This window comes from Eleutherodactylus coqui, chromosome 8 (genome assembly GCF_035609145.1).
Source record: "Eleutherodactylus coqui strain aEleCoq1 chromosome 8, aEleCoq1.hap1, whole genome shotgun sequence".
NCBI lineage: Eukaryota > Metazoa > Chordata > Amphibia > Anura > Eleutherodactylidae > Eleutherodactylus > Eleutherodactylus coqui.
The window spans coordinates 147,065,495-147,533,664 of NC_089844.1; the positions used below are offsets into that span (position 1 = coordinate 147,065,495).

At 50.8% G+C, this 468,170-nt stretch overlaps 2 protein-coding genes, 1 long non-coding RNA gene and 1 pseudogene across 5 annotated transcripts; 2 read left to right on the top strand and 2 right to left on the bottom strand.

Annotated features, from left to right (window-relative positions):
- Positions 1 to 10,355: 10,355 nt before the first annotated feature.
- On the top strand, positions 10,356 to 460,835 carry LOC136576979 (uncharacterized). 3 transcript variants are annotated; one of them, XM_066576656.1, is made up of 5 exons: positions 10,356 to 10,501; positions 13,779 to 13,894; positions 458,159 to 458,211; positions 459,091 to 459,176; positions 459,258 to 460,835. In XM_066576656.1, the coding sequence occupies exons 2-5, from the start codon at positions 13,866 to 13,868 to the stop codon at positions 459,705 to 459,707; spliced, it is 618 nt and encodes a 205-aa protein (XP_066432753.1). In that variant the 5' UTR covers positions 10,356 to 10,501; positions 13,779 to 13,865; the 3' UTR covers positions 459,708 to 460,835. The 3 variants fall into 3 exon arrangements, with proteins under 3 accessions (XP_066432753.1, XP_066432754.1, XP_066432755.1); XM_066576657.1 differs by lacking the exons at positions 10,356 to 10,501; positions 13,779 to 13,894 and adding an exon at positions 419,911 to 420,927; XM_066576658.1 differs by lacking the exons at positions 10,356 to 10,501; positions 13,779 to 13,894 and adding an exon at positions 454,169 to 454,600.
- On the bottom strand, positions 310,496 to 315,293 carry LOC136576977 (uncharacterized). The gene is made up of 2 exons (XM_066576654.1): positions 313,265 to 315,293; positions 310,496 to 311,405 (listed from the first exon to the last, which is right to left on the bottom strand). The coding sequence occupies exons 1-2, from the start codon at positions 314,940 to 314,942 to the stop codon at positions 311,248 to 311,250; spliced, it is 1,836 nt and encodes a 611-aa protein (XP_066432751.1). The 5' UTR covers positions 314,943 to 315,293; the 3' UTR covers positions 310,496 to 311,247.
- LOC136577395 (mitochondrial dynamics protein MID49-like) lies at positions 342,513 to 360,001 on the bottom strand (annotated as a pseudogene).
- Positions 384,416 to 391,589, top strand: LOC136577614 (uncharacterized). Its single transcript, XR_010786522.1, has 3 exons — positions 384,416 to 384,565; positions 387,268 to 387,490; positions 391,521 to 391,589. It is a non-coding gene; the product is annotated as an uncharacterized lncRNA (long non-coding RNA).
- Positions 460,836 to 468,170: the final 7,335 nt, after the last annotated feature.

The window sequence follows — 468,170 nt, forward strand, 5'->3', positions numbered from 1 at the left end:
TAGTGAATAAAGTAATTTACCAATTGCGCCATTTCACCAAAACCAGCTCTGTTTGATAAAGGAGGACTATCAATGTCAGACTTTACATCCGGCTGTACAGGGAGGGGCAGCTCCCTCTTCCCTTGAAAACTTAATATATGTTGATTTACGTTTTTCGTTTGTTTTTTATCCCCATTACCTCCTAATACTTTATTCTCTGCCTATCGTATTTCATGTGTAATTGCATCCTGATATTTGTATCTATAAAAATGCCCCCGTTCCCCTTGTTTTATTATTTGTCACATGTTCTTACATAGTGTGTCCCCAGCAAATACTGAGGGAGGGGCGCCATAACCCGTGTGGCTGCACAATTTTACCAGTGATTTGCTGTGGCCGTGGTTTGGCTGGGTGCGGCAGCTGCACGGTGTATTCCCATCCTAAGGATATATTCACATGTAGTGGATTTGCTGTGGCCGTGGTTTGGCTGGGTGCGGCAGCTGCACTGTGTACTCCCATCCTAAGGATATATTCACATGTAGTGGATTTGTGTGGCCGTGGTTTGGCTGGGTGTGGCAGCTGCACTGTGTACTCCCATCCTAAGGATATATTCACATGTAGTGGATTTGTGTGGCCGTGGTTTGGCTGGGTGCGGCAGCTGCACTGTGTATTCCCACCCTAAGTATATATTCACATGTAGTGGATTTGCTGTGGCCGTGGTTTGTCTGGGTGCGGCAGCTGCACGGTGTATTCCCATCCTAAGGATATATTCACATGTAGTGGATTTGCTGTGGCCGTGGTTTGGCTGGGTGCGGCAGCTGCACTGTGTACTCCCATCCTAAGGATATATTCACATGTAGTAGATTTGTGTGGCCGTGGTTTGTCTGGGTGCGGCAGCTGCACGGTGTATTCCCATCCTAAGGATATATTCACATGTAGTGGATTTGCTGTGGCCGTGGTTTGGCTGGGTGCGGCAGCTGCACTGTGTACTCCCATCCTAAGGATATATTCACATGTAGTGGATTTGTGTGGCCGTGGTTTGGCTGGGTGCGGCAGCTGCACTGTGTACTCCCATCCTAAGGATATATTCACATGTAGTGGATTTGCTGTGGCCGTGGTTTGGCTGGGTGTGGCAGCTGCACTGTGTACTCCCACCCTAAGGATATATTCTCATGTAGTGGATTTGCTGTGGCCATGGTTTGGCTGGGTGCGGCAGCTGCACTGTGTATTCCCACCCTAAGGATATATTCACATGTAGTGGATTTGCTGTGGCCGTGGTTTGGCTGGGTGCGGCAGCTGCACTGTGTACTCCCACCCTAAGGATATATTCTCATGTAGTGGATTTGCTGTGGCCGTGGTTTGGCTGGGTGCGGCGGCTGCGCTGTGTACTCCCACCCTAAGGATATATTCTCATGTAGTGGATTTGCTGTGGCCGTGGTTTGGCTGGGTGCGGCAGCTGCACGGTGTATTGCCATCCTAAGGATATATTCACATGTGGTGGATTTGCTGTGGCCGTGGTTTGGCTGGGTGCGGTGGCTGCTGTGTATTCCCATCCTAAGGATATATTCACATGTAGTGGATTTGCAGTGGCCGTGGTTTGGCTGGGTGTGGCAGCTGCACTGTGTACTCCCACCCTAAGGATATATTCTCATGTAGTGGATTTGCTGTGGCCATGGTTTGGCTGGGTGCGGCAGCTGCACTGTGTATTGCCATCCTAAGGATATATTCACATGTAGTGGATATGCTGTGGCCGTGGTTTGGCTGGGTGCGGCAGCTGCACGGTGTATTGCCATCCTAAGGATATATTCACATGTAGTGGATATGCTGTGGCCGTGGTTTGGCTGGGTGCGGCAGCTGCACTGTGTATTCCCATCCTAAGGATGTATTCACATGTAGTGGATATGCTGTGGCCGTGGTTTGGTTGGGTGCGGCAGCTGCACTGTGTACTCCCACCCTAAGGATATATTCTCATGTAGTGGATTTGTGTGGCTGTGGTTTGGCTGGGTGCGGCGGCTGCGCTGTGTACTCCCACCCTAAGGATATATTCTCATGTAGTGGATTTGTGTGGCTGTGGTTTGGCTGAGTGCGGCGGCTGCGCTGTGTACTCCCACCCTAAGGATATATTCACATGTAGTGGATTTGTGTGGCCGTGGTTTGGCTGGGTGTGGCAGCTGCACGGTGTACTCCCATCCTAAGGATATATTCACATGCAGTGGATTTGCTGTGGCCAAGGTTTGGCTGGGTGCGGCAGCTGCACTGTGTACTCCCACCCTAAGGATATATTCTCATGTAGTGGATTTGTGTGGCCGTGGTTTGGCTGGGTGTGGCAGCTGCACGGTGTATTGCCATCCTAAGGATATATTCACATGTAATGGATTTGTGTGGCCGTGGTTTGGCTGGGTGTGGCAGCTGCACGGTGTATTGCCATCCTAAGGATATATTCACATGTAATGGATTTGCTGTGGCCGTGGTTTGGCTGGGTGCGGCAGCTGCACTGTATATTCCCATCCTAAGGATATATTCACATGTAGTGGATGTGCTGTGGCCGTGGTTTGGCTGGGTGCGGCAGCTGCACTGTGTACTCCCATCCTAAGGATATATTCACATGTAATGGATTTGCTGTGGCCGCAGTTTGGCTGGGTGCGGCAGCTGCACTGTGTACTCCCATCCTAAGGATATATTCACATGTAGTGGATTTGCTGTGGCCGTGGTTTGGCTGGGTGCGGCAGCTGCACTGTGTACTCCTATCCTAAGGATATATTCACATGGAGTGGATTTGCTTTGGCCGTGGTTTGGCTGGGTGCGGCAGCTGCACTGTGTACTCCCATCCTAAGGATATATTCACATGTAGTGGATTTGTGTGGCCGTGGTTTGGCTGGGTGCGGCAGCTGCACTGTATATTCCCATCCTAAGGATATATTCAGATGTAGTGGATTTGCTGTGGCCGTGGTTTGGCTGGGTGCGGCAGCTGCACTGTGTACTCCCATCCTAAGGATATATTCACATGTAGTGGATTTGCTGTGGCCGTGGTTTGGCTCGGTGCGGCGGCTGCGCTGTGTACTCCCACCCTAAGGATATATTCTCATGTAGTGGATTTGCTGTGGCCGTGGTTTGGCTGGGTGCGGCAGCTGCACGGTGTATTGCCATCCTAAGGATATATTCACATGTGGTGGATTTGCTGTGGCCGTGGTTTGGCTGGGTGCGGTGGCTGCTGTGTATTCCCATCCTAAGGATATATTCACATGTAGTGGATTTGCAGTGGCCGTGGTTTGGCTGGGTGTGGCAGCTGCACTGTGTACTCCCACCCTAAGGATATATTCTCATGTAGTGGATTTGCTGTGGCCATGGTTTGGCTGGGTGCGGCAGCTGCACTGTGTATTGCCATCCTAAGGATATATTCACATGTAGTGGATATGCTGTGGCCGTGGTTTGGCTGGGTGCGGCAGCTGCACGGTGTATTGCCATCCTAAGGATATATTCACATGTAGTGGATATGCTGTGGCCGTGGTTTGGCTGGGTGCGGCAGCTGCACTGTGTATTCCCATCCTAAGGATGTATTCACATGTAGTGGATTTGCTGTGGCCGTGGTTTGGTTGGGTGCGGCAGCTGCACTGTGTACTCCCACCCTAAGGATATATTCTCATGTAGTGGATTTGTGTGGCTGTGGTTTGGCTGGGTGCGGCGGCTGCGCTGTGTACTCCCACCCTAAGGATATATTCTCATGTAGTGGATTTGTGTGGCTGTGGTTTGGCTGAGTGCGGCGGCTGCGCTGTGTACTCCCACCCTAAGGATATATTCACATGTAGTGGATTTGTGTGGCCGTGGTTTGGCTGGGTGTGGCAGCTGCACGGTGTACTCCCATCCTAAGGATATATTCACATGCAGTGGATTTGCTGTGGCCGTGGTTTGGCTGGGTGCGGCAGCTGCACTGTGTACTCCCACCCTAAGGATATATTCTCATGTAGTGGATTTGTGTGGCCGTGGTTTGGCTGGGTGTGGCAGCTGCACGGTGTATTGCCATCCTAAGGATATATTCACATGTAATGGATTTGTGTGGCCGTGGTTTGGCTGGGTGTGGCGGCTGCACTGTATATTCCCATCCTAAGGATATATTCACATGTAATGGATTTGCTGTGGCCGTGGTTTGGCTGGGTGCGGCAGCTGCACTGTATATTCCCATCCTAAGGATATATTCACATGTAGTGGATGTGCTGTGGCCGTGGTTTGGCTGGGTGCGGCAGCTGCACTGTGTACTCCCATCCTAAGGATATATTCACATGTAATGGATTTGCTGTGGCCGCAGTTTGGCTGGGTGCGGCAGCTGCACTGTGTACTCCCATCCTAAGGATATATTCACATGTAGTGGATTTGCTGTGGCCGTGGTTTGGCTGGGTGCGGCAGCTGCACTGTGTATTCCCACCCTAAGGATATATTCACATGTAGTGGATTTGCTGTGGCCGTGGTTTGGCTGGGTGCGGCAGCTGCACTGTGTACTCCTATCCTAAGGATATATTCACATGTAGTGGATTTGCTGTGGCCGTGGTTTGGCTGGGTGCGGCGGCTGCACTGTGTATTCCCATCCTAAGGATATATTCACATGTAGTGGATTTGCTGTGGCCGTGGTTTGACTGGGTGTGGCAGCTGCACTGTGTACTCCCATCCTAAGGATATATTCACATGTAGTGGATTTGTGTGGCCGTGGTTTGGCTGGGTGCGGCAGCTGCACTGTATATTCCCATCCTAAGGATATATTCAGATGTAGTGGATTTGCTGTGGCCGTGGTTTGGCTGGGTGCGGCAGCTGCACTGTGTACTCCCATCCTAAGGATATATTCACATGTAGTGGATATGCTGTGGCCGTGGTTTGGCTGGGTGCGGCAGCTGCACGGTGTATTGCCATCCTAAGGATATTTTCACATGTAGTGGATTTGCTGTGGCCGTGGTTTGGCTGGGTGCGGCAGCTGCACGGTGTACTCCCAGCAGAATAGAGTCACACGGGCTCTCGGTTCGGGCCCCTTCCTACAATTTGCTTTGGGCTCTTGAATGTGTTATCTTCCTACAGATGGGGTTGTCAGGGAGAGGCCGCCTGCGTCCCGGCGGATGGTGGTTGTCAGGGAGAGGCCACCTGCGTCCCGGCGGATGGTGGTTGTCAGGGAAAGGCCGCCTGCGTCCCGACAGATGGTGGTTGTCAGGGAGAGGCCGCCTGCGTCCCGACAGATGGTGGTTGTCAGGGAGAGGCCGCCTGTGTCCCCGCGGATGGTGGTTGTCAGGGAGAGGCCGCCTGTGTCCCTGCGAATCGGGTTGTCAGGGAGAGGCCGCCTGTGTCCCGGCGGATAGTGGTTGTCAGGGAGAGGCCGCCTGTGTCCCGGCGGATAGTGGTTGTCAGGGAGAGGCCGCCTTAGTCCTGGCAGATGGTGGTTGTCAGGGAGAGGCCACCTGTGTCCTGGCGGATGGTGGTTGTCAGGGGGAGGTCGCCTCCGTCCCGTGGGACGGGTGTTTGTCAGGGGGCGGTCGCCTCCGTCCCGTGGGACGGGTATTTGTCAGGGGGCGGTCGCCTCCGTCCCGTGGGACGGGTGTTTGTCAGGGGGCGGTCGCCTCCGTCCCGTGGGACGGGTGTTTGTCAGGGGGCGGTTGCCTCTGTCCCGTGGGACGGGTGTTTGTCAGGGGGAGGTCGCCTCTGTCCCGTGGGACGGGTGTTTGTCAGGGGGAGGTCGCCTCTGTCCCGTGGGACGGGTGTTTGTCAGGGGGAGGTCGCCTCTGTCTCGTGGGACGGGTGTTGGTCAGGGGGAGGTCGCCTCTGTCCCAGCGGATGGGGGTTGTAAAGGGGAGGTCGCCTGTGTTCCGGCGGACGGGAGTTCTCAGGGAGAGGTCGCCTCTATCCTGGCGGCGGGTGTTTTCTGGGAGAGGCCGCCTGTGTCTCGGCGGATGGGTGTTGTCAGAGGAAGTCCGCCTATGTCCCGGCGGACGGGGGTTGTCAGGTGAAGGCTGCCTCTGTCCTGGGGGACAGGGGTTGTCAAGGAGATGGGTCGGCCTCTGTAGTCAGGTGGGTGGCCGCCTCTGTCCGGGCGGACGGGGGCTGTCGGGGAGAGCCGCCTCATGACTCAATCCTGAGTCTTATTGCCGTGAGGATACTGCAGGGAGGGGTCAGTGAATTAATTCTGCAGGTAACCAGGAGGATTTAGTTTATGGTACTTTTTTCAATTTGTTTGATTGCTGGTGAGGCTCAGCAGGTATAAAGGTTGGTCCCAAGGTGCCCCTTAACCCCTTAAGGACATTGCCTTTTTTCCATTTTCGTTTTTTCCTCCACCCGTTTAAAAAATCAATTGTTTTTTGTGGGATGAGTTGTATTTTTCAGTTCTATTTAATGTACCATATAACGTACTAAAAAACTTTAAAAAATTCAAAGTGGAGTAAAATTAAAAAAAAGTAATTTCGCCATCTTCCGCTGCATCCTGTTTCTACGGCGCAAAAAATGCAACAACAATGCCGTAAGTTTATTCTATGGTTCAGTACGATTACTACGATACCAAACTTATAAAGTGTTTTTTTTTCTGTACTACTTTATTTTTATTCAGACATTTAATTATTTTTAATTATTTTCTGCCGCCATCTTCTGCATGTAAGAACTTTTTAAAATTTTCCATCAACGTAGTTGTCCGAGGGCTCATTTTGTACGGTACATCCTGTAGTTTTCATTGGTACCATCTTGGAATATATACAAGTTTTTGATCGCTTTTCATTGCATTTTTTTACTTGGAGACCCAAAAAGCGCATTTCTGGAGTTATTTTTTTTTTTACAGGCGACGTTCACTGTGTGAGGTAAATAATGCGTTACTTTGACAGATCGGACTTTTACGGACACAGCGATACCAAATATGTATTTTTATTTTATTACTTAGATTCTTTTATTGTAAATATGGCAAAAGGGTTGTTTTTTACAGTTGTTACTTTTTTTTTTATACTAAAACTTTATTAATCTTATTTTTCCTTTTTTTAGCCCCCATAGAGGACCACAACTAGCAATGCTTTGATTGCTCCTGCAGTATCATGTAATGCCATACTGCGATTGGGCAGGCAGTCTATCAAGCCACCCCACAGGGACGCCTTGATAGGCATATTGCGAAGACAGCCCTGGGGCCTTTCAGAAGGGCCTTGGCTAGCATGACACCTGCATGGCTCCCTGCGATCTCATCGCAAGGGAAGGGGCCGTATCAGAATTGACAGTGGCATTGAAAGGGTTAATAGCGCCGATCAGCCACGCGGCTGATTGCAGCTATTGCCCGCAGGTGTCAGCTGTAATAAACAGCCGGCGCCTGCGGTGTATGACGAGAGGTAGCCCTGCAATCTCTCTTCATATATACCCTGCAGCTGCAGGACATAAATGTACAACCTGCAGCGTTAAGGGGTTAAAGAGCGCTTTGCCTTGTACCCTCAGAGCCCGGTACCTGGTTGTTTGGTCCGGCTTTGCAGAGGATTACCCGGACCGGATACAACTCTGGGAGTAAACAAGAATGCTTCCATTCATTAACAGCAAGCAAAGATCTTGAAATGGTGCAGAATTAAAACTGTGTTTTTGTTCCAGGGGTGAAGTATCTGAGGCAGGATGATGGCCGCTTCCCCGGTGATGAATGGCGGGCATGCCGATCTGTGGGCATCTCATAACCAGATCGTCCTGGAACCTCCTGAAACAGGTGATCCAGAGGTAAGACATACGAGACTCTGCGCTCTCACTGCACTATAGGCGCTTCTACACAGAAGACAGATCCTCTGCTGGCTGTAATGAGCGACTGACAGTATAGCTGCCCATCAGTCCTCGTTCTGCCGCTCGCGGTACGGAGGATCGCTAGTATTGGGACGACCGGTCACTAATATTGATCATCCTTCACCAGCAGCAGCTCTTGTCAGCAGCCGCCCCCCTAATTACACGGAGGATGTCCTGCCAACGAATCAGCATTTTTATGCCCGCATGAAAGATCCAGTCAGCCGGTGAGCGAGCGTTCTGAATGTTCATCAGCTGATTGGGGCGCATTCAGGCGGGCCGATGATCGGGGAGATAAACCTTCTGACAAATGTGTGTTCCCATGTAAAAGGGTCTTAAAGAATGACCTGCACATCCAAGACTCCAAGGTATCTTGGTTCCCTACATCGGGTAATAGATGCTGGGCGCTGACCACTAATGGAATCTATTATGTTGGCCATCGCAGTTGTCATCCAGCTTTCCATGGATTCTGCATGTCATGGACACCTGCGTTATGCCGTGTTACACGCCACAGTATTGGAGGTCTTTGTGTCATTCAGGCTGCTTTCACACAGGTTAGAAAATCACGTATTGCGAGACGCACAAATCTCGCACGAGTATGAACTCCGTTCTTTTGACCCGGGGTAATATAGATGAGTTTTATTATTTTGCTCTCCTCCCCTGCTGTCCTATATTTGGGTGTTCCCTCGGAACGCCTCACCCGTTGTTTTCAATGGGGCCAGAAAGATCACACAGCGTGCGATGCGAGGTTTCCCATTGGATCGCGACTGTACTGAAGTCATGGGAGGTGGTTTTGACACGAAACACCTAGCATCCGTGGGGACATCGCACAAGCGTGATATCGGGACGAGCTTCCTTGCCTGAAATATCGCTCAGCTGTGTGAAACTAGTCTCAGTGGGGAAACTAAAGCTAGATGTAACCCTCCTTAAAGTGACCCTCCAGTCCTAGACAAACAAAGATGGCCGCACCGGTTCTCTGACTGTCTGCTGCACACTGTGCATTAGTACACATCGGTAGTCTAAAACACTACACCTGCTGTGATTGGCCAGTGTTGTCCACGGGAGCAGCGCTGACCAGTCAGAGCAGCATGCAGTGTCTCAGGATGTCTCCTTCACACCTGGAGGTTTGGATGTGGATTTTGAAACCCAAACCAGGTGAGGCTCATAAAGGGTTGTAGGGGGTCAGTCAAACTCTGACCGTTGAGCGGATGCTGCCTGCTTCCAAATTAGTCTTTAGATATGGGTACCCATAGACGACACAAATGGACAACCACATGCTGGATGAGATTGTCAGAGTGAAGTGAAGTTTATTTGCAAAGTACAGAACTTTATAGAAACAGAAAATGCTTGCGTAAGATCTAACCACTGCGCAGGTCCGAACCTGCTGGACACCTGGACTTTCTTAATGAACAATACACATCTTTCAAAGAAGTCTCCTACGTGAGCAATGCATCAATGTCCGATGATAACTGTATCAACAATATGTTCCCAGGCGCTTCTAAGCAAAGGGAGTAAATTTCTCTAGGACAGAGAGAACGCTGATTACACACACGGGAACATATCCAAGGTCATTATATCTGAGATTTAACATTCTTCTAAGTAAAAAGTGAAATTTGTACAGATACATGTATTTAGCAAAGGCAAAGAATACAAAATGGAGTCGCTGTAGTCAATAATTAATACACTTATCAGTTTAAAAAGGCATAAACGTGAATTAACCCCTCACAGGGTAGACTAAAGGACGGGTTCAGTTTCTACCCTTTTTTCCCTTCATTTTGGTTGACTTCTGGTGTGAACAACTGCACATGTGAGCACATCCTTAGACTGCGGCTACATACTAACACACATGTGAGCACATCCTTAGACTGCGGCTGCATACTAACACACATGTGAGCGCATCCTTAGACTGCGGCTACATACTAACACACATGTGAGCACATCCTTAGACTGCGGCTGCATACTAACACACATGTGAGCACATCCTTAGACTGCGGCTGCATACTAACACACATGTGAGCACATCCTTAGACTGCGGCTGCATACTAACACACATGTGAGCACATCCTTAGACTGCGGCTGCATACTAACACACATGTGAGCACATCCTTAGACTGCGGCTGCATACTAACACACATGTGAGCACATCCTTAGACTGCGGCTGCATACTAACACACATGTGAGCACATCCTTAGACTGCGGCTGCATACTAACGCACATGTGCATCAGATAGTCATAGCGGCTCGCTGTCTGTCCAGGGCTGGAGGGTCGCTTTAAGGGAGTATTCCTATATTATACACTGGTGATATGTTGGTAATGTAGGTCGGCACTTTACCATCTCTGGGCTCCTCGCTGGTGGATGAAGTGACTGCAGCACTGATCTAGCACTGTGTCCCCTTTACTGCTTATCCGTGCCCAACAGCGCCCTCACCAGGCATTGTGTGGTCACTTATATAAAGCTGGTACACTTCCCTCACAGATGGTCCGGCTGCCTGACGATCAGGTAGATTCCTATTGGCCTTGGATGGGAGTATTCTTGCCCTTTGCTAGATGATCATATTTCCAGGCTACGAGGGGCTGAATTATGAGAATGTCCGCTGGATTAGGCTGGGTTACATCGGAGTTGTCATTTCCAGTTTTCTGTTTCATCGTTGGAGAAGAAAACTGAAAGTGCTGGAGAGCCGGATCAGAAGGTATATATGGAACGGCATCAGAATGCCCAAGGAATGCAGCAGAACAACAAGTATTCGGAGGGTTACCCAGGACAGAGGTGAGTGGGTGACACCAGTGCATCTCATCATAATGGGCAGGGCTGATCACATAGGGACGTGTCCGTTATGATGAGGACCAGGCCTGTAAAGGAAATGCCAACTGCTGTGTGTGTCTGGTATCCTTGGTGTTTTGTTTTTCCTTAATTAGTCATGGACTAATACAAGACACATTCTAAGGGTGGTTTCATGTCTGCATCAGGACCTCCAGACGGAGGTGTCCTCACAGATGTGGTTGCAAAACCGGGTAGCTGGGTGGAAAGTGGACAGACCCCATTATAGTCAAGGGGGTCCGCCCGACACTGTTTGGTTCCATCCACAGGCGGACCCCTTGGGCTGCGGGGTTTCTTCTTTTCTGTTTCCCAAACAGAGGAGGACATTGGAATCCCCAGCGCAGATGTGAAAACACCGTAACTTTACTTAACTGTGTTCTTACAGAAAGCCTTGGTGGTGGCGACAGACAAACTGCCTGTATAATAGAGAAGGTTATTGCTGCTGTACACAGTATTGACTTCCATGGACGGTCCCAAGTTACAAACTTGTCTCCTATCCACGGGATAGGTGATAAATGTCTGATTGGTGGGGGTTCTGAATTCTCGGACCCCTGCCTATCATGAAAATGCAGGTCTTGTGTCCCCCACTGTATGAATGGAGCAGCGATCAAGCATGTGGGCTGCTGAGGCTAGCAGGGCGTGTGCGCGACTGCTACACCGTTCTTATGGGAAGCCTCAGTCCCCTCTGTTTTTGTGATCTCTGCAGATCCCAGAAGTCAGACTCTCACTGATCAGACACTTATCCTCTATCCTGTGAATAAGGAGATAAGCCTATATCTTGGGACAACCCCTGTAGAGAGGGTGCCCTTGTGTGAGATCCCTTAGACCAGGGGTCCCCAACCACCGGACCGCGGCCGGGCCGTTGTGTGTTTAGCGCCGGTCCGCAGCACCACCGGGAGCTTTTGCTCTAAACACAAGGCCCGCGGGCCGAATCCGGCCCGCTGCCTTGTGTCATGTGGCCCGCAGCGTGCCAACGCCGCTGAGCACTGAAGAGATTACCAGCGGGGGTGCCGCAGCTCCCCGCTGGTAATCGCGCTGATCCCGGCGCACACTGACCTCAGTGTGCAGCCAGGATTCTCCTCCCCGAGTCCCCTGCTCATTAGTTCCGCAGAAGAGGACTCGGGGAGGAAGCGTTCCGGGCTGCACACTGACGTCAGAGCAAGCAGACAGAGAGCGACGCTGTAGTAAGTATATGGGTTGGGGGGCTGCTTAGAATTGCGGGGGGGGGGGGGGGTGCCTATTACTGCGGGGGCTGCTTACTACTGGGGGGGCTGCCTATTACGGGAGGGAGGGGTGCTGCATATTATGGGGGTGCTGCCTATTACTGGGGGGTGGGGGCTGCCCATTACTGGGAAGGGGGGGGGGGGGACCTGCCCATTACTGGGAAGGGGGGGGGGGACCTGCCCATTACTGGGAAGGGGGGGGGGGGACCTGCCCATTACTGGGAAGGGGGGGGGGACCTGCCCATTACTGGGAAGGGGGGGGGGGGACCTGCCCATTACTGGGAAGGGGGGGGACCTGCCCATTACTGGGAAGGGGGGGGGGACCTGCCCATTACTGGGAAGGGGGGGGGACCTGCCCATTACTGGGAAGGGGGGGGGACCTGCCCATTACTGGGAAGGGGGGGGGGACCTGCCCATTACTGGGAAGGGGGGGGGGGGACCTGCCCATTACTGGGAAGGGGGGGGGGGACCTGCCCATTACTGGGAAGGGGGGGGGGGACCTGCCCATTACTGGGAAGGGGGGGGGGGACCTGCCCATTACTGGGAAGGGGGGGGGGACCTGCCCATTACTGGGAAGGGGGGGGGGGACCTGCCCATTACTGGGAAGGGGGGGGGGGGACCTGCCCATTACTGGGAAGGGGGGGGGGGACCTGCCCATTACTGGGAAGGGGGGGGGGGGACCTGCCCATTACTGGGAAGGGGGGGGGGGACCTGCCCATTACTGGGAAGGGGGGGACCTGCCCATTACTGGAAAGGGGGGGACCTGCCTATTACTGGGAAGGGGTGGACCTGCCCATTACTGGGAAGGGGGGGACCTGCCCATTACTAGGAAGGGGGGGACCTGCTCATTACTGGGAATGGGGGACCTGCTCATTACTGGGAAGGGGGACCTGCCCATTACTGGGAGGGGGGGGCTACTTATTACATGGGAAGGGGCTGCCTATTACGGGGGCGGCGCTGTCTATTACTGGGGGACCTGCTTATTATGGGGGGGGGACCTGCTTATTACTGGGGGAGGGGCTGCTAATAACTGAGGGGTGCGGGCTGTCTATTACTGAGCCGGGAGATAAATTATATGCTGCCCTATCTGTGTGCTGGGGGGCATAGATTATATACTGCCCTATGTGTGTACTGCCAGGACATTGTAAATGTCATAATTAAATAAGAATGCACTAAACTCCAACCCCCTTCATAACCCCGCCCCATATAACCAAAGCCCCGCCCATGTCCCGCCCAAACCTTACGGGCCTTGTAAAACTGGTCTTGCTTGAAGCCGGTCCCTGGTGCCAAAAAGGTTGGGGACCACTGCCTTAGACAATCCCCCATCCCAGAGAGACCCAACTAGGAGCCCCTCATATTGAGTGTTAGAGCTGCTTTACATGAAGGGTATGAAGACTTCTGCAACAAAAATGTCTGTTCCAGACAGTCTCTTGCTGTTTTCTGCATACAGCGCTATTCGGGTTATGTGACTCCTGTGCAACAGTATTAAACTAACCCTGCGTTAGGGAGTTCTTCCATCGGCCAATTCTTGGCTACTTGTAACGTGTGCTGGTCGACAAAGCATTGTGATCAGCGCTTCATCACTCGTTCACACACGGCAGATGATTGCATGAAGACAAACAATTGTTAGTATGATTGTTCAGCTGGCGCTGCAGATTTTAGTGCAGTCGGCACAAGAATCAATGTCGCCATACACGCAACACGTGGATTTTGGTGTGTTTTTCACAGCCTCATTTGAAGGGGTGGAATTCATACTGAATATCCACAGTATAAGCTGACATGCTGCGGACTTAAAACCGCACCACATATCAGTTCTGTACTGACTTGTGCAGATCTTTATGCACCATGTGGAAGAGGTTTACATCTCCTCCACGCGGCTCAGACTGGAAATGCTGTGGATCTTACAAAATTTACACCTTGTGTGAAGCTCCTCTAGCAGGCGCTATACTACACTAGGACACCAAAAAGAGGGTCTTCATGTTCTCTCCTGCCTCTACTGACAGGTACTATGGCGGCACGGAGCACGTGGATGAGTTGGAGAGGCTGTGCCAGAAGAGGGCTTTGGAAGCGTACAGCTTGGACCCATAGAAATGGGGGGTGAATGTGCAGCCTTATTCAGGTGAGTCCATGAAGTAGTATAACATGCACATTCACTATTTACTGCACCCATAGATTGTAATGGTGCGTATTACACACCAAAAAAAGACGTGCACCTAATATATCTGTGAAAAACGTAGGTCCGACTGGCCCAATGTAAATCAATGGGGTTTTTAATGTATTCTAGTAGTTATATTCTTGTGCATAGGAGCAGTATTATAGTAGTTATATTCTTGTACATAGGGGCAGTATTATAGTAGTTATATTCTTATATATAGGGACAGTATTATAGTAGTTATATTCTTGTACATAGGAGCAGTATTATTGTAGTTATATTCTTGTACATAGGAGCAGTATTATAGTAGTTATATTCTTGTACATAGGGGGCAGTATTATAGTAGTTATATTCTTGTACATAGAGGCAGTATTATAGTAGTTATATTCTTGTACATAGGAGCAGTATTATAGTAGTTATATTCTTGTACATAGGGGGCAGTATTATAGTAGTTATATTCTGGTACATAGGGGCAGTATTATAGTAGTTATATTCTTGTACATAGGGGCAGTATTATAGTAGTTATATTCTTGTACATAGGGGGCAGTATTGTAGTAATTATATTCTTGTACATAGGGGGGCAGTATTATAGTAGTTACATTCTTGTGCATAGGAGGCAGTATTATAGTAGTTATATTCTGGTACATAGGAGGCAGTATTATAGTAGTTATATTCTTGTGCATAGGAGGCAGTATTATGGTAGTTATATTCTGGTACATAGGAGCAGTATTGTAGTAGTTATATTCATGTACATAGGAGGCAGTATTATAGTAGTTATATTCTGGTACATGGAGGCAGTATTATAGTAGTTATATTCTGGTACATAGGGAGCAGTATTATAGTAGCTATATTCTTGTACATAGGGGGCAGTATTATAGTAGTTATATTCTTGTACATAGGGGACAGTATTACAGTAGTTATATTCTTGTACATAGGAGGCAGTATTATAGTAGTTATATTCGTGTACATAGGAGCAGTATTATAGTAGTTATATTCTTGTACATAGGGGGCAGTATTATAGTAGTTATATTCTTGTACATAGGGAGCAGTATTATAGTAGTTATATTCTTGTACATAGGGGGCAGTATTATAGTAGTTATATTCTTGTACATAGGAGGCAGTATTATAGTAGTTATATTCTTGTACATAGGGGGCAGTATTATAGTAGTTATATTCTTGTACATAGGGGCAGTATTATAGTAGTTATATTCTTGTACATAGGGGCAGTATTATAGTACCGTATATACCGGCGTATAAGGCGACGGGGCGTATAAGACGACCCCCCAACTGTCACCTTATACGCCGGTATACAGTGGAGAAAAAAAAAATAATTCATTACTCACCTCCCCCGGCGTTCTGTCGCTGGCTCCGGCAGGATGTCGCTGGCTCCGGCAGGCTGTCGCTGGCTCCTCGTCCCCGGCGCAGCATAGCTTTCTGAATGCGGGGCTTGAAATCCCCGCTTCCAGAAAGCTAATACACACGCCGGCAGCCATGACATCATTGAATGGCTGTGATTGGCTAAGGCGCACGTGGCTTCAGCCAATCACACTATTCAATGACATCATTGAATGGGTGTGATTGCTAACACGTGCGCCTTCAGCCAATCACAGCCATTCAATGCTGTCATGGCTGCCGGCGTGTGTATTAGCTTTCTGGAAGCGGGGATTTCAAGCCCCGCATTCAGAAAGCTATGCTGCGCCGGGGACGAGGAGCCAGCGACAGCCTGCCGGAGCGAGCGACATCCTGCCGGAGCGCGACAGAACGCCGGGGGAGGTGAGTAATAAATTTTTTTTCTTTTACACTTTTTTTTTTTTATATTACCGGCGCATAAGACGACCCCCGACTGCAGAGCAGATTTTTCGGGGTTCAAAAGTCGTCTTATACGCCGGTATATACGGTACTTATATTCTTGTACATAGGGAGCAGTATTATAGTAGTTATATTCTTGTGCATAGGAGCAGTATTATAGTAGTTATATTCTTGAACATAGGGGGCAGTATTATAGTAGTTATATTCTTGTACATATGGGCAGTATTATAGTAGTTATATTCTTGTACATATGGGCAGTATTATAGTAGTTATATTCTTGAACATAGGGGGCAGTATTATAGTAGTTATATTCTTGTACATAGGAGGCAGTATTATAGTAGTTATATTCTTGTACATAGGGGGCAGTATTATAGTAGTTATATTCTTGTACATAGGGGCAGTATTATAGTAGTTATATTCTTGTACATAGGTGGGCAGTATTATAGTAGTTGTTTTTTGTACATAGGGGGCAGTGTAATAGTAGTTATATTCTTGTACATAGGGGGCAGTATAAAAGTGTATACACCAAGCACAGGAGAACATTTAAGAACATGATAAAGGAAAGGATACACGTGATACTTTGCTGGGGACTTCCATAATGATTACCAATATTGGTGATACATCTATCTACATTGCCCTGAAGGTGATCTCACCCGTGATCTGTAGGATCTTTATTTAGGATTATGTGTGATCTCTCTGTATTGGAGACACATGTGGAATATTATATGTGTACACCTTGTTTTTAAGATATATTATTAAAGGTTATATTTGAAAAAAATACATTTTTTCTGTTCTTCTCGGTGATGGAATAGTTGTTATAAGGACCTTTCTGCCGCGGTGATTTGCTTATAATTGAAATGGCAGGTTTTCTGTCAGGGAGCATCAATACTGCCCCCTGGCTATTAGAGGCCAAATTAGTTTTCTCGAATAAAGATCTGGATATACATACTCAAGCTACTTTGATTAATTATGCCTTTAAGAATCTCACTAGGCCCTATAAGGAATGTATAAGGTCATGGTGGGAGGTGCAGGGGCTGACCAACTATTTAGAACACAAAATAGTACCTCACGGGCTCAGGGTTCACATTTTGCCACCACTAAAATGAAGAACGGGTCCCTTCATGACAGGTGGGAGAAGGAGGCCACTGAAAGCTCTTTTAGGCTCATAAATCTATTATTAGAGGAAGAGAAGATAAATCTAGAAAAGAAGAGTAAGAGCTTAGAGGAAATGATTAAGGATACCCGGGGGTTCTCAGGAGAGACAGAAGATGAGAAAAAGGAGAAAACACTCAAACCTGCAATAGAAAAGTATACTGGATATCTGAGGGAACGGAAACCTCTTCAGTGCAATAGGGATCTCTGTGATCTCTGGTAATAAGTAGTCTAAAGAGGGTCCTACCCAGAGAGACCTAGGGGTAGGGGTGGCACTATACCCAGAATGCGTGGTAGGGGAAGATTTAACTCAAATGGAGCATAGTTTTTAGACCCACTAATTTTGATTTATATGTTGAGGAATCGCGGTGGCATGGGGTTTCCTCAATAGCGGTCAATAGGTCCTTCCCCGTGAGAAGTCTGATCAATTCTCATGAGAGGCAATCGCACTCTGCACCCCCAGCCATGAAAGATGATTTACAGATCATCAATGTATCCTGAGGGGTCAGAGGTGTTGAGCAGGCAGTAACGAGGAAAGGCTTGTCCTTGATTCCTACTAATAAATTTGACTGTTCCACTTGGACCAAGGATGTTTCACTGTTCTTAAGAAAGTTACGCTGGCACAAGTTTGTTTGTTTTTTTTTTTCCATCCAGAGCAGGAAAAAAATGCTCTGAGTTGGGTCTTAATCCGAGTGAGCTGGATACTCTTACTATATTAGATGTGTACCTCTTGGGTTCAAAAAGAATTGCACAGCTTGCAGTCCGCCTGAGTGGGAGATAGAGCTGTAGAGGGATTCTACATCCAAACTCGCCAGCTTTGTATCTGGTGATTATATGCCTTCCAGCCGTTTGAGTACATCCGTGGTATCTCTCGTATAAGCTGGTAATGCCTCAACAAACGGTCTCAGGATAATATCCAGATACTTGCTACTTCCTTGGGTCAGAATGACGATCACCAACACTATGGGTCTACCTTTCAGTGGCAAGCTGGGTACTCATTGCACCGACCTCGGAATGAAGGCTGAGTCGAACCTGAGCCGGCTACCTGGCCTATGCGGGTTTTGAACCCGCATACTTCAGGTCGTGAGCGAGATTGAATTCTTCTCTAGTTAGAGTAAAAGGATGTGAAATGAGTGGTCAATTGAATACAGAGGCCAGAGGGTGGGGTCTAGTACAAAGCCAAATAGGCCACTAAGGTAAAAAGTAGAGTGCACTGCGCAGAAATCTACCGGAACACATGATGGAATGCCCTCATACCCCTTCATACACTCTACCCCCCCAGCAAGCTGGGTACTCATTGCACCGACCTCGGAAGGATGGAAGGCTGAGTCGACCCTGAGCCGGCTACCTGGTCTATGCGGGGCTTGAACCCGCATACTTCAGGCCACTGCCCTAATGCTCTGCGCCACACGAGGCTCACAATGTAACTAGGTGTCGGTTTACATCTATAATCCTGGTCCAGTGTCTAGCTTGGAAACGAGATGCCATATAGACAGGCGTGGAGGCTCTGGTACCCTGCTGTACCGCCTCTAGCTTGGATACAAGATGTGCTACGGTGTGGTGGGGCATGGATGCTGCAGTGCCAAGTTGGGCCACCTCTTGCTTAGATTCAGGATGTGATACGAGCGGGCATGGAATCTCTAGTGCCCTGCTGGGACACTCCAGCTTTCATATAAGATGTGATACGGGGGTGGGAGAAGGGGAAGGTGGCTCTAGTAGCCTGTTTCACCGCCTTTAGCTTGGATACAAGATTTGATACCGGGGGGCATGGATGCTCTAGTGCTAAGCAGGGCCACCTTTTGCTTGGATGCAAGATGTGATACGGGCTGGCATGGACTCTCTAGTGCCCTGTTGCTCCAGCTTTCATTGAAGATGTGATACGGTTGGGCATGGAGGCTCCCGTTCACTGTTGTACCACCTCTGACAGCGGAGCTGTCATCAGCTCCCTTCCGACAATGCTTTCAGTTTTCAGGCCCCGTAAGGTGTTACACCCCTGGGGTTCAGCTGCAGCACCACCGGCCGCACTGTGTTCTAATGCCAATTTGGAGCCATTACCCTGGGCGCGGGCCTATGGCTGCTTTGAGATGCCCATAATGAATCGCCTTGCGGGTGGTGCTACACTAACCATAAAGCTACAGTGCCAGTCAATCACAGCGCTTGCTTAGTGACGTATGCAAAGGAGCTGGTGGAATAAGCGGATAGGCAGGTGACAAAGCCACTGCTTTTCCAATGGCAATCTCTTAGCGGTTAATTTCGGTTGGCTCTTTCAGGGTTTTCAGCACGCGGAGCTAAGATTTCGGCCGGAATTTTGCGTTCTGTTGTGATAAGTAAAATGCGCGCGTCTCCCTAAGGGCAAAGACTCTGCGGTTGGCGGCATAGAAATAGTGCTCAGGTTTACAGTCACGATTGGGCGGTACTATGGGTCGACCCTCACAAAGGCGAGGGGGTGCGGCAGTGGAGCTGCGAGGCCCGGCGAGCCAACCCAGGTGAGGGTCAGCGTCACCCATAGCCACCTACGTTTTTGGTGGCTAACAGCTTGGTGGGCAGTGCAGCGTTCGGGTTGCGGGTAGAAATGGCGCCTTGGCGCCATGTGCAGAATGTAAGAGGCCTGTAATGATTTTCTCTGGTCTTCTATATATACAAACTGTTGGGTTAAATGGACGTCCACGGGAGTGTGGCAGGGAAATTGCAGTGTGTAACGGAACTATGTTGTGCGGTGATGATTTAAGTTTTGTTGGTTTTGAATTCTTCTCTAGTTAGAGTAAAAGGATGTGAAATGAGTGGTCAATTGAATACAGAGGCCAGAGGGTGGGGTCTGGTACAAAGCCAAATAGGCCACTAAGGTAAAAAGTAGAGCGCGCTGCGCAGAAATCCACCGGAATACATGATGGTATGCCCTCAGCTGTCACTCTACCCCCCCAGCAAGCTGGGTACTCATTGCACCGACCTCGGAAGGATGAGTCGACCCTGAGCCGGCTACCTGGCCTATGCGGGGTTTGAACCCTCATACTTCAGGTCGTGAGCGAGAGCATGCACGGCCACTGCCCTAATGCTCTGCGCCACACGAGGCTCACGATGTAACTAGGTGTCGGTTTACGTCTATAATCCTGGTCCAGTGTCTAGCTTGGAAACGAGATGCCATATAGACAGGCCTGGAGGCTCTGGTACCCTGCTGTACCGCCTCTAGCTTGGATACAAGATGTGCTACGGTGTGGTGGGGCATGGATGCTGTAGTGCCAAGTTGGGCCACCTCTTGCTTAGATTCAGGATGTGATACGAGCGGGCATGGAATCTCTAGTGCCCTGCTGGGACACTCCAGCTTTCATATAAGATGTGATACGGGGGTGGGAGAAGGGGAAGGTGGCTCTAGTAGCCTGTTTCACCGCCTTTAGCTTGGATACAAGATTTGATACCGGGGGGCATGGATGCTCTAGTGCTAAGCAGGGCCACCTTTTGCTTGGATGCAAGATGTGATACGGGCTGGCATGGACTCTCTAGTGCCCTGTTGCTCCAGCTTTCATTGAAGATGTGATACGGTTGGGCATGGAGGCTCCCGTTCACTGTTGTACCACCTCTGACAGCTGAGCTGTCATCAGCTCCCTTCCGACAATGCTTTCAGTTTTCAGGCCCCGTAAGGTGTTACACCCCTGGGGTTCAGCTGCAGCACCACCGGCCGCACTGTGTTCTAATGCCAATTTGGAGCCATTACCCTGGGCGCGGGCCTATGGCTGCTTTGAGATGCCCATAATGAATCGCCTTGCGGGTGGTGCTACACTAACCATAAAGCTACAGTGCCAGTCAATCACAGCGCTTGCTTAGTGACGTATGCAAAGGAGCTGGTGGAATAAGCGGATAGGCAGGTGACAAAGCCACTGCTTTTCCAATGGCAATCTCTTAGCGGTTAATTTCGGTTGGCTCTTTCAGGGTTTTCAGCACGCGGAGCTAAGATTTCGGCCGGAATTTTGCGTTCTGTTGTGATAAGTAAAATGCGCGCGTCTCCCTAAGGGCAAAGACTCTGCGGTTGGCGGCATAGAAATAGTGCTCAGGTTTACAGTCACGATTGGGCGGTACTATGGGTCGACCCTCACAAAGGCGAGGGGGTGCGGCAGTGGAGCTGCGAGGCCCGGCGAGCCAACCCAGGTGAGGGTCAGCGTCACCCATAGCCACCTACGTTTTTGGTGGCTAACAGCTTGGTGGGCAGTGCAGCGTTCGGGTTGCGGGTAGAAATGGCGCCTTGGCGCCATGTGCAGAATGTAAGAGGCCTGTAATGATTTTCTCTGGTCTTCTATATATACAAACTGTTGGGTTAAATGGACGTCCACGGGAGTGTGGCAGGGAAATTGCAGTGTGTAACGGAACTATGTTGTGCGGTGATGATTTAAGTTTTGTTGGTTTTGAATTCTTCTCTAGTTAGAGTAAAAGGATGTGAAATGAGTGGTCAATTGAATACAGAGGCCAGAGGGTGGGGTCTGGTACAAAGCCAAATAGGCCACTAAGGTAAAAAGTAGAGCGCGCTGCGCAGAAATCCACCGGAATACATGATGGTATGCCCTCAGCTGTCACTCTACCCCCCCAGCAAGCTGGGTACTCATTGCACCGACCTCGGAAGGATGGAAGGCTGAGTCGACCCTGAGCCGGCTACCTGGCCTATGCGGGGTTTGAACCCTCATACTTCAGGTCGTGAGCGAGAGCATGCACGGCCACTGCCCTAATGCTCTGCGCCACACGAGGCTCACGATGTAACTAGGTGTCGGTTTACGTCTATAATCCTGGTTCAGTGTCTAGCTTGGAAACGAGATGCCATATAGACAGGCCTGGAGGCTCTGGTACCCTGCTGTACCGCCTCTAGCTTGGATACAAGATGTGCTACGGTGTGGTGGGGCATGGATGCTGTAGTGCCAAGTTGGGCCACCTCTTGCTTAGATTCAGGATGTGATACGAGCGGGCATGGAATCTCTAGTGCCCTGCTGGGACACTCCAGCTTTCATATAAGATGTGATACGGGGGTGGGAGAAGGGGAAGGTGGCTCTAGTAGCCTGTTTCACCGCCTTTAGCTTGGATACAAGATTTGATACCGGGGGGCATGGATGCTCTAGTGCTAAGCAGGGCCACCTTTTGCTTGGATGCAAGATGTGATACGGGCTGGCATGGACTCTCTAGTGCCCTGTTGCTCCAGCTTTCATTGAAGATGTGATACGGTTGGGCATGGAGGCTCCCGTTCACTGTTGTACCACCTCTGACAGCGGAGCTGTCATCAGCTCCCTTCCGACAATGCTTTCAGTTTTCAGGCCCCGTAAGGTGTTACACCCCTGGGGTTCAGCTGCAGCACCACCGGCCGCACTGTGTTCTAATGCCAATTTGGAGCCATTACCCTGGGCGCGGGCCTATGGCTGCTTTGAGATGCCCATAATGAATCGCCTTGCGGGTGGTGCTACACTAACCATAAAGCTACAGTGCCAGTCAATCACAGCGCTTGCTTAGTGACGTATGCAAAGGAGCTGGTGGAATAAGCGGATAGGCAGGTGACAAAGCCACTGCTTTTCCAATGGCAATCTCTTAGCGGTTAATTTCGGTTGGCTCTTTCAGGGTTTTCAGCACGCGGAGCTAAGATTTCGGCCGGAATTTTGCGTTCTGTTGTGATAAGTAAAATGCGCGCGTCTCCCTAAGGGCAAAGACTCTGCGGTTGGCGGCATAGAAATAGTGCTCAGGTTTACAGTCACGATTGGGCGGTACTATGGGTCGACCCTCACAAAGGCGAGGGGGTGCGGCAGTGGAGCTGCGAGGCCCGGCGAGCCAACCCAGGTGAGGGTCAGCGTCACCCATAGCCACCTACGTTTTTGGGGGCTAACAGCTTGGTGGGCAGTGCAGCGTTCGGGTTGCGGGTAGAAATGGCGCCTTGGCGCCATGTGCAGAATGTAAGAGGCCTGTAATGATTTTCTCTGGTCTTCTATATATACAAACTGTTGGGTTAAATGGACGTCCACGGGAGTGTGGCAGGGAAATTGCAGTGTGTAACGGAACTATGTTGTGCGGTGATGATTTAAGTTTTGTTGGTTTTGAATTCTTCTCTAGTTAGAGTAAAAGGATGTGAAATGAGTGGTCAATTGAATACAGAGGCCAGAGGGTGGGGTCTGGTACAAAGCCAAATAGGCCACTAAGGTAAAAAGCAGAGCGCGCTGCGCAGAAATCCACCGGAATACATGATGGTATGCCCTCAGCTGTCACTCTACCCCCCCAGCAAGCTGGGTACTCATTGCACCGACCTCGGAAGGATGGAAGGCTGAGTCGACCCTGAGCCGGCTACCTGGCCTATGCGGGGTTTGAACCCTCATACTTCAGGTCGTGAGCGAGAGCATGCACGGCCACTGCCCTAATGCTCTGCGCCACACGAGGCTCACGATGTAACTAGGTGTCGGTTTACATCTATAATCCTGGTTCAGTGTCTAGCTTGGAAACGAGATGCCATATAGACAGGCCTGGAGGCTCTGGTACCCTGCTGTACCGCCTCTAGCTTGGATACAAGATGTGCTACGGTGTGGTGGGGCATGGATGCTGTAGTGCCAAGTTGGGCCACCTCTTGCTTAGATTCAGGATGTGATACGAGCGGGCATGGAATCTCTAGTGCCCTGCTGGGACACTCCAGCTTTCATATAAGATGTGATACGGGGGTGGGAGAAGGGGAAGGTGGCTCTAGTAGCCTGTTTCACCGCCTTTAGCTTGGATACAAGATTTGATACCGGGGGGCATGGATGCTCTAGTGCTAAGCAGGGCCACCTTTTGCTTGGATGCAAGATGTGATACGGGCTGGCATGGACTCTCTAGTGCCCTGTTGCTCCAGCTTTCATTGAAGATGTGATACGGTTGGGCATGGAGGCTCCCGTTCACTGTTGTACCACCTCTGACAGCTGAGCTGTCATAAGCTCCCTTCCGACAATGCTTTCAGTTTTCAGGCCCCGTAAGGTGTTACACCCCTGGGGTTCAGCTGCAGCACCACCGGCCGCACTGTGTTCTAATGCCAATTTGGAGCCATTACCCTGGGCGCGGGCCTATGGCTGCTTTGAGATGCCCATAATGAATCGCCTTGCGGGTGGTGCTACACTAACCATAAAGCTACAGTGCCAGTCAATCACAGCGCTTGCTTAGTGACGTATGCAAAGGAGCTGGTGGAATAAGCGGATAGGCAGGTGACAAAGCCACTGCTTTTCCAATGGCAATCTCTTAGCGGTTAATTTCGGTTGGCTCTTTCAGGGTTTTCAGCACGCGGAGCTAAGATTTTGGCCGGAATTTTGCGTTCTGTTGTGATAAGTAAAATGCGCGCGTCTCCCTAAGGGCAAAGACTCTGCGGTTGGCGGCATAGAAATAGTGCTCAGGTTTACAGTCACGATTGGGCGGTACTATGGGTCGACCCTCACAAAGGCGAGGGGGTGCGGCAGTGGAGCTGCGAGGCCCGGCGAGCCAACCCAGGTGAGGGTCAGCGTCACCCATAGCCACCTACGTTTTTGGTGGCTAACAGCTTGGTGGGCAGTGCAGCGTTCGGGTTGCGGGTAGAAATGGCGCCTTGGCGCCATGTGCAGAATGTAAGAGGCCTGTAATGATTTTCTCTGGTCTTCTATATATACAAACTGTTGGGTTAAATGGACGTCCACGGGAGTGTGGCAGGGAAATTGCAGTGTGTAACGGAACTATGTTGTGCGGTGATGATTTAAGTTTTGTTGGTTTTGAATTCTTCTCTAGTTAGAGTAAAAGGATGTGAAATGAGTGGTCAATTGAATACAGAGGCCAGAGGGTGGGGTCTGGTACAAAGCCAAATAGGCCACTAAGGTAAAAAGTAGAGCGCGCTGCGCAGAAATCCACCGGAATACATGATGGTATGCCCTCAGCTGTCACTCTACCCCCCCAGCAAGCTGGGTACTCATTGCACCGACCTCGGAAGGATGGAAGGCTGAGTCGACCCTGAGCCGGCTACCTGGCCTATGCGGGGTTTGAACCCTCATACTTCAGGTCGTGAGCGAGAGCATGCACGGCCACTGCCCTAATGCTCTGCGCCACACGAGGCTCACGATGCAACTAGGTGTCGGTTTACGTCTATAATCCTGGTTCAGTGTCTAGCTTGGAAACGAGATGCCATATAGACAGGCCTGGAGGCTCTGGTACCCTGCTGTACCGCCTCTAGCTTGGATACAAGATGTGCTACGGTGTGGTGGGGCATGGATGCTGTAGTGCCAAGTTGGGCCACCTCTTGCTTAGATTCAGGATGTGATACGAGCGGGCATGGAATCTCTAGTGCCCTGCTGGGACACTCCAGCTTTCATATAAGATGTGATACGGGGGTGGGAGAAGGGGAAGGTGGCTCTAGTAGCCTGTTTCACCGCCTTTAGCTTGGATACAAGATTTGATACCGGGGGGCATGGATGCTCTAGTGCTAAGCAGGGCCACCTTTTGCTTGGATGCAAGATGTGATACGGGCTGGCATGGACTCTCTAGTGCCCTGTTGCTCCAGCTTTCATAGAAGATGTGATACGGTTGGGCATGGAGGCTCCCGTTCACTGTTGTACCACCTCTGACAGCTGAGCTGTCATCAGCTCCCTTCCGACAATGCTTTCAGTTTTCAGGCCCCGTAAGGTGTTACACCCCTGGGGTTCAGCTGCAGCACCACCGGCCGCACTGTGTTCTAATGCCAATTTGGAGCCATTACCCTGGGCGCGGGCCTATGGCTGCTTTGAGATGCCCATAATGAATCGCCTTGCGGGTGGTGCTACACTAACCATAAAGCTACAGTGCCAGTCAATCACAGCGCTTGCTTAGTGACGTATGCAAAGGAGCTGGTGGAATAAGCGGATAGGCAGGTGACAAAGCCACTGCTTTTCCAATGGCAATCTCCTAGCGGTTAATTTCGGTTGGCTCTTTCAGGGTTTTCAGCACGCGGAGCTAAGATTTCGGCCGGAATTTTGCGTTCTGTTGTGATAAGTAAAATGCGCGCGTCTCCCTAAGGGCAAAGACTCTGCGGTTGGCGGCATAGAAATAGTGCTCAGGTTTACAGTCACGATTGGGCGGTACTATGGGTCGACCCTCACAAAGGCGAGGGGGTGCGGCAGTGGAGCTGCGAGGCCCGGCGAGCCAACTCAGGTGAGGGTCAGCGTCACCCATAGCCACCTACGTTTTTGGGGGCTAACAGCTTGGTGGGCAGTGCAGCGTTCGGGTTGCGGGTAGAAATGGCGCCTTGGCGCCATGTGCAGAATGTAAGAGGCCTGTAATGATTTTCTCTGGTCTTCTATATATACAAACTGTTGGGTTAAATGGACGTCCACGGGAGTGTGGCAGGGAAATTGCAGTGTGTAACGGAACTATGTTGTGCGGTGATGATTTAAGTTTTGTTGGTTTTGAATTCTTCTCTAGTTAGAGTAAAAGGATGTGAAATGAGTGGTCAATTGAATACAGAGGCCAGAGGGTGGGGTCTGGTACAAAGCCAAATAGGCCACTAAGGTAAAAAGTAGAGCGCGCTGCGCAGAAATCCACCGGAATACATGATGGTATGCCCTCAGCTGTCACTCTACCCCCCCAGCAAGCTGGGTACTCATTGCACCGACCTTGGAAGGATGGAAGGCTGAGTCAACCCTGAGCCGGCTACCTGGCCTATGCGGGGTTTGAACCCTCATACTTCAGGTCGTGAGCGAGAGCATGCACGGCCACTGCCCTAATGCTCTGCGCCACACGAGGCTCACGATGCAACTAGGTGTCGGTTTACGTCTATAATCCTGGTTCAGTGTCTAGCTTGGAAACGAGATGCCATATAGACAGGCCTGGAGGCTCTGGTACCCTGCTGTACCGCCTCTAGCTTGGATACAAGATGTGCTACGGTGTGGTGGGGCATGGATGCTGTAGTGCCAAGTTGGGCCACCTCTTGCTTAGATTCAGGATGTGATACGAGCGGGCATGGAATCTCTAGTGCCCTGCTGGGACACTCCAGCTTTCATATAAGATGTGATACGGGGGTGGGAGAAGGGGAAGGTGGCTCTAGTAGCCTGTTTCACCGCCTTTAGCTTGGATACAAGATTTGATACCGGGGGGCATGGATGCTCTAGTGCTAAGCAGGGCCACCTTTTGCTTGGATGCAAGATGTGATACGGGCTGGCATGGACTCTCTAGTGCCCTGTTGCTCCAGCTTTCATTGAAGATGTGATACGGTTGGGCATGGAGGCTCCCGTTCACTGTTGTACCACCTCTGACAGCTGAGCTGTCATCAGCTCCCTTCCGACAATGCTTTCAGTTTTCAGGCCCCGTAAGGTGTTACACCCCTGGGGTTCAGCTGCAGCACCACCGGCCGCACTGTGTTCTAATGCCAATTTGGAGCCATTACCCTGGGCGCGGGCCTATGGCTGCTTTGAGATGCCCATAATGAATCGCCTTGCGGGTGGTGCTACACTAACCATAAAGCTACAGTGCCAGTCAATCACAGCGCTTGCTTAGTGACGTATGCAAAGGAGCTGGTGGAATAAGCGGATAGGCAGGTGACAAAGCCACTGTTTTTCCAATGGCAATCTCTTAGCGGTTAATTTCGGTTGGCTCTTTCAGGGTTTTCAGCACGCGGAGCTAAGATTTCGGCCGGAATTTTGCGTTCTGTTGTGATAAGTAAAATGCGCGCGTCTCCCTAAGGGCAAAGACTCTGCGGTTGGCGGCATAGAAATAGTGCTCAGGTTTACAGTCACGATTGGGCGGTACTATGGGTCGACCCTCACAAAGGCGAGGGGGTGCGGCAGTGGAGCTGCGAGGCCCGGCGAGCCAACCCAGGTGAGGGTCAGCGTCACCCATAGCCACCTACGTTTTTGGGGGCTAACAGCTTGGTGGGCAGTGCAGCGTTCGGGTTGCGGGTAGAAATGGCGCCTTGGCGCCATGTGCAGAATGTAAGAGGCCTGTAATGATTTTCTCTGGTCTTCTATATATACAAACTGTTGGGTTAAATGGACGTCCACGGGAGTGTGGCAGGGAAATTGCAGTGTGTAACGGAACTATGTTGTGCGGTGATGATTTAAGTTTTGTTGGTTTTGAATTCTTCTCTAGTTAGAGTAAAAGGATGTGAAATGAGTGGTCAATTGAATACAGAGGCCAGAGGGTGGGGTCTGGTACAAAGCCAAATAGGCCACTAAGGTAAAAAGTAGAGCGCGCTGCGCAGAAATCCCTCAGCTGTCACTCTACCCCCCCAGCAAGCTGGGTACTCATTGCACCGACCTCGGAAGGATGGAAGGCTGAGTCGACCCTGAGCCGGCTACCTGGCCTATGCGGGGTTTGAACCCTCATACTTCAGGTCGTGAGCGAGAGCATGCACGGCCACTGCCCTAATGCTCTGCGCCACACGAGGCTCACGATGTAACTAGGTGTCGGTTTACGTCTATAATCCTGGTTCAGTGTCTAGCTTGGAAACGAGATGCCATATAGACAGGCCTGGAGGCTCTGGTACCCTGCTGTACCGCCTCTAGCTTGGATACAAGATGTGCTACGGTGTGGTGGGGCATGGATGCTGTAGTGCCAAGTTGGGCCACCTCTTGCTTAGATTCAGGATGTGATACGAGCGGGCATGGAATCTCTAGTGCCCTGCTGGGACACTCCAGCTTTCATATAAGATGTGATACGGGGGTGGGAGAAGGGGAAGGTGGCTCTAGTAGCCTGTTTCACCGCCTTTAGCTTGGATACAAGATTTGATACCGGGGGGCATGGATGCTCTAGTGCTAAGCAGGGCCACCTTTTGCTTGGATGCAAGATGTGATACGGGCTGGCATGGACTCTCTAGTGCCCTGTTGCTCCAGCTTTCATTGAAGATGTGATACGGTTGGGCATGGAGGCTCCCGTTCACTGTTGTACCACCTCTGACAGCTGAGCTGTCATCAGCTCCCTTCCGACAATGCTTTCAGTTTTCAGGCCCCGTAAGGTGTTACACCCCTGGGGTTCAGCTGCAGCACCACCGGCCGCACTGTGTTCTAATGCCAATTTGGAGCCATTACCCTGGGCGCGGGCCTATGGCTGCTTTGAGATGCCCATAATGAATCGCCTTGCGGGTGGTGCTACACTAACCATAAAGCTACAGTGCCAGTCAATCACAGCGCTTGCTTAGTGACGTATGCAAAGGAGCTGGTGGAATAAGCGGATAGGCAGGTGACAAAGCCACTGCTTTTCCAATGGCAATCTCTTAGCGGTTAATTTCGGTTGGCTCTTTCAGGGTTTTCAGCACGCGGAGCTAAGATTTCGGCCGGAATTTTGCGTTCTGTTGTGATAAGTAAAATGCGCGCGTCTCCCTAAGGGCAAAGACTCTGCGGTTGGCGGCATAGAAATAGTGCTCAGGTTTACAGTCACGATTGGGCGGTACTATGGGTCGACCCTCACAAAGGCGAGGGGGTGCGGCAGTGGAGCTGCGAGGCCCGGCGAGCCAACCCAGGTGAGGGTCAGCGTCACCCATAGCCACCTACGTTTTTGGTGGCTAACAGCTTGGTGGGCAGTGCAGCGTTCGGGTTGCGGGTAGAAATGGCGCCTTGGCGCCATGTGCAGAATGTAAGAGGCCTGTAATGATTTTCTCTGGTCTTCTATATATACAAACTGTTGGGTTAAATGGACGTCCACGGGAGTGTGGCAGGGAAATTGCAGTGTGTAACGGAACTATGTTGTGCGGTGATGATTTAAGTTTTGTTGGTTTTGAATTCTTCTCTAGTTAGAGTAAAAGGATGTGAAATGAGTGGTCAATTGAATACAGAGGCCAGAGGGTGGGGTCTGGTACAAAGCCAAATAGGCCACTAAGGTAAAAAGTAGAGCGCGCTGCGCAGAAATCCACCGGAATACATGATAGTATGCCCTCAGCTGTCACTCTACCCCCCCAGCAAGCTGGGTACTCATTGCACCGACCTCGGAAGGATGGAAGGCTGAGTCAACCCTGAGCCGGCTACCTGGCCTATGCGGGGTTTGAACCCTCATACTTCAGGTCGTGAGCGAGAGCATGCACGGCCACTGCCCTAATGCTCTGCGCCACACGAGGCTCACGATGCAACTAGGTGTCGGTTTACGTCTATAATCCTGGTTCAGTGTCTAGCTTGGAAACGAGATGCCATATAGACAGGCCTGGAGGCTCTGGTACCCTGCTGTACCGCCTCTAGCTTGGATACAAGATGTGCTACGGTGTGGTGGGGCATGGATGCTGTAGTGCCAAGTTGGGCCACCTCTTGCTTAGATTCAGGATGTGATACGAGCGGGCATGGAATCTCTAGTGCCCTGCTGGGACACTCCAGCTTTCATATAAGATGTGATACGGGGGTGGGAGAAGGGGAAGGTGGCTCTAGTAGCCTGTTTCACCGCCTTTAGCTTGGATACAAGATTTGATACCGGGGGGCATGGATGCTCTAGTGCTAAGCAGGGCCACCTTTTGCTTGGATGCAAGATGTGATACGGGCTGGCATGGACTCTCTAGTGCCCTGTTGCTCCAGCTTTCATTGAAGATGTGATACGGTTGGGCATGGAGGCTCCCGTTCACTGTTGTACCACCTCTGACAGCGGAGCTGTCATCAGCTCCCTTCCGACAATGCTTTCAGTTTTCAGGCCCCGTAAGGTGTTACACCCCTGGGGTTCAGCTGCAGCACCACCGGCCGCACTGTGTTCTAATGCCAATTTGGAGCCATTACCCTGGGCGCGGGCCTATGGCTGCTTTGAGATGCCCATAATGAATCGCCTTGCGGGTGGTGCTACACTAACCATAAAGCTACAGTGCCAGTCAATCACAGCGCTTGCTTAGTGACGTATGCAAAGGAGCTGGTGGAATAAGCGGATAGGCAGGTGACAAAGCCACTGCTTTTCCAATGGCAATCTCTTAGCGGTTAATTTCGGTTGGCTCTTTCAGGGTTTTCAGCACGCGGAGCTAAGATTTCGGCCGGAATTTTGCGTTCTGTTGTGATAAGTAAAATGCGCGCGTCTCCCTAAGGGCAAAGACTCTGCGGTTGGCGGCATAGAAATAGTGCTCAGGTTTACAGTCACGATTGGGCGGTACTATGGGTCGACCCTCACAAAGGCGAGGGGGTGCGGCAGTGGAGCTGCGAGGCCCGGCGAGCCAACCCAGGTGAGGGTCAGCGTCACCCATAGCCACCTACGTTTTTGGTGGCTAACAGCTTGGTGGGCAGTGCAGCGTTCGGGTTGCGGGTAGAAATGGCGCCTTGGCGCCATGTGCAGAATGTAAGAGGCCTGTAATGATTTTCTCTGGTCTTCTATATATACAAACTGTTGGGTTAAATGGACGTCCACGGGAGTGTGGCAGGGAAATTGCAGTGTGTAACGGAACTATGTTGTGCGGTGATGATTTAAGTTTTGTTGGTTTTGAATTCTTCTCTAGTTAGAGTAAAAGGATGTGAAATGAGTGGTCAATTGAATACAGAGGCCAGAGGGTGGGGTCTGGTACAAAGCCAAATAGGCCACTAAGGTAAAAAGCAGAGCGCGCTGCGCAGAAATCCACCGGAATACATGATGGTATGCCCTCAGCTGTCACTCTACCCCCCCAGTAAGCTGGGTACTCATTGCACCGACCTCGGAAGGATGGAAGGCTGAGTCGACCCTGAGCCGGCTACCTGGCCTATGCGGGGTTTGAACCCTCATACTTCAGGTCGTGAGCGAGAGCATGCACGGCCACTGCCCTAATGCTCTGCGCCACACGAGGCTCACGATGTAACTAGGTGTCGGTTTACGTCTATAATCCTGGTTCAGTGTCTAGCTTGGAAACGAGATGCCATATAGACAGGCCTGGAGGCTCTGGTACCCTGCTGTACCGCCTCTAGCTTGGATACAAGATGTGCTACGGTGTGGTGGGGCATGGATGCTGTAGTGCCAAGTTGGGCCACCTCTTGCTTAGATTCAGGATGTGATACGAGCGGGCATGGAATCTCTAGTGCCCTGCTGGGACACTCCAGCTTTCATATAAGATGTGATACGGGGGTGGGAGAAGGGGAAGGTGGCTCTAGTAGCCTGTTTCACCGCCTTTAGCTTGGATACAAGATTTGATACCGGGGGGCATGGATGCTCTAGTGCTAAGCAGGGCCACCTTTTGCTTGGATGCAAGATGTGATACGGGCTGGCATGGACTCTCTAGTGCCCTGTTGCTCCAGCTTTCATTGAAGATGTGATACGGTTGGGCATGGAGGCTCCCGTTCACTGTTGTACCACCTCTGACAGCGGAGCTGTCATCAGCTCCCTTCCGACAATGCTTTCAGTTTTCAGGCCCCGTAAGGTGTTACACCCCTGGGGTTCAGCTGCAGCACCACCGGCCGCACTGTGTTCTAATGCCAATTTGGAGCCATTACCCTGGGCGCGGGCCTATGGCTGCTTTGAGATGCCCATAATGAATCGCCTTGCGGGTGGTGCTACACTAACCATAAAGCTACAGTGCCAGTCAATCACAGCGCTTGCTTAGTGACGTATGCAAAGGAGCTGGTGGAATAAGCGGATAGGCAGGTGACAAAGCCACTGCTTTTCCAATGGCAATCTCTTAGCGGTTAATTTCGGTTGGCTCTTTCAGGGTTTTCAGCACGCGGAGCTAAGATTTCGGCCGGAATTTTGCGTTCTGTTGTGATAAGTAAAATGCGCGCGTCTCCCTAAGGGCAAAGACTCTGCGGTTGGCGGCATAGAAATAGTGCTCAGGTTTACAGTCACGATTGGGCGGTACTATGGGTCGACCCTCACAAAGGCGAGGGGGTGCGGCAGTGGAGCTGCGAGGCCCGGCGAGCCAACCCAGGTGAGGGTCAGCGTCACCCATAGCCACCTACGTTTTTGGTGGCTAACAGCTTGGTGGGCAGTGCAGCGTTCGGGTTGCGGGTAGAAATGGCGCCTTGGCGCCATGTGCAGAATGTAAGAGGCCTGTAATGATTTTCTCTGGTCTTCTATATATACAAACTGTTGGGTTAAATGGACGTCCACGGGAGTGTGGCAGGGAAATTGCAGTGTGTAACGGAACTATGTTGTGCGGTGATGATTTAAGTTTTGTTGGTTTTGAATTCTTCTCTAGTTAGAGTAAAAGGATGTGAAATGAGTGGTCAATTGAATACAGAGGCCAGAGGGTGGGGTCTGGTACAAAGCCAAATAGGCCACTAAGGTAAAAAGCAGAGCGCGCTGCGCAGAAATCCACCGGAATACATGATGGTATGCCCTCAGCTGTCACTCTACCCCCCCAGCAAGCTGGGTACTCATTGCACCGACCTCGGAAGGATGGAAGGCTGAGTCGACCCTGAGCCGGCTACCTGGCCTATGCGGGGTTTGAACCCTCATACTTCAGGTCGTGAGCGAGAGCATGCACGGCCACTGCCCTAATGCTCTGCGCCACACGAGGCTCACGATGTAACTAGGTGTCGGTTTACGTCTATAATCCTGGTTCAGTGTCTAGCTTGGAAACGAGATGCCATATAGACAGGCCTGGAGGCTCTGGTACCCTGCTGTACCGCCTCTAGCTTGGATACAAGATGTGCTACGGTGTGGTGGGGCATGGATGCTGTAGTGCCAAGTTGGGCCACCTCTTGCTTAGATTCAGGATGTGATACGAGCGGGCATGGAATCTCTAGTGCCCTGCTGGGACACTCCAGCTTTCATATAAGATGTGATACGGGGGTGGGAGAAGGGGAAGGTGGCTCTAGTAGCCTGTTTCACCGCCTTTAGCTTGGATACAAGATTTGATACCGGGGGGCATGGATGCTCTAGTGCTAAGCAGGGCCACCTTTTGCTTGGATGCAAGATGTGATACGGGCTGGCATGGACTCTCTAGTGCCCTGTTGCTCCAGCTTTCATTGAAGATGTGATACGGTTGGGCATGGAGGCTCCCGTTCACTGTTGTACCACCTCTGACAGCTGAGCTGTCATCAGCTCCCTTCCGACAATGCTTTCAGTTTTCAGGCCCCGTAAGGTGTTACACCCCTGGGGTTCAGCTGCAGCACCACCGGCCGCACTGTGTTCTAATGCCAATTTGGAGCCATTACCCTGGGCGCGGGCCTATGGCTGCTTTGAGATGCCCATAATGAATCGCCTTGCGGGTGGTGCTACACTAACCATAAAGCTACAGTGCCAGTCAATCACAGCGCTTGCTTAGTGACGTATGCAAAGGAGCTGGTGGAATAAGCGGATAGGCAGGTGACAAAGCCACTGTTTTTCCAATGGCAATCTCTTAGCGGTTAATTTCGGTTGGCTCTTTCAGGGTTTTCAGCACGCGGAGCTAAGATTTCGGCCGGAATTTTGCGTTCTGTTGTGATAAGTAAAATGCGCGCGTCTCCCTAAGGGCAAAGACTCTGCGGTTGGCGGCATAGAAATAGTGCTCAGGTTTACAGTCACGATTGGGCGGTACTATGGGTCGACCCTCACAAAGGCGAGGGGGTGCGGCAGTGGAGCTGCGAGGCCCGGCGAGCCAACCCAGGTGAGGGTCAGCGTCACCCATAGCCACCTACGTTTTTGGTGGCTAACAGCTTGGTGGGCAGTGCAGCGTTCGGGTTGCGGGTAGAAATGGCGCCTTGGCGCCATGTGCAGAATGTAAGAGGCCTGTAATGATTTTCTCTGGTCTTCTATATATACAAACTGTTGGGTTAAATGGACGTCCACGGGAGTGTGGCAGGGAAATTGCAGTGTGTAACGGAACTATGTTGTGCGGTGATGATTTAAGTTTTGTTGGTTTTGAATTCTTCTCTAGTTAGAGTAAAAGGATGTGAAATGAGTGGTCAATTGAATACAGAGGCCAGAGGGTGGGGTCTGGTACAAAGCCAAATAGGCCACTAAGGTAAACAGTAGAGCGCGCTGCGCAGAAATCCACCGGAATACATGATGGTATGCCCTCAGCTGTCACTCTACCCCCCCAGCAAGCTGGGTACTCATTGCACCGACCTCGGAAGGATGGAAGGCTGAGTCGACCCTGAGCCGGCTACCTGGCCTATGCGGGGTTTGAACCCTCAAACTTCAGGTCGTGAGCGAGAGCATGCACGGCCACTGCCCTAATGCTCTGCGCCACACGAGGCTCACAATGTAACTAGGTGTCGGTTTACGGCTATAATCCTGGTTCAGTGTCTAGCTTGGAAACGAGATGCCATATAGACAGGCCTGGAGGCTCTGGTACCCTGCTGTACCGCCTCTAGCTTGGATACAAGATGTGCTACGGTGTGGTGGGGCATGGATGCTGTAGTGCCAAGTTGGGCCACCTCTTGCTTAGATTCAGGATGTGATACGAGCGGGCATGGAATCTCTAGTGCCCTGCTGGGACACTCCAGCTTTCATATAAGATGTGATACGGGGGTGGGAGAAGGGGAAGGTGGCTCTAGTAGCCTGTTTCACCGCCTTTAGCTTGGATACAAGATTTGATACCGGGGGGCATGGATGCTCTAGTGCTAAGCAGGGCCACCTTTTGCTTGGATGCAAGATGTGATACGGGCTGGCATGGACTCTCTAGTGCCCTGTTGCTCCAGCTTTCATTGAAGATGTGATACGGTTGGGCATGGAGGCTCCCGTTCACTGTTGTACCACCTCTGACAGCTGAGCTGTCATCAGCTCCCTTCCGACAATGCTTTCAGTTTTCAGGCCCCGTAAGGTGTTACACCCCTGGGGTTCAGCTGCAGCACCACCGGCCGCACTGTGTTCTAATGCCAATTTGGAGCCATTACCCTGGGCGCGGGCCTATGGCTGCTTTGAGATGCCCATAATGAATCGCCTTGCGGGTGGTGCTACACTAACCATAAAGCTACAGTGCCAGTCAATCACAGCGCTTGCTTAGTGACGTATGCAAAGGAGCTGGTGGAATAAGCGGATAGGCAGGTGACAAAGCCACTGTTTTTCCAATGGCAATCTCTTAGCGGTTAATTTCGGTTGGCTCTTTCAGGGTTTTCAGCACGCGGAGCTAAGATTTCGGCCGGAATTTTGCGTTCTGTTGTGACAAGTAAAATGCGCGCGTCTCCCTAAGGGCAAAGACTCTGCGGTTGGCGGCATAGAAATAGTGCTCAGGTTTACAGTCACGATTGGGCGGTACTATGGGTCGACCCTCACAAAGGCGATTGGGTGCGGCAGTGGAACTGCGAGGCCCGGCGAGCCAACCCAGGTGAGGGTCAGCGTCACCCATAGCCACCTACGTTTTTGGTGGCTAACAGCTTGGTGGGCAGTGCAGCGTTCGGGTTGCGGGTAGAAATGGCGCCTTGGCGCCATGTGCAGAATGTAAGAGGCCTGTAATGATTTTCTCTGGTCTTCTATATATACAAACTGTTGGGTTAAATGGACGTCCACGGGAGTGTGGCAGGGAAATTGCAGTGTGTAACGGAACTATGTTGTGCGGTGATGATTTAAGTTTTGTTGGTTTTGAATTCTTCTCTAGTTAGAGTAAAAGGATGTGAAATGAGTGGTCAATTGAATACAGAGGCCAGAGGGTGGGGTCTGGTACAAAGCCAAATAGGCCACTAAGGTAAAAAGCAGAGCGCGCTGCGCAGAAATCCACCGGAATACATGATGGTATGGGGGTCTGGTACAAAGCCAAATAGGCCACTAAGGTAAAAAGCAGAGCGCGCTGCGCAGAAATCCACCGGAATACATGATGGTATGCCCTCAGCTGTCACTCTACCCCCCCAGCAAGCTGGGTACTCATTGCACCGACCTCGGAAGGATGGAAGGCTGAGTCGACCCTGAGCCGGCTACCTGGCCTATGCGGGGTTTGAACCCTCATACTTCAGGTCGTGAGCGAGAGCATGCACGGCCACTGCCCTAATGCTCTGCGCCACACGAGGCTCACGATGTAACTAGGTGTCGGTTTACGTCTATAATCCTGGTTCAGTGTCTAGCTTGGAAACGAGATGCCATATAGACAGGCCTGGAGGCTCTGGTACCCTGCTGTACCGCCTCTAGCTTGGATACAAGATGTGCTACGGTGTGGTGGGGCATGGATGCTGTAGTGCCAAGTTGGGCCACCTCTTGCTTAGATTCAGGATGTGATACGAGCGGGCATGGAATCTCTAGTGCCCTGCTGGGACACTCCAGCTTTCATATAAGATGTGATACGGGGGTGGGAGAAGGGGAAGGTGGCTCTAGTAGCCTGTTTCACCGCCTTTAGCTTGGATACAAGATTTGATACCGGGGGGCATGGATGCTCTAGTGCTAAGCAGGGCCACCTTTTGCTTGGATGCAAGATGTGATACGGGCTGGCATGGACTCTCTAGTGCCCTGTTGCTCCAGCTTTCATTGAAGATGTGATACGGTTGGGCATGGAGGCTCCCGTTCACTGTTGTACCACCTCTGACAGCGGAGCTGTCATCAGCTCCCTTCCGACAATGCTTTCAGTTTTCAGGCCCCGTAAGGTGTTACACCCCTGGGGTTCAGCTGCAGCACCACCGGCCGCACTGTGTTCTAATGCCAATTTGGAGCCATTACCCTGGGCGCGGGCCTATGGCTGCTTTGAGATGCCCATAATGAATCGCCTTGCGGGTGGTGCTACACTAACCATAAAGCTACAGTGCCAGTCAATCACAGCGCTTGCTTAGTGACGTATGCAAAGGAGCTGGTGGAATAAGCGGATAGGCAGGTGACAAAGCCACTGCTTTTCCAATGGCAATCTCTTAGCGGTTAATTTCGGTTGGCTCTTTCAGGGTTTTCAGCACGCGGAGCTAAGATTTCGGCCGGAATTTTGCGTTCTGTTGTGATAAGTAAAATGCGCGCGTCTCCCTAAGGGCAAAGACTCTGCGGTTGGCGGCATAGAAATAGTGCTCAGGTTTACAGTCACGATTGGGCGGTACTATGGGTCGACCCTCACAAAGGCGAGGGGGTGCGGCAGGCAGTGGAGCTGCGAGGCCCGGCGAGCCAACCCAGGTGAGGGTCAGCGTCACCCATAGCCACCTACGTTTTTGGTGGCTAACAGCTTGGTGGGCAGTGCAGCGTTCGGGTTGCGGGTAGAAATGGCGCCTTGGCGCCATGTGCAGAATGTAAGAGGCCTGTAATGATTTTCTCTGGTCTTCTATATATACAAACTGTTGGGTTAAATGGACGTCCACGGGAGTGTGGCAGGGAAATTGCAGTGTGTAACGGAACTATGTTGTGCGGTGATGATTTAAGTTTTGTTGGTTTTGAATTCTTCTCTAGTTAGAGTAAAAGGATGTGAAATGAGTGGTCAATTGAATACAGAGGCCAGAGGGTGGGGTCTGGTACAAAGCCAAATAGGCCACTAAGGTAAAAAGCAGAGCGCGCTGCGCAGAAATCCACCGGAATACATGATGGTATGCCCTCAGCTGTCACTCTACCCCCCCAGCAAGCTGGGTACTCATTGCACCGACCTCGGAAGGATGGAAGGCTGAGTCGACCCTGAGCCGGCTACCTGGCCTATGCGGGGTTTGAACCCTCATACTTCAGGTCGTGAGCGAGAGCATGCACGGCCACTGCCCTAATGCTCTGCGCCACACGAGGCTCACGATGTAACTAGGTGTCGGTTTACGTCTATAATCCTGGTTCAGTGTCTAGCTTGGAAACGAGATGCCATATAGACAGGCCTGGAGGCTCTGGTACCCTGCTGTACCGCCTCTAGCTTGGATACAAGATGTGCTACGGTGTGGTGGGGCATGGATGCTGTAGTGCCAAGTTGGGCCACCTCTTGCTTAGATTCAGGATGTGATACGAGCGGGCATGGAATCTCTAGTGCCCTGCTGGGACACTCCAGCTTTCATATAAGATGTGATACGGGGGTGGGAGAAGGGGAAGGTGGCTCTAGTAGCCTGTTTCACCGCCTTTAGCTTGGATACAAGATTTGATACCGGGGGGCATGGATGCTCTAGTGCTAAGCAGGGCCACCTTTTGCATGGATGCAAGATGTGATACGGGCTGGCATGGACTCTCTAGTGCCCTGTTGCTCCAGCTTTCATTGAAGATGTGATACGGTTGGGCATGGAGGCTCCCGTTCACTGTTGTACCACCTCTGACAGCTGAGCTGTCATCAGCTCCCTTCCGACAATGCTTTCAGTTTTCAGGCCCCGTAAGGTGTTACACCCCTGGGGTTCAGCTGCAGCACCACCGGCCGCACTGTGTTCTAATGCCAATTTGGAGCCATTACCCTGGGCGCGGGCCTATGGCTGCTTTGAGATGCCCATAATGAATCGCCTTGCGGGTGGTGCTACACTAACCATAAAGCTACAGTGCCAGTCAATCACAGCGCTTGCTTAGTGACGTATGCAAAGGAGCTGGTGGAATAAGCGGATAGGCAGGTGACAAAGCCACTGCTTTTCCAATGGCAATCTCTTAGCGGTTAATTTCGGTTGGCTCTTTCAGGGTTTTCAGCACGCGGAGCTAAGATTTCGGCCGGAATTTTGCGTTCTGTTGTGATAAGTAAAATGCGCGCGTCTCCCTAAGGGCAAAGACTCTGCGGTTGGCGGCATAGAAATAGTGCTCAGGTTTACAGTCACGATTGGGCGGTACTATGGGTCGACCCTCACAAAGGCGAGGGGGTGCGGCAGTGGAGCTGCGAGGCCCGGCGAGCCAACCCAGGTGAGGGTCAGCGTCACCCATAGCCACCTACGTTTTTGGTGGCTAACAGCTTGGTGGGCAGTGCAGCGTTCGGGTTGCGGGTAGAAATGGCGCCTTGGCGCCATGTGCAGAATGTAAGAGGCCTGTAATGATTTTCTCTGGTCTTCTATATATACAAACTGTTGGGTTAAATGGACGTCCACGGGAGTGTGGCAGGGAAATTGCAGTGTGTAACGGAACTATGTTGTGCGGTGATGATTTAAGTTTTGTTGGTTTTGAATTCTTCTCTAGTTAGAGTAAAAGGATGTGAAATGAGTGGTCAATTGAATACAGAGGCCAGAGGGTGGGGTCTGGTACAAAGCCAAATAGGCCACTAAGGTAAAAAGTAGAGCGCGCTGCGCAGAAATCCACCGGAATACATGATGGTATGCCCTCAGCTGTCACTCTACCCCCCCAGCAAGCTGGGTACTCATTGCACCGACCTCGGAAGGATGGAAGGCTGAGTCGACCCTGAGCCGGCTACCTGGCCTATGCGGGGTTTGAACCCTCATACTTCAGGTCGTGAGCGAGAGCATGCACGGCCACTGCCCTAATGCTCTGCGCCACACGAGGCTCACGATGCAACTAGGTGTCGGTTTACGTCTATAATCCTGGTTCAGTGTCTAGCTTGGAAACGAGATGCCATATAGACAGGCCTGGAGGCTCTGGTACCCTGCTGTACCGCCTCTAGCTTGGATACAAGATGTGCTACGGTGTGGTGGGGCATGGATGCTGTAGTGCCAAGTTGGGCCACCTCTTGCTTAGATTCAGGATGTGATACGAGCGGGCATGGAATCTCTAGTGCCCTGCTGGGACACTCCAGCTTTCATATAAGATGTGATACGGGGGTGGGAGAAGGGGAAGGTGGCTCTAGTAGCCTGTTTCACCGCCTTTAGCTTGGATACAAGATTTGATACCGGGGGGCATGGATGCTCTAGTGCTAAGCAGGGCCACCTTTTGCTTGGATGCAAGATGTGATACGGGCTGGCATGGACTCTCTAGTGCCCTGTTGCTCCAGCTTTCATTGAAGATGTGATACGGTTGGGCATGGAGGCTCCCGTTCACTGTTGTACCACCTCTGACAGCGGAGCTGTCATCAGCTCCCTTCCGACAATGCTTTCAGTTTTCAGGCCCCGTAAGGTGTTACACCCCTGGGGTTCAGCTGCAGCACCACCGGCCGCACTGTGTTCTAATGCCAATTTGGAGCCATTACCCTGGGCGCGGGCCTATGGCTGCTTTGAGATGCCCATATTGAATCGCCTTGCGGGTGGTGCTACACTAACCATAAAGCTACAGTGCCAGTCAATCACAGCGCTTGCTTAGTGACGTATGCAAAGGAGCTGGTGGAATAAGCGGATAGGCAGGTGACAAAGCCACTGCTTTTCCAATGGCAATCTCTTAGCGGTTAATTTCGGTTGGCTCTTTCAGGGTTTTCAGCACGCGGAGCTAAGATTTCGGCCAGAATTTTGCGTTCTGTTGTGATAAGTAAAATGCGCGCGTCTCCCTAAGGGCAAAGACTCTGCGGTTGGCGGCATAGAAATAGTGCTCAGGTTTACAGTCACGATTGGGCGGTACTATGGGTCGACCCTCACAAAGGCGAGGGGGTGCGGCAGTGGAGCTGCGAGGCCCGGCGAGCCAACCCAGGTGAGGGTCAGCGTCACCCATAGCCACCTACGTTTTTGGTGGCTAACAGCTTGGTGGGCAGTGCAGCGTTCGGGTTGCGGGTAGAAATGGTGCCTTGGCGCCATGTGCAGAATGTAAGAGGCCTGTAATGATTTTCTCTGGTCTTCTATATATACAAACTGTTGGGTTAAATGGACGTCCACGGGAGTGTGGCAGGGAAATTGCAGTGTGTAACGGAACTATGTTGTGCGGTGATGATTTAAGTTTTGTTGGTTTTGAATTCTTCTCTAGTTAGAGTAAAAGGATGTGAAATGAGTGGTCAATTGAATACAGAGGCCAGAGGGTGGGGTCTGGTACAAAGCCAAATAGGCCACTAAGGTAAAAAGTAGAGCGCGCTGCGCAGAAATCCACCGGAATACATGATGGTATGCCCTCAGCTGTCACTCTACCCCCCCAGCAAGCTGGGTACTCATTGCACCGACCTCGGAAGGATGGAAGGCTGAGTCGACCCTGAGCCGGCTACCTGGCCTATGCGGGGTTTGAACCCTCATACTTCAGGTCGTGAGCGAGAGCATGCACGGCCACTGCCCTAATGCTCTGCGCCACACGAGGCTCACGATGTAACTAGGTGTCGGTTTACGTCTATAATCCTGGTTCAGTGTCTAGCTTGGAAACGAGATGCCATATAGACAGGCGTGGAGGCTCTGGTACCCTGCTGTACCGCCTCTAGCTTGGATACAAGATGTGCTACGGTGTGGTGGGGCATGGATGCTGTAGTGCCAAGTTGGGCCACCTCTTGCTTAGATTCAGGATGTGATACGAGCGGGCATGGAATCTCTAGTGCCCTGCTGGGACACTCCAGCTTTCATATAAGATGTGATACGGGGGTGGGAGAAGGGGAAGGTGGCTCTAGTAGCCTGTTTCACCGCCTTTAGCTTGGATACAAGATTTGATACCGGGGGGCATGGATGCTCTAGTGCTAAGCAGGGCCACCTTTTGCTTGGATGCAAGATGTGATACGGGCTGGCATGGACTCTCTAGTGCCCTGTTGCTCCAGCTTTCATTGAAGATGTGATACGGTTGGGCATGGAGGCTCCCGTTCACTGTTGTACCACCTCTGACAGCTGAGCTGTCATCAGCTCCCTTCCGACAATGCTTTCAGTTTTCAGGCCCCGTAAGGTGTTACACCCCTGGGGTTCAGCTGCAGCACCACCGGCCGCACTGTGTTCTAATGCCAATTTGGAGCCATTACCCTGGGCGCGGGCCTATGGCTGCTTTGAGATGCCCATAATGAATCGCCTTGCGGGTGGTGCTACACTAACCATAAAGCTACAGTGCCAGTCAATCACAGCGCTTGCTTAGTGACGTATGCAAAGGAGCTGGTGGAATAAGCGGATAGGCAGGTGACAAAGCCACTGCTTTTCCAATGGCAATCTCTTAGCGGTTAATTTCGGTTGGCTCTTTCAGGGTTTTCAGCACGCGGAGCTAAGATTTCGGCCGGAATTTTGCGTTCTGTTGTGATAAGTAAAATGCGCGCGTCTCCCTAAGGGCAAAGACTCTGCGGTTGGCGGCATAGAAATAGTGCTCAGGTTTACAGTCACGATTGGGCGGTACTATGGGTCGACCCTCACAAAGGCGAGGGGGTGCGGCAGTGGAGCTGCGAGGCCCGGCGAGCCAACCCAGGTGAGGGTCAGCGTCACCCATAGCCACCTACGTTTTTGGTGGCTAACAGCTTGGTGGGCAGTGCAGCGTTCGGGTTGCGGGTAGAAATGGCGCCTTGGCGCCATGTGCAGAATGTAAGAGGCCTGTAATGATTTTCTCTGGTCTTCTATATATACAAACTGTTGGGTTAAATGGACGTCCACGGGAGTGTGGCAGGGAAATTGCAGTGTGTAACGGAACTATGTTGTGCGGTGATGATTTAAGTTTTGTTGGTTTTGAATTCTTCTCTAGTTAGAGTAAAAGGATGTGAAATGAGTGGTCAATTGAATACAGAGGCCAGAGGGTGGGGTCTGGTACAAAGCCAAATAGGCCACTAAGGTAAAAAGTAGAGCGCGCTGCGCAGAAATCCACCGGAATGCATGATGGTATGCCCTCAGCTGTCACTCTACCCCCCCAGCAAGCTGGGTACTCATTGCACCGACCTCGGAAGGATGGAAGGCTGAGTCGACCCTGAGCCGGCTACCTGGCCTATGCGGGGTTTGAACCCTCATACTTCAGGTCGTGAGCGAGAGCATGCACGGCCACTGCCCTAATGCTCTGCGCCACACGAGGCTCACGATGCAACTAGGTGTCGGTTTACGTCTATAATCCTGGTTCAGTGTCTAGCTTGGAAACGAGATGCCATATAGACAGGCCTGGAGGCTCTGGTACCCTGCTGTACCGCCTCTAGCTTGGATACAAGATGTGCTACGGTGTGGTGGGGCATGGATGCTGTAGTGCCAAGTTGGGCCACCTCTTGCTTAGATTCAGGATGTGATACGAGCGGGCATGGAATCTCTAGTGCCCTGCTGGGACACTCCAGCTTTCATATAAGATGTGATACGGGGGTGGGAGAAGGGGAAGGTGGCTCTAGTAGCCTGTTTCACCGCCTTTAGCTTGGATACAAGATTTGATACCGGGGGGCATGGATGCTCTAGTGCTAAGCAGGGCCACCTTTTGCTTGGATGCAAGATGTGATACGGGCTGGCATGGACTCTCTAGTGCCCTGTTGCTCCAGCTTTCATTGAAGATGTGATACGGTTGGGCATGGAGGCTCCCGTTCACTGTTGTACCACCTCTGACAGCGGAGCTGTCATCAGCTCCCTTCCGACAATGCTTTCAGTTTTCAGGCCCCGTAAGGTGTTACACCCCTGGGGTTCAGCTGCAGCACCACCGGCCGCACTGTGTTCTAATGCCAATTTGGAGCCATTACCCTGGGCGCGGGCCTATGGCTGCTTTGAGATGCCCATAATGAATCGCCTTGCGGGTGGTGCTACACTAACCATAAAGCTACAGTGCCAGTCAATCACAGCGCTTGCTTAGTGACGTATGCAAAGGAGCTGGTGGAATAAGCGGATAGGCAGGTGACAAAGCCACTGCTTTTCCAATGGCAATCTCTTAGCGGTTAATTTCGGTTGGCTCTTTCAGGGTTTTCAGCACGCGGAGCTAAGATTTCGGCCGGAATTTTGCGTTCTGTTGTGATAAGTAAAATGCGCGCGTCTCCCTAAGGGCAAAGACTCTGCGGTTGGCGGCATAGAAATAGTGCTCAGGTTTACAGTCACGATTGGGCGGTACTATGGGTCGACCCTCACAAAGGCGAGGGGGTGCGGCAGTGGAGCTGCGAGGCCCGGCGAGCCAACCCAGGTGAGGGTCAGCGTCACCCATAGCCACCTACGTTTTTGGTGGCTAACAGCTTGGTGGGCAGTGCAGCGTTCGGGTTGCGGGTAGAAATGGCGCCTTGGCGCCATGTGCAGAATGTAAGAGGCCTGTAATGATTTTCTCTGGTCTTCTATATATACAAACTGTTGGGTTAAATGGACGTCCACGGGAGTGTGGCAGGGAAATTGCAGTGTGTAACGGAACTATGTTGTGCGGTGATGATTTAAGTTTTGTTGGTTTTGAATTCTTCTCTAGTTAGAGTAAAAGGATGTGAAATGAGTGGTCAATTGAATACAGAGGCCAGAGGGTGGGGTCTGGTACAAAGCCAAATAGGCCACTAAGGTAAAAAGTAGAGCGCGCTGCGCAGAAATCCACCGGAATACATGATGGTATGCCCTCAGCTGTCACTCTACCCCCCCAGCAAGCTGGGTACTCATTGCACCGACCTCGGAAGGATGGAAGGCTGAGTCGACCCTGAGCCGGCTACCTGGCCTATGCGGGGTTTGAACCCTCATACTTCAGGTCGTGAGCGAGAGCATGCACGGCCACTGCCCTAATGCTCTGCGCCACACGAGGCTCACGATGTAACTAGGTGTCGGTTTACGTCTATAATCCTGGTTCAGTGTCTAGCTTGGAAACGAGATGCCATATAGACAGGCCTGGAGGCTCTGGTACCCTGCTGTACCGCCTCTAGCTTGGGTACAAGATGTGCTACGGTGTGGTGGGGCATGGATGCTGTAGTGCCAAGTTGGGCCACCTCTTGCTTAGATTCAGGATGTGATACGAGCGGGCATGGAATCTCTAGTGCCCTGCTGGGACACTCCAGCTTTCATATAAGATGTGATACGGGGGTGGGAGAAGGGGAAGGTGGCTCTAGTAGCCTGTTTCACCGCCTTTAGCTTGGATACAAGATTTGATACCGGGGGGCATGGATGCTCTAGTGCTAAGCAGGGCCACCTTTTGCTTGGATGCAAGATGTGATACGGGCTGGCATGGACTCTCTAGTGCCCTGTTGCTCCAGCTTTCATTGAAGATGTGATACGGTTGGGCATGGAGGCTCCCGTTCACTGTTGTACCACCTCTGACAGCGGAGCTGTCATCAGCTCCCTTCCGACAATGCTTTCAGTTTTCAGGCCCCGTAAGGTGTTACACCCCTGGGGTTCAGCTGCAGCACCACCGGCCGCACTGTGTTCTAATGCCAATTTGGAGCCATTACCCTGGGCGCGGGCCTATGGCTGCTTTGAGATGCCCATAATGAATCGCCTTGCGGGTGGTGCTACACTAACCATAAAGCTACAGTGCCAGTCAATCACAGCGCTTGCTTAGTGACGTATGCAAAGGAGCTGGTGGAATAAGCGGATAGGCAGGTGACAAAGCCACTGCTTTTCCAATGGCAATCTCTTAGCGGTTAATTTCGGTTGGCTCTTTCAGGGTTTTCAGCACGCGGAGCTAAGATTTCGGCCGGAATTTTGCGTTCTGTTGTGATAAGTAAAATGCGCGCGTCTCCCTAAGGGCAAAGACTCTGCGGTTGGCGGCATAGAAATAGTGCTCAGGTTTACAGTCACGATTGGGCGGTACTATGGGTCGACCCTCACAAAGGCGAGGGGGTGCGGCAGTGGAGCTGCGAGGCCCGGCGAGCCAACCCAGGTGAGGGTCAGCGTCACCCATAGCCACCTACGTTTTTGGTGGCTAACAGCTTGGTGGGCAGTGCAGCGTTCGGGTTGCGGGTAGAAATGGCGCCTTGGCGCCATGTGCAGAATGTAAGAGGCCTGTAATGATTTTCTCTGGTCTTCTATATATACAAACTGTTGGGTTAAATGGACGTCCACGGGAGTGTGGCAGGGAAATTGCAGTGTGTAACGGAACTATGTTGTGCGGTGATGATTTAAGTTTTGTTGGTTTTGAATTCTTCTCTAGTTAGAGTAAAAGGATGTGAAATGAGTGGTCAATTGAATACAGAGGCCAGAGGGTGGGGTCTGGTACAAAGCCAAATAGGCCACTAAGGTAAAAAGCAGAGCGCGCTGCGCAGAAATCCACCGGAATACATGATGGTATGCCCTCAGCTGTCACTCTACCCCCCCAGCAAGCTGGGTACTCATTGCACCGACCTCGGAAGGATGGAAGGCTGAGTCGACCCTGAGCCGGCTACCTGGCCTATGCGGGGTTTGAACCCTCATACTTCAGGTCGTGAGCGAGAGCATGCACGGCCACTGCCCTAATGCTCTGCGCCACACGAGGCTCACGATGTAACTAGGTGTCGGTTTACGTCTATAATCCTGGTTCAGTGTCTAGCTTGGAAACGAGATGCCATATAGACAGGCCTGGAGGCTCTGGTACCCTGCTGTACCGCCTCTAGCTTGGATACAAGATGTGCTACGGTGTGGTGGGGCATGGATGCTGTAGTGCCAAGTTGGGCCACCTCTTGCTTAGATTCAGGATGTGATACGAGCGGGCATGGAATCTCTAGTGCCCTGCTGGGACACTCCAGCTTTCATATAAGATGTGATACGGGGGTGGGAGAAGGGGAAGGTGGCTCTAGTAGCCTGTTTCACCGCCTTTAGCTTGGATACAAGATTTGATACCGGGGGGCATGGATGCTCTAGTGCTAAGCAGGGCCACCTTTTGCTTGGATGCAAGATGTGATACGGGCTGGCATGGACTCTCTAGTGCCCTGTTGCTCCAGCTTTCATTGAAGATGTGATACGGTTGGGCATGGAGGCTCCCGTTCACTGTTGTACCACCTCTGACAGCGGAGCTGTCATCAGCTCCCTTCCGACAATGCTTTCAGTTTTCAGGCCCCGTAAGGTGTTACACCCCTGGGGTTCAGCTGCAGCACCACCGGCCGCACTGTGTTCTAATGCCAATTTGGAGCCATTACCCTGGGCGCGGGCCTATGGCTGCTTTGAGATGCCCATAATGAATCGCCTTGCGGGTGGTGCTACACTAACCATAAAGCTACAGTGCCAGTCAATCACAGCGCTTGCTTAGTGACGTATGCAAAGGAGCTGGTGGAATAAGCGGATAGGCAGGTGACAAAGCCACTGCTTTTCCAATGGCAATCTCTTAGCGGTTAATTTCGGTTGGCTCTTTCAGGGTTTTCAGCACGCGGAGCTAAGATTTCGGCCGGAATTTTGCGTTCTGTTGTGATAAGTAAAATGCGCGCGTCTCCCTAAGGGCAAAGACTCTGCGGTTGGCGGCATAGAAATAGTGCTCAGGTTTACAGTCACGATTGGGCGGTACTATGGGTCGACCCTCACAAAGGCGAGGGGGTGCGGCAGTGGAGCTGCGAGGCCCGGCGAGCCAACCCAGGTGAGGGTCAGCGTCACCCATAGCCACCTACGTTTTTGGTGGCTAACAGCTTGGTGGGCAGTGCAGCGTTCGGGTTGCGGGTAGAAATGGCGCCTTGGCGCCATGTGCAGAATGTAAGAGGCCTGTAATGATTTTCTCTGGTCTTCTATATATACAAACTGTTGGGTTAAATGGACGTCCACGGGAGTGTGGCAGGGAAATTGCAGTGTGTAACGGAACTATGTTGTGCGGTGATGATTTAAGTTTTGTTGGTTTTGAATTCTTCTCTAGTTAGAGTAAAAGGATGTGAAATGAGTGGTCAATTGAATACAGAGGCCAGAGGGTGGGGTCTGGTACAAAGCCAAATAGGCCACTAAGGTAAAAAGCAGAGCGCGCTGCGCAGAAATCCACCGGAATACATGATGGTATGCCCTCAGCTGTCACTCTACCCCCCCAGCAAGCTGGGTACTCATTGCACCGACCTCGGAAGGATGGAAGGCTGAGTCGACCCTGAGCCGGCTACCTGGCCTATGCGGGGTTTGAACCCTCATACTTCAGGTCGTGAGCGAGAGCATGCACGGCCACTGCCCTAATGCTCTGCGCCACACGAGGCTCACGATGTAACTAGGTGTCGGTTTACGTCTATAATCCTGGTTCAGTGTCTAGCTTGGAAACGAGATGCCATATAGACAGGCCTGGAGGCTCTGGTACCCTGCTGTACCGCCTCTAGCTTGGATACAAGATGTGCTACGGTGTGGTGGGGCATGGATGCTGTAGTGCCAAGTTGGGCCACCTCTTGCTTAGATTCAGGATGTGATACGAGCGGGCATGGAATCTCTAGTGCCCTGCTGGGACACTCCAGCTTTCATATAAGATGTGATACGGGGGTGGGAGAAGGGGAAGGTGGCTCTAGTAGCCTGTTTCACCGCCTTTAGCTTGGATACAAGATTTGATACCGGGGGGCATGGATGCTCTAGTGCTAAGCAGGGCCACCTTTTGCTTGGATGCAAGATGTGATACGGGCTGGCATGGACTCTCTAGTGCCCTGTTGCTCCAGCTTTCATTGAAGATGTGATACGGTTGGGCATGGAGGCTCCCGTTCACTGTTGTACCACCTCTGACAGCTGAGCTGTCATCAGCTCCCTTCCGACAATGCTTTCAGTTTTCAGGCCCCGTAAGGTGTTACACCCCTGGGGTTCAGCTGCAGCACCACCGGCCGCACTGTGTTCTAATGCCAATTTGGAGCCATTACCCTGGGCGCGGGCCTATGGCTGCTTTGAGATGCCCATAATGAATCGCCTTGCGGGTGGTGCTACACTAACCATAAAGCTACAGTGCCAGTCAATCACAGCGCTTGCTTAGTGACGTATGCAAAGGAGCTGGTGGAATAAGCGGATAGGCAGGTGACAAAGCCACTGCTTTTCCAATGGCAATCTCTTAGCGGTTAATTTCGGTTGGCTCTTTCAGGGTTTTCAGCACGCGGAGCTAAGATTTCGGCCGGAATTTTGCGTTCTGTTGTGATAAGTAAAATGCGCGCGTCTCCCTAAGGGCAAAGACTCTGCGGATGGCGGCATAGAAATAGTGCTCAGGTTTACAGTCACGATTGGGCGGTACTATGGGTCGACCCTCACAAAGGCGAGGGGGTGCGGCAGTGGAGCTGCGAGGCCCGGCGAGCCAACCCAGGTGAGGGTCAGCGTCACCCATAGCCACCTACGTTTTTGGTGGCTAACAGCTTGGTGGGCAGTGCAGCGTTCGGGTTGCGGGTAGAAATGGCGCCTTGGCGCCATGTGCAGAATGTAAGAGGCCTGTAATGATTTTCTCTGGTCTTCTATATATACAAACTGTTGGGTTAAATGGACGTCCACGGGAGTGTGGCAGGGAAATTGCAGTGTGTAACGGAACTATGTTGTGCGGTGATGATTTAAGTTTTGTTGGTTTTGAATTCTTCTCTAGTTAGAGTAAAAGGATGTGAAATGAGTGGTCAATTGAATACAGAGGCCAGAGGGTGGGGTCTGGTACAAAGCCAAATAGGCCACTAAGGTAAAAAGTAGAGCGCGCTGCGCAGAAATCCACCGGAATACATGATGGTATGCCCTCAGCTGTCACTCTACCCCCCCAGCAAGCTGGGTACTCATTGCACCGACCTCGGAAGGATGGAAGGCTGAGTCGACCCTGAGCCGGCTACCTGGCCTATGCGGGGTTTGAACCCTCATACTTCAGGTCGTGAGCGAGAGCATGCACGGCCACTGCCCTAATGCTCTGCGCCACACGAGGCTCACGATGCAACTAGGTGTTGGTTTACGTCTATAATCCTGGTTCAGTGTCTAGCTTGGAAACGAGATGCCATATAGACAGGCCTGGAGGCTCTGGTACCCTGCTGTACCGCCTCTAGCTTGGATACAAGATGTGCTACGGTGTGGTGGGGCATGGATGCTGTAGTGCCAAGTTGGGCCACCTCTTGCTTAGATTCAGGATGTGATACGAGCGGGCATGGAATCTCTAGTGCCCTGCTGGGACACTCCAGCTTTCATATAAGATGTGATACGGGGGTGGGAGAAGGGGAAGGTGGCTCTAGTAGCCTGTTTCACCGCCTTTAGCTTGGATACAAGATTTGATACCGGGGGGCATGGATGCTCTAGTGCTAAGCAGGGCCACCTTTTGCTTGGATGCAAGATGTGATACGGGCTGGCATGGACTCTCTAGTGCCCTGTTGCTCCAGCTTTCATTGAAGATGTGATACGGTTGGGCATGGAGGCTCCCGTTCACTGTTGTACCACCTCTGACAGCGGAGCTGTCATCAGCTCCCTTCCGACAATGCTTTCAGTTTTCAGGCCCCGTAAGGTGTTACACCCCTGGGGTTCAGCTGCAGCACCACCGGCCGCACTGTGTTCTAATGCCAATTTGGAGCCATTACCCTGGGCGCGGGCCTATGGCTGCTTTGAGATGCCCATAATGAATCGCCTTGCGGGTGGTGCTACACTAACCATAAAGCTACAGTGCCAGTCAATCACAGCGCTTGCTTAGTGACGTATGCAAAGGAGCTGGTGGAATAAGCGGATAGGCAGGTGACAAAGCCACTGTTTTTCCAATGGCAATCTCTTAGCGGTTAATTTCGGTTGGCTCTTTCAGGGTTTTCAGCACGCGGAGCTAAGATTTCGGCCGGAATTTTGCGTTCTGTTGTGATAAGTAAAATGCGCGCGTCTCCCTAAGGGCAAAGACTCTGCGGTTGGCGGCATAGAAATAGTGCTCAGGTTTACAGTCACGATTGGGCGGTACTATGGGTCGACCCTCACAAAGGCGAGGGGGTGCGGCAGTGGAGCTGCGAGGCCCGGCGAGCCAACCCAGGTGAGGGTCAGCGTCACCCATAGCCACCTACGTTTTTGGTGGCTAACAGCTTGGTGGGCAGTGCAGCGTTCGGGTTGCGGGTAGAAATGGCGCCTTGGCGCCATGTGCAGAATGTAAGAGGCCTGTAATGATTTTCTCTGGTCTTCTATATATACAAACTGTTGGGTTAAATGGACGTCCACGGGAGTGTGGCAGGGAAATTGCAGTGTGTAACGGAACTATGTTGTGCGGTGATGATTTAAGTTTTGTTGGTTTTGAATTCTTCTCTAGTTAGAGTAAAAGGATGTGAAATGAGTGGTCAATTGAATACAGAGGCCAGAGGGTGGGGTCTGGTACAAAGCCAAATAGGCCACTAAGGTAAAAAGCAGAGCGCGCTGCGCAGAAATCCACCGGAATACATGATGGTATGCCCTCAGCTGTCACTCTACCCCCCCAGCAAGCTGGGTACTCATTGCACCGACCTCGGAAGGATGGAAGGCTGAGTCGACCCTGAGCCGGCTACCTGGCCTATGCGGGGTTTGAACCCTCATACTTCAGGTCGTGAGCGAGAGCATGCACGGCCACTGCCCTAATGCTCTGCGCCACACGAGGCTCACGATGTAACTAGGTGTCGGTTTACGTCTATAATCCTGGTTCAGTGTCTAGCTTGGAAACGAGATGCCATATAGACAGGCCTGGAGGCTCTGGTACCCTGCTGTACCGCCTCTAGCTTGGATACAAGATGTGCTACGGTGTGGTGGGGCATGGATGCTGTAGTGCCAAGTTGGGCCACCTCTTGCTTAGATTCAGGATGTGATACGAGCGGGCATGGAATCTCTAGTGCCCTGCTGGGACACTCCAGCTTTCATATAAGATGTGATACGGGGGTGGGAGAAGGGGAAGGTGGCTCTAGTAGCCTGTTTCACCGCCTTTAGCTTGGATACAAGATTTGATACCGGGGGGCATGGATGCTCTAGTGCTAAGCAGGGCCACCTTTTGCTTGGATGCAAGATGTGATACGGGCTGGCATGGACTCTCTAGTGCCCTGTTGCTCCAGCTTTCATTGAAGATGTGATACGGTTGGGCATGGAGGCTCCCGTTCACTGTTGTACCACCTCTGACAGCGGAGCTGTCATCAGCTCCCTTCCGACAATGCTTTCAGTTTTCAGGCCCCGTAAGGTGTTACACCCCTGGGGTTCAGCTGCAGCACCACCGGCCGCACTGTGTTCTAATGCCAATTTGGAGCCATTACCCTGGGCGCGGGCCTATGGCTGCTTTGAGATGCCCATAATGAATCGCCTTGCGGGTGGTGCTACACTAACCATAAAGCTACAGTGCCAGTCAATCACAGCGCTTGCTTAGTGACGTATGCAAAGGAGCTGGTGGAATAAGCGGATAGGCAGGTGACAAAGCCACTGCTTTTCCAATGGCAATCTCTTAGCGGTTAATTTCGGTTGGCTCTTTCAGGGTTTTCAGCACGCGGAGCTAAGATTTCGGCCGGAATTTTGCGTTCTGTTGTGATAAGTAAAATGCGCGCGTCTCCCTAAGGGCAAAGACTCTGCGGTTGGCGGCATAGAAATAGTGCTCAGGTTTACAGTCACGATTGGGCGGTACTATGGGTCGACCCTCACAAAGGCGAGGGGGTGCGGCAGTGGAGCTGCGAGGCCCGGCGAGCCAACCCAGGTGAGGGTCAGCGTCACCCATAGCCACCTACGTTTTTGGTGGCTAACAGCTTGGTGGGCAGTGCAGCGTTCGGGTTGCGGGTAGAAATGGCGCCTTGGCGCCATGTGCAGAATGTAAGAGGCCTGTAATGATTTTCTCTGGTCTTCTATATATACAAACTGTTGGGTTAAATGGACGTCCACGGGAGTGTGGCAGGGAAATTGCAGTGTGTAACGGAACTATGTTGTGCGGTGATGATTTAAGTTTTGTTGGTTTTGAATTCTTCTCTAGTTAGAGTAAAAGGATGTGAAATGAGTGGTCAATTGAATACAGAGGCCAGAGGGTGGGGTCTGGTACAAAGCCAAATAGGCCACTAAGGTAAAAAGTAGAGCGCGCTGCGCAGAAATCCACCGGAATGCATGATGGTATGCCCTCAGCTGTCACTCTACCCCCCCAGCAAGCTGGGTACTCATTGCACCGACCTCGGAAGGATGGAAGGCTGAGTCGACCCTGAGCCGGCTACCTGGCCTATGCGGGGTTTGAACCCTCATACTTCAGGTCGTGAGCGAGAGCATGCACGGCCACTGCCCTAATGCTCTGCGCCACACGAGGCTCACGATGCAACTAGGTGTCGGTTTACGTCTATAATCCTGGTTCAGTGTCTAGCTTGGAAACGAGATGCCATATAGACAGGCCTGGAGGCTCTGGTACCCTGCTGTACCGCCTCTAGCTTGGATACAAGATGTGCTACGGTGTGGTGGGGCATGGATGCTGTAGTGCCAAGTTGGGCCACCTCTTGCTTAGATTCAGGATGTGATACGAGCGGGCATGGAATCTCTAGTGCCCTGCTGGGACACTCCAGCTTTCATATAAGATGTGATACGGGGGTGGGAGAAGGGGAAGGTGGCTCTAGTAGCCTGTTTCACCGCCTTTAGCTTGGATACAAGATTTGATACCGGGGGGCATGGATGCTCTAGTGCTAAGCAGGGCCACCTTTTGCTTGGATGCAAGATGTGATACGGGCTGGCATGGACTCTCTAGTGCCCTGTTGCTCCAGCTTTCATTGAAGATGTGATACGGTTGGGCATGGAGGCTCCCGTTCACTGTTGTACCACCTCTGACAGCGGAGCTGTCATCAGCTCCCTTCCGACAATGCTTTCAGTTTTCAGGCCCCGTAAGGTGTTACACCCCTGGGGTTCAGCTGCAGCACCACCGGCCGCACTGTGTTCTAATGCCAATTTGGAGCCATTACCCTGGGCGCGGGCCTATGGCTGCTTTGAGATGCCCATAATGAATCGCCTTGCGGGTGGTGCTACACTAACCATAAAGCTACAGTGCCAGTCAATCACAGCGCTTGCTTAGTGACGTATGCAAAGGAGCTGGTGGAATAAGCGGATAGGCAGGTGACAAAGCCACTGCTTTTCCAATGGCAATCTCTTAGCGGTTAATTTCGGTTGGCTCTTTCAGGGTTTTCAGCACGCGGAGCTAAGATTTCGGCCGGAATTTTGCGTTCTGTTGTGATAAGTAAAATGCGCGCGTCTCCCTAAGGGCAAAGACTCTGCGGTTGGCGGCATAGAAATAGTGCTCAGGTTTACAGTCACGATTGGGCGGTACTATGGGTCGACCCTCACAAAGGCGAGGGGGTGCGGCAGTGGAGCTGCGAGGCCCGGCGAGCCAACCCAGGTGAGGGTCAGCGTCACCCATAGCCACCTACGTTTTTGGTGGCTAACAGCTTGGTGGGCAGTGCAGCGTTCGGGTTGCGGGTAGAAATGGCGCCTTGGCGCCATGTGCAGAATGTAAGAGGCCTGTAATGATTTTCTCTGGTCTTCTATATATACAAACTGTTGGGTTAAATGGACGTCCACGGGAGTGTGGCAGGGAAATTGCAGTGTGTAACGGAACTATGTTGTGCGGTGATGATTTAAGTTTTGTTGGTTTTGAATTCTTCTCTAGTTAGAGTAAAAGGATGTGAAATGAGTGGTCAATTGAATACAGAGGCCAGAGGGTGGGGTCTGGTACAAAGCCAAATAGGCCACTAAGGTAAAAAGCAGAGCGCGCTGCGCAGAAATCCACCGGAATACATGATGGTATGCCCTCAGCTGTCACTCTACCCCCCCAGCAAGCTGGGTACTCATTGCACCGACCTCGGAAGGATGGAAGGCTGAGTCGACCCTGAGCCGGCTACCTGGCCTATGCGGGGTTTGAACCCTCATACTTCAGGTCGTGAGCGAGAGCATGCACGGCCACTGCCCTAATGCTCTGCGCCACACGAGGCTCACGATGTAACTAGGTGTCGGTTTACGTCTATAATCCTGGTTCAGTGTCTAGCTTGGAAACGAGATGCCATATAGACAGGCGTGGAGGCTCTGGTACCCTGCTGTACCGCCTCTAGCTTGGATACAAGATGTGCTACGGTGTGGTGGGGCATGGATGCTGTAGTGCCAAGTTGGGCCACCTCTTGCTTAGATTCAGGATGTGATACGAGCGGGCATGGAATCTCTAGTGCCCTGCTGGGACACTCCAGCTTTCATATAAGATGTGATACGGGGGTGGGAGAAGGGGAAGGTGGCTCTAGTAGCCTGTTTCACCGCCTTTAGCTTGGATACAAGATTTGATACCGGGGGGCATGGATGCTCTAGTGCTAAGCAGGGCCACCTTTTGCTTGGATGCAAGATGTGATACGGGCTGGCATGGACTCTCTAGTGCCCTGTTGCTCCAGCTTTCATTGAAGATGTGATACGGTTGGGCATGGAGGCTCCCGTTCACTGTTGTACCACCTCTGACAGCGGAGCTGTCATCAGCTCCCTTCCGACAATGCTTTCAGTTTTCAGGCCCCGTAAGGTGTTACACCCCTGGGGTTCAGCTGCAGCACCACCGGCCGCACTGTGTTCTAATGCCAATTTGGAGCCATTACCCTGGGCGCGGGCCTATGGCTGCTTTGAGATGCCCATAATGAATCGCCTTGCGGGTGGTGCTACACTAACCATAAAGCTACAGTGCCAGTCAATCACAGCGCTTGCTTAGTGACGTATGCAAAGGAGCTGGTGGAATAAGCGGATAGGCAGGTGACAAAGCCACTGCTTTTCCAATGGCAATCTCTTAGCGGTTAATTTCGGTTGGCTCTTTCAGGGTTTTCAGCACGCGGAGCTAAGATTTCGGCCGGAATTTTGCGTTCTGTTGTGATAAGTAAAATGCGCGCGTCTCCCTAAGGGCAAAGACTCTGCGGTTGGCGGCATAGAAATAGTGCTCAGGTTTACAGTCACGATTGGGCGGTACTATGGGTCGACCCTCACAAAGGCGAGGGGGTGCGGCAGTGGAGCTGCGAGGCCCGGCGAGCCAACCCAGGTGAGGGTCAGCGTCACCCATAGCCACCTACGTTTTTGGTGGCTAACAGCTTGGTGGGCAGTGCAGCGTTCGGGTTGCGGGTAGAAATGGCGCCTTGGCGCCATGTGCAGAATGTAAGAGGCCTGTAATGATTTTCTCTGGTCTTCTATATATACAAACTGTTGGGTTAAATGGACGTCCACGGGAGTGTGGCAGGGAAATTGCAGTGTGTAACGGAACTATGTTGTGCGGTGATGATTTAAGTTTTGTTGGTTTTGAATTCTTCTCTAGTTAGAGTAAAAGGATGTGAAATGAGTGGTCAATTGAATACAGAGGCCAGAGGGTGGGGTCTGGTACAAAGCCAAATAGGCCACTAAGGTAAAAAGCAGAGCGCGCTGCGCAGAAATCCACCGGAATACATGATGGTATGCCCTCAGCTGTCACTCTACCCCCCCAGCAAGCTGGGTACTCATTGCACCGACCTCGGAAGGATGGAAGGCTGAGTCGACCCTGAGCCGGCTACCTGGCCTATGCGGGGTTTGAACCCTCATACTTCAGGTCGTGAGCGAGAGCATGCACGGCCACTGCCCTAATGCTCTGCGCCACACGAGGCTCACGATGTAACTAGGTGTCGGTTTACGTCTATAATCCTGGTTCAGTGTCTAGCTTGGAAACGAGATGCCATATAGACAGGCGTGGAGGCTCTGGTACCCTGCTGTACCGCCTCTAGCTTGGATACAAGATGTGCTACGGTGTGGTGGGGCATGGATGCTGTAGTGCCAAGTTGGGCCACCTCTTGCTTAGATTCAGGATGTGATACGAGCGGGCATGGAATCTCTAGTGCCCTGCTGGGACACTCCAGCTTTCATATAAGATGTGATACGGGGGTGGGAGAAGGGGAAGGTGGCTCTAGTAGCCTGTTTCACCGCCTTTAGCTTGGATACAAGATTTGATACCGGGGGGCATGGATGCTCTAGTGCTAAGCAGGGCCACCTTTTGCTTGGATGCAAGATGTGATACGGGCTGGCATGGACTCTCTAGTGCCCTGTTGCTCCAGCTTTCATTGAAGATGTGATACGGTTGGGCATGGAGGCTCCCGTTCACTGTTGTACCACCTCTGACAGCGGAGCTGTCATCAGCTCCCTTCCGACAATGCTTTCAGTTTTCAGGCCCCGTAAGGTGTTACACCCCTGGGGTTCAGCTGCAGCACCACCGGCCGCACTGTGTTCTAATGCCAATTTGGAGCCATTACCCTGGGCGCGGGCCTATGGCTGCTTTGAGATGCCCATAATGAATCGCCTTGCGGGTGGTGCTACACTAACCATAAAGCTACAGTGCCAGTCAATCACAGCGCTTGCTTAGTGACGTATGCAAAGGAGCTGGTGGAATAAGCGGATAGGCAGGTGACAAAGCCACTGCTTTTCCAATGGCAATCTCTTAGCGGTTAATTTCGGTTGGCTCTTTCAGGGTTTTCAGCACGCGGAGCTAAGATTTCGGCCGGAATTTTGCGTTCTGTTGTGATAAGTAAAATGCGCGCGTCTCCCTAAGGGCAAAGACTCTGCGGTTGGCGGCATAGAAATAGTGCTCAGGTTTACAGTCACGATTGGGCGGTACTATGGGTCGACCCTCACAAAGGCGAGGGGGTGCGGCAGTGGAGCTGCGAGGCCCGGCGAGCCAACCCAGGTGAGGGTCAGCGTCACCCATAGCCACCTACGTTTTTGGTGGCTAACAGCTTGGTGGGCAGTGCAGCGTTCGGGTTGCGGGTAGAAATGGCGCCTTGGCGCCATGTGCAGAATGTAAGAGGCCTGTAATGATTTTCTCTGGTCTTCTATATATACAAACTGTTGGGTTAAATGGACGTCCACGGGAGTGTGGCAGGGAAATTGCAGTGTGTAACGGAACTATGTTGTGCGGTGATGATTTAAGTTTTGTTGGTTTTGAATTCTTCTCTAGTTAGAGTAAAAGGATGTGAAATGAGTGGTCAATTGAATACAGAGGCCAGAGGGTGGGGTCTGGTACAAAGCCAAATAGGCCACTAAGGTAAAAAGTAGAGCGCGCTGCGCAGAAATCCACCGGAATGCATGATGGTATGCCCTCAGCTGTCACTCTACCCCCCCAGCAAGCTGGGTACTCATTGCACCGACCTCGGAAGGATGGAAGGCTGAGTCGACCCTGAGCCGGCTACCTGGCCTATGCGGGGTTTGAACCCTCATACTTCAGGTCGTGAGCGAGAGCATGCACGGCCACTGCCCTAATGCTCTGCGCCACACGAGGCTCACGATGCAACTAGGTGTCGGTTTACGTCTATAATCCTGGTTCAGTGTCTAGCTTGGAAACGAGATGCCATATAGACAGGCCTGGAGGCTCTGGTACCCTGCTGTACCGCCTCTAGCTTGGATACAAGATGTGCTACGGTGTGGTGGGGCATGGATGCTGTAGTGCCAAGTTGGGCCACCTCTTGCTTAGATTCAGGATGTGATACGAGCGGGCATGGAATCTCTAGTGCCCTGCTGGGACACTCCAGCTTTCATATAAGATGTGATACGGGGGTGGGAGAAGGGGAAGGTGGCTCTAGTAGCCTGTTTCACCGCCTTTAGCTTGGATACAAGATTTGATACCGGGGGGCATGGATGCTCTAGTGCTAAGCAGGGCCACCTTTTGCTTGGATGCAAGATGTGATACGGGCTGGCATGGACTCTCTAGTGCCCTGTTGCTCCAGCTTTCATTGAAGATGTGATACGGTTGGGCATGGAGGCTCCCGTTCACTGTTGTACCACCTCTGACAGCGGAGCTGTCATCAGCTCCCTTCCGACAATGCTTTCAGTTTTCAGGCCCCGTAAGGTGTTACACCCCTGGGGTTCAGCTGCAGCACCACCGGCCGCACTGTGTTCTAATGCCAATTTGGAGCCATTACCCTGGGCGCGGGCCTATGGCTGCTTTGAGATGCCCATAATGAATCGCCTTGCGGGTGGTGCTACACTAACCATAAAGCTACAGTGCCAGTCAATCACAGCGCTTGCTTAGTGACGTATGCAAAGGAGCTGGTGGAATAAGCGGATAGGCAGGTGACAAAGCCACTGCTTTTCCAATGGCAATCTCTTAGCGGTTAATTTCGGTTGGCTCTTTCAGGGTTTTCAGCACGCGGAGCTAAGATTTCGGCCGGAATTTTGCGTTCTGTTGTGATAAGTAAAATGCGCGCGTCTCCCTAAGGGCAAAGACTCTGCGGTTGGCGGCATAGAAATAGTGCTCAGGTTTACAGTCACGATTGGGCGGTACTATGGGTCGACCCTCACAAAGGCGAGGGGGTGCGGCAGTGGAGCTGCGAGGCCCGGCGAGCCAACCCAGGTGAGGGTCAGCGTCACCCATAGCCACCTACGTTTTTGGTGGCTAACAGCTTGGTGGGCAGTGCAGCGTTCGGGTTGCGGGTAGAAATGGCGCCTTGGCGCCATGTGCAGAATGTAAGAGGCCTGTAATGATTTTCTCTGGTCTTCTATATATACAAACTGTTGGGTTAAATGGACGTCCACGGGAGTGTGGCAGGGAAATTGCAGTGTGTAACGGAACTATGTTGTGCGGTGATGATTTAAGTTTTGTTGGTTTTGAATTCTTCTCTAGTTAGAGTAAAAGGATGTGAAATGAGTGGTCAATTGAATACAGAGGCCAGAGGGTGGGGTCTGGTACAAAGCCAAATAGGCCACTAAGGTAAAAAGCAGAGCGCGCTGCGCAGAAATCCACCGGAATACATGATGGTATGCCCTCAGCTGTCACTCTACCCCCCCAGCAAGCTGGGTACTCATTGCACCGACCTCGGAAGGATGGAAGGCTGAGTCGACCCTGAGCCGGCTACCTGGCCTATGCGGGGTTTGAACCCTCATACTTCAGGTCGTGAGCGAGAGCATGCACGGCCACTGCCCTAATGCTCTGCGCCACACGAGGCTCACGATGTAACTAGGTGTCGGTTTACGTCTATAATCCTGGTTCAGTGTCTAGCTTGGAAACGAGATGCCATATAGACAGGCCTGGAGGCTCTGGTACCCTGCTGTACCGCCTCTAGCTTGGATACAAGATGTGCTACGGTGTGGTGGGGCATGGATGCTGTAGTGCCAAGTTGGGCCACCTCTTGCTTAGATTCAGGATGTGATACGAGCGGGCATGGAATCTCTAGTGCCCTGCTGGGACACTCCAGCTTTCATATAAGATGTGATACGGGGGTGGGAGAAGGGGAAGGTGGCTCTAGTAGCCTGTTTCACCGCCTTTAGCTTGGATACAAGATTTGATACCGGGGGGCATGGATGCTCTAGTGCTAAGCAGGGCCACCTTTTGCTTGGATGCAAGATGTGATACGGGCTGGCATGGACTCTCTAGTGCCCTGTTGCTCCAGCTTTCATTGAAGATGTGATACGGTTGGGCATGGAGGCTCCCGTTCACTGTTGTACCACCTCTGACAGCGGAGCTGTCATCAGCTCCCTTCCGACAATGCTTTCAGTTTTCAGGCCCCGTAAGGTGTTACACCCCTGGGGTTCAGCTGCAGCACCACCGGCCGCACTGTGTTCTAATGCCAATTTGGAGCCATTACCCTGGGCGCGGGCCTATGGCTGCTTTGAGATGCCCATAATGAATCGCCTTGCGGGTGGTGCTACACTAACCATAAAGCTACAGTGCCAGTCAATCACAGCGCTTGCTTAGTGACGTATGCAAAGGAGCTGGTGGAATAAGCGGATAGGCAGGTGACAAAGCCACTGCTTTTCCAATGGCAATCTCTTAGCGGTTAATTTCGGTTGGCTCTTTCAGGGTTTTCAGCACGCGGAGCTAAGATTTCGGCCGGAATTTTGCGTTCTGTTGTGATAAGTAAAATGCGCGCGTCTCCCTAAGGGCAAAGACTCTGCGGTTGTCGGCATAGAAATAGTGCTCAGGTTTACAGTCACGATTGGGCGGTACTATGGGTCGACCCTCACAAAGGCGAGGGGGTGCGGCAGTGGAGCTGCGAGGCCCGGCGAGCCAACCCAGGTGAGGGTCAGCGTCACCCATAGCCACCTACGTTTTTGGTGGCTAACAGCTTGGTGGGCAGTGCAGCGTTCGGGTTGCGGGTAGAAATGGCGCCTTGGCGCCATGTGCAGAATGTAAGAGGCCTGTAATGATTTTCTCTGGTCTTCTATATATACAAACTGTTGGGTTAAATGGACGTCCACGGGAGTGTGGCAGGGAAATTGCAGTGTGTAACGGAACTATGTTGTGCGGTGATGATTTAAGTTTTGTTGGTTTTGAATTCTTCTCTAGTTAGAGTAAAAGGATGTGAAATGAGTGGTCAATTGAATACAGAGGCCAGAGGGTGGGGTCTGGTACAAAGCCAAATAGGCCACTAAGGTAAAAAGCAGAGCGCGCTGCGCAGAAATCCACCGGAATACATGATGGTATGCCCTCAGCTGTCACTCTACCCCCCCAGCAAGCTGGGTACTCATTGCACCGACCTCGGAAGGATGGAAGGCTGAGTCGACCCTGAGCCGGCTACCTGGCCTATGCGGGGTTTGAACCCTCATACTTCAGGTCGTGAGCGAGAGCATGCACGGCCACTGCCCTAATGCTCTGCGCCACACGAGGCTCACGATGTAACTAGGTGTCGGTTTACGTCTATAATCCTGGTTCAGTGTCTAGCTTGGAAACGAGATGCCATATAGACAGGCCTGGAGGCTCTGGTACCCTGCTGTACCGCCTCTAGCTTGGATACAAGATGTGCTACGGTGTGGTGGGGCATGGATGCTGTAGTGCCAAGTTGGGCCACCTCTTGCTTAGATTCAGGATGTGATACGAGCGGGCATGGAATCTCTAGTGCCCTGCTGGGACACTCCAGCTTTCATATAAGATGTGATACGGGGGTGGGAGAAGGGGAAGGTGGCTCTAGTAGCCTGTTTCACCGCCTTTAGCTTGGATACAAGATTTGATACCGGGGGGCATGGATGCTCTAGTGCTAAGCAGGGCCACCTTTTGCTTGGATGCAAGATGTGATACGGGCTGGCATGGACTCTCTAGTGCCCTGTTGCTCCAGCTTTCATTGAAGATGTGATACGGTTGGGCATGGAGGCTCCCGTTCACTGTTGTACCACCTCTGACAGCGGAGCTGTCATCAGCTCCCTTCCGACAATGCTTTCAGTTTTCAGGCCCCGTAAGGTGTTACACCCCTGGGGTTCAGCTGCAGCACCACCGGCCGCACTGTGTTCTAATGCCAATTTGGAGCCATTACCCTGGGCGCGGGCCTATGGCTGCTTTGAGATGCCCATAATGAATCGCCTTGCGGGTGGTGCTACACTAACCATAAAGCTACAGTGCCAGTCAATCACAGCGCTTGCTTAGTGACGTATGCAAAGGAGCTGGTGGAATAAGCGGATAGGCAGGTGACAAAGCCACTGCTTTTCCAATGGCAATCTCTTAGCGGTTAATTTCGGTTGGCTCTTTCAGGGTTTTCAGCACGCGGAGCTAAGATTTCGGCCGGAATTTTGCGTTCTGTTGTGATAAGTAAAATGCGCGCGTCTCCCTAAGGGCAAAGACTCTGCGGTTGGCGGCATAGAAATAGTGCTCAGGTTTACAGTCACGATTGGGCGGTACTATGGGTCGACCCTCACAAAGGCGAGGGGGTGCGGCAGTGGAGCTGCGAGGCCCGGCGAGCCAACCCAGGTGAGGGTCAGCGTCACCCATAGCCACCTACGTTTTTGGTGGCTAACAGCTTGGTGGGCAGTGCAGCGTTCGGGTTGCGGGTAGAAATGGCGCCTTGGCGCCATGTGCAGAATGTAAGAGGCCTGTAATGATTTTCTCTGGTCTTCTATATATACAAACTGTTGGGTTAAATGGACGTCCACGGGAGTGTGGCAGGGAAATTGCAGTGTGTAACGGAACTATGTTGTGCGGTGATGATTTAAGTTTTGTTGGTTTTGAATTCTTCTCTAGTTAGAGTAAAAGGATGTGAAATGAGTGGTCAATTGAATACAGAGGCCAGAGGGTGGGGTCTGGTACAAAGCCAAATAGGCCACTAAGGTAAAAAGCAGAGCGCGCTGCGCAGAAATCCACCGGAATACATGATGGTATGCCCTCAGCTGTCACTCTACCCCCCCAGCAAGCTGGGTACTCATTGCACCGACCTCGGAAGGATGGAAGGCTGAGTCGACCCTGAGCCGGCTACCTGGCCTATGCGGGGTTTGAACCCTCATACTTCAGGTCGTGAGCGAGAGCATGCACGGCCACTGCCCTAATGCTCTGCGCCACACGAGGCTCACGATGTAACTAGGTGTCGGTTTACGTCTATAATCCTGGTTCAGTGTCTAGCTTGGAAACGAGATGCCATATAGACAGGCCTGGAGGCTCTGGTACCCTGCTGTACCGCCTCTAGCTTGGATACAAGATGTGCTACGGTGTGGTGGGGCATGGATGCTGTAGTGCCAAGTTGGGCCACCTCTTGCTTAGATTCAGGATGTGATACGAGCGGGCATGGAATCTCTAGTGCCCTGCTGGGACACTCCAGCTTTCATATAAGATGTGATACGGGGGTGGGAGAAGGGGAAGGTGGCTCTAGTAGCCTGTTTCACCGCCTTTAGCTTGGATACAAGATTTGATACCGGGGGGCATGGATGCTCTAGTGCTAAGCAGGGCCACCTTTTGCTTGGATGCAAGATGTGATACGGGCTGGCATGGACTCTCTAGTGCCCTGTTGCTCCAGCTTTCATTGAAGATGTGATACGGTTGGGCATGGAGGCTCCCGTTCACTGTTGTACCACCTCTGACAGCTGAGCTGTCATCAGCTCCCTTCCGACAATGCTTTCAGTTTTCAGGCCCCGTAAGGTGTTACACCCCTGGGGTTCAGCTGCAGCACCACCGGCCGCACTGTGTTCTAATGCCAATTTGGAGCCATTACCCTGGGCGCGGGCCTATGGCTGCTTTGAGATGCCCATAATGAATCGCCTTGCGGGTGGTGCTACACTAACCATAAAGCTACAGTGCCAGTCAATCACAGCGCTTGCTTAGTGACGTATGCAAAGGAGCTGGTGGAATAAGCGGATAGGCAGGTGACAAAGCCACTGCTTTTCCAATGGCAATCTCTTAGCGGTTAATTTCGGTTGGCTCTTTCAGGGTTTTCAGCACGCGGAGCTAAGATTTCGGCCGGAATTTTGCGTTCTGTTGTGATAAGTAAAATGCGCGCGTCTCCCTAAGGGCAAAGACTCTGCGGTTGGCGGCATAGAAATAGTGCTCAGGTTTACAGTCACGATTGGGCGGTACTATGGGTCGACCCTCACAAAGGCGAGGGGGTGCGGCAGTGGAGCTGCGAGGCCCGGCGAGCCAACCCAGGTGAGGGTCAGCGTCACCCATAGCCACCTACGTTTTTGGGGGCTAACAGCTTGGTGGGCAGTGCAGCGTTCGGGTTGCGGGTAGAAATGGCGCCTTGGCGCCATGTGCAGAATGTAAGAGGCCTGTAATGATTTTCTCTGGTCTTCTATATATACAAACTGTTGGGTTAAATGGACGTCCACGGGAGTGTGGCAGGGAAATTGCAGTGTGTAACGGAACTATGTTGTGCGGTGATGATTTAAGTTTTGTTGGTTTTGAATTCTTCTCTAGTTAGAGTAAAAGGATGTGAAATGAGTGGTCAATTGAATACAGAGGCCAGAGGGTGGGGTCTGGTACAAAGCCAAATAGGCCACTAAGGTAAAAAGTAGAGCGCGCTGCGCAGAAATCCACCGGAATACATGATGGTATGCCCTCAGCTGTCACTCTACCCCCCCAGCAAGCTGGGTACTCATTGCACCGACCTCGGAAGGATGGAAGGCTGAGTCGACCCTGAGCCGGCTACCTGGCCTATGCGGGGTTTGAACCCTCATACTTCAGGTCGTGAGCGAGAGCATGCACGGCCACTGCCCTAATGCTCTGCGCCACACGAGGCTCACGATGCAACTAGGTGTCGGTTTACGTCTATAATCCTGGTTCAGTGTCTAGCTTGGAAACGAGATGCCATATAGACAGGCCTGGAGGCTCTGGTACCCTGCTGTACCGCCTCTAGCTTGGATACAAGATGTGCTACGGTGTGGTGGGGCATGGATGCTGTAGTGCCAAGTTGGGCCACCTCTTGCTTAGATTCAGGATGTGATACGAGCGGGCATGGAATCTCTAGTGCCCTGCTGGGACACTCCAGCTTTCATATAAGATGTGATACGGGGGTGGGAGAAGGGGAAGGTGGCTCTAGTAGCCTGTTTCACCGCCTTTAGCTTGGATACAAGATTTGATACCGGGGGGCATGGATGCTCTAGTGCTAAGCAGGGCCACCTTTTGCTTGGATGCAAGATGTGATACGGGCTGGCATGGACTCTCTAGTGCCCTGTTGCTCCAGCTTTCATTGAAGATGTGATACGGTTGGGCATGGAGGCTCCCGTTCACTGTTGTACCACCTCTGACAGCGGAGCTGTCATCAGCTCCCTTCCGACAATGCTTTCAGTTTTCAGGCCCCGTAAGGTGTTACACCCCTGGGGTTCAGCTGCAGCACCACCGGCCGCACTGTGTTCTAATGCCAATTTGGAGCCATTACCCTGGGCGCGGGCCTATGGCTGCTTTGAGATGCCCATAATGAATCGCCTTGCGGGTGGTGCTACACTAACCATAAAGCTACAGTGCCAGTCAATCACAGCGCTTGCTTAGTGACGTATGCAAAGGAGCTGGTGGAATAAGCGGATAGGCAGGTGACAAAGCCACTGCTTTTCCAATGGCAATCTCTTAGCGGTTAATTTCGGTTGGCTCTTTCAGGGTTTTCAGCACGCGGAGCTAAGATTTCGGCCGGAATTTTGCGTTCTGTTGTGATAAGTAAAATGCGCGCGTCTCCCTAAGGGCAAAGACTCTGCGGTTGGCGGCATAGAAATAGTGCTCAGGTTTACAGTCACGATTGGGCGGTACTATGGGTCGACCCTCACAAAGGCGAGGGGGTGCGGCAGTGGAGCTGCGAGGCCCGGCGAGCCAACCCAGGTGAGGGTCAGCGTCACCCATAGCCACCTACGTTTTTGGTGGCTAACAGCTTGGTGGGCAGTGCAGCGTTCGGGTTGCGGGTAGAAATGGTGCCTTGGCGCCATGTGCAGAATGTAAGAGGCCTGTAATGATTTTCTCTGGTCTTCTATATATACAAACTGTTGGGTTAAATGGACGTCCACGGGAGTGTGGCAGGGAAATTGCAGTGTGTAACGGAACTATGTTGTGCGGTGATGATTTAAGTTTTGTTGGTTTTGAATTCTTCTCTAGTTAGAGTAAAAGGATGTGAAATGAGTGGTCAATTGAATACAGAGGCCAGAGGGTGGGGTCTGGTACAAAGCCAAATAGGCCACTAAGGTAAAAAGTAGAGCGCGCTGCGCAGAAATCCACCGGAATACATGATGGTATGCCCTCAGCTGTCACTCTACCCCCCCAGCAAGCTGGGTACTCATTGCACCGACCTCGGAAGGATGGAAGGCTGAGTCGACCCTGAGCCGGCTACCTGGCCTATGCGGGGTTTGAACCCTCATACTTCAGGTCGTGAGCGAGAGCATGCACGGCCACTGCCCTAATGCTCTGCGCCACACGAGGCTCACGATGTAACTAGGTGTCGGTTTACGTCTATAATCCTGGTTCAGTGTCTAGCTTGGAAACGAGATGCCATATAGACAGGCGTGGAGGCTCTGGTACCCTGCTGTACCGCCTCTAGCTTGGATACAAGATGTGCTACGGTGTGGTGGGGCATGGATGCTGTAGTGCCAAGTTGGGCCACCTCTTGCTTAGATTCAGGATGTGATACGAGCGGGCATGGAATCTCTAGTGCCCTGCTGGGACACTCCAGCTTTCATATAAGATGTGATACGGGGGTGGGAGAAGGGGAAGGTGGCTCTAGTAGCCTGTTTCACCGCCTTTAGCTTGGATACAAGATTTGATACCGGGGGGCATGGATGCTCTAGTGCTAAGCAGGGCCACCTTTTGCTTGGATGCAAGATGTGATACGGGCTGGCATGGACTCTCTAGTGCCCTGTTGCTCCAGCTTTCATTGAAGATGTGATACGGTTGGGCATGGAGGCTCCCGTTCACTGTTGTACCACCTCTGACAGCGGAGCTGTCATCAGCTCCCTTCCGACAATGCTTTCAGTTTTCAGGCCCCGTAAGGTGTTACACCCCTGGGGTTCAGCTGCAGCACCACCGGCCGCACTGTGTTCTAATGCCAATTTGGAGCCATTACCCTGGGCGCGGGCCTATGGCTGCTTTGAGATGCCCATAATGAATCGCCTTGCGGGTGGTGCTACACTAACCATAAAGCTACAGTGCCAGTCAATCACAGCGCTTGCTTAGTGACGTATGCAAAGGAGCTGGTGGAATAAGCGGATAGGCAGGTGACAAAGCCACTGCTTTTCCAATGGCAATCTCTTAGCGGTTAATTTCGGTTGGCTCTTTCAGGGTTTTCAGCACGCGGAGCTAAGATTTCGGCCGGAATTTTGCGTTCTGTTGTGATAAGTAAAATGCGCGCGTCTCCCTAAGGGCAAAGACTCTGCGGTTGGCGGCATAGAAATAGTGCTCAGGTTTACAGTCACGATTGGGCGGTACTATGGGTCGACCCTCACAAAGGCGAGGGGGTGCGGCAGTGGAGCTGCGAGGCCCGGCGAGCCAACCCAGGTGAGGGTCAGCGTCACCCATAGCCACCTACGTTTTTGGTGGCTAACAGCTTGGTGGGCAGTGCAGCGTTCGGGTTGCGGGTAGAAATGGCGCCTTGGCGCCATGTGCAGAATGTAAGAGGCCTGTAATGATTTTCTCTGGTCTTCTATATATACAAACTGTTGGGTTAAATGGACGTCCACGGGAGTGTGGCAGGGAAATTGCAGTGTGTAACGGAACTATGTTGTGCGGTGATGATTTAAGTTTTGTTGGTTTTGAATTCTTCTCTAGTTAGAGTAAAAGGATGTGAAATGAGTGGTCAATTGAATACAGAGGCCAGAGGGTGGGGTCTGGTACAAAGCCAAATAGGCCACTAAGGTAAAAAGCAGAGCGCGCTGCGCAGAAATCCACCGGAATACATGATGGTATGCCCTCAGCTGTCACTCTACCCCCCCAGCAAGCTGGGTACTCATTGCACCGACCTCGGAAGGATGGAAGGCTGAGTCGACCCTGAGCCGGCTACCTGGCCTATGCGGGGTTTGAACCCTCATACTTCAGGTCGTGAGCGAGAGCATGCACGGCCACTGCCCTAATGCTCTGCGCCACACGAGGCTCACGATGTAACTAGGTGTCGGTTTACGTCTATAATCCTGGTTCAGTGTCTAGCTTGGAAACGAGATGCCATATAGACAGGCGTGGAGGCTCTGGTACCCTGCTGTACCGCCTCTAGCTTGGATACAAGATGTGCTACGGTGTGGTGGGGCATGGATGCTGTAGTGCCAAGTTGGGCCACCTCTTGCTTAGATTCAGGATGTGATACGAGCGGGCATGGAATCTCTAGTGCCCTGCTGGGACACTCCAGCTTTCATATAAGATGTGATACGGGGGTGGGAGAAGGGGAAGGTGGCTCTAGTAGCCTGTTTCACCGCCTTTAGCTTGGATACAAGATTTGATACCGGGGGGCATGGATGCTCTAGTGCTAAGCAGGGCCACCTTTTGCTTGGATGCAAGATGTGATACGGGCTGGCATGGACTCTCTAGTGCCCTGTTGCTCCAGCTTTCATTGAAGATGTGATACGGTTGGGCATGGAGGCTCCCGTTCACTGTTGTACCACCTCTGACAGCTGAGCTGTCATCAGCTCCCTTCCGACAATGCTTTCAGTTTTCAGGCCCCGTAAGGTGTTACACCCCTGGGGTTCAGCTGCAGCACCACCGGCCGCACTGTGTTCTAATGCCAATTTGGAGCCATTACCCTGGGCGCGGGCCTATGGCTGCTTTGAGATGCCCATAATGAATCGCCTTGCGGGTGGTGCTACACTAACCATAAAGCTACAGTGCCAGTCAATCACAGCGCTTGCTTAGTGACGTATGCAAAGGAGCTGGTGGAATAAGCGGATAGGCAGGTGACAAAGCCACTGCTTTTCCAATGGCAATCTCTTAGCGGTTAATTTCGGTTGGCTCTTTCAGGGTTTTCAGCACGCGGAGCTAAGATTTCGGCCGGAATTTTGCGTTCTGTTGTGATAAGTAAAATGCGCGCGTCTCCCTAAGGGCAAAGACTCTGCGGTTGGCGGCATAGAAATAGTGCTCAGGTTTACAGTCACGATTGGGCGGTACTATGGGTCGACCCTCACAAAGGCGAGGGGGTGCGGCAGTGGAGCTGCGAGGCCCGGCGAGCCAACCCAGGTGAGGGTCAGCGTCACCCATAGCCACCTACGTTTTTGGTGGCTAACAGCTTGGTGGGCAGTGCAGCGTTCGGGTTGCGGGTAGAAATGGCGCCTTGGCGCCATGTGCAGAATGTAAGAGGCCTGTAATGATTTTCTCTGGTCTTCTATATATACAAACTGTTGGGTTAAATGGACGTCCACGGGAGTGTGGCAGGGAAATTGCAGTGTGTAACGGAACTATGTTGTGCGGTGATGATTTAAGTTTTGTTGGTTTTGAATTCTTCTCTAGTTAGAGTAAAAGGATGTGAAATGAGTGGTCAATTGAATACAGAGGCCAGAGGGTGGGGTCTGGTACAAAGCCAAATAGGCCACTAAGGTAAAAAGCAGAGCGCGCTGCGCAGAAATCCACCGGAATACATGATGGTATGCCCTCAGCTGTCACTCTACCCCCCCAGCAAGCTGGGTACTCATTGCACCGACCTCGGAAGGATGGAAGGCTGAGTCGACCCTGAGCCGGCTACCTGGCCTATGCGGGGTTTGAACCCTCATACTTCAGGTCGTGAGCGAGAGCATGCACGGCCACTGCCCTAATGCTCTGCGCCACACGAGGCTCACGATGTAACTAGGTGTCGGTTTACGTCTATAATCCTGGTTCAGTGTCTAGCTTGGAAACGAGATGCCATATAGACAGGCCTGGAGGCTCTGGTACCCTGCTGTACCGCCTCTAGCTTGGATACAAGATGTGCTACGGTGTGGTGGGGCATGGATGCTGTAGTGCCAAGTTGGGCCACCTCTTGCTTAGATTCAGGATGTGATACGAGCGGGCATGGAATCTCTAGTGCCCTGCTGGGACACTCCAGCTTTCATATAAGATGTGATACGGGGGTGGGAGAAGGGGAAGGTGGCTCTAGTAGCCTGTTTCACCGCCTTTAGCTTGGATACAAGATTTGATACCGGGGGGCATGGATGCTCTAGTGCTAAGCAGGGCCACCTTTTGCTTGGATGCAAGATGTGATACGGGCTGGCATGGACTCTCTAGTGCCCTGTTGCTCCAGCTTTCATTGAAGATGTGATACGGTTGGGCATGGAGGCTCCCGTTCACTGTTGTACCACCTCTGACAGCGGAGCTGTCATCAGCTCCCTTCCGACAATGCTTTCAGTTTTCAGGCCCCGTAAGGTGTTACACCCCTGGGGTTCAGCTGCAGCACCACCGGCCGCACTGTGTTCTAATGCCAATTTGGAGCCATTACCCTGGGCGCGGGCCTATGGCTGCTTTGAGATGCCCATAATGAATCGCCTTGCGGGTGGTGCTACACTAACCATAAAGCTACAGTGCCAGTCAATCACAGCGCTTGCTTAGTGACGTATGCAAAGGAGCTGGTGGAATAAGCGGATAGGCAGGTGACAAAGCCACTGCTTTTCCAATGGCAATCTCTTAGCGGTTAATTTCGGTTGGCTCTTTCAGGGTTTTCAGCACGCGGAGCTAAGATTTCGGCCGGAATTTTGCGTTCTGTTGTGATAAGTAAAATGCGCGCGTCTCCCTAAGGGCAAAGACTCTGCGGTTGGCGGCATAGAAATAGTGCTCAGGTTTACAGTCACGATTGGGCGGTACTATGGGTCGACCCTCACAAAGGCGAGGGGGTGCGGCAGTGGAGCTGCGAGGCCTGGCGAGCCAACCCAGGTGAGGGTCAGCGTCACCCATAGCCACCTACGTTTTTGGTGGCTAACAGCTTGGTGGGCAGTGCAGCGTTCGGGTTGCGGGTAGAAATGGTGCCTTGGCGCCATGTGCAGAATGTAAGAGGCCTGTAATGATTTTCTCTGGTCTTCTATATATACAAACTGTTGGGTTAAATGGACGTCCACGGGAGTGTGGCAGGGAAATTGCAGTGTGTAACGGAACTATGTTGTGCGGTGATGATTTACTGGTTTACAAGATGATTTACAAGTTTTGTTGGTTTTGAATTCTTCTCTAGTTAGAGTAAAAGGATGTGAAATGAGTGGTCAATTGAATACAGAGGCCAGAGGGTGGGGTCTGGTACAAAGCCAAATAGGCCACTAAGGTAAAAAGTAGAGCGCGCTGCGCAGAAATCCACCGGAATACATGATGGTATGCCCTCAGCTGTCACTCTACCCCCCCAGCAAGCTGGGTACTCATTGCACCGACCTCGGAAGGATGGAAGGCTGAGTCGACCCTGAGCCGGCTACCTGGCCTATGCGGGGTTTGAACCCTCATACTTCAGGTCGTGAGCGAGAGCATGCACGGCCACTGCCCTAATGCTCTGCGCCACACGAGGCTCACGATGTAACTAGGTGTCGGTTTACGTCTATAATCCTGGTTCAGTGTCTAGCTTGGAAACGAGATGCCATATAGACAGGCGTGGAGGCTCTGGTACCCTGCTGTACCGCCTCTAGCTTGGATACAAGATGTGCTACGGTGTGGTGGGGCATGGATGCTGTAGTGCCAAGTTGGGCCACCTCTTGCTTAGATTCAGGATGTGATACGAGCGGGCATGGAATCTCTAGTGCCCTGCTGGGACACTCCAGCTTTCATATAAGATGTGATACGGGGGTGGGAGAAGGGGAAGGTGGCTCTAGTAGCCTGTTTCACCGCCTTTAGCTTGGATACAAGATTTGATACCGGGGGGCATGGATGCTCCAGTGCTAAGCAGGGCCACCTTTTGCTTGGATGCAAGATGTGATACGGGCTGGCATGGACTCTCTAGTGCCCTGTTGCTCCAGCTTTCATTGAAGATGTGATACGGTTGGGCATGGAGGCTCCCGTTCACTGTTGTACCACCTCTGACAGCTGAGCTGTCATCAGCTCCCTTCCGACAATGCTTTCAGTTTTCAGGCCCCGTAAGGTGTTACACCCCTGGGGTTCAGCTGCAGCACCACCGGCCGCACTGTGTTCTAATGCCAATTTGGAGCCATTACCCTGGGCGCGGGCCTATGGCTGCTTTGAGATGCCCATAATGAATCGCCTTGCGGGTGGTGCTACACTAACCATAAAGCTACAGTGCCAGTCAATCACAGCGCTTGCTTAGTGACGTATGCAAAGGAGCTGGTGGAATAAGCGGATAGGCAGGTGACAAAGCCACTGCTTTTCCAATGGCAATCTCTTAGCGGTTAATTTCGGTTGGCTCTTTCAGGGTTTTCAGCACGCGGAGCTAAGATTTCGGCCGGAATTTTGCGTTCTGTTGTGATAAGTAAAATGCGCGCGTCTCCCTAAGGGCAAAGACTCTGCGGTTGGCGGCATAGAAATAGTGCTCAGGTTTACAGTCACGATTGGGCGGTACTATGGGTCGACCCTCACAAAGGCGAGGGGGTGCGGCAGTGGAGCTGCGAGGCCCGGCGAGCCAACCCAGGTGAGGGTCAGCGTCACCCATAGCCACCTACGTTTTTGGTGGCTAACAGCTTGGTGGGCAGTGCAGCGTTCGGGTTGCGGGTAGAAATGGCGCCTTGGCGCCATGTGCAGAATGTAAGAGGCCTGTAATGATTTTCTCTGGTCTTCTATATATACAAACTGTTGGGTTAAATGGACGTCCACGGGAGTGTGGCAGGGAAATTGCAGTGTGTAACGGAACTATGTTGTGCGGTGATGATTTAAGTTTTGTTGGTTTTGAATTCTTCTCTAGTTAGAGTAAAAGGATGTGAAATGAGTGGTCAATTGAATACAGAGGCCAGAGGGTGGGGTCTGGTACAAAGCCAAATAGGCCACTAAGGTAAAAAGTAGAGCGCGCTGCGCAGAAATCCACCGGAATGCATGATGGTATGCCCTCAGCTGTCACTCTACCCCCCCAGCAAGCTGGGTACTCATTGCACCGACCTCGGAAGGATGGAAGGCTGAGTCGACCCTGAGCCGGCTACCTGGCCTATGCGGGGTTTGAACCCTCATACTTCAGGTCGTGAGCGAGAGCATGCACGGCCACTGCCCTAATGCTCTGCGCCACACGAGGCTCACGATGCAACTAGGTGTCGGTTTACGTCTATAATCCTGGTTCAGTGTCTAGCTTGGAAACGAGATGCCATATAGACAGGCCTGGAGGCTCTGGTACCCTGCTGTACCGCCTCTAGCTTGGATACAAGATGTGCTACGGTGTGGTGGGGCATGGATGCTGTAGTGCCAAGTTGGGCCACCTCTTGCTTAGATTCAGGATGTGATACGAGCGGGCATGGAATCTCTAGTGCCCTGCTGGGACACTCCAGCTTTCATATAAGATGTGATACGGGGGTGGGAGAAGGGGAAGGTGGCTCTAGTAGCCTGTTTCACCGCCTTTAGCTTGGATACAAGATTTGATACCGGGGGGCATGGATGCTCTAGTGCTAAGCAGGGCCACCTTTTGCTTGGATGCAAGATGTGATACGGGCTGGCATGGACTCTCTAGTGCCCTGTTGCTCCAGCTTTCATTGAAGATGTGATACGGTTGGGCATGGAGGCTCCCGTTCACTGTTGTACCACCTCTGACAGCGGAGCTGTCATCAGCTCCCTTCCGACAATGCTTTCAGTTTTCAGGCCCCGTAAGGTGTTACACCCCTGGGGTTCAGCTGCAGCACCACCGGCCGCACTGTGTTCTAATGCCAATTTGGAGCCATTACCCTGGGCGCGGGCCTATGGCTGCTTTGAGATGCCCATAATGAATCGCCTTGCGGGTGGTGCTACACTAACCATAAAGCTACAGTGCCAGTCAATCACAGCGCTTGCTTAGTGACGTATGCAAAGGAGCTGGTGGAATAAGCGGATAGGCAGGTGACAAAGCCACTGCTTTTCCAATGGCAATCTCTTAGCGGTTAATTTCGGTTGGCTCTTTCAGGGTTTTCAGCACGCGGAGCTAAGATTTCGGCCGGAATTTTGCGTTCTGTTGTGATAAGTAAAATGCGCGCGTCTCCCTAAGGGCAAAGACTCTGCGGTTGGCGGCATAGAAATAGTGCTCAGGTTTACAGTCACGATTGGGCGGTACTATGGGTCGACCCTCACAAAGGCGAGGGGGTGCGGCAGTGGAGCTGCGAGGCCCGGCGAGCCAACCCAGGTGAGGGTCAGCGTCACCCATAGCCACCTACGTTTTTGGTGGCTAACAGCTTGGTGGGCAGTGCAGCGTTCGGGTTGCGGGTAGAAATGGCGCCTTGGCGCCATGTGCAGAATGTAAGAGGCCTGTAATGATTTTCTCTGGTCTTCTATATATACAAACTGTTGGGTTAAATGGACGTCCACGGGAGTGTGGCAGGGAAATTGCAGTGTGTAACGGAACTATGTTGTGCGGTGATGATTTAAGTTTTGTTGGTTTTGAATTCTTCTCTAGTTAGAGTAAAAGGATGTGAAATGAGTGGTCAATTGAATACAGAGGCCAGAGGGTGGGGTCTGGTACAAAGCCAAATAGGCCACTAAGGTAAAAAGCAGAGCGCGCTGCGCAGAAATCCACCGGAATACATGATGGTATGCCCTCAGCTGTCACTCTACCCCCCCAGCAAGCTGGGTACTCATTGCACCGACCTCGGAAGGATGGAAGGCTGAGTCGACCCTGAGCCGGCTACCTGGCCTATGCGGGGTTTGAACCCTCATACTTCAGGTCGTGAGCGAGAGCATGCACGGCCACTGCCCTAATGCTCTGCGCCACACGAGGCTCACGATGTAACTAGGTGTCGGTTTACGTCTATAATCCTGGTTCAGTGTCTAGCTTGGAAACGAGATGCCATATAGACAGGCGTGGAGGCTCTGGTACCCTGCTGTACCGCCTCTAGCTTGGATACAAGATGTGCTACGGTGTGGTGGGGCATGGATGCTGTAGTGCCAAGTTGGGCCACCTCTTGCTTAGATTCAGGATGTGATACGAGCGGGCATGGAATCTCTAGTGCCCTGCTGGGACACTCCAGCTTTCATATAAGATGTGATACGGGGGTGGGAGAAGGGGAAGGTGGCTCTAGTAGCCTGTTTCACCGCCTTTAGCTTGGATACAAGATTTGATACCGGGGGGCATGGATGCTCTAGTGCTAAGCAGGGCCACCTTTTGCTTGGATGCAAGATGTGATACGGGCTGGCATGGACTCTCTAGTGCCCTGTTGCTCCAGCTTTCATTGAAGATGTGATACGGTTGGGCATGGAGGCTCCCGTTCACTGTTGTACCACCTCTGACAGCTGAGCTGTCATCAGCTCCCTTCCGACAATGCTTTCAGTTTTCAGGCCCCGTAAGGTGTTACACCCCTGGGGTTCAGCTGCAGCACCACCGGCCGCACTGTGTTCTAATGCCAATTTGGAGCCATTACCCTGGGCGCGGGCCTATGGCTGCTTTGAGATGCCCATAATGAATCGCCTTGCGGGTGGTGCTACACTAACCATAAAGCTACAGTGCCAGTCAATCACAGCGCTTGCTTAGTGACGTATGCAAAGGAGCTGGTGGAATAAGCGGATAGGCAGGTGACAAAGCCACTGCTTTTCCAATGGCAATCTCTTAGCGGTTAATTTCGGTTGGCTCTTTCAGGGTTTTCAGCACGCGGAGCTAAGATTTCGGCCGGAATTTTGCGTTCTGTTGTGATAAGTAAAATGCGCGCGTCTCCCTAAGGGCAAAGACTCTGCGGTTGGCGGCATAGAAATAGTGCTCAGGTTTACAGTCACGATTGGGCGGTACTATGGGTCGACCCTCACAAAGGCGAGGGGGTGCGGCAGTGGAGCTGCGAGGCCCGGCGAGCCAACCCAGGTGAGGGTCAGCGTCACCCATAGCCACCTACGTTTTTGGTGGCTAACAGCTTGGTGGGCAGTGCAGCGTTCGGGTTGCGGGTAGAAATGGCGCCTTGGCGCCATGTGCAGAATGTAAGAGGCCTGTAATGATTTTCTCTGGTCTTCTATATATACAAACTGTTGGGTTAAATGGACGTCCACGGGAGTGTGGCAGGGAAATTGCAGTGTGTAACGGAACTATGTTGTGCGGTGATGATTTAAGTTTTGTTGGTTTTGAATTCTTCTCTAGTTAGAGTAAAAGGATGTGAAATGAGTGGTCAATTGAATACAGAGGCCAGAGGGTGGGGTCTGGTACAAAGCCAAATAGGCCACTAAGGTAAAAAGCAGAGCGCGCTGCGCAGAAATCCACCGGAATACATGATGGTATGCCCTCAGCTGTCACTCTACCCCCCCAGCAAGCTGGGTACTCATTGCACCGACCTCGGAAGGATGGAAGGCTGAGTCGACCCTGAGCCGGCTACCTGGCCTATGCGGGGTTTGAACCCTCATACTTCAGGTCGTGAGCGAGAGCATGCACGGCCACTGCCCTAATGCTCTGCGCCACACGAGGCTCACGATGTAACTAGGTGTCGGTTTACGTCTATAATCCTGGTTCAGTGTCTAGCTTGGAAACGAGATGCCATATAGACAGGCCTGGAGGCTCTGGTACCCTGCTGTACCGCCTCTAGCTTGGATACAAGATGTGCTACGGTGTGGTGGGGCATGGATGCTGTAGTGCCAAGTTGGGCCACCTCTTGCTTAGATTCAGGATGTGATACGAGCGGGCATGGAATCTCTAGTGCCCTGCTGGGACACTCCAGCTTTCATATAAGATGTGATACGGGGGTGGGAGAAGGGGAAGGTGGCTCTAGTAGCCTGTTTCACCGCCTTTAGCTTGGATACAAGATTTGATACCGGGGGGCATGGATGCTCTAGTGCTAAGCAGGGCCACCTTTTGCTTGGATGCAAGATGTGATACGGGCTGGCATGGACTCTCTAGTGCCCTGTTGCTCCAGCTTTCATTGAAGATGTGATACGGTTGGGCATGGAGGCTCCCGTTCACTGTTGTACCACCTCTGACAGCGGAGCTGTCATCAGCTCCCTTCCGACAATGCTTTCAGTTTTCAGGCCCCGTAAGGTGTTACACCCCTGGGGTTCAGCTGCAGCACCACCGGCCGCACTGTGTTCTAATGCCAATTTGGAGCCATTACCCTGGGCGCGGGCCTATGGCTGCTTTGAGATGCCCATAATGAATCGCCTTGCGGGTGGTGCTACACTAACCATAAAGCTACAGTGCCAGTCAATCACAGCGCTTGCTTAGTGACGTATGCAAAGGAGCTGGTGGAATAAGCGGATAGGCAGGTGACAAAGCCACTGCTTTTCCAATGGCAATCTCTTAGCGGTTAATTTCGGTTGGCTCTTTCAGGGTTTTCAGCACGCGGAGCTAAGATTTCGGCCGGAATTTTGCGTTCTGTTGTGATAAGTAAAATGCGCGCGTCTCCCTAAGGGCAAAGACTCTGCGGTTGGCGGCATAGAAATAGTGCTCAGGTTTACAGTCACGATTGGGCGGTACTATGGGTCGACCCTCACAAAGGCGAGGGGGTGCGGCAGTGGAGCTGCGAGGCCTGGCGAGCCAACCCAGGTGAGGGTCAGCGTCACCCATAGCCACCTACGTTTTTGGTGGCTAACAGCTTGGTGGGCAGTGCAGCGTTCGGGTTGCGGGTAGAAATGGTGCCTTGGCGCCATGTGCAGAATGTAAGAGGCCTGTAATGATTTTCTCTGGTCTTCTATATATACAAACTGTTGGGTTAAATGGACGTCCACGGGAGTGTGGCAGGGAAATTGCAGTGTGTAACGGAACTATGTTGTGCGGTGATGATTTACTGGTTTACAAGATGATTTACAAGTTTTGTTGGTTTTGAATTCTTCTCTAGTTAGAGTAAAAGGATGTGAAATGAGTGGTCAATTGAATACAGAGGCCAGAGGGTGGGGTCTGGTACAAAGCCAAATAGGCCACTAAGGTAAAAAGTAGAGCGCGCTGCGCAGAAATCCACCGGAATACATGATGGTATGCCCTCAGCTGTCACTCTACCCCCCCAGCAAGCTGGGTACTCATTGCACCGACCTCGGAAGGATGGAAGGCTGAGTCGACCCTGAGCCGGCTACCTGGCCTATGCGGGGTTTGAACCCTCATACTTCAGGTCGTGAGCGAGAGCATGCACGGCCACTGCCCTAATGCTCTGCGCCACACGAGGCTCACGATGTAACTAGGTGTCGGTTTACGTCTATAATCCTGGTTCAGTGTCTAGCTTGGAAACGAGATGCCATATAGACAGGCGTGGAGGCTCTGGTACCCTGCTGTACCGCCTCTAGCTTGGATACAAGATGTGCTACGGTGTGGTGGGGCATGGATGCTGTAGTGCCAAGTTGGGCCACCTCTTGCTTAGATTCAGGATGTGATACGAGCGGGCATGGAATCTCTAGTGCCCTGCTGGGACACTCCAGCTTTCATATAAGATGTGATACGGGGGTGGGAGAAGGGGAAGGTGGCTCTAGTAGCCTGTTTCACCGCCTTTAGCTTGGATACAAGATTTGATACCGGGGGGCATGGATGCTCCAGTGCTAAGCAGGGCCACCTTTTGCTTGGATGCAAGATGTGATACGGGCTGGCATGGACTCTCTAGTGCCCTGTTGCTCCAGCTTTCATTGAAGATGTGATACGGTTGGGCATGGAGGCTCCCGTTCACTGTTGTACCACCTCTGACAGCTGAGCTGTCATCAGCTCCCTTCCGACAATGCTTTCAGTTTTCAGGCCCCGTAAGGTGTTACACCCCTGGGGTTCAGCTGCAGCACCACCGGCCGCACTGTGTTCTAATGCCAATTTGGAGCCATTACCCTGGGCGCGGGCCTATGGCTGCTTTGAGATGCCCATAATGAATCGCCTTGCGGGTGGTGCTACACTAACCATAAAGCTACAGTGCCAGTCAATCACAGCGCTTGCTTAGTGACGTATGCAAAGGAGCTGGTGGAATAAGCGGATAGGCAGGTGACAAAGCCACTGCTTTTCCAATGGCAATCTCTTAGCGGTTAATTTCGGTTGGCTCTTTCAGGGTTTTCAGCACGCGGAGCTAAGATTTCGGCCGGAATTTTGCGTTCTGTTGTGATAAGTAAAATGCGCGCGTCTCCCTAAGGGCAAAGACTCTGCGGTTGGCGGCATAGAAATAGTGCTCAGGTTTACAGTCACGATTGGGCGGTACTATGGGTCGACCCTCACAAAGGCGAGGGGGTGCGGCAGTGGAGCTGCGAGGCCCGGCGAGCCAACCCAGGTGAGGGTCAGCGTCACCCATAGCCACCTACGTTTTTGGTGGCTAACAGCTTGGTGGGCAGTGCAGCGTTCGGGTTGCGGGTAGAAATGGCGCCTTGGCGCCATGTGCAGAATGTAAGAGGCCTGTAATGATTTTCTCTGGTCTTCTATATATACAAACTGTTGGGTTAAATGGACGTCCACGGGAGTGTGGCAGGGAAATTGCAGTGTGTAACGGAACTATGTTGTGCGGTGATGATTTAAGTTTTGTTGGTTTTGAATTCTTCTCTAGTTAGAGTAAAAGGATGTGAAATGAGTGGTCAATTGAATACAGAGGCCAGAGGGTGGGGTCTGGTACAAAGCCAAATAGGCCACTAAGGTAAAAAGTAGAGCGCGCTGCGCAGAAATCCACCGGAATGCATGATGGTATGCCCTCAGCTGTCACTCTACCCCCCCAGCAAGCTGGGTACTCATTGCACCGACCTCGGAAGGATGGAAGGCTGAGTCGACCCTGAGCCGGCTACCTGGCCTATGCGGGGTTTGAACCCTCATACTTCAGGTCGTGAGCGAGAGCATGCACGGCCACTGCCCTAATGCTCTGCGCCACACGAGGCTCACGATGCAACTAGGTGTCGGTTTACGTCTATAATCCTGGTTCAGTGTCTAGCTTGGAAACGAGATGCCATATAGACAGGCCTGGAGGCTCTGGTACCCTGCTGTACCGCCTCTAGCTTGGATACAAGATGTGCTACGGTGTGGTGGGGCATGGATGCTGTAGTGCCAAGTTGGGCCACCTCTTGCTTAGATTCAGGATGTGATACGAGCGGGCATGGAATCTCTAGTGCCCTGCTGGGACACTCCAGCTTTCATATAAGATGTGATACGGGGGTGGGAGAAGGGGAAGGTGGCTCTAGTAGCCTGTTTCACCGCCTTTAGCTTGGATACAAGATTTGATACCGGGGGGCATGGATGCTCTAGTGCTAAGCAGGGCCACCTTTTGCTTGGATGCAAGATGTGATACGGGCTGGCATGGACTCTCTAGTGCCCTGTTGCTCCAGCTTTCATTGAAGATGTGATACGGTTGGGCATGGAGGCTCCCGTTCACTGTTGTACCACCTCTGACAGCGGAGCTGTCATCAGCTCCCTTCCGACAATGCTTTCAGTTTTCAGGCCCCGTAAGGTGTTACACCCCTGGGGTTCAGCTGCAGCACCACCGGCCGCACTGTGTTCTAATGCCAATTTGGAGCCATTACCCTGGGCGCGGGCCTATGGCTGCTTTGAGATGCCCATAATGAATCGCCTTGCGGGTGGTGCTACACTAACCATAAAGCTACAGTGCCAGTCAATCACAGCGCTTGCTTAGTGACGTATGCAAAGGAGCTGGTGGAATAAGCGGATAGGCAGGTGACAAAGCCACTGCTTTTCCAATGGCAATCTCTTAGCGGTTAATTTCGGTTGGCTCTTTCAGGGTTTTCAGCACGCGGAGCTAAGATTTCGGCCGGAATTTTGCGTTCTGTTGTGATAAGTAAAATGCGCGCGTCTCCCTAAGGGCAAAGACTCTGCGGTTGGCGGCATAGAAATAGTGCTCAGGTTTACAGTCACGATTGGGCGGTACTATGGGTCGACCCTCACAAAGGCGAGGGGGTGCGGCAGTGGAGCTGCGAGGCCCGGCGAGCCAACCCAGGTGAGGGTCAGCGTCACCCATAGCCACCTACGTTTTTGGTGGCTAACAGCTTGGTGGGCAGTGCAGCGTTCGGGTTGCGGGTAGAAATGGCGCCTTGGCGCCATGTGCAGAATGTAAGAGGCCTGTAATGATTTTCTCTGGTCTTCTATATATACAAACTGTTGGGTTAAATGGACGTCCACGGGAGTGTGGCAGGGAAATTGCAGTGTGTAACGGAACTATGTTGTGCGGTGATGATTTAAGTTTTGTTGGTTTTGAATTCTTCTCTAGTTAGAGTAAAAGGATGTGAAATGAGTGGTCAATTGAATACAGAGGCCAGAGGGTGGGGTCTGGTACAAAGCCAAATAGGCCACTAAGGTAAAAAGCAGAGCGCGCTGCGCAGAAATCCACCGGAATACATGATGGTATGCCCTCAGCTGTCACTCTACCCCCCCAGCAAGCTGGGTACTCATTGCACCGACCTCGGAAGGATGGAAGGCTGAGTCGACCCTGAGCCGGCTACCTGGCCTATGCGGGGTTTGAACCCTCATACTTCAGGTCGTGAGCGAGAGCATGCACGGCCACTGCCCTAATGCTCTGCGCCACACGAGGCTCACGATGTAACTAGGTGTCGGTTTACGTCTATAATCCTGGTTCAGTGTCTAGCTTGGAAACGAGATGCCATATAGACAGGCGTGGAGGCTCTGGTACCCTGCTGTACCGCCTCTAGCTTGGATACAAGATGTGCTACGGTGTGGTGGGGCATGGATGCTGTAGTGCCAAGTTGGGCCACCTCTTGCTTAGATTCAGGATGTGATACGAGCGGGCATGGAATCTCTAGTGCCCTGCTGGGACACTCCAGCTTTCATATAAGATGTGATACGGGGGTGGGAGAAGGGGAAGGTGGCTCTAGTAGCCTGTTTCACCGCCTTTAGCTTGGATACAAGATTTGATACCGGGGGGCATGGATGCTCTAGTGCTAAGCAGGGCCACCTTTTGCTTGGATGCAAGATGTGATACGGGCTGGCATGGACTCTCTAGTGCCCTGTTGCTCCAGCTTTCATTGAAGATGTGATACGGTTGGGCATGGAGGCTCCCGTTCACTGTTGTACCACCTCTGACAGCTGAGCTGTCATCAGCTCCCTTCCGACAATGCTTTCAGTTTTCAGGCCCCGTAAGGTGTTACACCCCTGGGGTTCAGCTGCAGCACCACCGGCCGCACTGTGTTCTAATGCCAATTTGGAGCCATTACCCTGGGCGCGGGCCTATGGCTGCTTTGAGATGCCCATAATGAATCGCCTTGCGGGTGGTGCTACACTAACCATAAAGCTACAGTGCCAGTCAATCACAGCGCTTGCTTAGTGACGTATGCAAAGGAGCTGGTGGAATAAGCGGATAGGCAGGTGACAAAGCCACTGCTTTTCCAATGGCAATCTCTTAGCGGTTAATTTCGGTTGGCTCTTTCAGGGTTTTCAGCACGCGGAGCTAAGATTTCGGCCGGAATTTTGCGTTCTGTTGTGATAAGTAAAATGCGCGCGTCTCCCTAAGGGCAAAGACTCTGCGGTTGGCGGCATAGAAATAGTGCTCAGGTTTACAGTCACGATTGGGCGGTACTATGGGTCGACCCTCACAAAGGCGAGGGGGTGCGGCAGTGGAGCTGCGAGGCCCGGCGAGCCAACCCAGGTGAGGGTCAGCGTCACCCATAGCCACCTACGTTTTTGGTGGCTAACAGCTTGGTGGGCAGTGCAGCGTTCGGGTTGCGGGTAGAAATGGCGCCTTGGCGCCATGTGCAGAATGTAAGAGGCCTGTAATGATTTTCTCTGGTCTTCTATATATACAAACTGTTGGGTTAAATGGACGTCCACGGGAGTGTGGCAGGGAAATTGCAGTGTGTAACGGAACTATGTTGTGCGGTGATGATTTAAGTTTTGTTGGTTTTGAATTCTTCTCTAGTTAGAGTAAAAGGATGTGAAATGAGTGGTCAATTGAATACAGAGGCCAGAGGGTGGGGTCTGGTACAAAGCCAAATAGGCCACTAAGGTAAAAAGCAGAGCGCGCTGCGCAGAAATCCACCGGAATACATGATGGTATGCCCTCAGCTGTCACTCTACCCCCCCAGCAAGCTGGGTACTCATTGCACCGACCTCGGAAGGATGGAAGGCTGAGTCGACCCTGAGCCGGCTACCTGGCCTATGCGGGGTTTGAACCCTCATACTTCAGGTCGTGAGCGAGAGCATGCACGGCCACTGCCCTAATGCTCTGCGCCACACGAGGCTCACGATGTAACTAGGTGTCGGTTTACGTCTATAATCCTGGTTCAGTGTCTAGCTTGGAAACGAGATGCCATATAGACAGGCCTGGAGGCTCTGGTACCCTGCTGTACCGCCTCTAGCTTGGATACAAGATGTGCTACGGTGTGGTGGGGCATGGATGCTGTAGTGCCAAGTTGGGCCACCTCTTGCTTAGATTCAGGATGTGATACGAGCGGGCATGGAATCTCTAGTGCCCTGCTGGGACACTCCAGCTTTCATATAAGATGTGATACGGGGGTGGGAGAAGGGGAAGGTGGCTCTAGTAGCCTGTTTCACCGCCTTTAGCTTGGATACAAGATTTGATACCGGGGGGCATGGATGCTCTAGTGCTAAGCAGGGCCACCTTTTGCTTGGATGCAAGATGTGATACGGGCTGGCATGGACTCTCTAGTGCCCTGTTGCTCCAGCTTTCATTGAAGATGTGATACGGTTGGGCATGGAGGCTCCCGTTCACTGTTGTACCACCTCTGACAGCGGAGCTGTCATCAGCTCCCTTCCGACAATGCTTTCAGTTTTCAGGCCCCGTAAGGTGTTACACCCCTGGGGTTCAGCTGCAGCACCACCGGCCGCACTGTGTTCTAATGCCAATTTGGAGCCATTACCCTGGGCGCGGGCCTATGGCTGCTTTGAGATGCCCATAATGAATCGCCTTGCGGGTGGTGCTACACTAACCATAAAGCTACAGTGCCAGTCAATCACAGCGCTTGCTTAGTGACGTATGCAAAGGAGCTGGTGGAATAAGCGGATAGGCAGGTGACAAAGCCACTGCTTTTCCAATGGCAATCTCTTAGCGGTTAATTTCGGTTGGCTCTTTCAGGGTTTTCAGCACGCGGAGCTAAGATTTCGGCCGGAATTTTGCGTTCTGTTGTGATAAGTAAAATGCGCGCGTCTCCCTAAGGGCAAAGACTCTGCGGTTGGCGGCATAGAAATAGTGCTCAGGTTTACAGTCACGATTGGGCGGTACTATGGGTCGACCCTCACAAAGGCGAGGGGGTGCGGCAGTGGAGCTGCGAGGCCCGGCGAGCCAACCCAGGTGAGGGTCAGCGTCACCCATAGCCACCTACGTTTTTGGTGGCTAACAGCTTGGTGGGCAGTGCAGCGTTCGGGTTGCGGGTAGAAATGGCGCCTTGGCGCCATGTGCAGAATGTAAGAGGCCTGTAATGATTTTCTCTGGTCTTCTATATATACAAACTGTTGGGTTAAATGGACGTCCACGGGAGTGTGGCAGGGAAATTGCAGTGTGTAACGGAACTATGTTGTGCGGTGATGATTTAAGTTTTGTTGGTTTTGAATTCTTCTCTAGTTAGAGTAAAAGGATGTGAAATGAGTGGTCAATTGAATACAGAGGCCAGAGGGTGGGGTCTGGTACAAAGCCAAATAGGCCACTAAGGTAAAAAGCAGAGCGCGCTGCGCAGAAATCCACCGGAATACATGATGGTATGCCCTCAGCTGTCACTCTACCCCCCCAGCAAGCTGGGTACTCATTGCACCGACCTCGGAAGGATGGAAGGCTGAGTCGACCCTGAGCCGGCTACCTGGCCTATGCGGGGTTTGAACCCTCATACTTCAGGTCGTGAGCGAGAGCATGCACGGCCACTGCCCTAATGCTCTGCGCCACACGAGGCTCACGATGTAACTAGGTGTCGGTTTACGTCTATAATCCTGGTTCAGTGTCTAGCTTGGAAACGAGATGCCATATAGACAGGCCTGGAGGCTCTGGTACCCTGCTGTACCGCCTCTAGCTTGGATACAAGATGTGCTACGGTGTGGTGGGGCATGGATGCTGTAGTGCCAAGTTGGGCCACCTCTTGCTTAGATTCAGGATGTGATACGAGCGGGCATGGAATCTCTAGTGCCCTGCTGGGACACTCCAGCTTTCATATAAGATGTGATACGGGGGTGGGAGAAGGGGAAGGTGGCTCTAGTAGCCTGTTTCACCGCCTTTAGCTTGGATACAAGATTTGATACCGGGGGGCATGGATGCTCTAGTGCTAAGCAGGGCCACCTTTTGCTTGGATGCAAGATGTGATACGGGCTGGCATGGACTCTCTAGTGCCCTGTTGCTCCAGCTTTCATTGAAGATGTGATACGGTTGGGCATGGAGGCTCCCGTTCACTGTTGTACCACCTCTGACAGCGGAGCTGTCATCAGCTCCCTTCCGACAATGCTTTCAGTTTTCAGGCCCCGTAAGGTGTTACACCCCTGGGGTTCAGCTGCAGCACCACCGGCCGCACTGTGTTCTAATGCCAATTTGGAGCCATTACCCTGGGCGCGGGCCTATGGCTGCTTTGAGATGCCCATAATGAATCGCCTTGCGGGTGGTGCTACACTAACCATAAAGCTACAGTGCCAGTCAATCACAGCGCTTGCTTAGTGACGTATGCAAAGGAGCTGGTGGAATAAGCGGATAGGCAGGTGACAAAGCCACTGCTTTTCCAATGGCAATCTCTTAGCGGTTAATTTCGGTTGGCTCTTTCAGGGTTTTCAGCACGCGGAGCTAAGATTTCGGCCGGAATTTTGCGTTCTGTTGTGATAAGTAAAATGCGCGCGTCTCCCTAAGGGCAAAGACTCTGCGGTTGGCGGCATAGAAATAGTGCTCAGGTTTACAGTCACGATTGGGCGGTACTATGGGTCGACCCTCACAAAGGCGAGGGGGTGCGGCAGTGGAGCTGCGAGGCCCGGCGAGCCAACCCAGGTGAGGGTCAGCGTCACCCATAGCCACCTACGTTTTTGGTGGCTAACAGCTTGGTGGGCAGTGCAGCGTTCGGGTTGCGGGTAGAAATGGCGCCTTGGCGCCATGTGCAGAATGTAAGAGGCCTGTAATGATTTTCTCTGGTCTTCTATATATACAAACTGTTGGGTTAAATGGACGTCCACGGGAGTGTGGCAGGGAAATTGCAGTGTGTAACGGAACTATGTTGTGCGGTGATGATTTAAGTTTTGTTGGTTTTGAATTCTTCTCTAGTTAGAGTAAAAGGATGTGAAATGAGTGGTCAATTGAATACAGAGGCCAGAGGGTGGGGTCTGGTACAAAGCCAAATAGGCCACTAAGGTAAAAAGCAGAGCGCGCTGCGCAGAAATCCACCGGAATACATGATGGTATGCCCTCAGCTGTCACTCTACCCCCCCAGCAAGCTGGGTACTCATTGCACCGACCTCGGAAGGATGGAAGGCTGAGTCGACCCTGAGCCGGCTACCTGGCCTATGCGGGGTTTGAACCCTCATACTTCAGGTCGTGAGCGAGAGCATGCACGGCCACTGCCCTAATGCTCTGCGCCACACGAGGCTCACGATGTAACTAGGTGTCGGTTTACGTCTATAATCCTGGTTCAGTGTCTAGCTTGGAAACGAGATGCCATATAGACAGGCGTGGAGGCTCTGGTACCCTGCTGTACCGCCTCTAGCTTGGATACAAGATGTGCTACGGTGTGGTGGGGCATGGATGCTGTAGTGCCAAGTTGGGCCACCTCTTGCTTAGATTCAGGATGTGATACGAGCGGGCATGGAATCTCTAGTGCCCTGCTGGGACACTCCAGCTTTCATATAAGATGTGATACGGGGGTGGGAGAAGGGGAAGGTGGCTCTAGTAGCCTGTTTCACCGCCTTTAGCTTGGATACAAGATTTGATACCGGGGGGCATGGATGCTCTAGTGCTAAGCAGGGCCACCTTTTGCTTGGATGCAAGATGTGATACGGGCTGGCATGGACTCTCTAGTGCCCTGTTGCTCCAGCTTTCATTGAAGATGTGATACGGTTGGGCATGGAGGCTCCCGTTCACTGTTGTACCACCTCTGACAGCTGAGCTGTCATCAGCTCCCTTCCGACAATGCTTTCAGTTTTCAGGCCCCGTAAGGTGTTACACCCCTGGGGTTCAGCTGCAGCACCACCGGCCGCACTGTGTTCTAATGCCAATTTGGAGCCATTACCCTGGGCGCGGGCCTATGGCTGCTTTGAGATGCCCATAATGAATCGCCTTGCGGGTGGTGCTACACTAACCATAAAGCTACAGTGCCAGTCAATCACAGCGCTTGCTTAGTGACGTATGCAAAGGAGCTGGTGGAATAAGCGGATAGGCAGGTGACAAAGCCACTGCTTTTCCAATGGCAATCTCTTAGCGGTTAATTTCGGTTGGCTCTTTCAGGGTTTTCAGCACGCGGAGCTAAGATTTCGGCCGGAATTTTGCGTTCTGTTGTGATAAGTAAAATGCGCGCGTCTCCCTAAGGGCAAAGACTCTGCGGTTGGCGGCATAGAAATAGTGCTCAGGTTTACAGTCACGATTGGGCGGTACTATGGGTCGACCCTCACAAAGGCGAGGGGGTGCGGCAGTGGAGCTGCGAGGCCCGGCGAGCCAACCCAGGTGAGGGTCAGCGTCACCCATAGCCACCTACGTTTTTGGTGGCTAACAGCTTGGTGGGCAGTGCAGCGTTCGGGTTGCGGGTAGAAATGGCGCCTTGGCGCCATGTGCAGAATGTAAGAGGCCTGTAATGATTTTCTCTGGTCTTCTATATATACAAACTGTTGGGTTAAATGGACGTCCACGGGAGTGTGGCAGGGAAATTGCAGTGTGTAACGGAACTATGTTGTGCGGTGATGATTTAAGTTTTGTTGGTTTTGAATTCTTCTCTAGTTAGAGTAAAAGGATGTGAAATGAGTGGTCAATTGAATACAGAGGCCAGAGGGTGGGGTCTGGTACAAAGCCAAATAGGCCACTAAGGTAAAAAGCAGAGCGCGCTGCGCAGAAATCCACCGGAATACATGATGGTATGCCCTCAGCTGTCACTCTACCCCCCCAGCAAGCTGGGTACTCATTGCACCGACCTCGGAAGGATGGAAGGCTGAGTCGACCCTGAGCCGGCTACCTGGCCTATGCGGGGTTTGAACCCTCATACTTCAGGTCGTGAGCGAGAGCATGCACGGCCACTGCCCTAATGCTCTGCGCCACACGAGGCTCACGATGTAACTAGGTGTCGGTTTACGTCTATAATCCTGGTTCAGTGTCTAGCTTGGAAACGAGATGCCATATAGACAGGCCTGGAGGCTCTGGTACCCTGCTGTACCGCCTCTAGCTTGGATACAAGATGTGCTACGGTGTGGTGGGGCATGGATGCTGTAGTGCCAAGTTGGGCCACCTCTTGCTTAGATTCAGGATGTGATACGAGCGGGCATGGAATCTCTAGTGCCCTGCTGGGACACTCCAGCTTTCATATAAGATGTGATACGGGGGTGGGAGAAGGGGAAGGTGGCTCTAGTAGCCTGTTTCACCGCCTTTAGCTTGGATACAAGATTTGATACCGGGGGGCATGGATGCTCTAGTGCTAAGCAGGGCCACCTTTTGCTTGGATGCAAGATGTGATACGGGCTGGCATGGACTCTCTAGTGCCCTGTTGCTCCAGCTTTCATTGAAGATGTGATACGGTTGGGCATGGAGGCTCCCGTTCACTGTTGTACCACCTCTGACAGCGGAGCTGTCATCAGCTCCCTTCCGACAATGCTTTCAGTTTTCAGGCCCCGTAAGGTGTTACACCCCTGGGGTTCAGCTGCAGCACCACCGGCCGCACTGTGTTCTAATGCCAATTTGGAGCCATTACCCTGGGCGCGGGCCTATGGCTGCTTTGAGATGCCCATAATGAATCGCCTTGCGGGTGGTGCTACACTAACCATAAAGCTACAGTGCCAGTCAATCACAGCGCTTGCTTAGTGACGTATGCAAAGGAGCTGGTGGAATAAGCGGATAGGCAGGTGACAAAGCCACTGCTTTTCCAATGGCAATCTCTTAGCGGTTAATTTCGGTTGGCTCTTTCAGGGTTTTCAGCACGCGGAGCTAAGATTTCGGCCGGAATTTTGCGTTCTGTTGTGATAAGTAAAATGCGCGCGTCTCCCTAAGGGCAAAGACTCTGCGGTTGGCGGCATAGAAATAGTGCTCAGGTTTACAGTCACGATTGGGCGGTACTATGGGTCGACCCTCACAAAGGCGAGGGGGTGCGGCAGTGGAGCTGCGAGGCCCGGCGAGCCAACCCAGGTGAGGGTCAGCGTCACCCATAGCCACCTACGTTTTTGGTGGCTAACAGCTTGGTGGGCAGTGCAGCGTTCGGGTTGCGGGTAGAAATGGCGCCTTGGCGCCATGTGCAGAATGTAAGAGGCCTGTAATGATTTTCTCTGGTCTTCTATATATACAAACTGTTGGGTTAAATGGACGTCCACGGGAGTGTGGCAGGGAAATTGCAGTGTGTAACGGAACTATGTTGTGCGGTGATGATTTAAGTTTTGTTGGTTTTGAATTCTTCTCTAGTTAGAGTAAAAGGATGTGAAATGAGTGGTCAATTGAATACAGAGGCCAGAGGGTGGGGTCTGGTACAAAGCCAAATAGGCCACTAAGGTAAAAAGCAGAGCGCGCTGCGCAGAAATCCACCGGAATACATGATGGTATGCCCTCAGCTGTCACTCTACCCCCCCAGCAAGCTGGGTACTCATTGCACCGACCTCGGAAGGATGGAAGGCTGAGTCGACCCTGAGCCGGCTACCTGGCCTATGCGGGGTTTGAACCCTCATACTTCAGGTCGTGAGCGAGAGCATGCACGGCCACTGCCCTAATGCTCTGCGCCACACGAGGCTCACGATGTAACTAGGTGTCGGTTTACGTCTATAATCCTGGTTCAGTGTCTAGCTTGGAAACGAGATGCCATATAGACAGGCCTGGAGGCTCTGGTACCCTGCTGTACCGCCTCTAGCTTGGATACAAGATGTGCTACGGTGTGGTGGGGCATGGATGCTGTAGTGCCAAGTTGGGCCACCTCTTGCTTAGATTCAGGATGTGATACGAGCGGGCATGGAATCTCTAGTGCCCTGCTGGGACACTCCAGCTTTCATATAAGATGTGATACGGGGGTGGGAGAAGGGGAAGGTGGCTCTAGTAGCCTGTTTCACCGCCTTTAGCTTGGATACAAGATTTGATACCGGGGGGCATGGATGCTCTAGTGCTAAGCAGGGCCACCTTTTGCTTGGATGCAAGATGTGATACGGGCTGGCATGGACTCTCTAGTGCCCTGTTGCTCCAGCTTTCATTGAAGATGTGATACGGTTGGGCATGGAGGCTCCCGTTCACTGTTGTACCACCTCTGACAGCGGAGCTGTCATCAGCTCCCTTCCGACAATGCTTTCAGTTTTCAGGCCCCGTAAGGTGTTACACCCCTGGGGTTCAGCTGCAGCACCACCGGCCGCACTGTGTTCTAATGCCAATTTGGAGCCATTACCCTGGGCGCGGGCCTATGGCTGCTTTGAGATGCCCATAATGAATCGCCTTGCGGGTGGTGCTACACTAACCATAAAGCTACAGTGCCAGTCAATCACAGCGCTTGCTTAGTGACGTATGCAAAGGAGCTGGTGGAATAAGCGGATAGGCAGGTGACAAAGCCACTGCTTTTCCAATGGCAATCTCTTAGCGGTTAATTTCGGTTGGCTCTTTCAGGGTTTTCAGCACGCGGAGCTAAGATTTCGGCCGGAATTTTGCGTTCTGTTGTGATAAGTAAAATGCGCGCGTCTCCCTAAGGGCAAAGACTCTGCGGTTGGCGGCATAGAAATAGTGCTCAGGTTTACAGTCACGATTGGGCGGTACTATGGGTCGACCCTCACAAAGGCGAGGGGGTGCGGCAGTGGAGCTGCGAGGCCCGGCGAGCCAACCCAGGTGAGGGTCAGCGTCACCCATAGCCACCTACGTTTTTGGTGGCTAACAGCTTGGTGGGCAGTGCAGCGTTCGGGTTGCGGGTAGAAATGGCGCCTTGGCGCCATGTGCAGAATGTAAGAGGCCTGTAATGATTTTCTCTGGTCTTCTATATATACAAACTGTTGGGTTAAATGGACGTCCACGGGAGTGTGGCAGGGAAATTGCAGTGTGTAACGGAACTATGTTGTGCGGTGATGATTTAAGTTTTGTTGGTTTTGAATTCTTCTCTAGTTAGAGTAAAAGGATGTGAAATGAGTGGTCAATTGAATACAGAGGCCAGAGGGTGGGGTCTGGTACAAAGCCAAATAGGCCACTAAGGTAAAAAGCAGAGCGCGCTGCGCAGAAATCCACCGGAATACATGATGGTATGCCCTCAGCTGTCACTCTACCCCCCCAGCAAGCTGGGTACTCATTGCACCGACCTCGGAAGGATGGAAGGCTGAGTCGACCCTGAGCCGGCTACCTGGCCTATGCGGGGTTTGAACCCTCATACTTCAGGTCGTGAGCGAGAGCATGCACGGCCACTGCCCTAATGCTCTGCGCCACACGAGGCTCACGATGTAACTAGGTGTCGGTTTACGTCTATAATCCTGGTTCAGTGTCTAGCTTGGAAACGAGATGCCATATAGACAGGCGTGGAGGCTCTGGTACCCTGCTGTACCGCCTCTAGCTTGGATACAAGATGTGCTACGGTGTGGTGGGGCATGGATGCTGTAGTGCCAAGTTGGGCCACCTCTTGCTTAGATTCAGGATGTGATACGAGCGGGCATGGAATCTCTAGTGCCCTGCTGGGACACTCCAGCTTTCATATAAGATGTGATACGGGGGTGGGAGAAGGGGAAGGTGGCTCTAGTAGCCTGTTTCACCGCCTTTAGCTTGGATACAAGATTTGATACCGGGGGGCATGGATGCTCTAGTGCTAAGCAGGGCCACCTTTTGCTTGGATGCAAGATGTGATACGGGCTGGCATGGACTCTCTAGTGCCCTGTTGCTCCAGCTTTCATTGAAGATGTGATACGGTTGGGCATGGAGGCTCCCGTTCACTGTTGTACCACCTCTGACAGCTGAGCTGTCATCAGCTCCCTTCCGACAATGCTTTCAGTTTTCAGGCCCCGTAAGGTGTTACACCCCTGGGGTTCAGCTGCAGCACCACCGGCCGCACTGTGTTCTAATGCCAATTTGGAGCCATTACCCTGGGCGCGGGCCTATGGCTGCTTTGAGATGCCCATAATGAATCGCCTTGCGGGTGGTGCTACACTAACCATAAAGCTACAGTGCCAGTCAATCACAGCGCTTGCTTAGTGACGTATGCAAAGGAGCTGGTGGAATAAGCGGATAGGCAGGTGACAAAGCCACTGCTTTTCCAATGGCAATCTCTTAGCGGTTAATTTCGGTTGGCTCTTTCAGGGTTTTCAGCACGCGGAGCTAAGATTTCGGCCGGAATTTTGCGTTCTGTTGTGATAAGTAAAATGCGCGCGTCTCCCTAAGGGCAAAGACTCTGCGGTTGGCGGCATAGAAATAGTGCTCAGGTTTACAGTCACGATTGGGCGGTACTATGGGTCGACCCTCACAAAGGCGAGGGGGTGCGGCAGTGGAGCTGCGAGGCCCGGCGAGCCAACCCAGGTGAGGGTCAGCGTCACCCATAGCCACCTACGTTTTTGGTGGCTAACAGCTTGGTGGGCAGTGCAGCGTTCGGGTTGCGGGTAGAAATGGCGCCTTGGCGCCATGTGCAGAATGTAAGAGGCCTGTAATGATTTTCTCTGGTCTTCTATATATACAAACTGTTGGGTTAAATGGACGTCCACGGGAGTGTGGCAGGGAAATTGCAGTGTGTAACGGAACTATGTTGTGCGGTGATGATTTAAGTTTTGTTGGTTTTGAATTCTTCTCTAGTTAGAGTAAAAGGATGTGAAATGAGTGGTCAATTGAATACAGAGGCCAGAGGGTGGGGTCTGGTACAAAGCCAAATAGGCCACTAAGGTAAAAAGCAGAGCGCGCTGCGCAGAAATCCACCGGAATACATGATGGTATGCCCTCAGCTGTCACTCTACCCCCCCAGCAAGCTGGGTACTCATTGCACCGACCTCGGAAGGATGGAAGGCTGAGTCGACCCTGAGCCGGCTACCTGGCCTATGCGGGGTTTGAACCCTCATACTTCAGGTCGTGAGCGAGAGCATGCACGGCCACTGCCCTAATGCTCTGCGCCACACGAGGCTCACGATGTAACTAGGTGTCGGTTTACGTCTATAATCCTGGTTCAGTGTCTAGCTTGGAAACGAGATGCCATATAGACAGGCCTGGAGGCTCTGGTACCCTGCTGTACCGCCTCTAGCTTGGATACAAGATGTGCTACGGTGTGGTGGGGCATGGATGCTGTAGTGCCAAGTTGGGCCACCTCTTGCTTAGATTCAGGATGTGATACGAGCGGGCATGGAATCTCTAGTGCCCTGCTGGGACACTCCAGCTTTCATATAAGATGTGATACGGGGGTGGGAGAAGGGGAAGGTGGCTCTAGTAGCCTGTTTCACCGCCTTTAGCTTGGATACAAGATTTGATACCGGGGGGCATGGATGCTCTAGTGCTAAGCAGGGCCACCTTTTGCTTGGATGCAAGATGTGATACGGGCTGGCATGGACTCTCTAGTGCCCTGTTGCTCCAGCTTTCATTGAAGATGTGATACGGTTGGGCATGGAGGCTCCCGTTCACTGTTGTACCACCTCTGACAGCGGAGCTGTCATCAGCTCCCTTCCGACAATGCTTTCAGTTTTCAGGCCCCGTAAGGTGTTACACCCCTGGGGTTCAGCTGCAGCACCACCGGCCGCACTGTGTTCTAATGCCAATTTGGAGCCATTACCCTGGGCGCGGGCCTATGGCTGCTTTGAGATGCCCATAATGAATCGCCTTGCGGGTGGTGCTACACTAACCATAAAGCTACAGTGCCAGTCAATCACAGCGCTTGCTTAGTGACGTATGCAAAGGAGCTGGTGGAATAAGCGGATAGGCAGGTGACAAAGCCACTGCTTTTCCAATGGCAATCTCTTAGCGGTTAATTTCGGTTGGCTCTTTCAGGGTTTTCAGCACGCGGAGCTAAGATTTCGGCCGGAATTTTGCGTTCTGTTGTGATAAGTAAAATGCGCGCGTCTCCCTAAGGGCAAAGACTCTGCGGTTGGCGGCATAGAAATAGTGCTCAGGTTTACAGTCACGATTGGGCGGTACTATGGGTCGACCCTCACAAAGGCGAGGGGGTGCGGCAGTGGAGCTGCGAGGCCCGGCGAGCCAACCCAGGTGAGGGTCAGCGTCACCCATAGCCACCTACGTTTTTGGTGGCTAACAGCTTGGTGGGCAGTGCAGCGTTCGGGTTGCGGGTAGAAATGGCGCCTTGGCGCCATGTGCAGAATGTAAGAGGCCTGTAATGATTTTCTCTGGTCTTCTATATATACAAACTGTTGGGTTAAATGGACGTCCACGGGAGTGTGGCAGGGAAATTGCAGTGTGTAACGGAACTATGTTGTGCGGTGATGATTTAAGTTTTGTTGGTTTTGAATTCTTCTCTAGTTAGAGTAAAAGGATGTGAAATGAGTGGTCAATTGAATACAGAGGCCAGAGGGTGGGGTCTGGTACAAAGCCAAATAGGCCACTAAGGTAAAAAGCAGAGCGCGCTGCGCAGAAATCCACCGGAATACATGATGGTATGCCCTCAGCTGTCACTCTACCCCCCCAGCAAGCTGGGTACTCATTGCACCGACCTCGGAAGGATGGAAGGCTGAGTCGACCCTGAGCCGGCTACCTGGCCTATGCGGGGTTTGAACCCTCATACTTCAGGTCGTGAGCGAGAGCATGCACGGCCACTGCCCTAATGCTCTGCGCCACACGAGGCTCACGATGTAACTAGGTGTCGGTTTACGTCTATAATCCTGGTTCAGTGTCTAGCTTGGAAACGAGATGCCATATAGACAGGCCTGGAGGCTCTGGTACCCTGCTGTACCGCCTCTAGCTTGGATACAAGATGTGCTACGGTGTGGTGGGGCATGGATGCTGTAGTGCCAAGTTGGGCCACCTCTTGCTTAGATTCAGGATGTGATACGAGCGGGCATGGAATCTCTAGTGCCCTGCTGGGACACTCCAGCTTTCATATAAGATGTGATACGGGGGTGGGAGAAGGGGAAGGTGGCTCTAGTAGCCTGTTTCACCGCCTTTAGCTTGGATACAAGATTTGATACCGGGGGGCATGGATGCTCTAGTGCTAAGCAGGGCCACCTTTTGCTTGGATGCAAGATGTGATACGGGCTGGCATGGACTCTCTAGTGCCCTGTTGCTCCAGCTTTCATTGAAGATGTGATACGGTTGGGCATGGAGGCTCCCGTTCACTGTTGTACCACCTCTGACAGCGGAGCTGTCATCAGCTCCCTTCCGACAATGCTTTCAGTTTTCAGGCCCCGTAAGGTGTTACACCCCTGGGGTTCAGCTGCAGCACCACCGGCCGCACTGTGTTCTAATGCCAATTTGGAGCCATTACCCTGGGCGCGGGCCTATGGCTGCTTTGAGATGCCCATAATGAATCGCCTTGCGGGTGGTGCTACACTAACCATAAAGCTACAGTGCCAGTCAATCACAGCGCTTGCTTAGTGACGTATGCAAAGGAGCTGGTGGAATAAGCGGATAGGCAGGTGACAAAGCCACTGCTTTTCCAATGGCAATCTCTTAGCGGTTAATTTCGGTTGGCTCTTTCAGGGTTTTCAGCACGCGGAGCTAAGATTTCGGCCGGAATTTTGCGTTCTGTTGTGATAAGTAAAATGCGCGCGTCTCCCTAAGGGCAAAGACTCTGCGGTTGGCGGCATAGAAATAGTGCTCAGGTTTACAGTCACGATTGGGCGGTACTATGGGTCGACCCTCACAAAGGCGAGGGGGTGCGGCAGTGGAGCTGCGAGGCCCGGCGAGCCAACCCAGGTGAGGGTCAGCGTCACCCATAGCCACCTACGTTTTTGGTGGCTAACAGCTTGGTGGGCAGTGCAGCGTTCGGGTTGCGGGTAGAAATGGTGCCTTGGCGCCATGTGCAGAATGTAAGAGGCCTGTAATGATTTTCTCTGGTCTTCTATATATACAAACTGTTGGGTTAAATGGACGTCCACGGGAGTGTGGCAGGGAAATTGCAGTGTGTAACGGAACTATGTTGTGCGGTGATGATTTAAGTTTTGTTGGTTTTGAATTCTTCTCTAGTTAGAGTAAAAGGATGTGAAATGAGTGGTCAATTGAATACAGAGGCCAGAGGGTGGGGTCTGGTACAAAGCCAAATAGGCCACTAAGGTAAAAAGTAGAGCGCGCTGCGCAGAAATCCACCGGAATACATGATGGTATGCCCTCAGCTGTCACTCTACCCCCCCAGCAAGCTGGGTACTCATTGCACCGACCTCGGAAGGATGGAAGGCTGAGTCGACCCTGAGCCGGCTACCTGGCCTATGCGGGGTTTGAACCCTCATACTTCAGGTCGTGAGCGAGAGCATGCACGGCCACTGCCCTAATGCTCTGCGCCACACGAGGCTCACGATGTAACTAGGTGTCGGTTTACGTCTATAATCCTGGTTCAGTGTCTAGCTTGGAAACGAGATGCCATATAGACAGGCGTGGAGGCTCTGGTACCCTGCTGTACCGCCTCTAGCTTGGATACAAGATGTGCTACGGTGTGGTGGGGCATGGATGCTGTAGTGCCAAGTTGGGCCACCTCTTGCTTAGATTCAGGATGTGATACGAGCGGGCATGGAATCTCTAGTGCCCTGCTGGGACACTCCAGCTTTCATATAAGATGTGATACGGGGGTGGGAGAAGGGGAAGGTGGCTCTAGTAGCCTGTTTCACCGCCTTTAGCTTGGATACAAGATTTGATACCGGGGGGCATGGATGCTCTAGTGCTAAGCAGGGCCACCTTTTGCTTGGATGCAAGATGTGATACGGGCTGGCATGGACTCTCTAGTGCCCTGTTGCTCCAGCTTTCATTGAAGATGTGATACGGTTGGGCATGGAGGCTCCCGTTCACTGTTGTACCACCTCTGACAGCTGAGCTGTCATCAGCTCCCTTCCGACAATGCTTTCAGTTTTCAGGCCCCGTAAGGTGTTACACCCCTGGGGTTCAGCTGCAGCACCACCGGCCGCACTGTGTTCTAATGCCAATTTGGAGCCATTACCCTGGGCGCGGGCCTATGGCTGCTTTGAGATGCCCATAATGAATCGCCTTGCGGGTGGTGCTACACTAACCATAAAGCTACAGTGCCAGTCAATCACAGCGCTTGCTTAGTGACGTATGCAAAGGAGCTGGTGGAATAAGCGGATAGGCAGGTGACAAAGCCACTGCTTTTCCAATGGCAATCTCTTAGCGGTTAATTTCGGTTGGCTCTTTCAGGGTTTTCAGCACGCGGAGCTAAGATTTCGGCCGGAATTTTGCGTTCTGTTGTGATAAGTAAAATGCGCGCGTCTCCCTAAGGGCAAAGACTCTGCGGTTGGCGGCATAGAAATAGTGCTCAGGTTTACAGTCACGATTGGGCGGTACTATGGGTCGACCCTCACAAAGGCGAGGGGGTGCGGCAGTGGAGCTGCGAGGCCCGGCGAGCCAACCCAGGTGAGGGTCAGCGTCACCCATAGCCACCTACGTTTTTGGTGGCTAACAGCTTGGTGGGCAGTGCAGCGTTCGGGTTGCGGGTAGAAATGGCGCCTTGGCGCCATGTGCAGAATGTAAGAGGCCTGTAATGATTTTCTCTGGTCTTCTATATATACAAACTGTTGGGTTAAATGGACGTCCACGGGAGTGTGGCAGGGAAATTGCAGTGTGTAACGGAACTATGTTGTGCGGTGATGATTTAAGTTTTGTTGGTTTTGAATTCTTCTCTAGTTAGAGTAAAAGGATGTGAAATGAGTGGTCAATTGAATACAGAGGCCAGAGGGTGGGGTCTGGTACAAAGCCAAATAGGCCACTAAGGTAAAAAGTAGAGCGCGCTGCGCAGAAATCCACCGGAATGCATGATGGTATGCCCTCAGCTGTCACTCTACCCCCCCAGCAAGCTGGGTACTCATTGCACCGACCTCGGAAGGATGGAAGGCTGAGTCGACCCTGAGCCGGCTACCTGGCCTATGCGGGGTTTGAACCCTCATACTTCAGGTCGTGAGCGAGAGCATGCACGGCCACTGCCCTAATGCTCTGCGCCACACGAGGCTCACGATGCAACTAGGTGTCGGTTTACGTCTATAATCCTGGTTCAGTGTCTAGCTTGGAAACGAGATGCCATATAGACAGGCCTGGAGGCTCTGGTACCCTGCTGTACCGCCTCTAGCTTGGATACAAGATGTGCTACGGTGTGGTGGGGCATGGATGCTGTAGTGCCAAGTTGGGCCACCTCTTGCTTAGATTCAGGATGTGATACGAGCGGGCATGGAATCTCTAGTGCCCTGCTGGGACACTCCAGCTTTCATATAAGATGTGATACGGGGGTGGGAGAAGGGGAAGGTGGCTCTAGTAGCCTGTTTCACCGCCTTTAGCTTGGATACAAGATTTGATACCGGGGGGCATGGATGCTCTAGTGCTAAGCAGGGCCACCTTTTGCTTGGATGCAAGATGTGATACGGGCTGGCATGGACTCTCTAGTGCCCTGTTGCTCCAGCTTTCATTGAAGATGTGATACGGTTGGGCATGGAGGCTCCCGTTCACTGTTGTACCACCTCTGACAGCGGAGCTGTCATCAGCTCCCTTCCGACAATGCTTTCAGTTTTCAGGCCCCGTAAGGTGTTACACCCCTGGGGTTCAGCTGCAGCACCACCGGCCGCACTGTGTTCTAATGCCAATTTGGAGCCATTACCCTGGGCGCGGGCCTATGGCTGCTTTGAGATGCCCATAATGAATCGCCTTGCGGGTGGTGCTACACTAACCATAAAGCTACAGTGCCAGTCAATCACAGCGCTTGCTTAGTGACGTATGCAAAGGAGCTGGTGGAATAAGCGGATAGGCAGGTGACAAAGCCACTGCTTTTCCAATGGCAATCTCTTAGCGGTTAATTTCGGTTGGCTCTTTCAGGGTTTTCAGCACGCGGAGCTAAGATTTCGGCCGGAATTTTGCGTTCTGTTGTGATAAGTAAAATGCGCGCGTCTCCCTAAGGGCAAAGACTCTGCGGTTGGCGGCATAGAAATAGTGCTCAGGTTTACAGTCACGATTGGGCGGTACTATGGGTCGACCCTCACAAAGGCGAGGGGGTGCGGCAGTGGAGCTGCGAGGCCCGGCGAGCCAACCCAGGTGAGGGTCAGCGTCACCCATAGCCACCTACGTTTTTGGTGGCTAACAGCTTGGTGGGCAGTGCAGCGTTCGGGTTGCGGGTAGAAATGGCGCCTTGGCGCCATGTGCAGAATGTAAGAGGCCTGTAATGATTTTCTCTGGTCTTCTATATATACAAACTGTTGGGTTAAATGGACGTCCACGGGAGTGTGGCAGGGAAATTGCAGTGTGTAACGGAACTATGTTGTGCGGTGATGATTTAAGTTTTGTTGGTTTTGAATTCTTCTCTAGTTAGAGTAAAAGGATGTGAAATGAGTGGTCAATTGAATACAGAGGCCAGAGGGTGGGGTCTGGTACAAAGCCAAATAGGCCACTAAGGTAAAAAGCAGAGCGCGCTGCGCAGAAATCCACCGGAATACATGATGGTATGCCCTCAGCTGTCACTCTACCCCCCCAGCAAGCTGGGTACTCATTGCACCGACCTCGGAAGGATGGAAGGCTGAGTCGACCCTGAGCCGGCTACCTGGCCTATGCGGGGTTTGAACCCTCATACTTCAGGTCGTGAGCGAGAGCATGCACGGCCACTGCCCTAATGCTCTGCGCCACACGAGGCTCACGATGTAACTAGGTGTCGGTTTACGTCTATAATCCTGGTTCAGTGTCTAGCTTGGAAACGAGATGCCATATAGACAGGCGTGGAGGCTCTGGTACCCTGCTGTACCGCCTCTAGCTTGGATACAAGATGTGCTACGGTGTGGTGGGGCATGGATGCTGTAGTGCCAAGTTGGGCCACCTCTTGCTTAGATTCAGGATGTGATACGAGCGGGCATGGAATCTCTAGTGCCCTGCTGGGACACTCCAGCTTTCATATAAGATGTGATACGGGGGTGGGAGAAGGGGAAGGTGGCTCTAGTAGCCTGTTTCACCGCCTTTAGCTTGGATACAAGATTTGATACCGGGGGGCATGGATGCTCTAGTGCTAAGCAGGGCCACCTTTTGCTTGGATGCAAGATGTGATACGGGCTGGCATGGACTCTCTAGTGCCCTGTTGCTCCAGCTTTCATTGAAGATGTGATACGGTTGGGCATGGAGGCTCCCGTTCACTGTTGTACCACCTCTGACAGCTGAGCTGTCATCAGCTCCCTTCCGACAATGCTTTCAGTTTTCAGGCCCCGTAAGGTGTTACACCCCTGGGGTTCAGCTGCAGCACCACCGGCCGCACTGTGTTCTAATGCCAATTTGGAGCCATTACCCTGGGCGCGGGCCTATGGCTGCTTTGAGATGCCCATAATGAATCGCCTTGCGGGTGGTGCTACACTAACCATAAAGCTACAGTGCCAGTCAATCACAGCGCTTGCTTAGTGACGTATGCAAAGGAGCTGGTGGAATAAGCGGATAGGCAGGTGACAAAGCCACTGCTTTTCCAATGGCAATCTCTTAGCGGTTAATTTCGGTTGGCTCTTTCAGGGTTTTCAGCACGCGGAGCTAAGATTTCGGCCGGAATTTTGCGTTCTGTTGTGATAAGTAAAATGCGCGCGTCTCCCTAAGGGCAAAGACTCTGCGGTTGGCGGCATAGAAATAGTGCTCAGGTTTACAGTCACGATTGGGCGGTACTATGGGTCGACCCTCACAAAGGCGAGGGGGTGCGGCAGTGGAGCTGCGAGGCCCGGCGAGCCAACCCAGGTGAGGGTCAGCGTCACCCATAGCCACCTACGTTTTTGGTGGCTAACAGCTTGGTGGGCAGTGCAGCGTTCGGGTTGCGGGTAGAAATGGCGCCTTGGCGCCATGTGCAGAATGTAAGAGGCCTGTAATGATTTTCTCTGGTCTTCTATATATACAAACTGTTGGGTTAAATGGACGTCCACGGGAGTGTGGCAGGGAAATTGCAGTGTGTAACGGAACTATGTTGTGCGGTGATGATTTAAGTTTTGTTGGTTTTGAATTCTTCTCTAGTTAGAGTAAAAGGATGTGAAATGAGTGGTCAATTGAATACAGAGGCCAGAGGGTGGGGTCTGGTACAAAGCCAAATAGGCCACTAAGGTAAAAAGCAGAGCGCGCTGCGCAGAAATCCACCGGAATACATGATGGTATGCCCTCAGCTGTCACTCTACCCCCCCAGCAAGCTGGGTACTCATTGCACCGACCTCGGAAGGATGGAAGGCTGAGTCGACCCTGAGCCGGCTACCTGGCCTATGCGGGGTTTGAACCCTCATACTTCAGGTCGTGAGCGAGAGCATGCACGGCCACTGCCCTAATGCTCTGCGCCACACGAGGCTCACGATGTAACTAGGTGTCGGTTTACGTCTATAATCCTGGTTCAGTGTCTAGCTTGGAAACGAGATGCCATATAGACAGGCCTGGAGGCTCTGGTACCCTGCTGTACCGCCTCTAGCTTGGATACAAGATGTGCTACGGTGTGGTGGGGCATGGATGCTGTAGTGCCAAGTTGGGCCACCTCTTGCTTAGATTCAGGATGTGATACGAGCGGGCATGGAATCTCTAGTGCCCTGCTGGGACACTCCAGCTTTCATATAAGATGTGATACGGGGGTGGGAGAAGGGGAAGGTGGCTCTAGTAGCCTGTTTCACCGCCTTTAGCTTGGATACAAGATTTGATACCGGGGGGCATGGATGCTCTAGTGCTAAGCAGGGCCACCTTTTGCTTGGATGCAAGATGTGATACGGGCTGGCATGGACTCTCTAGTGCCCTGTTGCTCCAGCTTTCATTGAAGATGTGATACGGTTGGGCATGGAGGCTCCCGTTCACTGTTGTACCACCTCTGACAGCGGAGCTGTCATCAGCTCCCTTCCGACAATGCTTTCAGTTTTCAGGCCCCGTAAGGTGTTACACCCCTGGGGTTCAGCTGCAGCACCACCGGCCGCACTGTGTTCTAATGCCAATTTGGAGCCATTACCCTGGGCGCGGGCCTATGGCTGCTTTGAGATGCCCATAATGAATCGCCTTGCGGGTGGTGCTACACTAACCATAAAGCTACAGTGCCAGTCAATCACAGCGCTTGCTTAGTGACGTATGCAAAGGAGCTGGTGGAATAAGCGGATAGGCAGGTGACAAAGCCACTGCTTTTCCAATGGCAATCTCTTAGCGGTTAATTTCGGTTGGCTCTTTCAGGGTTTTCAGCACGCGGAGCTAAGATTTCGGCCGGAATTTTGCGTTCTGTTGTGATAAGTAAAATGCGCGCGTCTCCCTAAGGGCAAAGACTCTGCGGTTGGCGGCATAGAAATAGTGCTCAGGTTTACAGTCACGATTGGGCGGTACTATGGGTCGACCCTCACAAAGGCGAGGGGGTGCGGCAGTGGAGCTGCGAGGCCCGGCGAGCCAACCCAGGTGAGGGTCAGCGTCACCCATAGCCACCTACGTTTTTGGTGGCTAACAGCTTGGTGGGCAGTGCAGCGTTCGGGTTGCGGGTAGAAATGGCGCCTTGGCGCCATGTGCAGAATGTAAGAGGCCTGTAATGATTTTCTCTGGTCTTCTATATATACAAACTGTTGGGTTAAATGGACGTCCACGGGAGTGTGGCAGGGAAATTGCAGTGTGTAACGGAACTATGTTGTGCGGTGATGATTTAAGTTTTGTTGGTTTTGAATTCTTCTCTAGTTAGAGTAAAAGGATGTGAAATGAGTGGTCAATTGAATACAGAGGCCAGAGGGTGGGGTCTGGTACAAAGCCAAATAGGCCACTAAGGTAAAAAGCAGAGCGCGCTGCGCAGAAATCCACCGGAATACATGATGGTATGCCCTCAGCTGTCACTCTACCCCCCCAGCAAGCTGGGTACTCATTGCACCGACCTCGGAAGGATGGAAGGCTGAGTCGACCCTGAGCCGGCTACCTGGCCTATGCGGGGTTTGAACCCTCATACTTCAGGTCGTGAGCGAGAGCATGCACGGCCACTGCCCTAATGCTCTGCGCCACACGAGGCTCACGATGTAACTAGGTGTCGGTTTACGTCTATAATCCTGGTTCAGTGTCTAGCTTGGAAACGAGATGCCATATAGACAGGCCTGGAGGCTCTGGTACCCTGCTGTACCGCCTCTAGCTTGGATACAAGATGTGCTACGGTGTGGTGGGGCATGGATGCTGTAGTGCCAAGTTGGGCCACCTCTTGCTTAGATTCAGGATGTGATACGAGCGGGCATGGAATCTCTAGTGCCCTGCTGGGACACTCCAGCTTTCATATAAGATGTGATACGGGGGTGGGAGAAGGGGAAGGTGGCTCTAGTAGCCTGTTTCACCGCCTTTAGCTTGGATACAAGATTTGATACCGGGGGGCATGGATGCTCTAGTGCTAAGCAGGGCCACCTTTTGCTTGGATGCAAGATGTGATACGGGCTGGCATGGACTCTCTAGTGCCCTGTTGCTCCAGCTTTCATTGAAGATGTGATACGGTTGGGCATGGAGGCTCCCGTTCACTGTTGTACCACCTCTGACAGCGGAGCTGTCATCAGCTCCCTTCCGACAATGCTTTCAGTTTTCAGGCCCCGTAAGGTGTTACACCCCTGGGGTTCAGCTGCAGCACCACCGGCCGCACTGTGTTCTAATGCCAATTTGGAGCCATTACCCTGGGCGCGGGCCTATGGCTGCTTTGAGATGCCCATAATGAATCGCCTTGCGGGTGGTGCTACACTAACCATAAAGCTACAGTGCCAGTCAATCACAGCGCTTGCTTAGTGACGTATGCAAAGGAGCTGGTGGAATAAGCGGATAGGCAGGTGACAAAGCCACTGTTTTTCCAATGGCAATCTCTTAGCGGTTAATTTCGGTTGGCTCTTTCAGGGTTTTCAGCACGCGGAGCTAAGATTTCGGCCGGAATTTTGCGTTCTGTTGTGATAAGTAAAATGCGCGCGTCTCCCTAAGGGCAAAGACTCTGCGGTTGGCGGCATAGAAATAGTGCTCAGGTTTACAGTCACGATTGGGCGGTACTATGGGTCGACCCTCACAAAGGCGAGGGGGTGCGGCAGTGGAGCTGCGAGGCCCGGCGAGCCAACCCAGGTGAGGGTCAGCGTCACCCATAGCCACCTACGTTTTTGGTGGCTAACAGCTTGGTGGGCAGTGCAGCGTTCGGGTTGCGGGTAGAAATGGCGCCTTGGCGCCATGTGCAGAATGTAAGAGGCCTGTAATGATTTTCTCTGGTCTTCTATATATACAAACTGTTGGGTTAAATGGACGTCCACGGGAGTGTGGCAGGGAAATTGCAGTGTGTAACGGAACTATGTTGTGCGGTGATGATTTAAGTTTTGTTGGTTTTGAATTCTTCTCTAGTTAGAGTAAAAGGATGTGAAATGAGTGGTCAATTGAATACAGAGGCCAGAGGGTGGGGTCTGGTACAAAGCCAAATAGGCCACTAAGGTAAAAAGTAGAGCGCGCTGCGCAGAAATCCACCGGAATACATGATGGTATGCCCTCAGCTGTCACTCTACCCCCCCAGCAAGCTGGGTACTCATTGCACCGACCTCGGAAGGATGGAAGGCTGAGTCGACCCTGAGCCGGCTACCTGGCCTATGCGGGGTTTGAACCCTCATACTTCAGGTCATGAGCGAGAGCATGCACGGCCACTGCCCTAATGCTCTGCGCCACACGAGGCTCACGATGCAACTAGGTGTCGGTTTACGTCTATAATCCTGGTTCAGTGTCTAGCTTGGAAACGAGATGCCATATAGACAGGCCTGGAGGCTCTGGTACCCTGCTGTACCGCCTCTAGCTTGGATACAAGATGTGCTACGGTGTGGTGGGGCATGGATGCTGTAGTGCCAAGTTGGGCCACCTCTTGCTTAGATTCAGGATGTGATACGAGCGGGCATGGAATCTCTAGTGCCCTGCTGGGACACTCCAGCTTTCATATAAGATGTGATACGGGGGTGGGAGAAGGGGAAGGTGGCTCTAGTAGCCTGTTTCACCGCCTTTAGCTTGGATACAAGATTTGATACCGGGGGGCATGGATGCTCTAGTGCTAAGCAGGGCCACCTTTTGCTTGGATGCAAGATGTGATACGGGCTGGCATGGACTCTCTAGTGCCCTGTTGCTCCAGCTTTCATTGAAGATGTGATACGGTTGGGCATGGAGGCTCCCGTTCACTGTTGTACCACCTCTGACAGCTGAGCTGTCATCAGCTCCCTTCCGACAATGCTTTCAGTTTTCAGGCCCCGTAAGGTGTTACACCCCTGGGGTTCAGCTGCAGCACCACCGGCCGCACTGTGTTCTAATGCCAATTTGGAGCCATTACCCTGGGCGCGGGCCTATGGCTGCTTTGAGATGCCCATAATGAATCGCCTTGCGGGTGGTGCTACACTAACCATAAAGCTACAGTGCCAGTCAATCACAGCGCTTGCTTAGTGACGTATGCAAAGGAGCTGGTGGAATAAGCGGATAGGCAGGTGACAAAGCCACTGCTTTTCCAATGGCAATCTCTTAGCGGTTAATTTCGGTTGGCTCTTTCAGGGTTTTCAGCACGCGGAGCTAAGATTTCGGCCGGAATTTTGCGTTCTGTTGTGATAAGTAAAATGCGCGCGTCTCCCTAAGGGCAAAGACTCTGCGGTTGGCGGCATAGAAATAGTGCTCAGGTTTACAGTCACGATTGGGCGGTACTATGGGTCGACCCTCACAAAGGCGAGGGGGTGCGGCAGTGGAGCTGCGAGGCCCGGCGAGCCAACCCAGGTGAGGGTCAGCGTCACCCATAGCCACCTACGTTTTTGGTGGCTAACAGCTTGGTGGGCAGTGCAGCGTTCGGGTTGCGGGTAGAAATGGCGCCTTGGCGCCATGTGCAGAATGTAAGAGGCCTGTAATGATTTTCTCTGGTCTTCTATATATACAAACTGTTGGGTTAAATGGACGTCCACGGGAGTGTGGCAGGGAAATTGCAGTGTGTAACGGAACTATGTTGTGCGGTGATGATTTAAGTTTTGTTGGTTTTGAATTCTTCTCTAGTTAGAGTAAAAGGATGTGAAATGAGTGGTCAATTGAATACAGAGGCCAGAGGGTGGGGTCTGGTACAAAGCCAAATAGGCCACTAAGGTAAAAAGCAGAGCGCGCTGCGCAGAAATCCACCGGAATACATGATGGTATGCCCTCAGCTGTCACTCTACCCCCCCAGCAAGCTGGGTACTCATTGCACCGACCTCGGAAGGATGGAAGGCTGAGTCGACCCTGAGCCGGCTACCTGGCCTATGCGGGGTTTGAACCCTCATACTTCAGGTCGTGAGCGAGAGCATGCACGGCCACTGCCCTAATGCTCTGCGCCACACGAGGCTCACGATGTAACTAGGTGTCGGTTTACGTCTATAATCCTGGTTCAGTGTCTAGCTTGGAAACGAGATGCCATATAGACAGGCCTGGAGGCTCTGGTACCCTGCTGTACCGCCTCTAGCTTGGATACAAGATGTGCTACGGTGTGGTGGGGCATGGATGCTGTAGTGCCAAGTTGGGCCACCTCTTGCTTAGATTCAGGATGTGATACGAGCGGGCATGGAATCTCTAGTGCCCTGCTGGGACACTCCAGCTTTCATATAAGATGTGATACGGGGGTGGGAGAAGGGGAAGGTGGCTCTAGTAGCCTGTTTCACCGCCTTTAGCTTGGATACAAGATTTGATACCGGGGGGCATGGATGCTCTAGTGCTAAGCAGGGCCACCTTTTGCTTGGATGCAAGATGTGATACGGGCTGGCATGGACTCTCTAGTGCCCTGTTGCTCCAGCTTTCATTGAAGATGTGATACGGTTGGGCATGGAGGCTCCCGTTCACTGTTGTACCACCTCTGACAGCTGAGCTGTCATCAGCTCCCTTCCGACAATGCTTTCAGTTTTCAGGCCCCGTAAGGTGTTACACCCCTGGGGTTCAGCTGCAGCACCACCGGCCGCACTGTGTTCTAATGCCAATTTGGAGCCATTACCCTGGGCGCGGGCCTATGGCTGCTTTGAGATGCCCATAATGAATCGCCTTGCGGGTGGTGCTACACTAACCATAAAGCTACAGTGCCAGTCAATCACAGCGCTTGCTTAGTGACGTATGCAAAGGAGCTGGTGGAATAAGCAGATAGGCAGGTGACAAAGCCACTGCTTTTCCAATGGCAATCTCTTAGCGGTTAATTTCGGTTGGCTCTTTCAGGGTTTTCAGCACGCGGAGCTAAGATTTCGGCCGGAATTTTGCGTTCTGTTGTGATAAGTAAAATGCGCGCGTCTCCCTAAGGGCAAAGACTCTGCGGTTGGCGGCATAGAAATAGTGCTCAGGTTTACAGTCACGATTGGGCGGTACTATGGGTCGACCCTCACAAAGGCGAGGGGGTGCGGCAGTGGAGCTGCGAGGCCCGGCGAGCCAACCCAGGTGAGGGTCAGTGTCACCCATAGCCACCTACGTTTTTGGTGGCTAACAGCTTGGTGGGCAGTGCAGCGTTCGGGTTGCGGGTAGAAATGGCGCCTTGGCGCCATGTGCAGAATGTAAGAGGCCTGTAATGATTTTCTCTGGTCTTCTATATATACAAACTGTTGGGTTAAATGGACGTCCACGGGAGTGTGGCAGGGAAATTGCAGTGTGTAACGGAACTATGTTGTGCGGTGATGATTTAAGTTTTGTTGGTTTTGAATTCTTCTCTAGTTAGAGTAAAAGGATGTGAAATGAGTGGTCAATTGAATACAGAGGCCAGAGGGTGGGGTCTGGTACAAAGCCAAATAGGCCACTAAGGTAAAAAGTAGAGCGCGCTGCGCAGAAATCCACCGGAATACATGATGGTATGCCCTCAGCTGTCACTCTACCCCCCCAGCAAGCTGGGTACTCATTGCACCGACCTCGGAAGGATGGAAGGCTGAGTCGACCCTGAGCCGGCTACCTGGCCTATGCGGGGTTTGAACCCTCATACTTCAGGTCGTGAGCGAGAGCATGCACGGCCACTGCCCTAATGCTCTGCGCCACACGAGGCTCACGATGCAACTAGGTGTCGGTTTACGTCTATAATCCTGGTTCAGTGTCTAGCTTGGAAACGAGATGCCATATAGACAGGCCTGGAGGCTCTGGTACCCTGCTGTACCGCCTCTAGCTTGGATACAAGATGTGCTACGGTGTGGTGGGGCATGGATGCTGTAGTGCCAAGTTGGGCCACCTCTTGCTTAGATTCAGGATGTGATACGAGCGGGCATGGAATCTCTAGTGCCCTGCTGGGACACTCCAGCTTTCATATAAGATGTGATACGGGGGTGGGAGAAGGGGAAGGTGGCTCTAGTAGCCTGTTTCACCGCCTTTAGCTTGGATACAAGATTTGATACCGGGGGGCATGGATGCTCTAGTGCTAAGCAGGGCCACCTTTTGCTTGGATGCAAGATGTGATACGGGCTGGCATGGACTCTCTAGTGCCCTGTTGCTCCAGCTTTCATTGAAGATGTGATACGGTTGGGCATGGAGGCTCCCGTTCACTGTTGTACCACCTCTGACAGCTGAGCTGTCATCAGCTCCCTTCCGACAATGCTTTCAGTTTTCAGGCCCCGTAAGGTGTTACACCCCTGGGGTTCAGCTGCAGCACCACCGGCCGCACTGTGTTCTAATGCCAATTTGGAGCCATTACCCTGGGCGCGGGCCTATGGCTGCTTTGAGATGCCCATAATGAATCGCCTTGCGGGTGGTGCTACACTAACCATAAAGCTACAGTGCCAGTCAATCACAGCGCTTGCTTAGTGACGTATGCAAAGGAGCTGGTGGAATAAGCGGATAGGCAGGTGACAAAGCCACTGCTTTTCCAATGGCAATCTCTTAGCGGTTAATTTCGGTTGGCTCTTTCAGGGTTTTCAGCACGCGGAGCTAAGATTTCGGCCGGAATTTTGCGTTCTGTTGTGATAAGTAAAATGCGCGCGTCTCCCTAAGGGCAAAGACTCTGCGGTTGGCGGCATAGAAATAGTGCTCAGGTTTACAGTCACGATTGGGCGGTACTATGGGTCGACCCTCACAAAGGCGAGGGGGTGCGGCAGTGGAGCTGCGAGGCCCGGCGAGCCAACCCAGGTGAGGGTCAGCGTCACCCATAGCCACCTACGTTTTTGGTGGCTAACAGCTTGGTGGGCAGTGCAGCGTTCGGGTTGCGGGTAGAAATGGCGCCTTGGCGCCATGTGCAGAATGTAAGAGGCCTGTAATGATTTTCTCTGGTCTTCTATATATACAAACTGTTGGGTTAAATGGACGTCCACGGGAGTGTGGCAGGGAAATTGCAGTGTGTAACGGAACTATGTTGTGCGGTGATGATTTAAGTTTTGTTGGTTTTGAATTCTTCTCTAGTTAGAGTAAAAGGATGTGAAATGAGTGGTCAATTGAATACAGAGGCCAGAGGGTGGGGTCTGGTACAAAGCCAAATAGGCCACTAAGGTAAAAAGCAGAGCGCGCTGCGCAGAAATCCACCGGAATACATGATGGTATGCCCTCAGCTGTCACTCTACCCCCCCAGCAAGCTGGGTACTCATTGCACCGACCTCGGAAGGATGGAAGGCTGAGTCGACCCTGAGCCGGCTACCTGGCCTATGCGGGGTTTGAACCCTCATACTTCAGGTCGTGAGCGAGAGCATGCACGGCCACTGCCCTAATGCTCTGCGCCACACGAGGCTCACGATGTAACTAGGTGTCGGTTTACGTCTATAATCCTGGTTCAGTGTCTAGCTTGGAAACGAGATGCCATATAGACAGGCCTGGAGGCTCTGGTACCCTGCTGTACCGCCTCTAGCTTGGATACAAGATGTGCTACGGTGTGGTGGGGCATGGATGCTGTAGTGCCAAGTTGGGCCACCTCTTGCTTAGATTCAGGATGTGATACGAGCGGGCATGGAATCTCTAGTGCCCTGCTGGGACACTCCAGCTTTCATATAAGATGTGATACGGGGGTGGGAGAAGGGGAAGGTGGCTCTAGTAGCCTGTTTCACCGCCTTTAGCTTGGATACAAGATTTGATACCGGGGGGCATGGATGCTCTAGTGCTAAGCAGGGCCACCTTTTGCTTGGATGCAAGATGTGATACGGGCTGGCATGGACTCTCTAGTGCCCTGTTGCTCCAGCTTTCATTGAAGATGTGATACGGTTGGGCATGGAGGCTCCCGTTCACTGTTGTACCACCTCTGACAGCTGAGCTGTCATCAGCTCCCTTCCGACAATGCTTTCAGTTTTCAGGCCCCGTAAGGTGTTACACCCCTGGGGTTCAGCTGCAGCACCACCGGCCGCACTGTGTTCTAATGCCAATTTGGAGCCATTACCCTGGGCGCGGGCCTATGGCTGCTTTGAGATGCCCATAATGAATCGCCTTGCGGGTGGTGCTACACTAACCATAAAGCTACAGTGCCAGTCAATCACAGCGCTTGCTTATTGACGTATGCAAAGGAGCTGGTGGAATAAGCGGATAGGCAGGTGACAAAGCCACTGCTTTTCCAATGGCAATCTCTTAGCGGTTAATTTCGGTTGGCTCTTTCAGGGTTTTCAGCACGCGGAGCTAAGATTTCGGCCGGAATTTTGCGTTCTGTTGTGATAAGTAAAATGCGCGCGTCTCCCTAAGGGCAAAGACTCTGCGGTTGGCGGCATAGAAATAGTGCTCAGGTTTACAGTCACGATTGGGCGGTACTATGGGTCGACCCTCACAAAGGCGAGGGGGTGCGGCAGTGGAGCTGCGAGGCCCGGCGAGCCAACCCAGGTGAGGGTCAGCGTCACCCATAGCCACCTACGTTTTTGGTGGCTAACAGCTTGGTGGGCAGTGCAGCGTTCGGGTTGCGGGTAGAAATGGCGCCTTGGCGCCATGTGCAGAATGTAAGAGGCCTGTAATGATGTTCTCTGGTCTTCTATATATACAAACTGTTGGGTTAAATGGACGTCCACGGGAGTGTGGCAGGGAAATTGCAGTGTGTAACGGAACTATGTTGTGCGGTGATGATTTAAGTTTTGTTGGTTTTGAATTCTTCTCTAGTTAGAGTAAAAGGATGTGAAATGAGTGGTCAATTGAATACAGAGGCCAGAGGGTGGGGTCTGGTACAAAGCCAAATAGGCCACTAAGGTAAAAAGTAGAGCGCGCTGCGCAGAAATCCACCGGAATACATGATGGTATGCCCTCAGCTGTCACTCTACCCCCCCAGCAAGCTGGGTACTCATTGCACCGACCTCGGAAGGATGGAAGGCTGAGTCGACCCTGAGCCGGCTACCTGGCCTATGCGGGGTTTGAACCCTCATACTTCAGGTCGTGAGCGAGAGCATGCACGGCCACTGCCCTAATGCTCTGCGCCACACGAGGCTCACGATGTAACTAGGTGTCGGTTTACGTCTATAATCCTGGTTCAGTGTCTAGCTTGGAAACGAGATGCCATATAGACAGGCCTGGAGGCTCTGGTACCCTGCTGTACCGCCTCTAGCTTGGATACAAGATGTGCTACGGTGTGGTGGGGCATGGATGCTGTAGTGCCAAGTTGGGCCACCTCTTGCTTAGATTCAGGATGTGATACGAGCGGGCATGGAATCTCTAGTGCCCTGCTGGGACACTCCAGCTTTCATATAAGATGTGATACGGGGGTGGGAGAAGGGGAAGGTGGCTCTAGTAGCCTGTTTCACCGCCTTTAGCTTGGATACAAGATTTGATACCGGGGGGCATGGATGCTCTAGTGCTAAGCAGGGCCACCTTTTGCTTGGATGCAAGATGTGATACGGGCTGGCATGGACTCTCTAGTGCCCTGTTGCTCCAGCTTTCATTGAAGATGTGATACGGTTGGGCATGGAGGCTCCCGTTCACTGTTGTACCACCTCTGACAGCTGAGCTGTCATCAGCTCCCTTCCGACAATGCTTTCAGTTTTCAGGCCCCGTAAGGTGTTACACCCCTGGGGTTCAGCTGCAGCACCACCGGCCGCACTGTGTTCTAATGCCAATTTGGAGCCATTACCCTGGGCGCGGGCCTATGGCTGCTTTGAGATGCCCATAATGAATCGCCTTGCGGGTGGTGCTACACTAACCATAAAGCTACAGTGCCAGTCAATCACAGCGCTTGCTTAGTGACGTATGCAAAGGAGCTGGTGGAATAAGCGGATAGGCAGGTGACAAAGCCACTGCTTTTCCAATGGCAATCTCTTAGCGGTTAATTTCGGTTGGCTCTTTCAGGGTTTTCAGCACGCGGAGCTAAGATTTCGGCCGGAATTTTGCGTTCTGTTGTGATAAGTAAAATGCGCGCGTCTCCCTAAGGGCAAAGACTCTGCGGTTGGCGGCATAGAAATAGTGCTCAGGTTTACAGTCACGATTGGGCGGTACTATGGGTCGACCCTCACAAAGGCGAGGGGGTGCGGCAGTGGAGCTGCGAGGCCCGGCGAGCCAACCCAGGTGAGGGTCAGCGTCACCCATAGCCACCTACGTTTTTGGTGGCTAACAGCTTGGTGGGCAGTGCAGCGTTCGGGTTGCGGGTAGAAATGGCGCCTTGGCGCCATGTGCAGAATGTAAGAGGCCTGTAATGATTTTCTCTGGTCTTCTATATATACAAACTGTTGGGTTAAATGGACGTCCACGGGAGTGTGGCAGGGAAATTGCAGTGTGTAACGGAACTATGTTGTGCGGTGATGATTTAAGTTTTGTTGGTTTTGAATTCTTCTCTAGTTAGAGTAAAAGGATGTGAAATGAGTGGTCAATTGAATACAGAGGCCAGAGGGTGGGGTCTGGTACAAAGCCAAATAGGCCACTAAGGTAAAAAGCAGAGCGCGCTGCGCAGAAATCCACCGGAATACGTGATGGTATGCCCTCAGCTGTCACTCTACCCCCCCAGCAAGCTGGGTACTCATTGCACCGACCTCGGAAGGATGGAAGGCTGAGTCGACCCTGAGCCGGCTACCTGGCCTATGCGGGGTTTGAACCCTCATACTTCAGGTCGTGAGCGAGAGCATGCACGGCCACTGCCCTAATGCTCTGCGCCACACGAGGCTCACGATGCAACTAGGTGTCGGTTTACGTCTATAATCCTGGTTCAGTGTCTAGCTTGGAAACGAGATGCCATATAGACAGGCCTGGAGGCTCTGGTACCCTGCTGTACCGCCTCTAGCTTGGATACAAGATGTGCTACGGTGTGGTGGGGCATGGATGCTGTAGTGCCAAGTTGGGCCACCTCTTGCTTAGATTCAGGATGTGATACGAGCGGGCATGGAATCTCTAGTGCCCTGCTGGGACACTCCAGCTTTCATATAAGATGTGATACGGGGGTGGGAGAAGGGGAAGGTGGCTCTAGTAGCCTGTTTCACCGCCTTTAGCTTGGATACAAGATTTGATACCGGGGGGCATGGATGCTCTAGTGCTAAGCAGGGCCACCTTTTGCTTGGATGCAAGATGTGATACGGGCTGGCATGGACTCTCTAGTGCCCTGTTGCTCCAGCTTTCATTGAAGATGTGATACGGTTGGGCATGGAGGCTCCCGTTCACTGTTGTACCACCTCTGACAGCGGAGCTGTCATCAGCTCCCTTCCGACAATGCTTTCAGTTTTCAGGCCCCGTAAGGTGTTACACCCCTGGGGTTCAGCTGCAGCACCACCGGCCGCACTGTGTTCTAATGCCAATTTGGAGCCATTACCCTGGGCGCGGGCCTATGGCTGCTTTGAGATGCCCATAATGAATCGCCTTGCGGGTGGTGCTACACTAACCATAAAGCTACAGTGCCAGTCAATCACAGCGCTTGCTTAGTGACGTATGCAAAGGAGCTGGTGGAATAAGCGGATAGGCAGGTGACAAAGCCACTGTTTTTCCAATGGCAATCTCTTAGCGGTTAATTTCGGTTGGCTCTTTCAGGGTTTTCAGCACGCGGAGCTAAGATTTCGGCCGGAATTTTGCGTTCTGTTGTGATAAGTAAAATGCGCGCGTCTCCCTAAGGGCAAAGACTCTGCGGTTGGCGGCATAGAAATAGTGCTCAGGTTTACAGTCACGATTGGGCGGTACTATGGGTCGACCCTCACAAAGGCGAGGGGGTGCGGCAGTGGAGCTGCGAGGCCCGGCGAGCCAACCCAGGTGAGGGTCAGCGTCACCCATAGCCACCTACGTTTTTGGTGGCTAACAGCTTGGTGGGCAGTGCAGCGTTCGGGTTGCGGGTAGAAATGGCGCCTTGGCGCCATGTGCAGAATGTAAGAGGCCTGTAATGATTTTCTCTGGTCTTCTATATATACAAACTGTTGGGTTAAATGGACGTCCACGGGAGTGTGGCAGGGAAATTGCAGTGTGTAACGGAACTATGTTGTGCGGTGATGATTTAAGTTTTGTTGGTTTTGAATTCTTCTCTAGTTAGAGTAAAAGGATGTGAAATGAGTGGTCAATTGAATACAGAGGCCAGAGGGTGGGGTCTGGTACAAAGCCAAATAGGCCACTAAGGTAAAAAGTAGAGCGCGCTGCGCAGAAATCCACCGGAATACATGATGGTATGCCCTCAGCTGTCACTCTACCCCCCCAGCAAGCTGGGTACTCATTGCACCGACCTCGGAAGGATGGAAGGCTGAGTCGACCCTGAGCCGGCTACCTGGCCTATGCGGGGTTTGAACCCTCATACTTCAGGTCGTGAGCGAGAGCATGCACGGCCACTGCCCTAATGCTCTGCGCCACACGAGGCTCACGATGTAACTAGGTGTCGGTTTACGTCTATAATCCTGGTTCAGTGTCTAGCTTGGAAACGAGATGCCATATAGACAGGCCTGGAGGCTCTGGTACCCTGCTGTACCGCCTCTAGCTTGGATACAAGATGTGCTACGGTGTGGTGGGGCATGGATGCTGTAGTGCCAAGTTGGGCCACCTCTTGCTTAGATTCAGGATGTGATACGAGCGGGCATGGAATCTCTAGTGCCCTGCTGGGACACTCCAGCTTTCATATAAGATGTGATACGGGGGTGGGAGAAGGGGAAGGTGGCTCTAGTAGCCTGTTTCACCGCCTTTAGCTTGGATACAAGATTTGATACCGGGGGGCATGGATGCTCTAGTGCTAAGCAGGGCCACCTTTTGCTTGGATGCAAGATGTGATACGGGCTGGCATGGACTCTCTAGTGCCCTGTTGCTCCAGCTTTCATTGAAGATGTGATACGGTTGGGCATGGAGGCTCCCGTTCACTGTTGTACCACCTCTGACAGCTGAGCTGTCATCAGCTCCCTTCCGACAATGCTTTCAGTTTTCAGGCCCCGTAAGGTGTTACACCCCTGGGGTTCAGCTGCAGCACCACCGGCCGCACTGTGTTCTAATGCCAATTTGGAGCCATTACCCTGGGCGCGGGCCTATGGCTGCTTTGAGATGCCCATAATGAATCGCCTTGCGGGTGGTGCTACACTAACCATAAAGCTACAGTGCCAGTCAATCACAGCGCTTGCTTAGTGACGTATGCAAAGGAGCTGGTGGAATAAGCGGATAGGCAGGTGACAAAGCCACTGCTTTTCCAATGGCAATCTCTTAGCGGTTAATTTCGGTTGGCTCTTTCAGGGTTTTCAGCACGCGGAGCTAAGATTTCGGCCGGAATTTTGCGTTCTGTTGTGATAAGTAAAATGCGCGCGTCTCCCTAAGGGCAAAGACTCTGCGGTTGGCGGCATAGAAATAGTGCTCAGGTTTACAGTCACGATTGGGCGGTACTATGGGTCGACCCTCACAAAGGCGAGGGGGTGCGGCAGTGGAGCTGCGAGGCCCGGCGAGCCAACCCAGGTGAGGGTCAGCGTCACCCATAGCCACCTACGTTTTTGGTGGCTAACAGCTTGGTGGGCAGTGCAGCGTTCGGGTTGCGGGTAGAAATGGCGCCTTGGCGCCATGTGCAGAATGTAAGAGGCCTGTAATGATTTTCTCTGGTCTTCTATATATACAAACTGTTGGGTTAAATGGACGTCCACGGGAGTGTGGCAGGGAAATTGCAGTGTGTAACGGAACTATGTTGTGCGGTGTTGATTTAAGTTTTGTTGGTTTTGAATTCTTCTCTAGTTAGAGTAAAAGGATGTGAAATGAGTGGTCAATTGAATACAGAGGCCAGAGGGTGGGGTCTGGTACAAAGCCAAATAGGCCACTAAGGTAAAAAGTAGAGCGCGCTGCGCAGAAATCCACCGGAATACATGATGGTATGCCCTCAGCTGTCACTCTACCCCCCCAGCAAGCTGGGTACTCATTGCACCGACCTCGGAAGGATGGAAGGCTGAGTCGACCCTGAGCCGGCTACCTGGCCTATGCGGGGTTTGAACCCTCATACTTCAGGTCGTGAGCGAGAGCATGCACGGCCACTGCCCTAATGCTCTGCGCCACACGAGGCTCACGATGTAACTAGGTGTCGGTTTACGTCTATAATCCTGGTTCAGTGTCTAGCTTGGAAACGAGATGCCATATAGACAGGCCTGGAGGCTCTGGTACCCTGCTGTACCGCCTCTAGCTTGGATACAAGATGTGCTACGGTGTGGTGGGGCATGGATGCTGTAGTGCCAAGTTGGGCCACCTCTTGCTTAGATTCAGGATGTGATACGAGCGGGCATGGAATCTCTAGTGCCCTGCTGGGACACTCCAGCTTTCATATAAGATGTGATACGGGGGTGGGAGAAGGGGAAGGTGGCTCTAGTAGCCTGTTTCACCGCCTTTAGCTTGGATACAAGATTTGATACCGGGGGGCATGGATGCTCTAGTGCTAAGCAGGGCCACCTTTTGCTTGGATGCAAGATGTGATACGGGCTGGCATGGACTCTCTAGTGCCCTGTTGCTCCAGCTTTCATTGAAGATGTGATACGGTTGGGCATGGAGGCTCCCGTTCACTGTTGTACCACCTCTGACAGCTGAGCTGTCATCAGCTCCCTTCCGACAATGCTTTCAGTTTTCAGGCCCCGTAAGGTGTTACACCCCTGGGGTTCAGCTGCAGCACCACCGGCCGCACTGTGTTCTAATGCCAATTTGGAGCCATTACCCTGGGCGCGGGCCTATGGCTGCTTTGAGATGCCCATAATGAATCGCCTTGCGGGTGGTGCTACACTAACCATAAAGCTACAGTGCCAGTCAATCACAGCGCTTGCTTAGTGACGTATGCAAAGGAGCTGGTGGAATAAGCGGATAGGCAGGTGACAAAGCCACTGCTTTTCCAATGGCAATCTCTTAGCGGTTAATTTCGGTTGGCTCTTTCAGGGTTTTCAGCACGCGGAGCTAAGATTTCGGCCGGAATTTTGCGTTCTGTTGTGATAAGTAAAATGCGCGCGTCTCCCTAAGGGCAAAGACTCTGCGGTTGGCGGCATAGAAATAGTGCTCAGGTTTACAGTCACGATTGGGCGGTACTATGGGTCGACCCTCACAAAGGCGAGGGGGTGCGGCAGTGGAGCTGCGAGGCCCGGCGAGCCCACCCAGGTGAGGGTCAGCGTCACCCATAGCCACCTACGTTTTTGGTGGCTAACAGCTTGGTGGGCAGTGCAGCGTTCGGGTTGCGGGTAGAAATGGCGCCTTGGCGCCATGTGCAGAATGTAAGAGGCCTGTAATGATTTTCTCTGGTCTTCTATATATACAAACTGTTGGGTTAAATGGACGTCCACGGGAGTGTGGCAGGGAAATTGCAGTGTGTAACGGAACTATGTTGTGCGGTGATGATTTAAGTTTTGTTGGTTTTGAATTCTTCTCTAGTTAGAGTAAAAGGATGTGAAATGAGTGGTCAATTGAATACAGAGGCCAGAGGGTGGGGTCTGGTACAAAGCCAAATAGGCCACTAAGGTAAAAAGTAGAGCGCGCTGCGCAGAAATCCACCGGAATACATGATGGTATGCCCTCAGCTGTCACTCTACCCCCCCAGCAAGCTGGGTACTCATTGCACCGACCTCGGAAGGATGGAAGGCTGAGTCGACCCTGAGCCGGCTACCTGGCCTATGCGGGGTTTGAACCCTCATACTTCAGGTCGTGAGCGAGAGCATGCACGGCCACTGCCCTAATGCTCTGCGCCACACGAGGCTCACGATGTAACTAGGTGTCGGTTTACGTCTATAATCCTGGTTCAGTGTCTAGCTTGGAAACGAGATGCCATATAGACAGGCCTGGAGGCTCTGGTACCCTGCTGTACCGCCTCTAGCTTGGATACAAGATGTGCTACGGTGTGGTGGGGCATGGATGCTGTAGTGCCAAGTTGGGCCACCTCTTGCTTAGATTCAGGATGTGATACGAGCGGGCATGGAATCTCTAGTGCCCTGCTGGGACACTCCAGCTTTCATATAAGATGTGATACGGGGGTGGGAGAAGGGGAAGGTGGCTCTAGTAGCCTGTTTCACCGCCTTTAGCTTGGATACAAGATTTGATACCGGGGGGCATGGATGCTCTAGTGCTAAGCAGGGCCACCTTTTGCTTGGATGCAAGATGTGATACGGGCTGGCATGGACTCTCTAGTGCCCTGTTGCTCCAGCTTTCATTGAAGATGTGATACGGTTGGGCATGGAGGCTCCCGTTCACTGTTGTACCACCTCTGACAGCTGAGCTGTCATCAGCTCCCTTCCGACAATGCTTTCAGTTTTCAGGCCCCGTAAGGTGTTACACCCCTGGGGTTCAGCTGCAGCACCACCGGCCGCACTGTGTTCTAATGCCAATTTGGAGCCATTACCCTGGGCGCGGGCCTATGGCTGCTTTGAGATGCCCATAATGAATCGCCTTGCGGGTGGTGCTACACTAACCATAAAGCTACAGTGCCAGTCAATCACAGCGCTTGCTTAGTGACGTATGCAAAGGAGCTGGTGGAATAAGCGGATAGGCAGGTGACAAAGCCACTGCTTTTCCAATGGCAATCTCTTAGCGGTTAATTTCGGTTGGCTCTTTCAGGGTTTTCAGCACGCGGAGCTAAGATTTCGGCCGGAATTTTGCGTTCTGTTGTGATAAGTAAAATGCGCGCGTCTCCCTAAGGGCAAAGACTCTGCGGTTGGCGGCATAGAAATAGTGCTCAGGTTTACAGTCACGATTGGGCGGTACTATGGGTCGACCCTCACAAAGGCGAGGGGGTGCGGCAGTGGAGCTGCGAGGCCCGGCGAGCCAACCCAGGTGAGGGTCAGCGTCACCCATAGCCACCTACGTTTTTGGTGGCTAACAGCTTGGTGGGCAGTGCAGCGTTCGGGTTGCGGGTAGAAATGGCGCCTTGGCGCCATGTGCAGAATGTAAGAGGCCTGTAATGATTTTCTCTGGTCTTCTATATATACAAACTGTTGGGTTAAATGGACGTCCACGGGAGTGTGGCAGGGAAATTGCAGTGTGTAACGGAACTATGTTGTGCGGTGATGATTTAAGTTTTGTTGGTTTTGAATTCTTCTCTAGTTAGAGTAAAAGGATGTGAAATGAGTGGTCAATTGAATACAGAGGCCAGAGGGTGGGGTCTGGTACAAAGCCAAATAGGCCACTAAGGTAAAAAGTAGAGTGCACTGCGCAGAAATCTACTGGAACACATGATGGAATGCCCTCAGCTGTCACTCTACCCCCCCCAGCAAGCTGGGTACTCATTGCACCGACCTCGGAAGGATGGAAGGCTGAGTCGACCCTGAGCCGGCTACCTGGCCTATGCGGGGTTTGAACCCTCATACTTCAGGTCGTGAGCGAGAGCATGCACGGCCACTGCCCTAATGCTCTGCGCCACACGAGGCTCACGATGTAACTAGGTGTCGGTTTACGTCTATAATCCTGGTTCAGTGTCTAGCTTGGAAACGAGATGCCATATAGACAGGCCTGGAGGCTCTGGTACCCTGCTGTACCGCCTCTAGCTTGGATACAAGATGTGCTACGGTGTGGTGGGGCATGGATGCTGTAGTGCCAAGTTGGGCCACCTCTTGCTTAGATTCAGGATGTGATACGAGCGGGCATGGAATCTCTAGTGCCCTGCTGGGACACTCCAGCTTTCATATAAGATGTGATACGGGGGTGGGAGAAGGGGAAGGTGGCTCTAGTAGCCTGTTTCACCGCCTTTAGCTTGGATACAATATTTGATACCGGGGGGCATGGATGCTCTGGTGCTAAGCAGGGCCACCTTTTGCTTGGATGCAAGATGTGATACGGGCTGGCATGGACTCTCTAGTGCCCTGTTGCTCCAGCTTTCATTGAAGATGTGATACGGTTGGGCATGGAGGCTCCCGTTCACTGTTGTACCACCTCTGACAGCTGAGCTGTCATCAGCTCCCTTCCGACAATGCTTTCAGTTTTCAGGCCCCGTAAGGTGTTACACCCCTGGGGTTCAGCTGCAGCACCACCGGCCGCACTGTGTTCTAATGCCAATTTGGAGCCATTACCCTGGGCGCGGGCCTATGGCTGCTTTGAGATGCCCATAATGAATCGCCTTGCGGGTGGTGCTACACTAACCATAAAGCTACAGTGCCAGTCAATCACAGCGCTTGCTTAGTGACGTATGCAAAGGAGCTGGTGGAATAAGCGGATAGGCAGGTGACAAAGCCACTGCTTTTCCAATGGCAATCTCTTAGCGGTTAATTTCGGTTGGCTCTTTCAGGGTTTTCAGCACGCGGAGCTAAGATTTCGGCCGGAATTTTGCGTTCTGTTGTGATAAGTAAAATGCGCGCGTCTCCCTAAGGGCAAAGACTCTGCGGTTGGCGGCATAGAAATAGTGCTCAGGTTTACAGTCACGATTGGGCGGTACTATGGGTCGACCCTCACAAAGGCGAGGGGGTGCGGCAGTGGAGCTGCGAGGCCCGGCGAGCCAACCCAGGTGAGGGTCAGCGTCACCCATAGCCACCTACGTTTTTGGTGGCTAACAGCTTGGTGGGCAGTGCAGCGTTCGGGTTGCGGGTAGAAATGGCGCCTTGGCGCCATGTGCAGAATGTAAGAGGCCTGTAATGATTTTCTCTGGTCTTCTATATTTACAAACTGTTGGGTTAAATGGACGTCCACGGGAGTGTGGCAGGGAAATTGCAGTGTGTAACGGAACTATGTTGTGCGGTGATGATTTAAGTTTTGTTGGTTTTGAATTCTTCTCTAGTTAGAGTAAAAGGATGTGAAATGAGTGGTCAATTGAATACAGAGGCCAGAGGGTGGGGTCTGGTACAAAGCCAAATAGGCCACTAAGGTAAAAAGTAGAGCGCGCTGCGCAGAAATCCACCGGAATACATGATGGTATGCCCTCAGCTGTCACTCTACCCCCCCAGCAAGCTGGGTACTCATTGCACCGACCTCGGAAGGATGGAAGGCTGAGTCGACCCTGAGCCGGCTACCTGGCCTATGCGGGGTTTGAACCCTCATACTTCAGGTCGTGAGCGAGAGCATGCACGGCCACTGCCCTAATGCTCTGCGCCACACGAGGCTCACGATGTAACTAGGTGTCGGTTTACGTCTATAATCCTGGTTCAGTGTCTAGCTTGGAAACGAGATGCCATATAGACAGGCCTGGAGGCTCTGGTACCCTGCTGTACCGCCTCTAGCTTGGATACAAGATGTGCTACGGTGTGGTGGGGCATGGATGCTGTAGTGCCAAGTTGGGCCACCTCTTGCTTAGATTCAGGATGTGATACGAGCGGGCATGGAATCTCTAGTGCCCTGCTGGGACACTCCAGCTTTCATATAAGATGTGATACGGGGGTGGGAGAAGGGGAAGGTGGCTCTAGTAGCCTGTTTCACCGCCTTTAGCTTGGATACAATATTTGATACCGGGGGGCATGGATGCTCTGGTGCTAAGCAGGGCCACCTTTTGCTTGGATGCAAGATGTGATACGGGCTGGCATGGACTCTCTAGTGCCCTGTTGCTCCAGCTTTCATTGAAGATGTGATGCGGTTGGGCATGGAGGCTCCCGTTCACTGTTGTACCACCTCTGACAGCTGAGCTGTCATCAGCTCCCTTCCGACAATGCTTTCAGTTTTCAGGCCCCGTAAGGTGTTACACCCCTGGGGTTCAGCTGCAGCACCACCGGCCGCACTGTGTTCTAATGCCAATTTGGAGCCATTACCCTGGGCGCGGGCCTATGGCTGCTTTGAGATGCCCATAATGAATCGCCTTGCGGGTGGTGCTACACTAACCATAAAGCTACAGTGCCAGTCAATCACAGCGCTTGCTTAGTGACGTATGCAAAGGAGCTGGTGGAATAAGCGGATAGGCAGGTGTCAAAGCCACTGCTTTTCCAATGGCAATCTCTTAGCGGTTAATTTCGGTTGGCTCTTTCAGGGTTTTCAGCACGCGGAGCTAAGATTTCGGCCGGAATTTTGCGTTCTGTTGTGATAAGTAAAATGCGCGCGTCTCCCTAAGGGCAAAGACTCTGCGGTTGGCGGCATAGAAATAGTGCTCAGGTTTACAGTCACGATTGGGCGGTACTATGGGTCGACCCTCACAAAGGCGAGGGGGTGCGGCAGTGGAGCTGCGAGGCCCGGCGAGCCAACCCAGGTGAGGGTCAGCGTCACCCATAGCCACCTACGTTTTTGGTGGCTAACAGCTTGGTGGGCAGTGCAGCGTTCGGGTTGCGGGTAGAAATGGCGCCTTGGCGCCATGTGCAGAATGTAAGAGGCCTGTAATGATTTTCTCTGGTCTTCTATATATACAAACTGTTGGGTTAAATGGACGTCCACGGGAGTGTGGCAGGGAAATTGCAGTGTGTAACGGAACTATGTTGTGCGGTGATGATTTAAGTTTTGTTGGTTTTGAATTCTTCTCTAGTTAGAGTAAAAGGATGTGAAATGAGTGGTCAATTGAATACAGAGGCCAGAGGGTGGGGTCTGGTACAAAGCCAAATAGGCCACTAAGGTAAAAAGTAGAGCGCCCTGCGCAGAAATCCACCGGAATACATGATGGTATGCCCTCAGCTGTCACTCTACCCCCCCAGCAAGCTGGGTACTCATTGCACCGACCTCGGAAGGATGGAAGGCTGAGTCGACCCTGAGCCGGCTACCTGGCCTATGCGGGGTTTGAACCCTCATACTTCAGGTCGTGAGCGAGAGCATGCACGGCCACTGCCCTAATGCTCTGCGCCACACGAGGCTCACGATGTAACTAGGTGTCGGTTTACGTCTATAATCCTGGTTCAGTGTCTAGCTTGGAAACGAGATGCCATATAGACAGGCCTGGAGGCTCTGGTACCCTGCTGTACCGCCTCTAGCTTGGATACAAGATGTGCTACGGTGTGGTGGGGCATGGATGCTGTAGTGCCAAGTTGGGCCACCTCTTGCTTAGATTCAGGATGTGATACGAGCGGGCATGGAATCTCTAGTGCCCTGCTGGGACACTCCAGCTTTCATATAAGATGTGATACGGGGGTGGGAGAAGGGGAAGGTGGCTCTAGTAGCCTGTTTCACCGCCTTTAGCTTGGATACAATATTTGATACCGGGGGGCATGGATGCTCTGGTGCTAAGCAGGGCCACCTTTTGCTTGGATGCAAGATGTGATACGGGCTGGCATGGACTCTCTAGTGCCCTGTTGCTCCAGCTTTCATTGAAGATGTGATACGGTTGGGCATGGAGGCTCCCGTTCACTGTTGTACCACCTCTGACAGCTGAGCTGTCATCAGCTCCCTTCCGACAATGCTTTCAGTTTTCAGGCCCCGTAAGGTGTTACACCCCTGGGGTTCAGCTGCAGCACCACCGGCCGCACTGTGTTCTAATGCCAATTTGGAGCCATTACCCTGGGCGCGGGCCTATGGCTGCTTTGAGATGCCCATAATGAATCGCCTTGCGGGTGGTGCTACACTAACCATAAAGCTACAGTGCCAGTCAATCACAGCGCTTGCTTAGTGACGTATGCAAAGGAGCTGGTGGAATAAGCGGATAGGCAGGTGTCAAAGCCACTGCTTTTCCAATGGCAATCTCTTAGCGGTTAATTTCGGTTGGCTCTTTCAGGGTTTTCAGCACGCGGAGCTAAGATTTCGGCCGGAATTTTGCGTTCTGTTGTGATAAGTAAAATGCGCGCGTCTCCCTAAGGGCAAAGACTCTGCGGTTGGCGGCATAGAAATAGTGCTCAGGTTTACAGTCACGATTGGGCGGTACTATGGGTCGACCCTCACAAAGGCGAGGGGGTGCGGCAGTGGAGCTGCGAGGCCCGGCGAGCCAACCCAGGTGAGGGTCAGCGTCACCCATAGCCACCTACGTTTTTGGTGGCTAACAGCTTGGTGGGCAGTGCAGCGTTCGGGTTGCGGGTAGAAATGGCGCCTTGGCGCCATGTGCAGAATGTAAGAGGCCTGTAATGATTTTCTCTGGTCTTCTATATATACAAACTGTTGGGTTAAATGGACGTCCACGGGAGTGTGGCAGGGAAATTGCAGTGTGTAACGGAACTATGTTGTGCGGTGATGATTTAAGTTTTGTTGGTTTTGAATTCTTCTCTAGTTAGAGTAAAAGGATGTGAAATGAGTGGTCAATTGAATACAGAGGCCAGAGGGTGGGGTCTGGTACAAAGCCAAATAGGCCACTAAGGTAAAAAGTAGAGCGCGCTGCGCAGAAATCCACCAGAATACATGATGGTATGCCCTCAGCTGTCACTCTACCCCCCCAGCAAGCTGGGTACTCATTGCACCGACCTCGGAAGGATGGCTGAGTCGACCCTGAGCCGGCTACCTGGTCTATGCAGGGTTTGAACCCACATACTTCAGGTCATGAGCGAGAGCATACACGGCCACTGCCCTACTGCTCTGCGCCACACGAGGCTCACAATGTAACTAGGTGTCGGTTTACATCTATAATCCTGGTCCAGTGTCTAGCTTGGAAACGAGATGCCATATAGACAGGCGTGGAGGCTCTGGTACCCTGCTGTACCGCCTCTAGCTTGGATACAAGATGTGCTACGGTGTGGTGGGGCATGGATGCTGCAGTGCCAAGTTGGGCCACCTCTTGCTTAGATTCAGGATGTGATACGAGCGGGCATGGAATCTCTAGTGCCCTGCTGGGACACTCCAGCTTTCATATAAGATGTGATACGGGGGTGGGAGAAGGGGAAGGTGGCTCTAGTAGCCTGTTTCACCGCCTTTAGCTTGGATACAAGATTTGATACCGGGGGGCATGGATGCTCTAGTGCTAAGCAGGGCCACCTTTTGCTTGGATGCAAGATGTGATACGGGCTGGCATGGACTCTCTAGTGCCCTGTTGCTCCAGCTTTCATAGAAGATGTGATACGGTTGGGCATGGAGGCTCCCGTTCACTGTTGTACCACCTCTGACAGCTGAGCTGTCATCAGCTCCCTTCCGACAATGCTTTCAGTTTTCAGGCCCCGTAAGGTGTTACACCCCTGGGGTTCAGCTGCAGCACCACCGGCCGCACTGTGTTCTAATGCCAATTTGGAGCCATTACCCTGGGCGTGGGCCTATGGCTGCTTTGAGATGCCCATAATGAATCGCCTTGCGGGTGGTGCTACACTAACCATAAAGCTACAGTGCCAGTCAATCACAGCGCTTGCTTAGTGACGTATGCAAAGGAGCTGGTGGAATAAGCGGAGAGGCAGGTGACAAAGCCACTGCTTTTCCAATGGCAATCTCTTAGCGGTTAATTTCGGTTGGCTCTTTCAGGGTTTTCAGCACGCGGAGCTAAGATTTCGGCCGGAATTTTGCGTTCTGTTGTGATAAGTAAAATGCGCGCGTCTCCCTAAGGGCAAAGACTCTGCGGTTGGCGGCATAGAAATAGTGCTCAGGTTTACAGTCACGATTGGGCGGTACTATGGGTCGACCCTCACAAAGGCGAGGGGGTGCGGCAGTGGAGCTGCGAGGCCCGGCGAGCCAACCCAGGTGAGGGTCAGCGTCACCCATAGCCACCTACGTTTTTGGGGGCTAACAGCTTGGTGGGCAGTGCAGCGTTCGGGTTGCGGGTAGAAATGGCGCCTTGGCGCCATGTGCAGAATGTAAGAGGCCTGTAATGATTTTCTCTGGTCTTCTATATATACAAACTGTTGGGTTAAATGGACGTCCACGGGAGTGTGGCAGGGAAATTGCAGTGTGTAACGGAACTATGTTGTGCGGTGATGATTTAAGTTTTGTTGGTTTTGAATTCTTCTCTAGTTAGAGTAAAAGGATGTGAAATGAGTGGTCAATTGAATACAGAGGCCAGAGGGTGGGGTCTGGTACAAAGCCAAATAGGCCACTAAGGTAAAAAGTAGAGCGCGCTGCGCAGAAATCCACCAGAATACATGATGGTATGCCCTCAGCTGTCACTCTACCCCCCCAGCAAGCTGGGTACTCATTGCACCGACCTCGGAAGGGTGGAAGGCTGAGTCGACCCTGAGCCGGCTACCTGGTCTATGCGGGGTTTGAACCCACATACTTCAGGTCATGAGCGAGAGCATACACGGCCACTGCCCTACTGCTCTGCGCCACACGAGGCTCACAATGTAACTAGGTGTCGGTTTACATCTATAATCCTGGTCCAGTGTCTAGCTTGGAAACGAGATGCCATATAGACAGGCGTGGAGGCTCTGGTACCCTGCTGTACCGCCTCTAGCTTGGATACAAGATGTGCTACGGTGTGGTGGGGCATGGATGCTGCAGTGCCAAGTTGGGCCACCTCTTGCTTAGATTCAGGATGTGATACGAGCGGGCATGGAATCTCTAGTGCCCTGCTGGGACACTCCAGCTTTCATATAAGATGTGATACGGGGGTGGGAGAAGGGGAAGGTGGCTCTAGTAGCCTGTTTCACCGCCTTTAGCTTGGATACAAGATTTGATACCGGGGGGCATGGATGCTCTAGTGCTAAGCAGGGCCACCTTTTGCTTGGATGCAAGATGTGATACGGGCTGGCATGGACTCTCTAGTGCCCTGTTGCTCCAGCTTTCATAGAAGATGTGATACGGTTGGGCATGGAGGCTCCCGTTCACTGTTGTACCACCTCTGACAGCTGAGCTGTCATCAGCTCCCTTCCGACAATGCTTTCAGTTTTCAGGCCCCGTAAGGTGTTACACCCCTGGGGTTCAGCTGCAGCACCACCGGCCGCACTGTGTTCTAATGCCAATTTGGAGCCATTACCCTGGGCGTGGGCCTATGGCTGCTTTGAGATGCCCATAATGAATCGCCTTGCGGGTGGTGCTACACTAACCATAAAGCTACAGTGCCAGTCAATCACAGCTCTTGCTTAGTGACGTATGCAAAGGAGCTGGTGGAATAAGCGGAGAGGCAGGTGACAAAGCCACTGCTTTTCCAATGGCAATCTCTTAGCGGTTAATTTCGGTTGGCTCTTTCAGGGTTTTCAGCACGCGGAGCTAAGATTTCAGCCGGAATTTTGCGTTCTGTTGTGATAAGTAAAATGCGCGCGTCTCCCTAAGGGCAAAGACTCTGCGGTTGGCGGCATAGAAATAGTGCTCAGGTTTACAGTCACGATTGGGCGGTACTATGGGTCGACCCTCACAAAGGCGAGGGGGTGCGGCAGTGGAGCTGCGAGGCCCGGCGAGCCAACCCAGGTGAGGGTCAGCGTCACCCATAGCCACCTACGTTTTTGGGGGCTAACAGCTTGGTGGGCAGTGCAGCGTTCGGGTTGCGGGTAGAAATGGCGCCTTGGCGCCATGTGCAGAATGTAAGAGGCCTGTAATGATTTTCTCTGGTCTTCTATATATACAAACTGTTGGGTTAAATGGACGTCCACGGGAGTGTGGCAGGGAAATTGCAGTGTGTAACGGAACTATGTTGTGCGGTGATGATTTAAGTTTTGTTGGTTTTGAATTCTTCTCTAGTTAGAGTAAAAGGATGTGAAATGAGTGGTCAATTGAATACAGAGGCCAGAGGGTGGGGTCTGGTACAAAGCCAAATAGGCCACTAAGGTAAAAAGTAGAGCGCGCTGTGCAGAAATCCACCGGAATACATGATGGTATGCCCTCAGCTGTCACTCTACCCCCCCAGCAAGCTGGGTACTCATTGCACCGACCTCGGAAGGATGGAAGGCTGAGTCGACCCTGAGCCGGCTACCTGGTCTATGCGGGGTTTGAACCCACATACTTCAGGTCATGAGCGAGAGCATACACGGCCACTGCCCTACTGCTCTGCGCCACACGAGGCTCACGATGTAACTAGGTGTCGGTTTACGTCTATAATCCTGGTTCAGTGTCTAGCTTGGAAACGAGATGCCATATAGACAGGCCTGGAGGCTCTGGTACCCTGCTGTACCGCCTCTAGCTTGGATACAAGATGTGCTACGGTGTGGTGGGGCATGGATGCTGTAGTGCCAAGTTGGGCCACCTCTTGCTTAGATTCAGGATGTGATACGAGCGGGCATGGAATCTCTAGTGCCCTGCTGGGACACTCCAGCTTTCATATAAGATGTGATACGGGGGTGGGAGAAGGGGAAGGTGACTCTAGTAGCCTGTTTCACCGCCTTTAGCTTGGATACAAGATTTGATACCGGGGGGCATGGATGCTCTAGTGCTAAGCAGGGCCACCTTTTGCTTGGATGCAAGATGTGATACGGGCTGGCATGGACTCTCTAGTGCCCTGTTGCTCCAGCTTTCATTGAAGATGTGATACGGTTGGGCATGGAGGCTCCCGTTCACTGTTGTACCACCTCTGACAGCGGAGCTGTCATCAGCTCCCTTCCGACAATGCTTTCAGTTTTCAGGCCCCGTAAGGTGTTACACCCCTGGGGTTCAGCTGCAGCACCACCGGCCGCACTGTGTTCTAATGCCAATTTGGAGCCATTACCCTGGGCGCGGGCCTATGGCTGCTTTGAGATGCCCATAATGAATCGCCTTGCGGGTGGTGCTACACTAACCATAAAGCTACAGTGCCAGTCAATCACAGCGCTTGCTTAGTGACGTATGCAAAGGAGCTGGTGGAATAAGCGGATAGGCAGGTGACAAAGCCACTGCTTTTCCAATGGCAATCTCTTAGCGGTTAATTTCGGTTGTCTCTTTCAGGGTTTTCAGCACGCGGAGCTAAGATTTCGGCCGGAATTTTGCGTTCTGTTGTGATAAGTAAAATGCGCGCGTCTCCCTAAGGGCAAAGACTCTGCGGTTGGCGGCATAGAAATAGTGCTCAGGTTTACAGTCACGATTGGGCGGTACTATGGGTCGACCCTCACAAAGGCGAGGGGGTGCGGCAGTGGAGCTGCGAGGCCCGGCGAGCCAACCCAGGTGAGGGTCAGCGTCACCCATAGCCACCTACGTTTTTGGGGGCTAACAGCTTGGTGGGCAGTGCAGCGTTCGGGTTGCGGGTAGAAATGGCGCCTTGGCGCCATGTGCAGAATGTAAGAGGCCTGTAATGATTTTCTCTGGTCTTCTATATATACAAACTGTTGGGTTAAATGGACGTCCACGGGAGTGTGGCAGGGAAATTGCAGTGTGTAACGGAACTATGTTGTGCGGTGATGATTTAAGTTTTGTTGGTTTTGAATTCTTCTCTAGTTAGAGTAAAAGGATGTGAAATGAGTGGTCAATTGAATACAGAGGCCAGAGGGTGGGGTCTGGTACAAAGCCAAATAGGCCACTAAGGTAAAAAGTAGAGCGCGCTGCGCAGAAATCCACCGGAATACATGATGGTATGCCCTCAGCTGTCACTCTACCCCCCCAGCAAGCTGGGTACTCATTGCACCGACCTCGGAAGGATGGAAGGCTGAGTCGACCCTGAGCCGGCTACCTGGTCTATGCGGGGTTTGAACCCACATACTTCAGGTCATGAGCGAGAGCATACACGGCCACTGCCCTAATGCTCTGCGCCACACGAGGCTCACGATGCAACTAGGTGTCGGTTTACGTCTATAATCCTGGTTCAGTGTCTAGCTTGGAAACGAGATGCCATATAGACAGGCGTGGAGGCTCTGGTACCCTGCTGTACCGCCTCTAGCTTGGATACAAGATGTGCTACGGTGTGGTGGGGCATGGATGCTGCAGTGCCAAGTTGGGCCACCTCTTGCTTAGATTCAGGATGTGATACGAGCGGGCATGGAATCTCTAGTGCCCTGCTGGGACACTCCAGCTTTCATATAAGATGTGATACGGGGGTGGGAGAAGGGGAAGGTGGCTCTAGTAGCCTGTTTCACCGCCTTTAGCTTGGATACAAGATTTGATACCGGGGGGCATGGATGCTCTAGTGCTAAGCAGGGCCACCTTTTGCTTGGATGCAAGATGTGATACGGGCTGGCATGGACTCTCTAGTGCCCTGTTGCTCCAGCTTTCATAGAAGATGTGATACGGTTGGGCATGGAGGCTCCCGTTCACTGTTGTACCACCTCTGACAGCTGAGCTGTCATCAGCTCCCTTCCGACAATGCTTTCAGTTTTCAGGCCCCGTAAGGTGTTACACCCCTGGGGTTCAGCTGCAGCACCACCGGCCGCACTGTGTTCTAATGCCAATTTGGAGCCATTACCCTGGGCGTGGGCCTATGGCTGCTTTGAGATGCCCATAATGAATCGCCTTGCGGGTGGTGCTACACTAACCATAAAGCTACAGTGCCAGTCAATCACAGCGCTTGCTTAGTGACGTATGCAAAGGAGCTGGTGGAATAAGCGGAGAGGCAGGTGACAAAGCCACTGCTTTTCCAATGGCAATCTCTTAGCGGTTAATTTCGGTTGGCTCTTTCAGGGTTTTCAGCACGCGGAGCTAAGATTTCGGCCGGAATTTTGCGTTCTGTTGTGATAAGTAAAATGCGCGCGTCTCCCTAAGGGCAAAGACTCTGCGGTTGGCGGCATAGAAATAGTGCTCAGGTTTACAGTCACGATTGGGCGGTACTATGGGTCGACCCTCACAAAGGCGAGGGGGTGCGGCAGTGGAGCTGCGAGGCCCGGCGAGCCAACCCAGGTGAGGGTCAGCGTCACCCATAGCCACCTACGTTTTTGGGGGCTAACAGCTTGGTGGGCAGTGCAGCGTTCGGGTTGCGGGTAGAAATGGCGCCTTGGCGCCATGTGCAGAATGTAAGAGGCCTGTAATGATTTTCTCTGGTCTTCTATATATACAAACTGTTGGGTTAAATGGACGTCCACGGGAGTGTGGCAGGGAAATTGCAGTGTGTAACGGAACTATGTTGTGCGGTGATGATTTAAGTTTTGTTGGTTTTGAATTCTTCTCTAGTTAGAGTAAAAGGATGTGAAATGAGTGGTCAATTGAATACAGAGGCCAGAGGGTGGGGTCTGGTACAAAGCCAAATAGGCCACTAAGGTAGAAAGTAGAGCGCGCTGCGCAGAAATCCACCGGAATACATGATGGTATGCCCTCAGCTGTCACTCTACCCCCCCAGCAAGCTGGGTACTCATTGCACCGACCTCGGAAGGATGAGTCGACCCTGAGCCGGCTACCTGGTCTATGCGGGGTTTGAACCCACATACTTCAGGTCATGAGCGAGAGCATACACGGCCACTGCCCTACTGCTCTGCGCCACACGAGGCTCACAATGTAACTAGGTGTCGGTTTACATCTATAATCCTGGTCCAGTGTCTAGCTTGGAAACGAGATGCCATATAGACAGGCGTGGAGGCTCTGGTACCCTGCTGTACCGCCTCTAGCTTGGATACAAGATGTGCTACGGTGTGGTGGGGCATGGATGCTGCAGTGCCAAGTTGGGCCACCTCTTGCTTAGATTCAGGATGTGATACGAGCGGGCATGGAATCTCTAGTGCCCTGCTGGGACACTCCAGCTTTCATATAAGATGTGATACGGGGGTGGGAGAAGGGGAAGGTGGCTCTAGTAGCCTGTTTCACCGCCTTTAGCTTGGATACAAGATTTGATACCGGGGGGCATGGATGCTCTAGTGCTAAGCAGGGCCACCTTTTGCTTGGATGCAAGATGTGATACGGGCTGGCATGGACTCTCTAGTGCCCTGTTGCTCCAGCTTTCATAGAAGATGTGATACGGTTGGGCATGGAGGCTCCCGTTCACTGTTGTACCACCTCTGACAGCTGAGCTGTCATCAGCTCCCTTCCGACAATGCTTTCAGTTTTCAGGCCCCGTAAGGTGTTACACCCCTGGGGTTCAGCTGCAGCACCACCGGCCGCACTGTGTTCTAATGCCAATTTGGAGCCATTACCCTGGGCGTGGGCCTATGGCTGCTTTGAGATGCCCATAATGAATCGCCTTGCGGGTGGTGCTACACTAACCATAAAGCTACAGTGCCAGTCAATCACAGCGCTTGCTTAGTGACGTATGCAAAGGAGCTGGTGGAATAAGCGGAGAGGCAGGTGACAAAGCCACTGCTTTTCCAATGGCAATCTCTTAGCGGTTAATTTCGGTTGGCTCTTTCAGGGTTTTCAGCACGCGGAGCTAAGATTTCGGCCGGAATTTTGCGTTCTGTTGTGATAAGTAAAATGCGCGCGTCTCCCTAAGGGCAAAGACTCTGCGGTTGGCGGCATAGAAATAGTGCTCAGGTTTACAGTCACGATTGGGCGGTACTATGGGTCGACCCTCACAAAGGCGAGGGGGTGCGGCAGTGGAGCTGCGAGGCCCGGCGAGCCAACCCAGGTGAGGGTCAGCGTCACCCATAGCCACCTACGTTTTTGGGGGCTAACAGCTTGGTGGGCAGTGCAGCGTTCGGGTTGCGGGTAGAAATGGCGCCTTGGCGCCATGTGCAGAATGTAAGAGGCCTGTAATGATTTTCTCTGGTCTTCTATATATACAAACTGTTGGGTTAAATGGACGTCCACGGGAGTGTGGCAGGGAAATTGCAGTGTGTAACGGAACTATGTTGTGCGGTGATGATTTAAGTTTTGTTGGTTTTGAATTCTTCTCTAGTTAGAGTAAAAGGATGTGAAATGAGTGGTCAATTGAATACAGAGGCCAGAGGGTGGGGTCTGGTACAAAGCCAAATAGGCCACTAAGGTAGAAAGTAGAGCGCGCTGCGCAGAAATCCACCGGAATACATGATGGTATGCCCTCAGCTGTCACTCTACCCCCCCAGCAAGCTGGGTACTCATTGCACCGACCTCGGAAGGATGGAAGGCTGAGTCGACCCTGAGCCGGCTACCTGGTCTATGCGGGGTTTGAACCCACATACTTCAGGTCATGAGCGAGAGCATACACGGCCACTGCCCTACTGCTCTGCGCCACACGAGGCTCACAATGTAACTAGGTGTCGGTTTACATCTATAATCCTGGTCCAGTGTCTAGCTTGGAAACGAGATGCCATATAGACAGGCCTGGAGGCTCTGGTACCCTGCTGTACCGCCTCTAGCTTGGATACAAGATGTGCTACGGTGTGGTGGGGCATGGATGCTGTAGTGCCAAGTTGGGCCACCTCTTGCTTAGATTCAGGATGTGATACGAGCGGGCATGGAATCTCTAGTGCCCTGCTGGGACACTCCAGCTTTCATATAAGATGTGATACGGGGGTGGGAGAAGGGGAAGGTGACTCTAGTAGCCTGTTTCACCGCCTTTAGCTTGGATACAAGATTTGATACCGGGGGGCATGGATGCTCTAGTGCTAAGCAGGGCCACCTTTTGCTTGGATGCAAGATGTGATACGGGCTGGCATGGACTCTCTAGTGCCCTGTTGCTCCAGCTTTCATTGAAGATGTGATACGGTTGGGCATGGAGGCTCCCGTTCACTGTTGTACCACCTCTGACAGCGGAGCTGTCATCAGCTCCCTTCCGACAATGCTTTCAGTTTTCAGGCCCCGTAAGGTGTTACACCCCTGGGGTTCAGCTGCAGCACCACCGGCCGCACTGTGTTCTAATGCCAATTTGGAGCCATTACCCTGGGCGCGGGCCTATGGCTGCTTTGAGATGCCCATAATGAATCGCCTTGCGGGTGGTGCTACACTAACCATAAAGCTACAGTGCCAGTCAATCACAGCGCTTGCTTAGTGACGTATGCAAAGGAGCTGGTGGAATAAGCGGATAGGCAGGTGACAAAGCCACTGTTTTTCCAATGGCAATCTCCTAGCGGTTAATTTCGGTTGGCTCTTTCAGGGTTTTCAGCACGCGGAGCTAAGATTTCGGCCGGAATTTTGCGTTCTGTTGTGATAAGTAAAATGCGCGCGTCTCCCTAAGGGCAAAGAGTCTGCGGTTGGCGGCATAGAAATAGTGCTCAGGTTTACAGTCACGATTGGGCGGTACTATGGGTCGACCCTCACAAAGGCGAGGGGGTGCGGCAGTGGAGCTGCGAGGCCGGGCGAGCCAACCCAGGTGAGGGTCAGCGTCACCCATAGCCACCTACGTTTTTGGTGGCTAACAGCTTGGTGGGCAGTGCAGCGTTCGGGTTGCGGGTAGAAATGGCGCCTTGGCGCCATGTGCAGAATGTAAGAGGCCTGTAATGATTTTCTCTGGTCTTCTATATATACAAACTGTTGGGTTAAATGGACGTCCACGGGAGTGTGGCAGGGAAATTGCAGTGTGTAACGGAACTATGTTGTGCGGTGATGATTTAAGTTTTGTTGGTTTTGAATTCTTCTCTAGTTAGAGTAAAAGGATGTGAAATGAGTGGTCAATTGAATACAGAGGCCAGAGGGTGGGGTCTGGTACAAAGCCAAATAGGCCACTAAGGTAAAAAGTAGAGCGCGCTGCGCAGAAATCCACCGGAATACATGATGGTATGCCCTCAGCTGTCACTCTACCCCCCCAGCAAGCTGGGTACTCATTGCACCGACCTCGGAAGGATGGAAGGCTGAGTCGACCCTGAGCCGGCTACCTGGCCTATGCGGGGTTTGAACCCTCATACTTCAGGTCGTGAGCGAGAGCATACACGGCCACTGCCCTACTGCTCTGCGCCACACGAGGCTCACAATGTAACTAGGTGTCGGTTTACATCTATAATCCTGGTCCAGTGTCTAGCTTGGAAACGAGATGCCATATAGACAGGCGTGGAGGCTCTGGTACCCTGCTGTATCGCCTCTAGCTTGGATACAAGATGTGCTACGGTGTGGTGGGACATGGATGCTGCAGTGCCAAGTTGGGCCACCTCTTGCTTAGATTCAGGATGTGATACGAGCGGGCATGGAATCTCTAGTGCCCTGCTGGGACACTCCAGCTTTCATATAAGATGTGATACGGGGGTGGGAGAAGGGGAAGGTGGCTCTAGTAGCCTGTTTCACCGCCTTTAGCTTGGATACAAGATTTGATACCGGGGGGCATGGATGCTCTAGTGCTAAGCAGGGCCACCTTTTGCTTGGATGCAAGATGTGATACGGGCTGGCATGGACTCTCTAGTGCCCTGTTGCTCCAGCTTTCATAGAAGATGTGATACGGTTGGGCATGGAGGCTCCCGTTCACTGTTGTACCACCTCTGACAGCTGAGCTGTCATCAGCTCCCTTCCGACAATGCTTTCAGTTTTCAGGCCCCGTAAGGTGTTACACCCCTGGGGTTCAGCTGCAGCACCACCAGCCGCACTGTGTTCTAATGCCAATTTGGAGCCATTACCCTGGGCGTGGGCCTATGGCTGCTTTGAGATGCCCATAATGAATCGCCTTGCGGGTGGTGCTACACTAACCATAAAGCTACAGTGCCAGTCAATCACAGCGCTTGCTTAGTGACGTATGCAAAGGAGCTGGTGGAATAAGCGGATAGGCAGGTGACAAAGCCACTGCTTTTCCAATGGCAATCTCTTAGCGGTTAATTTCGGTTGGCTCTTTCAGGGTTTTCAGCACGCGGAGCTAAGATTTCGGCCGGAATTTTGCGTTCTGTTGTGATAAGTAAAATGCGCGCGTCTCCCTAAGGGCAAAGACTCTGCGGTTGGCGGCATAGAAATAGTGCTCAGGTTTACAGTCACGATTGGGCGGTACTATGGGTCGACCCTCACAAAGGCGAGGGGGTGCGGCAGTGGAGCTGCGAGGCCCGGCGAGCCAACCCAGGTGAGGGTCAGCGTCACCCATAGCCACCTACGTTTTTGGTGGCTAACAGCTTGGTGGGCAGTGCAGCGTTCGGGTTGCGGGTAGAAATGGCGCCTTGGCGCCATGTGCAGAATGTAAGAGGCCTGTAATGATTTTCTCTGGTCTTCTATATATACAAACTGTTGGGTTAAATGGACGTCCACGGGAGTGTGGCAGGGAAATTGCAGTGTGTAACGGAACTATGTTGTGCGGTGATGATTTAAGTTTTGTTGGTTTTGAATTCTTCTCTAGTTAGAGTAAAAGGATGTGAAATGAGTGGTCAATTGAATACAGAGGCCAGAGGGTGGGGTCTGGTACAAAGCCAAATAGGCCACTAAGGTAAAAAGTAGAGCGCGCTGCGCAGAAATCCACCGGAATACATGATGGTATGCCCTCAGCTGTCACGCTACCCCCCCCAGCAAGCTGGGTACTCATTGCACCGACCTCGGAAGGATGGAAGGCTGAGTCGACCCTGAGCTGGCTACCTGGCCTATGCGGGGTTTGAACCCTCATACTTCAGGTCGTGAGCGAGAGCATGCACGGCCACTGCCCTAATGCTCTGCGCCACACGAGGCTCCGAGGTGACTATGTGTCGGTTTACGTCTATAATCCTGGTTCAGTGTCTAGCTTGGAAACGAGATGCCATATAGACAGGCCTGGAGGCTCTGGTACCCTGCTGTACCGCCTCTAGCTTGGATACAAGATGTGCTACGGTGTGGTGGGGCATGGATGCTGTAGTGCCAAGTTGGGCCACCTCTTGCTTAGATTCAGGATGTGATACGAGCGGGCATGGAATCTCTAGTGCCCTGCTGGGACACTCCAGCTTTCATATAAGATGTGATACGGGGGTGGGAGAAGGGGAAGGTGACTCTAGTAGCCTGTTTCACCGCCTTTAGCTTGGATACAAGATTTGATACCGGGGGGCATGGATGCTCTAGTGCTAAGCAGGGCCACCTTTTGCTTGGATGCAAGATGTGATACGGGCTGGCATGGACTCTCTAGTGCCCTGTTGCTCCAGCTTTCATTGAAGATGTGATACGGTTGGGCATGGAGGCTCCCGTTCACTGTTGTACCACCTCTGACAGCGGAGCTGTCATCAGCTCCCTTCCGACAATGCTTTCAGTTTTCAGGCCCCGTAAGGTGTTACACCCCTGGGGTTCAGCTGCAGCACCACCGGCCGCACTGTGTTCTAATGCCAATTTGGAGCCATTACCCTGGGCGCGGGCCTATGGCTGCTTTGAGATGCCCATAATGAATCGCCTTGCGGGTGGTGCTACACTAACCATAAAGCTACAGTGCCAGTCAATCACAGCGCTTGCTTAGTGACGTATGCAAAGGAGCTGGTGGAATAAGCGGATAGGCAGGTGACAAAGCCACTGTTTTTCCAATGGCAATCTCCTAGCGGTTAATTTCGGTTGGCTCTTTCAGGGTTTTCAGCACGCGGAGCTAAGATTTCGGCCGGAATTTTGCGTTCTGTTGTGATAAGTAAAATGCGCGCGTCTCCCTAAGGGCAAAGACTCTGCGGTTGGCGGCATAGAAATAGTGCTCAGGTTTACAGTCACGATTGGGCGGTACTATGGGTCGACCCTCACAAAGGCGAGGGGGTGCGGCAGTGGAGCTGCGAGGCCGGGCGAGCCAACCCAGGTGAGGGTCAGCGTCACCCATAGCCACCTACGTTTTTGGTGGCTAACAGCTTGGTGGGCAGTGCAGCGTTCGGGTTGCGGGTAGAAATGGCGCCTTGGCGCCATGTGCAGAATGTAAGAGGCCTGTAATGATTTTCTCTGGTCTTCTATATATACAAACTGTTGGGTTAAATGGACGTCCACGGGAGTGTGGCAGGGAAATTGCAGTGTGTAACGGAACTATGTTGTGCGGTGATGATTTAAGTTTTGTTGGTTTTGAATTCTTCTCTAGTTAGAGTAAAAGGATGTGAAATGAGTGGTCAATTGAATACAGAGGCCAGAGGGTGGGGTCTGGTACAAAGCCAAATAGGCCACTAAGGTAAAAAGTAGAGCGCGCTGCGCAGAAATCCACCGGAATACATGATGGTATGCCCTCAGCTGTCACTCTACCCCCCCAGCAAGCTGGGTACTCATTGCACCGACCTCGGAAGGATGGAAGGCTGAGTCGACCCTGAGCCGGCTACCTGGCCTATGCGGGGTTTGAACCCTCATACTTCAGGTCGTGAGCGAGAGCATGCACGGCCACTGCCCTAATGCTCTGCGCCACACGAGGCTCACGATGTAACTAGGTGTCGGTTTACGTCTATAATCCTGGTTCAGTGTCTAGCTTGGAAACGAGATGCCATATAGACAGGCGTGGAGGCTCTGGTACCCTGCTGTACCGCCTCTAGCTTGGATACAAGATGTGCTACGGTGTGGTGGGGCATGGATGCTGTAGTGCCAAGTTGGGCCACCTCTTGCTTAGATTCAGGATGTGATACGAGCGGGCATGGAATCTCTAGTGCCCTGCTGGGACACTCCAGCTTTCATATAAGATGTGATACGGGGGTGGGAGAAGGGGAAGGTGACTCTAGTAGCCTGTTTCACCGCCTTTAGCTTGGATACAAGATTTGATACCGGGGGGCATGGATGCTCTAGTGCTAAGCAGGGCCACCTTTTGCTTGGATGCAAGATGTGATACGGGCTGGCATGGACTCTCTAGTGCCCTGTTGCTCCAGCTTTCATTGAAGATGTGATACGGTTGGGCATGGAGGCTCCCGTTCACTGTTGTACCACCTCTGACAGCGGAGCTGTCATCAGCTCCCTTCCGACAATGCTTTCAGTTTTCAGGCCCCATAAGGTGTTACACCCCTGGGGTTCAGCTGCAGCACCACCGGCCGCACTGTGTTCTAATGCCAATTTGGAGCCATTACCCTGGGCGCGGGCCTATGGCTGCTTTGAGATGCCCATAATGAATCGCCTTGCGGGTGGTGCTACACTAACCATAAAGCTACAGTGCCAGTCAATCACAGCGCTTGCTTAGTGACGTATGCAAAGGAGCTGGTGGAATAAGCGGATAGGCAGGTGACAAAGCCACTGCTTTTCCAATGGCAATCTCTTAGCGGTTAATTTCGGTTGGCTCTTTCAGGGTTTTCAGCACGCGGAGCTAAGATTTCGGCCGGAATTTTGCGTTCTGTTGTGATAAGTAAAATGCGCGCGTCTCCCTAAGGGCAAAGACTCTGCGGTTGGCGGCATAGAAATAGTGCTCAGGTTTACAGTCACGATTGGGCGGTACTATGGGTCGACCCTCACAAAGGCGAGGGGGTGCGGCAGTGGAGCTGCGAGGCCCGGCGAGCCAACCCAGGTGAGGGTCAGCGTCACCCATAGCCACCTACGTTTTTGGGGGCTAACAGCTTGGTGGGCAGTGCAGCGTTCGGGTTGCGGGTAGAAATGGCGCCTTGGCGCCATGTGCAGAATGTAAGAGGCCTGTAATGATTTTCTCTGGTCTTCTATATATACAAACTGTTGGGTTAAATGGACGTCCACGGGAGTGTGGCAGGGAAATTGCAGTGTGTAACGGAACTATGTTGTGCGGTGATGATTTAAGTTTTGTTGGTTTTGAATTCTTCTCTAGTTAGAGTAAAAGGATGTGAAATGAGTGGTCAATTGAATACAGAGGCCAGAGGGTGGGGTCTGGTACAAAGCCAAATAGGCCACTAAGGTAAAAAGTAGAGCGCGCTGCGCAGAAATCCACTGGAATACATGATGGTATGCCCTCAGCTGTCACTCTACCCCCCCAGCAAGCTGGGTACTCATTGCACCGACCTCGGAAGGATGGAAGGCTGAGTCGACCCTGAGCCGGCTACCTGGCCTATGCGGGGTTTGAACCCTCATACTTCAGGTCGTGAGCGAGAGCATGCACGGCCACTGCCCTAATGCTCTGCGCCACACGAGGCTCACGATGTAACTAGGTGTCGGTTTACGTCTATAATCCTGGTTCAGTGTCTAGCTTGGAAACGAGATGCCATATAGACAGGCCTGGAGGCTCTGGTACCCTGCTGTACCGCCTCTAGCTTGGATACAAGATGTGCTACGGTGTGGTGGGGCATGGATGCTGTAGTGCCAAGTTGGGCCACCTCTTGCTTAGATTCAGGATGTGATACGAGCGGGCATGGAATCTCTAGTGCCCTGCTGGGACACTCCAGCTTTCATATAAGATGTGATACGGGGGTGGGAGAAGGGGAAGGTGACTCTAGTAGCCTGTTTCACCGCCTTTAGCTTGGATACAAGATTTGATACCGGGGGGCATGGATGCTCTAGTGCTAAGCAGGGCCACCTTTTGCTTGGATGCAAGATGTGATACGGGCTGGCATGGACTCTCTAGTGCCCTGTTGCTCCAGCTTTCATTGAAGATGTGATACGGTTGGGCATGGAGGCTCCCGTTCACTGTTGTACCACCTCTGACAGCTGAGCTGTCATCAGCTCCCTTCCGACAATGCTTTCAGTTTTCAGGCCCCGTAAGGTGTTACACCCCTGGGGTTCAGCTGCAGCACCACCGGCCGCACTGTGTTCTAATGCCAATTTGGAGCCATTACCCTGGGCGCGGGCCTATGGCTGCTTTGAGATGCCCATAATGAATCGCCTTGCGGGTGGTGCTACACTAACCATAAAGCTACAGTGCCAGTCAATCACAGCGCTTGCTTAGTGACGTATGCAAAGGAGCTGGTGGAATAAGCGGATAGGCAGGTGACAAAGCCACTGCTTTTCCAATGGCAATCTCTTAGCGGTTAATTTCGGTTGTCTCTTTCAGGGTTTTCAGCACGCGGAGCTAAGATTTCGGCCGGAATTTTGCGTTCTGTTGTGATAAGTAAAATGCGCGCGTCTCCCTAAGGGCAAAGACTCTGCGGTTGGCGGCATAGAAATAGTGCTCAGGTTTACAGTCACGATTGGGCGGTACTATGGGTCGACCCTCACAAAGGCGAGGGGGTGCGGCAGTGGAGCTGCGAGGCCGGGCGAGCCAACCCAGGTGAGGGTCAGCGTCACCCATAGCCACCTACGTTTTTGGTGGCTAACAGCTTGGTGGGCAGTGCAGCGTTCGGGTTGCGGGTAGAAATGGCGCCTTGGCGCCATGTGCAGAATGTAAGAGGCCTGTAATGATTTTCTCTGGTCTTCTATATATACAAACTGTTGGGTTAAATGGACGTCCACGGGAGTGTGGCAGGGAAATTGCAGTGTGTAACGGAACTATGTTGTGCGGTGATGATTTAAGTTTTGTTGGTTTTGAATTCTTCTCTAGTTAGAGTAAAAGGATGTGAAATGAGTGGTCAATTGAATACAGAGGCCAGAGGGTGGGGTCTGGTACAAAGCCAAATAGGCCACTAAGGTAAAAAGTAGAGCGCGCTGCGCAGAAATCCACCGGAATACATGATGGTTTGCCCTCAGCTGTCACTCTACCCCCCCAGCAAGCTGGGTACTCATTGCACCGACCTCGGAAGGATGGAAGGCTGAGTCGACCCTGAGCCAGCTACCTGGCCTATGCGGGGTTTGAACCCTCATACTTCAGGTCGTGAGCGAGAGCATACACGGCCACTGCCCTACTGCTCTGCGCCACACGAGGCTCACGATGTAACTAGGTGTCGGTTTACATCTATAATCCTGGTCCAGTGTCTAGCTTGGAAACGAGATGCCATATAGACAGGCGTGGAGGCTCTGGTACCCTGCTGTACCGCCTCTAGCTTGGATACAAGATGTGCTACGGTGTGGTGGGGCATGGATGCTGCAGTGCCAAGTTGGGCCACCTCTTGCTTAGATTCAGGATGTGATACGAGCGGGCATGGAATCTCTAGTGCCCTGCTGGGACACTCCAGCTTTCATATAAGATGTGATACGGGGGTGGGAGAAGGGGAAGGTGGCTCTAGTAGCCTGTTTCACCGCCTTTAGCTTGGATACAAGATTTGATACCGGGGGGCATGGATGCTCTAGTGCTAAGCAGGGCCACCTTTTGCTTGGATGCAAGATGTGATACGGGCTGGCATGGACTCTCTAGTGCCCTGTTGCTCCAGCTTTCATAGAAGATGTGATACGGTTGGGCATGGAGGCTCCCGTTCACTGTTGTACCACCTCTGACAGCTGAGCTGTCATCATCTCCCTTCCGACAATGCTTTCAGTTTTCAGGCCCCGTAAGGTGTTACACCCCTGGGGTTCAGCTGCAGCACCACCGGCCGCACTGTGTTCTAATGCCAATTTGGAGCCATTACCCTGGGCGTGGGCCTATGGCTGCTTTGAGATGCCCATAATGAATCGCCTTGCGGGTGGTGCTACACTAACCATAAAGCTACAGTGCCAGTCAATCACAGCGCTTGCTTAGTGACGTATGCAAAGGAGCTGGTGGAATAAGCGGAGAGGCAGGTGACAAAGCCACTGCTTTTCCAATGGCAATCTCTTAGCGGTTAATTTCGGTTGGCTCTTTCAGGGTTTTCAGCACGCGGAGCTAAGATTTCGGCCGGAATTTTGCGTTCTGTTGTGATAAGTAAAATGCGCGCGTCTCCCTAAGGGCAAAGACTCTGCGGTTGGCGGCATAGAAATAGTGCTCAGGTTTACAGTCACGATTGGGCGGTACTATGGGTCGACCCTCACAAAGGCGAGGGGGTGCGGCAGTGGAGCTGCGAGGCCCGGCGAGCCAACCCAGGTGAGGGTCAGCGTCACCCATAGCCACCTACGTTTTTGGTGGCTAACAGCTTGGTGGGCAGTGCAGCGTTCGGGTTGCGGGTAGAAATGGCGCCTTGGCGCCATGTGCAGAATGTAAGAGGCCTGTAATGATTTTCTCTGGTCTTCTATATATACAAACTGTTGGGTTAAATGGACGTCCACGGGAGTGTGGCAGGGAAATTGCAGTGTGTAACGGAACTATGTTGTGCGGTGATGATTTAAGTTTTGTTGGTTTTGAATTCTTCTCTAGTTAGAGTAAAAGGATGTGAAATGAGTGGTCAATTGAATACAGAGGCCAGAGGGTGGGGTCTGGTACAAAGCCAAATAGGCCACTAAGGTAGAAAGTAGAGCGCGCTGCGCAGAAATCCACCGGAATACATGATGGTATGCCCTCAGCTGTCACTCTACCCCCCCAGCAAGCTGGGTACTCATTGCACCGACCTCGGAAGGATGGAAGGCTGAGTCGACCCTGAGCCGGCTACCTGGTTTATGCGGGGTTTGAACCCACATACTTCAGGTCATGAGCGAGAGCATACACGGCCACTGCCCTACTGCTCTGCGCCACACGAGGCTCACAATGTAACTAGGTGTCGGTTTACATCTATAATCCTGGTCCAGTGTCTAGCTTGGAAACGAGATGCCATATAGACAGGCGTGGAGGCTCTGGTACCCTGCTGTACCGCCTCTAGCTTGGATACAAGATGTGCTACGGTGTGGTGGGGCATGGATGCTGCAGTGCCAAGTTGGGCCACCTCTTGCTTAGATTCAGGATGTGATACGAGCGGGCATGGAATCTCTAGTGCCCTGCTGGGACACTCCAGCTTTCATATAAGATGTGATACGGGGGTGGGAGAAGGGGAAGGTGGCTCTAGTAGCCTGTTTCACCGCCTTTAGCTTGGATACAAGATTTGATACCGGGGGGCATGGATGCTCTAGTGCTAAGCAGGGCCACCTTTTGCTTGGATGCAAGATGTGATACGGGCTGGCATGGACTCTCTAGTGCCCTGTTGCTCCAGCTTTCATAGAAGATGTGATACGGTTGGGCATGGAGGCTCCCGTTCACTGTTGTACCACCTCTGACAGCTGAGCTGTCATCAGCTCCCTTCCGACAATGCTTTCAGTTTTCAGGCCCCGTAAGGTGTTACACCCCTGGGGTTCAGCTGCAGCACCACCAGCCGCACTGTGTTCTAATGCCAATTTGGAGCCATTACCCTGGGCGTGGGCCTATGGCTGCTTTGAGATGCCCATAATGAATCGCCTTGCGGGTGGTGCTACACTAACCATAAAGCTACAGTGCCAGTCAATCACAGCGCTTGCTTAGTGACGTATGCAAAGGAGCTGGTGGAATAAGCGGATAGGCAGGTGACAAAGCCACTGCTTTTCCAATGGCAATCTCTTAGCGGTTAATTTCGGTTGGCTCTTTCAGGGTTTTCAGCACGCGGAGCTAAGATTTCGGCCGGAATTTTGCGTTCTGTTGTGATAAGTAAAATGCGCGCGTCTCCCTAAGGGCAAAGACTCTGCGGTTGGCGGCATAGAAATAGTGCTCAGGTTTACAGTCACGATTGGGCGGTACTATGGGTCGACCCTCACAAAGGCGAGGGGGTGCGGCAGTGGAGCTGCGAGGCCCGGCGAGCCAACCCAGGTGAGGGTCAGCGTCACCCATAGCCACCTACGTTTTTGGTGGCTAACAGCTTGGTGGGCAGTGCAGCGTTCGGGTTGCGGGTAGAAATGGCGCCTTGGCGCCATGTGCAGAATGTAAGAGGCCTGTAATGATTTTCTCTGGTCTTCTATATATACAAACTGTTGGGTTAAATGGACGTCCACGGGAGTGTGGCAGGGAAATTGCAGTGTGTAACGGAACTATGTTGTGCGGTGATGATTTAAGTTTTGTTGGTTTTGAATTCTTCTCTAGTTAGAGTAAAAGGATGTGAAATGAGTGGTCAATTGAATACAGAGGCCAGAGGGTGGGGTCTGGTACAAAGCCAAATAGGCCACTAAGGTAAAAAGTAGAGCGCGCTGCGCAGAAATCCACCGGATGGTATGCCCTCAGCTGTCACTCTACCCCCCCAGCAAGCTGGGTACTCATTGCACCGACCTCGGAAGGATGGAAGGCTGAGTCGACCCTGAGCTGGCTACCTGGCCTATGCGGGGTTTGAACCCTCATACTTCAGGTCGTGAGCGAGAGCATGCACGGCCACTGCCCTAATGCTCTGCGCCACACGAGGCTCCGAGGTGACTATGTGTCGGTTTACGTCTATAATCCTGGTTCAGTGTCTAGCTTGGAAACGAGATGCCATATAGACAGGCCTGGAGGCTCTGGTACCCTGCTGTACCGCCTCTAGCTTGGATACAAGATGTGCTACGGTGTGGTGGGGCATGGATGCTGTAGTGCCAAGTTGGGCCACCTCTTGCTTAGATTCAGGATGTGATACGAGCGGGCATGGAATCTCTAGTGCCCTGCTGGGACACTCCAGCTTTCATATAAGATGTGATACGGGGGTGGGAGAAGGGGAAGGTGACTCTAGTAGCCTGTTTCACCGCCTTTAGCTTGGATACAAGATTTGATACCGGGGGGCATGGATGCTCTAGTGCTAAGCAGGGCCACCTTTTGCTTGGATGCAAGATGTGATACGGGCTGGCATGGACTCTCTAGTGCCCTGTTGCTCCAGCTTTCATTGAAGATGTGATACGGTTGGGCATGGAGGCTCCCGTTCACTGTTGTACCACCTCTGACAGCGGAGCTGTCATCAGCTCCCTTCCGACAATGCTTTCAGTTTTCAGGCCCCGTAAGGTGTTACACCCCTGGGGTTCAGCTGCAGCACCACCGGCCGCACTGTGTTCTAATGCCAATTTGGAGCCATTACCCTGGGCGCGGGCCTATGGCTGCTTTGAGATGCCCATAATGAATCGCCTTGCGGGTGGTGCTACACTAACCATAAAGCTACAGTGCCAGTCAATCACAGCGCTTGCTTAGTGACGTATGCAAAGGAGCTGGTGGAATAAGCGGATAGGCAGGTGACAAAGCCACTGTTTTTCCAATGGCAATCTCCTAGCGGTTAATTTCGGTTGGCTCTTTCAGGGTTTTCAGCACGCGGAGCTAAGATTTCGGCCGGAATTTTGCGTTCTGTTGTGATAAGTAAAATGCGCGCGTCTCCCTAAGGGCAAAGACTCTGCGGTTGGCGGCATAGAAATAGTGCTCAGGTTTACAGTCACGATTGGGCGGTACTATGGGTCGACCCTCACAAAGGCGAGGGGGTGCGGCAGTGGAGCTGCGAGGCCGGGCGAGCCAACCCAGGTGAGGGTCAGCGTCACCCATAGCCACCTACGTTTTTGGTGGCTAACAGCTTGGTGGGCAGTGCAGCGTTCGGGTTGCGGGTAGAAATGGCGCCTTGGCGCCATGTGCAGAATGTAAGAGGCCTGTAATGATTTTCTCTGGTCTTCTATATATACAAACTGTTGGGTTAAATGGACGTCCACGGGAGTGTGGCAGGGAAATTGCAGTGTGTAACGGAACTATGTTGTGCGGTGATGATTTAAGTTTTGTTGGTTTTGAATTCTTCTCTAGTTAGAGTAAAAGGATGTGAAATGAGTGGTCAATTGAATACAGAGGCCAGAGGGTGGGGTCTGGTACAAAGCCAAATAGGCCACTAAGGTAAAAAGTAGAGCGCGCTGCGCAGAAATCCACCGGAATACATGATGGTATGCCCTCAGCTGTCACTCTACCCCCCCAGCAAGCTGGGTACTCATTGCACCGACCTCGGAAAGATGGAAGGCTGAGTCGACCCTGAGCCGGCTACCTGGCCTATGCGGGGTTTGAACCCTCATACTTCAGGTCGTGAGCGAGAGCATGCACGGCCACTGCCCTAATGCTCTGCGCCACACGAGGCTCACGATGTAACTAGGTGTCGGTTTACGTCTATAATCCTGGTTCAGTGTCTAGCTTGGAAACGAGATGCCATATAGACAGGCGTGGAGGCTCTGGTACCCTGCTGTACCGCCTCTAGCTTGGATACAAGATGTGCTACGGTGTGGTGGGGCATGGATGCTGTAGTGCCAAGTTGGGCCAGCTCTTGCTTAGATTCAGGATGTGATACGAGCGGGCATGGAATCTCTAGTGCCCTGCTGGGACACTCCAGCTTTCATATAAGATGTGATACGGGGGTGGGAGAAGGGGAAGGTGACTCTAGTAGCCTGTTTCACCGCCTTTAGCTTGGATACAAGATTTGATACCGGGGGGCATGGATGCTCTAGTGCTAAGCAGGGCCACCTTTTGCTTGGATGCAAGATGTGATACGGGCTGGCATGGACTCTCTAGTGCCCTGTTGCTCCAGCTTTCATTGAAGATGTGATACGGTTGGGCATGGAGGCTCCCGTTCACTGTTGTACCACCTCTGACAGCGGAGCTGTCATCAGCTCCCTTCCGACAATGCTTTCAGTTTTCAGGCCCCGTAAGGTGTTACACCCCTGGGGTTCAGCTGCAGCACCACCGGCCGCACTGTGTTCTAATGCCAATTTGGAGCCATTACCCTGGGCGCGGGCCTATGGCTGCTTTGAGATGCCCATAATGAATCGCCTTGCGGGTGGTGCTACACTAACCATAAAGCTACAGTGCCAGTCAATCACAGCGCTTGCTTAGTGACGTATGCAAAGGAGCTGGTGGAATAAGCGGATAGGCAGGTGACAAAGCCACTGCTTTTCCAATGGCAATCTCTTAGCGGTTAATTTCGGTTGGCTCTTTCAGGGTTTTCAGCACGCGGAGCTAAGATTTCGGCCGGAATTTTGCGTTCTGTTGTGATAAGTAAAATGCGCGCGTCTCCCTAAGGGCAAAGACTCTGCGGTTGGCGGCATAGAAATAGTGCTCAGGTTTACAGTCACGATTGGGCGGTACTATGGGTCTACCCTCACAAAGGCGAGGGGGTGCGGCAGTGGAGCTGCGAGGCCCGGCGAGCCAACCCAGGTGAGGGTCAGCGTCACCCATAGCCACCTACGTTTTTGGGGGCTAACAGCTTGGTGGGCAGTGCAGCGTTCGGGTTGCGGGTAGAAATGGCGCCTTGGCGCCATGTGCAGAATGTAAGAGGCCTGTAATGATTTTCTCTGGTCTTCTATATATACAAACTGTTGGGTTAAATGGACGTCCACGGGAGTGTGGCAGGGAAATTGCAGTGTGTAACGGAACTATGTTGTGCGGTGATGATTTAAGTTTTGTTGGTTTTGAATTCTTCTCTAGTTAGAGTAAAAGGATGTGAAATGAGTGGTCAATTGAATACAGAGGCCAGAGGGTGGGGTCTGGTACAAAGCCAAATAGGCCACTAAGGTAAAAAGTAGAGCGCGCTGCGCAGAAATCCACCGGAATACATGATGGTATGCCCTCAGCTGTCACTCTACCCCCCCAGCAAGCTGGGTACTCATTGCACCGACCTCGGAAGGATGGAAGGCTGAGTCGACCCTGAGCCGGCTACCTGGCCTATGTGGGGTTTGAACCCTCATACTTCAGGTCGTGAGCGAGAGCATGCACGGCCACTGCCCTAATGCTCTGCGCCACACGAGGCTCACGATGTAACTAGGTGTCGGTTTACGTCTATAATCCTGGTTCAGTGTCTAGCTTGGAAACGAGATGCCATATAGACAGGCCTGGAGGCTCTGGTACCCTGCTGTACCGCCTCTAGCTTGGATACAAGATGTGCTACGGTGTGGTGGGGCATGGATGCTGTAGTGCCAAGTTGGGCCACCTCTTGCTTAGATTCAGGATGTGATACGAGCGGGCATGGAATCTCTAGTGCCCTGCTGGGACACTCCAGCTTTCATATAAGATGTGATACGGGGGTGGGAGAAGGGGAAGGTGGCTCTAGTAGCCTGTTTCACCGCCTTTAGCTTGGATACAAGATTTGATACCGGGGGGCATGGATGCTCTAGTGCTAAGCAGGGCCACCTTTTGCTTGGATGCAAGATGTGATACGGGCTGGCATGGACTCTCTAGTGCCCTGTTGCTCCAGCTTTCATTGAAGATGTGATACGGTTGGGCATGGAGGCTCCCGTTCACTGTTGTACCACCTCTGACAGCGGAGCTGTCATCAGCTCCCTTCCGACAATGCTTTCAGTTTTCAGGCCCCGTAAGGTGTTACACCCCTGGGGTTCAGCTGCAGCACCACCGGCCGCACTGTGTTCTAATGCCAATTTGGAGCCATTACCCTGGGCGCGGGCCTATGGCTGCTTTGAGATGCCCATAATGAATCGCCTTGCGGGTGGTGCTACACTAACCATAAAGCTACAGTGCCAGTCAATCACAGCGCTTGCTTAGTGACGTATGCAAAGGAGCTGGTGGAATAAGCGGATAGGCAGGTGACAAAGCCACTGCTTTTCCAATGGCAATCTCTTAGCGGTTAATTTCGGTTGGCTCTTTCAGGGTTTTCAGCACGCGGAGCTAAGATTTCGGCCGGAATTTTGCGTTCTGTTGTGATAAGTAAAATGCGCGCGTCTCCCTAAGGGCAAAGACTCTGCGGTTGGCGGCATAGAAATAGTGCTCAGGTTTACAGTCACGATTGGGCGGTACTATGGGTCTACCCTCACAAAGGCGAGGGGGTGCGGCAGTGGAGCTGCGAGGCCCGGCGAGCCAACCCAGGTGAGGGTCAGCGTCACCCATAGCCACCTACGTTTTTGGGGGCTAACAGCTTGGTGGGCAGTGCAGCGTTCGGGTTGCGGGTAGAAATGGCGCCTTGGCGCCATGTGCAGAATGTAAGAGGCCTGTAATGATTTTCTCTGGTCTTCTATATATACAAACTGTTGGGTTAAATGGACGTCCACGGGAGTGTGGCAGGGAAATTGCAGTGTGTAACGGAACTATGTTGTGCGGTGATGATTTAAGTTTTGTTGGTTTTGAATTCTTCTCTAGTTAGAGTAAAAGGATGTGAAATGAGTGGTCAATTGAATACAGAGGCCAGAGGGTGGGGTCTGGTACAAAGCCAAATAGGCCACTAAGGTAAAAAGTAGAGCGCGCTGCGCAGAAATCCACCGGAATACATGATGGTATGCCCTCAGCTGTCACTCTACCCCCCCAGCAAGCTGGGTACTCATTGCACCGACCTCGGAAGGATGGAAGGCTGAGTCGACCCTGAGCCGGCTACCTGGCCTATGCGGGGTTTGAACCCTCATACTTCAGGTCGTGAGCGAGAGCATGCACGGCCACTGCCCTAATGCTCTGCGCCACACGAGGCTCACGATGTAACTAGGTGTCGGTTTACGTCTATAATCCTGGTTCAGTGTCTAGCTTGGAAACGAGATGCCATATAGACAGGCGTGGAGGCTCTGGTACCCTGCTGTACCGCCTCTAGCTTGGATACAAGATGTGCTACGGTGTGGTGGGGCATGGATGCTGTAGTGCCAAGTTGGGCCACCTCTTGCTTAGATTCAGGATGTGATACGAGCGGGCATGGAATCTCTAGTGCCCTGCTGGGACACTCCAGCTTTCATATAAGATGTGATACGGGGGTGGGAGAAGGGGAAGGTGGCTCTAGTAGCCTGTTTCACCGCCTTTAGCTTGGATACAAGATTTGATACCGGGGGGCATGGATGCTCTAGTGCTAAGCAGGGCCACCTTTTGCTTGGATGCAAGATGTGATACGGGCTGGCATGGACTCTCTAGTGCCCTGTTGCTCCAGCTTTCATTGAAGATGTGATACGGTTGGGCATGGAGGCTCCCGTTCACTGTTGTACCACCTCTGACAGCGGAGCTGTCATCAGCTCCCTTCCGACAATGCTTTCAGTTTTCAGGCCCCGTAAGGTGTTACACCCCTGGGGTTCAGCTGCAGCACCACCGGCCGCACTGTGTTCTAATGCCAATTTGGAGCCATTACCCTGGGCGCGGGCCTATGGCTGCTTTGAGATGCCCATAATGAATCGCCTTGCGGGTGGTGCTACACTAACCATAAAGCTACAGTGCCAGTCAATCACAGCGCTTGCTTAGTGACGTATGCAAAGGAGCTGGTGGAATAAGCGGATAGGCAGGTGACAAAGCCACTGCTTTTCCAATGGCAATCTCTTAGCGGTTAATTTCGGTTGGCTCTTTCAGGGTTTTCAGCACGCGGAGCTAAGATTTCGGCCGGAATTTTGCGTTCTGTTGTGATAAGTAAAATGCGCGCGTCTCCCTAAGGGCAAAGACTCTGCGGTTGGCGGCATAGAAATAGTGCTCAGGTTTACAGTCACGATTGGGCGGTACTATGGGTCTACCCTCACAAAGGCGAGGGGGTGCGGCAGTGGAGCTGCGAGGCCCGGCGAGCCAACCCAGGTGAGGGTCAGCGTCACCCATAGCCACCTACGTTTTTGGGGGCTAACAGCTTGGTGGGCAGTGCAGCGTTCGGGTTGCGGGTAGAAATGGCGCCTTGGCGCCATGTGCAGAATGTAAGAGGCCTGTAATGATTTTCTCTGGTCTTCTATATATACAAACTGTTGGGTTAAATGGACGTCCACGGGAGTGTGGCAGGGAAATTGCAGTGTGTAACGGAACTATGTTGTGCGGTGATGATTTAAGTTTTGTTGGTTTTGAATTCTTCTCTAGTTAGAGTAAAAGGATGTGAAATGAGTGGTCAATTGAATACAGAGGCCAGAGGGTGGGGTCTGGTACAAAGCCAAATAGGCCACTAAGGTAAAAAGTAGAGCGCGCTGCGCAGAAATCCACCGGAATACATGATGGTATGCCCTCAGCTGTCACTCTACCCCCCCAGCAAGCTGGGTACTCATTGCACCGACCTCGGAAGGATGGAAGGCTGAGTCGACCCTGAGCCGGCTACCTGGCCTATGTGGGGTTTGAACCCTCATACTTCAGGTCGTGAGCGAGAGCATGCACGGCCACTGCCCTAATGCTCTGCGCCACACGAGGCTCACGATGTAACTAGGTGTCGGTTTACGTCTATAATCCTGGTTCAGTGTCTAGCTTGGAAACGAGATGCCATATAGACAGGCGTGGAGGCTCTGGTACCCTGCTGTACCGCCTCTAGCTTGGATACAAGATGTGCTACGGTGTGGTGGGGCATGGATGCTGTAGTGCCAAGTTGGGCCACCTCTTGCTTAGATTCAGGATGTGATACGAGCGGGCATGGAATCTCTAGTGCCCTGCTGGGACACTCCAGCTTTCATATAAGATGTGATACGGGGGTGGGAGAAGGGGAAGGTGGCTCTAGTAGCCTGTTTCACCGCCTTTAGCTTGGATACAAGATTTGATACCGGGGGGCATGGATGCTCTAGTGCTAAGCAGGGCCACCTTTTGCTTGGATGCAAGATGTGATACGGGCTGGCATGGACTCTCTAGTGCCCTGTTGCTCCAGCTTTCATTGAAGATGTGATACGGTTGGGCATGGAGGCTCCCGTTCACTGTTGTACCACCTCTGACAGCGGAGCTGTCATCAGCTCCCTTCCGACAATGCTTTCAGTTTTCAGGCCCCGTAAGGTGTTACACCCCTGGGGTTCAGCTGCAGCACCACCGGCCGCACTGTGTTCTAATGCCAATTTGGAGCCATTACCCTGGGCGCGGGCCTATGGCTGCTTTGAGATGCCCATAATGAATCGCCTTGCGGGTGGTGCTACACTAACCATAAAGCTACAGTGCCAGTCAATCACAGCGCTTGCTTAGTGACGTATGCAAAGGAGCTGGTGGAATAAGCGGATAGGCAGGTGACAAAGCCACTGCTTTTCCAATGGCAATCTCTTAGCGGTTAATTTCGGTTGGCTCTTTCAGGGTTTTCAGCACGCGGAGCTAAGATTTCGGCCGGAATTTTGCGTTCTGTTGTGATAAGTAAAATGCGCGCGTCTCCCTAAGGGCAAAGACTCTGCGGTTGGCGGCATAGAAATAGTGCTCAGGTTTACAGTCACGATTGGGCGGTACTATGGGTCTACCCTCACAAAGGCGAGGGGGTGCGGCAGTGGAGCTGCGAGGCCCGGCGAGCCAACCCAGGTGAGGGTCAGCGTCACCCATAGCCACCTACGTTTTTGGGGGCTAACAGCTTGGTGGGCAGTGCAGCGTTCGGGTTGCGGGTAGAAATGGCGCCTTGGCGCCATGTGCAGAATGTAAGAGGCCTGTAATGATTTTCTCTGGTCTTCTATATATACAAACTGTTGGGTTAAATGGACGTCCACGGGAGTGTGGCAGGGAAATTGCAGTGTGTAACGGAACTATGTTGTGCGGTGATGATTTAAGTTTTGTTGGTTTTGAATTCTTCTCTAGTTAGAGTAAAAGGATGTGAAATGAGTGGTCAATTGAATACAGAGGCCAGAGGGTGGGGTCTGGTACAAAGCCAAATAGGCCACTAAGGTAAAAAGTAGAGCGCGCTGCGCAGAAATCCACCGGAATACATGATGGTATGCCCTCAGCTGTCACTCTACCCCCCCAGCAAGCTGGGTACTCATTGCACCGACCTCGGAAGGATGGAAGGCTGAGTCGACCCTGAGCCGGCTACCTGGGGTTTGAACCCTCATACTTCAGGTCGTGAGCGAGAGCATGCACGGCCACTGCCCTAATGCTCTGCGCCACACGAGGCTCACGATGTAACTAGGTGTCGGTTTACGTCTATAATCCTGGTTCAGTGTCTAGCTTGGAAACGAGATGCCATATAGACAGGCGTGGAGGCTCTGGTACCCTGCTGTACCGCCTCTAGCTTGGATACAAGATGTGCTACGGTGTGGTGGGGCATGGATGCTGCAGTGCCAAGTTGGGCCACCTCTTGCTTAGATTCAGGATGTGATACGAGCGGGCATGGAATCTCTAGTGCCCTGCTGGGACACTCCAGCTTTCATATAAGATGTGATACGGGGGTGGGAGAAGGGGAAGGTGGCTCTAGTAGCCTGTTTCACCGCCTTTAGCTTGGATACAAGATTTGATACCGGGGGGCATGGATGCTCTAGTGCTAAGCAGGGCCACCTTTTGCTTGGATGCAATATGTGATACGGGCTGGCATGGACTCTCTAGTGCCCTGTTGCTCCAGCTTTCATAGAAGATGTGATACGGTTGGGCATGGAGGCTCCCGTTCACTGTTGTACCACCTCTGACAGCTGAGCTGTCATCAGCTCCCTTCCGACAATGCTTTCAGTTTTCAGGCCCCGTAAGGTGTTACACCCCTGGGGTTCAGCTGCAGCACCACCGGCCGCACTGTGTTCTAATGCCAATTTGGAGCCATTACCCTGGGCGTGGGCCTATGGCTGCTTTGAGATGCCCATAATGAATCGCCTTGCGGGTGGTGCTACACTAACCATAAAGCTACAGTGCCAGTCAATCACAGCGCTTGCTTAGTGACGTATGCAAAGGAGCTGGTGGAATAAGCGGAGAGGCAGGTGACAAAGCCACTGCTTTTCCAATGGCAATCTCTTAGCGGTTAATTTCGGTTGGCTCTTTCAGGGTTTTCAGCACGCGGAGCTAAGATTTCGGCCGGAATTTTGCGTTCTGTTGTGATAAGTAAAATGCGCGCGTCTCCCTAAGGGCAAAGACTCTGCGGTTGGCGGCATAGAAATAGTGCTCAGGTTTACAGTCACGATTGGGCGGTACTATGGGTCGACCCTCACAAAGGCGAGGGGGTGCGGCAGTGGAGCTGCGAGGCCCGGCGAGCCAACCCAGGTGAGGGTCAGCGTCACCCATAGCCACCTACGTTTTTGGTGGCTAACAGCTTGGTGGGCAGTGCAGCGTTCGGGTTGCGGGTAGAAATGGCGCCTTGGCGCCATGTGCAGAATGTAAGAGGCCTGTAATGATTTTCTCTGGTCTTCTATATATACAAACTGTTGGGTTAAATGGACGTCCACGGGAGTGTGGCAGGGAAATTGCAGTGTGTAACGGAACTATGTTGTGCGGTGATGATTTAAGTTTTGTTGGTTTTGAATTCTTCTCTAGTTAGAGTAAAAGGATGTGAAATGAGTGGTCAATTGAATACAGAGGCCAGAGGGTGGGGTCTGGTACAAAGCCAAATAGGCCACTAAGGTAAAAAGTAGAGCGCGCTGCGCAGAAATCCACCGGAATACATGATGGTATGCCCTCAGCTGTCACTCTACCCCCCCAGCAAGCTGGGTACTCATTGCACCGACCTCGGAAGGATGGAAGGCTGAGTCGACCCTGAGCCAGCTACCTGGCCTATGTGGGGTTTGAACCCTCATACTTCAGGTCGTGAGCGAGAGCATGCACGGCCACTGCCCTAATGCTCTGCGCCACACGAGGCTCACGATGTAACTAGGTGTCGGTTTACGTCTATAATCCTGGTTCAGTGTCTAGCTTGGAAACGAGATGCCATATAGACAGGCCTGGAGGCTCTGGTACCCTGCTGTACCGCCTCTAGCTTGGATACAAGATGTGCTACGGTGTGGTGGGGCATGGATGCTGTAGTGCCAAGTTGGGCCACCTCTTGCTTAGATTCAGGATGTGATACGAGCGGGCATGGAATCTCTAGTGCCCTGCTGGGACACTCCAGCTTTCATATAAGATGTGATACGGGGGTGGGAGAAGGGGAAGGTGGCTCTAGTAGCCTGTTTCACCGCCTTTAGCTTGGATACAAGATTTGATACCGGGGGGCATGGATGCTCTAGTGCTAAGCAGGGCCACCTTTTGCTTGGATGCAAGATGTGATACGGGCTGGCATGGACTCTCTAGTGCCCTGTTGCTCCAGCTTTCATTGAAGATGTGATACGGTTGGGCATGGAGGCTCCCGTTCACTGTTGTACCACCTCTGACAGCGGAGCTGTCATCAGCTCCCTTCCGACAATGCTTTCAGTTTTCAGGCCCCGTAAGGTGTTACACCCCTGGGGTTCAGCTGCAGCACCACCGGCCGCACTGTGTTCTAATGCCAATTTGGAGCCATTACCCTGGGCGCGGGCCTATGGCTGCTTTGAGATGCCCATAATGAATCGCCTTGCGGGTGGTGCTACACTAACCATAAAGCTACAGTGCCAGTCAATCACAGCGCTTGCTTAGTGACGTATGCAAAGGAGCTGGTGGAATAAGCGGATAGGCAGGTGACAAAGCCACTGCTTTTCCAATGGCAATCTCTTAGCGGTTAATTTCGGTTGGCTCTTTCAGGGTTTTCAGCACGCGGAGCTAAGATTTCGGCCGGAATTTTGCGTTCTGTTGTGATAAGTAAAATGCGCGCGTCTCCCTAAGGGCAAAGACTCTGCGGTTGGCGGCATAGAAATAGTGCTCAGGTTTACAGTCACGATTGGGCGGTACTATGGGTCTACCCTCACAAAGGCGAGGGGGTGCGGCAGTGGAGCTGCGAGGCCCGGCGAGCCAACCCAGGTGAGGGTCAGCGTCACCCATAGCCACCTACGTTTTTGGGGGCTAACAGCTTGGTGGGCAGTGCAGCGTTCGGGTTGCGGGTAGAAATGGCGCCTTGGCGCCATGTGCAGAATGTAAGAGGCCTGTAATGATTTTCTCTGGTCTTCTATATATACAAACTGTTGGGTTAAATGGACGTCCACGGGAGTGTGGCAGGGAAATTGCAGTGTGTAACGGAACTATGTTGTGCGGTGATGATTTAAGTTTTGTTGGTTTTGAATTCTTCTCTAGTTAGAGTAAAAGGATGTGAAATGAGTGGTCAATTGAATACAGAGGCCAGAAGGTGGGGTCTGGTACAAAGCCAAATAGGCCACTAAGGTAAAAAGTAGAGCGCGCTGCGCAGAAATCCACCGGAATACATGATGGTATGCCCTCAGCTGTCACTCTACCCCCCCAGCAAGCTGGGTACTCATTGCACCGACCTCGGAAGGATGGAAGGCTGAGTCGACCCTGAGCCGGCTACCTGGCCTATGCGGGGTTTGAACCCTCATACTTCAGGTCGTGAGCGAGAGCATGCACGGCCACTGCCCTAATGCTCTGCGCCACACGAGGCTCACGATGTAACTAGGTGTCGGTTTACGTCTATAATCCTGGTTCAGTGTCTAGCTTGGAAACGAGATGCCATATAGACAGGCGTGGAGGCTCTGGTACCCTGCTGTACCGCCTCTAGCTTGGATACAAGATGTGCTACGGTGTGGTGGGGCATGGATGCTGTAGTGCCAAGTTGGGCCACCTCTTGCTTAGATTCAGGATGTGATACGAGCGGGCATGGAATCTCTAGTGCCCTGCTGGGACACTCCAGCTTTCATATAAGATGTGATACGGGGGTGGGAGAAGGGGAAGGTGGCTCTAGTAGCCTGTTTCACCGCCTTTAGCTTGGATACAAGATTTGATACCGGGGGGCATGGATGCTCTAGTGCTAAGCAGGGCCACCTTTTGCTTGGATGCAAGATGTGATACGGGCTGGCATGGACTCTCTAGTGCCCTGTTGCTCCAGCTTTCATTGAAGATGTGATACGGTTGGGCATGGAGGCTCCCGTTCACTGTTGTACCACCTCTGACAGCGGAGCTGTCATCAGCTCCCTTCCGACAATGCTTTCAGTTTTCAGGCCCCGTAAGGTGTTACACCCCTGGGGTTCAGCTGCAGCACCACCGGCCGCACTGTGTTCTAATGCCAATTTGGAGCCATTACCCTGGGCGCGGGCCTATGGCTGCTTTGAGATGCCCATAATGAATCGCCTTGCGGGTGGTGCTACACTAACCATAAAGCTACAGTGCCAGTCAATCACAGCGCTTGCTTAGTGACGTATGCAAAGGAGCTGGTGGAATAAGCGGATAGGCAGGTGACAAAGCCACTGCTTTTCCAATGGCAATCTCTTAGCGGTTAATTTCGGTTGGCTCTTTCAGGGTTTTCAGCACGCGGAGCTAAGATTTCGGCCGGAATTTTGCGTTCTGTTGTGATAAGTAAAATGCGCGCGTCTCCCTAAGGGCAAAGACTCTGCGGTTGGCGGCATAGAAATAGTGCTCAGGTTTACAGTCACGATTGGGCGGTACTATGGGTCTACCCTCACAAAGGCGAGGGGGTGCGGCAGTGGAGCTGCGAGGCCCGGCGAGCCAACCCAGGTGAGGGTCAGCGTCACCCATAGCCACCTACGTTTTTGGGGGCTAACAGCTTGGTGGGCAGTGCAGCGTTCGGGTTGCGGGTAGAAATGGCGCCTTGGCGCCATGTGCAGAATGTAAGAGGCCTGTAATGATTTTCTCTGGTCTTCTATATATACAAACTGTTGGGTTAAATGGACGTCCACGGGAGTGTGGCAGGGAAATTGCAGTGTGTAACGGAACTATGTTGTGCGGTGATGATTTAAGTTTTGTTGGTTTTGAATTCTTCTCTAGTTAGAGTAAAAGGATGTGAAATGAGTGGTCAATTGAATACAGAGGCCAGAGGGTGGGGTCTGGTACAAAGCCAAATAGGCCACTAAGGTAAAAAGTAGAGCGCGCTGCGCAGAAATCCACCGGAATACATGATGGTATGCCCTCAGCTGTCACTCTACCCCCCCAGCAAGCTGGGTACTCATTGCACCGACCTCGGAAGGATGGAAGGCTGAGTCGACCCTGAGCCAGCTACCTGGCCTATGTGGGGTTTGAACCCTCATACTTCAGGTCGTGAGCGAGAGCATGCACGGCCACTGCCCTAATGCTCTGCGCCACACGAGGCTCACGATGTAACTAGGTGTCGGTTTACGTCTATAATCCTGGTTCAGTGTCTAGCTTGGAAACGAGATGCCATATAGACAGGCCTGGAGGCTCTGGTACCCTGCTGTACCGCCTCTAGCTTGGATACAAGATGTGCTACGGTGTGGTGGGGCATGGATGCTGTAGTGCCAAGTTGGGCCACCTCTTGCTTAGATTCAGGATGTGATACGAGCGGGCATGGAATCTCTAGTGCCCTGCTGGGACACTCCAGCTTTCATATAAGATGTGATACGGGGGTGGGAGAAGGGGAAGGTGGCTCTAGTAGCCTGTTTCACCGCCTTTAGCTTGGATACAAGATTTGATACCGGGGGGCATGGATGCTCTAGTGCTAAGCAGGGCCACCTTTTGCTTGGATGCAAGATGTGATACGGGCTGGCATGGACTCTCTAGTGCCCTGTTGCTCCAGCTTTCATTGAAGATGTGATACGGTTGGGCATGGAGGCTCCCGTTCACTGTTGTACCACCTCTGACAGCGGAGCTGTCATCAGCTCCCTTCCGACAATGCTTTCAGTTTTCAGGCCCCGTAAGGTGTTACACCCCTGGGGTTCAGCTGCAGCACCACCGGCCGCACTGTGTTCTAATGCCAATTTGGAGCCATTACCCTGGGCGCGGGCCTATGGCTGCTTTGAGATGCCCATAATGAATCGCCTTGCGGGTGGTGCTACACTAACCATAAAGCTACAGTGCCAGTCAATCACAGCGCTTGCTTAGTGACGTATGCAAAGGAGCTGGTGGAATAAGCGGATAGGCAGGTGACAAAGCCACTGCTTTTCCAATGGCAATCTCTTAGCGGTTAATTTCGGTTGGCTCTTTCAGGGTTTTCAGCACGCGGAGCTAAGATTTCGGCCGGAATTTTGCGTTCTGTTGTGATAAGTAAAATGCGCGCGTCTCCCTAAGGGCAAAGACTCTGCGGTTGGCGGCATAGAAATAGTGCTCAGGTTTACAGTCACGATTGGGCGGTACTATGGGTCTACCCTCACAAAGGCGAGGGGGTGCGGCAGTGGAGCTGCGAGGCCCGGCGAGCCAACCCAGGTGAGGGTCAGCGTCACCCATAGCCACCTACGTTTTTGGGGGCTAACAGCTTGGTGGGCAGTGCAGCGTTCGGGTTGCGGGTAGAAATGGCGCCTTGGCGCCATGTGCAGAATGTAAGAGGCCTGTAATGATTTTCTCTGGTCTTCTATATATACAAACTGTTGGGTTAAATGGACGTCCACGGGAGTGTGGCAGGGAAATTGCAGTGTGTAACGGAACTATGTTGTGCGGTGATGATTTAAGTTTTGTTGGTTTTGAATTCTTCTCTAGTTAGAGTAAAAGGATGTGAAATGAGTGGTCAATTGAATACAGAGGCCAGAAGGTGGGGTCTGGTACAAAGCCAAATAGGCCACTAAGGTAAAAAGTAGAGCGCGCTGCGCAGAAATCCACCGGAATACATGATGGTATGCCCTCAGCTGTCACTCTACCCCCCCAGCAAGCTGGGTACTCATTGCACCGACCTCGGAAGGATGGAAGGCTGAGTCGACCCTGAGCCGGCTACCTGGCCTATGCGGGGTTTGAACCCTCATACTTCAGGTCGTGAGCGAGAGCATGCACGGCCACTGCCCTAATGCTCTGCGCCACACGAGGCTCACGATGTAACTAGGTGTCGGTTTACGTCTATAATCCTGGTTCAGTGTCTAGCTTGGAAACGAGATGCCATATAGACAGGCCTGGAGGCTCTGGTACCCTGCTGTACCGCCTCTAGCTTGGATACAAGATGTGCTACGGTGTGGTGGGGCATGGATGCTGTAGTGCCAAGTTGGGCCACCTCTTGCTTAGATTCAGGATGTGATACGAGCGGGCATGGAATCTCTAGTGCCCTGCTGGGACACTCCAGCTTTCATATAAGATGTGATACGGGGGTGGGAGAAGGGGAAGGTGGCTCTAGTAGCCTGTTTCACCGCCTTTAGCTTGGATACAAGATTTGATACCGGGGGGCATGGATGCTCTAGTGCTAAGCAGGGCCACCTTTTGCTTGGATGCAAGATGTGATACGGGCTGGCATGGACTCTCTAGTGCCCTGTTGCTCCAGCTTTCATTGAAGATGTGATACGGTTGGGCATGGAGGCTCCCGTTCACTGTTGTACCACCTCTGACAGCGGAGCTGTCATCAGCTCCCTTCCGACAATGCTTTCAGTTTTCAGGCCCCGTAAGGTGTTACACCCCTGGGGTTCAGCTGCAGCACCACCGGCCGCACTGTGTTCTAATGCCAATTTGGAGCCATTACCCTGGGCGCGGGCCTATGGCTGCTTTGAGATGCCCATAATGAATCGCCTTGCGGGTGGTGCTACACTAACCATAAAGCTACAGTGCCAGTCAATCACAGCGCTTGCTTAGTGACGTATGCAAAGGAGCTGGTGGAATAAGCGGATAGGCAGGTGACAAAGCCACTGCTTTTCCAATGGCAATCTCTTAGCGGTTAATTTCGGTTGGCTCTTTCAGGGTTTTCAGCACGCGGAGCTAAGATTTCGGCCGGAATTTTGCGTTCTGTTGTGATAAGTAAAATGCGCGCGTCTCCCTAAGGGCAAAGACTCTGCGGTTGGCGGCATAGAAATAGTGCTCAGGTTTACAGTCACGATTGGGCGGTACTATGGGTCTACCCTCACAAAGGCGAGGGGGTGCGGCAGTGGAGCTGCGAGGCCCGGCGAGCCAACCCAGGTGAGGGTCAGCGTCACCCATAGCCACCTACGTTTTTGGGGGCTAACAGCTTGGTGGGCAGTGCAGCGTTCGGGTTGCGGGTAGAAATGGCGCCTTGGCGCCATGTGCAGAATGTAAGAGGCCTGTAATGATTTTCTCTGGTCTTCTATATATACAAACTGTTGGGTTAAATGGACGTCCACGGGAGTGTGGCAGGGAAATTGCAGTGTGTAACGGAACTATGTTGTGCGGTGATGATTTAAGTTTTGTTGGTTTTGAATTCTTCTCTAGTTAGAGTAAAAGGATGTGAAATGAGTGGTCAATTGAATACAGAGGCCAGAGGGTGGGGTCTGGTACAAAGCCAAATAGGCCACTAAGGTAAAAAGTAGAGCGCGCTGCGCAGAAATCCACCGGAATACATGATGGTATGCCCTCAGCTGTCACTCTACCCCCCCAGCAAGCTGGGTACTCATTGCACCGACCTCGGAAGGATGGAAGGCTGAGTCGACCCTGAGCCGGCTACCTGGCCTATGTGGGGTTTGAACCCTCATACTTCAGGTCGTGAGCGAGAGCATGCACGGCCACTGCCCTAATGCTCTGCGCCACACGAGGCTCACGATGTAACTAGGTGTCGGTTTACGTCTATAATCCTGGTTCAGTGTCTAGCTTGGAAACGAGATGCCATATAGACAGGCCTGGAGGCTCTGGTACCCTGCTGTACCGCCTCTAGCTTGGATACAAGATGTGCTACGGTGTGGTGGGGCATGGATGCTGTAGTGCCAAGTTGGGCCACCTCTTGCTTAGATTCAGGATGTGATACGAGCGGGCATGGAATCTCTAGTGCCCTGCTGGGACACTCCAGCTTTCATATAAGATGTGATACGGGGGTGGGAGAAGGGGAAGGTGGCTCTAGTAGCCTGTTTCACCGCCTTTAGCTTGGATACAAGATTTGATACCGGGGGGCATGGATGCTCTAGTGCTAAGCAGGGCCACCTTTTGCTTGGATGCAAGATGTGATACGGGCTGGCATGGACTCTCTAGTGCCCTGTTGCTCCAGCTTTCATTGAAGATGTGATACGGTTGGGCATGGAGGCTCCCGTTCACTGTTGTACCACCTCTGACAGCGGAGCTGTCATCAGCTCCCTTCCGACAATGCTTTCAGTTTTCAGGCCCCGTAAGGTGTTACACCCCTGGGGTTCAGCTGCAGCACCACCGGCCGCACTGTGTTCTAATGCCAATTTGGAGCCATTACCCTGGGCGCGGGCCTATGGCTGCTTTGAGATGCCCATAATGAATCGCCTTGCGGGTGGTGCTACACTAACCATAAAGCTACAGTGCCAGTCAATCACAGCGCTTGCTTAGTGACGTATGCAAAGGAGCTGGTGGAATAAGCGGATAGGCAGGTGACAAAGCCACTGCTTTTCCAATGGCAATCTCTTAGCGGTTAATTTCGGTTGTCTCTTTCAGGGTTTTCAGCACGCGGAGCTAAGATTTCGGCCGGAATTTTGCGTTCTGTTGTGATAAGTAAAATGCGCGCGTCTCCCTAAGGGCAAAGACTCTGCGGTTGGCGGCATAGAAATAGTGCTCAGGTTTACAGTCACGATTGGGCGGTACTATGGGTCGACCCTCACAAAGGCGAGGGGGTGCGGCAGTGGAGCTGCGAGGCCGGGCGAGCCAACCCAGGTGAGGGTCAGCGTCACCCATAGCCACCTACGTTTTTGGTGGCTAACAGCTTGGTGGGCAGTGCAGCGTTCGGGTTGCGGGTAGAAATGGCGCCTTGGCGCCATGTGCAGAATGTAAGAGGCCTGTAATGATTTTCTCTGGTCTTCTATATATACAAACTGTTGGGTTAAATGGACGTCCACGGGAGTGTGGCAGGGAAATTGCAGTGTGTAACGGAACTATGTTGTGCGGTGATGATTTAAGTTTTGTTGGTTTTGAATTCTTCTCTAGTTAGAGTAAAAGGATGTGAAATGAGTGGTCAATTGAATACAGAGGCCAGAGGGTGGGGTCTGGTACAAAGCCAAATAGGCCACTAAGGTAAAAAGTAGAGCGCGCTGCGCAGAAATCCACAGGAATACATGATGGTATGCCCTCAGCTGTCACTCTACCCCCCCAGCAAGCTGGGTACTCATTGCACCGACCTCGGAAGGATGGAAGGCTGAGTCGACCCTGAGCCGGCTACCTGGCCTATGCGGGGTTTGAACCCTCATACTTCAGGTCGTGAGCGAGAGCATACACGGCCACTGCCCTACTGCTCTGCGCCACACGAGGCTCACAATGTAACTAGGTGTCGGTTTACATCTATAATCCTGGTCCAGTGTCTAGCTTGGAAACGAGATGCCATATAGACAGGCGTGGAGGCTCTGGTACCCTGCTGTACCGCCTCTAGCTTGGATACAAGATGTGCTACGGTGTGGTGGGGCATGGATGCTGCAGTGCCAAGTTGGGCCACCTCTTGCTTAGATTCAGGATGTGATACGAGCGGGCATGGAATCTCTAGTGCCCTGCTGGGACACTCCAGCTTTCATATAAGATGTGATACGGGGGTGGGAGAAGGGGAAGGTGGCTCTAGTAGCCTGTTTCACCGCCTTTAGCTTGGATACAAGATTTGATACCGGGGGGCATGGATGCTCTAGTGCTAAGCAGGGCCACCTTTTGCTTGGATGCAATATGTGATACGGGCTGGCATGGACTCTCTAGTGCCCTGTTGCTCCAGCTTTCATAGAAGATGTGATACGGTTGGGCATGGAGGCTCCCGTTCACTGTTGTACCACCTCTGACAGCTGAGCTGTCATCAGCTCCCTTCCGACAATGCTTTCAGTTTTCAGGCCCCGTAAGGTGTTACACCCCTGGGGTTCAGCTGCAGCACCACCGGCCGCACTGTGTTCTAATGCCAATTTGGAGCCATTACCCTGGGCGTGGGCCTATGGCTGCTTTGAGATGCCCATAATGAATCGCCTTGCGGGTGGTGCTACACTAACCATAAAGCTACAGTGCCAGTCAATCACAGCGCTTGCTTAGTGACGTATGCAAAGGAGCTGGTGGAATAAGCGGAGAGGCAGGTGACAAAGCCACTGCTTTTCCAATGGCAATCTCTTAGCGGTTAATTTCGGTTGGCTCTTTCAGGGTTTTCAGCACGCGGAGCTAAGATTTCGGCCGGAATTTTGCGTTCTGTTGTGATAAGTAAAATGCGCGCGTCTCCCTAAGGGCAAAGACTCTGCGGTTGGCGGCATAGAAATAGTGCTCAGGTTTACAGTCACGATTGGGCGGTACTATGGGTCGACCCTCACAAAGGCGAGGGGGTGCGGCAGTGGAGCTGCGAGGCCCGGCGAGCCAACCCAGGTGAGGGTCAGCGTCACCCATAGCCACCTACGTTTTTGGTGGCTAACAGCTTGGTGGGCAGTGCAGCGTTCGGGTTGCGGGTAGAAATGGCGCCTTGGCGCCATGTGCAGAATGTAAGAGGCCTGTAATGATTTTCTCTGGTCTTCTATATATACAAACTGTTGGGTTAAATGGACGTCCACGGGAGTGTGGCAGGGAAATTGCAGTGTGTAACGGAACTATGTTGTGCGGTGATGATTTAAGTTTTGTTGGTTTTGAATTCTTCTCTAGTTAGAGTAAAAGGATGTGAAATGAGTGGTCAATTGAATACAGAGGCCAGAGGGTGGGGTCTGGTACAAAGCCAAATAGGCCACTAAGGTAAAAAGTAGAGCGCGCTGTGCAGAAATCCACCGGAATACATGATGGTATGCCCTCAGCTGTCACTCTACCCCCCCAGCAAGCTGGGTACTCATTGCACCGACCTCGGAAGGATGGAAGGCTGAGTCGACCCTGAGCCGGCTACCTGGCCTATGTGGGGTTTGAACCCTCATACTTCAGGTCGTGAGCGAGAGCATGCACGGCCACTGCCCTAATGCTCTGCGCCACACGAGGCTCACGATGTAACTAGGTGTCGGTTTACGTCTATAATCCTGGTTCAGTGTCTAGCTTGGAAACGAGATGCCATATAGACAGGCCTGGAGGCTCTGGTACCCTGCTGTACCGCCTCTAGCTTGGATACAAGATGTGCTACGGTGTGGTGGGGCATGGATGCTGTAGTGCCAAGTTGGACCACCTCTTGCTTAGATTCAGGATGTGATACGAGCGGGCATGGAATCTCTAGTGCCCTGCTGGGACACTCCAGCTTTCATATAAGATGTGATACGGGGGTGGGAGAAGAGGAAGGTGACTCTAGTAGCCTGTTTCACCGCCTTTAGCTTGGATACAAGATTTGATACCGGGGGGCATGGATGCTCTAGTGCTAAGCAGGGCCACCTTTTGCTTGGATGCAAGATGTGATACGGGCTGGCATGGACTCTCTAGTGCCCTGTTGCTCCAGCTTTCATTGAAGATGTGATACGGTTGGGCATGGAGGCTCCCGTTCACTGTTGTACCACCTCTGACAGCGGAGCTGTCATCAGCTCCCTTCCGACAATGCTTTCAGTTTTCAGGCCCCGTAAGGTGTTACACCCCTGGGGTTCAGCTGCAGCACCACCGGCCGCACTGTGTTCTAATGCCAATTTGGAGCCATTACCCTGGGCGCGGGCCTATGGCTGCTTTGAGATGCCCATAATGAATCGCCTTGCGGGTGGTGCTACACTAACCATAAAGCTACAGTGCCAGTCAATCACAGCGCTTGCTTAGTGACGTATGCAAAGGAGCTGGTGGAATAAGCGGATAGGCAGGTGACAAAGCCACTGCTTTTCCAATGGCAATCTCTTAGCGGTTAATTTCGGTTGGCTCTTTCAGGGTTTTCAGCACGCGGAGCTAAGATTTCGGCCGGAATTTTGCGTTCTGTTGTGATAAGTAAAATGCGCGCGTCTCCCTAAGGGCAAAGACTCTGCGGTTGGCGGCATAGAAATAGTGCTCAGGTTTACAGTCACGATTGGGCGGTACTATGGGTCGACCCTCACAAAGGCGAGGGGGTGCGGCAGTGGAGCTGCGAGGCCCGGCGAGCCAACCCAGGTGAGGGTCAGCGTCACCCATAGCCACCTACGTTTTTGGGGGCTAACAGCTTGGTGGGCAGTGCAGCGTTCGGGTTGCGGGTAGAAATGGCGCCTTGGCGCCATGTGCAGAATGTAAGAGGCCTGTAATGATTTTCTCTGGTCTTCTATATATACAAACTGTTGGGTTAAATGGACGTCCACGGGAGTGTGGCAGGGAAATTGCAGTGTGTAACGGAACTATGTTGTGCGGTGATGATTTAAGTTTTGTTGGTTTTGAATTCTTCTCTAGTTAGAGTAAAAGGATGTGAAATGAGTGGTCAATTGAATACAGAGGCCAGAGGGTGGGGTCTGGTACAAAGCCAAATAGGCCACTAAGGTAAAAAGTAGAGCGCGCTGCGCAGAAATCCACCGGAATACATGATGGTATGCCCTCAGCTGTCACTCTACCCCCCCAGCAAGCTGGGTACTCATTGCACCGACCTCGGAAGGATGGAAGGCTGAGTCGACCCTGAGCCGGCTACCTGGCCTATGCGGGGTTTGAACCCTCATACTTCAGGTCGTGAGCGAGAGCATACACGGCCACTGCCCTACTGCTCTGCGCCACACGAGGCTCACAATGTAACTAGGTGTCGGTTTACATCTATAATCCTGGTCCAGTGTCTAGCTTGGAAACGAGATGCCATATAGACAGGCGTGGAGGCTCTGGTACCCTGCTGTACCGCCTCTAGCTTGGATACAAGATGTGCTACGGTGTGGTGGGGCATGGATGCTGCAGTGCCAAGTTGGGCCACCTCTTGCTTAGATTCAGGATGTGATACGAGCGGGCATGGAATCTCTAGTGCCCTGCTGGGACACTCCAGCTTTCATATAAGATGTGATACGGGGGTGGGAGAAGGGGAAGGTGACTCTAGTAGCCTGTTTCACCGCCTTTAGCTTGGATACAAGATTTGATACCGGGGGGCATGGATGCTCTAGTGCTAAGCAGGGCCACCTTTTGCTTGGATGCAAGATGTGATACGGGCTGGCATGGACTCTCTAGTGCCCTGTTGCTCCAGCTTTCATTGAAGATGTGATACGGTTGGGCATGGAGGCTCCCGTTCACTGTTGTACCACCTCTGACAGCGGAGCTGTCATCAGCTCCCTTCCGACAATGCTTTCAGTTTTCAGGCCCCGTAAGGTGTTACACCCCTGGGGTTCAGCTGCAGCACCACCGGCCGCACTGTGTTCTAATGCCAATTTGGAGCCATTACCCTGGGCGCGGGCCTATGGCTGCTTTGAGATGCCCATAATGAATCGCCTTGCGGGTGGTGCTACACTAACCATAAAGCTACAGTGCCAGTCAATCACAGCGCTTGCTTAGTGACGTATGCAAAGGAGCTGGTGGAATAAGCGGATAGGCAGGTGACAAAGCCACTGCTTTTCCAATGGCAATCTCTTAGCGGTTAATTTCGGTTGGCTCTTTCAGGGTTTTCAGCACGCAGAGCTAAGATTTCGGCCGGAATTTTGCGTTCTGTTGTGATAAGTAAAATGCGCGCGTCTCCCTAAGGGCAAAGACTCTGCGGTTGGCGGCATAGAAATAGTGCTCAGGTTTACAGTCACGATTGGGCGGTACTATGGGTCGACCCTCACAAAGGCGAGGGGGTGCGGCAGTGGAGCTGCGAGGCCCGGCGAGCCAACCCAGGTGAGGGTCAGCGTCACCCATAGCCACCTACGTTTTTGGGGGCTAACAGCTTGGTGGGCAGTGCAGCGTTCGGGTTGTGGGTAGAAATGGCGCCTTGGCGCCATGTGCAGAATGTAAGAGGCCTGTAATGATTTTCTCTGGTCTTCTATATATACAAACTGTTGGGTTAAATGGACGTCCACGGGAGTGTGGCAGGGAAATTGCAGTGTGTAACGGAACTATGTTGTGCGGTGATGATTTAAGTTTTGTTGGTTTTGAATTCTTCTCTAGTTAGAGTAAAAGGATGTGAAATGAGTGGTCAATTGAATACAGAGGCCAGAGGGTGGGGTCTGGTACAAAGCCAAATAGGCCACTAAGGTAAAAAGTAGAGCGCGCTGTGCAGAAATCCACCGGAATACATGATAGTATGCCCTCAGCTGTCACTCTACCCCCCCAGCAAGCTGGGTACTCATTGCACCGACCTCAGAAGGATGAGTCGACCCTGAGCCGTCTACCTGGCCTATGCGGGGTTTGAACCCTCATACTTCAGGTCGTGAGCATGCACGGCCACTGCCCTAATGCTCTGCGCCACACGAGGCTCACGATGTAACTAGGTGTCGGTTTACGTCTATAATCCTGGTTCAGTGTCTAGCTTGGAAACGAGATGCCATATAGACAGGCGTGGAGGCTCTGGTACCCTGCTGTACCGCCTCTAGCTTGGATACAAGATGTGCTACGGTGTGGTGGGGCATGGATGCTGTAGTGCCAAGTTGGGCCACCTCTTGCTTAGATTCAGGATGTGATACGAGCGGGCATGGAATCTCTAGTGCCCTGCTGGGACACTCCAGCTTTCATATAAGATGTGATACGGGGGTGGGAGAAGGGGAAGGTGACTCTAGTAGCCTGTTTCACCGCCTTTAGCTTGGATACAAGATTTGATACCGGGGGGCATGGATGCTCTAGTGCTAAGCAGGGCCACCTTTTGCTTGGATGCAAGATGTGATACGGGCTGGCATGGACTCTCTAGTGCCCTGTTGCTCCAGCTTTCATTGAAGATGTGATACGGTTGGGCATGGAGGCTCCCGTTCACTGTTGTACCACCTCTGACAGCGGAGCTGTCATCAGCTCCCTTCCGACAATGCTTTCAGTTTTCAGGCCCCGTAAGGTGTTACACCCCTGGGGTTCAGCTGCAGCACCACCGGCCGCACTGTGTTCTAATGCCAATTTGGAGCCATTACCCTGGGCGCGGGCCTATGGCTGCTTTGAGATGCCCATAATGAATCGCCTTGCGGGTGGTGCTACACTAACCATAAAGCTACAGTGCCAGTCAATCACAGCGCTTGCTTAGTGACGTATGCAAAGGAGCTGGTGGAATAAGCGGAGAGGCAGGTGACAAAGCCACTGCTTTTCCAATGGCAATCTCTTAGCGGTTAATTTCGGTTGGCTCTTTCAGGGTTTTCAGCACGCGGAGCTAAGATTTCGGCCGGAATTTTGCGTTCTGTTGTGATAAGTAAAATGCGCGCGTCTCCCTAAGGGCAAAGACTCTGCGGTTGGCGGCATAGAAATAGTGCTCAGGTTTACAGTCACGATTGGGCGGTACTATGGGTCGACCCTCACAAAGGCGAGGGGGTGCGGCAGTGGAGCTGCGAGGCCCGGCGAGCCAACCCAGGTGAGGGTCAGCGTCACCCATAGCCACCTACGTTTTTGGTGGCTAACAGCTTGGTGGGCAGTGCAGCGTTCGGGTTGCGGGTAGAAATGGCGCCTTGGCGCCATGTGCAGAATGTAAGAGGCCTGTAATGATTTTCTCTGGTCTTCTATATATACAAACTGTTGGGTTAAATGGACGTCCACGGGAGTGTGGCAGGGAAATTGCAGTGTGTAACGGAACTATGTTGTGCGGTGATGATTTAAGTTTTGTTGGTTTTGAATTCTTCTCTAGTTAGAGTAAAAGGATGTGAAATGAGTGGTCAATTGAATACAGAGGCCAGAGGGTGGGGTCTGGTACAAAGCCAAATAGGCCACTAAGGTAAAAAGTAGAGCGCGCTGCGCAGAAATCCACCGGAATACATGATGGTATGCCCTCAGCTGTCACTCTACCCCCCCAGCAAGCTGGGTACTCATTGCACCGACCTCGGAAGGATGGAAGGCTGAGTCGACCCTGAGCCGGCTACCTGGCCTATGTGGGGTTTGAACCCTCATACTTCAGGTCGTGAGCGAGAGCATGCACGGCCACTGCCCTAATGCTCTGCGCCACACGAGGCTCACGATGTAACTAGGTGTCGGTTTACGTCTATAATCCTGGTTCAGTGTCTAGCTTGGAAACGAGATGCCATATAGACAGGCCTGGAGGCTCTGGTACCCTGCTGTACCGCCTCTAGCTTGGATACAAGATGTGCTACGGTGTGGTGGGGCATGGATGCTGTAGTGCCAAGTTGGACCACCTCTTGCTTAGATTCAGGATGTGATACGAGCGGGCATGGAATCTCTAGTGCCCTGCTGGGACACTCCAGCTTTCATATAAGATGTGATACGGGGGTGGGAGAAGAGGAAGGTGACTCTAGTAGCCTGTTTCACCGCCTTTAGCTTGGATACAAGATTTGATACCGGGGGGCATGGATGCTCTAGTGCTAAGCAGGGCCACCTTTTGCTTGGATGCAAGATGTGATACGGGCTGGCATGGACTCTCTAGTGCCCTGTTGCTCCAGCTTTCATTGAAGATGTGATACGGTTGGGCATGGAGGCTCCCGTTCACTGTTGTACCACCTCTGACAGCGGAGCTGTCATCAGCTCCCTTCCGACAATGCTTTCAGTTTTCAGGCCCCGTAAGGTGTTACACCCCTGGGGTTCAGCTGCAGCACCACCGGCCGCACTGTGTTCTAATGCCAATTTGGAGCCATTACCCTGGGCGCGGGCCTATGGCTGCTTTGAGATGCCCATAATGAATCGCCTTGCGGGTGGTGCTACACTAACCATAAAGCTACAGTGCCAGTCAATCACAGCGCTTGCTTAGTGACGTATGCAAAGGAGCTGGTGGAATAAGCGGATAGGCAGGTGACAAAGCCACTGCTTTTCCAATGGCAATCTCTTAGCGGTTAATTTCGGTTGGCTCTTTCAGGGTTTTCAGCACGCGGAGCTAAGATTTCGGCCGGAATTTTGCGTTCTGTTGTGATAAGTAAAATGCGCGCGTCTCCCTAAGGGCAAAGACTCTGCGGTTGGCGGCATAGAAATAGTGCTCAGGTTTACAGTCACGATTGGGCGGTACTATGGGTCGACCCTCACAAAGGCGAGGGGGTGCGGCAGTGGAGCTGCGAGGCCCGGCGAGCCAACCCAGGTGAGGGTCAGCGTCACCCATAGCCACCTACGTTTTTGGGGGCTAACAGCTTGGTGGGCAGTGCAGCGTTCGGGTTGCGGGTAGAAATGGCGCCTTGGCGCCATGTGCAGAATGTAAGAGGCCTGTAATGATTTTCTCTGGTCTTCTATATATACAAACTGTTGGGTTAAATGGACGTCCACGGGAGTGTGGCAGGGAAATTGCAGTGTGTAACGGAACTATGTTGTGCGGTGATGATTTAAGTTTTGTTGGTTTTGAATTCTTCTCTAGTTAGAGTAAAAGGATGTGAAATGAGTGGTCAATTGAATACAGAGGCCAGAGGGTGGGGTCTGGTACAAAGCCAAATAGGCCACTAAGGTAAAAAGTAGAGCGCGCTGCGCAGAAATCCACCGGAATACATGATGGTATGCCCTCAGCTGTCACTCTACCCCCCCAGCAAGCTGGGTACTCATTGCACCGACCTCGGAAGGATGGAAGGCTGAGTCGAACCTGAGCCGGCTACCTGGCCTATGCGGGGTTTGAACCCTCATACTTCAGGTCGTGAGCGAGAGCATACACGGCCACTGCCCTACTGCTCTGCGCCACACGAGGCTCACAATGTAACTAGGTGTCGGTTTACATCTATAATCCTGGTCCAGTGTCTAGCTTGGAAACGAGATGCCATATAGACAGGCGTGGAGGCTCTGGTACCCTGCTGTACCGCCTCTAGCTTGGATACAAGATGTGCTACGGTGTGGTGGGGCATGGATGCTGCAGTGCCAAGTTGGGCCACCTCTTGCTTAGATTCAGGATGTGATACGAGCGGGCATGGAATCTCTAGTGCCCTGCTGGGACACTCCAGCTTTCATATAAGATGTGATACGGGGGTGGGAGAAGGGGAAGGTGACTCTAGTAGCCTGTTTCACCGCCTTTAGCTTGGATACAAGATTTGATACCGGGGGGCATGGATGCTCTAGTGCTAAGCAGGGCCACCTTTTGCTTGGATGCAAGATGTGATACGGGCTGGCATGGACTCTCTAGTGCCCTGTTGCTCCAGCTTTCATTGAAGATGTGATACGGTTGGGCATGGAGGCTCCCGTTCACTGTTGTACCACCTCTGACAGCGGAGCTGTCATCAGCTCCCTTCCGACAATGCTTTCAGTTTTCAGGCCCCGTAAGGTGTTACACCCCTGGGGTTCAGCTGCAGCACCACCGGCCGCACTGTGTTCTAATGCCAATTTGGAGCCATTACCCTGGGCGCGGGCCTATGGCTGCTTTGAGATGCCCATAATGAATCGCCTTGCGGGTGGTGCTACACTAACCATAAAGCTACAGTGCCAGTCAATCACAGCGCTTGCTTAGTGACGTATGCAAAGGAGCTGGTGGAATAAGCGGATAGGCAGGTGACAAAGCCACTGCTTTTCCAATGGCAATCTCTTAGCGGTTAATTTCGGTTGGCTCTTTCAGGGTTTTCAGCACGCAGAGCTAAGATTTCGGCCGGAATTTTGCGTTCTGTTGTGATAAGTAAAATGCGCGCGTCTCCCTAAGGGCAAAGACTCTGCGGTTGGCGGCATAGAAATAGTGCTCAGGTTTACAGTCACGATTGGGCGGTACTATGGGTCGACCCTCACAAAGGCGAGGGGGTGCGGCAGTGGAGCTGCGAGGCCCGGCGAGCCAACCCAGGTGAGGGTCAGCGTCACCCATAGCCACCTACGTTTTTGGGGGCTAACAGCTTGGTGGGCAGTGCAGCGTTCGGGTTGTGGGTAGAAATGGCGCCTTGGCGCCATGTGCAGAATGTAAGAGGCCTGTAATGATTTTCTCTGGTCTTCTATATATACAAACTGTTGGGTTAAATGGACGTCCACGGGAGTGTGGCAGGGAAATTGCAGTGTGTAACGGAACTATGTTGTGCGGTGATGATTTAAGTTTTGTTGGTTTTGAATTCTTCTCTAGTTAGAGTAAAAGGATGTGAAATGAGTGGTCAATTGAATACAGAGGCCAGAGGGTGGGGTCTGGTACAAAGCCAAATAGGCCACTAAGGTAAAAAGTAGAGCGCGCTGCGCAGAAATCCACCGGAATACATGATAGTATGCCCTCAGCTGTCACTCTACCCCCCCAGCAAGCTGGGTACTCATTGCACCGACCTCAGAAGGATGAGTCGACCCTGAGCCGTCTACCTGGCCTATGCGGGGTTTGAACCCTCATACTTCAGGTCGTGAGCGAGAGCATGCACGGCCACTGCCCTAATGCTCTGCGCCACACGAGGCTCACGATGTAACTAGGTGTCGGTTTACGTCTATAATCCTGGTTCAGTGTCTAGCTTGGAAACGAGATGCCATATAGACAGGCGTGGAGGCTCTGGTACCCTGCTGTACCGCCTCTAGCTTGGATACAAGATGTGCTACGGTGTGGTGGGGCATGGATGCTGTAGTGCCAAGTTGGGCCACCTCTTGCTTAGATTCAGGATGTGATACGAGCGGGCATGGAATCTCTAGTGCCCTGCTGGGACACTCCAGCTTTCATATAAGATGTGATACGGGGGTGGGAGAAGGGGAAGGTGACTCTAGTAGCCTGTTTCACCGCCTTTAGCTTGGATACAAGATTTGATACCGGGGGGCATGGATGCTCTAGTGCTAAGCAGGGCCACCTTTTGCTTGGATGCAAGATGTGATACGGGCTGGCATGGACTCTCTAGTGCCCTGTTGCTCCAGCTTTCATTGAAGATGTGATACGGTTGGGCATGGAGGCTCCCGTTCACTGTTGTACCACCTCTGACAGCGGAGCTGTCATCAGCTCCCTTCCGACAATGCTTTCAGTTTTCAGGCCCCGTAAGGTGTTACACCCCTGGGGTTCAGCTGCAGCACCACCGGCCGCACTGTGTTCTAATGCCAATTTGGAGCCATTACCCTGGGCGCGGGCCTATGGCTGCTTTGAGATGCCCATAATGAATCGCCTTGCGGGTGGTGCTACACTAACCATAAAGCTACAGTGCCAGTCAATCACAGCGCTTGCTTAGTGACGTATGCAAAGGAGCTGGTGGAATAAGCGGATAGGCAGGTGACAAAGCCACTGCTTTTCCAATGGCAATCTCTTAGCGGTTAATTTCGGTTGGCTCTTTCAGGGTTTTCAGCACGCAGAGCTAAGATTTCGGCCGGAATTTTGCGTTCTGTTGTGATAAGTAAAATGCGCGCGTCTCCCTAAGGGCAAAGACTCTGCGGTTGGCGGCATAGAAATAGTGCTCAGGTTTACAGTCACGATTGTGCGGTACTATGGGTCGACCCTCACAAAGGCGAGGGGGTGCGGCAGTGGAGCTGCGAGGCCCGGCGAGCCAACCCAGGTGAGGGTCAGCGTCACCCATAGCCACCTACGTTTTTGGGGGCTAACAGCTTGGTGGGCAGTGCAGCGTTCGGGTTGCGGGTAGAAATGGCGCCTTGGCGCCATGTGCAGAATGTAAGAGGCCTGTAATGATTTTCTCTGGTCTTCTATATATACAAACTGTTGGGTTAAATGGACGTCCACGGGAGTGTGGCAGGGAAATTGCAGTGTGTAACGGAACTATGTTGTGCGGTGATGATTTAAGTTTTGTTGGTTTTGAATTCTTCTCTAGTTAGAGTAAAAGGATGTGAAATGAGTGGTCAATTGAATACAGAGGCCAGAGGGTGGGGTCTGGTACAAAGCCAAATAGGCCACTAAGGTAAAAAGTAGAGCGCGCTGCGCAGAAATCCACCGGCATACATGATGGTATGCCCTCAGCTGTCACTCTACCCCCCCAGCAAGCTGGGTACTCATTGCACCGACCTCGGAAGGATGGAAGGCTGAGTCGACCCTGAGCTGGCTACCTGGCCTATGTGGGGTTTGAACCCTCATACTTCAGGTCGTGAGCGAAAGCATGCACAGCCACTGCCCTAATGCTCTGCGCCACACGAGGCTCACGATGTAACTAGGTGTCGGTTTACGTCTATAATCCTGGTTCAGTGTCTAGCTTGGAAACGAGATGCCATATAGACAGGCGTGGAGGCTCTGGTACCCTGCTGTACCGCCTCTAGCTTGGATACAAGATGTGCTACGGTGTGGTGGGGCATGGATGCTGTAGTGCCAAGTTGGGCCACCTCTTGCTTAGATTCAGGATGTGATACGAGCGGGCATGGAATCTCTAGTGCCCTGCTGGGACACTCCAGCTTTCATATAAGATGTGATACGGGGGTGGGAGAAGGGGAAGGTGACTCTAGTAGCCTGTTTCACCGCCTTTAGCTTGGATACAAGATTTGATACCGGGGGGCATGGATGCTCTAGTGCTAAGCAGGGCCACCTTTTGCTTGGATGCAAGATGTGATACGGGCTGGCATGGACTCTCTAGTGCCCTGTTGCTCCAGCTTTCATTGAAGATGTGATACGGTTGGGCATGGAGGCTCCCGTTCACTGTTGTACCACCTCTGACAGCGGAGCTGTCATCAGCTCCCTTCCGACAATGCTTTCAGTTTTCAGGCCCCGTAAGGTGTTACACCCCTGGGGTTCAGCTGCAGCACCACCGGCCGCACTGTGTTCTAATGCCAATTTGGAGCCATTACCCTGGGCGCGGGCCTATGGCTGCTTTGAGATGCCCATAATGAATCGCCTTGCGGGTGGTGCTACACTAACCATAAAGCTACAGTGCCAGTCAATCACAGCGCTTGCTTAGTGACGTATGCAAAGGAGCTGGTGGAATAAGCGGATAGGCAGGTGACAAAGCCACTGCTTTTCCAATGGCAATCTCTTAGCGGTTAATTTCGGTTGGCTCTTTCAGGGTTTTCAGCACGCAGAGCTAAGATTTCGGCCGGAATTTTGCGTTCTGTTGTGATAAGTAAAATGCGCGCGTCTCCCTAAGGGCAAAGACTCTGCGGTTGGCGGCATAGAAATAGTGCTCAGGTTTACAGTCACGATTGGGCGGTACTATGGGTCGACCCTCACAAAGGCGAGGGGGTGCGGCAGTGGAGCTGCGAGGCCCGGCGAGCCAACCCAGGTGAGGGTCAGCATCACCCATAGCCACCTACGTTTTTGGGGGCTAACAGCTTGGTGGGCAGTGCAGCGTTCGGGTTGCGGGTAGAAATGGCGCCTTGGCGCCATGTGCAGAATGTAAGAGGCCTGTAATGATTTTCTCTGGTCTTCTATATATACAAACTGTTGGGTTAAATGGACGTCCACGGGAGTGTGGCAGGGAAATTGCAGTGTGTAACGGAACTATGTTGTGCGGTGATGATTTAAGTTTTGTTGGTTTTGAATTCTTCTCTAGTTAGAGTAAAAGGATGTGAAATGAGTGGTCAATTGAATACAGAGGCCAGAGGGTGGGGTCTGGTACAAAGCCAAATAGGCCACTAAGGTAAAAAGTAGAGCGCGCTGCGCAGAAATCCACCGGAATACATGATGGTATGTCCTCAGCTGTCACTCTACCCCCCCAGCAAGCTGGGTACTCATTGCACCGACCTCGGAAGGATGGAAGGCTGAGTCGACCCTGAGCTGGCTACCTGGCCTATGCGGGGTTTGAACCCTCATACTTCAGGTCGTGAGCGAAAGCATGCACAGCCACTGCCCTAATGCTCTGCGCCACACGAGGCTCACGATGTAACTAGGTGTCGGTTTACGTCTATAATCCTGGTTCAGTGTCTAGCTTGGAAACGAGATGCCATATAGACAGGCCTGGAGGCTCTGGTACCCTGCTGTACCGCCTCTAGCTTGGATACAAGATGTGCTACGGTGTGGTGGGGCATGGATGCTGTAGTGCCAAGTTGGGCCACCTCTTGCTTAGATTCAGGATGTGATACGAGCGGGCATGGAATCTCTAGTGCCCTGCTGGGACACTCCAGCTTTCATATAAGATGTGATACGGGGGTGGGAGAAGGGGAAGGTGGCTCTAGTAGCCTGTTTCACCGCCTTTAGCTTGGATACAAGATTTGATACCGGGGGGCATGGATGCTCTAGTGCTAAGCAGGGCCACCTTTTGCTTGGATGCAAGATGTGATACGGGCTGGCATGGACTCTCTAGTGCCCTGTTGCTCCAGCTTTCATTGAAGATGTGATACGGTTGGGCATGGAGGCTCCCGTTCACTGTTGTACCACCTCTGACAGCTGAGCTGTCATCAGCTCCCTTCCGACAATGCTTTCAGTTTTCAGGCCCCGTAAGGTGTTACACCCCTGGGGTTCAGCTGCAGCACCACCGGCCGCACTGTGTTCTAATGCCAGTTTGGAGCCATTACCCTGGGCGCGGGCCTATGGCTGCTTTGAGATGCCCATAATGAATCGCCTTGCGGGTGGTGCTACACTAACCATAAAGCTACAGTGCCAGTCAATCACAGCGCTTGCTTAGTGACGTATGCAAAGGAGCTGGTGGAATAAGCGGATAGGCAGGTGACAAAGCCACTGCTTTTCCAATGGCAATCTCTTAGCGGTTAATTTCGGTTGGCTCTTTCAGGGTTTTCAGCACGCGGAGCTAAGATTTCGGCCGGAATTTTGCGTTCTGTTGTGATAAGTAAAATGCGCGCGTCTCCCTAAGGGCAAAGACTCTGCGGTTGGCGGCATAGAAATAGTGCTCAGGTTTACAGTCACGATTGGGCGGTACTATGGGTCGACCCTCACAAAGGCGAGGGGGTGCGGCAGTGGAACTGCGAGGCCCGGCGAGCCAACCCAGGTGAGGGTCAGCGTCACCCATAGCCACCTACGTTTTTGGTGGCTAACAGCTTGGTGGGCAGTGCAGCGTTCGGGTTGCGGGTAGAAATGGCGCCTTGGCGCCATGTGCAGAATGTAAGAGGCCTGTAATGATTTTCTCTGGTCTTCTATATATACAAACTGTTGGGTTAAATGGACGTCCACGGGAGTGTGGCAGGGAAATTGCAGTGTGTAACGGAACTATGTTGTGCGGTGATGATTTAAGTTTTGTTGGTTTTGAATTCTTCTCTAGTTAGAGTAAAAGGATGTGAAATGAGTGGTCAATTGAATACAGAGGCCAGAGGGTGGGGTCTGGTACAAAGCCAAATAGGCCACTAAGGTAAAAAGTAGAGCGCGCTGCGCAGAAATCCACCGGAATACATGATGGTATGCCCTCAGCTGTCACTCTACCCCCCCAGCAAGCTGGGTACTCATTGCACCGACCTCGGAAGGATGGAAGGCTGAGTCGACCCTGAGCCGGCTACCTGGCCTATGCGGGGTTTGAACCCTCATACTTCAGGTCGTGAGCGAGAGCATGCACGGCCACTGCCCTAATGCTCTGCGCCACACGAGGCTCACGATGTAACTAGGTGTCGGTTTACATCTATAATCCTGGTTCAGTGTCTAGCTTGGAAACGAGATGCCATATAGACAGGCCTGGAGGCTCTGGTACCCTGCTGTACCGCCTCTAGCTTGGATACAAGATGTGCTACGGTGTGGTGGGGCATGGATGCTGTAGTGCCAAGTTGGGCCACCTCTTGCTTAGATTCAGGATGTGATACGAGCGGGCATGGAATCTCTAGTGCCCTGCTGGGACACTCCAGCTTTCATATAAGATGTGATACGGGGGTGGGAGAAGGGGAAGGTGGCTCTAGTAGCCTGTTTCACCGCCTTTAGCTTGGATACAAGATTTGATACCGCGGGGCATGGATGCTCTAGTGCTAAGCAGGGCCACCTTTTGCTTGGATGCAAGATGTGATACGGGCTGGCATGGACTCTCTAGTGCCCTGTTGCTCCAGCTTTCATTGAAGATGTGATACGGTTGGGCATGGAGGCTCCCGTTCACTGTTGTACCACCTCTGACAGCTGAGCTGTCATCAGCTCCCTTCCGACAATGCTTTCAGTTTTCAGGCCTCGTAAGGTGTTACACCCCTGGGGTTCAGCTGCAGCACCACCGGCCGCACTGTGTTCTAATGCCAATTTGGAGCCATTACCCTGGGCGCGGGCCTATGGCTGCTTTGAGATGCCCATAATGAATCGCCTTGCGGGTGGTGCTACACTAACCATAAAGCTACAGTGCCAGTCAATCACAGCGCTTGCTTAGTGACGTATGCAAAGGAGCTGGTGGAATAAGCGGATAGGCAGGTGACAAAGCCACTGCTTTTCCAATGGCAATCTCTTAGCGGTTAATTTCGGTTGGCTCTTTCAGGGTTTTCAGCACGCGGAGCTAAGATTTCGGCCGGAATTTTGCGTTCTGTTGTGATAAGTAAAATGCGCGCGTCTCCCTAAGGGCAAAGACTCTGCGGTTGGCGGCATAGAAATAGTGCTCAGGTTTACAGTCACGATTGGGCGGTACTATGGGTCGACCCTCACAAAGGCGAGGGGGTGCGGCAGTGGAGCTGCGAGGCCCGGCGAGCCAACCCAGGTGAGGGTCAGCGTCACCCATAGCCACCTACGTTTTTGGTGGCTAACAGCTTGGTGGGCAGTGCAGCGTTCGGGTTGCGGGTAGAAATGGCGCCTTGGCGCCATGTGCAGAATGTAAGAGGCCTGTAATGATTTTCTCTGGTCTTCTATATATACAAACTGTTGGGTTAAATGGACGTCCACGGGAGTGTGGCAGGGAAATTGCAGTGTGTAACGGAACTATGTTGTGCGGTGATGATTTAAGTTTTGTTGGTTTTGAATTCTTCTCTAGTTAGAGTAAAAGGATGTGAAATGAGTGGTCAATTGAATACAGAGGCCAGAGGGTGGGGTCTGGTACAAAGCCAAATAGGCCACTAAGGTAAAAAGTAGAGCGCGCTGCGCAGAAATCCACCGGAATACATGATGGTATGCCCTCAGCTGTCACTCTACCCCCCCAGCAAGCTGGGTACTCATTGCACCGACCTCGGAAGGATGGAAGGCTGAGTCAACCCTGAGCCGGCTACCTGGCCTATGCGGGGTTTGAACCCTCATACTTCAGGTCGTGAGCGAGAGCATGCACGGCCACTGCCCTAATGCTCTGCGCCACACGAGGCTCACGATGTAACTAGGTGTCGGTTTACATCTATAATCCTGGTCCAGTGTCTAGCTTGGAAACGAGATGCCATATAGACAGGCCTGGAGGCTCTGGTACCCTGCTGTACCGCCTCTAGCTTGGATACAAGATGTGCTACGGTGTGGTGGGGCATGGATGCTGTAGTGCCAAGTTGGGCCACCTCTTGCTTAGATTCAGGATGTGATACGAGCGGGCATGGAATCTCTAGTGCCCTGCTGGGACACTCCAGCTTTCATATAAGATGTGATACGGGGGTGGGAGAAGGGGAAGGTGGCTCTAGTAGCCTGTTTCACCGCCTTTAGCTTGGATACAAGATTTGATACCGGGGGGCATGGATGCTCTAGTGCTAAGCAGGGCCACCTTTTGCTTGGATGCAAGATGTGATACGGGCTGGCATGGACTCTCTAGTGCCCTGTTGCTCCAGCTTTCATTGAAGATGTGATACGGTTGGGCATGGAGGCTCCCGTTCACTGTTGTACCACCTCTGACAGCGGAGCTGTCATCAGCTCCCTTCCGACAATGCTTTCAGTTTTCAGGCCCCGTAAGGTGTTACACCCCTGGGGTTCAGCTGCAGCACCACCGGCCGCACTGTGTTCTAATGCCAATTTGGAGCCATTACCCTGGGCGCGGGCCTATGGCTGCTTTGAGATGCCCATAATGAATCGCCTTGCGGGTGGTGCTACACTAACCATAAAGCTACAGTGCCAGTCAATCACAGCGCTTGCTTAGTGACGTATGCAAAGGAGCTGGTGGAATAAGCGGATAGGCAGGTGACAAAGCCACTGCTTTTCCAATGGCAATCTCTTAGCGGTTAATTTCGGTTGGCTCTTTCAGGGTTTTCAGCACGCGGAGCTAAGATTTCGGCCGGAATTTTGCGTTCTGTTGTGATAAGTAAAATGCGCGCGTCTCCCTAAGGGCAAAGACTCTGCGGTTGGCGGCATAGAAATAGTGCTCAGGTTTACAGTCACGATTGGGCGGTACTATGGGTCGACCCTCACAAAGGCGAGGGGGTGCGGCAGTGGAGCTGCGAGGCCCGGCGAGCCAACCCAGGTGAGGGTCAGCGTCACCCATAGCCACCTACGTTTTTGGTGGCTAACAGCTTGGTGGGCAGTGCAGCGTTCGGGTTGCGGGTAGAAATGGCGCCTTGGCGCCATGTGCAGAATGTAAGAGGCCTGTAATGATTTTCTCTGGTCTTCTATATATACAAACTGTTGGGTTAAATGGACGTCCACGGGAGTGTGGCAGGGAAATTGCAGTGTGTAACGGAACTATGTTGTGCGGTGATGATTTAAGTTTTGTTGGTTTTGAATTCTTCTCTAGTTAGAGTAAAAGGATGTGAAATGAGTGGTCAATTGAATACAGAGGCCAGAGGGTGGGGTCTGGTACAAAGCCAAATAGGCCACTAAGGTAAAAAGTAGAGCGCGCTGCGCAGAAATCCACCAGAATACATGATGGTATGCCCTCAGCTGTCACTCTACCCCCCCAGCAAGCTGGGTACTCATTGCACCGACCTCGGAAGGATGGAAGGCTGAGTCGACCCTGAGCCGGCTACCTGGCCTATGCGGGGTTTGAACCCTCATACTTCAGGTCGTGAGCGAGAGCATGCACGGCCACTGCCCTAATGCTCTGCGCCACACGAGGCTCACGATGTAACTAGGTGTCGGTTTACGTCTATAATCCTGGTTCAGTGTCTAGCTTGGAAACGAGATGCCATATAGACAGGCGTGGAGGCTCTGGTACCCTGCTGTACCGCCTCTAGCTTGGATACAAGATGTGCTACGGTGTGGTGGGGCATGGATGCTGTAGTGCCAAGTTGGGCCACCTCTTGCTTAGATTCAGGATGTGATACGAGCGGGCATGGAATCTCTAGTGCCCTGCTGGGACACTCCAGCTTTCATATAAGATGTGATACGGGGGTGGGAGAAGGGGAAGGTGGCTCTAGTAGCCTGTTTCACCGCCTTTAGCTTGGATACAAGATTTGATACCGGGGGGCATGGATGCTCTAGTGCTAAGCAGGGCCACCTTTTGCTTGGATGCAAGATGTGATACGGGCTGGCATGGACTCTCTAGTGCCCTGTTGCTCCAGCTTTCATTGAAGATGTGATACGGTTGGGCATGGAGGCTCCCGTTCACTGTTGTACCACCTCTGACAGCGGAGCTGTCATCAGCTCCCTTCCGACAATGCTTTCAGTTTTCAGGCCCCGTAAGGTGTTACACCCCTGGGGTTCAGCTGCAGCACCACCGGCCGCACTGTGTTCTAATGCCAATTTGGAGCCATTACCCTGGGCGCGGGCCTATGGCTGCTTTGAGATGCCCATAATGAATCGCCTTGCGGGTGGTGCTACACTAACCATAAAGCTACAGTGCCAGTCAATCACAGCGCTTGCTTAGTGACGTATGCAAAGGAGCTGGTGGAATAAGCGGATAGGCAGGTGACAAAGCCACTGCTTTTCCAATGGCAATCTCTTAGCGGTTAATTTCGGTTGGCTCTTTCAGGGTTTTCAGCACGCGGAGCTAAGATTTCGGCCGGAATTTTGCGTTCTGTTGTGATAAGTAAAATGCGCGCGTCTCCCTAAGGGCAAAGACTCTGCGGTTGGCGGCATAGAAATAGTGCTCAGGTTTACAGTCACGATTGGGCGGTACTATGGGTCGACCCTCACAAAGGCGAGGGGGTGCGGCAGTGGAGCTGCGAGGCCCGGCGAGCCAACCCAGGTGAGGGTCAGCGTCACCCATAGCCACCTACGTTTTTGGTGGCTAACAGCTTGGTGGGCAGTGCAGCGTTCGGGTTGCGGGTAGAAATGGCGCCTTGGCGCCATGTGCAGAATGTAAGAGGCCTGTAATGATTTTCTCTGGTCTTCTATATATACAAACTGTTGGGTTAAATGGACGTCCACGGGAGTGTGGCAGGGAAATTGCAGTGTGTAACGGAACTATGTTGTGCGGTGATGATTTAAGTTTTGTTGGTTTTGAATTCTTCTCTAGTTAGAGTAAAAGGATGTGAAATGAGTGGTCAATTGAATACAGAGGCCAGAGGGTGGGGTCTGGTACAAAGCCAAATAGGCCACTAAGGTAAAAAGTAGAGCGCGCTGCGCAGAAATCCACCAGAATACATGATGGTATGCCCTCAGCTGTCACTCTACCCCCCCAGCAAGCTGGGTACTCATTGCACCGACCTCGGAAGGATGGAAGGCTGAGTCGACCCTGAGCCGGCTACCTGGCCTATGCGGGGTTTGAACCCTCATACTTCAGGTCGTGAGCGAGAGCATGCACGGCCACTGCCCTAATGCTCTGCGCCACACGAGGCTCACGATGTAACTAGGTGTCGGTTTACGTCTATAATCCTGGTTCAGTGTCTAGCTTGGAAACGAGATGCCATATAGACAGGCGTGGAGGCTCTGGTACCCTGCTGTACCGCCTCTAGCTTGGATACAAGATGTGCTACGGTGTGGTGGGGCATGGATGCTGTAGTGCCAAGTTGGGCCACCTCTTGCTTAGATTCAGGATGTGATACGAGCGGGCATGGAATCTCTAGTGCCCTGCTGGGACACTCCAGCTTTCATATAAGATGTGATACGGGGGTGGGAGAAGGGGAAGGTGGCTCTAGTAGCCTGTTTCACCGCCTTTAGCTTGGATACAAGATTTGATACCGGGGGGCATGGATGCTCTAGTGCTAAGCAGGGCCACCTTTTGCTTGGATGCAAGATGTGATACGGGCTGGCATGGACTCTCTAGTGCCCTGTTGCTCCAGCTTTCATTGAAGATGTGATACGGTTGGGCATGGAGGCTCCCGTTCACTGTTGTACCACCTCTGACAGCGGAGCTGTCATCAGCTCCCTTCCGACAATGCTTTCAGTTTTCAGGCCCCGTAAGGTGTTACACCCCTGGGGTTCAGCTGCAGCACCACCGGCCGCACTGTGTTCTAATGCCAATTTGGAGCCATTACCCTGGGCGCGGGCCTATGGCTGCTTTGAGATGCCCATAATGAATCGCCTTGCGGGTGGTGCTACACTAACCATAAAGCTACAGTGCCAGTCAATCACAGCGCTTGCTTAGTGACGTATGCAAAGGAGCTGGTGGAATAAGCGGATAGGCAGGTGACAAAGCCACTGCTTTTCCAATGGCAATCTCTTAGCGGTTAATTTCGGTTGGCTCTTTCAGGGTTTTCAGCACGCGGAGCTAAGATTTCGGCCGGAATTTTGCGTTCTGTTGTGATAAGTAAAATGCGCGCGTCTCCCTAAGGGCAAAGACTCTGCGGTTGGCGGCATAGAAATAGTGCTCAGGTTTACAGTCACGATTGGGCGGTACTATGGGTCGACCCTCACAAAGGCAAGGGGGTGCGGCAGTGGAGCTGCAAGGCCCGGCGAGCCAACCCAGGTGAGGGTCAGCGTCACCCATAGCCACCTACGTTTTTGGGGGCTAACAGCTTGGTGGGCAGTGCAGCGTTCGGGTTGCGGGTAGAAATGGCGCCTTGGCGCCATGTGCAGAATGTAAGAGGCCTGTAATGATTTTCTCTGGTCTTCTATATATACAAACTGTTGGGTTAAATGGACGTCCACGGGAGTGTGGCAGGGAAATTGCAGTGTGTAACGGAACTATGTTGTGCGGTGATGATTTAAGTTTTGTTGGTTTTGAATTCTTCTCTAGTTAGAGTAAAAGGATGTGAAATGAGTGGTCAATTGAATACAGAGGCCAGAGGGTGGGGTCTGGTACAAAGCCAAATAGGCCACTAAGGTAAAAAGTAGAGCGCGCTGCGCAGAAATCCACCGGAATACATGATATGCCCTCAGCTGTCACTCTACCCCCCCAGCAAGCTGGGTACTCATTGCACCGACCTCGGAAGCATGAGTCGACCCTGAGCCGGCTACCTGGCCTATGCGGGGTTTGAACCCTCATACTTCAGGTCGTGAGCGAGAGCATGCACGGCCACTGCCCTAATGCTCTGCGCCACACGAGGCTCACAATGTAACTAGGTGTCGGTTTACATCTATAATCCTGGTCCAGTGTCTAGCTTGGAAACGAGATGCCATCTAGACAGGCCTGGAGGCTCTGGTACCCTGCTGTACCGCCTCTAGCTTGGATACAAGATGTGCTACGGTGTGGTGGGGCATGGATGCTGTAGTGCCAAGTTGGGCCACCTCTTGCTTAGATTCAGGATGTGATACGAGCGGGCATGGAATCTCTAGTGCCCTGCTGGGGCACTCCAGCTTTCATATAAGATGTGATACGGGGGTGGGAGAAGGGGAAGGTGGCTCTAGTAGCCTGTTTCACCGCCTTTAGCTTGGATACAAGATTTGATACCGGGGGGCATGGATGCTCTAGTGCTAAGCAGGGCCACCTTTTGCTTGGATGCAAGATGTGATACGGGCTGGCATGGACTCTCTAGTGCCCTGTTGCTCCAGCTTTCATTGAAGATGTGATACTGTTGGGCATGGAGGCTCCCGTTCACTGTTGTACCACCTCTGACAGCTGAGCTGTCATCAGCTCCCTTCCGACAATGCTTTCAGTTTTCAGGCCCCGTAAGGTGTTACACCCCTGGGGTTCAGCTGCAGCACCACCGGCCGCACTGTGTTCTAATGCCAGTTTGGAGCCATTACCCTGGGCGCGGGCCTATGGCTGCTTTGAGATGCCCATAATGAATCGCCTTGCGGGTGGTGCTACACTAACCATAAAGCTACAGTGCCAGTCAATCACAGCGCTTGCTTAGTGACGTATGCAAAGGAGCTGGTGGAATAAGCGGATAGGCAGGTGACAAAGCCACTGCTTTTCCAATGGCAATCTCTTAGCGGTTAATTTCGGTTGGCTCTTTCAGGGTTTTCAGCACGCGGAGCTAAGATTTCGGCCGGAATTTTGCGTTCTGTTGTGATAAGTAAAATGCGCGCGTCTCCCTAAGGGCAAAGACTCTGCGGTTGGCGGCATAGAAATAGTGCTCAGGTTTACAGTCACGATTGGGCGGTACTATGGGTCGACCCTCACAAAGGCGAGGGGGTGCGGCAGTGGAGCTGCGAGGCCCGGCGAGCCAACCCAGGTGAGGGTCAGCGTCACCCATAGCCACCTACGTTTTTGGTGGCTAACAGCTTGGTGGGCAGTGCAGCGTTCGGGTTGCGGGTAGAAATGGCGCCTTGGCGCCATGTGCAGAATGTAAGAGGCCTGTAATGATTTTCTCTGGTCTTCTATATATACAAACTGTTGGGTTAAATGGACGTCCACGGGAGTGTGGCAGGGAAATTGCAGTGTGTAACGGAACTATGTTGTGCGGTGATGATTTAAGTTTTGTTGGTTTTGAATTCTTCTCTAGTTAGAGTAAAAGGATGTGAAATGAGTGGTCAATTGAATACAGAGGCCAGAGGGTGGGGTCTGGTACAAAGCCAAATAGGCCACTAAGGTAAAAAGTAGAGTGCGCTGCGCAGAAATCCACCGGAATACATGATGGTATGCCCTCAGCTGTCACTCTACCCCCCCAGCAAGCTGGGTACTCATTGCACCGACCTCGGAAGGATGGAAGGCTGAGTCGACCCTGAGCCGGCTACCTGGCCTATGCAGCGTTTGAACCCTCATACTTCAGGTCGTGAGCGAGAGCATGCACGGCCACTGCCCTAATGCTCTGCGCCACACGAGGCTCACGATGTAACTAGGTGTCGGTTTACGTCTATAATCCTGGTTCAGTGTCTAGCTTGGAAACGAGATGCCATATAGACAGGCGTGGAGGCTCTGGTACCCTGCTGTACCGCCTCTAGCTTGGATACAAGATGTGCTACGGTGTGGTGGGGCATGGATGCTGTAGTGCCAAGTTGGGCCACCTCTTGCTTAGATTCAGGATGTGATACGAGCGGGCATGGAATCTCTAGTGCCCTGCTGGGACACTCCAGCTTTCATATAAGATGTGATACGGGGGTGGGAGAAGGGGAAGGTGGCTCTAGTAGCCTGTTTCACCGCCTTTAGCTTGGATACAAGATTTGATACCGGGGGGCATGGATGCTCTAGTGCTAAGCAGGGCCACCTTTTGCTTGGATGCAAGATGTGATACGGGCTGGCATGGACTCTCTAGTGCCCTGTTGCTCCAGCTTTCATTGAAGATGTGATACGGTTGGGCATGGAGGCTCCCGTTCACTGTTGTACCACCTCTGACAGCGGAGCTGTCATCAGCTCCCTTCCGACAATGCTTTCAGTTTTCAGGCCCCGTAAGGTGTTACACCCCTGGGGTTCAGCTGCAGCACCACCGGCCGCACTGTGTTCTAATGCCAATTTGGAGCCATTACCCTGGGCGCGGGCCTATGGCTGCTTTGAGATGCCCATAATGAATCGCCTTGCGGGTGGTGCTACACTAACCATAAAGCTACAGTGCCAGTCAATCACAGCGCTTGCTTAGTGACGTATGCAAAGGAGCTGGTGGAATAAGCGGATAGGCAGGTGACAAAGCCACTGCTTTTCCAATGGCAATCTCTTAGCGGTTAATTTCGGTTGGCTCTTTCAGGGTTTTCAGCACGCGGAGCTAAGATTTCGGCCGGAATTTTGCGTTCTGTTGTGATAAGTAAAATGCGCGCGTCTCCCTAAGGGCAAAGACTCTGCGGTTGGCGGCATAGAAATAGTGCTCAGGTTTACAGTCACGATTGGGCGGTACTATGGGTCGACCCTCACAAAGGCAAGGGGGTGCGGCAGTGGAGCTGCAAGGCCCGGCGAGCCAACCCAGGTGAGGGTCAGCGTCACCCATAGCCACCTACGTTTTTGGGGGCTAACAGCTTGGTGGGCAGTGCAGCGTTCGGGTTGCGGGTAGAAATGGCGCCTTGGCGCCATGTGCAGAATGTAAGAGGCCTGTAATGATTTTCTCTGGTCTTCTATATATACAAACTGTTGGGTTAAATGGACGTCCACGGGAGTGTGGCAGGGAAATTGCAGTGTGTAACGGAACTATGTTGTGCGGTGATGATTTAAGTTTTGTTGGTTTTGAATTCTTCTCTAGTTAGAGTAAAAGGATGTGAAATGAGTGGTCAATTGAATACAGAGGCCAGAGGGTGGGGTCTGGTACAAAGCCAAATAGGCCACTAAGGTAAAAAGTAGAGCGCGCTGCGCAGAAATCCACCGGAATACATGATGGTATGCCCTCAGCTGTCACTCTACCCCCCCAGCAAGCTGGGTACTCATTGCACCGACCTCGGAAGGATGGAAGGCTGAGTCGACCCTGAGCCGGCTACCTGGCCTATGCGGGGTTTGAACCCTCATACTTCAGGTCGTGAGCGAGAGCATGCACGGCCACTGCCCTAATGCTCTGCGCCACACGAGGCTCACAATGTAACTAGGTGTCGGTTTACGTCTATAATCCTGGTTCAGTGTCTAGCTTGGAAACGAGATGCCATATAGACAGGCGTGGAGGCTCTGGTACCCTGCTGTACCGCCTCTAGCTTGGATACAAGATGTGCTACGGTGTGGTGGGGCATGGATGCTGTAGTGCCAAGTTGGGCCACCTCTTGCTTAGATTCAGGATGTGATACGAGCGGGCATGGAATCTCTAGTGCCCTGCTGGGACACTCCAGCTTTCATATAAGATGTGATACGGGGGTGGGAGAAGGGGAAGGTGGCTCTAGTAGCCTGTTTCACCGCCTTTAGCTTGGATACAAGATTTGATACCGGGGGGCATGGATGCTCTAGTGCTAAGCAGGGCCACCTTTTGCTTGGATGCAAGATGTGATACGGGCTGGCATGGACTCTCTAGTGCCCTGTTGCTCCAGCTTTCATTGAAGATGTGATACGGTTGGGCATGGAGGCTCCCGTTCACTGTTGTACCACCTCTGACAGCGGAGCTGTCATCAGCTCCCTTCCGACAATGCTTTCAGTTTTCAGGCCCCGTAAGGTGTTACACCCCTGGGGTTCAGCTGCAGCACCACCGGCCGCACTGTGTTCTAATGCCAATTTGGAGCCATTACCCTGGGCGCGGGCCTATGGCTGCTTTGAGATGCCCATAATGAATCGCCTTGCGGGTGGTGCTACACTAACCATAAAGCTACAGTGCCAGTCAATCACAGCGCTTGCTTAGTGACGTATGCAAAGGAGCTGGTGGAATAAGCGGATAGGCAGGTGACAAAGCCACTGCTTTTCCAATGGCAATCTCTTAGCGGTTAATTTCGGTTGGCTCTTTCAGGGTTTTCAGCACGCGGAGCTAAGATTTCGGCCGGAATTTTGCGTTCTGTTGTGATAAGTAAAATGCGCGCGTCTCCCTAAGGGCAAAGACTCTGCGGTTGGCGGCATAGAAATAGTGCTCAGGTTTACAGTCACGATTGGGCGGTACTATGGGTCGACCCTCACAAAGGCAAGGGGGTGCGGCAGTGGAGCTGCAAGGCCCGGCGAGCCAACCCAGGTGAGGGTCAGCGTCACCCATAGCCACCTACGTTTTTGGGGGCTAACAGCTTGGTGGGCAGTGCAGCGTTCGGGTTGCGGGTAGAAATGGCGCCTTGGCGCCATGTGCAGAATGTAAGAGGCCTGTAATGATTTTCTCTGGTCTTCTATATATACAAACTGTTGGGTTAAATGGACGTCCACGGGAGTGTGGCAGGGAAATTGCAGTGTGTAACGGAACTATGTTGTGCGGTGATGATTTAAGTTTTGTTGGTTTTGAATTCTTCTCTAGTTAGAGTAAAAGGATGTGAAATGAGTGGTCAATTGAATACAGAGGCCAGAGGGTGGGGTCTGGTACAAAGCCAAATAGGCCACTAAGGTAAAAAGTAGAGCGCGCTGCGCAGAAATCCACCGGAATACATGATGGTATGCCCTCAGCTGTCACTCTACCCCCCCAGCAAGCTGGGTACTCATTGCACCGACCTCGGAAGGATGGAAGGCTGAGTCGACCCTGAGCCGGCTACCTGGCCTATGCGGGGTTTGAACCCTCATACTTCAGGTCGTGAGCGAGAGCATGCACGGCCACTGCCCTAATGCTCTGCGCCACACGAGGCTCACGATGTAACTAGGTGTCGGTTTACGTCTATAATCCTGGTTCAGTGTCTAGCTTGGAAACGAGATGCCATATAGACAGGCGTGGAGGCTCTGGTACCCTGCTGTACCGCCTCTAGCTTGGATACAAGATGTGCTACGGTGTGGTGGGGCATGGATGCTGTAGTGCCAAGTTGGGCCACCTCTTGCTTAGATTCAGGATGTGATACGAGCGGGCATGGAATCTCTAGTGCCCTGCTGGGACACTCCAGCTTTCATATAAGATGTGATACGGGGGTGGGAGAAGGGGAAGGTGGCTCTAGTAGCCTGTTTCACCGCCTTTAGCTTGGATACAAGATTTGATACCGGGGGGCATGGATGCTCTAGTGCTAAGCAGGGCCACCTTTTGCTTGGATGCAAGATGTGATACGGGCTGGCATGGACTCTCTAGTGCCCTGTTGCTCCAGCTTTCATTGAAGATGTGATACGGTTGGGCATGGAGGCTCCCGTTCACTGTTGTACCACCTCTGACAGCGGAGCTGTCATCAGCTCCCTTCCGACAATGCTTTCAGTTTTCAGGCCCCGTAAGGTGTTACACCCCTGGGGTTCAGCTGCAGCACCACCGGCCGCACTGTGTTCTAATGCCAATTTGGAGCCATTACCCTGGGCGCGGGCCTATGGCTGCTTTGAGATGCCCATAATGAATCGCCTTGCGGGTGGTGCTACACTAACCATAAAGCTACAGTGCCAGTCAATCACAGCGCTTGCTTAGTGACGTATGCAAAGGAGCTGGTGGAATAAGCGGATAGGCAGGTGACAAAGCCACTGCTTTTCCAATGGCAATCTCTTAGCGGTTAATTTCGGTTGGCTCTTTCAGGGTTTTCAGCACGCGGAGCTAAGATTTCGGCCGGAATTTTGCGTTCTGTTGTGATAAGTAAAATGCGCGCGTCTCCCTAAGGGCAAAGACTCTGCGGTTGGCGGCATAGAAATAGTGCTCAGGTTTACAGTCACGATTGGGCGGTACTATGGGTCGACCCTCACAAAGGCGAGGGGGTGCGGCAGTGGAGCTGCGAGGCCCGGCGAGCCAACCCAGGTGAGGGTCAGCGTCACCCATAGCCACCTACGTTTTTGGTGGCTAACAGCTTGGTGGGCAGTGCAGCGTTCGGGTTGCGGGTAGAAATGGCGCCTTGGCGCCATGTGCAGAATGTAAGAGGCCTGTAATGATTTTCTCTGGTCTTCTATATATACAAACTGTTGGGTTAAATGGACGTCCACGGGAGTGTGGCAGGGAAATTGCAGTGTGTAACGGAACTATGTTGTGCGGTGATGATTTAAGTTTTGTTGGTTTTGAATTCTTCTCTAGTTAGAGTAAAAGGATGTGAAATGAGTGGTCAGTTGAATACAGAGGCCAGAGGGTGGGGTCTGGTACAAAGCCAAATAGGCCACTAAGGTAAAAAGTAGAGCTCGCTGCGCAGAAATCCACCGGAATACATGATGGTATGCCCTCAGCTGTCACTCTACCCCCCCAGCAAGCTGGGTACTCATTGCACCGACCTCGGAAGGATGGAAGGCTGAGTCGACCCTGAGCCGGCTACCTGGCCTATGCGGGGTTTGAACCCTCATACTTCAGGTCGTGAGCGAGAGCATGCACGGCCACTGCCCTAATGCTCTGCGCCACACGAGGCTCACGATGTAACTAGGTGTCGGTTTACGTCTATAATCCTGGTTCAGTGTCTAGCTTGGAAACGAGATGCCATATAGACAGGCGTGGAGGCTCTGGTACCCTGCTGTACCGCCTCTAGCTTGGATACAAGATGTGCTACGGTGTGGTGGGGCATGGATGCTGTAGTGCCAAGTTGGGCCACCTCTTGCTTAGATTCAGGATGTGATACGAGCGGGCATGGAATCTCTAGTGCCCTGCTGGGACACTCCAGCTTTCATATAAGATGTGATACGGGGGTGGGAGAAGGGGAAGGTGGCTCTAGTAGCCTGTTTCACCGCCTTTAGCTTGGATACAAGATTTGATACCGGGGGGCATGGATGCTCTAGTGCTAAGCAGGGCCACCTTTTGCTTGGATGCAAGATGTGATACGGGCTGGCATGGACTCTCTAGTGCCCTGTTGCTCCAGCTTTCATTGAAGATGTGATACGGTTGGGCATGGAGGCTCCCGTTCACTGTTGTACCACCTCTGACAGCGGAGCTGTCATCAGCTCCCTTCCGACAATGCTTTCAGTTTTCAGGCCCCGTAAGGTGTTACACCCCTGGGGTTCAGCTGCAGCACCACCGGCCGCACTGTGTTCTAATGCCAATTTGGAGCCATTACCCTGGGCGCGGGCCTATGGCTGCTTTGAGATGCCCATAATGAATCGCCTTGCGGGTGGTGCTACACTAACCATAAAGCTACAGTGCCAGTCAATCACAGCGCTTGCTTAGTGACGTATGCAAAGGAGCTGGTGGAATAAGCGGATAGGCAGGTGACAAAGCCACTGCTTTTCCAATGGCAATCTCTTAGCGGTTAATTTCGGTTGGCTCTTTCAGGGTTTTCAGCACGCGGAGCTAAGATTTCGGCCGGAATTTTGCGTTCTGTTGTGATAAGTAAAATGCGCGCGTCTCCCTAAGGGCAAAGACTCTGCGGTTGGCGGCATAGAAATAGTGCTCAGGTTTACAGTCACGATTGGGCGGTACTATGGGTCGACCCTCACAAAGGCGAGGGGGTGCGACAGTGGAGCTGCGAGGCCCGGCGAGCCAACCCAGGTGAGGGTCAGCGTCACCCATAGCCACCTACGTTTTTGGTGGCTAACAGCTTGGTGGGCAGTGCAGCGTTCGGGTTGCGGGTAGAAATGGCGCCTTGGCGCCATGTGCAGAATGTAAGAGGCCTGTAATGATTTTCTCTGGTCTTCTATATATACAAACTGTTGGGTTAAATGGACGTCCACGGGAGTGTGGCAGGGAAATTGCAGTGTGTAACGGAACTATGTTGTGCGGTGATGATTTAAGTTTTGTTGGTTTTGAATTCTTCTCTAGTTAGAGTAAAAGGATGTGAAATGAGTGGTCAATTGAATACAGAGGCCAGAGGGTGGGGTCTGGTACAAAGCCAAATAGGCCACTAAGGTAAAAAGTAGAGCGCGCTGTGCAGAAATCCACCGGAATACATGATGGTATGCCCTCAGCTGTCACTCTACCCCCCCAGCAAGCTGGGTACTCATTGCACCGACCTCGGAAGCATGAGTCGACCCTGAGCCGGCTACCTGGCCTATGCGGGGTTTGAACCCTCATACTTCAGGTCGTGAGCGAGAGCATGCACGGCCACTGCCCTAATGCTCTGCGCCACACGAGGCTCACGATGTAACTAGGTGTCGGTTTACATCTATAATCCTGGTCCAGTGTCTAGCTTGGAAACGAGATGCCATATAGACAGGCCTGGAGGCTCTGGTACCCTGCTGTACCGCCTCTAGCTTGGATACAAGATGTGCTACGGTGTGGTGGGGCATGGATGCTGTAGTGACAAGTTGGGCCACCTCTTGCTTAGATTCAGGATGTGATACGAGCGGGCATGGAATCTCTAGTGCCCTGCTGGGACACTCCAGCTTTCATATAAGATGTGATACGGGGGTGGGAGAAGGGGAAGGTGGCTCTAGTAGCCTGTTTCACCGCCTTTAGCTTGGATACAAGATTTGATACCGGGGGGCATGGATGCTCTAGTGCTAAGCAGGGCCACCTTTTGCTTGGATGCAAGATGTGATACGGGCTGGCATGGACTCTCTAGTGCCCTGTTGCTCCAGCTTTCATTGAAGATGTGATACGGTTGGGCATGGAGGCTCCCGTTCACTGTTGTACCACCTCTGACAGCTGAGCTGTCATCAGCTCCCTTCCGACAATGCTTTCAGTTTTCAGGCCCCGTAAGGTGTTACACCCCTGGGGTTCAGCTGCAGCACCACCGGCCGCACTGTGTTCTAATGCCAGTTTGGAGCCATTACCCTGGGCGCGGGCCTATGGCTGCTTTGAGATGCCCATAATGAATCGCCTTGCGGGTGGTGCTACACTAACCATAAAGCTACAGTGCCAGTCAATCACAGCGCTTGCTTAGTGACGTATGCAAAGGAGCTGGTGGAATAAGCGGATAGGCAGGTGACAAAGCCACTGCTTTTCCAATGGCAATCTCTTAGCGGTTAATTTCGGTTGGCTCTTTCAGGGTTTTCAGCACGCGGAGCTAAGATTTCGGCCGGAATTTTGCGTTCTGTTGTGATAAGTAAAATGCGCGCGTCTCCCTAAGGGCAAAGACTCTGCGGTTGGCGGCATAGAAATAGTGCTCAGGTTTACAGTCACGATTGGGCGGTACTATGGGTCGACCCTCACAAAGGCGAGGGGGTGCGGCAGTGGAGCTGCGAGGCCCGGCGAGCCAACCCAGGTGAGGGTCAGCGTCACCCATAGCCACCTACGTTTTTGGTGGCTAACAGCTTGGTGGGCAGTGCAGCGTTCGGGTTGCGGGTAGAAATGGCGCCTTGGCGCCATGTGCAGAATGTAAGAGGCCTGTAATGATTTTCTCTGGTCTTCTATATATACAAACTGTTGGGTTAAATGGACGTCCACGGGAGTGTGGCAGGGAAATTGCAGTGTGTAACGGAACTATGTTGTGCGGTGATGATTTAAGTTTTGTTGGTTTTGAATTCTTCTCTAGTTAGAGTAAAAGGATGTGAAATGAGTGGTCAATTGAATACAGAGGCCAGAGGGTGGGGTCTGGTACAAAGCCAAATAGGCCACTAAGGTAAAAAGTAGAGCGCGCTGCGCAGAAATCCACCGGAATACATGATGGTATGCCCTCAGCTGTCACTCTACCCCCCCAGCAAGCTGGGTACTCATTGCACCGACCTCGGAAGGATGGAAGGCTGAGTCGACCCTGAGCCGGCTACCTGGCCTATGCGGGGTTTGAACCCTCATACTTCAGCTCGTGAGCGAGAGCATGCACGGCCACTGCCCTAATGCTCTGCGCCACACGAGGCTCACGATGTAACTAGGTGTCGGTTTACGTCTATAATCCTGGTTCAGTGTCTAGCTTGGAAACGAGATGCCATATAGACAGGCGTGGAGGCTCTGGTACCCTGCTGTACCGCCTCTAGCTTGGATACAAGATGTGCTACGGTGTGGTGGGGCATGGATGCTGTAGTGCCAAGTTGGGCCACCTCTTGCTTAGATTCAGGATGTGATACGAGCGGGCATGGAATCTCTAGTGCCCTGCTGGGACACTCCAGCTTTCATATAAGATGTGATACGGGGGTGGGAGAAGGGGAAGGTGGCTCTAGTAGCCTGTTTCACCGCCTTTAGCTTGGATACAAGATTTGATACCGGGGGGCATGGATGCTCTAGTGCTAAGCAGGGCCACCTTTTGCTTGGATGCAAGATGTGATACGGGCTGGCATGGACTCTCTAGTGCCCTGTTGCTCCAGCTTTCATTGAAGATGTGATACGGTTGGGCATGGAGGCTCCCGTTCACTGTTGTACCACCTCTGACAGCGGAGCTGTCATCAGCTCCCTTCCGACAATGCTTTCAGTTTTCAGGCCCCGTAAGGTGTTACACCCCTGGGGTTCAGCTGCAGCACCACCGGCCGCACTGTGTTCTAATGCCAATTTGGAGCCATTACCCTGGGCGCGGGCCTATGGCTGCTTTGAGATGCCCATAATGAATCGCCTTGCGGGTGGTGCTACACTAACCATAAAGCTACAGTGCCAGTCAATCACAGCGCTTGCTTAGTGACGTATGCAAAGGAGCTGGTGGAATAAGCGGATAGGCAGGTGACAAAGCCACTGCTTTTCCAATGGCAATCTCTTAGCGGTTAATTTCGGTTGGCTCTTTCAGGGTTTTCAGCACGCGGAGCTAAGATTTCGGCCGGAATTTTGCGTTCTGTTGTGATAAGTAAAATGCGCGCGTCTCCCTAAGGGCAAAGACTCTGCGGTTGGCGGCATAGAAATAGTGCTCAGGTTTACAGTCACGATTGGGCGGTACTATGGGTCGACCCTCACAAAGGCGAGGGGGTGCGGCAGTGGAGCTGCGAGGCCCGGCGAGCCAACCCAGGTGAGGGTCAGCGTCACCCATAGCCACCTACGTTTTTGGTGGCTAACAGCTTGGTGGGCAGTGCAGCGTTCGGGTTGCGGGTAGAAATGGCGCCTTGGCGCCATGTGCAGAATGTAAGAGGCCTGTAATGATTTTCTCTGGTCTTCTATATATACAAACTGTTGGGTTAAATGGACGTCCACGGGAGTGTGGCAGGGAAATTGCAGTGTGTAACGGAACTATGTTGTGCGGTGATGATTTAAGTTTTGTTGGTTTTGAATTCTTCTCTAGTTAGAGTAAAAGGATGTGAAATGAGTGGTCAATTGAATACAGAGGCCAGAGGGTGGGGTCTGGTACAAAGCCAAATAGGCCACTAAGGTAAAAAGTAGAGCGCGCTGCGCAGAAATCCACCGGAATACATGATGGTATGCCCTCAGCTGTCACTCTACCCCCCCAGCAAGCTGGGTACTCATTGCACCGACCTCGGAAGGATGGAAGGCTGAGTCGACCCTGAGCCGGCTACCTGGCCTATGCGGGGTTTGAACCCTCATACTTCAGGTCGTGAGCGAGAGCATGCACGGCCACTGCCCTAATGCTCTGCGCCACACGAGGCTCACGATGTAACTAGGTGTTGGTTTACGTCTATAATCCTGGTTCAGTGTCTAGCTTGGAAACGAGATGCCATATAGACAGGCCTGGAGGCTCTGGTACCCTGCTGTACCGCCTCTAGCTTGGATACAAGATGTGCTACGGTGTGGTGGGGCATGGATGCTGTAGTGCCAAGTTGGGCCACCTCTTGCTTAGATTCAGGATGTGATACGAGCGGGCATGGAATCTCTAGTGCCCTGCTGGGACACTCCAGCTTTCATATAAGATGTGATACGGGGGTGGGAGAAGGGGAAGGTGGCTCTAGTAGCCTGTTTCACCGCCTTTAGCTTGGATACAAGATTTGATACCGGGGGGCATGGATGCTCTAGTGCTAAGCAGGGCCACCTTTTGCTTGGATGCAAGATGTGATACGGGCTGGCATGGACTCTCTAGTGCCCTGTTGCTCCAGCTTTCATTGAAGATGTGATACGGTTGGGCATGGAGGCTCCCGTTCACTGTTGTACCACCTCTGACAGCGGAGCTGTCATCAGCTCCCTTCCGACAATGCTTTCAGTTTTCAGGCCCCGTAAGGTGTTACACCCCTGGGGTTCAGCTGCAGCACCACCGGCCGCACTGTGTTCTAATGCCAATTTTGGAGCCATTACCCTGGGCGCGGGCCTATGGCTGCTTTGAGATGCCCATAATGAATCGCCTTGCGGGTGGTGCTACACTAACCATAAAGCTACAGTGCCAGTCAATCACAGCGCTTGCTTAGTGACGTATGCAAAGGAGCTGGTGGAATAAGCGGATAGGCAGGTGACAAAGCCACTGCTTTTCCAATGGCAATCTCTTAGCGGTTAATTTCGGTTGGCTCTTTCAGGGTTTTCAGCACGCGGAGCTAAGATTTCGGCCGGAATTTTGCGTTCTGTTGTGATAAGTAAAATGCGCGCGTCTCCCTAAGGGCAAAGACTCTGCGGTTGGCGGCATAGAAATAGTGCTCAGGTTTACAGTCACGATTGGGCGGTACTATGGGTCGACCCTCACAAAGGCGAGGGGGTGCGGCAGTGGAGCTGCGAGGCCCGGCGAGCCAACCCAGGTGAGGGTCAGCGTCACCCATAGCCACCTACGTTTTTGGGGGCTAACAGCTTGGTGGGCAGTGCAGCGTTCGGGTTGCGGGTAGAAATGGCGCCTTGGCGCCATGTGCAGAATGTAAGAGGCCTGTAATGATTTTCTCTGGTCTTCTATATATACAAACTGTTGGGTTAAATGGACGTCCACGGGAGTGTGGCAGGGAAATTGCAGTGTGTAACGGAACTATGTTGTGCGGTGACGATTTAAGTTTTGTTGGTTTTGAATTCTTCTCTAGTTAGAGTAAAAGGATGTGAAATGAGTGGTCAATTGAATACAGAGGCCAGAGGGTGGGGTCTGGTACAAAGCCAAATAGGCCACTAAGGTAAAAAGTAGAGCGCGCTGCGCAGAAATCCGCCGGAATACATGATGGTATGCCCTCAGCTGTCACTCTACCCCCCCAGCAAGCTGGGTACTCATTGCACCGACCTCGGAAGGATGGAAGGCTGAGTCGACCCTGAGCCGGCTACCTGGCCTATGCGGGGTTTGAACCCTCATACTTCAGGTCGTGAGCGAGAGCATGCACGGCCACTGCCCTAATGCTCTGCGCCACACGAGGCTCACGATGTAACTAGGTGTCGGTTTACGTCTATAATCCTGGTTCAGTGTCTAGCTTGGAAACGAGATGCCATATAGACAGGCCTGGAGGCTCTGGTACCCTGCTGTACCGCCTCTAGCTTGGATACAAGATGTGCTACGGTGTGGTGGGGCATGGATGCTGTAGTGCCAAGTTGGGCCACCTCTTGCTTAGATTCAGGATGTGATACGAGCGGGCATGGAATCTCTAGTGCCCTGCTGGGACACTCCAGCTTTCATATAAGATGTGATACGGGGGTGGGAGAAGGGGAAGGTGGCTCTAGTAGCCTGTTTCACCGCCTTTAGCTTGGATACAAGATTTGATACCGGGGGGCATGGATGCTCTAGTGCTAAGCAGGGCCACCTTTTGCTTGGATGCAAGATGTGATACGGGCTGGCATGGACTCTCTAGTGCCCTGTTGCTCCAGCTTTCATAGAAGATGTGATACGGTTGGGCATGGAGGCTCCCGTTCACTGTTGTACCACCTCTGACAGCTGAGCTGTCATCAGCTCCCTTCCGACAATGCTTTCAGTTTTCAGGCCCCGTAAGGTGTTACACCCCTGGGGTTCAGCTGCAGCACCACCGGCCGCACTGTGTTCTAATGCCAATTTGGAGCCATTACCCTGGGCGCGGGCCTATGGCTGCTTTGAGATGCCCATAATGAATCGCCTTGCGGGTGGTGCTACACTAACCATAAAGCTACAGTGCCAGTCAATCACAGCGCTTGCTTAGTGACGTATGCAAAGGAGCTGGTGGAATAAGCGGATAGGCAGGTGACAAAGCCACTGCTTTTCCAATGGCAATCTCTTAGCGGTTAATTTCGGTTGGCTCTTTCAGGGTTTTCAGCACGCGGAGCTAAGATTTCGGCCGGAATTTTGCGTTCTGTTGTGATAAGTAAAATGCGCGCGTCTCCCTAAGGGCAAAGACTCTGCGGTTGGCGGCATAGAAATAGTGCTCAGGTTTACAGTCACGATTGGGCGGTACTATGGGTCGACCCTCACAAAGGCGAGGGGGTGCGGCAGTGGAGCTGCGAGGCCCGGCGAGCCAACCCAGGTGAGGGTCAGCGTCACCCATAGCCACCTACGTTTTTGGGGGCTAACAGCTTGGTGGGCAGTGCAGCGTTCGGGTTGCGGGTAGAAATGGCGCCTTGGCGCCATGTGCAGAATGTAAGAGGCCTGTAATGATTTTCTCTGGTCTTCTATATATACAAACTGTTGGGTTAAATGGACGTCCACGGGAGTGTGGCAGGGAAATTGCAGTGTGTAACGGAACTATGTTGTGCGGTGATGATTTAAGTTTTGTTGGTTTTGAATTCTTCTCTAGTTAGAGTAAAAGGATGTGAAATGAGTGGTCAATTGAATACAGAGGCCAGAGGGTGGGGTCTGGTACAAAGCCAAATAGGCCACTAAGGTAAAAAGTAGAGCGCGCTGCGCAGAAATCCACCGGAATACATGATGGTATGCCCTCAGCTGTCACTCTACCCCCCCAGCAAGCTGGGTACTCATTGCACCGACCTCGGAAGGATGGAAGGCTGAGTCGACCCTGAGCCGGCTACCTGGCCTATGCGGGGTTTGAACCCTCATACTTCAGGTCGTGAGCGAGAGCATGCACGGCCACTGCCCTAATGCTCTGCGCCACACGAGGCTCACGATGTAACTAGGTGTCGGTTTACATCTATAATCCTGGTCCAGTGTCTAGCTTGGAAACGAGATGCCATATAGACAGGCCTGGAGGCTCTGGTACCCTGCTGTACCGCCTCTAGCTTGGATACAAGATGTGCTACGGTGTGGTGGGGCATGGATGCTGTAGTGCCAAGTTGGGCCACCTCTTGCTTAGATTCAGGATGTGATACGAGCGGGCATGGAATCTCTAGTGCCCTGTTGGGACACTCCAGCTTTCAAATAAGATGTGATACGGGGGTGGGAGAAGGGGAAGGTGGCTCTAGTAGCCTGTTTCACCGCCTTTAGCTTGGATACAAGATTTGATACCGGGGGGCATGGATGCTCTAGTGCTAAGCAGGGCCACCTTTTGCTTGGATGCAAGATGTGATACGGGCTGGCATGGACTCTCTAGTGCCCTGTTGCTCCAGCTTTCATTGAAGATGTGATACGGTTGGGCATGGAGGCTCCCGTTCACTGTTGTACCACCTCTGACAGCTGAGCTGTCATCAGCTCCCTTCCGACAATGCTTTCAGTTTTCAGGCCCCGTAAGGTGTTACACCCCTGGGGTTCAGCTGCAGCACCACCGGCCGCACTGTGTTCTAATGCCAATTTGGAGCCATTACCCTGGGCGCGGGCCTATGGCTGCTTTGAGATGCCCATAATGAATCGCCTTGCGGGTGGTGCTACACTAACCATAAAGCTACAGTGCCAGTCAATCACAGCGCTTGCTTAGTGACGTATGCAAAGGAGCTGGTGGAATAAGCGGATAGGCAGGTGACAAAGCCACTGCTTTTCCAATGGCAATCTCTTAGCGGTTAATTTCGGTTGGCTCTTTCAGGGTTTTCAGCACGCGGAGCTAAGATTTCGGCCGGAATTTTGCGTTCTGTTGTGATAAGTAAAATGCGCGCGTCTCCCTAAGGGCAAAGACTCTGCCGTTGGCGGCATAGAAATAGTGCTCAGGTTTACAGTCACGATTGGGCGGTACTATGGGTCGACCCTCACAAAGGCGAGGGGGTGCGGCAGTGGAGCTGCGAGGCCCGGCGAGCCAACCCAGGTGAGGGTCAGCGTCACCCATAGCCACCTACGTTTTTGGTGGCTAACAGCTTGGTGGGCAGTGCAGCGTTCGGGTTGCGGGTAGAAATGGCGCCTTGGCGCCATGTGCAGAATGTAAGAGGCCTGTAATGATTTTCTCTGGTCTTCTATATATACAAACTGTTGGGTTAAATGGACGTCCACGGGAGTGTGGCAGGGAAATTGCAGTGTGTAACGGAACTATGTTGTGCGGTGATGATTTAAGTTTTGTTGGTTTTGAATTCTTCTCTAGTTAGAGTAAAAGGATGTGAAATGAGTGGTCAATTGAATACAGAGGCCAGAGGGTGGGGTCTGGTACAAAGCCAAATAGGCCACTAAGGTAAAAAGTAGAGCGCGCTGCGCAGAAATCCACCGGAATACATGATGGTATGCCCTCAGCTGTCACTCTACCCCCCCAGCAAGCTGGGTACTCATTGCACCGACCTCGGAAGGATGGAAGGCTGAGTCGACCCTGAGCCGGCTACCTGGCCTATGCGGGGTTTGAACCCTCATACTTCAGGTCGTGAGCGAGAGCATGCACGGCCACTGCCCTAATGCTCTGCGCCACACGAGGCTCACGATGTAACTAGGTGTCGGTTTACGTCTATAATCCTGGTTCAGTGTCTAGCTTGGAAACGAGATGCCATATAGACAGGCCTGGAGGCTCTGGTACCCTGCTGTACCGCCTCTAGCTTGGATACAAGATGTGCTACGGTGTGGTGGGGCATGGATGCTGTAGTGCCAAGTTGGGCCACCTCTTGCTTAGATTCAGGATGTGATACGAGCGGGCATGGAATCTCTAGTGCCCTGCTGGGACACTCCAGCTTTCATATAAGATGTGATACGGGGGTGGGAGAAGGGGAAGGTGGCTCTAGTAGCCTGTTTCACCGCCTTTAGCTTGGATACAAGATTTGATACCGGGGGGCATGGATGCTCTAGTGCTAAGCAGGGCCACCTTTTGCTTGGATGCAAGATGTGATACGGGCTGGCATGGACTCTCTAGTGCCCTGTTGCTCCAGCTTTCATTGAAGATGTGATACGGTTGGGCATGGAGGCTCCCGTTCACTGTTGTACCACCTCTGACAGCGGAGCTGTCATCAGCTCCCTTCCGACAATGCTTTCAGTTTTCAGGCCCCGTAAGGTGTTACACCCCTGGGGTTCAGCTGCAGCACCACCGGCCGCACTGTGTTCTAATGCCAATTTTGGAGCCATTACCCTGGGCGCGGGCCTATGGCTGCTTTGAGATGCCCATAATGAATCGCCTTGCGGGTGGTGCTACACTAACCATAAAGCTACAGTGCCAGTCAATCACAGCGCTTGCTTAGTGACGTATGCAAAGGAGCTGGTGGAATAAGCGGATAGGCAGGTGACAAAGCCACTGCTTTTCCAATGGCAATCTCTTAGCGGTTAATTTCGGTTGGCTCTTTCAGGGTTTTCAGCACGCGGAGCTAAGATTTCGGCCGGAATTTTGCGTTCTGTTGTGATAAGTAAAATGCGCGCGTCTCCCTAAGGGCAAAGACTCTGCGGTTGGCGGCATAGAAATAGTGCTCAGGTTTACAGTCACGATTGGGCGGTACTATGGGTCGACCCTCACAAAGGCGAGGGGGTGCGGCAGTGGAGCTGCGAGGCCCGGCGAGCCAACCCAGGTGAGGGTCAGCGTCACCCATAGCCACCTACGTTTTTGGGGGCTAACAGCTTGGTGGGCAGTGCAGCGTTCGGGTTGCGGGTAGAAATGGCGCCTTGGCGCCATGTGCAGAATGTAAGAGGCCTGTAATGATTTTCTCTGGTCTTCTATATATACAAACTGTTGGGTTAAATGGACGTCCACGGGAGTGTGGCAGGGAAATTGCAGTGTGTAACGGAACTATGTTGTGCGGTGATGATTTAAGTTTTGTTGGTTTTGAATTCTTCTCTAGTTAGAGTAAAAGGATGTGAAATGAGTGGTCAATTGAATACAGAGGCCAGAGGGTGGGGTCTGGTACAAAGCCAAATAGGCCACTAAGGTAAAAAGTAGAGTGCGCTGCGCAGAAATCCACCGGAATACATGATGGTATGCCCTCAGCTGTCACTCTACCCCCCCAGCAAGCTGGGTACTCATTGCACCGACCTCGGAAGGATGGAAGGCTGAGTCGACCCTGAGCCGGCTACCTGGCCTATGCGGGGTTTGAACCCTCATACTTCAGGTCGTGAGCGAGAGCATGCACGGCCACTGCCCTAATGCTCTGCGCCACACGAGGCTCACGATGTAACTAGGTGTCGGTTTACGTCTATAATCCTGGTTCAGTGTCTAGCTTGGAAACGAGATGCCATATAGACAGGCCTGGAGGCTCTGGTACCCTGCTGTACCGCCTCTAGCTTGGATACAAGATGTGCTACGGTGTGGTGGGGCATGGATGCTGTAGTGCCAAGTTGGGCCACCTCTTGCTTAGATTCAGGATGTGATACGAGCGGGCATGGAATCTCTAGTGCCCTGCTGGGACACTCCAGCTTTCATATAAGATGTGATACGGGGGTGGGAGAAGGGGAAGGTGGCTCTAGTAGCCTGTTTCACCGCCTTTAGCTTGGATACAAGATTTGATACCGGGGGGCATGGATGCTCTAGTGCTAAGCAGGGCCACCTTTTGCTTGGATGCAAGATGTGATACGGGCTGGCATGGACTCTCTAGTGCCCTGTTGCTCCAGCTTTCATTGAAGATGTGATACGGTTGGGCATGGAGGCTCCCGTTCACTGTTGTACCACCTCTGACAGCTGAGCTGTCATCAGCTCCCTTCCGACAATGCTTTCAGTTTTCAGGCCCCGTAAGGTGTTACACCCCTGGGGTTCAGCTGCAGCACCACCGGCCGCACTGTGTTCTAATGCCAATTTGGAGCCATTACCCTGGGCGCGGGCCTATGGCTGCTTTGAGATGCCCATAATGAATCGCCTTGCGGGTGGTGCTACACTAACCATAAAGCTACAGTGCCAGTCAATCACAGCGCTTGCTTAGTGACGTATGCAAAGGAGCTGGTGGAATAAGCGGATAGGCAGGTGACAAAGCCACTGCTTTTCCAATGGCAATCTCTTAGCGGTTAATTTCGGTTGGCTCTTTCAGGGTTTTCAGCACGCGGGGCTAAGATTTCGGCCGGAATTTTGCGTTCTGTTGTGATAAGTAAAATGCGCGCGTCTCCCTAAGGGCAAAGACTCTGCGGTTGGCGGCATAGAAATAGTGCTCAGGTTTACAGTCACGATTGGGCGGTACTATGGGTCGACCCTCACAAAGGCGAGGGGGTGCGGCAGTGGAGCTGCGAGGCCCGGCGAGCCAACCCAGGTGAGGGTCAGCGTCACCCATAGCCACCTACGTTTTTGGTGGCTAACAGCTTGGTGGGCAGTGCAGCGTTCGGGTTGCGGGTAGAAATGGCGCCTTGGCGCCATGTGCAGAATGTAAGAGGCCTGTAATGATTTTCTCTGGTCTTCTATATATACAAACTGTTGGGTTAAATGGACGTCCACGGGAGTGTGGCAGGGAAATTGCAGTGTGTAACGGAACTATGTTGTGCGGTGATGATTTAAGTTTTGTTGGTTTTGAATTCTTCTCTAGTTAGAGTAAAAGGATGTGAAATGAGTGGTCAATTGAATACAGAGGCCAGAGGGTGGGGTCTGGTACAAAGCCAAATAGGCCACTAAGGTAAAAAGTAGAGCGCGCTGCGCAGAAATCCACCGGAATACATGATGGTATGCCCTCAGCTGTCACTCTACCCCCCCAGCAAGCTGGGTACTCATTGCACCGACCTCGGAAGGATGGAAGGCTGAGTCGACCCTGAGCCGGCTACCTGGCCTATGCGGGGTTTGAACCCTCATACTTCAGGTCGTGAGCGAGAGCATGCACGGCCACTGCCCTAATGCTCTGCGCCATACGAGGCTCACGATGTAACTAGGTGTCGGTTTACGTCTATAATCCTGGTTCAGTGTCTAGCTTGGAAACGAGATGCCATATAGACAGGCCTGGAGGCTCTGGTACCCTGCTGTACCGCCTCTAGCTTGGATACAAGATGTGCTACGGTGTGGTGGGGCATGGATGCTGTAGTGCCAAGTTGGGCCACCTCTTGCTTAGATTCAGGATGTGATACGAGCGGGCATGGAATCTCTAGTGCCCTGCTGGGACACTCCAGCTTTCATATAAGATGTGATACGGGGGTGGGAGAAGGGGAAGGTGGCTCTAGTAGCCTGTTTCACCGCCTTTAGCTTGGATACAAGATTTGATACCGGGGGGCATGGATGCTCTAGTGCTAAGCAGGGCCACCTTTTGCTTGGATGCAAGATGTGATACGGGCTGGCATGGACTCTCTAGTGCCCTGTTGCTCCAGCTTTCATAGAAGATGTGATACGGTTGGGCATGGAGGCTCCCGTTCACTGTTGTACCACCTCTGACAGCTGAGCTGTCATCAGCTCCCTTCCGACAATGCTTTCAGTTTTCAGGCCCCGTAAGGTGTTACACCCCTGGGGTTCAGCTGCAGCACCACCGGCCGCACTGTGTTCTAATGCCAATTTGGAGCCATTACCCTGGGCGCGGGCCTATGGCTGCTTTGAGATGCCCATAATGAATCGCCTTGCGGGTGGTGCTACACTAACCATAAAGCTACAGTGCCAGTCAATCACAGCGCTTGCTTAGTGACGTATGCAAAGGAGCTGGTGGAATAAGCGGATAGGCAGGTGACAAAGCCACTGCTTTTCCAATGGCAATCTCTTAGCGGTTAATTTCGGTTGGCTCTTTCAGGGTTTTCAGCACGCGGAGCTAAGATTTCGGCCGGAATTTTGCGTTCTGTTGTGATAAGTAAAATGCGCGCGTCTCCCTAAGGGCAAAGACTCTGCGGTTGGCGGCATAGAAATAGTGCTCAGGTTTACAGTCATGATTGGGCGATACTATGGGTCGACCCTCACAAAGGCGAGGGGGTGCGGCAGTGGAGCTGCGAGGCCCGGCGAGCCAACCCAGGTGAGGGTCAGCGTCACCCATAGCCACCTACGTTTTTGGTGGCTAACAGCTTGGTGGGCAGTGCAGCGTTCGGGTTGCGGGTAGAAATGGCGCCTTGGCGCCATGTGCAGAATGTAAGAGGCCTGTAATGATTTTCTCTGGTCTTCTATATATACAAACTGTTGGGTTAAATGGACGTCCACGGGAGTGTGGCAGGGAAATTGCAGTGTGTAACGGAACTATGTTGTGCGGTGATGTTTTAAGTTTTGTTGGTTTTGAATTCTTCTCTAGTTAGAGTAAAAGGATGTGAAATGAGTGGTCAATTGAATACAGAGGCCAGAGGGTGGGGTCTGGTACAAAGCCAAATAGGCCACTAAGGTAAAAAGTAGAGCGCGCTGCGCAGAAATCCACCGGAATACATGATGGTATGCCCTCAGCTGTCACTCTACCCCCCCAGCAAGCTGGGTACTCATTGCACCGACCTCGGAAGGATGGAAGGCTGAGTCGACCCTGAGCCGGCTACCTGGCCTATGCGGGGTTTGAACCCTCATACTTCAGGTCGTGAGCGAGAGCATGCACGGCCACTGCCCTAATGCTCTGCGCCATACGAGGCTCACGATGTAACTAGGTGTCGGTTTACGTCTATAATCCTGGTTCAGTGTCTAGCTTGGAAACGAGATGCCATATAGACAGGCCTGGAGGCTCTGGTACCCTGCTGTACCGCCTCTAGCTTGGATACAAGATGTGCTACGGTGTGGTGGGGCATGGATGCTGTAGTGCCAAGTTGGGCCACCTCTTGCTTAGATTCAGGATGTGATACGAGCGGGCATGGAATCTCTAGTGCCCTGCTGGGACACTCCAGCTTTCATATAAGATGTGATACGGGGGTGGGAGAAGGGGAAGGTGGCTCTAGTAGCCTGTTTCACCGCCTTTAGCTTGGATACAAGATTTGATACCGGGGGGCATGGATGCTCTAGTGCTAAGCAGGGCCACCTTTTGCTTGGATGCAAGATGTGATACGGGCTGGCATGGACTCTCTAGTGCCCTGTTGCTCCAGCTTTCATTGAAGATGTGATACGGTTGGGCATGGAGGCTCCCGTTCACTGTTGTACCACCTCTGACAGCGGAGCTGTCATCAGCTCCCTTCCGACAATGCTTTCAGTTTTCAGGCCCCGTAAGGTGTTACACCCCTGGGGTTCAGCTGCAGCACCACCGGCCGCACTGTGTTCTAATGCCAATTTTGGAGCCATTACCCTGGGCGCGGGCCTATGGCTGCTTTGAGATGCCCATAATGAATCGCCTTGCGGGTGGTGCTACACTAACCATAAAGCTACAGTGCCAGTCAATCACAGCGCTTGCTTAGTGACGTATGCAAAGGAGCTGGTGGAATAAGCGGATAGGCAGGTGACAAAGCCACTGCTTTTCCAATGGCAATCTCTTAGCGGTTAATTTCGGTTGGCTCTTTCAGGGTTTTCAGCACGCGGGGCTAAGATTTCGGCCGGAATTTTGCGTTCTGTTGTGATAAGTAAAATGCGCGCGTCTCCCTAAGGGCAAAGACTCTGCGGTTGGCGGCATAGAAATAGTGCTCAGGTTTACAGTCACGATTGGGCGGTACTATGGGTCGACCCTCACAAAGGCGAGGGGGTGCGGCAGTGGAGCTGCGAGGCCCGGCGAGCCAACCCAGGTGAGGGTCAGCGTCACCCATAGCCACCTACGTTTTTGGGGGCTAACAGCTTGGTGGGCAGTGCAGCGTTCGGGTTGCGGGTAGAAATGGCGCCTTGGCGCCATGTGCAGAATGTAAGAGGCCTGTAATGATTTTCTCTGGTCTTCTATATATACAAACTGTTGGGTTAAATGGACGTCCACGGGAGTGTGGCAGGGAAATTGCAGTGTGTAACGGAACTATGTTGTGCGGTGATGATTTAAGTTTTGTTGGTTTTGAATTCTTCTCTAGTTAGAGTAAAAGGATGTGAAATGAGTGGTCAATTGAATACAGAGGCCAGAGGGTGGGGTCTGGTACAAAGCCAAATAGGCCACTAAGGTAAAAAGTAGAGCGCGCTGCGCAGAAATCCACCGGAATACATGATGGTATGCCCTCAGCTGTCACTCTACCCCCCCAGCAAGCTGGGTACTCATTGCACCGACCTCGGAAGGATGGAAGGCTGAGTCGACCCTGAGCCGGCTACCTGGCCTATGCGGGGTTTGAACCCTCAGGTCGTGAGCGAGAGCATGCACGGCCACGGCCCTAATGCTCTGCGCCACACGAGGCTCACGATGTAACTAGGTGTCGGTTTACGTCTATAATCCTGGTTCAGTGTCTAGCTTGGAAACGAGATGCCATATAGACAGGCCTGGAGGCTCTGGTACCCTGCTGTACCGCCTCTAGCTTGGATACAAGATGTGCTACGGTGTGGTGGGGCATGGATGCTGTAGTGCCAAGTTGGGCCACCTCTTGCTTAGATTCAGGATGTGATACGAGCGGGCATGGAATCTCTAGTGCCCTGCTGGGACACTCCAGCTTTCATATAAGATGTGATACGGGGGTGGGAGAAGGGGAAGGTGGCTCTAGTAGCCTGTTTCACCGCCTTTAGCTTGGATACAAGATTTGATACCGGGGGGCATGGATGCTCTAGTGCTAAGCAGGGCCACCTTTTGCTTGGATGCAAGATGTGATACGGGCTGGCATGGACTCTCTAGTGCCCTGTTGCTCCAGCTTTCATAGAAGATGTGATACGGTTGGGCATGGAGGCTCCCGTTCACTGTTGTACCACCTCTGACAGCTGAGCTGTCATCAGCTCCCTTCCGACAATGCTTTCAGTTTTCAGGCCCCGTAAGGTGTTACACCCCTGGGGTTCAGCTGCAGCACCACCGGCCGCACTGTGTTCTAATGCCAATTTGGAGCCATTACCCTGGGCGCGGGCCTATGGCTGCTTTGAGATGCCCATAATGAATCGCCTTGCGGGTGGTGCTACACTAACCATAAAGCTACAGTGCCAGTCAATCACAGCGCTTGCTTAGTGACGTATGCAAAGGAGCTGGTGGAATAAGCGGATAGGCAGGTGACAAAGCCACTGCTTTTCCAATGGCAATCTCCTAGCGGTTAATTTCGGTTGGCTCTTTCAGGGTTTTCAGCACGCGGGGCTAAGATTTCGGCCGGAATTTTGCGTTCTGTTGTGATAAGTAAAATGCGCGCGTCTCCCTAAGGGCAAAGACTCTGCGGTTGGCGGCATAGAAATAGTGCTCAGGTTTACAGTCACGATTGGGCGGTACTATGGGTCGACCCTCACAAAGGCGAGGGGGTGCGGCAGTGGAGCTGCGAGGCCCGGCGAGCCAACCCAGGTGAGGGTCAGCGTCACCCATAGCCACCTACGTTTTTGGTGGCTAACAGCTTGGTGGGCAGTGCAGCGTTCGGGTTGCGGGTAGAAATGGCGCCTTGGCGCCATGTGCAGAATGTAAGAGGCCTGTAATGATTTTCTCTGGTCTTCTATATATACAAACTGTTGGGTTAAATGGACGTCCACGGGAGTGTGGCAGGGAAATTGCAGTGTGTAACGGAACTATGTTGTGCGGTGATGATTTAAGTTTTGTTGGTTTTGAATTCTTCTCTAGTTAGAGTAAAAGGATGTGAAATGAGTGGTCAATTGAATACAGAGGTCAGAGGGTGGGGTCTGGTACAAAGCCAAATAGGCCACTAAGGTAAAAAGTAGAGCGCGCTGCGCAGAAATCCACCGGAATACATGATGGTATGCCCTCAGCTGTCACTCTACCCCCCCAGCAAGCTGGGTACTCATTGCACCGACCTCGGAAGGATGGAAGGCTGAGTCGACCCTGAGCCGGCTACCTGGCCTATGCGGGGTTTGAACCCTCATACTTCAGGTCGTGAGCGAGAGCATGCACGGCCACTGCCCTAATGCTCTGCGCCACACGAGGCTCACGATGTAACTAGGTGTCGGTTTACGTCTATAATCCTGGTTCAGTGTCTAGCTTGGAAACGAGATGCCATATAGACAGGCCTGGAGGCTCTGGTACCCTGCTGTACCGCCTCTAGCTTGGATACAAGATGTGCTACGGTGTGGTGGGGCATGGATGCTGTAGTGCCAAGTTGGGCCACCTCTTGCTTAGATTCAGGATGTGATACGAGCGGGCATGGAATCTCTAGTGCCCTGCTGGGACACTCCAGCTTTCATATAAGATGTGATACGGGGGTGGGAGAAGGGGAAGGTGGCTCTAGTAGCCTGTTTCACCGCCTTTAGCTTGGATACAAGATTTGATACCGGGGGGCATGGATGCTCTAGTGCTAAGCAGGGCCACCTTTTGCTTGGATGCAAGATGTGATACGGGCTGGCATGGACTCTCTAGTGCCCTGTTGCTCCAGCTTTCATAGAAGATGTGATACGGTTGGGCATGGAGGCTCCCGTTCACTGTTGTACCACCTCTGACAGCTGAGCTGTCATCAGCTCCCTTCCGACAATGCTTTCAGTTTTCAGGCCCCGTAAGGTGTTACACCCCTGGGGTTCAGCTGCAGCACCACCGGCCGCACTGTGTTCTAATGCCAATTTGGAGCCATTACCCTGGGCGCGGGCCTATGGCTGCTTTGAGATGCCCATAATGAATCGCCTTGCGGGTGGTGCTACACTAACCATAAAGCTACAGTGCCAGTCAATCACAGCGCTTGCTTAGTGACGTATGCAAAGGAGCTGGTGGAATAAGCGGATAGGCAGGTGACAAAGCCACTGCTTTTCCAATGGCAATCTCCTAGCGGTTAATTTCGGTTGGCTCTTTCAGGGTTTTCAGCACGCGGGGCTAAGATTTCGGCCGGAATTTTGCGTTCTGTTGTGATAAGTAAAATGCGCGCGTCTCCCTAAGGGCAAAGACTCTGCGGTTGGCGGCATAGAAATAGTGCTCAGGTTTACAGTCACGATTGGGCGGTACTATGGGTCGACCCTCACAAAGGCGAGGGGGTGCGGCAGTGGAGCTGCGAGGCCCGGCGAGCCAACCCAGGTGAGGGTCAGCGTCACCCATAGCCACCTACGTTTTTGGTGGCTAACAGCTTGGTGGGCAGTGCAGCGTTCGGGTTGCGGGTAGAAATGGCGCCTTGGCGCCATGTGCAGAATGTAAGAGGCCTGTAATGATTTTCTCTGGTCTTCTATATATACAAACTGTTGGGTTAAATGGACGTCCACGGGAGTGTGGCAGGGAAATTGCAGTGTGTAACGGAACTATGTTGTGCGGTGATGATTTAAGTTTTGTTGGTTTTGAATTCTTCTCTAGTTAGAGTAAAAGGATGTGAAATGAGTGGTCAATTGAATACAGAGGTCAGAGGGTGGGGTCTGGTACAAAGCCAAATAGGCCACTAAGGTAAAAAGTAGAGCGCGCTGCGCAGAAATCCACCGGAATACATGATGGTATGCCCTCAGCTGTCACTCTACCCCCCCAGCAAGCTGGGTACTCATTGCACCGACCTCGGAAGGATGGAAGGCTGAGTCGACCCTGAGCCGGCTACCTGGCCTATGCGGGGTTTGAACCCTCATACTTCAGGTCGTGAGCGAGAGCATGCACGGCCACTGCCCTAATGCTCTGCGCCACACGAGGCTCACGATGTAACTAGGTGTCGGTTTACGTCTATAATCCTGGTTCAGTGTCTAGCTTGGAAACGAGATGCCATATAGACAGGCCTGGAGGCTCTGGTACCCTGCTGTACCGCCTCTAGCTTGGATACAAGATGTGCTACGGTGTGGTGGGGCATGGATGCTGTAGTGCCAAGTTGGGCCACCTCTTGCTTAGATTCAGGATGTGATACGAGCGGGCATGGAATCTCTAGTGCCCTGCTGGGACACTCCAGCTTTCATATAAGATGTGATACGGGGGTGGGAGAAGGGGAAGGTGGCTCTAGTAGCCTGTTTCACCGCCTTTAGCTTGGATACAAGATTTGATACCGGGGGGCATGGATGCTCTAGTGCTAAGCAGGGCCACCTTTTGCTTGGATGCAAGATGTGATACGGGCTGGCATGGACTCTCTAGTGCCCTGTTGCTCCAGCTTTCATTGAAGATGTGATACGGTTGGGCATGGAGGCTCCCGTTCACTGTTGTACCACCTCTGACAGCTGAGCTGTCATCAGCTCCCTTCCGACAATGCTTTCAGTTTTCAGGCCCCGTAAGGTGTTACACCCCTGGGGTTCAGCTGCAGCACCACCGGCCGCACTGTGTTCTAATGCCAATTTGGAGCCATTACCCTGGGCGCGGGCCTATGGCTGCTTTGAGATGCCCATAATGAATCGCCTTGCGGGTGGTGCTACACTAACCATAAAGCTACAGTGCCAGTCAATCACAGCGCTTGCTTAGTGACGTATGCAAAGGAGCTGGTGGAATAAGCGGATAGGCAGGTGACAAAGCCACTGCTTTTCCAATGGCAATCTCTTAGCGGTTAATTTCGGTTGGCTCTTTCAGGGTTTTCAGCACGCGGGGCTAAGATTTCGGCCGGAATTTTGCGTTCTGTTGTGATAAGTAAAATGCGCGCGTCTCCCTAAGGGCAAAGACTCTGCGGTTGGCGGCATAGAAATAGTGCTCAGGTTTACAGTCACGATTGGGCGGTACTATGGGTCGACCCTCACAAAGGCGAGGGGGTGCGGCAGTGGAGCTGCGAGGCCCGGCGAGCCAACCCAGGTGAGGGTCAGCGTCACCCATAGCCACCTACGTTTTTGGTGGCTAACAGCTTGGTGGGCAGTGCAGCGTTCGGGTTGCGGGTAGAAATGGCGCCTTGGCGCCATGTGCAGAATGTAAGAGGCCTGTAATGATTTTCTCTGGTCTTCTATATATACAAACTGTTGGGTTAAATGGACGTCCACGGGAGTGTGGCAGGGAAATTGCAGTGTGTAACGGAACTATGTTGTGCGGTGATGATTTAAGTTTTGTTGGTTTTGAATTCTTCTCTAGTTAGAGTAAAAGGATGTGAAATGAGTGGTCAATTGAATACAGAGGTCAGAGGGTGGGGTCTGGTACAAAGCCAAATAGGCCACTAAGGTAAAAAGTAGAGCGCGCTGCGCAGAAATCCACCGGAATACATGATGGTATGCCCTCAGCTGTCACTCTACCCCCCCAGCAAGCTGGGTACTCATTGCACCGACCTCGGAAGGATGGAAGGCTGAGTCGACCCTGAGCCGGCTACCTGGCCTATGCGGGGTTTGAACCCTCATACTTCAGGTCGTGAGCGAGAGCATGCACGGCCACTGCCCTAATGCTCTGCGCCACACGAGGCTCACGATGTAACTAGGTGTCGGTTTACGTCTATAATCCTGGTTCAGTGTCTAGCTTGGAAACGAGATGCCATATAGACAGGCCTGGAGGCTCTGGTACCCTGCTGTACCGCCTCTAGCTTGGATACAAGATGTGCTACGGTGTGGTGGGGCATGGATGCTGTAGTGCCAAGTTGGGCCACCTCTTGCTTAGATTCAGGATGTGATACGAGCGGGCATGGAATCTCTAGTGCCCTGCTGGGACACTCCAGCTTTCATATAAGATGTGATACGGGGGTGGGAGAAGGGGAAGGTGGCTCTAGTAGCCTGTTTCACCGCCTTTAGCTTGGATACAAGATTTGATACCGGGGGGCATGGATGCTCTAGTGCTAAGCAGGGCCACCTTTTGCTTGGATGCAAGATGTGATACGGGCTGGCATGGACTCTCTAGTGCCCTGTTGCTCCAGCTTTCATTGAAGATGTGATACGGTTGGGCATGGAGGCTCCCGTTCACTGTTGTACCACCTCTGACAGCTGAGCTGTCATCAGCTCCCTTCCGACAATGCTTTCAGTTTTCAGGCCCCGTAAGGTGTTACACCCCTGGGGTTCAGCTGCAGCACCACCGGCCGCACTGTGTTCTAATGCCAATTTGGAGCCATTACCCTGGGCGCGGGCCTATGGCTGCTTTGAGATGCCCATAATGAATCGCCTTGCGGGTGGTGCTACACTAACCATAAAGCTACAGTGCCAGTCAATCACAGCGCTTGCTTAGTGACGTATGCAAAGGAGCTGGTGGAATAAGCGGATAGGCAGGTGACAAAGCCACTGCTTTTCCAATGGCAATCTCTTAGCGGTTAATTTCGGTTGGCTCTTTCAGGGTTTTCAGCACGCGGAGCTAAGATTTCGGCCGGAATTTTGCGTTCTGTTGTGATAAGTAAAATGCGCGCGTCTCCCTAAGGGCAAAGACTCTGCGGTTGGCGGCATAGAAATAGTGCTCAGGTTTACAGTCACGATTGGGCGGTACTATGGGTCGACCCTCACAAAGGCGAGGGGGTGCGGCAGTGGAGCTGCGAGGCCCGGCGAGCCAACCCAGGTGAGGGTCAGCGTCACCCATAGCCACCTACGTTTTTGGGGGCTAACAGCTTGGTGGGCAGTGCAGCGTTCGGGTTGCGGGTAGAAATGGCGCCTTGGCGCCATGTGCAGAATGTAAGAGGCCTGTAATGATTTTCTCTGGTCTTCTATATATACAAACTGTTGGGTTAAATGGACGTCCACGGGAGTGTGGCAGGGAAATTGCAGTGTGTAACGGAACTATGTTGTGCGGTGATGATTTAAGTTTTGTTGGTTTTGAATTCTTCTCTAGTTAGAGTAAAAGGATGTGAAATGAGTGGTCAATTGAATACAGAGGCCAGAGGGTGGGGTCTGGTACAAAGCCAAATAGGCCACTAAGGTAAAAAGTAGAGCGCGCTGTGCAGAAATCCACCGGAATACATGATGGTATGCCCTCAGCTGTCACTCTACCCCCCCAGCAAGCTGGGTACTCATTGCACCGACCTCGGAAGGATGGAAGGCTGAGTCGACCCTGAGCCGGCTACCTGGCCTATGCGGGGTTTGAACCCTCATACTTCAGGTCGTGAGCGAGAGCATGCACGGCCACTGCCCTAATGCTCTGCGCCACACGAGGCTCACGATGTAACTAGGTGTCGGTTTACGTCTATAATCCTGGTTCAGTGTCTAGCTTGGAAACGAGATGCCATATAGACAGGCCTGGAGGCTCTGGTACCCTGCTGTACCGCCTCTAGCTTGGATACAAGATGTGCTACGGTGTGGTGGGGCATGGATGCTGTAGTGCCAAGTTGGGCCACCTCTTGCTTAGATTCAGGATGTGATACGAGCGGGCATGGAATCTCTAGTGCCCTGCTGGGACACTCCAGCTTTCATATAAGATGTGATACGGGGGTGGGAGAAGGGGAAGGTGGCTCTAGTAGCCTGTTTCACCGCCTTTAGCTTGGATACAAGATTTGATACCGGGGGGCATGGATGCTCTAGTGCTAAGCAGGGCCACCTTTTGCTTGGATGCAAGATGTGATACGGGCTGGCATGGACTCTCTAGTGCCCTGTTGCTCCAGCTTTCATAGAAGATGTGATACGGTTGGGCATGGAGGCTCCCGTTCACTGTTGTACCACCTCTGACAGCTGAGCTGTCATCAGCTCCCTTCCGACAATGCTTTCAGTTTTCAGGCCCCGTAAGGTGTTACACCCCTGGGGTTCAGCTGCAGCACCACCGGCCGCACTGTGTTCTAATGCCAATTTGGAGCCATTACCCTGGGCGCGGGCCTATGGCTGCTTTGAGATGCCCATAATGAATCGCCTTGCGGGTGGTGCTACACTAACCATAAAGCTACAGTGCCAGTCAATCACAGCGCTTGCTTAGTGACGTATGCAAAGGAGCTGGTGGAATAAGCGGATAGGCAGGTGACAAAGCCACTGCTTTTCCAATGGCAATCTCTTAGCGGTTAATTTCGGTTGGCTCTTTCAGGGTTTTCAGCACGCGGGGCTAAGATTTCGGCCGGAATTTTGCGTTCTGTTGTGATAAGTAAAATGCGCGCGTCTCCCTAAGGGCAAAGACTCTGCGGTTGGCGGCATAGAAATAGTGCTCAGGTTTACAGTCACGATTGGGCGGTACTATGGGTCGACCCTCACAAAGGCGAGGGGGTGCGGCAGTGGAGCTGCGAGGCCCGGCGAGCCAACCCAGGTGAGGGTCAGCGTCACCCATAGCCACCTACGTTTTTGGGGGCTAACAGCTTGGTGGGCAGTGCAGCGTTCGGGTTGCGGGTAGAAATGGCGCCTTGGCGCCATGTGCAGAATGTAAGAGGCCTGTAATGATTTTCTCTGGTCTTCTATATATACAAACTGTTGGGTTAAATGGACGTCCACGGGAGTGTGGCAGGGAAATTGCAGTGTGTAACGGAACTATGTTGTGCGGTGATGATTTAAGTTTTGTTGGTTTTGAATTCTTCTCTAGTTAGAGTAAAAGGATGTGAAATGAGTGGTCAATTGAATACAGAGGCCAGAGGGTGGGGTCTGGTACAAAGCCAAATAGGCCACTAAGGTAAAAAGTAGAGCGCGCTGCGCAGAAATCCACCGGAATACATGATGGTATGCCCTCAGCTGTCACTCTACCCCCCAGCAAGCTGGGTACTCATTGCACCGACCTCGGAAGGATGGAAGGCTGAGTCGACCCTGAGCCGGCTACCTGGCCTATGCGGGGTTTGAACCCTCATACTTCAGGTCGTGAGCGAGAGCATGCACGGCCACTGCCCTAATGCTCTGCGCCACACGAGGCTCACGATGTAACTAGGTGTCGGTTTACGTCTATAATCCTGGTTCAGTGTCTAGCTTGGAAACGAGATGCCATATAGACAGGCCTGGAGGCTCTGGTACCCTGCTGTACCGCCTCTAGCTTGGATACAAGATGTGCTACGGTGTGGTGGGGCATGGATGCTGTAGTGCCAAGTTGGGCCACCTCTTGCTTAGATTCAGGATGTGATACGAGCGGGCATGGAATCTCTAGTGCCCTGCTGGGACACTCCAGCTTTCATATAAGATGTGATACGGGGGTGGGAGAAGGGGAAGGTGGCTCTAGTAGCCTGTTTCACCGCCTTTAGCTTGGATACAAGATTTGATACCGGGGGGCATGGATGCTCTAGTGCTAAGCAGGGCCACCTTTTGCTTGGATGCAAGATGTGATACGGGCTGGCATGGACTCTCTAGTGCCCTGTTGCTCCAGCTTTCATTGAAGATGTGATACGGTTGGGCATGGAGGCTCCCGTTCACTGTTGTACCACCTCTGACAGCTGAGCTGTCATCAGCTCCCTTCCGACAATGCTTTCAGTTTTCAGGCCCCGTAAGGTGTTACACCCCTGGGGTTCAGCTGCAGCACCACCGGCCGCACTGTGTTCTAATGCCAATTTGGAGCCATTACCCTGGGCGCGGGCCTATGGCTGCTTTGAGATGCCCATAATGAATCGCCTTGCGGGTGGTGCTACACTAACCATAAAGCTACAGTGCCAGTCAATCACAGCGCTTGCTTAGTGACGTATGCAAAGGAGCTGGTGGAATAAGCGGATAGGCAGGTGACAAAGCCACTGTTTTTCCAATGGCAATCTCTTAGCGGTTAATTTCGGTTGGCTCTTTCAGGGTTTTCAGCACGCGGAGCTAAGATTTCGGCCGGAATTTTGCGTTCTGTTGTGATAAGTAAAATGCGCGCGTCTCCCTAAGGGCAAAGACTCTGCGGTTGGCGGCATAGAAATAGTGCTCAGGTTTACAGTCACGATTGGGCGGTACTATGGGTCGACCCTCACAAAGGCGAGGGGGTGCGGCAGTGGAGCTGCGAGGCCCGGCGAGCCAACCCAGGTGAGGGTCAGCGTCACCCATAGCCACCTACGTTTTTGGTGGCTAACAGCTTGGTGGGCAGTGCAGCGTTCGGGTTGCGGGTAGAAATGGCGCCTTGGCGCCATGTGCAGAATGTAAGAGGCCTGTAATGATTTTCTCTGGTCTTCTATATATACAAACTGTTGGGTTAAATGGACGTCCACGGGAGTGTGGCAGGGAAATTGCAGTGTGTAACGGAACTATGTTGTGCGGTGATGATTTAAGTTTTGTTGGTTTTGAATTCTTCTCTAGTTAGAGTAAAAGGATGTGAAATGAGTGGTCAATTGAATACAGAGGCCAGAGGGTGGGGTCTGGTACAAAGCCAAATAGGCCACTAAGGTAAAAAGTAGAGCGCGCTGCGCAGAAATCCACCGGAATACATGATGGTATGCCCTCAGCTGTCACTCTACCCCCCCAGCAAGCTGGGTACTCATTGCACCGACCTCGGAAGGATGGAAGGCTGAGTCGACCCTGAGCCGGCTACCTGGCCTATGCGGGGTTTGAACCCTCATACTTCAGGTCGTGAGCGAGAGCATGCACGGCCACTGCCCTAATGCTCTGCGCCACACGAGGCTCACAATGTAACTAGGTGTCGGTTTACGGCTATAATCCTGGTTCAGTGTCTAGCTTGGAAACGAGATGCCATATAGACAGGCCTGGAGGCTCTGGTACCCTGCTGTACCGCCTCTAGCTTGGATACAAGATGTGCTACGGTGTGGTGGGGCATGGATGCTGTAGTGCCAAGTTGGGCCACCTCTTGCTTAGATTCAGGATGTGATACGAGCGGGCATGGAATCTCTAGTGCCCTGCTGGGACACTCCAGCTTTCATATAAGATGTGATACGGGGGTGGGAGAAGGGGAAGGTGGCTCTAGTAGCCTGTTTCACCGCCTTTAGCTTGGATACAAGATTTGATACCGGGGGGCATGGATGCTCTAGTGCTAAGCAGGGCCACCTTTTGCTTGGATGCAAGATGTGATACGGGCTGGCATGGACTCTCTAGTGCCCTGTTGCTCCAGCTTTCATTGAAGATGTGATACGGTTGGGCATGGAGGCTCCCGTTCACTGTTGTACCACCTCTGACAGCTGAGCTGTCATCAGCTCCCTTCCGACAATGCTTTCAGTTTTCAGGCCCCGTAAGGTGTTACACCCCTGGGGTTCAGCTGCAGCACCACCGGCCGCACTGTGTTCTAATGCCAATTTGGAGCCATTACCCTGGGCGCGGGCCTATGGCTGCTTTGAGATGCCCATAATGAATCGCCTTGCGGGTGGTGCTACACTAACCATAAAGCTACAGTGCCAGTCAATCACAGCGCTTGCTTAGTGACGTATGCAAAGGAGCTGGTGGAATAAGCGGATAGGCAGGTGACAAAGCCACTGTTTTTCCAATGGCAATCTCTTAGCGGTTAATTTCGGTTGGCTCTTTCAGGGTTTTCAGCACGCGGAGCTAAGATTTCGGCCGGAATTTTGCGTTCTGTTGTGATAAGTAAAATGCGCGCGTCTCCCTAAGGGCAAAGACTCTGCGGTTGGCGGCATAGAAATAGTGCTCAGGTTTACAGTCACGATTGGGCGGTACTATGGGTCGACCCTCACAAAGGCGAGGGGGTGCGGCAGTGGAGCTGCGAGGCCCGGCGAGCCAACCCAGGTGAGGGTCAGCGTCACCCATAGCCACCTACGTTTTTGGTGGCTAACAGCTTGGTGGGCAGTGCAGCGTTCGGGTTGCGGGTAGAAATGGCGCCTTGGCGCCATGTGCAGAATGTAAGAGGCCTGTAATGATTTTCTCTGGTCTTCTATATATACAAACTGTTGGGTTAAATGGACGTCCACGGGAGTGTGGCAGGGAAATTGCAGTGTGTAACGGAACTATGTTGTGCGGTGATGATTTAAGTTTTGTTGGTTTTGAATTCTTCTCTAGTTAGAGTAAAAGGATGTGAAATGAGTGGTCAATTGAATACAGAGGCCAGAGGGTGGGGTCTGGTACAAAGCCAAATAGGCCACTAAGGTAAACAGTAGAGCGCGCTGCGCAGAAATCCACCGGAATACATGATGGTATGCCCTCAGCTGTCACTCTACCCCCCCAGCAAGCTGGGTACTCATTGCACCGACCTCGGAAGGATGGAAGGCTGAGTCGACCCTGAGCCGGCTACCTGGCCTATGCGGGGTTTGAACCCTCAAACTTCAGGTCGTGAGCGAGAGCATGCACGGCCACTGCCCTAATGCTCTGCGCCACACGAGGCTCACAATGTAACTAGGTGTCGGTTTACGGCTATAATCCTGGTTCAGTGTCTAGCTTGGAAACGAGATGCCATATAGACAGGCCTGGAGGCTCTGGTACCCTGCTGTACCGCCTCTAGCTTGGATACAAGATGTGCTACGGTGTGGTGGGGCATGGATGCTGTAGTGCCAAGTTGGGCCACCTCTTGCTTAGATTCAGGATGTGATACGAGCGGGCATGGAATCTCTAGTGCCCTGCTGGGACACTCCAGCTTTCATATAAGATGTGATACGGGGGTGGGAGAAGGGGAAGGTGGCTCTAGTAGCCTGTTTCACCGCCTTTAGCTTGGATACAAGATTTGATACCGGGGGGCATGGATGCTCTAGTGCTAAGCAGGGCCACCTTTTGCTTGGATGCAAGATGTGATACGGGCTGGCATGGACTCTCTAGTGCCCTGTTGCTCCAGCTTTCATTGAAGATGTGATACGGTTGGGCATGGAGGCTCCCGTTCACTGTTGTACCACCTCTGACAGCTGAGCTGTCATCAGCTCCCTTCCGACAATGCTTTCAGTTTTCAGGCCCCGTAAGGTGTTACACCCCTGGGGTTCAGCTGCAGCACCACCGGCCGCACTGTGTTCTAATGCCAATTTGGAGCCATTACCCTGGGCGCGGGCCTATGGCTGCTTTGAGATGCCCATAATGAATCGCCTTGCGGGTGGTGCTACACTAACCATAAAGCTACAGTGCCAGTCAATCACAGCGCTTGCTTAGTGACGTATGCAAAGGAGCTGGTGGAATAAGCGGATAGGCAGGTGACAAAGCCACTGTTTTTCCAATGGCAATCTCTTAGCGGTTAATTTCGGTTGGCTCTTTCAGGGTTTTCAGCACGCGGAGCTAAGATTTCGGCCGGAATTTTGCGTTCTGTTGTGACAAGTAAAATGCGCGCGTCTCCCTAAGGGCAAAGACTCTGCGGTTGGCGGCATAGAAATAGTGCTCAGGTTTACAGTCACGATTGGGCGGTACTATGGGTCGACCCTCACAAAGGCGATTGGGTGCGGCAGTGGAACTGCGAGGCCCGGCGAGCCAACCCAGGTGAGGGTCAGCGTCACCCATAGCCACCTACGTTTTTGGTGGCTAACAGCTTGGTGGGCAGTGCAGCGTTCGGGTTGCGGGTAGAAATGGCGCCTTGGCGCCATGTGCAGAATGTAAGAGGCCTGTAATGATTTTCTCTGGTCTTCTATATATACAAACTGTTGGGTTAAATGGACGTCCACGGGAGTGTGGCAGGGAAATTGCAGTGTGTAACGGAACTATGTTGTGCGGTGATGATTTAAGTTTTGTTGGTTTTGAATTCTTCTCTAGTTAGAGTAAAAGGATGTGAAATGAGTGGTCAATTGAATACAGAGGCCAGAGGGTGGGGTCTGGTACAAAGCCAAATAGGCCACTAAGGTAAAAAGTAGAGCGCGCTGCGCAGAAATCCACCGGAATACATGATGGTATGCCCTCAGCTGTCACTCTACCCCCCCAGCAAGCTGGGTACTCATTGCACCGACCTCGGAAGGATGGAAGGCTGAGTCGACCCTGAGCCGGCTACCTGGCCTATGCGGGGTTTGAACCCTCATACTTCAGGTCGTGAGCGAGAGCATGCACGGCCACTGCCCTAATGCTCTGCGCCACACGAGGCTCACGATGTAACTAGGTGTCGGTTTACGGCTATAATCCTGGTTCAGTGTCTAGCTTGGAAACGAGATGCCATATAGACAGGCCTGGAGGCTCTGGTACCCTGCTGTACCGCCTCTAGCTTGGATACAAGATGTGCTACGGTGTGGTGGGGCATGGATGCTGTAGTGCCAAGTTGGGCCACCTCTTGCTTAGATTCAGGATGTGATACGAGCGGGCATGGAATCTCTAGTGCCCTGCTGGGACACTCCAGCTTTCATATAAGATGTGATACGGGGGTGGGAGAAGGGGAAGGTGGCTCTAGTAGCCTGTTTCACCGCCTTTAGCTTGGATACAAGATTTGATACCGGGGGGCATGGATGCTCTAGTGCTAAGCAGGGCCACCTTTTGCTTGGATGCAAGATGTGATACGGGCTGGCATGGACTCTCTAGTGCCCTGTTGCTCCAGCTTTCATTGAAGATGTGATACGGTTGGGCATGGAGGCTCCCGTTCACTGTTGTACCACCTCTGACAGCTGAGCTGTCATCAGCTCCCTTCCGACAATGCTTTCAGTTTTCAGGCCCCGTAAGGTGTTACACCCCTGGGGTTCAGCTGCAGCACCACCGGCCGCACTGTGTTCTAATGCCAATTTGGAGCCATTACCCTGGGCGCGGGCCTATGGCTGCTTTGAGATGCCCATAATGAATCGCCTTGCGGGTGGTGCTACACTAACCATAAAGCTACAGTGCCAGTCAATCACAGCGCTTGCTTAGTGACGTATGCAAAGGAGCTGGTGGAATAAGCGGATAGGCAGGTGACAAAGCCACTGTTTTTCCAATGGCAATCTCCTAGCGGTTAATTTCGGTTGGCTCTTTCAGGGTTTTCAGCACGCGGAGCTAAGATTTCGGCCGGAATTTTGCGTTCTGTTGTGATAAGTAAAATGCGCGCGTCTCCCTAAGGGCAAAGACTCTGCGGTTGGCGGCATAGAAATAGTGCTCAGGTTTACAGTCACGATTGGGCGGTACTATGGGTCGACCCTCACAAAGGCGAGGGGGTGCGGCAGTGGAGCTGCGAGGCCCGGCGAGCCAACCCAGGTGAGGGTCAGCGTCACCCATAGCCACCTACGTTTTTGGTGGCTAACAGCTTGGTGGGCAGTGCAGCGTTCGGGTTGCGGGTAGAAATGGCGCCTTGGCGCCATGTGCAGAATGTAAGAGGCCTGTAATGATTTTCTCTGGTCTTCTATATATACAAACTGTTGGGTTAAATGGACGTCCACGGGAGTGTGGCAGGGAAATTGCAGTGTGTAACGGAACTATGTTGTGCGGTGATGATTTAAGTTTTGTTGGTTTTGAATTCTTCTCTAGTTAGAGTAAAAGGATGTGAAATGAGTGGTCAATTGAATACAGAGGCCAGAGGGTGGGGTCTGGTACAAAGCCAAATAGGCCACTAAGGTAAAAAGTAGAGCACGCTGCGCAGAAATCCACCGGAATACATGATGGTATGCCCTCAGCTGTCACTCTACCCCCCCAGCAAGCTGGGTACTCATTGCACCGACCTCGGAAGGATGAGTCGACCCTGAGCCGGCTACCTGGCCTATGCGGGGTTTGAACCCTCATACTTCAGGTCGTGAGCGAGAGCATGCACGGCCACTGCCCTAATGCTCTGCGCCACACGAGGCTCACGATGTAACTAGGTGTCGGTTTACGTCTATAATCCTGGTTCAGTGTCTAGCTTGGAAACGAGATGCCATATAGACAGGCCTGGAGGCTCTGGTACCCTGCTGTACCGCCTCTAGCTTGGATACAAGATGTGCTACGGTGTGGTGGGGCATGGATGCTGTAGTGCCAAGTTGGGCCACCTCTTGCTTAGATTCAGGATGTGATACGAGCGGGCATGGAATCTCTAGTGCCCTGCTGGGACACTCCAGCTTTCATATAAGATGTGATACGGGGGTGGGAGAAGGGGAAGGTGGCTCTAGTAGCCTGTTTCACCGCCTTTAGCTTGGATACAAGATTTGATACCGGGGGGCATGGATGCTCTAGTGCTAAGCAGGGCCACCTTTTGCTTGGATGCAAGATGTGATACGGGCTGGCATGGACTCTCTAGTGCCCTGTTGCTCCAGCTTTCATTGAAGATGTGATACGGTTGGGCATGGAGGCTCCCGTTCACTGTTGTACCACCTCTGACAGCGGAGCTGTCATCAGCTCCCTTCCGACAATGCTTTCAGTTTTCAGGCCCCGTAAGGTGTTACACCCCTGGGGTTCAGCTGCAGCACCACCGGCCGCACTGTGTTCTAATGCCAATTTGGAGCCATTACCCTGGGCGCGGGCCTATGGCTGCTTTGAGATGCCCATAATGAATCGCCTTGCGGGTGGTGCTACACTAACCATAAAGCTACAGTGCCAGTCAATCACAGCGCTTGCTTAGTGACGTATGCAAAGGAGCTGGTGGAATAAGCGGATAGGCAGGTGACAAAGCCACTGTTTTTCCAATGGCAATCTCCTAGCGGTTAATTTCGGTTGGCTCTTTCAGGGTTTTCAGCACGCGGAGCTAAGATTTCGGCCGGAATTTTGCGTTCTGTTGTGATAAGTAAAATGCGCGCGTCTCCCTAAGGGCAAAGACTCTGCGGTTGGCGGCATAGAAATAGTGCTCAGGTTTACAGTCACGATTGGGCGGTACTATGGGTCGACCCTCACAAAGGCGAGGGGGTGCGGCAGTGGAGCTGCGAGGCCCGGCGAGCCAACCCAGGTGAGGGTCAGCGTCACCCATAGCCACCTACGTTTTTGGGGGCTAACAGCTTGGTGGGCAGTGCAGCGTTCGGGTTGCGGGTAGAAATGGCGCCTTGGCGCCATGTGCAGAATGTAAGAGGCCTGTAATGATTTTCTCTGGTCTTCTATATATACAAACTGTTGGGTTAAATGGACGTCCACGGGAGTGTGGCAGGGAAATTGCAGTGTGTAACGGAACTATGTTGTGCGGTGATGATTTAAGTTTTGTTGGTTTTGAATTCTTCTCTAGTTAGAGTAAAAGGATGTGAAATGAGTGGTCAATTGAATACAGAGGCCAGAGGGTGGGGTCTGGTACAAAGCCAAATAGGCCACTAAGGTAAAAAGTAGAGCACGCTGCGCAGAAATCCACCGGAATACATGATGGTATGCCCTCAGCTGTCACTCTACCCCCCCAGCAAGCTGGGTACTCATTGCACCAACCTCGGAAGGATGGAAGGCTGAGTCGACCCTGAGCCGGCTACCTGGCCTATGCGGGGTTTGAACCCTCATACTTCAGGTCGTGAGCGAGAGCATGCACGGCCACTGCCCTAATGCTCTGCGCCACACGAGGCTCACGATGTAACTAGGTGTCGGTTTACGTCTATAATCCTGGTTCAGTGTCTAGCTTGGAAACGAGATGCCATATAGACAGGCCTGGAGGCTCTGGTACCCTGCTGTACCGCCTCTAGCTTGGATACAAGATGTGCTACGGTGTGGTGGGGCATGGATGCTGTAGTGCCAAGTTGGGCCACCTCTTGCTTAGATTCAGGATGTGATACGAGCGGGCATGGAATCTCTAGTGCCCTGCTGGGACACTCCAGCTTTCATATAAGATGTGATACGGGGGTGGGAGAAGGGGAAGGTGGCTCTAGTAGCCTGTTTCACCGCCTTTAGCTTGGATACAAGATTTGATACCGGGGGGCATGGATGCTCTAGTGCTAAGCAGGGCCACCTTTTGCTTGGATGCAAGATGTGATACGGGCTGGCATGGACTCTCTAGTGCCCTGTTGCTCCAGCTTTCATTGAAGATGTGATACGGTTGGGCATGGAGGCTCCCGTTCACTGTTGTACCACCTCTGACAGCTGAGCTGTCATCAGCTCCCTTCCGACAATGCTTTCAGTTTTCAGGCCCCGTAAGGTGTTACACCCCTGGGGTTCAGCTGCAGCACCACCGGCCGCACTGTGTTCTAATGCCAATTTGGAGCCATTACCCTGGGCGCGGGCCTATGGCTGCTTTGAGATGCCCATAATGAATCGCCTTGCGGGTGGTGCTACACTAACCATAAAGCTACAGTGCCAGTCAATCACAGCGCTTGCTTAGTGACGTATGCAAAGGAGCTGGTGGAATAAGCGGATAGGCAGGTGACAAAGCCACTGTTTTTCCAATGGCAATCTCCTAGCGGTTAATTTCGGTTGGCTCTTTCAGGGTTTTCAGCACGCGGAGCTAAGATTTCGGCCGGAATTTTGCGTTCTGTTGTGATAAGTAAAATGCGCGCGTCTCCCTAAGGGCAAAGACTCTGCGGTTGGCGGCATAGAAATAGTGCTCAGGTTTACAGTCACGATTGGGCGGTACTATGGGTCGACCCTCACAAAGGCGAGGGGGTGCGGCAGTGGAGCTGCGAGGCCCGGCGAGCCAACCCAGGTGAGGGTCAGCGTCACCCATAGCCACCTACGTTTTTGGTGGCTAACAGCTTGGTGGGCAGTGCAGCGTTCGGGTTGCGGGTAGAAATGGCGCCTTGGCGCCATGTGCAGAATGTAAGAGGCCTGTAATGATTTTCTCTGGTCTTCTATATATACAAACTGTTGGGTTAAATGGACGTCCACGGGAGTGTGGCAGGGAAATTGCAGTGTGTAACGGAACTATGTTGTGCGGTGATGATTTAAGTTTTGTTGGTTTTGAATTCTTCTCTAGTTAGAGTAAAAGGATGTGAAATGAGTGGTCAATTGAATACAGAGGCCAGAGGGTGGGGTCTGGTACAAAGCCAAATAGGCCACTAAGGTAAAAAGTAGAGCACGCTGCGCAGAAATCCACCGGAATACATGATGGTATGCCCTCAGCTGTCACTCTACCCCCCCAGCAAGCTGGGTACTCATTGCACCGACCTCGGAAGGATGGAAGGCTGAGTCGACCCTGAGCCGGCTACCTGGCCTATGCGGGGTTTGAACCCTCATACTTCAGGTCGTGAGCGAGAGCATGCACGGCCACTGCCCTAATGCTCTGCGCCACACGAGGCTCACGATGTAACTAGGTGTCGGTTTACGTCTATAATCCTGGTTCAGTGTCTAGCTTGGAAACGAGATGCCATATAGACAGGCCTGGAGGCTCTGGTACCCTGCTGTACCGCCTCTAGCTTGGATACAAGATGTGCTACGGTGTGGTGGGGCATGGATGCTGTAGTGCCAAGTTGGGCCACCTCTTGCTTAGATTCAGGATGTGATACGAGCGGGCATGGAATCTCTAGTGCCCTGCTGGGACACTCCAGCTTTCATATAAGATGTGATACGGGGGTGGGAGAAGGGGAAGGTGGCTCTAGTAGCCTGTTTCACCGCCTTTAGCTTGGATACAAGATTTGATACCGGGGGGCATGGATGCTCTAGTGCTAAGCAGGGCCACCTTTTGCTTGGATGCAAGATGTGATACGGGCTGGCATGGACTCTCTAGTGCCCTGTTGCTCCAGCTTTCATTGAAGATGTGATACGGTTGGGCATGGAGGCTCCCGTTCACTGTTGTACCACCTCTGACAGCTGAGCTGTCATCAGCTCCCTTCCGACAATGCTTTCAGTTTTCAGGCCCCGTAAGGTGTTACACCCCTGGGGTTCAGCTGCAGCACCACCGGCCGCACTGTGTTCTAATGCCAATTTGGAGCCATTACCCTGGGCGCGGGCCTATGGCTGCTTTGAGATGCCCATAATGAATCGCCTTGCGGGTGGTGCTACACTAACCATAAAGCTACAGTGCCAGTCAATCACAGCGCTTGCTTAGTGACGTATGCAAAGGAGCTGGTGGAATAAGCGGATAGGCAGGTGACAAAGCCACTGTTTTTCCAATGGCAATCTCTTAGCGGTTAATTTCGGTTGGCTCTTTCAGGGTTTTCAGCACGCGGAGCTAAGATTTCGGCCGGAATTTTGCGTTCTGTTGTGATAAGTAAAATGCGCGCGTCTCCCTAAGGGCAAAGACTCTGCGGTTGGCGGCATAGAAATAGTGCTCAGGTTTACAGTCACGATTGGGCGGTACTATGGGTCGACCCTCACAAAGGCGAGGGGGTGCGGCAGTGGAGCTGCGAGGCCCGGCGAGCCAACCCAGGTGAGGGTCAGCGTCACCCATAGCCACCTACGTTTTTGGTGGCTAACAGCTTGGTGGGCAGTGCAGCGTTCGGGTTGCGGGTAGAAATGGCGCCTTGGCGCCATGTGCAGAATGTAAGAGGCCTGTAATGATTTTCTCTGGTCTTCTATATATACAAACTGTTGGGTTAAATGGACGTCCACGGGAGTGTGGCAGGGAAATTGCAGTGTGTAACGGAACTATGTTGTGCGGTGATGATTTAAGTTTTGTTGGTTTTGAATTCTTCTCTAGTTAGAGTAAAAGGATGTGAAATGAGTGGTCAATTGAATACAGAGGCCAGAGGGTGGGGTCTGGTACAAAGCCAAATAGGCCACTAAGGTAAACAGTAGAGCGCGCTGCGCAGAAATCCACCGGAATACATGATGGTATGCCCTCAGCTGTCACTCTACCCCCCCAGCAAGCTGGGTACTCATTGCACCGACCTCGGAAGGATGGAAGGCTGAGTCGACCCTGAGCCGGCTACCTGGCCTATGCGGGGTTTGAACCCTCAAACTTCAGGTCGTGAGCGAGAGCATGCACGGCCACTGCCCTAATGCTCTGCGCCACACGAGGCTCACAATGTAACTAGGTGTCGGTTTACGGCTATAATCCTGGTTCAGTGTCTAGCTTGGAAACGAGATGCCATATAGACAGGCCTGGAGGCTCTGGTACCCTGCTGTACCGCCTCTAGCTTGGATACAAGATGTGCTACGGTGTGGTGGGGCATGGATGCTGTAGTGCCAAGTTGGGCCACCTCTTGCTTAGATTCAGGATGTGATACGAGCGGGCATGGAATCTCTAGTGCCCTGCTGGGACACTCCAGCTTTCATATAAGATGTGATACGGGGGTGGGAGAAGGGGAAGGTGGCTCTAGTAGCCTGTTTCACCGCCTTTAGCTTGGATACAAGATTTGATACCGGGGGGCATGGATGCTCTAGTGCTAAGCAGGGCCACCTTTTGCTTGGATGCAAGATGTGATACGGGCTGGCATGGACTCTCTAGTGCCCTGTTGCTCCAGCTTTCATTGAAGATGTGATACGGTTGGGCATGGAGGCTCCCGTTCACTGTTGTACCACCTCTGACAGCTGAGCTGTCATCAGCTCCCTTCCGACAATGCTTTCAGTTTTCAGGCCCCGTAAGGTGTTACACCCCTGGGGTTCAGCTGCAGCACCACCGGCCGCACTGTGTTCTAATGCCAATTTGGAGCCATTACCCTGGGCGCGGGCCTATGGCTGCTTTGAGATGCCCATAATGAATCGCCTTGCGGGTGGTGCTACACTAACCATAAAGCTACAGTGCCAGTCAATCACAGCGCTTGCTTAGTGACGTATGCAAAGGAGCTGGTGGAATAAGCGGATAGGCAGGTGACAAAGCCACTGTTTTTCCAATGGCAATCTCTTAGCGGTTAATTTCGGTTGGCTCTTTCAGGGTTTTCAGCACGCGGAGCTAAGATTTCGGCCGGAATTTTGCGTTCTGTTGTGACAAGTAAAATGCGCGCGTCTCCCTAAGGGCAAAGACTCTGCGGTTGGCGGCATAGAAATAGTGCTCAGGTTTACAGTCACGATTGGGCGGTACTATGGGTCGACCCTCACAAAGGCGATTGGGTGCGGCAGTGGAACTGCGAGGCCCGGCGAGCCAACCCAGGTGAGGGTCAGCGTCACCCATAGCCACCTACGTTTTTGGTGGCTAACAGCTTGGTGGGCAGTGCAGCGTTCGGGTTGCGGGTAGAAATGGCGCCTTGGCGCCATGTGCAGAATGTAAGAGGCCTGTAATGATTTTCTCTGGTCTTCTATATATACAAACTGTTGGGTTAAATGGACGTCCACGGGAGTGTGGCAGGGAAATTGCAGTGTGTAACGGAACTATGTTGTGCGGTGATGATTTAAGTTTTGTTGGTTTTGAATTCTTCTCTAGTTAGAGTAAAAGGATGTGAAATGAGTGGTCAATTGAATACAGAGGCCAGAGGGTGGGGTCTGGTACAAAGCCAAATAGGCCACTAAGGTAAAAAGTAGAGCGCGCTGCGCAGAAATCCACCGGAATACATGATGGTATGCCCTCAGCTGTCACTCTACCCCCCCAGCAAGCTGGGTACTCATTGCACCGACCTCGGAAGGATGGAAGGCTGAGTCGACCCTGAGCCGGCTACCTGGCCTATGCGGGGTTTGAACCCTCATACTTCAGGTCGTGAGCGAGAGCATGCACGGCCACTGCCCTAATGCTCTGCGCCACACGAGGCTCACGATGTAACTAGGTGTCGGTTTACGGCTATAATCCTGGTTCAGTGTCTAGCTTGGAAACGAGATGCCATATAGACAGGCCTGGAGGCTCTGGTACCCTGCTGTACCGCCTCTAGCTTGGATACAAGATGTGCTACGGTGTGGTGGGGCATGGATGCTGTAGTGCCAAGTTGGGCCACCTCTTGCTTAGATTCAGGATGTGATACGAGCGGGCATGGAATCTCTAGTGCCCTGCTGGGACACTCCAGCTTTCATATAAGATGTGATACGGGGGTGGGAGAAGGGGAAGGTGGCTCTAGTAGCCTGTTTCACCGCCTTTAGCTTGGATACAAGATTTGATACCGGGGGGCATGGATGCTCTAGTGCTAAGCAGGGCCACCTTTTGCTTGGATGCAAGATGTGATACGGGCTGGCATGGACTCTCTAGTGCCCTGTTGCTCCAGCTTTCATTGAAGATGTGATACGGTTGGGCATGGAGGCTCCCGTTCACTGTTGTACCACCTCTGACAGCTGAGCTGTCATCAGCTCCCTTCCGACAATGCTTTCAGTTTTCAGGCCCCGTAAGGTGTTACACCCCTGGGGTTCAGCTGCAGCACCACCGGCCGCACTGTGTTCTAATGCCAATTTGGAGCCATTACCCTGGGCGCGGGCCTATGGCTGCTTTGAGATGCCCATAATGAATCGCCTTGCGGGTGGTGCTACACTAACCATAAAGCTACAGTGCCAGTCAATCACAGCGCTTGCTTAGTGACGTATGCAAAGGAGCTGGTGGAATAAGCGGATAGGCAGGTGACAAAGCCACTGTTTTTCCAATGGCAATCTCCTAGCGGTTAATTTCGGTTGGCTCTTTCAGGGTTTTCAGCACGCGGAGCTAAGATTTCGGCCGGAATTTTGCGTTCTGTTGTGATAAGTAAAATGCGCGCGTCTCCCTAAGGGCAAAGACTCTGCGGTTGGCGGCATAGAAATAGTGCTCAGGTTTACAGTCACGATTGGGCGGTACTATGGGTCGACCCTCACAAAGGCGAGGGGGTGCGGCAGTGGAGCTGCGAGGCCCGGCGAGCCAACCCAGGTGAGGGTCAGCGTCACCCATAGCCACCTACGTTTTTGGTGGCTAACAGCTTGGTGGGCAGTGCAGCGTTCGGGTTGCGGGTAGAAATGGCGCCTTGGCGCCATGTGCAGAATGTAAGAGGCCTGTAATGATTTTCTCTGGTCTTCTATATATACAAACTGTTGGGTTAAATGGACGTCCACGGGAGTGTGGCAGGGAAATTGCAGTGTGTAACGGAACTATGTTGTGCGGTGATGATTTAAGTTTTGTTGGTTTTGAATTCTTCTCTAGTTAGAGTAAAAGGATGTGAAATGAGTGGTCAATTGAATACAGAGGCCAGAGGGTGGGGTCTGGTACAAAGCCAAATAGGCCACTAAGGTAAAAAGTAGAGCACGCTGCGCAGAAATCCACCGGAATACATGATGGTATGCCCTCAGCTGTCACTCTACCCCCCCAGCAAGCTGGGTACTCATTGCACCGACCTCGGAAGGATGAGTCGACCCTGAGCCGGCTACCTGGCCTATGCGGGGTTTGAACCCTCATACTTCAGGTCGTGAGCGAGAGCATGCACGGCCACTGCCCTAATGCTCTGCGCCACACGAGGCTCACGATGTAACTAGGTGTCGGTTTACGTCTATAATCCTGGTTCAGTGTCTAGCTTGGAAACGAGATGCCATATAGACAGGCCTGGAGGCTCTGGTACCCTGCTGTACCGCCTCTAGCTTGGATACAAGATGTGCTACGGTGTGGTGGGGCATGGATGCTGTAGTGCCAAGTTGGGCCACCTCTTGCTTAGATTCAGGATGTGATACGAGCGGGCATGGAATCTCTAGTGCCCTGCTGGGACACTCCAGCTTTCATATAAGATGTGATACGGGGGTGGGAGAAGGGGAAGGTGGCTCTAGTAGCCTGTTTCACCGCCTTTAGCTTGGATACAAGATTTGATACCGGGGGGCATGGATGCTCTAGTGCTAAGCAGGGCCACCTTTTGCTTGGATGCAAGATGTGATACGGGCTGGCATGGACTCTCTAGTGCCCTGTTGCTCCAGCTTTCATTGAAGATGTGATACGGTTGGGCATGGAGGCTCCCGTTCACTGTTGTACCACCTCTGACAGCGGAGCTGTCATCAGCTCCCTTCCGACAATGCTTTCAGTTTTCAGGCCCCGTAAGGTGTTACACCCCTGGGGTTCAGCTGCAGCACCACCGGCCGCACTGTGTTCTAATGCCAATTTGGAGCCATTACCCTGGGCGCGGGCCTATGGCTGCTTTGAGATGCCCATAATGAATCGCCTTGCGGGTGGTGCTACACTAACCATAAAGCTACAGTGCCAGTCAATCACAGCGCTTGCTTAGTGACGTATGCAAAGGAGCTGGTGGAATAAGCGGATAGGCAGGTGACAAAGCCACTGTTTTTCCAATGGCAATCTCCTAGCGGTTAATTTCGGTTGGCTCTTTCAGGGTTTTCAGCACGCGGAGCTAAGATTTCGGCCGGAATTTTGCGTTCTGTTGTGATAAGTAAAATGCGCGCGTCTCCCTAAGGGCAAAGACTCTGCGGTTGGCGGCATAGAAATAGTGCTCAGGTTTACAGTCACGATTGGGCGGTACTATGGGTCGACCCTCACAAAGGCGAGGGGGTGCGGCAGTGGAGCTGCGAGGCCCGGCGAGCCAACCCAGGTGAGGGTCAGCGTCACCCATAGCCACCTACGTTTTTGGGGGCTAACAGCTTGGTGGGCAGTGCAGCGTTCGGGTTGCGGGTAGAAATGGCGCCTTGGCGCCATGTGCAGAATGTAAGAGGCCTGTAATGATTTTCTCTGGTCTTCTATATATACAAACTGTTGGGTTAAATGGACGTCCACGGGAGTGTGGCAGGGAAATTGCAGTGTGTAACGGAACTATGTTGTGCGGTGATGATTTAAGTTTTGTTGGTTTTGAATTCTTCTCTAGTTAGAGTAAAAGGATGTGAAATGAGTGGTCAATTGAATACAGAGGCCAGAGGGTGGGGTCTGGTACAAAGCCAAATAGGCCACTAAGGTAAAAAGTAGAGCACGCTGCGCAGAAATCCACCGGAATACATGATGGTATGCCCTCAGCTGTCACTCTACCCCCCCAGCAAGCTGGGTACTCATTGCACCGACCTCGGAAGGATGGAAGGCTGAGTCGACCCTGAGCCGGCTACCTGGCCTATGCGGGGTTTGAACCCTCATACTTCAGGTCGTGAGCGAGAGCATGCACGGCCACTGCCCTAATGCTCTGCGCCACACGAGGCTCACGATGTAACTAGGTGTCGGTTTACGTCTATAATCCTGGTTCAGTGTCTAGCTTGGAAACGAGATGCCATATAGACAGGCCTGGAGGCTCTGGTACCCTGCTGTACCGCCTCTAGCTTGGATACAAGATGTGCTACGGTGTGGTGGGGCATGGATGCTGTAGTGCCAAGTTGGGCCACCTCTTGCTTAGATTCAGGATGTGATACGAGCGGGCATGGAATCTCTAGTGCCCTGCTGGGACACTCCAGCTTTCATATAAGATGTGATACGGGGGTGGGAGAAGGGGAAGGTGGCTCTAGTAGCCTGTTTCACCGCCTTTAGCTTGGATACAAGATTTGATACCGGGGGGCATGGATGCTCTAGTGCTAAGCAGGGCCACCTTTTGCTTGGATGCAAGATGTGATACGGGCTGGCATGGACTCTCTAGTGCCCTGTTGCTCCAGCTTTCATTGAAGATGTGATACGGTTGGGCATGGAGGCTCCCGTTCACTGTTGTACCACCTCTGACAGCTGAGCTGTCATCAGCTCCCTTCCGACAATGCTTTCAGTTTTCAGGCCCCGTAAGGTGTTACACCCCTGGGGTTCAGCTGCAGCACCACCGGCCGCACTGTGTTCTAATGCCAATTTGGAGCCATTACCCTGGGCGCGGGCCTATGGCTGCTTTGAGATGCCCATAATGAATCGCCTTGCGGGTGGTGCTACACTAACCATAAAGCTACAGTGCCAGTCAATCACAGCGCTTGCTTAGTGACGTATGCAAAGGAGCTGGTGGAATAAGCGGATAGGCAGGTGACAAAGCCACTGTTTTTCCAATGGCAATCTCCTAGCGGTTAATTTCGGTTGGCTCTTTCAGGGTTTTCAGCACGCGGAGCTAAGATTTCGGCCGGAATTTTGCGTTCTGTTGTGATAAGTAAAATGCGCGCGTCTCCCTAAGGGCAAAGACTCTGCGGTTGGCGGCATAGAAATAGTGCTCAGGTTTACAGTCACGATTGGGCGGTACTATGGGTCGACCCTCACAAAGGCGAGGGGGTGCGGCAGTGGAGCTGCGAGGCCCGGCGAGCCAACCCAGGTGAGGGTCAGCGTCACCCATAGCCACCTACGTTTTTGGTGGCTAACAGCTTGGTGGGCAGTGCAGCGTTCGGGTTGCGGGTAGAAATGGCGCCTTGGCGCCATGTGCAGAATGTAAGAGGCCTGTAATGATTTTCTCTGGTCTTCTATATATACAAACTGTTGGGTTAAATGGACGTCCACGGGAGTGTGGCAGGGAAATTGCAGTGTGTAACGGAACTATGTTGTGCGGTGATGATTTAAGTTTTGTTGGTTTTGAATTCTTCTCTAGTTAGAGTAAAAGGATGTGAAATGAGTGGTCAATTGAATACAGAGGCCAGAGGGTGGGGTCTGGTACAAAGCCAAATAGGCCACTAAGGTAAAAAGTAGAGCACGCTGCGCAGAAATCCACCGGAATACATGATGGTATGCCCTCAGCTGTCACTCTACCCCCCCAGCAAGCTGGGTACTCATTGCACCGACCTCGGAAGGATGGAAGGCTGAGTCGACCCTGAGCCGGCTACCTGGCCTATGCGGGGTTTGAACCCTCATACTTCAGGTCGTGAGCGAGAGCATGCACGGCCACTGCCCTAATGCTCTGCGCCACACGAGGCTCACGATGTAACTAGGTGTCGGTTTACGTCTATAATCCTGGTTCAGTGTCTAGCTTGGAAACGAGATGCCATATAGACAGGCCTGGAGGCTCTGGTACCCTGCTGTACCGCCTCTAGCTTGGATACAAGATGTGCTACGGTGTGGTGGGGCATGGATGCTGTAGTGCCAAGTTGGGCCACCTCTTGCTTAGATTCAGGATGTGATACGAGCGGGCATGGAATCTCTAGTGCCCTGCTGGGACACTCCAGCTTTCATATAAGATGTGATACGGGGGTGGGAGAAGGGGAAGGTGGCTCTAGTAGCCTGTTTCACCGCCTTTAGCTTGGATACAAGATTTGATACCGGGGGGCATGGATGCTCTAGTGCTAAGCAGGGCCACCTTTTGCTTGGATGCAAGATGTGATACGGGCTGGCATGGACTCTCTAGTGCCCTGTTGCTCCAGCTTTCATTGAAGATGTGATACGGTTGGGCATGGAGGCTCCCGTTCACTGTTGTACCACCTCTGACAGCTGAGCTGTCATCAGCTCCCTTCCGACAATGCTTTCAGTTTTCAGGCCCCGTAAGGTGTTACACCCCTGGGGTTCAGCTGCAGCACCACCGGCCGCACTGTGTTCTAATGCCAATTTGGAGCCATTACCCTGGGCGCGGGCCTATGGCTGCTTTGAGATGCCCATAATGAATCGCCTTGCGGGTGGTGCTACACTAACCATAAAGCTACAGTGCCAGTCAATCACAGCGCTTGCTTAGTGACGTATGCAAAGGAGCTGGTGGAATAAGCGGATAGGCAGGTGACAAAGCCACTGTTTTTCCAATGGCAATCTCCTAGCGGTTAATTTCGGTTGGCTCTTTCAGGGTTTTCAGCACGCGGAGCTAAGATTTCGGCCGGAATTTTGCGTTCTGTTGTGATAAGTAAAATGCGCGCGTCTCCCTAAGGGCAAAGACTCTGCGGTTGGCGGCATAGAAATAGTGCTCAGGTTTACAGTCACGATTGGGCGGTACTATGGGTCGACCCTCACAAAGGCGAGGGGGTGCGGCAGTGGAGCTGCGAGGCCCGGCGAGCCAACCCAGGTGAGGGTCAGCGTCACCCATAGCCACCTACGTTTTTGGGGGCTAACAGCTTGGTGGGCAGTGCAGCGTTCGGGTTGCGGGTAGAAATGGCGCCTTGGCGCCATGTGCAGAATGTAAGAGGCCTGTAATGATTTTCTCTGGTCTTCTATATATACAAACTGTTGGGTTAAATGGACGTCCACGGGAGTGTGGCAGGGAAATTGCAGTGTGTAACGGAACTATGTTGTGCGGTGATGATTTAAGTTTTGTTGGTTTTGAATTCTTCTCTAGTTAGAGTAAAAGGATGTGAAATGAGTGGTCAATTGAATACAGAGGCCAGAGGGTGGGGTCTGGTACAAAGCCAAATAGGCCACTAAGGTAAAAAGTAGAGCGCGCTGCGCAGAAATCCACCGGAATACATGATGGTATGCCCTCAGCTGTCACTCTACCCCCCAGCAAGCTGGGTACTCATTGCACCGACCTCGGAAGGATGGAAGGCTGAGTCGACCCTGAGCCGGCTACCTGGCCTATGCGGGGTTTGAACCCTCATACTTCAGGTCGTGAGCGAGAGCATGCACGGCCACTGCCCTAATGCTCTGCGCCACACGAGGCTCACGATGTAACTAGGTGTCGGTTTACGGCTATAATCCTGGTTCAGTGTCTAGCTTGGAAACGAGATGCCATATAGACAGGCCTGGAGGCTCTGGTACCCTGCTGTACCGCCTCTAGCTTGGATACAAGATGTGCTACGGTGTGGTGGGGCATGGATGCTGTAGTGCCAAGTTGGGCCACCTCTTGCTTAGATTCAGGATGTGATACGAGCGGGCATGGAATCTCTAGTGCCCTGCTGGGACACTCCAGCTTTCATATAAGATGTGATACGGGGGTGGGAGAAGGGGAAGGTGGCTCTAGTAGCCTGTTTCACCGCCTTTAGCTTGGATACAAGATTTGATACCGGGGGGCATGGATGCTCTAGTGCTAAGCAGGGCCACCTTTTGCTTGGATGCAAGATGTGATACGGGCTGGCATGGACTCTCTAGTGCCCTGTTGCTCCAGCTTTCATTGAAGATGTGATACGGTTGGGCATGGAGGCTCCCGTTCACTGTTGTACCACCTCTGACAGCTGAGCTGTCATCAGCTCCCTTCCGACAATGCTTTCAGTTTTCAGGCCCCGTAAGGTGTTACACCCCTGGGGTTCAGCTGCAGCACCACCGGCCGCACTGTGTTCTAATGCCAATTTGGAGCCATTACCCTGGGCGCGGGCCTATGGCTGCTTTGAGATGCCCATAATGAATCGCCTTGCGGGTGGTGCTACACTAACCATAAAGCTACAGTGCCAGTCAATCACAGCGCTTGCTTAGTGACGTATGCAAAGGAGCTGGTGGAATAAGCGGATAGGCAGGTGACAAAGCCACTGTTTTTCCAATGGCAATCTCTTAGCGGTTAATTTCGGTTGGCTCTTTCAGGGTTTTCAGCACGCGGAGCTAAGATTTCGGCCGGAATTTTGCGTTCTGTTGTGATAAGTAAAATGCGCGCGTCTCCCTGAGGGCAAAGACTCTGCGGTTGGCGGCATAGAAATAGTGCTCAGGTTTACAGTCACGATTGGGCGGTACTATGGGTCGACCCTCACAAAGGCGAGGGGGTGCGGCAGTGGAGCTGCGAGGCCCGGCGAGCCAACCCAGGTGAGGGTCAGCGTCACCCATAGCCACCTACGTTTTTGGTGGCTAACAGCTTGGTGGGCAGTGCAGCGTTCGGGTTGCGGGTAGAAATGGCGCCTTGGCGCCATGTGCAGAATGTAAGAGGCCTGTAATGATTTTCTCTGGTCTTCTATATATACAAACTGTTGGGTTAAATGGACGTCCACGGGAGTGTGGCAGGGAAATTGCAGTGTGTAACGGAACTATGTTGTGCGGTGATGATTTAAGTTTTGTTGGTTTTGAATTCTTCTCTAGTTAGAGTAAAAGGATGTGAAATGAGTGGTCAATTGAATACAGAGGCCAGAGGGTGGGGTCTGGTACAAAGCCAAATAGGCCACTAAGGTAAAAAGTAGAGCGCGCTGCGCAGAAATCCACCAGAATACATGATGGTATGCCCTCAGCTGTCACTCTACCCCCCCAGCAAGCTGGGTACTCATTGCACCGACCTCGGAAGGATGGAAGGCTGAGTCGACCCTGAGCCGGCTACCTGGCCTATGCGGGGTTTGAACCCTCATACTTCAGGTCGTGAGCGAGAGCATGCACGGCCACTGCCCTAATGCTCTGCGCCACACGAGGCTCACAATGTAACTAGGTGTCGGTTTACGGCTATAATCCTGGTTCAGTGTCTAGCTTGGAAACGAGATGCCATATAGACAGGCCTGGAGGCTCTGGTACCCTGCTGTACCGCCTCTAGCTTGGATACAAGATGTGCTACGGTGTGGTGGGGCATGGATGCTGTAGTGCCAAGTTGGGCCACCTCTTGCTTAGATTCAGGATGTGATACGAGCGGGCATGGAATCTCTAGTGCCCTGCTGGGACACTCCAGCTTTCATATAAGATGTGATACGGGGGTGGGAGAAGGGGAAGGTGGCTCTAGTAGCCTGTTTCACCGCCTTTAGCTTGGATACAAGATTTGATACCGGGGGGCATGGATGCTCTAGTGCTAAGCAGGGCCACCTTTTGCTTGGATGCAAGATGTGATACGGGCTGGCATGGACTCTCTAGTGCCCTGTTGCTCCAGCTTTCATTGAAGATGTGATACGGTTGGGCATGGAGGCTCCCGTTCACTGTTGTACCACCTCTGACAGCTGAGCTGTCATCAGCTCCCTTCCGACAATGCTTTCAGTTTTCAGGCCCCGTAAGGTGTTACACCCCTGGGGTTCAGCTGCAGCACCACCGGCCGCACTGTGTTCTAATGCCAATTTGGAGCCATTACCCTGGGCGCGGGCCTATGGCTGCTTTGAGATGCCCATAATGAATCGCCTTGCGGGTGGTGCTACACTAACCATAAAGCTACAGTGCCAGTCAATCACAGCGCTTGCTTAGTGACGTATGCAAAGGAGCTGGTGGAATAAGCGGATAGGCAGGTGACAAAGCCACTGTTTTTCCAATGGCAATCTCTTAGCGGTTAATTTCGGTTGGCTCTTTCAGGGTTTTCAGCACGCGGAGCTAAGATTTCGGCCGGAATTTTGCGTTCTGTTGTGATAAGTAAAATGCGCGCGTCTCCCTAAGGGCAAAGACTCTGCGTTTGGCGGCATAGAAATAGTGCTCAGGTTTACAGTCACGATTGGGCGGTACTATGGGTCGACCCTCACAAAGGCGAGGGGGTGCGGCAGTGGAGCTGCGAGGCCCGGCGAGCCAACCCAGGTGAGGGTCAGCGTCACCCATAGCCACCTACGTTTTTGGTGGCTAACAGCTTGGTGGGCAGTGCAGCGTTCGGGTTGCGGGTAGAAATGGCGCCTTGGCGCCATGTGCAGAATGTAAGAGGCCTGTAATGATTTTCTCTGGTCTTCTATATATACAAACTGTTGGGTTAAATGGACGTCCACGGGAGTGTGGCAGGGAAATTGCAGTGTGTAACGGAACTATGTTGTGCGGTGATGATTTAAGTTTTGTTGGTTTTGAATTCTTCTCTAGTTAGAGTAAAAGGATGTGAAATGAGTGGTCAATTGAATACAGAGGCCAGAGGGTGGGGTCTGGTACAAAGCCAAATAGGCCACTAAGGTAAAAAGTAGAGCACGCTGCGCAGAAATCCACCGGAATACATGATGGTATGCCCTCAGCTGTCACTCTACCCCCCCAGCAAGCTGGGTACTCATTGCACCGACCTCGGAAGGATGGAAGGCTGAGTCGACCCTGAGCCGGCTACCTGGCCTATGCGGGGTTTGAACCCTCATACTTCAGGTCGTGAGCGAGAGCATGCACGGCCACTGCCCTAATGCTCTGCGCCACACGAGGCTCACGATGTAACTAGGTGTCGGTTTACGTCTATAATCCTGGTTCAGTGTCTAGCTTGGAAACGAGATGCCATATAGACAGGCCTGGAGGCTCTGGTACCCTGCTGTACCGCCTCTAGCTTGGATACAAGATGTGCTACGGTGTGGTGGGGCATGGATGCTGTAGTGCCAAGTTGGGCCACCTCTTGCTTAGATTCAGGATGTGATACGAGCGGGCATGGAATCTCTAGTGCCCTGCTGGGACACTCCAGCTTTCATATAAGATGTGATACGGGGGTGGGAGAAGGGGAAGGTGGCTCTAGTAGCCTGTTTCACCGCCTTTAGCTTGGATACAAGATTTGATACCGGGGGGCATGGATGCTCTAGTGCTAAGCAGGGCCACCTTTTGCTTGGATGCAAGATGTGATACGGGCTGGCATGGACTCTCTAGTGCCCTGTTGCTCCAGCTTTCATTGAAGATGTGATACGGTTGGGCATGGAGGCTCCCGTTCACTGTTGTACCACCTCTGACAGCTGAGCTGTCATCAGCTCCCTTCCGACAATGCTTTCAGTTTTCAGGCCCCGTAAGGTGTTACACCCCTGGGGTTCAGCTGCAGCACCACCGGCCGCACTGTGTTCTAATGCCAATTTGGAGCCATTACCCTGGGCGCGGGCCTATGGCTGCTTTGAGATGCCCATAATGAATCGCCTTGCGGGTGGTGCTACACTAACCATAAAGCTACAGTGCCAGTCAATCACAGCGCTTGCTTAGTGACGTATGCAAAGGAGCTGGTGGAATAAGCGGATAGGCAGGTGACAAAGCCACTGTTTTTCCAATGGCAATCTCTTAGCGGTTAATTTCGGTTGGCTCTTTCAGGGTTTTCAGCACGCGGAGCTAAGATTTCGGCCGGAATTTTGCGTTCTGTTGTGATAAGTAAAATGCGCGCGTCTCCCTAAGGGCAAAGACTCTGCGTTTGGCGGCATAGAAATAGTGCTCAGGTTTACAGTCACGATTGGGCGGTACTATGGGTCGACCCTCACAAAGGCGAGGGGGTGCGGCAGTGGAGCTGCGAGGCCCGGCGAGCCAACCCAGGTGAGGGTCAGCGTCACCCATAGCCACCTACGTTTTTGGTGGCTAACAGCTTGGTGGGCAGTGCAGCGTTCGGGTTGCGGGTAGAAATGGCGCCTTGGCGCCATGTGCAGAATGTAAGAGGCCTGTAATGATTTTCTCTGGTCTTCTATATATACAAACTGTTGGGTTAAATGGACGTCCACGGGAGTGTGGCAGGGAAATTGCAGTGTGTAACGGAACTATGTTGTGCGGTGATGATTTAAGTTTTGTTGGTTTTGAATTCTTCTCTAGTTAGAGTAAAAGGATGTGAAATGAGTGGTCAATTGAATACAGAGGCCAGAGGGTGGGGTCTGGTACAAAGCCAAATAGGCCACTAAGGTAAAAAGTAGAGCACGCTGCGCAGAAATCCACCGGAATACATGATGGTATGCCCTCAGCTGTCACTCTACCCCCCCAGCAAGCTGGGTACTCATTGCACCGACCTCGGAAGGATGGAAGGCTGAGTCGACCCTGAGCCGGCTACCTGGCCTATGCGGGGTTTGAACCCTCATACTTCAGGTCGTGAGCGAGAGCATGCACGGCCACTGCCCTAATGCTCTGCGCCACACGAGGCTCACGATGTAACTAGGTGTCGGTTTACGTCTATAATCCTGGTTCAGTGTCTAGCTTGGAAACGAGATGCCATATAGACAGGCCTGGAGGCTCTGGTACCCTGCTGTACCGCCTCTAGCTTGGATACAAGATGTGCTACGGTGTGGTGGGGCATGGATGCTGTAGTGCCAAGTTGGGCCACCTCTTGCTTAGATTCAGGATGTGATACGAGCGGGCATGGAATCTCTAGTGCCCTGCTGGGACACTCCAGCTTTCATATAAGATGTGATACGGGGGTGGGAGAAGGGGAAGGTGGCTCTAGTAGCCTGTTTCACCGCCTTTAGCTTGGATACAAGATTTGATACCGGGGGGCATGGATGCTCTAGTGCTAAGCAGGGCCACCTTTTGCTTGGATGCAAGATGTGATACGGGCTGGCATGGACTCTCTAGTGCCCTGTTGCTCCAGCTTTCATTGAAGATGTGATACGGTTGGGCATGGAGGCTCCCGTTCACTGTTGTACCACCTCTGACAGCTGAGCTGTCATCAGCTCCCTTCCGACAATGCTTTCAGTTTTCAGGCCCCGTAAGGTGTTACACCCCTGGGGTTCAGCTGCAGCACCACCGGCCGCACTGTGTTCTAATGCCAATTTGGAGCCATTACCCTGGGCGCGGGCCTATGGCTGCTTTGAGATGCCCATAATGAATCGCCTTGCGGGTGGTGCTACACTAACCATAAAGCTACAGTGCCAGTCAATCACAGCGCTTGCTTAGTGACGTATGCAAAGGAGCTGGTGGAATAAGCGGATAGGCAGGTGACAAAGCCACTGTTTTTCCAATGGCAATCTCCTAGCGGTTAATTTCGGTTGGCTCTTTCAGGGTTTTCAGCACGCGGAGCTAAGATTTCGGCCGGAATTTTGCGTTCTGTTGTGATAAGTAAAATGCGCGCGTCTCCCTAAGGGCAAAGACTCTGCGGTTGGCGGCATAGAAATAGTGCTCAGGTTTACAGTCACGATTGGGCGGTACTATGGGTCGACCCTCACAAAGGCGAGGGGGTGCGGCAGTGGAGCTGCGAGGCCCGGCGAGCCAACCCAGGTGAGGGTCAGCGTCACCCATAGCCACCTACGTTTTTGGTGGCTAACAGCTTGGTGGGCAGTGCAGCGTTCGGGTTGCGGGTAGAAATGGCGCCTTGGCGCCATGTGCAGAATGTAAGAGGCCTGTAATGATTTTCTCTGGTCTTCTATATATACAAACTGTTGGGTTAAATGGACGTCCACGGGAGTGTGGCAGGGAAATTGCAGTGTGTAACGGAACTATGTTGTGCGGTGATGATTTAAGTTTTGTTGGTTTTGAATTCTTCTCTAGTTAGAGTAAAAGGATGTGAAATGAGTGGTCAATTGAATACAGAGGCCAGAGGGTGGGGTCTGGTACAAAGCCAAATAGGCCACTAAGGTAAAAAGTAGAGCGCGCTGCGCAGAAATCCACCGGAATACATGATGGTATGCCCTCAGCTGTCACTCTACCCCCCCAGCAAGCTGGGTACTCATTGCACCGACCTCGGAAGGATGGAAGGCTGAGTCGACCCTGAGCCGGCTACCTGGCCTATGCGGGGTTTGAACCCTCATACTTCAGGTCGTGAGCGAGAGCATGCACGGCCACTGCCCTAATGCTCTGCGCCACACGAGGCTCACGATGTAACTAGGTGTCGGTTTACGTCTATAATCCTGGTTCAGTGTCTAGCTTGGAAACGAGATGCCATATAGACAGGCCTGGAGGCTCTGGTACCCTGCTGTACCGCCTCTAGCTTGGATACAAGATGTGCTACGGTGTGGTGGGGCATGGATGCTGTAGTGCCAAGTTGGGCCACCTCTTGCTTAGATTCAGGATGTGATACGAGCGGGCATGGAATCTCTAGTGCCCTGCTGGGACACTCCAGCTTTCATATAAGATGTGATACGGGGGTGGGAGAAGGGGAAGGTGGCTCTAGTAGCCTGTTTCACCGCCTTTAGCTTGGATACAAGATTTGATACCGGGGGGCATGGATGCTCTAGTGCTAAGCAGGGCCACCTTTTGCTTGGATGCAAGATGTGATACGGGCTGGCATGGACTCTCTAGTGCCCTGTTGCTCCAGCTTTCATTGAAGATGTGATACGGTTGGGCATGGAGGCTCCCGTTCACTGTTGTACCACCTCTGACAGCTGAGCTGTCATCAGCTCCCTTCCGACAATGCTTTCAGTTTTCAGGCCCCGTAAGGTGTTACACCCCTGGGGTTCAGCTGCAGCACCACCGGCCGCACTGTGTTCTAATGCCAATTTGGAGCCATTACCCTGGGCGCGGGCCTATGGCTGCTTTGAGATGCCCATAATGAATCGCCTTGCGGGTGGTGCTACACTAACCATAAAGCTACAGTGCCAGTCAATCACAGCGCTTGCTTAGTGACGTATGCAAAGGAGCTGGTGGAATAAGCGGATAGGCAGGTGACAAAGCCACTGTTTTTCCAATGGCAATCTCCTAGCGGTTAATTTCGGTTGGCTCTTTCAGGGTTTTCAGCACGCGGAGCTAAGATTTCGGCCGGAATTTTGCGTTCTGTTGTGATAAGTAAAATGCGCGCGTCTCCCTAAGGGCAAAGACTCTGCGGTTGGCGGCATAGAAATAGTGCTCAGGTTTACAGTCACGATTGGGCGGTACTATGGGTCGACCCTCACAAAGGCGAGGGGGTGCGGCAGTGGAGCTGCGAGGCCCGGCGAGCCAACCCAGGTGAGGGTCAGCGTCACCCATAGCCACCTACGTTTTTGGTGGCTAACAGCTTGGTGGGCAGTGCAGCGTTCGGGTTGCGGGTAGAAATGGCGCCTTGGCGCCATGTGCAGAATGTAAGAGGCCTGTAATGATTTTCTCTGGTCTTCTATATATACAAACTGTTGGGTTAAATGGACGTCCACGGGAGTGTGGCAGGGAAATTGCAGTGTGTAACGGAACTATGTTGTGCGGTGATGATTTAAGTTTTGTTGGTTTTGAATTCTTCTCTAGTTAGAGTAAAAGGATGTGAAATGAGTGGTCAATTGAATACAGAGGCCAGAGGGTGGGGTCTGGTACAAAGCCAAATAGGCCACTAAGGTAAAAAGTAGAGCGCGCTGCGCAGAAATCCACCGGAATACATGATGGTATGCCCTCAGCTGTCACTCTACCCCCCCAGCAAGCTGGGTACTCATTGCACCGACCTCGGAAGGATGGAAGGCTGAGTCGACCCTGAGCCGGCTACCTGGCCTATGCGGGGTTTGAACCCTCATACTTCAGGTCGTGAGCGAGAGCATGCACGGCCACTGCCCTAATGCTCTGCGCCACACGAGGCTCACAATGTAACTAGGTGTCGGTTTACGGCTATAATCCTGGTTCAGTGTCTAGCTTGGAAACGAGATGCCATATAGACAGGCCTGGAGGCTCTGGTACCCTGCTGTACCGCCTCTAGCTTGGATACAAGATGTGCTACGGTGTGGTGGGGCATGGATGCTGTAGTGCCAAGTTGGGCCACCTCTTGCTTAGATTCAGGATGTGATACGAGCGGGCATGGAATCTCTAGTGCCCTGCTGGGACACTCCAGCTTTCATATAAGATGTGATACGGGGGTGGGAGAAGGGGAAGGTGGCTCTAGTAGCCTGTTTCACCGCCTTTAGCTTGGATACAAGATTTGATACCGGGGGGCATGGATGCTCTAGTGCTAAGCAGGGCCACCTTTTGCTTGGATGCAAGATGTGATACGGGCTGGCATGGACTCTCTAGTGCCCTGTTGCTCCAGCTTTCATTGAAGATGTGATACGGTTGGGCATGGAGGCTCCCGTTCACTGTTGTACCACCTCTGACAGCTGAGCTGTCATCAGCTCCCTTCCGACAATGCTTTCAGTTTTCAGGCCCCGTAAGGTGTTACACCCCTGGGGTTCAGCTGCAGCACCACCGGCCGCACTGTGTTCTAATGCCAATTTGGAGCCATTACCCTGGGCGCGGGCCTATGGCTGCTTTGAGATGCCCATAATGAATCGCCTTGCGGGTGGTGCTACACTAACCATAAAGCTACAGTGCCAGTCAATCACAGCGCTTGCTTAGTGACGTATGCAAAGGAGCTGGTGGAATAAGCGGATAGGCAGGTGACAAAGCCACTGTTTTTCCAATGGCAATCTCTTAGCGGTTAATTTCGGTTGGCTCTTTCAGGGTTTTCAGCACGCGGAGCTAAGATTTCGGCCGGAATTTTGCGTTCTGTTGTGATAAGTAAAATGCGCGCGTCTCCCTAAGGGCAAAGACTCTGCGTTTGGCGGCATAGAAATAGTGCTCAGGTTTACAGTCACGATTGGGCGGTACTATGGGTCGACCCTCACAAAGGCGAGGGGGTGCGGCAGTGGAGCTGCGAGGCCCGGCGAGCCAACCCAGGTGAGGGTCAGCGTCACCCATAGCCACCTACGTTTTTGGTGGCTAACAGCTTGGTGGGCAGTGCAGCGTTCGGGTTGCGGGTAGAAATGGCGCCTTGGCGCCATGTGCAGAATGTAAGAGGCCTGTAATGATTTTCTCTGGTCTTCTATATATACAAACTGTTGGGTTAAATGGACGTCCACGGGAGTGTGGCAGGGAAATTGCAGTGTGTAACGGAACTATGTTGTGCGGTGATGATTTAAGTTTTGTTGGTTTTGAATTCTTCTCTAGTTAGAGTAAAAGGATGTGAAATGAGTGGTCAATTGAATACAGAGGCCAGAGGGTGGGGTCTGGTACAAAGCCAAATAGGCCACTAAGGTAAAAAGTAGAGCACGCTGCGCAGAAATCCACCGGAATACATGATGGTATGCCCTCAGCTGTCACTCTACCCCCCCAGCAAGCTGGGTACTCATTGCACCGACCTCGGAAGGATGGAAGGCTGAGTCGACCCTGAGCCGGCTACCTGGCCTATGCGGGGTTTGAACCCTCATACTTCAGGTCGTGAGCGAGAGCATGCACGGCCACTGCCCTAATGCTCTGCGCCACACGAGGCTCACGATGTAACTAGGTGTCGGTTTACGTCTATAATCCTGGTTCAGTGTCTAGCTTGGAAACGAGATGCCATATAGACAGGCCTGGAGGCTCTGGTACCCTGCTGTACCGCCTCTAGCTTGGATACAAGATGTGCTACGGTGTGGTGGGGCATGGATGCTGTAGTGCCAAGTTGGGCCACCTCTTGCTTAGATTCAGGATGTGATACGAGCGGGCATGGAATCTCTAGTGCCCTGCTGGGACACTCCAGCTTTCATATAAGATGTGATACGGGGGTGGGAGAAGGGGAAGGTGGCTCTAGTAGCCTGTTTCACCGCCTTTAGCTTGGATACAAGATTTGATACCGGGGGGCATGGATGCTCTAGTGCTAAGCAGGGCCACCTTTTGCTTGGATGCAAGATGTGATACGGGCTGGCATGGACTCTCTAGTGCCCTGTTGCTCCAGCTTTCATTGAAGATGTGATACGGTTGGGCATGGAGGCTCCCGTTCACTGTTGTACCACCTCTGACAGCTGAGCTGTCATCAGCTCCCTTCCGACAATGCTTTCAGTTTTCAGGCCCCGTAAGGTGTTACACCCCTGGGGTTCAGCTGCAGCACCACCGGCCGCACTGTGTTCTAATGCCAATTTGGAGCCATTACCCTGGGCGCGGGCCTATGGCTGCTTTGAGATGCCCATAATGAATCGCCTTGCGGGTGGTGCTACACTAACCATAAAGCTACAGTGCCAGTCAATCACAGCGCTTGCTTAGTGACGTATGCAAAGGAGCTGGTGGAATAAGCGGATAGGCAGGTGACAAAGCCACTGTTTTTCCAATGGCAATCTCCTAGCGGTTAATTTCGGTTGGCTCTTTCAGGGTTTTCAGCACGCGGAGCTAAGATTTCGGCCGGAATTTTGCGTTCTGTTGTGATAAGTAAAATGCGCGCGTCTCCCTAAGGGCAAAGACTCTGCGGTTGGCGGCATAGAAATAGTGCTCAGGTTTACAGTCACGATTGGGCGGTACTATGGGTCGACCCTCACAAAGGCGAGGGGGTGCGGCAGTGGAGCTGCGAGGCCCGGCGAGCCAACCCAGGTGAGGGTCAGCGTCACCCATAGCCACCTACGTTTTTGGTGGCTAACAGCTTGGTGGGCAGTGCAGCGTTCGGGTTGCGGGTAGAAATGGCGCCTTGGCGCCATGTGCAGAATGTAAGAGGCCTGTAATGATTTTCTCTGGTCTTCTATATATACAAACTGTTGGGTTAAATGGACGTCCACGGGAGTGTGGCAGGGAAATTGCAGTGTGTAACGGAACTATGTTGTGCGGTGATGATTTAAGTTTTGTTGGTTTTGAATTCTTCTCTAGTTAGAGTAAAAGGATGTGAAATGAGTGGTCAATTGAATACAGAGGCCAGAGGGTGGGGTCTGGTACAAAGCCAAATAGGCCACTAAGGTAAAAAGTAGAGCGCGCTGCGCAGAAATCCACCGGAATACATGATGGTATGCCCTCAGCTGTCACTCTACCCCCCCAGCAAGCTGGGTACTCATTGCACCGACCTCGGAAGGATGGAAGGCTGAGTCGACCCTGAGCCGGCTACCTGGCCTATGCGGGGTTTGAACCCTCATACTTCAGGTCGTGAGCGAGAGCATGCACGGCCACTGCCCTAATGCTCTGCGCCACACGAGGCTCACGATGTAACTAGGTGTCGGTTTACGTCTATAATCCTGGTTCAGTGTCTAGCTTGGAAACGAGATGCCATATAGACAGGCCTGGAGGCTCTGGTACCCTGCTGTACCGCCTCTAGCTTGGATACAAGATGTGCTACGGTGTGGTGGGGCATGGATGCTGTAGTGCCAAGTTGGGCCACCTCTTGCTTAGATTCAGGATGTGATACGAGCGGGCATGGAATCTCTAGTGCCCTGCTGGGACACTCCAGCTTTCATATAAGATGTGATACGGGGGTGGGAGAAGGGGAAGGTGGCTCTAGTAGCCTGTTTCACCGCCTTTAGCTTGGATACAAGATTTGATACCGGGGGGCATGGATGCTCTAGTGCTAAGCAGGGCCACCTTTTGCTTGGATGCAAGATGTGATACGGGCTGGCATGGACTCTCTAGTGCCCTGTTGCTCCAGCTTTCATTGAAGATGTGATACGGTTGGGCATGGAGGCTCCCGTTCACTGTTGTACCACCTCTGACAGCTGAGCTGTCATCAGCTCCCTTCCGACAATGCTTTCAGTTTTCAGGCCCCGTAAGGTGTTACACCCCTGGGGTTCAGCTGCAGCACCACCGGCCGCACTGTGTTCTAATGCCAATTTGGAGCCATTACCCTGGGCGCGGGCCTATGGCTGCTTTGAGATGCCCATAATGAATCGCCTTGCGGGTGGTGCTACACTAACCATAAAGCTACAGTGCCAGTCAATCACAGCGCTTGCTTAGTGACGTATGCAAAGGAGCTGGTGGAATAAGCGGATAGGCAGGTGACAAAGCCACTGTTTTTCCAATGGCAATCTCCTAGCGGTTAATTTCGGTTGGCTCTTTCAGGGTTTTCAGCACGCGGAGCTAAGATTTCGGCCGGAATTTTGCGTTCTGTTGTGATAAGTAAAATGCGCGCGTCTCCCTAAGGGCAAAGACTCTGCGGTTGGCGGCATAGAAATAGTGCTCAGGTTTACAGTCACGATTGGGCGGTACTATGGGTCGACCCTCACAAAGGCGAGGGGGTGCGGCAGTGGAGCTGCGAGGCCCGGCGAGCCAACCCAGGTGAGGGTCAGCGTCACCCATAGCCACCTACGTTTTTGGTGGCTAACAGCTTGGTGGGCAGTGCAGCGTTCGGGTTGCGGGTAGAAATGGCGCCTTGGCGCCATGTGCAGAATGTAAGAGGCCTGTAATGATTTTCTCTGGTCTTCTATATATACAAACTGTTGGGTTAAATGGACGTCCACGGGAGTGTGGCAGGGAAATTGCAGTGTGTAACGGAACTATGTTGTGCGGTGATGATTTAAGTTTTGTTGGTTTTGAATTCTTCTCTAGTTAGAGTAAAAGGATGTGAAATGAGTGGTCAATTGAATACAGAGGCCAGAGGGTGGGGTCTGGTACAAAGCCAAATAGGCCACTAAGGTAAAAAGTAGAGCGCGCTGCGCAGAAATCCACCGGAATACATGATGGTATGCCCTCAGCTGTCACTCTACCCCCCCAGCAAGCTGGGTACTCATTGCACCGACCTCGGAAGGATGGAAGGCTGAGTCGACCCTGAGCCGGCTACCTGGCCTATGCGGGGTTTGAACCCTCATACTTCAGGTCGTGAGCGAGAGCATGCACGGCCACTGCCCTAATGCTCTGCGCCACACGAGGCTCACAATGTAACTAGGTGTCGGTTTACGGCTATAATCCTGGTTCAGTGTCTAGCTTGGAAACGAGATGCCATATAGACAGGCCTGGAGGCTCTGGTACCCTGCTGTACCGCCTCTAGCTTGGATACAAGATGTGCTACGGTGTGGTGGGGCATGGATGCTGTAGTGCCAAGTTGGGCCACCTCTTGCTTAGATTCAGGATGTGATACGAGCGGGCATGGAATCTCTAGTGCCCTGCTGGGACACTCCAGCTTTCATATAAGATGTGATACGGGGGTGGGAGAAGGGGAAGGTGGCTCTAGTAGCCTGTTTCACCGCCTTTAGCTTGGATACAAGATTTGATACCGGGGGGCATGGATGCTCTAGTGCTAAGCAGGGCCACCTTTTGCTTGGATGCAAGATGTGATACGGGCTGGCATGGACTCTCTAGTGCCCTGTTGCTCCAGCTTTCATTGAAGATGTGATACGGTTGGGCATGGAGGCTCCCGTTCACTGTTGTACCACCTCTGACAGCTGAGCTGTCATCAGCTCCCTTCCGACAATGCTTTCAGTTTTCAGGCCCCGTAAGGTGTTACACCCCTGGGGTTCAGCTGCAGCACCACCGGCCGCACTGTGTTCTAATGCCAATTTGGAGCCATTACCCTGGGCGCGGGCCTATGGCTGCTTTGAGATGCCCATAATGAATCGCCTTGCGGGTGGTGCTACACTAACCATAAAGCTACAGTGCCAGTCAATCACAGCGCTTGCTTAGTGACGTATGCAAAGGAGCTGGTGGAATAAGCGGATAGGCAGGTGACAAAGCCACTGTTTTTCCAATGGCAATCTCTTAGCGGTTAATTTCGGTTGGCTCTTTCAGGGTTTTCAGCACGCGGAGCTAAGATTTCGGCCGGAATTTTGCGTTCTGTTGTGATAAGTAAAATGCGCGCGTCTCCCTAAGGGCAAAGACTCTGCGTTTGGCGGCATAGAAATAGTGCTCAGGTTTACAGTCACGATTGGGCGGTACTATGGGTCGACCCTCACAAAGGCGAGGGGGTGCGGCAGTGGAGCTGCGAGGCCCGGCGAGCCAACCCAGGTGAGGGTCAGCGTCACCCATAGCCACCTACGTTTTTGGTGGCTAACAGCTTGGTGGGCAGTGCAGCGTTCGGGTTGCGGGTAGAAATGGCGCCTTGGCGCCATGTGCAGAATGTAAGAGGCCTGTAATGATTTTCTCTGGTCTTCTATATATACAAACTGTTGGGTTAAATGGACGTCCACGGGAGTGTGGCAGGGAAATTGCAGTGTGTAACGGAACTATGTTGTGCGGTGATGATTTAAGTTTTGTTGGTTTTGAATTCTTCTCTAGTTAGAGTAAAAGGATGTGAAATGAGTGGTCAATTGAATACAGAGGCCAGAGGGTGGGGTCTGGTACAAAGCCAAATAGGCCACTAAGGTAAAAAGTAGAGCACGCTGCGCAGAAATCCACCGGAATACATGATGGTATGCCCTCAGCTGTCACTCTACCCCCCCAGCAAGCTGGGTACTCATTGCACCGACCTCGGAAGGATGGAAGGCTGAGTCGACCCTGAGCCGGCTACCTGGCCTATGCGGGGTTTGAACCCTCATACTTCAGGTCGTGAGCGAGAGCATGCACGGCCACTGCCCTAATGCTCTGCGCCACACGAGGCTCACGATGTAACTAGGTGTCGGTTTACGTCTATAATCCTGGTTCAGTGTCTAGCTTGGAAACGAGATGCCATATAGACAGGCCTGGAGGCTCTGGTACCCTGCTGTACCGCCTCTAGCTTGGATACAAGATGTGCTACGGTGTGGTGGGGCATGGATGCTGTAGTGCCAAGTTGGGCCACCTCTTGCTTAGATTCAGGATGTGATACGAGCGGGCATGGAATCTCTAGTGCCCTGCTGGGACACTCCAGCTTTCATATAAGATGTGATACGGGGGTGGGAGAAGGGGAAGGTGGCTCTAGTAGCCTGTTTCACCGCCTTTAGCTTGGATACAAGATTTGATACCGGGGGGCATGGATGCTCTAGTGCTAAGCAGGGCCACCTTTTGCTTGGATGCAAGATGTGATACGGGCTGGCATGGACTCTCTAGTGCCCTGTTGCTCCAGCTTTCATTGAAGATGTGATACGGTTGGGCATGGAGGCTCCCGTTCACTGTTGTACCACCTCTGACAGCTGAGCTGTCATCAGCTCCCTTCCGACAATGCTTTCAGTTTTCAGGCCCCGTAAGGTGTTACACCCCTGGGGTTCAGCTGCAGCACCACCGGCCGCACTGTGTTCTAATGCCAATTTGGAGCCATTACCCTGGGCGCGGGCCTATGGCTGCTTTGAGATGCCCATAATGAATCGCCTTGCGGGTGGTGCTACACTAACCATAAAGCTACAGTGCCAGTCAATCACAGCGCTTGCTTAGTGACGTATGCAAAGGAGCTGGTGGAATAAGCGGATAGGCAGGTGACAAAGCCACTGTTTTTCCAATGGCAATCTCCTAGCGGTTAATTTCGGTTGGCTCTTTCAGGGTTTTCAGCACGCGGAGCTAAGATTTCGGCCGGAATTTTGCGTTCTGTTGTGATAAGTAAAATGCGCGCGTCTCCCTAAGGGCAAAGACTCTGCGGTTGGCGGCATAGAAATAGTGCTCAGGTTTACAGTCACGATTGGGCGGTACTATGGGTCGACCCTCACAAAGGCGAGGGGGTGCGGCAGTGGAGCTGCGAGGCCCGGCGAGCCAACCCAGGTGAGGGTCAGCGTCACCCATAGCCACCTACGTTTTTGGGGGCTAACAGCTTGGTGGGCAGTGCAGCGTTCGGGTTGCGGGTAGAAATGGCGCCTTGGCGCCATGTGCAGAATGTAAGAGGCCTGTAATGATTTTCTCTGGTCTTCTATATATACAAACTGTTGGGTTAAATGGACGTCCACGGGAGTGTGGCAGGGAAATTGCAGTGTGTAACGGAACTATGTTGTGCGGTGATGATTTAAGTTTTGTTGGTTTTGAATTCTTCTCTAGTTAGAGTAAAAGGATGTGAAATGAGTGGTCAATTGAATACAGAGGCCAGAGGGTGGGGTCTGGTACAAAGCCAAATAGGCCACTAAGGTAAAAAGTAGAGCGCGCTGCGCAGAAATCCACCGGAATACATGATGGTATGCCCTCAGCTGTCACTCTACCCCCCAGCAAGCTGGGTACTCATTGCACCGACCTCGGAAGGATGGAAGGCTGAGTCGACCCTGAGCCGGCTACCTGGCCTATGCGGGGTTTGAACCCTCATACTTCAGGTCGTGAGCGAGAGCATGCACGGCCACTGCCCTAATGCTCTGCGCCACACGAGGCTCACGATGTAACTAGGTGTCGGTTTACGTCTATAATCCTGGTTCAGTGTCTAGCTTGGAAACGAGATGCCATATAGACAGGCCTGGAGGCTCTGGTACCCTGCTGTACCGCCTCTAGCTTGGATACAAGATGTGCTACGGTGTGGTGGGGCATGGATGCTGTAGTGCCAAGTTGGGCCACCTCTTGCTTAGATTCAGGATGTGATACGAGCGGGCATGGAATCTCTAGTGCCCTGCTGGGACACTCCAGCTTTCATATAAGATGTGATACGGGGGTGGGAGAAGGGGAAGGTGGCTCTAGTAGCCTGTTTCACCGCCTTTAGCTTGGATACAAGATTTGATACCGGGGGGCATGGATGCTCTAGTGCTAAGCAGGGCCACCTTTTGCTTGGATGCAAGATGTGATACGGGCTGGCATGGACTCTCTAGTGCCCTGTTGCTCCAGCTTTCATTGAAGATGTGATACGGTTGGGCATGGAGGCTCCCGTTCACTGTTGTACCACCTCTGACAGCTGAGCTGTCATCAGCTCCCTTCCGACAATGCTTTCAGTTTTCAGGCCCCGTAAGGTGTTACACCCCTGGGGTTCAGCTGCAGCACCACCGGCCGCACTGTGTTCTAATGCCAATTTGGAGCCATTACCCTGGGCGCGGGCCTATGGCTGCTTTGAGATGCCCATAATGAATCGCCTTGCGGGTGGTGCTACACTAACCATAAAGCTACAGTGCCAGTCAATCACAGCGCTTGCTTAGTGACGTATGCAAAGGAGCTGGTGGAATAAGCGGATAGGCAGGTGACAAAGCCACTGTTTTTCCAATGGCAATCTCCTAGCGGTTAATTTCGGTTGGCTCTTTCAGGGTTTTCAGCACGCGGAGCTAAGATTTCGGCCGGAATTTTGCGTTCTGTTGTGATAAGTAAAATGCGCGCGTCTCCCTAAGGGCAAAGACTCTGCGGTTGGCGGCATAGAAATAGTGCTCAGGTTTACAGTCACGATTGGGCGGTACTATGGGTCGACCCTCACAAAGGCGAGGGGGTGCGGCAGTGGAGCTGCGAGGCCCGGCGAGCCAACCCAGGTGAGGGTCAGCGTCACCCATAGCCACCTACGTTTTTGGTGGCTAACAGCTTGGTGGGCAGTGCAGCGTTCGGGTTGCGGGTAGAAATGGCGCCTTGGCGCCATGTGCAGAATGTAAGAGGCCTGTAATGATTTTCTCTGGTCTTCTATATATACAAACTGTTGGGTTAAATGGACGTCCACGGGAGTGTGGCAGGGAAATTGCAGTGTGTAACGGAACTATGTTGTGCGGTGATGATTTAAGTTTTGTTGGTTTTGAATTCTTCTCTAGTTAGAGTAAAAGGATGTGAAATGAGTGGTCAATTGAATACAGAGGCCAGAGGGTGGGGTCTGGTACAAAGCCAAATAGGCCACTAAGGTAAAAAGTAGAGCGCGCTGCGCAGAAATCCACCGGAATACATGATGGTATGCCCTCAGCTGTCACTCTACCCCCCCAGCAAGCTGGGTACTCATTGCACCGACCTCGGAAGGATGGAAGGCTGAGTCGACCCTGAGCCGGCTACCTGGCCTATGCGGGGTTTGAACCCTCATACTTCAGGTCGTGAGCGAGAGCATGCACGGCCACTGCCCTAATGCTCTGCGCCACACGAGGCTCACGATGTAACTAGGTGTCGGTTTACGGCTATAATCCTGGTTCAGTGTCTAGCTTGGAAACGAGATGCCATATAGACAGGCCTGGAGGCTCTGGTACCCTGCTGTACCGCCTCTAGCTTGGATACAAGATGTGCTACGGTGTGGTGGGGCATGGATGCTGTAGTGCCAAGTTGGGCCACCTCTTGCTTAGATTCAGGATGTGATACGAGCGGGCATGGAATCTCTAGTGCCCTGCTGGGACACTCCAGCTTTCATATAAGATGTGATACGGGGGTGGGAGAAGGGGAAGGTGGCTCTAGTAGCCTGTTTCACCGCCTTTAGCTTGGATACAAGATTTGATACCGGGGGGCATGGATGCTCTAGTGCTAAGCAGGGCCACCTTTTGCTTGGATGCAAGATGTGATACGGGCTGGCATGGACTCTCTAGTGCCCTGTTGCTCCAGCTTTCATTGAAGATGTGATACGGTTGGGCATGGAGGCTCCCGTTCACTGTTGTACCACCTCTGACAGCTGAGCTGTCATCAGCTCCCTTCCGACAATGCTTTCAGTTTTCAGGCCCCGTAAGGTGTTACACCCCTGGGGTTCAGCTGCAGCACCACCGGCCGCACTGTGTTCTAATGCCAATTTGGAGCCATTACCCTGGGCGCGGGCCTATGGCTGCTTTGAGATGCCCATAATGAATCGCCTTGCGGGTGGTGCTACACTAACCATAAAGCTACAGTGCCAGTCAATCACAGCGCTTGCTTAGTGACGTATGCAAAGGAGCTGGTGGAATAAGCGGATAGGCAGGTGACAAAGCCACTGTTTTTCCAATGGCAATCTCTTAGCGGTTAATTTCGGTTGGCTCTTTCAGGGTTTTCAGCACGCGGAGCTAAGATTTCGGCCGGAATTTTGCGTTCTGTTGTGATAAGTAAAATGCGCGCGTCTCCCTAAGGGCAAAGACTCTGCGTTTGGCGGCATAGAAATAGTGCTCAGGTTTACAGTCACGATTGGGCGGTACTATGGGTCGACCCTCACAAAGGCGAGGGGGTGCGGCAGTGGAGCTGCGAGGCCCGGCGAGCCAACCCAGGTGAGGGTCAGCGTCACCCATAGCCACCTACGTTTTTGGTGGCTAACAGCTTGGTGGGCAGTGCAGCGTTCGGGTTGCGGGTAGAAATGGCGCCTTGGCGCCATGTGCAGAATGTAAGAGGCCTGTAATGATTTTCTCTGGTCTTCTATATATACAAACTGTTGGGTTAAATGGACGTCCACGGGAGTGTGGCAGGGAAATTGCAGTGTGTAACGGAACTATGTTGTGCGGTGATGATTTAAGTTTTGTTGGTTTTGAATTCTTCTCTAGTTAGAGTAAAAGGATGTGAAATGAGTGGTCAATTGAATACAGAGGCCAGAGGGTGGGGTCTGGTACAAAGCCAAATAGGCCACTAAGGTAAAAAGTAGAGCACGCTGCGCAGAAATCCACCGGAATACATGATGGTATGCCCTCAGCTGTCACTCTACCCCCCCAGCAAGCTGGGTACTCATTGCACCGACCTCGGAAGGATGGAAGGCTGAGTCGACCCTGAGCCGGCTACCTGGCCTATGCGGGGTTTGAACCCTCATACTTCAGGTCGTGAGCGAGAGCATGCACGGCCACTGCCCTAATGCTCTGCGCCACACGAGGCTCACGATGTAACTAGGTGTCGGTTTACGTCTATAATCCTGGTTCAGTGTCTAGCTTGGAAACGAGATGCCATATAGACAGGCCTGGAGGCTCTGGTACCCTGCTGTACCGCCTCTAGCTTGGATACAAGATGTGCTACGGTGTGGTGGGGCATGGATGCTGTAGTGCCAAGTTGGGCCACCTCTTGCTTAGATTCAGGATGTGATACGAGCGGGCATGGAATCTCTAGTGCCCTGCTGGGACACTCCAGCTTTCATATAAGATGTGATACGGGGGTGGGAGAAGGGGAAGGTGGCTCTAGTAGCCTGTTTCACCGCCTTTAGCTTGGATACAAGATTTGATACCGGGGGGCATGGATGCTCTAGTGCTAAGCAGGGCCACCTTTTGCTTGGATGCAAGATGTGATACGGGCTGGCATGGACTCTCTAGTGCCCTGTTGCTCCAGCTTTCATTGAAGATGTGATACGGTTGGGCATGGAGGCTCCCGTTCACTGTTGTACCACCTCTGACAGCTGAGCTGTCATCAGCTCCCTTCCGACAATGCTTTCAGTTTTCAGGCCCCGTAAGGTGTTACACCCCTGGGGTTCAGCTGCAGCACCACCGGCCGCACTGTGTTCTAATGCCAATTTGGAGCCATTACCCTGGGCGCGGGCCTATGGCTGCTTTGAGATGCCCATAATGAATCGCCTTGCGGGTGGTGCTACACTAACCATAAAGCTACAGTGCCAGTCAATCACAGCGCTTGCTTAGTGACGTATGCAAAGGAGCTGGTGGAATAAGCGGATAGGCAGGTGACAAAGCCACTGTTTTTCCAATGGCAATCTCCTAGCGGTTAATTTCGGTTGGCTCTTTCAGGGTTTTCAGCACGCGGAGCTAAGATTTCGGCCGGAATTTTGCGTTCTGTTGTGATAAGTAAAATGCGCGCGTCTCCCTAAGGGCAAAGACTCTGCGGTTGGCGGCATAGAAATAGTGCTCAGGTTTACAGTCACGATTGGGCGGTACTATGGGTCGACCCTCACAAAGGCGAGGGGGTGCGGCAGTGGAGCTGCGAGGCCCGGCGAGCCAACCCAGGTGAGGGTCAGCGTCACCCATAGCCACCTACGTTTTTGGGGGCTAACAGCTTGGTGGGCAGTGCAGCGTTCGGGTTGCGGGTAGAAATGGCGCCTTGGCGCCATGTGCAGAATGTAAGAGGCCTGTAATGATTTTCTCTGGTCTTCTATATATACAAACTGTTGGGTTAAATGGACGTCCACGGGAGTGTGGCAGGGAAATTGCAGTGTGTAACGGAACTATGTTGTGCGGTGATGATTTAAGTTTTGTTGGTTTTGAATTCTTCTCTAGTTAGAGTAAAAGGATGTGAAATGAGTGGTCAATTGAATACAGAGGCCAGAGGGTGGGGTCTGGTACAAAGCCAAATAGGCCACTAAGGTAAAAAGTAGAGCGCGCTGCGCAGAAATCCACCGGAATACATGATGGTATGCCCTCAGCTGTCACTCTACCCCCCAGCAAGCTGGGTACTCATTGCACCGACCTCGGAAGGATGGAAGGCTGAGTCGACCCTGAGCCGGCTACCTGGCCTATGCGGGGTTTGAACCCTCATACTTCAGGTCGTGAGCGAGAGCATGCACGGCCACTGCCCTAATGCTCTGCGCCACACGAGGCTCACGATGTAACTAGGTGTCGGTTTACGTCTATAATCCTGGTTCAGTGTCTAGCTTGGAAACGAGATGCCATATAGACAGGCCTGGAGGCTCTGGTACCCTGCTGTACCGCCTCTAGCTTGGATACAAGATGTGCTACGGTGTGGTGGGGCATGGATGCTGTAGTGCCAAGTTGGGCCACCTCTTGCTTAGATTCAGGATGTGATACGAGCGGGCATGGAATCTCTAGTGCCCTGCTGGGACACTCCAGCTTTCATATAAGATGTGATACGGGGGTGGGAGAAGGGGAAGGTGGCTCTAGTAGCCTGTTTCACCGCCTTTAGCTTGGATACAAGATTTGATACCGGGGGGCATGGATGCTCTAGTGCTAAGCAGGGCCACCTTTTGCTTGGATGCAAGATGTGATACGGGCTGGCATGGACTCTCTAGTGCCCTGTTGCTCCAGCTTTCATTGAAGATGTGATACGGTTGGGCATGGAGGCTCCCGTTCACTGTTGTACCACCTCTGACAGCTGAGCTGTCATCAGCTCCCTTCCGACAATGCTTTCAGTTTTCAGGCCCCGTAAGGTGTTACACCCCTGGGGTTCAGCTGCAGCACCACCGGCCGCACTGTGTTCTAATGCCAATTTGGAGCCATTACCCTGGGCGCGGGCCTATGGCTGCTTTGAGATGCCCATAATGAATCGCCTTGCGGGTGGTGCTACACTAACCATAAAGCTACAGTGCCAGTCAATCACAGCGCTTGCTTAGTGACGTATGCAAAGGAGCTGGTGGAATAAGCGGATAGGCAGGTGACAAAGCCACTGTTTTTCCAATGGCAATCTCTTAGCGGTTAATTTCGGTTGGCTCTTTCAGGGTTTTCAGCACGCGGAGCTAAGATTTCGGCCGGAATTTTGCGTTCTGTTGTGATAAGTAAAATGCGCGCGTCTCCCTAAGGGCAAAGACTCTGCGGTTGGCGGCATAGAAATAGTGCTCAGGTTTACAGTCACGATTGGGCGGTACTATGGGTCGACCCTCACAAAGGCGAGGGGGTGCGGCAGTGGAGCTGCGAGGCCCGGCGAGCCAACCCAGGTGAGGGTCAGCGTCACCCATAGCCACCTACGTTTTTGGTGGCTAACAGCTTGGTGGGCAGTGCAGCGTTCGGGTTGCGGGTAGAAATGGCGCCTTGGCGCCATGTGCAGAATGTAAGAGGCCTGTAATGATTTTCTCTGGTCTTCTATATATACAAACTGTTGGGTTAAATGGACGTCCACGGGAGTGTGGCAGGGAAATTGCAGTGTGTAACGGAACTATGTTGTGCGGTGATGATTTAAGTTTTGTTGGTTTTGAATTCTTCTCTAGTTAGAGTAAAAGGATGTGAAATGAGTGGTCAATTGAATACAGAGGCCAGAGGGTGGGGTCTGGTACAAAGCCAAATAGGCCACTAAGGTAAAAAGTAGAGCGCGCTGCGCAGAAATCCACCGGAATACATGATGGTATGCCCTCAGCTGTCACTCTACCCCCCCAGCAAGCTGGGTACTCATTGCACCGACCTCGGAAGGATGGAAGGCTGAGTCGACCCTGAGCCGGCTACCTGGCCTATGCGGGGTTTGAACCCTCATACTTCAGGTCGTGAGCGAGAGCATGCACGGCCACTGCCCTAATGCTCTGCGCCACACGAGGCTCACGATGTAACTAGGTGTCGGTTTACGGCTATAATCCTGGTTCAGTGTCTAGCTTGGAAACGAGATGCCATATAGACAGGCCTGGAGGCTCTGGTACCCTGCTGTACCGCCTCTAGCTTGGATACAAGATGTGCTACGGTGTGGTGGGGCATGGATGCTGTAGTGCCAAGTTGGGCCACCTCTTGCTTAGATTCAGGATGTGATACGAGCGGGCATGGAATCTCTAGTGCCCTGCTGGGACACTCCAGCTTTCATATAAGATGTGATACGGGGGTGGGAGAAGGGGAAGGTGGCTCTAGTAGCCTGTTTCACCGCCTTTAGCTTGGATACAAGATTTGATACCGGGGGGCATGGATGCTCTAGTGCTAAGCAGGGCCACCTTTTGCTTGGATGCAAGATGTGATACGGGCTGGCATGGACTCTCTAGTGCCCTGTTGCTCCAGCTTTCATTGAAGATGTGATACGGTTGGGCATGGAGGCTCCCGTTCACTGTTGTACCACCTCTGACAGCTGAGCTGTCATCAGCTCCCTTCCGACAATGCTTTCAGTTTTCAGGCCCCGTAAGGTGTTACACCCCTGGGGTTCAGCTGCAGCACCACCGGCCGCACTGTGTTCTAATGCCAATTTGGAGCCATTACCCTGTGCGCGGGCCTATGGCTGCTTTGAGATGCCCATAATGAATCGCCTTGCGGGTGGTGCTACACTAACCATAAAGCTACAGTGCCAGTCAATCACAGCGCTTGCTTAGTGACGTATGCAAAGGAGCTGGTGGAATAAGCGGATAGGCAGGTGACAAAGCCACTGTTTTTCCAATGGCAATCTCTTAGCGGTTAATTTCGGTTGGCTCTTTCAGGGTTTTCAGCACGCGGAGCTAAGATTTCGGCCGGAATTTTGCGTTCTGTTGTGATAAGTAAAATGCGCGCGTCTCCCTGAGGGCAAAGACTCTGCGGTTGGCGGCATAGAAATAGTGCTCAGGTTTACAGTCACGATTGGGCGGTACTATGGGTCGACCCTCACAAAGGCGAGGGGGTGCGGCAGTGGAGCTGCGAGGCCCGGCGAGCCAACCCAGGTGAGGGTCAGCGTCACCCATAGCCACCTACGTTTTTGGTGGCTAACAGCTTGGTGGGCAGTGCAGCGTTCGGGTTGCGGGTAGAAATGGCGCCTTGGCGCCATGTGCAGAATGTAAGAGGCCTGTAATGATTTTCTCTGGTCTTCTATATATACAAACTGTTGGGTTAAATGGACGTCCACGGGAGTGTGGCAGGGAAATTGCAGTGTGTAACGGAACTATGTTGTGCGGTGATGATTTAAGTTTTGTTGGTTTTGAATTCTTCTCTAGTTAGAGTAAAAGGATGTGAAATGAGTGGTCAATTGAATACAGAGGCCAGAGGGTGGGGTCTGGTACAAAGCCAAATAGGCCACTAAGGTAAAAAGTAGAGCGCGCTGCGCAGAAATCCACCGGAATACATGATGGTATGCCCTCAGCTGTCACTCTACCCCCCCAGCAAGCTGGGTACTCATTGCACCGACCTCGGAAGGATGGAAGGCTGAGTCGACCCTGAGCCGGCTACCTGGCCTATGCGGGGTTTGAACCCTCATACTTCAGGTCGTGAGCGAGAGCATGCACGGCCACTGCCCTAATGCTCTGCGCCACACGAGGCTCAAAATGTAACTAGGTGTCGGTTTACGGCTATAATCCTGGTTCAGTGTCTAGCTTGGAAACGAGATGCCATATAGACAGGCCTGGAGGCTCTGGTACCCTGCTGTACCGCCTCTAGCTTGGATACAAGATGTGCTACGGTGTGGTGGGGCATGGATGCTGTAGTGCCAAGTTGGGCCACCTCTTGCTTAGATTCAGGATGTGATACGAGCGGGCATGGAATCTCTAGTGCCCTGCTGGGACACTCCAGCTTTCATATAAGATGTGATACGGGGGTGGGAGAAGGGGAAGGTGGCTCTAGTAGCCTGTTTCACCGCCTTTAGCTTGGATACAAGATTTGATACCGGGGGGCATGGATGCTCTAGTGCTAAGCAGGGCCACCTTTTGCTTGGATGCAAGATGTGATACGGGCTGGCATGGACTCTCTAGTGCCCTGTTGCTCCAGCTTTCATTGAAGATGTGATACGGTTGGGCATGGAGGCTCCCGTTCACTGTTGTACCACCTCTGACAGCTGAGCTGTCATCAGCTCCCTTCCGACAATGCTTTCAGTTTTCAGGCCCCGTAAGGTGTTACACCCCTGGGGTTCAGCTGCAGCACCACCGGCCGCACTGTGTTCTAATGCCAATTTGGAGCCATTACCCTGGGCGCGGGCCTATGGCTGCTTTGAGATGCCCATAATGAATCACCTTGCGGGTGGTGCTACACTAACCATAAAGCTACAGTGCCAGTCAATCACAGCGCTTGCTTAGTGACGTATGCAAAGGAGCTGGTGGAATAAGCGGATAGGCAGGTGACAAAGCCACTGTTTTTCCAATGGCAATCTCCTAGCGGTTAATTTCGGTTGGCTCTTTCAGGGTTTTCAGCACGCGGAGCTAAGATTTCGGCCGGAATTTTGCGTTCTGTTGTGATAAGTAAAATGCGCGCGTCTCCCTGAGGGCAAAGACTCTGCGGTTGGCGGCATAGAAATAGTGCTCAGGTTTACAGTCACGATTGGGCGGTACTATGGGTCGACCCTCACAAAGGCGAGGGGGTGCGGCAGTGGAGCTGCGAGGCCCGGCGAGCCAACCCAGGTGAGGGTCAGCGTCACCCATAGCCACCTACGTTTTTGGTGGCTAACAGCTTGGTGGGCAGTGCAGCGTTCGGGTTGCGGGTAGAAATGGCGCCTTGGCGCCATGTGCAGAATGTAAGAGGCCTGTAATGATTTTCTCTGGTCTTCTATATATACAAACTGTTGGGTTAAATGGACGTCCACGGGAGTGTGGCAGGGAAATTGCAGTGTGTAACGGAACTATGTTGTGCGGTGATGATTTAAGTTTTGTTGGTTTTGAATTCTTCTCTAGTTAGAGTAAAAGGATGTGAAATGAGTGGTCAATTGAATACAGAGGCCAGAGGGTGGGGTCTGGTACAAAGCCAAATAGGCCACTAAGGTAAAAAGTAGAGCGCGCTGCGCAGAAATCCACCGGAATACATGATGGTATGCCCTCAGCTGTCACTCTACCCCCCAGCAAGCTGGGTACTCATTGCACCGACCTCGGAAGGATGGAAGGCTGAGTCGACCCTGAGCCGGCTACCTGGCCTATGCGGGGTTTGAACCCTCATACTTCAGGTCGTGAGCGAGAGCATGCACGGCCACTGCCCTAATGCTCTGCGCCACACGAGGCTCACGATGTAACTAGGTGTCGGTTTACGTCTATAATCCTGGTTCAGTGTCTAGCTTGGAAACGAGATGCCATATAGACAGGCCTGGAGGCTCTGGTACCCTGCTGTACCGCCTCTAGCTTGGATACAAGATGTGCTACGGTGTGGTGGGGCATGGATGCTGTAGTGCCAAGTTGGGCCACCTCTTGCTTAGATTCAGGATGTGATACGAGCGGGCATGGAATCTCTAGTGCCCTGCTGGGACACTCCAGCTTTCATATAAGATGTGATACGGGGGTGGGAGAAGGGGAAGGTGGCTCTAGTAGCCTGTTTCACCGCCTTTAGCTTGGATACAAGATTTGATACCGGGGGGCATGGATGCTCTAGTGCTAAGCAGGGCCACCTTTTGCTTGGATGCAAGATGTGATACGGGCTGGCATGGACTCTCTAGTGCCCTGTTGCTCCAGCTTTCATTGAAGATGTGATACGGTTGGGCATGGAGGCTCCCGTTCACTGTTGTACCACCTCTGACAGCTGAGCTGTCATCAGCTCCCTTCCGACAATGCTTTCAGTTTTCAGGCCCCGTAAGGTGTTACACCCCTGGGGTTCAGCTGCAGCACCACCGGCCGCACTGTGTTCTAATGCCAATTTGGAGCCATTACCCTGGGCGCGGGCCTATGGCTGCTTTGAGATGCCCATAATGAATCGCCTTGCGGGTGGTGCTACACTAACCATAAAGCTACAGTGCCAGTCAATCACAGCGCTTGCTTAGTGACGTATGCAAAGGAGCTGGTGGAATAAGCGGATAGGCAGGTGACAAAGCCACTGTTTTTCCAATGGCAATCTCTTAGCGGTTAATTTCGGTTGGCTCTTTCAGGGTTTTCAGCACGCGGAGCTAAGATTTCGGCCGGAATTTTGCGTTCTGTTGTGATAAGTAAAATGCGCGCGTCTCCCTAAGGGCAAAGACTCTGCGGTTGGCGGCATAGAAATAGTGCTCAGGTTTACAGTCACGATTGGGCGGTACTATGGGTCGACCCTCACAAAGGCGAGGGGGTGCGGCAGTGGAGCTGCGAGGCCCGGCGAGCCAACCCAGGTGAGGGTCAGCGTCACCCATAGCCACCTACGTTTTTGGTGGCTAACAGCTTGGTGGGCAGTGCAGCGTTCGGGTTGCGGGTAGAAATGGCGCCTTGGCGCCATGTGCAGAATGTAAGAGGCCTGTAATGATTTTCTCTGGTCTTCTATATATACAAACTGTTGGGTTAAATGGACGTCCACGGGAGTGTGGCAGGGAAATTGCAGTGTGTAACGGAACTATGTTGTGCGGTGATGATTTAAGTTTTGTTGGTTTTGAATTCTTCTCTAGTTAGAGTAAAAGGATGTGAAATGAGTGGTCAATTGAATACAGAGGCCAGAGGGTGGGGTCTGGTACAAAGCCAAATAGGCCACTAAGGTAAAAAGTAGAGCGCGCTGCGCAGAAATCCACCGGAATACATGATGGTATGCCCTCAGCTGTCACTCTACCCCCCCAGCAAGCTGGGTACTCATTGCACCGACCTCGGAAGGATGGAAGGCTGAGTCGACCCTGAGCCGGCTACCTGGCCTATGCGGGGTTTGAACCCTCATACTTCAGGTCGTGAGCGAGAGCATGCACGGCCACTGCCCTAATGCTCTGCGCCACACGAGGCTCACGATGTAACTAGGTGTCGGTTTACGGCTATAATCCTGGTTCAGTGTCTAGCTTGGAAACGAGATGCCATATAGACAGGCCTGGAGGCTCTGGTACCCTGCTGTACCGCCTCTAGCTTGGATACAAGATGTGCTACGGTGTGGTGGGGCATGGATGCTGTAGTGCCAAGTTGGGCCACCTCTTGCTTAGATTCAGGATGTGATACGAGCGGGCATGGAATCTCTAGTGCCCTGCTGGGACACTCCAGCTTTCATATAAGATGTGATACGGGGGTGGGAGAAGGGGAAGGTGGCTCTAGTAGCCTGTTTCACCGCCTTTAGCTTGGATACAAGATTTGATACCGGGGGGCATGGATGCTCTAGTGCTAAGCAGGGCCACCTTTTGCTTGGATGCAAGATGTGATACGGGCTGGCATGGACTCTCTAGTGCCCTGTTGCTCCAGCTTTCATTGAAGATGTGATACGGTTGGGCATGGAGGCTCCCGTTCACTGTTGTACCACCTCTGACAGCTGAGCTGTCATCAGCTCCCTTCCGACAATGCTTTCAGTTTTCAGGCCCCGTAAGGTGTTACACCCCTGGGGTTCAGCTGCAGCACCACCGGCCGCACTGTGTTCTAATGCCAATTTGGAGCCATTACCCTGGGCGCGGGCCTATGGCTGCTTTGAGATGCCCATAATGAATCGCCTTGCGGGTGGTGCTACACTAACCATAAAGCTACAGTGCCAGTCAATCACAGCGCTTGCTTAGTGACGTATGCAAAGGAGCTGGTGGAATAAGCGGATAGGCAGGTGACAAAGCCACTGCTTTTCCAATGGCAATCTCTTAGCGGTTAATTTCGGTTGGCTCTTTCAGGGTTTTCAGCACGCGGAGCTAAGATTTCGGCCGGAATTTTGCGTTCTGTTGTGATAAGTAAAATGCGCGCGTCTCCCTAAGGGCAAAGACTCTGCGGTTGGCGGCATAGAAATAGTGCTCAGGTTTACAGTCACGATTGGGCGGTACTATGGGTCGACCCTCACAAAGGCGAGGGGGTGCGGCAGTGGAGCTGCGAGGCCCGGCGAGCCAACCCAGGTGAGGGTCAGCGTCACCCATAGCCACCTACGTTTTTGGTGGCTAACAGCTTGGTGGGCAGTGCAGCGTTCGGGTTGCGGGTAGAAATGGCGCCTTGGCGCCATGTGCAGAATGTAAGAGGCCTGTAATGATTTTCTCTGGTCTTCTATATATACAAACTGTTGGGTTAAATGGACGTCCACGGGAGTGTGGCAGGGAAATTGCAGTGTGTAACGGAACTATGTTGTGCGGTGATGATTTAAGTTTTGTTGGTTTTGAATTCTTCTCTAGTTAGAGTAAAAGGATGTGAAATGAGTGGTCAATTGAATACAGAGGCCAGAGGGTGGGGTCTGGTACAAAGCCAAATAGGCCACTAAGGTAAAAAGTAGAGCGCGCTGCGCAGAAATCCACCGGAATACATGATGGTATGCCCTCAGCTGTCACTCTACCCCCCCAGCAAGCTGGGTACTCATTGCACCGACCTCGGAAGGATGGAAGGCTGAGTCGACCCTGAGCCGGCTACCTGGCCTATGCGGGGTTTGAACCCTCATACTTCAGGTCGTGAGCGAGAGCATGCACGGCCACTGCCCTAATGCTCTGCGCCACACGAGGCTCACGATGTAACTAGGTGTCGGTTTACGGCTATAATCCTGGTTCAGTGTCTAGCTTGGAAACGAGATGCCATATAGACAGGCCTGGAGGCTCTGGTACCCTGCTGTACCGCCTCTAGCTTGGATACAAGATGTGCTACGGTGTGGTGGGGCATGGATGCTGTAGTGCCAAGTTGGGCCACCTCTTGCTTAGATTCAGGATGTGATACGAGCGGGCATGGAATCTCTAGTGCCCTGCTGGGACACTCCAGCTTTCATATAAGATGTGATACGGGGGTGGGAGAAGGGGAAGGTGGCTCTAGTAGCCTGTTTCACCGCCTTTAGCTTGGATACAAGATTTGATACCGGGGGGCATGGATGCTCTAGTGCTAAGCAGGGCCACCTTTTGCTTGGATGCAAGATGTGATACGGGCTGGCATGGACTCTCTAGTGCCCTGTTGCTCCAGCTTTCATTGAAGATGTGATACGGTTGGGCATGGAGGCTCCCGTTCACTGTTGTACCACCTCTGACAGCTGAGCTGTCATCAGCTCCCTTCCGACAATGCTTTCAGTTTTCAGGCCCCGTAAGGTGTTACACCCCTGGGGTTCAGCTGCAGCACCACCGGCCGCACTGTGTTCTAATGCCAATTTGGAGCCATTACCCTGGGCGCGGGCCTATGGCTGCTTTGAGATGCCCATAATGAATCGCCTTGCGGGTGGTGCTACACTAACCATAAAGCTACAGTGCCAGTCAATCACAGCGCTTGCTTAGTGACGTATGCAAAGGAGCTGGTGGAATAAGCGGATAGGCAGGTGACAAAGCCACTGTTTTTCCAATGGCAATCTCTTAGCGGTTAATTTCGGTTGGCTCTTTCAGGGTTTTCAGCACGCGGAGCTAAGATTTCGGCCGGAATTTTGCGTTCTGTTGTGATAAGTAAAATGCGCGCGTCTCCCTGAGGGCAAAGACTCTGCGGTTGGCGGCATAGAAATAGTGCTCAGGTTTACAGTCACGATTGGGCGGTACTATGGGTCGACCCTCACAAAGGCGAGGGGGTGCGGCAGTGGAGCTGCGAGGCCCGGCGAGCCAACCCAGGTGAGGGTCAGCGTCACCCATAGCCACCTACGTTTTTGGTGGCTAACAGCTTGGTGGGCAGTGCAGCGTTCGGGTTGCGGGTAGAAATGGCGCCTTGGCGCCATGTGCAGAATGTAAGAGGCCTGTAATGATTTTCTCTGGTCTTCTATATATACAAACTGTTGGGTTAAATGGACGTCCACGGGAGTGTGGCAGGGAAATTGCAGTGTGTAACGGAACTATGTTGTGCGGTGATGATTTAAGTTTTGTTGGTTTTGAATTCTTCTCTAGTTAGAGTAAAAGGATGTGAAATGAGTGGTCAATTGAATACAGAGGCCAGAGGGTGGGGTCTGGTACAAAGCCAAATAGGCCACTAAGGTAAAAAGTAGAGCGCGCTGCGCAGAAATCCACCGGAATACATGATGGTATGCCCTCAGCTGTCACTCTACCCCCCCAGCAAGCTGGGTACTCATTGCACCAACCTCGGAAGGATGGAAGGCTGAGTCGACCCTGAGCCGGCTACCTGGCCTATGCGGGGTTTGAACCCTCATACTTCAGGTCGTGAGCGAGAGCATGCACGGCCACTGCCCTAATGCTCTGCGCCACACGAGGCTCACAATGTAACTAGGTGTTGGTTTACGGCTATAATCCTGGTTCAGTGTCTAGCTTGGAAACGAGATGCCATATAGACAGGCCTGGAGGCTCTGGTACCCTGCTGTACCGCCTCTAGCTTGGATACAAGATGTGCTACGGTGTGGTGGGGCATGGATGCTGTAGTGCCAAGTTGGGCCACCTCTTGCTTAGATTCAGGATGTGATACGAGCGGGCATGGAATCTCTAGTGCCCTGCTGGGACACTCCAGCTTTCATATAAGATGTGATACGGGGGTGGGAGAAGGGGAAGGTGGCTCTAGTAGCCTGTTTCACCGCCTTTAGCTTGGATACAAGATTTGATACCGGGGGGCATGGATGCTCTAGTGCTAAGCAGGGCCACCTTTTGCTTGGATGCAAGATGTGATACGGGCTGGCATGGACTCTCTAGTGCCCTGTTGCTCCAGCTTTCATTGAAGATGTGATACGGTTGGGCATGGAGGCTCCCGTTCACTGTTGTACCACCTCTGACAGCTGAGCTGTCATCAGCTCCCTTCCGACAATGCTTTCAGTTTTCAGGCCCCGTAAGGTGTTACACCCCTGGGGTTCAGCTGCAGCACCACCGGCCGCACTGTGTTCTAATGCCAATTTGGAGCCATTACCCTGGGCGCGGGCCTATGGCTGCTTTGAGATGCCCATAATGAATCGCCTTGCGGGTGGTGCTACACTAACCATAAAGCTACAGTGCCAGTCAATCACAGCGCTTGCTTAGTGACGTATGCAAAGGAGCTGGTGGAATAAGCGGATAGGCAGGTGACAAAGCCACTGTTTTTCCAATGGCAATCTCTTAGCGGTTAATTTCGGTTGGCTCTTTCAGGGTTTTCAGCACGCGGAGCTAAGATTTCGGCCGGAATTTTGCGTTCTGTTGTGACAAGTAAAATGCGCGCGTCTCCCTAAGGGCAAAGACTCTGCGGTTGGCGGCATAGAAATAGTGCTCAGGTTTACAGTCACGATTGGGCGGTACTATGGGTCGACCCTCACAAAGGCGATTGGGTGCGGCAGTGGAACTGCGAGGCCCGGCGAGCCAACCCAGGTGAGGGTCAGCGTCACCCATAGCCACCTACGTTTTTGGTGGCTAACAGCTTGGTGGGCAGTGCAGCGTTCGGGTTGCGGGTAGAAATGGCGCCTTGGCGCCATGTGCAGAATGTAAGAGGCCTGTAATGATTTTCTCTGGTCTTCTATATATACAAACTGTTGGGTTAAATGGACGTCCACGGGAGTGTGGCAGGGAAATTGCAGTGTGTAACGGAACTATGTTGTGCGGTGATGATTTAAGTTTTGTTGGTTTTGAATTCTTCTCTAGTTAGAGTAAAAGGATGTGAAATGAGTGGTCAATTGAATACAGAGGCCAGAGGGTGGGGTCTGGTACAAAGCCAAATAGGCCACTAAGGTAAAAAGTAGAGCGCGCTGCGCAGAAATCCACCAGAATACATGATGGTATGCCCTCAGCTGTCACTCTACCCCCCCAGCAAGCTGGGTACTCATTGCACCGACCTCGGAAGGATGGAAGGCTGAGTCGACCCTGAGCCGGCTACCTGGCCTATGCGGGGTTTGAACCCTCATACTTCAGGTCGTGAGCAAGAGCATGCACGGCCACTGCCCTAATGCTCTGCGCCACACGAGGCTCACGATGTAACTAGGTGTCGGTTTACGTCTATAATCCTGGTTCAGTGTCTAGCTTGGAAACGAGATGCCATATAGACAGGCCTGGAGGCTCTGGTACCCTGCTGTACCGCCTCTAGCTTGGATACAAGATGTGCTACGGTGTGGTGGGGCATGGATGCTGTAGTGCCAAGTTGGGCCACCTCTTGCTTAGATTCAGGATGTGATACGAGCGGGCATGGAATCTCTAGTGCCCTGCTGGGACACTCCAGCTTTCATATAAGATGTGATACGGGGGTGGGAGAAGGGGAAGGTGGCTCTAGTAGCCTGTTTCACCGCCTTTAGCTTGGATACAAGATTTGATACCGGGGGGCATGGATGCTCTAGTGCTAAGCAGGGCCACCTTTTGCTTGGATGCAAGATGTGATACGGGCTGGCATGGACTCTCTAGTGCCCTGTTGCTCCAGCTTTCATTGAAGATGTGATACGGTTGGGCATGGAGGCTCCCGTTCACTGTTGTACCACCTCTGACAGCTGAGCTGTCATCAGCTCCCTTCCGACAATGCTTTCAGTTTTCAGGCCCCGTAAGGTGTTACACCCCTGGGGTTCAGCTGCAGCACCACCGGCCGCACTGTGTTCTAATGCCAATTTGGAGCCATTACCCTGGGCGCGGGCCTATGGCTGCTTTGAGATGCCCATAATGAATCGCCTTGCGGGTGGTGCTACACTAACCATAAAGCTACAGTGCCAGTCAATCACAGCGCTTGCTTAGTGACGTATGCAAAGGAGCTGGTGGAATAAGCGGATAGGCAGGTGACAAAGCCACTGTTTTTCCAATGGCAATCTCTTAGCGGTTAATTTCGGTTGGCTCTTTCAGGGTTTTCAGCACGCGGAGCTAAGATTTCGGCCGGAATTTTGCGTTCTGTTGTGATAAGTAAAATGCGCGCGTCTCCCTAAGGGCAAAGACTCTGCGGTTGGCGGCATAGAAATAGTGCTCAGGTTTACAGTCACGATTGGGCGGTACTATGGGTCGACCCTCACAAAGGCGAGGGGGTGCGGCAGTGGAGCTGCGAGGCCCGGCGAGCCAACCCAGGTGAGGGTCAGCGTCACCCATAGCCACCTACGTTTTTGGTGGCTAACAGCTTGGTGGGCAGTGCAGCGTTCGGGTTGCGGGTAGAAATGGCGCCTTGGCGCCATGTGCAGAATGTAAGAGGCCTGTAATGATTTTCTCTGGTCTTCTATATATACAAACTGTTGGGTTAAATGGACGTCCACGGGAGTGTGGCAGGGAAATTGCAGTGTGTAACGGAACTATGTTGTGCGGTGATGATTTAAGTTTTGTTGGTTTTGAATTCTTCTCTAGTTAGAGTAAAAGGATGTGAAATGAGTGGTCAATTGAATACAGAGGCCAGAGGGTGGGGTCTGGTACAAAGCCAAATAGGCCACTAAGGTAAAAAGTAGAGCGCGCTGCGCAGAAATCCACCGGAATACATGATGGTATGCCCTCAGCTGTCACTCTACCCCCCCAGCAAGCTGGGTACTCATTGCACCGACCTCGGAAGGATGGAAGGCTGAGTCGACCCTGAGCCGGCTACCTGGCCTATGCGGGGTTTGAACCCTCATACTTCAGGTCGTGAGCGAGAGCATGCACGGCCACTGCCCTAATGCTCTGCGCCACACGAGGCTCACGATGTAACTAGGTGTCGGTTTACGGCTATAATCCTGGTTCAGTGTCTAGCTTGGAAACGAGATGCCATATAGACAGGCCTGGAGGCTCTGGTACCCTGCTGTACCGCCTCTAGCTTGGATACAAGATGTGCTACGGTGTGGTGGGGCATGGATGCTGTAGTGCCAAGTTGGGCCACCTCTTGCTTAGATTCAGGATGTGATACGAGCGGGCATGGAATCTCTAGTGCCCTGCTGGGACACTCCAGCTTTCATATAAGATGTGATACGGGGGTGGGAGAAGGGGAAGGTGGCTCTAGTAGCCTGTTTCACCGCCTTTAGCTTGGATACAAGATTTGATACCGGGGGGCATGGATGCTCTAGTGCTAAGCAGGGCCACCTTTTGCTTGGATGCAAGATGTGATACGGGCTGGCATGGACTCTCTAGTGCCCTGTTGCTCCAGCTTTCATTGAAGATGTGATACGGTTGGGCATGGAGGCTCCCGTTCACTGTTGTACCACCTCTGACAGCTGAGCTGTCATCAGCTCCCTTCCGACAATGCTTTCAGTTTTCAGGCCCCGTAAGGTGTTACACCCCTGGGGTTCAGCTGCAGCACCACCGGCCGCACTGTGTTCTAATGCCAATTTGGAGCCATTACCCTGGGCGCGGGCCTATGGCTGCTTTGAGATGCCCATAATGAATCGCCTTGCGGGTGGTGCTACACTAACCATAAAGCTACAGTGCCAGTCAATCACAGCGCTTGCTTAGTGACGTATGCAAAGGAGCTGGTGGAATAAGCGGATAGGCAGGTGACAAAGCCACTGCTTTTCCAATGGCAATCTCTTAGCGGTTAATTTCGGTTGGCTCTTTCAGGGTTTTCAGCACGCGGAGCTAAGATTTCGGCCGGAATTTTGCGTTCTGTTGTGATAAGTAAAATGCGCGCGTCTCCCTAAGGGCAAAGACTCTGCGGTTGGCGGCATAGAAATAGTGCTCAGGTTTACAGTCACGATTGGGCGGTACTATGGGTCGACCCTCACAAAGGCGAGGGGGTGCGGCAGTGGAGCTGCGAGGCCCGGCGAGCCAACCCAGGTGAGGGTCAGCGTCACCCATAGCCACCTACGTTTTTGGTGGCTAACAGCTTGGTGGGCAGTGCAGCGTTCGGGTTGCGGGTAGAAATGGCGCCTTGGCGCCATGTGCAGAATGTAAGAGGCCTGTAATGATTTTCTCTGGTCTTCTATATATACAAACTGTTGGGTTAAATGGACGTCCACGGGAGTGTGGCAGGGAAATTGCAGTGTGTAACGGAACTATGTTGTGCGGTGATGATTTAAGTTTTGTTGGTTTTGAATTCTTCTCTAGTTAGAGTAAAAGGATGTGAAATGAGTGGTCAATTGAATACAGAGGCCAGAGGGTGGGGTCTGGTACAAAGCCAAATAGGCCACTAAGGTAAAAAGTAGAGCGCGCTGCGCAGAAATCCACCGGAATACATGATGGTATGCCCTCAGCTGTCACTCTACCCCCCCAGCAAGCTGGGTACTCATTGCACCGACCTCGGAAGGATGGAAGGCTGAGTCGACCCTGAGCCGGCTACCTGGCCTATGCGGGGTTTGAACCCTCATACTTCAGGTCGTGAGCGAGAGCATGCACGGCCACTGCCCTAATGCTCTGCGCCACACGAGGCTCACGATGTAACTAGGTGTCGGTTTACGGCTATAATCCTGGTTCAGTGTCTAGCTTGGAAACGAGATGCCATATAGACAGGCCTGGAGGCTCTGGTACCCTGCTGTACCGCCTCTAGCTTGGATACAAGATGTGCTACGGTGTGGTGGGGCATGGATGCTGTAGTGCCAAGTTGGGCCACCTCTTGCTTAGATTCAGGATGTGATACGAGCGGGCATGGAATCTCTAGTGCCCTGCTGGGACACTCCAGCTTTCATATAAGATGTGATACGGGGGTGGGAGAAGGGGAAGGTGGCTCTAGTAGCCTGTTTCACCGCCTTTAGCTTGGATACAAGATTTGATACCGGGGGGCATGGATGCTCTAGTGCTAAGCAGGGCCACCTTTTGCTTGGATGCAAGATGTGATACGGGCTGGCATGGACTCTCTAGTGCCCTGTTGCTCCAGCTTTCATTGAAGATGTGATACGGTTGGGCATGGAGGCTCCCGTTCACTGTTGTACCACCTCTGACAGCTGAGCTGTCATCAGCTCCCTTCCGACAATGCTTTCAGTTTTCAGGCCCCGTAAGGTGTTACACCCCTGGGGTTCAGCTGCAGCACCACCGGCCGCACTGTGTTCTAATGCCAATTTGGAGCCATTACCCTGGGCGCGGGCCTATGGCTGCTTTGAGATGCCCATAATGAATCGCCTTGCGGGTGGTGCTACACTAACCATAAAGCTACAGTGCCAGTCAATCACAGCGCTTGCTTAGTGACGTATGCAAAGGAGCTGGTGGAATAAGCGGATAGGCAGGTGACAAAGCCACTGTTTTTCCAATGGCAATCTCTTAGCGGTTAATTTCGGTTGGCTCTTTCAGGGTTTTCAGCACGCGGAGCTAAGATTTCGGCCGGAATTTTGCGTTCTGTTGTGACAAGTAAAATGCGCGCGTCTCCCTAAGGGCAAAGACTCTGCGGTTGGCGGCATAGAAATAGTGCTCAGGTTTACAGTCACGATTGGGCGGTACTATGGGTCGACCCTCACAAAGGCGATTGGGTGCGGCAGTGGAACTGCGAGGCCCGGCGAGCCAACCCAGGTGAGGGTCAGCGTCACCCATAGCCACCTACGTTTTTGGTGGCTAACAGCTTGGTGGGCAGTGCAGCGTTCGGGTTGCGGGTAGAAATGGCGCCTTGGCGCCATGTGCAGAATGTAAGAGGCCTGTAATGATTTTCTCTGGTCTTCTATATATACAAACTGTTGGGTTAAATGGACGTCCACGGGAGTGTGGCAGGGAAATTGCAGTGTGTAACGGAACTATGTTGTGCGGTGATGATTTAAGTTTTGTTGGTTTTGAATTCTTCTCTAGTTAGAGTAAAAGGATGTGAAATGAGTGGTCAATTGAATACAGAGGCCAGAGGGTGGGGTCTGGTACAAAGCCAAATAGGCCACTAAGGTAAAAAGTAGAGCGCGCTGCGCAGAAATCCACCAGAATACATGATGGTATGCCCTCAGCTGTCACTCTACCCCCCCAGCAAGCTGGGTACTCATTGCACCGACCTCGGAAGGATGGAAGGCTGAGTCGACCCTGAGCCGGCTACCTGGCCTATGCGGGGTTTGAACCCTCATACTTCAGGTCGTGAGCAAGAGCATGCACGGCCACTGCCCTAATGCTCTGCGCCACACGAGGCTCACGATGTAACTAGGTGTCGGTTTACGGCTATAATCCTGGTTCAGTGTCTAGCTTGGAAACGAGATGCCATATAGACAGGCCTGGAGGCTCTGGTACCCTGCTGTACCGCCTCTAGCTTGGATACAAGATGTGCTACGGTGTGGTGGGGCATGGATGCTGTAGTGCCAAGTTGGGCCACCTCTTGCTTAGATTCAGGATGTGATACGAGCGGGCATGGAATCTCTAGTGCCCTGCTGGGACACTCCAGCTTTCATATAAGATGTGATACGGGGGTGGGAGAAGGGGAAGGTGGCTCTAGTAGCCTGTTTCACCGCCTTTAGCTTGGATACAAGATTTGATACCGGGGGGCATGGATGCTCTAGTGCTAAGCAGGGCCACCTTTTGCTTGGATGCAAGATGTGATACGGGCTGGCATGGACTCTCTAGTGCCCTGTTGCTCCAGCTTTCATTGAAGATGTGATACGGTTGGGCATGGAGGCTCCCGTTCACTGTTGTACCACCTCTGACAGCTGAGCTGTCATCAGCTCCCTTCCGACAATGCTTTCAGTTTTCAGGCCCCGTAAGGTGTTACACCCCTGGGGTTCAGCTGCAGCACCACCGGCCGCACTGTGTTCTAATGCCAATTTGGAGCCATTACCCTGGGCGCGGGCCTATGGCTGCTTTGAGATGCCCATAATGAATCGCCTTGCGGGTGGTGCTACACTAACCATAAAGCTACAGTGCCAGTCAATCACAGCGCTTGCTTAGTGACGTATGCAAAGGAGCTGGTGGAATAAGCGGATAGGCAGGTGACAAAGCCACTGTTTTTCCAATGGCAATCTCTTAGCGGTTAATTTCGGTTGGCTCTTTCAGGGTTTTCAGCACGCGGAGCTAAGATTTCGGCCGGAATTTTGCGTTCTGTTGTGACAAGTAAAATGCGCGCGTCTCCCTAAGGGCAAAGACTCTGCGGTTGGCGGCATAGAAATAGTGCTCAGGTTTACAGTCACGATTGGGCGGTACTATGGGTCGACCCTCACAAAGGCGATTGGGTGCGGCAGTGGAGCTGCGAGGCCCGGCGAGCCAACCCAGGTGAGGGTCAGCGTCACCCATAGCCACCTACGTTTTTGGTGGCTAACAGCTTGGTGGGCAGTGCAGCGTTCGGGTTGCGGGTAGAAATGGCGCCTTGGCGCCATGTGCAGAATGTAAGAGGCCTGTAATGATTTTCTCTGGTCTTCTATATATACAAACTGTTGGGTTAAATGGACGTCCACGGGAGTGTGGCAGGGAAATTGCAGTGTGTAACGGAACTATGTTGTGCGGTGATGATTTAAGTTTTGTTGGTTTTGAATTCTTCTCTAGTTAGAGTAAAAGGATGTGAAATGAGTGGTCAATTGAATACAGAGGCCAGAGGGTGGGGTCTGGTACAAAGCCAAATAGGCCACTAAGGTAAAAAGTAGAGCACGCTGCGCAGAAATCCACCGGAATACATGATGGTATGCCCTCAGCTGTCACTCTACCCCCCCAGCAAGCTGGGTACTCATTGCACCGACCTCGGAAGGATGAGTCGACCCTGAGCCGGCTACCTGGCCTATGCGGGGTTTGAACCCTCATACTTCAGGTCGTGAGCGAGAGCATGCACGGCCACTGCCCTAATGCTCTGCGCCACACGAGGCTCACGATGTAACTAGGTGTCGGTTTACGTCTATAATCCTGGTTCAGTGTCTAGCTTGGAAACGAGATGCCATATAGACAGGCCTGGAGGCTCTGGTACCCTGCTGTACCGCCTCTAGCTTGGATACAAGATGTGCTACGGTGTGGTGGGGCATGGATGCTGTAGTGCCAAGTTGGGCCACCTCTTGCTTAGATTCAGGATGTGATACGAGCGGGCATGGAATCTCTAGTGCCCTGCTGGGACACTCCAGCTTTCATATAAGATGTGATACGGGGGTGGGAGAAGGGGAAGGTGGCTCTAGTAGCCTGTTTCACCGCCTTTAGCTTGGATACAAGATTTGATACCGGGGGGCATGGATGCTCTAGTGCTAAGCAGGGCCACCTTTTGCTTGGATGCAAGATGTGATACGGGCTGGCATGGACTCTCTAGTGCCCTGTTGCTCCAGCTTTCATTGAAGATGTGATACGGTTGGGCATGGAGGCTCCCGTTCACTGTTGTACCACCTCTGACAGCTGAGCTGTCATCAGCTCCCTTCCGACAATGCTTTCAGTTTTCAGGCCCCGTAAGGTGTTACACCCCTGGGGTTCAGCTGCAGCACCACCGGCCGCACTGTGTTCTAATGCCAATTTGGAGCCATTACCCTGGGCGCGGGCCTATGGCTGCTTTGAGATGCCCATAATGAATCGCCTTGCGGGTGGTGCTACACTAACCATAAAGCTACAGTGCCAGTCAATCACAGCGCTTGCTTAGTGACGTATGCAAAGGAGCTGGTGGAATAAGCGGATAGGCAGGTGACAAAGCCACTGTTTTTCCAATGGCAATCTCTTAGCGGTTAATTTCGGTTGGCTCTTTCAGGGTTTTCAGCACGCGGAGCTAAGATTTCGGCCGGAATTTTGCGTTCTGTTGTGATAAGTAAAATGCGCGCGTCTCCCTAAGGGCAAAGACTCTGCGGTTGGCGGCATAGAAATAGTGCTCAGGTTTACAGTCACGATTGGGCGGTACTATGGGTCGACCCTCACAAAGGCGAGGGGGTGCGGCAGTGGAGCTGCGAGGCCCGGCGAGCCAACCCAGGTGAGGGTCAGCGTCACCCATAGCCACCTACGTTTTTGGGGGCTAACAGCTTGGTGGGCAGTGCAGCGTTCGGGTTGCGGGTAGAAATGGCGCCTTGGCGCCATGTGCAGAATGTAAGAGGCCTGTAATGATTTTCTCTGGTCTTCTATATATACAAACTGTTGGGTTAAATGGACGTCCACGGGAGTGTGGCAGGGAAATTGCAGTGTGTAACGGAACTATGTTGTGCGGTGATGATTTAAGTTTTGTTGGTTTTGAATTCTTCTCTAGTTAGAGTAAAAGGATGTGAAATGAGTGGTCAATTGAATACAGAGGCCAGAGGGTGGGGTCTGGTACAAAGCCAAATAGGCCACTAAGGTAAAAAGTAGAGCGCGCTGCGCAGAAATCCACCGGAATACATGATGGTATGCCCTCAGCTGTCACTCTACCCCCCAGCAAGCTGGGTACTCATTGCACCGACCTCGGAAGGATGGAAGGCTGAGTCGACCCTGAGCCGGCTACCTGGCCTATGCGGGGTTTGAACCCTCATACTTCAGGTCGTGAGCGAGAGCATGCACGGCCACTGCCCTAATGCTCTGCGCCACACGAGGCTCACGATGTAACTAGGTGTCGGTTTACGTCTATAATCCTGGTTCAGTGTCTAGCTTGGAAACGAGATGCCATATAGACAGGCCTGGAGGCTCTGGTACCCTGCTGTACCGCCTCTAGCTTGGATACAAGATGTGCTACGGTGTGGTGGGGCATGGATGCTGTAGTGCCAAGTTGGGCCACCTCTTGCTTAGATTCAGGATGTGATACGAGCGGGCATGGAATCTCTAGTGCCCTGCTGGGACACTCCAGCTTTCATATAAGATGTGATACGGGGGTGGGAGAAGGGGAAGGTGGCTCTAGTAGCCTGTTTCACCGCCTTTAGCTTGGATACAAGATTTGATACCGGGGGGCATGGATGCTCTAGTGCTAAGCAGGGCCACCTTTTGCTTGGATGCAAGATGTGATACGGGCTGGCATGGACTCTCTAGTGCCCTGTTGCTCCAGCTTTCATTGAAGATGTGATACGGTTGGGCATGGAGGCTCCCGTTCACTGTTGTACCACCTCTGACAGCTGAGCTGTCATCAGCTCCCTTCCGACAATGCTTTCAGTTTTCAGGCCCCGTAAGGTGTTACACCCCTGGGGTTCAGCTGCAGCACCACCGGCCGCACTGTGTTCTAATGCCAATTTGGAGCCATTACCCTGGGCGCGGGCCTATGGCTGCTTTGAGATGCCCATAATGAATCGCCTTGCGGGTGGTGCTACACTAACCATAAAGCTACAGTGCCAGTCAATCACAGCGCTTGCTTAGTGACGTATGCAAAGGAGCTGGTGGAATAAGCGGATAGGCAGGTGACAAAGCCACTGTTTTTCCAATGGCAATCTCTTAGCGGTTAATTTCGGTTGGCTCTTTCAGGGTTTTCAGCACGCGGAGCTAAGATTTCGGCCGGAATTTTGCGTTCTGTTGTGATAAGTAAAATGCGCGCGTCTCCCTAAGGGCAAAGACTCTGCGGTTGGCGGCATAGAAATAGTGCTCAGGTTTACAGTCACGATTGGGCGGTACTATGGGTCGACCCTCACAAAGGCGAGGGGGTGCGGCAGTGGAGCTGCGAGGCCCGGCGAGCCAACCCAGGTGAGGGTCAGCGTCACCCATAGCCACCTACGTTTTTGGTGGCTAACAGCTTGGTGGGCAGTGCAGCGTTCGGGTTGCGGGTAGAAATGGCGCCTTGGCGCCATGTGCAGAATGTAAGAGGCCTGTAATGATTTTCTCTGGTCTTCTATATATACAAACTGTTGGGTTAAATGGACGTCCACGGGAGTGTGGCAGGGAAATTGCAGTGTGTAACGGAACTATGTTGTGCGGTGATGATTTAAGTTTTGTTGGTTTTGAATTCTTCTCTAGTTAGAGTAAAAGGATGTGAAATGAGTGGTCAATTGAATACAGAGGCCAGAGGGTGGGGTCTGGTACAAAGCCAAATAGGCCACTAAGGTAAAAAGTAGAGCGCGCTGCGCAGAAATCCACCGGAATACATGATGGTATGCCCTCAGCTGTCACTCTACCCCCCCAGCAAGCTGGGTACTCATTGCACCGACCTCGGAAGGATGGAAGGCTGAGTCGACCCTGAGCCGGCTACCTGGCCTATGCGGGGTTTGAACCCTCATACTTCAGGTCGTGAGCGAGAGCATGCACGGCCACTGCCCTAATGCTCTGCGCCACACGAGGCTCACGATGTAACTAGGTGTCGGTTTACGTCTATAATCCTGGTTCAGTGTCTAGCTTGGAAACGAGATGCCATATAGACAGGCCTGGAGGCTCTGGTACCCTGCTGTACCGCCTCTAGCTTGGATACAAGATGTGCTACGGTGTGGTGGGGCATGGATGCTGTAGTGCCAAGTTGGGCCACCTCTTGCTTAGATTCAGGATGTGATACGAGCGGGCATGGAATCTCTAGTGCCCTGCTGGGACACTCCAGCTTTCATATAAGATGTGATACGGGGGTGGGAGAAGGGGAAGGTGGCTCTAGTAGCCTGTTTCACCGCCTTTAGCTTGGATACAAGATTTGATACCGGGGGGCATGGATGCTCTAGTGCTAAGCAGGGCCACCTTTTGCTTGGATGCAAGATGTGATACGGGCTGGCATGGACTCTCTAGTGCCCTGTTGCTCCAGCTTTCATTGAAGATGTGATACGGTTGGGCATGGAGGCTCCCGTTCACTGTTGTACCACCTTTCAGTTTTCAGGCCCCGTAAGGTGTTACACCCCTGGGGTTCAGCTGCAGCACCACCGGCCGCACTGTGTTCTAATGCCAATTTGGAGCCATTACCCTGGGCGCGGGCCTATGGCTGCTTTGAGATGCCCATAATGAATCGCCTTGCGGGTGGTGCTACACTAACCATAAAGCTACAGTGCCAGTCAATCACAGCGCTTGCTTAGTGACGTATGCAAAGGAGCTGGTGGAATAAGCGGATAGGCAGGTGACAAAGCCACTGTTTTTCCAATGGCAATCTCTTAGCGGTTAATTTCGGTTGGCTCTTTCAGGGTTTTCAGCACGCGGAGCTAAGATTTCGGCCGGAATTTTGCGTTCTGTTGTGATAAGTAAAATGCGCGCGTCTCCCTGAGGGCAAAGACTCTGCGGTTGGCGGCATAGAAATAGTGCTCAGGTTTACAGTCACGATTGGGCGGTACTATGGGTCGACCCTCACAAAGGCGAGGGGGTGCGGCAGTGGAGCTGCGAGGCCCGGCGAGCCAACCCAGGTGAGGGTCAGCGTCACCCATAGCCACCTACGTTTTTGGTGGCTAACAGCTTGGTGGGCAGTGCAGCGTTCGGGTTGCGGGTAGAAATGGCGCCTTGGCGCCATGTGCAGAATGTAAGAGGCCTGTAATGATTTTCTCTGGTCTTCTATATATACAAACTGTTGGGTTAAATGGACGTCCACGGGAGTGTGGCAGGGAAATTGCAGTGTGTAACGGAACTATGTTGTGCGGTGATGATTTAAGTTTTGTTGGTTTTGAATTCTTCTCTAGTTAGAGTAAAAGGATGTGAAATGAGTGGTCAATTGAATACAGAGGCCAGAGGGTGGGGTCTGGTACAAAGCCAAATAGGCCACTAAGGTAAAAAGTAGAGCGCGCTGCGCAGAAATCCACCGGAATACATGATGGTATGCCCTCAGCTGTCACTCTACCCCCCCAGCAAGCTGGGTACTCATTGCACCGACCTCGGAAGGATGGAAGGCTGAGTCGACCCTGAGCCGGCTACCTGGCCTATGCGGGGTTTGAACCCTCATACTTCAGGTCGTGAGCGAGAGCATGCACGGCCACTGCCCTAATGCTCTGCGCCACACGAGGCTCACAATGTAACTAGGTGTCGGTTTACGGCTATAATCCTGGTTCAGTGTCTAGCTTGGAAACGAGATGCCATATAGACAGGCCTGGAGGCTCTGGTACCCTGCTGTACCGCCTCTAGCTTGGATACAAGATGTGCTACGGTGTGGTGGGGCATGGATGCTGTAGTGCCAAGTTGGGCCACCTCTTGCTTAGATTCAGGATGTGATACGAGCGGGCATGGAATCTCTAGTGCCCTGCTGGGACACTCCAGCTTTCATATAAGATGTGATACGGGGGTGGGAGAAGGGGAAGGTGGCTCTAGTAGCCTGTTTCACCGCCTTTAGCTTGGATACAAGATTTGATACCGGGGGGCATGGATGCTCTAGTGCTAAGCAGGGCCACCTTTTGCTTGGATGCAAGATGTGATACGGGCTGGCATGGACTCTCTAGTGCCCTGTTGCTCCAGCTTTCATTGAAGATGTGATACGGTTGGGCATGGAGGCTCCCGTTCACTGTTGTACCACCTCTGACAGCTGAGCTGTCATCAGCTCCCTTCCGACAATGCTTTCAGTTTTCAGGCCCCGTAAGGTGTTACACCCCTGGGGTTCAGCTGCAGCACCACCGGCCGCACTGTGTTCTAATGCCAATTTGGAGCCATTACCCTGGGCGCGGGCCTATGGCTGCTTTGAGATGCCCATAATGAATCGCCTTGCGGGTGGTGCTACACTAACCATAAAGCTACAGTGCCAGTCAATCACAGCGCTTGCTTAGTGACGTATGCAAAGGAGCTGGTGGAATAAGCGGATAGGCAGGTGACAAAGCCACTGTTTTTCCAATGGCAATCTCTTAGCGGTTAATTTCGGTTGGCTCTTTCAGGGTTTTCAGCACGCGGAGCTAAGATTTCGGCCGGAATTTTGCGTTCTGTTGTGACAAGTAAAATGCGCGCGTCTCCCTAAGGGCAAAGACTCTGCGGTTGGCGGCATAGAAATAGTGCTCAGGTTTACAGTCACGATTGGGCGGTACTATGGGTCGACCCTCACAAAGGCGATTGGGTGCGGCAGTGGAACTGCGAGGCCCGGCGAGCCAACCCAGGTGAGGGTCAGCGTCACCCATAGCCACCTACGTTTTTGGTGGCTAACAGCTTGGTGGGCAGTGCAGCGTTCGGGTTGCGGGTAGAAATGGCGCCTTGGCGCCATGTGCAGAATGTAAGAGGCCTGTAATGATTTTCTCTGGTCTTCTATATATACAAACTGTTGGGTTAAATGGACGTCCACGGGAGTGTGGCAGGGAAATTGCAGTGTGTAACGGAACTATGTTGTGCGGTGATGATTTAAGTTTTGTTGGTTTTGAATTCTTCTCTAGTTAGAGTAAAAGGATGTGAAATGAGTGGTCAATTGAATACAGAGGCCAGAGGGTGGGGTCTGGTACAAAGCCAAATAGGCCACTAAGGTAAAAAGTAGAGCGCGCTGCGCAGAAATCCACCAGAATACATGATGGTATGCCCTCAGCTGTCACTCTACCCCCCCAGCAAGCTGGGTACTCATTGCACCGACCTCGGAAGGATGGAAGGCTGAGTCGACCCTGAGCCGGCTACCTGGCCTATGCGGGGTTTGAACCCTCATACTTCAGGTCGTGAGCGAGAGCATGCACGGCCACTGCCCTAATGCTCTGCGCCACACGAGGCTCACGATGTAACTAGGTGTCGGTTTACGGCTATAATCCTGGTTCAGTGTCTAGCTTGGAAACGAGATGCCATATAGACAGGCCTGGAGGCTCTGGTACCCTGCTGTACCGCCTCTAGCTTGGATACAAGATGTGCTACGGTGTGGTGGGGCATGGATGCTGTAGTGCCAAGTTGGGCCACCTCTTGCTTAGATTCAGGATGTGATACGAGCGGGCATGGAATCTCTAGTGCCCTGCTGGGACACTCCAGCTTTCATATAAGATGTGATACGGGGGTGGGAGAAGGGGAAGGTGGCTCTAGTAGCCTGTTTCACCGCCTTTAGCTTGGATACAAGATTTGATACCGGGGGGCATGGATGCTCTAGTGCTAAGCAGGGCCACCTTTTGCTTGGATGCAAGATGTGATACGGGCTGGCATGGACTCTCTAGTGCCCTGTTGCTCCAGCTTTCATTGAAGATGTGATACGGTTGGGCATGGAGGCTCCCGTTCACTGTTGTACCACCTCTGACAGCTGAGCTGTCATCAGCTCCCTTCCGACAATGCTTTCAGTTTTCAGGCCCCGTAAGGTGTTACACCCCTGGGGTTCAGCTGCAGCACCACCGGCCGCACTGTGTTCTAATGCCAATTTGGAGCCATTACCCTGGGCGCGGGCCTATGGCTGCTTTGAGATGCCCATAATGAATCGCCTTGCGGGTGGTGCTACACTAACCATAAAGCTACAGTGCCAGTCAATCACAGCGCTTGCTTAGTGACGTATGCAAAGGAGCTGGTGGAATAAGCGGATAGGCAGGTGACAAAGCCACTGTTTTTCCAATGGCAATCTCTTAGCGGTTAATTTCGGTTGGCTCTTTCAGGGTTTTCAGCACGCGGAGCTAAGATTTCGGCCGGAATTTTGCGTTCTGTTGTGACAAGTAAAATGCGCGCGTCTCCCTAAGGGCAAAGACTCTGCGGTTGGCGGCATAGAAATAGTGCTCAGGTTTACAGTCACGATTGGGCGGTACTATGGGTCGACCCTCACAAAGGCGATTGGGTGCGGCAGTGGAGCTGCGAGGCCCGGCGAGCCAACCCAGGTGAGGGTCAGCGTCACCCATAGCCACCTACGTTTTTGGTGGCTAACAGCTTGGTGGGCAGTGCAGCGTTCGGGTTGCGGGTAGAAATGGCGCCTTGGCGCCATGTGCAGAATGTAAGAGGCCTGTAATGATTTTCTCTGGTCTTCTATATATACAAACTGTTGGGTTAAATGGACGTCCACGGGAGTGTGGCAGGGAAATTGCAGTGTGTAACGGAACTATGTTGTGCGGTGATGATTTAAGTTTTGTTGGTTTTGAATTCTTCTCTAGTTAGAGTAAAAGGATGTGAAATGAGTGGTCAATTGAATACAGAGGCCAGAGGGTGGGGTCTGGTACAAAGCCAAATAGGCCACTAAGGTAAAAAGTAGAGCGCGCTGCGCAGAAATCCACCGGAATACATGATGGTATGCCCTCAGCTGTCACTCTACCCCCCAGCAAGCTGGGTACTCATTGCACCGACCTCGGAAGGATGGAAGGCTGAGTCGACCCTGAGCCGGCTACCTGGCCTATGCGGGGTTTGAACCCTCATACTTCAGGTCGTGAGCGAGAGCATGCACGGCCACTGCCCTAATGCTCTGCGCCACACGAGGCTCACGATGTAACTAGGTGTCGGTTTACGGCTATAATCCTGGTTCAGTGTCTAGCTTGGAAACGAGATGCCATATAGACAGGCCTGGAGGCTCTGGTACCCTGCTGTACCGCCTCTAGCTTGGATACAAGATGTGCTACGGTGTGGTGGGGCATGGATGCTGTAGTGCCAAGTTGGGCCACCTCTTGCTTAGATTCAGGATGTGATACGAGCGGGCATGGAATCTCTAGTGCCCTGCTGGGACACTCCAGCTTTCATATAAGATGTGATACGGGGGTGGGAGAAGGGGAAGGTGGCTCTAGTAGCCTGTTTCACCGCCTTTAGCTTGGATACAAGATTTGATACCGGGGGGCATGGATGCTCTAGTGCTAAGCAGGGCCACCTTTTGCTTGGATGCAAGATGTGATACGGGCTGGCATGGACTCTCTAGTGCCCTGTTGCTCCAGCTTTCATTGAAGATGTGATACGGTTGGGCATGGAGGCTCCCGTTCACTGTTGTACCACCTCTGACAGCTGAGCTGTCATCAGCTCCCTTCCGACAATGCTTTCAGTTTTCAGGCCCCGTAAGGTGTTACACCCCTGGGGTTCAGCTGCAGCACCACCGGCCGCACTGTGTTCTAATGCCAATTTGGAGCCATTACCCTGGGCGCGGGCCTATGGCTGCTTTGAGATGCCCATAATGAATCGCCTTGCGGGTGGTGCTACACTAACCATAAAGCTACAGTGCCAGTCAATCACAGCGCTTGCTTAGTGACGTATGCAAAGGAGCTGGTGGAATAAGCGGATAGGCAGGTGACAAAGCCACTGTTTTTCCAATGGCAATCTCTTAGCGGTTAATTTCGGTTGGCTCTTTCAGGGTTTTCAGCACGCGGAGCTAAGATTTCGGCCGGAATTTTGCGTTCTGTTGTGACAAGTAAAATGCGCGCGTCTCCCTAAGGGCAAAGACTCTGCGGTTGGCGGCATAGAAATAGTGCTCAGGTTTACAGTCACGATTGGGCGGTACTATGGGTCGACCCTCACAAAGGCGATTGGGTGCGGCAGTGGAGCTGCGAGGCCCGGCGAGCCAACCCAGGTGAGGGTCAGCGTCACCCATAGCCACCTACGTTTTTGGTGGCTAACAGCTTGGTGGGCAGTGCAGCGTTCGGGTTGCGGGTAGAAATGGCGCCTTGGCGCCATGTGCAGAATGTAAGAGGCCTGTAATGATTTTCTCTGGTCTTCTATATATACAAACTGTTGGGTTAAATGGACGTCCACGGGAGTGTGGCAGGGAAATTGCAGTGTGTAACGGAACTATGTTGTGCGGTGATGATTTAAGTTTTGTTGGTTTTGAATTCTTCTCTAGTTAGAGTAAAAGGATGTGAAATGAGTGGTCAATTGAATACAGAGGCCAGAGGGTGGGGTCTGGTACAAAGCCAAATAGGCCACTAAGGTAAAAAGTAGAGCGCGCTGCGCAGAAATCCACCGGAATACATGATGGTATGCCCTCAGCTGTCACTCTACCCCCCAGCAAGCTGGGTACTCATTGCACCGACCTCGGAAGGATGGAAGGCTGAGTCGACCCTGAGCCGGCTACCTGGCCTATGCGGGGTTTGAACCCTCATACTTCAGGTCGTGAGCGAGAGCATGCACGGCCACTGCCCTAATGCTCTGCGCCACACGAGGCTCACGATGTAACTAGGTGTCGGTTTACGTCTATAATCCTGGTTCAGTGTCTAGTTTGGAAACGAGATGCCATATAGACAGGCCTGGAGGCTCTGGTACCCTGCTGTACCGCCTCTAGCTTGGATACAAGATGTGCTACGGTGTGGTGGGGCATGGATGCTGTAGTGCCAAGTTGGGCCACCTCTTGCTTAGATTCAGGATGTGATACGAGCGGGCATGGAATCTCTAGTGCCCTGCTGGGACACTCCAGCTTTCATATAAGATGTGATACGGGGGTGGGAGAAGGGGAAGGTGGCTCTAGTAGCCTGTTTCACCGCCTTTAGCTTGGATACAAGATTTGATACCGGGGGGCATGGATGCTCTAGTGCTAAGCAGGGCCACCTTTTGCTTGGATGCAAGATGTGATACGGGCTGGCATGGACTCTCTAGTGCCCTGTTGCTCCAGCTTTCATTGAAGATGTGATACGGTTGGGCATGGAGGCTCCCGTTCACTGTTGTACCACCTCTGACAGCTGAGCTGTCATCAGCTCCCTTCCGACAATGCTTTCAGTTTTCAGGCCCCGTAAGGTGTTACACCCCTGGGGTTCAGCTGCAGCACCACCGGCCGCACTGTGTTCTAATGCCAATTTGGAGCCATTACCCTGGGCGCGGGCCTATGGCTGCTTTGAGATGCCCATAATGAATCGCCTTGCGGGTGGTGCTACACTAACCATAAAGCTACAGTGCCAGTCAATCACAGCGCTTGCTTAGTGACGTATGCAAAGGAGCTGGTGGAATAAGCGGATAGGCAGGTGACAAAGCCACTGTTTTTCCAATGGCAATCTCTTAGCGGTTAATTTCGGTTGGCTCTTTCAGGGTTTTCAGCACGCGGAGCTAAGATTTCGGCCGGAATTTTGCGTTCTGTTGTGATAAGTAAAATGCGCGCGTCTCCCTAAGGGCAAAGACTCTGCGGTTGGCGGCATAGAAATAGTGCTCAGGTTTACAGTCACGATTGGGCGGTACTATGGGTCGACCCTCACAAAGGCGAGGGGGTGCGGCAGTGGAGCTGCGAGGCCCGGCGAGCCAACCCAGGTGAGGGTCAGCGTCACCCATAGCCACCTACGTTTTTGGTGGCTAACAGCTTGGTGGGCAGTGCAGCGTTCGGGTTGCGGGTAGAAATGGCGCCTTGGCGCCATGTGCAGAATGTAAGAGGCCTGTAATGATTTTCTCTGGTCTTCTATATATACAAACTGTTGGGTTAAATGGACGTCCACGGGAGTGTGGCAGGGAAATTGCAGTGTGTAACGGAACTATGTTGTGCGGTGATGATTTAAGTTTTGTTGGTTTTGAATTCTTCTCTAGTTAGAGTAAAAGGATGTGAAATGAGTGGTCAATTGAATACAGAGGCCAGAGGGTGGGGTCTGGTACAAAGCCAAATAGGCCACTAAGGTAAAAAGTAGAGCGCGCTGCGCAGAAATCCACCGGAATACATGATGGTATGCCCTCAGCTGTCACTCTACCCCCCCAGCAAGCTGGGTACTCATTGCACCGACCTCGGAAGGATGGAAGGCTGAGTCGACCCTGAGCCGGCTACCTGGCCTATGCGGGGTTTGAACCCTCATACTTCAGGTCGTGAGCGAGAGCATGCACGGCCACTGCCCTAATGCTCTGCGCCACACGAGGCTCACGATGTAACTAGGTGTCGGTTTACGTCTATAATCCTGGTTCAGTGTCTAGCTTGGAAACGAGATGCCATATAGACAGGCCTGGAGGCTCTGGTACCCTGCTGTACCGCCTCTAGCTTGGATACAAGATGTGCTACGGTGTGGTGGGGCATGGATGCTGTAGTGCCAAGTTGGGCCACCTCTTGCTTAGATTCAGGATGTGATACGAGCGGGCATGGAATCTCTAGTGCCCTGCTGGGACACTCCAGCTTTCATATAAGATGTGATACGGGGGTGGGAGAAGGGGAAGGTGGCTCTAGTAGCCTGTTTCACCGCCTTTAGCTTGGATACAAGATTTGATACCGGGGGGCATGGATGCTCTAGTGCTAAGCAGGGCCACCTTTTGCTTGGATGCAAGATGTGATACGGGCTGGCATGGACTCTCTAGTGCCCTGTTGCTCCAGCTTTCATTGAAGATGTGATACGGTTGGGCATGGAGGCTCCCGTTCACTGTTGTACCACCTTTCAGTTTTCAGGCCCCGTAAGGTGTTACACCCCTGGGGTTCAGCTGCAGCACCACCGGCCGCACTGTGTTCTAATGCCAATTTGGAGCCATTACCCTGGGCGCGGGCCTATGGCTGCTTTGAGATGCCCATAATGAATCGCCTTGCGGGTGGTGCTACACTAACCATAAAGCTACAGTGCCAGTCAATCACAGCGCTTGCTTAGTGACGTATGCAAAGGAGCTGGTGGAATAAGCGGATAGGCAGGTGACAAAGCCACTGTTTTTCCAATGGCAATCTCTTAGCGGTTAATTTCGGTTGGCTCTTTCAGGGTTTTCAGCACGCGGAGCTAAGATTTCGGCCGGAATTTTGCGTTCTGTTGTGATAAGTAAAATGCGCGCGTCTCCCTGAGGGCAAAGACTCTGCGGTTGGCGGCATAGAAATAGTGCTCAGGTTTACAGTCACGATTGGGCGGTACTATGGGTCGACCCTCACAAAGGCGAGGGGGTGCGGCAGTGGAGCTGCGAGGCCCGGCGAGCCAACCCAGGTGAGGGTCAGCGTCACCCATAGCCACCTACGTTTTTGGTGGCTAACAGCTTGGTGGGCAGTGCAGCGTTCGGGTTGCGGGTAGAAATGGCGCCTTGGCGCCATGTGCAGAATGTAAGAGGCCTGTAATGATTTTCTCTGGTCTTCTATATATACAAACTGTTGGGTTAAATGGACGTCCACGGGAGTGTGGCAGGGAAATTGCAGTGTGTAACGGAACTATGTTGTGCGGTGATGATTTAAGTTTTGTTGGTTTTGAATTCTTCTCTAGTTAGAGTAAAAGGATGTGAAATGAGTGGTCAATTGAATACAGAGGCCAGAGGGTGGGGTCTGGTACAAAGCCAAATAGGCCACTAAGGTAAAAAGTAGAGCGCGCTGCGCAGAAATCCACCGGAATACATGATGGTATGCCCTCAGCTGTCACTCTACCCCCCCAGCAAGCTGGGTACTCATTGCACCGACCTCGGAAGGATGGAAGGCTGAGTCGACCCTGAGCCGGCTACCTGGCCTATGCGGGGTTTGAACCCTCATACTTCAGGTCGTGAGCGAGAGCATGCACGGCCACTGCCCTAATGCTCTGCGCCACACGAGGCTCACAATGTAACTAGGTGTCGGTTTACGGCTATAATCCTGGTTCAGTGTCTAGCTTGGAAACGAGATGCCATATAGACAGGCCTGGAGGCTCTGGTACCCTGCTGTACCGCCTCTAGCTTGGATACAAGATGTGCTACGGTGTGGTGGGGCATGGATGCTGTAGTGCCAAGTTGGGCCACCTCTTGCTTAGATTCAGGATGTGATACGAGCGGGCATGGAATCTCTAGTGCCCTGCTGGGACACTCCAGCTTTCATATAAGATGTGATACGGGGGTGGGAGAAGGGGAAGGTGGCTCTAGTAGCCTGTTTCACCGCCTTTAGCTTGGATACAAGATTTGATACCGGGGGGCATGGATGCTCTAGTGCTAAGCAGGGCCACCTTTTGCTTGGATGCAAGATGTGATACGGGCTGGCATGGACTCTCTAGTGCCCTGTTGCTCCAGCTTTCATTGAAGATGTGATACGGTTGGGCATGGAGGCTCCCGTTCACTGTTGTACCACCTCTGACAGCTGAGCTGTCATCAGCTCCCTTCCGACAATGCTTTCAGTTTTCAGGCCCCGTAAGGTGTTACACCCCTGGGGTTCAGCTGCAGCACCACCGGCCGCACTGTGTTCTAATGCCAATTTGGAGCCATTACCCTGGGCGCGGGCCTATGGCTGCTTTGAGATGCCCATAATGAATCGCCTTGCGGGTGGTGCTACACTAACCATAAAGCTACAGTGCCAGTCAATCACAGCGCTTGCTTAGTGACGTATGCAAAGGAGCTGGTGGAATAAGCGGATAGGCAGGTGACAAAGCCACTGTTTTTCCAATGGCAATCTCTTAGCGGTTAATTTCGGTTGGCTCTTTCAGGGTTTTCAGCACGCGGAGCTAAGATTTCGGCCGGAATTTTGCGTTCTGTTGTGACAAGTAAAATGCGCGCGTCTCCCTAAGGGCAAAGACTCTGCGGTTGGCGGCATAGAAATAGTGCTCAGGTTTACAGTCACGATTGGGCGGTACTATGGGTCGACCCTCACAAAGGCGATTGGGTGCGGCAGTGGAACTGCGAGGCCCGGCGAGCCAACCCAGGTGAGGGTCAGCGTCACCCATAGCCACCTACGTTTTTGGTGGCTAACAGCTTGGTGGGCAGTGCAGCGTTCGGGTTGCGGGTAGAAATGGCGCCTTGGCGCCATGTGCAGAATGTAAGAGGCCTGTAATGATTTTCTCTGGTCTTCTATATATACAAACTGTTGGGTTAAATGGACGTCCACGGGAGTGTGGCAGGGAAATTGCAGTGTGTAACGGAACTATGTTGTGCGGTGATGATTTAAGTTTTGTTGGTTTTGAATTCTTCTCTAGTTAGAGTAAAAGGATGTGAAATGAGTGGTCAATTGAATACAGAGGCCAGAGGGTGGGGTCTGGTACAAAGCCAAATAGGCCACTAAGGTAAAAAGTAGAGCGCGCTGCGCAGAAATCCACCAGAATACATGATGGTATGCCCTCAGCTGTCACTCTACCCCCCCAGCAAGCTGGGTACTCATTGCACCGACCTCGGAAGGATGGAAGGCTGAGTCGACCCTGAGCCGGCTACCTGGCCTATGCGGGGTTTGAACCCTCATACTTCAGGTCGTGAGCGAGAGCATGCACGGCCACTGCCCTAATGCTCTGCGCCACACGAGGCTCACGATGTAACTAGGTGTCGGTTTACGGCTATAATCCTGGTTCAGTGTCTAGCTTGGAAACGAGATGCCATATAGACAGGCCTGGAGGCTCTGGTACCCTGCTGTACCGCCTCTAGCTTGGATACAAGATGTGCTACGGTGTGGTGGGGCATGGATGCTGTAGTGCCAAGTTGGGCCACCTCTTGCTTAGATTCAGGATGTGATACGAGCGGGCATGGAATCTCTAGTGCCCTGCTGGGACACTCCAGCTTTCATATAAGATGTGATACGGGGGTGGGAGAAGGGGAAGGTGGCTCTAGTAGCCTGTTTCACCGCCTTTAGCTTGGATACAAGATTTGATACCGGGGGGCATGGATGCTCTAGTGCTAAGCAGGGCCACCTTTTGCTTGGATGCAAGATGTGATACGGGCTGGCATGGACTCTCTAGTGCCCTGTTGCTCCAGCTTTCATTGAAGATGTGATACGGTTGGGCATGGAGGCTCCCGTTCACTGTTGTACCACCTCTGACAGCTGAGCTGTCATCAGCTCCCTTCCGACAATGCTTTCAGTTTTCAGGCCCCGTAAGGTGTTACACCCCTGGGGTTCAGCTGCAGCACCACCGGCCGCACTGTGTTCTAATGCCAATTTGGAGCCATTACCCTGGGCGCGGGCCTATGGCTGCTTTGAGATGCCCATAATGAATCGCCTTGCGGGTGGTGCTACACTAACCATAAAGCTACAGTGCCAGTCAATCACAGCGCTTGCTTAGTGACGTATGCAAAGGAGCTGGTGGAATAAGCGGATAGGCAGGTGACAAAGCCACTGTTTTTCCAATGGCAATCTCTTAGCGGTTAATTTCGGTTGGCTCTTTCAGGGTTTTCAGCACGCGGAGCTAAGATTTCGGCCGGAATTTTGCGTTCTGTTGTGACAAGTAAAATGCGCGCGTCTCCCTAAGGGCAAAGACTCTGCGGTTGGCGGCATAGAAATAGTGCTCAGGTTTACAGTCACGATTGGGCGGTACTATGGGTCGACCCTCACAAAGGCGATTGGGTGCGGCAGTGGAGCTGCGAGGCCCGGCGAGCCAACCCAGGTGAGGGTCAGCGTCACCCATAGCCACCTACGTTTTTGGTGGCTAACAGCTTGGTGGGCAGTGCAGCGTTCGGGTTGCGGGTAGAAATGGCGCCTTGGCGCCATGTGCAGAATGTAAGAGGCCTGTAATGATTTTCTCTGGTCTTCTATATATACAAACTGTTGGGTTAAATGGACGTCCACGGGAGTGTGGCAGGGAAATTGCAGTGTGTAACGGAACTATGTTGTGCGGTGATGATTTAAGTTTTGTTGGTTTTGAATTCTTCTCTAGTTAGAGTAAAAGGATGTGAAATGAGTGGTCAATTGAATACAGAGGCCAGAGGGTGGGGTCTGGTACAAAGCCAAATAGGCCACTAAGGTAAAAAGTAGAGCACGCTGCGCAGAAATCCACCGGAATACATGATGGTATGCCCTCAGCTGTCACTCTACCCCCCCAGCAAGCTGGGTACTCATTGCACCGACCTCGGAAGGATGAGTCGACCCTGAGCCGGCTACCTGGCCTATGCGGGGTTTGAACCCTCATACTTCAGGTCGTGAGCGAGAGCATGCACGGCCACTGCCCTAATGCTCTGCGCCACACGAGGCTCACGATGTAACTAGGTGTCGGTTTACGTCTATAATCCTGGTTCAGTGTCTAGCTTGGAAACGAGATGCCATATAGACAGGCCTGGAGGCTCTGGTACCCTGCTGTACCGCCTCTAGCTTGGATACAAGATGTGCTACGGTGTGGTGGGGCATGGATGCTGTAGTGCCAAGTTGGGCCACCTCTTGCTTAGATTCAGGATGTGATACGAGCGGGCATGGAATCTCTAGTGCCCTGCTGGGACACTCCAGCTTTCATATAAGATGTGATACGGGGGTGGGAGAAGGGGAAGGTGGCTCTAGTAGCCTGTTTCACCGCCTTTAGCTTGGATACAAGATTTGATACCGGGGGGCATGGATGCTCTAGTGCTAAGCAGGGCCACCTTTTGCTTGGATGCAAGATGTGATACGGGCTGGCATGGACTCTCTAGTGCCCTGTTGCTCCAGCTTTCATTGAAGATGTGATACGGTTGGGCATGGAGGCTCCCGTTCACTGTTGTACCACCTCTGACAGCTGAGCTGTCATCAGCTCCCTTCCGACAATGCTTTCAGTTTTCAGGCCCCGTAAGGTGTTACACCCCTGGGGTTCAGCTGCAGCACCACCGGCCGCACTGTGTTCTAATGCCAATTTGGAGCCATTACCCTGGGCGCGGGCCTATGGCTGCTTTGAGATGCCCATAATGAATCGCCTTGCGGGTGGTGCTACACTAACCATAAAGCTACAGTGCCAGTCAATCACAGCGCTTGCTTAGTGACGTATGCAAAGGAGCTGGTGGAATAAGCGGATAGGCAGGTGACAAAGCCACTGTTTTTCCAATGGCAATCTCTTAGCGGTTAATTTCGGTTGGCTCTTTCAGGGTTTTCAGCACGCGGAGCTAAGATTTCGGCCGGAATTTTGCGTTCTGTTGTGATAAGTAAAATGCGCGCGTCTCCCTAAGGGCAAAGACTCTGCGGTTGGCGGCATAGAAATAGTGCTCAGGTTTACAGTCACGATTGGGCGGTACTATGGGTCGACCCTCACAAAGGCGAGGGGGTGCGGCAGTGGAGCTGCGAGGCCCGGCGAGCCAACCCAGGTGAGGGTCAGCGTCACCCATAGCCACCTACGTTTTTGGGGGCTAACAGCTTGGTGGGCAGTGCAGCGTTCGGGTTGCGGGTAGAAATGGCGCCTTGGCGCCATGTGCAGAATGTAAGAGGCCTGTAATGATTTTCTCTGGTCTTCTATATATACAAACTGTTGGGTTAAATGGACGTCCACGGGAGTGTGGCAGGGAAATTGCAGTGTGTAACGGAACTATGTTGTGCGGTGATGATTTAAGTTTTGTTGGTTTTGAATTCTTCTCTAGTTAGAGTAAAAGGATGTGAAATGAGTGGTCAATTGAATACAGAGGCCAGAGGGTGGGGTCTGGTACAAAGCCAAATAGGCCACTAAGGTAAAAAGTAGAGCGCGCTGCGCAGAAATCCACCGGAATACATGATGGTATGCCCTCAGCTGTCACTCTACCCCCCAGCAAGCTGGGTACTCATTGCACCGACCTCGGAAGGATGGAAGGCTGAGTCGACCCTGAGCCGGCTACCTGGCCTATGCGGGGTTTGAACCCTCATACTTCAGGTCGTGAGCGAGAGCATGCACGGCCACTGCCCTAATGCTCTGCGCCACACGAGGCTCACGATGTAACTAGGTGTCGGTTTACGTCTATAATCCTGGTTCAGTGTCTAGCTTGGAAACGAGATGCCATATAGACAGGCCTGGAGGCTCTGGTACCCTGCTGTACCGCCTCTAGCTTGGATACAAGATGTGCTACGGTGTGGTGGGGCATGGATGCTGTAGTGCCAAGTTGGGCCACCTCTTGCTTAGATTCAGGATGTGATACGAGCGGGCATGGAATCTCTAGTGCCCTGCTGGGACACTCCAGCTTTCATATAAGATGTGATACGGGGGTGGGAGAAGGGGAAGGTGGCTCTAGTAGCCTGTTTCACCGCCTTTAGCTTGGATACAAGATTTGATACCGGGGGGCATGGATGCTCTAGTGCTAAGCAGGGCCACCTTTTGCTTGGATGCAAGATGTGATACGGGCTGGCATGGACTCTCTAGTGCCCTGTTGCTCCAGCTTTCATTGAAGATGTGATACGGTTGGGCATGGAGGCTCCCGTTCACTGTTGTACCACCTCTGACAGCTGAGCTGTCATCAGCTCCCTTCCGACAATGCTTTCAGTTTTCAGGCCCCGTAAGGTGTTACACCCCTGGGGTTCAGCTGCAGCACCACCGGCCGCACTGTGTTCTAATGCCAATTTGGAGCCATTACCCTGGGCGCGGGCCTATGGCTGCTTTGAGATGCCCATAATGAATCGCCTTGCGGGTGGTGCTACACTAACCATAAAGCTACAGTGCCAGTCAATCACAGCGCTTGCTTAGTGACGTATGCAAAGGAGCTGGTGGAATAAGCGGATAGGCAGGTGACAAAGCCACTGTTTTTCCAATGGCAATCTCTTAGCGGTTAATTTCGGTTGGCTCTTTCAGGGTTTTCAGCACGCGGAGCTAAGATTTCGGCCGGAATTTTGCGTTCTGTTGTGATAAGTAAAATGCGCGCGTCTCCCTAAGGGCAAAGACTCTGCGGTTGGCGGCATAGAAATAGTGCTCAGGTTTACAGTCACGATTGGGCGGTACTATGGGTCGACCCTCACAAAGGCGAGGGGGTGCGGCAGTGGAGCTGCGAGGCCCGGCGAGCCAACCCAGGTGAGGGTCAGCGTCACCCATAGCCACCTACGTTTTTGGTGGCTAACAGCTTGGTGGGCAGTGCAGCGTTCGGGTTGCGGGTAGAAATGGCGCCTTGGCGCCATGTGCAGAATGTAAGAGGCCTGTAATGATTTTCTCTGGTCTTCTATATATACAAACTGTTGGGTTAAATGGACGTCCACGGGAGTGTGGCAGGGAAATTGCAGTGTGTAACGGAACTATGTTGTGCGGTGATGATTTAAGTTTTGTTGGTTTTGAATTCTTCTCTAGTTAGAGTAAAAGGATGTGAAATGAGTGGTCAATTGAATACAGAGGCCAGAGGGTGGGGTCTGGTACAAAGCCAAATAGGCCACTAAGGTAAAAAGTAGAGCGCGCTGCGCAGAAATCCACCGGAATACATGATGGTATGCCCTCAGCTGTCACTCTACCCCCCCAGCAAGCTGGGTACTCATTGCACCGACCTCGGAAGGATGGAAGGCTGAGTCGACCCTGAGCCGGCTACCTGGCCTATGCGGGGTTTGAACCCTCATACTTCAGGTCGTGAGCGAGAGCATGCACGGCCACTGCCCTAATGCTCTGCGCCACACGAGGCTCACAATGTAACTAGGTGTCGGTTTACGGCTATAATCCTGGTTCAGTGTCTAGCTTGGAAACGAGATGCCATATAGACAGGCCTGGAGGCTCTGGTACCCTGCTGTACCGCCTCTAGCTTGGATACAAGATGTGCTACGGTGTGGTGGGGCATGGATGCTGTAGTGCCAAGTTGGGCCACCTCTTGCTTAGATTCAGGATGTGATACGAGCGGGCATGGAATCTCTAGTGCCCTGCTGGGACACTCCAGCTTTCATATAAGATGTGATACGGGGGTGGGAGAAGGGGAAGGTGGCTCTAGTAGCCTGTTTCACCGCCTTTAGCTTGGATACAAGATTTGATACCGGGGGGCATGGATGCTCTAGTGCTAAGCAGGGCCACCTTTTGCTTGGATGCAAGATGTGATACGGGCTGGCATGGACTCTCTAGTGCCCTGTTGCTCCAGCTTTCATTGAAGATGTGATACGGTTGGGCATGGAGGCTCCCGTTCACTGTTGTACCACCTCTGACAGCTGAGCTGTCATCAGCTCCCTTCCGACAATGCTTTCAGTTTTCAGGCCCCGTAAGGTGTTACACCCCTGGGGTTCAGCTGCAGCACCACCGGCCGCACTGTGTTCTAATGCCAATTTGGAGCCATTACCCTGGGCGCGGGCCTATGGCTGCTTTGAGATGCCCATAATGAATCGCCTTGCGGGTGGTGCTACACTAACCATAAAGCTACAGTGCCAGTCAATCACAGCGCTTGCTTAGTGACGTATGCAAAGGAGCTGGTGGAATAAGCGGATAGGCAGGTGACAAAGCCACTGTTTTTCCAATGGCAATCTCTTAGCGGTTAATTTCGGTTGGCTCTTTCAGGGTTTTCAGCACGCGGAGCTAAGATTTCGGCCGGAATTTTGCGTTCTGTTGTGACAAGTAAAATGCGCGCGTCTCCCTAAGGGCAAAGACTCTGCGGTTGGCGGCATAGAAATAGTGCTCAGGTTTACAGTCACGATTGGGCGGTACTATGGGTCGACCCTCACAAAGGCGATTGGGTGCGGCAGTGGAACTGCGAGGCCCGGCGAGCCAACCCAGGTGAGGGTCAGCGTCACCCATAGCCACCTACGTTTTTGGTGGCTAACAGCTTGGTGGGCAGTGCAGCGTTCGGGTTGCGGGTAGAAATGGCGCCTTGGCGCCATGTGCAGAATGTAAGAGGCCTGTAATGATTTTCTCTGGTCTTCTATATATACAAACTGTTGGGTTAAATGGACGTCCACGGGAGTGTGGCAGGGAAATTGCAGTGTGTAACGGAACTATGTTGTGCGGTGATGATTTAAGTTTTGTTGGTTTTGAATTCTTCTCTAGTTAGAGTAAAAGGATGTGAAATGAGTGGTCAATTGAATACAGAGGCCAGAGGGTGGGGTCTGGTACAAAGCCAAATAGGCCACTAAGGTAAAAAGTAGAGCGCGCTGCGCAGAAATCCACCAGAATACATGATGGTATGCCCTCAGCTGTCACTCTACCCCCCCAGCAAGCTGGGTACTCATTGCACCGACCTCGGAAGGATGGAAGGCTGAGTCGACCCTGAGCCGGCTACCTGGCCTATGCGGGGTTTGAACCCTCATACTTCAGGTCGTGAGCGAGAGCATGCACGGCCACTGCCCTAATGCTCTGCGCCACACGAGGCTCACGATGTAACTAGGTGTCGGTTTACGGCTATAATCCTGGTTCAGTGTCTAGCTTGGAAACGAGATGCCATATAGACAGGCCTGGAGGCTCTGGTACCCTGCTGTACCGCCTCTAGCTTGGATACAAGATGTGCTACGGTGTGGTGGGGCATGGATGCTGTAGTGCCAAGTTGGGCCACCTCTTGCTTAGATTCAGGATGTGATACGAGCGGGCATGGAATCTCTAGTGCCCTGCTGGGACACTCCAGCTTTCATATAAGATGTGATACGGGGGTGGGAGAAGGGGAAGGTGGCTCTAGTAGCCTGTTTCACCGCCTTTAGCTTGGATACAAGATTTGATACCGGGGGGCATGGATGCTCTAGTGCTAAGCAGGGCCACCTTTTGCTTGGATGCAAGATGTGATACGGGCTGGCATGGACTCTCTAGTGCCCTGTTGCTCCAGCTTTCATTGAAGATGTGATACGGTTGGGCATGGAGGCTCCCGTTCACTGTTGTACCACCTCTGACAGCTGAGCTGTCATCAGCTCCCTTCCGACAATGCTTTCAGTTTTCAGGCCCCGTAAGGTGTTACACCCCTGGGGTTCAGCTGCAGCACCACCGGCCGCACTGTGTTCTAATGCCAATTTGGAGCCATTACCCTGGGCGCGGGCCTATGGCTGCTTTGAGATGCCCATAATGAATCGCCTTGCGGGTGGTGCTACACTAACCATAAAGCTACAGTGCCAGTCAATCACAGCGCTTGCTTAGTGACGTATGCAAAGGAGCTGGTGGAATAAGCGGATAGGCAGGTGACAAAGCCACTGTTTTTCCAATGGCAATCTCTTAGCGGTTAATTTCGGTTGGCTCTTTCAGGGTTTTCAGCACGCGGAGCTAAGATTTCGGCCGGAATTTTGCGTTCTGTTGTGACAAGTAAAATGCGCGCGTCTCCCTAAGGGCAAAGACTCTGCGGTTGGCGGCATAGAAATAGTGCTCAGGTTTACAGTCACGATTGGGCGGTACTATGGGTCGACCCTCACAAAGGCGATTGGGTGCGGCAGTGGAGCTGCGAGGCCCGGCGAGCCAACCCAGGTGAGGGTCAGCGTCACCCATAGCCACCTACGTTTTTGGTGGCTAACAGCTTGGTGGGCAGTGCAGCGTTCGGGTTGCGGGTAGAAATGGCGCCTTGGCGCCATGTGCAGAATGTAAGAGGCCTGTAATGATTTTCTCTGGTCTTCTATATATACAAACTGTTGGGTTAAATGGACGTCCACGGGAGTGTGGCAGGGAAATTGCAGTGTGTAACGGAACTATGTTGTGCGGTGATGATTTAAGTTTTGTTGGTTTTGAATTCTTCTCTAGTTAGAGTAAAAGGATGTGAAATGAGTGGTCAATTGAATACAGAGGCCAGAGGGTGGGGTCTGGTACAAAGCCAAATAGGCCACTAAGGTAAAAAGTAGAGCACGCTGCGCAGAAATCCACCGGAATACATGATGGTATGCCCTCAGCTGTCACTCTACCCCCCCAGCAAGCTGGGTACTCATTGCACCGACCTCGGAAGGATGAGTCGACCCTGAGCCGGCTACCTGGCCTATGCGGGGTTTGAACCCTCATACTTCAGGTCGTGAGCGAGAGCATGCACGGCCACTGCCCTAATGCTCTGCGCCACACGAGGCTCACGATGTAACTAGGTGTCGGTTTACGTCTATAATCCTGGTTCAGTGTCTAGCTTGGAAACGAGATGCCATATAGACAGGCCTGGAGGCTCTGGTACCCTGCTGTACCGCCTCTAGCTTGGATACAAGATGTGCTACGGTGTGGTGGGGCATGGATGCTGTAGTGCCAAGTTGGGCCACCTCTTGCTTAGATTCAGGATGTGATACGAGCGGGCATGGAATCTCTAGTGCCCTGCTGGGACACTCCAGCTTTCATATAAGATGTGATACGGGGGTGGGAGAAGGGGAAGGTGGCTCTAGTAGCCTGTTTCACCGCCTTTAGCTTGGATACAAGATTTGATACCGGGGGGCATGGATGCTCTAGTGCTAAGCAGGGCCACCTTTTGCTTGGATGCAAGATGTGATACGGGCTGGCATGGACTCTCTAGTGCCCTGTTGCTCCAGCTTTCATTGAAGATGTGATACGGTTGGGCATGGAGGCTCCCGTTCACTGTTGTACCACCTCTGACAGCTGAGCTGTCATCAGCTCCCTTCCGACAATGCTTTCAGTTTTCAGGCCCCGTAAGGTGTTACACCCCTGGGGTTCAGCTGCAGCACCACCGGCCGCACTGTGTTCTAATGCCAATTTGGAGCCATTACCCTGGGCGCGGGCCTATGGCTGCTTTGAGATGCCCATAATGAATCGCCTTGCGGGTGGTGCTACACTAACCATAAAGCTACAGTGCCAGTCAATCACAGCGCTTGCTTAGTGACGTATGCAAAGGAGCTGGTGGAATAAGCGGATAGGCAGGTGACAAAGCCACTGTTTTTCCAATGGCAATCTCTTAGCGGTTAATTTCGGTTGGCTCTTTCAGGGTTTTCAGCACGCGGAGCTAAGATTTCGGCCGGAATTTTGCGTTCTGTTGTGATAAGTAAAATGCGCGCGTCTCCCTAAGGGCAAAGACTCTGCGGTTGGCGGCATAGAAATAGTGCTCAGGTTTACAGTCACGATTGGGCGGTACTATGGGTCGACCCTCACAAAGGCGAGGGGGTGCGGCAGTGGAGCTGCGAGGCCCGGCGAGCCAACCCAGGTGAGGGTCAGCGTCACCCATAGCCACCTACGTTTTTGGTGGCTAACAGCTTGGTGGGCAGTGCAGCGTTCGGGTTGCGGGTAGAAATGGCGCCTTGGCGCCATGTGCAGAATGTAAGAGGCCTGTAATGATTTTCTCTGGTCTTCTATATATACAAACTGTTGGGTTAAATGGACGTCCACGGGAGTGTGGCAGGGAAATTGCAGTGTGTAACGGAACTATGTTGTGCGGTGATGATTTAAGTTTTGTTGGTTTTGAATTCTTCTCTAGTTAGAGTAAAAGGATGTGAAATGAGTGGTCAATTGAATACAGAGGCCAGAGGGTGGGGTCTGGTACAAAGCCAAATAGGCCACTAAGGTAAAAAGTAGAGCGCGCTGCGCAGAAATCCACCGGAATACATGATGGTATGCCCTCAGCTGTCACTCTACCCCCCCAGCAAGCTGGGTACTCATTGCACCGACCTCGGAAGGATGGAAGGCTGAGTCGACCCTGAGCCGGCTACCTGGCCTATGCGGGGTTTGAACCCTCATACTTCAGGTCGTGAGCGAGAGCATGCACGGCCACTGCCCTAATGCTCTGCGCCACACGAGGCTCACGATGTAACTAGGTGTCGGTTTACGTCTATAATCCTGGTTCAGTGTCTAGCTTGGAAACGAGATGCCATATAGACAGGCCTGGAGGCTCTGGTACCCTGCTGTACCGCCTCTAGCTTGGATACAAGATGTGCTACGGTGTGGTGGGGCATGGATGCTGTAGTGCCAAGTTGGGCCACCTCTTGCTTAGATTCAGGATGTGATACGAGCGGGCATGGAATCTCTAGTGCCCTGCTGGGACACTCCAGCTTTCATATAAGATGTGATACGGGGGTGGGAGAAGGGGAAGGTGGCTCTAGTAGCCTGTTTCACCGCCTTTAGCTTGGATACAAGATTTGATACCGGGGGGCATGGATGCTCTAGTGCTAAGCAGGGCCACCTTTTGCTTGGATGCAAGATGTGATACGGGCTGGCATGGACTCTCTAGTGCCCTGTTGCTCCAGCTTTCATTGAAGATGTGATACGGTTGGGCATGGAGGCTCCCGTTCACTGTTGTACCACCTCTGACAGCTGAGCTGTCATCAGCTCCCTTCCGACAATGCTTTCAGTTTTCAGGCCCCGTAAGGTGTTACACCCCTGGGGTTCAGCTGCAGCACCACCGGCCGCACTGTGTTCTAATGCCAATTTGGAGCCATTACCCTGGGCGCGGGCCTATGGCTGCTTTGAGATGCCCATAATGAATCGCCTTGCGGGTGGTGCTACACTAACCATAAAGCTACAGTGCCAGTCAATCACAGCGCTTGCTTAGTGACGTATGCAAAGGAGCTGGTGGAATAAGCGGATAGGCAGGTGACAAAGCCACTGTTTTTCCAATGGCAATCTCTTAGCGGTTAATTTCGGTTGGCTCTTTCAGGGTTTTCAGCACGCGGAGCTAAGATTTCGGCCGGAATTTTGCGTTCTGTTGTGATAAGTAAAATGCGCGCGTCTCCCTGAGGGCAAAGACTCTGCGGTTGGCGGCATAGAAATAGTGCTCAGGTTTACAGTCACGATTGGGCGGTACTATGGGTCGACCCTCACAAAGGCGAGGGGGTGCGGCAGTGGAGCTGCGAGGCCCGGCGAGCCAACCCAGGTGAGGGTCAGCGTCACCCATAGCCACCTACGTTTTTGGTGGCTAACAGCTTGGTGGGCAGTGCAGCGTTCGGGTTGCGGGTAGAAATGGCGCCTTGGCGCCATGTGCAGAATGTAAGAGGCCTGTAATGATTTTCTCTGGTCTTCTATATATACAAACTGTTGGGTTAAATGGACGTCCACGGGAGTGTGGCAGGGAAATTGCAGTGTGTAACGGAACTATGTTGTGCGGTGATGATTTAAGTTTTGTTGGTTTTGAATTCTTCTCTAGTTAGAGTAAAAGGATGTGAAATGAGTGGTCAATTGAATACAGAGGCCAGAGGGTGGGGTCTGGTACAAAGCCAAATAGGCCACTAAGGTAAAAAGTAGAGCGCGCTGCGCAGAAATCCACCGGAATACATGATGGTATGCCCTCAGCTGTCACTCTACCCCCCCAGCAAGCTGGGTACTCATTGCACCGACCTCGGAAGGATGGAAGGCTGAGTCGACCCTGAGCCGGCTACCTGGCCTATGCGGGGTTTGAACCCTCATACTTCAGGTCGTGAGCGAGAGCATGCACGGCCACTGCCCTAATGCTCTGCGCCACACGAGGCTCACAATGTAACTAGGTGTCGGTTTACGGCTATAATCCTGGTTCAGTGTCTAGCTTGGAAACGAGATGCCATATAGACAGGCCTGGAGGCTCTGGTACCCTGCTGTACCGCCTCTAGCTTGGATACAAGATGTGCTACGGTGTGGTGGGGCATGGATGCTGTAGTGCCAAGTTGGGCCACCTCTTGCTTAGATTCAGGATGTGATACGAGCGGGCATGGAATCTCTAGTGCCCTGCTGGGACACTCCAGCTTTCATATAAGATGTGATACGGGGGTGGGAGAAGGGGAAGGTGGCTCTAGTAGCCTGTTTCACCGCCTTTAGCTTGGATACAAGATTTGATACCGGGGGGCATGGATGCTCTAGTGCTAAGCAGGGCCACCTTTTGCTTGGATGCAAGATGTGATACGGGCTGGCATGGACTCTCTAGTGCCCTGTTGCTCCAGCTTTCATTGAAGATGTGATACGGTTGGGCATGGAGGCTCCCGTTCACTGTTGTACCACCTCTGACAGCTGAGCTGTCATCAGCTCCCTTCCGACAATGCTTTCAGTTTTCAGGCCCCGTAAGGTGTTACACCCCTGGGGTTCAGCTGCAGCACCACCGGCCGCACTGTGTTCTAATGCCAATTTGGAGCCATTACCCTGGGCGCGGGCCTATGGCTGCTTTGAGATGCCCATAATGAATCGCCTTGCGGGTGGTGCTACACTAACCATAAAGCTACAGTGCCAGTCAATCACAGCGCTTGCTTAGTGACGTATGCAAAGGAGCTGGTGGAATAAGCGGATAGGCAGGTGACAAAGCCACTGTTTTTCCAATGGCAATCTCTTAGCGGTTAATTTCGGTTGGCTCTTTCAGGGTTTTCAGCACGCGGAGCTAAGATTTCGGCCGGAATTTTGCGTTCTGTTGTGATAAGTAAAATGCGCGCGTCTCCCTAAGGGCAAAGACTCTGCGGTTGGCGGCATAGAAATAGTGCTCAGGTTTACAGTCACGATTGGGCGGTACTATGGGTCGACCCTCACAAAGGCGAGGGGGTGCGGCAGTGGAGCTGCGAGGCCCGGCGAGCCAACCCAGGTGAGGGTCAGCGTCACCCATAGCCACCTACGTTTTTGGGGGCTAACAGCTTGGTGGGCAGTGCAGCGTTCGGGTTGCGGGTAGAAATGGCGCCTTGGCGCCATGTGCAGAATGTAAGAGGCCTGTAATGATTTTCTCTGGTCTTCTATATATACAAACTGTTGGGTTAAATGGACGTCCACGGGAGTGTGGCAGGGAAATTGCAGTGTGTAACGGAACTATGTTGTGCGGTGATGATTTAAGTTTTGTTGGTTTTGAATTCTTCTCTAGTTAGAGTAAAAGGATGTGAAATGAGTGGTCAATTGAATACAGAGGCCAGAGGGTGGGGTCTGGTACAAAGCCAAATAGGCCACTAAGGTAAAAAGTAGAGCGCGCTGCGCAGAAATCCACCGGAATACATGATGGTATGCCCTCAGCTGTCACTCTACCCCCCCAGCAAGCTGGGTACTCATTGCACCGACCTCAGAAGGATGGAAGGCTGAGTCGACCCTGAGCCGGCTACCTGGCCTATGCGGGGTTTGAACCCTCATACTTCAGGTCGTGAGCGAGAGCATGCACGGCCACTGCCCTAATGCTCTGCGCCACACGAGGCTCACGATGTAACTAGGTGTCGGTTTACGTCTATAATCCTGGTTCAGTGTCTAGCTTGGAAACGAGATGCCATATAGACAGGCCTGGAGGCTCTGGTACCCTGCTGTACCGCCTCTAGCTTGGATACAAGATGTGCTACGGTGTGGTGGGGCATGGATGCTGTAGTGCCAAGTTGGGCCACCTCTTGCTTAGATTCAGGATGTGATACGAGCGGGCATGGAATCTCTAGTGCCCTGCTGGGACACTCCAGCTTTCATATAAGATGTGATACGGGGGTGGGAGAAGGGGAAGGTGGCTCTAGTAGCCTGTTTCACCGCCTTTAGCTTGGATACAAGATTTGATACCGGGGGGCATGGATGCTCTAGTGCTAAGCAGGGCCACCTTTTGCTTGGATGCAAGATGTGATACGGGCTGGCATGGACTCTCTAGTGCCCTGTTGCTCCAGCTTTCATTGAAGATGTGATACGGTTGGGCATGGAGGCTCCCGTTCACTGTTGTACCACCTCTGACAGCTGAGCTGTCATCAGCTCCCTTCCGACAATGCTTTCAGTTTTCAGGCCCCGTAAGGTGTTACACCCCTGGGGTTCAGCTGCAGCACCACCGGCCGCACTGTGTTCTAATGCCAATTTGGAGCCATTACCCTGGGCGCGGGCCTATGGCTGCTTTGAGATGCCCATAATGAATCGCCTTGCGGGTGGTGCTACACTAACCATAAAGCTACAGTGCCAGTCAATCACAGCGCTTGCTTAGTGACGTATGCAAAGGAGCTGGTGGAATAAGCGGATAGGCAGGTGACAAAGCCACTGTTTTTCCAATGGCAATCTCTTAGCGGTTAATTTCGGTTGGCTCTTTCAGGGTTTTCAGCACGCGGAGCTAAGATTTCGGCCGGAATTTTGCGTTCTGTTGTGATAAGTAAAATGCGCGCGTCTCCCTAAGGGCAAAGACTCTGCGGTTGGCGGCATAGAAATAGTGCTCAGGTTTACAGTCACGATTGGGCGGTACTATGGGTCGACCCTCACAAAGGCGAGGGGGTGCGGCAGTGGAGCTGCGAGGCCCGGCGAGCCAACCCAGGTGAGGGTCAGCGTCACCCATAGCCACCTACGTTTTTGGGGGCTAACAGCTTGGTGGGCAGTGCAGCGTTCGGGTTGCGGGTAGAAATGGCGCCTTGGCGCCATGTGCAGAATGTAAGAGGCCTGTAATGATTTTCTCTGGTCTTCTATATATACAAACTGTTGGGTTAAATGGACGTCCACGGGAGTGTGGCAGGGAAATTGCAGTGTGTAACGGAACTATGTTGTGCGGTGATGATTTAAGTTTTGTTGGTTTTGAATTCTTCTCTAGTTAGAGTAAAAGGATGTGAAATGAGTGGTCAATTGAATACAGAGGCCAGAGGGTGGGGTCTGGTACAAAGCCAAATAGGCCACTAAGGTAAAAAGTAGAGCGCGCTGCGCAGAAATCCACCGGAATACATGATGGTATGCCCTCAGCTGTCACTCTACCCCCCCAGCAAGCTGGGTACTCATTGCACCGACCTCGGAAGGATGGAAGGCTGAGTCGACCCTGAGCCGGCTACCTGGCCTATGCGGGGTTTGAACCCTCATACTTCAGGTCGTGAGCGAGAGCATGCACGGCCACTGCCCTAATGCTCTGCGCCACACGAGGCTCACGATGTAACTAGGTGTCGGTTTACGTCTATAATCCTGGTTCAGTGTCTAGCTTGGAAACGAGATGCCATATAGACAGGCCTGGAGGCTCTGGTACCCTGCTGTACCGCCTCTAGCTTGGATACAAGATGTGCTACGGTGTGGTGGGGCATGGATGCTGTAGTGCCAAGTTGGGCCACCTCTTGCTTAGATTCAGGATGTGATACGAGCGGGCATGGAATCTCTAGTGCCCTGCTGGGACACTCCAGCTTTCATATAAGATGTGATACGGGGGTGGGAGAAGGGGAAGGTGGCTCTAGTAGCCTGTTTCACCGCCTTTAGCTTGGATACAAGATTTGATACCGGGGGGCATGGATGCTCTAGTGCTAAGCAGGGCCACCTTTTGCTTGGATGCAAGATGTGATACGGGCTGGCATGGACTCTCTAGTGCCCTGTTGCTCCAGCTTTCATTGAAGATGTGATACGGTTGGGCATGGAGGCTCCCGTTCACTGTTGTACCACCTCTGACAGCTGAGCTGTCATCAGCTCCCTTCCGACAATGCTTTCAGTTTTCAGGCCCCGTAAGGTGTTACACCCCTGGGGTTCAGCTGCAGCACCACCGGCCGCACTGTGTTCTAATGCCAATTTGGAGCCATTACCCTGGGCGCGGGCCTATGGCTGCTTTGAGATGCCCATAATGAATCGCCTTGCGGGTGGTGCTACACTAACCATAAAGCTACAGTGCCAGTCAATCACAGCGCTTGCTTAGTGACGTATGCAAAGGAGCTGGTGGAATAAGCGGATAGGCAGGTGACAAAGCCACTGTTTTTCCAATGGCAATCTCTTAGCGGTTAATTTCGGTTGGCTCTTTCAGGGTTTTCAGCACGCGGAGCTAAGATTTCGGCCGGAATTTTGCGTTCTGTTGTGATAAGTAAAATGCGCGCGTCTCCCTAAGGGCAAAGACTCTGCGGTTGGCGGCATAGAAATAGTGCTCAGGTTTACAGTCACGATTGGGCGGTACTATGGGTCGACCCTCACAAAGGCGAGGGGGTGCGGCAGTGGAGCTGCGAGGCCCGGCGAGCCAACCCAGGTGAGGGTCAGCGTCACCCATAGCCACCTACGTTTTTGGTGGCTAACAGCTTGGTGGGCAGTGCAGCGTTCGGGTTGCGGGTAGAAATGGCGCCTTGGCGCCATGTGCAGAATGTAAGAGGCCTGTAATGATTTTCTCTGGTCTTCTATATATACAAACTGTTGGGTTAAATGGACGTCCACGGGAGTGTGGCAGGGAAATTGCAGTGTGTAACGGAACTATGTTGTGCGGTGATGATTTAAGTTTTGTTGGTTTTGAATTCTTCTCTAGTTAGAGTAAAAGGATGTGAAATGAGTGGTCAATTGAATACAGAGGCCAGAGGGTGGGGTCTGGTACAAAGCCAAATAGGCCACTAAGGTAAAAAGTAGAGCGCGCTGCGCAGAAATCCACCGGAATACATGATGGTATGCCCTCAGCTGTCACTCTACCCCCCCAGCAAGCTGGGTACTCATTGCACCGACCTCGGAAGGATGGAAGGCTGAGTCGACCCTGAGCCGGCTACCTGGCCTATGCGGGGTTTGAACCCTCATACTTCAGGTCGTGAGCGAGAGCATGCACGGCCACTGCCCTAATGCTCTGCGCCACACGAGGCTCACGATGCAACTAGGTGTCGGTTTACGTCTATAATCCTGGTTCAGTGTCTAGCTTGGAAACGAGATGCCATATAGACAGGCCTGGAGGCTCTGGTACCCTGCTGTACCGCCTCTAGCTTGGATACAAGATGTGCTACGGTGTGGTGGGGCATGGATGCTGTAGTGCCAAGTTGGGCCACCTCTTGCTTAGATTCAGGATGTGATACGAGCGGGCATGGAATCTCTAGTGCCCTGCTGGGACACTCCAGCTTTCATATAAGATGTGATACGGGGGTGGGAGAAGGGGAAGGTGGCTCTAGTAGCCTGTTTCACCGCCTTTAGCTTGGATACAAGATTTGATACCGGGGGGCATGGATGCTCTAGTGCTAAGCAGGGCCACCTTTTGCTTGGATGCAAGATGTGATACGGGCTGGCATGGACTCTCTAGTGCCCTGTTGCTCCAGCTTTCATTGAAGATGTGATACGGTTGGGCATGGAGGCTCCCGTTCACTGTTGTACCACCTCTGACAGCTGAGCTGTCATCAGCTCCCTTCCGACAATGCTTTCAGTTTTCAGGCCCCGTAAGGTGTTACACCCCTGGGGTTCAGCTGCAGCACCACCGGCCGCACTGTGTTCTAATGCCAATTTGGAGCCATTACCCTGGGCGCGGGCCTATGGCTGCTTTGAGATGCCCATAATGAATCGCCTTGCGGGTGGTGCTACACTAACCATAAAGCTACAGTGCCAGTCAATCACAGCGCTTGCTTAGTGACGTATGCAAAGGAGCTGGTGGAATAAGCGGATAGGCAGGTGACAAAGCCACTGTTTTTCCAATGGCAATCTCTTAGCGGTTAATTTCGGTTGGCTCTTTCAGGGTTTTCAGCACGCGGAGCTAAGATTTCGGCCGGAATTTTGCGTTCTGTTGTGATAAGTAAAATGCGCGCGTCTCCCTAAGGGCAAAGACTCTGCGGTTGGCGGCATAGAAATAGTGCTCAGGTTTACAGTCACGATTGGGCGGTACTATGGGTCGACCCTCACAAAGGCGAGGGGGTGCGGCAGTGGAGCTGCGAGGCCCGGCGAGCCAACCCAGGTGAGGGTCAGCGTCACCCATAGCCACCTACGTTTTTGGGGGCTAACAGCTTGGTGGGCAGTGCAGCGTTCGGGTTGCGGGTAGAAATGGCGCCTTGGCGCCATGTGCAGAATGTAAGAGGCCTGTAATGATTTTCTCTGGTCTTCTATATATACAAACTGTTGGGTTAAATGGACGTCCACGGGAGTGTGGCAGGGAAATTGCAGTGTGTAACGGAACTATGTTGTGCGGTGATGATTTAAGTTTTGTTGGTTTTGAATTCTTCTCTAGTTAGAGTAAAAGGATGTGAAATGAGTGGTCAATTGAATACAGAGGCCAGAGGGTGGGGTCTGGTACAAAGCCAAATAGGCCACTAAGGTAAAAAGTAGAGCGCGCTGCGCAGAAATCCACCGGAATACATGATGGTATGCCCTCAGCTGTCACTCTACCCCCCCAGCAAGCTGGGTACTCATTGCACCGACCTCGGAAGGATGGAAGGCTGAGTCGACCCTGAGCCGGCTACCTGGCCTATGCGGGGTTTGAACCCTCATACTTCAGGTCGTGAGCGAGAGCATGCACGGCCACTGCCCTAATGCTCTGCGCCACACGAGGCTCACGATGCAACTAGGTGTCGGTTTACGTCTATAATCCTGGTTCAGTGTCTAGCTTGGAAACGAGATGCCATATAGACAGGCCTGGAGGCTCTGGTACCCTGCTGTACCGCCTCTAGCTTGGATACAAGATGTGCTACGGTGTGGTGGGGCATGGATGCTGTAGTGCCAAGTTGGGCCACCTCTTGCTTAGATTCAGGATGTGATACGAGCGGGCATGGAATCTCTAGTGCCCTGCTGGGACACTCCAGCTTTCATATAAGATGTGATACGGGGGTGGGAGAAGGGGAAGGTGGCTCTAGTAGCCTGTTTCACCGCCTTTAGCTTGGATACAAGATTTGATACCGGGGGGCATGGATGCTCTAGTGCTAAGCAGGGCCACCTTTTGCTTGGATGCAAGATGTGATACGGGCTGGCATGGACTCTCTAGTGCCCTGTTGCTCCAGCTTTCATTGAAGATGTGATACGGTTGGGCATGGAGGCTCCCGTTCACTGTTGTACCACCTCTGACAGCTGAGCTGTCATCAGCTCCCTTCCGACAATGCTTTCAGTTTTCAGGCCCCGTAAGGTGTTACACCCCTGGGGTTCAGCTGCAGCACCACCGGCCGCACTGTGTTCTAATGCCAATTTGGAGCCATTACCCTGGGCGCGGGCCTATGGCTGCTTTGAGATGCCCATAATGAATCGCCTTGCGGGTGGTGCTACACTAACCATAAAGCTACAGTGCCAGTCAATCACAGCGCTTGCTTAGTGACGTATGCAAAGGAGCTGGTGGAATAAGCGGATAGGCAGGTGACAAAGCCACTGTTTTTCCAATGGCAATCTCTTAGCGGTTAATTTCGGTTGGCTCTTTCAGGGTTTTCAGCACGCGGAGCTAAGATTTCGGCCGGAATTTTGCGTTCTGTTGTGATAAGTAAAATGCGCGCGTCTCCCTAAGGGCAAAGACTCTGCGGTTGGCGGCATAGAAATAGTGCTCAGGTTTACAGTCACGATTGGGCGGTACTATGGGTCGACCCTCACAAAGGCGAGGGGGTGCGGCAGTGGAGCTGCGAGGCCCGGCGAGCCAACCCAGGTGAGGGTCAGCGTCACCCATAGCCACCTACGTTTTTGGGGGCTAACAGCTTGGTGGGCAGTGCAGCGTTCGGGTTGCGGGTAGAAATGGCGCCTTGGCGCCATGTGCAGAATGTAAGAGGCCTGTAATGATTTTCTCTGGTCTTCTATATATACAAACTGTTGGGTTAAATGGACGTCCACGGGAGTGTGGCAGGGAAATTGCAGTGTGTAACGGAACTATGTTGTGCGGTGATGATTTAAGTTTTGTTGGTTTTGAATTCTTGAGCTGGAATAGGGTTTTCTCCAGCAGGCTTCAAGGTATTCTGCAGCTTTCCTAATTGTGTGGAAGCAGTATGCGCACACTGACCAAGTCAAACACAAGGTATGAATCTCATGTTAAAAATGGCTCTTCTGGCAGAGACGTCCAGACAGGCCTTTTTATTGAAAAAGGATAACACCTGCCCTTTATGGGCGTTTAACAGATTACATCACCAACATATATATATTCTTATTCGCTAGATTATACAGAGTCTCCCGCCTCCCTACCCTCCCGTCCGCCAAGGTATGGACTTTGTATTCTTTAGCATGCAGACAGCCTTAAGGAATTCTGTGTAGTTGACAAATGATGTGTTTAACTAGCTTGTGTTTGACGAGTGGAAGGGGGCCTAGATAAACACACAGTATTGACCACAGGATATACACATAACACTATAGCCCTTAACTCTTAGAGGTTTCTTGTGCAATTTCTATGTACTTAGTCAACATTAGATCAGACATCCTTCACCATCCCATTGTCTACTAAATACTATGATTAGATTGTGTGTCGATCAAACTCCAGAGTTAAAAGTCATTACAACAACAAAATACATTTGGGTTTATATAAATCAATAGACATTTTATATTAATCATGATGTCTACTACAATCCCCCCTTGAAATGTCTATTCTCTAACTTTCCCTAGTAATTCCACAATCATCTGCGGGTGACCCTCCTTGGGGTCCCAAATCTAGGCAGGCCCATCGAGCATACCAAGGTAAGCTCTCCAAGCCAACCACGGGTTCTTCACAGCCCTTGCGACTGGACCACAGCTAGCCTGGGTCCCCCGTAGTCACCGACTCGTAATTCCAAGGAGGGTGGTCTGACCCTATAACTGGAGCGCGTTGTAGGTTGGATTTAGAGTCTTCAAGGGGGTGTAGGACTTGTCCACTCCATCTGGGGATGCATCCAGTAAACTCATTGTGGGAGCGGCTTTTTCAACAGCAGTTTCACAGGTCTTTTTGACACAGGGGACAACACAGCAGGCTAGAATAGAAAAGATAATCAGTACACATAGAACAGCAATGCCTATCTGCACCAGAATTCTCTGCCACCCACTCATCCATGAAAAGTACTGGTCCCAAGGGTCAGTTATCCCTGAGTTTCTTTTTAATTCTTCCGATAGTGCAGTCAACTTTTTAATGGCAACTGTGACTTTACCCGTGGGTCCTGTATTGTCTGGGATGTAGGTACAACAAGTCTCCCCTATCATCTTACAGACACCCCCCTTCTCAGCTAAAATCATGTCTAAAGCCATTCTATTTTGAAAAGTCATAGTCGAGGCAGGTCCTAATTGGTCAGCTAGTCCCTGTAAGGCATCTCTGGTGTAATTTATAAATCGCTGCTGATTATAATAAATATAATTAATCCAGTCAACGTTTTTATTTACCGTAATGATTGGGAAAATGGACTCGAATCCAGCTTTAACTTGGTCTCTAGCTTTATACTCGTCAGGTACCCCCCTTGGCTGTCCTATGGCGTCAATGTACACGTGTAAATCGAAACTACCGCCAGGAGCCTCTCGTCTCACTCTATGATAACTATTGGGGGTAACCTCATTATCCTCAACGTTATCTGACAGGATGTGGAGGGGCATAAGGGCTTTTGCTAAGGCACACTCCCCTGTCCAATTACCTTCCAGACGGGTCCTCAACCTCATGTCTCCACAAAGCCAGTAAACGTCTCCTAAGGACTGGACCTGATTCTGCGTCCATTCCCCTCCCAGTGTACTGTAGGAGGAGCAATACCCGTTGGTGAAGTTCCCCAAAAATCTCCCCCCTTGTCGGTTTGCATAGCAGGTGTAGTTTCCGGGGTAGATTGTAATACTCTCCCCGGGGCGAGGCACTTGGGTGATTATGGGGTATTCCTTTTTCCACTTCTCACAAACAGTGTGATTGGTGGAAACGTTCGTGAAGAGACTAAGGAAACACTTTTCAACATCTACAGGGAGATTCAGTGGGACCGTCCCCAAGTGCGGTCGGGCACTACCGCACACGTAACAGTTAGACTTGTTGCTCTTGTTGGCATTGTACCTCATCCACTCTAACCAGAGATTCTGGTCAGAGTAGCCAGTCTCTACTGTCATGACGTCTTCAAAGGTAGGGTCGGCTATGGCCATCATGTTCGTCAAGGTCTTTATTTGGGGGCGCAGGGGGTTAAATATAGGCACAGGGCTAGGTGAAGGCCTCCATTCGGGAGCATCTACCATATCCCTTATTTTAAACTTCCCTAAGGGATCTGTCCTCCCGTACCGGTATGTCCCCAAACAATAAGTCCCCTCGTCTCCCGGGCTTGGATTTTCTATGGTTAGTGTAAGAACCATATTAAAGCCAAGCAACATGATGAGTTCAGCCTTCCAGTTCCCACTATCCTTATTATTTTTAAGGAGGGTCATACGACTAATTAGGGATTTCCCGCTCTTATCTTTTTTATTTATGGCACTTCGCGGTTTATAGGACCAGTCTGTTCCTGTGTTCCATCCCACTGATCCCCAATAGCGACAGTCTTCTCCCCAGACGTTATCAGTAACACAAATATATTGAATTCCCAGGGTGTACAAGTCATATAGCCAACTGGATCGGGCTAAATCCGGCCCATGGTGGGATTTTGTTTTTAGACACGGGACCACAGTACAATAGTCGAAGGAATATGTGGCCACCTGAGTGTTGGATGAGTTATACCAAAAGGTAACAGTACCCTCATATTCCTCCGACCAAGGATTCCAGTTGCCACCCTCCTCTCTCGTGATTACTGCTCGAGACCCACCTCCCACTCTGACGAGTCCCAAACAAAACAATGTCCACAGCATGACTAGACCTGGTCTCCCAGATCTGGAACTTTCTTACAGTGGGAAGCGTGGATCCAGGTGGGTCTTCCGGCTAATTTCACAGCTGTGGCAGTAGTCAGAAGCACCTGGTAGGGACCATCAAATCGAGGCTCGAGGGAGTGCTTCCTGAGGAACTTCTTGACATACACCCAATCCCCAGGCTTCAAGGTATGGGTCCCGGTGTCCGCCTCTGGATCTGGAATGGAAGAGAACACCTGTGCATGGACCCTGGTTAGTTCTTTGGCAAGGGAAGTCACATACTTAGTCAACACATCAGATTGCAGTTGTAACTGTTGGGGGTAGTAACAACCTAACCTTGGGGCTGACCCAAACAGGATTTCATAGGGGGATAGTGCGTGATCCCCCCTGGGTGTATATCTCACACTGAACAGGGCTATTGGGAGACAGTCTGTCCAGGGTAGCCCTGTTTCCTGCGTCATTTTGAGCATTTTGCTCTTTAGTGTGCCATTAAGTCTCTCTACCTTTCCACTACTCTGGGGGTGGTAAGGTGTATGGAACAGCAGACTGCTACCAAGGGCCTGCCAAATTTCTTTGGTGACGTTGGCAGTGAACGCTGGACCTTGGTCACTTTCGATGACCTCTGGGATTCCGAACCTGCAAACGAGTTCTGAGAGTAGTTTCTTAGCAGTAGTCTTTGCAGTCATATTGCTCACTGCGTATGCTTCTGGCCAGCCGGAGAAGACATCTACTACTACTAGGGCGTATTCGTATCGCCCGCTCTTTGGCATTTGGATGTGGTCAATCTGGATCCGTTGAAAGGGATACATGGGTCTGGCAAGGTGTTTTGCAGGAACCCTCTCCATACGTCCTGGGTTACATTCCGCACAAGTAACGCACGACTTACAGTATCGGTCAGTCAGAACCGAGATTCCAGGGGCCACGTAGTACTTCTGAATGAGGGCGTTCATCAGCATTTTGGATAAATGCGTGGGTCCATGAGCCCATTGTACCACTGCCGGGTACAGAGATCTTGGAAGACAGGGTTTCCTTGAGATTTGATACAGCCCTCTTCTGTCTTTGGTAGCCCCCTTATCTTCCCAGATTTTCAGCTCTTCTGGCGTAACTCTCGCCTGTGCTTCTGAAAGACTTCTTACATCTGGGGTGGTAGACACTTCTGGTCCCGTCTGAGCGACCATTTCCATTGGCTGATCCTCCACTCGAGTCTCACTTCCTTCGTCTGGACCTGCTGCTGCTTCTTTAGCTGCCTTGTCGGCTAGATAGTTCCCTCTAGCTTCTGGTGAATTTAACTTTCCGTGAGCCTTGACTTTCAGCACAGCCACTTGGGTAGGTAGAAGTAGCGCATCCATCAGTTCTCCGATAGCCTCATGATGTTTCACTGGAGTACCAGCTGTCGTCAGGAATCCCCTGGTTTTCCATATTAGTCCAAAGTCGTGTGCCACTCCAAGAGCATACCTGGAGTCCGTGTAGATATTTGCAGTCTTCCCTTTGGCCAATTTACAGGCTGAAATCAGGGCTTGCAGTTCTGCTTCTTGTGCAGACATCGTTGAAGGCAGTCTCTGAGCTTGGAGGATGGTGTCTTCCGTAGTGATTGCATACCCCGTGTGAAACCTTCCCTTGCTGTCCGCGTACCTGGAACCGTCAATAAAAATTGTAAGTTCAGGATTCTGCAGTGGGGTATCTAGGACAGTAGGTAGGTGTGAGGTTTGTTGTTTCATAAGCTCAAAGCAATCATGTTCGGGCACCCCCGGATCATTTGTTTCTTTTTCCTCTTCTGACTCTACACCCCCCTCAGGAAGTGGGAGGAGAGTGGAGGGGTTGAGTATATGGCATCGGCGTAGAGTCACATTATCCGGAAGGAGGAGCGAACATTGCAGTCTGAGGTGTCTTGCTGCCGAAAGATGTTTTGGTTGCGTTTGATTGAGGATGGCCGTAATGTCATGAGGAGCTTGAACGATCAAAGCGTGTCCCAAAACAAGGTCCGAGGTTTTGTCCAACAGGACCTGAGCAGCAAAAACGGCCCTTAGGCAGGAGGGCCCTCCTCGGGCTACTGTGTCTAGCTGTGCAGAGTAGTAGGCAACTGGCCTCATTCTGGGGCCGTGAGATTGGGCAAGGACACCCGTCGCATGTCCCTGCCGTTCGCTGACAAAAAGGTGGAAGTCCTTGTTATAGTCCGGCAGGCCCAATGCAGGGGCTGTGGAGATGGCTGTCTTCAAAAGATAGAAACTTTCAAGCGCCTCTGGTCCTAGAAGAAATGGATCCGTCTTTAAAGCATCGTACAGAGGTTGCATCAGTAGAGAGGCTTCTGGGATCCATGATCTGCAGTAGGAGATTAGGCCAAGGAAAGCCTGTAACGCCCGCGCAGAGTTTGGCACTTGTATCCTCTGGACTGCCAGTATCCGTTCGTGGGTGAGGTGCCTGGCCCCCTGCGTGATGCAGTGACCAAGGAAAACCACCGAAGTGGAGCACCACTGGAGCTTGGATAGAGATGCTTTGCAACCTTGGTCGGCCAGGAAGTAAAGCAGGCTTTCCGACGCCGCCTCAGCTGTGGGGAGGTCATCAGCGCACAGCAAGAGGTCATCAACATATTGTAGGAGAACCACCGTAGTGTGTTCAGATTGCCATGGTGCGAGGATAGACGCAATGGCTTTCGCGAACTGACTTGGAGAATTCTGGGCCCCCTGAGGCATCACGGTCCATGTATATTGCCGGCCATCATGGGTGAAGGCGAAGAGAAATTGGCAGGACGGGTCCAACGGGATGCTGAAGAAGGCATTTGCAAGATCCACGACTGTGAAGTATGTGGCGGTGGGCGGTACCCCCGCCAACAGGGTATGTGGATTAGGCACAAGGGGTGTGTCCAAAATGGTGGCCTCGTTCACTGCTCGGAGGTCCTGCACCATACGGTATTTCACTGGCATCCCCTTGGGTGTCTTCTTCTTTACTGGAAACAACGGGGTGTTGCAGGGAGATTCACAGGGTATGAGTGCCCCATTTTCCAAGAGTGCCTTCACTTGCCCTGCGATAGCCTGTGAGACGGCAATCTTGAGTGGATACTGCGGCCGACGTGGTAGGCTGGCTCCAGGTTTCAGTTTAACTACCACGGGTGGCACTCGGAGTTTACCGATGTCTTCCGGGCCTTTGGACCACAGTTTATCTGGAATTCGCTGGAGGACATCGGCCGGCACTGTATTAGGGTTTTCCGTGCTGACTGCAAGGAGTAAAGGTTCTGATGCCAGAATCATCGTATCTTCTTCTGACAAAGGCGATGATACCTTTATTCCTCCATCCTCGGTATAAGTGATGGTGGCTTGTAGCTTGGATAGCAGGTCTGCTCCCAGCAGGTTTAGCGGAGATGTCTTGTGGATCACAAACCGTGCTAACACATTAGGGAGAGAGCCAATCCGTAGGGGTTTTGAAAGGCGGTGAGAGGTAGGACGTCCTTCTATGCCCATGGTCAAGATTTCGACATTGTCCAGCAGGGTCTTGAAAGGGAAATCCGCTTCCTTAATCACACTTCTGGCTGCACCTGTGTCCAGGAGGAAGGTAGTGGGACGGCCTGCAACGGAGAGGGTAACCTGGGCTTGTGGACCCGGCAGATCAATGTTGGTATCCCGCTGAGACATGGCCATAATGGACGCAGGCTTGCCACTGTCCTATTGTAGAAGGTCAGTGGCTGGAGGAGGTGGGGGAGGAAGTTGCTCTTTGGTACTTTGGCCGGAACGTCGCCTTCTTGGAGCGCGGCAGTCACGGCGGAGGTGTCCAGGGCGACCACAATTGTAGCATGTACGCAGATCTGGTTGTCCAGGCTGTGGCACCCGAAATCTCTGCAGGGATGGGTCCTCTGCCAGCATTGCAAGTGTGTGTCCTTTTCCTTCTAGCCCCTTTGCTACCAGTAACAGCGTATCCATGGACAATGTCTTGTATTCCGGACGAGATGTGATGAGGCCTTTCCGTATGGGTTCACGAAGTCCTGTCACAAAGGCAGATGAAAGCATTTGGGCATGCGCTTTGGTTTGCGTGGAGAAGCCTAGGTCATTAAACAACTGTATCAGGCGAGTGTGGTACTTCTCCACAGATTCCCCCTTTTCCTGGGTGACGTCTTGGATGGTGGTCGCTTGATCTGCAAGACGATCCTGGGCCCACACCTTGATCTGTTCACAGAACTGGATACCGGATTCATATGTAACGTCGCTCTCCACCTTCAGTGGGTCCAGGTGCTTTTCAATCACTGGCCAGTAGGTGTCTCCTGCTTTAACTTCAGTAAGGGCCTGGAGGTCCTTCCAGGTAGCACTAAAATTCTTCTGAATTTGCACCAGTCTCCGGTAAAAAGGCATCGGCTGTCTCTCCGGGTCAGGGAGACTGGTGTTAAGGGTAGACGCCTGAGTGGGAGTAAAAGAAACATACAACACAGGAGCATCGGCTGGAAGCCGGACTCCTGCGGACTTGGGAGGCTGTTGGCTGTGGGCTAAACGTGCGGGCCCTGGCATCCGGGCCCGCTGGTCTCCACTTGCGTTAATGAAGTATTCAAGGCGGTCCTGCGCACTTCGGATATCTCTCTGTACTCCTTGGAACTCCCCCAGGAGGCTACGGGCTACATTGGCACTAGCGGGGGATGGATCTGCCCATGGATGGAGTCCGTAGCCAGGGGCAACGCTCGGGGAACCATCTTCCCCTAACATCATGAGGGGAAGGCTGCCAGAATTGAACTGGTTAGCTTGTTCTACAGTGCCTTCTAGGGATAGAGGCACAGTGTTGGATGGCACATGAAAAGAGCCATCTGCATGCAGCACTGGATACAGGGATGTCAGAGAATTAGGATTCCCGGGTGTAGCAAGATGGCCGCCGGAAGAAGGGGCAGGGCCAGGTGAGGCAAGATGGCCGCCGGAGGAAGGGGCGGGGCCAGGTGAGGCAAGATGGCTGCCAGAGGAAGGGGCGGGGCCAGGTGAGGCAAGATGGCTGCCAGAAGAAGGGGCGGGGCCAGGTGAGGCAAGATGGCCGCCGGAGGAAGGGGTGGGGCCAGGTCCTGTCCCTGATGGGGAGGGACCGGAAGTGATGTTACCGACACTAGAAGTGGACACAAAGGAAGAAGTAACATCACGGTAGGGGCGGGGCGCCCCACAATTACTGCAGACCTCACGCCATGTGGGATTTTGAACATTACAAACAAGGCAAGTCCAGCAGGAATGGCCGCCATCATAGGGAGGGGGTATAGTGGACACAAAGGCATTACACTGTTCATGATACAAGTAATACACATCCCCCCCCTCCTTTACCTCCTCCTCCACCCAACTCTGCTCGTGTATCCCTTTTGCTACTCTATACCATGCCTCAGCAGACTGCAGCACCCCCCTATCTGCCAGAGCCCCCTTTTTGTCCTTCAAAACTTTCCTCCATTGTTCTGGCTGTAATCTACCACCCCTAATCTTCTCCCATCCTGCAACTTTTCTGATCCTCTCCCATTGTTCAGCAAACTCTGCTCCCTCCCTTTCAGCAACCAAATCACAAGCTCTATGACCTTTGTCCTTGCTCACTTTGTTCCCCATTTTCTAAACCACCTGCGTCTATGCCTAACCTTCTCAATCTGCTCAACTCTATCCTACCTACCAAGTCTATCCTATCCGAAGTTTCTGGACACAGTAATGTTCCTCTTGTAAAATCTGCTTTCTTCAAATCCTTCCAATATAACCCCTCTTTCCCACTCAGATCACAATGCACATTAATTCTATAACACCGAACAAACGGTACAGACGGGATTACTGGAGAATACCCACAACGGCTCAAGGTATATGGCTCACCTACCTTAGCAACAGCCCACCCTCCACTTGTAATCCCCAACAACACTCCCTGAACACAATTTGGACAGGACATTTAACTATACAGAGACTGACGATTATATTCAGTGACCAAAGACCTCAACAGTATCCGGAGCCGTCAGCCGTCACAACGCACGGCTAAAATTCCCACGTATTCCTCCCTTTGTACAAGAGCATATACCGAGCTCAATCATACAAAAATGAATACGCGTTTTCCAAATTTACCTGCCCGCTCTCCAAGCGTATTAGAGCAACCGTGCCCTATTACCTAGGGGAGCGTGGCCCTCGGGCGTGCACCCTCAAAGCGTATAGGAACACAGACTATGTCCTGCTATACACTCGAGTCCGCCCCTCTACACACAAAAGGTTAATCCTCACAGAATTTGTCTCTTGGTCTTAGGTACACAGTCTTTAACCGTCTCAGACACAACAGCATACAGCATACAGAATACCCCTAGACAGATAATATGGTGGTTTTTCGGGTGGACAGAACTAGAGTTATTACCTGTCTTTCAGTGAAGGTCTAGTCTGGATCAGATACAGGCAGATTTAGCAGTTAGAAATCAGTTTTTACACAGGTAGATAAAGCAATCTTACCGTGTTCTGTAGTTTTTGGGCCCCTGAGTTCCGCGTGCTATCTGCCGGTCTCTATACGTTCCAGGCTGTGACCTCACAGATCCACCGCTCACCAAGGGACGACACTGAGCTGGAATAGGGTTTTCTCCAGCAGGCTTCAGGGTATTCTGCAGCTTTCCTAATTGTGTGGAAGCAGTATGCGCACACTGACCAAGTCAAACACAAGGTATGAATCTCATGTTAAAAATGGCTCTTCTGGCAGAGACGTCCAGACAGGCCTTTTTATTGAAAAAGGATAACACCTGCCCTTTATGGGCGTTTAACAGATTACATCACCAACATATATATATTCTTATTCGCTAGATTATACAGAGTCTCCCGCCTCCCTACCCTCCCGTCCTCACGTCCGCCAAGGTATGGACTTTGTATTCTTTAGCATGCAGACAGCCTTAAGGAATTCTGTGTAGTTGACAAATGATGTGTTTAACTAGCTTGTGTTTGACGAGTGGAAGGGGGCCTAGATAAACACACAGTATTGACCACAGGATATACACATAACACTATAGCCCTTAACTCTTAGAGGTTTCTTGTGCAATTTCTATGTACTTAGTCAACATTAGATCAGACATCCTTCACCATCCCATTGTCTACTAAATACTATGATTAGATTGTGTGTCGATCAAACTCCAGAGTTAAAAGTCATTACAACAACAAAATACATTTGGGTTTATATAAATCAATAGACATTTTATATTAATCATGATGTCTACTACATTCTTCTCTAGTTAGAGTAAAAGGATGTGAAATGAGTGGTCAATTGAATACAGAGGCCAGAGGGTGGGGTCTGGTACAAAGCCAAATAGGCCACTAAGGTAAAAAGTAGAGCGCGCTGCGCAGAAATCCACCGGAATACATGATGGTATGCCCTCAGCTGTCACTCTACCCCCCCAGCAAGCTGGGTACTCATTGCACCGACCTCGGAAGGATGGAAGGCTGAGTCGACCCTGAGCCGGCTACCTGGCCTATGCGGGGTTTGAACCCTCATACTTCAGGTCGTGAGCGAGAGCATGCACGGCCACTGCCCTAATGCTCTGCGCCACACGAGGCTCACGATGCAACTAGGTGTCGGTTTACGTCTATAATCCTGGTTCAGTGTCTAGCTTGGAAACGAGATGCCATATAGACAGGCCTGGAGGCTCTGGTACCCTGCTGTACCGCCTCTAGCTTGGATACAAGATGTGCTACGGTGTGGTGGGGCATGGATGCTGTAGTGCCAAGTTGGGCCACCTCTTGCTAAGATTCAGGATGTGATACGAGCGGGCATGGAATCTCTAGTGCCCTGCTGGGACACTCCAGCTTTCATATAAGATGTGATACGGGGGTGGGAGAAGGGGAAGGTGGCTCTAGTAGCCTGTTTCACCGCCTTTAGCTTGGATACAAGATTTGATACCGGGGGGCATGGATGCTCTAGTGCTAAGCAGGGCCACCTTTTGCATGGATGCAAGATGTGATACGGGCTGGCATGGACTCTCTAGTGCCCTGTTGCTCCAGCTTTCATTGAAGATGTGATACGGTTGGGCATGGAGGCTCCCGTTCACTGTTGTACCACCTCTGACAGCTGAGCTGTCATCAGCTCCCTTCCGACAATGCTTTCAGTTTTCAGGCCCCGTAAGGTGTTACACCCCTGGGGTTCAGCTGCAGCACCACCGGCCGCACTGTGTTCTAATGCCAATTTGGAGCCATTACCCTGGGCGCGGGCCTATGGCTGCTTTGAGATGCCCATAATGAATCGCCTTGCGGGTGGTGCTACACTAACCATAAAGCTACAGTGCCAGTCAATCACAGCGCTTGCTTAGTGACGTATGCAAAGGAGCTGGTGGAATAAGCGGATAGGCAGGTGACAAAGCCACTGTTTTTCCAATGGCAATCTCTTAGCGGTTAATTTCGGTTGGCTCTTTCAGGGTTTTCAGCACGCGGAGCTAAGATTTCGGCCGGAATTTTGCGTTCTGTTGTGACAAGTAAAATGCGCGCGTCTCCCTAAGGGCAAAGACTCTGCGGTTGGCGGCATAGAAATAGTGCTCAGGTTTACAGTCACGATTGGGCGGTACTATGGGTCGACCCTCACAAAGGCGATTGGGTGCGGCAGTGGAGCTGCGAGGCCCGGCGAGCCAACCCAGGTGAGGGTCAGCGTCACCCATAGCCACCTACGTTTTTGGGGGCTAACAGCTTGGTGGGCAGTGCAGCGTTCGGGTTGCGGGTAGAAATGGCGCCTTGGCGCCATGTGCAGAATGTAAGAGGCCTGTAATGATTTTCTCTGGTCTTCTATATATACAAACTGTTGGGTTAAATGGACGTCCACGGGAGTGTGGCAGGGAAATTGCAGTGTGTAACGGAACTATGTTGTGCGGTGATGATTTAAGTTTTGTTGGTTTTGAATTCTTCTCTAGTTAGAGTAAAAGGATGTGAAATGAGTGGTCAATTGAATACAGAGGCCAGAGGGTGGGGTCTGGTACAAAGCCAAATAGGCCACTAAGGTAAAAAGTAGAGCGCGCTGCGCAGAAATCCACCGGAATACATGATGGTATGCCCTCAGCTGTCACTCTACCCCCCCAGCAAGCTGGGTACTCATTGCACCGACCTCGGAAGGATGGAAGGCTGAGTCGACCCTGAGCCGGCTACCTGGCCTATGCGGGGTTTGAACCCTCATACTTCAGGTCGTGAGCGAGAGCATGCACGGCCACTGCCCTAATGCTCTGCGCCACACGAGGCTCACGATGTAACTAGGTGTCGGTTTACGTCTATAATCCTGGTTCAGTGTCTAGCTTGGAAACGAGATGCCATATAGACAGGCCTGGAGGCTCTGGTACCCTGCTGTACCGCCTCTAGCTTGGATACAAGATGTGCTACGGTGTGGTGGGGCATGGATGCTGTAGTGCCAAGTTGGGCCACCTCTTGCTTAGATTCAGGATGTGATACGAGCGGGCATGGAATCTCTAGTGCCCTGCTGGGACACTCCAGCTTTCATATAAGATGTGATACGGGGGTGGGAGAAGGGGAAGGTGGCTCTAGTAGCCTGTTTCACCGCCTTTAGCTTGGATACAAGATTTGATACCGGGGGGCATGGATGCTCTAGTGCTAAGCAGGGCCACCTTTTGCTTGGATGCAAGATGTGATACGGGCTGGCATGGACTCTCTAGTGCCCTGTTGCTCCAGCTTTCATTGAAGATGTGATACGGTTGGGCATGGAGGCTCCCGTTCACTGTTGTACCACCTCTGACAGCTGAGCTGTCATCAGCTCCCTTCCGACAATGCTTTCAGTTTTCAGGCCCCGTAAGGTGTTACACCCCTGGGGTTCAGCTGCAGCACCACCGGCCGCACTGTGTTCTAATGCCAATTTGGAGCCATTACCCTGGGCGCGGGCCTATGGCTGCTTTGAGATGCCCATAATGAATCGCCTTGCGGGTGGTGCTACACTAACCATAAAGCTACAGTGCCAGTCAATCACAGCGCTTGCTTAGTGACGTATGCAAAGGAGCTGGTGGAATAAGCGGATAGGCAGGTGACAAAGCCACTGTTTTTCCAATGGCAATCTCTTAGCGGTTAATTTCGGTTGGCTCTTTCAGGGTTTTCAGCACGCGGAGCTAAGATTTCGGCCGGAATTTTGCGTTCTGTTGTGATAAGTAAAATGCGCGCGTCTCCCTAAGGGCAAAGACTCTGCGGTTGGCGGCATAGAAATAGTGCTCAGGTTTACAGTCACGATTGGGCGGTACTATGGGTCGACCCTCACAAAGGCGAGGGGGTGCGGCAGTGGAGCTGCGAGGCCCGGCGAGCCAACCCAGGTGAGGGTCAGCGTCACCCATAGCCACCTACGTTTTTGGGGGCTAACAGCTTGGTGGGCAGTGCAGCGTTCGGGTTGCGGGTAGAAATGGCGCCTTGGCGCCATGTGCAGAATGTAAGAGGCCTGTAATGATTTTCTCTGGTCTTCTATATATACAAACTGTTGGGTTAAATGGACGTCCACGGGAGTGTGGCAGGGAAATTGCAGTGTGTAACGGAACTATGTTGTGCGGTGATGATTTAAGTTTTGTTGGTTTTGAATTCTTCTCTAGTTAGAGTAAAAGGATGTGAAATGAGTGGTCCATTGAATACAGAGGCCAGAGGGTGGGGTCTGGTACAAAGCCAAATAGGCCACTAAGGTAAAAAGTAGAGCGCGCTGCGCAGAAATCCACCGGAATACATGATGGTATGCCCTCAGCTGTCACTCTACCCCCCCAGCAAGCTGGGTACTCATTGCACCGACCTCGGAAGGATGGAAGGCTGAGTCGACCCTGAGCCGGCTACCTGGCCTATGCGGGGTTTGAACCCTCATACTTCAGGTCGTGAGCGAGAGCATGCACGGCCACTGCCCTAATGCTCTGCGCCACACGAGGCTCACGATGTAACTAGGTGTCGGTTTACGTCTATAATCCTGGTTCAGTGTCTAGCTTGGAAACGAGATGCCATATAGACAGGCCTGGAGGCTCTGGTACCCTGCTGTACCGCCTCTAGCTTGGATACAAGATGTGCTACGGTGTGGTGGGGCATGGATGCTGTAGTGCCAAGTTGGGCCACCTCTTGCTTAGATTCAGGATGTGATACGAGCGGGCATGGAATCTCTAGTGCCCTGTTGGGACACTCCAGCTTTCAAATAAGATGTGATACGGGGGTGGGAGAAGGGGAAGGTGGCTCTAGTAGCCTGTTTCACCGCCTTTAGCTTGGATACAAGATTTGATACCGGGGGGCATGGATGCTTTAGTGCTAAGCAGGGCCACCTTTTGCTTGGATGCAAGATGTGATACGGGCTGGCATGGACTCTCTAGTGCCCTGTTGCTCCAGCTTTCAATGAAGATGTGATACGGTTGGGCATGGAGGCTCCCGTTCACTGTTGTACCACCTCTGACAGCTGAGCTGTCATCAGCTCCCTTCCGACAATGCTTTCAGTTTTCAGGCCCCGTAAGGTGTTACACCCCTGGGGTTCAGCTGCAGCACCACCGGCCGCACTGTGTTCTAATGCCAATTTGGAGCCATTACCCTGGGCGCGGGCCTATGGCTGCTTTGAGATGCCCATAATGAATCGCCTTGCGGGTGGTGCTACACTAACCATAAAGCTACAGTGCCAGTCAATCACAGCGCTTGCTTAGTGACGTATGCAAAGGAGCTGGTGGAATAAGCGGATAGGCAGGTGACAAAGCCACTGTTTTTCCAATGGCAATCTCTTAGCGGTTAATTTCGGTTGGCTCTTTCAGGGTTTTCAGCACGCGGAGCTAAGATTTCGGCCGGAATTTTGCGTTCTGTTGTGACAAGTAAAATGCGCGCGTCTCCCTAAGGGCAAAGACTCTGCGGTTGGCGGCATAGAAATAGTGCTCAGGTTTACAGTCACGATTGGGCGGTACTATGGGTCGACCCTCACAAAGGCGAGGGGGTGCGGCAGTGGAGCTGCGAGGCCCGGCGAGCCAACCCAGGTGAGGGTCAGCGTCACCCATAGCCACCTACGTTTTTGGGGGCTAACAGCTTGGTGGGCAGTGCAGCGTTCGGGTTGCGGGTAGAAATGGCGCCTTGGCGCCATGTGCAGAATGTAAGAGGCCTGTAATGATTTTCTCTGGTCTTCTATATATACAAACTGTTGGGTTAAATGGACGTCCACGGGAGTGTGGCAGGGAAATTGCAGTGTGTAACGGAACTATGTTGTGCGGTGATGATTTAAGTTTTGTTGGTTTTGAATTCTTCTCTAGTTAGAGTAAAAGGATGTGAAATGAGTGGTCCATTGAATACAGAGGCCAGAGGGTGGGGTCTGGTACAAAGCCAAATAGGCCACTAAGGTAAAAAGTAGAGCGCGCTGCGCAGAAATCCACCGGAATACATGATGGTATGCCCTCAGCTGTCACTCTACCCCCCCAGCAAGCTGGGTACTCATTGCACCGACCTCGGAAGGATGGAAGGCTGAGTCGACCCTGAGCCGGCTACCTGGCCTATGCGGGGTTTGAACCCTCATACTTCAGGTCGTGAGCGAGAGCATGCACGGCCACTGCCCTAATGCTCTGCGCCACACGAGGCTCACGATGTAACTAGGTGTCGGTTTACGTCTATAATCCTGGTTCAGTGTCTAGCTTGGAAACGAGATGCCATATAGACAGGCCTGGAGGCTCTGGTACCCTGCTGTACCGCCTCTAGCTTGGATACAAGATGTGCTACGGTGTGGTGGGGCATGGATGCTGTAGTGCCAAGTTGGGCCACCTCTTGCTTAGATTCAGGATGTGATACGAGCGGGCATGGAATCTCTAGTGCCCTGTTGGGACACTCCAGCTTTCAAATAAGATGTGATACGGGGGTGGGAGAAGGGGAAGGTGGCTCTAGTAGCCTGTTTCACCGCCTTTAGCTTGGATACAAGATTTGATACCGGGGGGCATGGATGCTCTAGTGCTAAGCAGGGCCACCTTTTGCTTGGATGCAAGATGTGATACGGGCTGGCATGGACTCTCTAGTGCCCTGTTGCTCCAGCTTTCATTGAAGATGTGATACGGTTGGGCATGGAGGCTCCCGTTCACTGTTGTACCACCTCTGACAGCTGAGCTGTCATCAGCTCCCTTCCGACAATGCTTTCAGTTTTCAGGCCCCGTAAGGTGTTACACCCCTGGGGTTCAGCTGCAGCACCACCGGCCGCACTGTGTTCTAATGCCAATTTGGAGCCATTACCCTGGGCGCGGGCCTATGGCTGCTTTGAGATGCCCATAATGAATCGCCTTGCGGGTGGTTCTACACTAACCATAAAGCTACAGTGCCAGTCAATCACAGCGCTTGCTTAGTGACGTATGCAAAGGAGCTGGTGGAATAAGCGGATAGGCAGGTGACAAAGCCACTGCTTTTCCAATGGCAATCTCTTAGCGGTTAATTTCGGTTGGCTCTTTCAGGGTTTTCAGCACGCGGAGCTAAGATTTCGGCCGGAATTTTGCGTTCTGTTGTGATAAGTAAAATGCGCGCGTCTCCCTAAGGGCAAAGACTCTGCGGTTGGCGGCATAGAAATAGTGCTCAGGTTTACAGTCACGATTGGGCGGTACTATGGGTCGACCCTCACAAAGGCGAGGGGGTGCGGCAGTGGAGCTGCGAGGCCCGGCGAGCCAACCCAGGTGAGGGTCAGCGTCACCCATAGCCACCTACGTTTTTGGGGGCTAACAGCTTGGTGGGCAGTGCAGCGTTCGGGTTGCGGGTAGAAATGGCGCCTTGGCGCCATGTGCAGAATGTAAGAGGCCTGTAATGATTTTCTCTGGTCTTCTATATATACAAACTGTTGGGTTAAATGGACGTCCACGGGAGTGTGGCAGGGAAATTGCAGTGTGTAACGGAACTATGTTGTGCGGTGAACTATGTTGTGCTCTGCGCCACACGAGGCTCACAATGTGACTGGGGGCACCTTACCTTAGTTCTAGCTCACTTACCTACGGTATAACAAAACACATACTAACAACTTCTTGGTGAAAACGTGGGTTGGCCACAGCTTTATTAAATATTTTCAAACATATACTTTTAACTTTATTTATTTAATTTAACTTTATTAACTTTCTCTGACTATAAACCTCCCATGCCTAATTGAACTATTTTAAGACCGTAACGGCCCATAGGATGTTCGTAAGCCCCTGTATCCATGGGCCTGAAAACCTTCCTTTACGCCGTAGCCCGCATGGGAAGCTCCCGGCCACACGGCATGCGCCGTACGCCTACGGCGCATACCGCCCCACCCCGCCAACCCTCTCCAAAGCCATCTCCACCCCGTCCTGCAGTCCGGACAAAAAAGTGTCCAATCCCACCTCGTTGAGGTGTACGCCATCCATTCTCAAAGCTCCTTTTTCTTTATCCTCCAACTCCCAGTGGCGGACTGCCACTCCACCCTGTGATTGCACGAACCTGGACATTCGTAAGTTTATTAATTTCCTTACTCGCTCAATGGCGTCCATATCCCTGGCACCTCTCCAGTATCTCCGAGCCACTATATCTGACCAGACCAAGATGCAGTCGTTAAAACAGTCCCGGAACCGAAGCAAGTCCTGCTTCATGAGCACCAACAAATCGTTCATCTTTGTGTTGCCTAAGTCGTTCCCCCCCGGCATGAACGACCAGTATAACTTTCCGGGGGGTCCACTTGCTTATCCTTAGTACCAACTGTAACAACCGGGGCCATTGAAGCCCCCGCACTCCAATCCAATTAACCAGTGCTCCGCTCAGACCCAGATTCCTTCCCATGGGTCGCATTGCCGCTCTCCTCTCGGCCCAATAGATGAACGAGTGTCCCAGAATCCAAACATGCCATGGTTCGTGCGCTGAAATAAAGAATCAACATAGGAAAACAAATCCCTGGTATACCCCAAATTTTCCCGGGTTCCAATTGCCCGAAAAACAAACTATATTACTGCAATTCAATCCATGACCAAGGCTCCTTCCACAATCCGATCTGGCCTAACGTATGACTTATACGCTTGGGATTTCCATCTTCCCAACTTTTTCAAACCGTCCTCTGTCATACCGTGTGCTTCCGCAGTCGTCGCAGCCCCAATCCTAAAGGAATGGGTTCCAAATTCCGCCGGATCCAAGCCCAACTTTTTTAAAGCCGAACGCAAAACCGCCGAAAACTGAAAACAGGGGGGAGCGGTGCCCCCGACGCATGGGCCAAAAATTTGCTGACTGCAGGGCGCCTGGCGATAAACTGTCTCAACATGCCCACCGGGCACCATCTGTCGCCCGAACTATTAATGGTTAGCCAGTCGCCTCTACCATACAAGTCCGTCTTTGACTTCCTAACGCAAACTCTGACAGATGACTCCGTGACAATCACATCATTTTGTCCTAAACCCCCGGGTTTCTCTTTGCTTGCCGGCACCAGCTCACCGTTGCGCAATGCCGCGAAAAACGCGAGTGAAAATGCTGATCTGAACAATAACGTCTCGAATGCATCCGAGCATACTCTTTCCAAAACCGACAATAACATTATTAACAATTTTAACGTAATGGGTCGCCGTGTGTCCGCTAGTACCTTCTCTTTTTTCCAACCCCGAATAATCTGTTGGAACACAAACTCTTTCGTTACATCTGCCACACCGTGTAATTTTAAGAGGAAAGCAACCCCAGCAAGGTGTTTCTTCGCCACACCGACGGACAACCTCTTATCCCGCAATTCCGCCAACATGTCCAGCGTCGCCGCCCTTGCTCTTACACCCCCTACCACCATTCCTCCCACCAATCTTAACCATGTTGCCCAGACTGAGTTATAACTTCTCCACGTTGCCACCGCAACCGATGACTCCACCAGTTTCAGCAGCTCTCCTCGGCCAGATTCCACAAGGAAGGCGGGCAGCGTACCCCCTCGGCATCCGCCCGTGGGTGCCGCTCCCTGAACCGCTCCATCTGCGAACGAGAGAGTGCGTCAGCCGCTCCGTTGTCACAACCTGGGACATGTTTCGCACGCAAATATATATTACTTTGCAAACATCGCAATACCACGTGTCTCAACAAAGCCAAAACCGGCGGGGACGCAGAAGATTGCTTATTTATGGTTTGCACGACCGCTGCATTGTCAGACCAGAAACAGATTTTACGATCCCGTAACTCTGATTCCCATAATTCAATTGCCACCACCACCGGAAAAAATTCCAGCAAAGTAATATTTTTTGTCCACCTTCTTTCTTTCCATAACCTAGGCCAGGGTTCCCTGCACCAATGGTTATTATAAATTACGCCAAAACCGCCCGATCCCGCCGCATCGGCGAACAAACTGATATCCGGGCCTTCCACATCATCCTTAGGGCATACCACTTGCCCGTTGAATGAATGGAGGAAAACCCTCCATATGTGCAGGTCTGCTTTAATTCCTGCTGTCACCCGTACGAAATGATGCGGTTCGCGAACTCCCACCGTCGCCAATGATAATCTCCTTGAAAAGGCTCGACCCATTGGGATAACCTTGCAAGCGAAATTCAACAAACCCAGCAGAACCTGAATCTGTCGCAATGTAGCTTTTTTGCATTGCGCCACGTCCCCAACCACTTGGCGTAGCTTCGCCACTTTTTCTTCTGGTAGCCGGAAGACCATGTCTACCGAATCAATTTCAATGCCCCAAAAAGTTAAGCACGTGACCGGGCCCGTCGTCTTCTCCGCCGACAGCGGGACTCCCGCTAACCGCATGAGTCTCTGGAAATTTGTCAATAAAAAACCGCAATCCCCTGACGTTTTTGAACCGACGAACAAAAAATCATCCAGGTAATGTATTACCGATGCGATGCCCGTTTCATAACGTAACATCCACTCCAAGAATGAACTAAAGAACTCGAAAAAATAGCATTAAATGGAGCATCCCATCGGCAAACACATGTCCACGAAAAACCTGTCCTCGATTCTGCACCCTAGCAAATGGAAGCAATCCGGTTGGACCGGCAGCAGCCGGAACGCCGATTCTATGTCAGTTTTCGCTAACTGGGCAAACCTGCCCACCGACCTCACTAAACGTACCGCGCAGTCGAACGACGTGTACGCCACGGCTGCTTCTTCCTTTGAAATGCCGTCATTTACCGATCCACCGCTTGGGAACGATAAATGATGGATGAGTCGAAATTTTCCGGATTCCTTCTTGGGCACCAGGCCCAACGGGGACACCCGCAAGTTTTCGAATGGAGGGACATCAAATGGCCCAGCCATGCGGCCCAGCTCCACCTCCTTCATAACCTTCTCTTTTACTAACTCAATATCGTCTCTTGCCGATTTTAAGTTAGGGCATAGCGTCGTAATTGGTTGGTCAATGAACGGTATTCTGAAGCCCTCCAAAAATCCAGCTCTAAGGATTTTTGCTTCCTGTTTCCTGTGGTACCTGTCTAACCACGGATCCAGGTATCGGCTTTTCACTGGCGTTCGCTGGGCCGCCGGCACCACCCACCGCGGGCGTTGCTCTTTGTTTGCGGAAACAGCGAACCGCCGCATGTTGCCCCCCGCATACAGAGCACTCGTGCCTGAACTTGCAGGTGGCGGAAAACTTGCAGTGGCCCTCATTGTATAACCAACAAGAGCCGTTTGGTCTAGGAGAGGCCGCGGGCTGCTGGGATGTGCTCCCCGCGGCTGCCCCTGGAAAGGACGCCTTAGCCGGCCGCTGTGCTAAAATCAACTGTATCCACACATCAGTGGCCTTAGAGGCCCAACTGATGTGACTTTTACCCGAAATACAACGTCTGAAGTCCTCGTCGTAGCGCCACCAGGCCGCACCCCCGTGTAGCCGATAAGCGCTATAGATGGTGTTTAAGTACACCATCATCTCAGGACCTTTCGCAGGCTGATGCTGGCACGTAACGTGTACCATTACCATGTATGCCTGCAGCCAGTTACCAAAGGTCTTTGCAATTTTAGGTTTTTTGTCAGTTCCACGCTCTGAAATCCGTTCCTTATCCACCATTACATGGTCTGCTGAAAGCAAGGACCATATATCCACATAAACACCACTCTTAATTTTTTTTTTTTCCACCACGTCATCCGTCAAACCAACCCCCAGCGGGGCGACACCACAATATAAAGAATCACCATATTGCAAACCAACTGACGGGTCAACATCTGCACCGGCTGCTGAGCTAACACCGGTATTTCCCACAGGCGGGCCTGAACCCCCTGGAGCCACACAGGACACTAAAAGCCCTTCTTTAGGTTCAATCCTGCTCAGCAGCGACCGCAACAACGTTACCAAATCACTTTTCTCCGCAACCGTTGCGGGATCCATCACACATTTTAAAACATCATATATTTCGGACTCACCAGCTGGACCGACCTCCGGCGTTGCCAAGGGTGATGTCCCCGCTGTACCGCTCCCGCGGCTCCTGACCGACTCGTGCGTGGGCTGCTGACATGTTGGAAACAGAGCCCTTCCTCTACTTTCAGACTGCGACATGCCAGGCTGGTCCAGTCTTGACCGACTCTGCGCGTGATCCTGCCAACTTCGGCGTTCCCGGTCCTCACGATAGAGGGATGACTGCGGGTCCGACCGACGTGGCTGTTCCACAAATCGCTGTGGTTCCTCTTGCCCGCTGCTGGTACTTGACTCGCGCGCCCTACCACTGCTGCCGCGTGCAAATCCTGGCTGCTGCGCTTGCTCACGCTCTAACCGCTCCTGCCTCTCCTGCCTGGCTCGCGCCTTCTGCCTCTGTCTAGCCCCTTGGCCCTGCCTCTTGGAACTCCTGCGAGGGGCCTGGGTTTGTGAATGGGGGTAGTCTGAGTACTCGGCTGGTGGGGCAATGTATCGGGGGTTAATATAACATCGCCGGTAAGCACCTGGTGGCTCATATGGGTCATTGTATGTTGACTGGCCCAACTGCTGCGGCCCCGCTACGGCCATACTCTGCGGGGGGATTAATACGTGTCGGGGGGCTGTTGCAGTGTGCGACGAATAGGCCTGCTGGCGGGAATGTACTGTCGCCTCCTTGCCCCCCTTTCCAAGACTGTGTGACCTTCCTCTCCTGAACTGGCTAGTTCCCCTGTGGGCTCCCCTAAACTGCTTCCCCCCCCTGCTGCTGCCAGACCCACTGCTGTAGCTCTCTGGGCTATGTGATGGGGGGTTGTATGTGGCCCTGCTGGCTGCTTTTCTTTTCCCCTTCTCGCTGCCCCTACCTTCTATACTCTTGCTGCACGTGGCTAAGCTGCTGCGCACCTCCAGCGCTGCCCCCCCCCCCCACGTGCTGTGCCGCCATCTTGTGAGGACGGGCGGCCTAACCGCGTGCTCCCCTGCCTCTCTCCGCTCTGCCTGAGCTCACCTCTCGCTGCCGCTGTAGTCCTGCGCCCGGATGCACGCTCCTGCAAACGTCCAGAGCCTGCCCTGGCTGCCGAACAGTGTCCTCCGCTTTCCGGACCCCCGGAAATTGCTGACCGTAGTGCTTGTGCTGCCGGTCTCCCCGCCGCGCGCCTAGGTACCGGCGCCCTTCCTCCGCTAGGGCTTCCGGACCCTCTCGAGCAATCGCTGGCGCGGCTGTCTCTTAGTCCTCCTCTTTTTCTCGCTGGGCTCGGGCTGAGCCTTGCCGGAGGCTGCTTCCTTCAACGCGGCCGTCCCCGCGGAGCCTCGTCCTGGATAGCGACGTCCTCCCCCGCTGCTTGGTGTTGCTCCTCCTGCCCGGTGGTCGTTGCCTGCTCCGTGGGTGTCCTGCATGTCGCCAGCAGCTCCTCGAGCCAACGGGTCCCGTCCTTCTTCACCGCTTCTCTTATCATCCCATGTAAGTCCTCCATTATTGTAATCCTCCGATGCCTTTTCCTCTGTGTTTGCGCTCTCACGATCCTCTTCCTCCGCTGGACACCTCTTCCACCCGATAGTCCCGCTCTTTCTTCTCTTTCGCCGGCCTCTTCTTCCACCCGATATTCGTGGTCTTTCCTCCTCTTTTAACCAGCCGCTTCTTCAATCCGCTCCACTGCTCTTTTTAACAGTTTCTTTTTGCTTTTAATCCGTCTTCTCTTTTACTCCCTTCTTTCTCACTAGCTCCACTCGTACTGCCTTTCCCGCTCCCCACTCTCTTCTCTTCCTGTCTCTAACTCCGCCCCTTCCTCCTAACCGCTCGCTATTCAAAACTTACTTACCTCCCCCCGACCCCAGTCCCACGCCGCCTCATTACTCATTTTGCGGCATACAAAACTAGGTGTCGGTTTACATCTATAATCCTGGTCCAGTGTCTAGCTTGGAAACGAGATGCCATATAGACAGGCGTGGAGGCTCTGGTACCCTGCTGTACCGCCTCTAGCTTGAATACAAGATGTGCTACGGTGTGGTGGGGCATGGATGCTGTAGTGCCAAGTTGGGCCACCTCTTGCTTAGATTCAGGATGTGATACGAGCGGGCATGGAATCTCTAGTGCCCTGCTGGGACACTCCAGCTTTCATATAAGATGTGATACGGGGGTTGGAGAAGGGGAAGGTGGCTCTAGTAGCCTGTTTCACCGCCTTTAGCTTGGATACAAGATTTGATACCGGGGGGCATGGATGCTCTAGTGCTAAGCAGGGCCACCTTTTGCTTGGATGCAAGATGTGATACGGGCTGCCATGGACTCTCTAGTGCCCTGTTGCTCCAGCTTTCATAGAAGATGTGATACGGTTGGGCATGGAGGCTCCCGTTCACTGATGTACCACCTCTGACAGCTGAGCTGTCATCAGCTCCCTTCCGACAATGCTTTCAGTTTTCAGGCCCCGTAAGGTGTTACACCCCTGGGGTTCAGCTGCAGCACCACCGGCCGCACTGTGTTCTAATGCCAATTTGGAGCCATTACCCTGGGCCCGGGCCTATGGCTGACATAAGAGATTGCCATTGGAAAAACAGTGGCTTTGTCACCTGCCTATCCGCTTATTCCACCAGCTCCTTTGCATACGTCACTAAGCAAGCGCTGTGATTGACTGGCACTGTAGCTTTATGGTTAGTGTAGCACCACCCGCAAGGCGATTCATTATGGGCATCTCAAAGCAGCCATAGGCCCGGGCCCAGGGTAATGGCTTCAAATTGGCATTAGAACACAGTGCGGCCGGTGGCGCTGCAGCTGAACCCCAGGGGCCTGAAAACTGAAAGCATTGTCGGAAGGGAGCTGATGACGGCTCATCTGTCAGAGGTGGTACAGCAGTGAACTGGAGCCTCCGTGCCCAACCGTATCACATCTTCTATGAAAGCTGGAGCAACAGGGCACTAGAGAGTCCATGCCAGCCCATATGACATCTTGCATCCAAGCAAAAGGTGGCCCTGCTTAGCACTAGAGCATCCATGCCCCCCGGTATCACATCTCGTATCCAAGCTAAAGGCGGTGAAACAGGCTGCTGCAGCTCCCTTCCCCTTCTCCCACCCCCGTATCACATCTTATACGAAAGTTGGAGGTGTCCCAGCAGGGCACTAGGGATTCCATGCCCGCCCGTATCACATCCGGAATCCAAGCAAGAGGTGGCCCAACTTAGCACTACAGCATCCATTCCCCGCCACACCGTAGCACATCTTGTATTCAAGCTAGAGGCGGTACAGCAGGGTACCAGAGCCTCCACGCCTGTCTATATGGCATCTCGTTTTCAAGTTAGACACTGGACCAGGATTATAGATGTAAAACGGCACCTTGTTACATTGTGAGCCTCGTGTGGCGCAGAGCATTAGGGCAGTGGCCGTGCATGCTCTCGCTCATGACCTGAAGTATGCGGGTTCAAACCCCGCATAGGCCAGGTAGCCGGCTCAGGGTCGACTCAGCCTTCCATCCTTCCGAGGTCAGTGCAATGAGTACCGAGCTTGCTGGGGGGTAGAGTGACAGCTAAAGGCATACCGCCATCCCAACTAGGTGGATTGTCGCCCAGCGCACTTTACTTTTACCTTAGTGGCCTAGGCTTCCTACCACACCCAACCCTCTGGGCTCTGTAATAAATTAAGCGCTCATTTCACAGCCTTTTACTCTAATTAGAGAAGAATTCAAAACCGGCAAAACTCAAATCATCACCACACAACATAGTTCCGTTACACACTGCAATTTCCCTGCCACACTCCCGTGGACATCCATTTAACCCAACAGTTTGTATATATAGAAGACCAGAGAAAATCATTACAGGCCTCTTACATTCTGCACATGTCGCCAAGGCGCCATTTTTACCCGGAACCCGAACGCTGCACTGCCCACCACGCTGTTAGCCACCAAAAACATAGCTGGCTATGGGTGACGCCGGACCTCACCTGGGTTGGCTCGCCGGGCCTCACAGCTCCACTGCCGCACCCCCTTGCTGTTGTGGCGGTCGACCCATAGTACCGCCCAATCGTGACTGTAAACCTGAGCACTATCTCTATGCCGCCAACCGCAGAGTCTTTGCCCTTAGGGAGATGCGCGCATTTTACTTATCACAACAGAACGCAAAATTTGTGCCAAAATATTAGCTCCGCGTGCTGAAAACCCTGAAAGAGCCAACCGTACACAACATATTACACATGCAACCTGCTACCAAAAGACTCAGGCCGGGCTCACACAACTGTGGGTTTTGCACGTGAAATATGCTGTACTGATCTCCCATAGGCGCCCATGTTGCCGCTCACATGAAGGGCTTATTTAGACGACCGTATATCGGCTTGGTTTTCACTCCGAGCCGATATACGGTGTCCTTGCTTGCAGGGGGGGGGGCGGATGTTAGAGCCAGAAGCAGGAACTGAGCTCCCGCCCCTTCCCCGCCCCTCGCCATTATTTGCAGTGGGAGGGCGGGACAGGGGCGGAGCTAAGTGTCATGACTTAGCTCCGCCCCATCTCACCCCCTTCTCTTGCAAATAGTGGCAAGGGGCGGGAGCTCAGTTCCTGCTCCTGGCTCTTCCATCCTCCCCCCCTCCGCAGACAAGGACACTGTATATCAGCTCAGCGTGAAAACCGCAAGGCGCAAATTACAGTCGTGTGAAAAGTCCATAGAGGGCACTAGAGAGGCACTCGCAATGCAGAGATATTGGGGCCAAGACATTAAAGGAGTTTTACGACATTTAAAAAAACATGCCCCAGGTTAGGGAATGGTATAATTAAAATAGTGCTCAAATGATAAAGTTATTTGTCCCACCTTTGTCGATTCACTGCTCCCCGTTCCTATTAGCAGATATGTGCGCAAGACTTTAAATCAGCCATCCGGTTACTCTGGCTTCCTTGTACAGATACAGTCATGGTCGGGAATGCTGCTTGCGTGTCATTATTTCTGCTTTATTTAATAAAAATGAACATATCACAGATATAACGGAGTACGCGTTTCAGTTCTACCCAGAACCTTGCTCACCTCTGGGAAGAACTGAAACGCGTACTCCGTTATATCTGTGATATGCACGTTTTTATTAAATGAAGCAGAAATAATGACACGCGAGCAGCATTCCCGACCATGACTGTATCTATAATTAAAATAGTGACTAGTCGCCCTCTCCTTGGGCCACCGACCTGGTCTCCTCTGCTCAGGTCGCTGCTAAAACCCGTAGTGATGACGTCACATCCATTGCTCACGTGACCAATGCGGCTAATTGCAGGTCTACAGTGGTCACATGTTGTTTACGCAGTCGTGACCACTGGGGGCAGCGATTGGCTGAAGCAGTTATGTGAGCAATAAATGTGACCCTTTCAGTGGGGAGCAGGTAGACAGCGCTGGGCCAGAGCACAGCAGAATGGTGACTAATAGCTATTTTATTTTTTATACCATTCCCTACTTACCCTAAGCTTCTGTTTTAGGCTGGATTCACACGAACGTATATCGGCTTGGTTTTCACGCCGAGCCGATATACGTCATCGTCATCTGCAGGGGGGGGGGGGAGGATGGAAGAGCCAGGAACTGAGCTCCCGCCCCCTCTCCGCCCCTCTACACTATTTGCAATAAAAGGGTCGGGATGGGGGCGGGGCTAAATAGGTGAATTAGCCCCGCCCCATCCTGCCTCTCCTAATTGCAAATAGCGCAGAGGGGCGGAGAGGAGGCAGAGAGGGGGCGGGAGCTCAGTTCCTGCTCCTGGCTCTTCCAGGCTCCCCCCCTGCAGAGAGAGCAGACATACGTGAAAACTGAGCCGATATACGTTCGTGTGAATGCACCCTTAGGGCGAGCACCCACTGGCGTTTGCGTTTTCCGCGGGGGAAAAACGCAGCGTTTTCGCGGCGTTTTTCGCGGCGTTTTTCGCGGCTTTTCCATTAATTTCCATGGAGAAAAATAAGGACACATATGCAACTGACAGTTCCTATGTTAAAAACGCAAACGCAACGCAAAAAAAACGCCAGTGGACAGGAACACATGTTATCTCTATGCCTGTGCAGGAAAAACGCAAAACGCAGGTAAAAAAACGCCAGTGGGTGCTCGCCCTTAAAGTGGCAGTAATACTTCCTTATATCCGCCTGTATCCTAGGGAGGCTTCCTATGTCCCCCGTTTAAAAAAATCCTAACCCTTTTATTGTCCATCCAGGTAGCTGTCTGAGGGCTCTTTTTTGCTGAATGAGTTGTATTCTTCAATAGTATTATTTAATGTACCATATAATGTACTGAAAAACTTAAAATAATTTCTAAGCCAAAACGTTTTTTATATTTCTGTTGAGGGCTCGTTTTTTACGGGACGTTCTGTGGTTTAGGGCTTATTCACGCAGGCACCTGCGTTTTTACATTTGCCCACCGGCCCATGTGAACTGGTGCATTGTAAACCAATGCATCAGAGGGGCAGTGTATATCAGCCGGGCATGAAAACGCAGCCGATCTACGCTTGTGTAAATCCAGCCTTAGGGCTTATTCATACGAGCGTATATCGGCCAGCCGATATACGCAACCATCTGATGCATTGGATTCCAATGCATCAGATCACACAGACGTATTCCTGAGGTGTAAAAGCGCCTGCCTGGAAAGATCTTCCTGTCCTGACTATGGCCACTGCCATAGACTCCTATGGGAGCCAATGACAGCAGCCAGAGAAGGAAGGTGGAAGGGAGTTTAGCAGTGTGTCTGCTAAACTCTCTCCCCCTACTATCCTCCCCTCCGGCTGTTTGCAATGGGAGGGGGCGGGGAGGTGGCATAAGCTTAGCTCCACCCCACACCATCCCATTGCAAACAGCCGGAGGGGAGGAGAGAGGAGGTGAGCCAGGGAGGGAAGGGGAAGACAGCTTAGCTCTGTCGTCCCCCCGCCCAACGGCATATATGCCGAGCCAGTGCAGCGCATGGTAGCATATTCACTCATGTGAATAAGCCCTTCTATTGTATGACTTTTTGATTGCTTTTTATTACATTTTTTCCTGGAGACGGTGGTGACTAAAGCGCAATTTTGTGGGGTTTTTTTTCTGATGTTTACCGTGCTGGGTAAACAATGCCTTAGGACAGCTTCAGACGACCGTATATCCGCCGGGTTTTCTCTGCAGGGGGATGAGGCTGTAAGAGCCGGGAGCAATGCACTGAGCCCCCGCCCCCTCTCTGCCCCTCGCCACTATTTGCAATGGTCGTCTACATAAGCCCTTAGTTTGATAGATCAAACTTTTATGGACGCAGAGATGCCAAGGCAGAATAAACAGTGTTCCAAGTGCAGGCATTAAGACAGACTTGATAGAGTACCTCCACACGGTGATCCCTTAATTTAGGACGCCCTTGTGTGAACAACTAAAGACGTGTAGCTCAACCCAGCAGTCCCAGACTTCAGGACGCTCAGGTGTGAGACATGATAATTAGTCAGTGTAAAATGTCTATGGATTTGTACTAAACTAGATGTATTACGCAGCTGTAGTGACTTTAACTCTTAGAGGCTAATGACTGCATAATTTCATTATAGTAATTGCTGGACAATGGCATGGTGAAAGATGTGTGTTATAATGTTAGCCTAATATATATATATATATATATATATATATATATATATATATATATATATATATATGTTCCACAAGCAGCCTCAGAGTTAAAAGTCTTAGTACTACATGTATACCTGTATTCAATACTGAGTGTTTCCCCAGTCCTTTCCCATCCCCCACACAGAAACTTCTCCAACAAAGAGATACTTTCAGTTTCAGTTTTGACCACATGTTGTTAAGACAAAGGCTCCTACTTGAGAGAGGTGGGGAGAGGGGGAGGCGGGGAATTCTATATAACCCAGCAAATAAGAATATATATATATGTTACTGATGTAATCTGTTAAACGCCCATAAAGGGCAGGTGTTATGTCTTTCAATAAAAGAGGCTGTCTGGATGTTCCTGCCCAGAGAGCCATTTTGGACATGAGACTGATAACTTGTGTCTGATCTGGTCGATGATGTGTGCACACTTTACAATTTTGGAAGCTACAGAATACCCCGAAACCTGCTGGAGGAAAATATGATCCATTTCACAGGTATGTGAATTAAAGACGAGTACCTCTGCACTGGGCCTTGAGAAAAACACACTCACGGTTCGCTCACGCTCCCTCTCTCTCTGGGGCTTACTCGTCGCTCATGCTAGAACAGTCAATCAAGGGAACCCCTCCTCTTCTTCCATTCTTCACTGCATGCAGCCAGCACTCTTGATCAGGAACCCAGAAGAATCTCAACCTCTGAAGAATGGACCCCTCAGAACTTCTTTCCCATTCTCAGACACTCACATTTATAGCCTCATACCACGTGATAGGACCTAAATTGATACATTCACAGGCAATTTGCAGGCCCTTGCAAACACTTAACCCATCACACGCTGCAGCTGTGCAATACACATAAGAGCATGACTAGACAGATTTGCACAGTACACCAACATAAGACATGACATGTATGACATTATGAAGTGAGCAAGGAAAGCATGTACTGGGCCACTACACAATCCTAACCCTGGGGCCGACCCAAAAAGTACCTCATATGGGCTGTGGCCTATTCTGTTAGGTATGTACCTTACAGAGCAGACTGCCAGGGGGAGGCACCCGGTCCATGGTCTATTTGGCTTTGCCATGGCCTTCTGGATCGTGGTTTTTAAGGTACTATTTAAGCTCTCTGCTCTACCTCTGCTTTGTGGATGGTACGGGGCATAAAAGGCCTGTTCTATCCCCAAGGCTTTCATTACTTTCTGTATCACTTCTCCTGTGGAGGGAGTATCTTGGTCACTCTCAGTTATCTCTGGTACACCGTACCTGAATACCACCTCAGATATCAGTTCTTGGCGGTCCTGAGCGGGAAAACCCCAGTCGATCAAATGAGGATAGGTTATCAATAAAAATAGCCCAGAAAAGCCCTTCAATCCACAATCAGGCTCTGGTGGTGGCTTATCTCCTAGGGAACAAAAGGATGGGGTATTAAAAATGAACATCCCTATCCGTCTTTTCCTTGACATCATCAGTCAGGTGACAGTTGAGCTACCCTAATACCCATTAGAGAGTCGTCTGGCCCTGCCGTTATCAGCAGGTTTGGATGACTAAACTCTAATATGTATGGGGGCCTTAGGCTTCCTTCACATGGGTGACACGAAAAAAAGATTGCTCACCTATTCTGGTGGCACCCATCCATCGCTGCAGTCTTAGTACCTGCCACTTGGAACCCAGCGGAAGCGGTGGGCGATCATGTGCCATTCATTGTGCATTTGACCACTCAGCCATTTGTAGGAAGGTGATCGTGTGCCCGCTGACAGCGCTGGTATACACTGGGATCGCAGGTGAAGCTCCTGCCTACTAGCCGGCGCTTGGAATTGCAGGAGCAGCTCCTATTGATTTTAATAAAGGCTGTTGCTGCAGTTACAAGCGCCAGCCACTACACAGATGTCGGAGCAGCGGATCCCACTGCGACCCCAGTGTATATTAGTGCTGTTAGTGGGCGGTCAAACAACCATTGACAACCTATTCTGTGGATAGGTCAATAACCCTTTCCAATCTATTTTTGGATTGAGGGTTTCCTAGTGGGATTGTGATTTCTGCCGTTTTATATAACGGCGCCATCTACTGGCTAAATTCAGTAACTACATGATGGGATGTGTCGGAGCAGCCCGACAAGTGGCCGGCGGAATAATATAAGTATACACTGTCTAACAAGCATACATCTTCCGATATTGGAGCTGTACAGACTTCAGTGGTTAACATATTTCAATTTCTCCCACACAGTGACCGTCTTCAGACACCGTGCCGGAGTTCCGCTTTTTTAGTCACCCAGTCTGCAAGAAAAATGTTATATAAAGTGATCACAAAGCTGTATGTGGCCCAAAACAATACCAACGGAAACTTCAGGCTGCCCCACAAAAACCGCACCGTCACACAGCTGCATCGATGGAGAAATAACGTGATGGAGCTCAAAAGATGGGGGCAGGAGTCTTCTTATTTCTTAAAAACATAGAAATTTGGTATCGCCGTATTCATACTGATCCACAAAATCAAGTAAACGTCATTTTTTTCTGTACTATTGACGTCATGAAAACAAGACCCCTTAACAACAGTGGGATTGTGTTTTTTCAGTTCATTTTATGGCACCCTTGTAAAATACATCTCGCCCTCACATGGCAGTGTCATCTGATACACCAGAGAGTTGCGTCTCAGTCGTAACATCTATACTCTTTTTTTATTTGGGAGACGCCATGTTCACATCAAAGCTGTTGACCCTCGTTCTAGTGGTCCAACCACAACCAATTTTGCTAGGTATGAAGAAATGTGGCTTTGGTGCCAGTTGGTGGAATGGGTTTGGTGGTAAAGTACAGGATGGAGAAACAATCTAGCATGCTGCAAAACACTGAATATGGGGTCTGAATACAAACTACTTCCCAACATACAACTTCCATTGAAAGTATGAGGGTGCGTTCCCACGAACGTATATCGGCTCGGTTTTCACGCCGAGCCGATATACGTTGTCCTCGTGTGCAGAGGGGGGAGGCTGGAAGAGCCCAGGAGCAGAAACTCAGCTCCCGCCCCCTCTCTGCCTCCTCTCCACCCCTCTGCACTATTTGCAATGGGGAGAGGCGGAACGGGGGCGGGGCTAATTTCTGGAACTTAGCCCCGCCCCCATTCCGCCTCCTCTCATTGCAAATAGCTTACATCACAGTGTAACGAAAAGTTCTGCAACTTTCTAATATAGTTTGCATTTCAATTTTAAATATTCAAAATCTTTGCCTGCTGTCAGTGAATGGAAACATTGTTTACATCTCAAGGCTTATAAATCTGCCCTTGATCATGTGCTGCTCCTGGCATGTTACAATGTATCAGAGCTCTCCCTTCTAGTGGGCGGTGCAGCTGTGTGAGCAGGATACGTTTTCAAACTCTGTGTTTGCATTCACTGAAAGCAAGCAGAGATTTTGAAAATTGTCAGCAAGCGATACACATGTATATTAGCAGTTGTAGACCTCTTCATTATACAGTAGCAAGAGTAATTCTGTAGAGACCTCTGGCAGAATGCACTCAGCATTAAGTACCCGATGGCGGCCGTCAGTTGGCTTTAAACAACCTCATTTTCTCAGCAAGGAGCTGGGATCAGAAAAAAAATCTGATACAGTCCAAAGCCGATCTCCTCCTCCATCAGGGGCGAGAATAAATTGACTTCTTCGTTAAAATAGCAAGGGAGGGTCCTGCTGCCCAGATACCCGATGAGCGCCTCTATGACCTGTAGGAAACGGTCGGCTATACTAGACTCTGACCAATCAGATGAGTCATTACTGACATGGAGAAGAACACGTCTTAGATGGGTTAAAGACAGTTGGCCAAGTCCTGAGCGCTGATGGCCGATATTCTTTAGTATGTGTAGGCGCTTCTGCTGAATCGTTGCTGTCTAGGCCCTGGAGGCGGAGAATCTCCTTGCGGTAAAAGGTCCTTCGCCAGGGGTTTTCGGACGGGGCGGTAGAGTGGGGGTATGCCAGCAGGATAATGTCTTTGGTTTAAGCCTCCAGCCTAAGGTCATGAGCACAACAACCGGCCAAACATTGCACTCAAGGACCGTCCCGATCGATGGCCAGTTAATGGACGATGTGATGGTCTTGTGCAAGGACTCCACGATTATCCTGGTAGAAAGGTAGCCCCCCAACATATACCTGTCCCATGGACTAAGCCCCCAGAATAACCCTTTTAATTATCCAAAATAGAGGGTCATTGAGATGGTCCACAGATCCGGTTCAAGTATTAGAGGCAACAATACGTAAGCCTGGTCCAAACTGGTAACGGGGAGGCCATTACCCAGGGAACCCCCCCAACTGCATGGCGAACAAAGGCATTTCGGGGTGCTTTGCCTTCAGAAAGTCCTGTAGCTCGCTAACAAAGTCCAGCAGCAGCTGTCTGGCCACTTGGGTCTTGTCGTCGGGCACAACTGCTTTGTGGGTGTAGTAATGCAGGAGGGTCTCCCGTACGGTGAGGCACATAGGGGTCTTCTCAGCAGCAGGGGGTTGTGGAGGATCACTGCTCGAAGCTGCGACATCTGGAAGGATGGAAAGAAAAGAATCAGGCTCTCCTTCGCTCCATCTCTTGCTATAAAAGGAACCGGTCAACTCCGAACGGCACTGAAAACTAAGTTATAGTGTGTGGGGAGGCGGCGGGAGTCAGGGGGGATGTATTACCTTTACTCACCTACTCCTGCACTGCTCCACTCACCTGCTCCTAGTAAAGTCCGCACGCAGTCAAAAAAATATGACCAATTTCAGACCGCTGTGCGAACACAGTCCCATAGGCTTCCAGAGAGCGTGTGCACAGCAGTTTGAAAAGAGCTTGGACACCGCAGGAGGGTCAAAAAGAAAAATACATTTTTTGACTCTCCCAAGGTGTCCACGATCCGTCCAAAAATCTGACTCTTTTCAAACTGCTGTGCCTCCCCCAGATTCTCCGGGGCGTAGCATTTAGGAATATGTAGCGTTCACGCTCCCTAAGGGACATTCATAGAAGATTAGACGACAGTTTCTCACACAAAAAAGCAGCAATTTTTTGCACGTGGGGATCTGAGCAAAAACGGGCAACTTTTTCACTTTCTATGTCACCGACTACCAATTATTTTTGAAAGAGCGTGGCTTGTCAGAAAGGGGGCGTGGCTAGCACAGAGACACATTTATGTATAATATACGCTGGTGTAAACTATACCAGAAATGAACACCAGATCGGATCCTGCATACATTTCTGATTAGGTGCATGGAGGAGCTGAGATGTGCCTAATATATGAAGAGTTGTGCTCCTACTCATGTATTAGGTGCGTCATGCCCCGCTGGAAATATTAAGACCAGCACTTGAAATACGGGGCTTAATAACATTTCCCTGGTGTTGTAGTCTGAAGTAGAAATAAACCAGGAGATTTCTGTTAGCAGCTTTGGGTATGACTGGAGTAGAGATGTGATATAGCATATTATATATGATATTATATCCACTGGTGAGGACACTTTCGGTTCCTCTGCTGACCTGTGACAGGCGGGTCGGGCTCAGGTGTTGCTAATGCACTGCTCAAGTCCGGGCAGGTTGCTTTTCACAGACATTTGGGGGAGGCCTTCATCAGTACGGCTTCCTTCCAGCTTTCTTCTATGGTTTTCTCTTCCACTTTCTCCTCGGGGGGCGATGCTGCTCGGTGAATCAGCTGCAGACAATAGGAGTAGAATTAGCCATAATCATGTGCAGAGGCAGCTTTACAGCAATGACTCATTTAAAGGGACCATGACCCAAATGCATATGTATTTTTCATCTACACAGTGCCAAATTTGAAATCTCCTTTAATGTGGTTTTTCCCATTAATGACATTCTTCCCTTTTTTACACGAAAGGCAATATATGTTTGATCACTGGGGGTCCAACTGCTGTGACTCCCAGCGATCCTGAGACTAGCTCATCCGAATGCCCCATATGAATAGAGCAGCAGTGCGTATGTTGAACCGTTCCCTGCTACTATGGGAAGAAGGGAGATGGCTGTCCTTGGCAATCTCCTTCTGTCCCATAGAAGTGAATGAGACAGTAGTCATGCCTGTCCATCGCCACTCCATTCATGTGAGGCATTTGGGTGCACCAGGCTGAGTCGCTGAGGGTCCCAGCAGTCAGACATGTATCCCCTATTCTGTAGACAGGGAATGGAGCTCTGAAGTGCTAAAACCCCTTTGAGTATAATTTACCACTTACATATAATTCCTGAGTTATATCATGTCTTATACTCCAGTCACACATAAAGCGGCAAAAAGGGGGGCAGCTTTTTGCCACAAACGGCTAATCGCACCGCGGGAACTTACTTTTTGCCATACTTGGCCAATCGCAAGGCGAACACCTTTTTTTCATTTCCCCACATGGCCAATCGCACTGCGGGCACCTTTTTTATAGTTCGCTACACACGGCCAATCGCACTGCGGGCACCTTTTTTATAGTTCGCTACACACGGCCAATCGCACTGCGGGCACCTTTTTTATAGTTCGCTACACACGGCCAATCGCACTGCGGGCACCTTTTTTATAGTTCGCTACACACGGCCAATCGCACTGCGGGCACCTTTTTTATAGTTCGCTACACTCGGCCAATCGCACTGCGGGCACCTTTTTTATAGTTCGCTACACTCGGCCAATCGCACTGCGGGCACCTTTTTTTTGTTCACCACATGCAGCCAATTGCACCGCATTGAGATGCGGCAGATGTCAGTCTGGAGGCAATGGGTCCCAGAGAAAAACACATAGTGTCCCAGTAAAAATAACACCCCCAGTAGTAATAGTACCCCCTAGTGGCCCCAGTAGTAATAATGCCCCCATAGTAGCCCTAGTAGTAATAATACTCCATAGTAACCTAAGTAGTAATAATGGCCCCCATAGTGATCCCAGTAGTAATAATAACCCCATTGTGGCCCCAGTAGTAATAATGCCCCTATAGTGGCCCCAGTAGTAATACTGCCCTCATTGTTGCCCCAGTAGTAATAATGCCCCCATAGTGGCCCCAGTAGTAATAATGCCCCTATAGTGGCCTCAGTAGTAATACCCTCCTAGTGGCCCTAGTACTAATAATACCCCTATAGTGGCCCCAGTAGTAATAATGGCCACCATAGTGGACCCTGTAGTTTTAATGTCCCCATAGTGGCCCTAGTAGTAATAAGGACCCCATAGTGACCCCAGTAGTAATAGTGGCCCCATAGTGACCCCAGTAGTAATAGTGGCCCCCATAGTGGCCCCATGGTGACCCCAGTAGTAATAATACCCCCATAGTGACCCCAGTAGTAATAGTGGCCCCATAGTGACCCCAGTAGTAATAGTGGCCCCATAGTGACCCCAGTAGTAATAGTGCCCCCCTTAGTGATCCCAGTAGTAATAATGCCCCCATATCACCCCTCTTTGACGTTCTCTCTGGATGTGGCTGGTGTTTTTTAGCATGAAGTAGCTGACAATCAGGAATATTGGAGATCTGGAACCCCTTCCCAGCAAACTGTGAGTACGAGGTTAGAGCCGGGGGTCTGGTTGCTGATGGTAGTGGGGGTCTGCTAATTATAATTATAGATCCCCACCGTACGGCCCCCAAAGAAAGGAATTGGCCCGTACTGCCCCTTATTATGTCCTTTACGGGGTCGGCAGGACAACTAGCCGCGTTACGCCATATTACGGACGCGTTCTCCCTACAAGCGTTACTCTGAGGGCCTTACTATTATATGGTAACTTCTATTTAGCACAGCTGAGGATTTGTTACAGATGCAGTCAGAGCCGACGATCAGCTGTGAATTCTACTGGATGGCAGTAAAGTAAAGCGGCAGAAAAAAATGGGAGAAAAATAAAAATCCGTAATAAAAAATAGTAATAAAAAACCTCTTTTGCGCACTTTTCCTCTTTTGTTAAATAAATAAAAACCCGCATTCGGTATTGTCGCATCCGTAATGATCTGTACAAAAAACGGAACCGACTTCTGATCCCGCACGGCAAATGGCGTAAAAAAAATGATCGCACAAAAAAATAACAGAGCCCAAATTCTTTTTGGGTCATTTTGCCTCCCCAAGAAAACACAATAAAAGTGATAAAAAAACGCATGTAGCCCAAAGTGGTCCCATTGAAAACTGCACCTCGTCACCGAGCCCCACTGGTCAAAAATAAAGTTATGTGATTTTGAATGCAGCGCTCTAAAACGAAGACCTTCCAAATAGGAATCAATGTTATGGCTTTTAAAGAGCGGAGATGAAAATCCCCCCCAAAATCGTCGCCCCCTTAAGCCTAAACTAGGTTGTGTCACTAAGGGGTTAATGCCTTTAACTTGATGCACAACAACACTGGCAGCCCTGGAGACGGCACATGGCAGATCACCGTAGCAACAGAATGTCCCGAGATCTCACCCGGCGGCCATCTTGTGTCAGCTGAGCTGGACAGCATGCAGATGACTGGTGCAGGTATGTAGCTCCTCCCTCAGCGCTGAGGCCGCGCCCACACATGGCGTAGCTGGTAAAATGGGCACATCTGGGCACGGTGAGGCAGAGTTACTGAAGGCCTTCAGTGTTTTGGCGTACAACAGCTGGACATGATGTTGCGCAGCATCTTGTGCGCCGTGCGGGGGACTTTTTACACTTTCTTACACCGGCCACACTACTTTTAAGAGAGTGGGCGTGGCTTCACATGAGGGGGCGGGGCTGCTCACGGCCATCGCATTTGTTTTTATACCAGAAACTGGTGTAAATTTATCTTTGGCGCACAGACAGACGGAAAATACCCCAACTGTATTAGGAGGAGCGGGCGCTCTGTACATTTAGGACGCTTCCCGCCGGCACGATGTTTCCTTAGACCGGCGTACGACGTCGCTGAGTAAATCTGCCCCCAAAAAGCCCTAAATACAGTTTGTGGTTTGTATAGAGGCGATCTCACGCCATACAATGCGTCAGACGGAGACAGCGTGAACACTGAGCGTGGCTGTTAACCCTTTAAATGCCGTTATCACTCCTGACCATGGCATTTAACCCCTTAATGACGCGGCCCCTTTTTCTTTTTCCATTTGCGTTTTTTCCTCCCCCCTTTATCATAACTCCTTTATTTATCCATCGACGTCGCTGTAGGAGGGCTTGTTGTTTTTTGCGGGACGAGTTGTATTTTTCAATGGTGCCATTTAAAGTACCATATAATGGACTGAAAAACCTTAAAAAAATTCTAAGTGGAGTAAAATAAAAAAAAAATGACATTTCGGCATCTTTTAGTGCGTCTTGTTTCTACGGCGCACAAACAGCAACAAAAGCGACATGATAACTTCATTCCATGGGTCGGTACGATTACTGCGATACCAAACTTGGATAGCTTTTTTTTCTTTACTATACTCCTCTTTTTTTTTCAAAGACATTTAATTTTTTTCAATTATTTTCTGCGATCATTTTGTGCGCGCGATAACTTTGATTTAAACTTTGACAATTTTTTTTTTTACAATTACGTACCGGTACGTCATGGAGCAGGAAGGGGTTAAATGCCCCAATCACTATTCCGGGGTCCCAAATGCCCCTCCACTTCCCCCCTGTAATGAGATCATGAGGCGCCATCCGGTTGCATGGCTGCGAAGGCATGCCTGTAGTGTGGCTGGAAAGACTGCCTGTCAAAACATAGTATAATGCAATACTATGATATCTTATTATACTCTATGAGCGAGCTAAAGACCGCAAGTTCAAAACCCCTATGGTGACTAAAAAAATGTAAACAGGAGTTTTAAAAAGTTGTATTAATTTGCAAAACTAAAAGGTATTAAAAGTTAAAATAAAACCCTTTGTAATTTTTTTATACAATATAAAAGTGTGCGTGTGTGTGTGTGTGTGTGAGTGTCTGCGTGTGTGTGTGTGTGAGATATGGTTGTGTCCGTAAAAGTCCAATCAAAGAAATGTATTATTCATCTCACATGATGGAACGTCGTCAGAAAAAAAAAATAAACATCAGAATGGCATATTTTTGGTCAAATTGTCTCCAAGAGAATAATGAAAATAAAGTAAATCATAAAGTCATATGTGCTCCGTAATGGAGCCAATAGGAAGTACAGGACACCCCTCAAAAGGACAAACCAAACCATATAAGCCTGGTATTGTCGTCATCGCACTGACCCATAGAATAAAGTTATTTTGTTTTTGTCAAAGTGTGCATGCCGTAAAAATAAGTCCCCCCACCCCCAAAGATAGTGGAATATTTTTTTATATTTCACCCCAATTAGAAATTTTTAGTATTTACCTGTCCGTTGTCTTTGGATACGACAAATCTCAGCTTCTTCTCGTCCCGCAGGCGCAGTAGAGCTTGTCGGCTGGTTGGGTCCTCGAGAACGCGCAGTCCGCTCACCCCACGGCTCCCGCTGACAGTACGGACCTGAAAATAAACAGAACAGCAGCTTCCACCTGCCAACCGTCCCCCTGCTGAAGGGTAAGTTTGGAATGAGGGGCTTATGTATGTGACTGTTTATGTGCCAAGGGGGGGGGGGGGGGGGCTATCACAGTAATTTGTCGTGGTAGAGGGTGCACTATTACAGTGATCGCGAACCTATGACACGCGTGTCAGCATTGACACGCGTAGCCATGTTTGTTGACACGCCGCCGCATACAGAGAAGTATGGGGCCGCATGCCGAGAACCGAAAAGAATGTTTCATCCTCGGCTCCTGCACGGCCAGGTGTCACTCACTGCTCCGCTGCCCCTTTTGTGTCCTCTGCAGAGCATAGGGGACATGGAGGAGCGCTGAACATCGCCCAACGCGGGGGCACTATCAAGTGCTGTAGAGAGGCGCTGGTGCTCACTCCCTACAACGGAGGACCGCAGTGGGACCGGAGATTGCAGCACAAGGCTGCCCCCACCACTGCTGTGTGCCCGCTGTCAGCCGCCATCCATAGAGTCCGGAGCTGTAGGGACGGGACAGACTACGAAGCTGCAGGCAATCGGAAGCTAGGGGTGTGACAGGGGCATTCCCTCCTGCTAAGAGCTGTCACACCCCTAGCTTCCGGTGTCGACAAGGTACAACAGTACCCACAGCGGCACCTTGTCACACACCTTCTGGTCCTAGCCACTAATCATGCCTTATTGGCAGGAAGTATAAGCACGTATCAAAAAAGTTACAAATCTAACCGTACCTGTTGTCCCAAAACTCGCTCTACTGATTATTGGTTTCAATAGAATTCACCCAGCATACAAAAAATTGATAGGCCATGTCCTATCAGGTGCCAAATTGCTTTTTTCCAAAAATTGGAAATCTGAGGCCCAACTGTTTGTCAAAGATCTAATTAGTAGAGATAAGCGAGCACACTCGTTTAAAGGGGCTCTGTCATTACAATCTGTATTTTTTTTTTCTCCAGTAAATCCGCCCTGCTGGCACAGGCTGTGGTAAATAACACATACAAAACGTTTTTTTCAGAAGTAGTACTTACCTAGGCTCCATTTTTCACCTCCATGGTCTGTTTACATGTTCAGCCCCTCCTGCTAGGTCATTTTCCAGCACCCCTTGCTGTGCTGACCACTTCCGCCCTCACAAAGCTACTTCCGCCCATCCAGTGCAGTGATTGGAGCTGTGCAGTCCTGCCTGCAGTCCACCAAAATCTGATAGTGTTTCTCCCTGCCTCTGTCCCTGAACACCCAACACTTCCCAAGGGCTTCCAGATCTTCCTTACAATCTTTGGCTGATTTTACATAAGTGAGCACTATTTCAGTCCAAGTAACTCAGACCAACTTTTCACAAGGCAAATATGCAAGTGCATATATACATATATACAAACACACATACATACATACATATACTCACACACACATAGATGTATGTATATGCTTGTATATACACAAGCAGAGAGATGGGTAGCCGCAGAGACGCAGATAGAGATACACACACACTAGATATTTATAAAACACACACACATATATATATATATATATATATATATATATATATATATATATGTGTATATATATATATATATATATATATATACACAGTATATATAAGTACACATACATACATATATGCTGTCCTTGTCTGCAGGGGGGGAGAATGAAAGAGACAGGAGCAGGAAGTGAGCTGCCGCCCCCTCACCACTATTTGCAATGGGAGGGGAGGAGCGGGGGCGGAGCTAAGCGGCGAGACTTAGCTCCGCCCTCGTCTCACCCCCTTCTATTGCAAATAGTGCAGAGGGGCAGAGAGGAGGCAGAGAGGGGGCGGGAGCTCAGTTCCTGCTCCTGGCTCTTCCATCCTCCCCCCCCTGCAGACAAGGATCTGCCCTGCTGATGCTCTGCTCTCCGTCCCCTGTTGTCATGCTCCCCTGCGGTGCTGTAGCCTCCGGCTGTGTCGTTCCCCCGCTGTGAGCCTCCGCTGTTGTACCGCTGCTCTGCCTTCTCCCCTGATGCTCCGGCGCTGAAGGACCCCTACTCTGAAGCTCCTGTGTCGCAGGAGCCTTTGCTGCTGGCCCGCTGTTCTGCCTTGTCCCTTGATGCTCCTCTGCGCTGCTGTGCCTTCTCCCCTGTGCCTTCCGGTACCCCCCTATCAATGCGCCCAGCCAATGAGGAAGTGGGGGCGTCACCTGGCTGTCAAGCAGCCCAACAGTGGTGTACACCCACTACTTCCCTGCCTGGGCAATGAACGCTACGTCACTAGTGACGTATGCGTACATTGACCTGCAGGAAGCAGAATGTAGCGCAATGTACGTTACATCACCGGATCCAGCTAAATCGGGTAGCTGCAGGTCACGTGACACAAGCTGCTAGACGATTCAGGAGAAGATTTGGGAGGAGAAGAGGAGAGGTAAGGTTGCCTGGGGAGCAATAGGTAAGTATATAATTTTTTGTTTTTAATGACAGAACCCCTTTAAGGCTGATGCTCGAGAGAGCATCGGTCTTTTTGAGTAACTGCTTACTTGTTCGAGCACCTTGTGGGGAAGCGGTGGGGGGAGCAGGGGGGAGAGTGAGAGAGATCTCTCTCTATCCCCCCGGCTCCCCGTCACCCCCCACCCCCGCATGGTGCTCAGACGAGTAAGCAAATCTGCTTAAAGCGGGTTTCACCTCAGGCTTCGTCATCCCCCATGTTCCCGGGTTCGGCACTTATGCTTAGCTGCAACTTAAAATCCGCGCGCGACAACAAGGAGTTGGTGATGGATAAGCTGCTAAAGGAAGTAGAGCTGGGTCGCATGGCGGGTTCTTTTCTGGAGCCGCCGTTCGAGAATTTGCGGGTTTCTCCTTTGGGTTTGGTTCCAAAGAGGGAAACAGGCAAGTTTCGGCTTATCCATCATCTGTCTTTTCCAACGGCGACTCAGTCAACGACGGGATTTCAAAAAACCAAACGGCGGTGTCGTATACGTCTTTCGATAGGGCGATATACTTAGTCCAACAGGCGGGTCCCGGAGCCCTTCTGGCAAAGGCGGATATTGAATCGGCCTTTCGTCTGCTCCCGGTGCACCCTGACTGTTTCCATTTACTGGGTTGCCTCACTCCTTTAGAATCGGCGCAGCGACGTCGGCTTTTGCTTGCGGCTTAAAAGGGGAAGAGGTTAAGAGGGTGGGCCGATGGAGGTTGGAGGCGTACAGGTCATACGTCCGACCTGATCTGAGAGTGTTATGATAACCCCGTAGCAAATGGGGATTGTGTGCCGTGTTGGTGCTTTCTTTTGTTTTCCTTTTACAGAATCGGGCTGGACAGTTTGGGTAGTCGGCCATTCGTATGTCTATTGGGCCGAAAAACGAGCGGGGTCCAGGCCCATTGGTGCGAACCTAGGAATACAGGATGCCCAAGTGAGATGGCATGGCATCAGGGGTTTGCAATGGGCCAGGCTGCTCCACGAAGTCTTATGCATCAGCAGGTGGTCTCCCGAAAAGGTGGTGCTAGTTATTCATGCCGGAGGAAACGATTTAGGAAGGGTGAAGGTAGCGGAGTTAACAACATTAATGAAGGAGGATATGGTTCCTTTAAAAAATTTTTTTAGAAAAGTTATATTAGTGTGGTCTGATATTGTTGCAAGGAGATTTTGGAAGGAAGCAAGGGATGCAGAAGCCATCGAGAGGGTGAGAAGAAGCATTAATTGTAAGATGTCTAAATTCGTAAGATCGCTAGGTGGAGTAGCTATCAGGCATTGGGAGCTAGAAAGGAGGGAGCCAGGGATGATGAGGTGTGACGGGGTGCACCTCAGCGATATAGGAATGGATACATTCCTTTCAGGGCTACAGGACGGAGTCGAGGCGGCTCTGTCGCTGGCATGTGGGGGCGGAGTGCAGCGTAGGTTTACGCTGCATCCTTCTTAGCGGTAGAAATTGGACTTTCCATGCCAGCTGGGGAAGGAAGGCGTTTACAGGCCATTATGGGCTTTCTCACGCTTGTTTACAGTTATTGGACTATCAGTGAGTTTAACAAGACGTCTGTAGGCATGGGAAGAAATAGGAGTGAAACTTAAATGTTCGGTTATATATAAAAAATTTTAAATAAAGCTGTGGCCTTCCCACAAAATTTATGCCAGCAACTTTTATGGTCTTCTCATTATTATTGGGGAGCGAGTTAAAGGGATGGGGAAGTCCCCCCAGTCCCGTACTGTCTATGCTGCCCCCATTGCATTGCATAATCCAGCCCCTCTCGATCGGTGATGTGGATGACATCTCCTACATCATCTACAGCACTGTCCGAATCTGATGCATGCGCCGTGGCCACAAACCAGCGCATGCGCAGAAAAATCACTTGAGTGCATCCACAATAGGGCCCGGCGATCTGGCACTGCAGCCCCACAGTCCTTCCGGTCTTTGTTTTGGACTGACTACCACCTGATCACTGTAGCCAATTAGAGGCCTCAGTAGTCCGGTGTCCTTCTCCTGGCATAGATGCTGGTAGTGGATATGCCAGGAGAACAACAACTGGCCCTTGCAGCGGTCAGGTGTTGGTCGTTCCACAACTAAGATCGGTGGGACTGGGGGTCTGCAGCGCTGGATCGCCGGGTCTGTCAGCGGATAAGTCCCTCTATGATGTTATTTTAGCATGCGCAGACATAAAGCCCCATTCACAGGAGCGCATTTTCGGTCCATATTTTTTACTGACTGAATATGGACGGCGCACAAACCCACCTAATTTGTTGTATTCAGATGTGCGGTTTTTTGGGGGTATTTTTTAAATGTGGACTTATGTTGCGCAAAAAAATAAAATAAAATCGAAATACGTCCTACTATATTCCATATTCACGGACCAAAATCACCCAATAAAGTCTAAAAAAAAATGACATTTCGGCATCTTTTAGTGCGTCTTGTTTCTACGGCGCACAAACGGCAACACAAGCGACATGATAACTTCATTCCATGGGTCGGTACGATTACTGCGATACCAAACTTGGATAGCTTTTTTTTTTACTATACTACTCTTTTTTTTTTTCAAAGACATTTCATTTTTTTCAATTATTTTCTGCGATCATTTTGCGCGCGCAATAACTTTATCTTTCCGTCAACGTAGTTGAGCCAGGGCTCATTTTTTGCGGGATGTTCTGTAGTTTCTGATACTATCAATTTGGAATACATACGACTTTTTGATCGCTTTTTATTGCGTTTTTTCTGGGAGACAGGGTAACTAAAAAAGTACATTTCTGGCGTTTTTTATTTTATTTTTCGGACGACGTTCACCGTGCGGGAAAAATAATACACTGCTTTGATAGATCGGACTTTTACGGACGCGGCGATACCAAATACATATTTTTATTGTATGATTTAGATTTTTTAATAATAGATATGGCAAAAGAGGGGTGATTTAAACTTTGACAATTTTTTTCTTTTTACAATTAAAAAAACTTTATTAATCTTTTAAAAAATTACTTTGAAGTCCCCCTGGGGGACTTTAACATGCGATGCTTTGATCGCTCCTGCAGTATGACGTAATGTGGGACCCTCGAACATCGTTCGGGGGATTTAAATGCCGCTGTCAGAATTGACAGCGGCATTTAAATGGTTAATAGCCGCGATCGGCCGCACGGCTATTGCCCGCGGTGTCAGCTGTTATAAACAGCTGACACCTGTACTGTATGAAGAGAGGTCGCCACGCGGCTCCATGACGTACCGGTACGTCATGGAGCAGGAAGGGGTTAAATGCCCCAATCATTATTCCGGGGTCCCAAATGCCCCTCCACTTCCCCCCTGTAATGAGATCATGAGGCGCCATCCGGTTGCATGGCTGCGAAGGCATGCCTGTAGTGTGGCTGGAAAGACTGCCTGTCAAAACATAGTATAATGCAATACTATGATATCTTATTATACTCTATGAGCGAGCTAAAGACCGCAAGTTCAAAACCCCTATAGTGACTAAAAATAATGTAAACAGGAGTTTAAAAAAGTTGTATTAATTTGCAAAACTAAAAGGTATTAAAAGTTAAAATAAAACCCTTTGTAATTTTTTTATACAATATAAAAAAAAATTATATATGTGTGTGTGTGTGAGAGAGATATGGTTGTGTCCGTAAAAGTCCAATCAAAGAAATGTATTATTCATCTCACATGATGGAACGTCGTCAGAAAAAAAAAATAAACATCAGAATTGCATATTTTTGGTCAAATTGTCTCCAAGAGAAAAATGAAAATAAAGTAAATCATAAAGTCATATGTGCTCCGTAATGGAGCCAATAGGAAGTACAGGACACCCCTCAAAAGGACAAACCAAACCATATAAGCCTGGTATTGTCGTCATCGTACTGACCCATAGAATAAAGTTATTTTGTTTTTGTCAAAGTGTGCATGCCGTAAAAATAAGTCCCCCCACCCCCAAAGATAGTGGAATATTTTTTTATATTTCACCCCAATTAGAAATTTTTAGTATTTACCTGTCCGTTGTCTTTGGATACGACAAATCTCAGCTTCTTCTCGTCCCGCAGGCGCAGTAGAGCTTGTCGGCTGGTTGGGTCCTCGAGAACGCGCAGTCCGCTCACCCCACGGCTCCCGCTGACAGTACGGACCTGAAAATAAACAGAACAGCAGCTTCCACCTGCCAACCGTCCCCCTGCTGAAGGGTAAGTTTGGAATGAGGGGCTTATGTATGTGACTGTTTATGTGCCAAGGGCGGGGGGGGGGGGGGTTTCACAGTAATTTGTCGTGGTAGAGGGTGCACTATTACAGTGACACGCGTAGCCATGTTTGTTGACACGCCGCCGCATACAGAGAAGTATGGGGCCGCATGCCGAGAACCGAAAAGAATGTTTCATCCTCGGCTCCTGCACGGCCAGGTGTCACTCACTGCTCCGCTGCCCCTTTTGTGTCCTCTGCAGAGCATAGGGGACACGGAGGAGCGCTGAACATCGCCCAACGCGGGGGCACTATCAAGTGCTGTAGAGAGGCGCTGGTGCTCACTCCCTACAACGGAGGACCGCAGTGGGACTGGAGATTGCAGCACAAGGCTGCCCCCACCACTGCTGTGTGCCCGCTGTCAGCCGCCATCCATAGAGTCCGGAGCTGTAGGGACGGGACAGACTACGAAGCTGCAGGCAATCGGAAGCTAGGGGTGTGACAGGGGCATTCCCTCCTGCTAAGTGCTGTCACACCCCTAGCTTCCGGTGTCGACAAGGTACAACAGTACCCACAGCGGCACCTTGTCACACATCTTCTGGTCCTATCCACTAATCATGCCTTATTGGCAGGAAGTATAAGCACGTATCAAAAAAGTTACAAATCTAACCGTACCTGTTGTCCCAAAACTCGCTCTACTGATTATTGGTTTCAATAGAATTCACCCAGCATACAAAAAATTGATAGGCCATGTCCTATTAGGTGCCAAATTGCTTTTTTCCAAAAATTGGAAATCTGAGGCCCAACTGTTTGTCAAAGATCTAATTAGTAGAGATAAGCGAGCACGCTCGTTTAAGGCTGATGCTCGAGAGAGCATCGGTCTTTTTGAGTAACTGCTTACTTGTTCGAGCACCTTGTGGGGAAGCGGTGGGGGGAGCAGGGGGGAGAGTGAGAGAGATCTCACTCTCTTTCCCCCCGGCTCCCCGTCACCCCCCCACCCGCATGGTGCTCAGACGAGTAAGCAAATCTGCTTAAAGCGGGTTTCACCTCAGGCTTCGTCATTCCCCATGTTCCGGGTTCGGCACTTATGCTTAGCTGCAACTTAAAATCCGCGCGCGATAACAAGGAGTTGGTGATGGATAAGCTGCTAAAGGAAGTAGAGCTGGGTCGCATGGCGGGTCCTTTTCTGGAGCCGCCGTTCGAGAATTTGCGGGTTTCTCCTTTGGGTTTGGTTCCAAAGAGGGAAACAGGCAAGTTTCGGCTTATCCATCATCTGTCTTTTCCAACGGGCGACTCAGTCAACGACGGGATTTCAAAAAACCAAACGGCGGTGTCATATACGTCTTTCGATAGGGCGATATACTTAGTCCAACAGGCGGGTCCCGGAGCCCTTCTGGCAAAGGCGGATATTGAATTGGCCTTTCATCTGCTCCCGGTGCACCCTGCCTGTTTCCATTTACTGGGTTGCCTCACTCCTTTAGAATCGGCGCAGCGACGTCGGCTTTTGCTTGCGGCTTAAAAGGGGAAGAGGTTAAGAGGGTGGGCCGATGGAGGTTGGAGGTGTACAGGTCGTACGTCCGACCTGATCTGAGAGTGTTATGATAACCCCGTAGCAAATGGGGATTGTGTGCCGTGTTGGTGCTTTCTTTTGTTTTCCTTTTACAGAATCGGGCTGGACAGTTTGGGTAGTCGGCCATTCGTATGTCTATTGGGCCGAAAAACGAGCGGGGTCCAGGCCCATTGGTGCGAACCTAGGAATACAGGATGCCCAAGTGAGATGGCATGGCATCAGGGGTTTGCAATGGGCCAGGCTGCTCCACGAAGTCTTATGCATCAGCAGGTGGTCTCCCGAAAAGGTGGTGCTAGTTATTCATGCCGGAGGAAACGATTTAGGAAGGGTGAAGGTAGCGGAATTAACAACATTAATGAAGGAGGATATGGTTCGTTTTAAAAATTTTTTTTAGAAAAGTTATATTAGTGTGGTCTGATATTGTTGCAAGGAGATTTTGGAAGGAAGCAAGGGATGCAGAAGCCATCGAGAGGGTGAGAAGAAGCATTAATTTTAAGATGTCTAAATTCGTAAGATCGCTAGGTGGAGTAGCTATCAGGCATTGGGAGCTAGAGAGGAGGGAGCCAGGGATGATGAGGTGTGACGGGGTGCACCTCAGCGATATAGGAATGGATACATTCCTTTCAGGGCTACAGGACGGAGTCGAGGCGGCTCTGTCGCTGGCATGTGGGGGGCGGAGTGCAGCGTAGGTTTACGCTGCATCCTTCTTAGCGGTAGAAATTGGACTTTCCATGCCAGCTGGGGAAGGAAGGCGTTTACAGGCCATTATGGGCTTTCTCACGCTTGTTTACAGTTATTGGACTATCAGTGAGTTTAACAAGACGTCTGTAGGCATGGGAAGAAATAGGAGTGAAAGTTAAATGTTCGGTTATATATAAAAAACTTTAAATAAAGCTGTGGCCTTCCCACAAAATTTATGCCAGCAACTTTTTTTGGTCTTCTCATTATTATTGGGGAGCGAGTTAAAGGGATGGGGAAGTCCCCCCAGTCCCGTACTGTCTATGCTGCCCCCATTGCATTGCATAATCCAGCCCCTCTCGATCGGTGATGTGGATGACATCTCCTACATCATCCACAGCACTGTCCGAATCTGATGCATGCGCCGTGGCCACAAACCAGCGCATGCGCAGAAAAATCACTTGAGTGCATCCACAATATGGCCCGGCGATCTGGCACTGCAGCCCCACAGTCCTTCCGGTCTTTGTTTTGGACCGACTACCACCTGATCACTATAGCCAATTAGAGGCCTCAGTAGTCTGGTGTCCTTCTCCTGGCATAGATGCTGGTAGTGGATATGCCAGGAGAACAACAACTGGCCCTTGCAGCGGTCAGGTGTTGGTCGTTCCACAACAAGGATCGGTGGGACTGGGGGTCTGCAGCGCTGGATCGCCGGGTCTGTCAGCGGATAAGTCCCTCTATGATGTTATTTTAGCATGCGCAGACATAAAGCCCCATTCACAGGAGCGCATTTTCGGTCCATATTTTTTACTGACTGAATATGGACGGCGCACAAACCCACCTAATTTGTTGTATTCAGATGTGCCGTTTTTGGGGGGTATTTTTTAAATGTGGACTTATGTTGCGCAAAAAAAAAATAAAATAAAATCGAAATACGTCCTACTATATTCCATATTCATGGACCAAAATCACCCAATAAAGTCTAAAAAAAAAAAGACATTTCGGCATCTTTTAGTGCGTCTTGTTTCTACGGCGCACAAACGGCAACAAAAGCGACATGATAGCTTCATTCTATGGGTCGGTACGATTACTGCGATACCAAACTTGTATAGCTTTTTTTTTTACTATACTCCTCTTTTTTTTTTTCAAAGACATTTAATTTTTTTCAATTATTTTCTGCGGTCATTTTGTGCGCGCGATAACTTTTTTATCTTTCCGTCGACGTAGTTGAGCAAGGGCTCATTTTTTGCGGGATGTTCTGTAGTTTCTGATACTATCAATTTGGAATACATACGACTTTTTGATCGCTTTTTATTGCGTTTTTTCTGGGAGACAGGGTAACTAAAAAAGTACATTTCTGGCGTTTCTTATTTTATTTTTCGGACGACGTTCACCGTGCGGGAAAAATAATACACTGCTTTGATAGTTCGGACTTTTATGGACGCGGCGATACCAAATACATATTTTTATTGTATGATTTAGATTTTTTAATAATAGATATGGCAAAAGGGGGGTGATTTAAACTTTGACAATTTTTTTCTTTTTACAATTAAAAAAACTTTATTGATTTAAAAAAAATTACTTTGAAGTTCCTCTGGGGGACTTTAAATTGACAGCGGCATTTAAATGGTTAATGGCTGCGATCGGCCGCACGGCTATTGCCCGCGGGTGTCAGCTGTTCCTAACAGCTGACGCCCGCACTGTATGAAGAGAGGTCGCCACACGGCTCCATGACGTACCGGTACATCATGGAGCGGGAAGGGGTTAAATGCCCCAATCACTATTCCGGGGTCCCAAACGCCCCTCCACTTCCCCCCTGCAATGAGATCATGAGGCGCCATCCGGTTGCATGGCTGTAGTGTGGCTGGAAAGACTGCCTGTCAAAACATAGTATAATGCAATACTATGATATCTTATTATACTCTATGAGCGAGCTAAAGACCGCAAGTTCAAAACCCCTATGGTGACTAAAAAAATGTAAACAGGAGTTTAAAAAAGTTGTATTAATTTGCAAAACTAAAAGGTATTAAAAGTTAAAATAAAACCCTTTGTAATTTTTTTATACAAAATAAAAAAAAATTATATATATGTGTGTGTGTGTGTGTGTGTGTGTGTGTGTGTGTGTGTGTGTGTGTGTGTGTGTGTGTGTGAGAGAGAGATATGGTTGTGTCCGTAAAAGTCCAATCAAAGAAATGTATTATTCATCTCACATGATGGAACGTCGTCAGAAAAAAAAAATAAACATCAGAATGGCATATTTTTGGTCAAATTGTCTCCAAGAGAAAAATGAAAATAAAGTAAATCATAAAGTCACATGTGCTCCGTAATGGAACCAATAGGAATTACAGGACACCCCTCAAAAAGACAAACCAAACCATATTAGCCTGGTATTGTCGTCATCGTACTGACCCAAAGAATAAAGTTATTTTGTTTTTGTCAAAGTGTGCATGCCGTAAAAATAAGTCCCCCCACCCCCAAAGATAGTGGAATATTTTTTTATATTTCACCCCAATTAGAAATTTTTAGTATTTACCTGTCCGTTGTCTTTGGATACGACAAATCTCAGCTTCTTCTCGTCCCGCAGGCGCAGTAGAGCTTGTCGGCTGGTTGGGTCCTCGAGAACGCGCAGTCCGCTCACCCCACGGCTCCCGCTGACAGTACGGACCTGAAAATAAACAGAACAGCAGCTTCCACCTGCCAACCGTCCCCCTGCTGAAGGGTAAGTTTGGAATGAGGGGCTTATGTATGTGACTGTTTATGTGCCAAGGGGGGGGGGGGGGGGGTATCACAGTAATTTGTCGTGGTAGAGGGTGCACTATTACAGTGATCGCGAACCTATGACACGCGTCTCAGCACTGACACGCGTAGCCATGTTTGTTGATACACCGCCGCATACAGAGAAGTATGGGGCCGCATGTCGAGAACCGAAAAGAATGTTTCATCCTCGGCTCCTGCACGGCCAGGTGTCACTCACTGCTCCGCTGCCCCTTTTGTGTCCTCTGCAGAGCATAGGGGACATGGAGGAGCGCTGAACATCGCCCAACGCGGGGGCACTGTCAAGTGCTGTAGAGACGCGCCGGTGCTCACTCCCTACAACGGAGGACCGCAGTGGGACCGGAGATTGCAGCACAAGGCTGCCCCCACCACTGCTGTGTGCCCGCTGTCAGCCGCCATCCATAGAGTCCGGAGCTGTAGGGACGGGACAGACTACGAAGCTGCAGGCAATCGGAAGCTAGGGGTGTGACAGGGGCATTCCCTCCTGCTAAGTGCTGTCACACCCCTAGCTTCCGGTGTCGACAAGGTACAACAGTACCCACAGCGGCACCTTGTCACACATCTTCTGGTCCTATCCACTAATCATGCCTTATTGGCAGGAAGTATAAGCACGTATCAAAAAAGTTACAAATCTAACCGTACCTGTTGTCCCAAAACTCGCTCTACTGATTATTGGTTTCAATAGAATTCACCCAGCATACAAAAAATTGATAGGCCATGTCCTATTAGGTGCCAAATTGCTTTTTTCCAAAAATTGGAAATCTGAGGCCCAACTGTTTGTCAAAGATCTAATTAGTAGAGATAAGCGAGCACGCTCGTTTAAGGCTGATGCTCGAGAGAGCATCGGTCTTTTTAAGTAATTGCTTACTTGTTCGAGCACCTTGTGGGGAAGCGGTGGGGGGAGCAGGGGGGAGAGTGAGAGAGATCTCTCTTTCTCCCCCCGGCTCCCCGTCACCCCCCACCCCCGCATGGTGCTCAGACGAGTAAGCAGTTACTCGAAAAGACCGATGCTCTCTTGAGCATCAGCCTTAAACAAGCGTGCTGGCTCATCTCTACTAATTAGCTTGATTTTAGAACATAGTTTATACGAGAAAATGCTAGCCCTTTGAAATAATGCAATTTAAAAATATCAGAAAATGTAGAACCCATGGATAGTACAATTCTCTCCTTTAAGTATCTTCTCTCATTCTATTACTTCGTTTTTTCCCAGTTTACAAACAGATGGGAGTGATCCTTGTATTGTCCCTCAATGTATTTATACATAGTTATTTGGTCGCCTCTTAACCGTCTTTTTTCCAGGGTGAATAATCCTAATTTTGATAGCCTCACTGAGTATTCCGGTCCTCTCAGTCCATTTATTGATTTAGTTGTCCTGCTTTGGACCACTTTAAGCACTGCAACAGCTTTCCTGAGCACCACTGTCCAGAACTGTAGACGGTATTCCATATGAGGCCTGACAAGTGCCTTATATATCAGAAGATATATCATGTGGCTTGGGATGTCACAAAAATGGGTGTCTTTAAAAAGAAAGCTTGCTGAAGCTCTGAGGGTCAGCCTATGGATGGGCCCCTCAAAAGGGACAGAAAAAAACACAAAAAGAGCAAAAATGTAAAAAATGGGCTATAAAAGCATAAAGCAAAAAAAAGTAAACCCAAAAAAACAAGCAGAAACCCTGAGGGTCGATTCCGTTGAAGGGCCTCCTTAAAAACAAAGCCTGAAAGCTTGATGGAGCCCTGAGGGTCGGCCTCTAGACGGGTCTACTCAAAAAGCACAAAAAGGGCAAGAAAACGTGTCGGAAAGCACAGAAAGAAAAAGCAAGGAAAAAAAACCAAAAAGTGTCACTTGGCTCGGCTGTCATGTGGCTCGGGTTGTCACTTGGCTCCGTTATGTCACGTGGCTCGGGATGTCACTTGGCTCGGCTGTCATGTGGCTCAGGATGTCACAAAATTTAGTTTCCTTAAAAAGAAAGCTTGCTGAAGCTCTGAGGGTCAGCCTATGGATGGCCCCCTCAAAAAGGACAGAGAAAAACACAAAAAGAGCAAAAATGTTAAAAAATGTGCTATAAAAGCATAAAGCAAAAAAAAGGAAACCAAAAAAAAAACAAGCAGAAACCCTGAGGACCCTGAGGGTCGATTCCGTTGAAGGGCCTCCTTAAAAACAAAGCCTGAAAGCTTGATGGAGCCCTGAGGGTCGGCCTCTAGACGGGTCTACTCAAAAAGCACAAAAAGTGCAAGAAAACGTGCCTGAAAGCACAGAAAGAAAAAGCAAGCAAAAAAAAACAACGGGTGTCACTTGGCTCGGCTGTCATGTGGCTCGGGTTGTCACTTGGCTCCGTTATGTCACGTGGCTCGGGATGTCACTTGGCTCGGCTGTCATGTGGCTCGGGTTGTCACATGGCTCGTCTGTCATGTGGCTCAGGATGTCACAAAATTTAGTTTCCTTAAAAAGAAAGCTTGCTGAAGCTCTGAGGGTCAGCCTATGGATGGCCCCCTCAAAAAGGACAGAAAAAAACACAAAAAGAGCAAAAATGTAAAAAAATGTGCTATAAAAGCATAAAGCAAAAAAAAGTAAACCAAAAAAAAAAACAAGCAGAAACCCTGAGGACCCTGAGGGTCGATTCCGTTGAAGGGCCTCCTTAAAAACAAAGCCTGAAAGCTTGATGGAGCCCTGAGGGTCGGCCTCTAGACGGGTCTACTCAAAAAGCACAAAAAGTGCAAGAAAACGTGCCTGAAAGCACAGAAAGAAAAAGCAAGCAAAAAAAAACAACGGGTGTCACTTGGCTCGGCTGTCATGTGGCTCGGGTTGTCACTTGGCTACGTTATGTCACGTGGCTCGGGATGTCACTTGGCTCGGCTGTCATGTGGCTCGGGTTGTCACTTGGCTCGTCTGTCATGGGGCTCAGGATGTCACAAAATTTAGTTTCCTTAAAAAGAAAGCTTGCTGAAGCTCTGAGGGTCAGCCTATGGATGGCCCCCTGAAAAAGGACAGAAAAAAACACAAAAAGAGCAAAAATGTAAAAAAATGTGCTATAAAAGCATAAAGCAAAAAAAAGTAAACCAAAAAAAAATCAAGCAGAAACCCTGAGGGTCGATTCCGTTGAAGGGCCTCCTTAAAAACAAAGCCTGAAAGCTTGATGGAGCCCTGAGGGTCGGCCTCTAGACGGGTCTACTCAAAAAGCACAAAAAGTGCAAGAAAATGTGCCTAAAAGCACAGAAAGAAAAAGCAAGCAAAAAAAACCAACGGGTGTCACTTGGCTCGGCTGTCATGTGGCTCGGGTTGTCACTTGGCTCCGTTATGTCACGTGGCTCGGGATGTCACTTGGCTCGGCTGTCATGTGGCTCGGGTTGTCACTTGGCTCGTCTGTCATGTGGCTCAGGATGTCACAAAATTTAGTTTCCTTAAAAAGAAAGCTTGCTGAAGCTCTGAGGGTCAGCCTATGGATGGGCCCCTCAAAAAGGACAGAAAAAAACACAAAAAGAGCAAAAATGTAAAAAATGTGCTATAAAAGCAGAAAGCAAAAAAAAGTAAACGAAAAAAAAACAAGCAGAAACCCTGAGGGTCGATTCCGTTGAAGGGCCTCCTTAAAAACAAAGCCTGAAAGCTTGATGGAGCCCTGAGGGTCGGCCTCTAGACGGGTCTACTCAAAAAGCACAAAAAGTGCAAGAAAATGTGCCTGAAAGCACAGAAAGAAAAAGCAAGCAAAAAAAAACAACGGGTGTCACTTGGCTCGGCTGTCATGTGGCTCGGGTTGTCACTTGGCTCCGTTATGTCACGTGGCTCGGGATGTCACTTGGCTCGGCTGTCATGTGGCTCAGGATGTCACAAAATTTAGTTTCCTTAAAAAGAAAGCTTGCTGAAGCTCTGAGGGTCAGCCTATGGATGGCCCCCTCAAAAAGGACAGAGAAAAACACAAAAAGAGCAAAAATGTTAAAAAATGTGCTATAAAAGCATAAAGCAAAAAAAAGGAAACCAAAAAAAAAACAAGCAGAAACCCTGAGGACCCTGAGGGTCGATTCCGTTGAAGGGCCTCCTTAAAAACAAAGCCTGAAAGCTTGATGGAGCCCTGAGGGTCGGCCTCTAGACGGGTCTACTCAAAAAGCACAAAAAGTGCAAGAAAACGTGCCTGAAAGCACAGAAAGAAAAAGCAAGCAAAAAAAAAACAACGGGTGTCACTTGGCTCGGCTGTCATGTGGCTCGGGTTGTCACTTGGCTCCGTTATGTCACGTGGCTCGGGATGTCACTTGGCTCGGCTGTCATGTGGCTCGGGTTGTCACTTGGCTCGTCTGTCATGTGGCTCAGGATGTCACAAAATTTAGTTTCCTTAAAAAGAAAGCTTGCTGAAGCTCTGAGGGTCAGCCTATGGATGGGCCCCTCAAAAGGGACAGAAAAAAACACAAAAAGAGCAAAAATGTAAAAAATGTGCTGTAAAAGCATAAAGCAAAAAAAGTAAACCCAAAAAAACAAGCAGAAACCCTGAGGGTCGATTCCGTTGAAGGGCCTCCTTAAAAACAAAGCCTGAAAGCTTGATGGAGCCCTGAGGGTCGGCCTCTAGACGGGTCTACTCAAAAAGCACAAAAAGTGCAAGAAAACGTGCCTGAAAGCACAGAAAGAAAAAGCAAGCAAAAAAAAACAACGGGTGTCACTTGGCTCGGCTGTCATGTGGCTCGGGTTGTCACTTGGCTCCGTTATGTCACGTGGCTCGGGATGTCACTTGGCTCGGCTGTCATGTGGCTCGGGTTGTCACTTGGCTCGTCTGTCATGTGGCTCAGGATGTCACAAAATTTAGTTTCCTTAAAAAGAAAGCTTGTTGAATCTCTGAGGGTCAGCCTATGGATGGCCCCCTCAAAAAGGACAGAAAAAAACACAAAAAGAGCAAAAATGTAAAAAATGTGCTATAAAAGCAGAAAGCAAAAAAAAGTAAACGAAAAAAAAACAAGCAGAAACCCTGAGGGTCGATTCCGTTGAAGGGCCTCCTTAAAAACAAAGCCTGAAAGCTTGATGGAGCCCTGAGGGTCGGCCTCTAGACGGGTCTACTCAAAAAGCACAAAAAGTGCAAGAAAACGTGCCTGAAAGCACAGAAAGAAAAAGCAAGCAAAAAAAAAACAACGGGTGTCACTTGGCTCGGCTGTCATGTGGCTCGGGTTGTCACTTGGCTCCGTTATGTCACGTGGCTCGGGATGTCACTTGGCTCGGCTGTCATGTGGCTCGGGTTGTCACTTGGCTACGTTATGTCACGTGGCTCGGGATGTCACTTGGCTCGGCTGTCATGTGGCTCGGGTTGTCACTTGGCTCGTCTGTCATGGGGCTCAGGATGTCACAAAATTTAGTTTCCTTAAAAAGAAAGCTTGCTGAAGCTCTGAGGGTCAGCCTATGGATGGCCCCCTGAAAAAGGACAGAAAAAAACACAAAAAGAGCAAAAATGTAAAAAAATGTGCTATAAAAGCATAAAGCAAAAAAAAGTAAACCAAAAAAAAATCAAGCAGAAACCCTGAGGGTCGATTCCGTTGAAGGGCCTCCTTAAAAACAAAGCCTGAAAGCTTGATGGAGCCCTGAGGGTCGGCCTCTAGACGGGTCTACTCAAAAAGCACAAAAAGTGCAAGAAAATGTGCCTAAAAGCACAGAAAGAAAAAGCAAGCAAAAAAAACCAACGGGTGTCACTTGGCTCGGCTGTCATGTGGCTCGGGTTGTCACTTGGCTCCGTTATGTCACGTGGCTCGGGATGTCACTTGGCTCGGCTGTCATGTGGCTCGGGTTGTCACTTGGCTCGTCTGTCATGTGGCTCAGGATGTCACAAAATTTAGTTTCCTTAAAAAGAAAGCTTGCTGAAGCTCTGAGGGTCAGCCTATGGATGGGCCCCTCAAAAAGGACAGAAAAAAACACAAAAAGAGCAAAAATGTAAAAAATGTGCTATAAAAGCAGAAAGCAAAAAAAAGTAAACGAAAAAAAAACAAGCAGAAACCCTGAGGGTCGATTCCGTTGAAGGGCCTCCTTAAAAACAAAGCCTGAAAGCTTGATGGAGCCCTGAGGGTCGGCCTCTAGACGGGTCTACTCAAAAAGCACAAAAAGTGCAAGAAAATGTGCCTGAAAGCACAGAAAGAAAAAGCAAGCAAAAAAAAACAACGGGTGTCACTTGGCTCGGCTGTCATGTGGCTCGGGTTGTCACTTGGCTCCGTTATGTCACGTGGCTCGGGATGTCACTTGGCTCGGCTGTCATGTGGCTCAGGATGTCACAAAATTTAGTTTCCTTAAAAAGAAAGCTTGCTGAAGCTCTGAGGGTCAGCCTATGGATGGCCCCCTCAAAAAGGACAGAGAAAAACACAAAAAGAGCAAAAATGTTAAAAAATGTGCTATAAAAGCATAAAGCAAAAAAAAGGAAACCAAAAAAAAAACAAGCAGAAACCCTGAGGACCCTGAGGGTCGATTCCGTTGAAGGGCCTCCTTAAAAACAAAGCCTGAAAGCTTGATGGAGCCCTGAGGGTCGGCCTCTAGACGGGTCTACTCAAAAAGCACAAAAAGTGCAAGAAAACGTGCCTGAAAGCACAGAAAGAAAAAGCAAGCAAAAAAAAAACAACGGGTGTCACTTGGCTCGGCTGTCATGTGGCTCGGGTTGTCACTTGGCTCCGTTATGTCACGTGGCTCGGGATGTCACTTGGCTCGGCTGTCATGTGGCTCGGGTTGTCACTTGGCTCGTCTGTCATGTGGCTCAGGATGTCACAAAATTTAGTTTCCTTAAAAAGAAAGCTTGCTGAAGCTCTGAGGGTCAGCCTATGGATGGGCCCCTCAAAAGGGACAGAAAAAAACACAAAAAGAGCAAAAATGTAAAAAATGTGCTGTAAAAGCATAAAGCAAAAAAAGTAAACCCAAAAAAACAAGCAGAAACCCTGAGGGTCGATTCCGTTGAAGGGCCTCCTTAAAAACAAAGCCTGAAAGCTTGATGGAGCCCTGAGGGTCGGCCTCTAGACGGGTCTACTCAAAAAGCACAAAAAGTGCAAGAAAACGTGCCTGAAAGCACAGAAAGAAAAAGCAAGCAAAAAAAAACAACGGGTGTCACTTGGCTCGGCTGTCATGTGGCTCGGGTTGTCACTTGGCTCCGTTATGTCATGTGGCTCGGGATGTCACTTGGCTCGGCTGTCATGTGGCTCGGGTTGTCACTTGGCTCGTCTGTCATGTGGCTCAGGATGTCACAAAATTTAGTTTCCTTAAAAAGAAAGCTTGCTGAAGCTCTGAGGGTCAGCCTATGGATGGGCCCCTCAAAAAGGACAGAAAAAAACACAAAAAGAGCAAAAATGTAAAAAATGTGCTATAAAAGCAGAAAGCAAAAAAAAGTCAACGAAAAAAAAACAAGCAGAAACCCTGAGGGTCGATTCCGTTGAAGGGCCTCCTTAAAAACAAAGCCTGAAAGCTTGATGGAGCCCTGAGGGTCGGCCTCTAGACGGGTCTACTCAAAAAGCACAAAAAGTGCAAGAAAACGTGCCTGAAAGCACAGAAAGAAAAAGCAAGCAAAAAAAAAATGGGTGTCACTTGGCTCGGCTGTCATGTGGCTCGGGTTGTCACTTGGCTCCGTTATGTCACGTGGCTCGGGATGTCACTTGGCTCGGCTGTCATGTGGCTCGGGTTGTCACTTGGCTCGTCTGTCATGTGGCTCAGGATGTCACAAAATTTAGTTTCCTTAAAAAGAAAGCTTGTTGAATCTCTGAGGGTCAGCCTATGGATGGCCCCCTCAAAAAGGACAGAAAAAAACACAAAAAGAGCAAAAATGTAAAAAATGTGCTATAAAAGCAGAAAGCAAAAAAAAGTAAACGAAAAAAAAACAAGCAGAAACCCTGAGGGTCGATTCCGTTGAAGGGCCTCCTTAAAAACAAAGCCTGAAAGCTTGATGGAGCCCTGAGGGTCGGCCTCTAGACGGGTCTACTCAAAAAGCACAAAAAGTGCAAGAAAACGTGCCTGAAAGCACAGAAAGAAAAAGCAAGCAAAAAAAAAACAACGGGTGTCACTTGGCTCGGCTGTCATGTGGCTCGGGTTGTCACTTGGCTCCGTTATGTCACGTGGCTCGGGATGTCACTTGGCTCGGCTGTCATGTGGCTCGGGTTGTCACATGGCTCGTCTGTCATGTGGCTCAGGATGTCACAAAATTTAGTTTCCTTAAAAAGAAAGCTTGCTGAAGCTCTGAGGGTCAGCCTATGGATGGCCCCCTCAAAAAGGACAGAAAAAAAACACAAAAAGAGCAAAAATGTAAAAAAATGTGCTATAAAAGCATAAAGCAAAAAAAAGTAAACCAAAAAAAAAGAAAAAACAAAAAAGGAAGAAACCCTGAGGGTCGATTCCGTTGAAGGGCCTCCTCAAAAACAAACTGCATCCAGACTGACAGAGCTGAGAACAGACAGCAGGACGCGGACAGACTGAGCTCTTGCAAAGCTGCACACCACAGCAGACATAGGCAAAATGACCAGTGCCAAGACAGGGCACAGCTATCTAACGGTGCCCATATACCTAAGTAGCAGGATATCAAGTATTCTAATAGATTGGAAGCTCCTAGGAGCAGGTTGTATTTATCTCTTTCTTTACAGCATCAGCTCTCCTGAGCCTGGAATTACATACAAATATGTATACAGCAATATGCAGCAGGACCGATTCCATCCAGGGTGATAGCCGATCGCCACATCTGGGCTCAGGAAGGAATTTTTTGCCCCCCTGAGGTAGAACTCTCCAGGGGTTTTTTCGCCTTCCTCTGGATCTTTGGATCCGGCGGCTCTCATCTTAGGACATTGGTGGACTGGTCAGAAGGACCGTAGCAAGTTCTGTGGTCTCCAGCGGTCCTAACCTGAGAGTCACTGTGATCATTGTGTCATTTATTAAAGGGCCGGTAATATTTAATTACAATGTTGCTTATTGCTCTTCTAATAAAGCAGAATTCTATCATCTACATCGTGGTGTTTGTCTTTTGTCTGATTTCTCCTTACACAGCGACCATGATGGGATGCCGCCCAATAGTCCAGTAGACGTATCTTGCACATAATAAAGTGTTTCATCTCCTAACCACACGGTGACAGCTGTTGTCGGACAGGAACTATAGTGTGGCCATTATAGGACAAATCACGCCATAACCTGATGGGACTGAAAACTGACATTTCTATAGAAATTCTAGTAATGAACAAATGTGCATATTTTCCTAAACATGGTAGATGGTCGGGTGTTACCCGTTGGGTGATTTGTCTTGGAATGACCCTTCAAACAGTCGTTCACGATCATTTGCACGTGTAAAAGGTGATTTTCCCAAGAAAGACATTTATCCCCTAACTACAGGATAGGGGATAAATGTTTGATTTACTGGGGGCCCCAGCATTCGGACCGTCAGTGATACCGAAACAAGTGCTCCCAGATGCGCCATGTGAATGGAGCGGTAGTGCGCAGGCTCGACCGCTGCTCAATTCAGTTCTATTGGCAGGCGGAGATTGATGTGCTCAGTAATCTCCCTCAATCCCATAGAAAGTGAATGGAGTGGTCACTGACAATCCATTAACATGGTACATTCGGGTGTGCTGGTCTTGGGAATGCCGGTGGTCTCAGCATTTGGCACCCCAGCGATCAGACATTTATGACCCTTACCTGCAAATAGGATATAAATGTCTTTAATAGGAAAACCCTTTGAAAGTACCAAAATACACTATTACCTAGGTGATAGGTGATAAAAGTCTGATTAGTAGGGGTGTTACCGCTAAGACCCCCAGTAATCCCAAGAACAGGGTTCCCATGTCCCCTCTCCTTTTCCCTGTGGGTTTATTGCATCTTCCACAGTGAGGAGTTTGGTTTCCCAAAGTGTGCTCCGTGGAGCCCATGGAGCTCCACGATTGATTATTAGGGCTTGGACGGAGGATCTAGGTCCCCGCTTACCTCACCTAATATGCAGTCCTGCAGTCAGCATAGCAATGCAGATCACATCAGCTGACTCCGATCACATGATCCTCGCTGCTATGCCAACCGCAGGGCCTGTGTATTAGGTGTCCTAGACATTCATTTCGCCTGTACAGGCTGTTGGGACACCGCTACAGGGGTGAGTAAAGCCGGGACCAATGGCAGATCATTACTGGGGCTGCAATAGGGGTCACTATTACAACTGGGGCCACAATAGGAGTCACTATTACTACTGGGGCTCCAACAGGGGGAGCCTATTACCACTTGGGCCGCAATAGGTTAAGCCTATTACTACTGGGACCATGATATGGGTCATAATTACTACATCTGACCAATGGCAGATCATTACTGGGGCTGCAATAGGGGTCACTATTACTACTGGGGCCACAATAGGAATCACTATTGCTACTGAGGCTGACATAGGGGGAGCCTGTTACTACTAGGGCCACAATAGGGGACACTATTACTACTGGGGCCAATATCGGGGTCACTATTACTTTGGGACCACTGTGAGGGTCACTATTACTACTGAGGCCAATGTAGGGAAAAGTATTACTGCTGAGGCCAATATAGGGGACACTATTACTACTGGGACCGCAATAGGGGTCACTATTACTACCTGGGCCATAATAGGGGACACTTACTACTGGGGCTTCAATGGGGGAACCTATTACAACTTGGGCTACAATAGTGGTCACTATTACAATTGGGGCAAATATAGAGGTTACTATTACTACTGAAGCCACCAATATAGGGGGTCACTATTACTACTGGAGCCAATATAAGGGTCACTATTTCTACTGGGGCCACCAATTTAGAAGACACTGTTACTACTGGGGCAACCAATACAGGGGAAACTTTTACTGCTGCGGCCACTTTGGGGGACACTTATTACTGAGGCCATTGTGGGGGACACTTACTACTGGGGCCAATATAAGGGACGCTATTACTACTGGGGCCACCAATATAGGGGGTCACTATTACTACATGGGGTGGATTTGCTGTGGAGTTTACAGAAGCTGTAGTAGCAAAGTAGATGAGATTTTTTAAATCTCATCCACACGCTGTTGAAAAAATCTGCTCACACCCCATGCGGATTTTGACATGTGGTGCGGGATTTAATTCCACAGCATGTTAATTTTAAATAAATTGTATATCAAAAGCGCATCCAGTGCTCCAGCGTTCCGACCTGTGCTTTTTTTAAATGGCTCTATCCTTTTTATAACGATGGAGGTAAAAATCATACGTCATGATAAGGGTGGCTTCACACGAGCATGTTTTTGTGCGTACATACGTGCGTACATACGTGCGTACATAAGTGTGCACCCATGTACGTGCAACAACACGCGTGAATGCAGCTCCGTGCATTGCCTTCAATGGAGCCGTGACTGCTGCCGGCGGCTCCATTCTGCCAGCACCCCGTAATTGTTTTTTCAGGGAAGGGCTTTAAATATAAGCCCTTCCCTGAAAAACAACAATTTTAGTGTAAAACAAACAAACAAAAAAACTTACCTGTCCGCCTCTGCTGTGTCCTTGCGGGGATGAAGAACACTCTATGATCCTAACACATGAGTAGCAAACGTCTCTCTCCTGTCCTGATGGTTTGTTACATTGTATCAGTGCAGATAAAATGTATCAGTTTGGAGCTTAAGCTTTCTATCTGAAGCCATTATTTACATGAGAGATTTTTCTCTTGCAGCGATGATGTGAGCCGGTAAAGACTGCGGCATGTCCTATTTTTTGGCGATCTCGCTCATTACTTTCTATGGGACTACATAAAAGCGTATCGCACTCTCCTGGAAGATTGCATATTTCCCAGCGTGATATTGGTCCGAGTTTCACAGACTGATATCGATCTTGTCCGCATGACTACAGCCTCACAGAGGATTGTCTAGACTGGATGCAGACCCTCAGCTGTGAGAAGTAGGAGGTCTTCACAGATTTTTCAGCCTCTGGATGCAAATAAAAAAATATCTTGTCCTTAACTGACAGCAAGCAGAGATCCTGAACTGGTCAGGAATTTCAACACACTGAATTTAATGGATGGCAACCCTTTAGAGCTCTGTCTATAGGGGAGATTCTGATAATGCTCTGAAATATCTTCATTGGGCAGTCACTACAGTACGGTACGGTGCCCATAGACATTTTCAGCCCCCTCGTGTCTGTAGTTGGGGTACATTTTGCCCTGTGATAGTCATGAGGGGTGTTAGGAGAAGTTTACAGAAGCCCTGTACTATAGTGCTGCCCTATTAACAGGCGAGGATGTGACTCGGGATGTAATCATTAATACCTACAGGAGGGAGTGGAAATACCCATCTATGCCCAAATGAAAGGTACATTAGCCACAGAAGGAATAGGATGATGGCCGCATAGTCACACTGTGTTCTTCCTTCATGATCAGGCATAGACATACAATCACAAAGATAGGTATGGCTACATGGTAACTGTGGCTACTATTGCTATATGGTCACTGTAGTTGGTATTACTACTATTTGGTGATTATGGCTGGCACGCAGTGCGGTCTTGATGGTTGGAATGACTAAGGTTCAATGTGGTTGGTATTACTATGTGGCCCCGTTGGTTGCTATTGCTACCGGTACATGGTCTTTGTGACTAGCACTGATATATTGTCACTGTAGTTGGTATTACTGTATTGGCATTGTTGATTGACAATGCTATTAGGGCACTGTAGTTTGTACTGCTGGCTAGCACTGCTATATGGGCAATGTGTTTGGTACTACTAAATGGTCACGATGGTTGATCTTACTAGATGCTCGCATTGGATAGTGTTATTAAAGGGCCACTCCGGTGAAAACACATTTCCCATCCCTGCCCCATCACCTGATTTCCTGCGACACTCTGGAGGTCTCCTCTATGTATTGCAGCCACTTTCATGCAGTGCAGCCCCCTGTCCGATGCTCATCAGGCACCATCTGGAGGCTGAGGTTTTTTGCTTCCACATCTATCCCATGAGGCACTAGCTGAGGCTATAGCATTTCTACCTGCTAAGGAGAAAGTTTAATTATCATTACCTTCTATAATCCCCTAAATAAGCTACAGTACACAAGTATATGGTCAGGAGGATGAGACGCGATCTCCTCAGGCACTTTTCACTCAGCTTCACCTACACTTTAGCTGAAGGGACAATTAACGTTTAATAGAGGAACTAGTGGGGGAAATGGTCTTTCAAATCAGTTCAGAGAAAGGAAAGGAGAGACCGTTTAAGTCAGTTGTTAAGTAAATATTGCTGTATTCTTCACCCTGTTCAATTCACTGCATACTGCTGTATCTTCTTGTGCCATTTCCAAGTTTAGTAAATCTGCGTACTCCCAGATTACTACCACAAGTTACTGGACTCGTCTCAGTTATTTCATCGGCATTCGATCCTGAGAGCCCGGTTGGAGTACTGACGTCACGCGTGACAAAACAGGCCTTCCTGTTAAGCATACCGTGGTACGTTCTCTGGGTCGCTGCACAACCCCTGAGCAGAGCACTTTTGGCGCCAATGTCGAGAGGGACCACAGAGCCACCTGTGACAACACTTCATCGCCTCCCTACTGTCAGTACACCACCCAGCCCGCTCACTCCGATCGGCTAACACACTCAGACTAAACACCCCTGTAATACGAACCTCTCATGCTCGCCTACAGGACTTCACCAGAGCACGCCCATCCTCTGAATGCTCTACCCCAAGGCATCTGGACAATTCCCGATGCACGAAATTTCAGACGTGCCTTAAAAACGCACCTCTTCAGGGAAGCATACCAAATCTCCTGACCTAGTCCCTCGCCCCTCCCTATGGTGCCCCACCCTGTTTGCCTTCTAATAAATGATCTGTACATGAAATTTCCTATTGCCTGTGTTCCCCAACCCCTGCACCTCCTGTACCACCCTCAACCCATTTGTGTCTAACCCAATGTACCTTATATTGTAATTGTTGTATTGTTTTGCATTTATCCATGCCTGAAAGCGCTGCGGAATAAGTTGGCGCTATACAAATAAAGATTATTATTATATTATATTCTGCAAACCTCATGGTCTCCCTCACTTTGGCACGCCAGGGTCGGCCGTTGCACAATCGTAATGCACTCGCAGTGAACATCGCAATTTAACAAGCATGATAGCGGTGTGAGTTCCTCAGAGCATTATCACGCTCGCCCATATGAATGCACCCTAAGGGTGCATTTCCACAAACGTATATTGGCTCAGTTTTTAGGCCGAACCAATATACGTCGTCCTACTCTGCAGGGGGGGGGGGGGGGGGGAATGGAAGAGCCAGGAGCAGGAACTGAGCTCCCGCCACCTCTCCGCCCCTCTGCACTATTTGCAATGAAAGGAGGCGGGGGGGGGGGGGGCTAAGTTCCACAGAGGGGCGGAGAGGAGGCAGAGAGGGGGCGGGAGCTCAGTTCCTGCTCCTGGCTCTTCCATCCTCCCCCCCCCACCACCACTGCACATGAGGACGACGTATATCGGCTCGGCGTGAAAACCGAGCCGATATACGTTCGTGGGAATGCAGCCCACGAAGGACGTATAAAGAGAAAAAACCTAAAGTAGGCATCCCTGAAAGAAAACACTACATTTTCTCCTACTGCTGCTTCACATGGTGTTTTTTTGCTGCTGATTCTGCACCAAATCCTCATGAGATTCACACCATTTTAGCATTCTATGAAATACTATGTAAGTCTGCGCTGCAGTTCATACGGGGCAGATTTTTCCGTGCGTGAGTTCTGAGATACACATTGCTGGGGAAACACCTGCGTCAGTCGGCCGCACACACGCTGTCCCCATTGACTGGAGCCAAATCTCCATGTGGGTCTGCATGAACATCTGTGGCAGAACGCTGCGGCTCAGCCTTGTATTTCTCCAACACGGACGCGACGCTTTCAGTATTGTGTGAACAAGGTCTATCGCAGTTTTCACGGTCACAAGACCACATAATGGTTGAGTATCAGCTAAAATGAAAATCTTAAAGGGGTTGTCCCGCGCCGAAATGTTTTTTTGTTTTTTTTCAACAGCCCCCCGTTCGGCGCGAGACAAACCCGATGCAGGGACTTAAGAAAAAAACCGCACAGCGCTTACCTGAATCCCCGCGCTCCGGTGACTTCTTACTTACCTGGTGAAGATGGCCGCCGGGATCTTCTCCCTCGGTGGACCGCAGGGCTTCTGTTCGGTCCATTGCCGATTCCAGCCTCCTGATTGGCTGGAATCGGCACGTGACGGGGCGGAGCTACACGGAGCCGCTCTCCGGCACGAGCGGCCCCATTCAGAAAAGAAGAAGACCGGACTGCGCAAGCGCGTCTAATCCGGCGATTAGACGCTGAAAATTAGACGGCACCATGGAGACGAGGACGCTAGCAACGGAGCAGGTAAGTGAATAACTTCTGTTAACTTCTGTATGGCTCATAATTAATGCACAATGTACATTACAAAGTTCATTAATATGGCCATACAAAAGTGTATAACCCCACTTGCTTTCGCGGGACAACCCCTTTAACCCTTTCATGCTCCACGACATACAGTTACGTCCTGAGCGTGCAGACTTTGTACGGAGCGGGATCAGAAGTCGATCTTGCTTCATACTCGCCGGCAGTCCTTCACAGCTGATACCTACCTGCAACAGCCGTAAGTATACATTTATAAAGTCATACATTATATGAAAGAGGCGCGCAGGCTGCACACAACTCCCATTACTTGGAAGTGATTCATATCGAAGTCATTGCCTCAGTTTTTGTCGGTTTCAGATTTCCCCGATTTGATTTCGGACAGTTTATTTTCTACTAATTTTTAGAAAAATTTAATTACTATACAAAAAAATCAACAAAACAAACAGAGAACGTCCCCCTACCGGCCCTTTTCTGTTCCAACGCCCCCAGTTGTGCCTTTTCGTTCCTCCGCCCCCCTTGAGAAGTAAAAACGCCCCCAAGGGGGCAATAACGCCCATGTTGAGAACCACTACTCTAGATGTAGAGAGCGCCCCTTTGTGACAGTCCTAGGCATAAATAAATGATGGGAAAAATCTCTGTATTGTAGTCCGCCCATTCCGTTTATTACTTTAGTTGCCCGCCCTTGTACCCGCTCCAGCTTTGATGTCCTTCTTGACTACCGATGCCCACAACTGTACATTCCATGTGTGGTCTGACCAGTGACTTGTAAAGAGGAAGAACAATGTTCTCTTCATGTGCCCCTAGACCTCTATTGATGCACCCTATGATCCTATTTGCCTTGGCAGCAGCTGCCTGACACTGGTTGCTTCATTTTACCTTAGAGATCACTAAAATCCACAAGTCCTTTTCCACATCAGTGTTATCCAGTGGTTTCCCATGTAGTGTGTAATTGTGACACATATTTTCCTTTCCATGTGCAAAACCTTACATTTATGTTAAACCTCATTTCCCACTTTTCTGCCCCCAACTTATCCAGATCCTCTTGTCACCACATTCTGTCTTCTCTTGTGTTCATTTCTTTACATAGTTTTGTCATCTGCAAATATGGGTATTTTACTGCACAATCCTTCTACCAGGTCATTAATAAATATACTAAAAAGAAGAGGGCCAAATACTGCCCCCTGTGGTACCCCACTAGTAACAATGACCCCTCTAATTCTGCCCCCTGTGGTACCTCACTAGTAACCCTCCCAATACTCCTATGAGGTGACAGGACACAGCAGGAGAGATCGTGAAGTGACAGGACACAGCAGGAGGGACAGTGAAGTGGTAGAACCCATTAGCAGGAGGGATACTGAAGTGACAAGACACAGCAGAAAGGACAGTGAGGTGACAAGACACAGCAGGAAGGACAATGAGGTGATAGGACATAGCAGGAGGGGGAGTGAGGTAACAAGACACAGCAGGAGGGACAGTGAGGTGACAGGACACAGCAGGAGAGATCGTGAAGTGAAAGGACACAGCAGGAGGGACAGTGAGGTGATAGGACCCATTAGCAGGAGGGATATTGAAGTGACAAGACACAGCAGGAAGGACAGTGAGGTGATAGGACACAGCAGGAAGGACAGTGAGGTGATAGGACATAGCAGGAGGGAGAGTGAGGTAACAAGATACAGCAGTAGGGACAGTGAGGTGGCAGGACACAGCAGTAGGGACAGTGAGGTGGCAGGACACAGCAGGAGAGACAGTGAGGTGACAGGACTCAGCAGGAGGGACAGTGAAGTGATAGGACACAGCAGGAGAGACAGTGGGGTGGCAGGACACAGCAGTAGGGACAGTGAGGTGACAGGACACAGCAGGAGGGACAGTGAGGTGGTAGGACACATCAGGAGGGACAGTGAAGTGATAGGACACAGCAGGAGGGACAGTGAGGTGGTAGGACACATTAGCAGGAGGAATAGTGAATTGACAAGACACAGCAGGAAGGACAGTGAGGTGATAAGACACAGCAGGAGGGACAGAGAGTTGACAGGAAACAGCAGGAGGGACAGTGATGTGACAGGGTACAGCAGGAGAGACAGTGGGGTGGCAGGACACAGCAGGAGGGACAGTGAAGTGATAGGACACAGCAGGGGGGACAGTGAGGTGGTAGGACACATTAGCAGGAGGAATAGTGAATTGACAAGACACAGCAGGAAGGACAGTGAGGTGATAAGACACAGCAGGAGGGACAGAGAGTTGACAGGAAACAGTAGGAGGGACAGTGAGGTAACAGGACAAAGTAGGGAGAAAGTGAGGTGACAGGATACAGCAGGAAGGACAGTGAGGTGGCAGGACACAGCAGAAGGGACAGTGAGGTGACAGGACATAGCAGGAAGGACAGTGAGGTGACAGGACACAGCAGTAGGGACAGTGAGGTGGCAGGACACAGCAGGAAGGACAGTGAGGTGGCAGGACACAGCAGGGGGGACAGTGAGGTGACAGGACACAGCAGGAAGACAGTGAGGTGACAGGACTCAGCAGGAGGGACAGTGAGGTCACAGAACACAGAAGGGGGACACTGAAGTGACAGGAAACACTACCAGGAGAGACAGTGAGGTGACAGGACATATTAGCAAGAAGGGCAGTGAGGTGACAGGACACAGAAGGAGGGACAGTGAGGTGACAGGACACAGCAGGAGAGATAGTAAGGTGACAGGACACAATAAAAGGGACAGTGAGGGGCAGGACACAGCACAAGGGACAGTAAGGTGACAGGACACAGCAGGAAGGACAGTGAGGTAACAGGACACAGCAGGGGGACAGTGGGGTGACAGGACACAGCAGGGGGACAGTGGGGTGACAGGACAAAGTAGGGAGAAAGTGAGGTGACAGGACACAGCAGGAAGGACAGTGAAGTGGCAGGACACAGCAGAAGGGAGAGTGAGGTGGCAGGACACAGCAGGTGGGATAGTGAGGTGACAGGACACAGCAGGGGGGACAGTGAGGTTACAGGACACATTAGCAGGTGGGATAGTGAGGTGACAGGACACAGGAGGAGGAACAGTGAGGTGACAGGACACAGCAGGAGGGACAGAAAGGTTACAGGGCACAGAAGTAGAGACAGTGAGGTGACAGGACACAGCAGTAGGGACAGTGAGGTGACAGGACAGCAGTAGGGACAGTGAGGTGACAGGACACAGCAGGAAGGACAGTGAGGTGGCAGGACACAGCAGGGGGGACAGTGAGGTGACAGGACACAGCAGTAGGGACAGTGAGGTGACAGGACACAGCAGGAAGGACAGTGAGGTGAAGGGACACAGCAGTAGGGACAGTTAAGTGACAGGACAGATTAGCAGGGGTGACAATGAGGTGGCAGGACACAGCAGGAGAGAGAGTGAGGTGACAGGACTCAGCAGGAGGGACAGTGAGGTCACAGAACACAGAAGGGGGACACTGAAGTGACAGGAAACACTACCAGGAGGGACAGTGAGGTGACGGGACATATTAGCAAGAAGGGCAGTGAGGTGACAGGACACAGAAGGAGGGACAGTGAGGTGACAGGACACAGCAGGAGAGATAGTAAGGTGACAGGACACAATAAAAGGGACAGTGAGGGGCAGGACACAGCACAAGGGACAGTAAGGTGACAGGACACAGCAGGAAGGACAGTGAGGGGCAGGACACAGCAGGGGGACAGTGGGGTGACAGGACACAGCAGGAGGGACAGTAAGGTGACAGGACACAGCAGGGGGACCGTGGGGTGACAGGACACAGCAGGAGGGACAGTAACGTAACAGGACACAGCAGGAGGGACAGTCAGGTGACAGGACACAGCAGAAAGGACAGTCAGGTGACAGGACACAGCAGGAGGGACAGTAAGGTGACAGGACACAACACAAGGGACAGTGAGCGGCAGAACACAGCACTAGGGACAGTGAGGTGCAGGACACAGCAGGAGGGACAGTGAGGTGATAGGGCACAGCAGGAGGGACAGTGTGGTGACAGGACACAGCAGGAGGGATAGTGTGGTGACAGGACACAGCAGGGGGGACAGTGAGGTGACAGGACACAGCTGGGGGGCAGTGAGGTGACAGGACACCGCAGGAGAGACAGTCTGCTGCACTCAGGGAGCCTCCTGCCCTCCTGTCATCTCCTCACTTTGGACTGGGCCAGCCTGACCGCTCCGACGGCCCCTTAGAGCTTCCAGAAGGTTCCAGTCTCACTGGTAATGCCTGGTCTGGTAGGAGGACATTGCTCATCCATTTTGTTGTAATTTTCTTCCATTGATAACTCGGCTTGGTAACAGCAAATATGGCCGCTGCCTTCTGTTGGACAGAGACTATTCAGGACGTAGAGTTTCTTCTCTTGTGACTGAAGTGGCAGGTTCCTGTGACTACAAATGAGATGCTACAGTTGTCAGTACTGTGCCAAGTGGTCCCAGAAGCAAGAATAAACTCCATAGTGTCCCCAGTGGAAATAATACCCGCATAGTGGCCTCAATAGTAATAATACCCCCATAGTGAGCCCAGTAGTAAAAGCACCCCCGTAGTGTCCCCAGTAGTAGTAATACCCCCATAGTGGCCCAAGTAGTAATAATGCCCCCATAGTGACCCTAGTAGTAATAATACCCCCATAGTGACCCCAGTAGTAAAACCACCCCCGTAGTGTCCCCAGTAGTAGTAATACCCCCATAGTGGCCCCAGTAGTAATAATGCCCCCATAGTGACCCTAATAGTAATAATACTCCCATAGTGACCCCAGTAGTAATAATGCCTCCATATCACCCCTCTCTGACATTCTCTCTGGATTTGGCCTGTGTTTTTCAGCATCAAGCAGCTCGCAATCAGGAATATTGGAGATTCAGAACCCCTTACCCAGCAAACTGTGAGTACGAGCCGGGGGTCTTATTGCTGATGGTAATGGGGGTCTGCTAATTATAATTATAGATTCTCGCCGTCCTGCCCCTTCTTATGTCTTTTACAGGATCGGCAGAACAACTAGCCGCGGTACACCATATTACGGTTGCATTCTCCCTACAAGCCGTACTCTGAGGACTTTACTTTTATATGGTAACGTCTATTTAGCACAGCTGGGGATTTCTTACAGATGCAGTCAGATCTGACGATTTAAAATTTAAAAAAAGCATACCTCACCTAGAAGCGCTGTCCAGGGCTCCGCTGCAGCTTCTTCCGGGTCCCTGATACTTGTTTTCTTCATCTCTTCTGGCCAGGATTGAAAATCCCTGCCTCCCGGAAGCGCTGGCTGTGATTGGCTGATGTGTAGCTAATCACAGCCAGCGCTCGATGAATGGCTGTGATTGTTTCATCGAGTGCTTGCTGTGCTTGGCTAAGCGTCAGCCAATCACAGCCAGCACTTCGAGGACTTTTTCAATCCCTGGCCAGAAGAGATGAAGGAGAATAGTGCCAAGGACCCGGGGAGAAGATGCAGCTGGGCTGACAGCACCAGAGAGGTGATGTACACTACCGTTCAAAAGTTTGGGGTCACCCAAACAATTTTGTGTTTTCCATGAAAAGTCACACTTATTCACCACCATGCGTTGTGAAATGAATAGAAAATAGAGTCAAGACATTGACAAGGTTAGAAATAATGATTTGTGTTTGAAATAACATTGTTTTTACATCAAACTTTGCTTTCGTCAAAGAATCCTCCTTTTGCAGCAATTACAGCATTGCACACCTTTGACATTCTAGCTGTTAATTTGTTGAGGTAAGCTTGAGAAATTGCACCCCACGCTTCTAGAAGCATCTCCCACAAGTTGGATTGGTTGGATGGGCACTTCTGGCGTACCATACGGTCAAGCTGCTCCCACAACAGCTCAATGGGGTTCAGATCTGGTGACTGCGCTGGCCACTCCATTACCGATAGAATACCAGCTGCCTGCTTCTGCTGTAAAGAGTTCTTGCACAATTTGGAGGTGTGTTTAGGGTCATTGTCCTGTTGTAGGATGAAATTGGTTCCAATCAAGCGCTGTCCACTGGGTATGGCATGGCGTTGCAAAATGGAGTGATAGCCTTCCTTATTCAGAATCCCTTTTACCCTGTACAAATCTCCCACCTTACCAGCACCAAAGCAACCCCAGACCATCACATTACCTCCACCATGCTTAACAGATGGCGTCAGGCATTCTTCCAGCATCTTTTCATTTGTTCTGCGGCTCACAAACGTTCTTCTTTGTGATCCAAACACCTCAAACTTGGATTCATCCGTCCACAACACTTTTTTCCAGTCTTCCTCTGTCCAATGTCTGTGTTCTTTTGCCCATCTTAATCTTTTTCTTTTATTGGCCAGTCTCAGATATGGCTTTTTCTTTGCCACTCTGCCCTGAAGCCCAAAATCCCGCAGCCGCCTCTTCACTGTAGATGTTGACACTGGTGTTTTGCGGGTACTATTTAATGAAGATGCCAGTTGGGTACCTGTGAGGCGTCTGTTTCTCAAACTAGAGACTCTAATGTGCTTATCTTCTTGCTTAGTTGTGCAACGCGGCCTCCCACTTCTTTTTCTACTCTGGTTAGAGCCTGTTTGTGCTGTCCTCTGAAGGGAGTAGTACACACCGTTGTAGGAAATCTTCAATTTCTTAGCAATTTCTCGCATGGAATAGCCTTCATTTCTAAGAACAAGAATAGACTGTCGAGTTTCAGATGAAAGTTCTCTTTTTCTGGCCATTTTGAGCGTTTAATTGACCCCACAAATGTGATGCTCCAGAAACTCAATCTGCTCACAGGAAGGTCAGTTTTGTAGCTTCTGTAACGAGCTAGACTGTTTTCAGAAGTGTGAACATGATTGCACAAGGGTTTTCTAATCATCAATTAGCCTTCTGAGCCAATGAGCAAACACATTGTACCATTAGAACACTGGAGTGATAGTTGCTGGAAATGGGCCTCTATACACCTTTGTAGATATTGCACAAAAAAACAGGCATTTGCAGCTAGAATAGTCATTTACCACATTAGCAATGTATAGAGTGCATTTGTTTAAAGTTAGGACTAGTTTAAAGTTATCTTCATTGAAAAGTACAGTGCTTTTCCTTCAAAAATAAGGACATTTCAATGTGACCCCAAACTTTTGAACGGTAGTGTATGTTTTTTGGTTTTTTTTTTGCAGCCAGGGCTTAGATTAGGGCTTTGACAGTAGGAGTTCCTAATGTCAAAGTTGCATTGCACCGTCGAAAATCTCGTTTTCCTGCGATGCAACAGAGAGAAAGGCTCCATAAGGAAACATGGGGTACAAAACCTTGCATGTCGCGGGCATATCGCCGGACCCGCAAGGTTTTTGTGTTGGGTTGTTGCATTCTACAAAACATCGCATGTGTGAATTAACCCATAGGAAAACATGGGCTTCACATACATGTGATTTGTAGCATCATAGCAACGCTACAAAATCATGCGACTTTGTCACCTATGTGAACCCAGCCTAAAGGTGTGTGAGTTGATCCCCAGCCCTGTTAGTGAATACGCAGATAAGAGGTGCAGTGGGGTGCATGGGGGTTGAAGTGAGAAGGAGCGCAGGTTTCCTTCCAAAGGAGAGTATAGCAGTGTAGATGGAAAAGAGTTTAGGTTAGGTTGTATGGTAGGCCTCCCTAAATAATGTGTTTTTAAAGCTGTGGGCGTTGGGAATTAACCTGATTATCTAGTGCAGCTCAGGAAAAATCTTGGAAGCGGAAGTGGGAGGTCCAGACTAGAGAGGAATTTAGTCTAAGGTCATTAGCAGAGCGGAGAGCATGGGTAGGGTGGTAGACAGAGAAGAGGGAGGAGATATAGGTCTGTGGAGAGCCTTATGGATGAGGGAAATGGAAATGCACGGAGTATAATGTAAAAAAGTATTAATACGATGTATCAATGTTAGACTCTACTCAGACTTACATTAGGAGCCTCTGTCCAGGGTTTCCATTAGAACAGTATACTAGTACACTGGTATTTTTTCTGGTAAAATGACAAACACCGTGATGAAAACCTCACGGAACCCATTCTTGTCAATGGGATCTGTCTGGCTCCGTTGATGTCCCTCATATGACGGATCTGTCACACCGTTATTAAAGTTTCTTTGTTCCTATGATGCAAATGTGAACAGATTCTTAGGTGTAAGATATAAAGAGATATTGGTAAGTGGAGCTGTGCTTTATCTTGTCTCGATGTCCTCCATAATTGTAGGTTTACCACCTGGGCGAGGGTCAGGATTCCACGTCCTGGCTAATCAATAACAAAGGAGACCTGGGCAAGATGTTCCTCTCTCACTTGGAGAATGTGGTTGGCTTCCTCCACACCGAGTTCCCCGAGAAGAAACTGCTGATGTGGGATGACATGCTGAGAAAGCTGAGCAGAGAGAGCATACAAGGTGAGTGGCCGCCTGTCTACTGTTTACATTTAGCAAAAACGGTAGCCAATCAGAAGGTGGGGTGGGGCTATAACACAGTGTAGCCAATCAGATCCTGGCAGTGATTAGAGCAGCAGCAGATGAGTATGCTGAGCATATGGGGCAATGACCTGTCCACTTTCTTTGGTATGTTAGTAAGACAGTAGCAGTGACGGAGGGGGACATACAAAAGGTTACAAGAAGCTACAGCAGCACAGAGTATCTTAGATCAGGAAGTGATCTGTGGTTGTGTTAGTGAGGACAGGACGGAATGTGATGTGTCAACAAAGTGGAGACAAGTAGAAGGCCACAGACATGATTTAAAGTGACCCTCCGGTCCTGAAGAAACATAGATGGCCGCACCGCTGGTCTGACTACCTGAGGCACACTGTGCATTAATATGCATGGATAGTCAGCGCTTGCCATGCCGAATCCTCAAGTGAATTCCAGTCATCTAAGCCTCACTTTACGGTGTATGTGCTGGAAGATGAGACATGAGAGGCGCACGTCACTTGCATGGGATTCAGCCTGGTTTGTACTGACGTCAGAAGGAAAGTGGGTGGCAGCGAGAGGCTGAAGAGGAGGGATTTAACAAGTGACATCTTTACTTGGAGCTGTAATGGCGCCGCCTCTTGAGGCAGGGCATTTGACTAACAGGCGCTCTGCAATAAAAGCAGGATTTTGACTTTTTTGCCGATTTGCTCTATTCTGCTTAAAACATCAATGTTATCCTGCTACTATGCTGTTTTACACTGTGGGGCCAGGTAATATACCTATATTCTGCTGACAGGTTCCCTTAAAGGTAGTGGTAGGAGCAAGGTATAGTGATGCCAGATCTATGAGCAGGCCATCCATAAGATTTCTCCGTTGGGGGTCAGTCAGGAGACCTTGTACATGTATTAGATTGTTGGCAGTGGTGATTTAAGGGCTTTTTAACGCAAGAGTTTTTTTCCGTGCGAGTATGGTCCGATTTTTAATTTTACGGAAATAGAACGCACTGATTTCATAATCAGACAGTTTGAGTAAAAAAAATGCAGCATGTCCTATCTTGGTCTGATTCTTGGGCAAGAATTGTCCATTCAAATCAAGGAGTGCATTAAAAAAAACGGACATATGAGTGCGTTCTGTTTTTTTTTTTCATGCACCCATTGATTTTAATAGAACTTTTCAATTAGATCAATTGAGCCACCTTCCATTTTTTAATGCACAGAAAACACAGATGACACTTGGATGACACTCTTGAGATGCAGTATACAAGAGAGCAGCACCAGGCGATGTTATATTGTAAAAATCCCATGATAAATCCAGCACAATCCATGTGTCTTCAGTAGAAAGAATCTTTATTCCCAAAACGACCAGATTACAGCAACGTTTCAACTCGCAAAGGTAGAGTCTTTCTCAAGCTGTCAGTACATACACATATACCCTTCATATAAATAGAAAGCCTCAATCAATCAAAGCATACATTAATTAAAAGTACTTAGCAGTGTATCTAACTCACCTGACCGGGGATGAGAGCGCACCTGTCACACTGTAACCACCACCTCAGATCACTCAAAGGGTGTTGCAGACGCCATCTTTGCCAGCTAATGCATACACAGGTGTTGTTTGTAGTCTCTGATTGGTTGAGGCTTTCTATTTATATGAAGGGTATATGTGTATGTACTGACAGCTTGAGAAAGACTCTACCTTTGCGAGTCGAAACGTTGCTGTAATCTGGTCGTTTTGGGAATAAAGATTCTTTCTACTGAAGACACATGGATTGTGCTGGATTTATCATGTGATTTTTACAATATAACATCGCCTGGTGCTGCTCTCTTGTATACTGCATCTCTGGATTTATTGAGGACGTTGGTCCAGTCCTTTGGAGAAGCCTGCGCCTATGTGCTTTCTGCATTGAGTAAAAAAGAAAAAAAACCCTCCTGAGTAGGATCTGTCGGTGAGTGCTGCTGCCTATACATTGCTTGTTTTCCTGTATATGATGGACTGTAGTCAGCGTGCACCTGACCAGGGTGTGAACCCACCTACTGATCTGGGTGACGATGTCCCAGAATTCCCACAACCGTTTGCATACACCGACGCTGATGCCACCAGGATACTGGCGGACATAGCAAATGACGGTACCTTCCTGAGTTCTCCATCTGTTTGCAATCTACAGTCTAAATATGAATTTGAAAAGAAAAAATTAATTTCGTATGGTCTGCATATGGTGACATTGAAGGAGTACTTCAACATGAAACGTATTCCAAGGGGGTTACGAACGAATGTCCGCCCGACTCTTATGATGGACAATATGGAATTTCGTTTAAAATATGAAGCAATAGCCAATAAATTCTCCTTCGATGTCATCTTGCTTAATATTGAATATTTGCAGGCTGAGACTAGGAAGCACCAAGCAACTTTATCTGTGATAGAGACACAGCTAACTTCTCAATTATCTGGCTCTGATCTTTCTGACCTAATGAAGAAAATTGATGAATTATGTAGGCAATACAAGAAGGACATTGAATCCACTAAAATACGCAAGTGGCAATGCGATATAGATGACTATAGGTCCGGCAGGGTCTATAGTTGGCAGGGGGAGCGCAGAAATGGTGCTCAACAATTTAGATCTCGTCCCAATAGACGACAGAAGAGGAATGTGAATAGGAACTGTTCACCGTACTTTGGTTTTACATCGGCAGGATCCGATTCGACGGATGATCCTGGAGGACACAATAATGAGGAGGGATCTCAGTATTCTTTTTTAGATCAACGACCACCGATACGTTCCAAGGGAGGTCCTCCGTCGACAAAAGAACACGCCGCGGAGGCTGACGTCACAACCGCTCGAGGAAAAAACCCGATGACCACGCGGTCCAGGAACAGACGGAACTAACTACGGAAACCGCCACTTCGTCTCTGGTGGTAAATATCTCACAACGTATGTTATCCGATGTGGAAGTGCAAGTTCTATCTAAAGGGCTTTCATTTTGTCCCTCAGTTCCAGCTGACTGGTTTCAGCTGGAACCTGACTGTGATAAGTTTTTGAGGAAGCTCAAGCTACGCACATATTTTGCGGACAAGTCGAATGTTCAATCTAATGATGTACCATCTGACTCTAGCTTTGGTTTTACCTCAAAGAAACTTGGTTTACGGGGGAAAAGTACGTTCCAGCCCCCGACCACAGAAACAGCAGTAGAGACATATATGAAGTTGGTGAAGAGAGATCTTAAACAACTAAGAAAAAAAAAAAAGTGTATGTCAATATGTTCCCTCTAATTTGAACTAAGCTGAGAGACAGGCATTGCGTGATCTTCGGTCGGACGTGTCCATCACGATCAAACCTGCCAACAAGGGCAGTGCGGTGGTCGTGATGGACACGTCCCAATATAGAGCAGAAATACTCAATCAATTAAGAGATGTGGCAGTCTATGAATTGCTCAGCCTGGACCCCACGACACGATTCCAAGTACAACTTAAGAACATGGTGGATGAAGCCCTCTTGCTGGGGATTGTCGATAAGGCTCTGGCGGACTTTCTTTGTATCAAGCATCCAAGGGTACCCTGTATATACACCTTACCCAAAATTCACAAGAGGCTTGAGAGTCCGCCAGGCAGACCGATAATCTCCGGCAGAGGGTCCTTATTCAATAATCCCTCAAAATTCCTCGATCAGGTTCTATGGGAGTTTGCGGTAGGGGCTAATTCATATTTGAGAGATACGAGTGACTTTCTTGTAAAAATACAGGAAATACAGATTAATGCACAAACTGTTCTGGTGACGATGGATGTAACATCACTTTACACTATCATTACCCATTCCAGGGGTGTTGAGGCGGTGCGTGGGTGCCTCGTTGGATCCCAATTACCAAATTCTTCTGTTCAATTTACCCTGGCGCTGCTGGAGTTCATTTTACACAACAACTACTTTCTATTTGAAGAGTCTTATTACCGGCAGTGCCAGGGTACCGCGATGGGGTCCAACATGGCGCCCACGTACGCAAACATCTTCATGGACTGGATTGAAAGGAACCATATATACACTACTGTTCAAAAGTTTGGGGTCACCCAAACAATTTTGTGTTTTCCATGAAAAGTCACACTTATTCACCACCATGCGTTGTGAAATGAATAGAAAATAGAGTCAAGACATTGACAAGGTTAGAAATAATGATTTGTATTTGAAATAACATTGTTTTTACATCAAACTTTGCTTTCGTCAAAGAATCCTCCTTTTGCAGCAATTACAGCATTGCACACCTTTGACATTCTAGCTGTTAATTTGTTGAGGTAAGCTTGTGAAATTGCACCCCACGCTTCTAGAAGCATCTCCCACAAGTTGGATTGGTTGGATGGGCACTTCTGGCGTACCATACGGTCAAGCTGCTCCCACAACAGCTCAATGGGGTTCAGATCTGGTGACTGCGCTGGCCACTCCATTACCGATAGAATACCAGCTGCCTGCTTCTGCTGTAATTAGTTCTTGCACAATTTGGAGGTGTGTTTAGGGTCATTGTCCTGTTGTAGGATGAAATTGGTTCCAATCAAGCGCTGTCCACTGGGTATGGCATGGCGTTGCAAAATGGAGTGATAGCCTTCCTTATTCAGAATCCCTTTTACCCTGTACAAATCGCCCACCTTACCAGCACCAAAGCGACCCCAGACCATCACATTACCTCCACCATGCTTAACAGATGGCGTCAGGCATTCTTCCAGCATCTTTTCATTTGTTCTGCGTCTCACAAACGTTCTTCTTTGTGATCCAAACACCTCAAACTTGGATTCATCCGTCCACAACACTTTTTTCCAGTCTTCCTCTGTCCAATGTCTGTGTTCTTTTGCCCATCTTAATCTTTTTCTTTTATTGGCCAGTCTCAGATATGGCTTTTTCTTTGCCACTCTGCCCTGAAGCCCAAAATCCCGCAGCCGCCTCTTCACTGTAGATGTTGACACTGGTGTTTTGCGGGTACTATTTAATGAAGATGCCAGTTGGGTACCTGTGAGGCGTCTGTTTCTCAAACTAGAGACTCTAATGTGCTTATCTTCTTGCTTAGTTGTGCAACGCGGCCTCCCACTTCTTTTTCTACTCTGGTTAGAGCCTGTTTGTGCTGTCCTCTGAAGGGAGTAGTACACACCGTTGTAGGAAATCTTCAATTTCTTAGCAATTTCTCGCATGGAATAGCCTTCATTTCTAAGAACAAGAATAGACTGTCGAGTTTCAGATGAAAGTTCTCTTTTTCTGGCCATTTTGAGCGTTTAATTGACCCCACAAATGTGATGCTCCAGAAACTCAATCTGCTCACAGGAAGGTCAGTTTTGTAGCTTCTGTAATGAGCTAGACTGTTTTCAGATGTGTGAACATGATTGCACAAGGGTTTTCTAATCATCAATTAGCCTTCTGAGCCAATGAGCAAACACATTGTACCATTAGAACACTGGAGTGATAGTTGCTGGAAATGGGCCTCTATACACCTTTGTAGATATTGCACAAAAAACCAGGCATTTGCAGCTAGAATAGTCATTTACCACATTAGCAATGTATAGAGTGCATTTGTTTAAAGTTAGGACTAGTTTAAAGTTATCTTCATTGAAAAGTACAGTGCTTTTCCTTCAAAAATAAGGACATTTCAATGTGACCCCAAACTTTTGAACGGTAGTGTACACGCATTCGATGTGGCCCAAAGTGCCATTCTGGGGCCGCTACATCGATGATGTGTTTTTCCTGTGGGAGGGCACCATCGATGAATTAACCCTCTTCCATGCATCGCTGAATGAAATTCTACCTGAATTGAATTTCACGATGACCTACTCACAGGATAGAATACATTTCCTTGATGTCCTGGTAATCAAAAATGGATTGACGTTGGAAACTGATCTGTTTTGCAAGGAGACGGACCACAACAACTTGCTCCTATTTGGGAGTTGTCATCCCAGTAAGACTGTAACATCACTACCTTGGAGCCAGTTGTTGCGGGTCTGTCGAATTGTAAGAGAGACAGATGTGGATGAAAGGCTGAGGCAGATGTGCCAGAAGTTCAAAGAAAGGGGTTATCCGCACAGATTAGTTGAGGGTGCCTCTGAGAAGGCGAGGGCCCGTAATCGTATTGAGCTTTTGACCCCTCGAGAAAAGCTAGGGACTACAGGACGGATGCTATTTGTTTCTACCTATAATGGTATGAGCGGACAGATTTCCAATGTTCTGCGACGATACTGGTCCATTCTGTCAAAAAGCTGTCCACAAATGACGGAATTCCATAGTCCCCTGATGATGGCGTACAGGAGGGGTCCCAATATAAGAGACCAGTTGGTACAATCATATCGGAAAACAGCTAAGATTGGAGGTCAACAGGTCTTAACGCAACCCAGGCGTGGGAATTTCCCATGCCTGGGTTGTTCCTGCTGTAGCAATTTGCTGAGGGGCGAATTCTTTTATCATCCACAGACTGGAAAAAAGTTCCAAATCAAAGGACATTTTACATGTCACTCGTCTTTTGTCGTCTATATTATTACATGCCCCTGCGGGCTATATTATGTGGGAGAAACAACCACTGAGATTAAAACGAGGATTACGAACCATAAGAGCACGGTTCGCACCAAAAAGGTTGTTCTCCCCATACCACGCCACTTTGTGGAACAGAATCATTCAACGAGCCAGTTGCGCTTCAGAGTCATCGACCAGGTCCCTTTAGACATCAGGGGAGGGGACAGGGAGATGGCTCTGAAGCGTAAAGAACTTGAATGGATCTTTAGGCTGGAGACTTTGTCTCCACTAGGTCTTAATCTTGAATTCAACACTGCTATGCATTTATAGGTGGATGGGTGACGTCAGCACCCTGAATTACCATTTGCATTTTTTGATATGCGGCATTTTATGCAGTTTGTACTTATTAACTGACTTGTAATATATGTCTCTTTTTCTCCTTTTTTTCTCTTCTTTTTCTCTTTCTGTTTTTAGATTGTAAACCGGTTGGAGAGCACGCACCTACACCTGGACTTTCGCCTCATATATGATTTTTGATGTCCATTTGCGATTTTGTGCATAATTGATTGAAATGATATAAGCAACATGTGTTTGAAGAAATGATCCTCTTTCTCAGCTATGCCTTAATTCCTTCCGCATTAATAAAAACACTGTATCAACATTAGGTCGTAGTCCTGTTGTCCTTAGATAATGGGGGTGATACTTATCACTAGTGGGGTACCCTAGTATTAAAAGGTGTTTAGCTACTTGCATGCACACTTTACGCTATACGTTAGGATATGATTTGAATGTTACTATTGTATGGAGCGGGATTAACCCTCAATCCTTCTCCATACAATCCATGGGTACTGGTGCATTATGTCTCCACTGGATGTATGGGTGGAGATATGGGTTGGCCGGTGTCACGGAGAGAGAACTTCTAGGCCACGCCTCCCTCACCTCCTGCATCCTCTTGAAATAGCCCTGGCAGCTCGCTTGTGTACCCCCACCCCGATGCAGTGCTTATACCCACATGGCCGTGGCAGCTGACACGTGTTCCCGCCGGAGTCCCATCTGTGCTCCGCTGCCGCTGTGCTCATACCTCTCCTCCGCTCCTGTTCCTCCTGCAGCCGCTGCTGCCGGGGTCGCTGTTACTCTCCTCACGGCTGTCACAGTCAATGCCGGCGCTCGCAAACCAAGCTGTGTCTGTCCATGCACCCATGGCACCACTCTCCTCCCCGCTGTCACCCTGCATGCTGCCATGTCAAACATCGCTCTCTCTGGCCATGTCCCCCTGGTAGCGCTGTCGGTGTCCTCGCTCTCAACCTGCATCGTGCCGCTCACCCCACCTTCTCCCCGCCGGCTCACTGAGCCAAAAGGATCCATCGCAGCTGAGGGGGGCGTGGCCTGGGAGTTCCCTGTAACTGACAGTGGCTGACCGATGTCTCCACCCATACATACGGTGGAGACATAATGCACCAGTACCCAAACAGCGAACCTCCTTGATGTAACTACGTTATGGAGACATTGAGGTTTGTCAAGATTCCCCTTGACATTTGGGACGTCAACATCCTTAGGTCTCCAACTCTCCGTATACTTCATCCTACTGAACTGATGAAGGGGTTTTGTGCCGTAATGCGTTTCACACTATAAATATGAAAGAAATATTAAAGATGATCGAGTGTTGCAGTAAACCACCAGTTCTTGTAGTTCTATCCTCCCGTTGAATCTATGAACGACACATGGAGTACATGGGTCTGGAAGAGATCTCCGGCTACTCCGCCTCCATTCACTTTAATTACTATTGCTTCTGTGTAAAGTACAGGACCGATAGTCGCTGGTATGGCTGCCAAGCGCTAAAGCTTCCAATAGTCGTACTGTGCGAAGGTACCTTAAGGGCTCATACCCACTGGTGACAGATTTTTCTGCAATGCGAGAGTGAGTGAAAATGCATGATTATGAAACCAATTATTTTCAATGGTTTGATTCTCATTTGCGATGTGCTCACTTAAGACTCGCAGCGCCAAGAAAAATCAGCGCTATCGCCCATTGTTTTCAATGGGGTCGGTGGCAGCAGCGGTGGCCCCATTAAAAACATAGCGAGTACATTGCGCTCCCCTGACACAGCTGTGACAGCTATGACAAGGAATTCCTTCATTCCTGCGGGGGTGAAGGAAGCCTCTGCCACAGCTGTGGCAGAGTTCCCTTATGCTATCCCATTGCTTTCAATGTGGCCAGTGCTGCCGCAGTCCCATTGAAAGCAATGAAATAAAGGCCACCATGGGGGCAATGATTTTCGGGGAGGGGGCTTGACATAAAAACCCTACCCCTAAAATCATCCCTAGCTGTAAAACAAAAGTAAAAAAATAAATTTACTCACCTAGAAGAACTGTCCGGCTCTTCTTTCCGTGCCCGGCCGTCTTCATCTGTCATCTGGTGGCCGGGGATTGAAAAATCCCTGCCTCCAGAAAGAGCTGCTTCTGATTGGCTGAGCGCTGTGTTCAATCAGAGGTAGCGCCCAGCTGTCATTGAATCAGCCGTCACTGAGCCAGAAGCACTATCACCAAATGGGGCCTATCCTCCCCCCAAGTAAAGGTTGGGGGCACCAAATATGGCCAGTCGCACCAGTGGTAGGGGAGGACCTGTCTCTAAACACGGCCAGTCGCACCAGAGGCAGGGGTCACCATTTTCCAAACATAACTACTCACATTTGGAACGAGGGGGGGCACCGAATGCCACACACGGTCAATCGCACCATGGGCATTTTTTCGCCACACACGGCCAATTGCACCCCAGGCATTTTTTTTCGTCCCACATGCCGGACTTTGGGGGGGGCCCCTTTTTTTCGCCACACAAGACCAATCACAATGCATGCATTGGGGGGCACCTTGACTTCACCACACAAGGCAAATCGCACCGCGGGCATGGGAGCCACCTTTTATTGCGCCACACATGTCCAATCGCACAGTGGGCATGGGGGCCACCTTATTTTGGAAATCTCACCCCCTTTGTTGCTACTGTAAGTGCTGGAGGGTATGCATGGAAAATCCACTACAAATCCACTCCTACAGTTATCTGTATTCTTGGTGCTTGACAAAAGGTCAAAATGCTACAAATCTGTATGCATGAGGCTGCTGTCACACGTGCGTTCAGAAAATGCAGTCCAAAAACCGCCGCGTTTTACTGTGATTTCGCGCTGCATTTTGGAACACTTTGACAGTGTTTTTTAATGCACCCCACCGTGATGGGTGATTGAGATGCGTTACAAAGTGCTAAAATGCGCAAAAATATAGCAGACAGCACTCTAAAATCTAGGCATTAGAAATGCAACATTCAAGTTTTCATCTGCGAAGCCCCATTGAAATCACTGAGAGCGTTGTACTGCGCTAATCATGGTAAAAAGCAGGCCCTGAGAGAGCGGCCTAAGGCCGACTTCACACCCGCAAAAAAGATCTCGCATGAATATGAACCCCATTCTTTTGAATATACATAAGCGATTTTTTGTCTTTCTTTAGCCCACAATGCACCGTGATGCGGTAAACAAATCGAGGGATGCCCTATCTTTGTGCACACTCTCGCATCACATCTCCCATTATTTTAAATGGGGCTGGCAGCAGCATCGCACAACGTGTTAGGTGCATGCGATGCAAGCTCTCCCCATTGAAAACAATGGGAGAAACTCTGCCATCCTCCACCGCGGCTGATCGCTACTTCCCTGAAGTGATGCAAGAGGTGTTATGGGAATAATATCTTATTCCAGATGAGTTCACTATCTGCTCCAATTGGTTAAAATGAGAAGTAGCATGCATGCAATGTATGAGTCCGACTCCATGTTGGTCATTCACCAGTACACTTCTGGTTTAGGGCTCACACCCACTGGCGTTTTTTTCTCCACTGCGCTGCGAGAGTAAAGGAAAAGTCTCGCAGCGCAGTGCGAGAAAAAAAACGGCATCACGCCGGGATATCGCCAGTCTTTTCAATGGGGCCAGCGGCAGCAGCACTAGCCCCATTGAAAAGAAATCGAGAATGCCGCAGACTTCTGCCACAGCTGTCACAGCTGTGGCCGAAGTCCGCGGCATGCTATCCCATTGCTTTCACAGTACTCCACAGTACAAGGCAGAACAGTGTTCCAAGTGCAGACATTAAGACAGACTTGATTTAGAGTACCTCCACACGGTGATCCCTTAATTTAGGACGCCCTTGTGTGAACAACTAAAAGACGTGTAGCTCAACCCAGCAGTCCCAGACTTCAGGACACTTGGGTGTGAACAATTGAAGAAGAGTACCTCCACCCAACGGTCTCAGAATCAGGACGCTCGGGTATGTGAATTAAAGATGAGTACCTCTGCACTGGGCCTTGGGAAGAACACACTCGCGGTTCGCTCACGCTCCCTCTCTCTCTGGGACTTACTCTTCGCTCATGATAGAACAGTCAATCAAGGGAACCTCTCCTCTTCTTCCATTCTTCACTGCATGAGGGTTGAAGGTACCCCCATGCAGCCAGCACTCTTGATCAGGAACACAGAAGAATCTCGACCTCTGAAGAATTATTCTAACAGAAAAAAGTTATTGAAAGTAACACCATTAGAAAGTATAACATCTAGATCCTTCTCTCGTTTAAAAGCTAGAGAGATGTTCTGGATCTTCCGTATGGATACACTGGCCCCTAAAGGCCTTAATGAGTCCCTTGAAAAAATCTTTTAAATCATGTTTCCTAAAGAAAGCAATAGTTATATTATCCATCATATTGTGAAATAAAATATAATAAAAGCATATTAGTATACATATAGAGATGAGCGAACGTACTCGTTTCGAGTAATTACTCGATCGAGTACCGCCATTTCCGAGTACTTCACTACTCGAGTGAAAAGTACTCAGGTGCGCTGTGGGTGAGCGGGGGGTTGCAGCGGGGAGTGGGGGGGGGGGGGGAGAGGGAGAGAGAGAGGGCTCCCCCCTGTTCCCCGCTACTACCCCCCACTCCCCTCTGCAACCCCCCGCCCCACAGCGCACCCGAGTACTTTTCACCCGAGTAGTGAAGTACTCGAAAATCGCTGTGCTCGATTGCGAAATCGCCCTTACCGAGTACGTTCGCTCATCTCTATATACATAATAAAATGTTACCCGCATTGAGCTTACGTAGTCAGAGATATGGACAGTTATTTAGAATTTTATTATGAGGAGAACTTCTAGAACGTTAGGGGTATAATATTTATTTGAACATGTAGTTTTAATATTCCTTTTATATATTTCTCCTTTTTATAGGTGATAGAGAGAAAAATGCTAAACAGTATAGAACATCTACAATATGTACCCAGTATAGTGAGTCCGTTTAACCCCTTAGTGACAAAGCCTGTTTGTGCCTTAGTGACGGAGCCAAATTTTGGAAATCTGACATGCGTCGTTTAACATAGCATAACTCCGTAAAGGCTTTACATATCCAAGTGATTCTGACATTGTTTTTTCGCCACATGTTGTACTTCATTTTGGTTGTAAAAAGAGACCGATATAATTTGTGTATATTTATTAAAAGTACCAATATTGGAAAAATTTAGAAAGAATTGTCTTTTCAAATTTTCAACTGCAATATCTCAAATATGTCCAAACATACTGTACAAATTTTTGATAAAATATATATTTCCATCTGTTTACTTTATTCTGAATGCACACTTGAAAAACTTTTGTGTTTTTTTAACCATTTATAGGACGTACAAATTTAACATTACTTTTTAGCATTTTGAGGAACACTTTGTTTTCCTGCACCAAGCCAAGTTTGCAAAGGCTCATGAGTGTCAGAATAATAGATACCCCCCCCCCCCCCCCCAAATGACCCCATTTTAAAAACTACACCCCTTAATGTATTCACTGAGGGGGGTCGTCAGTATTTTGACCCTACCAGTTTTTTTCAGGAATTAATTCAATTTAGAGGAGAAAAAATAAAATTTCATAGTTTTGCAAATATGTCATTTTAAAGACATATTTTTTTCCTATATTGCCCATGAAAATGAGGATTTACACACCAAAATGGATACCCCCGTTTCTCCCGTGTTCAGAAACATACCCATTGTGGCCCTAATCTTATGTCTGGATGCACAACGGGACCCAAAATGTAAGGAGTAGTTGGTGTCTTTCAGAACATAAATTTTGCTTGAAGGCGTTTTAGACCCATAGCACTTTTGTAGAGCTCTTGAGCGGCCAAAACCAAAGAGAACCCCCACAAGTGACCCCATTTTGAAAACTAGATCCCTTAACTAATTTATCTAGGGGTGTACTGCCCATTTTGACCCCACAGTTTTTGAATGAATTCAAGCAAAGCAAAAGGAAAAAAATGTGATTTTCGTTTTAATGGTAATTCTGTCGTTTTAAAAACTGCTTTTTTGGTACATCACACACATGAATGAAGACTTGCACCCCAAAATGGATACCCCTGTTTGTCCCGTGTTCAGAGACATACCCATTGTGGTCCTAATCTTATGTGTGGATGCACAACGGGGCCCAAAATGAAAGGAGTAGTCGGTGGCTTTCAGAACATAAATTTTCCTTGAAGGCGTTTTAGGCCCCATAGCACTTTTGTAGAGCTCTTGAGCGGCCAAAACCAAAGAGAACCCCCACAAGTGACCCCATTTTGAAAACTAGACCCCTTAACTAATTTATCTAGGGGTGTACTGCCCATTTTGACCCAACAGTTTTTGAATGAATTCAAGCAAAGCAAAAGGAAAAAAATGTGATTTTCGTTTTATTGGCAATTCTGTCATTTTAAAAACTGCTTTTTTGGTACAGCACACATATGAATGAAGACTTGCACCCCAAAATGGATACCCCTGTTTGTCCCGTGTTCAGAGACATACCCATTGTGGCCCTAATTTTTTGTCTGGATGCACAACAGGGCCCAAAATGAAAGAAATAGTCGGTGGCTTTCAGAACAGAAATTTAGCATGAAGGTGATTTAGGCCCCATTGCCCATTTGTAGAGCCCTTGAGCGGCCAAAACGACAGAGAACCCCAACAAATGACCCCATTTTGAAAACTAGACCCCTTAACGAATTAATCTAGGGGTGTACTGTGTATTTTTACCCTACAATTTTTGAATAAATCTAAGCAAAGCAAAATTACAATTTTCATTTTTTTGGCATTTGTATCAATTTAAAAACAGGTTTTTTTGTACAGCACACATAGGAATGAAGACTTTCACCCCAAAATGGATACCCTTCTTTGTCCCATGTTCAGAACCATACCCCTTGTGGCCCTAATCTACTTAAAGGACCCATTGCTAGGCCTATAATGGAAGGAGCACCCGTTGGATTTCAGGGTACAACGGAATAAATTCCAGGCCCCATTGCCCACTTATAGAGCCATTGAGCATCTAAAACGCTAAAGAACCCCCTCAAATGACCCCATTTTAAAAACTAGACCCCTTAATGAATTCATCCAGGGGTGTACTGAGTATTTTGACCCCACAGTTTTTGAATGAATCTAAGCAAAGCAGAAGGAAAAAATACGTTTTTCCTTTTTTTGGCAATTTTGTCAATTTAAAAACGGGTTTTTTTGTACAGTTTACATAGAAATGAAGATCTTCACCCCAAAATGGATACCCCCATTTGTCCCGTGTTCAAAAACATACCCATTGTGGCCCTAATCTACTTATAGGACACATGGTTAGGCCTGTAATGCAGGGAACACCCGTTGGATTTCAGGGCAAAACTGAATAAATTCCAGGCCCCATTGTTCATTTGTACGGAATAAAAATTGACTCCCTAAAAATCCCCCGCCCCTCCCCCACACACTCCGCACCCTTTACGGCATTCCCCAAATCTTAGATAAAAGTAATAATGTGAACTGTGTGGTATTTCCGAAGACAGGGGTAATTACGGAGGCAGGTTGGGATGGGTACATGGGGCAATAAAACCAGGTATCCCCCCTCCTCTCATGCTTTTTAGGGGTCATTTCTTGACCTCAGTGGTGGGTATAGGGTGTAAAAAGTGGCGCTCTGTGAGTCTCCCTAAGCTTGCAGAGGTCTCGCACAGAAGACGCTCAACAAACTGCTCCTGGAACTGCAGGAAGGCGAGCGTTCCCGGGGCTTCTTGTAAATTGCGTATTACAGGTAGTGGTCTGAATAATGCCAGGCTCACACGGCCGTAGGTGGAATCCGCTTGCGGAGGTCCGCAGCGGATCCCAGCTGTGAGCCCGGCTGTGACCCTGCGTACGGCCGCGTAATGTACTGCGCATAACTGCCTACTCACACGGGCGGTCATTCGCAGTACTTTTTTTAAATTTGTATTTCCCGCACAGTCGCTTAGCGATGACGCGGGTACCCGCAGCCCGTATACAATGTAGTTGCGTATGGGCAGCGGGTATATGCGCGACCACGGAGCACAATGGGCTCTATGTTCCGGATATCCGCGGTAAAATAGAACCTGCTGCGTTCTCTTTTCTGCGAGTGGATTACGCAATTCCGACCTGCTAATGTGAGCGGAATTGTGTAATCCAATGCGCTTCATCTGCGTATTACCGCGGATCAGACGCATGCGGAATCCGTAATTCCTATCCGGTCATGTGAGACCGGCCTAAGGTAGATCGCTACCTTTTTATCACGTGACCGGGGACCGCTCAACGAGGCCACCCGTCACTGCTCCAGGCTCTCGGCGACCGTTGGTCGCTGGGAGCAAGGAGATTTTAAATTTCCTGTGCTCCCCGACTCCTGCGCATGTGTTCGCTGTTTTGCCGGCGGTCACATGTGCAGAATCCGGGTAAGTTCATGGATGAGAATCGCGTCGGGGTGCAAATACAGAGGCCTCCGGTAAAAAGTTTAATCTCCTCTCACCGATCGCATTGGTGAGGGGAGATGAAGCTTCACCTTTTTTTTACTTTTACGTGATCGTCATTATCCATTGGATAACGGCGAACACGTGACGAGGAACCGCTCACCGCTGCCCCTGTGAAATCTCCAGGCTCTCGGCTAAGTTTTGTAGCCAGGAGCAGGGCGATTTTAAATTATCCTGGCAATCCATGGCTTTTGCGCATGCGTCCGCCATTTTGGCGACGGGTGCGTGCGCAGAAGCTGGGGTAAGGTCCGCGGATAAATCCACGGGCCTTAGGTACGTCATTTCATGCTCCCTCACGGATATGATCCGTGGGGGGAGATGAAACGCAAGCTTTTTAAACTTTTTTTTTTACTTTTACACTTTTTTTTCACTTTTTACACATTTTTTTAACTTTACATGATCACTGTCATCCATTGGATAACAGTGATCATGTCCCCGGTATAATCTCTCTGTTCCTGGCTACACATGGCAGCCAAGAACAGAGGGATTTTACATTTCCCGGGGCTCGAGCCTGTCTGTGCACGCGCCCGATGTCAATCATAGGGGTGCGCATGCGCAGACGTGGATTCGGGTCCCGGGACATCGGGACGTCGGGGAGGACTTAGGTGAGTATTTTCACCTCCCCTCATGGATCCGATCCATGAGGGGAGGTGAAACTGACTTTCTTATAAAACTTTTTCGCGATCGCCGCTATCCAATGGATAGCGGCGATCACGTGCCCGGGGACTGCTCACCGAGGTCAAAACACCTCCTGGTTCCCGGCTACCTTCAGGAGCCGGGAGCCAGGAGATTTCAAATTTGCCGGGGGTTCCCGGGCTTCTGCGCATGCGCCTGATGGCATCGTCTGGCATGCATGTGCAGAAGACCGCCGGCGGGTCCGGGAGGACCCAATCTCCGGGGGACACCGCCGACAAGCCAGGTAAGAATTTTCAGCTGCTCTGATGGATCCGATTCATCAGGGCAGCTGAATATCTAACTTTTTAGGCACTTTTCTTAACTTTTTTGCGATCGGTGCTATCCATTGGATATTGCCGATCGCAATACCGGGGGGGACTGCCCGCATCCTGGGATGACAGCTCCATACTGTCGGCTACCTGCGGGCACCGACAGCATGGAGCTGTCAGGTCCTCAGGCAAGTGGGGATGCATAAAACTACGTCCTCTAGGATTAAAGCCCACTTACTAAGGACGTAGTTTCCTGATGGGGCAGTCGTTAAGGGGTTAAACATTTATTGTTATACAATGATAGAGTATGATTGTTTATAGAATTGTTTCCCTATATGTCCTGTCATATGACATTAGTGAACAGAGCTAAATCCACGAACGAGTGGAGCGCACGTTGCGTTCCATGACCAAGGAAGTGAGAGAAGTTACGTCGCGTCATCACAGCTACCACGTGACACGCTCTTTTGGAATGCATCGATGCGTCTCAAAAGGTTCAGGGTGACGTAGCCACTAGAGGTACGTCATGCGCCTATGGGACGCATCGAGCATTCCAGGGCACATTGATGACGCAGACACTTGAAATTAGTGTGCTGTGCTGTCAGCTTGCTCACTTCATATATCTCATGATCCACTGCTTGCTCAAGCGGTTTCACCTGCCCCCGGTCCTGGGCTTAACCCCTTAACGACCAGCCCATAGTGTTTTTACGTCCTCCCGAATTGGGCTTTATTCTCTGAGGACGTAAAAACATGTGTCCTGCAGAGAATAAAGCCCCTCGGGCACTGGACGTGACAGCTCCATGCTGTCGGTGTCCGCAGGTAGCTGACAGCATGGAGCTGTCATCCCGGGCTGTTCGGACCCCACCCCCACCATTGCGATCGGCGCTATGCAATGGATAGCGCCGATCGCAAAAAAGTAAATAAAACTGCAAAAAAGTGACATATTCAGCTGCTCTGATGGATCGTATCCATCGAAGCAGCTGAATTTACTCACCGAGGTCTGCCGCACGACTCCCCGCTGTCCCGATGCTCCGGGTGCCGTAGCCGTCCTTCTGCGCATGCGCGCCAGGCGGCATTACGTCAGCCACATGTGCAGAAGGCCCGGCGGCACGGGAGACTTAAAATCTCCTGGCTCCCGGCTCCTGTAGGTAGCCGGGAGGCAGGAGATGTCAGCCGGTACCGCGATCGCCGTTATACAATGGATAACGGCGATCGCGGAAGAGTGAAAAAAAGTGTAAAAAAAGAAAAGTTTCACCTCCCCTCATGGATTGGATCCATGAGGGAATGTGAAAATACTCACCTCAGGTCAGCCGATGTCCTCCGGCCGGTGTCGGGACCCCCCGCTGGCTTCTGCGATGTGCCGATGTGGGGCGCATGCGCAGAAGGCCGGCGAGCCCGGCAAATTCAAAATCTCCCTGCACCCGTCTGTCACAGTTAGCCGAGTGCAGGGAGATATGACTGGGGACTGCTGTATGTGGTTTCCAGTCATATGATCACCGTTATCCATCGGATAACGGTGATCATATAAAGTTAAAAAGTCAAAAAAAAAAAAAAAAGTTAAAAGTTAAAAAAAAGTTTAAAAAGTTAAAGTTTCATCTCCCGTTACGGATCATATATCTGTAAGGGGGAATGAAATTACGTACCCAAGGTCCCGGATTTGTTCCCTGATGGGATGTTGATCCGTGGACCTTACCCCAGCTTCGGCGCATGCGCCCATCAGCATGATGGCGGACGCATGCGCAAAAGTGAAATATTGCCCAAGAAATGTAAAATCTCCCTGCTGCTGGCTACCAAAGGTAGCCAAGAGCCTGGAGATGTCACGGGGGGCGCCATATGCGGTTACTGGTCACGTGATCGCCGTTATCCAATGCATAATGGCGATCACGTAAAAGTTCTTTAAAAAGTGGCAGTTTCATCTCCCCTCACCGATGCGATCGGTGAGGGGAGATGAAACATCTTCTCGGAGGCTTCCGCATTTGAATCCAGATGCGATTATCCTCCATGGACCCTTCCGGCTGCTGCGCATGCGCCCGCCGGCAAAATGCCGGACACATTCGCAGGAGCCGGGGAGCCCAGGAAATTTTAAATCTCCTTGCTCCCAGTGACCAATGGTTGCTGAGTGCTTGGAGCAGTGACCGGGGGCCTCGTTGAGCAGTCCCCGGTCACGTGATAAAGTAGCGATCTAACATTAGGCCGGTCACGCATGACCGGAGAGGAATTACGGGTTCTGCATGCGCTTGATCAGCGGTAATTCACGGATCAATCACATGCATTGGATCACACAATTCCCTCCAATTAGCGGGTCAGAATTACGGAATCCACTCGCAGAAACAGAACACAGCATGTTATATTTTACCGCGGATATCAGCGGCCTAGAGCCCATTGTGCTCTATGACCGCGGATATACCCGCAGCCCATGTGCAAACACATTGTGAACGGGCTGCGGGTACCCGGGTCATGTCTAAGCGACGGCGCGGGAAGTGCAAACAAAAAAAAAAGTACTGCGTATGACCGCCTGTGAGTAGGCAGTTATGCGCACTACATTACGCGGCCGTACGCAGGGTCACAGCTGGGCTCACAGCTGGGATCCGCTGCGGGCCTCCGTAAGCGGATTCTGCATACGGCCGTGAGAGCCTGGCATTATTTAGATCGCTACCTGTAATCCGTAATTTACAAGAAGCCCCGGGAACGCTCGCCTTCATGCAGTTCCAGGAGCAGCTTGTTGAGCGCCTTCTATGTGAGACCGCTGCACCGCAGCAAGATTACAAAGCCTTACAGCGCCACGTTTTACACCCCATCCCCACCGCTGAGGTCACGAAATACCCCCAAGCGAGAGAGGAGGGGGGATACCCGGTGTTCTTGCCCCATGTGCCCAACCCAACCAGCCTCCATAATTACCCCTGTCTTCGGACATAAAACGCAGTTTATATTATTACCTTTATCTAATATTTAGGGAATGCCAAAAAATGGGGATGACGGGGGGGGGGGGGGGGGGGGGGGGGGGGGAAATATTTTTAGGAAGTCAAATTTTTTTCCGTATAAGTGGGCAATGGGGCCTGGAATTTATTCAGTTCTGCCCTGAAATCCAGCAGGCATTCCCTCCATTATGGGCCTAGCCATGTGTCCTGTAAGTAGATTAGGGCCACAAGGGGTATGTTTTTGAACACGGGACAAACGGGGGGATCCATTTTGGGGTGAACGTCTTCATTCCTATGTACACTGTACAAAAAAAACAGCTTTTAAATTGACACAATTGCCAAAAAAATGAAAATCATAATTTTTTCCTTCTTCTTGGCTTAGATTCATTCAAAAACTGTGAAGCCAAAAAAGTCATCATACCCCTAGATAAATTCGTTAAGGGGTCTACTTTTCAAAATGGGGTCACTTGTGGGGGTTCTCCATCGTTTTGGTCACTCAATGGCTCTACAAGTAGGCAATGGGGACTAAATTTCCTTCAAGCAAAATTTCTGTTCCGAAAGCCACCGGTTGCTCCTTTCATTTTGGGCCCCATTGTGCATACAGACATACGATTAGGGCCACAATGGGTATGTTTCTGAGCACGGGACAAACAGGGGTATCCATTTAGGGGTGCAAGTCTTCATTCATATATGTGCGGTACAAAAAAAACTGCTTTTGAAATGACAGAATTACCGGAAAAATGAAAATCGTAATTTTTTTCCTTCGGCTTGGCTTAGATTCATTCAAAAACTGTGAAGTCAAAAAAGTCATCGTACCCCTAGATAAATTCGTTAAGGGGTCTACTTTTCAAAATGGGGTTACTTGTGGGCGTTCTCCATCGTTTTGGTCACTCAATGGCTCTACAAGTGTGCAAAAGGTCCTAAATCTCCTTCAAGTTAAATTTCTGTTCCGAAAGCCACCGGTTGCTCTTTTCATTTTGGGCCCCATTGTGCAGCCAGACGTAAGATTAGGGCCACAGTGGCTATGTTTCTGAGCACAGGACAAACAGGGGTATCCATTCTGGGGTGCAAATCCTAATTTTCATGTGTACTATAGAAAAAAGTCCTGTCTTTAAAATGACATATTTGCAAAAATATGAAATTTTAGTTTTTCTCTTCTAAATTGCATTGACTCCTAAAAAAACCTGTGGGGTTAAAATACTCATAACACCCCTCAGTGAATACCTTAAAGGGTGTAGTTTTTAAAATGGGGTCACTTGTGGGGGTATCTATCATTTTGACTCCTATGAGCCTTTCCAATCTTGGTTTGGTGTAGGAAAACAAAGTGTTCCTCAAAATGCTGAAAAGTAATGTTAAATTTGTACGTCTCCTAAATGGTTAAAAAAAAATGAAAGTTTTTCCAATGTGCGCCAAAAATAAAGTAAACTGATGGAAATATATATCTTAACAAAAATTTCTATATTATGTTTGCACATATTTGAGATATTGCAGTTGGAAATGTGAAAAAATGACGATTTTTTCAAAATTTTCCCAATTTTGGCGCTTTTAATAAATAAACACAAATTCTATCGGTCTTTTTTTTCCGCCTAGATGAAGTACAACATGTGGCGAAAAAACTGTGTCAGAATCGCTTGGATATGCAAAACCTTTTTGGTGTTTTTCCATGCTAAAGTGACACGTTTCAGATTAGCAAAATTTGGCCTGGTCATTAAGGCGCAAACAGGCTTGGTCACTAAGGGGTTAAACAGCAGAGAATTCCATGCAGGAAAAAGTGTCATCCACGCTTGCTTGCAGAATAAAATATATAGTCTTCCTTTATTTAGACATATTTAATATTGCCAGGTATACACCTCTCTGGACCAGACGTGTATCGGCTGCACAGAGCCTTCGTCAGTGGCCAGGTATACACATCTCTGGACCAGACGCGTATCGGCTGCACAGAGCCTTCGTCAGTGGCCAGGTATACACATCTCTGGACCAGACGCGTATCGGCTGCACAGAGCCTTCGTCAGTGGCCAGGTATACACATCTCTGGACCAGACGTGTATCGGCTGCACAGAGCCTTCGTCAGTGGCCAGGTATACACATCTCTGGACCAGACGTGTATCGGCTGCACAGAGCCTTCGTCAGTGGCCAGGTATACACATCTCTGGACCAGACGTGTATCGGCTGCACAGAGCCTTCGTCAGTGGGATGATCTGAATAGAGTGTGGGACCAGCTTAAAGGGGTTGTCCCGCGCCGAAACGGGTTTTTTTTTTTTTTTGCATAGGCCCCCCCGTTCAGCGCAGGACAAACCCAAGGGATGTGTTGAAATTTAAAAAGAAAATTTTACTTACCCGAATCCCCTCTCTGCAACTTCTTCCTTCTTTTCCTCCAAGATAGCCACTGGGATCTTCACCCACGACGCACCGCGGGTCTTCTCCCATGGTGCAGCCTGTGGTAGTTCAAATCCCCGGATATACAGTTAGGGCCAGAAATATTTGGACAGTGACACAAGTTTTGTTATTTTAGCTGTTTACAGAAACATGTTCAGAAATACAATTATATATATATAATATGGGCTGAAAGTGCACACTCCCAGCTGCAGTATGAGAGTTTCCACATCCAAATCGGAGAAAGGGTTTAGGAATCATACCTCTGTAATGCATAGCCTCCTCTTTTTCAAGGGACCAAAAGTAATTGGACAATGGACTCTAAGGGCTGCAATTAACTCAGAAGGCGTCTCCCTCGTTAACCTGTAATCAATTAAGTAGTTAAAAGGTCTGGGGTTGATTCCAGGTGTGTGGTTTTGGATTTGGAAGCTGTTGCTGTGACCAGACAACATGCGGTCAAAGGAACTCTCAATTGAGGTGAAGCAGAACATCCTGAGGCTGAAAAAAAAAGAAAAAATCCATCAGAGAGATAGCAGACATGCTTGGAGTAGCAAAATCAACAGTCGGGTACATTCTGAGAAAAAAGGAATTCACTGGTGAGCTTGGGAACTCAAAAAGGCCTGGGCGTTCACGGAAGACAACGGTGGTGGATGATCGCCGCATACTTTCTTTGGTGAAGAAGAACCCGTTCACAACATCAACTGAAGTCCAGAACACTCTCAGGGAAGTAGGTGTATCTGTCTCTAAGTCAACAGTAAAGAGAAGACTCCATGAAAGTAAATACAAAGGGTTCACATCTAGATGCAAACCATTCATCAATTCCAAAAATAGACAGGCCAGAGTTAAATTTGCCGAAAAACACCTCAAGAAGCCAGCCCAGTTCTGGAAAAGTATTCTATGGACAGATGAGACAAAGATCAACCTGTACCAGAATGATGGGAAGAAAAAAGTTTGGAGAAGAAAGGGAACGGCACATGATCCAAGGCACACCACATCCTCTGTAAAACATGGTGGAGGCAACGTGATGGCATGGGCATGCATGGCTTTCAATGGCACTGGGTCACTTGTGTTTATTGATGACATAACAGCAGACAAGAGTAGCCGGATGAATTCTGAAGTGTACCGGGATATACTTTCAGCCCAGATTCAGCCAAATGCTGCAAAGTTGATCTGACGGCGCTTCACAGTACAGATGGACAATGACCCCAAGCATACAGCCAAAGCTACCCAGGAGTTCATGAGTGCAAAAAAGTGGAACATTCTGCAATGGCCAAGTCAATCACCAGATCTTAACCCAATTGAGCATGCATTTCACTTGCTCAAATCCAGACTTCAGACGGAAAGACCCACAAACAAGCAAGACCTGAAGGCTGCGACTGTAAAGGCCTGGCAAAGCATTAAGAAGGAGGAAACCCAGCGTTTGGTGATGTCCATGGGTTCTAGACTTAAGGCAGTGATTGCCTCCAAAGGATTCGCAACAGAATATTGAAAAAAATATATTTTGTTTGGGTTATGTTTATTTGTCCAATTACTTTTGAGCTCCTAAAATGTGGAGTGTTTGTAAAGAAATGTGGACAATTCCTACATTTTCTATCAGATATTTTTGTTCAACCCTTTAAATTAAACGTTACAATCTGCACTTGAATTCTGTTGTAGAGGCTTCATTTCAAATCCAATGCGGTGGCATGCAGAGCCCAACTCGCGAAAATTGTGTTACTGTCCAAATATTTCTGGCCCTAACTGTAAGTGCTGTGGTCTCTAAAAACAGCTGATCAGTGGGGATATTGAGCGACGGACCTCCACCGATCTGATATTAATGACCTATCCTGAGAATACGTCATCAATATACTTGACCCAGAAAGCCCCTGAGCTATGTCTGTCTATAAGGAGGTCTGGGAGCTGCCCCCTATGCTGTAATCGCTCCAAGCACCCCTTATACATGTACACTTGGCTCGCCCGGAAAAACCAAAAGTTCGAGTAAGTTGAACTTCAACAAAAGCACATCAGATGATCGTCTGGTCACGCCAAAATTGGCAGGATCTGATATACATTAAAGCAACCCTCCGTTGCGCAGCGCAGGGGAGGGGCTATACTACCCTCCGCTGCGCAGGGGAGGGGCTATACTACCCTCCGCTGGTCTTCTGTACAATGTGGATTAGATAGAAGATTGTGGCAGCCGTTCTGGAGGAGGGTTCAGAACCAGCAAATTCATGGCATATCAGAAGAGCAACGGTAGGTAAAATAGCTCTCCCCTTAAAAAACTGAAGTCCAATGCACATGCTGTACACTCACAGGTCAGGAATTCAGTTTCTCACTGTCCAAATCGCACTTGCTGGTGTAACTAATGCCTTAAAGAAGTTTTGCTATTAAAAAAAAACAAAAAACACATACTCCCCTATTCTTCCTCAGGCAAAGTCCTTACTGCAACTTCTCCTTGCTGATCTATAGGTAGCCACCATCCTTATGGTGCAATGACCGAGGGACCGGGCCCACAGCTGAGGAGATGTCACGGTGGCACTACCATCTGCTTCTCTGAGGGATGCGTGAAACCCTTTGCCAAGGCCCTGGCAGGCCTCTAGGCAAAGCTAGTGCAGCGCTTACCTGTATAATACTCATAGTACAGTTAAAGTGGCTCAATTGGAAATAAGGTCCCCCATAGCGGCCAGTGACGCACACCATTATACACATACAGGTGCACACCATTATACACATACAGGCATACAGGCGCACACCATTATACACACACAGGCGCACACCATTATACACACACAGGCGCGCAGACGCACACCGTTATACGCATACAGGCGCGCAGACGCACACCGTTATACGCATACAGGTGCACACAGGCGCACACCATTATACACACAGACACACCATTATACACACACAGGCACACAGGCGCACACCATTATACACACACACAGGCGCACACCATTATACGCATACAGGCGCGCAGGCGCACACCATTATACGCATACAGGCGCGCAGACGCACACCATTATACGCATACAGGCGCGCAGACGCACACCATTATACGCATACAGGCGCGCAGACGCACACCATTATACGCATACAGGCGCGCAGACGCACACCATTATACGCATACAGGCGCGCAGACGCACACCATTATACGCATACAGGCACTCACCATTCTACACACGCAGTCACACAGGCGCACACCATTCTACACACACAGGCGCACACCATTCTACACACACAGGCGCACACCATTCTACACACACAGGCACACAGGCGCAAACCATTCTACACACACAGGCATACAGGCACACACCATTACACACATACGTTCTACACACGCAGGCGCACATACATTCTACACACGCAGGCGCACACCATTCTACACACGCAGGCGCACACCATTCTACACACGCAGGCGCACACCATTCTACACACGCAGGCGCACACCATTCTACACACGCAGGCGCACACCATTCTACACACGCAGGCGCACACCATTCTACACACGCAGGCGCACACCATTCTACACACGCAGGCGCACACCATTCTACACACGCAGGCGCACACCATTCTACACACGCAGGCGCACACCATTCTACACACGCAGGCACACAGGCACACACCATTCTACACATACATTAAACACACGCAGGCACACATACATTCTACACACGCAGGCGCACATACATTCTACACACGCAGGCGCACGCCATTCTACACACGCAGGCGCACGCCATTCTACACACGCAGGCGCACGCCATTCTACACACGCAGGCGCACGCCATTCTACACACGCAGGCGCACGCCATTCTACACACGCAGGCGCACGCCATTCTACACACGCAGGCGCACGCCATTCTACACACGCAGGCGCACGCCATTCTACACACGCAGGCGCACGCCATTCTACACACGCAGGCGCACGCCATTCTACACACGCAGGCGCACGCCATTCTACACACGCAGGCGCACGCCATTCTACACACGCAGGCGCACGCCATTCTACACACGCAGGCGCACGCCATTCTACACACGCAGGCGCACACTATTCTACACACGCAGGCGCACGCCATTCTACACACGCAGGCGCACGCCATTCTACACACGCAGGCGCACGCCATTCTACACACGCAGGCGCACGCCATTCTACACACGCAGGCGCACGCCATTCTACACACGCAGGCGCACACCATTCTACACACGCAGGCGCACGCCATTCTACACACGCAGGCGCACACCATTCTACACACGCAGGCGCACACCATTCTACACATACAGGCACACAGACTCACACCATTATACACACACAGGCACACAGACTCACACCATTATACACACACAGGCACACAGACTCACACCATTATACACACACAGGCACACAGACTCACACCATTATACACACACAGGCACACAGACTCACACCATTATACACACACAGGCGCACACCATTATACACACACAGGCGCGCAGACGCACACCGTTATACGCATACAGGCGCGCAGACGCACACCGTTATACGCATACAGGTGCACACAGGCGCACACCATTATACACACAGACACACCATTATACACACACAGGCACACAGGCGCACACCATTATACACACACACAGGCGCACACCATTATACGCATACAGGCGCGCAGGCGCACACCATTATACGCATACAGGCGCGCAGACGCACACCATTATACGCATACAGGCGCGCAGACGCACACCATTATACGCATACAGGCGCGCAGACGCACACCATTATACGCATACAGGCGCGCAGACGCACACCATTATACGCATACAGGCGCGCAGACGCACACCATTATACGCATACAGGCGCGCAGACGCACACCATTATACGCATACAGGCACTCACCATTCTACACACGCAGTCACACAGGCGCACACCATTCTACACACACAGGCGCACACCATTCTACACACACAGGCGCACACCATTCTACACACACAGGCACACAGGCGCAAACCATTCTACACACACAGGCATACAGGCACACACCATTACACACATACGTTCTACACACGCAGGCGCACATACATTCTACACACGCAGGCGCACACCATTCTACACACGCAGGCGCACACCATTCTACACACGCAGGCGCACACCATTCTACACACGCAGGCGCACACCATTCTACACACGCAGGCGCACACCATTCTACACACGCAGGCGCACACCATTCTACACACGCAGGCGCACACCATTCTACACACGCAGGCGCACACCATTCTACACACGCAGGCGCACACCATTCTACACACGCAGGCGCACACCATTCTACACACGCAGGCGCACACCATTCTACACACGCAGGCACACAGGCACACACCATTCTACACATACATTAAACACACGCAGGCACACATACATTCTACACACGCAGGCGCACATACATTCTACACACGCAGGCGCACGCCATTCTACACACGCAGGCGCACGCCATTCTACACACGCAGGCGCACGCCATTCTACACACGCAGGCGCACGCCATTCTACACACGCAGGCGCACGCCATTCTACACACGCAGGCGCACGCCATTCTACACACGCAGGCGCACGCCATTCTACACACGCAGGCGCACGCCATTCTACACACGCAGGCGCACGCCATTCTACACACGCAGGCGCACGCCATTCTACACACGCAGGCGCACGCCATTCTACACACGCAGGCGCACGCCATTCTACACACGCAGGCGCACGCCATTCTACACACGCAGGCGCACGCCATTCTACACACGCAGGCGCACGCCATTCTACACACGCAGGCGCACGCCATTCTACACACGCAGGCGCACGCCATTCTACACACGCAGGCGCACGCCATTCTACACACGCAGGCGCACGCCATTCTACACACGCAGGCGCACGCCATTCTACACACGCAGGCGCACGCCATTCTACACACGCAGGCGCACGCCATTCTACACACGCAGGCGCACGCCATTCTACACACGCAGGCGCACACCATTCTACACACGCAGGCGCACGCCATTCTACACACGCAGGCGCACACCATTCTACACACGCAGGCGCACACCATTCTACACATACAGGCACACAGACTCACACCATTATACACACACAGGCACACAGACTCACACCATTATACACACACAGGCACACAGACTCACACCATTATACACACACAGGCACACAGACTCACACCATTATACACACACAGGCACACAGACTCACACCATTATACACACACAGGCACACAGACTCACACCATTATACACACACAGGCACACAGACTCACACCATTATACACACACAGGCACACATTATACACATACAGGCACACACCATTATACACACACAGGCACACCGACGCATACCATTATACACACACAGGCGCACAGACGCATACCATTATACACACACCGACGCACGCCATTATACACACACACACACACACACACACACACACACACACACACACACACAGGCACACCGACGCACGCCATTATACACACACACACACACAGGCACACCGACGCACGCCATTATACCCACACACACACAGGCACAGCAACGCACGCCATTATACACACACACACACAGGCACAGCAACGCACGCCATTATACACACACACACAGGCACAGCGACGCACGCCATTATACACACACACACACAGGCACAGCGACGCACGCCATTATACACACACACACACACCCCCCGACGCAAGCCATTATACACACACACACACACAGGCACACCGACGCACGCCATTATACACACACACACACACAGGCACACCGACACACGCCATTATACACAAACACACACACACACACAGGCACACCGACGCACGCCATTATTCACACACACACACACACACAGGCACACAGGCACACCGACACACGCCATTATACACACACACACACACACACAGGCACACCGACGCACGCCATTATACACACACACACACACAGGCACACCGACGCACGCCATTATATAGACACACACACAGGCACACCGACGCACGCCATTATACACACACAGGCACACCGACGCACGCCATTATACACACACACAGGCACACCGACGCACGCCATTATACACACAAACACACACAGGCACACCGACGCACGCCATTATACACACAAACACACACAGGCACACCGACGCACGCCATTATACCCACAAACACACACAGGCACACCGACGCACGCCATTATATACACACACACACACAGGCACACCGACGCACGCCATTATATACACACACACACACACACACACACAGGCACACCGACGCACGCCATTATACACACACACACACACACACACAGGCACACCGACGCACGCCATTACACACACACACACAGGCACACCGACGCACGCCATTACACACACACACACACACAGGCACACCGACGCATGCCATTACACACACACACACACACACACACACACACAGGCACACAGACGCACACCATTATACACACACACACCGACGCACGCCATTATACACACACACACCGACGCACGCCATTATACACACACACACACAGGCACACCGACGCACGCCATTATACACACACACAGGCACACCGACGCACGCCATTATACACACACACAGGCACACCGGCGCACGCCATTATACACACACACAGGCACACCGGCGCACGCCATTATACACACACACAGGCACACCGACGCACGCCATTATACACACACACAGGCACACCGACGCACGCCATTATATACACACACACAGGCACACCGACGCACGCCATTATATACACACACACAGGCACACCGACGCACGCCATTATACACACACACAGGCACACCGGCGCACGCCATTATACACACACACACAGGCACACGCCATTATACACACACACACAGGCACACCGGCGCACGCCATTATACACACACACAAGCACACCGGCGCACGCCATTCTACACACACACAGGCACACCGACGCACGCCATTATACACACACACAGGCACACCGGCGCACGCCATTATACACACAGGCACACCGACGCACGCCATTATACACACACACACAGGCACACCGACGCACGCCATTATACACACACACACAGGCACACCGACGCACGCCATTATACACACACACACAGGCACACCGACGCACGCCATTATACACACACACACACACACACACAGGCACACCGACGCACGCCATTATACACACACACACACAGGCACACCGACGCACGCCATTATACACACACACCGACGCACGCCATTATACACACACACACACAGGCACACCGACGCACGCCATTATACACACAAACACACACAGGCACACCGACGCACGCCATTATACACACAAACACACACAGGCACACCGACGCACGCCATTATACACACACACACCGACGCACGCCATTATACACACACACACAGGCACACCGACGCACGCCATTATACACACACACACACACAGGCACACCGACGCACGCCATTATACACACACACACACAGGCACACCGACGCACGCCATTATACACACACACACACGCACACAGACGCACGCCATTATACACACACACACACACGCACACACAGGCACACCGACGCACGCCATTATACACACACACAGGCACACCGACGCACGCCATTATACACACAAACACACACAGGCACACCGACGCACGCCATTATACACACACACACCGACGCACGCCATTATACACACACACACAGGCACACCGACGCACGCCATTATACACACACACAGGCACACCGACGCACGCCATTATACACACACACACACACAGGCACACCGACGCACGCCATTATACACACACACACACGCACACAGACGCACGCCATTATACACACACACACACAGGCACACCGACGCACGCCATTATACCCACACACACAGGCACACCGACGCACGCCATTATACACACACACACACACACACGCGCACACACAGGCACACCGACGCACGCCATTATACACACACACACAGGCACACCGACGCACGCCATTATACACACACACAGGCACACCGACGCACGCCATTATACACACACACAGGCACACCGACGCACGCTATTATACACACACACAGGCACACCGACGCACGCCATTATACACACACAGGCACACCGACGCACGCCATTATACACACACAGGCACACCGACGCACGCCATTATACACACACACACAGGCACACCGACGCACGCCATTATACACACACACACCGACGCACGCCATTATACACACACACCGACGCACGCCATTATACACACACACACACAGGCACACCGACGCGTGCCATTATACACACACACACACACACACACAGGCACACCGACGCACGCCATTATACACACACACAGGCACACCGACGCACGCTATTATACACACACACAGGCACACCGACGCACGCCATTATACACACACAGGCACACCGACGCACGCCATTATACACACACAGGCACACCGGCGCACGCCATTATACACACACACACAGGCACACCGACGCACGCCATTATACACACACACACCGACGCACGCCATTATACACACACACCGACGCACGCCATTATACACACACACACACAGGCACACCGACGCACGCCATTATACACACACACACCGACGCACGCCATTATACACACACACACAGGCACACCGACGCACGCCATTATACACACACACAGGCACACCGACGCACGCCATTATACACACACACACACAGGCACACCGACGCACGCCATTATACACACACACACCGACGCACGCCATTATACACACACACACACACAGGCACACCGACGCACGCCATTATACACACACACACACAGGCACACCGACGCACGCCATTATACACACACACACAGGCACACCGACGCACGCCATTATACACACACACACACAGGCACACCGACGCACGCCATTATACACACACACAGGCACACCGACGCACGCCATTATACACACACACAGGCACACCGACGCACGCCATTATACACACACACACACACACACACACACACACAGGCACACCGACGCACGCCATTATACAGACACACACACAGGCACACCGACGCACGCCATTATACACACACACACACAGGCACACCGACGCACGCCATTATACACACACACACAGGCACACCGACGCACGCCATTATACAGACACACACACACACACAGGCACACACCATTATACACACACAGAGGCCCACACCATTATAACACACAGAGGCACACACCATTATAACACACAGAGGCGCACACCATTATAACACACAGAGGCACACACCATTATAACACACAGAGGCGCACACCATTATAACACACAGAGGCCCACACCATTATAACACACACAGAGGCACACACCATTATAACACACAGAGGCGCACACCATTATACACACAGAGGCACACACCATTATAACACACAGAGGCCCACACCATTATAACACACAGAGGCACACACCATTATAACACACAGAGGCGCACACCATTATAACACACAGAGGCGCACACCATTATACACACCATTATAACACACAGAGGCACACACCATTATAACACACACAGAGGGGCACACCATTATAACACACAGAGGCACACACCATTATAACACACACAGAGGGGCACACCATTATAACACACAGAGGCACACACCATTATAACACACAGAGGCCCACACCATTATAACACACAGAGGCACACACCATTATAACACACAGAGGCGCACACCATTATACACACCATTATAACACACAGAGGCACACACCATTATAACACACACAGAGGGGCACACCATTATAACACACAGAGGCACACACCATTATAACACACAGAGGCCCACACCATTATAACACACAGAGTCACACACCATTATAACACACAGAGGCACACACCATTATAACACACAGAGGGGCACACCATTATAACACACACAGAGGCACACACCATTATAACACACACAGAGGCACACACCATTATAACACACACAGAGGCACACACCATTATAACACACAGAGGCGCACACCATTATACACACCATTATACACACCATTATAACACACAGAGGCCCACACCATTATAACACACAGAGGGGCACACCATTATAACACACAGAGGGGCACACCATTATAACACACAGAGGCACACACCATTATAACACACAGAGGCGCACACCATTATAACACACAGAGGCGCACACCATTATACACACCATTATACACACCATTATAACACACAGAGGCGCACACCATTATAACACACAGAGGGGCACACCATTATAACACACAGAGGGGCACCCCATTATAACACACAGAGGGGCACCCCATTATAACACACAGAGGCCCACCCCATTATAACACACAGAGGCCCACACCATTATAACACACAGAGGCCCACACCATTATAACACACAGAGGCCCACACCATTATAACACACAGAGGCCCACACCATTATAACACACAGAGGCACAGATAATATATATATATATATTACACACACATACATACATACATACACACGGACACTTCTGTATACATATTTTATACTTACCTGCATCCAATATGGTCCCACTGGCAGGTATAGCGGCTGCCCTCTGCTTGGGGCCCTCCTGCATGCTTGGGGCCCTCCTGCATGCTTGGGGCCCTCCTGCATGCTTGGGGCCCTCCTGCATGCTTGGGGCCCTCCTGCATACTTGGGGCCCTCCTGCATACTTGGGCCCTGATGTCTCCCCAGGCCTACAGCCATGGACAGTGGAGGGCCGGTGATGGGAGGTCAGCGCTGACCAGGCTCACCCTGCAGCTGCTCCTCCTCAGCGCCGCTCTCCTCGCTGCAGGGATCATGTTCTCTGCACTCCCCTTCCCTCCTCCGCGGCCGTTGTCAGCCTGCTATCGGCACTCCTCTATTACTGTCTGCACTAGACAGAACAAGCCGAGAGAAGATCATCAACTGACAGCAACACTGACGGGAGGAAACTAACTGCGCCGCCGGCGGCCACAGAAGATGAGGCGGCGGGCCTTGTGTTTGCCCCCTGTGCTCCAGACCACCTGGGGTAACACGGGGGGATTCTCCATTTCTTCAGACATGGGATGTCACTCCGCTTTCCCCATACTGGGTAGGCCTGGGTCAGGCTTCCCTCACACGTCTGGTAGACAGGTGGTCCTCCACAGGAAGTCTCTCCAACTGACTAGATACAAACTAGTCTGGGTTCATCAGACTCGACCGCCTATCACCGGGCACAGCGATGTCCTGCCGCCGGCGGGCGCACTTCTTGCGATGAACCGATCTATAATGATGGGATCATGGCGGATAGTTGCCAGCGATTTCCCACTGGTGGACATTGGGCTGCGCTTTCCATGGTTATCCTATGAAAGGCATTCGCTGCGTTACCCACGTGCGGATTATTGCCGCGGGGAAAGCAGTGAAGAATGGCCGGTGGACAGGAGTCCTTGGGCTGAAGACTCCTCATTTGCACACCTTGCAAACACATATAGGCCGCCTGCAGACGGGCGGAAATTCAGCGGCGGGATTTACGCCTGTGGAAGCTGCCATAGGATTGTGTTAGCAAACGCAATCCTCGGCAGACAGCCGCAGTTTGTCCGCGCGAAATCTCGCGTTACAAACAAACCGCAGCATGTTCTATGTTCTCTGCGAGACCCACACAGAAATGTCACTCCCCGGCCGCCGACTCTGCTCTGCGCATGCGCCGGCAGCCAGCACATAAAAGAGAGCCGGAGCTGCGGGGCGTGGGTGAGTACGCGCTGCTCTCTGCAGGCGCTTGGGTCCCATTCTCTCAGCCGGATCTGACCTGGCCGCCTGCAGAGGGGTCCGCGGTGGAATTTCCACCCTTGGAAGCGGCCATAGGATTGCGTTAGCAAACGCAATCCTAGGCAGACAGCCGCAGTTTGTCCGCGCGAAATCTCGCGTTACAAACAAACGGCAACATGGCGGCCGCCGGCTCTGCGCATGAAAGAGCCAGAGCTGCAGGGCGCGGGTGAGTACCCGCTGCTCTCTGCAGGCGCTCGGGTCGGGTCCCGCTGCGCAGCCTGATCCAACCCGGCCGTCTGCAGGCCGCCTATCTCACACTCACCTGATGACAATGGATACACACAAACTGTTACATTTCCAGACATACCCAGACATTAACCTCTCACATGCTGCAGCTGTGCAATACTCATAACTCACTGACAAGACAGTTTTGCACAGAGCATCCACATGAAGACATGACATTTCTGACAGTTATAGACATTTATGGAGGGGCCAGATATGTATATACACTTCGGTCCATTACAATGGGACCATGATTATACATGAACATATGAAACAAATCTGCCATCTCATGCAGTCTGATTACTAAATTACAGACGAGTGTCCCAGGGATTTATGGTGCTCTTAGTTTGGGTCAATAGACCTGCGGTCAGGCTGGGCTGCTCCTACATATTACAATGTGCCCGTAATACATTGGTCTGAAAGTGGTCTGAATAGCCAACATCATGATTAGCCCCCAACTATAAGTAGCCACATCCCTTATAGGGCTCTAAGGCCGCCTGCAGACGGCCGGGTCGGATCCCGCTGTGAGAATTCTCGCAGTGGGACCCGACCAGCGCGTCACTCACCTCTCCCGTGGCTCCGGCTCTCCCGTGGCTTCGGCTCTCTGATGTGCCGGCTGTCGGCCAGCCGGCGTATGCGCAGAGCGGAGTCGGCGGCCGGGGAGTGACATTTCTGTGCGGGGCTCTGCGAGCCCTTCACAGAAATAGAGCATGCCGCGATTTGTTTGCTGCGCATGATTTCATGCGGACAAATCGTGTCCGTCTGCCTAGGATTGCGTTTTCTAACAGAATCCTATGGCAGCTTCCACGGGCGGAAATTCTGCGTGAAATCCTGCCGCAGAATTTCCACCCGTATGCAGGGGGCCTAACTCTTAGGGCTCTTTCACACGAGAGTATATCGGCCGCCGTTTTCACATATATATGCTACGATCTGATGCTTTGGATTCTAATGCATCGGATCACATGGCCGTATTTCCGCGGCGTAAAAGCATCCGGTCAGCCAATATAGTGCCGGGCGCTTTTACGTTAGGCTGAAAAGATAGTCCTGGAACTATCTTGTCGGCCGCTGCACGGGCTCCTATGGGAGCCAATGACAGCAGCCGGAGAAGGGAGGTGGGAGGGAGTTTAGCAACGTGACTATTGCAAACAGCTGGAGGGGAGGACAGAGGAGGTGAGCTGGCGACGGAGAGGGAAGGGCAATGGCATGGCAGCCTCGGCGTCTATGCGCTGGGCCCATGATGTCTGAACGAGCGCACGTTATATTTGTGCGCCCGTTTCGCGTCTTTACGGCATCGGCGGGCACATGTAAAAACACCTACGGCTGTGTGACTGGGACTTTAGTTGTATTTTCTGGACAAGCCATTGGGTAGGTATCCCTCAATCATGTGGAGGCTGTCGCCGATGGAGGAAGGAACAAAGTGGCAGCACATGTAAACCGGTTAAAGTATGGAAAGCTTGCATACTAAAAACAGTTTGCCACCGGCATCTGGAAATACAACAGTGACACTAATGAGCTGTGTGAAGTCAATGGAAGCCGTCCGCCCCCGGCCCGTCCGCAACTGACATTGCAGAGTCCGTGGAAAAAGGAGTTTAGAAAAAATAAACTTTACTGTGCATTTGTGACGGCGAGCGGTGCGGACCATCCGCAATACAGATGAAGCAAACCAGAAGCAGCTACACTTGGACGCGGCGGCTGCCAGGGTTGGATTTCGCATGCGGAATACGACCCACACGTGTGCATGTGGCCTTTATCGGTAGCACACAGTTGATGGATGTCCACATTGTCCGAGCAGAAGAATTTCAAGGGGAACCAATGAAAAGTGAAGGTCAGTAACAACAGAAGAAACCTGCATGATCTGGCTACTATACCCCCACGCCCCCAAATCTAGAGAATGTTCCTAAGGGTGCATTCAGACGATCGTATATCGGCTGGGTTTTCACGCCCAGCTGATATACGTCGTCCCTCTCTGCAGGGGGAGGAAGCTGGAAGAGACGGGAGCAGTGCTCTGAGCTCCCACCTCCTCTCCACCCCGTCTCCGCCCCTCGCCACTATTTGCAATGGGAGGGGGCGGAGCTAAGCTTCTGAACATAGCTCCACCCCTTTCCCAAGCCTCCCATTGCAAATAGTGGCGAGGGGCAGAGGGGGGGGGTGGGTGGAGAGGAGACGAGAGATCAGTACACTGCTCCCGGCCCTTCCAGCTTCCTCCCCCTGCAGAGAGAGACGACGTATATCGGCTGGGCGTGAAAACCCAGCCGATATACGATCGTCTGAATGCGCCCTAAAGTTGCGTGCACACTAACATAACTGGCATGTAATTTCTCATCTGTGCAAATAAGGAAGATTTAACAGGTATTAGTGTATCTTGATGCCACCAGGAATTCCTGGTGGAGTCAAGATTGACAGGGGGTCACGCCCCTGTACCTGATTGGCTGCACAGGTGGATGGGCTGCAGGTCTTGGGAGCCCACTAACGATTAATAGGAAAAGCATACAGTGTCCGCCCGTGCATGCAGCCAGCCAGCCCCAGCTGCAAGGTCGTTCCCGGCCCGGCGGCCACAATGCGTGCTTTGACAAACATACTGCGTCCCCCGCTGCAGGCAGGCTTACCTCCAAGTTCGTTCCTAGAAGCGCACAGCGTGGTGGGCAGCAGGGACAGGACTGCAGCATCACGCCCCTTCCCTGGTGGCACTGCAGGACAGAGACCACAGGGCCGTGGGACAGAGACTCATCACCGGCGGATGCTGTCTTCCGCAGTAAGAGGAGGAGAGCTCAGGCATCAGACAGCACGGGAGAACAGTGACTCACTGCTGGCGGCCACTAGGTAGCGCCAAAGGACAGCACAGAGGACCACACACTGTGAGAGCTGGCGGCGGCCGAGGATAGCAGGAGGATTACACCAGGGAGCCCATAGAGCAGGAGGCCACAGTGGCAGGAGAGGCTGACTGACAGCCGACACACGCACAGCACTGGGAACTTACACTGACGTCGGTGAGGACAGTCACAGGGCTGGGAAATCATGCTTTGTTGCACCTTCCAGGACCTTAACATTTTGCACCAATCACTAGCTAGGGGTGTGACAGGGGCATTCCTTCTGTCAAACCCCTAGCTTCCGGTGGCGTCAAGGTACACTAATACCGATTTAACAATACCTCTGCAGCGCTACCTATTGGATGGCAGCATTCTTGCAAATCCATGTCCAAGCCTTTATAGAGGTCTTAAAGATTGAATTGTAAGCCAAGCCAGAATCCATACACAGACAGCTGTTTCAGGGTGTTTGCCCCTCATCAGTGTGCAGTAAGATCCTGGCTTAGCTAGTGAGAGGCCTGTGTCTTGAGGAGCAGGGGAGAGAACTGACAGGTCTCCGCGGGGAGCCAATCTGATAGAAAGGCTCAACGCGGAGAATCGCGGCAAATCATAGCATGCCGCGATTTGAATCCCGTGAGCAGAGAATCGCTATGATTCTATGGGAAGCGTTCACTGCATTACCCGCGGTTGGATTATCGCCACGGATAACGCAGTGACATATCACCCGTGGACAGGAGGCCTTAAGAAGAGCATCTAGAAGGTGAGTGAGGAGACTTATAAGGCCATGCATGCTCTTCTGGGAGATATATGTAAATAAGGAAGATGGAACAATACCTCTGCAGCGCCGCCTATTGGATACATACAGCTGTCTGTATGGATTCTGGTTTTGTTTTCGATTCCCAATCTTTGTTAAGACCTGTATAAGACCTATATAAAAGGGTTGGACTTTGCAGGAATGCTGCAATGCAAAACATGGCGCTGCAGAGGTATTGTTCCATCTTCCTTATTTGCATATATGCTCTAATAAGGTACATTAAAAGGCGATGTACTCTTGGCACAGTCCTTTTAATCCCTTTTAATCCCTTAAAGGGGTTGTCCCGAGGCAGCAAGTGGGTCTATACACTTCTGTATGGCCATAATAATGCACTTTGTAATGTACATTGTGCATTAATTATGAGCCATACAGAAGTTATAAAAAGTTTTATACTTACCTGCTCCGTTGCTGGCGTCCTCGTCTCCATGGTGCCGACTAATTTTCGCCCTCCGATGGCCAAATTAGCCGCGCTTGCGCAGTCCGGGTCTTCTCCTCTTCTCTATGGGGCTCCGTGTAGCTCCGCCCCGTCACGTGCCGATTCCAGCCAATCAGGAGGCTGGAATCGGCAATGGACCGCACAGAAGCCCTGCGGTCCATGAAGACAGAGGATCCCGGCGGCCATCTTCAGCAGGTGAGTATGAAGACGCCGGACCGCCGGGATTCAGGTAAGCGCTGTGCGGGTGGTTTTTTTAACCCCTGCATCGGGGTTGTCTCGCGCCGAACGGGGGGGGGGGGGGTTTAAAAAAAAAAAAAACCAGTTTCGGCGCGGGACATCTCCTTTAAGGACATGGCACTTTTTTCGTTTTTTCCTCCCCTTTTAAAAAAATCATAACTCCTTTATTTTTAGACGTATTTTGGCTTGTTTTTTGCGGGACGACTTGTATTTTTTAATGGTGCTATTTGATGTACCATATAATGTACTGAAAAACGGTTTAAAAATTCTAAGTGAAATAAAATTTAAAAAAAAATAAATTCCGCCATCTTTTGGTATGCCTTTTTTCAATAGTGTGCAAAGTGCAACAAAAATGATGTGATGACTTTATTCTATGGGTCCTACGATTACTAGGATACCAAACTTATATAGTTTTTTTTAAGTTCTATTACTTTTTTTGTTTTTCAAATATATTTAATTTTTTACAATTCTTTTCTGCCTCCATCTTCTGAGCACATGAACGTTACTGTTTTTCAAGCGATCATTTTTTTTGTGGGACGTCCTGTAGTTTGCATTGGTTCAATTTTGGAATGCATTAGAGATGAGCGAACGTACTCGTTTAGGGCGCTTTCACAATCGAGCACCGCTTTTTTCGAGTAACTGACTACTCGGGCGAAAAGGTTCGGGGGGCGCCGGGGGTGAGCGGGGGTTGCAGAGGGGAGTGGGGGGGGGGGGGGGAGAGAGAGCTCCCCCCTGTTCCCCACTGCTACCCCCCTGCTCCACCAGGCCGCCCCCCGAATCTTTTCGCCCGAGTAGTCAGTTACTCGAAAAAAAAGGTGCTCGAGTGCAAAATGGCCGTAAACGAGTACGTTCGCTCATCTCTAGAATGCATACGACTTTTGATTGCTTTTCATTGGAGACAAGGTGACCAAAAAAGCACATTTCTGGTGTCCGTTATTTTATTTTTTCTGATGATCGTGTGTGGTAAATGTGTTACTTTGATAGATTGGACTTTTTTTGATGCAGGGATATCAAATATATATTTTTGTTTTATTATTTAGATTCTTTTATTATAAATATGGCAAAAGGTTGTTTTTTTTTAACTTTTATTCCTTTTTTTAAAATAATTAGTAAAACCTTATTGTTCTTACATGATGGCTGGATAGGCATTCTGCCAAGATAGCCCTGGGGCCTTTCTGAAGGCGCCCGGCTGCCGTGACAGCTGCACGGCTCCCCGGGATCTCACCGCGTTGCGGCCATATGGGAACCTCGAACATCGTTCGGGGGATTTAAACGCCGCTGTCAGAATTGACAGCATTTAAAGGGTTAACCGCTCCGATCAGCCGTGTGGCTTATTGGAGCTGTTGTCGGCGGGTGTTAGCTGTAATAAACGGCTGGCGCCTGCGTTGTATGAAGATAGATCTCCCCGCGTCCTGTCACATGAGCGTATGTGTATTTGCGCCACATATTTGCGAGCACAAGTGCATTTTCTGTACTTTTTGAAGGATCAAATTGTTTGCACTTGCACGCACAAAAAAATGACATGTGCTGTAAGGACCCGCGGTTGGCGGGTCCCTCGTGCCCTCACAGCCGGCCCTGTCACACGAGCTGCTACTGTGCGGCACAGGGGAGCCCCGGCCCTTGTCACCTCCCCTGGCTGCCGAGCTCCTCCTCGCCTCCGGGTTGCTAGGGACGCGGTGGGTGTTGCCCTGCGCCGCGTCCTCAGTATCATGGCAACCAGGCATGTGTGTACTTCCCTGCCTCCTGCAGGGCTGGGGGCGGGTGCCCCGCGTACCCTCTTGTTGCCGACCCGGATAGTTTGACTCTCCTAGCTGTTTGTTCCAGTGTCTGTCTGTTTGCTAGTCCCGGTGTTCCCCTTCCCCAGTGAGTGTAGGGACCATCGCCCAGTTGTCGCCCTGGGTCTTTGCATCAGTAGGGCAGCTCAAAACATGCAGATGGGATTCCTTCCCGGAATTCGGGTCACACGCACAGGAAGAAATCGCAGCATGCTCAATTTTCCTGTGGATCTGCCACACGGACGGCGCCTATGGAAGCCGTTCGTATCCACGGTACAGCCGCAGCTGTTTTGTGCTTTGCCGCTTATACGCGGGAGAACAGGAGATTGGTGCGCATGCACGCGGCACGCTGCCAGAGTGCCGAGCACATCCGCTGACCGGAAGAAAGAAGATCCGGCCAGCACAGAGGGGAGCCCCGCAGCATCCGGAGAGGTGAGTATAATGTATTTTCCCTCTCCATGTCCACGGGCATGCACGGATTTCACTGCGGGATTCACCAGTAAAATCCGTGCATGCAAGTGGGCATGCGGCCTAAGAGAGAGAGACAGATGGATAGATAGACATGCAGATATAGATACATACCCCTGGTGGCCGGACCTCTTCTTTGGTGAGGAGAGCAGCCATGTCAGCAGGAGGTCAGCAGCAGGGAGATGACCTCATCATCCCTGCTCCACTCGATGCTGTGCTGAGCTGAGCCGGTGAGTCTGTGTCCTCTCTGCTCCTTCCCCCACCCTCACCTCCCTCTCCTCTTTCTCTGTCCTCCCCCCTCCCTTCTCCTACTCTCCTCTCTGGCTCGTGCTGTCGGCTGGACCGCACTAAGCACGCGGCAGCCGACAGTGCAGTGCAAAGTGTATGGTGGAGGGCGGCCTCTGGCCCCCTCAAGCGCAGAGGCTGGCTCGCCATTGTGACCCCGGCACCCCCTGCTGGTACGTCTATGGTTGCGGGTATTCTCAGGGACTTCCAGTTTCCCAGACCCCCGAGTCCTGACAGTGCTGATGCTCGCAGCCATTGAAATGACCAATATGTTTAGTGAGTTATTTGTCTCTTTCTCTGCACAAATGCGCATGAAAATAGAGCATGGCGCGACCGAAATGTGTACGCAAAATATGTGCATGTGAACAAACCCATTGAAATCAATGGGTTCTATTCTATGTGTATTGCACACTCAACATTTGCAGATACGCCCGTGTGACAAAGGCCTAAGAGCTGACAGCAAACCCATAGGCTGCAGACCTTCACCTCTTGTATACTTCTGGCACATCTAGAGCTGCATTCTATAGTATAGGAGCTAACGGGAAGCCTACAGAATGCAGCTCTGGCTGTGAATAGAGTGTATTAGTGTAGTGGCCCAGACTTATAGTGATCTGGATTATGATTTCTCCAGCAGGCTTTGGGGTATTTTGCCGCTTCCGAATTATGTCGTGTGCACACATCATCGTGGAGCAAATTAGACACAAGCTATCAGTCTCATATCCAAAATGGCTCTCTGCCCAGAAACAGCCAGACAGGGCCTTTTATTGTACAGACACACAATGGGCGTGCAACAGGTTACATCAGTAACATATAGGATTCTCATTTGTCGGATCATATAGAATCCCCCGCCTCCCCTTCTCCCCACCTCTCTCAAGTAGAAGCCTTTGTCTTTAACATGTGTCCAAATCTGAAAGTGAAAGTAGATATCCCTTTGTTCAAGAAGATTCTGTGTGTGGGGGATGGGGAGGACTGGGAAAACACTCAAGCAATAACATAACACTGTGATTTAACTCTTTCCTTATGCAGCAGAGTTCCACCTTAGGCTGAAGTCACAAAACACACATAATACGTCTAGTGCAAATCGATAGACATTTTACACCAACCAATCATCATGTCTATCACAATCCCCCCTTAAAATGTCTATCCTCTAACTCTCTATCTAATTTTCACAGTTCTCTGCACATGAGCCTATAACTGGAGCGCGTTGTAGGTTCGTTTTAGAGTCTTCAAGGGGGTGTAGGACTTGTCCACTCCTTCTGGGGATGCATCCAGCAAACTCATGGTGGGAGCGGCTTTTCCAGCATCAGTTTCACAGGTCTCTCTGACACAGGGGATAACACAGCAGACTAGAACAGAAAAGATAACCATCAGTTCACATACAACAGCAACGCCCGTCTGTGCTAGGATCCTTTACCACCCGCTCATCCATGGCGAGTGCTGGTCCCAAAAGTTAGCTCTTTTTAGTTAGTGCGGTCAGCTTCTTAATGGCAAGTGCGTCTTTACCCGCGGGTCACGTGTCGTCTAGGATGTAGGTACAACAAGTCTCCCCTATCATCTTACAGACACTCCCCTTTTTAGCTAAAGTCATATCTAAGGTCATTCTATTTTAAAAGTCATAGTCGAGGTAGGTCCTATTGGTCGACTAGTCCCTATAAGGCGTCTCTAGTATCATTTATAAACCGCTGTTAATTATAATAAAACATAATTAATCCAATCAACGTTTATTTACCATAATGATCAGGAAAATGGACTCGAATCTAGTTTTAACTTGGTCTCTAATTTTTAAAACTTGTCAGGTACCCCCCTTGGCTATCCTATGACGTCAATGTATACGTGTAGATCAAAACTACCACCAGGGGTCTCTCTTCTCGCTCTAGTATAATGTTACAATACTAGTAGCGTGCACAGGTACGCACGGTGTGGGACTCCCTAATCTTCACCCACACCAATGTCCCTCCTGGAGATAGTCCTAATGGTGAACACGTCCAGGTCGCCTCACCCTTGCGTCAGGGTTTTCCCACTGCCCGTAAGTCCCTACTCCTAGGAGGGGGGGGATCCCTACCTCACCTCAGAGGGAGGCCATGGATTCCCTGGGCTCATTTCCGGGCATCCATACCCTCTATCTGTACAAGTTAACACCCCACAGGGTGTGCCCTCGCCGGAACCTAAGGTCTTCTGCACTATCCCTTGGCAAATGGGAATTCCACTGACAATCCATCTTAGGAGATCGGGGCAGGCACAGTACTAGTACATTTCTCCTTTCCTTTGGTAGCGTATGTGGTTGGCATTATCGGAACTGGCTCTTCATCTTTTTTATAAAAGGGAAATATTGGTGAGTTCCCCAAAAATCTCCCTCTACCCTGCCTAATTGCCCGGCAGGTGTAGTTTCCAGGGTAGTCAGTAACACTCTCTCCGGTGCAAAACACTTAAGTAGTTATAGAGTATTCCTCCTTCCATCTCTCACGGACAGTGTAATTAGCGGAAATGTTCGTGAAGAGACTAATAAACCACTCTTCAGCATCTACAGGGAGATTTAGGGGGACCATCCCCGAGTGTGGTCGGGCACTACCGCACATGCAACAGTTAGACTTGTTGCTCCTGTTAGCATTGTACCTCATCAACTCCAACCAGAGATTCTGGTCAGAGTAGCCGGTCGCTACTGTCAAGGTGTCCTCAAAAGGTAGGGTCGGCTATGATCATCATGTTCGTCAAGGTCTTTATCTTACGGCGGAGGGGGTTAATTATGGGCACGGGACTAAGTGAAGGCTTCCATTCGGCTGCATCTACCATACCCCTTATTTTAAACTTCCCTAAGGGATCTGTCCTCCCGTACCGGTATGTCCCCAGACTATAAGTCCCTCCGTCCCCCGGGCTTGGATCTCCCATGGTTAATGTAAAAACCGCATTAAAACCAAGCAACATACTAAGTTCAGCCTTCCAATACCTGCTGTCCTTTATTATTCTCAAGGCGGGTTATACGACTAATTAGGGATTTCCCGCTCCTATCTTTCTTATTTAAGGCACTTCGCGGTTTATAGGACTAGTCTATTCCTGTGTTACATCCCACTAATCCCCAATAACGGCAGTCTTCTCCCCAGACGTTATCAGTGGCGCAAACATATTGTATTCCCCGGGTATATAAGTCATATAACCAGCTGGACTGAGCTAAATCTGGCCTGCGGTGGGATCTTGCGCCTAGACACGGGACCACAGTACAATAGTCGAAGGAATATGCGGCTACTTGAGCATTGGACGAGTTATACTAGAAGGTAACCATACCCTCATATTCTTCCGACTAAGGATTCCAGTTGCCACCCTCCTCTCTCACTAGCCCTAATCAGAGTAATGTCCTCGGCACAACTAAGACTGGTCTCCCGGATCCGAAGCTTTCTTACAGTATGAAGCGTGGATCCATGTAAGTCTTTCGGCTAGTTTCACAGCTGTGGCAGTAGTCAGAAGCACCTGGTAGGGGCCATCAAATCGGGGCTCAAGAGGGTGCTTCCTGAGGAACTTCTTGACGCACACCCAATCCCCAGGCTGCAAGATATGTGTCCCAGTGTCTGCCTCTGAGTCTGGAAGAGAACACCTGTGCATAGGCTTTGGTTAGTTCTTTAACAACGGAAATCACATACTCAGTCAACACATCAGATTGTAATTGTAACTACTGAGGATAGTAACGACCTAGCCTTGGGGCTAGCCCAAACAATCTCGTAGGGAGATAATGTATAATCCCCCCTGGGTTCATATCTAACACTGTATAAGGCTATTGGATGACAGTCTTTCCAAAGTGGCGTCATTTTTAAGTATCTTACTTTTTAGCGTGCCACTACGTCTCTCCACCTTTCCACTACTCTAAAGGTGGTACAGTATGTAAAAGGCCTGGGATACACCCAGAGCAGACATGACATGTTACATTCACCTGCGAAGTTTATACCTCTGTCTGACTCTGAATCACTTCTGGTACCCCATATTCACAGTTTACCTCGTTCATGAGCTTCTTTGCGGTTACCTACTTGTTTACTTTGGTAACAGGGTCGGCCTCCAACCTGCAAAGACATCAACAACCACAAGCACGTATTCATACTTCCCAACAAGTGGGAGCTGAACGTAGTCCATTTGCAATCCCTGAAATGGGTAGAGTGGTCCAGGCAAGTGTGGTGTGGCAAATTTACTTCTGCCCTGACTTACCCATGGCATAGATCATGCTAAACCGGACAAATGATGCAGCAGCTACAGAGAACCCAGAAGTCGCCCAACCTCTTTCAAGCGTCGTCGTCAGTGCTGCTTTACTAGGTGGGTCTTTGCGTCCATCAGCTGGGCCATCATGGGATACAGGAACTGTGGTGGGCAAGTGCTGTTGACCGTTCACCACACGCTGTCCTGTTTCTGCTGCTCCCATATTAGTCCATTTATTCTTTTCTTCCTTGCTGGCTTGTAACTGTAAAAGTCTTTTAGCATATCAAAGTCCAAATTTTTATCAATGTCCAAAGTTTTTTACCACTGACTCATGCTGTCAGTATCTTTCTTCTTTCTTCCACGGCTTGAGGGCCGCTGCCTTTGCTATGCTGTCAGCGAGGGTGTCGTCTCTCGCCTCTCCAGTGTAGGAATCGGTGCGAACTCTCAACTTTGTCAGGTAGAAGCAGGGCCTCCATGCGACTCTGTACCGCTGCACCATTCTCAATTGGTTGTCCTGCTAAGGTAAAAACTGTCTGGCCTTCCATATTGGGCCGTAATCATGAGCTATGCCAAATGCATACCAGGAGTCAGTGTAAAGGGTTGCCGTCTTACCTCTCGCCACTCTACACGCCTTAGTGATGGCCTTTAATTCCGCTTCTTGTACTGTGACATGCGGAGGCAGAGCTTCTGCTTCTAGGACATCTTGTTGTGTGACCACTGCATATCCGATGTGGAGTCATCAATCCTCACCCTGGTACCATCTGCAAAAAGCTCAACATATGCATTATCAACAGAGGTTCTGGTAACTGTTTGCATACCTGCAGTTTCTTACTGAATTAGTACTAAATAATCATGCTGATGTTCTATTTCACATGGCTCGGAATCTTGTTATCTTATTCCATTTATTTTATTTTATTTTTTTTTCAAACCCAATCACTGATCTACAACACCTAGATCATCTATGGCCCAGATCACCTATGCCTCCCCCCTTTTGAACCGGAATACTCAATGGAAAAAGAGTCATTGCGTTCAAACTAGTAAACCAAGAGGCACAAAAACAAGCACTTTGTAGGTCAAGATGACATTGTATGCAGCGAAGTCTGAGCGAAAATATCCTTTAGATTTTGTTGTTTTTTTTTCAGGTTGCAGTTAGCATTTTTTAACACAAGGGGGCGCCACACAATTCAAATTTTACGTCACCCAGTGTAATAGTATTTCAGGGTATGGCCAGCGTTTAGCTTTTACTCTCCTGTCGGAATATAATTATAGCTTCAGTGTCAACTGACACTAGAATATACAAAAGACTTAAAGAAAAACTAAAGAATACGGATGAATTAACATCCTACTCTGGGCAATTCAGTCCCTCTTTCTTCACATAAAAAGTAAAATTACTTCACCAAATTGCATGAAAAAAGTTTGCTGGGTGACTATAGGGAAATTATTTCATCTGTAGGAGCCTTCCATAACATCATCTGTCTGAGCATCCATTGGAGAAGCGGGCAGTGGAAAACGGAGCCCCTGGAAACATGAGAGAGCGTCCCCTGTCATGTATTCCTGGTCTCTGCCCCCCATGCATCAACTCCAATCTTCCATGCACTATAAACCAGCTTAGTCGTCTACTATGTCCCAAGCTGCATCTTCATGAAGGTTTGTTTCCCTGAACTTATCACACATCCAAAGTGGCCACATCTTGGAGCGCAACAAAGTCTGGTCAAACAAAACCTTACTTCAGACAATCATGATGTTAGCACTGGATACAGTGGCATTGGGGAATATAGGCCTCCCAAATGCAGCAAAATGGCCGCCAGAGGCAGAAAGGGGCGGGGCTACAGATCTCCCAGGTGAGGCAAAATGGCCGCTGGAGGAATGGGCGGGCCCAGGAGTAGCAGCACTTCCAGGTGAGGCAAGATGGCCGCTGGAGGAGGAAGGGGCGGGGCCAGGTCCTGTCCCGGATGGGGAGGGATCGGAAGTAACATCACACACCATGAAAGTGAGCACATGGGGGGGAAGTAACTTCAGGGTGGGGGCAAGCCTCACTACATTTACTGCAGAGTCACACTATGTTGGATTGTAAACATTGCAAGCGAGGCCGCCATTACAGGGAGGGGCTGTAGTCAACACAAAGGCATTACATTGTTCATAAGCAATACACATACCCCCCTACATGCTTTCTCCTCTTCAATCTCTTAATTACGTTATACCTCCTCCTAGCAATCTAAAAACGCCTTTCTTTCTGCTAGGCTTCCTGCTCATCTTCTGAAAACTTTCTACAGTCTATCTTACCTATCCATACTCATTTCTGCTTATCTGTCCATGACCTAACATTCCTTTCTGCAACTTTTCCTGATCCTTCTCTTTGTATAACATTTCTACATGTTTTGCATATTCCAAAACATCCTGTACTGATCCCTCATTCTATTCTGCCTGCTTATTCTATTCTATACTGTGTCCAGAAACTTCGAAGTGTTCCTTTTGTAAAATCTGCTTTCTTCAAATCCTTCCCATATAACCTCTCTTTCCCACTCAGAAAAGACAAAGGAAACAGAAAGGGTTAATTGAAAAAAGCTTTCAGTTCACTCTCTTATCAGCAGCCCTCCCCGCAATAATAAACACTGCACATTCTTTCTATAATAGCAGACAGACGGGATTACTGGAGAATACCCACAACGGCTCAAGGTATATATATATCTCATCCACCTTTATATCAACCCAAGGTCTACTAGCAATCCCGAAGAGCACTTCCTGTACACGTCCTAGACAGGACATTTAGCTATACACAGAGACAGACGATTATTTTCAATGACCAAGAGTTTCTGGAGCCAGCCGTCACACCACGGCTATATTCACCCGTAAATACCTTTTCACATATGAGAACATAACACGCTCAATCATAAATGTAAGTATACGTATCATAAATCTTCCTAACCTCACACTAGTATTACCTAGGAGCACGTGTCACTGGCGTGTTCCCTCAGACTTAAACAGCCGAGTCCGCCCTCCTGACACATTAACCCTCACAGAATTTATCTCTTGGTCTTGCATACACAATTTTTAACTGTCTCAGACACAACAGCATACAAAATACCCCTAGACAGGTAAAAACGGTGGTCTTTCGAGTGGACAGACCTGTCTTTCAGTGAAGGTCCAGTCTGGATCAGATACAGGCAGATTTAGCAGTCAGAACCCAGATCACATCGGTAGATTTACATAAAGCAATCTTACCGTGTTCTGTAGATTTTCGGGCCCCTGAGTTCTGCGTGCCATCTGCCGATCTCTGTACGTTCCAGGCTGTGACCTCACAGATCCACTCGCTCACCCAAGGACGACACTGATCTGGATTATGATTTCTCCAGCAGGCTTTGGGGTATTTTGCCGCTTCCGAATTATGTCGTGTGCACACATCATCGTGGAGCAAATTAGACACAAGCTATCAGCCTCATATCCAAAATGGCTCTCTGCCCAGAAACAGCCAGACAGGGCCTTTTATTGTACAGACACACAATGGGCGTGCAACAGGTTACATCAGTAACATATAGGATTCTCATTTGTCGGATCATATAGAATCCCCCGCCTCCCCTTCTCCCCACCTCTCTCAAGTAGAAGCCTTTGTCTTTAACATGTGTCCAAATCTGAAAGTGAAAGTAGATATCCCTTTGTTCAAGAAGATTCTGTGTGTGGGGGATGGGGAGGACTGGGAAAACACTCAAGCAATAACATAACACTGTGATTTAACTCTTTCCTTATGCAGCAGAGTTCCACCTTAGGCTGAAGTCACAAAACACACATAATACGTCTAGTGCAAATCGATAGACATTTTACAACAAACAATCATCATGTCTATCACAATAGGCCACTTCAGAATCTCTTTTAATCTATCACCGTGGCAACAGTATACTTCAAAACAAAAATCAAATTTTATCCCCGAGAAGAACTGTCTGACTGATACATAAAACTTAACATTTATTAAATAATTATATAAAATATATGGACGAATACACACACAAAGTATTTAAAATGATAATTACAACACCCTAGGGTGATGGAAATGGACTTTTGTTGAGAACCTAAATGACTCAACTATCTCCATATATATACACCACCTAATGTCTAAATTCCATACGTCCGGAGTCGTGGGTATAAACACTATCCCATTTAGAGAAAGTGGGTACTAGTGTGATTTTTCCACGTTTTAACTCAACACGTATAATTGCAATATATAGGAGAAAAAATTGTTCAATGTCTTTAGAGACTATAGATCAATAGGTTATGCCTTCTCCATTATCCCTTTAATTGGGTGAGATATGTCGGATTTCACTATTACAGGGTGAAGCTAGAGTTTGTGTCACCTCCAAAGTCCACAGTTAACGAAACCTGGAGTGATTTTATTAGATGACAAATGCTCAAGGAAGTGAAAAGTGGATTTCAGTTATCTTTTAGTCCTTATGATCCATATCAACTGAATGATCTGAAAATGCAGGAGTGTAACGGATCTAGTTTACAACTCCCCAGGGATTTTCACAGATATTGATCTCAATCAGGATTCCTATATATAATATATCCACATGGAGTATGGTTTCTTACTCTTCACAACTGTAAGTCTTAGTCAGGATTCCTATATGTGATATAACCACATTGAGAATCTTATATGTTACTGATGTAATCTGTTGCACGCCCATTAAAGGGCGGTTGTCATGTGTTATAATAAAAGGCCTGAGCCTCTACACATTGTAGAGACTCTCCCGGTTTTAGACAAGCATTTGTGTCTGATACTGGTCGACGAAGTGTGCACACAATACTCAATTTGGAAGCGGCAAAATACCCCAAAGCCTGCTGGAGAAATCATAATCCAGATCAGTGGGGCAAGTGGAGGAGAGCAGTCTGGAGACTTCTTCCTCTGTCATTGGTCTAAGTACAGAGAGTGAGCAGGAGCTAGATGCAGTACTGACGAGACTAGGGTCGGGGCTAGTCTGGGATTCGGATTATTTCCTGCCGGATGTCGTCGATTTTCTTTTTAAAGTAAGCAGCCAGCTCTTCAGCACTGAGATCCGTCACAGGGGGCTGCGGTTTTGCGCTGAGAAGGGAGTGGAAAGTGTCAAAGAGTCTTTTAGGGTTATGGAATAGTGAGGAGAGGAGAGAGGTGAAGTAGACTTGTTTGGCGTGGTGGAGGGCAAGGTTGTATGTTCTGAGCATGAATTTGAAATGGAGGCAGTCTACGGACTTTGAGACTTTCTCCACAGTCGTTGAGTACACTTAGAGCACTCCCGGATGAAGCACATATTAAAAGAAAACCGGGGAGGGTATGCACGGACTAATGGTTGAGCTAGAAGGGTGTCTCAGTGGGGCAGGTGGGAGGGTAATAATTAGGGGAACTAGAGGGTAGGCCAAGATTAGGAGAAATTTCCCCTGCTGCTACTAACAACAGGATAGCGAGGGTGAGCAGAAGGGTAGGGGACTTATGAGGGCAATAGTTATGTTCACTGTGGCTTTGGGGGATTGAGGTATTTTATGAGAATGAAGAGTGCGTGAGCTGTGCATGTGTGAAGAAAGTAGAGAGGGGCTGATATGGATAGAATGCACCAGAGGGGGGCGCTGGACATAGGTTTGATAGAAAACAGTAAAGATAAGAATAGAGCCTACAGTAGTAGTGATGGTCAGGAAATGCAAGGTTTTAGGACAATTTATGCGGCATACCTGTTTCTTGCTCTGTTGAACTGCCATGTAGCATCTTGTATTCAATGGGAGCCTTTTAGTTTCAAGGAACAATGCCGCTATTCTGGGGCTCCAGCCAGTAACGTTACTATAGGAATGCAGAGAGTGTGCTTGCATCTGACCCTGGAGCCTTAGGGGGTCCATAAGGTCTCTCTTCTCAATGTGATGAAACCAGTACTATAAATGAAGTATTATAGTTAGGAGCCCCTGTTACAGGTTTTGCCTTGGAGTCCAGCAGCTATAACTTACTCCTTTGGAGCATGGATACCAGCGACCCGCTGCAGCTGCACAGTTTGCCAAAAGCCTAAAGGGGTTTTGCCATTAAAAAAAGATTCAATACTTACCTATTCCTCCCTCGTCAGTCTTCTTACCAGATTTTCTCCTGGCTCCTGCAGTCTCCCAGGTCACGTCACCTGCAGCTGTCCGGATCCTCTTCTTCCTGTTATGTAGCATCCATTCGCTACAGTTCACTTTCTCAGGGGAATGAATGCTACGTCACTAGACACATAGCATTCACTGCTAGCAGGAGATGCCAACTCCTCGGCATCCTGCTTTAGCGCGCAGGTGTGGACTATTTTGTTACTGTGCATGCACGGCGAGACACTGCACATGCGTAGTCGCAGCAATAATTTGCGCTTGCACGCTAAAGCAGGCTGCCGAAGATGAAATAGCGGGATGCCGTGCGGGTGTCATGGCACCCAGAAGCCTTCTGAAAGACCCCAGGGCTGTCATAGCAGAATGCCTTTCAGTTCATGCCTGTGGCGTGGCTTGATAGAATGCCTCCCAGATTTTGGTATAATGTAATGCTATGGCATTACATCACACTGCAGGATCGATCAAGGCATCGCCTGTTCTTGCCCCCTCTAGGGACTAAAAAAAAAAGTAAAAGTAAGTTTCAAAAAGTTTTACTAATTATTAAAGCAATAAAAGGTATTAAAAGTTTGACCCCCTTTTTTCCATATTTATAATAAAAGAATCTAAGTAGTAAACAAAAACACATATATGGTATCGTTGCGTCCATAAAAGTCCGATCTATCAAAATAATGAATTATTTACCACCCACGGTAAACGTTGTCAGAAAAAAAAAATAAGGACAAATTGGTCTCCCCGTCTCCAAGAAACAATGTAACAAAAAGCGATCAAAAAATCATATGTAGAGATGAGCGAGTATACTCGCTAAAGGCAATTGCTCGAGCGAGCATTGCCTTTAGCGAGTACCTGCCGCTCGAGGCAAAAGGTTGGGGTGCCGGCGGCCGGCAGGGAGCTGCGGGGCGGAACGGAGGGGAGATCTCTCTCTCCCTCTCCCTCGCTCGAGTAATTGCCTTTAGCGAGTATATTCGCTCATCTCTAGTCATATGTACTTCAGAATGGTAACCAGAGAACCAAAGGACACCCGCAAAAAAATGAGCCCTCACACAGCTATTTCAACGAAAAAAGAAAAAAGTTATTGCAGTCAGAATATGGCGGCAGAAAATGATTTTAAAAAATTGAATATCTTTGAAAAAAAATAAAAGTAGTACAGTAATAAAAAAAATACAAATTTGGTATCGCAGTAATGAAACCGACCCATAGAATAAAGTTATCATATCATTTTTGTTGCAGTGTGTACGCCATAGAAACAAGACGCACAGATAGCGGAAATTCATTTTTTTTCCATTTCACTCCATCTACAATTTTTAAAAAGTTTTTCAGTACATTATATGATACAATAAATAGTACCGTTGAAAAACACAACTCGTCCCGCAAAAATCAAGCCCAAATACAGCAATGCTTATGGATTAATAAAAGAGATATAATGTTTTTAAAAGGGCGGAGGAAACGACAAAAGACAAAAAAGGGATAATGCAACTTTGAAAGATCTAACTATAAACCGGGCTATATCTTATACGCAAATTCTCATCCCACAGACTTTAGGATTGAGCCCGCACACTTCAGGTCGTGAGCGAGAGCGCAGTACTGTGTACCGGTGCCCGAATGCTCTGCGCCACACGAGGCTCACAATGTAACTAGGTGTCGGTTTACATCTATAATCCTGGTCCAGTGTCTAGCTTGGAAACGAGATGCCATATAGACAGGCGTGGAGGCTCTGGTACCCTGCTGTACCGCCTCTAGCTTGGATACAAGATGTGCTACGGTGTGGTGGGGCATGGATGCTGTAGTGCCAAGTTGGGCCACCTCTTGCTTAGATTCAGGATGTGATACGAGCGGGCATGGAATCTCTACTGCCCTGCTGGGACACTCCAGCTCTCGTATAAGATGTGATACGGGGGTGGGAGAAGGGGAAGGTGGCTCTAGTAGCCTGTTTCACCGCCTTTAGCTTGGATACAAGATTTGATACCGGGGGGCATAGATGCTCTAGTGCTAAGCAGGGCCACCTTTTGCTTGGATGCAAGATGTGATACGGGCTGGCATGGACTCTCTAGTGCCCTGTTGCTCCAGCTTTCATAGAAGATGTGATACGGTTGGGCATGGAGGCTCCCGTTCACTGTTGTACCACCTCTGACAGCTGAGCTGTCATCAGCTCCCTTCCGACAATGCTTTCAGTTTTCAGGCCCCGTAAGGTGTTACACCCCTGGGGTTCAGCTGCAGCACCACCGGCCGCACTGTGTTCTAATGCCAATTTGGAGCCATTACCCTGGGCACGGGCCTATGGCTGCTTTGAGATGCCCATAATGAATCGCCTTGCGGGTGGTGCTACACTAACCATAAAGCTACAGTGCCAGTCAATCACAGCGCTTGCTTAGTGACGTATGCAAAGGAGCTGGTGGAATAAGCAGATAGGCAGGTGACAAAGCCACTGTTTTTCCAATGGCAATCTCTTAGCGGTTAATTTCGGTTGGCTCTTTCAGGGTTTTCAGCACGCGGGGCTAAGATTTCGGCCGGAATTTTGCGTTCTGTTGTGATAAGTAAAATGTGCGCGTCTCCCTAAGGGCAAAGACTCTGCGGTTGGCAGCATAGAAATAGTGCTCAGGTTTACAGTCACGATTGGGCGGTACTATGGGTCGACCCTCACAAAGGCGAGGGGGTGCGGCAGTGGAGCTGCGAGGCCCGGCGAGCCAATCCAGGTGAGGGTCAGCGTCACCCATAGCCACCTACGTTTTTGGTGGCTAACAGCTTGGTGGGCAGTGCAGCGTTCGGGTTGCGGGTAGAAATGGCGCCTTGGCGCCATGTGCAGAATGTAAGAGGCCTGTAATGATTTTCTCTGGTTTTCTATATATACAAACTGTTGGGTTAAATGGACGTCCACGGGAGTGTGGCAGGGAAATTGCAGTGTGTAACGGAACTATGTTGTGCGCTGATGATTTAAGTTTTGTTGGTTTTGAATTCTTCTCTAGTTAGAGTAAAAGGATGTGAAATGAGTGGTCAATTGAATACAGAGGCCAGTGGGTGGGGTCTGGTACAAAGCCAAATAGGCCACTAAGGTAAAAAGTAGAGTGCGCTGTGCAGAAATCTACCGGAACACATGATGGAATGCCCTCATACCCCCTCATACACTCTACCCCCCCAGCAAGCTGGGTACTCATTGCACCGACCTCGGAAGGTTGGAAGGCGGAGTCGACCCTGAGCCGGCTACCTGGTCTATGCGGGGTTTGAACCCGCATACTTGTGGAGAGAATTTGTTTTTCAAGAAGAAGACTATCAGATTCCGTGTAGTAATCTGAGCCCAGGAGAAATTCAAATCAAACCAACTTATGTGGTATCAAATAATTTCTACTTTATTCTGAGTTGGACAAAGTATATATATCCTAAATGACATCACAGTAAAGATTATACCTCCAAAAATGGATAGAATATATGATAGGTTAAGATAAAAAATGATTAACATAAGTTACACCTTCTAGGGTGTATCTATTACATACAATGAGACCACTATGAATTCAGGAGAAAGGAATGCATGTAATACTTTACAGACCTACCCCCTGTAGTATATAGCTTCCTGTCTATAGATATGCATACATGGGGGGTCTAGTAGACTATCATCTTTCCTGAGAAGACATGGAGGCCTAAAGAAGGGTTATATTTAACCCTTTCACTACTCATACCAGTATCATGCTCTACAATGCAATATAGAATAATTAACTGATACATTGATCTACAATTTTCTTAACATTCCCCACTTTAGATCAATACATCAACACAGTATAATAGTAAATACACATATATAATGACTCTACCACAGACCCCCTGGCTGAGGCCCGAAGCTTTATTACCAGGACGCCTGGGTTCACACTTCAAGACTAAGTATATAATTATTTCATATAAAAGCATTACATTGATATATATATATATATATATATATATATATATATAAAGTTATTCCGCCAATTGTACCCACAATTAGGCCCGCCTCCAAGAGAAGCTTGGCCTTGATTTATTATGAGATTGATGTTTCTTTCTTCATATATAAATGATTGTCCATCATGATATAAAATCTTACTTATTGAAATGTCACTCAGTTATTAGAGCGATCCTCCGGTACAATCAGAACGCACTGGAATCAAAATGTCACACTTCAAAATCATCAAAGAAAAATGGCGCTTTCTTCATAGAACTTTTAACCATCACTTGTCAGACAGAGGTGGTCACCTGACCCAGTAAATCATCCTGTTCTTCGTCATCTTGTATATTTTGGAACATAGTTTTGGTGATGGAAGTGTTAATAAGGTTTTGTAATAGTCCTCGAATACATGGAATACAACAACAACTACAGAGTATTAGAATGGAGGCAAATACTGACATAGAGACTAATGTGGAGTATATGACTTGTGACCAGTGTCCGAACAAGTTTTCCAACCAGTCTGTGAATGGATTGTCTATACCAGAGTTCTCAGCTAGTTCATTTGACAATGCATTTAACCCTTCCAGTGCTCGAGTAACACTACCATCAGGTGCTGTGTTATTAGGAATGAAAGTACAACAATATCCTCCAATCATTTTACAAACTCCTCCTTTTTCTGCTAGTAACATATCAAGAGCCATTCTATTTTGCCATGCAATAAGTGTAAGGTAGGTCCTAGTTGTTCCGCTAGGCCCTTGATTGCATCTCTTGTATAATTAACAAATCTCTGTTGGTTATAATATATATAATTAATCCAGTCTACATTTTTATTCACTGTTACCCACCATGCAAGAAGAGACTCAAACCCCGCAGCTATCTGATTCCTTGCCTTATACTCGTCCGGTATCCCCCTTGGGACCCTGATGGTGTCAATGTAAACATTGGCGTCAAAGGAACCTTTGGGAGAGGCGTCCCTAGTTCTCCGGACACGGCCCTTGCTGTTGCCCTCGGAGGTCATGAGGTGCACAGGCATTATCAGTTGAACCAAAGCACAATCCCCGTTGGGGCCTGTACCTGGCACCTGTTTTAAACGCCTGTCCCCACACAACCACCACACGTCTGTGCGTGCTCTCTGTAGCTCAGGCCATATCCCAGAAAATAGCGTGCCCTCTACAGCTATCCTCTCCGCACAGTATCCCTTAGGCAGTCTCCCGTAGTCTGCCTTGGTCCCATTACCAGGTAATGCGAAGCAAGTATAATTCCCAGGATAAGAGACAACGGCAGGTGGTATTTGGTCCCCGCTCACAGGTGGAAACAGCAAACTCAATGTATAACATGGATCACTTATCTGTGGGGTGTAGGTAGAATTGAAAAGCTTAATCATACATTTTAACCCTTCAGGATCAGTAGCATTACTGAGTGGAAAAGGTATTGTGCCCAAGTGTGGTCTGGCTGTGGCACAAATGATACAATTTTCTTTTCTCAAACTATGTGCAGTGTATCTTAACCATTCCAACCATTTATTCTTTTCCTCATATCCCACTTCTAAAGCTAACTGGTCTTCCATTGTGAGATTTGTAAACCTTATAGTGTCACCGAAATCTTCAACCATTGTGTCACTCTGTGTTTTAGTTACTTCCATATATTTTGTTTTATTTTGAATTACTTGTATAAAGAAATGTCCTATTGGATTAATTCCAGATACCCATGCACCTATAGCAAACAACCTTTGGCCTTTTAAGATAGGGTTTTGCAGTGTGATTAATAATTGATTACAATCTTTGCTATGTGTGCATGGGGAGTTTACTGCCTTTATTACAGATAATCTTTTCTTCAAGCTTTGTGCATCTATCCTTGACATTGTATAACCCCAATCCTGGGCCGCAGTGGTCCACAAGGCTTGAGACCAACCTGTACATTCAGTTCCAATATCAAGAAAACAAATATATTTGTCTGCCCAGGTAAGTTTCTTTGCTGCAGTGTGATCCCCACAGTTCATCAACTGACACATGTCTACCAGTATGGTGCTTGTCACTCCTTCTATAAACGTTAAATTCAGAGCTCTACCAGTATCCTCCCATTGTGTAGGATCAGGGTAAATATGATGATGACCTCTGACAATTTCAGGGGTGTCATCAATAGCATTCCCCAGACTCACCAATACACCAAAAAGAAATGCTATTCCTGCCATTTTGTCTTTACCGAGGAGGCCTTTGGGGAAAGGGGTGTGGATTTCTTCACCGGTTTGAGACGAGGACCACCTAATGTGGCCCCCCCCTTTGTAGTGGACTTTTAAACCAGAACCTCCTCAGCACACTGTCCCTGCCCTGCCTGTGTTACCTTTTTACAGTGAGATTGGTGAATCCAGGTTTGCCGTTCAGCAATCTTTATTGCTGTGGGGGTGGTGAGGAGTACTTGGTAAGGTCCTTCCCACTTTGGGGTCTTCCAGCTCTTTTTCTTTATAACTTTGATTAGGACCCAATCACCTGGTATTATTTTCTCGTCCCATTGTACTGGTTCTTCTGGAACAGAATTGGAAAGAATGATTTCTTTAGATTGCAATAATTTAGCCATGTATTCTGCAAGAGTCCTATCTGCTTCTTCATCCCCCCTTACTATATTAAGTTGAGGTATTTTAAATGGTTTACCATACATTATTTCAAATGGACTTAAACCTTCCTTAGTGGGGGTAATATGCATACTAAGTACTGCTAGAGGTAAGCAATATATCCAATTCCTTCCCGTCTGCTCCATGGCTTTCTTAAGTTTGTTTTTAAGTATACCATTATGTCTTTCTACCAATCCTGCTGATTGAGGATGATAGGCACAGTGATGTTTCAACTCTATATTTAATACTTCTCCTAGCTTGGAGATGACTTCGTTCACAAAATGGGCTCCATTGTCACTATAAATCCTCTCTGGTACTCCAAACCTAGGTATTATTTCCCTTAGTAATGCTTTAGCCACTGTGGCTGCATCTGACTGACCCGTGGGAAACACTTCTATCCACTTAGTTAAAGCATCTATAATAACTAGGCAGTATTTCTTACCTTCACATTTGTTTAATTCAATATAATCCATACAAATGTGCTGGAAGGGATACTGAGGTGTCGGAAAATGCCCCCTTTTTGGTCTTATATTCCCTTGTGCATTGTGTTTTGCACAGACAAGACAGGACAAACAAAATTTTTTTGAGTAATTTGTGAAGCCATACGCTGTGAATACTTTAGATATCAGTGCAACCATCCCTCCTGTTGAGACATGGCAGAGACCATGGCTCAATACTGCTGCATATCTGAATAGTGACTTAGGTAGGATGGGTTTATCGTCTGTGGAAACGTATAATCCATCCTTCTGTATGGCTCCTTTGTTTATCCAGTATTGTATCTCATTTTGTGGGGCATGTGTTTGCATATCTTTGAGTATTTGCATGTCTAGGGTTACAGTTTCTGGCATATACATTTGTTGTGTCTGTGAAGCTTCCTTTGCAGCCTCATCTGCTCTTCTGTTCCCTATAGAAATGGGATCTTGGTTGGACGTATGCGCTTGACATTTACAAATTGCTAGTTGTGCGGGTAGTTGTATAGCATCAAGTAATTGTAAAATCAAATCTTTATGGTTTATGTCTTTCCCTGTGGAGGTGACCATCCCCCTGTTTTTCCATTGTTGTGCAAACACGTGTACTGTAGAAAAGGCATATTGGCTATCAGTGTAAATAGTGACCTTCTTACCCTGTGCCCACTGACAGGCCTTAGTCAGAGCTACTAGTTCTGCTGCTTGTGCAGAGTAGTGCTTTGGCAAGGACCCAACTATTACAGTCTGTTCCAGTGTAACCACGGCATATCCGGTGGCGTTAGTGCCATCAGGGTTTTTCCTGGATGACCCATCTACAAAGAGAGTGTATTCAGCATCCATAAGAGGTATATCCTGTAGATCTGGTCTGGGTAAAACATTTTGCGCTATCTCCCCCAGACAGTTATGTGGAGTACCGTCTGAAGAAATAGGCAGTAAGGTAGATGGATTGAGTGTTGTGCATCTCTCAATTGTCAGATGTGGCTGTGAGAGCAGTAGTGTCATACAGGAGAGATGTCTGGAAGGACTAAGATATGAGATCTTGTTTTGCAGGAGAATAACTGCAACAGCGTGTGGTACTTTCAGTGTAAGTGGGTGGAACAGCACTATAGTGGCAGAAGATTTGATTGCTTCAGCTGCTGCTACTACCGCTTGTACACAGGGGGGGAGCGCACGGGCCACTGAATCTAATCTGCAAGAGTAATATGCTAACGGTCTCTGTTTACCACCGTGTTCCTGAGTTAACACGGAGGTCATATATCCTTCCCTTGAGTCAACAGTTTGCACAAAGGGCTTGCTGTAATTTGGGAGGCCCAAGACAGATGTGCCCACCAGAGTCTGTTTTAATGTAACAAAGGCTTCTTCAGAGGATCCATCCCACTGGATTTTATCAGCTGCAGCCAGAGGTTCATCATAGATGAGTCTAGTAAGAGGCGCTGTCAGAGATGCATAATTTGGGATCCAAGCTCTGCAGAAGTTTGTCATTCCCAAAAAAGACATCATTTGTTTTTTTGTTTGTGGTTTTGGGACCTCCAGAATTGCTTTTTTCCTAATGTCATCTAAATGCCTACCTTCATGGGACAGATTATACCCCAAATATTTAACTGTTTGTTGACAATATTGGAGTTTCTTCCTATTTACTTTATGGCCTTGCTCATAGAGAAACCTCAAGAGTGCAATTGTGTCCTCCCTACAATTCTCCTCACTGTCTGCTGCCAGCAGTATGTCATCAACATACAGTAGTAGCTGACTACCTTTAGGAGGTTGGAACTGGGCTAAGTTTGCTGACATAGCCTGGGAGAAAATTGTAGGAGACTCACAATACCCCTGTGGCACCCTGGTGAAGGTATATCTACTTCCCTTATAAGTGAAAGCAAACCAAAATTGGTGATCAGGGTGTACAGGTATGCTAAAAAAAAGCATTACTAATGTCCACAACAGTAAAATGAGTAGATTCTGGTCTGAGGTCATTAAGTAAGGTATGTGGATCTGGTACTGTGGGGGCTCTTGGAATTACGGCCTTATTAACTTGTTGTAAATCCTGCACCATCCGCCATCCCATGGATGGAGGAGCCTTTTTAACTGGGAACAGAGGTGTGTTACAGGGACTGTCTGGACATGGCACAATGACTCCTGCTTGTAACAGATCTTTGATTATAGGCTCTATGCCAAGTTCAGCTTCTGGTTTAAGGGGGTACTGTCTCTGATGTGGACGGAAGGTAGATCTAGGAGTAATAGTGACTGGTTCTACTCCCTTTATCAATCCCACATCAGCTGGCCCTTTTGACCACAGACTATCAGGCAACTGTTCAAGGTCCGTCTCCTGTACTGTAAGATTTATGTGTCAGGGTAATAATGATCCTTCTGGAATCAAGGCTTCAGGATGTGCTACCAAGGTAGTTTGGACTATTTTTGCAAATGATTTTAACCTAGGATTTTCCCAGATGCCATCTGACCTCCGGATCCAATCCTTACTTTGTTTACAAGCACGTACAAATTGGCCTAGTTCTTTCCATTCTGCATTTGGTGGTTTTGAGAGGGATATATGGGGGCTTAGTCCTTTGTATAGTGACTGCATGTGTTCACTAAGGATACTTGAGGCTGCGGAAAATCCCTCTGTATCCCAGAATATCTGTTCCACTGTGATGGATGTGGGACTCTCTCTAAACAATTCCTTTTCATACGAGATATCCGGCCCTTGATAGAACCGGTACCATATAGTACAATGAAGATTTAGTTCTGGCTGAAACTCCACCCTGGCGGAAAACGTTTTTTCACCAGGATGGCATTGCAGTGCTGTATTTACTTGTTTCTCTGCCTCCTTCATTATGTTGTTTACTTCCCACCTACATTGCTCCACTGCTATCTTCAGTGTGTAGTATGTCTGCAGTTCTCCAGGGGCTGTTCTAACTTCAAATTTATTTCCCTTGGGGATAATAGAAATACCTAATTTCATCATCATGTCCCGTCCCAATAAATTTACTGGACATATTCGAGACACTATAATCTGACATTTTACAGACTTATTTGTCTCTGGGTCCGTTATGATAACGGGTTCAGAGAGGGATTCCCTGTGGGTCCGGCCATTAACCCCTCTTACCATGATATGACTGTTACTGCATTTTACATCAGGTACATCATTGGGATGTATTAATGTCCTAGTGGCTCCTGAGTCCACCAGGAAAGTAATCATCCGCCCATTCACCTGGAGATCTATCTCAGGCAGAGTAGAAATTGCCAAGAGATCCTCCAAGTGTTGTACATCCACCTCTTCTAGTCATTTTTCCCAAGGTGTCCGAGAGTATTCGTTCTCTGGACATCCTCGGGCAATATGACCAGATTTCCCACAATTCCAACACACTATTGAGTCCCTGAACGGCACCCGACCTCTGCTTCTCCCTCTACCTCTACTTCCACGTCCTATCGCTGTCCAATGACCTCTCTGACTTTCCTGAACCATCGCATCACATTCTTCCCCCTGTATAAAAACTCTCACTCTCTCACCCTTCTTTCCCTTCTCTTTGTAAAATTTTTCCGCATGTTTTGCATACTCCAAAACATCCTGCAATGATCCTGTTCTAAGGGTAACCATATGCTTCGTTATATAACCTCCTATTTCTTTCTTAAGTCCACTTACAAACGCATTCTTTAACTGTTGATTATATGCAGCATTCGGATCATCTCTCTCTTCCTGATTTCCCTCTGGTGCCTCTAGTCCACTATAGATGTTAAATACTTCCTTCAGTCTATGATAATACTGATCTACATCCTCATCATCTCTCTGAGTACATCTATTTATTTCCACCCAATTCGTCCTTCTAGCCCACCTATTCCTACATCTTTGAATTAAATTGTTTGTTCTCTCTATTAAATCCTGATTATCATGTGGAAGAGGTCTACCATCTCCTCCCCTCCCATTCCAATTGCCTTCTACAGAACTCCAATCTGGCCCTAGAATTCTTCTAGCTGCTCTCTCTATTTCTTCCCCATTCAATTTATAACTTCTCATTAACCCTCTAAATTGTTCATCAAACTGTCGAGGGTCTATTTTTGGATGCTTAATATGCTCTGTGGCTTTTACAACATCCTTCTCTGTCCATGGTCTGTATACTTCCATGGTAGCAGGATGTTGACCCCCCTGGCCATCATCTAGCCCACCCCGGGGGTTCGGGACATCAATCATAGGAAAGACATCCTTACTCTGTTGCGCTACTCGTTGAATCATTTGTCTCTCACTCCTGCGGGGGCCCTGGGTTACAGGAGTCTTGAAATTACTATCATCTAACAAGGAATCTATATGATGACTTGGCAACAAAGGAGCATTAGGTGTGGAATTTTGCCCGTATGGGGGTGGTTGGACACTATCCAAACCCCCATATGCAGCTACAGGGATAGGTGGCACAGTTTGTACAGGGCAGACTAAATGATCATCTTCTTTATCTACTAGAGGCATCATTTCAGTCTTTGCTGCATTGGGTCTATTTTTTATCTGAGTATGGCGGGTTTGGGCTTCTTTTAACCAGGCTTCAGCAGCGGATAATCCGTATTTCTGCTGATCTTTAGTTGATTTTGTCCGTATTTTATCACATAATTCTTTACAACTATTAACTTTCAATTTATTTCTAAATCTATATTTCTTTTCCCACTTGTCACAATATTTGACATAGTCAGGATCTAACTTGTGCATGTACTTCTTATCCCCTTCAAGGACCTCCTGTTGTTGACAACAACAACAGAGACATGCACAGGAAAATGCCTTACAATTTGTATTTCCCATTGTTAGTAATTATGTTCTTGGCGCCGATTTACAAGACAAACAACATAAAACAAGCCTCTGGCCACTAAAATATATAGTGAAAACGCAAAGGTCCCTTACCAGAATCGCTGCTTCGCTTTATACACGAAGACCCCCTTTCAATTTCACCGAGTAGGGCCTGTGAACATCGAACACAATAAGGGACTTGTCCGAAAACAACCTGCGCAGCAAGGTTGGTCCTTAATGTGTCCTAGAGGTCAATGCCCACGTATCGGATCCACTCATCTCAATCACTCACACATTCAATATAAGACAGCAATACAAATATTACAATATGTTAGTAGGCGGCCGCCCTCTTTGTATATTCTTAGTTATTCTATAACACAATATCAAGGAAAAAAGAAGTAGTAAGAAAATAATGAGTAAAGTTCCCTCAACACAAAGTTTATCACAATGTTGTACTCTTGGCGACACCCATGTGTCGTTAGACGTCATTTAACCCCTTGTTTAACGTGCACACGGAGTAATTCTTTCCTGTAGCCTTCTCACAATGGCTATGGTCTCACATAGACTACTGCTATTGCCCCTTAGCAACTAATTCGTCTATACTTCCCTCTCAGTTACTATACACATTTTAAAATCGTCTAAGCAATGAAGAATACAGAAAAGACAGAAAGATGAAGAAAAAAGGTATACAACCGGTATACTTACTACACGTTATCTGGAAGGCCTCTAAATTCTCAGGCTAATTCGGAAAAACGTCACTGTTTCGGAGAGGATGCCCGACTGGCCTCTAATGACGTCTAATCAAGACGGAGGTCTTTTAGTGATCGGAGAGTACTTCAGACCCACCTGTTCAGTCAGTGTCCTGTCCCTCTGCAGTGAGTGCTTCCGGCTCGAAGGACCAAAAATGTGGAGAGAATTTGTTTTTTCAAGAAGAAGACTATCAGATTCCGTGTAGTAATCTGAGCCCAGGAGAAATTCAAATCAAACCAACTTATGTGGTATCAAATAATTTCTACTTTATTCTGAGGTGGACAAAGTATATATATCCTAAATGACATCACAGTAAAGATTATACCTCCAAAAATGGATAGAATATATGATAGGTTAAGATAAAAAATGATTAACATAAGTTACACCTTCTAGGGTGTATCTATTACATACAATGAGACCACTATGAATTCAGGAGAAAGGAATGCATGTAATACTTTACAGACCTACCCCCTGTAGTGTATAGCTTCCTGTCTATAGATATGCATACATGGGGGGTCTAGTAGACTATCATCTTTCCTGAGAAGACATGGAGGCCTAAAGAAGGGTTATATTTAACCCTTTCACTACTCATACCAGTATCATGCTCTACAATGCAATATAGAATAATTAACTGATACATTGATCTACAATTTTCTTAACAGGCGGCATAGAAATAGTGCTCAGGTTTACAGTCACGATTGGGCGGTACTATGGGTCGACCCTCACAAAGGCGAGGGGGTGCGGCAGTGGAGCTGCGTGGCCCGGCGAGCCAACCCAGGTGAGGGTCAGCGTCACCCATAGCCACCTACGTTTTTGGTGGCTAACAGCTTGGTGGGCAGTGCAGCGTTCGGGTTGCGGGTAGAAATGGCGCCTTGGCGCCATGTGCAGAATGTAAGAGGCCTGTAGTGATTTTCTCTGGTCTTCTATATATACAAACTGTTGGGTTAAATGGACGTCCACGGGAGTGTGGCAGGGAAATTGCAGTGTGTAACGGAACTATGTTGTGTGGTGACGATTTAAGTTTTGTTGGTTTTGAATTCTTCTCTAGTTAGAGTAAAAGGATGTGAAATGAGTGGTCAATTGAATACAGAGGCCAGAGGGTGGGGTCTGGTACAAAGCCAAATAGGCCACTAAGGTAAAAAGTAGAGCGCGCTGCGCAGAAATCCACCGGAGTACATGACGGTATGCCCTCAGCTGTCACTCTACCCCCCAGCAAGCTGGGTACTCATTGCACCGACCTCGGAAGGATGGAAGGCTGAGTCGACCCTGAGCCGGCTACCTGGCCTATGCGGGGTTTGAACCCGCATACTTCAGGTCGTGAGCGAGAGCATGCACGGCCACTGCCCTAATGCTCTGCGCCACACGAGGCTCACAATGTAACTAGGTGTCGGTTTACATCTATAATCCTGGTCCAGTGTCTAGCTTGGAAACGAGATGCCATATAGACAGGCGTGGAGGCTCTGGTACCCTGCTGTACCGCCTCTAGCTTGGATACAAGATGTGCTACGGTGTGGTGGGGCATGGATGCTGTAGTGCCAAGTTGGGCCACCTCTTGCTTAGATTCAGGATGTGATACGAGCGGGCATGGAATCTCTAGTGCCCTGCTGGGACACTCCAGCTTTCATATAAGATGTGATACGGGGGTGGGAGAAGGGGAAGGTGGCTCTAGTAGCCTGTTTCACCGCCTTTAGCTTGGATACAAGATTTGATACCGGGGGGCATGGATGCTCTAGTGCTAAGCAGGGCCACCTTTTGCTTGGATGCAAGATGTGATACGGGCTGGCATGGACTCTCTAGTGCCCTGTTGCTCCAGCTTTCATAGAAGATGTGATACGGTTGGGCATGGAGGCTCCCGTTCACTGTTGTACCACCTCTGACAGCTGAGCTGTCATCAGCTCCCTTCCGACAATGCTTTCAGTTTTCAGGCCCCGTAAGGTGTTACACCCCTGGGGTTCAGCTGCAGCACCACCGGCCGCACTGTGTTCTAATGCCAATTTGGAGCCATTACCCTGGGCGCGGGCCTATGGCTGCTTTGAGATGCCCATAATGAATCGCCTTGCGGGTGGTGCTACACTAACCATAAAGCTACAGTGCCAGTCAATCACAGCGCTTGCTTAGTGACGTATGCAAAGGAGCTGGTGGAATAAGCGGATAGGCAGGTGACAAAGCCACTGTTTTTCCAATGGCAATCTCTTAGCGGTTAATTTCGGTTGGCTCTTTCAGGGTTTTCAGCACGCGGAGCTAAGATTTCGGCCGGAATTTTGCGTTCTGTTGTGATAAGTAAAATGCGCGCGTCTCCCTAAGGGCAAAGACTCTGCGGTTGGCGGCATAGAAATAGTGCTCAGGTTTACAGTCACGATTGGGCGGTACTATGGGTCAACCCTCACAAAGGCGAGGGGGTGCAGCAGTGGAGCTGCGAGGCCCGGCGAGCCAACCCAGGTGAGGGTCAGCGTCACCCATAGCCACCTACGTTTTTGGTGGCTAACAGCTTGGTGGGCAGTGCAGCGTTCGGGTTGCGGGTAGAAATGGCGCCTTGGCGCCATGTGCAGAATGTAAGAGGCCTGTAATGATTTTCTCTGGTCTTCTATATATACAAACTGTTGGGTTAAATGGACGTCCACGGGAGTGTGGCAGGGAAATTGCAGTGTGTAACGGAACTATGTTGTGCGGTGACGATTTAAGTTTTGTTGGTTTTGAATTCTTCTCTAGTTAGAGTAAAAGGATGTGAAATGAGTGGTCAATTGAATACAGAGGCCAGAGGGTGGGGTCTGGTACAAAGCCAAATAGGCCACTAAGGTAAAAAGTAGAGCGCGCTGCGCAGAAATCCACCGGAATACATGATGGTATGCCCTCAGCTGTCACTCTACCTCCCCAGCAAGCTGGGTACTCATTGCACCGACCTCGGAAGGATGAGTCGACCCTGAGCCGGCTACCTGGCTTATGCGGGGTTTGAACCTGCATACTTCAGGTCGTGAGCGAGAGCATGCACGGCCACTGCCCTAATGCTCTGCGCCACACGAGGCTCACAATGTAACTAGGTGTCGGTTTACATCTATAATCCTGGTCCAGTGTCTAGCTTGGAAACGAGATGCCATATAGACAGGCGTGGAGGCTCTGGTACCCTGCTGTACCGCCTCTAGCTTGGATACAAGATGTGCTACGGTGTGGTGGGGCATGGATGCTGTAGTGCCAAGTTGGGCCACCTCTTGCTTAGATTCAGGATGTGATACGAGCGGGCATGGAATCTCTAGTGCCCTGCTGGGACACTCCAGCTTTCATATAAGATGTGATACGGGGGTGGGAGAAGGGGAAGGTGGCTCTAGTAGCCTGTTTCACCGCCTTTAGCTTGGATACAAGATTTGATACCGGGGGGCATGGATGCTCTAGTGCTAAGCAGGGCCACCTTTTGCTTGGATGCAAGATGTGATACGGGCTGGCATGGACTCTCTAGTGCCCTGTTGCTCCAGCTTTCATAGAAGATGTGATACGGTTGGGCATGGAGGCTCCCGTTGACTGTTGTACCACCTCTGACAGCTGAGCTGTCATCAGCTCCCTTCCGACAATGCTTTCAGTTTTCAGGCCCCGTAAGGTGTTACACCCCTGGGGTTCAGCTGCAGCACCACCGGCCGCACTGTGTTCTAATGCCAATTTGGAGCCATTACCCTGGGCGCGGGCCTATGGCTGACATAAGGGAGTGTCCAGTTACACCAACTGACACCCGGAGTAAGACATAAGATTTCTGGAGGCTGCACCTGAACAGGGGGAAGAAAAAGGGAGCTGCATGTACTGCAGACTAGGACGACAGGTTTCCAGACAATCTTGGGGAAGCAGAGCCACACAATAGACTTACTTGCAAATACAGATCCAAGTGGGAACAGGACCGACCATGACTGATAAGTTACAGGACACAGAACCAACATGAGTGCTCACCCTAGGGCAGTGTTCCCCAGTTCCAGTCCTCAGGGACCGCCAACAGGCCATGTTTTCAGGATTTCCTCAGTATTGCACAAGTGATGTAATTATCATCAGTGCCTCAGACATTGTCACAGGTGTTCTTACCATGGGATATCCTGAAAACATGACCTGTTGGTGGTCCCTGAGGACTGGAGTTGGGGACCCCTGCCCTAGGGGACCCAGCCAGAGACTGACAGGAGCTGGGTTATATGGGAGCACAGAACCAGGAGATTGGCTAGCAGGAAGTACCACACCCAGCCAGCTCAATTAACTCTCAACCACCTGACTGTGCTGCTAGGAGTACATAGTACCACAGATCCCAGCCGCACATGTAACAGCCTAATCACGATAGTTGCACCGGTTTCGATGGATTCTAGGGCTTTCTTCTCCCTTGCGGTTAAATTCTGATGTTTACATTTCTCTTCTTTTGACAGCTTCAAGAGCTCCTCGTCTACCATTACCTCAAATGTCAATAAATAGGGATGCCTTAGATTTGGGGGGGTTTAACCCTGAACTCTGGGTCTTCTCGGTGATAGTACCCTTGTACATAGCTTGCTAGTTTTTTGATTTGCAAGCAGGCTCTCTCCCAAATTCTTGCTCCGATTTAAGATCAAAAACTCTGGTTACGAGCCTGCTTGCAAGTCAAAAAACTCGCAAGCTGCGGCTCAGGGGGGTCTAATACTCACCTGTCACCAGCGTTTCGGTCCTCGGGATGGTCTGCGGCTCTGTTGCAGGCTGTAGCGTCCTCCTCCACGCCGACAGAGCATTGCTTTCTGGATGCAGGGCTTGAATGCCCCACCTCCAACAAGCTAATTCTGATTGGTTAACCAATCACAGCCATTCAGTGTGAAAAAGTAGCCAAAAACAAAAAACTATTACAATTTGGTATTGGCATAATCGTACTGGCCTGTAGAATGACTTTATTACATTGTGTATACTGCTCAGAGAATGCAGTAAAAAATAAAAATAAAAACATGCCAGAATTAGATTTTGTTTATCTTGGCCCTAGAAAAAATGAAATAAAAAGCGATCAAAATTTTATATGTTCCCAAAAATTAGATATATGAAGACTAGAATTCATCCTGCAAAAAACACGGCCTTCTGGAGCTCTGGCAATGGGAAAATAACATGAATACGGCTCTAGGAATGTGGAGACACAAAAGGAAACCTTTAAGAGAAAAAAAAATGTTTTAAATGGACATAAAAAAACAGTATAAACCTGGTATCGCCGGAATCGTGTGACTCAGAGAATAAGGTTATCACATTATTTATTCTGCACGCTGAACGCCGGAAAAATGAAGTCCAAAAGACAAACGGCAGAATTTCTTTTTTTTTCCCCCCCAAATCTCCCTACAAGTTTTTTTTACAAAAATTATACAATACATTATATATACCCAAAAATGATGCCATCAAAAAGTACAACTTGTCCCGCAAAAAACAAGCCCTCATATGGCCGTGCCAATGGAAAAATGAAAGTTATGGCTCTGGGAACGCGAAAAATTAGTTGAAATTAAATGATTGTCCCATTTAAAACACCTGCCCTGGTGGGTCTGACAGGGTGGTAAGAAACCCGCCACTGAAGGGGTTAAATGTGGCCTCAGTGTAAGGAGCACGAAGATAAAACATTCCCATTTTGTAGTAGAAACACAGCAGATAAAGCATTTTCTATAACTTAGGGAGGAAAACATTAATAAAACTGAAAGATAAAGTAATGTTCCTAAATGTTGTGTGAATGTGGCCAGAAGCAGAATAATGGCGTCACTTCAGCTCTACGGCGTCACATCTCACACCGTGATATAAGGATATCCATATAGTGAATCTGCAGCTACATCTGTCACCATGGCGACAGCATCCGTGACCGACCAATAGGATCGCAGCATTGGTGTTTGAAAGTCTTCCAACTGTCACTTGTGCTCAGTCTGTTAGAGCTCAGCAGTGAGTGACGACGGACAGCCGCACGTTTCTGCGTGATTTCAGGTAATGGAATGAAGTCTCTTCTATGTACTAAGACAGTGTTTCCCAACTTTGGTCCTCAAGCCCCCCAACAGGTCATGTTTTCTGGATTTCCTCAGTATTGCACAGGTGATATGATTATTATCAGTGCCCCAGACATTCCAACAGATGTTCTTACCATGGGATATCCTGAAAACATGACCTGTTGGGGTGCCTTGGGGACTGGAGTTGGGAAACACTGTTCTAAGGGGTTGTGCCAAGTTATAAAGTTATCCCAAATTATCAGTGGGGGTCCGATTGCTCCATTCACTCAGGGACTGACCAGAACTGTGGTCTTGGGATCAGTGGGTTTCCCAGCAGTCGGACCCCCGCTGATCATAAAGTTACCCCATCCTGTGGATCCTGTGAAGTGGGGGCTCTTTATAACTTGGCACAACCCCTTTAATTCAGAGTTCTAGAAATTTCCTGCTGGCTCTGTTGTATTATTTCCCTGTAATGTAACCCAAAGTACTTGTGGGTGGAGCCGGGGCGGTTATGTAATGAACATATATTTATCTCTATACACGGCTTATTTTCTGGGGTCCCATATTTTAGATGTGTTATGCATAGGGGGTTGTAGTCACTTTCACAAAACTTCTGGGGGAGCTCAAGGATCTCTTTTAATCAATTGGCATTGAGCAGCTCTCCTACTCCGACAACAGTGGGGGTCCTGTATACTAACATGATCTGATTATATGAGGATAGCGCCCCCTAGTGCCATTCACAGGGTTTTGTCCTTTCATAGCGCAGACCTGCTGGTGATGAGTTGATTACATGGATTCTACAGCTATCACCAGGTGACTGCCCCCAGCAGGATTAGTGTAGCACTACATGGTGCTCATGTAAATAACTGGGTGTCATATAATACAGGGTCACTCAGTCTTACAGAGCAGGAACCCATCTTTAACCCCTTGAGGACACACATTATTTGCCTCTTCATTTTCATGTTTTATGTCTCCACCTTCTAAGAGTCGCAACGGTCATATATTTTTTTGTCACTTTTTTTTTCTTGTGGGACGAGTTATAGTTTTTAATGTTACCGGTTAATGTACCAAATGTCCTGAAAAACTGAAATAAGTACTGTATATGCAGCATAGCTCTGTGTATATGAGTACTCTGTATATGCAGCATAGCTCTGTGTATATGAGTACTCTGTATATGCAGCATAGCTGTGTGTATATGAGTACTCTGTATATGCAGCATAGCTCTGTGTATATGAGTACTCTGTATATGCGGCATAGCTCTGTGTGTATATGAGTACTCTGTATATGCAGCATAGCTCTGTGTGTATATGAGTACTCTGTATATGCAGCATAGCTCTGTGTGTATATGAGTACTCTGTATATGCAGTATAGCTCTGTGTGTATATGAGTACTCTGTATATGCAGCATAGCTCTGTGTATATGAGTACTCTGTATATGCAGCATAGCTCTGTGTATATGAGTACTCTGTATATGCAGCATAGCTCTGTGTGTATATGAGTACTCTGTATATACAGCATAGCTGTGTGTATATGAGTACTCTGTATATACAGCATAGCTGTGTGTATATGAGTACTCTGTATATGCAGCATAGCTCTGTGTGTATATGAGTACTCTGTATATGCGGCATAGCTCTGTGTGTATATGAGTACTCTGTATATGCGGCATAGCTCTGTGTGTATATGAGTACTCTCTATATCCAGCATAACTCTGTGTATATGAGTACTCTGTATATCCAGAATAGCTCTGTGTGTATATGAGTACTCTGTATATGCAGCTTAGCTGTGTATGAGTACTCTGCATGTGCAGCTTAACTCTGTGTGTGTATATGAGTACTCTGTATATGCAGCTTAGCTCTCTGTGTATATGAGTACTCTGTATATGCAGCATAGCTCTCTGTGTATATGAGTACTTTGTATATGCCGCATAGCTCTCTGTGTATATGAGTACTTTGTATATGCCGCATAGCTCTCTGTGTATATGAGTACTTTGTATATGCCGCATAGCTCTCTGTGTATATGAGGACTCTGTATATGCAGCATAGCTCTGTGTGTATATGAGTACTCTGTATATGCAGCATAGCTCTGTGTGTATATGAGTACTCTGTATATGCAGTATAGCTCTGTGGATATGAGTACTCTGTATATGCAGCATACCTCTGTGTATATGAGTACTCTGTATATGCAGCATACCTCTGTGTATATGAGTACTCTGTATATGCAGCATACCTCTGTGTATATGAGTACTCTGTATATGCAGCATAGCTGTGTGTATATGAGTACTCTGTATATGCAGCATACCTCTGTGTATATGAGTACTCTGTATATGCAGCATACCTCTGTGTATATGAGTACTCTGTATATGCAGCATAACTCTGTGTGTATGAGTACTCTGTATATGCAGCATAGCTCTTTGGATATGAGTACTCTGTATATACAGCATAGCTCTGTGTATATGAGTACTCTGTATATGCAGCATAGCTCTGTGTATATGAGTACTCTGTATATGCAGCATACCTCTGTGTATATGAGTACTCTGTATATGCAGCATAACTCTGTGTGTATGAGTACTCTGTATATGCAGCATAGCTCTTTGGATATGAGTACTCTGTATATACAGCATAGCTGTGTGTATATGAGTACTCTGTATATGCAGCATAGCTCTGTGTATATGAGTACTCTGTATATGCGGCATAGCTCTGTGTGTATATGAGTACTCTGTATATGCAGCATAGCTCTGTGTGTTTATGAGTACTCTGTATATGCAGCATAGCTCTGTGTGTATATGAGTACTCTGTATATGCCGCATAGCTCTGTGTATATGAGTACTCTGTTTATGCAGCATAGCTCTGTGGATATGAGTACTCTGTATATGCAGCATAGCTCTGTGGATATGAGTACTCTGTATATGCAGCATAGCTCTCTGTGTATATGGGTACTCTGTATATGCGGCATAGCTCTGTGTATATATGAGTACTCTGTATATGCGGCATAGCTCTGTGTATATATGAGTACTCTGTATATGCGGCATAGCTCTCTGTGTATATATGAGTACTCTGTATATGCCGCATAGCTCTGTGTATATGTGAGTACTCTGTATATGCGGCATAGCTCTGTGTATATATGAGTACTCTGTATATGCAGCATAGCTGTGTGTATATGAGTACTCTGTATATGCAGCATAGCTCTCTGTGTATATGAGTACTCTGTATATGCAGCATAGCTCTGTATATATGAGTACTCTGTATATGCGGCATAGCTCTGTGTGTATATGAGTACTCTGTATATGCGGCATAGCTCTGTGTATATATGAGTACTCTGTATATGCAGCATAGCTCTGTGTATATATGAGTACTCTGTATATGCAGCATAGCTGTGTGTATATGAGTACTCTGTATATGCAGCATAGCTCTCTGTGTATATGAGTACTCTGTATATGCGGCATAGCTCTGTATATATATGAGTACTCTGTATATGCGGCATAGCTCAGTAATAATGTATTGAAAGACTTTTAAGAGAACTTTTCTCACCACTTTTTTCTTTGTGCTTTGGATGTGATGCAGATTATCAGAGACAATGTGGACTACAGAGCCCAGCAGCTTCGGATTTGGATCAGGTAGGACTCTTCATTGTCTTCCTCATCTGTTCTCAGGGATACCTCTGCCAGGGCAAGGACTACGGGTAGGCAGGGGGCAAAATAACCCATGCAAGAGGGCTCTAGGGTACACGACATATGTTTTGGCCCAAGCTGCCTTCGTCTGCGGCGCCCCCTTGCATTGGTTATGTATTTTTATTTATAAATGTTTTATTACAATAAAGATATTGTTTTATATTATGGTGTGGTAGGTGTTTTTCTTTTTCGGTTTTATGTCTTGTTGTGTAGCCATGTTTAGGGGTTTGTACATTAGATTGTATATATAGTCAAGTATCCTGCTGGAATACCTTCCAATGTGTAGGAATACACTGGGATATGTTACTTATAGGCTTCCAATTTAATAAAACATACAGATATATTTTTCTGTATATGTGTGTATATTGATTTGTGTTATCTAATATGCTATTCCATGCCTCAAAAATGGTACTGCGATATACTGACCCAACAGAGGCTGAGGGGAGGCTTTTTTGCTCTCTGTTGGGTTAATGGATCCTGATGGACACGTTTGGCACATTTATATCTGACTGATGCAGTGAGGACACAAGGCACCCTGCAGTTGTGAACTTGATCTTAGTGGTGGGCTCAGATTGCAGGAGATGGCCCATCTGGACAACCGCTTCTCCATAAAATATTGTCCCGGGTATAGGTAATTGCAGCGGGTTTGGATATTGAAACTGGTGACCATGTAGTACAGGGTGGAGATAGAGAGAACGGATGGCTGCTAACTGACCTTTATCCGTCACACTCTGAGCAGCGAGCAGGTTAAGTATATTTGTCAGGTTTGTGCCTCTTCCTCTACATCCATGATTGAGCTCATTATCTGCTGTTCTCTCTCTTCAGCTTATGCCAGCGTCACGTCGGCGGAGGAGTTCCGACTGGTGACGAAATGTATGCAACTCCTGCCGTCCCCTCTCTTCAAGAAGGAGGTGAGTAAACGTGCCAGCTATCATGGTGTGTATATATGTATTCACCTGAGCACATAATTTACTGATCCACTGTATTTTAAGCGCCTCATGCCAACAAACCCTGAAGCCCAGAAACAATATCGGCCAACTATTAAAGAAGTCATCAGACCAAGACCAACAAAGGCAGAGTTGGCACTGCGAGCAAGAGCAGCCATCGCTCGCATGCTGTGTGAAGGGCTGGAGGATGAAGACGAGGAAGAAGAGGAGAAGCAAAAAGATGAGGATGAAGAGATGAAGGAGGAGGGAAGAGAGGAAGAAAAAGAGGAGAACATTGAGGATGAGGAGGAAAGAGAGGAAAAAGATCTTGAGGATGAGGAAGAAGAGGACCAGGAATCCAGCAGTGATGTTCCATCTGACCCACTGAGAGGGATTCAGGACCGGTCACTGAGAAGAAGCAGGATCAGGCAGCGCTCCATCCGCCACGGCAGCCCCCGCATGTGGGGCAAGAAAAACATCATGTGGACGATCCTGCGAAGCACCCTCCACCTCTGAACTATTGCAGTAACATCAGCAATAGTAATAATATAATAATAATCTTTATAATAGTAATTATAGTAAAATCAATAAATTAATAGTAGAATAATAAAAATAATAAGATCAGCAATAATAGTAGGAAGGGATTTGATCCGGGGTTCTAGGACCGATCGCCTTTTCTCGGGGTCAAGAAGGAATTTTTCCCTGGTCACCAATTGGCTGAATGTGTCCAGGGTTTTTTCGCCTTCTTCTGGATCAATAATTGTAGCGTTAGGGTTAGTGTAATATCACTCATAGTGATTAATGGTTTCATAGTACTAATGGTTTCAGGAAATGTAATAATTATAAAAAATGCTTATCTTCTGTATAAACAATGTAATAGTAATAATATTAGTATAGATAGTATAACAGTGTAATAGTAATAAGAAACAATAGTAATAATGCTGTAAAATAATATAATAGTAGTTTATGGTTTATAATATAATAATATTGAGGAGTAATGATATTAGCATGCAGGTAATAATAGTGTAATACTAGTAATTAGGAACAATAGTAATCTTAAAATGATAATATAATAGTATTTATAATATATTGATCCGGGGTTCTAGGACCGATCGCCTTTTCCCGGGGTCAAGAAGGAATTTTTCCCTGGTCACCAATTGGCTGAATGTGTCCAGGGTTTTTTCGCCTTCTTCTGGATCTAAAGCTTTAGGGTTACTTATAGTGTAATATTAGTAATAGTGAAATAGTAGTAGTATTAGCATCTAAGTAATAATAATATATTAGTAATTATAAATAATAGTAATAATACTCTTTAAATTATATGATAATAGTCTTAATAGGGTTAATAATATAATCCTAACTAGGAATTCGGTAATTGCTTTAGAGGCTTTGATCCGGGGTTCTAGGACTGATCGCCTTTTCCCGGGGTCAAGAAGGAATTTTTCCCTGGTCACCAATTGGCTGAATGTGTCCAGGGTTTTTTCGCCTTCTTCTGGATCAACAATGTTAGGGTTAGGCTTCTTAGAATTAGTAATAGAACAACATAGTACACTGATAATAACAGTAACCTTATAATACTAGTGATGGGGTATAAATGGTCTAATGATTCTAGCAGTAGTCTGATAGCTCTATATACAACATAATAGCGTTAGAGTAACAATAACATAATAGTAATAATAGTGATGGGGTATAAATGGTCTAATGATTGTAGCAGTAGTCTGATAGCTTCATATAAAACATAATAGCGTTATAATAACAATAACATAATAGTAATAATAGTGATGGAATAATAATAGTAGAAGGATAAAACTAGTGATATTATAACAGTGATAGTAAAGCAGTGTAATAATACTAGCGATATAATAAAAGTATATACCGGAAATAAACAACCTTAGAAATATATCCTGTGTGCCGTCTCGTTTATACTAGTAAGAAAGAAAGATGTGTGAGATTTGGGTAAAAGGGGCCTTTTTTTATCTAGAAACAGTGCAGCTCTTGTCAATGTGTTGCATCTGATATCGCAGCTCATGCCCAGTCAGATCCATTATTCCCATCTCATACAAACTGTTTAGGGAGAACTTGACCCTTCCTATAAGCACCATAAACTAAGACACATTCTTATAGGACGGGTCCGGCGGAGTCCGGGGATGTAATGTATATACTCCCCATTCCCTCGCTGTCGCACGCACTCCACTGTTCTCTATGGGAGTGCGCACACAGACTGAATGAAGAGTCACGCTGATAGGTGGAGCATTGACTTCCCGGGGAGCCTGGTAAGTATAAACATTACATCCCGGACTCCGCAGGACCTGTCCTATAAGCATCATACTTAGTTTATGGTGCTTATAGAAGGTGACAGCTACCCCATAATTCTACAAGGTCCACATAGAAGTTACAGCTCCTGTTTAGTCATACAGCAAATTAACCGTATAAACATTTCCATTTGTAACATTTATGAAATCTTTAATTCCTTGTAGATGGGGCCCCGTGTAGGAATATCAGTGGGGCCACTTAACTCCAATTACATTCATTCCCTGTCAGCATTTAAGGCTGGATAGAAAAGCATCATCATCAGCGCTTTTCTATCCAGCTATAAAGACTGACAGGGATGGAAACCGTGCGAAATACAGACCAAAGAGGTCTCCTCCCCCTCACATATCGCGCCGTATGGTTCTGTCCTGGCTCCATCCTGGTTTTGGTCCCTATACAGCATTCTGCACCGAAGACGAAAACCGGGGTGGAACCAGCACTGGACAGGAAATGCTACATGAAAACAACCTAAAGTTACCTTTACATGGGGCGATTATCACTCAAATCATCGCTGCAAAGAGCGATTTGGGGCGATAGTAGCCCCATGTATACGCGACCACCAACAGGGCACTGAGCAAGAAATTGCTCACCTCTTGGAGTCGCGTAAAAACCAACCGTCAGCCCCTGTAAATGGGCGGTCATTCTTCCTCCAGACTTTCAAAAAAATCATAACTTTTCTTTCCCCATTGCCACAGCTGTCTGAGTGCTTGTTTTATGTGTGACAAGTTGCATTTTTCATTGGTATTACTTAAAATACCATAGAATGTTTTGAAGATTTTTTAAAACTTTCCAAGTGAAGTGAAATGTACATAAAACTCATTTGGAACATTTTGGCGGTGGGGTGGAAGGGAGTATTTTTATTTTGATTGTTTTGTTTTAACACAGTAGATTTTTAGTGAAATTTTTAACAACTGTAACAATAATGATGATAAAGCAAATTGAGCAACAAATAGAAGATCGTAGGGATCCATATATGAAAAATTACACAGAACACTAAACAAATGAATTCAAATAAGTGGGTAGAAGGGTAATACGAAAAATGAACTCGAATTTAGGGTTTATGCATTATTGCTCTTAAATGAGGAACATCGATGATTAATTGATTAATTAATGTGGGCATGAAGCTGTAGGAACTCTGGAGCCGGGCTGTCCAACCTATTCTAAATGTATCTTTTTTATTAAGATCCCTTGAATGCTGTCAAACCAACTGTTTTTATTCACTGATTTAATTATTTCGAAGATAGTAACATAGTTCGTAAGGCTGAATGAAGACAATGTCCATCTAGTCCAGCCTGTCTAGCCTCCTGTTTTGTTGATCCAGAGGAAGGCAAAAAACCCCAAGTGCAGAAGCCAATTAGCCCTTTTGGGGAAAAATTCCTTCCCAACTCCCTAATGGCAATCAGACTGTTCCCTGGATCAACCCCTAAGGCTAGGTTCACACAGGGCGGATTTGCCGTGGTTCTGCCGCAGCAGATCCGCCCGCGGCCGCTAATCTCGGGATTAGCCAGCCATGGGGACGAGGGTTCTCAGAAACCTCGTCCACACGGGACGGCTAATCCGCTGCGGTAACTCTGGTTGAAACCGCGGCGGTTCTCCCGGCGGAAATCTCGCGGTTTTTGCTGCGAAACTGCAAGATTTCCGACGGGAATACGGCAAGTGTGAACCCAGCATAATAGTTCCTACCTGCCTGTAAACCCGGATTAACAAATAACCTTAGATTTATAGCCTATAATATCCTTCCTCTCCAGAAAGACATCAAGTCCCCTTTTAAACTCCTCTATGGATTTTGCCATCACTACGTCCTCAGGCAGAGAGTTCCACAGTCTAACTGCTCTAACAGTAAAGAACCCTTTTCTATGTTGGTGATGAAACTTGCATTCTTCTAAGCGTAGCGGATGTCCTCTTGTTACCGTCGTAGTCCTGGGTATAAACAGATCCTGGGAGAGATCCTTGTATTGTCCCCTCATGTACTTATACATGGTTATTTGGTCGCCCCTTAAACTTCTTTTTTCTAGACTAAATAGTCCCAATTTTGATAGCCTCTCTGGGTATTCCAGTCTCGTCATTCCATGTACTAGCTTAGTCGCTCTTCTTTGAACACCCTCCAGTACTGTAACATCTTTCCTGAGCACCGGTGACTAGAACTGTACACAGTATTCCACGTGGGGCCTGACAAGTGCTTTATATAATGGAAGGATAATGTTCTCGTCCTTTGCCCCTATACCTCTTTTAATGCATCCCAAAACTTTATTTGCCTTTGCAGCATTGGTTGCTCCAGTTTAGTCTACAATCCACTAGTACCCCCAGGTCTTTTTCCATATCACTTTTCCCTAGCAGTGCCCCATTAAGTGTATATTGGTAACATCCATTTTTGCTGCCCATGTGCATAACCTTACATTTATCAACATTGAACTTCATTTGCCATTTTTCTGCCCAAGCTCCCAGCTTATCTAGGTCTGTTTGTAGCCGCACATTGTCCTCCATTGCATTAATTATATTGTATAATTTTGTGTCATCTGCAAATATTGATATTTTGCTGTGCAGCCCCTCTATCAGGCCGTTGATAAATATATTAAACAGAATGGGGCCCAAAACTGAACCCTGTGGCACCCCGCTAGCGATGGTGGCCCAATCAGAGTATGAGCCATTTATTACCACCCTCTGCTGTTTTTTTATCAATGAGCCAATTTTTAACCCAATTACACACGTTTTCACCCAATCCGAGCTGTCTCATTTTTTACATTAGCCTATTATATGGCACGGTGTCAAAGGCTTTAGAGAAGTCCAGATATACGAGATCAATAGATGCTCCCAGGTCCAGCTTAGAGCTTACTTCATCGTAGAAACTGATCAGATTGGTCTGACATGAGCGACCCTTCATGAATCCATGCTGGTGAGGAGTTATTCCCTTGTTCTCCTTGAGGTGCTCATCAATGGCGTCTCTCAGAATCCCCTCGAAAATTTTTCTCGTTACTGAAGTGAGACTTACCGGCCTATAGTTACCAGGCTCACTTTTGGTCTCCTTTTTGTAAATTGGAACCACGTTGGCAATGCGCCAATCCAATGGTACAACACCGGTCTTGATAGTGTCTAGAAATATCAGATATAGCGGCCTAGCTATCTCATCACTTAGTTCCCTTAGTACCCTTGGGTATATTCCATCTGGGCCTGGCGATTTATCGATTTTAATCTTCTTTAACCGGTTCCGCACCTCCTCCTTCATTAGGTATGACATATTTTGCGAGGGGTTTATTTTATTCCCCTGTATCTCGTGTGGCATTTCCTTTTCGTTTGTGAATACGCTTGAAAAGAAACTATTTAGTAGATTTGCTTTCCCTTCGTCATCAATGATTTCTCCTGCATTGTTTTTTAAAGGGCCAGTGCTCTCCCTGCAAATCCTTTTGCTGTTAATATAGTTGAAAAATAGTTTCGGGTTGTTTTTGCTCTCTTTGGCGATCCGTCTTTCTGCTTCCTCCTTGGCAATTTTGATCGTATCTTTGCATATTTTATTTTTTTTCCTTGTACGATTTTAGCGCTTCTTCGCTGCCTTGTTGTTTAGTAGTTTGAACGCTTTCTTTTTTTCGTTTATTGCCCCTCTTACCGTCTTGTCGAGCCACATTGGTTTCCTTTTATTTGAGATTCGTTTATTTTTAAAGGGAATGAACTGCTCACATGAGGTGATTAGGATCCTTTTAAACTTTTCCCATTTGTCCTTTGTACTGATATTTTTGAGGATGTTGTCCCAATTAATGTTACCGATAGTAGTTCTAAGCTCATCAAATTTTGCTTTACTAAAGTTTAGTTTCTTTGTCGCTCCGTGAAAAGGCTTCCTATTGAATGACAGCTGGAAGATGATTATATTGTGGTCACTGTTCCCCAAGTGCCCCTCAACCTGTTCCCCCTTTATTCTGTCCGGTTTGTTAGTTAGTACTAGGTCCAGAATGGCCCTCCCTCTTGTTGGTTCCTGTACTAGTTGGTTCAGGTAATTATCTTTAATTACTCTCAAGAACTTATCTCCCCTGTGAGATTTGCAGGTCTCATTTTCCCATATTATATCTGGATAATTAAAGTCCCCCATTATAATTACTTCGTTGCGCTTTGACACCTCTTCTATCTGCCTTAATAGTAAGTTTTCAATTTCTTCTGCTACTTATGGTGGTCTATAGAAGACCCCTATCAGGATTTTGTTATTTTTTCTTCCCTGTATTTCTACCCACAGAGATTCCACCTGTTCGTCTCCTACCCCTATATCCTCCCGTAGTCTCGGATTTAAGTTCGATTTAATGTACAGACATACCCCTCCCCCTTTCTGGTTCCTTCGGTCTCTTCTGAAGAGATTGTACCCCTGTAAATTCACCGCCCAATTGCATTTATCATCAAGTCATGTTTCCGTTATTCCAACTATATCATAGTTTTCATCAGTCATTCTTGCTTCAAGCTCACCCACTTTACCAATCAGACTTTGTGCATTTGTGGTCATAAAATTGATATAGTTATTTTTGTTCTTTAAAATCGTTTTGTTGCTATATGTGCTAATGGCTGACCTCACAGTTCTAGCTGTACTAACCCCCCCCCCCCCTGCTCGACCCCCATTCACATTTCTTTGACCCAGGTCGCTAGCTACACTGGCTACCCCACTATTTCTCATTTTACCCTCCCCCCAGTCCCTAGTTTAAACACTCCTCCAGCCTTCTAGCCATCTTATCCCCCAACACAGCTGCACCCTCCCCATTAAGATGCAGCCCGTCCCTACGGTAGAGCCTGTAGCTGACAGCAAAGTCAGCCCAGTTCTCCAGGAACCCAAATCTCTCCTTCTACCACCAACTCCGGAGCCACTTGTTTACCTCCCTAAGATCCTGCTGCCTTTCTAGTGTGGCCTTAGGTGCAGGTAGTATTTCCGAGAAAACTACCCTGGAGGTCCTCGCCCTAAGCTTGGACCCTAGGTCCCTGAAATCCTCTTTGAGGGCCCTCAAAAATAATTTCAGGGACCTAGGAAGGAATTACTTCCGAATGCGGAAGTAACAGTGACCCCCCCCCTCCCACAGTAGTAGTAGTAGAGCCCCCATGAAACCGATATACTTACCCTCTTTCTGGTCTTTAGAACAATGCTACTTCTCTTTTCGGCGCTGCTGCCGTGGAAAGTGTGTGCGCCCGCAGCATTACCACCTCCCCCCTCCTCTCCTCTTGCGGAACTAAAGAGGAGAGGTCAGGGGAGGAAGATCCCAGATGCACACTGACGCAAAGTGATTACCGGCGGGAAGCTGCAGCACCCCACTTGGTAATCGCTATGGTGACCAGACATCCCGAAAGTGGGACAAATGGCTTTCCTGCCAGGGTCCCAAAGCAGGACTGTCCTGCCTAAATCAGGACGTCTGGTCACCTTAGTTAAGGGGTTAAGAGAAGTTGGGGGTCTCTAAGATAAAATTTTACACCCAGGCCCACGAGCGTTTACGTACGCCCCCTGGAAATGGGTGCTCCCAGAAAGTCAGACTGGCAAACTTGGAGAAGATATCCCTTCTTGAACTATTTAAAACATAGTGCTTTAGATCATTATGAAAAGTGTCCCTAGAAAAGCAATGTATTCATTTATACCAGATGGTGGCAGTGATTGCTCATAAAATAGAATAGGAAGTGTATGAAAAGCAGGCCTCCTGTAGAGATAGCTTGTAGTGCAGTCCCAAGCAAACTCAGGGCTTTCCTGGGTCTCCTGAATCTGATTGTGGGACACCAACAGGCTATGGGAAGTCAGGGGGGGCCAGGATCCCCTGCCTTATTGCTGAAGTGCAGCCTGGTGTAGTAAGATCATCGTCCTCCAGTGAAGGAGAATCCCAGCTTGATTATGGTGCTGACGCGGCACTATAGCGCTGTCTCAGTGCGGCACCGCCTGAACCTCAGTGGGTCTCCCACCTGTTGCAGGAAGCACAGGTGCCCCAGGGGACAGCATTCCCAGCCTTGCAGTGCTTCCTAAACCTCCCGATGTGGAGAGAGGAGACCCCAATTCCACTTGTGGAGAAGATCAGCGGGCAGCGGTAACCCCGAGGATGATTCCCGAAGCTCACCTCGGTAGTGGGACGGTTGAGGATGCTGCCTGAGCTGGGTACCCAGGTGGACAGTCAGCTTTTGTATCCTTTTTGTTGTGCCGGAGCTTCTCGCTCATGCGTCGGCTCAACTAAGACTCTAGTCCACGCCCCAATGTCTTGTTTTTATGGCATACAAACTACAGCACAAATAACATGATAACTTAATTATGTGGGTCAGTAGGATTATGATAATATCGAATTTATTTACAAATTTTTCCTGTACTATTTTGAAAAAATAAATACAAAAAAATATAGATTTTCTGCTGCCATCTTCTGACTGGAATAACTTTGGAACACATATGTCTTTCTGATAGCTTTTTATTGTTTTTTCTTGGAAACAGGGTGAAAAAAAAGGTCTCTTTTACATTAATTTGAATGGGAGTGAAGACTTTAATTACACTTCCAGCTCTGACCACCGATGCAGCTAACCCAAATCATGTCTCAACTTCCAAGGAGGACATATATATGAGCGGACAGAAGCTAGTCCAAAGAACAATTAGTGAATAACCTTTTTTTAAAATATTCTTCCGTCCCTGATCATATGATCGTCATCACAGGTGCTTCACTTTACTAACTTCCAGAGCCGGAC

Excerpts from the sequence above, each read along its gene's own strand:
- LOC136576979 (XM_066576656.1), top strand. The coding sequence starts at position 13,866 with ATGGGGGGTGAATGTGCAGCCTTATTCAG. Across the intron at positions 13,895-458,158 it reads GAATGTGCAGCCTTATTCAG|ATTATCAGAGACAATGTGGA; the intron begins GTGAGTCCATGA and ends GATGTGATGCAG. Across the intron at positions 459,177-459,257 it reads CCCCTCTCTTCAAGAAGGAG|CGCCTCATGCCAACAAACCC; the intron begins GTGAGTAAACGT and ends CTGTATTTTAAG.
- LOC136576977 (XM_066576654.1), bottom strand. The coding sequence starts at position 314,942 with ATGAAACAACAAACCTCACACCTACCTACTGTCCTAGATACCCCACTG. Across the intron at positions 311,406-313,264 it reads CTGGATCCACGCTTCCCACT|CCTGCTGTGTTGTCCCCTGT; the intron begins GTAAGAAAGTTC and ends TTTCTATTCTAG.